The following is a 564681-nucleotide window of genomic DNA, read 5'->3' as shown; positions in this document are numbered from 1 at the left end:
TCAAATGGTTTGTCCTCTGGGACTATTTTTTCCTGGCTCCCATCGTTTCTGTTGCCAAGGCAACTACAGCTGGCTCAGATGTGCTGCTGCCATGGCAACTGTCTGGTCCTCCTTTCAAAGGATGCAGCCAGACAGGAATGATATTTGCATCCCCAATGCTGCACGGAACAAATCTCTTTCACCACTCCTGGGGAAGACATAAGACAACTGTATAAAATCAGCACAAAATCCAATCTAAATCCTCTCGGAGAGGGTTTTAGACAGCTGGTGATGTGAGAGAGCTGCAAAGAAATTGGGCTTGGGGGTGGACTGGCACTTGCCTGGCATTTTCAGAGGCTGTTCTGGGCAAAGCAGTACGCTTGGAAATACCCCTTAGAAATCACCCATGTGGCAAGAACACGAGATCTGCCAGGAACAGCTAATTCATGTAAAAACTAACACATTTTCTGTAAGATCTTCGGGGAAATTGTGATCTGTTAGGAAATGCACAGTAAGATACACCTACATGTAGGTATTTCAGCCCGGAGAACAGCTCAGAGCTTGCATGCCGCGTGGCTGTGTGCTGGGCTATGGGCAGCACAAGTTGCGAGCATCCCTCTTAGACAAACCCTGCTGCAGACTCACAGGAGGATCGATATTCCCTGTCATTGTTTGATTTTCCACGCTGTCTGTCTCCCAGCACCCTGTCCACACACGTACGCACCCAGCTGAGGAGGAGGAGGAGGGGGAGGAAGAGGTGGGTGAAGAGGAAGAGGAGGAGGAGGAGGTGCAGTGCCAGGCCCTGGCACAACAAAACAGCTCAGCCACAAGCCTCAAGAAGCCCTGACTCAGCCCGCGTGTCACGCAGCGTGGTACCAGAGGGGTATTCCTTCCCAGTGGCACCGCACAGTCGTGCGATTTGTTTTGTGGGCTGTCTACTGCCTTTATTCTTGAATCTAGCTCCCTCGTGTCATCTACGTGTGCCAGGCTGCGCTTTGTTCTTTGTCTTCTTGTTTGTTTCTCTCTCTTTGGTCTTGTTGCTACTGCTGGGCCGGGTGGGAAAGGCTGACACAGAGAGGCTGCTGTGCGAGGCTTGGCTAGCCCCATCCTCGGCAGTTGTCTCCAGCAGCTTCCCCAAGGACTACGGCGTTCACAACAGATACCAAAAGACAACAACTGTGCAGTGGAGTACTGTGGAGAAAATGAGAGCATTTCCTTGGGGAAACAAGGAGTTGTCCCCTGTATTTCATATCACCAGCCGCCAGCCCTGCCCTGTCCTGGTTTTCATCACTGTGCTGGGCTGGATGTGATCTGCTAGAGGGGTGCAGCAGAGCCCGGCTGTTTTGCCCTGCAGACGTGCGCCATCCCTGCTGCCTTCCTGTAAAACAGTCGCTACCTGAACCACTGCATGGCTCCGAGGTGAGGCACCTTTGGTATCTCTCCCATCAGCAAAGACCAATTAAAAGCAGTGCTGTTAGTGGAGAGGAGTAGGAAGGAGCAGGAATAATTAAGAGCAAAGATCACCGCAGGCTCCAGGCAGCTACTGCTAATTATTTATCTGCTGCGTGTAGGCCGAGCCTCTCTTATGTCACAGGGCACGGACAGCACACCTTATTTTTGAACCATTTTGCCCTATAGCACTCCATCCACTTCCACTGCTGTCTCCAGGACTTATTTGGTCCCATTAGCAGAGGGAACATTGTAGACCGGCACAAATAAATCTATTCTACCACCTCGTGCCAGAGGAAGATCATTATCCTTACTGAGCAGAGGCAGGGGAAGGATGGGGAACCTGCCTACATGCAAGTTGGCCACACAAACGCAGGCGCTGGATTTAGGAAACCTTCTGCTCAGCCATCGCATCCCTCCGCAGAAACCCTGGTGTCTCGTCACTGCATCTTGTGCCCAGAGCTTTCAGGCAGTGAAACACCTCCGCCATCCAGCTGCAGCCTCAGTGTGTAACCAACAGATCCTGAGAAATTTCTGGATAAGGTACCAGGATCTGTGTGGCTTTCCCTCAGATATTTCGGGGATATTCAACAAAACTAACCTTTCACTTCAGAATGATGGAATCAATATGCTTTGCCATCCGTTATGTTGGAAGGAGGACCATAATACAGCTCTGCTTCAATTACAGAAGATGGAATCAATATATTTCACCTCCATTTATGTGGTTAAGGTCTAAGTCAGCATGGCCCACCTTTTATTTATGGGGGCGGCCTCAATACAGTTCGCTTTCATTTAAAGGGGAGGAACTAATATGTCTTGCTTTCACTTATGGGGGGTGAGAAGGAGGGAATCGATACAGCCACCATCATTTATTGGGAGGAATCTACAGATCTCACCTTGATTTACTGGGGAGATCAATACCTCAACCTTCATTAAAACGGGTGCTGTGTTGGACTGAATAAGGCTCACCTTCAGGGAGAGCAGACTGACTGGACCTGGCTCGCCCCGTACGTGGTGATTCAGCGACAGCCTTCGTGTGTACGAGGCTTGGGCACCGTGTGGCTCACCAGCTGCTTGGTGTCAGGCCTGGAAAGTCAGGGGCAGCTTGGATACAATTCGGCTCTATTAAAGCACGTGGGAGCCTGGACTCGGTGTAATATATCTTCCTTTCCAGGAGACGGTCTCAAGATAGTTCTTCATTTATGCAGAGGTAGATTGGGTGATGTTCTTCATTTGCAAAAGCCGGATTCCCTGTTCCTCATCTTCTTTTATAGGTAGCTAATGTGAACTGTAAATTAATTTTCAGAGTAGAGAAATGGCCGTGATGTATTCCAGGCCCACCTTAGGGCAGCCTAACTCAATGTCAGGGAGGGAAGTGCTTCTCTACAGCTCCTCGGAGCGCAGTGAAGCAGAGGAATTGAGTAGATAGATATGAAGCAGGGGGAAGATGGCAAGAGGCTCCTAAGTGATTTTTACACAAAGGCTACTGCTGGTGTGATTTGTCTGTGCAGCACCGCACGGTCTCTGTGCAAGCAGCTGATCTCACTGCATTTTACAGCTGCTAATTCAGGCCTAAATCTTGCTGTCTTTCTCTCCAGCAGACACTAAGCACCATTTTTTCCTACCAGCCTCCCTCCAAAGAGCTCAAAGCCCAGCTAAAAAGAGTGTGACCTGATCTCCCGTCACCTGCTAACCACCCACCTCCCCAGGCCTGCCGAGAGAGCTACGCAGACCGCGGCAGGGAGCCTTTATTTTGGCTCCTGATTTGTTTGCAGCTCAGATTATCAGTGACCAGAAGTAAATGCTACTCGATGCAGCCAGGGGGGATGCATGATACGCATTAGGGGGCATGGGTATGTTTCCTGGGGGAGAAATGTCAGAACAACTTAGGGAAAAACCTCAGCCCGACTGCCCACCTGGCTGGGTTTCTCAGCGGGGAGCCCGTGGACTGAAAGGACCCCAGCGACGGAGCTGCCCTGTCACTTCCCATCAGATGCGGCAGCTGCACGGCACACAGCACCTGCGGCTCCTGTTTCAAGGTGAAAAGACAAAAAGCAAACGGAGGAGGCTTTAATAACACCGCTGGAACACACCGCGTTGAAAATACGGCCGTCCCTGCTGCCCCCTCCTTCTCCCTGCACACCCAGGGGAAATGGGTGAGGGTGAGGTGAGGAACCCAAAGCAGCCAGGTTCCGGCTCAGCCCCGCTGCTTCTTTTGGCTGACGAAAGCCTGCAGCAGATTTCTGGGAGGCAGAAGGTGGAGTGTGCATTTTCCATCCCCGAAGCTGCAGGCACATTTATTTTCATCGCTGCAGTGTGTCTGCATCGCTACTGCTCCACGCTGGCTGCTTGCAGCGCGGTGCTTAGCGCTGTGCGTGTCTCTGTGTCAAGTGGGGCTTTTCACAGGCTTCCTTCTACATCCTACTGGGTCAGCCAGATAGGCTGAATACGAGAATGCCCATTTGCACGCCGAGTATTTCTATGACAAATAAGTTAATTCCACAAAGAGTTTCGTTCTGTTCCAAGCCCTCTCATGTCTCTTAATTCTTGTCCTCAAATACCCTGCCTCTTCCCTCCTTTTTTTTTTTTTTTTAATTCTAATTTTAACATTAGGCTTTCTGAATCTCCCTTTCTTTATTCCCCAGTGCCCAGTGTCCTTTCTCTCTCTCCCCAGATGCCTTCTTTACAATGCCCTTCCTTAGACCTCCAGGTAAGCTTCTGTCTTTTGTCCAAGAATCTGACCATCCTCCAAGCTCAGTCACCTCCACAACCCACGTAATGCTGTATTATACCTCTTGCTAGTCTAATAGAGCAATAAATTAGAGGCAGAGTCATTCAGTAGGTCAGCCTTTTTCCTTAAAGCTTTCTGGGAAACCTCCAGCAGCTATGGGGGACTGTGTGAGTTGTGCTGCTACCAATTTCTTGAGGCCCACAGCACTGGCAGCATCTCCCATCACCGCGTAGATGAACTCACGGGCTGGGATTTGGACAAGCACCAAGCAGAGGGAGGAGATCCGGCAGGCTACCTCGGAAATTATTGCAAATTCCACCCAGAAGTGGTCTGCAGCATGGGAAGGAATAAGAATGCCCTCCTTAGGGCAGAAGTGTGCCTTAATTACAGAATGCAAGGGACCACACGGTACGATGATGGGCTTCTTAGAATAATCAGCACTCATACCCAGCTCTTACATGCCGCTTTTTGTTAGGTTTCAAAACGCTTCACCAGTGGCACAGAAATGACGATGCTTGGCCAAAACCAGCCAGTGGCAGGACCACAAATGGAAAGCAGCTGTCCCCAGTGTCCCGGGAGAGCGCGCTAGTTTCTGGCCACGCTTCCTCCCATAAAAGGCAGAAAAAAACCCAGTCCTGCTCCTCGCACCGACTGCACCGCGTAAAGGAGCAGGAGGGCAGCTACGAACCATTGCAGGGGTCCCCCTCATTAAATATAGAGAGAGATTTATCTGTTTGCCCTACTTTTGGCAACCCTTCTCCCAGGCAGAGCTGCTCGGGGTACGATCTCCCCGTGCGGTCCGGGATCCTGCGTCAGCCCCCGCCAGCAGCCCGGGCAGGGGGAGAGGAGCCCAACCTGCACAGGGAACAAAGCCAACTGCCCATCGCTGCCGGCTTCAAGGCACGCCAGCTCCTCTCCTTTGTCTCCCCTTTGTGAGCAGAGGAGCGAATTCGGTGCGGTGATTGAAAGGTGCTATTTCGTGATCTGCGATGGATTTTCACACCTTTTCAACGTGGGGTGACCACGCGGGCTTTTTGCACTCCTGCCGTATCTATTTGATTGTGCTTTCAGAAGCTGTAAACAGGGACACAATAACAGTCTTCCGTCTGCACGGAGCCTTGCTCTGCATTATTCATACATTTCCTTCCCGTTTCACACACTTATGTCAGTCCTCATTCAGGCAAAATTCATGTTAAATGATTCACGCGCTCTTTCTCTCTCTGTGTCTTTCTCTTTTTCTCTGCCTTTGAAATAGGAACGAGAGAAAAATGCAAAAAAGGAACCTGTGATTAGGCTCCTCTCTCTCCTTTGCCTTTCCCCTCCTCAGTCAGCCCCCAGTTCTCAACAAGATCTCTATCTGCTCTCTCGACTTCAGTGTCTGATGCAGAGGAAAATGAAGCAGAGGAGATGTCAGTGTTAAAAAGTCCCATCGGTACCATCCAGCTATGCGCTGATTAATCCTAATTTCTGAAATTAAAGAAAGGAACGCCCATCTACGTATCCTCTTTGCCCCTGACAGAGATCTGTACCTATCTCCTTTTTGCCTTGCCTTGCCTTCTCTTCCCTTCCCTCAGGACTTTTGCCCCGAGAAGCCTCCCCACGTATCCTAGGAGCATCCTAGAGATCTCAGTGGCAATTGCTCCGGGGCTTTTCACTTGCTGGGTGCTGTGAAGTTCTGCCTTGCCACTTTCATTACTTGGTATTCATATGGGATTAATAGAAGGACGAGCAAGAAGGCATGGCTTGCGGCATTTGTTATACAGGGATGAATCCTGGCTTTGTGGTTCATCTTTTTTTTTGCCTTGCATGATGCAGCTGAACGCCTTAACCCACAGTTGCCTGCCTGTGACTCTCCAGCACTGCATCGAGAAAAGACCGAGGTGCTGGTGACGGGTTGAAGGGAGCGACCTGGGAGATGGCAGGCCTGACAGAAGGCTCCCCGATGGCTGGGACCTGTTCTCACTGCCACATCAGCTCGCACCACAGGGAAGCTGTCAAAGCCCAGGATGGCTTTAGATTACCACGGTGTGATGGTGTCCAGGAATGCCTTTTTCTCTCTTAATGTGGCGGAAAGGTTGCAGCCACCCCTCTCAGAGCAGCAAGCCCTGCTGTCATCCGTGCCTTGTGCCGTGCCCTGCTCGCCCCAAAGCTCTGCACCAGGGGCCGTGCTATGAGCGCAGCAGGAAGCCGAAAGCAGCGCAGAATGCAGATGACTGCCAGTGAAAGAGACTTCCTCACTGGGAGCTGCCAGTGCCAGCCAAACTGCTGGGTGGCCGCTGCTTTTCTTGGGGAATGCAAAATGCTCCTTTGGTTCCACAGAGCCCTGGGTGAGGCTTGTGTGACCGAGAGACACCCACCGCACACCGAGACCCCGCAGCGGCACCGCCACCGTGCCTCCTGCCCGAGGGAGGGGACAGGGAGCCCCTGGCAGGGCATCCCCAGAAAACGAGCCCTAGTGCAGGGATTAGCTTTTCTCCTCTGGTTCTGAATTAACGTTTGTATTTTACTTTTCATCTGTTACCTTTCTCTGGAATTGGCTCCTGTCGGATGCTTACGGGGAAGGTGGGCAGACGGGTTGAGTATGAGAACGCTTTTTGTAATGCAGCTTTCAATCACAGAATTTTCCTTTGTAATGTTGTAATGTTGCTAAAGAATTACCCTTTGCCAGGATTTTCACTGTTATCCAGAAATGGAACAAGCGTGGCCTTTTGCATTGAGAAAACCAGGGAATAAAATAAGCAAAAAAGCCTGACATCAGTATTTCTTCTGATTTTGAGAGCAAATGTTCTTTCATCTTTCTCACATTTGTCCTGGTTGGACCCTCTGAAGCAATCTGAGCACTTCCCCGTGGTGCTCGTGGCTCAGACACCTGTAGGCACATTGCGGTGCCTTTCCCCATTAGCCAATTTTTCTAGCAGCACCAGCCAAAGGAAGCTGTCTGCTGCGGAGGAAGCTGTGTAATTGTGAAACTGTGCAGCAAGACGGGCCAGGAGGAATGGGAATCATTTTATCCTGTCCCGACTCTACCCCTCTCTGTGCAACTTCATTTTCAGAGCGGTGATTACCCTGACAGCTGGGTAACCTCACTGGGCTTGCCCTTGCTGAACTGTGGCAATTAGAGCAACGTCACTGCCCGTGACGCACGTTTCCAAGTGGCTTCTTGGCTCGGTTCAGGTGTGGGATCCACTTCCCCAGGATCGCACCAGCTTCATGCCTCTGAGCTCCAGCACAGGGCAGGGCAGCTTCCCGGCCCTCCTTCTGTTCCTTTTTGCAGAGGGGGGTTGCTGACATCCTCCCTGCTTCGCCTTCTTTCCCCCTCTCCCTTTTTTTTTTGCACCCGAAAGCCCTCGAGGGACCCAAATCCATCTTCCACACTCAGCAGCAGCGCTGGGGAAGGGAAGGGAGGGGGAGGGCGGGCTGCAGCCTGATTTCCAGGGGGACTGCACTGCTCATCAAAGGGTCTGTATCCAGGCAACCCGCTTCCCCTGCCTGAGACGGGCACCCGCAGCTGGGGCTTCGGAAAGCTGAGAAGGAGCTACTGTAAAGAGCAGCTCCGGGGAGGAGGTGGGGATGGCGCGGAGAGGGAGCCGTGTTATTTCGGGCAGGTTATTTCTGCCCTGGCACCAGCACGGCATCCAGGCTGCCACAGAAACCAACAGAGCCACCCAAATGCTCCTCTCCGGGTCTCCCCGAGAGAGGGGAGGCGCCAGCAGGTTCCTCACCCCACGGAAAGGCGATGGGGAAGGGCTCCCCGTGCCTCGCACAGCAGCAGGTCGGTTCCCCAGCTGGGGAAGGAGGAGGAGGGCGAGGCACAACCCCTGCTCCTGGGGCACGGTGAGGATATGCTCTGTATGGCTCCGAAAGCTCAAACCCAGCAAGTGAAAGTGCCAAACCCACAAACGCACAGGGTGCCACACGCTGCCACGTGCAGGCAGAGATGGCACGGGCCATCTTAGATCCTAAGCTCCTGTTTTGGCCATATCCCTAGGATTTGGTCCCAGTTTAAGACCTCAGCTGGTGCTCTCCCAGGCAGGAGCCAGCCCAGGTTGTGCGCAGCTCCCCGGGAAAGCCTCCCCACGCTGGCTGCCTTGATGCTCTTTCTGCAGCTGAGAGCTGCTCCTACCCCGTCCCAGGCATTTCCTGACGTCTCAAGCGCCTCTCTCCTCGGAGTACCTCCGCCGCCTGCCCTCTGACATTTTTTCAGCGCTTTCTAACCTGTGGCTGAGCCGCTCACCGAGTGCCATTTGCTAGGCGGAGAGAAATAAGCTCCGGGGGGCTTGGAAAGAGCATTAAGGAGCTAAAAATAACCGTGGGTCAACTCTGAACCAGCCGGAGGCACTTCTCCTGCCCCAGCCCCAGCTGGTGCGCAGCCGGAGAGGACGCTCAGCCAGATGAATCCTCTCTGGCCTCTGCAGCCGCTCCTCTCCCTGCCCTCGGGGCATCGCTGCTGCCAGGACCGGGATTGCCACACTGCTATAGAAAGAGGAAAACAAAACAAATGAAAAGGAATCTGCCCCAGAATAACCCCTCCGCCTCCTGGCACCGCATCCGCCCGCCGCAGAAAGTTTTGTGAATCAGAGAGGTTAGGCAGGAAAAGGCCTATTAGTTCCCATGGCTGGCCAAGCAGGGGGATGGGAGGAGGAGAGGTTAGTGCCCGATTATCCCCTCCAGCACATTTCGGTCAAGTATCTTCAGCCGGGGAACCCTCCTGGGGCCCCATGGACAGACCCAACTACCCAGCTCGGGGCTCGGGCAGCCCCTCGGGGCTCCATCTGCGTCCGAGTCCACGCAGGGCTGAAGCGAGGAGGATCACAGCACCATGACATCACTCCCAATGTTTGATAAGATCTAACTTCAGAAAGGAAGAGAAAGGCTCGATGTGCTTTGACCGCCCTAACCGCTCACTTGGGCGAGCGTTTCAGAGTGAGAGTTTCAGCAGCTCGCGTGGGGCAGCACAAAGCAGGGGCAGCTGCTCCTAACGTGCCTGGGAAACGACGTAACATCACTCACTCCAGCACCTCTTACAAACAGCATTTTAAAAACCTGCTTTTAAGTATAAATATTGCAGGGGCCAGCACTCCAAAATGAAGATGTGGGGAATGCGTGTGCAGCAACACAACCCTTCACTCGCATTCCTTAGCCTAAGCTCATGGACAAGGGCTTTAGCACCATTAGGAGGCTGGATGTTTTTTCAGATGCTCGTCCTGCTGGAGACAAGCAGTGACGCACACCTCGCCAATGGATCTCACAGCTGTAAGCTGACAGCTGAGAAATGTCGGTATGCAGAAATAATTATTCTCATCCAGATTCCGTAGGAGAGTGCTTCTGTGACTGCGTGTGCTTTTCCCAGCTTCATCAGCGTCCCTATAATCCTTCTGCTGTCACTCAGCCGCTTCCCCATCCCTGCTGCCCCCTCTTCTTGCCTGTCCCTGCCATCCAGCTCCGGCTCCTCCCGTGCTCTGCAAGGCTGCAGCCAGGAACCCAGGTGGGGAGGATCGAAGCGAAAGCGATGAGAGGCACGATCGGCGATGCTGCTACACGCTGTGATTCATTTCAAGCTTTGGGGAGCTTTAGCTCTGTAGCTATTTATATGATGAAGAGAAAATAGATTAGTAGATAGCAGCTCTGCAGTGGGCAGTGAGAAGGGGGTGAGATCCTCACAATTTTTGTGTATTCCCATCCCCTCGGCAGTAAAATGAGAAGGAATAAAAGTGCCTAGAGAATCGATTCCTTTCTGTGCGCTGGCTGCCTGCTGAGCTCTGCGCCATCATGCAGGAAAACATCTGCACGGGGAGTTGGTACAAACCGAGGAGACTACCCAGCCCTCAAAGGCGGCCTTGCTGATGCCTGTGCATGCCCACTAATATGATCTGCATGATGCTCTTACGAGATGTTTGCTGAATTTGCCTTCTCTTGTGTACACGGGGCGTCTTCTAGCCCTCACAAAGTACTGTTTGACATGGCTGGGAAGCGCAGAGCTGGAGCCAAGTCTGTGAGCAAAACCCTACTCAGCAGCAACGGGACTTTAAACTCCCAGCACCTGAGCCTGGAAGGCTGCCATTCTCCCCTAATCCCAGAGCACAAACCACGCCAGCCTTTTCCCACTGCAAACCACATCAAGAGCCCACCCTTTCCTTTTTTCTCCAAGGCGACCCGAGCCGTATCAATGAGCAGCCTGGTGTCCAGCAGGGAAGTGTGACTCATGCTTCCTTTGTCACGGCCACAAAAGCCACGACAGGACACGTTTCCCCTGATGGCAGGGGACAGGAGAGGATGACCCTGAAGGTCATCCTATATGAGCCTTCCTTCCAGCCCTGTGTTCCTTGTCCAGAGGGAAGCACTGTTTCCAGTGCTGAGGGACAGGATCAAGAGACTTGAATTTGTCCCTGAGTTGCCACTGAGTGCGTACAGCTGAATTTATTTGGTACGTTACCTGGAAGATGCAGACAGTAAATGCATTAAACACAGAGAAACTGTAGGATTCGACGACGGCTAATTGTGTATCTGAGGAACAAAGCATACATTTCTAATTAACTGAAAGGATCGTTCTTTATCACCACCAGCCTTTGTGAAGTACTTTGCTCTGGAAGAAGCATATGATGCGCAGTTAGCAGTACACGTTACTCAATTATTAATTCACCCTATTATTCTATATGCCAGCATATTTGTAACGTGCCAGTTGCTTTGGTTTCTACGTGAGGAATGCACAGTATTGAACCCTAATTAATGAAATCAAATACTTTCCACTACGCACTTCTAATTAGAAATGCTACAGATGATTTCCAAAACGATATTGTTAACAAAACAACATATGGCTCGCCTTGTTCGCGAGCTTTTCAATGCTGCAGTTGGTGATATAGTTTGGGATCCCCAAGACAAAAGATGTTACATAAATACCAATTCCGAAGTATTTCAACAGTTTCCCTTGCCAACAAAAGCCCCAAGGCTTGCTGCATACTGAGCATAGTTGTTTATTTATTACTTTTACTATTTTTATTGTCACAGCTTCTAAAAAGTCAAATAATACGACATATTGATTATGATTAAAGATTATTTGATGCATTTCCATTAAAATAGGAAATGAATCCCAATGACCGCCTTCCCGTTTGGACAGCAAATTTCGACTTTCTTCTATTTCCCGTCCAGTTTCAGCTGGATATAACCCGATTCCTCCCTTCCTTGGAGGATGGTGCAAGTGCTGCCCTGTGCTGTTCAACATTTGTCCTACTCAGCTCTAAGAACGACCGGATTTCAGCAACGGGAGAAGCGATTTCTGCGTTTTCTTCATAAACACTTGGCATATTCCAAATTAAAATGCTCACCCAAATATTTACTTTTCAAATAGTTGCACGGAGTGATCCTTATCCCTTCTCTTTCCATTTCTTCCTAGCCCAGATCCCGCAGTCAAACTGGGGCTGGGGGGAGGCTGTACAAGCCAGAAGTGGCTTTAAGCTTCTTTACCATTCAGTGGCTCTGAGGCTCGGGTCACTTTGGTGGCTGGGCATCATGCCAGGGTCACAGCCCAGCCAGCACAGGGCACAGCGAGGAGATGGGACCTGCAGATGTGAGCCTGCACAGGCCAGGGGAAGAGAAATCATCCAGCAAACTAAGCCTGGGATGCATGCTTGTGGGATGAAAGGGCAGCAGTTGTAAGAAAGGAAGATTTCTGGAGGCAGTTTTTAACTGCTGGTTAGAGAATCAGTCGTGATTTCAACAGCCACATCTACCAGACTGGACTGAACCACCTCCAGCACAGAAAAAGCCTCAGGGAGGAGATGAAAAGTGTAATTAATTAATACTTGTTAAAATGCTTTGAGACCCTCAGATGGAACACACTAGAGAAGTAGAAAGACTTAATTATTTTTACCAGCGATATTAGGGGGGTTAACTGCTTCTCGCTGAGATGCTACAGTCCTCGTGTTCTTTTTGAGTTGGATCTGCTCTGCGAATGGCATCCCAGAGCAGAAAACAGCTGGACAAAAATGGTGAAATGGAAATCTCAAGGATTTGGTTTGTGGAAACATATTTCTCAGGGACACATCTGTTTGACGCAGTCAGACAACCTCGTGTCAGACCTGACATTAAAGAGGAGCTGGGCTATGGCCTGAGCTCACCTTAACGCAGGCAGAGCTGTGCCTGCAGAGCTGTGCAGGAGCTGTGCTCCTGGCAAGGCAGCTCTTTTTCCCCTTATTTCTCTTTACATGATTTTGCAACAGGAAATGTAGCTATTAGCTAAATGGCAGCAAAATATTCGGACTGACATTATCTGAGCTATCCCCCCGACGAAGCACAAGGGGATATTGGCTAGCTTGGCAGGACAGGAAAACAGACTCCAGATCCTTTCACCTCCGTGTCACCAGGTCCAGCCCAGTCTGGATTGATCGTTAGAAAAATGCCATTTGACAGCTTTTTGGCACTCTGGACAAAATGAACCGGGCAAGGGAAGGATGGAAAATTCTCAGCCTGAGTCCCACTGGGACAAGTATCAACACTAGGAATGGCACCGCTTGCCAGCTCCGAAAAGAGGCCATTGCATTCCTCAGACACAGTACTTCCAGGAGGGCAGGAGGAATAACGTCAAGGCTATGTTAAAGCAGCTTGCCCTGTCCTGCATGTACCTTTTAGACTCCAAAATTAACTTAGCGCCTTCCACCAGAAAACTATTCACTCTGAAGAGCAGAGGAGAGAGAGTGGGCACCAGCCAGACAGGGCGAGTGTTATTTGTAGGCCATTTCCTGAAAGCAGGAGCATGCCTCGGGACAGAAACGTGAATTACTGCTAGTAAAAATCTGCCATAACTCAGCATTACTAAAATTGTTCTGTACCCTGGCACTGTACCCATCCCTAGCCTGTTCCCTGCATGAAGCATAGCTCATTTGGAATAAAACACAGCCAGACAGAGGCAGCACAACTCCCAAAGTTATAGGATCTTAGATACCCTTGTCCTCCTTATGACACCTGAGCACTGCCTGGTCTTTGATGTATTTTTCCTTATGATGTCCTGATGAGGCAGCCCTTCGGCTGTTCTTTCAAACGCTGCAGTAACTCTGGATCTTGCTGCAGTTACACATGCACCTCCCGTGAAGATGTCTGGATGTTTTAAACAACAAATTTTGGCAGCGCTGAGAAGATCCGCGTGGTTCTGGTACTCCGGAGCTGGGGAGAAAAAGCAGAGCGGTCGAAACTGTGTTCCCCCAGAGCTCGGTGGCTGGGTTGGCTGGGGGCTCTGGCAGCACAGCCACAAGGCCCATGGGAAGCAGAGCATCTGGGAGAATCACGGTTACCATCGGCTATCCATCGGGTATGTCATTTCTTCTTCTGTTTCTGGTGGGAACGCGGGCACTGCTTAGAGCAAGGAGAAGCAGCACTGTGGGACCGCTCACCCCGAGACCTGGATGCTTCTCCCCCAGAAATGGCACTGGCTCTGGCAGCTAGATCCAAAGCCCGATGCTGAGAAGAGGTAAGCAGGTTTCCCACGAAGCAGCGCCCCAGAATGCAAATAGTGGCATGTCCTAGAAACACCCAGCCCCTCTCCTCCTGTGCCGTCCTGCCACCAGACAAGGCCATCCCTGAGATCTGTTGTTGAAAGAGCAGAGGTAAGAGTTGCACAATGGTATAACGAAAGCTGAGGGCCTGAATTGGCAGTGGATCTGCCTTGAGCTGTCATGAAGTGATAAGCCACTTCTTGACATTCACCGGGAAGGTTAAACGAGACAGAACTCAGCCCATCTTTGCCCGTGGTTCCTCGTGCCATCCCTATCTGACAAATCACATGCGTAAGCAGGGTTAGACAGCCCTGATTTATTTTTTTACAAGCTGCAAGGCCACAGCAACAAGGCCTCTGTGGCGTTTCTTGGTCCTGCAGAACTCCGAGCCCACGCAATTCACTATCCTTCCCGTGTGCCTGCAGTGCTTCGAGCCCTGCACGAAGTGGATTTGCTTCCTGTGGGCTGGCGGGGTGGCGAAAGGCACAGGCGATGGTTTTGAAGCTCAGACTCGGCACACGGGCGTGTAAAGGGACACGGCTCTGCCCGGCTCTGCATACAAAGGCCTACAAACGGCGCATTACAGCTTCTGGAAAGAAACCCAACAAACTCAGAAAATAAAACACGCCGAGAGACTTTCACCTCCAGTGCCCCATCCCTAAAAGCTGAAGCGGGTCCCTCCAGGTGCTGCTGGGCTCTCAGCAGCAGGGCTTGCAGCCCCGGGATTCCAGCTTTTGAGAGAGCCTCAGTGCAGACAACAGGCCTCCCGGCACCCAGAAAGATGCTCACCAACCCCTCCTAGCTCAAAGCTGGGCCTTTGGGAGCTGGGAGCACAGCTGGACTTTGCCTAAGCCGCAGTGACCAGCCCGCTGGGAATGGGGATGGTGGTACGGCAGAGCTGGGCCTTCCAGGGAGAGGGATAAGCAGCGGATGAAGGGGAGGTTAAAAAAGCAGATGGACTTGACCTCTCCTCCGGGGCCTTCTGCGTACTTTTAACTCACACCCTGTCTGAGAGCGCCGGTGACCTGGCATGGGAGATAGGAGAGGCAAGAGGAGATTCACAGGATTTTAACAACAAAGTGTGTTTGTAGTTCCAGGGGAGCTGGATCCAGGAAATGTCATTGTTCACAGCGTGGGCCGTGACCCCTGCAGCCTGCTTTGGAGGCAGTGACCTCTGCCAAGCGGTGACAGAATTCAGCTCTTAGGTTCGGCTTAATCCTGACCTGCAGCTCCACCTTTTAGCCCCTGGCTTCCCGAATCCCTTTGACAAGGCACTGAACTCCTGACCTGCGGAATCCCTTTTTATTCCAGCCCTGATCCCCCTCTGTCTCCATCTATCGTTTCATCACTGAGCTCCGCCAAATCCGCTCGCTCTGGACCCGTGATACCCTTCTTATCGAACACCGAACGTGGGCATTAGCCACCCCGTTCTCCCCAGCAAGCTCCTCGAGCCGAGCGTTGCCGACATTCCTTGGTTTTGCCGGCCAAGCAGGTCAGTTCAACTACACCCTCCCCAATCGAGAGCGCCGCTGCCATGCAGGGCCCACCCTTCCTCCAGCTGTGAGGATGCACCTCCCTCCTCGCAGGCGTGATTCAGAACGGCTCCAGCCTGCAAAGATGCTGAAACAGGAAGCCAAATGACTGCTGCGCGACCTTGGGAATGCAAATTCCATGTGTTTGCGAAGTCAAAGCAAGCCATTTCCTTCCCCAGGCCCTCCTCCCTCGGCGGGCGTGCAAGCCACAGCTAATGGGAAAACACAGAGGCGCACACAAAGCTTTGTCGATGCTAATTGCCAGGAGCTGAGGCCCAGTCATCCTGTTGACTAATTTGTCAGCCGCTGCTGACTCAGCAATCTGGGGGGACAGCTTCTCCCAAACACTGGAGTGCATTGCAAGTAAATGCCTCTCATTGTTCTTTCCTTCCCCTCACTCTGCTGTCTGTATTTGTGGATAATTCCTGCCCCGGGCTTGACCTTGGCTTCGGCGGGGACTGGAGGGCTCTGCTGGCCGTGGTGGGCCTCTCATTAAACCCGAAACCCGCGTGGAAGGAACGGGCTTGGCGGTGCTGGGAGGGAGAGGGGGGAGCGCATGAGCTGGGCTGGAAGCAGCCTCTGCACAAGCAGGCCAGGGCCGAGAGGAGAGGGCTGACCCGAGCTGTGTGCGTTATGTGGAAGAAAGGCAAGTGAGCTCAAAAAGCAGGCTCTGCCTGGAGCAACCGGCCCTAAACCGGCCCTAAAGCTTAGCGAGCGCGTGGTGTGCGTGATGCTCGCTGGCACATCGGCACAGCCAGGGATCCTGTCGGAGCCGGTTAAATAATTCATTATCCATAATATTGTGAAGTTTGGCAATATTTTCCCTGAATAAATATTCGCAAATGCATTCCCATTATTTAGCCAGCCTTGGCGCTGTTCCATCCCGTTTGACGTGCAGCTCCACCAGACGTTGCTCCCAGGTAGGGAAATCAGCTGCCTCCTGTGAGACACGTGGAGCCCGGGAAGTTTCAGCCAAGTTCCCAATCAGCAGGTGGCACTTATGAAATTGTCTCTCTGTAAAAAGAGCTTTGCTATGCAATGCCTTTCTAACCACTCTGGAAATCCTAAAGGCGTTTATGGAGAGACCCAGGCATGTACCGAGGCAGTTACAGGATGTGCAGTTTCTGTTTGTGCGTTTTCTTTAAATTCATTGTTTTGTAGCTTTGCAGAAAGAGTGATTTTGCGCTTTTTTCAGTTCGATCTGTATGTCCTGCTGGCTGTAAACAGGCTATTTGGAACAAACAGCTCCTTTTGGAGAGTGTCCTGCGAGTCACTAACATGCGTGGGTCCACTGAAGGTAGCAGGCGTATTTCTTTCAGGGTCACTGGCTGGAGAAAGCCCTAGAAAACAAACCGTCCAGGCTTCTCCTGCTGACATAAAGCCTTTCAAATCAGATATGAAATAAAACTCTGCAGGATAATCTTGTGCTTTCTTCTAAACACTCTCGGTACAGCCCGCTCTGCTCCTCGCTTGCCGGAGTCTCGGTAGTTGTCTGGCTGTTACAGAACCTGCTTTGGTTCCAGGCCTTAGACGTTTACCTTCTCCATCTCTTTCTGTCCATCTCACTTTTGTTCCAAATCTCTCTTCTCCTGGGAATTGCTCGTCTCTGCTAGAGAGTCTGCATCCTTTCATATGGCTCATAAAGAGCTCGTGGAGTCCTGAGAGGTTCAGCGGTCCATAATGAATAACTCAAAACCTAATCATTCAGCCTCATAAAAATACGGAGAGGCTCTAATTTCTATTGAGGACAAATCATACAACTGCGGCCCTTCGAAGCCAAACCCATTCTGAAATAGGATGTTCCAACAAATCACGGGAAGACTTTTTCAGAGATAAAAACCCTTCTCATTTTCCAGACATCTCCTTTATTAAATGTCTCATCCAGCTCGTTGCAATCTCTCTGTATTAGGCATGATACCAAACACTAAAAAATATCAGATAGAGAGGAAGATGAGAGTGACGATGCTGGAATATGAATTGTCACAGAAAATTACTTTATAGTGTTAAATTGGACTCGTGGCCGCAGTCCCATAAAAGTGGATATTTATCACGGAGAGAGGCAGACCCTTAATCTTGGCTGTGTTCTGTGTACGTGTTAAGCCCAAGGACAGAGGTGGCCTCAAAGCACCTTTGGTGTCACCAGTGGCACTGGGTTCTGTGATGTAAATTAGAGCTCCCCAGTGATCCTCGCTAATGGGGCTAGATTATTTCTGGAGATGTTGTGCATCAGTCCCACACGGGGATATGGAATCAAGGCCCTGTACCTGTTTTCCTCTTCCTGGCAGATTAATGGGCATACACAGCCCGGCAGCAGACATACACAGCATTTCTCTCTGTCCTGTGAGATCCTCCAGCAGTCAGTCTAGGGCTTAGACTCGGGCCCCGTATATTCATTGCCACAGGATTGCGACCTGCACCTGCTCGACCAGCTTCGGAGAATGAAAGCAGTAAGCTCCTTAGAGTAAATGGAGGGTTTGAGCAGGCCAGGCCCAGACCATGGGACAGAACAGAGCAGAAGAGCACAGCTCGGTTGGAAGAGACCTCCAAAATCATCTCCTCCAGCTGCCTGACCGCTTCAGGGCTGGCCAGAAGTTCAAGCAGATTCCTGAGGGCATTCTCCAAATGCCCTTGAACACTGACAGGCGTGGGGCATCCACCACCTCTAGGCAGCCTGTCGCAGTGTTTGGCCACTCTCCTGGTAAGGAAACATTTCCTGATGCCCAGTCTGCACCCCCTGGCACAGCTGGGTGCTGTGCCCACGCATCCTGCTGTTGGCGACCAGGGAGAAGAAATCAGAGCCTCCCTCTCTGCTTCCCCTCCTCAGGATGTGGTTTTATTCCCACTGCAAAGCACCTTCCAGTTCCGTACAGAAGCGTTAGCTTTTGTGTCCCAAGACCTGAGGATGTTTCTCTTAATGCAGGGAGAAGTCACAGAAAAGGAAAGCCCTGCTTCTGTTATTTTAATGTGGATACTTTCATTTTACCTGTGAAACAAAACAGCCTCTTCAGCTGTCAGCTTCTCATGTGGAAATTATGACTGCTATCAAGAAGCCGGAGCCCAACAGAAAGAGATGAGGACATGACCCCGAAATTCTGCAATCTCTCTCTCCTTTTCCCTTTCTTTTTTTTTCTCTTTTGCTCTCCTTAGTCCAATATTCTTGTACTTTCTCTTTTGTGGGAATGAAGAATTTTAGTGATACACATTTTAGCACCAAAGACATCTCCTGTAAAAGCTAGCTCCTCCGGATCCAGGGCTCTGTACCTCCCACTTAGCTTCTATTTCGGTTACTGCTGACATATCCTTCAGTCTCTGCACGGGATTAAGCCCACGGGTTACCAGACAGACCTGTCCGCTCGGCATCAACCTGCACCACTGGCTTCCCACCCCTTCTCGTGCACTTGTGTGAGCTGCAGGATTCCCCTGATCCTTATTCTACGTGTTTATCCCCAAAGAGTTGAGTGCCTTGTGCCCTTCCCCTGGCTGAGGAATGAGATCCCAGCTGTGCATAAGGAAACTTTCTGTCCTTCAGAAAAGGAACGTGGATTTAGGAGGTAAGAAAGCAGCTTCCCATCAAAGAAAACAAGTGATTTCACTGCAAACTGCAAGGGCACAGGCTTTCGTGGTCCCCTTCGCCTCATCTTACCCACTCTCGTTACCTTGGCTTGACCAGACAGTCCCTCAGCCTCTCTTGCCACTTCCCAAAGGGGCCCTGGTGAATCACCGGAGAGCAGCACAAGCCACTTCTCCTCTGGGTGACCGTTCCTGTGGCTGTGCAGCCCTGGGGAAGGCCGAGGGTCAGCGTGGAGCTCCCATGGGGCCCCCTCTGTTCTGTGCCACAGCCCAGCGGCGTTTGGGAGGAACTCCTCCAGGAACAGTACCTGGGCAGGAAAACATTCAAACATGGGCTGTGTTGGTGCCTACAGCTCTTTCCTCCAGATTTTGCATGACTTCTTCCTGCAGATTTTGCCTTCCCCTCTTCTGGCCTTCCCATCCGGCTGGCTCCCTGTAAATTCGGATGACTTCTGGCTGCTTCAGGCCTGCCGGCGGGGTCGGGAGCAGCACCTCCATCCCACGGAGATCCTCTTGGGGACCTTCTTGCTGGAGGACAGGAGCTGCCCGTTTCCAGCGCTGCTCTTTTTCCCCCAGGCCGCCGCTCCGTCTCAGGTCAGTGCCCTTTCAGCAGGGACAGGGGCAGAGCTTCCTCGCACGGGTTATTTTTGCAGCACGGTTGCTGCATGCTGGGCTCCCTAAACCGGCTGTGATCCAGGACGAGGTGATTCCTCCTCTGCCCACCCGGCACCTCCTCCACGAGCTGGGCCAGGCACCGTGCCGCAGCTTTGCTTGTGCTCGGGGAATTACACGCTAAGATGGTTCCTCCTCCCCCTCCCCCCTATCTCCAGCCACAAAACCCGAGCAAACGCTTGTGAGCTAATCCTGTGCAGAGACTTTATTCAAGAAACACCACTGGTGCTGCTGGCTTGTTTGTTTGGGGTTGCTTTTTTTTTTTTTTTTTTTTTTTTTTTTTTTTTGCATTTGCTATCTTTGGAAAGCTAATCCGCTGGAGTTCACCCAGCGATTTCGGTCACCTCCAAATAACACTTACCAATAATCTTAATAAATCCGTCTGCTAAGCAGCAGCACTCCTGCCCGGCGCTGAAGCACACCGGACACCTCAGCAGCCCTGCTCCTGCTGCCACCCTTGTTTTATATTCGCCATAAATGACAGCTCACACTCGCTTGAGATGGTCACGATGCTCCCCAAAGAGCTCCTGCGGGCGGCGTGACCCCCTGCACCGCAAGGGGAAGGCGGTCAGGAGGATGTGACTTGCAGCTTCCCCTCTGCCTCTGCCCCTCTCCCAGCCCGGCTGCTGGGCACTTTTCACGAGGCCGCTTGTATATGGGGTAAGGGAGCCACGTTAGGTCCATGTGTGGCCATAAGCACCGGGAACCCACTTGGTTTCTTTTGAAAAAGGAAAGCTCCTCACCCAAATAATGCTCCTAGCCAGAGCAGCGGAACCTGGGACACATTCTCCACCTTTCTGGTGCCTTGTCAGGTGTTCACTGCAAGAGACGGGGCAGAGTCTGCTCTCATCTATTTCATTGCCTTTTTGCATGAAGTCAGGACAAGAACGGATTCATTAAGCACCAAGAACAGATCATTAGCGTGATGCATGCCCCAGACCACACACCTAGGTTCACACTTCCTAGGTCCAGCAGCCTGGCTTAGTGTCCACGGAAGCTTTGCAGGGCTCTTGTCCTTACCACTGTGTTTCCCCAGGTGCATACAGACCCTCAGGCTTTATGGCTCTGAGGAGCCGGGTGCTGATCTCCCCACACACACTTCCTCCCCTCTGCTCCTGAAGATCCTCAGGCAGGCAGGCGAGTTCCTACCAAATGAGCCTTCGCACAGAGCCTCCTTCAGTAAAGTCCCCATTTCCTCCAAAACAACCCGGTGAGAGGCACTTCAGTGTTATTAACCCCTGGTGCTGCTGCTGGGGAAATTAAAGAACAGCGTGGAGCAACTGGTTTAAGGCAGAGATACCAGGGGCAAATCAGGTACCAAGGTGGAAAAGGGCCACAGGTTTCCTGCGTGTAGATCCTCCATCTGCACAGACAGACCCCTTTGAAGCTCTTCTGGTTAATGACTTAATTACAGCCTGTGATACGCTCTGAGATACCCGGGTGGCAGACATTATGCACGTTACCACTTCAGCTTGCCTGCTTGCCTCCCGCGAAGTGGCTGCCACGGGAGGCAGCTTCCTTTTTGTGCCAGGGTGACACACACGGGGGCCTCGCCGCGGGCTGGCTCCGCTTCTCCCCGCTGCTTTTCGGTGTCCCCTGCCTCACAGGGGCTGAGCGGCTGCGTCACGGAGCAGGCAGAGTCATCTTAGCACACAGATGAGAATAAAATGGAAAAAGAAAAGAAAATCTGGGGAAGGATGCCAGGGTCTCGGCCTTGATTATATTAATTGGGAAGTGAGGGGGCTCCAAAGCAGCAGCTTGGCAGCGGAGGTCCGCACCGCCGATGCTGGAACTGGCACAGCAAGGGCTGGGCAGAGCGAATCCTGTTTCTAATACAAGCTCATCCTTACTTACTGCCATCTCTTCAGAGTCAAGGCAAGGTTAAGCCAAACACTAAGAGAATTAAGAGGTTTGCAGTTTTTATCCTACATTAACCATTTGGCCTCACCTCTCCAAGCGCCCGATTAGGATTTTCCTGGCTGAACCCTCCTCCGAGACCCTCGGGAGCCGCTGGGGAACTACAGATTTTGGGGGGCTTCTTTTTCTTCTGCTTCCCTGTGTTGTGCTCTCCAAGATTTTGAGCACTACAGGCAGGGGCCTAATGAAGGGGGGAGACACGAAACCAAACAGCCCACAGCTCAACATCTGCAGTGTCGAGGTCCGCTGTGAGCTCAGAGAAATAAGAAAGGGATGGGAAGAGGGCAGGGGAAGCTGTCTGTGAAAAGGAGCCTGAATCCATGTACAGGCAGAAGAGATCACGTTTGAAATATTTTTATTTGAGCAAGAATTTACAGTCTGATGGGGGAAGAGGTAGGGAAAATACTGGGAGAGAAGACAGGGGAAGACTGCAGACAAAAGGGAGGAAGAAGGAGAAATATTCTCATTTTCTTCTTCATTTATATTTCTAAATTGTGGAGCCCCTTTTCGAGCAAGACATAAATGAAATGTCTGCTACCCTCACGTTGCCTTTCCCCACGGTGTATAGTAAAGGAAAATCCATCTGGGCACAGAAAGAAATGCAACCCGTGCACTTAAAAGGGAAAAAGACCGAGCAATGCGGGCCCGGGCTGACAGATAAATATGGAGACACAGATCCGTGTGGGTGGACAGTCACAGGCAGCACACACCGGGGTGAAAAAAACCCTCCAGGACACACACATGTGCGTGCTGCGGGCCCCCTGCCAGCACCGTGAATAAGGGCAGCAGCCAAATCCTCCTCCGAGGGTGCTCCTGCTACCAGCCCATCCTCCCGGCACCGTCCCCAGCCCCGCTGTGGGAACTTCTCCCACGGCGCTGAAACCTCAGCAAGTTTTGTGCAGCTAAAAGGCTGAAATCACCCCCTCGGCCTCATGTGCACGCTCTGTTCCAGCTCCCCTTCCCCCAGCCTCGCTGCTCGGGCCCTGATGACGGCCGGCCGGCGGTGCACAAAGGCTTTTGGCTCTGCCCACACGTCCCTCGGTGACTGCGCTGACACAGGGCCCGCGTGCCGGGTGGCACAAGCTGCAGCCAGGTTCCCGTCGGTCTATTTGTGGTGCCGGGCGTCTATTTGATTTAACTCCACGTGTTTTAAGCTGAAAAGGTCAGGAAATGGGAGCAGGACTGGCCTTGCTGTGGCCGATGGGAGCGCTGGGGATGGAGGCAGCGTGAGGCTGAGAGCACGGCTCCGTTTCGCCGGGTCTGGCCCCGGAGCTGGGGCAGAAAGCTGCGAGCAGTAACCCCTCCCTGCCTCGGCTGCAGGCGAGCCTGTCCCCACAATGTCCCCTTTGTCACCCCTCCCGCAGCCCCGGCCAACGCAGCCTTCAAAGAAAATCGCTTGGGGCCTGCCCAGGCTCTGATATTTCCTTTCCAAAAGGAATAAATCCTAGCGGCTCTGGCGGGAGAAGGTTAACCACGGGGGGAGCGCGTCACCTCCGCCATGGAAAAACACAAGCCCCCGAAGAAAGCCTTGGCATTTCTCATGCAAATCCACAGCTGGGAGTGCGCAAGGACACGGACCTCCTGCTACAGACGCTCAAACCGGAGTAAATGTAAGGCACTGCCTGAAGCCTGACATTTAAACACCCTTGTCTCAAGGCAGCTGGGGAGCCTTGAGGAAAGGAGGGCTCCAAGCCCTGCCTGCCCGGCGCGCCCGCCTCCGGCTGCTGCCAGGGGAGCAGGGGGCAGAGCACCAGGCAGCCTTCACCTGCCATCCCCTACAAACCTGGAAAGGTCAGGGCAGGTGGAAATGTCGCTGTGCTTCCACGCATCGCTCCGTGGCTTTCGGGCTCGGTGACGGTTTGTCTGCACGAGCCAGAGCGGGGGAACAGCGACCGGGAGGACCGGAGCGGGCAGCACCCATTCAGCAGCACTTGGGAATCTTTAAAAGCCTCTTTGGCGTGTACATCAGCCCTCTCCTTCGCCATTCTTCTCCGTGGTGGCATGGAAACAAGCCACACACACACAAAAAAAAAAAAAAAGGATTCTGCAGGAAAACAATTTGAAGCTGTATTTGCACTTCTCCCCAGTCAGAAATCCCCTAATGGTCTGGGGTCATTTTCTCTCGCCTATTCCTTTTTACTCTGGCATCTTATAAAAGGCCCTAAAAAAATACTTGTTCACTGTTCAAATAACAGAGAGGGACTAACTCGCCTTGCCCCAGTAATGCCAGAGAATCCCACAAAGAGCACTGACCTCTCCTTCACTCCCCCCTGTTTCACTCGGGGATTACAGCGGCCTCAATGCAGGCTTGTCCATGCATGGGCTGCGATTCCCAACCACTGCAAGACCTTTTATGAATGTAATTTCAGCCTTATCCACATTTCCTGACTTTCCTGCATTCCCATCTGACCTTTGCTGTAACAGTAACTAGCTTGCTGGTTAACCCTTTGGGGCAGGAACTCGGCATTTCCTCTCTCTGTAGGGGACCCCAAGGCAATGCTGTGTTATAAAGGAATTGATAATTTGGTGGTGTGTATGTGCGTGTGCATTGAACTGCAGAGGGGAGTGTGAAGAGGAAGACAACGGTGGTTTGAAATACAGCATCTTTAGGATTTTTATAAGAAATCCTAAAGAAGAAGGAAGAAATATGAGATTTATAAGAAAGATTTCCCTTTATAAGAAATCCTGAAAACAGGAGAGCAGCACCAAACGCTGCTCAGGTGCGGTACAGCCCCTGGGCTCCTTCAGTTCTGCCGGGGTCCGCCTCAGCCCTCAGGTGAGAATCGGAGGAACACAAAAGCAAACTGGGAGCCAATTCCTGCTGTTTTCCTAAGCTGCAGCAAATGCAAATTGAGCTCATCCTGAACTCTGGTCCCGTCCGTTTAATTTGTCGGAGAGTGGCATTTATACGGCTGTATCTAATGAATGAATCCGGGGCGCTGTGTACCACCCGTAATGCTGATGGTGGGTAGCCTCAGGTGCTGGAGCAGAGGACAGGCCATTAGGAGGTGTTAGGAGTGCCTTGGCTGCAAAACAGGGGCACAGGAAGCAGCAGCGTCAGGCTTACATTCAGTGTATGGCTTGATGGGTCTCCATTATGTGGCAAATCCCTGTAAACCTTAAGCATCCCCTGTCAGCTACGAAATTAAAAAAGGCTCTGTGGTGGCTGGGAAATCAAAAGCCTTCCTCTGTAAGCTCCTGTCTTATTAACAACAAGTAATTTGACAAATACTGCTCCACAAACCTTAGTTTTGGAGTCCCGAGCAGGCCAGCCGGACTCTGTTCCTTCCTTTATCCGCTTCCAGCGGAGGATTTTAACCCCTTCCCTGGAGCTCAGGGCAGAGGGCAGGGAGCCCACAGCCCCACTGAGCCAGCAGCCGCTACACCAGCACCCTGCCGTGTGTGCCACATCCCAGCTCTGGGGGTACGAGGGGAAACCCACCGCTCCCACGGGGTGCGTGTGCACGTGCCTGGGGCTTATGCGAACCTTTGGGTAGTCTGCCTTCATTTATATGGCTGGGGGTTTGTTTGTGTGCAAATCTACGAGCCTGAGAGCGAGGAACAGCGCGGTTTGGAATCAGCAGACGGGTTTTTTTGCTAGGAAAGGGTTAAGCGGAGTGCCCTTGCTGAGCTCCATGTCTCCCTGCATTCCAGGGTAAATGGTGTTTTGCAGAGCCCGGTTACCTATGGCAACAGCAGAGAGGAATATTGCAGGCGAATCTTCTGAATCACAGGATTTACAGCCCATATGTTTATTCTGCAGTGAAACACTTCCAGCTCCCGCTTCTGATGTGAGCTGGGAACCGCGAGAGGGCTTTGCAGAGCCATTTAAAAGGCAAGGCGAGCTGGAAGCAAGGCGTTTTTAATCAAAGGCCCGGCTCAAAACAGAAAAACACTGCAGGATCAGAGGAGCCTTCGGATTGAGCCATCCTAGGGCAAAGCATACCTGTGTCCCCACGCTGTCCCCATTCCACACCAGGTCCCCAGCCCGTGGCCACGTTGCCCAGGGCCTGCAGCCACCCAGGGCCTGCAGCCTCTCTCCTCGTGGCCTGTCCATATGGTTGCTGCGAGGATTTTTGTCCTGAAACACTCAAACCATATTTTTTTAGTGGTCACGGCTAGAGCAGCGTGCTTTAAGCACGCGGTGCGCTCACGGCGTCGGGTGAAAGCCCAGGCAGTGTATCCGTGTGGCCGTGCACAATGCTGAACTGCCGAGGGCTGAGAAAATAAGCAGTTCCAGGCCCGGCTAAACGGTGTGGGGAGATCATCTGGGAATTCAGGAAGCTAACGGCACAAGCCAAGGAGCTGTGGTTGAATGCTTGAGCGAGGATTCATTTCACCTAACTCTAACCCTCTGAAAGTCAGGAATCTGGCCTCGGCTCCCTCTGTAGTCAGCAGAGATAAATCCAGTTGCTCAAAGACAATTTATCACACCTAAAAGAGCGACCTGCCCGGCTGAGTGCCTGCATGCAGGTGCATCTCGCTGTCCTGAGGCCAGAAATGTGATCCTGCTACGGGCTGAGGACAGTTCGCTGTAAACAGAGCAAGGCAAACACGTAGGGCCGAATTCACATGGAAATGTCCAACTACATCCGTCTTTCTGCATCCTGAATGCTCCCATATGCTGCTACTTCACTGAGAAATCCGCAGTGTTGCTCCGTATTAATCTAGCTATCTCACAGCTCGGGAGGAGAACAGCAGCTGAACGCGATGCTGAACATTTTGCAGGAGTCTGCTGCTTGGTTTTGAAAGTACAAAGGCAGGTCACTGCAAACTGTACTTGCTGTAACCCAGGAGGAATTTGCCTTGCTGATAAATATTTAACAGTCACAAAGGAGGAATCTGTGACGCCTTGTATGGGCACCCTTTCAATGGCTTCGGAGCAGCGCACGCCATTTTTCAGGGCTCCAAATGTGCACTTTTTTGGAAAGGGAAAGCAAAAATAAGATAGAAAGCAGTTGAATCACAGGGCTTCTGTGTGAACCACCAGAACTCAGAAATGGCACAGCTGTTTAACTCGGATTTTTGTTCCATCTGGCTAAAAAGAAAACATTTACTTTTTCTTATTATTTCCCCTTCCCTCAATTTAGAAAAGAAAACAGAATCTGCGTTTATTGATCCGGTGAAATTTATCTGGGAAATCGCTTTGAAGCCCCGGACTAAGATAAACAGTAATTCATAATATATGTAGCAAATGATCAGGCAAATCGCAGAAAAGGAGCGAGAGGAGGAGAGTGGGAGGCAGAATTCATCCTTTAGACGCAAAATGAATGGGTCTTTAAAATAGGAGCACTGGCGGGGTATCAGTCTGCCTATCTATAGATTGCTTTTTTAATGCAGCCATCGCTATTGTATACAAGCATCAAATAAAAAATTAAAACTTCAATTCAGCTCGTCCATCCAGCAGTCCCAGGTCCGGCTTTTTTGTCTGTTTGCTCCGAGGTTGTGTTCGAGCCTTTGTTGCAGGAGGGAGACTTCCGAGCGGCAGCGGGCTCTGCATTGTGCAGGGAAAACAGTCAGGCTTCAGATGATTTTGGTCAGATGGAAGGGGGGGGGGGGAGGGAATGCCTTTCTTTTTCCCTGCAAATAAATCATGGATTTTGCCTTGCTTCTGGCTGAGGTTGTACGGTTTTAGGAAGAGAAGCAGCTATTGTGCTAGCGGGAGGAATTTTGTGTGGTTGAAGGAGGGAGAATAAAAGCCATCTTTCCTCCAAACGCGTGCGCGCGCGTGTGTTAGTTTCTCATTCTCCACCATTTCCTGAAAACAGGGCTTGGGGAAAAAGCACACAGACACATAACATTTTTCCATTAGCAGAGCAAGCGGGGGAAGGTAATGGGCTGGGGGGAGGGGGCGGTAATCAGAGATCTGCTTAGTCTTCATAGAAAGAAAAATGCTTGGGCGCCTGCTTTGCCATAAATTGCATCTGGTGGTTGGAGCTCCAGCAAGTTATTAAAGCGACTGCATTAAAGTCATAATTCAGCAGGTCAGCAGCACGCTCCGCAGCCCCTCCTCCACCATCCCTCCCAGCCCCATTTTGTGCAGGGGCTGGGCCCCGGCGGCCCCAAGCAGCCCCCGCTGCGGCTCTCGCTGCCTTTTTCCCTTCGCGGGGGAGTCGGGGAAGAAAAGACAGAGGATGCACGGTACCAGGGCGCTTGGCTTCGCACAGGCACAGCGAGACGGTGCTGCCCACCTTGGCCTGGCAATAGGGCCAGGAGAAACCCCACTTCCCCAACGCAGCATTCCTCAGGCAGCGCGCGAAGGCGCCGCCGCAGCCCCCTGGCTCCAGGCCCCCTGGTGCTGTTGAAATCCCCCTCCTGGCTTTTCCGGGAGAAGCGGGTGTAAAAGACGAGATGTCAGCATCCCTGGGGGGCTGCAGGCAGGGGGCTGGCTGCTGCAGGACAGAGGGGCAGGGGTGAGGCTGCATCCCCCAGGCAGCGAGATGGAGGCCGGGGCAGCCAGCTCGGCTCAGGAGCTCAGCGGCGAGGTCGGGAGCTGGCGTGGAGGAGGCAGCGTGTGGCTGGTGTTTTGTGCTGGGGGGCTTGAGCAGTGCCCTGCCTCGCTGCTGCGAGGAAAGTGCCCTTCGGATGAAAGCTTCGATTTCGGTTTCCTTTATAAATGCACAAAAAAAATAGGCATATGCAGCATCAGTGCTAAAAGGTGCAGGGGACCCCCGCAGCTTTTCCAGTGATGACCTTGTGCATGTGCGGTTAAAAGGAGATTTGTAGAATTAAAAAAGCAAAGCAGAACAAAACCAAAAATGAGACAGAAAGCATCCCACGGTCCTCTAAAAGCCCTGGCTTGTGAGAAATCAAGATGATTACTGTAAGTGAATCACCTCGCCAAGATCCTTCTAAACATCCTCAGATGCGGAAGACCACCACGGGTGGGTTTTGTCACCTTGTGAGCCTTTCCTCGTGTTTCCAAGAGGCAGGAGTGCCCTGAGCTCACCCTCGCACCCTCGGTGTCCTCACCACATCGGGAGGCGCTGGGCTCTGTTGGCGTTGGCCTGGCTGTGGGGAGCAGCAGGAGAGGCCTCGCGGGCCACGGGGCGCCTTCCTTTCTTCCCACGTTACATATTTTCGTCATGAATGTAAGGAGGAACACCGAAGCTGGAGCTGCTGAGGTGACAAGAAGGTGTATGAGGTCACCCAGCGATGCCAGCTCAGGAAGAATTGCGGGTTTTCTGTGCTCGCCTGTGGACGTGGGCCCAGGGAGCAGCAGGAAGAGGGAGAAAGCACGCACACCGCTGTTGTAGCAGCAAGGACTTCTTGCTTAAAGCAGACGTGCAAATGTGTATTTCTTCCTGCAGATTACACGAGGCGCTCAGCCTTTTCCTTCTGGTTTCCAGCAGCAGTACAGGTGTGTGCTGTGTCCCCCTAGGGCTGAGCAGGACACGGGTGGGTGTCCTCCGCCAGCGGGGCGCTGCCCGGCTCCCTCAGTGCGCAGCCGCGCTCGCAGTCACAACTAGGGAGGGCGAGGAGAACATGCCACTGCCTTCTGGGTCAGGACTTTGTATTCCCATTGAGATGTTATTATAGGCTTGGGATCCTCAGAGAATTAAATCTGCTTCTGGTCTCCAGAATAGATAATGGCAGGGCACGCTTCCCACATCGCTGCCTCCTGCCAATGCGGCTCAGTCCTGACCTGGCTACCATTCATGGCTGGACAGAGGAGAGTTCATTCTCCGTATCCCATTCATAGCTGCCGGCCTTTGCAAACGAGGAGGAATTTAAAATCTGATTTGATTTTTTTTTTTTTTCAGAAGAGAAACCAACCAACAGACCAAGCAGGAACTGAGCTGTGATCCACTCGCGTAACTTCAAATGGGTTTCCTCCCCGCGACATGGATGGCAGCGGCTTTCTGAGCGCTGCTGACCCAAGGAAAGCTGAGAATGAGTAACACAAAATTAAAATGTGGCATATCCTGTACCCACACGGGGCTGCTCCGCGCTGTGTGAGTTATGCAGGGCCACTTTGGAAAGGAAATACTTCTGCTGTTGCAGCCTTCTTCTCGAGCATTGCTAAGAGCAGAGTGTTTTTGGAGCTGCGGTGACCTAAGCATGCAAGGAAAGTGAGCTTGTGCAGGGCAAGCGTGTACGTACATCTGAAAGCTCATCTGTATTGTGCAAGAATTAAAAGTCGAAAGCAGATCCTGCCTCTGCCTGCAAACCTCCCTCCCCAGAACTTGCCCCCACTTCACATGCGCGCTTCCCAGGACGCAGCAGCTCAGGCAAATGCTCGGCATTGCAGCTGTAATTGCTGTATTTATTATTCCGGATACCACAGCAATGAGGCAGACATTCCTGTGCGAGGTCTACGACTTTCCCCCAAATGCGAGGACATCAGTCAAGCTCACAGCCCAGGGAGGAAGCAGGAGCCCGCGGTACTTCCACTGTCACTTGCAGCAACAAGGGGGCAGCAGGGAGCCTCGATGAGCCCTCGGACTCGGGCAGGAGCTGGCGGGGTTCAGCCACTTCTTTACAGCCTCCCCTAGGCAGTGATGGAGGAAAGCCCATTCCTTGAGGAGTCTCGTACAGCCAGAGGCCGGGAGGACACACGGAGACTCCTGTGCCTCTCCAGCAGCCAGACAGTGTCCTACCGGGTCCCTGCGGTCTGCCTCGCGCTCGTCCCCAAATAATCTGAGGATACGGATCTCCTCTCCTCAGCCAGCACTGCTGTTGTTGCACTTGACTCGGAAGGGGCAAGCTACCTTCTGTAGGATTTAAATCGTCAGGAAAGCATCCACGACTTCTACACAGAGGAACTGACTTTGCAGTTATACTGGTTCGCACAACTCAAGCGGGGTTTTGGGTAGACACCAGCCTGCGGGTGCACCTGCACCGTGGGCAGAAGAACCCCAAATTCCACTTCATTTCCTGCGGGATTCGCTGCAGGCAGTGCCCCGAGGCAGCTCCCATCCCTCTCGCTTCGGGTGCTGGCTGCCCACCTCCTCCTGGCCACACTCAGTAGGCACCTGTCCCTCACCTGCCCCGAAGGGCCACTCGGAGAACCACCCCGTGCCACGGCCCTGCAGGTTTGGGAGTGCTGGGTGTGCATCGCTGCAGGAATGCTCCTTGGAGGGGCACTGCCGGCGTGCTTGGGAAGCACACTAAGGAAGCGCAGCATGTGTTTAGCCCTGCTGTTTGGACAGAAATGTAGAGCAATATTTGAGAAGAAATCCGAGGGCAGCTTCACTGGTCAGGCCTCTGTTTGACCAGAGCTCCAGCTGCTGTCCTTCCCCACAGCGGGGCTCCTCAGTCAATCACAGCCGCGTCCCTCCAGCGCCGGGAGCACAAGGAACCATTTTTTCTCCCTTTCTAGCGTGGAAGCACCACAGGAAAGTCACGGCGCGGCACTGAGTCAGGGCTCTGCGGCACAGTGCATTGCTGAGGCTGCCTGGTATTCTAGGCACATCCTTACGGCAATAAACTCCTCAGCATCATCTCCCAGCCATGAGAGAATCTGGAGCAGCTAAAAATACCGTGCCTGCTTCTCAAAAGCCTGCGCACGGCAGCCTGCTGCTTGTGACCTCTGCACCCTCCTCTCCGGCACGGGCACGGAGGGCGCTGGGGCTCAGCCTCAGCCCTCGAGGCAAAGGGGAGAGGCAGCACGATGGGTGCGTGGCGATGGGCACCGCACACAAACGTAGGAACAAACACGGCTGCCTGGGGGGATGGAGAATTTCTCCTCGCCTGGCACGTGAGAAATGCCAGGTGGGGGCCGTGCTGCTCGGGGGGCGATTATTCCTCATTTTGCCGCACGTAGTGAAACACCCCAAAGATTCTGGCATTAGCGGGCACTATAAATCTGGAGGACACCACAGCTGTGACCGGATTATTTATAGCTCTGCTTTTACATTACCAAGTCCAAAGCATCGCACAAAGAGGAAGGTAATGAAATCTCCACCTCTCCAGCCGTCACTCTCTAATCTGAAGCGGCATTTCCAGGAGCCATTTTCACTCGACCAGGGAGTCTAGGAACAAACACGTTCTCACCCTCCCACTCCCTGTCAGACAGCCCCACAGCTGGCACGCACGTACACACTCACACATGCATTCTGGCTCTCCGTTTCTCCCTGCGAGATACAAAAAGTCTCCTGCATTTGCAGTTTATCGCACGCAAACATACACATCTCTTCCCTTTCAGTGCCGCAAACACACGGCTGCAAACACATTCTGGGTTAAATTCTATTTTCACTTATGGTATGCAAATGGCAAAGCTGAATACTTCCATTAAGATAACAGATTTACAACTGTGTAACTGAGATCAGAATATGGTGCTGACTCCCTCATACATAAATTTCCATAGCTGCTCCTGAATTTGTCTTTTTCCTCAGCCGCCTCGCCGTGCATTAATCATTCAACATTTAAATCAGCCATCCACTTGCTTCTTTTTGCTTTGTCAATGAAAATTGTTCAGCATTAATTATAAAACTCATTCTCTGCTGAGGTTTTCTTGGCTTTTTTTCATTAGTGGGTGGAAGTGTCGATTTACAGTCATCTTGTTCTGTCTTCAAAAATACCCCGCGTACCATCTATACTGCAGAGCACGTTCCCCGGCTGCGAGAGCCTGCGAATGTGTGCGCGAGCTTGCGAACGTGTGAGCTCGCCGATGTATATGCAGGATTGGCATGCATGTGCATACATGTGCGTATGGAGAAAAGATATGGAGACTGCAATTAGAAAGGCTGAATGTTTCGCAGGGTTGGCTGGGCGGCTCGGCTTTCAGCCCCTTGCTGAACCTACCGATTTTCAGCCCGGCATTACGGATGATTTCAGGTTACAAAGCAAAGAGTTTATGGCAACTGTAAATGTGTTCTAAATTGTGCGTCTGTGGTGACAGCAATACAATACTGATCTAGTTTTACACAGTGGTAAAACCTCTCCAGATTAGCTTTCATTTTTTATAATCGAAAGGATTGGACATCCCCGGTCCGGCACGCTGTGCAATCCTGCAGCACGACACCACTGCGAGTACCGCAGTGCACATGGTAAGATAATAAACCAGGGTGCTGCGGCCAACAGCAAATCACAAGGCAATAAAACACAAAGGCTGAAGGATTTGGTTTATATGGGAAGTATTGCAGTGCACGGACCGAATACAGTAAGGGAGAGGCTGACTGAAAATACAGACTCATTAGCCAGAGAGTGACTAAGCGTGTCTTTGCAGGTATGATTTTCACAATGGTGAATTTTTACTCAATTATTACAAGGCATAAACTACACCAGCGCGTAAATGCTTTCTGATCTTTTCATTACACGGGGATGCTGCAACCTATATTTAACCCAAGGGGAGGGATGTGCTCCAGAAAGAATTCGCTCTTTGGCAATCCTTTCTCTTATCGGTCGCGCAGAAATGTCAGACCCCTCCAGTCGTCAACCAGGGATTACAAAAAGAGGAAAAAAAGGCAACCAGGAGCAAACCGTGCCCTCTGCACAAATGCAGGGTGGAACAATGTAAGGTCTGAGGCAAAGAACTGCGGTGACCTCCGCAGCGACAACGCCAAGAGGCTGGGATTCTGGCGCCAGCTTGGCCATGGTGTGGTTACGGCGTCCTCCCCTTCATGGGGTTTTTGCTTTGGGATGAGCGATGATGCTGCTCACCACGTATGAGTTAGGCAGACTCTCTCCCCGGCCCCAGATCTGAATTCTCTGGGCCGACAGCCGCTGAAGCATGCTGCCTGTTCTGCATGCTCTGCGCTGCGAGATGGGCTTGTAGTTTCAGTTCATTTTCCCAGAAGTGCCGCCCACCACACCAGCCTCCATTGCAGCAGGCAGTAATTGCCCAAATTGCAGAAAACACCCTGGGTAAAAGGCTGGGCGAAGAGACCAGGAGTGGAATCAATCCCAAGCGCTGAACTGGGGAGGAACGGGAAGCTGCAGAGAGTAGGAAGTTAATACTACCCAAGCTATACACATTCTGAGAAAAACAAGAAACCTTCAATCTCCACAACCATCAGGCAGTGTTTTTCACTCCTACTGAAAAATTGGAAAATGGGAAGTGTCTTTTTACTCGATGATGAAATAAAAATAAGAAGAAATAACAGTATTGAGTCAAATAACAGAGCATCCCTCCAATATAGCAGAAGTTGTGCTTTAGCTAAACACCCAGATAGCGAGTTGGGAATAGAGCCCAGGGTTTTGGTTTATTTATTTTGTACAGAGCTCTGTGTGTGCTGCTCTGATGAGGGTAGCACACAAACAAAGAGGCAAGACGCGGTGTTAGTCAAGTCGTATTATCTCTCTCGGTGATAGAACAGTAGGAAAAAGAAGGTGAGCTTGAGTCTCATTTACATCAAAACTGTTTTGTTCTCCTGGGAGAGAAAAAAAAAAAAAAAAAAAAAAAAAAGCAGCTCAAAGTCAAATCTGCATCAGGGAGCAGTGCTCTAGGGCAGGTAACCTGGTAAAGCGCTGCAGATGCAGGCAGGGCTCACACAGCAAAGCGTCTGCAGTAGCAGGGCGGGCTCCAGGGTGTGGAGAGAAGGAGCTGAGGCTGTGCCACGCTCCCCACGTGGAGCAGGGGCTCCATCCACGCGCGGCAGCGGTGCCACGCAGCCCCCCCCTCCTGTCCCCTCCCCTCCTCCAGCTGCAGCTCTGTCCTCCTATGGAAAGTACCATTCACTGCAGCTCGCCTCCCTGGCTGAAGGGAAAGAACCTGTTCCAAGACAAGCACAGGTTTGCCACTCCAAACACATCCGTGCTAGGGCTCCTTACTAGCGAGTCTACGCTGCTCAGGGGTGATCTGACACCGTACCCGTGTCCGCAGAGCTGTGACAGACCCGGCCTTGGGTGGACACAAAGGGATTTTGTGCCAAATCCTGCCTTCCACCCAGTTCACTCACTGCACAGGTCTTTGCCAGCACAGAGGGAGGGCAGCAGGGGCGTCCATCACACCTATGTAACCCCCTTGTGCTTCATGCCTACAGGAGAATTTGGTACTGTGTGTCCAGATCTGCCTCCAAATCGCTGCTAATTTTGCTCCCTGCTTATTTTAGTGGGATTTGTCACCCGTGCGTATGCAAATAAAGCTTGCAGAGGAGTTCTGAGTAACAGGGAGAAAACAGCCTCGCGTTGTTTATTAGGCTGCAGCTGACACCGCAGAGAAAAATGCTGTTGGGAGATTTCAGCTCACTTCCCCCCGGACGCTTCCTGCCCTTCCACACGGTTACAAAACCGCCGGTGACAGCGCATCGCCGCTCAGCCCCGCGCCAGGAACTCCCAGGGACCCAGAAGCAAGCCGGCCCTTCAGCCCGAGCTGTTCCTTCTCCAGTCATCCCCCAGGTCTTCCTCCCCTGGAGGTGAAGCACATGACACGGCAGAACAAACGGGGCTTTCACATCCCTTGCCCACCGTCTCCTTCTGCTGAGGTTAGATAACTTCATTCACAAGACCCGTCAGCCCCCTTCCTCCCCTAGCCAGGAAATCATCTGAAGGAATTTTTAATGCGCTCGGATTTTAGTGAGGTATTTTTACGCTCCTCATCTTAGGTTTCATTGTCTGCTGAACCACCTTCGACTTCGAAACCTACATTTCTCTCCGAGTGATTCTGTCTTTTTCCACTTGGCGAGTGTCACATTTTCCTGCGATTTTCTGCTGGCTTTTAAAGCACCAGGATCCCTCTCACGGACGGATCTCCCTGGGCATTCACACCACTGCTAATTTCTCGGGACAAGTGCACAGCCCCAGGGTTCCTGCCCCTGCGAAACCACCCACAGAAGCTCATCTGCATTTCATCTGACCTCCAAAACCAGCGATAAATTTTGCTTTTTCCTTGAGTGAAAATGAGGAGTGATTCAAACCATACACAGAGTCGAGTTTTCAGCCGCTCTACACATTAGGCATATACTAAATTTGAATAAAATCATTTGCACATGTGCAACCTACATTTATGCATGCAAATCAGGCAATTAGGTACAAAATTACCCGATTTGCATACATAATGCGAGAACCGAGCAAGTAATATGCAACAAAAACATATTCTATTAATATTATTTTCTTCTGTTCTGAAATTATCAGCAACTGGAATAGGATTTACCAAGTTTTCCATGGCCCCAAATGACGAGCTCAGTTGATGAACATCCCTAGGTCTGCTGATGACGAGCTAATTATATCAAACGATAGCGGGTTTGTGCCACGTTTGGTAACCAATCCTGAATTTTACAATGAAATGTACGATTCCACCTTTTTTATGGTTAGAGTTCATCTTAAAATCCATTTGCACAACTAGATGTTGAGTGTACGCGTGTTGAAGCAGCACAGCACGGATGCCCCCCGAATTTGCTTTTGCATTCAAACACTCGCTGAGGTTTTTGTTGCGGCTGGCTGTGCACCCCAGCTGCTTTGCCGTGCATCCAAACACGCACTTTGCTCGTAAAGCCAGCTGCACACGTCGGAAAAGAAGCCGGTGGAAACCCAGCCTGTGGAGTCTGGAGGATATCTCCCGCAGGAGCCTAGCCGTAAGTAGACACGTCACACCTCAGAGAGAATGAAACCAGAAGCTCTCCCTCGGCACGCCAGCACCGGAGGGGGCCTGGCTTCCTGGAAGGTGAGTGCACACCCTGGGAGGGCTCCGGTGCCACCCCTGACCCTGCCCTCCCCATCACTGCCTCCGCTGCTCTGCACGGGCACTGGCGCACTGCCTTCGCTCGGCCTCCCTTGGCTGTGCCCTGTCTTGCTCGGCAGGCAGGCTCCTCAGGCACAGACCTGTCCGATTTGTCTGCAAAGCCTTGTGCACGCTGAGGCGCTTTAGCTGTGTTATAAATAAACAGTCACTGCACTTCTGCTGGGGCGCAGAGACGTTTTGCATGCCTCCAACTGTTCTCACGGGCTCATCTCCAAACCCCTGGAAACGCTTCGTTAGCATTTTTAAGATGGGGTCACCCAGAAATGGTTCATCACCATTTTTAAGATGGGGTCAGCCATGCTCTTCCAGAGGAGGGCAGACCTTTGGCTGCTGTCACGGCGTTACACAGCTCCGTACCACGGCTCAACAAGGAGCTTCCATTCATTACACATCCTGAGGTTGTTGAGCTTCCAGCAAGTTACCCAGTGACAGCCAGGTCTTCTCCCAGATATTTTGGTATATTTAATTTCAACTAGGCAAAATGTGAGCAAGTGCTTGTGCCCTAAATTTCACCTGCTAGAACCTGGCTCCTTCACCTATCACCACCCAGTGTGCCAAGTCCTACTATTTTGATTTTTTTTCCTGCTCAAACAGTGCTTTCCAACTTTTCAATATCCCTTTTTGTTCTTTCTCCCTTAATATTTAAATTGCAAGTATCTGGGAGAAGACCACATCTTTGTCTTCTAAAAGCTCTGTCACACATCTTCGGCTGATGAGGAAATAACAATTATGACCACTGAGGTATTTGCAAGCTCAACATTTAAGGGCCATCACCTAGTGACAGCGTTGCCTTTGATTATCTGCTGCCTCTCACTTCAGGAGCTCTCATTATTTCTTACTCACGGATGGACTGGTTACGAGGGACTCTTCAGCACACGACCTGCTGCCAGCTATCTCACGGACGGTACTCGCGGTGCTTTGCTGCTCTGTAAAGTTCTGCTGCAACCATCTGACTCTTATTTATCTGTCCGGGTTTATAAATGCCCCCCGTCACAACAGTTTCTGAGCGTCTCCCTGGCATTTAAAAGCAGAAACCTGCCTCTCTCCCTCTCGTTTCATCCTCGCCTGCTGAAGGACAGAGCTCGCTGAGTTTTCCTTTCTTGCCTTTGCCTCTGGCACTTGTTCTTCCCCCGGTTTCAGGCTGACTCCGGAACACCTCGACGCATGTCCCCGCTGAGGCACCTTCCCATTTCTTGCTCTTTCCTGCCAGAAGCCACCCCCCCTCCCACACTCAGCAATTTCACTTTTATTAAGGAAATAAATACCACGGATAGTCACACCGCCTTGGTACGCTCAAGAATTCCTTAGAGGCACTGGAGCACCACGCAGGCCAAGGATATAAGGACATCTGTAGGTGATGTATGTTTCAAACTATGAAGGTGAAAAATGACAGTGGCTCCTCTGTAACACGTACACAGGTAACGTGTACTCCACTCTGATCCCAACATCTATCGTGCTTCCAAATAAACAGTGAGATTTAGGGAGGACTCGGGGCCTTGCGGAGGTCTCTTCGCACATACCTCGTTTACCCTCACAAATTCCCAAACAGGAAAAAGGTGCTTTGGTAGGAGATCCTGTGCTTACGCCATATACCAGTCTGCCTTGAGGTATTTGTAAACAAAGTGGTAAGAGTGACCTGCCTCTTTAAGGACCTCTTTAAGGGGATGTGGAGCAAGGCAGCTAGGTGAGATTATCGGTCCCAGCAGGGAAGGAGGCAGGGGAATTACAGGAAGGACTTAGCAGTGGCAGCAACTGAAATAGGTGAGCTTGTACGGTTTGTCTTGCTGGAGCAAACAGGCCCCTCTGGCTTCTCCCCCTCTAGCCTGGTGCTCAAAGGAGGACAAACTGCTGTCTGAACGGATTTGGGATGCTGAGACAGAATAATCCTTGGGGAAAGTAAACCAGAAGCCTGTGAAGCATGAAGCACGTTGACAGGCAAACGGACTGAGAGAAAACTGGAGCAGCTACGTAAAAGATAGTGGCAAAGCCAATGGTTAGATACATCTCCATGGATGTGAGGAGGAAAGACAGACATGCTGTCTGTCTGATGCTGAAAAAAACACAGCAGCAGGCCGGCCCTCCTCCTGCAGAGTCAACAAAAGCAACAGGAACTGCAGCTCGCACCTCAGCAGGAGAGATTCCTGCAGCGCTTGCTGACCCGTGGGCTGGGGAGTGCTGCTGGGCTGTACAAGGTACTTGGGGCAGGCTCAGCCCCACGCTGACAGAGCTGAAAATCACCCTCCAACATCCATCTGCATCTCTGGGTGCCGAGTGCTGCTGGGTTAACATTGAGGAGCTGCAGAGCAGCTCCCCAGCGAGAGGGGCGACGCAGCACGGAGCGCCGAGCTCCTTGGCTCTTCTCCTGCCCACGCTGAGCCTGGCTCCAGAGGCGCAGTCACTGCGTCTGGGCCGAGCTGCACGGCGGGGAGCGTGCTCGTTTACAGCAAGCACACAGCCCGGGAACATCACCAGCCATGTGTTCAGAGGCGAGAAGCGTAGCCTCGGAGTGACGTCTGCAGGGTCTGCTACGGCGCTGGAACTGATTGCCATTCCGGGCACTCTTCTGCAAGCAAAGTGATGGAGGAAACAGAGGTGGAGGGAATGAATTCATGTGACAGACTGGAGCATTCTGCTACAAAAAAGCAAGGAAGACTTGCAGCTTGCCAACAAGCTTTAGAAGAATATTTCAGTCCTGCAGCAGCTTACAGAAGGTCCTCCTGAGAGCAGGGAAATTCTAGTAATACGCGGCTGGCACACAACCGTGTGCACATGAAGGGATTGCTCGCCGGAGCGAATCTCTGCCACGTGCCACTTGAGCCACAGGTGGAGGTCTCTGTGCAACACGAACAGGCTTTCTGGACCAGGCAGCCAGAGAAAGTCTCGAGTGGAGACCGAGGGGTAAAAGCTTGAATTGAGACCAAATGGTCTCAAATTGTACGGGAACTCCACCGTTCCTCAAACGAAAAATCAGGAGAAGTCTGGTGGCTACATCGCCGGGCTTCCTTAGGGAACAACAGCCAGAAAGGCTTAAGAAGCTTAGCAGAAATAGCTACCCAGGCCCAGCCATCCTTTAGCGTGAAGGAAAGCTGGTGGCTCAGCCTGCAGACCTGACAATCTCGAAAAGAACATCACGGAGAAGCCCGTGTGGTGATGAGATGGGTCCCACCCAACTGCAGAACTCATCTGGACGAGACCCTGAGGGTAACTGCGTGTGTGCTGCTGGCGACTGATCCTCAAACGCTTGCAGAAAATAATATGGTGCTGGAAAGCACCAAAATTGGGTGATCCTGCAAAGAGCTCACCTGAGGAGGAAACCGTGGAGCAGATGACACCGTAGTTCCCACAGCGCCGGACCGAGCTGCGCACAAAGGGCTTGCTTTGCTGGAGGAACAGCCTGGCTCTGCTCCTGTTGTTTGGGTCTAGGCTGAAGAACTCTTACTGCCTTGAAGCATTTGTCATCTGTTCGGGGCTGGAGGAAAGACCTGACAGCTATACAAGTGTATTTACAGGCTGTGTGCCGAAAGATTTTTTCCCCCTTAAAATATTAGAAAATAAATACTTAATTTCATGTAACTCCTTATTTGCAACGGCAGGAAGGAAACGTGCTTTTTTTTTTTTTTAAAAGCAACTTTAATCTGGTGTTGTTGCTTTCAACAAAGGTGCTACATGCTATCTACTGTGATTGTTACCCAGTGCCATAAAGTTGTGCTGTAATTAATTGCCCTGGTGCTGTGATTGTGGCACAAATTCTAGATTATAAAGCAGAGGGATGGGAGAAGCACGGAATAAAGACGACAGAGTAGAAACTGCCCTGCTTATTACTTGAGTCCTGAATGTTATTAGCCCAATTTGTTTAAGTAGTGTTTATTTGTAGGCAGTGTGGAGGATCCAGCCAGGCTGCACCTGCCTCCCCAGGCATGCTCAGACACGGGCTGGGATTGCACATCTTCAAGGGAGAGCAGGGTGGGGTTCCTTCAAATGACAGAGCCTGCTGCGAGGAGGAAGTTTCAAGCTGGAACTTGCAAAATATGCACAGCGCACTGCTGTACAAATCAAACCATCGGCACAAGGAAGACCGAGGCGGAGAGCTGCAGCTAATCATGCAAAAAGCCAGAAGGAGCTGCTCTTTGTCCTCTGCACGGGCACTGCAGTTCTCAGGGAACGCTGGCGTCTCTTCTAGCGTGAGGAACAGGCAGGTACACAAGAGCACGAGCATTTCCGTGCCATTTCCTGGCACTTAACTGTCACACGAGGCACCAGGCACCCTGTGGAGGATGCTGAGTAATGGATCTACCTTAGGCTGCAGGTCCTGGTTCGGGCACTGTGAGGAGATGGCCGTGGATCAGGGATTGCTGCTGTCCCTGGCGGTTCTCTCTTGCTGCCTCCCCTCCAGCACAAGTGATGCAATGAGCACAGCTGAGCGAGCACAGCCACGAGCGGGAGAAGAGCTGACTGCAAAGGGGGGAGGAGGGGAGAGCAACCACTCGCAGCCACAATAAATGCTTGCCAAAATTGAGTATGGACACTTACCAAGGTACAGCTCTTGAAAGGCTGCTTCCTTTTGATAAGATACAGGGAATAATCTTGCACCGAAGGAGGTGGGAGAAAAGAGATGCACCAACTGGCCTCTCTTATCACTGCAGTCTGAGTTCTTCATGGAGGGATTATCTTTACATGTAGCACAGAGTCAGGCATATCAACAACGCTGAGCGAGTAATAAGAAATGCTCAGAAATTTACTCCTGCAGGAAGGTGAGAGCATTCACTTGTTTTAATCCTGTATGTTTTGTACCTTCTTTTTTTTGCCTTTTACAGGAATAAGCAGCAGACACTGGGAAAGAGAGTTCTAGGCACAAGCATATCAAGCTAGATCAAACGAGCCTGCCCCATCTTACTCAGTGGCCTGTACTTTCCAGCAGCAGACCAGATATTCAGGCTTCCCACTCCCTCCCTAGTTCTGCCCCCAGCTCTGACACGAATCAGCCCTACAGAAGCACCTTGTCCTTACCCCAGCTGCGTGCCAGCCTGGACATGTTCACATGAAAACCTGGGCTGCGCTCTGATCTTTTCCCTCGCTGCGTGCAGCGAAGAGGAAGATTGCCTCAGATAGCTCTGGAACACAGCGATTCAAAGCAGCCCCCGTCCTGCCTTTGATTTGAGCGCGCCGTGCTTTCCATCATCGCCAAAGGGGAGCTCCTACCTCTGACACACAGCTCTGCACTCTCCTTCACCCCGGCCCTCGCGGGGTTGCATCAGCAGGACCGGCTGCAGCCTCGGAGCTGTCTGGGGGAAGGACGCAGGCTGCGGGCACGTGGCGTGGCGCTGGGAGCTGCTCCCGGACACCCGTGTCGCACAGGCGCCTTGGGATTCAGCTGTGCACAGTTGTTAGTGCCAGGCCCTGTTATCCCAGGGGAAAGGAGAGCAGCAGCTGGGGCAGGAACCAAAGGCCAACATCACCCTCGCTCTGACAGGTGATTTGGCTGAAACGCTGCAGCTTGCCCGGCTGGGAGAGGGACAAACAGAGCGATGGGGAGAGTGGTGTTGCCTCTCCTTGCTGCAGCCCTGTTACGGCTAGCAGAGCCCTGTCCGGCTCTCAGCACCGAGCACTTACTCACAGAAGGGCAAAACATCATTGTGGCTTCGACGTGGGCTCGGGGCTGGCCCCGGGGCGAAGCCCCCACCTTGTGCCACTCATCAGTGGCCGGGAGGCAGAAGCAGGCGGCTGCGGCCGGCCCTCGGAGCGAGCGGAGGCTTGCAGCAGCAGCATGGCTGCTTTCTCTGCACATTCCTCTGGTGACGCCGCTCGTTACCCAGCATGCAGATAACCCTGAGTCAAGGCTCTGGTATGAGCGGCGCTGCCAGGAGCTGCGTGCTCGGCATACAGGGCTGCGGTTGAAGCCGAGGTGAAGCAGCCGGCTGCGCCCTGCCTGCCTCCCCTGCTCGGCCGCCCCGTCACCCATGGGCAGCGCAGGAGCTTTCCAGGCCCTCCCTCCGCCCCACCGCTCACCCAGGGATCGTGCCCATTGAGAAGCTCTCAGCCTAGGAGTAATCCCGACGAATTCAGCCGCTGCTAATAAATCCCACCCCTCCGCCCCTCCCAACCTGCCTCCATGCAAATCCATTTGTAGGTTACTTGAACAATGGCAGCGCTGTGAGCAGCCCTCCCCTCTGGCAGCCCGCAGCGAGGGAGGGGAGGAGGATGATGACAGTGGGGAATTCTGCTCGGCTCCTTGAAGCTGCACAGACATGTTTCGTGTCCCCGTTCCCAGCCCCAGCGCCCAGGCAGCCGGGCGGGGAGCGCACAGCACGGCACAGCTCGGTCCCAGCACTGCCAGCCTCAGCCCTCACTCCCAGGACACCCAACAAAGCAACAGGCCTTTAGGTTGGCAAAAATAATTAAAAAAAAATGGGTTCCCTCCAGTAAAGCCAGCTTAGAGGCAGCGTTTGCCCTGCAATGCCCAATGTGTGCCCCGAGAGCAGCGGCAGCTCCCTAGGATCGGTTTTGTGGTTTGGGGAAGGGGGAAACCACAGCCTTCTTGCCATAGGGCCGCCCGGTGTGGGAAGGGGTTGTTTTCCTGAAAGTAAGCTGTTCTCCGTGGCCAGCAGCAGCTCACAGCTCTGGGATTTCTTTGCAAAGGGTCATAAAAGCAGCAGCACAGCGCATATGGCCGGGCGGGCTCCAGGGGGAAGGGCTGCGAGCGGATGCCAAATCAGCTGAAACCTAAGAAGCTTGACCTTCCTCACCTCCAGCCCTGCTCCCACCTCCTCCAAACAGCCCTACAAGGGCGCATCGGGCAGGCCGGCCGCCTGTCAGCAGGGGAATGCGGCCATCAGCAGGCAGGGCCATGTGCGCGGGGCGTGCGCACGCAGCGGCACCGCCACCAGCGCAGGGCCCGCAGCGCCCGGGCGGGCACAGCAGGAGCAGCGGGGCTGTGCCACGCCGAACCCACCCAGCCCCAGCAGCCCGGCCAGTTTAACCAGTTGGGGGGGCCGTACTGGCCGGCCAGACCGGTGCAAGCATCCTCCCCAGCCCCATTTGCTCGTCTGGCTGCTGCTCCTTCTCCCTCGCCGGTTTCCCGCGTGGCTGGAAGGAGCTGGGGATGGTGGCAAAGCCGAAACGGGCCCCGCTCTGCCGGCACACAGCGCCTTCCCTATCAGCCCATCAGCAGAGGCAGTGCCGTTCCCAGGCTGTGTTACGGGTTTTAAGGCAGGGAGCGAAAGAACAAAAGCTCAGGACACGCTTTCGAGACGCTAGGAAAATAAACGCAGCAGTTTCACGCGGTGCCTGTTTCTGCACGGGGAGGGTGTAGCCGTGTCCTCGGCGTCTTCCCGGGGAGGATTGAAAGGGCAGCGATGTAGGTACAGAGCTGTGTTTTTGGTAGAAAATGCATGCTGTAATGGATTCTGGTGGCTGAACGCCAAGGGGGAAGCTGTTCTGCTTCAAGAATAGCCTTACAAGAGTCAGCATTACAGTGACAGTTCAGTACTCTGCTGCAAATCTACAGGATGTGTCACTTTGGCAGAGAAAGAGGCTGCTAACGCACAACACAAACCACCCGACTATGAATGGAGAATGGCCGCATACCACAAAACAAAAAAAAAAAAAAAAAAAAAAAAAGAAAGAGAGAAAGAAAAGAAAATGGCAAGAACGGGAGGAGAGGGAAGCTGCAAAGCAACTACTGCATAGTAAGCTGGGAACCTGAGAGCTCGGAGGAGACAAAGCCCTTTCCCTTGAGGGGAAGAAAAACTCAGCTCGCAAGACACGTAAGGCAGCAAAGCCAGCCCTTTTTCCAGTGACTACTGCAGCTTCGCAAAGCTCTGCTGGCAGGCAGCCGATGCGAAGAGATTGCAGTTTCAAAACAATGTTAGCCCTGACTAGTTTGGAGCTCAAATGTTGAAGGAGGAGGGGGGGAGGGAAGAGGAAGAGCGTGCTTATGTGCACAACATTGCTAAGCAAATAGGAAAGATAACAGGATTTGTAGGGAAGGAGGCTCCTGATGGAGCTGTGTAGTATTTCCCCCAAATGGACATAACATCTCCTTGCTGCACAAACACTTCCATCTCCAACTGGCGCAGAGCTGCCAACGCTTAAAAAACAAACATCCAGTGACACACATGTTCTAGCCCGTTTCTTAGAAAATAAGGCTGCGAGGCTATTAAAAGAAACGTCAAGAATAATCTCACTGGAAAAAAAAAAAAAAAGGAAAAAAAAAAAACTTTGGGAAAATAAACCATTTAAAGACTTCCCCTTTACAAGAAGCAGTGAGAGCACAACAAATGGCCACCTGGACAAATAAATTCACGTTTATTCAGGCAAACGCTGGGCTTTACCTTAAATAACTGGCAAAGCTGGGGGAGGGGAGCGCTGCCGTGAAATGCAGGTACCGGCCGAATGGCTGCACGTGAGCCTGGCGGCTCTCCCCTTTCCCCCGCCTCGAAACACGGTTCCAGCCTGTTTGTCAGCTGGGGACGTCTGCGGAAAGTGAAAAACCTACGGAGTGGGTTCAAAGAGACGCTGGCTAATATGCCCAGACTGGCTGCCTAATGAGCCAGAGTAAAAGAAAAGGTCACATGGCTCCAAAAACCTCCCTACAACAAATGCCCCGTAGCTATGGTTAACTTTAATTAACTGCAGAATTACAATTCTCTTCAAGCTTATTTGCCACCTTTGTCCACTGCCCCTTACCTTTCCTTTGCCTGCTAAAAATCAAACCGAGGGGGCTCCTAAGTGGCCTGACGCTTCAGAAATCCCGCCTGAGAAAAGCTTCTCCAGACTGCTCTTCAATTAAAGAAAGCCACCAAGCTGGGCTCTGCCTACCTCTCACTCCTGATGACCGATTTCCACACTACCAGAGTGGCTCTGTTTGTACAGATCGGGGTATTCACGCTCCTGTGACAGGATTTCATGTTGAACAGCCAGTAGTTTTTCCCTCTTGATAGCAGTTGCAATTCACACATGAATATTGCTTCTCTCCTTGTTAGGTTTAAAGTCAAATCTCTTGCATGTCTACGATTTTTTTTTTTCTCTGCCAGTCCTTAACCCACAACGTAAATCCCCCTATCTCTTGGTTTGGTCATAAACTGCTGGCTGGTAACTGCGTGCCTAAAAATAATTTAAAGCAGAATCAGTACAAATCCATACTCTAACTAAGGTATAGGTTGGATGCAATAATTAGCTCAAAACAGTCTTGCTCTGCATTATTCACCTACATTCACTACATAAGAACAGGATGTTCTGAGATTTTTAAGCACCAGCATATCACTAGGGGGGAAAAATGGCATGTATATACAAAGGTATGGGCTGAAATAACAAATTTTGTGATGCAGAAGAATTAATCTGAGAACATAACCCCCCAAACACAGGAGTATGCAGCTACATGAGAAAGCCAAGACCCAGATGCACACTAAGCATACAGTTCTCAAGGCTTCTGCCATTGCAGTTAGCCTTTCCAGCAGGAATACAAATGAAGAAAGAGCAACTGGATACCAAACGCCATCCAGACTTTTGAAAAGTACCCCTTTGTGCATATATATATATATAGTTTTTGGAGGGTGGAAGAATCCTTACTGTTCAGTAAAACTCAGAGCTGATCCCTCTGACACTCTTACAGCTGGAAATCCCTGCGTTCTGCTGGTCAAACTGCAAAGCAGTGCTGCTGGGATTGCTCCGAGGTTGTTGTTGTTTTTTGTTTTTAAAAAATCTCTCCTCCATTTGAGTCATTGGAAAGGACAAAGTTCACATTAGGTTTGTTTGCCTTTTCTAGCTAGTGTGAGGCCCGCGTATTTACTTTGCCTGTTGATCACCTCACAGGTATTGCGCTGCTCCCCAGTCCCCACAAAACGCCAGTGTCACATCAAACAGTTAATTACACCAGGAATCACAAACGAGCCTCGCCAGAGGGAAAGCATTTCAATTCGGCGCTTTACAGGAAGCTTTCTCACCTGAAAACACAGCACACAACAGCTCAGATCACCAACCCAGTCCCCCAGAGCAAAAGCCAGTGCCCAGGCGGGGCAGCTCCCCACTGCCCCTTTTTGCGCCCTGCTCGGCTACAGCCCTGCCTCGCCAAGCCTCCGGCCAGCGTCGAGCTTCGACAGCCACTTGTAAAAATCAGCTAAAAGTATTAACCACGTGATGCTGGGCTTTTTTGTTTTGCCTTTTTTTTTTTTTTGGAGGGGGGGAAAGAGGGCTTCGTTTCAAATCTCGAGCCTTACCGAAGGGCACAGGCAATGGACGCAGGCTGCATTGCAAAGGCTGCTTGCAGCTGGAGAGCTGGGGGTGGGGGGAGAGAAGGGAGGAGGAAATGAGATGCAGAAACAGTAAATAGAAAATGCTTAGTCAGCAACTGTTACTGCAACATTAAAGGTGAAATGCAAATAGGCACCGTGCCAAGATTTAGATAAGTTTGATAACACCATCAACATCATCGGCTCACTACACGTATGCGAAAGTGTGCGTACCAGTGCCACAATTATCACAAGGAACCAAAGGCTCTCGAGATAATGGAGACTTTTAAAAAGGCAGCACGGCACGCTGACGCTGCCGGAGCTCCGGGAAAAAGAAAGCTTGCTACTCGAGAAGTATTAATATCAATTGAATTTATTACAATTTACTAAGCTCCAAGGCACATTACAGTGTTCTGTTAACTACAGAAATGTATAAAGGACAAACAGAGCATGTTTCTCATGTACAGCATTTTGCTCTACTGTTCAAAAGCATCCGTGCATCAATAAAAGCAAAAACAAAAAACACATGAAGATTAAAAACGTTCAGATCAATAGAAACAAACTGAAACATTTTCCTTACAAACTTGCAACAAAAAACACCCTCCCCCCAGAGCCACCCCACCGTTTTGCAAACAAAAAACGAAAACAAAAAAAATAAAGTGAGAGACTAACACTCAGGGCTTGTAAAACATAAGCTGTCACCATTTTTTGTAGCAATTTTTTTAGGCATCAACACTGGCCTTGGCAAAAAAAAAATTTTTTTTTTTGTATTTTTTTTTGTGTTTTTCTTCTTCTTTCAGAGAAGTGCATACATTTACAAAAATACACACCAGCAGCAGGTAATCGCTAAGGGCTATTAACTTTGTACCTAGCCAACACACTGCCAAAGAAATGAGAACAGGTATTATGTAGTAACCAAACAATATTATATTCTGTTTAACAAAAACCAGCTCTATCCTTCAAATGAAGAAGAGTACATACCTTTGTTTCAAAATATAGAAACATACGACGAAAATAATGTCTATACATAAGACTAACTTTTGCAGTTTGTTATATTCACAATTCTACATCTTCAGGAGTCTGAAGGGATTGGATTTCCTATTCAAGGGTCTCTCTCCTTTTTCACTTTAACGTCCCCAGCTAAAATGGTAGCGATCTCGCCCTGCATGAAGGCCCAAGGCACATTGGAACCTACCAGGGGGCATTTCTCTCCGCTGGGGCAGTAGACCTCGCCCGTCGCCCCTTGGGCCTTGATGCTCTCTCTGGAACAAGGGAAGCAGAACTTGTGGCTGGGCACAGAGGGGCACTGAACAAAGTGGGTGTCCTCCAAGCGTTCGTGGCAAATGGTGCAGCACAGGGGCCCGCTGTTGGCCATGGGGGAGTCCGGAATGTTTTGGGGGTGCACTTGGTCCATGGCGGGGTGGGCGCTGGGGGGAGGAGGGGCCACTTGCAGGTTCATGTCCCCGTTGCGGGAGGCCAGGCGGCGCTGGCCCGGCACGGAGGCCGGCGACACGGGGCTGCTGCTGTTCCTGCGGGTGGACGTGGTGGAGTGCACCGAGCTGCCGTCCTTGGGCGAGTGGGCATTGCCCAGTGTGTCGGCCACCGACATGAGCGCGGCCATGGGGGACTGTCCGTTCTGGGGGGCGGACTCGGGCGGCGTGGTCCGGTTGGAGTGGGGCCCGAGGGGCGGCGGCGGGGGCGGCGGGGGGCCCCCGCCGTGCACCGCCCCGAAGCCCCCGGCCGACATGGTGAGCTTGAGCGCTTCGCTCTGGCTGGCCATCCACTGCTGCCGCTGCTGCTCGTCGCTCAGCTTCAGGGCCCCCTCGGCCGAGTCCGAGGGCTCAGGAGACGCCTTCCTCTTGCGCATGGCCCCGCCGCCACCGCCGCCGCCGCCGCCAGGGCCCCTGGAGGCGGCGGCTGTGCCCTGAGCCCCGCCGGCCCCAGTCCCCGGTCGCGGGAGGCTCACCAGGGCCGTGGGCAGCATGGGGCAGCTGGCGTCCAGGTAGGGCTGTGGCAGCATGTCTGCGCCCACCAGCTCCTTGAAGAAGCGCACCGACTCGGGCAGCAGGTCCCCCAGCAGCCGCCAGTCTCCAGAGCCATGCTTCTTCTCGTACTCCAGGTACTTGAAGCCCGAGGAGAGGCCGCGGCCGAAGTCCTTCATGCAGTCCTGGTACATCTGCTTGGCCACGCCAGAAGCACTGGAGAAGACGGTGCCGGAGCCGCTGGGGTACTCGATGAAGAGCTTCAGCTCATAGTCCATGCCCGGCTTGGAGACAGCGTCGAAGGCGAAGACGCGGCCGAGCAGGGCGTGATCCTTCTTGAAGCGCACCTCGTAGGGGGTGCAGCCGGCCAGCGTCAGCAGCGTGTCCCGCACGATCTTGGGCTTGCTGGCCCACTCCTCAGCCCGGTTCCTCAGGCTCTCGCTCAGCTCAGCCAGCGCCTCGGCGTTGCGCTGCTTCTCCTTCAGCTCCCGCTCCTGGTCGCTGCTGGACACCGAGCCTGGCCGCTTGCCGCAGGCCTCTGACGAGGAGCCACCGCCTCCCCCGGCACCGCCGCCGCCCCCGCCGCAGGTGCCCCCTTGGGAGGAAGCGGAGGGGGCCGGGGGCCCGCCGCCGCCACGGCCACCCAGACCCCCGTGCGGCGGGGGCAGCGCCACGCCGGAGGCGGCGGGCCCGTTGAGCAGGGTCTGCGGCAGCAGGTTGGGGGGCACGTTCAGCTGGGCGCCCGCAGCCCCCGGGGGCAGGCCGGACACCAGCCCGCCGTGCGTGCCGCGGCGGGAGGAAGAGGAGGACGACGAGGAGTTGGGGCTCTGCCGGTTGAGCTCCGGGGGCCCGTCCTCGGGCGGTTTGGGGAAGCCATTGGGGCCCCCCAGCCCGTTGGGCAGCCGGGCTCCGTGGCTGCCGCCCAGGCTGCCGGGCGGCGGCGGGTACTCGAAGCGGCTGCGCTGCTCGGCCGCCGCGGCGCTGAGCCCGTAGCGATCCAGGCTGGACTGGGCGAGCCCCGCCGAGGCCGCCTTGGAGGAGGCGTCCACATGGTTGAGCTGCTGCTGGGCCGCCGCCGCCGCCGCTTCCTTGGCGGAGAGGGGCACTGCCTTGACGCCCACCGGCGGCGGGGGCCCCGGGGAGCGCCCGTCCTGGAAGCAGCCGTGCGCCCGCTTGAGCTGCCGGGCCGTCTCGATGACGAACTCGATGCGATCGGCGCCCTCGTAGTTGACGCAGCCCCGGCAGACGGGCTCGGTGAAGTCCCAGATCATGGCCCAGGGCATGCGGGGCAGGTCGCACAGGTAGCACGACTGCCGCCGGGACGACGACACCTGCGCGGCGGACATGGTGCCGCTGGCCGGGGCGCTGCTGCCGCTGCCGCCGGCGAAGGGGCTGGCTGGCTCGTCCCCCCCGGGCTGCTGCGGCGGGAGGGGGGGGCTCCGTACCTGCTCCCGGTGCCCCCGGCGGCGCTGCGAGGGGCGGCGGGGGGCTCGCCCGCTCCTGAAGCGGCTCCCGCCGCCGCCGCGCTCGGCTTCTCCCGCCGGGTCCCGCCGCCGGGCTGGGGAAGGGCTCGGCCGGCTCCTCCGGGGGGCCGGGCTGGGCTGGGGGGCGCCTTCTTCCTCCGAGCAGCCGCTTCCCTGCGCTCTCTAGCTCTCCGCCGCCGCTGCTCCTCCTCCGGGAGGAGGCGGAGGGAGGTGGGGGGGGGTCACCTTCCACCCGCCGCGGCTGCCCGGCTCGCTCGCGGTCCGCCGGCTGCCGAGCGCCGCCGCCGCTCCTGCTGCTGCTGCTTGTGCTGCGGCTCGGCGGGGCTGGGGCGGCTCCTCCTGGTCCTGAGCGGCGACCCGGAGCGGGGGCGGCCGGGGGGCAGCGGCGGCAGCAGCGTGCCGGGCGGCGCCGCCTGCTCCGCACTCACATCCTCGCCGCTGCTCGCGGTCCGAGCGCGGGGTGCTGCTGCTGCGCGCCGCCGCGTGTGCCTGCCCTGCGCGCCCCCTCCTCCGCTCCGCGCCGCGCTCCCCCCGCGCCGCCCTCCTCCTCCTCCTCCTCCTCCTCCTCCTCCCCCCTTCCTCCTCCTCCTCCTCCTCCTCCTCCCCGCCGCTCTCCCGGCTCGGCTCGGCTCGGCTCGGCTGAACCCGGGCGGGGCCCCCCGCGTCAGCGCCGAGCGCCCGCCCCCCGCTCCCTTCCCCCCCGCTCCCTTCCCCCCCGGCCCCACTTGTTGCGCGGGGCGCGTGCCCGCCGGGCGCGCCCCCGCCTCTCCGCGCCCGGGCAGCACGTGCACGGCCCCGGCGGCGTGCTCTGTGTGTGTGTGTATGGGGGGGGTGTTGGTGTCCCCCCCCCGGCCGGGCGGGGTGTGTCTGAGCGGCGGGGGGACACTGGGTTTCCCCGGCGCTGTGCGCGCACACGCCTTCCTCCCTTCCCCCCCCACTCCTCCTCCTTTAAATGGCTCCTTTAACCCCCCCCCCGGCAGCCCCGCTCCAAAAACAAAAGGCGCAGCCTTCCTCCCCCTCCCCCTCCTCCTCTTCCTCCTCCTCCTCCCCCCCCCCCAACAGCCGCAGCCGCCGCCCTGCGGGGCGGCCCGGCCTGGCACGGGGCTGCCTTTGCGTCACGGGCGCGCCCCCGAGCTGCCGCGGGGCCGCGCGCTCTGTGCACGCCGTGTGCGCGCCGCCGCCGCCTCCTCCTCCTCCTCCTCCTCCTCCTCCTCCTCTTCCTCCTCCCCAGCGCAGCGCAGCGCCCCCGCTGCCGGCTGCGGCGCCCCCCGGGGGGCTCCGGCGGTGGCGGCCCCGCTGCACCCCCGGGGGAGGGCAAAACCCCCGAGGGTTGCAGGGGAAGCGGCGAGCAGGGGGAGAGCGGGCCGGGAGCGAGCCCTGGGGGAGGAAGAGGAGCGCAGGGGGGGATTTCGCAGCGCCGCCGCGGCTGCGGGCATCGCGGAGGCGCCTCTGGGCAAGGAAACGCCTTGGCTGCCAGCCGCTGCGCCCCAGCCGCGGCCGTGGGATTGCTGAGCCGGGGTGGCTTGGGCTGAGCGAGCGGGCACATGCTCGCTGCGGTCAGCTCCTCGCACTGCCCCGCCTCGAGCTGCATGGGAGAAGCAGAAGTGGGCTGTGGAAAAGGCCGGCCCTGCGCTAAAAACTCAGGTTGCGAGAGCCGGGGCTGCGCCCTGAACGCCAGGATTGCGGGCTCGCAGCACATCCCGCCTGCCTTCTGCTCCGTGGGCTGCTCAAACACAGCACAAACGACAAGGAGCTCGGTGTGCTCCGGCCGCCCCTCGCCCTGGCTCCTCGCTCCACTGAATCCTCCTGCAAGAAAGGCCTTTTTTGGTAACACTCACCTCCCAGGAACAGACTTCTTGGCTCACAAGAGCAGTCTTTATAGTGGGTGTAAATAATAATCACCTTAGATATAATCTAGCCTCAGCAAACCATTTACAGGTGCTGTCAACTCCCTTTATAGTTTGTGAATAGAGAAAGAGCAGAGATTAGCATCTGTGACCCGACCAAGCTGCCTTTACTTTTACTTGCAGGATACACAGTCGTGGAAATATGTTTGTTTTTCCATAATGATTAAACCTCGATTTAAACTTTGGTCCTGGGCACGTACCGTGCCATTACGCAAGCAGCACTTAAGGCTGAAGTGTCAGCATGGCAACAATACGGCTAGCAGCGGCGGCGATCTCTGCGAGCTGATTGATGAAGAGAACTGCAATGTAAATGCAAATAAATGCCACGCCGTGGCACCTTCACAGGGAACGAGTTGTCAGGATCAATCTCATCTGTTAGGGGAAAATAGATTGAACGGTGGCAACGTGACGGAGCTAAAACCCACGGCAGCGCGGCTCCTGCGGGTTAGCGGCGCGCTCCGCTGCTCACCTTCCCTCTTCCCCGTCCTTCACCACGCCGGCGGCGGGGCAGGGGCAATCCAGATCAGTCTCGCTGGATTTATACCGAACGTGGCTGGTGTTGATTTAGCTCTGAAATAATCCAGGAATTAAAACTGCGTTTGGAGGAGGGAAAGAGGAAGCCCAAACAATGAAGCCATTCAGGTGCCTGATCTGGCTAAATGAAAGAAAGAAGCAGGCAAACAAAAAATAGCATGGGAGGGGGGAGAAAGAGGAAAAAGGAAAAAAAAAAAAAAAAAAAAAAGACAGTAGCTTGTTTAATAAGAGGGAGGGAAGCGCAAGGAGAGCTGGAGCTGGAGCAGCGAACAATTGATGCGTATGTATTGCTTTTTGCACAGAAAGGCGAGTCAGCACTTTGCATGGCGATCCTGCGTGGAGTGCCCGAAGTTTACGACCTGCCAGGAGTCCCACTGGACCCGGAATCTAATTTTCCCTATCAGAAGTAACATCTACTAACTCCTTCCTTTCAGTGCTAGGATAAAGACTGCCACCCAATAACCCCTTTCCCTTGATTCCTCTCACCCACTGTATTACAAACGGGCACGCGCTTCTGCGTAACATTAGGGCAGCAGGTGAAACTTGGATTTGAGCGAAGGAGTCGGAATGATCCTAGAAACATGGAGCGTGTAAGCTGGCCAGCACCTTTTGTGGTCCAACTAGCAGAGGGTGCAATGTACCGTGAAGGAAAAAGGGCCAAAATCCACGGGCCTGGCCAAACCCCAGGTCTGCCAGGCTCTGCTCCGTGCCACCGCGCACGAGCGTCCCAAAACGCTGGGATTGCCATTGACCTCGATGCGAGAGTATTGCTGGCTATCGATCTGCAGCCCAGTGTTAATTACGCGGAATATAGGACAGCCCTGAAGTGCTCAAGCAGAAATAATTAGGAGCCCATGATCTGGGCAGTTTGGGCCTTGCCCTGAATGCTCCCGGCTTAACTCCTTCCTGCGCGCCTGCGGCACTGATGGGGGCAGCGGGCACAGCAGCTGGTCCGTCTGGAGGCGCTCACCTAAGAAATGGCTCCTTCCCCAGCAGCTTTGGTCAAAGCAGCAGCTACGGCTGGAAAAAAAATGCAAGAACCAGAAGGGAAGAGCACTCCCAAGAGTGTGATTTACATGGATTTACCTCAGTACAGCAAATAAAATAAAATCCGTCACAATCAAATTACTGGCTTCAAAACAACGCAGAGATTAGCAATGAGCAGAGCACTTGGTGGTAAAGGGAGTGTGTTCAGCAAATGAAAACACAAACACTTCAGGAAGGAGTTGCAGAATTTTGTCAAATTAAAAGTTAAACAACATTGTCTTCTACCAGGAGCTGCCAGCAAGTGTCAAAACACCTAGTTACAAAGAATAGGAGTGTAATTACGTGTTTCTGTTTATCGTTTCAGTTCTCGTCTCATTATAATTCTGTTTTTTCCTACCATTCTTCAGGTAGTAAGCCTTGTTGACATACACAGAGCCGATCGCTTGCCTACCTAGGAATTCCTCCTTCCTTCCTTCCTCCCTCCTTTCCTCCCTCCTACCCTCAATCCCTTCCTTCCTTCCTTTCTCCATTCCTCCTTCTTTTTCTCCCTTCTTTTCTTTCCATCCTTCCTTACTCTCTCTTCGCTCTGCAGCACCAACGCATTTCTCAAAGGACGCTGCCTGCCGTACCATCCAGTTTTGCTGTGGCTGTTGCCACAATTTTGCTTTCCACTCTTCCCGGCGTGCCTGCCCTGCGGCTGCACACCGAGGTAACTTCGCAACCCCACAGCCACCCAAATGCCCCATTTTTGCCCCAGAAAGCAGTTATGGCTTCTCCTTGAGACCCAGCCCACGTGGATGTTCATACAGCTGTCTCTATGGTTTTAAAACCTGTCTGCGAGCCCAGATTTCTGCATGTTAACCTTTGCCAAATCTTACAGTGCAAAGTAAGACACCTATAATGAATTCTGCTCGCTCCACGAGGGACTAAGGACTGGGCAGCGCGTTTTGTGCCTGGATACGTAGAGGCTGGGTCCTCCGCTGTTGTTATTTTTACTTTATCCCTGGACTGTTTTCATCTTACATCCTGTGGACGTAGTAAACAATCAACAATAATGAATCAAGAGAATCAGTACATTTTTTTAAAGCTATTCCCACTGAGAGCCACTTGCACTTTCGTGACAGTTAAGAATCTGCCAAACATTAGCTTAGTTACCAGCAAGACAGGCTCCCCCCTCCCTTCACCCCATACACAGATTGTTTATCAAAACGTGCTGCCAAGAAAAATATCCCTGCTTTTGGCCTCCACCAGTGATTAATAACACTTGAGAACTGAACAAAACTTTACTGTGTTTTCCAAAAATGGGGGAGGTGGGAAGGAGGGGAAGCAAATTAAAAGAGAGAAGAAGGTGGGGGGGAGAGAGAGAGAGAGAAAGATAAAGAAAGAGGAAGAAAAGCAAGAAAGAAAGGAAAGAAAGAAGGGAAGAAAGAATGGAAGAAAGAACAGAAGAAAGAAAAAAGAAAAAGAGAATGAAAGAGAGAAGGAGAGAGAGAAAGAGAGAGAGAAAGAGAGAGAGAGAAAAGGAAAAGAAAGAAAAAGGAAAGGAAGGAAAGAAGGAAGGAAGAGAGGGAGGAAGGGATGAGGAGAAGCCAAAGTCTGCAAAGTTCTTTCACAGGGCACAACCTGCTTTTCCTCTGTAACTAGGCCATCTGAAAAGACCTGAGCCACTTTTTCTCCAGGAGCACGTTATAAATGCTGCTTGCCATTGCTACTGACCGCAGTACGTTACGGCCGCAGGACGAGGGTGAGAACAGAAGGGAGGGGAAGGCAGTTCCTTTTATTAGGACATATCAAGATGAGCTATGGGGGGAAACGGGGAGGAAAAAAAAAGATCATTTACTTTCTTTTCAAAGACTGTTGGTAAAATTCCTAAGGGAGACTAAGTGCCAAAATTAACTGTCTTGGCGTATTACTTTTAGACACTACTGCCTGGGTGAATTAAGTCAAGTCTTTAAGCAGCAGACAAAGATAGCTGCGAGCTGAAAAAGAGGCACTACATTTCCTTGTTTTGTGGTGAATCTCACAAATTTGTGGAGATTGTCTTTGCTCCAGGGTTTTTCATCTCTCTCTCTCTCTCTCCCCTCCTGGGCTATTTTTACTATTTTCTGTTTGGCATTATAGATGTGTTTTGCAACGGGAAGGCAAGGTAAGAAACAAGCAATTGTTAAGAAAAACAGGAAAAGTGAAAAAATAGAGGTGCATCCATGTGTACTGTATCTATTTATACGGATACGTACATCCGAGAGTACCCGTACGCACACGTCGTGTAAGGTATTTTTCATGACTCCGTCCTCCAAAAGGCATTATTTAGTAAAAGATAATAAACAGCTCTTGAACAGTGGGATATAGACTAGTGAAAACAGTTTACTGAAATTAATGATGCTGGATTGAACCAAACCTTCCCTTTGGAATTAGTGCCAGACATAGTTTTCCTGAACCCTGTCCAACTGCCTGAGCGACAGACAATTTTCATTCTATTTGTGCTAAAGGCTTATGACTAGTGCTGGAAAATGAAGCCCTTGCCCTTGATCTCAGTGCAGATTAAAAAAAAAAAAAAAAAAAAGGCAGAACTGTGCCAATTTGTTTCCTCTGCCAATAGAAGTCCTTGTGCTTTGGGTAATGCAGAACAATAAAAAGTTCACATGAAAACTCTCCATTGAAAGGAAACCCACCAAGAGCCATGTATCTCTGCTACATTCATCAGCCAGCTTCCGAGATTCTCACAATGTCAGCAAAACGCAGAGGGTAAGGGCAGAAAATATTTACCAGCCAGCAATACCGTCTTCTTTTTCTATTCCACGCCTCGCTGCTATGCATTTGATGATGCCTGCTAAAAAATATTCCACTGTAAATTACCACGCTCTCCCTTCTGCTGCCACCGATCGCCCTGCTCTCGGGCTCTGCATGCAAATCCGGGGCTGCGCAGCCCCTGTTGTCAGACCTAATTTTATTTCTGAAGGATGAAATCCGCATTTGACACACGCACCCGGAGTTATAAACAGTGGCTACACTGTACTGCTGTCAGCCAACTCCGCTCCGATTGCTTTTTCCTAGATTATTAATAAAATTAGGATCCCGAGCAGAAGGCGTTTGCTTTCATTGTACAGTCTGCACTTGTGACATGGTACATGTGGAAAATTTTGAGTGCGCCGCAGTGAATGGTCGGGGGGTGAGTTTGGAGCTTCCGCTAAGTACCTGGCGGGCTGCCACGGCCCAGGGATTCTGGGAACTGAACGGCTCCCAAGTACAAACTGCCAGCATTAAGCAGTCCTGACAGCTCTGCTCCTTCCACACTTGGCAGCAGTTCAAAGTGCTCTTTCATTTGAAAGGCTGGAAGGCTGCCATGTGCAATGCAGATTTGCTGTGCCTGCTCTCATAAGGAACTGATAAATGCCGTTGCTGTTGCCATGGGGACAGGAGGCTATCAGAATGGCCTTGTGATCTGCAGCCTCTCAGCTCTGCAGGGTTTTTTTTTTTTTTCCTTTTTTTTTTTTTTTTTCCTTTCCCTGAGATGGTGAAATAAATGTTCTAGAAAAGGTTAACTCTTGAAGGCCGGGCAGGAAGCGCTGGTTTGAAAGGACAGGGCGAGCCTCTGAGCGTGGCTCCCCCAGAGAGCTGGGAAGGAGATGAGCACGTACCTGTGCACCTGGGGAGCAAGGCCAGGAGGGAGGATGAAGAGGAAGAGGAGGAGGAGAAGGAGGAGGAGGAGGAGAGACCTTCTCCCTGCCAGGTCTCTGCAGAATTCCCTCCCAGTTCAGGATCTCCCAGCATAATCACAGGGCCCTCCCCCTTTCCTCCCCGCAGTAGCCCCACGCACAGTTTTCAGATGGTGGCAAGGAATTAATTTGCCACGGGCTCTTGCGCCATGCCCGCTGCCTTTAGCTCTCATTAAGGGCGCTGGACAGCTAGCGGGATTAGACGCATTATGTGGGCTCCGTGTGTGGTTAATGGGAGTAAAGGGAACGAGCTGTGTGACATAAAACTGCATGTCTAAAAGAGATCTCGGTGACAATGCAAGTCCTGAGAGTGAATCTCGGCTCGTTCCCATCTCCTAGATTAAAATAAACGCAGCCGTGAGCTGTGCACAGCCTGACTGAGCACAGAAATGAGTGCGCGCATCTACTTCTGAACAAGCACAGATAAAAACACAGGTGGCAAATATTTTAGCCGGGGTTCATACTTGCTTTCCTCTTTCTCTTTTCCACGTCCTTTCTCCCTGTTGGCACTACAGCAATAGCTCTGGGTTCCCTGAAGACCCCTTGCTGCAGCAGAGCACCGCTGTGATGAGGTGAAGCCTGGGCACGCCAGCAGGGCAGACACAATGGGCGCATCCCTGCCCTGCGAGCGCTGCGAGAGGTGGAGGCGGGCACACAGCCGTGTCCTCGGAGCAGATATGAAAGCAATAAGCATTTATAAACCCAAGAAAGATAAAGCCTCGAGGGAATTTTGTTTATATGCTGGAACCTTATCGGTTTCGAGGGCTTTGTTTAAAACTGGGAAAAATCAACAGCCCCCCCCCAATGAACAAATTCCCCTTTTCTTCTCTAAACACGGATGTCTGCCCTTCAAACCGTATACTTTTGCCTCTCCAATATATGTGAACGGTATGACGTGGAACGGCACATGAAAGCTGAACAAACAGAAGGAAGTCAACCTCCACCCCACCAGCTTTCAAGTGAAACCCGACAGATAATCAGCTTCGCCAGTTGATGGTTAACCTGCAGCTTTTTCAATGAGCGCCGCCACTCTCACTTATTTTAGTTTCACTTCGCTTTAGTTTCACTTGTTCTTTGGTGGATTCCTTGCTCACGAGGCTCTTGGTTGTGAACGTGTTAAGCTGAGTTTGGTTTGAAGAAAGTGGCCACTCGAAAAACGCACGGGGGAGATGTCAGATGAGGGAGTTGCAGCAATAACACAACCGCCCAGGTTTGCGCGCACACACACAAACTCTTCACCTTTTTTGCATCCTCCTTCAGTTTCTGTTTCCAAACAAATTAAGGCATCTGTCATTCGGAGTTCTGTATCTGCCATCAAGCCCTGCTGGTTAAAACAATCTGCATATGCAAATCCAGCTAAAAGCTACTTGTACACATTTGCAAAGCAATTCCAAAATCGCAAACAAGGCTGCGTTTCACGAGCCCCTGCACCAGCCTAAGCTAGGCCAAAGGAAATATTTCTTCTCGACTGCCTGGGCTTTTTTTTTTTTTTTTTAAATAAATAAATATGAAGTTAACTGTAATTCTACTGTAATTTCTTTACCTGATTCTCCCTGGGTTCTTGCCTACGGTTGTCATGGTAATTTGATAATTCTGGCTTGCTCTCCACACATTTTGTTTGTCTCACTGGATTTCCTGATTATTCAGGAAACTCTTAAAAAACCTTCCCGTCTCTCCCCTCCTGCCCCCGTTCTGGGCTCAATCCTGCTTTTGTCATTCCTCTAGCACAGAGGAATGTGTATTATTTTGCTACAAACCTACTGAGGTGAAACTGTTCGCTCCACTTACCCGAAAATGGAGATAATGAGATAAGCATACATGCTAGAGCACTCCTTGTATTTTCTTTCATGGTCTGTGACAGGGGATAGGGAGGAAATGTGGAAAGATAACTACATATAGATTTCTAGTAAGGTTCCTGCATCTTAATCCTATAGATATTATTTAGGGTTTAACTGCTGCATTTCTGACAGCAGAAGCATGCATTTAACTGTTACCTTTTCAAACGTGACAGACACATTTGTACCTAGAGTGAGCGAGTTGGAATATGTTCTCTCAACATGACAGAGAAGAAGCAATATTTTTATTCAGGGCTTCAGCTGACAATTTATGCCAGAAGAAACAAGCTGATCATGCTTTGAATGTACTCGTGAAGCCCAGAGAAAAATGCACACTGCGAAGTCATATTTAGCTGGGGTGTAGAGTTACAAAAGGTTCATGTCATTGACGTGTGCATTTTTAAAAGTGCTCAGTGTTAGATTACATATACAAAGCGCACACGTAATTACTGGGTATGTGTACATTATAGAGAGAGATCTCAAAGTACGTAAACTCTTTTTTTGGCGACTGTTCCCCCAGACATGATATTTTTTGGTAGGAGTACAGAGCTGCCTTATGTATGGTTACTTTGAACATTTTGCACGACCATTCTGTTTCACATCACTGCCTTTGCCTGGGTCTTGTACCTTTAGCCTCTACACGCTTCAAGAAAGGGTCTGTGCTTAACTGTGCTGGTCAATGCCTCACACAGCTACACCCTGACATCATCAGGATCTCAAAGAATTCTTTCATTGCAAGCTTGTGTCATAACTGAAACTGTATGCTACTTTATTACAATTTGGACCCAATAATTTCCACTATATACTTACTGTCTTTGCAGAAATAGCTGTACTAATGGAATCTGCAAATTCTCCTGTCTCTTCTTTGGCCTCTCTTGCTTTATTCTTCTCTTTCTTTTACTGAAAAGCACATTTGGGATTTCTTTCTAAGTCATTCTGCTGCAGTCAGTCATGCTGTGGTGCCTGCAAAGCTCGGTGAGCACTCCAGCTGCCACAGCCTGTCCTGCCCCAGCCTACTGCCCTGCCCCAGGCCAGCTGTGACATCGTCTGGCAGGGTGTGACATCACCTGGCAGGGTGTGACATCAGCCCAGGACAGCCATGACATCATGTGGCAGGGTGTGACATCAGCCCATGAACTGCCAGGCCCCAAAAGGCAGCTGCGTCTCATTTGGGAGGTGACTGCAATGTTCAGACTTGATTTTAGCTGTGAAGCTTCTGCTAAAATAAGCCTTTGTACAAGGCATAACGGGCCCATAAACCTGGTTGGAAACTTTTCAGCCACACAGACCCCACTTTCTTTCAACTTCAATTTTCAAATGTTCATTTTCAATAAAATAAAAATAACAACTTTTAGTCAGTTCCTAGATGGTGTAATAAATCAGCAAGGAACACAGTGCCTCGTATGTGCTAAAAAACACAGCTCCCACCACCACGCAGCAGAAGAAAGGGTTTCAGTAAATCACATGTATGATATCTAATGTTAAAATGGTCTTAAATCGACTCTAAACTATTTTTATGTTTTTCTACAATGCAGACAACTGCAGAACCTCGGTAGATCCTACGCTTCATTGCTAGCAGAAAAATGATGGCCTCTCTCCTCTCAAAAGAGGCTGAGCAGTGGAATACTCTGAGTTACATTCAGCTAACACCCAATTATTTTTACAAGATATATCCAGTAGCATTTCTTACTTGAGTGACCATAAATGTTTACAAAGAAATTACAGCCTCGAAAGCAGCCTACACAACCGATGCTTTTCTCTTTTCTTAGATTTTTGTTTACATACCTGCTAATTGGAAAAATTCCGTAATCTGAGGCGATCTTACTGTTATCAGGATAAATTAGCAAAGCCTTGCCACACAAATTACCGAGGCATTGCCACGCGGATATAATAGGCTCAGCAATTTCTTCTACAAGTCAGCGTGCTCTAGTCCATTTTTTTTTATTACTGTTATCTTTAGTTCTGCGAAGCTTTGGAAGCTTTCCCAGGCTGGATCTATAGAATGTTTCCTGGGAAAATGTATAAAGAGCCTGTGTTCTGATTTACTCCGTGCCGGCGGTGCCTGCGTGCCTTCGGTGAGCTAGGTCTTTGAAGACCTAGCCCATGTATGGAGTCCAGTCAGGCTGAAAAATTTAGCAGTTGAGACATTTTACAGTCCAAAATCTCTTTTAAACAAAGGTGTGGTTTAGCAGGACTGGCTGCCTCTGACCTCTTTCAGCCTCTTATTATTGCAGCTGCTATGATGTAAGGCTGAGTATGGCAGAGCTGAAGTAGCTGAGGCTCGGGGAGAAATGCTGAGAACAGCTGTTTTACTGTAAACATTAACAAGGCTTTGACTTCATTTGCAAGCTGGGAGCATTCACAGCTTTTGCACAAATAATACTTTGGGAATTTGATCTAGATGTTCGCAGCACAAGGAAAAAAAAATCTATCCCTTCTATACGTTACTGCAGCTTTGAATGAAGCACGTTCTCTGCACAGAGACGCATCCCATTAAAATCAGCCGGGAATTTTTCACATTAATCCACAGCTTCACACGGCTGATACAGACACACACACACACAGGAAAAGAAGCAGCAATATTTATCTGCCTTAGCTATTTCTAAAGCTCATATCACGTTGGGATCTAAGTGCCAATTAGATACCAAAAATACTCAGTTGTAGCAGACACTGATGTCTGCTGATTACTGCAGAGCTACAAACAGAATCCTATCCAAGAGGGCAGAGAGGGATTTGAATGCTTTCCCTTTAGCTTGGTGCTGCAATTCGTGGACGTTAGGAAACAATTTTCAGCCCTCATTTCCCTCATTACATTCTCCAGGTTCCTTTATTCTGAAGCAAGTGAAAAATCTCAGACAAAGTGACCTTTGCAGCAACTGGGGACGTTCGCTGCGATCACAAACATCTGCATATGCACACAGGCATCTGGGCCAGCTCCTCCAGACACTGAGAGCTGTTTCTTTCGCTTTTTTTTTTTTTTTTTCCCTCTCCTTTTGCCACATTATCAATGCAATGGAGTCTGCAAGGCCGTTCAGCCAGCTGCTTGCGGATCAACCAGCGTAGAAGGAAAAAAGCCTCAGCTATTTTACAGCCACCGTAAGGACTGCAGTGGCTCTTCATTGCCCGAGACCTAGCGAAAGACACAACAGGGTTTAGAAGTGGCTGAAGCGACCCTCTCGCTCACAGATCCCCAGTTACCAGACTGGTTTCTTGGGTCCACTGGTAGCCGGTGCAAAATACAGTAGCGCTGGTGGTGTTACAGTTCACACGAGGGACCACGCTGGCAGGGAGACAACCCCAGGATGATGCAAGGATGGCTTAAAGCTGCGCTTTCACCACCCTCTTTGAGGCCTGCCAAGAACAGCTTGGCCAAAGCGAGGGGTCTGGGCAGCAGTCCCTACTTCCAGACTCCTTCCAGAAACTCCCCATATTAAATATAAGGCTATATAAATCCTGACTATCTTCCCCATTTATTATTACTATGGTTCACAGGCTAAGTAGCGTAAACCCTGGTCAGTCCTTTGATAAAAGACCAAGGGAACTTGGGGTCCAGATAGGCTTGTTAAAATTCATCACTTCCAATGGAAATCTCCGAGCTGTGCTCCTGCTGCTGGATGCGGACCCCTCTGAAGGAGAAATGAACTGAACCGAAGGGACACCTGACCTTTTTAGAGTTCCCACAGCATTCCCCGCAAATATAGAAGTATCGAATTTAGCATCCCTCTAAAATTCAGAGCTAGTTAACTAGATTTTATTCTCAAACTGTTTGTGCTCATGCAGGATGTGGGGAGGTTTTTTGTCTCTGTGCCGTTTTATGGTGTTAATCTGTAGTGCAAGTGCCCAGATACTGCCTCCTCCTACAGACTGGCTGCGTTTCTTCAGATTAGGATTTCTTCTGACGTTTTGGGATGGAGCAACATAAATGTTTGTCTACCTGGTAAAGCTGTAAATATTGGTTCCCCTGCATTCCTATATACAATGAAAAAAAAAAAAACAAAAACAAAAAAAATATATATATATACCGAATGCCAGTTATTCCTGACCCCAGGCATGTTCAAATCTCCAATTAAAGTTTCACCATCCATGTGTGATAATTGAGGCTTTGAAATGCACCTGGAAACATCTCTCTCCTTTCCTTCCCTCTGACAGGATTTCAGAGCTCTGAAATCACATCCATTGCGAGCTGCCTTTCCCCTAGTCATACTTTTTTATTGAACAAATGTGCAGAAAACTGCTCGGTTGTTTGCCTAGATTAAAACAAGGCCCCATCCTGTCCCCTTCCACTGCCCGTGCCTATAATTTCTTCTCAAGCTGAATGCTGAATGGGGTTAAAGCCAGCACACTGTTACGTTTGGAACCAGCTTTCATCCAGGAAAATGATACAAATGAACCTGGGAAATAAGCTGCAGCTTGAGAAAGTAATAAAGCGTGTTACAGTGCTCGTGTGTAACTGGAGATGGAGGAGCTGCTTCCAGAACAGGGACTGGAAAGGACATACTGGCACCTGCGCAATTTCTGAACCGCTGCAGTCAAATTCTTTCCTCTCTGTCCTGGCAAGGCTGGAGACCAGATGAGATGCTGTGGCCCAGCCAAAAGAGATACTTCTTTGTGCCCTACAGCGATCTCCTCTGCAGCTGGTTCTTCCTGCGACAGCAGCTCTTCTCCTCACCACCCCCGTAAGTGCTCCCTGGGAGAGCAGCCCCGGCTGCGGTCACCACCAGCAGAGCCAGGGCAGCACCCGCTGGGCTCCAGCACCTCACAGCATCGTGTGAGCAGAGAGCAGCCTGAGAAAATTTTTTCGCTGAGAAAATCAGGAACATTGAACAAAGTGTGGATTTTGTATGGAAATTCCCAGCTGAACACCCCTGTAAGATGGCACGTTTGGTCTCACCGCCTGTTCCCATGTGCTAATCTCACCCAGAAGCCTTCTCGTCTACAAACCCGCCAGACGCAGACAGTTCTTGACCTGAAAGCTGGTGAAATGGACAAACTCATCATCACCTTGATAACAGCACAAGCTCACACCATCTCTCCTTGGTTTTAAAAGCAGGACTGTCAAGGTATTTTGAGATCTTAGAGAGCCTGGCCTCTGGTAACAGACAATCCAACCCATAAATACTATTTTTTATTACACCCATTCCTCAATTTCTCAGAAATAAAGTCTCACTTCTTAAATAAGACACTACATTTGAAAATCAGTTGCTCCTTTCTGGCTCTCACTGCTGCCTTGCGACTGATGTATTGCTGTGATAGCCCACTTCAAACATCCCTCACACCCGTAAGCTACCTGCGGTCACCAAAGCCCTCCTAGCACCCCCTGATGAACTGGTCGAGCTTAAGGGAATGACTGCAAAGCTCCAGAACAACAGCAGAAACTAAACTCCCCAAGAAGCCAAACGTATTGAAAATGTTCTGGTTTAAAAAAAAAAATAAAAATAAAAAAAAAAGGAAAAAAGTCCTGTGACTTTCCCCAAATGTTTTCCAAAGTCAGTTTTTCTCCAAATATAAACGAAAACTTCAGCTGGAAGGTGCATGTTTATTTCAGTCCAGGCTGTCTTCTGGAGAAATACGTAAACACGGCACTGTATCACAAGCATTTCTGATTCGAAAAACAACTTCAATCTAGCTTGTTAAAGTTATCTGGAAATAAGCTTAGTCAAGCTTCTGTAGTGGGAAAATGGCTGCATTCTCTAGCAAGTGAAATATAAAGTAAAAAAAAATTACCCTAGTCGAAGATAAAATCTGACCTGATTTTTGCAGCTTTTAATTTTAGTTATCTGGAAGAGCCAAAGCAATAATGGGGCACTTGTAAGAAGGAATATGAAAAAGCCAGTGCTAAATACAGTGGGAATGGAAATGTGATGGAGAAAGTACATCTCTAAAATAGATTTTTGAGGTGTCAGCATGAGGATCGGGTCCGATAAGGCACTCAGTTATCCAGGACTTACACCTAGCAGAGCCAAAGCAAAAGGTACGGGGCTCCTAGAGGGGAATTCAGAACCTCGTGTTCTGTCTAGATTTCCTATATAGAGCATGGGAAAAATTAGGCACCTTTGAATATGGTATCCAAAACATCTGTTTCTGTATTTTATCCAGTGACTATTTATATGAAATATTTAAGAAACAGTTGTGAAAGCTGGGAAGGGAATCTAAGAATCTCTCTGCCAGATGGGTGCCTTAACTAGTACAGTCATGCTTTCTCTTACGTTGTCTTCGCTCTCCGTGTCTCCCATTCTCTCTCTCTGGCCCAATGAACTTAAATTATTTTCTGCACCATGGCACGGTTTCAATAGGAAGGGTGGAGAGTGCCTGCCTTCAAAACAGCCTGCAGTCTGGTGGTCAGGCCGCTCTCCTGGGACGTGTGAGTCGGAGGCTCCTCACGCACAGAACATTCCTGTGCTCGCAGACAGGAAACGGCGAGGGTGCGCTGGAGAACTCACCTTGTTTTTTCTAAGCTCTACCTCCTATTATACAGATAATAAAAGGAAATATTTAACAATAACCAAGAGAATTACTGACACTTATAGACACCTTTAATCCCTGAGATTCCAAAGCAAACAATGGGCTCTGCTGAAGCAGGTCTGCCCTTTGGACCGAGCAGAGGCACCCAAGAATGCAGAGATGGGCCTTGCTGTACTCCTTAAAATGCTGTAACACGTGCTCGTTTGTGTGCTAGATCCGCCCCATAGGCTGAGTCGGAAGAAAAATCTGCTTGCACAGTATCCTTTTTTGTCCACTCTACACCATTTCAGCTTTAACCTTGTTCAGCTCCTTCTGCTCTAAGCACAGCAGTTGTAAGTACGCCCTGTGCAGGGGCTCAGGGGTGTGAGTCTCACCCCAGGTGTGTACATTGGAATCAGATTGCTTACCATCAGTTTGTTATCTCCTCGGGCATCACACAAGCAACACCGCACCAGCTGAGGCTAGGGGATGAATAAAATTTCTACATGTTGCTGTAAGTGCAGAGAAAAGCTTCAAGGAGGTAGAAAATAATAAAGTACGTTGGATTTTGGCCAGGACAGTAAGAATTAATAACCACACTTCCAGCAGCATACCCTGGGACCGACACTAACTACAGCTATGGCCAGTTGTCTGCCAGGTTGCAGGTTTCATTTGGATTTGACAGTTTTGCAGGCTGGTCCCCATTGAATCTACTTTAATTCTTCCTGTATTGAAACAAAAGAAAAAGGGGAGGAATTTCTGAGTCTGCACAGCTCCTGCTGGCAAAGCTACACAGAGCTCACAGAACAGTAGGAAGGGAACTTTCCAGAATATGGAAGTCTGGTTTTTTCAGCTAAAGCAACACTTGCTGCCCAGATAATGATGGCCAGTCAGCCTCAGGCCGCCTCCATGCAGCCAGCCAGGAGCCCCAGCATGGCAGGTCCTACTTCCAGGTGACTCCACCATCCCTGCACCTCCTGCACTTGCAGGAGAAGCACTTACAGCGGCCCCATACTGTGCCTCCAGTGGAGTCAGTCCTCCTGTGCCAATTGCTCTGCGTTAACAGACCTCGTATACTGGAGGAACGTGAGCCAAACCTGTCTCAGTTTCTATTTTTTGGAATTTGGAAGTTTATGCAATGCAGGAAGTTATGGTTTCCCAAGTCCTTTCCATAAACAGTGAGCATTTTGCTCCTTTATGACCCAATCAAATCAAGGCAGTTAGCATACGAATAATTTCAAGTCCGTATTCAAATGCTTTGCTGAACCTGGGCCAGAGTAAAGATGTGTTTGGAGATAACAAGAGTTTCCTAAAATGATGGATTCCGAATTTTTGTGCGTACCTTATAAAATCTAGAACTAAAGATGTTTTCTAATAGCTTCATTAATATGAATGCCTTCCTTTTCCTATTTAAATGTATTTAAGACGTGTAAGACGTGCTTTTATCATTGGGATTTTGCTTCGCTATAATTTTGCTTGTGTATTTTTTGCCATGTGGTTTTCAACTTTATGCGTTAGGAGAGACCAGCTGGGATAAAGGAGGACCTCCTTTACAAGACCTCCCTTAAGCAGCACAAAGCCTCTAGCACAGGCCAGGGGAGAGAAAGGAATAGTACTAAGGCTGTAGGATGTAATCCTAACTGACATGGAGATTGTGTTCCTCTTTTTGCTCAATTCACAGGAATTGCTATCACTGTATCTTATTATGACATTAACGAATCTGAGTAATTAGATGTTGAATACAAATCGGTTTGTCTCACCAGCAAACGCACAGAGACGCACATATGCAGCGATGCATTCTCCCCACTTGTAATTATTTCTCTTCATCCTGGTTTTCCACCTTGAAAAACGCAGTAAAAATATACAGCACGCGGAGGCTATTTTAAGCTAGGATTTCATTTTCTCTGCTTCCATTGCCAGTGACCACACCGTGACGTGGGCTACACACGCTACTCAAGTCTGAGGACCTTTGGAGGAGTCGGGCTGTGCCCATCCTCCCTGAGCACATAGTGAACGAGCAGGTAAGAACAGCAGAGCAAGAGCTGCCCTGCGAGCATCAGGGGACGAACGAGCTTTTGATCAACTGAACAAGGCTGCCACGTCCTCCAAAGCTTTTACTGGGGTCCCTGAGAGCCCTTCCACCCAGAAAAGATGCTGCAAGCAGAGCCCTTCAAAACAACTTCTCAAAAGCTAGAACCAGCGTAGGCAGTAGGTCTGGCTCCTTGCTGCCTGAGAAGAAATGCAAACATGGGTAAATGGCCACTGTCAGTGCTCCATTCTCCATTTCCCTTCACCACTCTTTCTTCCCTCATGACCCAATCCTCCAGTTCCTCATGCCAGATGTCTTATTCCCCAGGAATCTCCATGGGCTTCAGAAGCCCATGCAAGTTAGCACAACCTTCCAGTCACTGGGTCACATGCACTTGGTAGGGGCCCTCCCCTGTTCTTCCAGGAAAGCTCCTCTCTGAAGTGCAGTGCCTCTTGGGGGGCATTCATCCCCCCAAGTCCCAGCCCCACTATCTTATTGTCCTATTCGCTTCACAACTAGCTCCTTATTTTTCGAAAAAGCCCAGAACAGAGCAACAAAACTGTTCTCAGCAAACAAAGTAATTGGGGCACTAATAAGAATATAGCAGAAGGTTTGGGAGTTGTGTAGAAAGACCTTAACGTGATGAAAAGGGACATTAATAACCTCACACTTTGCCATCTCTTCTCCCGTCAAGTGCTGCTTCTCACTGTCCACCAGCAGGATGCCAGGGTCACTGGGAAACGTCTGGCCTAGCAAGGCCAGAAAGCCCTGTCAGAACATCTCTGGGGACACGCAGGGTGATTGGAAAGGTCAAGCACAGGCTGGATTTGTACTGTTTGCCTATAAATTGAAGCAAGATTTTACACCCCAAGGCCTGTTTTGTTTGCCCTTTAGTAAAACCTAGGACGTGGGCACCAGTGTGAGATGGGTGCACGGTACAGATACACGCCAAGCACAGCACAGCAGCTCCAGTTTTAGAATGGGTCGGACAAACTATGCTGTTACCTTCATCAGGTAAACCAGGAAGGATAAACCTACAAGGAAAGGTCTAAGTTTAAGGCCAGTACATCCCCAAAACATTGAGAAATGGCCAAATTTGCCTCTTCCAACTGCTATCACATGAACTGGCAGATCATTGATTTCCGACTGAAACAGTCCAGTGTCGATGAAGCCAGAAAATCGATCAGCATACTCCTAACAATATTAGTGGGAATGGGGCCAACCACAGTCAGTTCAAATTTTGTTCTCAGGTGGAGCAGGACGAACCAAGGCAGCTCTTCTGCTCACAAGCTGGGACTTTTGAAAATCCCACCTAATATGGGTAGTAACACTACACACTGCAGCAGCGATTCCAACTAGCTGGTTGACAAAAAAGAGCTGAGGACATATCTATTTTTAAAATTCAGTTATTAAAACGTCCTGGAATACATCGATGATAAATCACTTCATGATCAGCAGCACTGCACAAATGCTAGTAAATTACAGAAGACACAAACTGATGGAAACTGCAAGATAAAATGATTCGATTTTAGATTTGGCCTGCGTGGTTTTGTTTCCAGCCAACAACCAAAATAAGCAAATTTTTTTTGTTAGGGGCCTGTATTTCACACCACGGTCTTCATAACTCAGTTTATACTGACTAAAAATGCTGAATAGAGATAATCAATATAATTTTTTGAACCTCCCCTGCTAACAAAAATCTGTGAGATTGAATCCAAAAGCCCTTCAAAATGTTATTTTTCAACTATTAGGCTGGTTTGTTTGTTTATTGATTTCCCTAAACACTGGCAGTGAAACAAATCTGGTCTCTTTTGGGGTTGTTCACTTGGCGAGTCCCGTGTCCCTACATGTACCTCCTCCATTAAGGTTCTGGATCTTCCTATGGAAATTTGGCAGTCATTAAGAGCAGGTACAGGACAGGAACAGTTACCGAGCACTTGCCATTATGTGGCCTTGTTTTAGTTACTTGTAACTGCCAAACTTTCATCATTTCAATTGAAATTTTCGCTGCCTGCCTCCGGCTGATACTTTGTATAATGTCAGTATAAATGTCTCTGTCTTTGCTGATGAATAACTTACAGAAAGTTATGTTGTTTTGTCAATGATAAACACTTCTTACACTTGTTTTAGGAAGGCTCCATACCTTGATGCTTCAGAACCACAGACAAAATGCTAGGGCAGCCCTGGGTGCAGAGGGAAACATTTTGTTGTTGTTCCCTAGGTAATTCATGCTGGTTCTAAGTCTGCAATGGCTGCCTGGTACACTCAGGCCATACAAGAGGCGAGTAGGTCCATTTGTTTATTATTTCATCCGTATTGAGCACATCCTACTACAGCTGAGCTGAGCTGACAGGGAGTTTCTTTCTACAATACAGAAGGAGACAGGCTGCAGAGCAAGATCAGAGGATCTTTCGTCATTACTGCACGTACGGTACCAGGACGGGGCTTCCTGAGGCTGTCACTCCTCTATTGACAGCAAACAGCCATGAAATCCCTTCACAAAGTGGTTGTTTCATTTTGCCTTTAGAGGCTGGTTCACATGGAGGACAGCAGCCTGTTGGTAAGGTCAGTTAGCTCAAGCCGTACAGGTCTGTACAAGCACCTCCGGGTTCCAGCTCTCCTAATGATCCACGGGAGAGCTAACGTGGTTCCGCATGATGGAATTAACACAGGAAATTACACATAAAGAGATTACGCTAGAAGAATATTATGGCTGAGGAATATTATAATACTAAGTCAAACACTCCGAAATTTGAAATACCAAAATTTACATTGCCCTGAAATCTTCATTCATTCTTTTCTTGTTGCACACAGAGCACAGCGGCTGAGCACTGTGGTTAACGAGCAGGCCCCAGGAAATCAGTTGTACCCCCCTGTGCATGGCAGAGAGCACCTACATACCTAGTTGGTGTGCCGACGAAAACCCTAAACAGCCTAAAATGAGGACAATGACGTTAACGTTTTATGAGTGATGTTTTATCAGCCATTCACGTACCATTCGTGATGGGTGAATTCAGGCCTCTTTCTATCTCAAATAGAAAGAAAATGAGTTCATGTTTCTACGTGTGTTTTGCAGCATCAAAGTTAGTAATAACTCATAATTTCTGTGTTATGCAAGTATTCGGTCCCCTCCCCAGACAGAAGGTGGGCTATGGAACAATTGAATATCCCAGTAAGTTTTCCAAGATCAAAATCCTGGGTTCTGCTTCTGTTAAAATGGGGACTATTTGAAATAACCTATAGACTGCTGATAAAAAATTTAGGTGCTTTAACAGCTCACTTTATTTGCCTGACCCCAAGAATATTAGACACCTTGACTTTCTATACCATGTCAAAAGAAAATGAGATGCCCCAATCACACAAGTGAAAAGGATGAGTAATGAGCTGTGCAAAGATGCATAAAGGAAGGGAAATGTGAAATGGTGTTGAACCCAGGAACCCCATCCTCAGGGTGAGCGCTCTTGAGTATCAAGCTAGCACGTCATGCCCCTTCTTGTCTGCCATTCTTCTGGAACCATGAAGCCTTTGCTCCTTTCAGTACAGAGCCAACAGGAAGATAAATGCTGCCCCTACCTCAACCAGTCTGCAAACTGTTAGGGCAGCCTGCTAGGGAGGAAGAAGATGGCAAATTGAACCTCCTCCATCAAACCGAGCTCAGGACCACAAGGACTTCCTTGGTAAGCACTCTCAGCACTGGCTTGGAGGGCGAGGCAAGAGCTGTAGCGTAAGGTAAGGTAACCACCATATTAGAAGTGATCCTCATAACCTCATTTTAGGAAAAAAATAGTTACAATTCCTTATGTAACTTTTTCTCCTCAAAGTACTGTGTAGTGTAACAATCCATTGTTAAACAGCCACTAGATTCCGACACAGAAGTGGCAGTATTTTAGCCATGAATGAGCAGCCACCTGGGATACGTGTAATTGGAAAAAGAAAAAGGGAGAGGATCTGATTATCTATGAAACACATTTTTCTATCCTTCAGGATGAATGACAACAGAAGAAGATAGTATTTTTTCCCTCATAGTTTTACACCTTGCTAAAACAAAACAGATAAATCATGATATCTTCCATTCCCCTATCTTCCTTGTTCTTTCCCCTGCAAGCAAGCGCACACATTTACAACGGGCTTAGCTTTACAATCTTGATAGGGAGCCATCTGCCCAAGCAGAAAACAAGAAAATTAGTAGCAGAGCAGATTTTTACTTGATGCTGTGATGCTTTTTGTATTAAAGCCATAAACTCTTCCTTAAAAGAGTTCAGAAATAATAAATTCAACAGGTAATTAGTATTTGAGGCTTGGCTACTTTCCTTGTGACCATCGTTTAGAGATATCTGCTTTTACATTTACTACAGGAACGACTGGCTGGTAATACAGATGCAGATACATTATGCTGGCTAATATTTCCAGATACTTTATACCGATACATTTTTATCTTTAATCCAAAGAGGCTGCAAAATCTTTTTTTTTTTCTTTCACTCGTTTCAGTTTCCCCTGCACTCTGTCTTGCCTGAGCCATAATAATCAGAGTGGATTGAGAGCTGTCGCATAGAGACAGCCTCCCTCAGTACCTGCCCTGCATACTAATTAAGTGCTTCCAGTCTGCAGGCTGGGACATGGATTCAGTCTTTCAAGTCAGCCCAAGGCTGAAAATGAAAAGCTATAAACCTCACTCAGCAGAATGGAAAGCATAAGGTTGCTGGGATATTGTATTGTGCAAGTTACATTCATGAATACAGGGAAAAGGACAAACAGAATCTGCTGCGATAACAAACGCAGCAGAGCAGGGGGATTTCTAAGGAGAGCTGGGCATGGATCTGAATTCCAGCCACTTATTTGCTTTCATGTCACCTGTAATATTTGCCGTCTCATTGTTCAACCCATTTTTTAAATAACTGCTCCATGTATTACACACAAAATTAGCAGTTAGTACTGGACCTTGTGGCACCCCACTATTAACCTTTTGTCATGTGGAAAATCTAACAGTTCTGCCTTTTAATCAGTGTCGAATTCATACAAGTATTACCTCATACTTACGGCTTTGGTAACTTTAATAGTTCTGTCTGAAGCTTTGCTTGTGCGATTAATGATTAGTGAAGTGTGACTCCCTTCCTCTGTAGCACCCCTTCATGCTCTGAACAGAAAGCTGATGGGAAGGTGACAACATCAAGCAGCTGGGGGGTTCCTGGCAGAGTTCTGTGCAAGAAGCTCAGGCATAGCTAGGGGAAGACGAGGACAAAGGTTTGGATGAGCAGAGTAAGCATGCAGCCGTGCAGAAGTCAGGCTCTACCTGTACTATGTGGTTACCTGTAACTGAGTTGGTTTCATTGTTTAGAACATAAGGAGGGGTGAGACATCTTGGTTATTTGCATTTCGCTTCAGTTGTGTCTCTCTTGCTCCTGAAAATAAGCTCTACCTGCTCTGATTTGCAAGCAAAAACAGCTTGCGATTCAAGGATTCTCTTCAAAAATTGACATTTTCTTTCCTTCTGGCAAGGAATGTGGAAGAACTCTGTTAATGTGAATGTTTACCTCAGATCTAGCAGAAGAAATTTGCATCTTTCAGTGACCTACTGACACACCAGAGCTGGGGTAGAATCCCCCTCCTCCTTTTGTTGGAAAGATGCTTCAGACCTCACCATTTCTAGGGGCTCTTCTAGGAACCTGGCAAGTAGACTGCTTTGGAACCACGGATGCCTTCTGGATAAACTTATTCTGTTGATTTTTGATTCCTAAAGCATAGGATCAGATGTTCCCCACATTTTCTTCTTTAAAGTTAAAAACTCTTTGCGAGAATGAGCATGTTTCACTTTGAAACTGATGCTGTAAGAAGCTTTGAGTGGTGCACAAAGGAGCATTACAGTATGGCTGCCTGGTAAATGGCAGGCTATAGTGTACTTGCTGTTAAGTTTCCTCTGTGTTAGCATTATCTCCAAGGAAATATTTCAGAATTCCTCTGTTATTGGACTGGAGACTCCTTAACAATCACAATTTTTGGAGTGGGATAAGAGAAGGGCATCTCTGTCAAAGAGTTGCATCACGTCTTTCATTTGGTGATGCACCAAGTCCAAACTTCAAGTGCTTATTTTGTACATTAAAAGCTTTCTTGCTCTGATATAGATCATATCCAGACTGCACACTGTTATTTAGTATAAAGTTAACAAAATAATATAACCTGCTATTCTCTCATGGATGCAACTAGTCACCTGACTGCATATAATTCTTGGAGCTGTCCAAGAACACATGAGCTAGAGCCCGCCTGAGACACCGGGTGGCCTCTGTTAAGGGAAGAACCTGAAACTGGGCAAATGAAAGTCTTATTTTGACAGGAATTCTTAAAGTAGTCAATTTCCCAGAAGGCATGGACTACCCCGCTGTAAAAAATCTCTAATGATTAAGTTCTCTAGATAACTAATGCACCTGCAGACATTAACAACAAAGAACAAGATACAACCATTGCCAAGCATTTAATGATAGCCTAAGGACTAATGAAGATCTGAAGGAGAGCAACTTGAAAGGCAATGGTCACAGCCCACCAAGAACACGATGTACTTTCTTGTCTTACTGAGATCTAGACTGAAATAATTCAAAGGCCTAGAGACCTAAATCCATCCCAAACGTTGAAAGGATGGATTATTCTTCCCAAGCAAAGCACATAGAATTTCCTTTTACTGAAGTATTTGTCCAAATTGCAGAGACCCAAAACCAGTATGTAGTTTGTGTGTGTGTGGTTAGAGAAAAAAAATACAAAAGTTCTTCCTCCTGGTAATGTCTTCTACAATTCAGTGTTTCACCATGACCAAATAATACTCTGCAGCTGTATTTTCATGAGAAGATACCTGGAAGGGAAGGAGACAAGACCTAGAGGTCTTGGTTGTGTTCCTAGTCAGAATCATCACCCTTTTGAGCCTTTCAAACCTAAAGATCCAAAGAAAATGCAAGACAAAGAATCATCACAAGGAGAGAAAGAAAAACATCTCCTCTCTGGCTTTTTATCGCTCAGCCATATCCGTAACTGATATTTAGATTCAACTTTGGTTTTATCTTTGGATTTATTTTTGAAGGGAGCAGAAGAGGGAGAAGGGAAAAAGGGATGTTTTGTTTTGCATTCACCTTTAATTTGGACTGTCAGATTCTTGTGGTCACTTCAGGTAGCCAGTGTGTAAAAGAGGCTTGCTACTGCTGTTGCTTACAGAACTGCAAAGATGTCTTGCAAAAGCAGAGTTTGATTCAAGGCCTGAGAACCGGCCATGAACTCTGTGGCTTTCAGCTCTTCCAAAACCTTGTCGGCCTCCAGCTAAAGAGATCTCAGCGAGTCCAGTTTCTCAGATGAACAGAAAAGGAATTCTCTCCTCTCTATTTAAGTTCCTATACTAGTCCCATCTCTGAGATATGAGGCAATAATGTCTCCTGAGGAAACCCCTCATGCCTAAAGACCGTCAGCAGCACAAAATATCAAAGGAACCTTGAGGAGATGTTTGGACACCTCCTTAGCCTTTCTTGAACAATTCCAGATATTTCTGAACCCAGAAGCCAGCCATGAACAACAGAGCGTCTGCGTCTGGCCATAACTACTCAATAATTGGCAGCTAGAAGTATTGAGAGAGCCAAAGAATAAACCTTTCCTTCAAACATGTTCAATTGTTTGGACACAGTCTCCAGGGGCCGATGACACTTCTCTCGGTTTTAGACTTGTAGTCTTGCAGCCAAAACCACAACAAGACAGGGTAGGATGTAGGAAATAAATCAGATGCCACCCTTTTCTGGAAATTATTTTTCTGCAGCTCTTTGGCAACATTCTTAGGTTTGTGGACCGGAAGATTGTCAGACTGAACAACTCAAGAGACAGGGAAAGGCACAAGTTTCATCATGAGAGTTGCTATGGCTTCCTGCCTCTCTTCTCCCACACAGTTTAATATCTGTTATCACTCCTTTAAGGCCATTTTTAATTGCCTCTGAAAGGCTACACAAGTGGTTGGGTGAGGAGACGGTACTGGGTGATATCTGTATCAACCACATTTAGTTGAATCTGTAACATCTGGACTATGAACTTACGATTCCTCCCCAGAGTAGTGGTGTTGCAAGCTTTCCAACAAACTCTTTTTTGGTCTTTCCTATCTTCTTTAGGTTTTCTTTCTGTCGTTTGGTTTGACACAGGCAGCCACAAAGACACCCTGTTTGCATAGGGCTCCATGAGCCAGTGACCAGAGAGAGGTGCCTTAAACAAATCAAAACTAGGAAATGTCTTTGAGTGTGTAAGAAGAATGCTAGACCTGCCACTCCTGAATCAGCATGCTATGGTACATGGAAAAGCTACTCTCACCCTGCATGCTATTTTTTCTTCCTGTGCATCTCCTTTTTTTCTTTTATAAAACAAACAAGAAAACAAACCAACCCAGTACTGGCATCCAGCACCACCAGCTCAATGCCACATAACTAATTCTCTCCACTCCTCCACTTTTCTTGCTGTTGTTTTGCTTTGTTTACAGCAAGGACACTTAAAACCACTTTATAAGGCTTTTGGTAGAATGATCAAACCCAAGTAAAATAAAGATCTTGCTTAGCTTCCTCCCCCTCCCCCTTCTTTCCTTAAGAATAAATAAAATGGTTTTAAGTGATCATTTGCAAAGGAAGCCTACTCGCATATAATAGTACTTGCAAGGCATGCAACAAGCCACTCTGAAACTATCTGAAGAATTCCTGTGAAAGAGAGTGATGCCTGAATATTACCCTGACAGGTATAGGAATAACGCCTCTTGCCAGAGAGCCTGCTGACAGATGAGTAGACCCGCAGTACCAACAGCCTGTGCTTGGAAGAAAATCCAAGTTAGAGGGTAAACTCTAGGGCTACCTAAATTATCATCTGATCAATGGATTCAAAGGTGCTGTCTTGCTTAAACACGACTTTCATAAAGTTGAGTTTCAAAATAATAATATGAAAGCAGCCCCTTGACCGAGAGATCCATGACAGCAAGACGGGATCTATCGATTTTCTATATCTGATGACATAAAGTTGTCCTCAAACTTCGACTCCCCTTTCACAAAGAGCTCGTTTAATCTATTTTCATGGACTGTCATTTAATCCTGGAAAAAAAAAAAAAAAGTGCCCTGAAGATGGTGTTGGCATTAGTAACTGTTTGAATACCTGACATTCCCTTCATAAGCACCTGCAGTGATGCTGAGTGATGGTTCACGGCTAAGCCAACTTGAGCAGCACATTTCTATAGATGAGTGATCCCATCAGTCTAGATGCAAGAAGCTTTTATCCCTGAGATAGAATCCAAGAACAGTGACTAAACAGATCCTTTTGCTCTTGGAGCACCTTCTCTCCCTCTCCTTGCTCATATTACAGGAGCTGCTTTTCTTCATTTATCCGACAAGCTCTAAACCTTTACCCAGTGAAACCCACTTTGCAGTTCTGTGTCAGGGATAACACACACAAACTCTTTCCTGGTTCACTCTGCATTTAAATTCTCCCACTGTGTGAAAACAGGAAAGTAGCTCCTACATGCTGCTTGAACCAACAGCTGTGACTTGTTAGCCTGCTAGAAAGAAGAGATGAAATCCCTCTTCTTAGTAGGGGAGGCTATAAAATAAGAAAGCAGAGGTAGATGGGAGAAGGAGGTGCATTCCTTCCATGGGGAGAAAGAAACTAAAGAAAACCTATAAACCAAGGAGGCTACCACAGTTTCCCAACAGCTTCTTCTAGTCTGGTTTTAAGAGAGAATTTCTCCGTTAAAAAAATCAAATGTAAAGAAGCTGTACGTGCCATGTTTAGGACAACCTTTTAGGAGATGGTCTTTTTTTTTTAGGTTTTAGCGGAAGGGTTTGAAAGTCTAAGTTCTCAAGCTGAGAACTGTGTCCCTTCTGGACCCCTTAGGGAAGGGCTTTCAACACCATGCCCCGTAACAGCATGGTTCTCAGAGGCATAAAGGCAATTTTTGTGCCCTGGAATGACAAACACTCAGAATGAATCTGCTATTTTGGGCAAAGTCCAAAGAGCCTAAAAATGCCCAAAATTTTATTACCTGCTAAAAAATAATCTCTTTAAAATATATTGCACCCACCTACCTTTAAGATTTTTTACAAATAACTTACATTTCAGAACTTACTTTCTTCTATAAGAGAAAGATGTGATTCTGCACACCAATTTCTAGTGCAGCTTGTAGAAACTGCCCTAAAAAACTCACTGCTTTCACTGAATTTAAGTTGTATATCCAGTATCCTCCCCAGCAGCGTTCATAAATAGGTACTACCTCCATGCGAATACGTAAAACACCACAGTAACTTATTTCAGATTTCTAAAAGTACACTGAATATTTTAGTAGCAGCTCAACTTCTTCAAGAACTCTGTAAAAGCTTAAAAATTGATAGAAGATACTACTTTTTTTTTTCCTATTAGAATTTCTCATATGTCTTAAATTCTTCCTTATACCTTACTAGCTGCATTTGGGCAGTATTTTCCTTTTCTGGAGGTTAAAATACTCATTTGACTTGAATTACCATGTGAACTACTTTACTTAATGCTTTCCTTTATTATTTGCCTGGCTTGTGGTTTTATTATTACAATCCCTTTTAAAGTAGGGAATGCTTTTAAACTTTATCACATATTTAATAGTAAAGAAGTATAAATATGTCATAATAATTTAATAACAACATAAGATGATAAATATTAATGTTGCAGCACAATGTGTCTTAGAAATGGCTCTCTGCAAGATGGCATGATGATGATTATAAATTTCAACTGTCCCATCATTTAAATGCATCGAAACTCTCAAATGCACAGAAGTATGCAGCATGACTACACACCAGTTCGGGAAGTGATGAAGGATATCAGACCTCGTTCAAACTTCAGAGGGAATATAATCAGTCAGCTGGAAACTAATCACAGAGCTGTAGTTAGCACCTCAATTCTTGAGAAAGATGCTACCGATCTTTAATAAAATCAAACAGCAAAGAACTCAGGTTTATACCTCATCAATAAAACAGTACCTTCTGAATCATACCTCTAGCATCAGGATCATGCATCAGTTCAATCCTGAAACACACAACTTAGAAAGACACTACGAGCAACAAATAGGGCCCACAAGAACATTTGTACTTTCCTGCTTTCAAAAGTCCCTCCCCAATACCTTTCAACAGTCCAAAGGCATTTTCATTACTCAAAAACTACAGTTTCACAGAAAGATATCAAGGAAGTCTGCAAAGCCTTGGGCCCCCATAATGACAGGTGATTTGTTAGCTGAAATGAACTTAAATGATCCTAAAATGAACCACTCTACGAACTATAGGGAAACGCTTCCTTTCCCCCATCCTCCTCAAGAGATAAATCATGAAAACTTGACCAGTAAAAATATTTTCTTTTTGACCTGAAGTCATGAACCAAATCTGAAATCCCATCAGAGCTGTGGCCAATTTCACCAGAGAAAGATGGGAAGAGTGCAAAACAGCTCAGAAGAGAAATTATGCTAACAAAAGGATAGAAGAAACCAAGAAAGCGTTCTTTCTCCATTTTTCCAATCAACGGCGTCTCTGAAGTATGCGATACGTAATTAAATGCAACAAGTAATACTCAAAGCTCATGATCCAGCAAAGGATGAAGTACCTGATCTAATGAGCTGTGGTGTGCTGGCCCATCTTCCGTCCTCGCACTTACCAGCCACAGAATCCTTTGTATCCCGCACCAAAACATGTTCCTGAAAAGCCTGCTTCCATGGGCATGCCTAATGCCAGAAGGACAGAAACCACACCAATACTTAGTCTTCCCCTGTATCCGTGCCATTGTATCTCATTACCAACTTCTTCAGCTTCACTCTTTCCACCTACTAGTTTTACAGCACACAAAACACTCGACACCGAACGCTTTCTGACACTGCCACGCATGGAGAGCAAATCTTCCTTCAGTGATCTTTTAGGAATGACTGTGAACCAATTTCACAAGCCTCACTTCACAACCTTTACCTTCCAACTTCTTGGTTACCCTTAGCCTGTATCAAGCTTCACCCTGTAAGGCATTCAGATTCCTTGCAGCCATTACTGTCTGGAAGACGGTTCCAGAAGTTCATTTTTTGACTGTTATTTCTTATAAATTCCTGTCTAAATGTATTTTTCATTAATTCATATCCTTCCTATCTACTCCCAAAGGTATTTCTAGAAAGTACTCATATTCTCTCTGAATTTTCATCTTGGTAAGCCAAAGGAGTCCATCTTCTTTTAAGAAGAGTTTTTTGAAAGAATGGTAAAAATCAATCCAATGATCCTTAGAGACCTCCTCTGCACTGGTTCCAGTTTAATCTCACCTCTTTTCCAGTGCAGATGGTCAGACAGATATCAGTAATCCAGACCAGATCTTAAAGGCGTTTCTTCCTAACCATACCAGGATTTTCCAGTATCTACAGAAAATGCCTTTTTAACATTCGCAGTGTTCTCTCACTCATAGCCAAAAATACTATTCGTGCATTTATCTTAACAAACTCAGAGGTCTGACCTCTGCATCCCTGTCAGCTGCTGTGAGCCTCCAGCTCCCAGCAGAAGCTCTTACAGTTAGTTCCCACCTGAAGGCTGTTGTGATACCTCTCGTTGCCTCATTGTGATGCCTCCTGTTGGCAGCCACCTTGTTCTAGCGAGCCGACAGGCAGATTCACCTTCATATCAGTTACACCTCTCTGCTCTGGGTTATCTGCAGCTTTCATACGCACACACCTTGCAGCAAGGTCACTGATGGGAAATATTAAACAGAATCAGTCCCAAGACAAATCTTTGAAAAACACCATAAACAAACTCTCTACATTTTCACAACCTCTCTTTTGAAATACACAATGCCTTCAGCCATTTTTTTAAAATTTCAATTCCTGTTCTCTTCCTCTTAAATAGTGGTTTCCATGAAAATTGTTTCAAATGTTTGGCTTAAATGTAGATATATTAGGCCCACTGCATTGCCCTTTTTTTTTAAAGAAGTGCATTATATCATCAAAAAAGATATGAGGTTTGTCTGACTTTCGATAAAACCACCTCACATTCTGTCCCATTTTCCATTTACCTACGTTTACATGATCTTGATTACTCCAACCCTTCAAATCGTATCTAAGACCTTGCAGAGCACCAAGGCCAAATAACAATCCCGTAGCTTTTCCCTCCTTTCTATAGAAACAGAAATGATTTTTGACACCTGCCAATCACACAGCACCATTCCAGAACTGAAAGATTAATTGCAAACCCTTGCTAGCAGAGCGGCAATTTCACATGGCAGCTCCTTCTGGCACACAATACAGCCTTTCTGTTTCTTCAGAGTAAGAAGTCAATATTTGATGTGTGCTCCCACGTTGGTGATGGCCATTTCTAGTAACCTACCACTCTTCCCATTGGGTATACTACCACTGACCTTCGTATGTCATCACCCTTAACTTCAGCTCGTTCACAAACCATGAAGATCACACTTCTTCCTTATAAAATCTCTTTTTATACGTAAGTGCAGTAGTTCATCAAACTAACAGCAGTGCATGCCTGGTACTGCTATGGTTGATGTGAAGTAAGAACTAGGCCACATAGAATAAGCCAGTACAAAGGAAACTCCGTGAACAGTGTCTCACTTCTCAGCATTTGGAGAACATCACTGAAATGAAGAACACATTCACAATGAGGTATAATTCCCATTGCTACTCCTTACTGGAGGCACCAAGGCTGTTGTAATTTTTCCCCTTAGTGAGAAGACAAACCTATTACAGGGATTTAATTCCTTATTTCATGAGAGGAGGATGAGAAGAAAGATATTGCGAAGGGAAATGAAGATCAGAGGAATCAGCAATTTTTTGCAATGAGAGTTTATAAAACAAAAAAGTGTTTATTTTGCAAAACACAAGTCTGGTGTATAAACAGAATAACATAGAAATTCACTGGGTTGCTACATTTGCTTCTTATTACTCTGTATAGCTTGTTTTTTTTACCATTACTAGTCCACGAGGAGCACATTTTAGTTCTTCCTCAGGTGGAAGAAAAAGTTCTTCCTTCATGTGGCAGAAAAAGCCATCGCTATGCCATTACATGCAGCTGAGAACGAGGAGCAACCACTAAATATACATTCTTGCTCTCTTTTTATTCAGAGTTATGACTTTTTTCTCTATCTGCCTTTTCAGCGCACAGACGTGAAATAAAAGATCAACTTCTCACAGTTCTTTCATCGTAGTTTTCAATCACCCCTCAGAATGGAGGACCATATACAAGCTGTACAGAAATGACAGCTCTTCCCTTTCATTCCAGCATCTGCAGGCTTCCATCGAGGTCTGCTCAGCCAACCTACCACGCCTGGACAGCCATGGTCACCGAGCAGTCTGGTGACTTGTTAACCATCGCAGCCTTTCAGATTTGTCCCAACTTATCTACAGCAGGACAAAGCAAGGGAAGAATTGGCTCTAAATAATTCTTTTGGAGACAGAAACTATCCCTATTTTTCTTTCACGATATTTTTAAAGCACTCTATAGCTTGCTCAGAGAGATTTGACTTCAGGATTCCCTTTTTCTATTTGACTGCCTTAGCCTCTTTCTCATTCCTCGTCAATCTCACTGCTCTCATTAAAGGATCACAGATGTTGCAGAGACAAGCATTCACAAGCTGGTAAATGCCAGCAGTAGCTTTTTTTCATGCATATTCATTAGAATAAATTTATAATTACACGATCACGTAATACTTCCATAGTACTATTCCACTGCTCTACCCAGACGATGCCTTTTACCCTCCTTTGTACCATTTCTATCCATTTTCTACATAACTTCCAACATCTAAGAACATGTAATTGGACTATTTCATAATGCACAGATAAAGTGCTTCAGTCAAGTTTGCCCAGGAATCTTACATTCTGTTATTCCCTTTCTTGAATGCATAACTTAGAACTTTAACATTTTTTTAAGATATTATTATATACTTCTCCATAAATATGTGGGTCAGAATAGACTTTTAAATCCTCTAGATGGGTCTCAGACATATCAAAATCTATTAAATCCCACTCTATGCAAAGGTACTAACTTATTTTCACAGAAGTACCTCCAAAAAACCCATCCTGTTTTGATTTGAATGTTAGTCACAATTCTTCAGAGAAACTTTCAACCTTTCTGTTAGGTGATAAACAATCTCCATCTTGTTCTGCAGGTTGTTCCCTCCTTCAACCAATCTGAGTTTTGTTTCTAATGTGACTTTACCTGGGCTCAGGCTCCAGCACAAAAGGAAGTTGTGCCTATCTCCCTAAAATGAGCTGCCCTTTCGGATGTGGTATTTTTCCCATAGGGAAGTATTTATACCTTGTAATCACATAACCATTTCTCTTATTTTTGATTAGCTAAGCAGACTGGGCCTTTTGGTTTTCAAACTACAAACCGCTTCTCCAGAATTATTTCTGTGGCTCTGTATCCACTCACTGTTCTTTTTAAAATGCAGGCCCCAGAACCATTTTCAAGTTTTCAGTGCCAATTCCAAATCCAAAATTTAAGTAACCTCTCAAGTGGTCTATTTCCCATTCAAATGACCCGACTTTGCCAAATAATTACACTGGGAACTCATGTTCAATCATTTGTCCGCCGTGACTTTGAAACCTTGTTAGAATCATCGTTTTCCAGGAAACGATTCCCTTCCCAACTGACCCTCAGACAGTATGTTCTCCGTCCCTAAATATACAATCTTGCTTTTGGCAGCGTTAAAATAAAACTTTGAACACACACAACTTAATCAAACAGCCCACACGATCCTGTAGGAATACCCTGGCTTCGTTAAGTATTAACCGTTTCTCCCACCTTTATGTTACCCACAATTTTTACCAAGTATGTTTATTACTATTAATTTATTAAAATAATGAGGAAGATATTGAATAGCATTAGAGCTCCACTAGCCTACTGATAGCGTTAGTACCAGTCCCTTCACAAAGTAAACTCCAATCACGATCACTCCCTGTTGACAACTATGTTCCTGAGTTCAAGCTGTTAAACCAGAGCACCGTGTGCCTTTTTTACTCTGTATAGGGTTCTTTCTTGAATCAGGATTTTTTTTTAGTACCAATTCAAATACCTACTTACAATCTGTATATATTGCTTGTATAAATTAGTAAACATATAAATGTCAATCATATTTCTTCAGTTATACTGATTTTCTGTAAAACCACTTTGACCAGCACTCATTATGTTCCCATTCTTTCTTTTTTTAATCAGTCCTCAGTAATTTCCCATTATTTTGGCATGGACTGATGCCAGGCTAACAGATCTGTAATTACTTGTGTCAGTCTGCTTACCTTCTAGAATTACCTTATTACTTTTCCAGTTTCATGGAATAAATAATTAATTAAGGGCGAATGCAAACGACATCATATGGACTTGTGTTGTTCTCCAGAATCCCAGAATGGTCTAGCTTGGAAGGGACCACTGATCCCAAGTTAAAGGGGGTTGGACCCTATAATAATAGGGTTCCAACCTTAAAATTCATACTACATGCCACTGTCAGTCAAGCTGCACTAACAAAAGCACTGGTCGTGATGGTAAGCTGCAACGTAGGCTAAAGGGTAGAGGTGAGGAAGAAGCACTTTGCTACTAGATTTCAAATCTATTTTGGTAGCAGAAGAACAATGGGTCTCAGGTTTAGTTATATGTTCTGTTAATTAGAGCATTTCTTATTCTCCATTTTTGTTTGCTCCTTTTGGTTTCTGCTGCTATTCTCATGTGTTAATAAATATTGTGCCCCTACCTGACTCCTGATGGTCCTTTCCTACTCATTCCTTTGCATTCCAGGTACTTTGCTCTCCCTCTCCTCCATTCCCCCTCTTAGCAAGAGGTAGTTTTAAGGCACAAGGAGAAAAGTCTACCAGTTCCCTCTCTGCTGCCATAGCACTCCAGAAGAACAATGTCTGGGAAAATCATGGGCCGTGTTGGAGTGTGGTCAGAGAGGGTTTGGAAATGGACCATTCTCACTCCATTTAGGGAGGAGACCCACACGGGAGAAGGAAGATCAGTAGAGACAGAGAATGCTCCGCGGGCTTGGCTGCCAGATCCTGACAAACGGTTCCAGAATATTTTAAAACAGTAATTTTCAGAGATTAACAGTTCAACCAAGCTCATCTAAATTACCACAGAGGGATACTAAGCTTGCTGAACAGAACTGCATATACTTTGCAAAACTGACATCTTCCCAGATTTAAGTATCTATCCACCGTGATTCCACTCCCAACCTTCGCAAAGTGTGACATAACTTATTTCCAGATGTCACATACAAAGTCTGTAAGTATTAAAGGAAGGAAAAAACATAGGCTTAGAGCCTACTTAACGAATTCCTGCTACTTTTCTCTAATTTAGACCAAAATCTGACATTTGTATTAGCAATCAGTGATGCGAGCTAAATAACATTTCTAATTATAAAAGACAATAACAATCAAAAGCCACTTCTTTCTCCATGTGATTCTAGCTTATATTTAGACAAGCCATTTTTTCACTGTGCCTGTAACAGTACACTTGTATGTTTATAAACCTTTTATCCCTCAAAAATGCTATGTAATAGCTTTTGTGAATACCGTCTTTGTAAAGCAAAACCAGTAATGTCTGTTGTGTTCTGATCACAGTTCCCTTTGGGCTCGATACAAATTTGAATGCCTGTGTTATTTGTGATGAAAGTGTAGAAACCTTTTAGATCTTCTTTCCTTTGACAAAAAGGTGACATAATTCTGCCTGGATGGTGTAAAATGGATTTCCAGGTGTGCTTAGGTCACTTGATGCAATGCAAGCCATCATCTTACTGTAAATGAAAATCAGGCCAACCATTTTCCATGGAGTTCATCTGAATGCTGTTGGGAAGATGAAGCATCAATCCTCTACTTTTAATCAAGTAAATATGAGACCGATGGCTGCAGGTGAGTATTTGAACTTCTGAAATGTGCCATATGACAGGGTTGGATGCTACATAATTTCATAATTCTATTTTTGAAGAGTATTGAACATGTACCACGCAAAAATTTAAAGTGATTTTAAATGTAAATAGCTTTAATCTCTTTATTGCCATCATTATAACAAAGGCAAAGAACCCTTTCATGTTTTTCTTTTGAACTGGTGGGCAATATCTATTCCAACCTGGACACGACATTCTTTGCTTTTCTTTTCAGACACAAAATCGATAGCATTCAGTAGGAACTCATTTTTCTCTATGGATACTTGTATCCATTATTGGATCATTTCTCATGTGCAATGAACCATCTGCTGTAACGTCAAAGTTGATTCTTTTAGTTGTTCCTTTAATTTTTTTTCTTCTGTCTCTTCACTTGCACTATCTAATATGAAACCACAAATTTAAATCTGTCTGAATGAGTGTATTCAGGGCAAAGTGCTTCAATCACTTTTAAATTGCTCATTTTGTGCTACACTGAAGGTGATGTTTTTAGAAGAAAAGAAGGTTGCAACTTTCTATCAAGTTCAAGCCTTTGCCTTCATTTCTTTCTTTTCTTCCTTTTTTTTTAAGGTGCAGTCGCCAATTGATCTGTCATATTGTGGTTTTCAAAGATGAACTGAGAATGCTCTGAAAGGAGGTTGCTGCTGAAGAGCTGCTGGAAGACCTGGAGTAGAGAATTACATTTTCATTGTGGCTAACTTTCAATGACACTGAAGATGTCTCACTTGGAAGATCATCAAACCCATGTTTTCTCTTCCACTTCAACAGACAAAGCTTCATTCATTTGATGTGGAGAATCTGAAGAAACTAATTTTCTTTTTGAAATAAGTGTGAATTCTTTTTATCTTGTGATTTAACAACTCTTGACAATGCTTACATTTCACTTCAGAAAAATTAGCTGTTTTCCTAACTTCAGACCTTGCAATCACTTTTTCCCACTAAGTCTTTTAGTATTCTCTTTCTCAACCCAGCTTAATATACATGGAAGTTTAGTAATAACTACTTCTAAATTACCTATTTGTGGTATTAATAAAAAAGCTTTCACATTTACTGTAATTAGCATAAAAATAACCATTTCTTGGATTTAGCACTGTAAAGAATGAAAATAAGATGTGCTAATCATGGTCTCCAATGCTTTACCTTTCATTAGTTTCTAGCAGATCAAATCCGTCCCTCATTACCTGATGTTCATATCCATTCTCTCCTTCACGACATCTTTCATTTAGCTCCTTGCCTGTTCTCCCATGACTAAGACTATCACATATTCCCTGTAATGCTTCCAGTTCAGTTCCTGTGATAATGCTTAGTACAAATAAAAAGCATTTTGTGCTTTTGAAATATGTATTTGACAAAGATTTCATGCACAAAATGGAGGCAGGAATACAAGTGAAATGAGACAACTTCTGGACGAGTATATTATTTGGGAGTTTCTTTGCTAGAAATGAAACCTCTTTTGCCACGTCACTGGAGGTCTGGAACTTGTTTTCCCTTTAAAAGTTCAACATTCACAGTGCTGTGACTTATCACCATGCTACTGGGCTATAAAAATAATGCTCAGAGTTCTCTTTTTGTAAGTAGAGTGCATTGTGATCTCCTTTGGTGAGAAGATGCTTTCCACTGAAATCGCAATTTCTCCCTGGACTAGTGATGATTTTCAGAAGTTTGTCAGGTGGAGCCAAGATTTTCTTACTAAATTAGAAGCCAGTTTAAAGCTCTGTACCTTAAACAGCTAATGAAGGAAAGACATGGGGGAAAGCAAAAATGAAGATGGATTACAGATGATGGTGACTTTTAGAGTGAAGAGGAGGAAGCTGGCTTTGGTTTAAATATCTACTACATGTAAGTCTAACAGGTCCTGCCCCCAGCTCTGCACGGTATTTTACAGACACAGAGGAAGTCCTCCCAACAGCTGTATTATACAAATCAGAATCCCTGTTTCCTTCTTATAATTTTTTTTAAGTGAATAGTGGTGAAAAATGTTCAGCTGCTATCACTGTTGCCTGAAGCGCTTGATATATTCACAACATTGGGGCAGACAACTTTGGAGAAGGGCAAGCGTCTGACACAGACTGACCTAAGATGACACTGGAAAGGACCTTGAAAGCTCACCTCATCTATTTACCATCCTAATGCAGCATAGAAATATCAACAACATTTCTGAGCACAGGTAGTCTGAACATAAAGAACTCCTGTAACAGAGACTGGATATCACCTCTTGGCAATACCTTCCCATGCTTCATTATTCCTACTTTTAGAAAATTCCTCAAAATATCTAATCTGAATTTCTCTTGTCGCATTTTAAACCTCTTGTTTCTTGCCCTATCCATGCTGAATGTGGAGAAGAATCATTCCCTTTATTTCTGGGGTAGCCCAGAAGCCACATCTGAAGACATGCTTCTCCTCAGACTTTTTTCTTATAGACTAAACACCAGTTCTTCAAACTTTCCTCGTAAATCATATGTTAGGTCCTGATCATTCTTGTTGTTCTCCTTTGGATTCTCTCATTAACCCACTTCCTTTGCAAAGTGTAATGCTAGATGCTAACTACAATAATCTAGGTCAGACCTTACTGGTACTGAGTACTGTAATTTCATATGCCTTTCAGGCTATATTTTTGGTTTTGCATCCAAGGGAGATCTACTCTATCCTCCAGATCCTGTTCCAAAGGGCCAGTCCTTTATTTCCTATTCCAAGCTGCTAAAGCTGCTTATTCCCACCTAAATATGAAACTTCTCATTTCTCCCTATTGAACTGCATCCAATTTTCCAGATTGCTCCTCCAACTGGCCAAGACCATTCTGAATGTGAATTCTGTCCTCTAGCTCGCTGTGACCAGCCCACTGCCATCTGCAAACAGAATAAACAGGCTCTGTATTCCATCTCCAAGCCCCTACTGAAAATACCACGGAGTACAAGACACAGGAGAGGCACTTGTACGACCCAGCTGATCGATCCTTCCAGTCTGACAGCACTAATTGCTTCTGCTATTTTTCTACTACTATTGCTGACTATTGTTTGAGGATGCTTTCTGAATAATTCTGCACTCCTCTTACCACCACGCTGTTCATACCAAGTCTTTCCATTTTGCTTGTAAGAACGTGCTATGTGTCTATGGCAGGTAAACATTGTCAGAGACCTCGCTGGCATCATGACACTGAACATCCATTCATCTCTTATTTCTCTCCTGTTCACAGCCCTATTAGCTCAAACCAGGAGGAAAACAGATTGATTTGACATGGGCTGCTCTCACCATATCCATTTTGCCTGTTAGCCATTTCTTTTCTGTCTTCCAGATGTTTCCATATAACTCATTTGATTATTTGCTCTAGTATTTTTTCAGGAATTGAAGTTAAAATGACTACCATAAAATTCCCCGGCTCTTCCTTTTTACCTTTTATGTGCTACATTTGTCCTTTTTCAATCTCTTACAGCCTTAGCAGCCATCTCCAGGTTATCAGAGATGCCTGCTGACAGCTTTAAATACCTTTGGCCAGCTTTCTAAATAAACTGGAGTCCATTTTATAGAGGGTGCAAGATCATACCCCTTTGGTTTTGATAATAATTGTATTAGCTACGTGATTGCAGTAGACTTTTAGTGAATGCTGAAACAAAAAAGGCATTAAATGTTTTGGTCTACGACATCTTACATTACTACTTTTCTCTCTCAACTGAGTATTGAATAGTTGTTCAATCTTATTCATTGCAGAATTCAAGTTGAAACCCAACAGCCATAAAATTCAATGTTTTTTTGTTTTTTTGTTTTTTTGTTTTTAAAAAAAATAAAAAAAAAGAAGGATATTTTTAAGCTGGTCAATTGGAAAAGGCTTCTTGTTCCTTATAATGTCTTCTGTGTCTTGTTCTTTATTTCTGTCCCCACATACTTCTACATTCCTTTATACTAATCCTAGTAATCTCACATAATTTTCATTTCCTGTATGACTTTTTCACGTGTTTGAGGTCAATGTATACGATTTAGCCAGATGATTTTTACTATACTTGCTATTCTTTCCTTTCATTGGGATTGTTAAACTCTGAATGGCTTGTTTTTTATCAGGAAATGCTTCATTCCTTTATTCCTTCAAACTTTGCTTCCATGAGGTGTATCTTCCAGTATCCTGAGCTTGTTGATGTTTCTCAAAATACTTTTTCAGTTTTCCCTCCTTTCTTTCAAAAGGATCAACGCTTTTGTTTCACATCACACAGGTTCTCTTCCACCTTCACATTCTCATCCACATCCCATTTAGCACAAGGCTGCTGTAGGGTGTATTCTAACCTCCCTTGTTGCTTCCTCTACTTTCTGTCCCCAGATTCCTACCCAAACCAAATCACAGAACCAGAGTGGCTGAGGTTGGCAGGGACCTCATGAGGATACCTGGTCCAACCCCCTGCACAAGCAGGGCCACCCAGGACCATGTTCTCTCCAAGGAGGAGATCTTCAAAAGATCTTCCCCAACCTCTCTGGGCAACCTGTGCCTGTTTTAGCCATTACTAAACCAGATGAGATGGAGTTTTGCATTCAGAATTTCCGTTTCTTTTCATATACTTGATTTCTATTTTAATTTCTAGATATGGAAGGACATTTGGACTTTTGACCGCCTCCTTAGTCTGTCATCAGGGAGCAATTACCACCCGTTCATATTTTTCAATGAAAAACAAACAGACAAATCTTTTCCTGACGTGCATTCAGCACTAGGGTTTCTTTCAGTGACCCTCAGTCTGAGATGTGTTTTTTGCTGCTAGATACCATCAGAGGAAGGAATGGCACCTATAGTTCAGGGTTAGTAGCATTTGCTATATATAAAAGAAAAAGGGGAGGAATATTTGGGCTTAAAATTGGAAATGAGTGAGAAATTTCAAGTTTTTTTTCTCTGCTCTACTACCTAGTTGGGTATTGTCTAATTTTTCTCTTCTGCCTAGGTGGATATTGAAGAATGGGTACTTTTCTTGTGCATTATGTAAGTGTGGCTATAACCCAAGTGAAGACAGAGTTACAGTACAAGTTCACACAAACAGGTTGAAAGATAGTCACAGATTAAAACCGTTTTTTTTCCCCCTGGTGAAGACATCACCCCAGGAACGTGAACTTTGGCACATCATTTCTCCACCCTTTAATTTTTGGTTCCCCAGCTGTAAAATGACTATAATAATAGTTATCTACATCATAAGTGGGGTGTTTGTCTTAAAGAATATTTATAAACCCATTAAGATGCTCATAAGATAAGTGCTACAGAAAGCAAAGGATGATTATTAATAATGCCCACTCAGAACGGTGCTTGTATCTCGGTGATAACTTTATCCCGAAAATCACTAGAAGAAGATTTAACAGCTTACAGAAAATGCTGAAATGAGGCAAATTTTCTCTCATCTCTGCAAAGCATCTTGCTGCACTGAGAGCTCCAGCACACATCTGTCATCTGGAGGCCAAGCAGGCCTTCCACGATTCCAGGAAATCAATTCCAAAGACTGTAGATTGTCAGTTGCTTGTACACTGGAGGCCGTCCAGGCAGCAGATTAAATTGTATGAGAAAATTGTAGCAGGCTCTAGACTGCACGTAATGGAGACCCCCAGTGACCTTTCTGAGGACTTGGGAAACATGCATTGAAATTACCAACAGGCCCTTTTGTAACACCAAAACAGCATGCTGAACTTCTCTTACGCATCACACAGGGTCATTCACAACCGAGCTATTTCTGAAGAAGAAAAACAAACCAGAAAATCTAATCACCATCCTTTCTTCTTGTAGAGAATGTACAGGGATCCCAGAGCTGCATTATTTGTAGGACAAAAAAAAAAAAAAAAAAGAGAGAGAGCGAGGAGTTGGTACTTGTGAAAGCCTCAGTCTTTAGCAGTCTTTAATGGGGCTACTGTTCCTGAATCTTTCACCCCTGAGAGATTTCAGCAGAATACCCAAAATACTGGCCAAAATGATCGCTGATGCAAAAGGCTGATTTAGAAGTGTAGCCGTTTCAGTTTGGTTGTTTTATTCAGAGCCTGTTGACTACCCTCTAGTTTCTGGTTTCATTGTTTCTAGAGTACCCTTGACATGGCCAGAGTTCAAACTGCTAATGTGACCCTTTCAGTGCTGCTCACTTGGGGGTTCAGGCTGTAGTGTGCAACCCACCTTGTCTGGAACAGGAGCGCTGCATTACACAAAGAGCCTAATCCCTTTTGAAAATGATGTTTTGCTGTGCCAGGGAAGGGCGATTTACATAAAATGCTGATTATTACTTCTGATCGACCTTGGGTTTCAAAAACTGGGAGTTAACGACCCTGAATTCTACTTTCCTATTCATCGGGGCCTCGGTAGGCAGGTCGCTCCAGCTCACCCCTGAGCAGGGGTCCTGCTCCTTAGGAACGCGGCACAGCCTGACGGAGATGTGTGAGTTGTTGTGGGGTTTTAAAGTCTGCGAGAGAAGAAATCGATTAGGAAAGAACATTTTAAGCAGATGGAGGCAGCACGCTGCTGGTGGTGGTAGGGGGGCTGCATTTTTTTAACAGCCCCTTCGACATTACATACATAGAGAAAAACGTGGTTTTCCTTTGATAAAAGATCATATGGAATCAGTTCCCAAACTGCCCATGACTTAAGCTTTGTATCTCTCTCCAAAGCAGCTTTTAGGGCAGCAGACCAAGCAAGTTCTCAGCCTTACAGTGAGGCTCTACAATCCCTCTAAGGCACATGATCAGAGAGGGAAATGGTGAACAGGAACTGCCCTTATCTTCCTCCCGTTTTTTTGACTCTGCCACAGACTTCCTATATGACCTTGACCAAGTTTTTAAATTTATCTTCTAGTTCCCCATGTGCTATTTGGGGTTAATAATTCCCCGTGTCAGAAGGGCCTGGGTATAAATTCATTGCAAAATGAATTTAATGCTAACACTTGCAAGTAATATAATCTTCCAAAGAAAATGATCTTTCTGCTAAAGTGGCAATTGCTCTAATGATTATAAAGTAACCTTGTTTGTATTTTTAACTTTCTGCTTCATCACAGATGCTGGTCTGATCTGTCTGTACATTGTACTTTCTGCATTCATTTATACACTGGTAATTTTCTGCCACATATATTCGATATTTTTACACATTTTGATCAGCTATTGATGACTACTTTTGGTGCTAAGCACTGCAGAATTAGACCTCTGATGTTCTGCGGAGGAAAGATGGGAGGAAAGGTACAGAGCAGCAATCCCTGCACACGCACAGAAAGACAATCTCTGGGCTGCATGAATGAAGAATGGAATGAAAGGCACATGAATACGAAGAGGAGACTTTCAAAGACTGTTTTAGCCACAGGCCTTTTCATGTCAAATATCTGGTGCACCCAGGCTGTAAAAAGCAAAGCAGGAATTTCTAGGATCAATTTCACCCCTTTGACTCATCCCCTTCCTTTGCCCATTTGCTCTCACAAGACAGGACCAGAGCGTGCAACAGGAAACCAAGCAAAAACAATACAAGAAAAACACATTTTAATTTTAGCCACACAGCTGCCTCTGGGTTCTTTAAATACACTCCCCTCTAAGTGCTTCCATACACCAAGCCATGCGAGCGCTCTAGACAGGCTGAGTCTCAACTGCAAGCTCATTCCACAGCTAATCTCTGTCTGGCACTGCTTCAGCACTCAACCCAGGCTGGTCAAATGCCCAGTTGGGCAAACCGGGTCCTTATCCAAGTGCCCTTTGGCGGCCTCTGTTATGTGGCTTTCAGTGACGAGCTACAGTCTCCGCATTCTTTGGGCAGGAACAAGTTTTTGGACGGGGACTAAAAACAACCTCTTTCCCCCTTATCATCTCCCTCTGCACGTTAATACGCGGCACAAGAAACCAAAAATATCTTTTGAAGTCGTGCCTGCGAGTGACACCGTGCCCCAGTATAATGTGACGGGTGACCTATTCTCCTTGTGCCAGGCTGCGCGTAGCCTCGCTGTCTGGAAAACTATCTGGGGAATTTCAGGACTACCGAGAGAAAAATGGGAAATCTAAAAGCCCAGGCACATACTCAGTTATTCTTCATCTCGGGTTGTTTTTTCGCTTTGGCTTTTGAAGGTGAAACATAAACCACCTCTGAATTCCAGAGGTTTTTTACTGCCATCATGTGGAGAATTTCCTACTGAAATGAAAAACTGTCTTCCCTGGCTGGATATCATTTTTCCTGCCCTTGGCAAACGGAGACATCTAATTCAGGCTTACATCTGCAAAGGGCTAGCCCTGGAGCCACAAATGCCATAAACATCTGCTAAATATTCTACCACCCTTAGTATACTTTGCTTTTGCCCTGCAGAAGCAGTGTTTGTTGGCAGAGCAGCGCCGGTCGCAGCCTGGGTATGCCTGCCATTTCTGATATCCCTTTACAGGTTGCTTTCCACCGGCTGCAGGAGCACACAAACATCTTGTAGCAGTGCTATTTCACTCCATGAAGCAACAATACGAATGAAAACAGTATTACAGCAGAGTATTACCAATCCGGTTATATATATCATTGTAGGATCAGAAATTTACATTCTTCGGGCATTGCTGTTCCCTCTCTGCAATCCTCCATTTTATCTGACCACCACAACAATAGCACTTGAAGAATTTGAAAAAAAAAAATTAAAACAGTTCCAGCAGGCTGTACATTTTAGGGGTCATATTCATTTTAATAAAAGAAGTATTTAATGAAAGAGCATTTCCACTTTCCAGGACGTTCCAAGATTTCAAAAGTTTTGACCCAAACCAGTGACCTCATTTCAATTTGAAACAGCAACATGGAACATCACCCAATTTACTTTCTATTTTATTTCTTTTTAGCTTTGCACTGTAGTGATTAACATTGCATTTAGTACTGTAAAAGTCAAAAGAAAACATTTAGGTAATTTTTCAGTGAGTGTTTCAGCAATACTGCCACATTTGTCCTAAAGGTTTTACTCCTGTTAAATCAATACAATCTGTAAGACAAATATTGCCAGAAAAATTTCAAGCAGCTGTTAATTTTCCCCAAAACATGCAAATTAGTGGCCCCATTTTTAAGACTGGCTAGCCCTCAGTAGCTCCTCCTGAATTCAGCAGAAGAGAAATCAGCTCTGTGTGTTGTTTAGGAATCTAATTGGTATCTCCTGTCCATTCTGCTACCTCCCTTGAAACCAGAACTGTTTCCTAGTTTCTCCCTGAAGAGAGGCTGGCAAACATACTCATTAGGCTCAGCGAGACCCAGAAACAACTCCAGACCAAAAGTATGTTCCAGTTGATATCAACATTCTCCTGTACAACCAGACCTCTTCAGAAGAGCTGCTACACTCAGTAGCTGGTCTGGAGATCTGTGAGGACTGCAATCAAGGCGCTGCCTTCTACCAGTCTCATAAAAATCCATTCGCTTTTGGCTTCAGTATAGATAGGTTATTGGAAAAATCAGCCCTCAGTTTCATCTGCTCCTACAAGAAAGCCCTCACAACTCTCGTAGCCTTGGACACAAACTGCTCAGTGGCTGTCTGTGCAGCATAGATTTCCAAGCCAAAGGTAAAATGGATCCCTGTATATCCCAGGGGATCCTCTACATCACAGGGGATCATACTTTACCCTGGGAATCAGAAGCCAGATCTACATATGGCTCTAGTAATTCTGCATGTTTCACTGTCGTATTAACAAGCAAAGCCCCAAGCACTGTAAGAGGACCCAGAGATGAATTCAGCCACCTACAGTAACAAACCTACAGGGAAAGTGAGTCACAAATGGCACCCAAGCTTTTGGGGAAGCCTACGTCCTGTCCATACCCTGGGCTTTGTGCTATCTGTGTTATGAGGCACAGCACGCAGCTGCATCAACATCACTGCATCATATGATCTCTTTACAGACTAGTTTGTAGAAAACTTAATCCTTCTATGTGCAACTAACATGGCTATTCCTTTAATCCTTAGTAGCAGACGTCTGTACTGAAGGGTCAAAGTCCAAATTCTCTTCTGCATGAGGTACATTTGTTAGCCTTGCACATAAAGTAATGAATTCTTGCCTTTTCATTTTGCTTTTAAAAATTATAGGAAGTAACAGGCCAAAATCCTTATCACAATAATATTCTCAAATACAGTTCTGTGCTCTTCTCATCAATTAGGAAATTACAGATTTGAGATTGCCAGTGCAGCCTTAATTCTGCTACATTATGCATTTGTGCTATCAGACTATCTTTAATTACCTACTGACATCTTAGTTTTTTTCCACCAATCTATGTGTCATTCCGGGAAAATGGCATTGGGAATAAATCAAAACCCTGTAGAGAATTAGGCTGTTGTACTTGCTGTCCTTGCTATATAAATAATGTTGTTTTAAAGGAAGATTTAGGAGTATTTATTGTTATTTTATGTAAATTAAATAAAGCCCTTTTCATTCCGAAAAAAAAATGCCCACAGTCCTTGATTGGACCGAGTTTGACCTTCTCCAGCTAAGCAATCCAAAGAGCCACGCGACACCCAGTGGTTATTAGAAATAATGCAGGAATGCTGAAAGCCATAGGGAGTTCAAAGGTACTTATCCCCATTCTCAGGTTCACAAAATTAAGATGAAAGTAGAAAAACGAAGACATTTGGACAAATTACACTGCGTATTAAACAGCCAGTAAAGATGACCTTAACAGAGTCAACATTTGTTACACACACACACAAACAACCCAAAGCTACCACCAACACTTAAACCCAAACCCAAATAACTTTCAAGTTAACTCAAAACTGAGCTAACAAAGAGTTTAGGAGTGCCAAAGGTGGTATTAAAGCTACCTTCGTTGTCCTCCAACATAATGCAACAAAGAAGAGAGTCAAAAGCATTGAAGATGCTTGTTTTACATGTGGTGTGCCATCTTTGCTATTCATCCATTGTTGTTAAATAGCTTCTACTCTGCTTTTCCTTAATTTGGAGACATTTATGGTAAAGATGTAGTTGCAGATGGATACCTTAATCTGAAAGATGTGTACTTTGAAAAGGAAGCATTGCTAGGTAAGCTTGAAATGTAGAAGAAAAACAAGTCAGTGCTAAAATACTTCTCTAGAGAAAAATCTTGTTAAATAAAAGCTGGGTGAAACTCTATTACCTGTGAAAACTTTAGGTCAGCATAGGTGATCACAAAATATCTCTTTCATGTTTTAATACTTGTTAAATAAGATATTAATTATTTTTTAAAAAAAATCAACAACACACATTTGTATGTAGAGTGTCTTTTTAAACAGATTTGTAAGTTAAATATTGCTTTAATGTACAGCAACCCAGCTAACACTATGTGAAAGGAAACATGTTTGAGATCTAGCGCCCCTCTGCTGAAATGTGAAGCAAATCCTTGTATCTGTATCTATTCATTCTTTGGTTAAGACTGACAAAATCTTAAAGGCATCATTTGAACAATATTCTCCTATTAATGTATTAAAATGGAAGAAATGAATAATAAAAGGAACCAAGATATCTGTATCAAATACAGAAGTTGGACTTTGGTTCAATGAAGTGAGATGTATAAAGCTATTTATTTGCAGGTTAATTCAATGCAATATCTACTGCAACGTATTTTGTTAGTGACAGCAAAAGAAATCAGCGAAGGTATAAAGAAAACAGACTGAGTACTTGCTGTTTTCAAACACCTAACCTCTCCATCTCAGACAATGTATTTTGAAACCATGTTCTTCTGACCTGATTATGCTTTACTTCCACAGTGTGCCAAACATTTATTTCTGCTGCTGAGTTAGGACAAAAGATTCTTTGTTCTATAAGCATGTATATGAAGTCCATGCATCATCTTTAATTATTCAGTTAACACTTAAGACCTATTATTTAACTGCTTCATTGGATAAATACTCGCTTTTGTCCCTCTTAAGTCATCAAAGATTATTTCTACATCTTTTCCTGGAAGAAGAGATTTAACACCTCTTTTAAAAAACTAAAATGTTGAAACACCTAAACTGAGTAAACATGCGCTCATACTTTACCCACGTTCTTTTCACTCTTTTCTTGTTGCATTACCAAAATAAACAAGGAAGTGAATGAAAAGTTAACATTCATTTGCCAAAATGCTCACCTTTAGGATAAACAAACAAACCACAGTGCAGCATATGAAAAAAGGAAAACATCCTGTTGTCACTGAGAGTGAGCTCTGAAAGCACACAGTAAATGGGACTTTGTACCAATGAAGAATGAAATGAAAGAAAGGAAAAATGACATATATTATTAAAACCACAAAAAGGTCATGTTTTAGAGCAGGAAGAATTCAGGCGATAGCACTCAATATAAACCTAAGGTTTGACTCAACTGAATTCAGGGAGAATTCAGATGATAAGATTTATTTAAAACAGTAGTTTACCTTGACTATCTTGAGAAAAATTATCTATGAAGAAGACTGTAGTTCAGTTCTCCTACCTGTTGTCTCTTGGATGAAGGCCTGATTTCACACAGTCCAGGTCTGTTCTCAGTCACCTGAAGTGACGGGCGAATTCACCTGAAGTGAATTGTCTTTCCCATATACAGGTTGCTCTCCGATGAGCTGTTTTCAGTGAGCACCCACGGGCACTCCATATTCTGAGAAATCTGGTCTCTGTGGACATCAGTGAGGGTTGTTTCTGGGGATACGGCAATCAGGACCATGCCTGAGCAAACACCATGATGCAACAGCATTCTTAACATGCTTTTCCGCAGAACCCAAACATCCAAAACTGTAAGGGATCCAAATCCGCAGCCTAGATATCATACATCTCACAGTCCTGTTCAGATGTACTCAGAGCCAGCTCTGGTATTTAAATACTTAAAAATGCATTCTAGAAGTATGTGTAACTACCATTCTCTCACAGCACTTTGAATTAGTAGGACTAGAACCCATTCTGTCACTTTTTCAAAATGGCAATGTCATTTCACATTGTCCCAGCCATTTTTGTTTGATTTGACACGTTATTTGCGAGACTGTGCTGAGATTAAAGGTCCTTTTCTTTTCCAATCAGTAATTATTAGATCATGTTGATCTTTGAAAGAAGCACGTTTTTTTTTTTTTTTTTTTTTTAACAAGACCATTGTAACAATCAAAGTATTTCTTTCATATATTGCTATTCGGGAAAATCATTGTTGTTGTTCAGCCCTTCTACACATCCCTTTTCTGTTTTCTCTCATGAAATTGCATTTCATCTCCAAATGCAAAACATTCTGACAGACTTCTGGGTGCTGGCAGTGTTTATGGAGTTCTTAGAACAATAATGCTGTATTCATTGATCCAGAAGATCCACTTCTACCTGCTTATTCCACCAGTGTGCCCTGGCAGCCAGGAGGGCCAACCGTACCATGGGGTGCATCAAGCACAGAACTACTAGTCAGTTGAGGGAGGTGATTGTCTTGCTCTGCTCCGGTGCGGCCTCACCTCGAGTACTGCATGAAGTTCTAGGCACCACAGTACAAAAAGGACGTGAAACTGCTGGAGAGTGTCCAGAGAAGGGCTACTAAGACGGTAAAGGGCCTAGAGGGGAAGATGTACAAGGAGTGGCTGAGGGCACTGGGCCTGTTCAGCCTGGAGAAGAGGAGGCTGAGGGGAGACCTCATCGTGGTCTACAGCTTCTTCATGAGGGGGAGCGGAGGGGCAGGCACTGATCTATTCTCTTTAGTGACCAGCAATGGGGTCTACAGGAATGGTGTAAAGCTGTGACAGGGGAGGTTCAGGCTGAATGTCAAGAGAAGGTTCTTCACCGAGAGGGTTGTCACGCACGGGAACAGGCTCCCCAGGGACGTAGTCACGGCACCAAGCCTGTCAGAGTTTAAGTAGCATTTGGGCTGTGCACTCAGTCATATGGTCTGGATTTTTGAGTATACCTGTATGGTGCCAGGAGTTGGACTCAATGATCCTTGTGGGCCCCTTCCAACTTGGGGTATTCTGATTCTCTGATTCTATTCAGGGACATCATTGTTGCTGCTCAGCCCTTCTACACACCCCTTTTACGTTTTCTCTCATGAAGTTGCTTTTCATCTCCAAACGCAAAACATTCTGACAGACTTCTGGGTGCTGGCAGTGTTTATGGAGTTCTTAGAACAAGAATAGCTATTCTTGCTGTATTCATTGATCCAAAAGATCCACTTCCACCTATTTATTTGCCCTTGCTTTTCTGCAGTTCATGGAAAGCAGATCCAAACACTCCTTTCACTATCTTGTATTTATCTATTGTGTAGAAGAATAAGGGTGTCCTTTACTCCCCATTTGCTCGTGACAGCTCCTCCATTTGCTGTTTTTCCTCTTGGAGATGACAAGCTTACAGCCTTTGGACCTTTGATGCTGCCTCCCTCACTTTGTACGTGGCTGTTAGCGCGTGGCTTTTGTTATCCTCCCCCTCCTGAGGTATGACAGGTCCCAGAGCAGCCTGGACTCCTGTGAGGGCGTTGACCTGAACTTTTTACACAGCACTTGGGAACTCCAGCAGCACCCCAAATTCCTGACCCCGCTCACCTGCCTGCCCCCCTAGGCACAGAGCCAGCTGGAGTTCCCCGCCACCTCCCTGACGGTGAGGCGGCTCCCCACAAGACCTTCAAATCGGGCTAGCCCTTCCCATGACAGACCCGAGGGCCGTCTGTGCCCCTACAGCCGCACCCCTTCGCGCCTTCCCGCCTTCTCCCCTCAGGCGGCACCGCCATGACACCGCCCGCCCTTAGCGGGGGGCAGGCAGCGGCGCTGCGCAGGCGCACGGCGGGGCGGCGGGAGCGCCATGGTGGAGGCGCCGCGCATGCGCGGAGCGGGCGGCGCTGAGGCGGCCCGCGGGCAGGTGAGGGGCGGCGCGGTCCGGGGGCGGCTGCGGGGCTCGGGGGGGGCCCTGAGGGGCTCTGAGGGGCTCTGAGGGGCTGGCGGCGATGGAGGGCCCAGGGGAGGCTCTCAGGAAGGGAGGAGAAATAAATGCGCCGGCTCTTGCGTGACGGGTGCTGAGGGAGCGGTGTGGAGCTGGGACGGGGCAGGGCCGGGTGTTAGGGGAAGGGTCGGGCGCTGGGACAGGCCCCAGGGCGGGCCGGGCAAGAGGTCCCTGAGCGCCAGGAGCAGGGCCCGATGTGTGGGTGCTCCTGTGTGGCACAGGGGTTGGGGCAGTGAGCCCTGCGGTCCCTGCCCGCTCAGGGTGCTCAGTGACCCTGTGATGTGAGGCCAGCAGCTGGGGTGTGCGCATTAAGCTCACGCCTAGCCCTCGTTCCGTGTCCAGTGCTGATTTTTGGAGATTAACACCCATGCGTATCGCTTCCTTAAGAGAAATGTTTTTGTTTTGGAGAGGGGTAAGCAATAGAAGCGTGGGCCAGGACTTAACTCTCATCTTCCCTTTAAACTTGTTTGTGCCACGAGCACTCAGCTGAGCTGTTCTGTTAGTGGAAGAGACAGTGGAGCAGGATTTATGCTTAATATCTTTTAATCCAGTTAAAATTCGTACAGATTAAGACAAATACTGATATTTACCTTGCAGTGCCAGCATTTTTTCTCTATGGTAAAAATACATGCTTTTCTTACTGGGTTACCTGATCAGAATCCCTTGACAAGGCTTCATTAGAAGATTCTGTTAAGGGTCCCAGAGGAGGGATGGTATCTGGGTTGCTTTTATGTAGTTATGTCTGTCCTCTGTCTGTTAGCAGGTCAGCAGGTGTGACTGAAGACAGAAAGATGAGGCAGAAGGCTACTGAAGAAGTTCTGTTCTGTTGAGCATTTTTCTGTCTTGCTTGTAGTTTTGTAGGTGGTCACCCTAGCATCTCAGCATAGTTATCTAATGTACAGAGTTCATCACTGGAGGTGCCCAGGTTCAAGAACTTAAAGCACAATTCTGACAACCAGGTGTCAGGATTTAAGGTGAAATCTGCGTTTCAGCATAGTTTGTTCCAGAATGTATCTGTTGCAGCGTCATTTGACATAGGTATTGCTGAATACTGCAGTTAATGGGCTGCTGATCTGACCACTATGTGGTCTCCTGAGTTCCTGTATTTGTGATTTTTAAACACACAGCTCTAACGTGAGACACAACTTGAAAGGGTTGCTTCATAGGAACATAATTTCTACAGATATTATTAGACAATTTCTGCATTTCATCCTGTTGCTTTTCTGTTAGCCAGTCTCAGCTTCCTTTTATGAGAAGCAGGAACTTTTTGACTTAATAAAGCCTGCCTACCTTTAGAAAGCAGCTGAGCACTGCAATGATTATGGGGTATAGAAGGTCATAACGTAACTACGTTTTTCTGGGTTTTGTTGATTTTAGTTTCAGCCTTCCAGAGTTCTTGTTTTGAAAGGGTGTGAGGAGGCATTTCTAAGGCCGAGACTCCACCAGGAGTGATTGCAGGTATAGTATGTGTTGCACCTTCAGCAGTATGGATTTCTTCATCCCCAGCATGTTCTCTGATCACAAGACTTACCTCACTCTGAGACTGAAGCAGGCTGTAATAACAAAACCACAGCTTTGGAGGTTCAGCACTGTTTGTTCTCTGGGCTTCACCCAGCACAGCTGACTTGGTTGGGGATTTGGTGCCTGGGGTAGCTGCTTGTAAGATAGGTGCGGACTGAACAACTTTAATTCTTGAAAAAATGTTTCTGAACAGCTTTTAGCTTGTTTTGCCTTTATGGGTGAAGAATTGGCTTTAATGTGTTAGTTTTCTATCTGCATCTGGTTCTTTGACTCATGCGAGGTACTTCTGTTCTGGAAGTCCCCACTTAATTTACTGGCAGTGTGAAAAGGGATGCACAGCTATGCCACTTCACTCAGAGAGTCTTGATTTAATTACAGATAACAACCATACACAAGATATCTTCTATTTTATCTTGGTTACCCATGGTGCTGAACTTCGGAGCAGTCTAGAATTGCGCATTGCACTTTTGGCAGTTCAAGAAATTGCATTCCTATTTCATAACTTGATGTGCACAGTAATGGATTATTGCCTTATCTGACAGAAATCGTAACAGAGTTAGAAATAACTTCAGCAGTGTGCTTTCCAGATGAACCTACCGTGTACTTACTCAGTAATTTTAAGTATGAAACAACTCTACTTCAGGTAGTTCAGTAAAACTGGCTGACTTGTACTCTATGCTTGATTTGCTCAGCTGCTGAAGGAAGGAGATGAATGGCACAGGCTCATTCTGCCCTTTCCACTGCATCCATGTCTGTAGTTCTTCTAAAATTCTTTCAATTGACTGATGGTGCTCACAGCAATCATGTGTTTAAAAAAATAAATTTAAAAAGTCCGTACTGCATTTCTGCCACAGTGAATTTTTTTCTTCCTATGCCTTAGACTTTTTGGCATCATTTAATCTATGCTAAAGGACCCAAAAGCCACGTCTACTATGGTATTGTTCCCTTGCAGTTGGTGCAGGGGACTGAAAGATTGGATTGTGGGATGTTTCTTGAAACTTTAAATATCAGCCTGAGGCAGAGGGAAGACTTGAGTCCCAAAAGTTCTACTTCTACTAAGTAACGTGTTTGTTGAAGCAAAAAATTGTTGCCTATCTTTTCTATTCTGTAATGTGTTGTTAAACATGCATAGTTGAGAGTATTTTGCAGGGCATAAACTGGTTTTACTGGGAGGTCTTTGCTAACCTAACTGTGTGATAAACAGAGCAAATGTGAGGCTGGGAATTCTGTTGAATTCTACAGATTAGTTACCTAAAGTTTGAGGCATTTGTTAAGCAAATTTCTCTAAGGATATAGGTAGCCGCCTTTGTTGATTTATAGTGTTGGAATTTGCATTAGATTTAGAGGAAGTCTCTATTTTGTTTTACCTGTTTTTGTAGTTCCTCAATGGACAAGGTGTTGAAAAGTGCCTCCAGCACTGTGGAAGCATGGAGACAAAATAGCCGTGTACTGAGACCCTCAAGAAACTATCGGGCAAACTGATGGCAATGAAGAGCTTGAACCATCACTTCAGCATGGCGGCAACCGAATCTGACAAGGACTCTGGATACTCAGGTTTAGAAAAAGACTACGTCACTTTTTTTTCCCTCTTTTCTTTCTTTTTTGTGTGTGTTTGTTGGTGTTGTTAAACAAATCTGATTCTAGCCTCTTACGGTGTGTGTCTGGTTACCTGTTAGGGTCTTTGTATCTGGGACAGGTTGAAAAACCATCCTACCATCAATCATATTTTGGAGTGGAGCTTTATATTCATTCTGTGAATTTCAGTGGCATGGGAATTTAAAACGTGCCTAATAAAGAAATGAATGGAAGAATCTTAGACTTCAGAGTCTAGAAGTAGGAATGGAAAGATTAATTTTTGTTCTTTGCCAGTGATCAGTGAACTAGTGCATCATTCCATCTAGTATCTCTTACAATTTGACTAGATTTTCAGTGTAGCTTAATATAAGAGTGCCTTTTATAACATCAGTAAAATGTAGATGGTATTATGTTTTAATAATCCACAAAATTGTGCAAAGATTGGCTTTAAATGTTAAAAATGCTTAATGTAATGCTTTAACTTTAATGAGAGAGACCTGCATTACTGGATTTGTAGATAGATGTCAAGACACAAAATGACTGCAGGACAGACTGCAGCTGTGGCAGTGCTGGAGCTTGTAGTTCTTTCCTGCACCAAGCTTTGGAGCTGTCTTCATAATAGCGTGTAGTTCCTTGGAGACTAAATACAAAAGAGCAAAAAGTAATAGTTTTTGAGGGGAGACAATACTTGCATGAGAACTGTCCTGAAATATGAAGCCTTTTAACAAAGGCCATTCAACAGCTGTCACAACAGTTCTAATTTTATTGGTATTCCAGAATTAAACTTTATTATTCATTGTGGCTCAGCTGAAAGGAAGCAGAACAGTAGAACAGAAAGGAGGTAGCAAGCGCTCTAGATGTGAAACAACTAACAGCTGAATTCCACCTCTGGCAGATGGAAGTTCGGAGTGCCTGAGTGCGATGGAGCAGACTGACTCGGAGGACGTGCTGAACGCGTTGTGTTGGAACGCAGAGGATGGGCCTTGGCCATGCCCGGTGACCACAAGCAACTCCTTTCCTGCGCTTTCTCCCATGGTCGTAATGAAAAATGTTCTTGTTAAGCAGGTAAGGAAGAAGTAATATATTGGAAAATATTGCACATCTTAATTTTTAACTGTTTTCTTTTCAAAAAAAAAAATTTGAAGGAGGTCATTACAGCCTGGAAAGCAAAGAGTAGCCTGAAAAGTTTTGTTAGTGACAGCCTGTTCTTTTGAGGTGCAGCTGAAATCACTAAGAGGAGAAAAATGTGGAATATAAAGGCTCTGCTACGTTTGCTCTCTGTCTCAAATGAATCTGCAAAAAACAGATCTTCATGAATGTTATGTAAATAGCACCAAAGACTGAACAAAAAAAATTCCTTTTTGAATTTTTCTTTTTCATTCAATTTAGACAGTACAGTAGGATGATTGCTTTTGCTTGATAATTCTTAGGTCCTAAAGGTGCTTTATATGTGATGTGAAACCCTAATCCAGAACGTCATAGATGAACAAATTAAACCTGTACCTAAAGTTAGCCATGGTACGTTTACTTCAACAGTTGTTTCTCTTAATTATGTGTGATGGCTCTCACTGCAACAATTATATTCTCTGTTGATACCTTCCAATATCACATTATGTGTTTTTCCTCCAACAGTTCTGTGAGACATTGAAAAGTTCTGCATTGTAACAGAAGGTGCAAGAGCTTAAAGTTCAAAGTATTGCCATACTACTAGATTTCTTGCTTCTACTCATGTTTTCTTAGCAGAAGAAAAGTTCTAATCATAAAAAACAAGGCTGAAGAATACTTCTGAGAATACAGTGAGAAGGGGAAAGTTTAGATCCTGATTCTTTTTCTATGGAATCTGTTCTGAAAACAAGCAAAACCTGTTCAACTTGGATGCTGTGTCAGTGCTAGCAGAGAGATGGGTTTCTGTTGGTATTTGGCAGATTATCCATTTGTGGAGGAGTTAATTCTGATCTGAGCATTGTGCTTTATCTTGACAAGAAACAATTTTGGTTCATAGTCATGTCCCTAGGTGCACGGACAAAGTACTGTCTAAACGCTGAAGTTTTCACGTAGTACGAAAGAGGCAAGCTTCACCAAAGGCTGTTGGCCTGGGGCTCAAAAATTAAACTGTAATTGTAGTGGTAGTTTCATGTTAAAATCTTGGTCATGTCACAAACAGATAGATAGGAAAAGTAACTAAATAATACATATAACATAAAAGTTGGTAGTGTAGCAAATGGGAAAAGTGGGGAGGAGGAGGTAGATAAAATTAACAGACCCGTTTCTTTTGAGCAGTGCATAGTAACGTTCAAATCTAATTGTGTATGGCTAAGGACAATCACGTTAAATTGGAAAATGCTTATTTCAGTAAACAAAAGCAACAAGTCGAGGTGAGAATGATGAAGCATCTTTCTGGTTCTTTCCACTAGGCCTAGTTACCTCAGGTAGCGATGCTGGTTATCTTATTAAGATGGTCTTTTCAACAAAGTGCTCAGTTGGGCTCACTGGACCAAAAAAATAACTCAGCATCCCCAGTTACTGCAGTTTATTTGTTCCAGTTTCAGTCAGAATCATTCTCCTGTCTAGATCCACTCTGATCCTGCGTGGTGATGTTTACCTGCTGTACTGGTTTCAGAGTGTAAACAGCTAACAGCGTTACAAAAAAACAGGCAGGGCTTAATTCCCTGAAACACAGTGCTGCTGTGGCAAGGCTTCTGTAAGGCTGGTCAAAGTCCTTAATAAGCGGGAAAGCTTTCTAGATGAGTGGTGCTGATATTTGCAAGACATTAGCCTTTATTTAAAAGAAACAACCTAAAAAAAAAAAACAACCACAACTGCAGAATTAGTAAAAAATAAATGTCTCCTCTAATGCAAGTTAGATTTTATGTAGGAGAACAAGAGCAGAACTTTATAGAAGTGGAAAGGACAAGAAAGGGAATAGCAGAGTTAAGAAAAAAACGAGCAAGATGAACAGTTACCACAGTTCTCTTGGCCTCAGTGAATTTGGGTCTCTGCTAGGTGTTGTACAAATGTACAGTAAATTACAACTTCCGACCTGAAAGCCTTGCTTCCTAAGGCTGCGTCTTCTGCCTGGTGTTAGAATCGTGGAATAATAGAGTCATTGAGGTCAGAAGAGACCTCCAAGATCATCTGGTCCAACCATCCCCCTACTACAACGACACCCACTAAACTATGTCCCTAAGCACCAGGTCCAACCTTTCCTTAAAAAAACCCAGGGACGGTGACTCCACCACCTCCCTGGCAACCTATTCCAATGCCTGACTGCTCTTTCTGAGAAGTTTCTCCTGATTTCTCCAGACTAAACAACCCCAGTTCCCTCAGCCACCACTCCTTGTGGTCTTTTATATACACTTCACCACTCATATTTCCATATAGCTTGCTTTTGAATGTGTTCTTTCTTCTGTGAAATAAGGACATAATGTTAACTTTTAGAGGTAGTTGTTCTGTACCCCTGTTACATAAACATCTCACCTACTGAATGAAAAGGATTCTGTGTCACAGTTGGTAATCAAATCTCATCTCTGAGTTTTAGTGTCCAAATCAGTGGATGGTACCTGCTTTTGATGAGTTAAAAGTCCTCTGCTGGGGGGGAATGGACTTCAGCAAAACACATCATTTTCCAGTTTAAACATTATGAGACTGATGTAAAGGAGATGGATTTCAGATGAGTCAGTTCCAAAAATAATAGAATGTCTTAGTGCTAGCTAAAAACTGTGCCCTTGGCAGGCCTGCCAGCAACATTCCGAGTTGTAAGCTTTAGGAATTGGAAGAGCAGCTTGACAGTATATTGTATTCGTGTACATGTAATGGTGATGACTTAAATATATGGGAAATGAGGTGGGTGGTGGTGGTGGTTTTTGTTTGTTTGTTTTTTCCCAGAAATAACATCTCTTACTAGACCATTTGATATGTTTACAGAAAAGCAGGCATGCTTTCTGGCCAGGAGATCTCATAAGGATCCCTGGTAGTGGATTTGAGAAGGAAGATGTAGTAATATCTTGTGAAATTGATGTATTCTCCCTCCCTGCACTGAAGAATATGACTTGTGGGAGGGAATAAAAACTTGAACATCTTTCCTGAAATATAATGGTTTTAAGGCTTCAGTGCGCACCATTTCATCAGAGGTGCGGAATTCAACTGCTTGGGGCTTACAACAGACGGTTTTCCTTGAATTGATTGATATTCAGCATTTTTTCCCTAACTTCATGGTTTTAAATTTATTGAAACCATGTATTGTACTTAAGATTGGAAGACTTACTGAACAGCTGTCGTCTACGTTAAATAACCATTTCAAGAGCTTGCTATAAGAATAGAAATGACAGGATTGTAGTTGCTGCATTTCGACAAAGAGGGTGTCTAAATTATTCCTCAGATATCTGAGCAGTCTTTGACTATTTTAGAATATTTCATAACTGCGATGCTTAATTATATTTCAAGTTTTCTGTACACTTCTTATTTAGCCTCAAGTCAGTAATAATTTTACACTAGCATTTTACAATAAAGGCATGCACTGTAATGCTTTCCTAAATAACTTTCCTAAATAGGAATGTATAAATTCAGATGGAATTGTTTTTAAATATTTGCTATTCCATAATAAATGGATTATGGATTACAGCTTCTATTCTAGTGTTATGTTCTTTTGGCAGAGAAGGATGATTTTGATGGAAGGCTGCTCACAATGTGTTAGAGTGAATAGTATATATCAAGTATTATGAAGAAATGGCACAGTCCATCTGTTTCGCTGAAGGGTTTTTGGTCCTTTTCTACAGCATTGTTGTAAGAATTCTGTTTTTCCCCATTTATGCTTCTCAGGGCAGTTCTTCCCAGCTCCAGTCTTGGACGGTCCAGCCATCCTTTGAAGTGATTCCAGCTCAGCCGCAGCTGGTGTTTCTTCACCCATCAATCCCACCTCCCATTAACCCTCACCCTGCTGGGAAAAAGAGAAATGACTCCACTAACTACCTGCCCATCCTGAACTCTTATCCCAAAATAGCACCGCAGCCTTGCAAAAGAGATCACTCCTTTGATCTAGAGGATCGTCAGGAAACCAGTTGCCATAAACGACTCTGCACAGAAGCACCCAAGATGGAGACTTCTCCTGTATCAAGGAGCACAGGTTTGCCTACTAGTCCTTTTGCCCACCTACCAGTTAGCTTTAAGACCCCTCAGGATTCTTCTAATCAGCAAAATCCTTCAACTTTAGTGACAAGTGGGAAAGTGTCAGCTCTTTCTGGTTTCCACCGTGTTTCTGCTGACGCTCAGAAACTCCCAGGTCTGGCTCCCCTTTTGCCTTTTGGAACTCTGCAGGCAGCAAAGTGCACCCCTCACGAGAATGAGAGTGCAGCACAGACTCCAATGCAGTCTGCAGTGTGGAGCCCCCCGTTGATACCTGAAGAGACTTGCACTACCCCTGAGCTGCTGTTGCAACAGCAAAGCAAGTGCAGACGTTTTCAGAACACGCTCGTCGTGCTACGCAGGTCAGGATTGCTGGAGATCACTTTAAAAACCAAGGAGCTCATTCATCAGAACCAGGTGACTCAGGCTGAGCTGGACAGGCTGAAGCACCAAACACAACTGTTCATAGAGGCAATAAAGAACAATGCTCCGCAGTCATGGGCAGAGCTAGAGGCATCTCTAACAGGAGCAGAGAAAACTAATAGCAACCTTGAAGACTCGGCTTATCCTAACATGTAGTAGAAAGGTACATAGCTGTTAAGTTATTTTCGTGCCTCCTATTTCCTATCTCAGGCTTTTGCTTGAGCATTCTCCGAGTCCAAGACTTGCAAAGTGGCATGCCATTAACAACTTGTCTTCAGTGCCGGTTGTGGGACTGGAACAGCACCGTGGGATCTTGACAGGATGGGTACTTACTGTTTCATCGTGCCCTTGAACTCCATGCTAACTCTGTAGTTACTTGGACTTCAGAAGCTTGGATGTGCTCTGCTGGCATGTTCTCATTCTTGCTGTGAGGAGGCAGTCAGCTGCAGTATTCTGCTAGCATTCCTGTTCCTATTTCCATCTTCAGGTAGTTCTGAGAATGGAACGGCAGAACAGGCCCCAGTATTGGGCCATCAGCAGTTACAAGTAGATGAAGGGAGCTGGCGTGAGGAGAGGAAGCTTAGGTTTGTGGGGTCATAAGTTTAGACCGTCACTGTCTTTTTTTTCCTCGTAGCAGAGTCTTGCTTTTGGGGTTGTAACACATTTGAACTAGTGGAGATTTGCTTGTGCTGCAGCAGCATTCTGTGTTCATTGCAGTCTTTGACCAAAGTGAAGAGTGTCTTAGCACGTTAGTGGAATGACTTGTTTGGATGAGTGTATTTTCAATTTTGGTCTGTGAAGATGAGTAAAAATTGCAAGGCTTGTACTGGAAGTGTTTGTTCTAAAGCTGTGTTTATTTGCACTACCCATTAATAGCTAAGAAGTGCACAAGGCAAGTGGCTTTGGGTTTTCTTGGCAGGCTGCAGAGGCTGTTCTGAATATGGTATAAGGAAGATACTCATTCACCAGGCTTAACACAGGGAGACTGGTTGCTTACCATTTTATCTGTGTATCTAACTTACAAGACTCAACTCTTCTTTTGCTGTGAAATTAGATTGCCAAATATGAAAAAAGAGGTGAAAGGAAAAAGAGCATGATGGCCTGTGGTGTAATAAGTCCTCCCATCTCCCCTCCCTTTTGTTAGTGAGAGAAGTCAGATGAATATATCTATTACAAAAGAAGTGTCAGCTTGGATAATCTTCCTAAAAACTTGACCTACTTGAGTTTGAACTTAAAGAAATAAAACAAACACCAAAACTACTTGCTTCCACATCAATTTATCATTCCTAGCCTGCTTGCCTTGAAATATAGTTACACTCTGCATAAGATGTTAGGCCTTATTAGTAGACATTCACAGTAGTCACGTTGCAAAAGCTGTTCTATGGATGCTTATTTCATTTCAGCTTTTCTAGGCACTTAACTGTGTCAGTCCCTCCAGTGTGGAGGGTTTTTTTTTTTTTCCCAGAGACAGGCTGCGTAAGAGAGCTAAGAATGTCTTTTCCTAAGAAGGGTAAGAAATCTGGATTGTTTATGGTGTGTTCATTTCCACTTGAAAATGCTTTCAAAAAATTATGTTGTCTAGGTCACTGGGTATTTTGATGCTCTGATCACTTGTATCAGCTGCTTCAGATTTTTAGAAGAGGAACTTGAAAGTAGAGCAGATCTCATGCTAATTTTGATTAGACCTCTTCATTTTCTGAAGATGCCTCTGAGAATCAAGATTGCAGAAGACTGTGAAGAATGTTTTTGTAGTCTTCCTAAAATACATGCATGAGAGAAAGTGTAAGGGGCTTCCCCCTCTAAGGGGTTTCCCCCTTTTTAGAGTGATGAAAAGAAATGCTGTACACGCCTCAAGAAGAGGAGAAATGTGAGTCAAGCTTGTACTACATATAGGTTTAAAGAGAAATTTTGTGGCAGGATTCACCCTAGAGCCCTTCTTGAACTGTAACAAACTCATAGCAATGCCTTTTCTGGTATCCTGCCCGCCTGCTGAAGGCGCTAGTGCAGTACATGGGAATTCATTAAGAGAAAAATCTCATAGGCTGTGTTCTATCATGGTTTTTTTTTTTTTGTCTAAATATAACTGCAATGATTGTGTGTAATAGTACGTCTCATAACTCTCAGCACAGCAATATCCAAACTCCAGCAAAACCGAAGGCAGCGTAATTCTGAGTAATAATGTAGAACACATCCAGCTCTTCTGGAACTAAGTGTGATATCCCCACATCTGGGGGCATAGATGTGACGGTGCCTTGGGCCATTTGCACAAAAGAATCTCAGAAGATAGGACTGTTTCTTCTGAGCTTCTTAGAAGAAGGGGAGGAGGGAGTAGTTCCATTCATCTGATACCTGTAATAAACATAAAGTTGAGGTGTGGGAAAGTGCATAGGATATCTTTTCTATTTTTCATAAGATTCTACCTATCAATTACAGAGGGGAACAGGAAGTTCAGAATGTACATATTTTTAGGAAGTGATTGTTCTACAAAACAGAGTGATGGAGTCAGCCTTCCCTAGGAAGCCTGTTCCAGTGTTTGACCATCCTCACAGTACAGAAATTTTTCTTAGTATTGAGTCTCTTCTCCATCCTATTTCCACTGCTCTGATGGAGTAAAAGGAAGGGAAAAACTGGCCTTGCAGGGTGATGCCCTTTGACTTAGGGAGACCATAGCTGAGAAAACTCTCAGTCCACACTGCACCAAGGGTGGGCTGGTGTGTGTTTATAGATGATGGGCATCTCAGCTGGCGTAATTTATATTAGCATCTATCTCAGTAAATCTGTGAATAAATTCCAGCAGCTGGTTAGAAATCTACTAGCCACCAGGCCAGACTTATGGTATTTGCTGAACTAGAAAAATCTGTTCTAGAACTATTATATTTAACTCTGGGGCCCCATAGCAAGTAACTATATCCCTAGATAAATGTTTCATCAAGATTTTCAGTTATAAAAAAGGTTGTTGAAGGCCCCTAATAATAAATCCATCCTGAAATACCTTTCTATTCAGTTTCTTATAGCTGCCTTTATTCTTGGAAGCCCTGGTAAAGCTTTAAACAGTAAGAGCTTTCCTTTCTTGGCTGCAATTTAATAAAATAGGTTAGCTTGGAGCTGTTTTGAGAAAATTAGTTGACTGTATTAGGACCAGAATAGATCTTGATTCTGGACAGGGTCTGGAATTGGTCCAGTAGAGATGAGCAGAAACATTAGCCTCTGATTGGAAACCTGTAAGCACTGAACTTACAGATTTGTGGTGTTTGAAGGAGTAAGGCTTTGCATTAACAACTTTGCCTGAAGACAGCTGTCCCAGTCTAAAAAAGTCAGCGAGACGGTCTGCTGGGGCTTTGAGTGCTGCTGACATGCATGCATGGTAGCTTGATGGCTCAGACAGACTGCTGTTTTTTCTATTAAGTTTTAATAAATGTTGGTATTTTTGGTTACTTTTGCTATGTATTTTTGAAGTTCTACTGCTCTAGTTGGAATGTAAACATTTTCTGTACTTTTAAGTCTCCATTGCCAGCTTTGAATAAAGTAGCCTAAGAACTCTGTTACAGAACATGACCTTTTTGTTAAATCTTTATAGAAACAGACTGTGAAATATGAATCAAATAAAGTATATACTTGACAAGTCTATGGGTTAGCCTAATGCTGTTGAACTGCAAAGTCCTTAATTCCAAAGCATGCTTTACATAGTTCCACAGGAGCATGTTTCCCATGTGAGAAAGTGCAGATCACAGAAGTGATACTATGGTTCCTCTCCGAAGGGCATCACGTGAGCTTTACCAGTATGTATGAATTAAAGGGTTTCTGGGAGGAGCATGGGTAAAAGTGGGCTGTACAGAACACTAAAAATACATTGCAGTGGGTGACCATTGCCATAGATCTGTCATGAAAAACCTGGAAGAATTTTTGAATCTCTTAACTGTTATCTCCATGTGATGACTGTACATAATGCTCACCGTCTGTGCGGGGTGAACTCCTACACTATCGCCATCCTGTCAGCCAGATATGCAGAAATTCTGAATTGTGAAGTGTGGGTGTGGGTATCTTGGCTGCTGAAAGAATTACTTGAGTGAAATTTTACTCTCTTGAAGGAGAAGAAATGTTCTTCATCTGAATCTGTATGCCAACTTTTCAATAAAACACATTTTCCAAGATATGGCCATCCTTACATTTTTTCCTTTGTTCAGAGATCAAACTTCCAGCGAGAACTGAGCAGTTGTTCCTGCAATGCCCAGCAGCCTTGTGGCTTGAGGTCCTGTTGTGAGGTAAAGAGATTCTGGTTCAAGTTCTTACTTGAACCAGACAGGGCCATACCTTGAACCTTGTTGCTTTGCATCCAAGGAGTAGTGACATCAATCGAAGTGCTTTTATTCCCCGAGAATGCAAACTCAGCGTTTGCAACCCTGGTACTCCTGACAGATATGGGTGCAATTCAAGCAGAAAATGTTTCACCAGAATTGTGTTTATGTCTCCTTTAGATAGGTTTTTCTTTAAACTGCAAAGTCTTATCTGCAGGGTGCCAGACCTTTATTTCACAGAGACCAAAAAAGTCAGTTGCTTCTTTTTGGTGCACTGTATCTATCTTTTTCTTGTAACACAAACAGCCTAAAAGGAGCAGAGGTCTCCATGGGCTTGGGCTGAGGAATCTCCTGGCATGCAAAATTTCTGGCACCCACTAGGCTGATTGTAGCTTGCTGTTACTGCTTGCTTACTCATGATTCCTGGGACAGAAATAGGGGCCCCTGCCTGCACAGTTTTATGCTCTAGCTGTACCTTGCTGCTTTTTGGGTATAATGTAGTCATACAGCCCCCCGCTGTATTATATGGTCCAGAGTGTTGAAAGTGCGTGAGACTTCTCTCTAAATCTGTGTGTTTTGGGGTAAGTCCATGAGATGATGTTAATGTTAAGCGTAAATTCCTGTAATCTGAATCAGAAGGCAGTAGGAAACACCAGGAGTTCTGGCCTCCTTTCTGTTGGAGCACAGTTTCCAAGACTTCTTCAAATTCTCATTTGAGTTAACGTGTGTTTTTAGAAGAAGCATCCAGCCTTGATTTGAAAGTGCCTAGCAGTGAAGATCCACCCAAATTGTTCAGAAGGTAATTACTTACTGTTAAAAATGTGCCTTTTATATTGAATTTGAATGTGTTGTCTTTCGGTATCCAGCTGTCAGATCTTCTACCTTTTGTCTGCTAAGCTGAAGTACATGCTGTGACATTGCTGTGTTCTCTGTAGGCATTTATGAACTGAACAAGTCATTCCTTAGCTTTTTCTCAGCTTTCTTTGTTAAAGTAAATGATTACGCTCTCAAATCTTTTCAGTCTGTTGTTCACCTGTGTCCATCTTCTTCGGATCCCTTAAATTTATTTAAATACATTTTTAAATGAAGCACTGAAAGCAAAACAGGATTGTAAGATGCGTTCTACCATGTCAACCTTCCATACTGCTACTGTCTCATCTTTATAGCAGCCATGGCATCAGGCTCGAAGTCTAAATCATCTCTGGACCTGTTGCTCCTAAGGTTAGTGAATTCCTGTCCCTCGCTTATGTTTCCGTGCTCCTTCCATACTCCAAGCAGCCAGAAAGCAGAGCAAACAGTCTCACAGATTATTTACCTCTACTTCCAAACTCTTCCACCTTCATTGTTACCTCTAATTTGTAGTCGAATTACTGAAGACAATATTAACTACCGTCAGTCAAGAACAAATTTCATATTGTTTTCATTTTAACAGATGTTTGACAGATCTCTCTATACAAATAGGAAATTACACTTGTAATACATTTCACAACATCCAGCTAGTTTCATGTAATTCTGGTTTCAGTGTGTCATATGAGAAACTGTTAAATATCCACCAGAAGTATGAGTATGTTCTTGTTTTGGCCTCAGTCAATTTTTAATTGCAGTTCATCAAAACAAGACAGCGATTTTTTGACCAACTCTGTTTCTTTTGATTCATGAATTTCAATTACTTTTACTTTCTGTTTATATACTCGATTAATACAAAACTAGAGGTTATTCCATTGTTTTCTCCCCATTACCCAGCTTATGTTCATTCAGATCAGTCTACTTACCCTCTGAAAAGCTGATGCTCTGTTAGTTTTTTCCCTCTCCTTAGACCACTGAAATCTTGCCTAGTGGTCTGAAATTCACTGAAGTAGTACTGATGGTCCGGAGATCTTCTTGCATATCTCCTGTTTAAATTTTCAATCACAACTTATTCAGACTTGCTGACTTAAACAACAGCTATTAAACATTTTTTAAAATGTCCTGAATTACTTTTTGAAAATGGAAATCAAGCTGTTATGATATGGGAGGAATACATCTGGCTTTTTTCTAAGCGCTCAACAGAAATTCTTCTGAAAAGCTTCTGCCATTCTGCACTGCAGCAATATAATTTCCATCTTGCAATGGAGCAGCGCCAGCATAAAGACTTCTTCTGCATCTCATACATTTTAAGAAATAGAGGAAGTGTGGGGCTTTTCAGGGCCAAAAGGGGAGTTTCATCAACTTCTTCATCGTTTTCTTCTTGTTCTTCTGGTGATTAAATTAATTGAGTTAGTTTAATGGAACTGGAATGCCTCTTACCATGCCCACTTAGGCAATTTCACTTTTTTCCCATAGCAGTAGTAGGGGATATTTAGACCACTTAAATTTACGAGGGCTAAGAAATCCAGTAACAGACAGAAAACCAATGCTTATTGTTTTTTAATAGATAGGACCGCTTGAAAAATTAATGTGCTTTCAATGGAAAACTCCCATGTTTTTATTGGAAATGAAAATCTATTTTGTCTGGAAGCTTGGTGTTTTGCAGCATTAGTCACAGCACTCACTTTTTGGTGAATTTCAAGCAGTGTGGAAATGCTCTGGGCAGTGTGGGTGGGGGCAGATGTTATTTCTCTTAACCTTCATCCTCTTCTCCTGGGTTGCCTGTACAGGAAACGGGATCCAAGCTCTAAAGGGTGTCTCCGTCACCTCATGCCGAAGAAGCAAAATCTTGTAGAGACAGCCAAACTTGTCCAATCATCTGAGGTACAGGAGGACGGTAATAGGCATCTCCTGATTAAGTGAAAATAAAACAGCTCTTCTTGAGAAAATTCGTAGCTCGGTGAATACAAATACCATTTTTTCTGCAATGTTGTCACGACAGCAGCATCTCACTTGAAAGAGAGGGTGTCGTGGTCATGACGCACCAGAACAGCCTACAAGGATTAGAAGGTTTCTTGCCATGGAGAAGATGGTCATGACTGGAGCCATGATGTTCCAGGTGAGAAGGCAGCAGTCTGATACCAGTATGCTGTCAGCACTATTTGCTGGACATATATATATCACCACATTAAATACTGCAAAGTTTTAAAGTCTCAGTCTTATCCAAGGTGCCCGGTAGCATCCCAGTCCTTAGAAGTGCTTGATCTTTTGAAACTTGTATTTTTGCTGAGAGTTGTCTCCCATGCAAATGACAGTCCTATGCAGCATGCCCAAACACAGTTGGAATTCAGGAAAGCAGTCTTCACCACACAGAACTTGGCTCCCCATCTCACTATGTAACAGCCTACGGCTGACCATGCAGCATATCTGCGCAGTAATGCTGTCTGAGAACGCTCTGAAGGTGGGTGGCTGACCTAAGTTACATGAGAGAGGGCCAAAAAGAACTCCCAAATGTCTTTCAGCACTAATTGCACAAGTAAGGCAAGCCTGAGCTTGATGACAGTCATCTGAATACTGAAAAGCCTCCAAATGTGTAATAGGAGCTGCAGCCAGTCCAAACTGGAACAGGAGCAGAGCAGTGACCTGCAGGTGAGGGTCTGTGGCTGTTGTGTTCGAGGTCTGTAGTGGCAGTGCAACTGTAGAGACTGTCGTAGTTAAAGAGGTGATGCTGTTCGGAGTGGTGCGTTGGTGCACAGGTGCACCAGTGGCCCTGGTGAGTTTCTAGCAGTTCAGAATGAAGCTGAGCATTCAGGAGATACTCCTCACAGCCAAAGCCAAGTGGTTGATTTCTTTGAAAGGCTGAGATTCAAAGATAACCATTGCTTGCACGTTAAAAATGTTACCCTGCTCATGTTTTTCTACTGCCAAACTTAAGGCAGTGATGTTAGGCAAAGCAGAATGATGCACTGCCTCTGCCTGATCCTGGAGCCAGCAAACTTATGGGAAACATCACTGCAGCTTCTAGGGTTTTCTTTATTTCAAATCCCACTGCTTCTCCAGCACCTTAACACATATCAACCAGAGAGACTGCAGCCAGCCCCTGTAAAAGCAGTCGGTCTATCGATGTGCTCGGGTGGGTGAGTGAAGCAGATGAATGTCAATAAAGACCCTGCATTCCTGGGGGTGAGGTTGCTCCCCGGTATAACTTTTCCTTTTCTGTGTCATTATAACATCTGTTTATGCATGGATGAACACCTCAGAGGAGCACCTGCAAGATTATTTAGCTGTAGTGGCAGTTGGTTCAAGCACTCAGTAATCCTGCAAAGTATCTCTATTACCTCTTCAAAAATAATGACAGTAACAGGCCACTGTCTGCATGTCATTATTAGTACAGGGAAGGGAGGAAAACACCCTGGTGTTCCCCAAAGCTTAATTTAACTTTGGGTGTGCTTCCATAATTCCCTTATTGTACCCTGTTCTGATGCAAGACCAGTCCTTAGCACATCCGTTTTCAGTAAATAGATGACTGCTTTTAAAATATAAATATGACTGAAAATAGGTCTGTATTTGCCTGGAATTGTTTCTGTTTGGAATGAAACCAAATATAGCTGCACTCAATTCATTTTGAACTCTTCTTGTGCATTTCCATGGCACCCAGGCTGCAAGTCAGAGCTGCTTTAACCTGAGCACTCATAACAACGTGAAATTGATATTGGCAATTATCTTTGCACTTAATGGCCAACAGGCAGTACCATTAGCACCAACATATCTAACATATGCTTTGGGACTTTTCCCTTTTCCTTTTTCTTTTTCTTTTTTTTTAATTTGCCCTGGTCTCTATCACAAAGAAGATCTTGCTGTAGATGTTTATGATGTGTGGTATCAGCGCTCAATCTCATTTTGGTGATCGGTATTGATGTGCCGTATTTTCTTAGCGTGACAAAATGTTTGTTTTGAATCAAACGCTGCTCTCAATGCACTGTAATTTTCCATTCCTTTTCCATAGTCAAAGAAATCACATCAGGTAGAAGATAAAATAAGAGGACTTTGAGTGAGGAACTGGTCGCCATATGGCTGACGCCTAAAATCTCAGCAGTTTGAGGGGAGGAAAGTGGAAAAAGATGAAGTAAATTCCACAAAATTTATACCATAAGTAGGTGGCAGCTGTTAGTGAAGATGAAGAACAAAACCAGAAAGGAAAAGAATACTAAACAGCAACGTTATGAGGGTGCCTGAAAAGAGATTTTAAGGTAAATGTCCACACACACTGTCCTAAAACTGGTTTTCACATTTCTTATTAACAATCTGAGCTCTGTATTTTTAACCACAAAGATTACTTTTCCCATTTGATCTAGATGTATAAGCTGAAATGTATTTTGATGGTGGAGATGAACTCACTGCTATCACTGAGTGCTTGCTGTTCTCCCCTCCTCTTCTCTCTAGCTCGAAGTATGCTGTAGGCTTAGGTTCATGGCTTAATCCTGCAAATCACACCCAGCTCAAAAGCACCTGGCATTACCACTGCTACTGCTGCACAAAATAATTCCAACCACTTTTATTTTTTAAACTGAGGTAGTCTGAGGTTGTTCCTTGTTTTACCTCAGACGAGGCACTTGAATATTCTCAGCCATAAAACAAGGAAAATCAATGGTTGTCCCTTATTATAAATCACTTTAAACTTCTCATATAAGAACTTCAGTATTTGTATTTATTGCAAGTCACGGCTGTGGACTGCCATGGTTTTGATGCTGGATTTTCCAAAGGATCAATATCTATATGGTTATACTAACTTACATTTTGTTTCATTTTAATTTTATTTAAATTATATGGTTTCTGGGTTCATTCCCCCTAGTGCAACTCCAACAAGTGAATGCAGAGACTTGTTCTTTTTGGTTTGGGAAACTGAATGGAAGGAATACAGGGCACTGAAATCTCTGATTCTGTGTCTACCCAGGAAAATTGTTGTTAATATCTCCAGGTTGACAAAGCTAGGGGAATGGTGAGAGAGCTAGCTTGCTATGTTGCAGAAACAGGAAAAAAAAACTTCTGTGGTTTAAGCAGACATCTCTTGCCCACACGTGTATTAATTTGTGCCCACACGTCATTTTCCTCCACAGCATGTAAACCTGTTCAATAAACTGTAGGAATGCAACATGTGAAACTGGGGTCAAAAGCCTGGAGGCTTATCAGATGTTACATTTTCTTATCTAAAAAGTTACAATATTTGAAATCAGAAAAATATGTTGAAACTCAGTCCTGGAAGACATTGAGTACTGCAGCCTAACCAACAGAACTTAGAAGCAAGGGACTGAAATGAAGGATGTGAGCAGTTCAGCTGTAGTTACAGGACTGTGTCTATGTTAGAAGCTAAACATATGCTTAAATCTTTTTTCCTGAACTGAGCTGCTCTGCAACTGGCAGGACTGAGTATTTTCATTGTTTTTTTTCATCCATTGATGTTCTTTCCTGCTTCTTTATGCCTATTTGTATAGTTTGTACAATTTTCTTGCAGAGGCGTCATGATTTATCAAAGTCCAAGGTTATAAAGATCAGGGCATAGGATTTATTTTTATAAGGGTTTGACTTTTGAGACAGCTTAAATATTTATAATTCTCTCAGATGGTGTTGTAATTTGTAGTAATGAGGGGAAGTTTTGTATGCCTTGAGGGAACTTTTGGGACACAGACTTGCTATTTCTGCAACTACATTACCCAAGCAGTGGAGTTTCTTCCAAAATTCACATCTGTTACAAGACCTAACATTTGGAAAGTTAACTGCAAAAGGATAGCCTCTTCTGATGCAGCACTGGAGATTTCTGACCACCAGAGTAGTGCTTCTGGTGCCTCAGGGATTTCCTATGGGGATTGAAAATGTGTGGACCCTCTTAATGCTTTGACTTCAGCATAAACCTTAATTTAGTTGTTGTTGTTGTTGTAAATTTAAATTATGTATTGGCTACATTTCCACTGAGCTTTCAGTGAGTAAATTTTATCAAATGAGTATAAAAGGTCATTCCAGCAGCTTCACAAATAATAATAGCTCAGATAATGAATTATCTACTTTCACCTCTTTGATATTTCCCAGACACTGTGATGGTCTCCCAGTTCTTCCACATAAATCTTTTTCAGGTGACCTGCTTTATGAAAAATATTTCCCTATATTAGGGGAGAAGGAGATGGAGCAAGGATAAAAAGGAGGAAAGAATATCCTAAAATGATGAGTATGAGAGGCTAAAAACAAGCAGTTCTTTTAGTCCTGAGAAAGATCATCACTGTACAGATAACAACGTTAGGGTTATAAAATGGTGAAGTTCGCTGCTGCCTGTCAGTCGTAGCATTTACAAACAGAAGCCATATGGGAATCACGTGCTTTAATCCCATGTTTATGAAAAGACCAAAATCCTGTTTTGTGCTTCTTTCAACACATCCCACTTATATACAATTATTTGCACAACTATTTGTATTTCATGTTACTTCAATTGAGTAAAGCACTCTGGTACTAATAAATATTTGGAACCCAGCTGAAATGGCAAGAAGGACTACCCAGAACAGAAAAGGATCATAATAATATAAATGAATCCCAGGTGACTATGATCAGTACCAAGCCCCTCTTGACTTAAGCTTGAGCTACTGTCTGGATAAAAAGTGGGAGTTTCTTTCTCTTTTTTCATCACTATTTTGCAGCAGCAGGTTTTTCTCTTTTCATTGTGCCTTTTTTAATCCTGTTCAATTCTGTAGCTCCCTAGACACAGAGTCCATCTTCTCCAACATAAGCTTTTTCTAAAGGTTAACAGTGGAAGAACTGCTGTTTGGAAATATTTCCTGAAATGTTAAAGTCATTTCCTTTTACTGAGTTGAACTCTGTTTCTAGGTAGTGTCTGTTTATCCCACAAGAACCATTTCTCCAACCCTCCAGTATGGATGGATGGTTGCCACATTTTCCTCACATCCACTTTGGCCATAGTTACCCAAAGCTAGGCAAATATAACCCCTGTTTTCTTCTTGCAAATCTATTTCTCAGCTTCTCAATCATTTATGGCTTTTCTGTGAACGCCATCTGGTTTGACTAGTGAGGGCAGAGCTGAATATAGTATTCCATGTCTTCATTGCATCAGAGCACCATGGAAAAGGTTTATTGTATTTTTTTGTTTGTTTTAAGATCATCTTCATATGTTTTCTGAAATGCTGGACCAGTTTTCACCAAATTAGTTCAAAACGAGTAGTCAGTACACAGAGCCAAAGCGAGATTGTCAAGGGGAGAGCTGTTTGCCTCCGAACTGACCACAGAAGTTCTTCTATGCCAAACCTGGATCTGTCAGAAAGCTTCTGCGATGCATGGAAGATCCTTGCTTGAGCTAAGAGGCTTTCAGTGTACAGCTGACAGCCCAGACAGTGAAACTCCTAAGCTGATGGCATCTCTTGCAGGGCAGTGGCTTGCCCAGGCTGACTGTGCCTGCCAGCTGCATTGTTTGCACTGACAAATTTCTGAAATCTCTACAGATTGCACGACTTACCTGAAGTAATGGGGTGCTCCGAGGTGGTGTTAGGCTGAAACCATGCAACTGGAATATGCTCCAGTTCTGGGAACCAGAAACTGGATCTTATAGTTTGATTTGAAATTTCACCTCTCCTTATGGCATTAGAAATGTAAGAGCTTTTTTGTTGTTTTTATCCAGAAGTTAATGGAGCTTTGTTTCCAGAGGTTTTACAAGAGATGCTAGATCTCCATGAACTATATAGCTGGTAGCCACAGTTTTCCAAGTCTTGAAGGAACTTCCATTGCTCAAAACATCAATCTTAGCAACAAGTGCTCAGTAGTCTTTGCCTAGTAAAACACTTTCTCCTTTAGGTAGTGCTCCTTTAAAGTTTTTTCTCAAAGCACCTTTCTTAGCATCTGGACCTTCTGGACCTGCTTGACTTTGGCAGATCATGTTTAGACCTACAAAGATTGATCGTGTTGTACTGGCCAAAAGTTTCCTCCCAGCAATCATAAACCATCAGGAGTCCTGTCTGATGATGCTGGGTTTGTACCTTGTTTTTCTGTCACAGATCCTAAGGCTCCTCTGTGGTCTCCAGCAGTTTTGGATGACAAATAACATCATTCCTTGATAACAGCCTCCATCACAGGGCTGCATTCAGCATTTGATTAACTCGCAGGACACTCACTTGGGGTCCACTGTGTTAACCCCCGTGCAGATATCAGATTTTTAATGGCACTGTGATGGCAAATCAATCGATGCATTTTCAGCAGTCTGATAATAGGTAGGTTCAAGTCTTCACCACTTATCTAACATAAGCAGCTGAAAGACTGACCTGACATCTAATGGAAACCTTCCAGGCAGGCATGATAATAACCTGGATCTGGGAATGACTGGTGGCAGAGAGAGGCTGAGCAAAACAACTGAATCATATGTCAGAAGCTATGCTTTCCCAATAGCCTTTGAATACACACCAGTCATGGGAAATTCAGGTTGATAACTATTCAAGATTAAGGTAGATCAACAGCAGTGTCAAGAAAATCAGTAGCAGACGAATGAAACTTTCCCATCCTCGTTGATCAGAATGTGAGTCTTTTCTTGTACACGCTGAGCTGACTGCTGCCATCCACCCCTTTGCCCCTTTTAAAGTAAGCGGATGCAGTCTGCTCCTTGTGGTTTTAATTTATATCGGCTCTGGAACTACTGTTAAGGTGCCTGCCAACATGTTAAATGAGGTCCTGTGCAAAGTGCTTGACACTGGTACTTGAGAACTTGTATTTTTTATTTATAAATGTGTGGGGAGACTACGAGATGCTGACTCCAAAGGTCTTAAAGGACATGGGACCAGACTGCACAAGTGCCAGTGTTGCTTGCCAGTTAGATTCCAAAGGGCACCTGTCCTGGTTTTGGCTCAGCTAGAGTTAATTTTATTCCTAGTAGCTGGCATGGTGCTGTGTTTTGGATTTAGGATGAGAATAATGCTGATAACACGCCGATGTTTTAGTTCTTGCAGAGCAGTGCTCACACAGAGCCAAGGGCTTCTTGGCTTCTCACACCACCCTGCCAGTGGGGAGGCTGGAGGGGACACAAACAGGACAGGAGGCTCAGACTGACCACGAGGATGTCCTACACCATAAGGCGTCATGCTGAACAATAAAGGTGTGGGAGGCAGGTTGGTGGTGGGGTTGTTGTGTGTGTTGCTGATTGGGGTTTGGCTGGGCATTGGTCAGCATGTGGTGACTAATTGCATTGTGAATCACTTGCTTTGGATATTCTTGTATCATTGTTTTCCTTTATTCCATGTATGTGTTATGTTTTCTTCTCCCTTTATTTATATTGAACAAGTAGGTCATTGCTCTACTCCAACCAGTCTCTAAATAACTTGAAGAGAACTGCTAGTGTATAGATTCTCCCCTTGCTACTTATGACTTCTACCCATTGGGCACATGCTTGTAGCATCATTTGTCATTCAACTGAGAAAAGCTCTTTCAGCTCTGCTAGGGCTTTGAGTTTTGTTTTGTTGTTTGTTTGTTTGTTCATTTCAGAAAAGTGATTAAAAATTAGATTTCTCAGGCTGGGCTTTCTCTGCGTCCTTTCAGTCAACAGTCAATGAAGATAACTTGAATTGTGTCGCCATACCTCCTACCACCTCCTGGACGTCAGTGCATCTTCCCTACCAACACAAAATCACTTCTGCTCTCACTGGGGCCACTTTCTCTGATTGCTCTCCACCGACTGTTACAAAGATAGCTGCCCTAATCTCTGACCTTGGCTTTTCTTTCCCTCACACCAGGACTGTCCGTCCTCCTCCAGCTATCTTCTTACAGCTAATGAGTCTCTTCATTCATTTATTCTGTCTCCTTGCAAGTATTTTTAGACTGTGATCATCTCCCTTGAGTTAGCTATTTCTTAAAGATGATAAATGCTGTTTCACACCACCTTTTCTCATATCTTTCCTGTGCCTTATTACTTGGGACTCTTCATATTTTAACTCTGTACTCTCTGAATATATCCAATGAAGCCTTTTTGCATGCAGGCCTTGAGGACTGCCCAGTACTGTGGTATGGAAAGGAGTGCTGCCTACTTCTCATTTTGTATGAGATTCTCACTGTATGTAAGAACAGCCTTTTACTGGTTAACTTCACATTTTCATTCCTCGGTTTGCTTTACATTGTCATTGCAAAGGATCCTGAGGCCTTAGAGGTGGCACTTCTTTTCTCAGATAGCCACACTTAAAATAGACAAGCCTTTCAGCATAAGTTTCTGGGGCAAGGACTTAGGCAACAGGGAGCTTTTCCTTCAACAATTAGCATTACCAGAGAACTGATGTTCATCTGATTTTCCAAAGCCCAGAAAATCATGAAATGTTTTATTTTAAAAAATGTTAGAAGTATTTAGGCATTGTCACAAGAAATCACGTTCTGAAATATTTTTGCTATTGCAGCTGCTATTTAATAAAATCCAAATGATAAGTAACGTGTCTCTAAGCACAGAAAATGGGAAACTTATTTTTTTTCCCTTGCAAAACTTTAGAGCCATCAAGCATATTTAGCCAAGAATTTGTGACATTGCCATCAAGCTAAACCTTAATTTACTAATTCATAGCTAAGAGCAAAGGTTCTGTTTGGAGCTGTTGAGCTGTTACATTTTCTTCCCAAGGATTTCTACAAGAGAATGCACATGTATGAGTGGGAAGGGATGTCAGGGCAGCTGGATAGATAAAGAGCTGCTTTCTTTCAGCTGTTCCTGCAGAACTACTGCTCTGCCCCAAACAGGGCAGTGCACACAGCTAGGAATGAACAGACAAATAAGCCAATATGCAGGGTCACCGTAAGGTTATATTTTTATAGCTATTTCATCCCAGAGGATCATAACTGTAAAGGTTGCATACATTGGCAAGTCCCACCGCTGCTGCTGAAACCCAGCTGCCTGCTGCAGAGGAAGTGTTCAGCTGCATGAAATGGCGACACTGATTTGCAGTCAGGAGCACAGGTGTCTGAATATTCCTGGGGAAGCATAATTGGGTGAAGAATAATTTCGGAGCACCGTGCTGTGGCTGCTGAATTGGGATCCCTCTGGGCTTCAGCAAGGAGCGAGACTTTGCGGTGAGGGCAGACAGCTCTAACCCAGTACTGGTGTGAAGAGGCAGCAGGCTTTACAGACAGCTAACACTGTTGCCTGCATGGGGGCTGTCCTTGCAGGTGGCCACCAAAACTGTGAGCTGGTCTTAGCGTGCAGCCCCCAAATAGCTCACCATCACCCCCCCCCCACCCCGAGGCAGCAGCTCTGAGTGCCACAAGCTGCCCAAACTGCAGCATCAATCAAGTGCCAACAGCAGAGGGCAAGGATGTCAAAACATAATTTGTGCTGATGGGAGGAAGCTGCTGGCTGAAATCTTGGGAGCCTGTTGCCTTGAGAAATATCTGAAAAAGAAGTTGCATCAACCGGTCTGGGGAACGAGAATAATCCTGGAGGCTGTCCAAGGCGAGGTGCGTGGCACCAAGTGCTGGCTCAGCTTCTAGCGACAAGGTGACTGTCTGCTCACCTTGATGCCACCTTACCAATAAGGAATAATTTACTTAGAGATGCTGTTTGTGGGCAACAATAATACCTTAATTTTCCTGTAGCTTTCCATTGAGGTTTGTAGTGTAATTTATAAATAGCAATTAGAATGGGTCTCCAAGTTGCTTGTTAGATGCATTTTTAGATTGGGTCATTACATTAAAGTAGAAAGGATGAAAGGACTTGTCTAAAATCATATGATGAATTATTGGCAAACCAATAAGAAAATCCTGACTTTTTTCCTTCAAAGCGTTTGTGTATGTGGTGACAAACGTAGCTACTGCCATGTACAAAGACATCTAATGAACTGTTAAAAAGCACGATACAGCTACCATAAAAAGTCAAAATGCTTTTTATTGTTCACTGTTAGTGAAAATACAGCATATTACACATGGAAACAACGGTGCATTCATGCGAACACACAGTGTGGAAGGGCTTATATACTACAAGTTTTAATTACCCAGCTAGGGTTTGTTTTTTTTTTTCAGTATATTTTCATGGTTATTCTGCTCATCACAACAGACTTTGTTTGTTATTGATCCGGACGTGTATGCAAGTGCGAAGCAGTGAAGGAAGGTTACAAAGCCTATAGGACTGCGTGCCTCTGCTGTGGCTCGTGAGAAACGCAGGAACACGAGCAGGTGCGCTCCTCTATCTGGGATGCATTGAGAGCATTTTGGAGGAAGGAAAACACATTTTTCACGGCTTATCAGCATACTCCCCAGCTTATTAAAGAGAAGCAACATATTCCTACCCAGCCCACATAACTTGATGGGTTTTACCAAAACAGTGGCTTCTTGTTGCAGCTGCTGGGCAGTCAGTCCAGCACTACGATCCTGGTGGAGAAGTCATGGCATCCTTTCTTAAGGCACCTATTAGCATAGGATCTCAGCACTGATCTCGGGGGCTGTTGCTGCAGCTGGAAAACAACTGACACATTAGGCTGATTAATCCCTGTAGTAATTCCATTAACCTCCTTAATGGAGTTATAACATGGATGAATTTACCCCTCTGCAGCAATGCGAGAGAATTGCCCTGGAGAGCCGGTAAATACGGTGTGGCAGGGATGTCTGAGGTAAATTTTTTCTTTTTTTCTTTTTTTTGTTTGTTTTAGTGCAAGGTGAAGCATGCTGATCAACTGGAAAACCTCCCTGTCCTCTGGGATGTTGAGCTCCTCACAGCACTAATGGTTCAGGGGGCTCAGGCACACCTGAAGGGCTCCTGGCACCCCAGCACCTCACCAGGCGTGCGGTTCCCTCTCTCCCTCACACACACAGCCTGATGATACATACAGCTTCTCAGACACCGCCTTTCTTTTCACCTTGGCGATTTCCTCTCCCTGCACCTCTCTGCCTGAGGCTGATTTATCTGCTCGCTGCTCCCTGCCAGGAGGGCAGCCTGGCCTGGGCCGTGTCCCCAGGCACAGGAGTGCTGACAGCAGGCAGCAGAGCTGCAGTCCTGGCACGGGCTGTGCAGGGAGCAGGTCAAGGCAGAAGTGGAGAAATGCTGGATTTCTCTCTATTTTCCTCCTGCTTTCCTAGCCTGTAGAGAGAAGGTTTTCGTGCTGCCATAGCCTGGTGCCTCACCTGCTCCTGTGGTGGCTCGACCGCACCGCAGCTCTGTCAGGAAAGGCTTCTCAGTGCTGGAAAGCTACCTCAAGTTTGGCAGAGCCGAAGGCACCCTGCAAGCCCGTCCCGAGGAGCAGAGGCTGTTTGTGCAGCTCCCACAGCAGCCCAGGCCCTCTGAAAGCTCCCTTACGGCCTGTCCAGGGGCACACATGGCGGCTGAGGGGGCTGGGGAGCCGCGGGGGGGCCTGGCCGGCTTCTCTGCGAGTTCAAAGCCTGTTGCCACGTTCGCAGGTGCAGTGATGGGGCTACTAAGCTGCGGTATCTCTTCATCTACGTGTTTTGTGATCTCCGTGTTAATACGCTGAGCTGATTCTGCCCGATTGCCAGCCCCTTCCTCCCACGGAGGCCGCGGTGCCGAGGGATGGGGTGGCCCAGCTCCTCGGCGATCCCGCAGGCAGGGGGAGAGCAGGGGAGGTGTTGCCCGCATGGGGTGCGTGCATGCAGGGTTATTTCCCTTTCTGCCTACGGTAGTCGCTTCCCACATTCAGCACGGGGATGAGAAGTCCTAGCAGCCACCTCTTGCCGAAGACCTCCCGCAGGTTCTCCCTCCAGGGCCGGGCTCTCACCACCACCCCTTTCCGCACCTGGTACCGCGTCTGCCCCCGTAAGATCAGCAGCATCTGGTGGCAGCAGAAGCCGGCGCAGGCCAGTCCGATCCCGAGCCAGAGGTAGAGCATGAGGATGACAAACATCTCAGAGCTGAGGAGAGCTCCTGCGGACCAAGAGGCAGAGAGAGAGTCAAAGAAAGGCTTTAGGCACCCCTCATGTGTCAGCGTCACACGCAGCCCCGAGAAGCTGGCTGGCCCTATTTAGCAGCCGTACCGGTGGCGAGTTAGGAGAAAGGCAGGGTGGTTACTCTAACTACACAAAATTGTTTTCTTTGTAGTGCCTTTATTCAATGAACCCCACCGGGGAAGTACTAAAATAGTGACGGTCTCTGTAGACTTCTCCCTTTGCTGTTAATGTGAGGATCTGGATTGCAGGGGCAAACTCAGCCAGAAGTGAAAAGCATTTTATAAGAATTCAGCTCTATTTTGAAGAATGATTAAATTATTTAGGGGTCTGCCTGCTGATCAGAGGGAATCTGGAAAGCCTAGATTCCTTTTGAAGGGAGACGTGGGTCCTACAGCAAGTAGATGCTTCCAGAAGCCTTACTGTGTGCGTCAATACTAGACAGAATGAATTGGAGTTCATCACCATACCTACGTACAATCTATCTATCTACCTACCTATTCTATATATAATATATATATACATAATACATAAGATGATTAAAAAAAAATCAGTAATGACTTTCCTACCATCGTGCAAATGCAGTTTGCATATGAACACAAGAAACTGAAACAGAAAACTTCAAAATGCTATCCAAATTCCTGTTTTTTAAAGCTGCTGCCAGAATGCTCCAAATATTTTGTAGACCTAAAACTCTTAATTCAACAGTTTTTGTTGTGTGTGTTTATGCTGAATGTATTTATATAAAAATATTCTGTGGGCCCTTTCCTCGGCAATGATTTTAGAGCTCCTTCTGGAAAATAAGTATAATAGCAGTTATCACCGAGTGACCTTTTGGTGTGTAGGCAGATCTAAACCCATTGAAATAATATCCTCTCTGTGTGCGTATGACTGAGTACACACATATTTTGTGTATATTGATATATTATTAAACACCCGTATTTGCACACAGGCACACAAAGAAAACGAAATATGTGTCACTACGTGAACAAATAGCTGGTATTATCTCTCTGGTTCCCTTGAGGTTAAAAATGAAAAAGCTGCTGCCTGCTGCCTTCCCTCTGGAGGAGCGTGGGGCTGGTGTGAGCTCTGGTCACCCCACGCCGGCGTGAGTCCCCCCGTGTTCCCAGGAGAGACGTGCTGCTGGAAAAGGGACTGCGTGCCAGGGGAGGTGTGCATGGCTGCTTTGGGTTTTAAATCAGTAACAGGGGCCTGGATAGGTACCTCTTGCTCCTCTTACACAGAAGGCCATGGTAGGCAGTGTCACCTGGCTCTGTGGTCTGTGAATCCCAGCCTCTCCAGCTGGCAGTGTGGGCAGTGAGTGGCTGGGGCTGACCCGTCATGGGCCCTCACACTTTGGGCTCGGCCAGCAGGCCCCTCTGAGGATGATTCGTAAGGACACTGACTACGGCCTCGAGCTGTCAGAGACTGTTCTCACTTGAAAAAGGCACCGGAGTCATTCAATTTTCATTCTAAATGCAGAGTCATCTTTCCCTTCTCATTAGATCCCATTCAGCTCAGTGGGCTTCGTGTGCAATATGGCACGGGGAGAACAACCCCCCTAGGATGATGACAAATCCTCAGACCAATTCTGTCGGAATAACTTAGGGCATCAGATGGGAAGTCCAGAGCCAAATTTGGGTTTCTCTGCCCTTCTTTTGCTGGACCTGAGCGTGACAGGCATGTGTTCCCTTCTGCAGCTGACATTCAGATGGGATGTAGAGAGAGACAGCTATTTTCTTTAGAGCCTTTGGAAGACAGCCTTAAGCTTTATTTCTATGAGCTGCTGAAATTCAACATCAAGTAAGTAATTACCCTTGTTTTTCTCCTTGCAAATATTAAGCATATCTCAGACATATTTTCAGATATGTGAATTTTTTAACCTGGTTTTCAGGTTGCCCACAGAAAGCATTTCTTTGTGGCTCCAATCTGACCTGTATTTACAAAAGTACTCCCCGTTTGTCCCTCCTCACCATGGTCCATTTTAGTCTTGGATTCACTTTTGCTCTAACTGACCTGATGTGATCTCGAGCTTATTGCCATACATTATCTTTGGCAGAAAAGCTGAATCACAAGCTGAAATTATAGACTCTGGGTCAGACTCCGAATTTCATGCCTGGGCACAGTCTGGGCAGAACAAGCCAAGTGAAAATTTTCCCAGCATGGAAGCAGGGATCACTCAGTTGACACAAGACCAGCAGACTCACCTTTTGTCCTCTTTCACTCTTCCCCAGTGTCAAGGGCACGCTGGAGAAGAGGAAAGGTAAATTTTTTTCTTTGTTATAGCAATGCTCTGTTTGGATCCTACCACAACCCATAAGTTATGTTAGCTGCATAAGAGAAAGACTACGTGGACAATCCTCCCTGGCTGTGTTTCTTTTTCCTGAACTGGATGTTGAATGTGCTGGGGGGAGCCCAGAGGGCCCTTCCTCCCCAGGAGCCAAGACACCACTTGCCTGTGTATTGCTGCATGCTCTCACCCTGGCCGAGGCAGAAATTGGGTGGGATCTGGGTGCTGGTGCCTCTTGAGGGCATCCAAGCTCCCTGCCCTGTCGTGTCCCACTCAAACACTGCCAACGTGCTGTTGTTGGCACTGCAATTGCTGACACCAGGGCTGGGGCACTTCAGTGGCTCTTCAGGCACACACCAGGACCCAGCTCGGTGCAGATGAGCCCAGAGAATCAGGGAGAGAGAACTAATTCCTTGATAATCTCCTCCCACATCCCTGCTCCCCTTTCCAGGCTGATGTGCCGAGCAGAGCTTAGGCACTGGGGAAAATCATGCCCAGTGTTTTTAATGTTACCGAAGCTAACATTATTCACAAAAATTCTTCTACTTGGAAAAATGACTCCATAAAAATGTCATGGCAGGATTTCGTGTTTATTGTCTCTCGGTGATTACCATGACAAATCTTCTCATTTGCCAAGTAGAGAGATATTTGTTTGTTTTCAGACGGCAACCCTGCAAACCCAGCCTGGAATCCAAAAAGCAAGCTGGGGCTTCTCTGGCTCTTGTACCACCAGCAATGGAGATCCCACACTCAGATCATAATCAACACTTCTGGTGGTGGTGCATGAGCCAAAACAGACTCGGGGCCCTTCTTACTGAGCTCGGCTGAATCTGCAAGGCTAAAATATATGGAGTACCTATTTTAGGCTAACGAAAGCTGATCTGAGTGTGCTAGGCATGAGCTGCGTGTGGGGGAAAATGACATTTTTCTGCTGTCACTTTCGGGACAGAATAACAGTCTACGCTGTCTGCGGAGTCGCTTCTCCCAGCTCGGGTTTTATCTAGCTCTTAGGTTTGGACAGAGAAAGGGAGGAGGTTGGAGAGTTTGGGGGCACGTTGACAGGTGGAGAGATGAGGCTGGGAGAGCACGGGAAGAGTTATGGGAGCAGAATCAGGAGGAGGAAGGGGGAGGCTTGGGGAAATTCACAGGAGGGCAGGAAGAGAGGGGAAATCAGGGGGAGAAGGAGGGTAAGGGATGGTGAAAGGAAGAGAGTTTTGCTTTGGCTGCAGAGCTCTTCCAGAGAACAGGCAGGGAGGATTTCTCCTGGTTCTCTGTGGAGCTGTGTCCCAGTCTGAGCTCAAGAAAGAGATAGCTGATCACATCACATTTATAAACTCCCCACTTGGTCTCTGTTGCCTGAACCCAAATTCTCCACACTGGGAAGACGGCAAGGTCTCAGTAAGTTTGTGCTGAAGGGAGACAGGAGATGGGTGACGGTGAATGGAGTGAGGGTGTGAACCTGAATGGAGAGAATGGGAATATCTCTGCTGGGATATGGGGGATCTGCAGACTTGCAGGCTGTGAAAACCCACAGACCTGCCACCCCTGCCCGTAGGACAGGCAGAAGGTTCCCCTCATCTACAGTACCTGCAATGAGTGAAATCTCCCTCCTCTGTCTCAATGCAACGCTCCCTGGACAACAGACAGCCCTATTCCATCACCGGCCAGCTGGTTATGGGGTGTTTTCCAGCGTCTAACCCATTACAAACAGCGCTGCAGCTGTACCCTAGAGTGGGTCCCAGCCTCTATTTCAAAGCACAGTCCTGTGCAAAGTGTCCCTAGCCGCTAAGAGGGGTTTGCTGAACACAGGCAGTTCTCCCACGCGCCCATTCCCCCCTTTTGCAGCCCCACACACAGCCACCAGGGAAAGAGCACGTCCCCCTGCCCCGGGGTCCTGCTCCCACCTCCTTACCTGAGAAGAACTGGCTGATGGAGTGAGGCAGGAGGGTGAGGAAGGCCAGCGGGCTTGCGAAGGACATGGAGAGTGCCGCAGAAATGTAAGCCATGCCTGCCACCAGGGAGTCGAGGCAAGCCAGGGAGGTGTAGAGGCAGAACATGATGAAGTTCCGCATGTTCCTGCTCCCGATGCAGTTCCCTGTGAAGAAACAGTGGTGGTCATGCCTCTGGGTGACTCTGGCACACAGTCTACAGAAGTGAGTGCTGGGCAGGGCTGAGCCAGGGGACCTGCTTCCAGCCAGCCAGTCCGCCACCACTTCGGCTCCTTCGCCCAAGTTTAAGCCCTTGCCCGAGTCCTCGGGGGAGCTCTGGATCACGAGGACGTAGTTGCCCAGGGCATTAGCTGAGAGGAAGAGGAAGAGGGCCCCATGCAGCAGAGCAGGAGAGAAAAGTGGGGTGGTGGAAGGGTCTCTGAACATGCTGGGGATGAAGAGAAAGATCTGGAGGACGAAGGTCACTAGGGAGATGCACAAGAAGTAGGCTGGAGCAACAACATTGAGCAACCTGAGAACTAGCATTGCGGATTACGTTCCTGCAGGGGAGAGCGAGGAGAGGACGAACATCACCGCTCCGGCCGCACACTTCATCCTTCCATTTCCAGCCGGCTCCCCGGCCCCTCTCGGCTCCCGGAAATGCCCCGGGGGCGGGCAGCTCTCCCTCGCCGCCTCCCCGCGGCCCCGGGACCAGCGGGCAGCCCCCGGGCACCCCCGGGCAGCCCCCGGGCGGCGGCCGCTCCCCGGCCCCGGTGGGCTGCGGGGGCCGGAGGGGCAGAGCCGGCGGCTCCGTGTGCCTGCTCGCCGAGCAGAGTCCCTCTGCCAGGCAGGGTCAGTTTTGGTATTGCATGAGAGGAAAAAAGGTGGTGCTGGAGGAGGGGGGAGTGAGCCGGGAGGGGAGGGTTGGGGATGGGGGGGAGGAGGAGGAGGAGTAGGGGAGGGGGGAGAGGTTGCTCTAATCCACTGCAATACGGATCAAATCCGATGCTCTAATTTATCCTTTAAAGCCACGGATCTACAGATTACCTCTCTGACCGCTGCCCTGCTCTGCACGAAATTAGAAAACGCTCCGAACAGCTGGGCAAGTGCCGCCCGGCTGCAACCTGCGGCGCCGGGCTACCGAGCCGGGGCGGCCCCGCAGCCGCAGCCTCGGCTCCGGCCGGGCACGGAGCATCTCCGGCGGCATCCCGGGCTCCCCGGGGCTCCCCGGGACTCCCCCGTCGCTCCCCCGGTCCCCCGGGGCTCAGCCGGCACCCCGCGGAGGCAGGAAAGGCCGGGGACCGGGGGCAGCGCGGAGCCAGCCCGGCACCCCCGGCACCCCCCGCCGGCTGCCCCAGGGGTCTGCAGAGCCCCGGCGGCCCGGGGGGGGGCTGGCACCCGCCGCACGCCGCCACCTTGCGGTCCCCTTGTCCCCGGCGAGGCTGTCTGGCACCCCCGGAGCCGCCGCCACCGCCTCCGGCCACGCCGAGCCCCCCGCGGCAGCCGCCCCTGCCCCATGTCCCCCCTCCGTGTCCCCCCCGTGTCCCCGCCGCCCCCCGGCCAGCCCCACCGGCTCCGGGCTCCCTCCCCCGGTGCCCCCCAGCTGGAGCCAGCACCTGAAACAAGGGGAAATTCGGGGGGCAGGGTGGTGTCCCCGCGGGTCCGAGGCCTGCCTGGGTTTGCGGGACCCCCCCGCACCGAGCAGGGTGGCTGCCAGGCAAGGCTTGGGGTGGCACGGTGCTGGTGGCAGCAGTGCAGGCACGTATTTCCCTCCGGCAGCTGCATGCCCTCGTGGGTGGGCCCCCTGTGCCCACCCACGCAGCCCCGGTGCCGTCTCCACGGGCACTGTGCACAGCCCCTCGCTCTCCCGCACACCCACACGCTGCAGCCAGCAGCTCCGGGGGGGAGCATCCCCGGCTCCCTGCTCAGAAGAGCCGCCCGAGGCAGGGGAAGGGGAGCGAAGAGGGCAGCGGAGCTGCAGATAATATTTCTGGAGACAGTCAGGCTCTGCACTGGTCAAAAGTCAAAAAAAAAGGTGGCTTTAGACAAATCGTAGGTCCTAGGCTTACTGGCCGACCCCTCAGCACACCCAGTAACAGGCTCTGCTTCCCCAGGAGAGACTCCCCCTTTGCCTGAATATAGAGAGCAAAATTAAAATGTGCTTCGTGTTGCATTGTCTAAGACCTGGAGGAGAGAGGGGCTGTGTTTGTCTCCAGCACGTGCAACAGCATCAGATCGGTGGCAGCAACCAAGTTCAAGGGGCCTTTATCAGAAATATTTTTTTCCACCAGATAACTTTCACAATTCAACATTTCTGAGAAAAACAGTGGCAATAAGAAAAGCAAGCACAAACCAAGCCTGTAGGCACCGGCTCTGCAGTGACAAGCAGCTAAGAGACACCTTCGGCAGAACTGGAGGTAAAGCTGCTCCGAAACGATCTAGCTCTCACTCCCACCTCCCTCATTCTCCTGTCACGACTACTGAGAATAAAAATCCTCCAATATTCCCTCAGCTCATCAATTTAAAGTAGAGTGAGCCTTGCAATAAAGATACGTGACCCAGCCAGGATTTTATCTTTCAATAATTAGGCAGTGTTTTCTCCATATTTTAACAGCTTACATCAAAATAATAATAATAATAAAATAATAAAACCGCCACAGAAATCTTTTCATGTAATGAAAAGCTCTTAGACTGAAGGGACTGTATCTCATGAAAGCAATTAATCTTCCCTGTATAGGGAGCATAACAAGCTGCAGACAAAGGAAGGAAGGAAGGAAGGAAGGAAGGAAGGAAGGAAGGAAGGAAGGAAGGAAGGAAGGAAGGAAGGAAGGAAGGAAGGAAGGAAGGAAGGAAGGAAGGAAGGAAGGAAGGAAGGAAGGAAGGAAGGAAGGAAGGAAGGAAGGAAGGAAAGGGTGGTGAAGAGAAGAGAAGAGAAGAGAAGAGAAGAGGAGAGGAGAGGAGAGGAGAGGAGAGGAGAGGAGAGGAGAGGAGAGGAGAGGAGAGGAGAGGAGAGGAGAGGAGAGGAGAGGAGAGGAGAGGAGAGGAGAGAAAAGAAAAGAAAAGAAAAGAAAAGAAAAGAAAAGAAAAGAAAAGAAAAGAAAAGAAAAGAAAAGAAAAGAAAAGAAAAGAAAAGAAAAGAAAGAAAAGAAAAGAAAAGAAAAGAAAAGAAAAGAAAAGAAAAGAAAAGAAAAGAAAAGAAAAGAAAAAGAAACCTGCTTTCCACTGGAATAGAAAAATGGTGAAGCAGTTTATCCCCCACATTCTCATTAAAATGCTCCTGCAAATTGCTGCTTATGATTTGTCACTGTCAAAATACTGGCTTCATATTTTAGAATATAGTAAAAAAAAAAAAAAAATCCTCATTCAGTGCTGTTGTGTTGATATGATGAGATGTTGGCAGGATGGGGGAGCGGTTGTCTGGGAGTGAATTTGCCTATTCACGTGGATGTGTATGCATAAGAGAGAGATCAGTAAATAAGGAGATTAGCACAAGGAGTAAGTGAATAATGAGAACAGTAGTTAATCTGGAGCAAGCATTAAAAAGTAGCAACATTTGCTGCAGGAATTTGATTTTTTTTTTTTCTGCTGTGAAATCAGCGTTATGAGAGAGCTGGGATGTGTGACACTCAGAAATGTTAGCTCCTTATTCCTTCTCTGGGGAGACAGACCCAGGAGATGGAGTACTTCCCCATCCTGCTTTCAGCTGCAGATAAATCATGCCAGCCCTGTGTTAGGATTTTCCTGTATTTCCAGTAGCGTAGGGATCAAGCTACATGCCTGTCTCCGGAAAACCTTGACAAGCGAGCATGAGGAACACCTGTAAGAACAAAGTGTTGTTATTACCAGCTGTGCGGATGTTCTCCAGAAACCGGCACAGCACACTGCAGCCCCAGCCCTAATGCTGCTGAGTCTCAGCTCTCCGCTCTCCCCTGCTGCCCATGTGTCTGGAGGGGGTTTCTCTGGGATGGACCTTTTCCCAACATTCCCCTTGAGCAAGTGGGGTGGGAGGCCACCGGCAGAATCTGTGCAGTTGTCAGCTGGCTGGTGTTTTCGTCTTCCAGCTCAATAACTTGGGCTACACTTGGTCACGATGACTGGCAGATGAATGTCTTGGTGGCTTGGTCCCTGGGTCCCCTGGTTCCTTGTGCTCAGCCTTTTTAAGCAAAATAAAATGCAGTTCCAGTCAGTTCCGTGCTCTGATACACCTTACTTAACTTCTTTCAAGGTCTCGCTTTAAATTGCATCCCAAATTATGTATCATTTCTTCCATCTCAAAAAGTGCATCGCTTCAGACAGCCCCATTAGTTTAGCATTCAAGTTGCAGCCTGATGGTGATTTTTCTCTAAAATGAGCAAGTTAATATCTGCTATTTGCTGTGATAGTTTGGAAGAAATGAATGCTCTCTGTGGTGAACCCAACGGTGCTTGCTTTAAATTATCATTTAAATATAAACCTTTTCAAGTTCTTGTGGGCTTTTTTTTTCTTTTTTTTCCTTTTTTTTTTTTTTTCTTCTCCTTTTCCAGTTAGTTAACTTTCAAGATGTGAATGCCTGCAATGTCTGGAGAGGTTTCCTCTTCGGTTAGGTAAAGTTGAATGGTCATGAAATGTAGCAGGAGAAGCCTGATGTCTTCAATCTAGCAATAAAACAAATACAGCATGGTTGGCAGCAGAGCTGAATGCTTTTACGCTGACCAGCTTCGGATCTGTCTAGGTGGCAACTTGAACACTGAGAGAAAGAGGGGGCTCCGTCCTTTCCTCGCTCAGTTCTTGGCTATACTGCTGAGGGTGTCAGGATGGACCTGAACTCCCTGAATTAAGAAGCTAATACCAAGCTCCTTCTCACAGTGAGAAACGTCCTTCAGAAGCCAGCTCAACCATCTGTCCCAGTGCCTCTGTCTCCTCGCCCCAGGCATACACGTCCCTTGTGGAAGAGGGTCTCACCAGGCCCTGAAGATGTCTGTGATGGGGATCCTCCACCACCCCCAGGCGATCCATCCAGTTCATTGTTATCTTTTCAGATTTTCTGCCTACCTAACTCGAAACTCCCTTGTGTGAATTTAAGGCTGTAGTCCTTATTGTATTCCCAGTGGATACAGAAGATAGACAATTAATTTGCTCTCTGTGATGCCTACATGAAAATGGCTACCCTGAAGCTACCTTATTCCCTCAGTCTTTCCTGTTGGGTTGTGTTTTGGAAAACTCTGAAGGAGCCTGAAGGACCTGGGGTGTTGTGTCTGAGAGCTGGGGGCAGCCAGCCCTGAAGTTGGGCAGCTTGACAGTGTAGGTTTCCGTAGCCAGGTTTTAATCATTTTGATCTAGATTGCCAGTTGTGCTGCATCAGTTGTGCTGGGGATTTCAGCGAGGAGGACACTTATTAACAAGGGAAGAGACGGTAACTAAGCAGCTGACAGATGGTCATGACTTTAACACCCTGTCAAGCGCATGCTGTATCTGAAATTATGACTTGAGCACTTCTGCTGAACCTCTTTTTTTTCAGCTCCCATCTGGGTAATCTTCACCTGCCCTCCCCTTCTCCTTTCTTCAAGGACGACGTTGAGAAAGAGAGGGGTTTTCACACAGCCATGCTTCCTGCCTCAGCGTGCCAAGCTTTCCCCAGGTTAATTCAGCTGTTGTTTTCTCACTACAAACCTCCCAGCTTATGATTCAGTGTAAAAGTAAGCTGGGAGGTAATGCCTGATTGTGCAAGGCATTTAGGCAGAGACATCTTATGATTCAGATAGTGCCATACACTGAAAACTAAGCCAGACATTTCTAAAGTAAATGAGCAAATAAGCTGCCACCTAAAGACATATCCATGGCTTGCTGTATCTTTGTATTTGAAAGAGATATTTTCAGGCCAATAATCCATGTGAATGAAGAGGAGAAAGGGAAAGGAAGAAAAAAATGCATCTAGATCCCCAGTCTTTCAAAAGTGCTTGATCACCACCTCCTCCTGAGACAACACCCTACAGCAAATGGATTCCCAGCACTTAAGAAGACAGAGTAAAAGGGTTATTGACAAAGGGTCAATTGCCTCCAAACGAAGAATGTGCTGTTGAATAGACTGTAATAGAAGTTTTATGTCTGTTGAGCAAACCCCACCTTCCAAATGGCAACACACAGCACATTTGTCACTTATGCCACAAAGTCCACAGCTCAGGCAGCCTGAGCAGTGCGAGCACCAAGGATATATTTAGGCAAGGAAAAAAAATGACTGCTTTCTGAGATGTGTCAGCTGCCATCTTCTAACCCATGGGGTTTAAACAGGTCTTGGTGCTGAAGGTACAAGGACAAGCCATTCTTCAAAACATTAGCTCCTTTGCTTCTTCGTACTCTGCATGACGTGACAATGGTCACATTCCTCTGGTGCTAGCAGTGACAACCTCACACTCATTGAAGAATACAAAGCTCTTGCCACAAAAAATCAGAGCATTCACTGACACTGTCTCATCCCGTGTGAAAGTTCTTACACATCTCCCTGCTATTCCTGAACTATCTCCCTCATTCCCAGAGTCATATAAATATCTAAATATCTTTCCCAGGGGAGCAGACGAGAAAGGCTGCACAGCCAGTGAGGTTCTGGTGGGTTGTAATACTTTGTTGTTGATGATAATCTGGGCACTTGGCTGCTCTAACTGGCCCAGGCAATGGTACCTGGCCCCTTTGAAACAAGGGTACTGTCACGATGTATGATACATCCCGATGTGTAAGGAAAGCTGTTGCAAAATCATCATTTGGTTTATTTGTTGCTCCCTGGTGGTGTTGGGAAACAAATTTTTGCACTCCAGTAAAGTTCAGTATGCCAGCAGGAGAAGATATTGATGATATTTGGGCAGCAAGCACTACACGAGGGAGGACGCTTTTAGACATGAGCTCAGGGCTGATGTCCCAGGGGAAGGAATAGGCACTGACTTGCCTGGTGGTAGTGCACCCACTCCCCCATCCCACTGGCCCTGCAGGTGCCCCCAAGCCCTATCCCCATAATGGACCAGGGAGTGCCCCATAAGGGACTCCAGATCCTTCCCTGCAGGTGCCTGCAACTGACCCCTTCATAAAACCCCTTCATAAACCCTGCACACAATGCTGCTCAGCACCAGGTAAATGCCTGAATGCTTTAATAAAGGAAAAAAAAAAGTAGAAAAAAAAATGTTTCACTGCTTAGGCAGTGAAAAAAAAAATAAGGGCAGGCAAAAGGAAGGACAAGAGAAGGGGGCAGTGCTGTGGGTATTTCTTCCTGCAAAGCTCTAAGCATCCTCTGCAAGTGTCGGGTGCTCTTGAATCCCCATCATCCCAGCACTGCTCAGTACCAGACATTATACCCTGACAACAAGGTGTCCCCCTGGGCCTCCACAGGAATCTTTTTGTTGCTTTTGAGATACTTTGTCTAGCAGGATAGCAGGAAAAGCGCACAATAAAATGTCTCCTTTTGTTTAAGCTGACTGATTTGAAGCTCCTGAGTAATAAAGCTCAAGCCTAGTTGGTGTTCCCATCCCCAAGTGAATACTGCAGCACGAAGAGGTGGCTGGCCAAGCTGCCTTTGTGCTGGGTCACTCCCAGACCTGGAAGAACAGCTCCTAAAAATAGTGAATTAAAAGCAAAAGGAAAGCAAACAAACAAAAATACACCCATAAATGCAGCTAATTGCAGGAGAGAATTCAAACCCAAATTAACTGGCGTGAATTTGGTGGCCATCTTGAGCAATCTGCTGTCAGCAGGAGCAGTTGCTGCTCCAGAAGTTGAGCTCTGCCCTTTGCAGGGGCGGCATCTTTCTCCCCCCCTGCAGCCAGCTGCCTGGCCCTCCTGTGCCACAGTCTGCTGCTGCTGAGCACTGAATCACATCTGCATCATGCACATCCAGGTGCAGGAGCCCTCGTCTTCATTCCTGCTTGTGAAGTGTCAGGCACACCTAGGGAATCCTATAAATAATAAATAACAATCACACATGCACATATTCATAACCAAGTCACTGTTTACATAGTGAATATTCAGCACCCACCAGATGGTTCTTCTTTCGCTGCCTCCAAAATGGAAATGACCAGTTACTAAAGATAAAATATTCCTTCCCTGTTGCTGCTTCCCCAGGGCTCCTACTTGTTGTTCTCTTGCAGAACTGCTGCTCCCTGGAGAAGCAAGCCTTTCAGCCCTGGAAACAGTGAAATCAGATCTGAAATATGAAATGTTTCAGCAAGAGCTGCAGATAAATGAACACAGTGTTAAATCAATTCCAGAAAATAGACTTGGATTAATCCTCCTGCCTGCCGCAGCGGTGTTCTGGGAGAAGTGATCTCCCTCCCTGCTGCCGCACGGCTGCTGCCTGGCCATGAAGATGCTCCTCCAGCAGGTCTGTGAGAGCAGTCCCTAAATGACTTTGGCTCTGCAAAAATGCTAGCTATCACCTAGTGCACTGCATGCCCTGGCTATAATTGCAGTCTTCTTCCTAACCACTACCCCAGCTACCGTGCAGGTGGCGATGATTTTCAGTGAACACTCGCTGTATGGAGGGCCAGGTTCTCCCTGCTTAATTTCTGCCCGCTCCAGGGTGTGCCTTTTCCATTTGGGATTCACTGCCTAAAATGCACTCACAGCACCGGGGGCTGAGCCAGACCTGCAGCCACCTGCTGACCAAGTCAAACACCATCCCGCCCACTGCCCTGCCCTGTCCCCGTGTGTCCTGTGAAGGGGCTGCTCCTGCCCCAGGCCACTGATGGCTTTGTATCAAAGGCTCTGGGCTCAAACTCTGGCAGGTGCAGGAGGAGCACTTGGCTTTCTGAGCACACATTTAAGCACTGAATGTGGTGCAGAGGAAGGGCTGTTATCCCCCCCAGCCCAGTGCCCACTGGAAGGGGTTCCTGCAGCACCCCTGAGTGGGTTGAAGTGTCAGACTTCTGTCCATCCCCACCTCTGGGCACCTCTCTGTCCCTAACTGTGATCAACAGCATCTTGTCCTGGACATCTGCCTTGATGGCAGGAACCACCTGATGTGTCTGGTATCAAAGGAAGCCCTTAGCGCTGCTTCGACGAAGCTCAAGGTCAGGCTGGCGGCCACGTTTCAAGGGCAACTGCGCCTCAGGCTGCCTGAAGGGAGGGCACGCTCCTGCCAGGTGACATCCTGCCTGATCCCAGGCTTCCGAGGATCTCCCAAGGCCAGCAGCAGCCCAGGGCCTGCAGAGGGGGCATGGTGTCTGCTCTGTGCACGGCACCTTCGGCCTCCTCCTCCTCCTCACTGGGGAGCAGCAAGGACGGGAAGGATTCACGTCCAAATAGGCGGTGAGGAGCTGCGGGATGGCGCTAAGAAAAACGAATGAAATACGACCAAGCGGTCCCCACGGCAGTGACACTCGGAGGTGTCCCCTTTGCTTCTCCCAGGCTCCTGCCCGGCGGATTTGGGGCGAGCACAGCCGGCACCGAGGCGTCCGAAACGGAGCCCCCCGCTCCGCGCAGGGGCCCGGGGAGGCCGGTAGGTGGTGCTGGGGGCCCGCCGAGCCCCCGCTGCCAGCTCGCAGCGAAACGCCACCTCCTCGGGGGCTGGCACGGGCTGGGCACGGTGCTGGGAGGGGGACAAGGCAGCTGGGCAGCAGATTCGGTCAGTGGCTATAAGCAAGCCCCCCCCACACGCCTCCCCAGGTCGCCAGTGGTGAGGACCTCGCCATCCTGCCCGCAGGAGGACAGAAGGTGCTCCAGATGCGAGTTTTACCCACAGCACTGGCTGCAGCACTTGCCCTTTGTCACAACATGGCTATATCTGCTCCATCCAGGAGCTTCCCAAGCTTTTGCTTCGCTTCACAGCTTTTCTTGGCCCCTTACACAGCCTGTGCGCCAAGCTGGAGAGCTTGGGGGAGGTTCCCTGGGCAAGGCAGAGGTGGAGACCTCGAGCCTGTTCAGTCAGCTCCTGGCATTTTTAAGCCTCTCCAAGGAAGTGCTTTGGGAGCAGAACATCTCCCGGCCTGTTTGGCCTGCAAGAGTCCCAAAGCAGGGCTGTGGGTTTATCACCAGGCTGCGTCCACCAGCAGTGGCAGTGTTTCTATCGCGGGGTGGCATTGCTAGCCATTAATAGCACGGCACCCACCCACGCTTCCCTTCCAGTTTCAGCTATGTAGAGACATCCCCGTGCTTTCCTGGTGTAACTCCAGCCTGACAGACACCACATTTCCTCTTCCTGGTGGTGGCTTCATTTCAGTGCCCATGGGAAGGAGCGGGGGGAGAAAGGAGGTGTAAGGCTCATTAGGAATGAAGTTGATGATAAATTATACACACAGTAAAACCAGTATGAGCAGGGAAATTATCCAATAATTCCTAGTTGATGAACAGGGCTCAAGCACTTGCTGCATGCTCCAGGCTGAGAAGAGGGTGGACGTGGCTGGTGGCTGGGTCGGCACGGCTGGGGGGAGACGTGGTGCCCTCCACACAGCATGCAGGGGAGCTATGGGTGCCCAAATTTTACAGGACTTCTCGATATCTTTCCAAAACTGGGTGTTTGCTGGTGCAGGAAGCCTTGAGCAGGACAGGACACTTCAGGGGGGCCATCCTGCTGCTCTCTTAGGCTCTTCTCAAGCTATTTGCAGCCAGCTACATCCAGAACCACAATACCAGTCTGCACAATCCCCTTCCTGACCTTGGCTAGCCCTCTCTTTGTATTTTCTTGTGCTCTTTTTTCACTCTGATTCTATTCTGTCCATGGAGGAAAAGGCCCACAAGACAGTTAGTAAAGATGGTTTTGTGGAGTGTTTCGTGTATAAGACAGCCTGTTTAGGGTTAATGACCCTCGGAAAGGACCATGCTGCTGTGCAGTAGCTAGCTGTGCGGCTGGCAGCTTGGTGTAGCCGGGGAGCACATCAGTGTGCTGTGTCTGCCACGTGCTCCTGGGCAAGCCAGGCATGTGCGCAGGGACACATCCTGCATGCAGAGCTCTGCCTTCAGCCCGAGTGCTAATATGGTTCATTACGTGATGTGCATCTTCCTCGCTGGCTTTCCCAGCTCGGGCTGTCAGCTGACATCTTTCCCCCCTAATCCATTGACATTCTCATTAAAACTACCACCGCTTTTCCCTGGTATCTTCGCAATCAATCTCTCATTGCTTGAAGCATCATCGCAAATGCCATTTCCTGATTAAGAAGGTCAAGTACTCAGAGTGGATCTTCTTCTAGTCCACCAGAAATTACCAGCAGCACCTCCTGACGCAGGGGGGTTGTTTCCCTTACATTTGCAGGAAAGATTTGACTCTGATCTATGACTTTCATTTCAGGAAATTCTGCTTACCTCTCTGCAAGCTCCATATAGCTAAGTATGCATTTTATTTCTCCCTTCCATGCACATGCATAAGAGAGAGAGATTTTTTTTTTTTCCATAGAATGAATGGACCCAGCTTCCCATCTGCACACATCGACAGAGCCACAAGCAGGCAGTACACACACCCTGCGCTTTCAGAGCCGACTCTGGCAGGATCTGGGGAGAAAGAAGAGGAACATTTGGTGAGGGGCAGGATGCTGGGGTGGAGAGGGGAAGGCCCTGGGCAAGAGGCTGCACCAGCTGCCTGTGGGGACACGGGAGCAGGTGGGGACTCCTGAGAGGAACCACTGGAGGCAGCACTGGCTGGGAGCAGGGGGCTGAGTGACACTTGTCAAGACAAGCAGTTGTGTTTAAACCACAGCAGTGGCTTGGACAATTTGAGCTGCCCATGCTGAGCCACGCTGCCTCTTGGCGTGGGGCTTGGGGTGGTGGGCAGCACCTCAGGAACACCTCACGTCCCCCAGCCAGCCAAAAAAAGAAGGTCTGGAGCAGTGGAGAAATGCCATGTCTGTGAGCATCGAGCCGCTCTGTCCCGCCAGGCCAGCAATTGTGAAGAGCCAATTAGCATATTTTAATGTAACTGATTAGTGCCTGGTCACGCAGCCTGGGTGGCGGGTGATGTTTGAGGCAGATTTGAAATTACAAGCATGCACACAGCAAACCGCGAGGGAGCCAGTGGTGGGAGAGATGATTTCCCATCTTAGCAGCTGTGGCCCCCGTTTCTCTGCTCTTACCCACAGAAAGCTGCCTTCAAACAGCCCTGCCAAGGCCCAGGGTGAGCACTTGAAAATTAAGAAATTAACTTTCTTAATTAACGCAGCGGAGGTGGCTGCTGTGATCGCCAGGGGGTACAGGTGGGGGATGCTGAGCTGTGTTTAGGCTCTGGGTGCAGCGTGGGGCAGCCCGGAGCCCCCCACCCAGGCTGTAAAATGGGGGTGGCACTGCCACAGCCCTGGGGTGGCCGTCACAGCTCCCTGGGAGTGCTCCAGGGCTGCAGTGCTGGTACCCAATAAAAGGAGCTGCTGCCTGCAGGAGCCTTGTTTCCTTAGCTACCGCAGCCAGGAGGTGTTTCGGGAGGTGGCAAGCAGCTAGGAAGGGAAAAGGCTGGGGAGAGGCTGGGGAGCAGCCTCCCTCCTGCCTCCATCCCAGGGGCTGCCCTAGGTGGGGGGTTGCCCGCTCCTTCCTTGTGTGGTTACTGAACTGCTCGGACATCATTTTCTGGGTGTCTGGGGCCCAGTTTGAAGAAATGCTGAGCGCTCGTGGCTGTGATGGAGGTGAGTGCAGAAGGGCTGCTGTGCTGTGCCAGCAGCAGGAGAACCACCCAACATCCCTGCATCATCGCAGGTTTAGTCTCCTCAGGTGTGAGCTTCCCCCACTGGTCACAGGGATGAGAATGAACTCGTTCCTGCTTCCAAAGCATGAACATAATGTAATGAGAAAAAAATATATATCTCCCAGGAAACAGGTAATTCTGTCCTCAAAACAGTCTGCAGGCAAGGAAGCCTTGTGGATGTGGATCTAGGGCTGTGCAGAGGGCGCGCTAACCCAGCACTGTGTGCAGGGCTCCTCTGCCCGACCCACGGTGTGGTGAGAAACCCCACTGTAATGCACACATATGGGGTGCCCCGTGGGTGACGGTCACCTCTGCCCATGGTCCCCCTGATGGACCAAGGGAGGGGAGCTGGTGTTCATTCACTTGGGAGCAGGGCACCCTACCATCTCTGCTCAGGTTCGCCAGCTCTGCTCAGGGGTCAGGGTTTCACCCAGAGCCCCGCTGATGCTGTAGGACTGGCGCTGGTGTGTCAGGGTGAGCGGGCGAGCCGAGTGACTTCACCCCCTGCGTGTTGCTGGAGCTGAAGGAGACAGAGAGATGGCAGCCCTTGTTTTTTTGGGCTAGTCCCTGACACGTTACTCATGCTGTTTGGGCTGTGGTAGCTCCTTGGAGTCACGGCTCGGGGACACAGGTCTCATTTTCAGCCAAGTTTTACCCGAAGGCATTGCGTTGAAGCCTGCCTGCGCTCCGCACGGCTCCAGCAGCGCCCAGCTCAGCAGAGTGCCAGCTCAGAGGCTCAGCCCTGAGGAGCTTTAAGGGAAGGGGAGCCTTTAGGGCCACCCCACGGCCCCGGCAGAGGCTCCGCAGCACCGGGGAGGCGGCGGGGAAGGAGGCGGAGGGGAGCGGGCGCCGCAGCGGGGCGGGCGGCGGGGCGGAGCGGAGCGGCGGCCCCGGCCCCTTCCCCTTCCCTTTCCCCTTCCCCTGCCCGTGCCGGGCCGGGCACCCCACGGCCGGGCAGGGAAGGAGGGAAGGAGGGAGGGAGGGAAGGAAGGGAGGAAGGCGGCGCTGCGCAGAGCCAGCGGGAGCGGGGCCGGGCCCCGGGCAGGTCAGTGCCGGGCGGGGGGCGGCCGCCGGGGGGCTGGGGAGGATGCTCGGGGCCGGGGGGGATGCGACTTGTTGGGGGGCAGCCCCTGGGAGCCCTCCGGGGCGCTCCAGGCACCCTGCGGGGGTGCTCCTGCGGGAGGTGTGCGGGCAGCTGGGGTGCTGAGCTGCGGGCTGCAAGACGGGCAGCGCACCCGGGTGGCTCTAAGCAGCGCCTGGGCGATGGGTGGCTGCGGCCCAGCCGCCTGCGGGGGCTTCCCCGAGCCTCCCGAGCAAGGTGGGGGCAGCCGCAGGGAGCCAGCCGCAGCCCCTCCAAGCGCCCGTGCTGCTGGCCCCCGCTGTGGTGAGATGCCACCCGCCGCTGTGTCATGCCACGGCTGCTGCTCCGTCCCCACGTCATCCTGGGCACCCAGGCCAGCCGCCACACCTGATGGTGACGGAGATGCTCCGTGCTAGCAGGGGAGCCTTGGCTTCCCCTCCTCTCCCCATTGCACCCCCCAGCATCTGGCCCCAGCTGGAAGGGCTGTGGGGTCGCTCTCTGGCCGAGCTGCTGTCCCCCAGTTCACGACCACAGACAGATTTGCCCACAGATCGAGGCCTTGCCATCCTCTGTCTCTCACGGCCATGGTGCTGCACCCCCCCCAGGGTGTAATTCAGAAACCTCCCAGACACAATGGGTGTTATCCAGGAGAAAGAGAGACCTTTGTCTGGCCGAAGGATTTTTTTTTCTGCATGATCATCTTTTTGCTTTTAACCGTTTATCTGCCATCCCCAGGGCTGATCTGCGTGCCTGCCTCTCCCCTTGCAGAGAGTTCACTGGGGAGAGGACGCGGAGGCAGCAGGTGAGGGGAACTCAGGGTGGGCAGGCGAGGTAGGAGCGAGCACCTCGCGCTGTGGCAGCCTGCCCTGCCTCGCACTGGGGTTTTACGATGCTGTGACGAGCCCGGCAGCCTGTCTGAGCACTGGAGGGGAAGCACCCTGTGCCGTTTTGGCTGCCAAACTGGCAAATGGTGTTTGTCCAGAGGAGAGATGGAGGAAGGTGTGGGAGAAGCAGGAGGCAGAGGAGAGGCCCTGAGGCCGGACCGGCAGCCGGAGGGGCAGGTGTTTCCCCCTGGCCACCTGGGAAGCGGTGCCCGGGGCTGGGTGGCAGATGGAGAGGGAGGCAGGGGCAGCTCTTGCAGGAAGGATTTGTCTCCAGCAGCCTGGCAAACAGCCCTTTGCAAACAAATGAGTAATAAATAAAAGCGTGGAGGCCGCCCGACCCCTGCAGCCTCTGACTCCATAGCACATATGGGCTTTTCCGGCTTCCCTGTAAGCTTCAACCTCTGCCTGCTCGCCACGGCAGCATCTCGGCTCCTGTCTTCCTGCAAGTGCATCTGAACACCCTTCAGCCCCCTTTTTTGCATGATAACACTCGGATCCCTCTGTATTTGCTCTCCAAGGCACCCTGCCAGGTTAACCAGTATGTCCCCGGTTCGGGTGCTGCGGGGGGCACACAGCACTGCTGCCTACAGTCCCTGGGCCCTCACAAACAGACGCAGTCCTTCTGCCACGCGGACTGGTGGCCTGAGGTAAAGGGAGCGGGATTCAGAGCCGAAATCTGAAGAGTTGTAGAGGGAGGAGTGTTGTTGCCTTGAAATGTTCCTCGTAGGAAATACCCCCGTCTTAACAGACTGTGATAGCTTTACCAAAGCGGCAATGAGAGGGAGAGATGTTTCTAACACCCACCAGTGAATTCAATTGATATTAAACTAATCAGTCAATCACCTAAACTCTTACGAAAACATCACTGTGCTTGCCGTGGAAATGCTGACTCCTCGATGAGTCCTATAAACACCGAAGCCTTCTGCAGTCATCACTTCTGTGTCTGGTGAAACAGCTCTCCTTACCTAGTTTAATTGCTGTAAATATATTTAGCGTACTTAGGCCTAAGTTTGAAGAAAACATTGCATCGCTTATCTGCTGTGCTCAGATCGGGAGCAGTTTCGCTGTGAGATGGTTTCAGGAGAAGCAGTGGAGCATATCTGTTCTCTCTGGGTTGGTTTCAGCGCAGCAGCTCCAGCCTCAATTAGCTCCAGCTCTTCGTTATTGCATTCAGTCCCTAAACAGCTGTAAGACCCCCAGCAAGAAGGTGTCTCAGCACTTCTGAAGATCCCACGTGGCATCTACCTACACTTTAAGGTGCCTTTTAAAAACTGCCTTGAAGTTACTGCTGCTCGGGCTGGTAATTTGATTGCGATCACCCGTTATTAGGTGGCAACAATGGCCTGAGTTTACTCACACCATTATAACAATGTGAATGACCAGGGCCAGGTAGCTGTGCACTGCCATTCCCACAGCCGAGGGCACGATTGTTGGTGGCTAATGGGTGCGACGGGGCAGGGCGGATCCTGCACGGCCTCTACAGAGGCAGGAGGAGGTGGGATGGAGAAGCTGGGGATCCCTGAGCTCCCCTTGCCCATCCTGCTGCCCCAACCCCTGCTTCTTCTTCCCTCTGTGGTGGTTCCTGCACCTCCTCGCTGGGTTTGGTTCCCCTGGTGGTCCACCTAAGCCTGAGCCCCCACCTGGTCCTGCTTTTCCTGTCCCGGTGCGGCCCTCTCAGCAGATGGCTGTATGGGTGGAGGAGCTTCATCCATGCTAAGGGCTGCAGAGCAAACCTCTTTGGCTGAGAAATCGCATTCCTAATTGAAAATACTGTAATGTTGCTCAGCCTCTGGGGAGCTTAAATGCCACTGTAAGGAAGTGTTTCAGCACCAGGGTCATTTGTGGAGCTCCCAGCACCGCCTCCATGAGAGGCTGCGGGTACCACTTAGGCCAAGGAGGAGTTTCTAAAGCTGTTGTAGTTTGATCTCAGGTAAAGATGTGTTTAAAATGGAGTACCAGAGCAGAGTGGGAGCACATGAAAGCTTTGGGTGACCTGAGTCCCCTACATGCTTCCTCATGATTGCTCAGCATCGATGTCTCGTTATTTGTAGATAGTTTGTGGGTGAGCTGAGAGGAGGGCAGGGTCTGAGTGAGCCAAGCTCCACTGCTCCCCCAAGTGCTAAAAGGCAGGGTGTGAGAGGTGGGAAAATACGTCTTCATGTACTTCTGAGTTCCTCCTAAGAGAGAGTGGAAAGGGCTCCACCAGGTTCATTTTGTTGTTAGCTGGGAGGTGGTGGGAGGCAGCTGGGGACAGCTTGGGACAACAAGCCCCTGGGTGTGGCACGTTGGATGGCGTGGGGGAGAGCAAAATTCAGAGAAGGTAGAGGTGATGCAGTTGAGGGAACCGCAGTTTTGGAAGGGTATCTGGGTGCTGGTACCTGAGCTGAGGCCTGGGGACCCTGTGTTAGCCAGTCCTAGGTGATCCTCCATAGGAGGTGGCAAAGGCTGAGGTGTGGAGACGTGGTGCTAGGGCTGGCAAGCTGAGGGGGTCGGACTGGAAGGTCTCCAGAGGTGCCCCCCAGCCTCAACATGTCTGTGATTCAGTCACCGCAGTGTGATCCCCAAGGATTCCTAATGGCTGTGGTTCTTGTGTTAGAAAATGGTGACACATCGCTATTAGATTTCACCTCATTCTTTATTATAAAATTGGTCCCACTATATTGCAGTGGAAAATGAAATTGTATTCAAAATGCAGAAAATAAGCATTGGAAAATGGTTCCTAGTTGGTTAAATAAAACAGCCTAAAATGTATGTGTCCATTTTAAAAAAGTTTATGAAAGCATTATTTGTATAAGTAATGATTTAACAATAATGACTCCATTATAGGAACAGAATTTAATTAGAATTTAGGAGATATAAAATAGAACTGCTGATATGATCAGATCATTTCTGGCTTTTAAGAATTCAGAACTAGCAGAGGTTCTCCTCTCATGCTTCGTTTTTATTGGGATTGGAAAGGCAACAAGGCTCTTCTGCTTTAATTTGCAGTAATTTTCTGAACTTTTAATAAACTAATCACTGTATTAATTAATTTAAGCTTTCTTTTTTTTTTTTTTTTCTTTAAAAAAGGTTGCTGCAGTCAGAACTGATTTTGGAGTTCATCAGGTTTTAATTCCAGGTGCTTAGGCAGTGAGCATCTCTCTGGCAACAAGGACATAATGCACAAATTTCTACTTATTTTTCACAGATTAGAGTGATCTGAAGTCTTAGCATGCAGCTTGTTATAATTTCAAGTCTTGAATTGTCTGTCTTTTAATTTAAAAAGTTTTTAGCTCAGACAAAATGTGATTACTTTTATGTCAGGTATGTTTCAGAGAGCCATGGTTCTTTTATTTGTTCTGGTTCCAAGTCCTCTTTATTGCTTTTTCCTTTCATATTACACTGTTACTAATCTTCTGATCAGGCAGTTTCATTGGGTTTTTCTTTGGGGAGCTTTCCATTGAGTTTAATTTTCTTTCATCCAAGTTTTTAATTTCTTGTGTTTCCTTCCATGAAATTTCATCAAACTCTTCCTCGTTCAGAAACAGAACAAAAACAGCAACAAAGTGAATAATACTAATAACAGCTGCGGCGCTTGTGCCGCCTCCTGAGAGTGTCACATCTTAAAGACTTTTAGAGTAGTTCAGTCATTGCAGGGAAGTCAGGGTGTTATAAATTGCTCAGTCCCAAAATAGGATTATAATCAAAGTTTACAATTTATGAAAAGAATAGAGGTAAGCAAACAGCACTGGATGCGTCGGGAGTCTCCGCTCCACCTAGACGCACACCAGTTACATCAAGTAGCTGATTTTTATGCTCCTAGGCTGATACGTATTCATTACTACTTCTAAAATAAACAGGTTATTATAATTAGCTTCCGGGATCCAAACCCTCCTACTGGAGCATGTGCATCAGTCTCCGGTGGTCCCCCTGGGGGTCTCTGGGGGTCTTTCATGCTGAAGGCTCGTAGTCTTCCTCTCAGGTTTTTTTCTTGTCCTTCCCCTTTGTACTCCTTGGCAGCATGTCAAAAGCTCACACAGTGTCCCCTGCAAGTTTTGTCTTCTAGCCGTCCTTCAGCTTCTTTCTTTCTTCTCCTTAATCTCCTGGCCACCTGGCCAGATATCAGGGGTTTGCATAGTGTCCCATAACAGTCACTAGTTGTTAGCAGTTGTTCTGAAACCCCCAGACATCAGAGGCTTCAAAGAAAGAACATACAAATACAAATAGCTCTCTATTGACACTTCACGTGTTGTTAAAACATTCCTCACAGGCCATTCACGGGGACACTGCAGTCACACCTATAGCAGTGCTAAATCAACCACAAAGAAGGCAAAAAGGCTGTAACTGTTAGGAATAAGAGTTCGGAATAACAAAAGCAAATAGGCTCATGGATTTGAGGGATATTTCTGAAGATTTGATAAATTGACTATAATGAGGGGGAGACTGGGACACTGGGAGGAAAGGGAAGAAACCACATCTGTGGGAGAATTAAATTGCCAGTGCAGGACCCAGAGACAGACAGAACTGCTCTCTATTGACACGAATTGTTAAAATATTCCTTTGCAAGGTACAAGAACTATACACATTAACCATTCTGTTTTTCTTAGACTTGTGGTTATACAAGGGTATGTAAGACAGAAGGTCACATTCATCATACCATGCGGCCCTAGCACTGTTCCATACTGACACGAATCAGATGAACATATATCTCACAAGGGGATGAATGCTTCCACGGATATGGTTAAGCCAAGTTATACAAAACTCTGGTAATGGGACTTATAATAAAAATAATGCTGAATATTGCCATGCCATAATTGCTATGCCACGACTATAACTGTACTTGTGCTCCAGGGTAATCATTGGGTTCAGGATCAATTCATCCCAGCAGCTACACGTGAGAGGAATTCCTCCGAATACCTTCCAGTTTATTCAGACAGGCCCTGCAGCCAAATTTGTGAGGTTTCTTTCCATCCAAAATGAGGTGAATTTCTGGTCCTGGTGAAAGAAGTGTTGCTGCTGGTTTCAGCAGAGAGAGGATTTCATTGTACACGTGATGGGGCTTGGTATTTTGGGGGACAGCCTGATGGTAGGGGGCAGAAGAAGGTTCCATATGCCCATTGCCTGCAGCATTTAAAGGGTGGTGGGCGCTGTGAGCTGGGCTTGGGGTCTGATCCTGCTCTCACTGCTCAGTGCCCGCTCCCTGAACAGGAGCCCAGGCACCAAGGAAAGCTCTCTGATCCCCATGGCTCAGATAGATCTTGAGGAGAGATCAGTTGTGTCAGCAGGCTGCTATCATGCTGCCTCACCCAGCTACCCTGCACGCTCAGCTCAGGTTTGCTAAGCCAGCTGCAGGCTCTTTGTGTTTGTAGGTGGGGGGATGCTTCCCAGAGCTGGATGGAAGCAGTGTGCACAAACTGCCCAGTACCTCCACCCCAAAGTTGGAGCTTGGGCTGGGCCAGAGCACTCCAGCTGCTGCGAGCATCCCTTGGTATCAGCGCTGCATCCCTGAGCCTCTCCCAAAACAAATGCAGAGCCTGTCTGGCCCCTGCTTGGCCTCCAGTTGCATCTGAGCTGTGCAGAAGCTTGCAGTGACTGTGTCTGGGTCGCTGCTCCCTGCCTGGACCCCCAAATCTCTTTGACCAACTGCATTCCTGGTGCAGGTGCTGCTGAGCAGGGCGAGGGGCTGCCAGCCTTCCCCAGCGCCCACCTGGTGAGGCAGTTCTGCCTGTGGGGAAAGGCAACCTTGTGTGGAGAAACTGCGGGCAGTTGTTGTGCCTCCCTCCCCTAAAACTGGCCATCTTGGCCTTCTCCCTGGTCCCAGACAGCCCAAGGGTGACTTGTCCACAGAGCCTCCCCACTGCTGGGCGATGCTGCACCTCCTGGCCCACGGCTTCTCTTCCTCCCAATACCTCGTCCCGTTCCCAGCCCAGCCGCTGTACATGCCCAGATGAGACACTTCCTTCTCAACCCAACGGGAAATCAGCCATTTCTTCTGTTTTCCTCTGTCACATCTGTTACTCCCGAGGCCCCTGTGCTGGCTGTGTGCCGCAGCTGGGCAGCGGGCATGGCCGGAGCAGACATCTCATCCCCTTCCTGCTGCCTGGGGATGCGCTGACGTTCCCATCCCAACAGCCCCTGGATCCCCCTCTGATCTCTGGTGCTCCAGGGCTGCCCGGCTCCCCATGTCCCCTCTGGTTGCAGGGTGGGCACGCGGCTGGGGCAATGCTGGGTGGCTGGGGGATTCCCCTGGGGAAGGGGGCACAGCGGTGATGGGGTCGAGCTGTCTCGCCGGCGCACCCGGTGCAGCAGGAGGAGGCCAGAACAGTGCGTGCCTTATGGAGCCACGGCTGCAGCTTGCTGGAGAGCCACCTCCCTCCGCAGCAGCCGCTTCCCGCTCATCTCATCTCCCCCCGGGGGCTGCAGGAGGCTGGGGGACTGGCTCAGCCTCCTCCCTTCTCCCTGCTCAAGGACCAAATTCATCCGTGCACTGGGGGAAGGTGGCCGTTTGGTGGGTCCTGCTCCCTTCCCTACGGATGGGTCCCCAGGGGACAGAGGTGGCTTTGGGGGGCATTTTCTCTCCTTGCCCTCACCTCCCAGGCTGCCGTGTTCACCATCAAAGGCTTCCCCTTCCCTTTGCAGCCCTATTGACCCAAACCCCTAGGCTGAGAGCTAATCCCTGCAGCGCGGGCGAGGCTGGATGCGGCAACCGCGGGGCCGTCCCCGTTGTGTAACCCTCCGGGGCGCAGCCTCAGCTGAGCTGCCAGCTCCCACGCGCTCGGGGCGGTGTGATTCAGCCCGGTGGCTGGTGTTACCCAAATCTGCCTGGGAGCTGGGCAGAGGTGGGAGGAAAGCCTCGCCGGGGCCAGGTTTGGCAAGCGGTGTGCCTGTGGGCTCCCGCTGCAGCCCAAATCTCACTCTTTGTTCCTGGCAGCGAGCACAGGCGATAGAAAGTGTTCTAGCTCTGCAAATGCTCTAAAATTGCATCTTATGTGAGTGTGTGTGTAGTGCTGTAATCCACAGCTCTCGGGAAGAAGCTTTTGTGCTTGCAAAGAGGTGAGCTGAGCAGGGCAGGAGGGTTTCTTTGCTCTGGGAGCAGAATCGGCTGCAGGGAACATTGCAGATGCTTGAACCTCAGGAGAAAAGCCCAAGGGGGCAGCTGGCAGCAGCCGGGGGTGGAGGCCTCCCCGGAGGGCAGCACACAGGGAGGTGGCCAGGGAGAAGGGATGAACGGGACCAGTACGATGCTGCCCACCTGAGACCGGCCCCATGTGGATGTGGGGTGAGGATGCTCAGGGCTGGCTGTGGCTGATAGGGGCAGGGTGAGCCCAGGCAGTGCTGGGGGAGCTGTGATGGCTGCGCTTGGTGGTCCTGGGGGTGAAGCCCCATAACAGTGGCTGGAGTGTGCCGTGGTGGGATTTGGGCATTCAGACAGGGGTTCCTTTGGCTCCCCAGCCTCCTGGTGTTGAGGGCTACACAGCCACAGGCGCAGTCCTCGCCTGGCCTCTGCCCTGGGCAGGCTTCCTGCCCTGCCTGGTGCTGCCTGGGGCTGTGCCGGTGGCTCCAGACGGAGAGAAGTCTCTGGGCAGCCGGTGGCTTTATAGAAGGCAGCACATGAAACTCCCACTCTCCTCACCACCTCCCACCGCTCTCCAAGCAGCAAAAGGGACCTGGGGAGGGAGGAGCTGCTCTCCTGCCTTTTCCTTTTCCGCATCTCCAGAGACCGCAGTGCTCCTGGTACCCTTTGGTCTAAGAACTGCAGCTGTGACCTGCAATGGGCCTGGACACAACCACTGTCATTTTCCGTACAGATTTCCATGAGGGAGTGTTTTTCCAGAGGAGGTAGCACTTTCCTCCACGCCTGCCTTGACACCCTCATCTCTTTGAGCATGGTTACCTCAGCAGGGGAAGCGGTAATCTGCCTCCCGGTGCCCGACCTCCCACAGCAGCCTTCCTGAGAAGTCTTCCTTGGCTTTTGATGCCAAACAAGAGCAGTACATGCTGGTTTGGCTCTGCCCAAACACAAGTGGTTGTGTAAACCCACTGGTTACTGGGTTTACAGGTGATAAAGACCCAAGGAGGACCCTTTCCTGTGGCAGCTCTGTCAACATGGCCTTAGGTTCACTTGGTGCTTCGCACATCCCAGGCATGGCGCGTGGGGCTGAGCATCGTTACTGGGGAAACCCAATGTGCACAGCAGGGCATTGGGGTGTAAAGCACACACAGATTATGTCTCCTTCCTGATCACACACACGTGGAGGAGGAATGGGAGAAGAGCTGCTCTGCCCCTGGGGTGACGTGTCCCTGCACAGGGTTCCTGAATGTGGTGGCAACCCGCCGCTCCTGAGAGCAGGGCCTCAACCGGCTCCCCAGAACAGAGCAGCGATCCTCCCCCTCTGGCAGGTCACGGCGCTGAGATGGGGAGTGTTGGTGGGACAGTTTGGGAGCAGTGGGTGAGGAGGTGGCCACCACCCAGGGGAGATACAGGGACAAGGGACATCCTTGGGATGGGGCCTGTGCCTGTTCTCTGTGAGACAGCGGCCATCCTGCTGCTGAAGGGACAGTCTTCTGCTGAAAGATCGTCTGTGCCGTGGCCTCAGCAGAGGGCAGTGCTTTGAGGCTTGGCATAAAGAAATCTCCCTCAATTTTACATCTGAGAAGTAAAATTGCAGTGCCCTGGGGGCAATGTCCTTAACACTGGCCCCAAGCCCCTGTGGTGGTGTCACACACCAGCTTCTCCTGCTTGCCCAGCTACGATCTCAATCTACCATTTCTCCGTGCTCTCTCCAAGGGGTTTGAGGACTCTCCTTGTTGCTCTTCCCATCGCGTTTTCACATGGTTGATGTTCTCCAAGCCAGAGGGCTCTCTGTCCCCAGGCGGTGAGACGTGTCACCTGGCTGAGCTTCGCCTGCCCCACACAGGACATAGGGGTGGCCTTCCTGAACCTCCCCAGGGGCTGGAGGGGCTAGAGGCTGCTACAAACGTTGGGAGGGAAGTGAAAAGATCTTTTCTTGGGGCTTCCCAAAGTGGTTTCAGGAAGGACAGCAGGCAGTGTGAGACTGGCTGATAGAGAGACACATGGAGGGGCCAGGGAAAGGAACAGCTCGCAGGGTGCTGGCTAGTGCAGTGCAGACGGATGCTGCTGGTGGCAGAGGCAGCAGCACCCGTGTAGGATCCTGCCTCGACAGGAGCATTGCCAGAGGGCTGGTGCCAGCCAACACCATCCCAGCAGCCATGCTCAGTGGGTTTCCAAAGGCAAGGGACAAGATGTGACGGGGTGAGCTGTGCCAAGCCAGCAGCATCCTTGGCTTGGAGGAGCCTCAGTGTGTGTGGCAGTGGTGGCAGGAGAGCGAGGCCCCACTGAGGCCTAGAGAAAGGGCCATGGAGGTGGCCCACAGCGTGTACACTGAGCTACAGGGACGGGGAGGTCACCGTGCCCTTCGGTGCCAAAGCTGCCTCTACCAGGCTGTGCTGAGCTCAGCACAGGGTCTGGATGAGACTTCCCAGCCCGAGGTCCCGAGTCGTGCTGAGCTGGGTTTCCTGCCACCAGCAGATGTGAGTGGTCCCCGTCCTCCCCAGGCAGGACACAGAGGCTGAATGAGCACAGGCATACGGAGAAACTTGGCTTAATCAGCTGGGCAATCCCAAGGCTTTGTTTTGGTGTTTTGCGACTCCAGCTTTCCATGAATACCCTAGGAAATGAATTTGCTGGCAGGGTGCTTAAAGGGAAAGACACATTTTAAAAAAAATTGCATCCACATGAAAGAAAGCCTTTATATTTAATTGGAAATCTGATTCTCTGGATCAGTGCCCACCCAACCGGAGAGGAGAAGCAGATGCTGGTGTGTAAACAAAGCAATCAGGGCAGCGAATATTCAAGGCAAACCTTGTGCGCTGCAAATGGTTCCCAGAAATCATCCAGCAAATCACTCTGAATGGCCAATCTGATAAATCCGCTGCCCATTCACAGCCATCGCAAAGAGGAAAAGCAATGATTGCCTTTCCTGTTATTCTGCATGTTTCCTGACCCTATTTCTCCTCTAACTCAGACCTTGATGGGTTAGGCCACATATTCTGCTTTCTGCCTCTCTGTTACTGCTTCATTTTTCCAGCTGCAGCCCTGCCTGCTCCTATGTTTCCTCATGTGGCTGTCACTGTCACTGCCTGGGCACAGTGCCTGCCCAGGGGGATGCCTGCCTACAGCTGGCACACGGAGGCACTGACCCATGCACAGCCAACGGGGACCCCTCACAGCACCAGATGTGAATACACTCACCCTGTTCTGTCATTCACAACCATATCTCCTTCACTGCCCTGTAAAGGTCAGGAAAATCCCAATGGCAGGAAGGTGCCCTGCCAGCGGTGTAGCTGGGACTAGGGGCTGCTCTGCTGATTCAGGGCTTGGCTGGACCTCTCCGTGCTGTTACCGAGTGCTGCAAAATGCTGAATTGTCTCATAAATTTAGCTTGGGTGTGTTAACAGCAGCTTTAATCTGACCTACAGCACCCAGGTGACCTCTCACTGTGTGGACCTCTGCTTTGTAAGGTGTCACCTTCAGTTGGAGGGGGGTTGACCACATCCTACAGGTCTGAGCTCAGGCTGTCACTGGTGCACAGGAGCAGCGATACCCTCTTGCCATTTTTGCTGCATGCGCTGTTCCTAAGATATTTAAGTGATTTATTTATCTGGTTGTTCCCAATGGTTATTTTAATGGTAGTGCTGCAGCTATGAAACTTGCCTAAGCTTGTCGACAAACAGCACCATAAAAGGTGAGATTAGCTGGAACAAATGGTCCAGAAAGGTACCGGTTTGGGTACCTGGGGGAGAAGGGAACAGGGAAAAGGCAGGGAAATGAGCTTGAGAGCAGCTTCAGAGGAGCTGTGAGTTGCCACAAGGGCAGTTTTACAGGACTGAGCACAATGTGATGGCTCCTTTGGGCAGTGCGGATGGATGTGCCCAAGAGAGGAGCCTGGGGGCTTCAGGCCTCTCCTGCTCCTGAAATTTCTCTGCAGTTAGACTCTGGCATTGAAAAAACAATGGTGGGGAGACAGGGACCAGCTGGGCTGGGTGGATGAAGGTTTGCATTTAACAGGCTTGTGGACAAGAGAGCTTGGAGTGGATTGACCAGCAGCATCTCCAGGAGAAACCCATTGCTTTTGGCCACCAGGAGCAAAATATAATCAGCTACTGGGGAAAGAGGGCAGCAACAAGATCTTCAGAGGGAAAGCCAACGTGGGCCAATTTCCACGTCAATTCCCCTCACCTGCCATCCTGTGGCAGGATGTTCCTCCTGGGAGAGGGAACACGGTGCCAAGAAACAAACTGCAGGATCCTACCGCTGCATCGTGGAGTGGTGATGATAGAGGAGGGACCCAGGGGTTGCTAGGAGTCTCCTTGATTATTTGCTGAAGGTCCAGCAGCTCCCTCGGTCAGAGACACGCTGTTGGTGTTAACAAAAAGGCAATGAATTATTTAGCAGCTGAAAATGCCAGATGGTGATGGCTCTGCTGTTTACACGAGGAGGGGAGGGAGGGAGATGTGCACATGGGCAGAACAGATTGAGAGCACCCTGTAGGAAAGGGACGACCCTGGCCACAGGCCCCAGTGGCCCCCGTGGTTTCAGAGCCAGCTGACGTCTCTGTTTAATTCAGAAACTGCCAGCACCGAGACCGGTTCTTAAGCTCATGAAGAGAACCCTGAGCTCTCAAGAGCTTGGGTTGAGAATCCCTTGGGAATTCTTGGTGTCCACCTGCTTGCATTTGTCAGGCTGTCAGAGCCTTTTTTTGTCAACTGTGTTTGAAAACCTCTCTTCCTCAGTCTTTCGTTTCCCTGGATGAGAAGGTCAGAGACACTGTGTTGGGCCTGTACCTCCATCAGCTCCTGCCCAGCACCCCTTCCTACCTGCTGTGCTCAGCAGTGGGATGGGGTCTTTGGTCCCCTCAAGAGCTTTAGGAAAGTACTGTAATCTCCTCGGCTAGGAAGCTGCGTGGTCTAAGAGAGAGAGGCTGAGGCTACAGCAGCGCACATAAAGCCATGTGCTATTGTAGTCTCCCATCTGTCACACTGACACATCGGAAGCAAATGTTTCCCAACAAAAGCAAAGCCATGTAGAGCTCAGGAATATCCCCTTTCTGGGCTGAGGCACTCTGTGCGTGCTCTTTCTGTGCTCCCCAAGGACCGCTCAATCAGGTTTCCTTTGGTGTTGAAGCAGAGTTGATCCTGTTCGGTTTTGATGGGAAAAAACACCATAAACACTTCGCATATCCAGGTCCCTTGAGGTGCTGGCTGGCTGTGTTTGCATCCTCCGTCACTGCTTAAACAGACCGTGCCTCTTGCACTTCATCTGTCCTGTCCATGTGGACGATGAGCATCCTGCAGCAGAGTCTCTGTTGTCTGGAATTTAGATAAAAATGCAAAGCTCACAGGAGTCCATGCTAATGGGCACAAGTGGGGTTTCGTGTGGCCTTTGCACAAGCTGGGGTCACAACATTGCAGCTCAACACATCTACAGGGCAGGGCACCCCTATAACTCCTCACACACTCCAGACAGGCCAGGAGGTGTTGTCAGCAGCACAGGTCCTCAGGAACAGAGACACAAAATAGCTGAGGTTGGAAGGGACCCCTTTGGAGGTCACCTCTGAAAGCCCCTGCTCAGGACAGGGTCAACTTCAAAATTACATTCGGTTCTTCCCCTAATCAGGGCCTTCAGCCCTCTGGCTTTATCTACCTATAAAGCACTAGGCATCCTTTTTGGAAGAGGCATTAGGGACCTAACTGGCTGCTGTAGGGTGTCTGTTCCCAGGGGCCCAGGTACTGTCGGTTTGGAGAGGATCCTTTCCCCCACCACATGGTGGTTGGAGATGTTTTGGAAGCAAGCCACTTCAAGCATTTCCTACCAGTGCCGATGGCTGTAGCCTGTGCTATCAGCTCCCAGAGGAAAGGGGGGAAGTCTAAAGACTTCAGGATATCTTGGAGGGAGCAATCCTGCTCTGGTGGAAAGGGAGAAGGGAGGCCCCACAACTCTCGAATCACACAGACCGTGATGCTGAGGCCTGGAGGACATCCCACAAAGAGGAGCTCTGGCTGAGGGCAGCGAGGCAAGCGCAGCCCCAGCTGCCTGTTGCTTAACGTCGTCGTTTCTCTCATTCTCAGAAACTCAAGCAAATGCTCTGGCTCCTCGTTCCTGCCTGCTGACCACACCAGGGTAGCCATGGCTCAACCCAGCCTCCAGGAGTGAGGGGGAGAGGTGGAGAGAGACCTGTCTCAGGTATGATGGAGGCATCCAAACAGCGCGGGGTTTCATGAGCGTGGGGAAATGACACGAGGTGGCTGTGAGATTTGTGCAGCGACACCCTCTGCCTTCTGTCCCACAGCCCTCCCCTGGGAGGGACTGGGATTAGGGAAGCACCAAGGTCACCTGCCAGCCCTTTTCAAGCAAAAGCTGCCCCATCCTCACCCATGCCCCCGTGTTGCAGGCCGAGGCCCCGTGACGGCACCAATGGAGAGCGTGTACTCGGTGGACCCAGCGCCGGACGGTGCCGGCCCCACCTCGCTGGACGTGCTCAGCTTCTTGGACACCCTGGTGAACAGCACGGAGGAGCAATGCTTCAGCGCCCGCTCCCGCAGCACCGTCCTGCAAGGGCTGCCCTTCGGTGGCGTGCCCACTGTGCTCGCCATCAACTTCATCCTCTGGCTGGTGAGCAGGCCGTGAACAGGGTGCTGTGTTTGTGGGCAACACTGCCCATGGACCTCCTGGAGAACGTGGGGTCAGGGCTGGAACGGCCTCCCTGGCCAGTAAACCCAGTTCCCCATGTCCCAGCCTCTCAGAGGAGGCACCCCTGGGAGACCAGGAATAGCAGGTGGTGGAGGTACACCTGCAGTGTGTGGGGCCACGGGGGTTCACCTGTGCCATGTGGTGTGTGCTGTCAGCCCCCAGCAGCAGTGGTGAGATCGTGGAGCAGGAGCAGTTTGTCCTGAGGCGAGAGTTGTGTACGAGCATGAAAACGGGAAGGAGGGAGGTGGCCAGACCCCATGACAAAACCCCAAAACCCTTCACCTTCTTCCCTTCTCCTGCAGCTTCTCCTCCTGATCTTCTCTTGCCTTCGGAAAGCAGCTTGGGACTACGGGCGCCTGGCGCTGCTGATGGACAACGATAGGTGAGGAGGACACGAGGCCACTGTGGGTGAGACCAAGTGATGGGGTGGCCCCTGGAGGAGCCCCAAGGGTGCTGCTGTCCCCATGGGCTAGGGGCAATGGCCTGGCTGCCCGTGCCCAGAGGGACCAGCCTTCCCAGCCAGGGGGCAAGGGCACCATCTGCTGCAGGAAAGGGAATGCCCAGGCCGGCTTTGACCCCCTCCTGCAGGTTCAGAGCTGAGGCTTTGCTTAGGGACAGAATTTTAAGGGAAGAGAAAAGGAAATAGGAACTGTTACCCAAACAGGTTAAGCAGTACAGCCAGACAAGGACTGAATTAAAGCCGTGGCTGCACAGCCCCACTGTCTACTTCTCCAGGAGCAGCTGCTCAATATGAGCATCATTCTTTGATCAAAAGTCCTGACCTGGGTCCTGGACATCATCCTAACCCTATCAGTGGTTTGTCCTAATCCAGGCAGCAGTGGTGGCCAGCAGCACCTCTAATCCTCTCCTTTTCCCCCCATGTCCACAGCAGCCAAATCACTCCCAGCACACAGAGCTCCTGTGAGTAATGACACAGGGAGTCTGGTGACGGGGCTCTTGGTGCCAGCAAGTGCCCTGTTCTGGGAGAGAAAGTGGCCTGAGAGCTGCTTTTGGATAGCACCGAGATGCATCCCCCCCTCCTTGCCCCCTCAGGATTGTGCAGAGCTGGCCAGAGGAGGGGACAGGGGAGATCAGCAGCAGTAACACGTGTTCGTGTCACTGAGGTGGCCCTCCCCTGGCCCATCCATCAGGCTACGTGCAGAATCCCACAAAAAAAAATAATCCTGTTGCCATGGTGAAAGCAGCACCTGGACGAGGTTTCTGAGTAGGATGTGCTGCTCGAGCAGGGCTCACCCCAGGCAACAGCACAGCTTCCTTTTGGCAGGCGGGTGCACGCAGGGGCTCTGCGAGGCTGGGAGCAAGCCTGGCAAAAGCCCCACTCCTGTCTCCCCCTGCCAGCTTCTCCTGGGCTCGGGCTCTGGAGCCAAGCATGGAGGTGGACAGGGGTGCTTCTGTTCACTGGGGTATCACATCTGCAGCCCCAGTGCTGGATGCGTGGTGAGGGGCAGTTCCTGGAGTGCGGGTGCCGTTGTAGCATCCTGCCTCCCCTCCTCTGTCACTTGATCTAAACTCACCTTGCGTTTGGGTCTGCACGGCCCCACAGCGGCCAGGCTGCTCCCCGAGGAAAAGCTCAGTGCAGGGCTTCCCGTGGGTGCCCTCCCTCTCCTTTCTGCTGCCTCTCCCCTGCCTCACTCCCTCCTCTCCTCTCCTCCCTCCAAAGCTTGACGTCGCTTTTCTATGGGGAGCAGAGCGAGAAGGAGAAGTCCCCGTCGGAGAGCAGCCCCCTGGATGCCGACAACAAGGACGTGGTGAGCTCACAGCCGTGGCAGGAACAGCCCGGAGCTGCTCTTGGCTTTCCTGGGTCACTTCATCACAGTCTGGGGTGTTCCCAGGGCACTCGCTCCCGGTGACACCACACAGGCAGCCCCAAGCTGCCCCCCAGCACCTCCCTGCCAATGCCACGAGCACCAAGAGCCCCCTGCATCCTGCATCTCCCCTCTCTCCACACAAGTGCATCACTGTGCTGGTGTCTCTTTTTCCTCTCTGCAGCATCAGGCATAAAACAGGTGTTGCTAGAAACAAGCATGGACCGACACATTCTGCTGTTTGTTTCTTTCTTTTTTTCTTTGTCAACAAAAGTTCAGGAATCAGTCACTGTTGTGGCTGTGGAAAGAAAAAAAAAAAAAAAGAATTTATTAAAAAAATAAAAAGCAGGAAATTCAAAGAAGCAAAATCCTTACGGGTGGCTAGAGGACTAATTAAAGGCGTGGTACTGGGTGCTCTGGGCAAATGTATATTGCTCATCAAAAATAACTGAGAAAGACCAAAAAAGCCAGCATGGTTAAAGAGCAGATTAAGGGAGATTAATAGATGTAAGAAGGCACCCTTTTAAAAGTTAAGCTGTTCCCAAATGAGAAAAATCTGAACTCTGCCAAGTTAGGTGTAAAATGCACTCAGAGGAGCGGCAGAGGAGTTTGAGGAGACATTTGTAGAAAGCTTAAAAACAAGTACTTAAATTCTTCAGACACATCAGGAACAGGAAACGTGCCAGAGGGCTTGTGGGGCTAACAGATGTTGAAGACAGAAAAGGATTGCTTGAGAAGCAGAGTGTGGCAGGAGCTCTGCATAAAGCCTCTGTGTCTGCATGCAGTGAGGAGCAGCTTCACCCCCGGGTAAAGCTGGGGAAAGAGGAGGAGGAACGAGGTGTCAGCTCTCCCAGGAGGGTGAGGGCACTCCACAGGGTACTCCCTGGGCACCTGCCTCCGGCCAGTGCTGCAGCCAGGCCGCGGGGCAGCTCTGGGTGCTGCCTCTGCTCAGCCCAGAGTGGAGCCCCCTCAGACCCACACCTGAGGTCCGTCTCCATGTTCTGCTCATCCCGACTCTCTTCCCTTCCAGGGCTTCTGCTCCTGGCTCATTTCCATCTACCAGATGAAGTAAGTGTGAGCCGTCGGTGTTGGGGCTGTGCCCGGGGAGCTGGTGCCTGCGGGTGGTGGCCCAACAGCCCTGCTAAAACATCCCCTGAGGAAGAGGGCAGGGGCTCCCCTCTGCCTGCCCCCCGTGGCTCTGCTGACCCCAGGCTCCTGCCCCAAAGGAAAGGGCTTCAGCCTCTCCTGGTAGGAGAGATGGCAGCCTGAGGGCTGTTTGCTTCCCCCATTCCCTCTGTGCCTGAATCCCACATACCACAGGCAGGATGCCACGAGTTTGTGTGGGTGATGTGGGGCTGGAGCAGCCCTACGGTGAGCCCCGGGGTCCCGGGGGCGAGAGGAGGAGGTGATGCTGACAGCGGTGGGGAGGCACCACCAACACTCACCCCCTCCCCTCTCCCCTAGGGATGAGGAGATTCAGAGCAAGTGTGGGATCGACGCCACCACCTACCTCTCCTTCCAGCGGCACCTCCTGGTCCTGCTGATGCTGGTCTGCGTGCTGTCCGTGGCCGTCATCCTGCCCGTCAACTTCTCGGGGGACCTCCTGGGTAGGTGCACCCGAGTCTTGGGGTGGCTCGGGAGTGTAGCACAAGGACAGGGAGCAGAAGGACCCCTCCATCAGTTGTGGAGCAGAGGAGAAGGCAGCAAGCTTGCTGGGGTCCTGGGAGGTGGGAGGAGAGGAGCGAAGAGGGGCCACAGGCACTGTTTGCCCTGCAAGCACTGAGATGCGTTGTGCTGGCTTCCCATAACCTGCATGTCCTCTTCCCCTGCAGGACACAACCCCACACACTTCGGCCGGACAACCATCGCCAACATCCCGACACAGTACGTGGCTCCCGCCTCAGGGAGCACCGACCCGTGACGGGCAATGGGCTGTGTGAGCAGCAGGGCATGCCTGGGAGACCGTGTGTCTGTGGGCACTGCCCGCAGCCTGGGTGTGCTGCCTGGTCTGCAGCCCTGGCAGCTGGCTCAGGGAGGCCTGGCTGGGTGGCTGGGGTGGCCACGGGTGAGGTGCTGAGTACCAGGCTGGTCCCTGTGCAGCAGCGTGAGCTGATCTCAGCCTCTCCTCCTCCAGGGACCGTCTCCTGTGGCTGCACAGCATCTTTGCCCTCATCTATTTCATCCTCACCATCCTCTGCATGGCTCACCACTCCATCCATCTGGAATACAGAGAGAACGAGAAGGTGAGCGATATTCTCCCCACAGCCACCACCCCGCCTTTCTCAGCTCAAACGGACACCTTGGAGCGTGCTTTGAGGAAAGGATGGTCCAAGCACGTATGGAGAGCTTTAGAAACAGCCGGGGCCTGGGCAGACAGGGAAAGACAAGGTTGTTTTTCTCCTGCTTCTGGAAAAAGCCTGGCAGCCTGCAGGCAAATTTCCACTGTTGCCTTGTCACTGAGACGCAAGCTCGGCTGCATCTGGCTGTCTGTGGGGTGGCTGTGTCCGGCTGTGTCCCCGCAGCTGAGGAGCTCTGCAGTGACCCAGGCTGCAGGGCTGGCAGTCAGCGCCCTCAGGCTCTCCTCTGCCTCCTGGCGGGTGGGACATCCACCAGGGGACCAAGGCTGTGGGTCCTGCACCTCCCTCTGCCCCCACCTGAGTGCAGGATGGTTCCTGAGCCCGTTCCCTCTGCGCACATCCCTTCCCCATCTGTACCGCAGCAGATGTGGCCATGAAGCATGATCTGGTGTGAGCAGGACAGCTGCAAGATTCCTGTGGGCCCCAGCCCCATCCTCTGCCCCTTCTCCTCTCCCAGGTCGCCCGGACATTGATGGTTACCCACATCCCCAAGGAGATCACAGACCCGTCCCTTATCATCAAGCATTTCCAGTGAGTAGCTGTGTCTCGGCAGGACGTCCCTGTCCTACTTGGGCTGCCTGGAGCTGGCCACGAGCTGCCCCAGGCCCGGGAGGAGAGGCTGTCCCCAGCCTTGTCCCCCAGTGCCACTGTGTCCGTGTGCCCGCAGCGAGGCGTATCCCAGCTGCACCGTCACCAACGTCCAGTTCTGCTTCGACGTACGCAAGCTGATGAAGCTGGATGTGGAGAGGTGAGCGCGTGGGGACCCCGCAGCTGTCCGTCAGTCTGTCTGCGTGATGCAGGCAGCTCCCTGAACAACCCTCCTCTCATTCTGCTTCCCGGCAGGCGCAAGGCAATGAAGGGGAGGCTGTACTTCACCACCAAGGCACAGAAAGAGGGGAAGATCATGATCAAAACCCACCCTTGCGCCCGCATCTTCTGCTGCCGCTTCTGTGGCTTTGAGCAGGTCGGGTGGCGCGGGCAGGGCTGCGGGCAGCGTGTCCCCAGCGCGGGCAGGGCTGCGGGCAGCGCGGTGGCTGGCCCGTGCCCCAGCCCTGGCTGCTCCTGCAGGTGGACGCCGAGCAGTACTACGGGGAGCTGGAGGAGAAGCTCACGGACGAGTTCAACGCTGAGCGCAACCGCATCACGCTGAAGCGGCTCGACATGGCCTTCATCACCTTCCAGGACGAGCGGATGACGGCCGTGTGAGTGCCCTCGGGCCTGCTGCTGCCAGCACGGTCCCCGGCCTGGCAGTGCTGTGGGATGGGGTCATCACCACTGGGGAATGAAGGGGACATGGGGCACCTTGCTGTCTCCCCTGGCCAAATCCAGCTGACGGGTCTGTCTCCGCTGTGCCTCTGCTGCCTGCAAGGGGCTGCAGGGCTCGTGAGAAGCAGGGGGGTCCTGAGCTGTCAGTTCAGACCTGACCCCAGGCTCCCTCCTGCAGGATTTTGAAGGACTACAGCCACATCCACTGCCGCAAGCACCCCCAGCAGTCCTCCGTCACCACCGTGGTCAAGTCGCACCACTGGGGCGTGCGCTACGCCCCCGCACCCAACGATATCATCTGGTGAACCCCCGTGGTGGGAGGGACAGAGGGAGGAAAGGAGGGCGAGCAGCTGGAAAGGGGAACCCACGCCGGTAGCTATAGGACTGCACCCATGCCCAGAGCTGGCAGAAGTCACCAGTTGTGACCGGGGTGATCACCCCACGGGTGGCAGGGCTCAGCCAGACAAGGTTCGGGGTGAGTGCCAGGCTTTGATTTTCCTGGCTTGACTCCAAAGCCTCCTCAGAGGATGGCACAGACCCTATTGTGGTCACACCCAGCCCTGGGGGCTCTGCAGTGGTGATGCAGCAGTGCAGGGAGAAGGGAGAGAGTGGGCTCAGCGCAAGGGCTGCGGGGTGGTCAGCATGGGGAGCAGGACACAGAGCTGGAGGGCTGGGCTGGGAGACCCTGGACACATGTTTTTTTCCTCCACACCACGTCCAAGTCATCCTTTCTTCTCCCAGGGAGAACCTGTCGGTCCGTGGCACATCCTGGTGGCTGCGATTCATCCTCCTTAATATCTGCCTCTTCATCCTCCTCTTCTTCCTCACCACACCGGCCATCATCGTCAATACCATGGACATGTTCAATGTCACACGGCCTGTGGAGAGCCTCAAGGTACTTCCCGGGGCCCTGCACCAGCCTTCCTGAAGGGTCTGCATTTCAGCACTTGTCCATGGCAGGGACAGAGCCCCAGCTCGGTGCTGGCCCCTGTAGATGAGCCATCAGTGGGATGTGTGTTGATGAGGGGCAGGGAGAGCTCATGCCCCTGGCTGTCCTGTTTGTGTGTGGTTCTAGTGGCAGAGTCCTGCCCCCTGGGCATACCTGAGCGTTGGTGTCCATGAGGAAGGGCAGCTTGGTTCATGCAGGAGAGGGGTGGGAAGAGCTCAGGAGCTGTCAGATGCTGCCAGCAGCACATTGCCTTCCTGCTCACGGACCCGTGAGCTGCTGGGAGGGCTCTGGGGCTTGGTGCGTGCCCATGGTGCACTTGGCTGTCCTTGAGCTCTTGTCTCCTGGAACCAGCGTCCCTGCTCAGGGAGGGGATGCTCCACGTGCATCTGCCCAGGGAGCTGCCTCCAGCACGGTGGGGCGGTGGCAGCGTGGGCAGGCTCAGCTTGTTGCTCCCTGGAGCTGTCAGGGTCCTAAGAGGGTGTCCCCCATCTTTCCTACTGCAGAACCCCATCATCACCCAGTTCTTCCCCACGCTGCTGCTCTGGGCCTTCTCTGTCTTCCTGCCATTCCTCGTCTACTACTCGGCCTTCTTCGAGTCGCACTGGACAAGGTAACGGGGCCCTGCAGTGCCCAGGGCTGCTCAGGGTCGTGTTGAACGGGAGGAATTTCAGTAGGACCCATCAGACCCAACCTGCGGGGAGGCAGGCTGTGGTGTGGGAGACTCCACAGAGCCCCATGGACGTTCCCCTGGACAAAGATCCAGTTCGTACTCAAAGGAGCCATTTCTTTGCTGAACACTTTCAAACAAGTACAGGTGGAGCTGGCTTTAAGCTGGGTCTGAAGAAGTTTGCAGAAAGGATGACGTGATGGTAGGCTGGCAGCAGCAGGGCCCTAGTCCTGACTTGGGAGGCACATCCCAGCTCTCGATGGTGGGCATGCAGGTTTGGGATGCTCAGGGGCTCATAGCAGAGGAAGCATTGCCCAGTTCCTACAGTTTGCTCTCTGTCTTGACCCTCTGCCAGCCCAAACCCCTGTGCCTGCTCTGCTGACCTCTTGCAGGAGCATTGCCACCACCTGCCATCCTTCTCCGAGGGGCAGGAGGTCCACCCCTGACTCCTGCACAGGCTGGGAGAAGTTTTGCAGCAGCCCAGTAGCTGCACAGCTCAAGGGCACGTGGCATCCTTGAGCTGGTTTCAGCTCCCTGCTGAAGACCTCGATCCAGCCCAGCCTCCTCTCACCCTGCTTGCTGCCTTGCCGCTGAGGAGTGCAAAGTTCTCTTTTTCCCACTTTCCCCAGGTCAAGTGAGAACCAGCTCACCATGCACAAGTGTTTCTTCTTCCTGGTGTTCATGGTCATCATCCTGCCCTCGCTGGGGCTGACCAGGTAGGGGCCAGCGGGCAGCCTGGGGTCATGCTGGGCTCCCCTCCTCTGGTTGAGGGACAGGAGCTGTTTCAGCCACCAATGACACATGGAGGCTGGATGCTCCCCACATTGCTCTGCGCCCCCTCTTCTTTCTGAGCTTCTCCTCTGCTCCCCCCAGCTTGGACCTCTTCTTCCGCTGGCTCTTCGACACCCACTTTTTGGACGAGGCCGACATCAAGTTCCAGTGAGTACCGGGCTGCTCCCTGAGACACGGGGACCTGCGGGGCAGAGCCTGGCGCCACCCCCACTGTCCTCTCACCCTCCTCGTCCCCGGGGCAGGTGCGTTTTCCTCCCAGACAACGGCGCTTTCTTCGTCAACTACGTCGTCACCTCCAGCCTGATCGGGACGGCCATGGAGCTGCTGCGTATCCCCGGCCTCCTCGTCTACAGCGCCCGCCTCTGCCTCGCCAAGTCCGAGCCCGAGCGGCTCCACATCAAGCGGGTGCGTGGCCACGGGCACCTCCATACACACACAGCTCCCGGGCACAGCAGGGACGCTCTGGGGAAGCTCAGGTTGTCCCGGTCCCGTGGGAGGTTTGTGTGGTGAGCCACCACACGAGGTGTGCTGCTGGCCCTGGCCCTGCGGGGCTAAGTGGGGTGAGGCAACCCTGTGCTCCCGATGAGGCAAAGCAGTAACGGCGCTGCTGGTTGTGCCTCAGAGCCAAGCCTACCAGTTCCAGTTCGGGTTGGAGTACGCCTGGACCTGCTGCATCTTCTCCGTCGTCATGACCTACAGCATCACCTGCCCCATCATTGTCCCCTTTGGTGAGTATGGCCCTGCTGTCCCCATCCGTGCTGAGAATGGCTTGTCCTGGCCTGCAGGAGCGATGTGGGGGCTTCCCATGGGAGGCACAGCCGCCAAACACCCCCTGTCCTCCTGCCAGGTTTGCTCTACATGCTGCTCAAGCACATGGTTGACCGGTACAACATCTACTACGTGTACATCCCCACCAAGCTCAACCAGCGCCTCCACGTCGCCGCCATCAGCCAGGTCGTGGTGGCCCCCATCCTCTGCATGTTCTGGCTGCTCTTCTTCTCCGTCCTGCGCCTTGGTAGGGAGAGCTCGGGGCTGTTCCCTTCCACTTCTCAGGGTCACCAGACTGAAGCTCTGGGGGATGAGCTTCACCCCTGAGTTAAGCACAGGGGTATCAGCTATTGTTTGGGGCTGTCAGAGCTCACAACACCCCCAGCATGCTCCAGCCTGGGGCTCAGCATGTCTTTGGAGGCTCACGTCCTCACCCTGTGTCTCTCTGCCCTAGGTCCCACCCGCCCTGTCACCCTCTTCACCTTTGTGGTCCTCCTCTCCTGCATCATCTTCTCCTTCTTTGGGCTCTGCCTGAAGAAGCTGCAGCCACGGAAACCATCCAGCTACCAGGTGAGCGTGGGCAGCCCTTCCCTCCTCCCGCCCCATGCCCCCTCAGTCCCCTGGGGTGTGTTTGCAGTGAGGGATCTGGGGGTTTGGCTGCACCCGTATCAGACCAAGGGCTCAGGCACCCACACGGTAGCTCCCCATCCCTGGATGCACCAGCGCTGGGTGGTGCCGTGGTTAGGGACGTAGGCAGCATTCCTGGCCTGCTTGGTTAAATCCTGGTTTGGCTGAGATTGAGCCTGGTCCTGCTGCGGAGAGGCCCCTGCACGGTGTCCCCAAGCTGGAGCTGCCCCTGGCTTTCCCCTGGCCCTGTGCTGTGGCTTCCTCCCTGCCTCCCCTCCCCAGATGTCCGATCAGTCCGAGGGCGCCTTCAACGATGCCGAGCGCAGCAGCGTCTCCTCCACCCCCAACTCCAACGTGAGTACCCTCCCCAGCCCGACGCAGCCCCTGGCTCTCAACCAGCCAGGGGGATGCGCCCCCTTGGGCCCAGCCCCTGGTCCCTGACCCCCCGCTGTCCCCCGGGGCAGCTCTTCGTGGCCACGGTCCTGCAGGAGCCTGAGCTGAGCCTGACGCCGGCGGCCTCCCCGGCACACCAGTCCTACGGCACCATGGGCAACCACCTGGAGCCGGCCGAGGACGGAGAGGACGGGGGCCTGCAGAGCTTCGAGACGGAGCTGGAGACGGTGGAGGGCGAGTACAGGACGGGCCCCGTGCTGGAGAGCCAGCCCCGCTACCAGTGAGCAGCCCCGCTGCCGGGCTGAGAGCCGAGAGCAGAGGACGTGCAGGGGGCAGGAGGGAGCCCGCCCGCGGCCCCCAGCTCCTCGCACTGCCCCTGCCGCCAGCACCGACGGGTGCCCACTTGGCTGACGGCCCCACACACGGGTGATGCCGGACAGGGGGGCAGCAGGACTGATGGCAGGGGGGTCCCCAGCCCGTTCGTTGCGAGGCGGCGTGGCCCTGCAGTCCCAGAGCAGCTCGGCCGCCCTGTACCCCCCTGGCCCTGTCTGCCTCTGCCAGCCCTGGGTGGGGGAGAGGAGGTGCAGCCCCGTGGGGTGAGGTCTCCCGACAGACCTTACTGCAAGGAAAGGAGGGCGGCCCTGCCTGCAGCCGCATGTCCTCTCGGCCACGCCAAACCTTTGCTTGCCCACCCGCTGCTGCTGCTACCCATGACGGCTGTTTTGCTCCTTCCCGTGGCCCTGGGTGCTGGCTCCAGCCCCCAAAACCACCCCCAGGGCTTCACCGATCCAAGCGGGGGCTGTTGAGATGCTCGTGCTTTGGCCTGCGTGAGTGCACGGGGCTGGAGCAGCTCCTCCTGCTCCCACGCCTGCCTGAGCACCGGCTGCCCTTCCTGGGGGCAGCCTCCAAACGCACACCCCGCTCTCCCGCGGCGCCGAGCCCCCCATCCTGGCGGGGTTCGCCCTGCCCTACGCCCTCCCTCTGCTGCTGCAACGTGCTTGTGCCCTCGGGTCTTCAGGGATGAGTGTGTTTCGTGGCCATGACAGCAGCTGCCTTTTGACGGTGGCTCCCATCCTCCTGCTCCTGCTGCCCGTGCTCCCCCTGGGACAGGCCGTGGGGATCTGCACGGCTCCATCCCATTGCAACACAGACAGGGGTGCTGGCAGCACCCAGGGGCAGTTTCTCCCCACTCTGCCGCTGTGCTATGGGGCAGAGGTGGGGGAGAAAAGCTGGTGTGTGCCTGTGGGTGATGCCCAGGACCTCGCCTGGGATGTGGGAGAGCTGATTTGGATCTTCGTCCTGCAAGGGGGACTCATGTTTGCATCGCAACACGGTGGGTGCCCTGTCCCCCACCCCTGCCCATCCCCAGGGGTGGCACAGGGGACACGTGTGCAGGGGACAGCACTGTGGGGACACCCTGTGCCACTTCCCCTGCCCAGCATTACAGAGGCTATCGGGTGTGGGGGCAAGGTGTGCAAATCCTTGGGGGGGTCACAGGCAGCCCAGCAGTGAGCCGTGGGTCTGAGCTCCCTGGACTGGCAGCCCCACCGACCCCTTGCCCCTGCATGCCCAGGCAGTGGCCGTGGCACCCAAAAAACCACCTGGCAGGCTCCTGGATCCCAGACATCCTCGCCACTGCTCGTCCCGGGGCTGCCCCGGATGGCAAGATGCTGGTGGCCCCGTCTGGCGGCTCGGTGGCCTCTCTCTGAGGGGCAGCAGGTACCGTGAGCAGCACCGTGTCCCGGGGAGCTCGGGCTCCGGCTGCCCTTGGCTGCCACGCTGTAGGAATGTGCCAGAGGTCTGTACCTTCTCGTTATTTATTGCTATGACCGTGCCTTGAATAAAATGACTTCACCCAGCCGCTGCCTGGTGTCGTCGCCCCGTGCGTCCCGCGTGGTGAATGGGCTGGGAGGGATTTTTGGAGGTAAAGGGGAAGGCACAGAAGCAGTAAAGGCACAGGAGCAGAGAAGCACCCCGCAGTGTCACCTCAGAAGGGCACAGCCCTTGGCACTGGTCCCCTGCCCATCTTTCATCATTCCCCCACAGTGAGGGGCAGCCCAGGGCACCACCAGAGAGCCCCAAAGCTGACCTGGCACTGGCTGCCCAGAGGAGCTGTGGCTGCCCCATCCCTGGAGGTGCTCAAGGCCAGGCTGGATGGGGCTTTGGGCAACCTGGCCTGGTGGGAGGTGTCCCTGCCCATGGCAGGGGGGTGGAACTGGGTGGGCTTTAAGGTCCCTTCCAACCCAAAGCACTCTGTGCTTCTATGATCCTATGACCTGTCTGCCAGTGAGCGCTGGGGAGGTGACAAAAGCCATTTTGGGCACCTTTCTCTAGGTTTCAGCAGACAGCGCTAATCTGCTGCCCTCCTCCCTCCCAAAACATTCCGTACCCAAATTCCCCTGGAACCATACCCCTCATGGGGAGGGAGACATTCATTTGGGTGAAAACTGGAAAACAACAAGTTGCCCCCACCACACGCCCACCCAGAGGGCAGTCAGCCTGGAATCAGCGGCAGACTGGGCTGCACCTGGCAGGAGGAGCCCTTGCTGTGAGCAAGGCCCTCATGCTGGGGGAGCTCATCCCAGCCAAACGAGGCCCTCCAAGCCCCATTATCCTCTGCCTTCACTGCTCAGGCCCCAGAGACTTGATGTGAGCCATGGGAGGAGGGGGCAGGACAGGACTTTGTGCCCAGGCCTGCACAGCCCTGCAGGCTGCCCATCACCCTCGGGGCTGAGGCAGAGCGCAGCTGCCGCCCCCCAGAACAAAAGCAGCACAGCACAGAAGGGGTCTGAGGCTGGTTGGTGGCCTAAAGGTGTAATTCCATCTGGGACTGTCAGACCTGGCTGGCAGGCAGACAGCGGGCAGCAGCAGGCCGCCTCTGCTGCCCGTCCTGCGGGTCACGGTGCAGCTCAGCCCTCCACCCACCGTGCACAAAATCACCAAAAGACTTCCAACGCTGGGTGGCTGCTCCTGGCACTTCCAGCATCGCCAAGGCTATTGCTGACAAGAAAGCAGCAAGCTCCCCCCATCATCCTTTATTATTTTTTTTTTTTGCTTGCTCAGGCCTCTTATATTAAAATAAACACCAGGCAGCCAAAAGGGCAGAGGCTCACTGTTGTTCTTTATTAAACAGTACAGCTGGGTGTAAGAGGCACACGGACTAGTTTATTTCCCCTAGGCCTTACACAAAACGTGGTACAGAGGAGGAGAAGTCAAGGAGCTGGGAAAGCTAGAGGAGGAGGGGATGGCTGGGTGCAGCGGCACGCACCCCATCCCTCACCCGCCTGCCTAATGGGGGCCAGAAGGATCCTCCCTGCGATACCGAGGGCTGCACAGGGGACATCCCCATCCCCATCCCCTGTCCCTGCTGCCCCATACCAGGGCTTCCCCCGCAGCTCCTCCATCCCTGGCTCCTGGACCAGAGCGGGTAGGAAGCCAGGGGCCCCAGCAGGTCCTTGCCCTGGGGGTAGTGACAGCTGGAAACAGCGCTCGGCCAGTCCCACAGCAGCTTGCCCATAGAGGTGGCCTCTTCTCCAAGCACTCACGTTCAGCTCCCAGCAGAGCCGTCAGGCGCTGCCTCTCAGCCGCTTCCTCGGCTTTCTTCCAGCAGGTGCTTTATTCCTGCTCCTGCCCTAACACAGCTCCGCCGCACACAGCTAACGGGGCACCTGCTCCACCCCGAAGTGGCCGTGTCTCAAGTACGGCGGAGTTATTTCCGAAGGGCGAGGAAGCTCTGCGGATGGGCATTGTGTGCAGCTGGGAAGCACTCCAGGTCCCGACAGCATCAGCAGAGAAATTCCAGCTATGCTTCCTCTGGCCGAGAGCCAGAATCATTTCTGGAAGCCGTTGCCATGACATGATTGCAACCTTCATTTTTATTCTAAGGCATCGTTTCTTGTATTTACTTTATTCTCCTCAATACAAAGCATTAAATAGCCACCACTGCTGCTGCAATTCAGCGGGCTCTCAGGTTAAAACCAACCAGCCAAGCAGACAGAAATCCTTCCAGGCAGCAGCCCATAGCCACTAAGAGCAGCCCTACCTTGGCATTAATGTGACCCCACTGCTCGAAACAGCCCCAGGACACACAGTAAGCCATGACCAACCTTACACAGGGAAAGACCCTGGGTGCCACGCAGGGGGGAGAGCACCAGGATGGACCCAGGAGCAACACCTGGGTGAGGAGAGCGGGTAAAAGCTCGCCGCAGGGACTGGGGAGGATGGCAGCACTGCATGGCCAGCTCCTGCCTCTGCTGCCCAACACGGCCACAGCCACCCCTGCCCCTGGAGCGAGCCGAGCCAGCCGCTACCTGCAGAGCTGAACCGGGCACAGCCGTGCACGAGAAGCGAGCGGTGACAGCCTCAGCAGGTCTCGAGCACAGCAAAGAGGATTTCAGGCAAGTGAGCCTCCGAGGACATCTCCCGCTGTCATCTAACTAGGGTGGGCAGCGAGGGGAGAGGAGGAGAGGGGAGCCAGCTGAAGACCAGAGCACAGACACCAGCACTGGTGCTCCAGCTGGCCCCGAGGAGCCTGGGGCAGGGCAGAGGAGCTGTGCCGCGCTGCTCCCCCACTTCACTGCGGAGAAACAGCCCACGGGCCGCCAGCAAAGGCAGAGATGTGGTCGTGTCAAAGCAAGGCAGGATTACCGAGAGAGACCTGAAGCACGCGTGGCTGGAGGAGATGGAGACGGGCTGGTGCACAGAGACAGACGGAGAGAGGCAGAGAGAGGGTGAGCGCCTGCCCCGCGCAGGGCTGCTGCGAGGCCAGCGGCGGGGAGGGCTGGCTGGGCTAGTCCCCCTCCGCGAGGGGCTCCCAGCCGCGCCGCATGGCTTTCACCACAGCACCGTAGAGTTTGGTCCAAGCCTCCCGCACGTCCGGGCTGAAGGCAGCGCCGAGGCATTTCTCCAGCATGTACAGCAAGGACTCGCCGACGGTCTGCAAACCAAACGGGGAGGCATCAAGCTCAGCAGCGGGGGAATAACAGGCAGCGCCTTCTCTTGCTCCAGCACACTTAGGGCTTCTCCCATTGCGGGGTACCTGCGGAGGCAGCCAGCCCCATCCCTGGCTGTTCAGAGGAGCCCCAGAGGCAGCCCGGATCCTGCTCAGGAGCTGACCCACACCATCCCATGCCCTGCCCCTTGCTGGCTCTCACCTCCCCACCAGCTCAGTGGGGAGCAAGGGCTGATGCAGGGTGGGTGACACCAGTGAGAGCTGCACACCATCCTCCGTGCCTTCCCAACACCAGCAGCCAGCCCGGTCCCCTGGCACAGCAGTGGACCAGCAGAGCTGAGCCATGCCAGGAGACAGGGTGGGAGCCCCAGCGGGAGGCTCGGGGCCTCCCTGCTCCTCATCCTGGGCTGCGTGGTGTCCTGCCTTGCCTGGGCTGGCCGGCGTCACCACCCGGAGCAAGGTGGGTTTATGTCTGGAAACATGGAGGGGCTGAGGTTCAGCATTCCCTAAGCATTTCCCTGGGGAAATGCCTTGCTCCCCTCTGTCCTCACTCCCTGGGCAGTAAACGAGGGGAGCTTGAGGGCTTTCCTGACCAAGCCAACATCACCGCACAGCTCGGGGCTGCACTGAGCCTCCAGCTTTCTCTCCGGCCAGCTGAACCCAGCAGGTGGGCACGGGAGGGTGGGGACAGCCGAGGGCTGCAGGCAGCGCTGCACAAACACAGCCACAGCAGGATGAAAGAGGATGCCTCACCGAGAAAGACTCAACCTTCACGCCGATTGCTTGGTGCTTCTTGCCGAGGTTGCAGAGATATTCCTCCAGGCAGGGCAAGTTCTCCAGGTGGCTCACGGCCGCATCAATCACCAGCATCACCTACAGGAGCACAGAGCCAGAAGGGCACTAACAAGGCTCTGCTGCCCTTCTGGAGGAAGGGGCTGACCCCTCGGCTTCATCCTTCTGAGCCTGACGGCCACCACCACCTCCCAGCACAGCAGGTGCCCTCTGAGCTTTCCTTTACTCTGCTGCGAGCTGTGTGCCACCACTGATGGCAGCACGCCCCACATCCTTCTGCAGGACACTGCCAGAGGTGCTACAGCAAGCAGCACTGCTGGCCTCCCTGCCCCAGAGGAGGGAGGAGAGCCCCACAGCAGAGCAGTTATGGGCCAAGATCTAACACTGATGTGGTCTTAGGAGCCCAGGACAGCTGCAGGGGAGCCCTGGAATTGCCAGGACTAGAGTTGCCGGCTAGAAGTTACCAAGATCTAAGGTTAGCCAAGGTATTTTGAGGTGAGGGGATGGCTAGCACAGCCAAGAGACGTGGTCTGGCAGAGCACGTACCATGGTGGTCTGTGAGGTGCAAGAAGAGCCAAATGGAGACAGAACAGAGAAGGGTTAACGAGGGATGAAGGAGCAGACAGACCAAATTGGAAGAAGAGATTAAAGCCAGGGCATGGTTGGCTTGGCAAAGCCAAGGAGTGATAGAATTGTGCTCCACAATTTCAACAGGGAAATTATCTCCAACAAGAGCAAAGAGCTATTTCAGCTTAAGGCAGTAATAGCAGAAGTAAAAATGGACACAACTTGTCCAATAAGCAGGGGCTGGAAAATAGCAAAAAGCTTGCAGCTATCAGAGGAGAGCAGTCCTGAAGCAGCCTCTCACAAGGAGCAAGGCAGGCACGCGAGGCACTGCGCTGGTTTAAAGATGGAGGCTATGAAAACCAGCCTGAAGATGGAGGTTACGGGGTTACGAAGGCATCTGCAAGCCACAGCTGCGCTCTTTCTCTGCCTGGCTGCTCCTCAGGGCTCGGAGGGCTCCTGCTGTGCTGGGTCTGGCTCCCTCTGTGCACGAGCTCCCGCAAGGCGACATTGGCATCGCTCCTCTCCCAGTTCTGGGGGGAGAGGAGACTGCTGTGTGCTCCCAGCCCATCCCAAACCCCAAAACCCTGCCCGGAGGCTTCCTCCTGCCCTGCTCTCACCTTCCTAACGTGATCCAGGAACTCGGGGGCAGACAGGCACTCCTGGGGGCTGGCAAACTGCTTGCAGTTGTACTGGAAAAGGGGCAACAGGTCAGGGTCCAGATCAAACAACCTGCAACAGCGAGAGAGAAGCCCCCATCTCCTCACGTCCTTAACGTGGTGCAGAGCCCCGCTCGCCCCACCAGCAGCACCCCAACACCCCCTTTCCTCCTGCTGCTCCCTCCCCACCTGTGAAGGACGTGGAAGTCCCAAAGATTTAGCCTGGGGAAATGCAGGTTAGCTGCTGGCAAAAGAGGTTCTCCTTTCCCTTTCCCTTGGTCCCAGCTCTCAGACCTGTGGCTCTGGCACCTGTGGATCCGTCCCAGCCCAGCACCGCTCCCCCAAATCCTGCTCAGTGCCTTCCCCTTCCCACTCCACGATCCGGTTGAGCCCCAAAGCTGCCCAAACCGGGGGAAGCCCCGGTGCTGAGGGGAGTCCAGGTACTCCAGCAGCCTCCCCTCTGCCTGGGGACCCTCTCCACGAGGGGACCCCGCACACCGCACAGCGGGGCTCCCCATCCACCAGGTTTTGCCCTGGCCCCCGCTCCCCTTTCCTTCCACCAACTCTCCGCCGGGCTTTCGGGGCGACTTCTTACAGGTTTTTCCCTTTTTCTTTCCCCACAGCCAAGGCACTGATCTCCTCGGGTGCGGGGCTCACCCACACAGCGTGTCCTCTGACTGAGGGGGGGCCACCGGGGCGACCACCACCACGACCACCGCCACCGCCACCTGCCCAGGGGTGACGGGGGGACCCTGTCCCGTCTCTTGGCCGCCCCCCACTCTTAGTGGCTCACCTGGAGAAGAGGACGAGGCCGTGCTGCACCGGGCTGCCGCTCAGCCGCCGCCAGCTCTCCCGGATCAGCGCCCGCTGCGCTCCTGACAGCATCCCGCTCGCCATGGCGGGGGCGGGGAAGGGCCCGCCGGGGGGGGCTGCCCCTTTCCGCCCGCCCCTCGCTCCGCCGCCACCTCCCCACCGCCCCCTTCACCTCGGGTCCCCCCGCCCCGGCACCGTCGCCACGGAGTCCCCCGGCTCGCACCTTACGGGCAGGGCAAGGGGAGGACAAAAGGAGCGACCCCGGCCCCCCCTGAGGAGAATTGGGGCTGGGGGCGCTGCTCCCGCCCTCGGGGACCCCCTCGCCCCCTGCCTCCTCTGGGAGAGGGGGGACTGAGGCAGCGGGACAGGCAATGCTGCTAAGGAGAGGAGGCAGCTCAGCTCTGTCACACAGCTCCCGGACACCCAACTTCTTCCCTCTGATGCTCAGAGGGAAATGTGGCGTTTAATTTGGACCAGGGCTGGAGGCAGCGCAAAGGAAGCTTAAGAGCAAGCAGCCAGGGGCTGAAGTGGCACAGTAGAAAGCAGACAGCCAGGGCAGTCACACAAGTTGGGGGTAGCAGAAGGATGAAAGCAAGATGAAAGTGCAAATGGCACCAAAACCAGCAGTCAGCTCTGGAGTAACGATGGTGCTGATCGCATTACAAGTTCTGCTCCTACCCGTCAGGCTTAGTTCTTGTCATTAGGAGAGAAGACGGCAGCCTGGGACCAGAACAGGAGCACATTGGCTCAGTGGGTGTAGAAAGGAGGCTCTTCCACTCAAGAGTACTGAAATCCAGCCCCAGAAGGAGGCAGGTTCAATGGCACAATACAACATCCTCAGCCCAAGCCACATCTCCCCTTCCAGGGGTCTTTCTCCAAAAGACCCAGCCTGACAGCACCGACTGCAGCAGCAGCAAGAAGCCTCAGGAGGCATCTCTAGAAGTGCCAGCACAAATTACCTGTTTTCTCAGGCCCCACGTTCTCACTGTAGACCAGAAGATGCTATATGTGAAAAGGTCCATGTATGTTAGAGGAAGCTAGAACTCTCTACCTAAATTCAGGCTCTTGAAGAGTCCCACAGACTCAAAGACATTGAGCCATGAGATGGAACTATGGAGTCCCACAAATACTTCCAGATCTCTGGATACTGAGCCAGAGGAAAATGTGGTTCCAGGTTTTCTGTGCTTTGAGTGTCATTGCTAGAAAAGACTTCATTGATGCCAAAAGTCTCAGGTCCCAGTAAGACACACATGCAAGCATCGTTTTCTTTGTTAAAACTGCAGCATTTTATCTTTCACAATCATTAAGAAATGCCTGAAAAACATGATCTCTACACCTCTAAATTTCTGTAAAATGAAGACTAAATAAGGACCATGCAACACTGAGGAAAAGCCACAACTTATCACAGCTGGGCTTCTGGAGCACACAAAGCGACAACCCTCAGTGCTTCCCACTGCTGGCACCATCTTCTGGTCTCCAAGTTAATGTTTAGAGCCGTGTCTTGGCCATCTGGTTGCAAAGGGAACACGGCCCAGTAATAAATCACTGCAACTGCTGGAGCAGCAAGGATCCTGAAAGAGCAGCTAGGACAGAAGCAGGAATACCAGGTTAATCTGAGCAGAGCAGCGAACACGAGCCCAGCAGTGGCAATGCAAACGTGAACCTTTAGCTATCTTGCTGCTGATGGAGCACACCAGCAAGAAGCACGAAGCGTCATCCCATCTGGAAGGATGTGTGTGCAGTCAGAGCACAGCCTAGGCTGAGTATCTGCCTAGCACCATTTTGGGTATAGTCAGAGCTGGGTGACAAGAGAGGAAGAGAAGCACCCAAAAACCAGGCTGTTGTAGTTAAGAGTGACCAGCTCCTGAATGCAAGCAGCATGGATACAGAGGGTGCAAGGGCAGGAGGGGAAGATGGCTGAACAAGGAGACAGTGCAGTGAGGCTCCCTGCAGTCTGGCTGGGATACAGGACACCTTTCCTCGGCTCTGTGCAGGCACCACACCAGCTGCCATGCCAAAAGTAACAAGGAAATGCAGGCCGAGCTGCTCGTCCTAGTGGAAAGGACATTTCGGGCAGCAGCACTGAAGCCACGATGGCAATAGAAAATGGTGGCTCACCTCCAGCTTCCCCTCTGTGCCACAGATGGTGGCTGCAGGCCGAGCCCTCGCTGTGGGCGCAGACGGGACCACAGCAGCAGCAACACCCGCTGAGTCCTCTCCTGTGGAAGATGTGGGGCACAGGCAGGGAGGTGGTGATACCCTGCCCGCCTGTGGGCACCCAAAGCACACTCCAGTACTAAACCCAGCAGAGGCTGAGAACCAAAAGGAATTCTTTCCTTCCCACCACCACACCAGCTCCTTTTGGGCGGGATGCGGGCACGTCCGGGGCAGGGAAATGCCACAGAGAAGCCATTCCCCTGCTGCCTATCCCACTGCTAAGGGGGCTCTCAAGAGCATTTTTTCCCCCTAAAACAGCCTATGTCTTCCAGCACAGGAGGAGGGAGCTGTAAGGAGGGATCTGAGGTGGGAGACAGGAAGAATTCAAGGGTGAGAAACACCCAGAAGCCATTTGCATGGCTTAAAAGCGAGGACCCAGGACTGGGGAGGCACGGTGCTTCTCCTTGTGTGCAGAGGAGCCATGTGGCTGTGGGGGGAGCTCCTTCTGCTGCCACAGCACTGAGCTGCTGACAGGACGAGTGGAGTCCAGGGAGACCCTGAGGTACAAGGAAGAGCAAACAACAAACTTCCCTCAAGTTCAAGTATTTAGTGAGCCTTCAGGCATACAGAAGCCCAGGGATGCATCAGGAGGTTGAGCACTGCAAACATTTCCACAGCCTGTGGGTTTCCTGCCATGGCTGGTCCCCAGCTCCCTTGGCTCCATACACCTCGACAGGCGGCTCAGCTCTTTTCTGAAATGTCCTTGGATTTCTGCAAGACTTTCCTCGAAGCTGTCATGAGTGAAGAGCCACCAGGTCAGCAGCACAGGCTGCTCCAAAATCATCACTAGGCCAACTGAAGAAAGGGGAGGCAAATTTCCAGTGAAACACTCAGGCCTCTAATAAAGCCCTGGTGTGCTTCAGAAACCACACACTTCTATTTTAAATTTGTGGTGGATCTCATTAATCTAATCTACAGCCCCTCCAAATTACAGTACCAACACTCACAACTTCCCTTGCCAAGTGCTTTACTTGTTCAGTGCCTCAGTTTACCCATAGGGAAAGAAATTTCCAAGTCTCATAAAATGGTTCAACAGGACATGGAATAAGCTCCAAGCACCAGCCCCCAGCCCTGCCCTCAGGGCCCAGGGCACCTGGAGAACAAATCTCCCTGCCCAGGGAGGCCACCTGGGCCTGGCCTAGGGTTATGGCTGTGCGTGTGCTGCCGTGACACGGTCAGATTTTGTTCAGCTGCTGTTTGAACACAACCAAATCCCCCCTTTGGACTCCTGCTCATTTCCAATTCTACATCCGTGAGTCCTCATGAATAATGCCCCTCTGATCTAGTTGCTTCGGGCTTCCTGCTTGCCTTGGAGCCAGATTCCTAGGCTTGACTAATGCCCCCTTTCCACCCTTCTCCTCCACCACAAAAGCACAGGCCACGATGTCTCTTCCTTGCCCCAGCCCCCCGTCCCCACCCTCAGGTGGGTTCAGGAGCCATGCCACGTTTCCAGCAGGCTTCTGAAGCTACCCCCTCAGGCCACGATGCGGCACAGCTCAGTGGCAAAGCAAATCACAAAATGCTGTTGCATAACAAGAAGCAAAAGAGATGCAGGAGGGAATAATCTTACCCATAAAACGATTAAGGCAACAGCTGCAGAGCTCGCTGACTGCCACGGTGCCTGCACGGAGAGCAGGGCAGCACCACCGACCTTGAAGATTTGGGCTAAGAGGGGAGGAGGCACAGTGTATGGGAGAGAATTCAAAAGCAGAACAAAATGAAAACGTGTTTTTTTTTTTTTTGACGTCCCTTTGGTGGTAAGCATCCACAGGTTCATCCTAGGCCTCCCAGGGCCCAGATGGGGAAAATTTTGTGCAGACAGGTGAAAACAAACCACGGGCTGACAAGGCAAGAAGCTGGGAGAGAATCCAAAGGAGACCACACATTGCTGCCAGCCTGAGTATTCCTGCCTGTAGAGGAGAGAGGATGCCAGACCAGGTCTGGCAGCTACAGATGCATGGACCTTACCTTGGTTGTTATTCACCTTGTGCTCTCTTTAGCACAGTTGCTACCCCCACCACCAGGCCAGAAGCAGCCTCTGCCAGCATGCCTGGCCCCTTAGCAAGCAGTGTCAGCATGGTTACCTGGCTCCCGCAGGCTTGGAGCTTCCCCAAGCTGTCCTTACACTGGCTTGGATCATCTTCAGCTGCTGACATGTCATGGCAAAAGCCTGGTGGGAGGATGTTTTATCCTCCCAAGAGGCTTCCTCTGAAGTTCCCCCACTGGTCTTGCCTCGTATCAGAAGCGCTGTTGGTACCAGTCTCTGAAATGCTCATTGATTGCCTTTCCTCTGATCTCAACTCCATTCTTTCCTTCCTTCTTGCAATCCAAATGGATACTATTGACCAGGGTCTCTCCTTCAATCATTTGCCCTACAGCAGTTTTCTCTGAGAGCAGTGCCTTTGCTGTGATTTATTAAAACAGACATTTTGCCTTTAATTGCATCCCTTCTTTCACAGCAAGGCTGTGCTAGCATCACCACCTTTCAGCTCTGCACTCTGCCATCTGCTTTCAAAGCAAACTCCGTGTGTTATTCCTGCTACATGTACAATCCTTTTCTTGAGGAGGCTTCAGGCCTTCCCTTCACCTATCTGAGCCATCCCAGTTTCGTGTCCCTCTCAAAAATATTCCCCCAGTTCAGCAAGAAATTCTGCTGAACAGTTTTGTTGATCCCCAGTCAGAATGTGTTGTGTTGAATAAACATTTTGGCTCTGTCTTGAAGAGATTGACATACTTATGCCACATGATAAAGCACTTTCCAATCCACTAGTAACTAAGTAGGATATTAAACAGCAACCATTAGCAATAAGGACTTGAAATCAGCAGGCACAGATAGCTTGCACCCATGAGTCCCACAAGAGCTGCCTGAGGATATCTCCAACCTACTTACATTGTTGTTGTGGTTTTTCTTTTTTTTTTTTTTTTAATAATCCTTGGAATAAACAGAAACTTCAGGAGACCGAGTATAAAAATGCACTCATGCTTAAAAAGGCCAAACAGGATGATTAAGTAAGGAAGAAACCAACAAGCCTGACAAAAAAACATCGCAGACAAAATAATAAGAAAGCCGGGAGGACGTTTGTAATAAAAGCATTTGAAGATGGGTGTGCAACTTCTCAGTGATCTGTTAATCCGTACCTTTCCCTCTTTGCCAAGTAGTGGTCTAATTCTTTATCCATCTCATACCACTGATGTCCTCCTGACAGTTCTTTGCTGTCTTTGATATTCCTCACTGTGTCCTCCTTTTGTGAAGCAGCCTATTTTATTTCCCCCTCCACAGAGCTCTTTCACAGTAGCCCTTAGTAACCCAACAGTTTTCACTTCATCTGCTTCTCTCTTGCATTTGAAGTCAATTAAGAACTTGCTACTTAACTTTTGATCTTTGGCCTCTTTGGCTCTTCCTGACCTTGTTTTGCAAGTGGACAGTCTGTGCTTGTGCTCTTGTTATCCTTATTCTAAATCTCTCATCAGACTTGCTTCCCATGGGATTTTGCCTGGAAGTTATCAAATTGTTTAAATTCACTTTCTTCAGCTGCACTGGCTTTTTTGGATTGTTACCACATAGTTCAAGTTTTACTAAGGGACCATTTCATGTACCTTCATGTTCTATCTCAACCATCTCCTACCCATTTGTCAGCTAGTGTCCTTCTCTACCTTGTAACCAAACAATTATTGTCCCTAAAGTATTTTAAGAGATGAGCACACAGCCAGGGTAGGACTCAGCTGGCCCAACACAGACATGTTCACCTATGCAAGGAACAATCTCCCTTTCTGGTCAGTGGAGAAATAAGGGTACTCCAGAACTACCTCGTCCAAAACTCAATGGTGAATAAGAGTTGGATGAATGAAACTCAAGTTTTATCAGCTGCAAGGACGTCAGCTGCAAGACAACAGGATGACAAGCTTTGGATGAAATCTGGAGATAAAAGAATGACTGCAGGAATGGTAAATACGGAAAAAGCATTTTCCAGTAATCGTAATGCTTGGTAGGCTATGCACATTCAGGTAAGAGCACAAACTTTCTGTTTCCAGATCATGCATTACATGGGACAGAACTACAGTTTGGAGATGGTAGATTAGAAGACAACTCTGAAGTCTAAGACAACCACATGTAAACCGGGAAATAGTGGTAGGAGCGATGAAAATTCATTTCAGCATATGGAACTGGGGAGACTGATGTTTGAAGACAGCATGCTGTTTGGGAAACCATGGGGGTAAACTGAAGAAAATGAGAAAATAGGCACAGAAATCAGAGGGACAGAGAATGCAAGTTCAAAATCTGCAGTAAAAGTTTCTATATTTGGTTAGCAAAAAGATTAAGCAGCAGCTTGAAGACAGAGCACAAAAATCTGTATGAAGAGAAAATACCAAGTTATATAAGAAAACCCTCATTCCTGTTGAGTAACATGAAATGGAAAATGGCTGTAATTTAGAGACACAGAAACCTGGCAGATTCAGAACAAGATGTAATGAGAACCATGTATGGGGCACTATGCAAATAGCATCAATCATCACCTCCATGAGCTCAGTCACCTGAAGAAAGAAACCATTGTTTTAGAGGGCAGTGGTAAGTTTTATTTCAGCTGTAATCAGCATACTCTGAACAGCATTTCATTCCTCTTCCTTCCAGTCATCTCCCTACACTGTAGAACAGCTTCTGCACCAGCAGTCCTTCCTTCCAGGATAACAGCCCGAATCAGGCAATACCCAGAGACCAACTTACACTTTCTGAAACAGTACAAAACAACCAAGGGCTTTCCAGTAGCCATCTGTCAGCCTATTTTATCACCTTGTGCAGGTCATACTCCAGTTTCCAGCTGTCCTGACTTTACTTCAACAGCCCTTGGACCACGTCTAAACAGACTGGCTGGCGCTCCTCCAGCAATGATTTAGGCATCAGTGTGTAGCCACAAATAAGGCGGCTGTATTTTTTCCACCTTCTGCTTTTACGTTAGTAATGGCAACCCCTTGCTATCCTGTACTTAAAAGTAAACACTTCCCTGTCACTACAGCCTGGCGTACAGCCTGGCTCAGACTTACAACGTTCCAGTTTTATTATGTTCTTACATTGTTTTATTAGATTTCTGCATTTAGTTCACAGCAAGGGCCTCATTTGTACAAAACTGTCATCAGTCTGATGTTACGGACACTACACACTCTAAGAATGACTCATAGAAAAATGTTGGTTCCTTGAAAAAATTACTCGATCTGTCAAGTTGAATGTCTAAAGGCAACCTACCAGAAGTCTGATGAATACACCCATTAAACAGAACGCATTACACATACTTACAATTTAACAGTTTTACCATAGAGAAATAAATCCACGTCAACAGACAGCACTTCATCCTCAGCCAAATGTACCAGTTTCGCTTCCTGCTGTGCTCATCAGCGCATCGCTTGGACTGCAGCAAGGCCCGACCTCCGGGAACTGCAGTCCAGCAACATTTGCATGCTAAGAGCTGATGCTGGCAATGACTTCTGGTTTGTAGATCACTGCTGCCCTTAGTCAGATTCACCATTGGAGAACTTCAGTTGTGCATGCGAGGAAAAGACTGGGATGGGGGAGCTGGAACAAGATATAGCCCCAAAGAGAATGCTAGAAAGAATAGGTATTTAGAGGTATTTATTACAAATTTGAATTCAAAATTCTATCACATTCTCCATGATTCCCTGTACAAAATACATTTATAGCTCAAGGGACCATTTTCCTTTCCACATGGTACAGTGCAGTAATCCCACTTCTAGAACATGGTTCGTGGACAGATGGACACATGCACACACACACACACACCAGCAGCATTAATAAGAAAGGCTCAGATTATAGGACTACTACAAATGAGCCCCTCTCCCCGCTGCTCCAAGCTCTTGGTCCGTCAGGGGCAAGTTCTCCAGGATGGCTCTAAACAGTTCCTCTTGTAAAACAATAAACTCATTCACTGAGGTTTTAGGACCAAACACAAATTCAGCGGGAGTGGTTTCTGAGCTAGTACCTCCCCTACCACAGCTGTCACCCGTGACAATCATAGCCCTTGACATTCAAAGAAAAGAGCACAAGTGAATTAAAGAAGTTAAGCAACTCACAACCAACCATGCAACTCAGGTCTTAGTGCCTTAAAACAGACAATTTTCAGTCCTGGCTGCTTGCAGCCCACAGCACCATGAAGACAGCAAACATGCGATGGAGGTGGTCTTATCCTCATCTTCCCTTTTCCAGATGGAAAGAGCCTTATGATATTCTAACAGTCCACACATTTCTGCCTTCATAGCAGTCACACAGCAGTTAGGTGAGGGGGAAGGTCAAGGTGACAGCAAGTGACCCAAGGAGCGGTCACTTGCTGTAAAGGGGAAAAAAAATGTTACCTACATTCCTCAGCTGGTGGAGATGCGAGGCCAGAGCCAAGGAGATTTTCACATTGCTGCAGTATCTTGAGAGGAGGAAAGGGTGTTACAGCGGCACTTGTGCAGAGTGCCAACTCAGACTAAATCACACAGGCACAGCCTCTGGAAGGGAAATGTCTAAGTGCAACAATGGGGAATTTCAGGCAAATGCCTGTGTTTCCATGCTGACAGCTGGTTCACTCTCAAGTCCCTTGATAAAGATTCTCAGATGTATACAGAGGGACAGTTGGCAGAAAAATCCTACCTATTAAACATTTATTTACCTTTCCATAATTTGGTTCTGGTTTTTACTCTCACTGCAAGCGATACTGTGTGGTGTCCTGTCCTACCCTGTGTTCTGACTCCCCTACGAAACAGACGCACAGCCTAAAAAGTTGGAGGAAAACCAATGACATGTCCTGTACGGTGGGAAGCACTTGAAAAAGCAGAAGGGAGGAGAGAGATATAAAGAGGTAGAACCTATCGATGCTCTCTGTGCACCACCAAGGCCACCCAATCGATGCAAAAAGAAGACTCTGCAGAGGAGTGCTGCTGGCTGTCCTATTGGCAGGACTGCGAAGGAGGCTGGTAAGCCATGCATGGCACACAATCCTCCACCTGGACCAAGGGTAATACCGATAAAGGAATCTCCACTCAAATCCTCCTTGCGGTCACAACTCTTGAGTGTGTGTAGTCCTCCTCCTGGAGGCAGACTGGTCCCTGCTGCTGGAATACATGTGCACAGAGGTGTTCTGATGCAGCTGTTAACACAACCTTTTTAAGATGAATGGCTTGTCTAGGAGAAGCCAGATGAGCCTAGAAACCATCTATCCATCCTCCGAAGACTGAAGAGTAGAAAATATTTGCACACACAGACCAAAAAAAAAACAAACAAAAAACAAACAGCAAACCTGGAGGCCTGCAGCTTTTTGTGTTCTGAATCTATACACACAGTTTGATGAAACACTTCACTAGTGATAAAAGGAGCCCTGTCAAACAAACTTCAAAGCAAGCAAATGCTCGAGGGAGCAGCACCTTCTGGCACCTTTTGAAAAGCACCACTAGCTATTTTCCACGTGGCTTGGGAAGAGGACTAATAAGCAAGCCTCAGGATGAATCTGAACTCATCCCACAAACACGCATGGAAAAGGTGAACTAAAGCAGCCCAACTTCCATTCAGAATGCAAAGAGTGCCCTGTACCCATTACCTCACACCTCCACCAGTGAGACCTTCTATATTAGTCAGTTAAGGGAATCTCATTCTATTTTAATGACCTAGCAAGATACTGGTTACTATTCTGTTCCAGATACGACCTGACAAGTTGGTTTTGTTTGTATGTTTGCTTTTGAGAAGCAAATATTGAGAATCAAATACCATTTTTTTCCATTGCTCTTCTACTGTAAGCAAGCAGCAATATTCACTTACACTGAATTGAAAACCCAATCCTTGGAGTCCAGTGGTTGCAGATGAAATGCGTGCATTTTTTTAATGTCTAGTCTTCAAATGTAGACCTTTTAATACTATTAAGTACAGATTAAAAAAAAAAGATTCAGCTGGAGGTTGCTCCCTCTTGTGGAATATTTGGATTATTTTTTTCCACTGTATGACACCATCCAATTACCAGCACACAAGACCTGAGAAATAGGGTAGTCTCAATGCCAATCAAATGCTCTCAGAGGATTTCTGAATTGGTAATCCTAGAGGAAAAAATAAACACCTTTGTCTATACGGAAACAGAAGCAGGGGGGATGGGAGTAAGATAACTACTGCCTTCAGCCAGCTAACCCCCAGACTCGGAAGCATTGTGTTACTGCATAACACAAGTTTCTTGTTTTTTATTTTTATTTTTTTGCCATTAGTGTTAAAGACAAGTTAAAGGCTGGAAAAAAAATACACTTCAAATCACAGCTTTTGTCAGTTTTTGTGGAAATTCCTCTCCATGGCAATGGGACTATTGTAAGAAAACTCTGGATCAGGATAGCAAGGCATTGGGCTGATCATCTCACCAAAGCAGATGCTGAATCACATTGCCACAGAGGCAGCACTGCAGTCTGTCTGCCATGCTGCCAACAGTTAACGATTCGCAGCTCCTGTCACAGAGCTGGATCTGAAGAACTTTGCAGCCTTCTCCCCCATCCTTCTTTCGTAGATATCACCTTTGTGAACCCCTGGCTCATGCAGATGGGGCACTTCCTGCAACAGCCAAGTGGAAGAGAATCATCAAACCCAGTAGCTAATTAGTGCAATGACTTCCCACTAAGAATTATCAGCAGGTAATTAACTCAAAACCTTTAGAATCAAAAGCACAGACCTCTACTATGGGAGTTAGTTTCTATAAGAGTCAGCTTCTGGGGAGAGAAGTGACACTCCACACCAGAACCTTACAATAGCGAGCATCTGCCTTACTGAACAATCCTACAACTCCTCTATTAAAAAGGAATGAAAGCCAGTCTGATGGAGACAGTCCCCCATGGAGAACAACTATCTTGGGGATGTTAATGCAGCCCTTCTGTGCTGTAGGAGTTAGATCAGAACTCAAGGTTTGGTAAGAGAAATGAATGTACATTTAAACACAGACACACACACGCTGCTCTTCCAGTATCCACAATTTTGATGCATGGCTGAAAAGCAGAGCAAGAAATCTGAAATGTTAGGCTTGAGTTCCTTGAAACAAACACAGAAGAGTTTTGCAAATATTAGTTCTTGAGACACCAACACAGCTGGGGTCTAAGTAGCGACCATGAAATGTGACAAGAAATTGAAACTGAGCAAAGCACAGATGGACTAACAGGAATAATTCACAAAAGCAGACCTAATAGAGGAGAAAGGCACCTCATACTCCACTTTCTTGGAAGGGGTGGATTCAACATTCAAGAGCTGTTGACATTTAAAGAATTTTTGCCTGGCCTCACATTTCCTTCAATGCAGTAATTAATTAGCTGGACAGCCATCTATGAGAGGGAACTTGCTCAGTGTTGGAATATGGAGTGCAGATACCAATGGCCAGTTCTGTAGCTGCCACATTCATTAAGATGAATCCTTTTTCCTAAATGCCATAGGTACTGGCACTGGAATAGCTTGGATCAGAAGACAAATGATAGCTGTCTAAAATTTTCAAGCTATCATTTCAGTCACAATCACACACCCAAAAGGCCCATCTTCACAGTGTACTGGGGCAGAAAATAAATCACCTGCTGTTTCCACTATAATTTCCTTAGCAGTTTCAGAAAGAACTGCAAAGCAGCTACAAAGTGCTGAGCTGGAACAGTCTGGCTCTGAGTGCAGGCCTGCTAGGTGATTGCTCTAAATGATTAAAGGTGACCAGAAAGCAAGGCAGTATAAAAGAATAAACAATCTCCATCTCCCCTGTCAGCAGAGGGCCTGGGAGACAGACAAGGCACAGTGGCTCAGGAGATTTCAAGCAGACCCCTTCCAGTCCCATTATAAAAATTCAGGGTCAGAACAAAAAAATTCCGACAGACAGGGCTGAGCAGTACGGGGATCCCCACAGGCTTATTTGAAGCTTTAGGGAGAAAAACCTTGCCGTCAGAAAGGTCATTAAATACGGTTTAAATCCCAATGCCTTGGACACTATCTGGCTCTCAAACTGCAATGGTACTTACATTGCATGTAGGAAGACAGACACACACGTAAACATGCAACTGCACACAGTCCAACTTGTCCTGCTCTGACTGCTGCAATGCCACTGCTGTTTGCCTGTCAAGAGTTCTGATACACTGCTCAGAACTGAGAGTTAAGCAGCCCGCTGTCCAGGAATATAACTTAAGGATTCACAACATGAGTCTTTCTAAGAGAATCTTCTCATGGTCAGCTTTTGCATCCTCCAATGCAGGCAGTGCAAACAAATGCCAAAATAACAGGGCTGCTAGACCCAGAGTACGCCAGAGAGAGGGCATTTTACAGTCACATCTCCAAAGTGCCAGAATCGGTTCAACATGCAGCAGTCCTTGTGCTTTTTACTCTCTGTTCCCAGGCTCCCTTTGCTGGCTCTAGAACTCCCAGGAGTCCATCCATCGGAGCCCTGCCATGGGGCTGCTGGGGTCGGAGGCCATGGGTCCTATCATCCCGTAGGACAGAGGATGGAAGAGGTAGAAGCTGTGGAAAGAACCCAAAATCAGAGACCACACAGTTTTTTGTCTCAACAACAATGCAGCGTGTTAGTCCATACAGATATCCTATGGGACCTTTGTTTTTTGGATGCTCTTGAACTTCGCTGGTGACATTCTAATCTCTGCTGAGTACAATATACACATAATACAGTTTCTTCACAGGTATCATTTTCTTTTAGGAAACAATAGCTTTGAAGAACAGCAACTGAGAAAGCTTGCAGCAATGAAGAATTTGCCTGTGTTTGAGGGATCTGGCACCAGCTGGCATGGGGACTAGAATCAGAAATCACTGAACTCCGAGTTCAGCAGAGAATGGAGCATTCATACTGAGTGGTAGAATGAAAGAAAGATTCCCTGCAATGGAAAGATGTTTTAAAACATGTTGCTGGGACACAGATGCTGAATCTAATCAAATTTGAGAGTTTAGATTTGGGCTTGATGTTCAGCAGAGATGAGAGGCAGAGACAAATGCTAAGGGTAGTTACCAGGCACAAAGGTTCCACTGAGACTGTGGTTGTTACACATTCAGAAGTTGAGCTTTCAGCACTCACCTGTACACGATGAGTAGAACCAGCGCCAGGATCCCTCCTCCATATACTCTTCTAGCTGCAGTGCTGGGGGACAAGAACCCAGCAAAGAACTTCAGTAGTGTGTCCCAGGTGATTCCTAGAAGGATGAGGCAGAAATCAGGAGCAATGCAGGAGCCAAACAAGAGTTGCTACATTCAGTCAGACTGGGCTGACCAAGCTCTATTAACACCAAAAAACCTTGTCAGTTTTTAAATCTATTTACCTTGCTAGAATTATACAGATTGTTTTCTATCAGCAGAGTTATTTTTTCTTTCTTTCCCACTTGAGATCTGGACCTCAGCCTGTTAACTAAGGTGGCACAAAAATCACAATAAAAACTACCAAGATTGAATTACAAATGGACATGACAGAAACGTAAGGACAGCAAAAAAAAAAAAAAAAAAAGGAAGTAACACATATAAAAGCACAAAGTAACAATGATACAGCAGAGGATAGGAATCACATCTCAATTCAAATACCCTAACCACTAGACATGACTGCCTCTTCAGTGTGGCAATGAAAAAGAGACAGGTAGGCACTGCAAGCTGCTTTGTGAAAAACATTTTCATTTATTCAGTGCTTTCAAGCACTTTACACAGGCAGAAAAAAATATGAGAATATACTGTTTAGTCTGAAAAATCTCCATTTAACAGAATTTCACCTGTTTCCCTGCCTCATCTTCTCTCAGTCTTCTGTATTTACCTGTCAACATGCTGGAAAAAAGCATGGCAGGAAAGTAGTGGTGGAAGTAGAGAACTCGGCCCATCATAAAGAAGGGGAGGTAATGAAGGAACCAGCCCAGAGCAATCTGTCCTCCACCATGAAGCACAACCCGGGACAGTTCTGGAACACAAACAAACAGGCTTCAGCAGAAAAAAAAAAAAAAAAAAAAAAAAAAAACACACAAAAAAACAAAACACCAGATCCTGTTTACAAGCCTTGTCACAGTAAGTAGCATGTGAATCACAGCAAAATAAACAGGAATGATCTTTGGAGTAAGTCATGCATTGGTCTGAAATTGGTCCAAGCCTCTGCACTATCCTAGCTACATTCTTTTTATATATACACAAACACTTTCCAGGAGAAAAATGAGCATTAGGTATTATATAACTGCATCTATGTTTATTATTGCATTTTATTATTATATAGCATTTTGTGTGTTATTACATTTTACATAAGAATTATGTCTTAATATATCTTTTTTGATAAGTCTCAGTGGATTGGCAGGAGGTTGCCCTAGAGGCTCTATGTTAAGACCAAATTTGCAGTTTCTCAGGATGCACATTAGACTAATTAGGTCATTCCAGTTTCCGATGTTTTATGTTCTCTGCAATGAGACTACAAGCCATCTAGATGATCACTTTGCCAGCCTTTCCTGGAAAGAAATGTTGCTTAGCTTTCACAGCATGGGGAAAGGACTGAGAGCTCTGATGTCTGCATGCAGATTAGCTAATCACTTATTGTTTGACTTAATAGTGTCACATCATGTTTGTTATTTCCCTTTCAATGTAGAGATCTACAAAAGTAAGTAGCCATCGATGTAAACTGCAAGGTATGACTTCCTAGGATTTGCAAAAAGCTGTATTACCCAGGCTGGGGTCAGTAGCTCTGTTAGAAAAAACATCAGATTTTATCACCTTCTCATAGTGGTATGTCCAGATCAAAAACCGCTCCAACAAATATGCAGCTGGTCATTTCTGAGCAGCAGTAATGCCATGGTTTTGGCTGGGATAGAGTTAATTTTCTTTATAGAGGCTTTTACAATGCTGTGTTTTGTATTTTTGATGAAAATAGTGGTGATAACACACCAATTGTGCTTAGCAGTGCTTAGACTCAAGGACTTTTCTGCTTCTCGTGCTGCCCTGCCAGTGGGGAGGCTGGGGGTGCACAAGGATCTAGGAAGGGACAAAGGCAGAATGACTGACCCAGATTGACCAAAGGGACATCCCATGCCACTGATGTCATGCTCAGTAACGAAGGCTGGGGGAAAAGAAGGAGAAGGGGACATTTAGAGCGATGGCATTTGTCTTCCCAATAAACCATTATGTGTGATGAGCCCTGCTGTCCTGAAATTGCCTGCCAATGAGAAGCAGCAAATGAATTCCTTGATTTGCTTCGCTTGCACATGCAGCTTTTGCTTCACCTAATAAGCTGTCTTTATCTCAGCCCATGAATTTTCACACTTCTACCTTTCTGATGCTCACCCCCAGCACCGTGTTCAACTTCCAGAGGCTTTAATATGATTTATGAGTAAGTTTTTAACACAGAAATCCTAACATCAGCTTTTCCGTGCCAGGAAACAAGGGTGTTATGACAGATTCTATAATGTAGGACACAGGAGAACTGACCTCACCTTTGAGTTCAGATGATAGTTGGACACCTCTCTTCAGTGCCACAGCAGTGGAAATTGCTGTCAGAAGATACAACCCAATAGTGAACAGATTTAGCCACCAAACCACCTACGTAGGAAAAGAGAAAGACTTTTAGGACTTACGGCTGTAAACAGGAATGAACATGTGAAAGGAAATGAAAAGCTACATGCAAACATTTAAGAATAAAATGAGAGACAGTCCAAAAGAAAGAAGAGTAAGAGAAACATTGTCACTGGAAAAAGCATGAGTAAGCTAAAATTTGCTAAAGACATTATCTTGGAACCTCCTGTTCCAACTTACCGGGTTTCCCAGCAAATAAACCCGATAATCTGTCTCGTTGACACCAGAAAAACGCAGACCCTGAAGAAACAAACCAGAAGTAAGCAAAAAGGGTTTGAATCCTTGCAGCTTATTCTTAGTTTCTACAGTGTCAAAAGTGAGAACACTTCCCTTCAAGGCAGCTTCAATGTGATTAAGAGGTCCTGTGCTTCCAGAAGCATTGTGAAGTACCTGAGAGCAGAAAGGAAGGGGGACCGATCAACACACCTGGTAGTTGATAGGCCAGTGCCAGGGTTTGGATGTAACTTCATTGTCCTTTGGTTTCAGGCCGCTGTTGCCCTACAGATAAGAAAAAAATGAAATGAGCGGGCAGTTGTGCTGCAAAGTCTGCTCATAAACATCTGAGTTTACAAACATACATGAACACTCTTCCTGAATAAAGACAGTTTTCTGACTACATGCACACATCATCTTATGGAGAGAGTTACAATGAGGACAAAGAATGTTTTAATACTACTGAGCAAGTGAAAACATTCTTTGGGTATGATTAAAGGCAGTATTCTCTCATTTCTCTTCTCCAGGTTTTCTGTCACTAAGGATACACGTTGCATAAGTAAGATGTCTGTTCAGTAAGAGACTACTTCAACAGGCTTCCTTTCACTCTGAAATAAAAACCTCAGAAAAGATTATTTCCATGGAAACTCCTGCAGGTGCTTTCTTACCTGAGACAACGTTATCACTGGTTGCCATGGAAATACTTAACATTACTAACAAGTTGTTTGACTACCTTCTTTAGCAACTTTGAGAACACCTTTGCAAACAAACAAATTAAACCTTAGACTCCCATATCAAAGTGGTACATTCCCATTCTTCAGGGCAACAGAGCTGGTAAAAGGGTTAGGAAGGCACGTCCTATGAGAGGCTGAGGGTACTTGTGTTGTCTAGACAGGATAAAAGGCTCATTGCTCTCTACAATTTCCTGAGGAGGGGAAGTGGAGAGGGAGATGCTGGTCTCTATCCCCTGGTAACTGATGTCAGGACACATGGAAACAGCACAAAGCTGTGCTAGGGAAGATTCAGACTGGACATCAGGAAAAATTTCTTTACTGTGAGTGTGGTTAAACACTGTAACAGACTTCCTAGAGAAGTGGTTTATGTCCCATGCCTGTCAGTCTTAAAGAGGCATTTGGATAATGCCCTCATTAATGTGCTTAACTTTTGGTTAGCCCTGAAGCAGTCAGGCAGTTGGATTAGATGATTTTGAAGGTCCCTTCCAACTGAACTCCTTCTATTATTTTCAGGTGGAGTGAGAAGCTAGAAGCAGAAGGGCTGTGGCTAAGATCAAAGAACAAACACAGGAAAAGACCACAAGACCAATCCACCCTGAAAATATTAAATCCATCTCTTTTGCATGTATCTTCAGGCATAAAGATGAAACTGAAAATGCAGCATCTCAATAAGCTTTAAAAAAAAGTAACAGGAGTTTTCCATTTTCAGTTCACACATTTATTGTGTTTTTAAGTGTCTGTTTACCTAATTTTCCTGAGTGTGACCATAGTAGTATCCTCCTGCCCCACAAATACTAATTTAACTTCAAAACCTTCTGCTAAGTTAGGAAAAAATCCTAAGCTCTCCTTTACAGAACAGGATTTCAGCAGCAAAGAGATTACAGAACTAGACTGTAGCTAAATCACCTTAACAGTAGAGCTAGGCATCAAGCCCAAGGCTTCTAAACTTTTGGAAAAATTAGCCTCAAGAGCACCTCTTTTTCTAAGCAAAAAGGCAAGTAGGTTGCTGGGGCACATAAATTCTGCCCTAGCTTACAGCCATCACCCAGATATCTCAGAAAATGCTTTTTTTTTTTTTTTTTCTTTTTTAAATGAAAGATAAAGGAAGAGAAAATGATCATCTGGAATTAATGGTATCTTACCCGGATCATAACCATGTGGGATTCTAGCAGAATTTCTGCAAAAGAAGGCTTCAAAACATCCAGGCTGATATTGGGCACTACAGAAAGAGAGGAAAGTAGATTAGAAATCTGTATGTTTTACTTTTATTTGCCTGTTGCATAATAAAACTAAACTCTCTCCTCCTGTGACAAATCTGCTTCTAGCACCTCTTAATTCCCTATGCAATTCATTCATATTCTAAATGCAGAGGCTTGAAGTCAAAGTAACCCCCAGTGAATTTCACATCTGATGTACTCCTAGATTTCCTCCTTTATTTCCAGGAGCAAGAGAAATATGTGTGTCTCTGAAATAAACAGATCTGTATTTCTAGATGAAATTAGAGACATATTGCTCATATGCTTCTGTTTATCTGTAAATGAGCCACGCGTGTGGGAATACAAAATGCAGTACAACAGAAGAGGAAACTCTACCAAGTCAACAAGCCCAGGATTGCTTTCCTCCAATCTGCACAGTTGCTCTGAAAAGGTGAGGAACAGCATGTTTTTGGTAACTCAGAACTCAGCCCAAGTCAGCTGCAATTCATGGGAGGAAAACCACACCAAACAATTCAGGCCAAATGAGGCTGTGACACATATCTAACTCCTGGATGAGGCTGCAAGGCCCATCTGTCATTACTGGCACACTGTTCTCTTCCCAGTCTTTGTCATACTTCTACTATCTATTACTTGATGGCACTGCAAAGTCATTACTTAGCATAACCCGTAAGAGAAGGAAGCAAATATAGCAGAGCAGGGTAGATCTTAACTTAAAAAAAATCATTCAAATATACACAACATACTCATATTAAGAACAATGATTCCCAATTGAACCAATGATGTTAAAAATAACAGCTTGCACTGCAGTACCTATAAAACTTCATACTTTTGTTATCCAGGAGAATCTCAAAATCCTTAAAATGTCTTTATATTTTCCACTACACTTGAAGCATTATCACCAGTTCAATGTCCAAACAGTGAAGTCATGGAATCGTAAAATAAACTGAGCTGGAAGGGACTGTCGCATCCAAGTCCTAGCTCCACACAGCACTACATGAAAATTAAACCACTTGTCTGAGAGCATTTGCCCAAATGCTTCTGGAACTCCAGCAGGCTTGGTGCTGTGACCACTTCCCTAGGAAGCCTGTTCCAGTGCCTGACCACCCTCTCAGTGAAGAGCCTTTTCCTGCTATCCGATGTGAAACTCCCCTTGGCTACACATCTCTGAACAACTGGCCCAAGCTTAGCAAGTTTGCACCTGAGCTGTGGAACAACAGACAAATCCAAATCACTGACTGCCAGTTCTTGCTATCTGATAGCTCATCCTTTCCCTTCACAGGAAGCCAAAACGGACCCTCAATGTAAAGGAAAATAAATGACTCACACTTGGGGTTGATATGATCTTCAAAGTTCCAGAGGGAGTTGGGAGTGTCCTTCAGGTATGGTGTGCAGGTGACTTCCACTTGTTCCCAACCCCTGAGGAGCAACAGAACAGTCAGACACTATCCCACCACGCAGAAACCAAAACAGATTTAAAAGAAAGCCTACATAAAAATTCCACTGAATATATGGGCCACATTTCTAAATTTGGGTGCCTAACGTCAAAACACTTAGCGCAAAGAAGCTGCACGTTGACAACTTCAAGTCAACCCTTACAGTCTCTCCAGAAAAAAATGAAATCACCATCATTAAGTCAATCCATGCTTATAGAAACAAAGGATCAACTTCAGAGGATCCCACCACTTGCTCTGTCGCCCTATCTCTAGCAAGTCACATTAAATACTTGTGTAGAAAGTGCATCAGACCCTGCAGTAGTCTGACAGATTAATAAGGAATTTTCTATCAACTGCCACTTACCAAGCTTACTTCCACTAATTCATTAATTACATTAATCAACCATCACTTAACTTTCTGAAGGACAGTGATTATTGCCCTTCAAAGTCTTAAAAAAATCTTTATTTGCAGTTACCTGGGTTTTCTTCCCCCTCAGCTCTTAATGTCATAAATATTTTGCAGCAGTGACTTTCACTCACGGGGTAAGTTTGTGTTAGTACAAAAAAATATATACCTCCCTTCCTGAATGCTGTTGTCAGAGACAGTGATTTATTATTTTAAACCAAACACATTATTTACTCATGAACCCAACCTCACTGAAAAAGATATAAATGCCATTTGCATTCCTGACCAGGCAGAATTATCTGCCTGCACTCACCATGATTCAGCATTCACCAGATTTCTTAGTAGTTTTTTTTTTTTTTTTTTTTTTAAACCATAAAACAGTGAAGGGAAACCTAAGCGAGCAGTGACAGAAGCAGCTCTGGAAGCAGAAGCCTGCTGCTTCAGGATCCATGTTAGCATCCCACACAGTGGAGCTGTGCAGATACAGCAGCTTGTTTGGCATTAGTCTGGATGTCTCTGCATGCACCTCGTTTTGTGATGAAGATATATAAATCCGTAAACGTATTAAATCCCATCCCCTGTTAACTGTTTGCCCTGTTAACTGTTTTGCCAGATTGTTACTGTTGCCCTCACGCTACAAACGCCTCATGTGAAAATAGCAGGACGGAATTCCAACAACAAAAGAAGTTAATACCAGTAACAATAGGTTTGGAGGATTATGGTACGGAACGGCATGAACTGCCCCAGTTTCTAGCAATTTTGGTGAACCTTAAGGCTAAAACAGGCCTTGAAGAACACAGCTATCATCCCCTCCTGGACTTACTGCATGACAAAATCAATACCTGTGCTAATCTTGGATCTCTTGGTTAGGGATATGATTTTTCAGAGCCACTGCCCAGCAGGCACTTTCACTGTAATAAACTGCATAACCCTAACTCTGATTTTCTGGTTGTACTTGTAGTACCTTCTAGATACTTCTTTCTTTATTTTTTTTTTTAAGGATAAAGAAATGGAGGAAACGTGGTTACTGCTGAGTTTAAGTTTAAAAGAGCCAATAAGCAAACAAACATGGTAACTCCAGGCCATGCGGGGTGGGGCAGGGAAGGAATACAAGCTACTTACCATTTTGGCAGAGTCTTTCCAGAAGAGCCCAGTAAACACCCTGTGGCCACATGGGTTAGCCGGACCTGACTCCGCAGGACTTTGATAAGCTTCCCGGGCTTTCTGCCCACCACTTCAATCCGCCAGAAGTCATTGGAGTCTCCTGTTCCATTCTATCATGCAAAAACACCATAGGAGAGAAAGAAGCAAACCTAACCAAAAGACATATGCAACTGAAACACTGCAAATACGAACTTCTGAAACTCCAGTGATGACAAAGCTAAACAAAAGAGCCCACACTATCATTGCTCAGACTTCACAGAAGAGATTCCCCATTAGAAACAGAGGATTCTACACATGAGCAACTACCACAGACATTTTTATCTTGCCAGCCTTTTTTTTTTTCCCTTCAAATTCATTCTTGACTGTGGCTCAGAGTTACATTTCAAAACAGGGGTAACTTGGCTGCTTCACAGAAGGGGTTTAGGCAACAGCCTTTGGAAATTCAGCCCTCAAAGCAGATTTCATTTTCGTGATTCAAAATTCTGTCATCATTCTGTCAACAAAAGCCAGTTGTCTATGTGACAAGGCCAAATATACGGAATAATACTTGTCAGAGCAACTTCAGGGTTGCTCAGTTTGGCATTTATGGAGTTGAAGGCTGCCAAAGCTAGACTGACATTAAAGCTTACGTTATTTTCTTGTCTGTGTTCATATTAAATAGACCTTAAATAAGATAAGCTATTTTATACTAGACCAACTTCTCCTCTAATCCTGTAGATTTACAGCTACATCTACCACCCTGGCAAACAAACTAAGAGCAGAAATAAATCCCCCTGGCACAGTATGAACTCCCCCCGACCCAAACAGCTTTTGCTTCATCTTGCTATTCACTTACTATTCCATAGCCAGTGACCTGAAAATGCTTCCTCGTCAGGGGAGCCTCGTGCTGGTGACTGTGAAGATTTCTTGAAGTTCTGGAATGAAATTAAAAGTCAAACCTTGTTTGTTTTTTAAAATGTCTCAATCAATTTGTGATAAGATCTTTGGGTTAAGGCATTCAGAGACAGCCACCAGCACTTTGACCACCGAATGGCAGAGCAAGATACAGCTCCGATAGCAGTGGGGCCACAGAGCAAAAGAGCTGCTTCCCACCATGCAATTCTGAGTTTACGCCACACTGGGCACTTTTAGCGAAGAAGGACACCATGAATAAATCCAGCCCTCAGGCCATAAACCACCACCTCCACGTGGTAATTTACCACACCATGTAAATCAAAAACATTTAGGTGAAACTGCCCTGAGGTCCACACACACACACATGCTTTCCTTCTTATGAAAGGAGAAAGGTGGGACTGACAGTCCTGCTCTTGCAAGAAGCAAAACAAGATCCTGACCTCTCTACATTATCACTTTTATTTCTGAGGTAAAAGACTGTACCTTTTGGTCAGATTTACTGAGGTGGGGGATCGTGGCGCCCATTAGACCAGCCACACATGGAGCCTCTCACTCCAGCAGAGACTGGTAGATGAGGCAACCAGAAAAGCAGGGCCATATCCTGGTCCGTTCTTACTCATATTATGAATCTCCCTCGCCAACAACACAGCTGCATCTTCCCCTCCCTGTCTTATCTGCACACAAAGCCTCTGCCCACACTTGATGAAATCTGTCTGCAAAGAGAGGAGAGCCACCTGCTGGATCTTTTTCCTAATGCTGCAGTTTTACCTCCCATTCTGCAGAATTCCCTTCCAACGTGTAAGTTAAGCAAGCCCAGTATTGCCAAACCAAGATTTTACCACTTTCATTTTTGTATACTTAGCAGTAAACCCCAAAGTTCAACGTATCATTTTTTAAGGTCTTAAAATCTTTTTGGAAGACTTATACAATGACTTGTGAATATGCAATACTGAACGCAGTAAGACATGATTTTCAGGCTCACAAATATAGAACTTCTGTTAAGAAATAAAAGCCGTGATAGCACAGAGCATTATGGCACTGTGACATTAGATGAGATGAAGATTAAATATCAAGTCACTAGGGCTTCCCTACGTCACCCTCATTTATTCATCACAAAGGCAAAAGCCAACATTTTCATTGAAAATGTCTCAGAGCTGTGATTTATGTCATTTTTGTGCACAAAATGACAGAACACGGGTTTTGAATGGCTTCTTTGCAGGAGTTGCCTTTGCTATTGCACCTCACATAGTTGAACAAATCCCTGTGCCACTTAGGTAGGTGCTGATAATGAAGCTGTATGGTTCTGTTAAAGGTTTCCCATTTTACAGACACACTTCAAAACAAACCAAAGAAGAAGACCTTCACAAAGCCCACATTGGCAATGCAGATGTACAGACACCTCTGCCACAGAACCGGCTTGCGCTGGCCTAACATTGTAGTCTTTGGCAGGCCAAATCGCCCTCCAGTTCTACTCAATCACTCAGTCTCTTCACATCCCAGAAATCATCCTTACTCTTTATGTTCCAGGCGAATAATATCTCCATGCCTCACAAACTCCACAGGGCTGGAGGGGTCTGACAGATCTGCTGGAGGAAGAAAACTAATCACACCAAAGCACTGACAAACAAATCAGGGTCTCAAGGTTTTTTGTGAACATTCATGCCTCAAGCAGACAATACAAGGCAAAATAGTTTGTGTAAGCTTGGTGTAAATCACTACTCTAGTTTAAAGAACAGCCCTGAGGGTTACTCTATAGAGTAACATGACCCAAAGCAGTACATAGAACCCTTAAATAAAGAGGATGCCTGGCTAGGCTAACTGAACTTCTTAACTAGATACCTACGTTTTAATTTCATGGACTATAAAATGACACTTGTAAGACTGTTTATAGTTTTGTAATATACAGGTTACTTGCATTTTTTTGTTGTTTAGAGTATTCCTTGTCAATTTATATATATATGTGCTGCAGGTGCAGAAAGGAAACTACCCTAGACCAAACATGCCTCAGCTACACTAATTGATATTCTAAATCAAGAGAATATCACCTTCAATAATCTACATTGTCCAAGGAAGCAACCATGCAAATCACTTGAACACCATGTATCAGAACATACCGGGAACCAGCTTCTCCAGGAGTCACAGCCATAATAACAGACTCCACAAAATATTAACTGAGCTCAGATTAATTTCCTCTCCGTTATTGGCAACCCGACCTGACTGAAAAGTTGTCAGTGCAACCTTCAGCCAAAAAAAGCTTAATTTATTTTTACTGTACATCCTGGAGAAAAAAAAAAAATTAAAAATGGTAGATACAAATAGGGTTGATGAAGATGGAGTCAGATTCCCCTTGTTCTACCTCCTCCCCTCCTCTTATCTATGAAGGACACTTTGCCCTGGAGGGAACTCAACATATTTATGTTAACAACTGAAGCAGCAATTATAAAAGGCTCTTTACTGGTATTTGTTACCTGTATCTGAGTCATGTTTCTTTATAATCCACAGGTTATTCAAATCTTTATGTAAGTAGGCAGTGACCTAAAAGCACAGGATAAATTATTTTACCAAACAAGAATAAAGCTGGTGATAGCAAAGATGCATTTGCCAGCAAATCAAAGTCCCAAATGAATGCACTACTAACAGAGAAAACCTGGGAAGATTTCTACAGCATTTCACTCTAGAAAGCTAGTTACTGACCGCTGCTTAACCAAGATCCCACCCTTTACTCAGGGTCCAGCACATCCACCCTGGAGCACTAGAGCACTACACTTAATGGCACCTCACATGCATCATGATTAACTGCTTCCAACCACACAGCTTGACTTTAGAGGTTCCTTCTACAACAACAGGGTATTGAAATCTGGACTTTTTGAATAGCCACTGACCAGTATGAGAAGGAAACAGCACTGGTATTGCTGGTAGAGATTTATGACAACGGACTGCTTATGACAACCATAATACTTTTGCCAAAAGATCGGAAGTCGGAAGGATTCAGTGATCAGCTGTTGAAGCAGTATTATTACCCGGCTAATCTTCACCAGCCTGCTCAGCCTCACACACAGTAACTGCTCTTATTGCTACCAAGAGCCGGGGAGATCATCGGGCCCGAGGGTGCTGCTACGTGAGGTTACCTTCCCAGTAGGACAACTCTGCCCTCTTTGCTCACTCTCCCCTTCCAGCTGCAGAAGCAGCAAGCCCTACTCTCCAGGACCCAATCCCAACCCCACACCTGTGCCTCCCACTCAGATGCGAGCAGACAGCCCAGCAGACGGGTGACTGAGGCAGAGCATACAGGAGTATTTTTGTGTGGGAAAAATGGGGAGATGGAGATAAAATCTCTTACTTTGAGGTCATATCATCATCAGAGGAGGTGATGGAGGAAGCAAAGAGATCATAATCTTCATCTTTTCCTCCCCCAAATCTGCTCCAAGCTCTGCACTCCCTTCCCCTCTCCATACTCCAAAAACTCACCCAGTCCCCTAACTTGTCCCACCTTCTGGGTAGGGATCACAGGGTGGCAGGGAAGTCTCTACCTTGTCCCATTTACTCTCAAGGAAACTCTCATCAGCATCCTCCAAACCCCCCTTGCTTGCTTTCACTCTCAGGAAGCATGCTCTGCACTTTAATTTGGCCTATCCTTGAACAAGTTTTGGTATTATATCTCCACATTCAGTAATAAACATCAATGTTGCATGACAGTATTAGAATTTTTAGTTGACAAGAACAGCAGGAGAAGATGATTAATTAAAAAAATGTTTTTGAAAACCTCCTCCTCATAGCAGAGGATTCATGGAGTTAAGAACAAACACTTGTTTTTCTTTGGAAACTTTCAAGGAGTTCAGAACAATTTTTAGACACTAACAAGCAAACTGCAGAGATTATCTTGGGAAGGCTGCAGAAGCTGCAAAGATTTGTGAAGCTTAATGATGATAAACAAAAGTAAGAAATGCACTTAATTTCTCTAAAACTTAATTAGCAATAGTAATATGGTTTCTGATTTATACTTCAATTTACTGGTTTATCACTTAAATATAAGCCCTTAGAGAGCTCAGCTAAGCACTTTTCATTATGGCTAATGAATGGCTTACAAATATACAGATAACCAATTTAATGAACAAAGCCTTACAAATTCCCTGCTGACAGATGAGGAAAGCAAGGCACAAGAGGAAGTAATTCACATTAAGGTCACAGAGCCCATGGCAGGAATGAAAACAACACCCAGCACTCCTATCTCCTGTTGATTTTAACATACAGCAACAAAACCTATACGGGAAAGTAATAGATTTGTTTTAAAACTAAGTTCTACTGCCTTCCCTGAGGTAACAACAGCACTTTCATTACAGAACATTATTTTAAAATCCTCATGGTCACTGTCTACAGAGTCTTGCTACTGCAATAAAGTTTTGTTACTGCAAGTCACCTCTTTGGTGCAAGCTGGTGGGCTCTCAAGCATCCTTTTTACTCAAGATTCCAAGTACCCAGCTGTGGCACCGAGAGGACAACAGGTGCTGAGTAAATACATAGCTCCTGTCACAGTGACAAATAATGTTAAGTGCAACGGGAATGAGTAGATGGTTGTAGACAGAGGCAGGGCACTAACCTGCTGCTGGCGAGCCCCTACGCCCTCTGGGTAGAGGTGCCAGTGGGAGTGAAGGTATCCCCCTGCCATCCGAAGGTTCTTCATCGTGACCACAGATCCATATGCCAAATCTAAACAGGAAGGAACAAGAGAAAAAAGCGTAAGGCAGCTCTCCTATAAATGTCCCCCACAGCCAGCCTGTGATGCTCTGATTAGGCATGTATGGTCCTACTTTGTTTTGATGAAAGCTCGCTTCCTGAGCTGTCCAAACAGCTCATTGCAAGCTTATCTTCCATCACTATCCACTATTCAGTAAAACTGTTACACAATATTTGAACCTTTTAAAATTCTCCCAGCCAGTTATAGCATAAACAGAAGTGCTAGGTTAACTGTATGCAATTTCCATAGAGAAAGGATTGAGAAACCTTTCCGTAAGCATAGATGGTCAAATTAAAACAATCAATTTTGAAAAGCACGTGACTAGTTTGAAGCACTCCATCCTCCAACCCCTACAGCAACACAAGAAGAAAGGGAGGCAAGCTCAGGCAGCTATCAGCTGGTACTCTGCCTTAATACAACTTTCTTCCTTCACAACCTCCAACACAAGTGGATCACCTGGGAGAATGGACCTGCTGATCTCCCAGTAGCAGCTCTGGAGCAAGGACAAATCTTTTTTGTTGTCTAAAGCAACGCTGAAGGCCAACAAAAGAACAGGGAGCAGCTGCATGCATACAACACTGTCAAATCCCTCAAAATGGTGCCTTTCCCTCAAGAAGTAATATGAGGACACAGCTAGTGACCGTGCACCAAGCACAATCTAATTTTCAGCCTTTTTCTTTTCTGCTGATAAATAAAACCATACTGAGGAACAGCATGGACCTGACCATGACCACAAAGGAATGATCTGCACTGATTCACAAGTGATGTTATTTTTACTTAAACCCCCAAGTATATTGACAATACTCAGAGCAGTTTACTCCCTGGGGCACTCACGCTCTGGAACGGAGACGTTGTGAAGATTGTTCCCGATCAGCTGGGACTGAAAGGCAGAACTGAAGAAACCGTCCCCGGGACCACTACAAAATAGAGCAAAGAACACGTCAATTTGAAATCTGGCAAAACAAGCATACAAAACTATCATGCACTACCAATTTGTTTTTACAGAAGGAAAATGAAAAAAAAAAAAAAAAAAAGGAAAAAAGACAAAACCAGATGGCCTCAGGAGAAGACTGACGGGATTTGCCTAAGATGCACCTCTAATGCTGTGAATCACAACAGATAGGTGATACACACACTCTTGCAAGAAATTGCCCAGGGTCAGAAGGACTCGAGAACACAAAGATGTATGCCTTCTGGCACCATTAACCATCTTCGGAGGTGTTCTTCTAACAAATAAATTGACTCACTGTTGGCTCAGATATAACAAAGTCTGTCCCTGTGGCTCCTGAAGTCTTATATCCACTAATAGGTTAGAGGTAAAATCAGCTGACTTAACTGAAAATATAATAAATTTAATTTTATATTCTCTTTAATGGTGAAATGCTTTATTAATCTCATCTCTTAACATTAGCATGTGGGAAAGCATTACATATTTTATTGCTGTTGTGCTCCTTCCACATAAAAAGCATTCCTTAGTTGTAGGCATTCAGAGTAGTCTTTGGGCACACTTACTAGACATTTTTAATCACAGTCAAAGCTTTTTTCAGGAATGCGATGCCTTTTTTTTTTTTTTTTTTTTTATAGTTACAAAAAGGAATGGAGTTGAGACATTTTCAGGTCCAGGAAAGAAAGGGAAGAAAAAAAAGATAGAGAGTTTGGTCAGGATCCTTCCTTGGCACATCAAAGCCTCAAGCTCACACTCTGTTTCCCTGCCAGCTCAGCCAGAGCCTTTCTCTAAGAACAATGCAGGAGTCTGGGAAGGGAATTAAACAAAGACACAGCTTGTGGCTGTGCTTGTGACGCTGAAAATGGAGAAATCCATAATCAATGGTCTTTAAATCAAAGCACAGACAAATGATTTTTTTACTGGAAAAAAAAAATAAAATACCTTTTATTTAACACTGTAAAATGAACAGCAAACATGGCCGTGTAGAGGGCAAGCGGGAGCAGGATGAGGCAGAGTACACGAGCCAGTAAATGCTTCCCAAACATGACCTGTAATAAACACAACCTGGATCAAACAGCGTAGCTACAGACAACTCCACTACATACTCTGCAGGACCCTGAGTAGCAGTCTGCCATGCACACATGCGCAGCAGGCTGCAGAATTACCTCAAAGAGGCCTAGAGAAAGGTAAAAGCTTGGGCAGAGTTTGCTGTGCATCTCAAAAATGAGGAACTGGGGTAACCTTGACATTTCAGGCTCTTGGAGGGAAGATAAAAAAGACAATGGGACATTTTAATTTCCCCAATTACTGAATATCCCTAACTTTAGGGAAGGAGGCTGGGCAGCTCCCATTGACAAGACTTTGAAAACAAGAACCTTAACCTGTTTACCAGTGGTACACAACTTGACATAAAATCACAGCAAGGAAATGGCTTTTAGAATAGCAATCCTTAAAGGTAAGCAAAAGGGAAAATGAAAACATGATTGCACAAGCTTCTAGATACACCACTCCCAACAAGTGCAGATGTGGATGCAGTGAGGGCTAGATATGCTTCATTCACAGAAACCAGCTCACTTAGCAAAGATAGTATAATACTGCAACTTCTTTTGATGCTCCTCAGACAGCAGTTACAGAAAAGTCAGCAGCAAATCCTCTGAGCGTTTCAGCTGCCTCAACACAAAAGCAGAGCACTTGATTTAAAACACTGGGAGAGGTCGCTCGTACACAGGTGGCCAATATGTGGTTGCACATTCACATCTTCCTGACACTGCAGGTAACAGAGCACATAATATAAAGCACACAATGGGTAATAAATAGCTGTGGGAGGAGAAAATAGCTTAAACAGCAAAAATTGTTGCTAAATGTCCACATCTAACTACAAAGCTGATAAGGGCAAACACACTATCTTCCTTTTTCTTCCTATCACACAATCATTAAGCTAATCATTTTCCATCCGTTAATACCAGAGCCAAAGATTTCAGAAGTAACAGGGAAAGAGAAATGGTCTAAAATTTTGGGTGGACCCGTGCGGTGCCAGGAGTTGGACTTGATGATCCTTATGGGTCCCTTCCAACTCAGGATATTCTATGATTCCATGAGCTGAGCATTTTACAAAACAAAGAACCTACTGAAGTCAACAAGAGGCAGTTGCTCAGCCCAGGTTCTTGAGCAGAACATTTGATAACCACTGGACACTTGGAAAAACGCCGACTGATGGCACATAACCACATTTCTGTAGCACAGCACCATATGAGCTAACCTCCAGTTCCCCAGTCAAAATGACTGAAATATGCTTTGATCTGTGTGAAAAAGATTTGTACAACTACAGACGTCGATGCAAAGGCCAAAAAGAAAATGCACATGAAGGACAACACCAAGCAAAACAGAAGAGCGGTCCAAGTTAAGCTGAGAATTCTAGCAATCAAATTAGCCTCCAAAACCCTTCATGTAAATAATCATGAAGAGTTTCCTAACAAATGCAGAGAGAAATTATTCAGGCTTTGTGGGTTTGATCCTCGCTTTTTTCCCCCCCTCTCTCTTCACAAGCACTACAACTGCCAAATATTTTGTTATTCAGAAAGCATCTACCTTCTGGAGTAAATTTCTTTACATATTCTAACACTCAGGGGCTTGCTGCCTTTGCTGCCAGCAGCAGAAATGAAATCACTGTGCAGCCGTCTGCTGGCAGAAAGCTTAGACATGATGGATTTGTTCCATTTCAAATGCAATTAACTGACTCTGCTCAAGAAGCGCTTCTCCGGAGCCGGAACATTGCATCTTTGCAGCCCATGTTGATCCACATTAATCAGAGAAAACAGATCACACAGCAGGAATAGAAAAAGTCCCCCAAGTCCCCCACTGTTTATGATAAGGGCAAAAGCAGTAAGTGAAAGAAACAGGATTTTTAAGTTTCAGAAGAGGCTGAGACAAGAGGAGAACTGCACATCTCTTAAAAAGCGTGCTTGAAGAATTACTATTTTTTTCCTGCTGGTTGCCAGATAGCAAATGGGATATCAAGATAGTTCTCAGATTTCACAGCCCACAGACACAAAATGCAATAGATTAGAACAGGGCACCTAAATACACTAGGGATTTCTTAGAACTCACAGGAACTAAGTGGTGTGAAATCAAGCAGCCTACAGCTCCCTCCATCCTCAGGACGGGCTACAGAGACTGCATGTTACAGAGCTTGCCTATGGCTCCTGATGGACTACAGCATGCTACTGCCATGCAGCCGAGGCTGCTGCACTCCCATGAAGCCTGAGCTTGCTCTGCTTATGTAAACCAGGCACTGCACGACATGCCTGTCTGCCAGGTAGCACGTACTCCTCAGAAGGTCACATAACAGCACTGGAAATCTTGCTTTGGGCCGTTGTACAGCCATTGCCAATGAGCATTTTCAGCCTAAACTGAAATAAAATCCATCCAACTGGAAAGGCAATAGTTTCTCTCAGGAAAAAGCCACAACCTTTTTTTGTGCTCCTATGAGATACATATCCTGTTGTAGTATGTTTCCTAAAAGTGTACGGCAATAATTTTTCCATTGTAACTTTCACCTTTAATCTTCATCATCTACCTCAGGTGCCTGTTTGCTGCAGACAGAGCATCGCTGTTTGCTTCCATGGTTGTCAAAAACTAGGAGACTTACAAAGGCAAAAGAAAGTAAAACAAAAGAAACCCTTAGCATAAAGAGAAGTTTTTGACACTCACCAGTGACAGGCTGAGGTTCCCCAGCAAGTCCCACAGATCACAGATTGTGTTCAGACCAACCAAGAGGACTACAAAGAGGCCAACAAACTTTACCCCCATTGCTCCAGCAAGGTTCACCCCAGTCAGGCTCAGCCAGAACCACCAGGAGGCAGAAAACGGCCTGCGGGACAGACAGAGCAGGTCAGAGAGTAAATGATGGCTACAGGAATGGGAAGCTGCGATCAGGAAAACACACACCAGATCACCACCCTGCAAAGTTACATTCCATCTTCTTCCCAGGAGCCCATGAGGAATAGGAAGAAATGTTTTTCTTTAATTTTAGAACAATGGAAGGATACACTTGATACACCTTTCACACAAGCCCATCACTTAAGCCTAGGCAGCCCTGTATCTCTCCTTTCAGAGAGGGAACACAGACACAGGTATAAACTGAAATACTAGTTTAAAGAAAATCCCACGTGTCTGAAGATTAGGACTTTTGCTGCATAAAGATGCAAGCTTACATCAGAATGCTAAGGACACAGTGGAAGACAGAACAAATATAGCTACCACTTTCGGTAAAGCAGAAAGGCCACAGTGGAGAACATCTATCCAAAAAAACAAACAAAAGCTGCAGTAAAAAGCAATAAAATTGCAAACTAAACTAAAACTGAACCATAGAGAAAAGATGAGAGAAGATGACAGGAAATTTAAAAGCTTTTCACTGCTCACTCCTGATGCCTTGATAGTTGCATTTTGACTAAAAATCCCTGTGCCCTGCTAAACAACACAATAGAGCTGGCTTTTAATTGACATAAGATGAACTAGTTGGAGCTAATCCTGTTTTCCAAGACATGAGAGACAAGTTCGGGTCAAGGCACACAGAGCTACATCGTGAGCTGATCAAACCCTGCCCTACACCTCAGTGCCTGCACTCCCTGGGGGATGTGTTGTAGATGGGGACAGCCCTAGATGGCCTTACTTGGTGCTGCAGGCTGTGTTTCAGCCATGTGTGCTGCAATCATGCTAAGATTTATATGAGCAGTACTTAAATATTGCATGAAACAAAAAATGCTCATATCTAACACTATATTCTAAGCTTTTATGCCTTCGAATTCTGGATGTATTATGCAGTAAGTTCTCTCTACAACACAGGCACAAAGAAGCTTTCTGACATATCCAGACTCCTATAAATCATCACTCCCCTCTCAGCAAGTCTACAGCAAACATCTCGAGCAATTTAACTGCTTTATTCAGAAACATCCTGGCTCTATTTCCCTTAAATTTTTGGTACCAATTTCCTTAAACACAACAAATGTCAGTCTTTGCCTTGACTAGCAGGATTTTCTAAATGCTCACAGGATTACAGTCACTGTTAAGCTGTGTTTCTCTGTTCTGGAGACAAAAGCGACTGTGTCAAAATGGCATATTAATATTTTTGCCATTAAGGAGCAAAGCTTTAAACAGGCTATAAACATCTTTCATTCCTATGTTTCTAACCTACAACGCCCTATACCACATTCTTTCCTGCCAAGGATTTTTAAAAGCTTTAGCATTCATTTTCAAGATTTGCAGTTCCATGAACTATTTCTGCTGAAGTTTCCTTTCCCTGCAAAAACGATCTATTTAAGTTTCCATCCTGGCCTACCCTAGCCATGATTCTTTCTCCCTTGTTTCACAAACCTTTGTTTCACAGTTTTATCTCCCCTACCACAAGCCATTTTCACCTCCAAGTTTCCTGAAACAATCTGATCTCAGCCATTCACCCAGACTATCAAGTGTCAGACACATTCTAGGACTTTATTCATGTAAAAGTTGAGTACCAATAGCTTAAAAACAAAACAAACAAAAAAAATCACTTTATCTTACCTATCTGCACAGGCGTTACATTTCACCATACTCAGAACAGCTCCCATCAGGAAGAACATCAGAATGGGGTCCAGCAGAATATACTGGGACAAAGTAATACAGCCCGTATCTGCAGAGAGACACGGGTATCAGAAATGGGACTGCCAATTAAAAATCGTCATATAAAACAGAGTAACTTGGCTTCTGGAAGCCTCTCTCATTAAGCACAGTATCCTGCAAGGTAAGTCATGACGATCCTCTGAACAATTAACCTGTTCAATTTTGCTGTGGCAGCAACACCTACCAAAAATAAGGATGCAAGCTGTGAGTAAGGCTGCTGGCAGCGACTTGGACAGTTCCAGCACTGTGAGGTAGGCGAAGGGAACCAGGCAGGAGCCAAGGAACGCACAGAACTGCAGGAAAAGATTATGAGAGAAGTTATAACCTTCACCAAGGTGAACACAAACACACACAACCCCTTTCCCTTCCTTCATGCTATATACCCACCAATTACAGGGGGTGCTGCAGTTACTGAATTGACTCAGATCATCAGAAAAAGCTGAATGCTCAAAGATATCATGCAGAGAACAGCTGCTTACTCTGCTCTGTCTCTAGAGGTGTCAGCAACAACAGTTAGTCATTCTCTTTCTAGACTGCACCAGGTATCCATAAAAACATATGTCAAGTAGACACATTACACATCCATCAGGCTCAACTCATTTTAACAAGATATTAGCATATGAAATCTAAGAACAGAATATATTGTATCTTACATCTTTAGCAGACCAATATCACCTCCTCTTCTCAAATGAGAGCGAGAGTAGTTGGAGGACGAAGAACAGATCAACACAAAAGAAAGCAGCATCACAATGAAATTCTCCCTCTTTAGCACTTCTCCCACTTCAGACTCAGGGCAACAGAGCTACAAATTGCTGGAGACTTGGAAAGTAAACCAAGAAAACAGACCTTCCTGTTTTCATCCTTCTTTTTAGGCACCAGCAACTGGCAACTTTCGTCTTTTGACCTGTGTTATCTGCTGCCAGGTTTATGGCTCTAGGTCTTCCTGGGTAACAGCAGAGCCATAGTTTCAGGTAGAATACCACTGAACAGTAATTCCTGCCATCAGCTCATTCAGCTCAGCGTCACTGGAGGTGGCAGCAAATGATCCTGGCTTTCCTGAAATCCCTGGTATCTTAGCCAGCAGGGACTCCAGCAGAATAGCCAGGCACGACAGGGTGAGGAGAAGCCCAAGCTCAGCAACAATCCCCTTGTAGGACAGGCAATATATCCCTCCTACTCAGGAGTCTAGTCCCTCTAATTAGTAGCAAGAGATTCCCTCGAGAATCACCTCTCTTTTTCACCCGGCCTGTCACAGCTAGACGCCAGGACTTATTCACAATACAGCCACCAACACTTTTCTAAGGAGCTTAGAGACAAGGCACAAGGCTAAAGAGACCTCTGACCTAATCCACTAAAGCTGCTCTGAAGACGTAATACTCTTACTGAAAAGCACAGGAGAGCTAAAAAGCTTGATACTAGCCTGTAACGCCTTACCCCTCTCATTCCCATGTAGTTGTGCTGTTCGTATCTGTCTCCTGGCTTTTGGAATGGAAATGTGCCATCATATCCACTAAGGTAGCCAGCAAGTCCAATCAGCATCTGCAGAAACAAATAAAAAAGTGAAAAAAACGTTCAGGGAATCACACTGGAGGGAGAATCCAAACCAGCAGTTGTTAAGATTTGCATACAAGCCAAGTCTGATTCATGTGATAACAACTGAATTCAGACACATCTCCAAACAACAGTTTCTGTACAGAATCCATAGCATCCATGTTGCCCTTGTCTAAAAGCAACATCAGAAGGGCTCATAAGGACTTTGGCTGACTCTAAGTACAACTGCAGGCTCAGGAGAAGTAACCACATGTGGGATTTATCAGAGAGAATTCTGTCTCCACAGATTATCCCCTAGCTCCCTATTCCCACAGTTTAAGGGGGTTCAGACTGAAAGAAAGACAACCTGAGGTAGAAGGAACCATCATCAACACTGCACAAAACTTCCTTTGCTGCTAGAACAAGTTCTTCTGTTCCTGAACAGCAGCTCAGGGCTCTCAAGGCCCTTTGTGGTAGGCACCTGATTTGCACACAGGCTGTCAGAAACTGGCTCCTCTGATCTGCACGCCCTGATTAGACACCCCTCCAGACCACACAGGTCTCACATTCATCTTTTAACTTCCATCTGCCTGAGCCTTTCCAATACCCAACAGGCAACACAGTTTTGCTTTCCCATCCTCGAAGCATTTTCCCAGAGAAGAAAAGCTGCAAGCTGAAACTCTGCATACAAAACACTAATACCGTGACACCAGCAGCTTGGGGGCCGCTGCCATTTGGCCAGGGGGGAGGGGAGGGGAGGGGAGGGGAGGCTGCTGTGGGCTCCCCCCGCCTCCTGAACGCAGCGGGGCCGTTTACCTTCCCCAGCGGAGGGTGGACATCGAAGAAGAAGGTCCGGTTGATGTAGTAGCTCCCCATCTTCCCGAAGTGGGTTTCATCCCAACTGGAAAAGACAGACACAACACACAACCCTGAAGACAAAAACACCGAGGGAGGTCCTTTATTCCCCGTACTTTTTAATCTTACAGGGGGTCAGTGCCACGCAGCCCACGCGGCACAACCCGTCAACCTGACGGGGCGCCCGCAGCCCGCGCCGTGCCCGTACCAGACGTGCGGCGGCTCCGGCAGGCGGTGGAAGCGGGAGGCGAAGCTGAGCAGGGTGACGAGAGCCAGCACCGACCGCGACCCCGCCGGGCCGGCCGGCGGCCGAGCCGCGAGCGAGGCGGGACGGGGGGAGGCGGCCCGCGGGGGCGGGGGGGGCCCCGGCTGCCGGCGGGAGCCCCGGGAGCGCAGCGGGCCCGGCCCGGCGCGGCCGCCCCCCGGCGGCGGCATGGCGGGGGCTCGGCGGGGGCCCGGCGGGACGCGGCGGCCGCACGGCAAATGGAGGCGGGGGAGGGGCGCGGGGCACGCCGGGAGTTGTAGTCCTCGGGGCCGCCGCCATGAGCTCGGCCGCAGCCAAGGTAGCGGGGGCTGAGGCCGCGGGGAGCGGACCCGGCGCGGTGGGAGGAGGGGGTCGGCTGGGGCTTCTCGTCTTTTTCTCGTCTTTTCTGCAGAAATTCTGCACGTGGCTTCAGTTTCCTCAGTTTGATTCCCAGGGGTGTGTTATTATTGCACTGGCAGCTGCTGAGAGCCTGGCAGTCGCTCCGGCTGTCCTATTTATTCAGAGCAAACGCCTCGAGGCAGCAGCCAGGTCCCCAGATGTCTTCCCGACCTCACAGCACGTCGGTGAGCTCTGACACCCACAGCCCGTGCAGCTGGCTACAATTCAAAGTTTTCAACCTGCCTGGCTGTGTTTGCGTGTCCTGGGCACAGATGTGGGGGCATGGTCCTCTTCTCATTGGCTTTAGCATAAAGCCTTCCCCCCCCAGCTGAGGTAACAGGGAGAGGCGAGGGGCGATTTGTGTTTCCTGGAGCACACTGCACGCAGTGACCATGGCATCGGAAAAGGTGAGCGCTTGGGTGGGTGAAAGCACCTGGGAGAGCTGCCTCGGTGCTGCAGTCCTGGTGCAGGTGAGCTGCCTGCAGTCTTAGCATTCACCCTGAGCAGCAGGAGCTCCTCTCACTTAGAAGGAGGTCTGGCCCTGCCCTCCGTGGCTGGAAAAGCGATTTGATGCCACTCAAGTGCCCAGTGCAGGTGCTTGGCAAAATCAGTGGGGAATTTGCTTCGAGAATCCGTGACAGCACAGCAGTCAGCAGCATCTGGTAGGAGCAAAGAGGGAAACATTGTAGGGGATAATTTTAAGATTGTTTGTGTGTGTTTAGAAACAGATGAAACTAATTACAGAGCCAGCTTGAAAAGCAGTGGCACAACCTGTACACCCAGAACAGGAACAGTCGCTTCCAGAAAAGCACCCTCCTCTGGCAAAACTTGCTCTGCTTTATCCTAAACTTCCTGAAATGCACTGGCCCCCTTAAAATATTCTTTTATTCCCACCATATAACTACTTTATCTTTCTCTCCTCAGCCGATACTTTATGGCTATTTCCGAAGCTCCTGTTCATGGAGAGTGAGAATTGGTAAGTTCCAGTTTTACTGCAGCATCCTCCCCTTCACAAACTGAATTAATCAGTCACTTATTAAGAGAGAGATCAGCAAACATGAACCTGGGACAGTGACATTGCATTTTCTCCACCTTCTCTAGAGTGGGAGGGAACACCACAGCGTACCTCGAGCTGGGGGAAGGGGTAGGAGCAGACAGGAGGATTTCCACTTAGCACAGAATCTGAGAATATCTCCTGTAGCCATCTGACATTCAAGAGGCAGTGGGAAGCGGGAGGGGAGTACATGGCTTCTGCAAACTTCTACCTAGACTCCAAACTAGAGGGCAGAAGCAGCAGCAGTTCCTTGCCTGTGGACAAGCCCTGCTTGATGGGCTTTGGAAGATTTTTCCCTTCCCTTGGTATTTTTTGGAGATTTGTCTGTGCAGCTAGTTAGAGAGAATGACTCCTTTTGTAAAGCTAACATGATGCAGATGGCTGTTTCTGCCGCATTATTTAGTGGTACCCTACATTCTGTTGTACACCCGTACTGCATCAGACTGTGATCTGCCTTGATCCTGAGAGCTAAGCAGGGCTGAGAATGGACCCTGCTTAGACTGAGATAGCTTGGAAAATGATTTGGCAGGCAAAAACTGGATCCCCTGCCCTGCCTAAGCCCCCCATCAGGAAGGGCTATGTTGCAAAGAATGACAAAGCTTGTCAGTGTTTTTGCCAGGACTGATCTTTTGTGCTTTGGTCCTTCGTTTGCACTTGATTTTTCAAAGATCACTATCTTCTCATTGGATTCAAGCTGCCTTTTCTCAAGGGATAGGGTCTTTTCTACTTTTAAAGCCTTCTTTTTTCCCAAATGGAGATGGTAACATTTCCCTGAGGAAATGAAACTTGCCTCAGCGTGCCTGTCTGAAGCTGTGTTCTCTGTTCTCCCTAGCACTGGCTCTGAAAGGGATTGCCTATGACCAGGTGCCAGTGAACCTCCTGAAGGATGGGGGGCAGCAGGTAAGGATACAGCTACTGTTGGTCCCTCCAGGGGTGCTGAACTTGGGGATCATCAGGAGAATTGGGATCAGCACTAGAACGTTCACAGGGAAAGTCACTGCATTCCACACTGCTTCTCTGTAATAGGTGCTTTCAAACAGTATTCCCTGGCATGCAAGGCAGAAGAAGATGACTGCAGGAGACCACAGGTTTTCTCCTCTGCCTTAAACATCGGTGACTGAATTTCATAAGGCTGAGGATCTTGATGAGGAAGCTTGATGTGCCAGTATAGGCTGAGATGGAGTTGGAGAGCTAGAATGGTAATAGTAACACTGCTGTGGTACCACCCATCCTGAGCTTGTATTGATGGTTTATAAAGATGTAAGGCAGTCTGGCCATGGATGCAGTGATCCCTGAGCCCCAGCAAGAACTTGCTGTAGGCTAACAGTATAGTGTAATGTACCATGAATATTAGTACTGAGGTAGAGGGAAAAGTCAGGTTAAAACAAGAAAAAAAAATTGCTAACTGGGTTCAAGGGGAAGAAAAGAAGAATAATTTCTGGTTGCAGTAATCTCAGGTTCATTTCCACAGCTTTCTGCTGAATTTAAAGCAGTGAATCCAATGCAGCAAGTCCCAGCCTTGAAAATTGATGGCATCACCCTTTCTCAGTCGGTGAGTTAACAGCCACTTTCTTGCTAGTCATTCACCCCTAGCCTGCTGCCCAGGCTGGAGGGGAAGGCTTTTCTTTGTGTCTTCCCCCAGAGCTTTCCTTTGTGCATTACAAAACTTAAGGCATTTGTGATAACTAAAAGAATCCCACTTGGGGGTAGAAAAAGCATGTAGTTCCTACTAGGAAACTCCTATTTAAACTCAACTTGGCTTTGGTTCAAAATCCCACCTTATACTGAACAGTGTGTAGTCTGGTTTAGAAGGCTGTGCCAGGGTTTGCGTGAAATTACAGCAGGGACAAATCAGAAGATCCCAACCAAACATCCAAGGGGATATGCAGTTGCTTAGATTAGTAACAAACTCCATTCAAAAGCTGTTTTATTCTGCTGGACCAGCCAGAAATTCTCCTTTCCTAGGTGTTCAGGATGCATACGTTTCCTCTGCTCCCCAGTAACCTCCCCTTATCTCTTTGTTCATTACAGCTAGCTATAATTCATTATTTAGAAGACACGCGTCCTAACCCCAGACTCCTGCCCCAAGATCCAAAGAAGAGAGCCCAAGTCAGAGTGATCTCGGATCACATTGCCTCTGGCATTCAGCCACTCCAGGTATTGCTTTTTCATATCCATACAAATGAGAAAAACAGAATGGATTTCCAGGAGTCTGTGTGTGTTCAAAGCTCAGTCTCTGCTGCTGGCCAGTAGAGTGGCAGACCTGAAGTCTGTGTGTTAGCAAATGAAATCTGTACTTAGCCTCTGCCTAATCTGTGAATGGCAACAGGATTTCATACAAAGAAAATCCTACAGCACCCCAGGGTTCTTTCCAGGAACAACTGAACCCGTATCTGTGATTCATACGGTTTCACTGCAGGGTCTACAATGTTGTAGGAAGAAGGAGTGACCCTAAGGGCACAGGCAAAAAGGATACCCTGACAGCTGCTATTACAAAACAGACCCAGGAGAGAGAGTGAGCAGGGTGCATCGTTCACTGAGGGTGAGGTCAGGCAGAGCACTCAGGTTTGGCACCTCCTCATCCCTCCTCCCTGCCAGCTGCAGTCAATCTAACCTGGAGATCGCTTACCTTTACAGAACTTGAGCGTCCTGAAACAAATGGGGGAGAGAAAAACAGAATGGGCTCAGAAGTGCATTGCGTCTGGCTTCCAAGGTACATCCTGTCTGCAAAATGATCCACACTTTGAGTACCCTTCAAAACTCTGTGGTATAGCACACAGGGGCCCTACTTTGTCCTCAACCAGAACAACAGATTGCCTTAGGCTCGTGTGCTGGGTTCTACCCTGCTGGGAGACAAAATGCTCTTCTTACCCAGAATCCCATGTCGAGGACTGCTAGCTCTCCAGGGTCTTGGAGGGAAAACACTGTCCATAGTGTACTTCCAGTGCTACACAGAGAAGAGGGAAAGCCTCGGGCTGTTCTCTACACTGCAGCAGTTGATTCACCCTGAAGCACAAGGGCTGACAGCACTTCTGCTTCTCACCCAGCTGCTCCCAAACTAGTGGCTTTCGCTTTGAAGTTCTATCAACCAATATTGGCATGATTTTTTTTCTGTATACAAAAGACATCTGATGGCAAACTCCCACAGAATTCAGCAAGTAGAATTCAGCAAGTATTTCTGTACTTCCCAATGAGAAACACAGAGCTTTTTGTTTCCTCAGAACCCTTTTGCCCATACGCTAGAATGACAGCCCTATCTTCACTTCTAGATAGATACAAACTGACCGAATCTTTGTAATTTTTCTCCTTCCCACTCTCGCATATCTCCACATTGTGCTCTTAGTATTTCAGCTGCATTGCCCAAAACAGCTGAAATCACCCTGGGTACTAAAATGCTGAAGGACACTAAAGACTCCCATAACTGTGCTGTTGTAGGATTTCTGTTCTTTCTACTTTCTAGATTCTGCCCCAGATTGCTCCTTTTTCATCCTCAGCTCAGAGCTGAAATGCTCTTGTTCACAATTCCCAGTCTAAAAGGTCTCTGGGGTTCCTTCCAAATGAGTTTTCAATGCCTTACTCCAATGCACCCTCTCTTGACAGCACTGGAACAGGTTCTGCAGCGGACTGCTGGACGCTACTGTGTGGGCGATGAGGTAAGTACCTGAGAAAGTGTTGTGTATCACTGGAGAACTGGAAGCCCCAGCATATTACATAAGCTAGAAAAGGGAATTAGTTGTGGAGAGACAGCACAACCACATCCTGTATCTGAAGTTACATACTGTGCCTACACCACAGGAAAAACAGCTGCATGGAGCCTACTTTGGCCATTACTGACTTGCAAATAGTTACAAAGATGTTTATTTGTTCCTGCCTATAACATATTCATAGCCAGATTTGCAGCTCTATCTAGGATCTGGGAACTGGCTGCCACTAAATGATGTGGGAACAGTTTAAATATCTTTCATCCTGAGTAGATTTGGAGTTCAAAGTGTCCTGTTGTAGGGACAAAGCTTGGCTCAAGAAACAGATTCATTTTGTAACTTGGTCCTGTGTGAGCTTTAACCAAGTTGTATAATTTTCCTGCTCTGTTTCTTCAGTTTTATCATGGGCAGATTTCAGAAAGAAATTGCATGCAAGCTGTTCTGACCCTTTCCAAGCAAGGGTCACTTAGGTCTTTTCCATTTAGCTGCCCTGTTTAGTGGGCAATCAGATCTTTCCTATAAAAGGCTGGCAGAAAAGGAAGGCTCCTGCAATATCCTGTGATGCAGAGGATTGTACAGCAGGAGCATTGTGGAGCTCTTGATGGGCAAAGACTAGTTAATGAGATCTTATGCTGAAAAATGTGTTCCCAAAACGGTGCCCGGAGTTCCATGACCTGGAGAATGGTGTGGGCATCTTTTGTGCAGATAGGCAGCTAAATGTATCCCTGAGTCTCTTCAGAATGCATCCCTGAGCTTGTGTGCAAAAGCCCTATCATTCAGCTGGTCTTGATTCTTGTTGGGAGTTTTTTGATGCTCCTGCAATGCAAACAAGTGAAATTTACACATCTTTTCCCAGCTATGCAACACACACAGCCTAGTCTGCTCCCTCTGCAGCTTGCCAGCAGACTTGTTTGCTCAGTGGTGGTTGCTATAGAAGCAGTGTGTGCTTGAGGTCATCATGATCAGCTGGTAAATACCAAGATCCCTAAAGGCTGATCACTTCTTTTATTAGTGATTTCTGTAAGTTTCCTGTCCTTGTACCTTGTGGTATTTAAGCTCATTTAAATAATGAGCTCTACACAACAAAACAACTTATGAAATCTTATCAGATGCTACTGGCTGATAGCGTAATTACTGACCCCTTTTCTCTGTGCTCCATTTGCAGGTTTCCATGGCTGATCTGTGCTTGGTGCCTCAAGTTGCCAATGCTGAAAGGTAATTAATGCTAAACTGTTAGCCTTAGGTACTCTTTAAGGGCACCTAATCTTGGAAATAAGAAGCTGGGCTGTCTTCTCAGGGGTCCCTGTAGGAAACCTGATTTATGTCCTTAGGAAAGCTAAGGCTGCTTGCACCCCACATCCTCTCTCCCTCTTTGTCTTATGCTTACTCTGCATGTGGGGTAGGGGGTGGGGGAGAGAAATCTGGCTATATTTGTTGAAAAGCCTAAACCTATGCAAGTAGTGACTGCGAGATTTCCTGGCAAGCCACAGTGCCCTCTTACCATAAGCTGAACACTATGTAAAAACCTACTGAACTTGGAGGAAATAAGTAGCCTAACTTTCCTCTACCATTTATTTTTAAACCTACAGGAATTAGTCTTTTTTCTTAAGGCAAATGCACCCCAGCCTATGAGATTCACCCACACTGGGCAGGCACAGCACACTGCTCTATCCTGCTCAGCGCTGCACTGGCTGGCTGATTGTACCTCACAAATCCTCTTCCTTTTGCAGATTCAATGTGGATCTGGGTCCATATCCCACAATAACTAGAATAAACAAAGCCCTCCTGGAGCTAGAGGCATTCAAAGTAAGCCACCCATCCCGGCAACCAGACACTCCTGCAGAGTTGCGAGCTTGAAGCCCTTCTACCCATTAAATCAAGTAAGCTGGAATGGCAAAGGGGACAACAGCCACAGCTTGAGTAGGACTTGGTGCCAGCCAGAAGCCCTGTACTCATGTCTCACTGTCACTTTGATGGGAAGGACAGAGGAAAGCCTTATTGCTGCAGAAGTAGCCTCAAGGAATTACAGAAGCTGTGCCTGTGCTAGGAAGCTTGCAGCTACTTCTGAATATATTTTTCTAACTTCTGTATGTCCATGAAACAGATTAAAGCAGAAACATCAGAATGGAATTATCAGAAGCCCTCTTTGTATAGCTTTGGACTGTGGTATGTAGCCATAGACATCTAAGGGGCGTTAAACCAATTCCAGATTCCACACAGGGGCTTCTCCTTTCCACTGTCTCTAGAAAGGACATAAAGGAACAGCATACACAGTGCACTGCTAATGCAGCACACCTCTTGTCCTTGAAGCTGCCTTAGAGCTATGGCATAATCCTCAATGCCATGGATATGAGCAGTAAGGGCTAATACCTGACAGCTGAGAGTTTATTCCTAACCCATGATGGGTCCCTCTAGGCAGGAGAGCCAACAGTCAGCAGCTCTGCCACTCCCTGCAAGAGAATTACTGCCTGGCACAACTGATTTGTACCTCTTCCATATATCTGCAAGAAGTAAAGGTCTGCCTAGAGCAAAGCAGGTGTGCTGTAGTCAGCAAGACTACAGCTCACTGCCAGATGGTGAAAATGATGGCATTCTTTTCCTTTTCCCATCCTCAGACACTGCTCTAGGAATTTTCCTAGTCCTCATCTGCAAACTGTTTCCCAAGGGAATCCAAACTTTTTTCTTTCCCACCAAGCCAGAAACTTGCTGGTACTCTGACTGTGAGGAATTTCCAGCCTGCAGCAGTAAGTCCCATTCCACCCATCCCAAATGAAACCACACACCTGAGTGACCTTCAGAGCTCAGAGCACCCCAGAAATTCAAGCCCAGAAACCTGTAAGTCAAGAAGGAAAAGCAGAAGCCTGTGATTGTGTTTCTGTGCAGGCTTAGCTCAGCTCCCACCGAAATTTCAGCAAACAAGCCCAGGTGCCAAGCCAGTGATACAGGAGGGCATTTCTGCCAATCTAATGCTGTGTATCAGCTGCCCTAAGAGGGCAATACCCACAGCATTCAGAAAGACTTTACAAAACAGTGATAATCCTGTGCCAAGGCAGCATTCACCTGCATATAGAAACTTGGACTGCCACATTGCTTGGACTCATTTATTGCCACCTTTGTCTTTATGCTGGTGAGGAGTCCTTGCAGTTCCAGACTCATTCTGATTATCCTAGGTCCAGCTGGATCTTGATTGTGCTGTTGTAAAAGGTCCCGGCACAGTTGGAGCCCCCAAAGACCAACACTGTGTGCAGGTTATGCTCATCTTTGTTCTCCTTGCCTACATCCATCAGGTGTGGGGAAGTCAGATGAAGCAGCGTGTGGCCAGCTCGGGGCACAGAGCAGAGGTCATGGTGGCTCACTGTACTCCATGAAAGAGTATCTGAAGTAGAAAGGGTCTATCAATACAGGAAAAACAAGCAAACAAACATATATTCCTAATGCATTGGGTGGAACAAACAGATGGGACTAGGTGTTCAGAAATGGCACTGCAGCCCCGCAGTCACTGTCAACTGTGGAAATAGGGAGGGAGATTCACTTACCTAGGCAAAAAACAAAGGCGTCCTGCAGGGCTCCCCTGGCATTGCAGCCTCCACTGATCAGAACCTTGCAGTCCGACACAGCCAGAGCTGCATGAAAACTGGGATGAGAGCAAAACTTAAAGGTGACTATCACAAAACCTGCTGGGGTTGCCTCAATCAGGAATGGGCAGAGGTGGGTAGACTCGAACTGCAGGCTGGGGGCTTAAACCAAAGAATGGAAGTTTTCTTCTTGTCCTCTTTTGCCCTGACTTGCTGAGTAGCCCTGAAAAAGCTGTTTGTTTCCCTCCACCAGTGAAGGAACCTATCAGGCCTGAAAAGCACCTCATTACCACAGAAGGATCCATCAGAACTTCTGTGTTTTGCTCTACAAAATGAGATGACAGGCTAGACGGTCTGATTTAAGTCAGTATTTTAGCGGGTGATAGAGTCTCTTTAGGACCAGCAAGCACATTTCTGCTACAAGAGTTTCTTCCTCTCTCGGGATCTCTTATACTCCAGGTACCATGGAGACCAAACAGCAGGCAATACAGTCCCATTAGAACACTGAAGAAAACTTCCCCTAGCCTGAAAGGCAGACTCCTGCCAGTGATCTGCACCCCAACACCTTACAAGCACCAAGCACAAGCTTACAAGCTAGTAGGAATTTCTGGTCCTACCGCAGAGGAACCACCCACTGTATTTTGACTAGTGGGGCACAGATACGTAACTGGGTCTGATCACAGATGCCTTTTAAGCCTGGCATCACAGAGAAAGGACAGAGCTCCTGGGTCTGCAACAGGATCTTACCAACGTGCAGAAGGCTGTCCTGCAATGAAAGGGACTGGTGTGTACTCCATGAAACCTGAAAGCCAGGGAAAAGGCAGACAAAATGTCCCATAAGTACTCCTAGTAGCATTTCTCAGCCTCACAACTAGACAATAGCTTCAAAAGTCTGTCACATCAGCAACTTACCTTTTCTGTTACCTGTCTTCCAGAAAAGGAGTTTCTTAGTTTTCCCCATTCCCTCCCCTCTAATCCCACAAAGGGTTTCTTTAGTCTGTAATTCTCCATCTCCACTGATTAAGTATTTTTACAGTGTTAATGCTGCCTTCCCATCCTGCTTGCCTCATTTCCCAGTCCTTGCCTTAGAACAGACCCTCCAGATGTGGCTACCTGGAACAGACTTTCTTACCCAGATCCAGGATGTGCATGTCACTGAAGTAGAGAGAAGTCCTCTGACCGCCAAAAATCAGCAGCTTGTTCTTCAGCAGAGTAGCTGAATGCCTGATCAAAGAAGAAACAAGCGAGCAAAGTGTCTTCTGCAAGTTCCAAGAAGTGTTAGTCTTAGTTCACACTGCCTTGGCTTCTCCTAATGAGCTGCAATAGCTCCCTCCATCTGCACCTGCCCCTACCCTCAGCCACTGCAACCCACAGAACCCCATCAGGATTCCTGACAGCACATTACTCAAAACATAGGGCCATTTTGAGGGAGCAAACAGTGAAGAACAATCATGTATGTTTTAAGGAAACTACACTGGGATGGGAGGTTAGGTGGGAAGAGGCTTCCTGCTCTGTTCTGGAGGGCTGGAAGAAGAGCACTCTCACCCAAACCTAGGCAGAGGCTTCTCCCCTTCTGAGATGGGCTGGTACCAAATTTCATGCTCTGGATTGAAGACGTAGAGCACGTTGCTGCAGGGTCCAACTGCCTGTGATGCCGTTTTATGGGAGGTCCCTCCAAAAACAAAGAGCTCCTTGCGGTAGATGGTTGCACTGTGGTAAGTCAGCATTGGCATCCTCCCTTTAGCCTGGGAAAAGTCCAACACAGGTTTGTTAGGAGAAGTGCATTACTTGCTGCGTGGCCTATAGGAAAGGGGCCCACGATGTGCCATGAGTTCAGCAAGTCTCAATTTTCACTTGATTGTTTCCCCAGTAAGATCTCTGCCACACAGGCATACTCTGCATCACCAGAATGCTCTGATGAGAGCAGGAAATCGGCCTCCTACCCCAGCTGCCTCAGAACAAGACAGGGAACAGAAAGACCTCATCCCAGGATTATTCTGTAAAAAGCCATCTTGTGCCAGGAAAGAGACAGTCCTTAGCTGACATGGCCCTCTGCAAGGACATGACAGAATCTAAATTGCTCAGAAATCTGCTGTGCTCAGGGCAGCTCTCTGATTTGGAAAGACCAGTTCCTCAGTATCCAACACAGCTGTGAATAGCACCATAGAGAACGAGAGGCCATTTCCCTCTGCTGCTCACACAGTCCCTCCCACACACCACCTTCATCAGACACAGCACTCTGCAGCAACCATTTTTTTAACCTTGCTTCATTCACTGTAGGCAGAGCCCCTGGTTTCTGCCAAGCCTGCAGCCTTTCAGCACAGCTAGGATTGACAGATCCAAGAAGACTAAGCAGCTCAGGCAGCCTGCAGCAACAGCGGAATGACTCTGCTGGAGTACAGATACGGGCACACCAAATGCCACATTCAGGCAGGACCTGACACCCTTCCTGTGCTTTTATCTTAGAAGAGCTGCAGTACTTACAGCCACAGGAAGCCATTTCCAGGTGACTGTGTCCAAAATGTAGATGCTGCTGTAGTCTTTGTCTTCCTTTATGCCCCCAAAGACATAGATACGCTTGGTGTCTGGGTCATACGTAGCAGTGTGACCATGCAGGCAGGATGGCATAGCATTTTCTTGCTGGAGACTCACTGGTAACCAGAAATCACTGTCTGTGGAAGCAATGCCAGGCAGATGGTATGAGAGTTTGAACATGCACTCAGTTTCTCCAGATTTAAAGAGGATGTCATAAAATCTTTACTCAAGGTCGTGTTCCTTTTTATCTCCTCCTCTCCTTTGACTCGGGGCTAGAGAAGACTTACACAGCAATGTTTCTGTGTAAGGAGTGGAGGGGAATACTAACTAGGTGGAAAGCAGAAAGGTGGCTGAGAGGATCGATGAGGTGCAGAAAGCTATAAGGTACTGCAGTTGTCTCTCACACCTCTCCACCAGTCATCACACACACTGCAAACTGCGCTATTGCTTTTGCCCTTCAAAAATCACCCAGCTGTGTTCAGAATTCAAATGTAAGCTCCTGGAGGGCTTTCACATAGAGCCCCACAGCCTCTGAGGGCGCTGAGCTCTCAGCTCAGCCTCCTGCAGCACCACTGGATGCCCAAGGACAAGGGACATCAGTGAAGAATGGGATAAAAGCAGAGATGTAGAAAAGTCATAGAGGGTGGGTGTGGCAAAGAGAAACAGCACCTGAAATGTGATAAGGGATGCATGCTCCTGCTGAGTGACTCACAAGCAAGACAAATCCACCCAGCACCTGCCTTAGCACAGACCCCAGAGGACACCCTCCCACCCAAGTCTTCCTGGATTCCCATCCACCCATTAACATCCCATTGCCTCTGACAGCCCTGAACTCCTTACCAACTTCCAGTTTCCAGAGTGCATCCTTGCAGGACCGCTGATCCACGCCTTCTCCGCCGACCAGAACAGCCATTGCCGGGTCGCTGAGGCACATGGCGTGGCGCCACCGCGGGCTGGGGCTGCCTGGGGAGGGGAGAGCACCGTGCTGGGAGCAGGCTGAAGAGGCGCCTCCAGCTCCCTTCGCTGGGGAGAACAAGGCAGCTGAGGGCTCAGAGGGGGGGGAAATGAAAAAGCAAAGGCCTCAAGTCTCTTCTTATTGGGGTGGCAGGAGGCACAGCTTTCTGTGGAAGATTTTCTGTTGGCTTCGGGGAAAGTCTGCTCTACTAGGAGAGTCATCTGTAGCAGAGGGAGCTAGTAGAGAGGAGTCTAGCTCAATATAGGACAAACGGGCTGCCACTTCAGAGATGGGCAGGCACAGGCAGACTTAGATCCCACTGAGAACCTGTCCCCAGAAGGATATCTCATCTGTGCTGTGCCCTTGCGTTACTGTTCATGAGAGCACGTAGGAGGGCTACTGAGGAACAGCCTGTCAGTGCCTGAGACATAGCAACCAGAAGCCTAGATCTGCTTCCAGAGATATTCCTCCTATTGCCCTGTTTCTCTTCCTTTCCCATGCCAACCCCTGCCATTTGCTGAACAAGCTAAAAAAATCCTTTTCATCAAAGCCTGTTCCACATCTTATCCGCTCTCTCAAAGGACTATGCACTCAGAGGTGTGCCTGAGGTTCAAAGGGACTACGGAAGCATATTGGAGAGCCTGAAGCACCTACACAAACGTAGTGAGGACACAACATATACGCACAACCTGTTTGCTATTCCTGATCACTGGAGAGATAAAAAATCAAGCATGAGAGGCCTGTGACACTAAAGGGAATGCCATCACCAAAATTGGAAAGAGAAATCAGGGTCCATGAGACAGATGCTCACCTTGCAACTCCTCCACTGCCAAATCTGCAAAGGAAACACAAAGATGTCCCATAAGGAAAGCAGCCAGCAGCCATAGCCCACAAGTCCTCAGCTCTCTGGTTTAAGAGCCCTTTGGCCTTCCTTCCTTCCTCCATCACCCAGCAAAGCTACCTCATAGCAACAAAGAAGGTGAAAGACCAAAGTCCTGAAGAAAGTCTCATCAGAAGAAATGCAGAACGCAGGTAAGCAAGGCACGTTTCCTTTGACTGCCATCATGCTGTCAGTGTTGCATTTTACCCCTCTGATGAAGGGTCATTTCCCCCCTCTTCCCACACCGCCTATAGCAGAAGCAACTTTATGATGAAGTTACGTTTGTCTTTGTAAGAAGTCAAGTCCCAGTTAAGGGATTTCACATGGGAAGCACTAAACTATTGTCAAGTAGTTACACACAAACTTGGTCACACCTTGTAGCTGACTTGAAATTCACACTCAGAACCTAAAGATTTCATTTCCAAACCCCTTGGCAGCTACCTTCCCACAACTGAAAAGTCAGTACGATTATACTACTTATATATATGAATATATATATTTCTTCTTGTAGTCATTGTAACTTGAATAATAACCAATGTTTTCTACAGACCAAGTGGTGGTATGCTGTTAGCAGGGGAACAAAAAGACTAATGGATAGGTCCCAGGACACTGTGGTAGATTACTTTCTTGTGCCTCAGTTTCCTCTTTTGTAAAACAAGGCTAACAATACTTGCCATCATTTATAAAGCTTTTACTCATACGAAGAGGTAACAGATATTATGTTATAGTACAGAGTACTGGCACTAAGAGTACCCCACGTTCTATTTGTCATTTTCCCAACAGGTAAAAAATTATCAGGCAATTTAACCAGGACTAAGGAGCAGTTCTCAGTAATTCACAAGGCACAGACAAGCCCACCTTGCCTTGGAGGTGCACTGAGAAACGCACTGGAAGTTATTGCCAGCAGTACTAGGAGATAGTGCAGACAAGACCTGTAAAATACACCTGGAAGGTGCCAGTTACCTTCTGCATCAAGATCCTTCTCAGATGCTCTGGGTTCAAATAAAACTTTCCTGGGCTTCTTAGGGCAGACAGGGCTCTTCCTCCAGGCCTCACTGGGTCCTGTCTTGCCAGATGGTGGCTCCAGGGCACGGGGTACCGCCAGGGTCCTCAGTGGTGGGCAGAAATCCTTCTTCCCAGGCCTGGGAGCTCTAGCAGCTATCACTGAGCTCTGACTCTTGACCTGGGAAAAAAAGTCCTAGCTAGTCAAAGCAGCTCCAAAGAGAAAGATCTGAGGCTACTGCAGATTTGTCTGGTACTGGGCCAGAGATTAGTTTCACATTTTCAGGCTTGCTTTCCTGGTAAGTCTTACGGGCCAGCATGCCAACAACACGAGCTGCCAAACATATGCCAAACCACACAGCCTCCTGCTGCCAGGTGCCCAGCCAGGCCTGCTTTCGGACTGCTGGCTGCCCTGGGCACAGCTTGCACAGAGGAAAGGCAGGAGGGCCATCTGTGCTAGGAGTAGCCAAGTGGACTGATCCCATCAAAGGCTGTAAAATTCAACCCATCCAAAGTCATTTCACCTGAGAGTGCAATTAACCAATTTCTGTAGCCTAAGTGAATCTTGGACTCCAAAACCTGCTTAACCAGGCCTTCACTAAGAGAATGACAGCAAGTGCTGCTGCTTGAGCAGCTTCAAGTTAGAGAACATATACTAAGGAGGGGTGAAATAACGAGAGGAAGAATACAGAGTACACATACAGCACTAGGATCCTCTGGGTCCTGACTGAGGGGCACATCGTCAGCTGGGAGCACTGGGGATGGGGTCATCTCTGGAACCAGAAACGGGCGGGCAGGTGTGCTGCTGGAGATTCCTCGGAGCAGCTGCAACAGGACCAGTGATGGGCAGTGTAGAAATAAAAGAACAAGTGAGTTAGTTTACTAGCTGTCAGCCACAAAGGGTGAGCAAAAATAAATATTGCAAGGGACAGATTCCTTGCAATGGAATAGCCCATATTTTTGGGGGAAAAAAGAATATCAAAGCCAGACAATGAAAGATACTATATCCAAAGACTTCAGCACATGGTAAAGCAATGGTTTATGTACCACAAATCCAAGAGAGAGGAGAATTGGAACTGACCCCATACCCTGTGGCACGCCTGCTGCAATACATGGAGCATTTTAGCAAAGCTGAGTTTAGGGAAAAGTGCTAGAATATCAAGAGAGTTGAGGTTCACTACAGACATGTATTAACAGATCTGTGTGACATGCCTCTGCCTTGAAGAAGTAAAGAGAAGAAAAATAAGTAGATAGGAAATGAAGTTTTTAGTTCCAAGCTGGCAAAGCTGAAGTGGTTTGTGACCCAGTACAGGGAGAGAAGAGGTTCTTGTTTCTTTTACCTGTCCGTCAACAGTCAGGACAAGTTTCACACAGTTGCCTTTGTCCATCTCTTTCAAGGAGGCCATAAAAATATCCGTCCTCCAGTCACCTTCCCACACCAGAGACCTGCACAGGGGACCATGGGTTTTCAGCCCACAACCAACACCAACCAGTGAAGAATTCTTGCTCCTGTACTCACAAATAACACCCCAAGGCAAAAAAAAAGATCCAGCCCTCAAAGCAGCTGAAAGGAAGTTGAAAATATCACAAGAAGCTATAGAGACTAGCTTATGTTTAGATGTACAAACATAATCTCATGAAACAGAACAAACTAGGAGCTGTCTCTGATTTTATTTCACTCCATTACCAAGACACAAGCTGGTCTGTGAACTCATACCGCCTATAAGAGGTAAAGAGGAAATGTTCTGTACTCGCTCTGCTATCCAACTAGTCTTCACGGTAGACAGTTAAAAAAAGACTTCCTATTTTAAACAGATTGTTTCACAGCCATCTGTGATATCTTTAATATAAACAATGCACCTGTGGCATTTGGTTGTGTCCCACAGTCCTGCTGCATTTACCCTCTCCTGAATCACCCCAGGAGTCCGTGGTCTCCTCTATACAAAACCAAGGGAAAGAAAAACAAGGAAGGCAGAAATCATGTTTCTCAGGTCCACCTTGTCTAGGACCAGCTCTGCTTGCAAAAATCCTACCATTATCCCAGTGGTTCCCAAAGACAGAGGCTGTACGTTGCTGCACCTGCTTTCATTAGCACAGGAGTGTTTGCTGCAAGGAGCTCCCTGTAGCCCCATCACCTGTCTCTGAGGACAAGGGGAATGCTAAGAAACATGATATGGCACCTCTCCTCCTGTCCTTGTCTCTTACCCCTAGGCCCTGGTACTGCTCAGAAGACACCCATCACACTTTCACTGCCCAAGGACTATTCTGTCCCCATACAAAAAAAGCATCTTGATGGCACTGAAGTCAAGGTCTCACCACCCCTGGTGGGACAGGACAGCTGCTTCCTGACCCATACCCACCCTCAGTCCTTACCAAAGCCCCTCCAGCCACTTTCCCTTTGAGCCGCAAAGAGAAGACTCACAGCAGGCTGGGAGGACCGGCAGGCTGAGCGACCTGGGGAAGGTGCCAGCAGCACCCCGTGTTTTTAGGGCACCCCAGTGACACCCAACAGCACCCAGCCCTGCCACTACCTGCGGGTGGGCCCCAGCGTGCCGACCCGCTGCGCTCCGACACCGGGCGCCACCAGCACGTCCACGGCGACGCTCGTGTCCGGGGAGTACGAGCTCCAGTCCCCCAGCCCAAACACCACCAGCTGCTTGGGCAGCGGCAGGGGCAGCCAAGCCTGGTAGCCCATCTTGCTGGACTGGCTGGGAGAGAAAACAACAAAGAGAGAAAAATCACAGAGAAGTACACAGCAGGCTCAAAAAGACATGCAAAGGTGTGGAAACATATTTATAGAGGGGGAAGGAGAAAAGGAGAGGGTTTGCTTTGGTTTAAGAGGAGGTTGCACGGGGTCAGGACAAAGCAAAGTGGCCCGAGAAGGGAGTGGGGCTGCTCAGAGCCTCCGAGCCCGAGGGTAGCCCGGCCCGCCCGCACCTGCCCAGCCGCCGCGGCCGCTCCCGCAGCCCCCACAGCGCGTAGAAGGCGAGGCCGCCCTGACGGGCACTGCCGCCCGCTGAGGGACCCGGCCCCGGGCCCGGCCCCGGCCCTAACCCGCCCCAGGCGGCAGGGCGGCGGCAGGCGGGCAGCATGGCGGCGAGGACGGGGAGAGCAGTGAGGGGCTGCGGGCCGCCGCCATTAAGGCGCCGAGGGGCGGCGCAGCTGAGGGCGTGGGGCGGCCATCAGCAGCCCCCGCCGCCTCCTCCCTGCCTGGGGGAGGAAGCCCCGAGGCAGAACTGGGGGGACCGGGCACTGCTGTGTCCGTCTGTCCCTGCTCGTGCTTCTGTGGCTGTGCCCTGGTGGCAATGAGGAGGGACAGCAAAGTGCTCTCACACCCTAAACCAGGCGCCGTCCTTCTCTGTAGCGAATTATACAGCCACACATCCCCGTCTGGGGGAGTAGTTGTCTGTGATACCTGAGTAATGTTATCAGTGAATGTTTCTTGTAGCTTGCAAAAAGAGGAGCTTGTATTCAGCAGTTAGGTCTACCACCAAAAGAAGACAGGATGGGAGTAAATAATAATAATAAAAAAACAGCACATCCTTTACTACAGAGTGTGTATTCCATTGCGTATCCAAACCCACCACAATAGTGAATAGCACTGCTAAGTGTAAAACTGCTGTAAATAATGAGACAACACTGAAATCAGTGACAGGACTTAGTGAACAAAGGAACAACGCTGCCCACACACACCTGGAAAGGAGAGCGGCCTCCAGGCAGGGCAACCCAGCCCACTCAAGTGAGACCTTTGCTGAGCTGCATGGGATCATACCATTCCTGCTGCAGTCCAACCACAAAACAAACAAACAAACAAAAAACATGGAAAGGGTAGGAAATGACTAACCTTGTGAAATTTCACATCATTGCTCTGCATCCCTACCAAGTTGCTTCATTGTCCTCTTGGTCTAATGCCTGAGCCATGACAGAGGACAGAGATTCATAGTGAGCTAATGGTTATCAAATAGCTTCAGTACTGCTTCTTTTATGTGCTCTTTAAAATAAATAAATAAATAGAACAGACGAAATGTGTAACTTGGCAGTCATCTATCCCTTTGATCATCTTTCTGTATGATTGCGCCTGCCCATCAATTATTTTGTAGAAAAGTTCCAGGCAAACACAGGATGAGAACAAAGACATCTGAACTTCTGCAGTACTTCTCCCAAGGGGTTTTAAAACAAGACAAGTGAGAAAAGATGGCTAAAGCTCATTTCTCATTTTGACCAGGAGGTGTTCTCTGAAGATGTTTTCTTCAGGCTATATAAATACAGTCTTCGTAGCAAGATGAAGCCCAAGGTCAAGCAGCTATGAGGAAATTGTGAAGGGCACTTTTCTTTAGATAATTTCATCAGTATGTGATAACTGAAAGGATGCTTTTAAACCTTCAAATTGAAAGCTTTAGTACCAGATTAATTAGTTAGCCATAGGGGATCTCTGCAAATTGAGGTGAAAAGTACCGGTATTAAGCACTGGGAGGAAGACCATTCAAATTCTACCTGGTTAAAATTACATGAGCTTGGCTACTAGCTTGTTCCTCTCGAGTCCTTCAAATATTCAGTATAATCACAAGTGCTGCAGAGAATATGAAGAATAAAAAATCCCTGACAGTCATTTTAACAGACAGAAAAATTCCTGGATAAAGCCATAACCACGAGCTGACAACAGAGCATTTTCCTATCCATTTGCAACTAGAACGTTTGGTACACTCCAAAGTATATCTTTAATACCTACTGCTTCTTTGCTCATAGAAGTTTTATTGCATTCATGTTTTGTTGGAAATTCTGTAGTTTGGTTTCTCATATGAAGACGTTCACTTGCTTTCAACAGGAGACAAGAGGAATGATTGCATAGTGAAAAGTTTATTTAAAGGGAATAAGTTCCAATATACTATTACAAATCAGCCACAACACATTAAATATAAACAATACAAACCAAGCCTAGAAGGAATGCAAGCACGCTATAAATATATCTTCACATGTGCCCTTCAGCAAGAGAGAGTCAGTGCCACCTCTCATTAAAATATCCTGTTCTCCACTTAAAACTCATCTCTGGGGAAGAGATGAAAAGCAACAGGATGGTGCAGAGAACTCAGTTTTGAGATTACAGGACATCATAAATATATCACATAAATAAGGACTTACAGACAACCATTACAATTCACAAGAATATACATCTGGGGGGGGGGGGGGGGGGGGGGGGAAAAAAGCACAACCAGCTACAGGATACTCTCCATTGAAAGACTGTGCTAGCAGCCTGGAGCAGCAAGTTGAGAGCAGATTGTTTCACCCTGAGGTGAGCAGTTAGTCACTTGGGCATCATGGAGGTTGCACAGAGATCATCACCAACTGTTTAGTTTCTGAGAATAGTTCCTAAACTTCAAGGTTTTTACTTGGCAAAGCCTCTTTAGCTCTGAACTTAGTGCTTTGGCATCCAGCTTCTTATGTAAGAGACTTGACTCACCAGTCCAAATGGCTTAAACTAGATAACCCTAACCAACAAATCACAGAAGTCTTCCTGTCCCTAACTGAGAAAGGGTACGTATTTATTGTGATGATGCTTCTGAGAAAGCAACATGTAAAATTCAGAACAGAATACAGAAATGTTGCGTGGAGTCAGGTTCACTCAGGCTGATGATCTGTCTTCAGCTGCAACAGCACAAGTGTTTCAGAATAAGATGCCAGAGACTCTTTGGAGGCAAATGTGTAATACTCCCACAGAAAATTCTCCTCCTAGCAACATCTGTTTGAACTCTGCAGTTTGATGTACACTCTAAAGCCCTAAAGTTAGTTTGTATATACTACAAATGCACTTATTTAGATGACTTAGCACGTTGACTCCTGCTTAACTCCTGACTTCTTTCACAGTCCAATTAGCTAACATATTTAACAACATCAGTTCACAGTTTTCCCTTCTACTAATTCAGATGTTCTGCTACATCTACATGACATTAATCATCACATACGATATTTTTCCCAGATACGAGAATTGGAGAAATTTCTCTCCCACTTGGAGATCAAAAAACCTGTGTTGCTTTGGTCTCTCATCTGGTCTCAATACACATAAGCACACACCCCTCAGCACTGAATTCAGATGCTTCTTCGGGAAAACGGTGAATGGCCACAAGGAATGCTATCTATGTCTATCTATCTAGTGTTTTTCTGGTCCTCAGGCTTAGCATCAGCATATCAAAATGAGTAGTCCTCTGGTGTTCTCCAATATCTGACAGCAGCATATGATTTCCAAAGGCAAAGATCCTATGGTGCCAAAAAACTCAAACACAGTTTTACTATCATCTTACAGCAACAAGGCAGTCTAACAGACAGCTTAAATCTCCAGGAACGGCCTCCTGGGGCTCTCTTGCTTGACCTCTACTTGTGTGGAGTGCTTCCCCTCTACTGGAACGGGCAGAGAAACAGGGAGAAGAAACCCCTTGGCTTAATGACATCTATGGCTCTTATTTCAGACATGCTCCCTGCTCCTAAGGCACCTTGTGATAAATCCTCTATAGAGTGGCTTTAGTTGGGGTAGAGACGAGGAGAAAGGGTATAAGCAGTGGAGTTAAAAGAAAAAAAACACTCATTTAGGGATTCATTCTCTACCCCAATTCTCAGCTCACAAGAATGAGTACTTCTTTCAGCAACTGGATGTGTGACAAGGGTCATGGCTAGCCCACCCTGCCAGGTCCAGCAGCACAACAACCGGCCCCACTGCAGGCTGTACGCAGTTACGTGCACACAGTTACAAGGAGACAAGTGCACAGGACGGAGCCAGAAAGAAAGGAGGATGGCTACCTTTTAGACCGAGTTGCATAGTAACTCAACTTTCATCTCAGCACCGTAAGTCAGTCAACTAAGCTCTTTCTCTCCTTAGATTTAAGCACACATTTTCATCTTATCTGTTTGTGTAAACGGCTCTTTAGCAATATTAATTTACATAACTATTAAATGGGTCTCAAACCTTAGTTTGCAACTAGCCTATGCCTGACACCAGTAATCTTTCACATGAATCTATATTGCAGGCCTCCAAAGAGTTTGTGAGTAAATTCAGTCAGTAATGTGGTCCCTGATTAAGCAATTTTAACCCTCAGTCCTCAGTGAAATGCATGCATTTTAAACTCCTGCTGCTACACTACTGCTAAGGGGGAAAACAAGAGGAAACTTAACTTATGACCTTCTTTGACATTAAAAAATGTCCAACAGATTGTAACAATTATTATAAACAAACAATTATACAACCTAGTTTTTATGCAAGTCCTATGCTACAGGACTGTCTAATGTCTCTGGCTGAACACCCATATCTTATTTTTTAGATCTAAATTATATTCGAAACAAAATGGAAAACAATTTTATGCTTTCACAAAAGCAAACCCAATTTAAAATAAAAAAAAAAGACTGGTTGCAAAATGCAAAAGAAGCTTATCCCTTAATTGAGCTTTTTGAATTTCTAGACACAATCTACTGGAAGAAACACATTTTTTAAAACTGATCTGAAATCTTCCTTCAGGAGAAAAATAAGAAACTTTCCTTTCTTGAAGATTAATTTCCCTCTCTGAAGCGCAACTGCCTTTTAAATTCATTTTTTTTTCTAGACCCAAGGTCTAGTTCCATAGGTCTCCAATTAAAATAAGAAGGGCTTCCATCACTGCCTCAGCAGATAGCAGGATTGGATACAAGTCCAGGAGACACAGAAGGCAGAAAAAAAGACACATGAGAAATAAAATTATTTCTTTGACCCAACTGTGGGTTCAATTTTGAATAAGAATGGCTGCTGTTAATCACTAGCCATACAGCCAAGCTAGTTAATTTATCAGAAAATGAATAAAGACTACATATCCTTCCAAAGAGAAGTCGTCACTTGGATAATGAATGATATTTGAATACCTGAGAAACAACATATTCATGTAACGTGGAAATTAAAGAATAAATGAAGAACAATTATCCTGTACAACTGTGAAGCTTCTGTTTCCTGCAGATGAAATATTCCATGTCTAAAACTATTTTGTGTTCCTAAGAGATACCAGATACATCTGGGAAACAGAAGTAGCAAAATCACACGCAGCAAGCACTTTCAGTTCCTCCGCAGCAGGCCTCTTTATGGGCACAGTGTTTGCAGGACAGGCACATACGGATTGGGATGACGTACCGTACTCAATGCTACTGTTAAACTTAGGTCAGTGGGACTAGGAGATGGGGACAGTTCCAAACAAGTGACCTGAGCCTCGTTAAAAGGTTGTCCCATGCTTCAGAAAGCTAGAACTGAGCAATAGGATCACCACCTACAAGGCAATTTATCTTCACTAAAACCACTAACTAATACCTTGATAACTTGCACACAGTATTTGTTTCGGTAAGCAGCCAGAACGGGTAGCGAGGCAGGTCTTACTAACCTCTTACAACATGACACAATGTATTTTGAATTGTGATATAAGCAAAATATAGATGGTGTGGGGGGGAAGTGGCTGTGAATTAGCAATATGGAGGCCACATTATAGGGGCAACAGTTCTTTAGTGGTAAAAACCCACTAGTACAGAGTAAGTTGTGTAACTGAGGGTCAATAATTCTAGAAAATCTAATGTATGTACAGGTCAAAATTCCCTTTGTGATAAAAAAAAATCCTAATTGGAAAGTGGATCAGGTTCCAGACAGTGCCTCATACATTAACCAGCAAGCGCACACAGCACCCTGCAGATTGTATCAGAAAGGACCAAAGGCAGTCATCAAGTGGGATGACACTGTCATTTTTGCAGGCAGACTGCAAGGTCTTTTCTGCCATCTTCTGCTTAGTGTCTACGAACTTGATAGGCAACAGAAGAAAAAAGGGTAGAACCTTATGCAAGTTGCTCAGGCCTGACTCAAGTGTTTACAAAGGCTGTGGCATGGTCCTTTGTCTCCCCAGGAGGGGCTAAAGGAAGGAATAGTCCTCCCTGGGCTGCTAAACGAAAGATCACCTTGCTCTGGCAGATACCAAATCCTACTGTTCTACCTCCCTGTAAGATTGTCCTATGCTTCCCTCTACTTGAATAATGCAGCTTTGCAGCTCCCCTCTTGCCAGGTTCTCTCTCTCCTTTGAGAAAGGTGACTGCTTTTCCCCCCATCACAGGGCCCAGAGTGGCAACAGCTCAGCTGCTTACCCTGATCAGCTCTGCTCCCTGCCTGCTCACCCTGAAAGTAATTGTGGTCCAACCAGTCTTCTGGTTTCCACTCTCCTCTGCTCCCAGCTCGGGCTGCTCCACTGTAAACGTCTCTCTCACACTTTCTTGACCTCCTAAGTGCTCTGGGGTAATGAAAAAGTAAGCAGAGATAGTAAAAAGAAGAGCTTGAATATAGAGCAAATTGCACAGCATTACCGTATAGCCTTAATAGGAAATACGCAGCCCTCCTAGGAGAGTTAAATCTTTGGCTTTAACTACCCAAAAATCATTTTGTCCATTGTTCCCTCTCAATAGAAGGAATGGACCAAGTAGAGGTGCTTTACCTGGAGGATTTAAAAATAAAATTCAGAACTCTAGTAGAATCACCATGCAAACAGCCATTTTGTGTCTCTGCAAAGAGGTATCAAAATGTAAATACAGCAGTATTCTTAAAAAGAGCATGATTTTAAGTTAAAAGTAGTAAAATAAACACCACTTACAGATAAATGTGATTTAAAATTAATCTCCAAAGGATTAACTTAATCCTTGTTCAGCTCTGCCAATGCTCGAGCAGAAAGTGATTACTAATGCCATCACAAGCCACCAAAACAGGCAAGGAACTCCATCCTTTACCACATGGTCAGGGTTTGCAATGGCCTAGCTGATTCTGGTTTACAGAAAGGTTTGGTTAAATTCCATCCCTTTTGATTTTCTGAGCAGAGATACTCGTTTGCAACAATACCTTTGTAACAGAAATAGCAGCTGACAAACTACACTTCCCTGGGGAGCATTTTCCTTGCTACATATGCTATTATCCAGCTGGCAGCAATACCAGTGAACAAACATGCTGCTACTGAGAAACATTTCCTGTATATTTATTGGTTTTATCCTAGCCGTTTTGTACTTACTCAACACAGCAGTAAATCATTTCTTCTGTTTTACATCTGGATTACAGGAGGGGAAAAAAAATAAAAATCTTTTGGTGGTCACTGGAACTTTAATCATAACTTTTACATCCCTCTAATCAACAGCTGCAACATCCAATTTTTAATCCATAGGAAAATTTTCCTATGAACTTCTGGTTGTGCACCTTCCTCCCCAGCTCCCACACCTAACTCCTAACCCTACCAGAGGTTGGGGCTGGCTGTTGTTAGCTCGGCCTGGCCACCAGCACTGGCTGCCACTGGCCATGCTGCATCCCCTCCCATGAGGATGAAGGAAGCACTGGCTGCTGGTGACATTAGTGGTGGCAGGAGATAACATTATCGGTGGTTAGGAGCCAAGCCAGCCATGCTTTTGTCTCACTGCAGCTGACAGCTGCCCTCTAGTGATCCAGATGCAGCAGAAGAGTCTAAAGAATTATTTACAAAACAGTAACATATCAAGAATATTTTGACTTCATTTCGTACCAGTGCAACAGAACGAAACCGTGACCACCTGAACCTGGCCTCCAGGCATTTACTGGCTCCAACAAAGCCCGGCCGGATGCCCGCACAGAGCAGGACTTGTGAAGTTTTACAGACAGAACAGCTGCCCACGGACAACCAGAGTCACAGCCACCTTTCTCCACTGGGACAGCCGGGAAGGAGGATGCGAGGAGAAACCAGGTTGTGTCTGAAGAGGAGGTGGCAGAGTTGTGCCTTGGTTCTGTCACACAGCAGTGCCCATCGGGGAGTACCAGGGCTGGGTGGCAGCCTGCCATGCTCAGTACTGCCTGCCTGCCATCCCTGCCCCTTCCCATCCCTTCAGCTAGTGTAATAGACATGAAAGAAGAGAGTCTTATTGCGGAGGAGAGAGTAGGAGTTATCAAATTTCAGCAGGTAGATGCCCTCGCCTGGGTAGTCGTGGCTGCCTGCCTGCACCTCCCGGTGGCTGTCCCTTCGGTACACAGGCATGATCTCTCCGTAGCGGTTCCGCAGGTAGCTCTTGGAGCCCCTCTCCACATCTCCAACAGGGGCGAGTCCTGAATGGGAGAGAGTGGAGAAGTAGGACAGAGCCTGTTAATCTACTAGATGGTCCAGAAAAAGATAAGACCAGATTACAGAGACACACAAATACACAGAGGGCTAACTGCAATAGCGTTACACAGTGTCTGCCCTGAGCTCTCTGCCAATACTGCTAACAAAGACCCACTTTCCTTACCACACCAAAGGACGTGCTGAAAAACAGTTCTCTTGGGAAGACAGCATGCACTTGCCTGCCAGCCTGGCCTCCTCTCCCTGGACTTATCTTCTAAACAGCTCGCTCCTTTTACACGTACCACAACAGGGACTCCATAAAGTGGTCCACTGATATGGACATGGAGCAAAGGAAAGGAATGGAAGGTCTTAGCTATAACCTCGCAGTGTTTGTACATCCTTGATTCACTTCTCCAAGAATAAACTCCTCACATAAGAACCTATGTACTTTGGAGAACTTGCAAGATTAATTTCAGACAACAAACCCCCAGCTGCACTGGTCACAAATACACTCAAGACAAAGAATAGGTAACGTGCTTTTCACAGCTACAAGGACACAGGCAGCAGTCCTCCGAAATGCAGTCAACAGGAGCTCCTGCTATACTGGGAAAAAACAACAACAACAAAACAGAACACTCACGCACAGAATAAAAAAAAAGAACCTTTTTGCTCCCACTTGCCACCAGAAATTTCTCAGCCTCAGAGGCCGAGCAACACACTCAAGTTAAAGTTTCAGACCCTAATCTCATTATCGGCTGGAAGCTGAACAAGTGATTTCTGATTTATTTTTCGGCTTGCTGGATTTCAGGAATGTTCTTGGAGAACAGCAGCCACTCACATATGCTGAAGCAGGAAGGGTTAAATGCTTTCTCACTACAGCCTAACCAAAACCCAAAAGGCTGCAGAGATAAGCGGTCTGGGTAAGCAAAGTAGATGGAAGTTACAGCATCTGAAAGACACTCAGCAGCATGGCAACGAGCGCCAAAAATCAACCCTCATGAGCTTTGCACCAACCTTCGATTTCTTCTTCCTCCTCTTCATCCTCCTCATCACTGGATTCGCTGACCTGAACAGTAATGGCAGTGCTAGTAACAGTGGTCCAGTCAAAATAGACTCCAAATCCAATGTCGTAGTCATCTGTAGCAAACTCCCAGCACAGACGTTTCCCATCAGGATGGGTTGGCACACGGACCGTCACCACCTCGCCTCGCTTCACCACCATCCTAGCATTCTTCTCCTTTCCCATCTTGGTTTTGAATTCCTTCATCTTCCCCATGGTCCACGTAGTGGGTGGAGCCAGAGGGGGAGGCTGAGCTGAGACAAGGGAGAAAGATCAGCAGCTCATCTTACTTTTTACTATTGACAAACTGTTATATGAAAACAGTGAAGCTATTTCTGATAAGACTCTTTTATTCTGGAGCCTGCTCCCAGAAGCAGATGTGAAGTTTTCACACAACACTAGCCAACAACCCACGCTTCCAGCAGGAGTCAGCAGTGTCTCTGACACAGCCTCTGCTCTTCTCTGGCCAAGGCAGGCACTGGCACTTTAAAAGTGCCCACAGAGTCATTGACAAGTCCTTTCAGGCCTCACCTTTCCTCTGCTCCCCAAGGAGGTCTGCAGTCTCCAGCTCAGCTGAAAGGATATCCACAGCACCAGTGTGATCCGACTGAATCATGACGATATCCCCTCCTCCTTGGTGTATGTGGTAGTTGGTCATTCGAACAACAGCTTCCTGCACAAAGCACAGAGTCACAAAGATTATCACAGTAAGAAAGTCCTCAGCTGGACTTAAAACAAATCAGTAATAATCTAAAAATCTTTCTGAAGTCAAGTCAGATCCTGCAGAAGCTTCTGTTACAGCTGAAAAGAAATGGCTGGCTCTGAGGCATCTCTGCATTACTACCCTCCACAGCACCAAATTCATAAACTCTGGAGAAAAATGCTGCATTAATGTCACAAATTACTGACCCCTCAGCCTCCCCAGGAGTCTGGGCAGGCACATGTTTGCATCTGCCTCAGAGCTGTCATCTTTCAGCAAAGCAACAGCCTTGCAGATTTAGAGGACTACTCTTGGAAAGCACTCCCAAGGCTCTGCCTCTCCAGGGAGAGCTTTTCAGCTCTGTCTGCATTTAGACTGCACCATGATCACACTGACATTCACTGCATCCTGGGTAAAGGTTCATCTGGTTTATTAGCGCCAGCCCTCTCTCCTAATGCATAAAAATGCACAGCTCCTGAGCTGCAAAGTATTTCCCAAATGTATTTGTATTGCAAACAAATTGGCTGCTCACCAAAAGAAGCAAAAGATGGCAGATTCCCTTCAGCTCCCTCTCCCACAAATCTGCAGGAAGGGGATCCCAAAAACACCCACACAAGATGCAGAAGGTGAAAATAACCTTGAAGCCTTAGCAAGCCAAAAACTGCAGGGAAGTAAGGACTAGCCAAAGACACAAGGGATTTCACAAAGCTGATTGATAACTGTTACTTCCCACTAACGTATAGAAGAAATATAACCAAATCTACATTAATATTATTTTTATCTTAACACAACCCTTAAAGCCTCTGTCCCACAGTCATTAAGCACAGCAGCAGGGTGGAAGAAATACTGCTGCACCTCTTTCCTTTCTGTTCAAGTTAAGAAACCCCCACTTACCTCTTTGGTGGGCTCGGTTTGGTCAGGCAGCTTCTCTTCTAGTTCAGCTGCTTCCTGGTCCTTCGAAGTGCTACCTTCTTCCTTCGAATCCTCTGTCACTCCCACACTCACAGGCGACCTAATCTGCGACCTCTCGGAGGAAGAGAGCACTACAGTTTAGCATTTACACCCAGGGCACAAGCAGCAGAGTTAAGCCATGACAGGGGTCACTCTACTCTGCAATTGGAATTCAAGGGGACAGAAGGCAACCAGCTTCCTGCGGTCAGCACCCACCACCTGTGCAAAGAGCCCCCCAACACCCCACTTCTGCCCTCATCTCCACAGGAGGAACTCACTAACACCGTACGAAGCACAGAAATCAGCAGTAACTGTTTCTGCTCAAGAAAGGACAACTTCTGCTGCGCCAGCTACTACTTGACATCTGCATATTCCAACAAAGGCCAGCTGGATTAACGAAAGGATTTGAAACAGTTTGGACAGCCATCCCGAAAATGCCCTCAGTTTAAGTGGTCCATCACACCTTTCCCATCAGCAATCCCAAGAAGTACAGAGAACACACAGGTCCCTTTCTGCTGCATGCAAATATGCTACATAGACAAGCAAGCTGTAAGTCACACAATGACAGCACAAGAGGTCCAAGATCTGCACTGTGACAAGAGGAGATGGACATGTCAGAACAAAAAAGAAAGGTACAAAGAAGTAAACGAATGAGCAAGAAAGGAAACAACATCCTTGACATTCTTTCTCTTGTGAAGATTTTTCTAAATGACTGTTTAAAAAACAACTTCCTGCATGTTGTATATAACTGGAAAGAGTTGTCATCCCAAATTAACTCAAACGGATGCCAGAACAAGTCTTCTCTGTCATATTGTTAGACACTATGCGAAACCTCCCCGAGAAGCAACCTAGTCTTTAGTAACAGTTTCCTTTTTGAAAAGTTCAGCCTTCTCTCAGCACCACAAGACTAATGTAAACTGCGTCTGTCTGAAGGATCATAAGTGTGAGAACACAGAAGTAATGAAAACTACATACACATTTCCTCAAATTTCTCCTTTCACAAAGCACAAATATTCTCATTAACAAGAGATCAGACTATCAGTCTAGTCTGGAACAGTTAATTTTATTTTTTTTTTAATCGCAGCTCAACTCAGAGACATTCCGTGCTGCATCTGTACAGGTGGCCAGCACAGGGCAAATGTGACTTTTGTTTCCAGATCTGTACTCTGACTGGAAGAACGTACAAGCTCTGTGAGCAGATCTACAAACAAAATGTTCAGCCAATTCCTCTTGAATTAACCCTTTTGGACCGTCACCCTTCCTTTTAAAGGAGATTCAACTTACACAAATTATCAGGTAACTTTCATGAGTATCCAGCATCTACTTTGGCCATTCTGCTCACAGCCTACATTCATTCTTTAAAGAAAATTAGAGGACATAGTAAAGAGTGATACAGGAACACATCTGGAGTCAAGAAAGTTGATATCAATATCATTTGCATCAAGTCAAGATGACATCAAACTGCTATTTTACTAACTAGGGTCATTTGCTGATTTTTTCTGAATTTTCTTAATGAGGTAGTTATTTAATGAATTGTGTGATCTTCCACCTGACAAATTTAACTTGCAAATTTCTAAAACCGTGCCGCACGCAACACATGCATGCTGGTAAGTGACAACTCCGCAGCACGCAGTGTTTGTGCTTGCAGCCAGCAATACTGACCACAAGCACCACCTGCCCAACAGGTAATAACAAGCCCACGGCCGATACGGTGGCTGATCGGCAGCATTAAGGGAAGTGTGACATGAAAGACAAAGGGCGAAGAAGAAAAAGCAAACAACACTGTCAAAACAAAACGAAAAACAGTAAGATGCATTTTCTAGCTCAGCTTTCACCAGAACTATACAGGGTGGGAATGCTTAATTATTAAGTTGTCCTTCAGTGAGGACAGGGCAGATTTCCTGCGGAATTAGTTCATGGAGTTCATTAGCTCCTTAGTTCTCGCTGAATACAAACCCACCAGTGTTCCCTGCAACCTGACTGAGTCTGGGATCTGAAGAGGTGAGGCACGAACTGCACTTGGCTATTCTGCAGGCTTTGTAACAACCTTACGCCTACAGGCACAACCCCTCCAGCACTGATTCCCGCATGTACTGCCTGAAAGCCGACAGCTGCGTCCCGTGCCCTCTCCCCACGCTGACAGACCCCGCTGTGTGCCGAGGCGGGGTGTAGGGCCCGCAGCCCGGGGGGCTCCCTACCCGCACTGCGAGGCGCTGGGCTCCGAGGGCTCCCCCGGCTGCTCCGCAGGCTCCGTCTGTGGGGCTGCATCCTCGTTTCCTGCCCGCAGAGAGAACACACGGCGAGATGGAACAACCCGCAGCGCTGCAGGGCACTCGGACAAGAGGGAAAACACACCCAGCCCCCGCCCGCCGCCCCCGCCCCGTACCTGAGGCGCCGCTGAGGCCGCCCGGGGGCTCGAACCGGGGTCCCTGGGGGGCTGCGGGCGGCGCGGCCGCCATGGGCACGGCCGAGCGGAGCCGAAGCGCCCCGCCGGAAACAGCCGAGCGGCGCCGGGGCCGCGATGGCGCGGGGCGGCCGCAGGAAGCGCCGGTTGCCGGGGGAACGGGGCCCGGCGGCACGCGGCGGCCGCCATGGAGCCCGCGGCCCCGCCCGCCCTGCGCTGGGGCGCCACGGAGGTGGCCGAGTGGGTGTCGAGCCTCGGCTTCCCCCAGTACGAGGTGCGCGGCCCCGCGGCGAGGGGGTGAGCGGTGAGGGGAGGGCTGAGCCCGCGGCTGACCCGCTTCCCGCTCCGCTTCCCCCTCAGGAGTGCTTCAGAGCCAACGGCATCAGCGGCCGCCGCCTCGTGCTGGTGACCTGCAGCAGCCTGCCCGCCATGGGCGTCACCGACTTCGGCCACATGAAGGTGCCCCGGCTGCAACACCCTTCCCGGCCGCCTCAGACGGGTGCTCTGCCAGGCCCCTCAGCCTCACGGGGGGCTCACGAGTCCTCGGGTGTAAATCCATGGACACCGCGTGCCAGCAGCCCCTCAGGAGCGCTTGGCCGAGCTGTTAGCCTACACTCCTCCTCCGACCCCACAAAAACCCCTAGCGGGGTGCACGCGGCTTTCCTAGAAACTCCCTCAGAGTTTCTTCTCAGTAGTTTTCCGCTTGCTGATCTGACTTGATTCGTAGAGCGTCTGTAAATCTGGGCGGCTTTAGCGTGCTGCAATTGAGGCACAGTTCTCAAGCAGCAGAAGGTCAATTCGTTATTGCTTCCTTGCTTTATGCCCTGCTGAACACAACATCTTGGCCTCTTCCCTGTTTTATAAACATGTAATTTGCCTTTCAAGCAGTCCTTTCTTTAACAAACAACAATAGTTAAGCTCTTAGCTGTAGTCTGGCCTTCCAAAGGTTCCTAAAAGTTTCAAAAAGAAGCATTTCATATCTAAAATATATAACATTTTTCTATCCTTTTATATTAATTGAGTTTTCACTAGAACCATGACAGAGGAGCGTGTTGATCTTTTGATCTTGATCTTTTATTGCCTCATTTAGGGGTGATAATAGGAAGCAAGAAACCGTACCTGAACAGCTCATTGCCTAGGTATTACAGCTCAGTATTTGAAACACCCTGGAGTTTACTCTTCATTAAATCACACTGCTTTTCTACAGAATAGTGTAATTATATTAAAATCAGCAGAGGTGTAGTGGTATAAGATATTAGAGATTCTGGTTATGAAGTCTAGGTTAACACCAAAACAGTAAAGGACCGACTAAAACTTCTAGCTTTGGTGATTATTGTTTTGGTTTACTTCCCATTACAGCTCCAAACCTAACCCAAAGCAGGCTTTAGCCAAAGGAGATGCGGATTGTTGAAAGAGGTCTTGCACATGCCTACACTGTGGAAGCAGCACAGGTGTTGCCTGTGCTTTACAGAGTGTAAAATGGAGAAGTTAATAGCAATTTGTCTTTCTCTTTCCTGGGATCTGTGGTTTGACTGCTGTGGCTTACAGTTACCACACCCTTCAAGTCAGTAAACACAACAGCTGAAGATAAATACTAGCACAGAGGTATCTAACAATTAGCATGTGCCCTACAAAGCAGTAATCATCAACAGAGAAGTGTGAGCTTAGGTTTGTTTGAACAGATTTGAGAGAGAGAGAGATTTCAGAGCCTTTAGTTGTGCAGGGATGGACCCACTGTCTGAATCACACGCATCTACTGTTGGCTGTGGGTTTGGTTGTGCTGATCTCATGCTCCCCCTTAAATGCATTCTTCCCTTTGACATCAAGCTGTAGTCTGGTCTCTTGCAAAGTCAAAGGGCTGTACCTTGAATCCAAACAGAGGGTAACATAGGCCAAAGCAATCTATTTATGTACCAAAAAATCTATTTATGTACCAAAAAGCACTTTAAAATAACAAACATAGAAGTAAACCTAGTAAAACTGCTTTAGGCTGATTTATGTTGTTGATGTTAGCAGAGATGCAGCTAATACAGAAGGATCAGGAGGAAATCTGATTTGGGATCAGAAGGTACTAGCTTTGAGCAGGAGTCTCAGTTCAAAGCAGGTATGCATACACCTGGTGGTCAGAGCCTTCCGAGCCTACAGAGCATGAACACAGAGACCTGGCCTGAGATGTGAGCTCAGACTGCAACAGAGTGACTGCAGTGAGCATCAGCATCCCTGGGAGGTCCTCAGAGCTCTACAAAAATAGGAGCAAAGAGAAAAATACCAATTCAAATATCATGTGATGGAAGTAAGACAAGCCCAGGAATAAAACTGAGGTTTTGCTTCAGCTGCAAACTAACTTTGCTTGAGTTGCAGGCCTGTCTTTTGTTCCTGTTTTCAATATCGGCTGAGAAATTGAAACTGACCACACAAGTAATTCTAAAAGGGAAAATGTAATAGAAAGTTCAACTGATAAAACAGATCCAAAAACTTTACAGATGTTTCCTGGAAGAGCAAAGCTCTTCACAGAATAAGGACAAGACTCTGGGTCACAGATGGGAGAAGTTACCTGGTTTTAAAAGAAAGGTGGTATCCAATTGCATTTTTTTCAGGAGTTAGAAGGGATAATTTACCAAGTCGCAGTACTTTGAGAAAGCAGTCTGATTCTGCTAGAACTGATTCATTAATGCCATTCTTTATCAGAGCAAGTTGACTTAAATTTCATTTTCTTCCTTCTCCTTCTCCGTAATGGAAACCACAGAGGGACTGGAGGCTGCAGTTACTGAGCAAAGTCGTTTGTTTCACATTGTGATTTACAGTTGCTTTCCCCAAAGGACACAAGGTAGAAGTTCAAATAACCTGGGAGAGAAAAAATCTTTATGCTCCAATGAATAGAGTCTGAGCACTGCTTTTTTATTCTAGAGCATCAAAAAGCAGTTTCACCACTAAGCTGAACAATCTTCAGTCTTTGTTTGGAATGGAATATGCCACCAAAATATTAATTAGCACCACCAGTTTGCCTGTTGGTCAGAATCGAAGGCATCAAATCGCAGTGGTGATTTTTTCCAGACAGCCACCTTTCAAGAGTATTTCTAGTGCAAGCAATCGCAATCTTTGTAGTCAGTCATTGGCACTTGCCAAAGGTGGCGAGTATTTTACATGCTTTTTAATCCTCCCCCTCACATTGGGATACAGGGATTTTGTATGGCGGTTGTTTAACAGCTGAGAAACACTAAGCCACAGGCTAGAGAAATCAACTGCAAAGCCTGTTATTTCTCCTGCGGAAACTGAAGAAATTAATCAGAGCTAGAATAAGTGATAGCTGGCATAATTCAGCAAGCTTGGAGATGAGTCTCTTTCAGTAATGTTTTCTGAAGCTTGTAAGTGTCTTAGGAACATCCGACAGACTTCAATGGAACCTAGATGTTCTTGAAGACCATGCTCTCCCCTGCTGTTTGTGTTTTCTAACTCTGCCCTGCTCGGCTGGAACCCAGGTTCACAGAGCTCTGAGCAAACTGGGGCCCACCTGGGTCTGTCAGTAAGGGTGGACTGGGGCAGGTGCAAAGGTGAGGCCATAAACCTGTGTGCAGGGGCACACCGGCTTCCCAGTAAGAAATATCAATGAAAGGCTGTAAATAGTCAAAACCCAGATAGTTACCATAGAAATTAGCATGATAGCATCGGTTCAGTGACACAGAAACATTTTGAAATTAGGGGAAATGGCAGTTTGATACAGAACTCCACATTACATTTCGTGAAAGCTACTCAGCGTGGGCAGGTGAAGTTACTGCTGGTTTTAATTCCACTGTATTGGTATTGAAAATGATATCAAAACCACTGAAAATATCACTCCAGCGTTCGTTTGATTTCAGACAAGGTTCTTCAGTGTCAAGCCAAGGCTGTGGGAAGGTTTTGAGGAAATGCTGTGAAAGATGAGTAAAACCTTGAGAACTGCATGTCAAAGCCTCAGTCAGATCAGAAGGGTACGTTCTCAGAGGTGACTCAAAAATAACGGCAAGTCTCTTCACTGAGGGTGCCAGGTCCAGCCGGCTCTTACAGCCACTCACCCATGATTTGAGCAATAGGGTTTATTGGGTTAATTGGTTTTTCCACCTCTTCTTCTGCGTATAGACTGTTTTTGACAATGTAACTCAGCAAACAGCAATGTTTTTGCATTAGGCAGTATAGGCTCCAGCTCAGTCACCCATAACTTGTTTGTTCTGCAAGTGCAAACAGGAAAGCCAAGCTATTTGTGCCACTAAAGAGAGCAGCTCTGATGCTATCACCCACAGCAAATCTGGAGAATGAGCGGTCTGCTCTCCTTTTACAATGTCACGCCAAGATCGTGGCCCTTCTGAGTTGCAAATTCAAGAGTGAAAATGTTCCAAAATTCAGGAACTCGGTTCATTTTTCTGCTCAATGAATGATATATTGCCCTATGAAGTGAGAATTCCTGACATTTTTGTCTTGTATTTCAGGTGATTTCACGACATGTGAGGGAGCTGCTGGGGATTGAAGAGCCAGTCTTCAGCAGATCCATTGCCCTCCCGTACAGAGACAACATGGGCCTCTTCCTGGAACAGAAGTCCAGATCGGGAGAGAAAGCAGATGCCCTCACTTTCTCACAGTTTGTCCAAGAAGCAGGCCTGGAGCCCTATAGCACAGTTCCTCCTTCGCAACAAGCCCAGGCTGGGTTAGAGGCAGACGCTGTCCCTTTATCGCAGGACACCCAGAGGCAGGATGAGAGTCACACAGCAGTTCCACCTTTGTAAGAAGCCCAGGTGGGACAGCAGTATATACCTTTATTACCTTGCAGTAAGGAGGTACAGTTCCACATTCACCCCATAACACAACAGCCCATTGCAGCTCTTAGCTGTTTGATTACAACAAACACATCCCTACACCGGCTCTTTTCCACAAGGATTTTCTGCAGTCCTTCATTTGCTTCCAGGATCTAAGAGAGGCAGAACCCATAAATCAGGCATGAATTTACCACCGTCTTTCCTTTCTGTTTTACTGTTGATTAAAGAAAAAAAACAACAATCATAGATGTGTTTTAATTACCTGTTTCTGCCATCAATGATCTGAAGGGGCTTAGTTACAACACAGACAACCAATCCCTGTCCTCACCACGGAAGTGATTTCCTGTGAGACAGAACCCGGCAGTGGTTTATCGTAGTGAACAGTACTGCCACACAAGGCAGGAAGTGTGAGAGAACACTGTAAGGTAAACCAGAGAAGTTAGGGAATGAAAAATGATCTGTCCTGGGTGGATCTAGACAGAACACCTAGTTAAATGTTTTTTCCCTGAAGTACCACAGAGTCTGTAATGGTGGGGGGACTTTAGTTTTACAACCTATCTGGAACATGTACTGTCACCAGCAAGGAAGTACGAGTAAATGTTGATTAAAGCCTGGCTCAACAGAAAGAGTGCTTCTGACTAAATCATCACAATTTTGTTTGGCCACAAAGCCTTCCTTGAGAAGGGGAAGAAAAAAGGAAAGGACATGGCCCAATCCTGATTAATTATTTAGACCAAAGCTGTAGCCAGTACAAAGCAACTGTAATTCAGATTTCCGTTGGAACTGCAACAGAAACCAGTGAAGCTGTATCAGGTCATAGTCTGAGATGACTGTGTGATAAGTAAGTTAAGATTAAAATAAGGCAAGATTCAGGCAGTCAGGAAAAAAAAAAAAAAAAAAAAAAAAAAAGTTTACCAAGCAGTCTGTTGTATAAAACTTGTAAAAGCAAATGCATCAATAAGGTTATTGGCTGGAACATCTTCTAAGGAGTTCAAGAACAAATAGTGCTGCTTCTCTCAATCCCCAGTCCAGTCTGAGGCAGCACTCATTGTCATATTCCACAGCTGTCCAACATGACCTTTGTTCACAGCAAAGCCATCCTTAGCAATTTATTCACAAACAGGATTAGGCTTCAAGTACATGGAGAGGTGGTTCTTGTCTCCAAAGGTGAGAATCAAGAGACCTCAGTGCTGATATGTTAGTAAAAATGCTGGTTTTATGCTTGGCAAAACTGCAGATTGATGCAAAATGGTGTTTCAGAAAAGAGGAAAAAGAATGAAAAGAATGTAATTCTAGTTTGTAATCTGTTATAAGAGAAGATCTCCATCAATAGCTTGTATTACAACTGAGCAGTGGATAAATAAAGGTTTATTAGCTTTTTGGCATTATTTTTTTCCCAGCAATACAACGTCCTTACAGTCTGTTCCAAATAAAACTGCATGAGTCCAGGAAGGAGAAATGATGGAAGAGGGTTATCAATATCTGGGATTTATCCCTTTGGGATCTCAGCAAAGCATTCTGCCATGGGCTTCATTATAGCTTATGAGGATTTAGAATCATAGTCAGCAGTTTCCTCTGGGATTCCTGAGAAAATGTTGGAAGCGGTTGTGGGCAGTGAGGTTTTGTGAGCCAACACCACGCCAGGCTCCACTACAGCTGACGTAAGAGATGTCTTGGTGCTGATCAGCCCACGCTGCTTTGTAGGCCAGTCTCCAAAAGATGCCTGGTAGAGCAGAGCAAGATGCTTCTGAAGAAATTCACTCTTGTCTAGCAGCTGGCTAAAGGGAGACTCTCTCAGCTGTGCAGCTGTCAGGTCAAACCAGGGGAAGGTTCTGGGAAGAGAGAACAAGCAGAATCTTTTATTGTAGCTTGCTAATAACTTAACACATAATGTCTTTCTTCAGTGTCTGACTACTATTTTTTTTTTCTGGTCTTTGAGAAACAATCAGACTTCGAGACGTGAAGCTGAGGTGTTCCAGGCATTACTGTGCCAGACATAGCAGAACCAAATGTAACGCCTGTAGAGAGATCCTGTAGCAGTAGAAGCCTTTTCCCTCAGTGTTCCCCTGACTTTACATCCTCAGTAACCTGGTCTTGAACTAATGTACATTCATTACTCATAAAAAACGTCCTCTCCAGGTATTCCTTTTTTTTTTTTTTTTTTTTTTTTTTATCCAGTGTCCCAGTCCTGACCAGAGGCTTCAGACAATCCCAACTACCAGACAAACAGGAACAAGGGAGCAGGACAAAATAACTCAGGGATGATAGTCTGGTCTTTTATTGCTAACATATCTAAAGCAATCTTTCCTGGCAGGTGTGTGGTCCTGAGAGCAGCACACATTTCAGCACCTTCCAACCCAACAAGACAGCCCCGTGCTTTGGCTGTGGGATGTGGCACGTTTCAGAGCAAAGAGAAAACCCGGACAAGCAGCACCTCGGCATTCAACCTTTTACTTACTCCTCTTGAGTCATTGAAGAGGCAAAATTTTTGCTGACAAAACTCTCACGCTCAAACCGCGGGCAGGAAGCTTTCTGCTCGGCACAGATGGGGCAGCGTGCAGGAAAGCAGAGGTCATTGAGCAATTTCAGTGCCTTCTGGTGAGGCAGGCTCTGCCACATGCTGCTGTTCAGGGCTGCATAGAAAATGCCCACCAGCCATTTGCCATTGACTCTGATTTTCCCTGCACAACAAACAAAATCAAATGTCAACGACCAATATGCACACAGGTGTGAAGAGATTCTCGACTCACGGGCCTGCAAAGAATTGCCTTAACAATCAGAGCTGGTTTGTTTGAAACCTCTAATTTAAGATCATTTCAGGTGAGGGTATTAAAATTAATCTTTGCTATTGAGTTTAAACAAAGCAAGAGGTTTTACCCTGTGAGCTGAGGGGGCATGTTGCCTGCACGACAGCAAGGTCTTGCAGCGCTGCTGTGACCGTCCCCTTCATCCCCCACTCCTTCGTGGGCTCCTGGCCAGGGCATTGGTACTGTGGCCTCACAATGGCATTGTAGCAAAGGAGTTGCTTCAACCTGAAAACAAATGCACACAAAGAACTGGGTGTGCCAGAACAGGAGCATACCTCAGAGCCCACCTCCTCCAGAGCCCCTGGCCCCTTCCCTCGGCCCTGCATGGCCCTGCTTTGGCTGCTGGGGAGAAGCGAGGAAGCAGCTGTCCTGTGTGGGATGTGCAAACTGGAAGGAAACGCCTTGGGTTTGCTTTTTTTTGCCTGAGGAAAATGCAGGCTGCTGCCTTGCATGTTTTTCACTGCGTTACCTCATGGTTATCCTACAGCAGTAACAGGAGGCCCTGGCAGGAGCGTGGTTTCAGTACCAGGGCAGTGTTTGAGCTGGAGCGGCTTTGACACCTCCTGACCATGTCTGAGTTCAGAGCCACAAAGCCTAAAGCTTCCTTTAGAAAACCAGCTGAGATTCTGAAGTGCTCCCATGCACCCAGCAGCTGGGGGCCTAGGGGACTGACTGACCACGACCAGGCTCGCAGCAATGCTCTGCAGCAAAATCGTGAGGCACGGGAAGAGCTGTGCTCCCCCGCAGCTCTGGCTGGGCCAGAGCACACACGCTGCGCTCACCCCTTGAGCTTTGGGCTGCAAAAATGGCCTGGGCCGTTTTACCTGGGCAGAGGGACCGCGGTGACGAGGCTGTACACCACGCAGGGTTTCCTGATGGCCGTCCGCACGGCGGAGCAGACAGATGCCAGGTGTGACGGCAGGCAGCAGAGGAACAGGACGTCTGCCCAGGCCGCCAGCTGCGCATTGTCATAGAGGCAGGCAAGGCCCTGCTCCTGCAGGTCTGCTGCAGCAAGAGAGGTGAACGGGGCTCAGAGCCCACGGAGCCAGCACGGGGAAGAAGCACCCACACGTGGGTGATGCACAATCACCCCTCACAGGCTGGCTGCCCGCCCCAAATGGCACAGGGGGTGGCTGGCTGCCATCACTGCTCCTGCAGGCAGCCTGCTGGCCAGGAATAGACAGAGAGCTTGGCCCATGCACGCTGATCTAAAGCCAGAGAGCCAAGCCCTGGGATCTGGCTATTTTTCAGCATCTATAAAAAGCCGCTTAATAACCCCTGCTTCCTCTCTGCCCCGATACGATTAGGAGGAGGAGTTTTACACTGAGTCCCACTGCCAGGCCCCGGCTGGGGAGCACTTACCCAGGCTCTCAGGGCGCCGGGTGGAGATGCGGACAGAGGGGCGCGGAGCCTGGCCCAGCGCCAGCAGCACTCGGGCCAGCTGCTTCCCGAGGTGGCCCCCGCCGATAATGCCGACCTTCAGGCCGCGGCTGCCCACCAGGGACATCGGCAAGGCCTCCCCGGTCCCATTTGGTCTGGGGAAGCAGAGGAGCTGCCGTCAGCCCAGCGGGAGCCACGTTTGCCCAGACCACCTGCAGCCCTGCCCTCCGGGAAAGGTCCCATGCCATGGTCCTCAGCAGGGCTACCAGAGAGGCAGAGGCTCCCAGGGACACGTTGGTGCTATCTGGACCTGCACCAGCCCAACCGGTGATGTGCCTGCGTCACGCTTTAGCTCTGTAACGATGCAGCACTTTGGGAAGAGCTTGGTGCTGTGAGGTCCCCCCGACATGACACCAGAGCAGCACGCTTTGCCAGCAGTGGGAGCTCACCTCGCCTTACCTGAGGGCCTGGAGAAGCCTGCAGAAGAAGAGGGCGTGGGCACACGCGTTCACTGCCAGCCCCTTGCGGCGCCTTGTCAGGTACAGCCACCCCTCCTCGCCTTCCACGGCTTCATCAGCCTGGAAGGACGCGAAGGGCTCTGCAATGTCGCACATCTTAGCCCAGGATGAGCATCAGCAGCAAGGATTCAGAAGAGGGGCACAGCCTCCAGCCACACAGCGCTGCAGCCCGTCCCGGTACCTGCTAGAGAGGAGGTAGAGGCAACACACAGACCCCGGCTCTTCTCGGGGCTTCTCCTTGCAGACATCTCTTATGTCCCCAATGGCTGCAGCTCAGCAGCAGCATGCAGGTGCGGGAGCCCTGCCTGGTAGCTGCAGCAGTGCTTGAAGAGAGCCACAGGGATGCTTTTGGGGGCATGAGGCAGTTGTCACACCAGAGTGGCTATGAGCAGCTCTGAAAACCAGTTTGTACCCATTGCCTCGTGCCAGGGAGCCTGCAGCACCACTCAGAGTACCACAAACCCGCACTAGAGATGCAGAGACACCGAAGGCTTTCAGCCATACGGCTCCCATGGGGTAAGAGGCCTCACTAGGATGGAAACTCCCTCAGCCAAGCCTGAGCCAGGGACAAAGCCGCCCCATGCCTGCCACACCACATGTGGTTGGGGTCCTGACCTGCACCATCCCTCACCTGCAGCTTGCCAAGGATCTACCTGCTCAGGGTCTGTCCTGGTTTGTGTCCCCGCTGCCATGGCGAGTGCCCGGTTACCGGCTGCCTCGGGGCACTCACCCCTTCCTACAAGGAGCCAGGAGCATCGCCTCTTCCAGAGCCCAGCAGCTCCACTCAGAAATCCCACAACCAAGCACCGTCCTGGCCTGGGGCACATGGTGAGCCCAGCAGCAAACCTCACCCCAGCCAGCAGCACCTGGGCTGCATTAGGAAGCGGGCCATGGGAGGCGATCCCTCCTCTACACCCAGGGTGCTGCCTCATTCTGGGCTCTTCAGCACGGATGTGGACATACTGGAGAGCCCAGCAAAGGGCTGCTCAGGTGGCTGAGGGACTGGAGCATTTTTTGTATGACAGGCCGAGAACTGGGACTGCTCGCTCTGGAGAGAAGGCTCAGGGGAAGTTTGATCAATGCGTATAGATACCTGATGGGAGGGAAGGAAAACAGGCAGACTATTCGTGGTAGCAGTGCCCAGGGACAGGATGAGAGGCAGCGGGCACAAATCGGGAGATTTGAGATCCCGTCTGAACACATGAAAACACTCTGAACACAAGAAAACAGTTTTTTTTTTTTGTTGTTGTTGTTGTTAAACAGGGGGGTGGTCAAATACAGAAAAAGTTGCCCAGACAGGCTGGGGAGGCTTCAGCTGTGGAGATACTGAAAACCCAACTGGAGACAGTCCTGGTCCCCTGCTGTAGGTGACCCCGGTTGAGCAGGGGGACTGGATGAGATGATCAAGTCCCTTCCAACCTAATCAGTCCTATGATTCTGTGGGAAAAATAAAGTAAACCAGCAGTGACCACAGAAACTGAGATCACAGTGCACAGTGCAATCAGGATCCTGGATCCCAAACTTGCCCTCAAACTGGTGCACTGCTGCACATAACCTTCAACTCTCTGCAATGACCCACAGGGCAGCAGAGCTCCTGCAACATTCAAATGAATTCATGTGTGCTGATGGCTTGGAAGGTGTGAAATAAGGTAGTGCTGCAAGCAAAGCCTCTTCCCAGTGACACTCAATGTGCTTTTCAGGACCCTGCATACTCACTTTGCAGAAGGTGTGAGAAATTACTCAGGACCTGCACAGAGTGGCAAAGTGCTCAATGCAGGAAGGAAATAAACAGCCCAAGGAGAAAGAGACAGCTTTATTTCAGGAATGGAAGTGAAGTCTGGAAGGATGGAGCCAGCAGTTGCCTGAGGAGTTGTTTTTCTGAGAAAGTGCAATTCAATCCTTTCTGGCGTAACACTCTGAGAAAAAAAAATTGCTGGGGCCAGCAGGGTTGTGCTGACTGAGAAGGGTCGCTCCTGGCTCTCCATCCAACCCAGCAGGGTTCTGACCAGCTCCGCACAACGTGCTCGCTCTTCCCCTTACTAAGGTATCTGCTGAGAGCTGCAGAGTGCCAGCATGGGGATACAGGCAGAGGCTGCTGCCCTGCCTCTCTGCAGGAGTTCATAAAACGCTTCTTTTCGTAGGGTGAGCCACAACAAAACGAAGAAATGGACTTTAAGGTGCAGCTGGCCCTTTCCCCCATCCCACTCTGACGCAGGGAGAACACAGCCCAGTTGGCTTTACTCTCTCCACAGCCATGACTGGTGATGCCGAAGCCAGCTTGAATGTTACAGGGACTGGTCAGCACTGCCTGCTGGAGACCCATGAGCGTGGCTGACCTCTTCCTCTTGCTAGTTATAAACTCAGACACCACACAGAGGAAACGTACCCTTGCCTTGCCCAGCAACTTCCCTCTGTAAACAAAAGCCATGCCCGGCTTACAGCCAGGTCAAAGAGAATCAGATTCCGAAAGGAATCAGCCCTGGTGGATCAGTTCCGTGGTTTCACTGGCTGCATCAGAGCCGCTGCCTTCAACCAGCCTCAACGCTTCTGTCCCACGAGCCGCAGGCACCCACTGTCACTGACGAACACTGATCATGCAATGAGGAGTAACAGAGTTGCTCTGTTGGCGCTGGACCAGGTTTTGCAGTTCCCTCTCTCGCTGGCAAGGCAACGTCCAAGCAGGCTGCTTGCAGGTGCTCAGTTCTTCCATCGGATTTGCTAAAAGAGAGAAAGCACGACTAACATCAGTGCTGACCGCAGATGTGCTACTTCTATCAGCTTCACCCTTCATTCCTACATTCCTACACTGAATGTAACCCCAAACATGACAGTAGCTTCCCAGGAGGGAGAAAAGAATGTAGGAGAGCCATGCCCTTTCTGCACACCTAACCAAGAGCCATCTCTGATAAGAGTTTCTGCACCAAGAAGCAGGTGTTTCTTACCGTGTTGTTGAGTATGCTGTTTATCTTCTCTTCCTCTGCAGAGCCTCTCTCCACCTTGCATTTATATGCCATCAGCTGGATGCGATCCTTTAGATCCCTGTACGTCTAGATAAACAGCAAAACCAGCACACATCTGAGCGAAGGGGACACTTCCACAGTTGGAAGTTTTCCCAAGACTCAGGAATAAGCAAACCCCACCAGGCACACAGCAACAAATTGCATGGGAAAGCTGGGGAGAAAGAGCAGGCTCCTGTCCCCTCTCTGCGCACACACAGCAAGGACTCACATCTATGACAACATCGTGGCACTTGTATTTTGTGGCAAGGTTCAACCGTGTCTCCACATCCTCTACCAAGCGCACGTATTCCTGCAGCACCTGCAAGGGAAGGAAGAGTGTGTCAGCTCCCTTCTGCAGGTACTTCCTGCACCATTCTTTCACTCCAGCCACAAATTCTTTCAAGGTCACTGGTCACACAGACTTGGCTCCATCCATCCTAAGGCAACAAGTGGCCGGGACGAGTTTGCTAAGGACTCCAAGGGCAGTAAAACTTTGCTCACAAAGCTCCAAGTGCTGTGCTACCTCATTTCTAGGGATGAGGTCAGCCTTTGCCAGATAGATGAAGCATATAGAAAGTAACCGTAGCAAACAAAGCTGGCAGTGCACTGTGGAGAGCTTGCTCTGCACGCAGCTCATCTGGGGAATCAATCATGCCTCAAATCCCAGTGAAGACCAAGAGGACACAGGCAGATCCTTGCTCACCTGGACAGGCGCGTTGTTCCTCTGCAAGATCTCCACCACCCGGTGGAAGCCGATAGGTGCCTTCTTCTTGGTGTAGCCCAGCCAGTTCTGAAACGACAGCCAAACCTTTTGTTAAACCTAACGGGCAGTCCCTCCAGCCACTGCAAGAGGAAGAAACTGGTTCTCCCCTGGAGAAGGAAGAAATAACATCTGTCCAGCTGCCAGCAACGCACCCCACCAGCCACCACACGCACCGCTGGCAGAGCCCTTCATCCAGGGGCTGGGCTCAGGTTGGCTGTGAACCATTTGGTAAAGGGGCACAAGGGCAGCCTGCGACTCTGGCGCAGCTGCTGCAGGCAGTCCAGGCCCAGCAGAGCTCAGGGAGAGGAGGAATATATTGTAACACCCTGCTGGGCCCTGCTGAAATGAAACCAGTCTGTCTGGTAACTCCGGAACAAGCCAGCTATCAGGAGGAGATATCAGCACTTGGAACTGAATTCCCAGCAAGGCTTTCCCCAACTCACCTTGGTGGTAAAGAGGGCATCCACATCCTCCCAGGCTCGCAGCTTGGCACGGGCAGCCAGGGCAGTCAGCACATATTGCTTATCAGGAATCTGCAAGGCAGAGAGCTGCAGTCAGAGCACTAGCACTGCTCAGAAGGCCTGCATGGGATGGAGAGGAAGGGCACCTGCCCCCAGCCTTGTCAGAAACCACAAAAACAGCCGGGCAAGGAAGTGAGATACTGCCTGACACCATGGTCAGCACTGCAGAGAGCAGGAGATGGGGATTTGCAAGTGCTGTTGCAGCCAGGATGCATTGGCCCCTGCTCAGTGGGACAGTGGAAGCCTCCACATGACTCCCACTTGCATTTCTGAGCTTCCACAATGGGCCTGCCCAAGGAGAATGCAGTGCTTCTCCCAAACCCCTGTGTCCATGCTGAGCCTCTCAAACTCCTGTCCAGCCCCCTTGCTAAACACAATTCAGTTGCCCACGTTTTCAGCTGGTGCTGCCACACTGCAGGAAGCTCACATACCTTAAATGTTTTCTTCAGATTGGTCGGGCTGCTGAATGTTCCCTAGAGAGAGCAGACAGTCAGTGCAAACTCAGAGAAGGCCAAGATAGAGGTTCAAACACCTTTCATTGTAAGGCATTTGCCTTGTACATGATGAATCTCCCTGCTATCAAAGTCTCTATGAGCTTTTTGCTCATTACAGTGACAAAGGAAAAACTGACAGAAGAGAGCAACCAACCTACTCCATTAGGTCTCTGGTTTGGTTTTCCCTACATTCTCTCAAGCTGTTGCACCTGCAGCACTTCAGAGACCAGAACCATACACCTCAGCCTCGTGGGATTAAGGACTAATTCTGTCTGCTTGGGGGCAGCACAAGACAGTGATTTCTTTTAGGAAGCAACACTGTGATAGGTCACCCCAGGTTGAATGTCCTTTCTTAGAGCAAAAAAGAAATCTCCAACCTGGTCCCAGATGGCTGAGGTAGCTTCATTTCTCTGGTCTCTCTTACAAATGAAATATGACCTCCCCCCCTTCTTTCCTTAACATGCCCAGCTTAAACACCTCACATACTGAGGGCTACGGGGATGAGATGTAACCTTGGTCCTCTACCACACCATCCTCACCTCGGCCTCCGTGTAGTGGTAGAAACAGGAATAGAAGAGAGTGGTCACTAGTGGCATGTTGAGAATTGAGGCCTTGCGAGGGTATTTCTGAAATATCTCCGACTGCCCAGCGGTCTCCAAGCGCCGATCGTTGGCCTGAGGAAACAGACAGAGAGGGTGAACACGAGTCAGGGCAGCTGCCTGACCCAGTTATGGGGTTTAGGTCTGGGCAGAGGGTTGTGATAGCAAAGCCCAAGCACAGCCTCAGCACACCACGCAGTCTGACGTCTGCTATTTCACACGTGGGTCTGGGTCTGGCACGGCAGCTTGCAGAGCAGTTAAACTGCACCAGCCAGGCAGGCTGTTTAGATGCAGTGTGGTGTGAGTCAGGGACAGATAGGGATCTCAGATAGTTGCGGTCACCTCCTGACCAGCAAAAGAAAAAGTTCATACCTCGATTATGATCTGTCTCTCCAGCAGCGTGTAATGGTCTTGGATGTGGGAGATATCCTCAGGTGAAAATGGCAGCCTGGCCAGACACGCAGGAAGAAAACAGTCAGCAGCTCTTAACATAGCACACTTGGAAGGATGTTTTTCTCTGCTGAATGTGCTCTCCACATACAGGGATGTGGGGAACACCCCCTACTCTTCCCAGCCTGACAGTAGGTACTCCAGCTCTTGCCCCATCAACCCTGCACTCACTGCCCTCTCCAGCTGCCTTTCTCCCAGACAGGCTCCACAGAAGAAAAAAACTATGTGGCATCCCTTACAGAAAAACCTAAAGCTGATGTTACCAATTTCTTTAAGTGCTCAGGCACCCAAGCCTTCACCCTTCACAACCCGATCAGAAGGCCCACAAAGCATTTCTGCCCCCAGGTAAGTAGCAAAAGATGCTGGACTAGTGATCAAGACAAATTCTTCTATGTTATGTCCACAATACCCCACTGCCACTGAGGCAAAGCCAGCATCGGCTTTGGAACTATTTAAGCTGCAGTACTTGGACAGGGGTCTCATTTTCTTTATTACCAGCTTCTGTGGAGCACACATTCCCCTCCCACACTCTTCCGTTTTTCCTTACCCAATGCATCCTTTCAGAAATTCCCTCTTCTTTTCTACATCCTGGATGTTCAAATGCTCCCGATACTGAGAGAGCTGGAGGGAGAGGGAAAAGAAGCACAGTCTGTCTCATGAATTTAGGATGTACAGGACTCCAGGGGGCACAACAGGGATGCAAAGCTCTCGCCTGACAACCAGACACCCTGCAGCCACCTCTCCCTGCCCTTTTCATGCTCAGTGCACCCTCTTCACCAAGCAAAGGGAGCTTCTGCTCCTGGAAATACTCACAGCAACTTCCTCAGTCCTGTCTAGGAACCTGCAAAAGGGATTAAGCAAGGATTAAATGGAGGCAGATACCTAGCAGTGTGCTCAGATCTGCCACGTGGCTGGGCAAAGCCTCACCTGAGCAGATCCAGAAGCATCTTCTGCTCACCGGTCTCCTTGAGGAAATGGATCAGGTGGCACAAGGCCACCTGCCGCACCTCCAGCTCCCGAAACAAGATTTCTACAGGAGAGAGGGATGTGCACGTGTGAGCAAAGCAAGTTAGCACAACCAAGCCAGAGGGGGCTCAGCACGGTGCACGGAGCTGCAAGCAATTAGCAGGATTCAGCAACCTTACCCCACCTCAAAGCCTAGTCTCCAGGGGCTACAACACAGAAGAAGAGACACGTTCACTAGGCTGCTGGGTGAATTCCCAGCAGAATGCCACTCCTGCGGATTCATTCTGATTTACCCCTTCACCACCACCACCTACCAGCATTTAAAGCTCCTCTCTGGGACCCTGATGGGCACCACCACCCCCCTCCCACATTACACCCACTGCAAGAATATTTCACGCTCAGTAAAGCAGCAATACTTTTGGCTGCTGTCTCCCTGTGACTTGCAGCTGGTAAAGAACTAGCCTCTCTGTCCTTAACTGAAACACGCTACAGAAACCCTCGCCCCAGTCACACTCACCTCTCCTTAGCGTCCGTTTCAGGAATATCAGGACCTGTGAGCACAGAGAGGCAGCTCTCAGCTGAACGTACCAGTCTTCACCAGAATTAAGACAGAGAGACAGCAAACTGTCAAGGTTGGCCAAGGCCTGGGGAAACTTTTGTAAGGGTGTCTGAAGGCACAGCTCTTACAGTGCTCAGCTGAATTCTGCAACCCACCGGACACAGGGCAAGCAGTGAGCCAGGGCCGCAGCTGCCTGGCTTCTCTGAAGCTTAGCTTAGAGAGACAAAGAAAAACCTTTCCCTGAAGCATCCAAGGACTTAAAAGACCTGGATGGGGGAAGCTTTGACACAGCTCCACCTGCTGCCTGATGCCGTGGAAACCAGAAAAAATAGAGAAGTCTCAAATCTTCTGTGCTGCAGGGAGCATATTAAACCTTGGCCTTTAAGGAGTTGCTGCAAGGAGACCTTTGAGGGCTGAAGGATCAGGTTCCTTGTTATTACCTGATAAATTCTGCAGGCTGGCAGGAACGCCAGCAGGAATATGGAACTTTCCAGCCTTAAGCTTTGACAATTTTCCGTAACTTCTTCACTTGAGCTAAAGAAACCCCATCCTGCAAGATGAGGAGGCCAACTGACTGTTCACACAAGCACCCTTTGTGGGGTCACCCAGGGGATCCCAGCCCTGTACGGCCCCAGCAGGACTCACGGCTGTAATGACATTCCCATCGTGCCCTGCCACAGCTTCATCCAGGAGCACCAGCTTGTCCTGCAGGGAGCGAAATCTCTCTAGAGAGCACACCTGGAGAAAGAAGAGGTACAAGCAGGCATACGAGACATCAGGCAAGTCCCCATACTGAACCAAGCCCTAAGGCGTTACCCAGTCTTTCCACATGAGCCCTTCAGTACCACAACTCACTGCCCCACCAACCGCTGGAGGACTTCCCATTCAGCTGAAGCCATGTGCTGTGCGATCCCTGGGAAGCTGTCAGCTGAGGCTGTGGAGTTAGCCCTCGTTACTGCCTGGGTTAGCACAGCAGACACCATACATTTAGCACAAAGACAAGGCCAAACTTCCCTGCATGCCACAAACCACCAGTCCTGACAGGAGGAGGGAACTCCATAGTGTTCTTCCCACGGAGGAGAATGGAAAAGTAGAACTGCACGACTCTTCCCCCCTTCTTTACCCTGTAATTGTGGCCTCTCTCAGCCTTTGGTCCACCTGCCCTCTGTCCAGCATGCCTCAGCACGGCAGCTATTAAGGACAGGCAGCTTCAAAGGCAGCTCTTAAGGGCTGCACACAGCTCCTGGGCACTCACTGCGAACTGAGGCAGCTGACACTAAGATTCCATCTTCATCCCTCTGTTTGCCACCAACTAAGCAATGAAATAAAGCCCCCCAGCCTTGGATATCTTCCATAAACAGAGCCCCATGGAGATGAAAGGGTAGAGAGGGGTGCAGCAGTGCAGGTACCTCCTGTCAAAGCTGAGCAGACTCAGTTAATAACCCAACAAAACCCTCCAGGTCTTCTGCTGCTCCTGAGCTACAGTGATCTCTGCGCTGCCACCTGGCAAAGCAACAGACAGGCACAGCACCATCCCTGCCAGATGCTGCAAGCAACACGGATCCCTTTCCTGCTCATGGAACAGCCAGAAGCATGGAGAAACACAAAGCAGTTTGGGAGCACCCCCCATCCTTCTCTTGAAAGCAGATGAAAGAGGAATATTCTTACCTTGCCCCTCTGCATTCGCCTGACTGTATCTTTGGGGCTCCAATCACTGCTGTAGTCCTGCCACAAGAGAAAGAAAGAGGAACTCAAGAGAACAACAAATTACTGAAAACCCAAATATAAAAGGGGAAAATAAAAAAAGCTGATCCAGTTCCTCCCTACTAGGGAACCACTGCACACGAGTGTCTCAAGTCAATATATAACTGCAGGTCAGATGTTACAAGCATAAGGGCACAGAGAGCTACTGGAAAGGCTCACAGAGTGCTTTTATACTCCACTGGTAGAATTCAATATTGGTCAGATAGAAAGGAGGCTCAGCGTCTGGCTTGAACGCTGTGTGTCTATGTCTGCTGGTAAAGGCACCGGTTTCTGTCTGTGTTCATCTGTGTGGCCAGCTGTGCTAGCACTGTGCACGTCTGCAGCTGTTGGGGATGTGTGCTCAGCCTTGTCACAGTCCGGACCTGTGGACAGGGAAGCACAGCCTCACACCTGCTGGGCTGGGACAAGAGGAATTCACCCAGTCCCCAGAACTCCTGGATTCTGCAGCACCTAGCACTGCCTCTATGGGAGAAGAATGCTCCTGCCAGCTGGTGCCCCATGTCTGTGCCCTCCCTGTCCCAGGGATTCACGAACAAGAAGTTTAGAAACTTTTAGGTTTCTTTTAATGAGCACACAGTTCATCTGACCAAACATGAAAGCAGTTTACTGGCAAAGCGCTATTTAGAAATCCTTTTCACAGAGACTGCTGGGCCTTCAGCAGGGGAAGGAATAACCAATACCCTCAGCAAAGCTCCCTATTTCTGGGTAAGGGCAGAGAACACCTAAATCAGCACTGGGTCTGCATTTTGCAGCTCCCTGTCCTAATCACTGCATTGCCCTCTGCTGTCTGAAAGAGCCATTAATCAATTCCCATAAAACCTTCGGAGCACAAAAAGCTCTCATCTCAGCACTACAAACACGGGCTGCTCACCTTGTACTCAGCTTTTGGTCTGCGCAGCTCTGGGGCATAGTTTTTAACTCCTGTGTCTGAGAGGGCTGAAAGGGAAGGACAAAACTGAGGAGCACAACAAAATCCTGACTCATACCTACTTCCAAAACTGCCCTGTCCTTGGTTTCTGTGTCAGAAGACCCAAATGCAAGCATCAAATGGCTATACAAAGTTGCTTTAAACCCAACAGTCATCAGTTGTACATAAACGGATTCCCTCAAATCATCACGCCAACCCTTTTGCTGCTTTGCTGAACAACTTTCAGACAACCCATTTCTGTGATACCACAGAGATGACACCACCTTTTTTTGGAAATGCTGTGGTTTATGCAAACCTACACCCATCCCAAAATGACGCAGGGGTTCTGAACTTACCATCCGAAAGGGACTGTAAACTGGGAAGTTTGTTTCGTCCTGCAATCAAAACAAAACTCATGAAAGAGTGTCTCTGCTCTGGTAACATCTCTTGCAGAGGGAACACGGGTCGAGACTGCAGTCCGGTGAGCTGCAGCCATGCGAGTGCAGAACAGGCCACTCTGCAGAGATACGTGCCACACTGGCATAGCTGGGGCTCACCTGCTTGCAGCCTGAGGCTTTGAAATAGCCTGTGCCATCACAAACCGTGCTGCACACTATCCCATGTTGCACACTGCTACCAGCAGCAGTGAGCCAATGAGGGTCAGGTGAGGCCTGCATGGATCAAACCAGTCCTTTTGCAGCCTGCTCTTTTCCACTGTGCAAACAGATTGTGAAGTGCTGTGCTCTACCTTGCTATTCTGTGGAGCCTAGCTTATCAGAAGCCAAAATCCCCAAAGCCACCTCCCACTATGGGAGAGCTGCCTGTCTTCTGCACGAGGCAGGCGCAATCACCAGTTTCTGACCGGTGACAGATGCACCCTCACAGTGAAGAGGGACTGGAGCTTCCCTGTTTTGTAATACTCTTACTAGTGATTTACATAAGGTAACTTGATTTCCCCTTGATATTCTTGTGGGAAAAAACATTTGCCTGTACTGTGTATGAGGAACCTCACCTTTGAATAGGCTGCTTAGGGAGTAGGAGGAAACTTGCTTGGGTAAAGCGGCATTGGAGGAAGAGCCCTTTTGTAGGCTGGAGTCTCGGCCCTCCAGGGAGGTAGAGCTGCTGGAGGCGGTCTCTTTGATTGACCAGGAGATGCCTGTGCACAGACAGAGGGTATTCAGAACAGGGAAAGAGAAACCACCCTGTAAACAAAGTTCTTACGGCAGGGTAGGAATATTATCAAGGGTGAATCGGTCAGTTCTGCACTAACTGTCCTGGTTAAGTCTGACACCTGGTGCTAACTGGATGCACTGTGCAGAATCCCAGTTTCATGTAACAGTACTTGTCAAACAGCTGCTTACTGCCCTCTGGAAATGGTTGCATTTCAGCAATGCTATACAGCTTGTTATAGCTTGTATTAAAAAGAAAAGCATATGCTACTCAACATTTGGGTGTCTGTTATGACGTAAAGCATCATCCATGCTCTACAGGTACGCAGCCAAGACAGAGAATCCCTGTCTTGCCTCAGATAACAGACAAATAAGAGCAGACCTCCCTGGACAATGGGGAACTAAGACAGGTTTCCTCCCTGCACTGACAAAACAGCTGTCAATGTTCACATGCATTCCTCTCTCTTCTGTTTGTTCAAGACACGGGTTTCCCTTTTTCATGCATTTTTTCACATGCTTTAGGACAGGGCAGTACAACAAAATAGCTGATGGGCAGAGACACTGGATGGGAAAAGGCAAAGGACGGACTGCTGGGAGGAGCTGCAGCACAGGCCAGGAAGGGGCTCAGTGGGTGATCCCCATGTAAAATGTTCGCTGGCTCGCAGGTGCCACGCTTCCTGCGGGCGATGAGCTCCGAGGCAGGGCAGCCAGCAGCGGGGGCACAGACCCGCAGGGGTGGGAGGGGGCCTCGGGAGACCCCGGGGCCTGCACTCACTTCCCACGGGCTCCCCGCTCCAGCTGACCTTCTCCAGCTCGTCCTCCTCATCGTCGACGATGTCCCGCAGGCTGTTCACCGCCCGCTTGGACTCCTTCAGCTGCGGACAGACACGGGGGGCTCGCCTCAGGCCGCCTCACCGGGGAGCCCCGGGGGAGGGCCCCGCGGGGCAGCCGGCCCCTACCTGGCACAGCTCGTCGTCCTCGTCGTCGAAGGTGAAGGCCCGGCACTTGGAGCTGTGCCAGTACTCCTCCTCGTCCGCCCGCGGCCGGCTCATCTGCAACGGCAACGGCAGCGCCACAGCAACGGGGGGCTCAGCGCCACGGCCCCCGCCCGCCGCCCGCTCCCCGCTCACCTCCCCTCACGCCTCAGGCACCGGCCGCTGAGGAAGGGCGGCCGCGGCGCGCGCGCGGGGCACGCCGGGACTTGTAGTCCGCCCGCCGCCCCCCCGCCCTTCGCCTGCTCCTCGCGTGAACTACGAGTCCCGGCGTGCCCCGCGCGGGCGCCTCCTGAGGGGAGCCGGGCGGAACGAAAAGTCGCGGCGGAACCCCGCAGCCGGGGCGGCGGAAGGGAGCGGGGCCGGCGGCGGAAGGAAGGCGGGAGGCTGGCGGTTCTAGCAGCTTCCACGGGAGGCAGCAGCAGCAGCAGCAGGAGGAGGAGGAGGAGGTCCCGATGGCCAAGTGGGGCGAGGGCGACCCGCGGTGGATCGTGGAGCAGCGGGCGGACGCCACCAACGTCAACAACTGGCACTGGTGAGCTGCGGGGCCCGGCCGGGCCAAGGGAGGCGCCCCCGGGGATGGGGGGGGCCGGGGAGGGCCCGGTTCTGCCCCCCCCCAGTCCCCGAGGGCCCGTGACGGACCGCCCGGCGCGGCGCTTCCCCGCAGGACGGAGCGGGATGCCTCCAACTGGTCCAGCGAGCGGCTGAAGGCCCTGCTGCTGCCCGTGCGGGTGGAGGGCGAGGAGGGGGCCTGCGAGGTGACCGAGGTGAGCAAGCTGGACGGGGAGGCCTCCATCAACAACCGCAAGGGGAAGCTCATCTTCTTCTACGAGTGGGCCATCAAGCTGGCGTGGACCGGTGAGTGGCGGCGGCCCCGGCTTCGAGGCTGGGTGTAAGGGGGAGGTTAGGGGGGCCCAGCGCGTTGGGAACTGCACTAATGGGGAGCGACGTCACGTTGCTCGCAGCACAGCCACAGTAAGGGACGGTGGTCCAAGCAAAATCGCTGTCGTTGCAGGCACCTCAAAGACAGGAGTGAAGTACAAAGGCTATGTGGAGATTCCCAACCTCTCGGATGAGAACGACGTTGATGAAGTTGAGGTGAGCGCGGCTACAGGCTGGCACTGCTGGGTGTGCGGCTGTTCTAGGGAGAGCCCTCAGGGCATGTTTCCTTTGCGTAGAAATTTCCTGCGTTTGAGACCTCTAACTTCCTGTTGCATCTTTTATCAAATTAATTTTTGCCTTTCATGTACGTGGGATCTGTCTGTAGCACGCAGAGGGTTTTAGGTAGGTGTGTATGTTGCTGTAGGCCAACAGTAGATGAAATAGAAGACTTTGTAAAACTGCAGTGCAGCTTGTGAAAACTTAGCTGAAGTCCGGCTGTGATGTTGGATCGAGTAACAGAAGGATGGTGCAAGCACAGATTTGTTAACTAGCGTTTGTCCTTCTTGTTTAGATCCTTGTCAGCCTTGCTAAAGATGAGCCTGACACTAACTTGAAGACCCTGATGAAGCAAGAGGGTGCAGAGAAGATCAGAGATGCAATAAAAACTTACATCAGCACTCTCAAAACAGGTACATGAGAAGGAGAGGGGTTATGGGACCCTTAGGGGTAGTACTCAATAAGGGTTGGGGGCAGAGGAGAGGGATTATTCCCCTCCTCAGGAAGGCTTTCAGGAAACAACCATTACCTTCTTATCTCTTTAGAAAATGGTTAGTGTTTGGCACAAAGCACTTCTATCTGTAGACACTGTAGTGCAGTCCAGGTTGACTTTGATGGGAATCCATTAATAAAGAGCATTTTCTGATGGGTGTTTTTTAAAACTGGGACTGTCCTTCTCCTGCTGAAGGTCAGCTATAGGGAAAACGAACCTGGTAATGTGTGTTTGCTGCCATGGTGATGCTGAGTGTCAGCCACTGCGTGTGGCACGAGCTGGCCGTTAGTGAGCTCACTCCATTCAAAGGTGTGTTTTTCTCTACTAGTGTGGCAAAAGAGAAAAGCAGCGCACTGAAAAGGAGCCTGGGGCTATTTGGATTTGAGAATAGCTGGTAACTTAAAGGTACTCTGCAGGTTTTGCTGGTGTCACTCAGTGAGCAGTCTCAGCATCTGGAACAAAACACTTTTAGAGAAAAACAAATCTCTGATTCCAGCAATGCTCTTTGGTAGAGTTCAGCTCTGCTCTCTAATCCAGGCTGAAAATCCTAATGTCACTTTTTGTATCTGTTTTATTACATTACGCCACACACACTCAACATTCAAGTTTCTTTCAGTATAAGCCACCACAGGTTGCTGGATCAAGTTTCTGTACCCTTGAGTTTTTAAATTTCACTGTTCAAACTGGGAGGTGCCGTCACCCAGAGGAAGATGAGAATGATGTTCGGAAAGAACCGTATGATCTGGTGGGCTGAAATAAAGAGTAGCTGGTGGGAAATAAGTATTTCAGCATTTGGGATTATAGAATTTTTAATAAAGTTCTGTTACATGATGGAGTTTTGCCGGTTGGAACAGACAAAAGGGAAGGCAAGATCAAACCATCCTATGAGAGGTAAAGGCAGAAGTGACAGAGCCGTAGGAAAAGCAAACGTGATGACGAAATGAGCTGAAACTTCTGGTGGAGTTACAAAAGTATTTGGGCAGGGCACCAGAGAGACCTCCTCCGGGTTTCTGTGTGTTGCCCAAAAAGGATAAATTGAAGATGGAGTTAGAAGTAACTAGAAATAACTTCATTCTGTACTACAGTCATCTGAGAAATGGGGAACCAGTCTGAAAAGCAACTTAAAGTTTGATTTGTTCAGATCATCAAGGTAAAAGTATCTGAAACCCAATTGCTATTTGTACTGGGGAGTGAGAGGGGAAAGAATCAACATGAGAGCAAGGCAGATGTTGGTAGAAAAGTGATGTGTACGATGGCATATGCTGAGGCTAGGAATAGGAAGAAAGTTCCTAACTCTTGCTGTAGACAGGTTTTCTTATGTCCTTCAGCGGTGAGTAGTGAGTGCAAAATGAGACCTGTTTACCTTTTTTTGTTTGTTTAACTGGTTTCAAGATGGGGCTGCCAGCAAGAGCAGGGGAGAAACCAGGAAGACCCTTTTTGTTGTATGTTTCAAATGAGAGATGAAAGGTCTGTTTGATCTATTATTGGTTTCACGGGCACATTGCTGTCTTTCCAGAATTCACCCAGGGCATGATACTGCCCACAGTGAATGGTGAACACATGGAAACAACACCTCAGGTGGCACCTAAAGCAGAAGACCGCAAGGTAAATAAAACTGCAAACGTGCTTTTGGGTCTCTGAAGAAGTGTATTAGATTTTGGGGCTTACAGGAACAATGTTGTAGGATATGTGTGCAGTAACTGTCAACCTGTGGTTCAGGCCTGTTTCCATTTGTAGCAGAAATTAATTCAAGCAGACCAATAAACCCACTTTTTATACTCAAACATGATGTTGCATGTTTCCCTAAGGCCTTTGTTTTTTCCTTGGATACGTGACTATTTACTGAGATGATTGAGAAAAAGTACGTGTGTTTTTTCAGTTGTTTGTTGTTTTGTTAGAAGGCTGCCAGCAGCAGTTCTGCCACGTCGCAGTCCAAATCCATAGGAGTCAAGATCCCTACATGTAAAATCAGCTTGAAGGACACGTTCTTAACATCTCCTGAGGAGCTCTACCGGGTATTCGTTACTCAAGAGGTAATTCCAGGCTCGTTCTGTTGTTGCACACAGGAGGTTAGTTATAAGAAGCTTTTTAAGGCATTCTGTAGGACACTCACAATCCGTGAGAATGGAACAAGAAAGCTGGTCTGCACAACAGTTGCTTGAAGCTCGTGCATGCATTTTTCATGCAGCTGACAAGAGACTGTTAATGCCAGCCAGCTCCAGGCTGCTGTCAGCACCTGGCTGTAGGTGTGTCCCTTACTGCATGTGATCACATCTCTTGGGATTTACAGTTGCATGCTTTTGGATTTTGTTGTTTCCTTTTAAGTTTAGGTGCCGTTAGCCTTATTAGGGGATAGATCCTCTCCCTGCATACTTTTACATAGTGTAAGTACAGACAGCAGCATTGTATCATTAGTTAAACATGGTCTTAGCTTTTGGTTCCTCCTTCAATAAAATAAATATCATATTTTCATTGGACCAGGTTTCATTAGGGAATTCATCAGGGTAAATCAAAGCATGGTTTAGAGAACAAGTGCACAGAGCACATACTGAAAGCTGGGGGTTCTTTTCCCTTGGTAAGCAAGATGCTGCTGTAGTGGCTATAGCTGTGCTTTTCTGGCCAGGCCAGGGGTTTTGTCTTTTCTTGTTGAAGACCTCGTTCTGTTGACTCACCTCCTCTTCCAGAAGTTTTGTAGCTAGGTGGGAGCTATTGGGAAATAATTTTGCCGGTGGATAATGGCAAGTAATCCTGGTCTCCTGAATTCTTTTCAGATGGTTCAAGCTTTCACCCACGCACAAGCAGCTCTGGAGGCTGATAAAGGAGGCAAGTTCCAGTTGCTGGATGGCAGCGTCACAGGAGAGTTTGTTGACCTAGTAAGTACCAACTTGTGCAGGTGCATCTTGCTTTGGGGCAGCCTTTTTGTTTTTGAAGCAGCAGTTTTGTAATACTGTAATTGAGTTATAATGCACTAATCAGGAATCCCTAGCTGGTGCCTGGTGGTTATCTATAATTGCTGTTGAAGGGTTCCCTAGAGTAGAAGTAAATGCATGGGACTGTAGCCTGGGGAGAAAATCTAGCATCTAGTCCTGCATCTGCCCTGTCTTTGTGTGATTTTAATTAGTTATTGAGGGTGGGAGAGGTATTAAAGATAGCAACTGGCCCTTTTCCTCTTTAGCCCTTGTGCCAAAGAAGTCTTGTGGACAGGGAATCTGTCTCAGTGTCTGAATCAGAAATTGCAGTCTCAGTGACTTTCTTCCAGTGATAGGTAGCACCTGAACGTGGTGAACAGCGTTCAGAACTTGCACTCATATTCTGTGGGCTACTATTGGAGTCTGAATCTGTAAGGCTTCCAAAATTACTTTTTCCTGTGTTCTTGCCCATGCCTGCTTCAGGTTTAGCCTGGTCTGCCTTCCTAGAGGAGGGGTGGAAATAAAATACCACTTAAAATCAGCTTGTGGTGTTCTTGAGGGACTTCTTAAGATCAAACACAGTTATAGTTGTTTTCAGTTGGACTGCAGGATTTGCAAAAACTACTATTCCTCAATGTCGCTCTCTGTCTCTCTTTCCCAGGTCCCTGAGAAGCAACTTGTTATGAAATGGAGATTTAAATCTTGGCCAGCTGGTAAGTAGTCCAAAAGGGACTCTGGCATTACAACTTGAGCCTGTGTTTGAAGGATTCCAGCCCCACTTCTCACACAGCACTCCGGCTAGCAACCAGGGTGCCTTAGCCCCGGTTCATATCCTGCACAGTGGGGTCAGTCGTGATCCACTGGTTAGCAGCAGTCGGGGATCAGGAACAAGGAAGCAGCAGCTTCAGCCACAGCCAAGCAAGCTGTAACTGCTTTGAGCCCTGTGAAAAGAGCTTTCTCCTCCCTCTCTTAGGAAGGCCTGCAGCTGTCATAAATAGATCCTACTGGGGAGGAGCCTGGGGAGTCTTTTTAAGCGGTGCTGTGTGAGAGGAGGAGGAGGAGAACGTACTGCGCGTACTGCCTGCTGATGACAGATTTATTTTGCTTCCTTCTAGGGCACTTCGCAACAATTACCTTGAACTTCACTGACAAAGGTGGTGAGACGGAGGTGTGCTTGGAAGGCAAGGGCATTCCTGCCAGCGAGGAGGAAAGAACAAAGCAAGGCTGGCAGCGCTACTACTTCGAGGGCATTAAACAGACATTTGGCTATGGCGCCCGCTTGTTTTAATAATGGTTGTTGGAAAGGCTCTCCCTGAAGACTCTGCCACGTGGACTGATACATTTCTCACCTCTCCCTTTCTAATCTTGGCCCTGCTGCTGGGTAGAGTGGGATGACAGGTGATGAGGAAGGCCATTGAGCAGCACCACTTTCAGTCCCTCACTGCTTTGTGCATGTCTCGTGCTGCAGGGGATTCTCTTACATGTACATACTTCTATTGCTAAATAAACCTAACTTAAAAAAACACCACGGTACTTGCGTGTTCAGATCGGCTTAAGTTCAAAGGTTTGGTGGCCAGGCTGAGGGAGGGATCTGTCTGGAAAAACACTGATCAGTGAGGAGTGTTGATCCCAATGTGATTTACTCCTCACTTCTGGGTGAGTGGAGAGCATGAGCCTGATGCAGTTTTTAGTTTGAGCAGCTGCTTGCTTTCTCTCTGCTTTTGATCTGCTAGTAAATGTTTTGAACCCTTCCCATTTTTGAAGAGATTTAAGATCATGTTAAAGCTATCCCTCTCCTCCCTTGCATATTGCTCTCTAACACAATCCTTTCACACACTCGTACTAGCCTGCTCCCCAAGAACGACGATTATTTTGTCACTCAGTGTCCAAGGAAATCAGCAAACCACTGTTGGGCAAACTCTCACCTACAAGATGGTTCTAGCAAGGGTCAGCTACCTCTAAGAGCTCCAGGCCAAAACAAACTAGACTCAATGGGGGTGGGATTTATTCCTCTAAGATAAACAAGGTGCAGTACTTCTGGCTGACCCCACTTCAGCTGCTGCCTCTGTGGGTGAGGAAGAGCCATTAGCTTGTTCTCTTCTGCTAGTACAGCCTGTTCCCTGAGGTATCTTCTAAAGCACATAAACTGGTTATTTGGGGGAAGAGAGGGAGGGAAGAGGTGAGTTCCACTTGGAAGTGTCAATCTGCCTAACCTGTAGGGTGACCGAAGTGCTAGATCTTACATTTTAGGCATCAGCTTCTCTTGCTTATTATGGTTTTTGCTAGTGGTGATCTGCAGAGCAGCACCAGCAAACTTGAAGTAATGTTGCTGCATGAGAATTACTGTGCTTTTTTGATTTTTTTTTCTTTTAAATCATTAACACGTATCCATCCTCATCTGTAGAAGACAGGAAAAAAAATAGCAGGAGGAATGTGGAAAACAGAAGGCAGGAAAAATATATCTGTTTTTGTAAACAGACACTTACAGTTTGAGTTGCCTTTTAGCACATGGAGAGCATTTCTAGCCTTTTCCCTCCCACTATTCTGGCGTGATTATTTGTGGTACAGTGCTAATGAACATCAAGAAAGTGGTACGAAACAGTATATGACAGAAAATATCTGACTATATGTCAGAAAAGGAAGTTGTACAAAGCATGAGCACCTGTACTTACAGGAGGGCTTCCCTAAGCCATGTTTTCCTGGATGTGTCCTGCAGGGCTATCTTCCTTGAAGTGCTGGCTGGCTGGGAAAGGGGTGGAGATATTTTCCTGGGGTTCCTGTGCACAGGATACTGTATGCATGTTTTTGGGCTTCAGGATCAGACATGGGGTGTGCACACCCCAATGTCACTGCACAGCATGCCTATGTGCTGTGTTTGGTAATTCCTGAGCAGAATTGTGGGAAAATAAACAGCCAGGCCCACTAGCCTGCTCACAGACAAGACGAGAGCTTTGTTAAGAGCAAAATTATTTAAAACTGAGAAGACAAGCACACTCAAATAACTTGAGACAAGCCTACCTGAATCCCGCTGTCCTTGCGGTGCTTGGTCGGCCGGCCACGCTGTGGCAGCAGCGTTCCCGTGCTGCAGGGCCCCTTGGCGCAGCTGAGGCAGGGCAGCAGAAGGCAGGCTGCACTAATCACCTGCTGCTGGAAGGTTAGGAAGTGGGACAGGAAGGCAGCTGAAGTGGAATTTTAATTGCCTTCCTTTCATCACAAGCAGGGTTTGCTTTGGATGTCCTGCTGCTACTCTAATAGGACACACTTTGGCCTCAGCCAGCAGCTCGCAGGCATGGGGCTCACGGGCTCGGGGTTTGCTCAGAGGCTGGCTGAGGGCTCCTCCAGCAAAACCAACAACCCAGGGTTATGCTGGTGCTGCACCAGCTGGCTCCCTGCCCCTCCGGCTGGCAACTGCCATCCCCGCAGGATGCGTAGCCATGCCTTGGCTGCTGTTCTCAACACAATGTATGGGATTAAACCACGGGTGAAGGAAAGCATGTGCGCAAACAGCAGGCTACGAGCTAGTGCTTAGCCTGAGGCACAGTGAATCAGGATACACTAACTTTGTAAGGGAGCACAGCAGCTGTAATGCCTTACAGTACTCCTGCTGTTCACTTGGTGAAGGTGATCTGAGTCTTGCTTTACTGCACGTGGCTGAAACTCTGCGTGGTCTCAGCAAAGCATCCTGCTTGTTCACCTAAAACTAACATCTGGTGTGGCTATGCAGATGCTAATGAGACGCCCTAGACCTTTGCTTTACTTGGAATTGTCAGGAGATCTGGACACAGTTTGCAGTCCCTCAACTATCTGGGGGAGGGATGACTCTGTAAGATGAGGAAGAAAAGCGAGTTCATATTCCCGTGCCCAGAGGCTCCTCAAGAATCTAAAATGATGTGAGCTAAGAGGGAAAGTCATGAGAATTCAATAAAACAAAATTGTTTTGTTAAAAAACACACACACAAAAACAGATATCAGAAGTAAACAGTGAATTTTTCAGTGATAAGAGGTCAGAGGTGAATGCTAAATGGCTACACAGTTATGAGGCACATGGAGATGAGTAAGGCATAGCCTTACAAATCAAAGAAAAAGATGTGGGGTCCCAACCAAAGGGAGATGGGAGTTGGTCTCTGAATTTCTAACAGCTGGTGATAGGGTGCCATTAAAAGTTTATGGGGATTCAGAACAAGGGTGGACAAATTCATGAAATTAAAAAACAACCAAGGTCTATTAAGCAAAAATGACCACTGCATTTGACTCAAGACATCTTTTGGCCACCAGCTGCTTGCAACAAGGAAAGCATTTCAGGGAAGTAGCAATATGCTTGCCCTTCTCTTCTCTTTACTCATTCTTTCTAGTTACCAACTGTTGACTACTGTAAGCATCCGCTGGTTTAGGTGGACCTATGTTATGACCCATTTGTCCCTCGCTGGTGTGTTTTAATCGTTTGTCTTTGTGAAACTTCTAAGGGAAAGTCAAGCCACAAATCAAAGCGTGTGAAATCCCCTAGTTTAGGTTGCTACTGAAACTGCTTTGAAACATCATCCCAAAGCTACTTCACTACCAGTGCTATAAGAATAGAAGTTAAAAACCAAACAAAAACAAAACAGTGGCAGCAAGTTAAAAGTAGTTGGATGTTTCCAGCATGACAAGGCCTGATGCAGTTTACCCTAGAAGAATTAGGGTAAGAAGTAACAACCAGCACACCTGTATCTTCTAAATCAAGCACGGTTTGTATCCTAATTCCTGTCTTTGGTAGAGTATCTGGTCTTAATATTAAGACCTAGGGCACTGCTTTATAGGATATTTTTGTTAGTAAATAAGGGAAGGCCTAACAGAGCTTTAATGAAGCCAGTACTTTTCAGTACAGACGATAGTATGATTGATAAAAGTTTAAAACAACATACAACACCACCAGGGCTTTAAAACCCTTACAAGACAAACGTAGAGTTGAAAATGTTCTTGAACAAATGATGCAACAGAAAGAAAAAAGAGACCTTTCAAATGAGGATAAATTTAAATTGTGATGGAAGAGAATAAAAGCTGCCTGAACAGGCTGGTGTCTGTAGGTATTGGGAAGAAATCTTTTCACATAGCATTAAGAAAGCTCCAAACGAGACCCTGTGGCTTTGGTTTGGAGCTCAGCACTTCAAGAAAGCTGTAACTTACCTGGAGGAAGTCCGCTGCTGGGCAATGAGAACGATCTGAGGTCCAGAGGCACAGCTTCTAGGGAAAGCCTGACAGACTTGCATTTGTTTAGTCTAGAGATGAGAAGATGGGGTAGGGGGGATAGGGAGTGGGGAAATAAGGAGAGCAGTGATAAAATTCTGCAAATACGTGAGAAGTGGGAGCAAATAAGGAAATAATATGCTCTCCATGACCATTGCAGATAAGATACAGTAGGCTTAAAATAAAGCAGGAAAGACTTCGGTTGGCTGCTAGGAAAATATGTCTCCCTGTAAGACCAGTAAAGCTGAGGGATACGGTGGCACCTCCGTCACCGCAGCGCTTTAAGATCAGCAGAGAGCGAGACCCGTTGGTGAGGCATGATTTGCTCAGGTCCCCATGTAGATGATTTCTGGTGGGCCCATCTAAATCCTTTTTCTGTGGTCCTCCACCCAAGGTGCAAAGGTCGTGATGGCAGGGGGAGGACTTTCTCCTGGCAATTCAGAAACCTGTGGTGGCCCTGCCAGGGCAAGCCCCTGCAGGACAAGCCTGTGAGGCCACTGTGGCAGGGGGATGCAGACTGTGGGTCTGTGTGGGGCCTGGCGAGGCAGGGCTGTGGTCCCTATGACCAAGCCCCCATGCGAGGTGAGAAGAATAGCTGACATGCTTTCGGGGACCTGTAACAAAGCAAGGGATGGGCCTCGGATGCTTGTCTCCGGCATTTCCAAGGGGCAGCTGGCCGCAGCGGGCAGGGAAAGGAGGGTGAGAAATTCCTTTCCCAACTGCGAATGTGTGGGACCATTCTCTGTGGGAAGAGAAGGAGCACAGCCCAGCCCATGGACACATTTGGCAGGGTTACTGTGGCGTGGTTTCGCATCCCCAGGGCCGCAGCTCAGTGTCTCCCGCTGTGGTGTTGGTGCAGGTGGAGCAGAGGCAGCACTGGGTTGGGCACCGAGCAGGGCCCACCTCTGGGCTCAGGGACAGAGCAAAGCCCACGGCACCAGGTCGTGCTGCAAGATGGTTAGGCCAGTGTTTGTGCCATGGCCAGCAAGGCAGCAGCTGAAAAAAAATGCAGCCAATGGGGTTTCTTTTCTTTTTAATGCTTCAGTTTTAAGTTTAGGCCCCAGGACTGTCACAAACATGCATTGCTGTTTTCTAGCCCAAGGCCGGGACTCATGTGCCAGGTCTGCTCCGCTCAGCTGCACATCAGGTACCAGGGAGGTGGCACAGCTGAGCCACCTGAAGCTCCACACCAGGCTGGCAACCCAGAACAAGTCAGTTCAACCCATCAAGAAGCGCTGTGTGTAAAGCGGCGAGCAAAGATACAGCTTGAGACTTTGCCACAGACTTGCTCTGCTCTTGGGTGGCACCTGCAGCTCTGGTGCCTCTTGCCCTCACCTGCAGAACTGTGGTGGCAGTTCTTATTTCCATATCCTTGCCCCATGGGATCTCTGTACCACAGGGCTCAGCACCCAGCACTGCAGGGACCTTGTCCTGCAGAGCTGAGCTCAGCCCACTGCCCCCAGGTTGGGCTCCAAGCAAGTTTTGGTGCTTCAGAAAATCAGAGGGGAACTCACCATGACGGAGCAGCCTTCTTCTAGAGGAGACATCTGCTGCTCCCTAGCAGGGGCCAGTGAAGGCGCCAGGCAGCTGTGGAGCAGAGCCATGTGCCAGAGTCCCAGATAAACCTTGTCAGATGTGCAGCCAGCACACAGCAAAAGGAGCAAGAGCAAAGGAGAGGAAACAGCTGGTAATAGCAAGAGCTTGGAAGTGGTCACAATTTATGCAGCAAATTAACGGCCACAAAAAGCTGTGATCCCTGGGAAGCTTTGCTAATCCCTCTGCTATCATTAGCTTCTGACTGTGGAGGTTGTTTGCCAAATCAGTTTTCCAGCTGGGGTGATGCTTTTTTTTTTTTTTTTTTTTTTTTTTTTTGCTTTTTTTTTTTTTGTTTTTTCATCTGCTCTCATGCTCAACACCTGTTTTCAGCAGCATGTTTGTGTAAGGTCTGAGCACAGAATAAAACCTGGCATCAGGGCTGAGGCACAGGCAGTGCATTTACTTCTCAGCAGGCTCTGATAACCTCACGGGGGGTTTCCATCCCTCTGAGCTAGAGCTTCACACACCCTGTCGCTGCAGTGGCAGGCTCAGGATGGTGTCTGTTCCCTGCAATTCTTGCAGCCTTCTTCTGCACCTCTCTGCCTCCCATTCCAGGGATGGCAGTTCCTGTCATTGCTATTAGTTGAACTTCACCAGCACCTTACAGCTCTTCTGTTTGTGGCATGGTAGACAAAGGCCATTTCCCACCACCCTTTGACACCAACCAAACCAGGAGATGGGGAAAGAGAGGTAAGTTAATAGACATGTGGAAGAGTGATGTGACTTGCTGAAAGTCACACCATAAGGTACTGGCAAGGCAAAGAAAATATTCCTCCTGCTTCTTATGCTATGCCTTCATCTACAGGATGGGCTATACTGACCCCAGGCCCCTGGCTAGCATATGAGCTACATCTGCATCTCTCCACTGCCACTTCCAGAGTATGGAGACTTGGGATGGCCCAGAAACACAGGGAAACCAGAGGCTGCAGAAGCACAGTCCTAAAGTGAAATGCTTAAATCCCTTTGAATGAAACATGGATGTTTTGCACCAGACCTGCATGCTTATGTATGTGGGGCTGCCTGTGGCTGCCAAGTTGAAAGCCCTGTTGTTTCCAAGCATCATAGACCAAACTGGCAACAGTAATCTTTATTTGCAAAGGATGTCTATAATACATTGGGTTGGTGTTTGTTTGTTTTTTTTGGGGTAGGGGAACAGCTGGATGGACAAAGCCTCTACATTCAGTTACGCACATATGCATGCACATACACAAGGTCCCTGTCCACAGCATCACTCACCCCTGTTCTCCAGCTGCCACAATTGTCACAGACAATAAATAGCGCATACAAAGGAACCACAAAATATAACACCCTGGGGATGGACAAAGCTTGTAAAAAACACGAGCTCTGAACGTTTCGTAACACCTCACAGTTCAAGAGTTGGGATTTGAATCACGGTTATGAAAGCGTTTGAAAGTGTCCTGCTTTGCATCCCTCTGCTGCCATGCCTTCTTCTTCTTGGAAACAGGAGCATCAGAATGCCATCAGGTCAGGAAAATCAGATTCCTTTGAGCATTTGTGATCAGCTGGAAATCGCTGTCTGCAACATTCAGAAGAGGCTGCATGCATCTCTACTCTTCCAAGTGTGCCTGACACCACCAAATTCAAGTTAAGGAAGCAAAGTCACCAGGTTCCTTGCAATAGAGCTGTGGCCAGGGACCCACAGCACGCAGCGCTCAGTGAAGTGTCGTCATGCTCAAACAAAACAAAATGTTCTGGCAACATAAACTTCAGTCCTAACTGAATGACATCAGCAACACATTCATGTATAAAGTGCTTTATTGCAGTCAGAATAAAGAACTCTCTATCAAATTTTGTAGAAATTAAAAAATTATATATATATTATATTAAAAACACAATAAATTTAGGGAAGGGAAGTTAAGAGATTCATCATTTAAATAGCAATGAGCTGGACAGAATCTTTGATGGCATATAAAAATAAATGCTTACTTAATGTCTACTTTTCTTATGGTGCTCCGCAAAGCCTCCTGCTGTGTAAGGTGCTTGTGTGAGGAACAACGCTGCTTCTCGTTTCTCATGCTCCAGGTCATGTGTGTATCTTCCAGACCATAAGGGCAGCCAGGCAGAACAGCCATTTGGCTTTCAGATTTTAGTGGGGACTTAATGCAAGAAATGTTTCTACTTGCCCTTGGACAAGAACTACATTTATTACAGAAATTATAGGTTCATTTTTGGGGGGTTAGACAGGTTGATGTTCCCAGTATTAAAAGGGGGAGGATGCAATTCCTGGGTAACAGTCCTTATTATAAGAGCACTTCCTCAGCGACCAGCCAGTCTAACAAATTGGCTGAGCTACTGAATTCCTCTTTCAAGAAAGACTGTTTGCACAGGCACTGCTTCCATGTGTGGGTCTAGTACTAGGAACATACAGGTGGTTGTTTTACAAAGGGGTCTGGTGGTAAATAAACTTCTCTGAGAGTCCTCTGATGTTTGTGGTGATCTGCAGTATGGGAGGAGATCTGGAGATGCTCTGCTGGATGACAGAAGGCAACAAGCTCGTCCTTCCACAGCCTCAGCCACTTGATTTGTTTGCTTCCAGTACAAACACCTCCGTGTCTGCTGGTGAGCCTCCTTGCACAAGTCCCAGGCTCCCAGAACCCACCTGCCATTATCACTGCCAACCCCTCTTGCCCACCTCCTCGTGAACTCTTTATAAGAAGCCAGGGAGCAAATGACCACTTTTTCTAGGGAGAATGTAATGGTAATGAAAATTTACCAGGGTCTGGGTCACCATTCATGCCCATTTGGTTTTAATCTTCCTTCTTGTTTTTTACATAATACTTGCCATTTTTGACTGCATGCATTTTGGAAAAGGGGCTGTACCTGATTATGTTTTGATAGTACCCATAACCAGGTTTGGTGGCTATGAGTATGGAATAATAGCTAAACAAGAGTAATGCAGCAGTAACTTCATTAATACTTTTGTTCTGCCAATAATGAAGTCCTACGTACTGATGGCCATGGATGCAATATTCTACTAGTGACCAAAACAAAAGGATCAACAGATACTCAATTTATATAAGATAGTCCTAGAAAGACTGCCCAAGGAGCTCTCTGACTATGGCTGCTCACTCACGCTGGAGAAGGCTCCTGAAAGAAGAACAGAATTAGCACAGGACAGTCAACCCAAGGCCATCTGAACCGACACAGACACTTTTTGGTCTAACAGTGTTCTGCACAAAAGGCATGATGGAATAAACAACTGACTTTGTTGAAATCTCTAGTTTAGAAATGACTCCATTCAGTTGCTTGACTTACTCTTTTATTTCCTCTGATTCATAAAGCTTGCTAAATGAAAGCAGCGAACAGCTTCAGCCATGTTCAACTACTGAATGTCCAGAGATAAAAGTGCTCAGCTCTGTTTCTCTGTGGGAAGTTTGGGAGCTTGAAAGCACCCCAAAATAGGATAGGAGAAACTGCCAAGGATCTATGAAAAGCTGGAAAAAAAACAGGCAACACCAAAGTGGCAATGGAGAGTGTCAAAATCTGTAGACACCGTGTATTGATATTATGAACCATTGTGTTCCTTGCTCATTTGGAGCCACATTTGCTTGCCTGGCAAGCCTGGAGAGCAGCAGGATGTGACCAGGACTTGCTTTCTCTGGGCTGCCTCTTGTGGAGGATTTGGGCAAACAGCACGGAGAAGGATGAGAGGTGAGCAGCAGACTAGAAAGGGGACAATGCTGGGTGCTCCTAGTGGTGACTTTTCCCCATTTGCCATGAGGAACTTGGCTCAGTGATTTTTGCTCCTCTCCAGCAATGGCACAAGTGATGGCTTGGCTGCTGTGGGAGGGAAATGTAGGACTTTCTGCTGGGCCATGTTACAGTCACTCCCAAGCATGGAAACCCACTGGGGAGCTGAGATGCAGAGCAGGGCTGGTGATGGGCCTTGCACCAGTGCTGCCACCCTGCTCCCCTGAGCTCTGAGGGGGTTCAGTGCAGCCCTGTGGCATTTCCCCATGATGATCTCCTTCTGAGGTCCACCTTCATTCAAGCTCTGGCACTGAGTGCTCTCTTTGACAGCTAAAACCATAGAGGCAAGGTGATCTTGCCACGGGAGCCCACACAGCCATCCTTTTGCCTTGCATACTCCCAAGCTCTGCTCGCAAGCAGGCCCTTTTCCCCTGACACTGGCCACCACCTCCTGCCCCCTGCACCCCAGCTCTGCACTGCCCACAGGTGAGTAGCAGAGGGGGACCTGCCCCAGGTGGCACAGCAGGGGTGACACAGTGACACTCCTGTGCCCTCACAAATCGAGACGAGACCCTTGTGCTCCTCGCAGCCCCACAAGGAGCCTGCCAGCAGGGCTGGGGCTCAGAAAGGATGCACGAGCGATGGTTCCAGCCCTCACAGCATGGGCTGGGGCAGGACCTGTCAGCAGCCGGGTGCACGGTGGCCCCGTGGCCTCGTGTCTCCTCCCATCATGGCTGCAGCTAGTACTCCTTGGCCTCCTGCAGCTGGGAGAGGTACTCCTCCTCGGCCGGGTTGTCGGCACACCGCTGCCCGTTGTTGGGCGGCCGCACGGCATGGTACCGGCTCCAGTCGCCCTTGCAGAGGATCCAGGGCAGCATGTCCACCTTGTAGTGCAGCTCTGGGGAGAACTCGGTGCTGATGAGGTTGGGGACGCCGGCACCCTTGCCCCGGGTGATGAGGCGGGTGTGCTCGTCATAGCAGCAGTGCTGGGCCGCCAGCGTCGTGCTGTCCAGCGAGAGCATGGAGCGCAGGCAGAAGCGCGCCGTCGGCTTGTAGATGTCCAGGCGCTCCTTGGGGCCGCTGGCATCCCGCCAGCGGAAGCTCTTCCCCTGCCTCTCGTCCCGCAGGTTGACGGCGCTGTAAACGGCCTCCAGCGGGTAGGAGCAGGGGCAGCTGGGCAGGTCCGTCAGCACCTTGCTGAGGTACTTGGTGAGGAAGTCGCTCTTGCAGTTCAGCCACTTCTCGCAGCTGTCCACGTCTGGGGGAGAGGAATTGAGAGGGTGAGGGCATGAGCATGCCTCTTTGCCCCACCACCGCTCACCAGTCCCACCAGGAGAACCCTCAAACCCTTGGCAAAGCCACCAAGCTCCCTAGGAGGGGAAGGACAGCAGCGTCCCACCATGGGGCAGCTGCAGGAGTGTGAGCCTCAGGCTGGCTTCAGCCAGTGTGCCATGGAGTAAGACCGTGTCCACCATGTCCTAGCAGGCTGTGGGAGCCACTGGGCGTCCCAGCATTGCTGGTTTCTAGCACCAGCCTTCACACAGCAGTGACAGGACTGAGGTTTGGACCTGGACCCAGGAGCCCCTGGCACTGCCCTCCCCACCAGCTGCATCTCCCCACAGGGTTTTGCATGAAAGCACCCAGGCCCCAGTGTGGGGACGAGGCAGGGGCTTACCCGAGTTGAACAGCTCCGTGGTGTTGTCACTTCTGAAAGGAGTCTCCTCTGTGGGGAAGACCATTTCTCCCTCTGCTCCTTCAGAGGGAAATAAAAAGAAAAAAAAAAAAGAAAAAAAAAAAAAAGGAAAAAAAAAAAAAAAAGAAAGAAAGAAAGAAATGAAAAGAGATGGGCTGAATCTCAGGTTTCCTTCCAAAGTGCACCTCTCCCTCCACTGCTTTGGTGACAAGGCCCTGTGTCTGCGAGGAGGGTCCATGAGGAAGACATGCAGGACAGACTGGGCCAAGAGGGCCCAGGCCCAGGGCTTATACAAATCCCAGTGGATGGAGCTGGCTTTCTGTAAGATTTGGGACTGGATTTCAGACTCCCTGTGAGAGAGGTGTGAGGAGCTGCATATGGAGCTGGGCTCCAGCTCCACCATCCCTGGGCTTCACACAACTGCCTGTGGAGCCATGAGTCCTCACCAGAGCTTCTTCATAGAAACAAGCACCCACATTCGTTAGCCCAGAGCACATCCAACCCAACTAGCTCTTGAACCATGAGCAACACCCTGGAGAAGATGGACCTGGCACTTGAAATCTGGGCCTGTTCCCATTTTTGGGAACAAGGATCCTCTCACTGACCTGTTTGCCATGAATGTCCCTGCCCTGGGCACAGCCTGCTCCCTGTGCCTCTCTCCCTCCCCATGGTGCCCCAAACCCAGTTGCAGCAGGGGAACAAACCCACACTGGGATGGGACAGTGCCCCAAGGGTGCTCAAGCACCGGGATGGCTGGGGGCTTACCAGGGCAGCGCAGCAGGTCGCAGGTTCTTGACTCTGTTGCTGTGCAGGCATAGCCACAGGACCGGGTCCTCTTCTGGTTGCCACTGCCACAGGTGACGCTGCAAGGGGACCATGGGCTCCATTCCTCCTCATCTTCATAGTCTGCACATGGCATGGGACAGGCAGAGAGGGATGAACCTTGCAGAAAGTCTCAGCAGGAGGGGAGCCAGCAGCCACCCCAGACATCCCTCAGCTCTGTCCTGCCCCTGAGATGCAATTTATGGGGACACAGGGCTACCCAGAGGTGTCTGGCTACATGGTGCCAAGGGCCAACCCTGCCCTTGCTGGCAGCCCCCAGGCAAAGGCTCTCATTCTCACAGCCTTGCTCATGGTTGTAGTGACCTATCTGGGCATCACTGCCCATCCCCGTCCTCACCGGACCTGCCTGACCCCACAACCACAACGCTGCCAGCAAAAGCTGTCTGCTTACACACTCATGGATGGGAAGCTCCAGGAGCTGTGCTGTGCTCCCCTGACCTGCCCACCCACTGGCCCCCGCATCTAACCTCTGCAGTACTTCTGGGAGATGCTCAGGCCTGCAGCAGAGGTTTCTGGCTCTGGTGTCACCTCAGAGAACTGTTACAAGGGCAGCAGCACTCACAGCTAAACATTTGCACCATATTTCTAGTCTGAACATGTCTGCTGGAGCCCACGCTTTGTCTGATGACACACAAGGGAAACTCCCGCTGTGCAGCTGGCGTGCCAGGCTGCTGGCAACCCCAGCCAGGTGCTGCCCGTGCCCCCTGGTGTCCCTGCTTATTTTCTAACAGGAGCTGAGCACAAGCATGCTCTGGTCCTCGGGTGCCCATCCTACAGTGAGATAGGGCTGCAGTCAAGCCAGGCAGGGGAGGACAGCGATGGTTTGCAGGGCAGGTGCTGCTGCTCATGCTTGAGAGGACTCACCATAATTATATTTTTCCTTAAAGATCCAGTTCTTCTGCCTAGCCCACCGCTGGTCCCAGTCACCTCCTACTCCACTGAGCATGGATTCCTCCTCCTCATAGTCTGCTGTTGGGTAATCTTCCTCCTCCTCCTCCTCTTCTTCTTCCTCCTCTTCCTCTTCCTCCTCCTCCTCCCTGTCCCCTACATCCAGATTGTCATCCTCTTCCTCCTCTTCCTCCTCCTCCTCTTCTTCCTCAGTGGGGTCAGTGTATTCCCAGAAAAGAGGCCAGAAGAGGTCCTTGTGGGACAGCCACTCAGACGATGTCAAGGACCAGTCATTGCTTGTCTCCTTCAACAAGTCCATCTCCATCTCAGCCTGAGGATCGTCCACCACTTCAATGGTCACCTGGAAGCCAGACACAAGGCAGAGCAGTGAGACAACGACCCTGGCCACAGGATGTCCCCTGGCACAGGGACCACCTGTGTGCTGACTCCACGAACACCAGCACGAGAGGTCATCTCATCTAGAGGGGCTGAGCAGGGGCAAAGCGGGAGGTGCTGCTTGTGGCAGGCTCAGCAGGCTGGCCAGGGGGGTCTGGCGGTCACCCAAACAGCAGAGCCACAGAAACAGACCCTGCTTTCAGAAGTTTTCCTGTCAGGGACTCAAATCAGGCTGTGGAGCCCAACCCATCCCACCCAGCCCCGCTCCCCACCTGGATGTTGGGGTTCTGGGCGCTCAGGTCGACGTTGGCCAGCCCGGGCAAGCTCTGCAGGTCCAGCACGAAGGGCAGGCTCTCCTCCCGGCCAGCACCACCGGGCTGGGGCACCGCTGGGCTCCTCGCCACCTGCTGAGCAGCTCCACGACGCCGGTGCCGCCGTGGGCCCGCCTGCCCGCTCCGCCGCAGGCCCCGCGCCTTGCCCGATGGCGGCAGCTCCTCGTCCCCGGCAGCACGGGGGTCGGACGAGGCAGAGACCTGCAGAGGGAAGAGGCTGTGAGGATGGGTCCCTCGCCTGCACAGGCACCTCCTGAAGGTGGTGGCTGCCGAGCAAAGGGGGGAGCTGGCAGGAGCTGGCAGGGACCCTTGGCTGCAAATGGCTGGGCTGGCCTCGTGTCCCCACGTCCCTCATCTCCATGCTGGCACAGAAGGGCTTGAGGCAGAGGGATGGAAACTGGAGATGGGAACAACTGGCAAAGCCCCCCCGTGGCACGGGTGTCTCTAGGAAGGCCCCTGGGGCCCTGTGGCTCCACACGGGGCACAGAGGTGCCCGAAGCCCCAACATCTCTGCCAGCAGCGTCTATTTCTGGCTGCCCGGCTGAAACCCCCTTTTGTTCCCAAGCTCTCGCCCTCTGCACCAGCCCAGATGAGAGCGGCGAGATTAACGAAGAGCGCGGCGTGCCCCTCCCCACGGGGGATGCGGAGAGGCATTTCTACCTGCAATTAGAGCCAGATGGTTTGGGGAAGGACTCCCCTCCCTTTCATCCTGATCACTGGAGCACTTCAAAGGCAGCTGGAGCCCGGCCAGGCTCTCATGAGCACACACAGCCTGTCCCCAGCCCTGTGCCCGCACATCAAAGCCTGCGCCCCCCTGTCCCTGGGGGAGGGAAAAGAGCAGCAGGGACACTGCTGGGCCCTTGGCTGCTGACCAGAGCAAGCTGGACGCAGGGCAGAGCCTGTGACAGACTTCACCAGATGGGCCCTGAGGAGAGAGGGCTGTGGGAAGCAGGGAGGTTGTGCCCGGGAGGAGCCTTTGGGGCTCCCTTCTCTAATCCAGCACTGCAGGGTGCAAGGCAAATGGGGCAGAGACAGAGCCCTCTGCCCTCCCTGTCCAAGTGTTTTTGGGGAACAACTCGCGGGAAGGATGCTTGGCTCTGCCCCAGCTCCTTGCCAGCTCTCCTCTTGTGTCAGGCCCTTCGTCACCCTACGGTGGGGCATGCTGCAGTAGGACACCCCAAACCTTCCCCGTGCTGCTCCTGGCCACAGCACAGAGCTGGTGCCTCCTGGGGGAGAGGAACACCCCAGTGCAGGCCCTTCCAGGGACACAGGGGGACAGCCGGCTGTGTCCTGGGCACTGGTGAGCACTGGCCACACGGCACCGCTCACTAGCACTGGGCTTGCTCCCAGCTGCATGTGCCTAACGCAGCCCCTGTGCAAGCACAGCCAACAGCACACTCAGCCAACAGACACTTGTGCGTAATTTGCAACAAGCTTAACGGGGCTTGGTAAACTCATTTCACAGATGACCCAAATTTAATACACATGGAAAGTGAGGTCTCCTCTAGCAATGAGATCTGAGCTCACCCAAGGACGTCACAGTGACTGAGCCAGGAACAGACTCCAAGTCTCCAAACTTACCCTCAGTGCCTAATTCAGATTTTACGCCCAAACAAGCTCAAGAAATTCAGAGTGCTGTTCCCACAGGGAAAATGTAAAACTGCCACAGGGGAACTGGCTGTGAGAGTGTTACCAGGCGGGCAGAGCTCCCTTTGATCCCAGATCCTCTGGGGGCACAAAGTCCCCTATGTCTGCTCTGGGTGGCCCCCATGGGTGACCCCCACCGAGCTGCACCCCTGGCAAGGAGCAATTAATTCTCCATTTCACTTCCAGCAGCCCCCATGCATGCCTCCAGCTCTTCCACAAAAAGCTTCCTGGCCCCATAGCTGCTGAAGGGCTGCCACTACTCACGTGGGCTCTGCAGGGCAGGGTGTCCCAGGAGTAACTCCTTTGGTGACAAGTCACTGCAGCGGGTACCCAGCCTTTCCCTCATCCCAACACGTGCATTGCTCTGAGGCTTTGCTAGGTTAAAACTTGGCCCTACATCAGAAGATGTCCCTCCTGACCGCAAAAAGATGTCCCTCCATGACACCCACCCTCTCCTCAGCCCTGCCTAAGCAACAGCTGGATAAGGCTGTCAGGCCTGGAGCTGAGCTATTATGGTGCATTAGCTCACAAAAAAGAAGAGCTTGGCTGTCTGGAGTGAAAATGATCTGAAGGCTATGTTGAGGCTTTGCATGGGGTTTGAGTGCATGAGGTCACACACAGCTTCTCCTCTCTGGGCCAAACCTGGCCATCAGTAAACCACCGCACGGTCAGCAGCTCCCCTCTCCTTCCACCACCAGGAAAGCACGATTGCCACCACACACCAGAAGCAGAGAGTACGCTGCCTGGAGCCCTTCCCAAGCAGTCCAGGCTCTCCCGCATGTAGGGCCACCTAAACACTTCAGGGCATAAACTCAGCAAAGATGTTAGGAAGTGGAAGGAACTCGTCAGCAATTCACACGGTGCCAGGCCTGTTTTGTACAGGAAAGGGGTAACGAGGTGTATGGGAAAGGTGTAGGCAAGGCCACGCATCTTTTCTATGGAGACTGAAGGCTGATATTTTCCCATTTCTAGTCTGAACACCTCTACTAAAGTTGCTTCAAAATCTGAAGATGACGAAGAGAACAGCTGCAAAACCATTCCAAGGGATGTAGAGATTTTTCCAGTGAGAGTTGTCCAATTCAATTTGTTTGTCAGGTTAAAAAGATAAAGCGATGACTTGATTTCCTGGTTCTTTAAGGAAATAATCCATCAGGCACCAGGGACTCCTTAATCTAGAACAGAAACACATAATGGGAACCAACATTTGTGAGTCAAAGCCAGACAAATTCAACTGAAAAATAAGGACCATGCTTTTAACACTGTAGGTGACTAACCACAGGAACAAGCTAACAAGGAAAGTGGCAATATCTCTTGTGGAGACAGTCCAACACAAGGTACCATCAACACATATGTACAGCATCTGTGCTGTGGAAAAAACTTGGAGATCTGATTATTTCCTCTGGTCTTAAAATATGCAGCTTGGCTATAAACTTCTCTGAGACTCTGAACTAAGCCTGTGTTAAGAAACCACAAGAATGACATTCACACACCGCAGCTCTGACATAAAAATGATTAGAGATGTGAGATCTCAGACCCTACAGCATTTTAAAAACCTGAAAGCATCAACAGATCAGTCCCTGTGCTGGGCTGTCCTATGACAACCAGGGACACAACTTTGCTGCCACCAATAATCACCGATACTTGTCCTCCCCACATGTTCTTCGGCATCTCTGCAGGCACTGAAAGCTGCCAGGGCTCACCACTTAAACCCACTGGCAGCGCTCTCTGCAGCTCCACGCATTGCCGAGCGGAGCTGCTCTTCGTTACAGGGCTAAGCCCAAGCCAAGCACGCTTGAGTCAGCTCCCCGGGGAGCGAAGCATCGCCACAGCCTGTGCATCATTTCCACCCACATCTGCCCTGAGCCAATTAGCAGGAACATAAACTTGTTCAGCTTGAAACCTGGGCACATAGGAGTCAGGTCAGAGGCAATGTCCAGGTTGTGCTTTGGGCTCGTTAACACTGCAGTGAAGAAAATGATGTGCTTGCTAAAGGCTGGTGTTGCACTGTGGGCTATAATTATAAGGAATGTGTTTTTTTCTTGCTTAATCATTACTGCTTGTATTGTTTCTTTTGAATGGCTTTACTGAAACAAGAACCCAACCAGAAGTATTTATCATTTCCTGAACAGAGTCTACACAAGTGTCTTCCTACTCTTTCCTCCAAGCTCCCTCCAACACTGTAAAATCCACCCTGCACTCTGCTGCAAACCTGCCTGCTTATGGAGCAGTAAACTACAAAGCAGAAATTGGGACTTTTTTTTTTTTTTTGTAAATAAAACTTTTCCCTCCGTATTTATACAAATGAGCTGCAAAGATCTGGAGAAAACTTTCCAGATTTTTTTTTTTTTAAGTTTTAGACTGAAACCAGGCGGGAACAACTCCAGGACAAGCTTTTGATATAGAGCTGCCAAGCACAGGGGTGCAGGCTGATGGATTCAAAAGGAAGCCCATCCTGGCTGGAGCAGCTCCCAGGCCTCAGTCAGGGCATCTGTAGAAAGGCTCAGAACAGCTTTTGCTGGCCGGAGTGGGTGAAGGGGGAGGTTATTACATTACTAACAAGTAACACTCTTAGGTCTCCTTAAAATAAACATTTAACAGTAGGGAACATCAACATATTCCATCTTATTCCATCAAATTCAACATGCCACTCTGCCTCTGCAATGTAAGGCAGGGGACACCTCCAGCTCCTCCTCTTCTTCTGCCCAGGTGACAGACACCACCAGCAAAGGGCTGTGGTGCAGGTAAAGCCCAGGACCGAGATCTCCCTGCTGCTCCCCTCACTTGTCCACCAACTTACACAAGTTCTTCCTTTGTTTTTGTTTTGTTTGTTTTTTAAATAAAGACACAAGCAGCTCCCTTTACCTTTTGGGAGAGCTCTGCAAGTGCTTGTGGAGTAGATAAGCCACTGGCTGTCGTTCTGCTGTGGGCAGATCCTGTTTATGACAGGTCAGTAGGAGCTGGCAGCAAACCACGAGCTGTGTGGGTCATTGTTACACCCCCACGATTATAGTTTTCACGCAGTTATCAAAATACTTCAGATCATGAGGAAACACTCTTCTAAATGGCCGCAACCCAATCGTCCCGAGCAGGGAGCTGCAGGAGGCAGCATCAAAGGCTTCCTCGTGTCTCTCAGTTATTTCACGATTGCGACAGCTGCAATCTCAAAACTCTTTCCAAGCTCTGGGACTGTGCTGTCTCGGAGGGCCCCGGCGTGGAAGACAGCACAGCACGGAGAACCACCAGCACGCAGCGCTGCAAGGGGCAGGGACACGGCCTGGTTGTGTGCGAGGCCCAGAGCAGGGCGGCCGGGGTGCCCTCGGCGCTCCTCACCACATGTCCACAGCCGCACAGCCCAGACCCTGCAGCAGGCTCTTCTGCGGGCACCTGGACCTGAAACGTGCCCATGGTGGCCTCAGCCAACTTCCCAGGCTTCTCGTGACACGAAGCCAAGACCTGAGGAAGGTCCCCCTAAAGGCTACCATGGCTCAGCTTCTCCTCCCCGCCTGCCTCCCTGGAGGGATGCAGACAAACCCCGCCACACGTGACGCAGCGCGGCGGTGGGTGCGGCACCAGGGCCCCACAGGGACCATGCAGAGAGGGGGACAGACACACAGCCGTACCCTCTGGTGCTCTCAGGCAAAGCCCCTTGCTCGGGCACATGTTTTCTGTTAACATAGTTGAGCTGTAATACGCGTAAGCTCTTAATGCATCTGCCTGAGTTGCTGTTAACTTGTTCCAGCTCTAAAACCCACGTGCTCCAGTAACCATTAACTTGTCCCAGCTAATGATGTACATTTGTCAGCCTGCACACCGCAGCCCTCCAACTGCTCCAGCTGCTGCCTCTGCCACCACTGCAGCCCGGGAAAAGCCGTGAAACCAAAACCCCCCAAACACAGCAAAGCCAGTGCCCCCCGTCCCTCCCACCCCCCACCCAATGTCCCATGGCTCCTGCCAAGCTGCCTGGGTTTCTTTTTCCCAAAGAGAAAAATCGGAGGAACCAGCTCAAAGCCAGCCACCCACTGCAAGGGAAGACCCCAGCCATCACCCTGCATCATCCCCAGACCCACCAGCACTTGTCCCAAAGCGCACACCACCACGGGGTGGGATGGAGGAGCACCTGCAGGGCAGGTTCCCTTGCCAGGCTCCTGCTGTGCTCTTTGTCACACGATGAAGGCTGCCCCAGCTCAGGACGTGTTCGCAGCCCAGACCGGGCCAGCCAGCAGCTTCTAGTCCCCGGTGAGAACCCCACCACAGCGACCAGGCTGCGTGCAGCTGGATCCTGGCCTTGCATCTGTCCAGCGGTGCCAGAGACCAGCAGACGGCGGCAATAGCCGGGAGGAATTTACTGCATTTTGTTCCCTTTGAAGCCGTGTCCTTCCCCTGGAGACTAAAGCAATCCACAGCCGGTGCCCTTCACACCGAAGCCACCCGGGACTCACAGGCATGTGGGTCACTGTCCTCTTGGCATTATCTCTTAAGTACGGACCAGCTTCTCAGATAAGCCCCAAACAGCTTCCCAGAGGAGCCCCAGGAGTCCCAACGCGCAAGGAAGGCACAAAAACTGAGCAGCTCTGAAACAGACCGTGCAGCCTGATGGTTACAGCTGGTCATGTCAAAGCACCTCATAGCCTAATGAAGGTGCCCTGCGAAAAGAAATGTTCTATTAATAAAGATGTCCTTGTGTTTTTACAAGCTTCTGTCTGAAACAGAAACATTCTTACACAGAAACACTGCTGCCGTCTCTTCCCTGCTCCTTGGCTACAAGCTCCAGCATTTTCAACGAGAATTGAGGCTGTGCTCAGGAGGCTGGAGCAGTGCACCTTGCTGTCATGGCCACAGATTTCCCTATGGGAAGCGTCCGGGTGTCTGACCTGGGAATTATCCTCAGTGGAAGAATATTTATCGATGCCATGGGAAGCAGAAGGCTCCATTTCCCACTCCCTGCCCCAAGACACTGACACAAGCACAGCAGCTGTAACTCCCTGGTGCACGCACCACACTGCCTCGCTTCTGTTTGCAGCTGGGCTTGAAGGGACCGTGGCTGAGGCACAATATTCCCACCTGATCTGTCTTTAAGAAGGTCTGCAAGAGCCCGACACCCTTCCCCTATCCTGGCTGGTGCTCAGCCCCGGTTTCAGCTGCTGGGGAGCTTTTGGCCACTGCTGACTGGGAGCAAATAAAGGGGAGCGCTTCCCAAGGGGTGCCTGGCTGACTGGGAACGGCTGCTCCAGCTGGGAAGCCAGAGGGCCGGGCAATGCCCTGTGGAGTGATTTCTGCCTAATCCCTTCCCTTACATGTGCCTTTTACAGGAACCCCTTTGATTCCCACAATGGGACCGCAGCAGACCCATGTGTGTGGTGAGAGAGGAAGGAGCCCCCTTGTCGAGCAGCTTCCCTACACCCGCTCCCCATTGTTTGCGCTCCTGACTCAGCCCCAGGGCGGGAGGGTTTTCAACTGTGTTGACTAAGATAATTTGGCACTTCTCAAAAGGAAATTTGCTACAAAGGGTAAAGTACCTCCCCGCGCACAAAGAGGCCCTTTCAGAGCGGAAGGATGCTTCAGTGCACGTTTTGTACCCGCAAATCCGACCTCCGCCAAGGACAAAGCCAGGGACAAGAACGCTTAATTGCTGAAGAAATGAAAAGGTAAAAAGCACATCCGCAGGCAGAGCGACTCTGCTACTGACCCAGCCTCTGCTACTGACCCAGCCGCACCGCACGGCCCGGGGCTCCCGGGCCCAGCAACCCCCTGCAGCCTCCCCCAGCATCCCCGGCACTTGGTTTTAAACTTTCTTTCCCTTTGCCACTCTCGCTGCCCATGCAACCAGTAAATAATAAGCTCTGTTCTCCCTCCCTTAATTCTCACGGGCCAGGCGCCAGCCCCGCCAGGTGCTGCGGCCAAACGCAGCCCTCATGCAAAGCCTGGTGTTTCTTTTGTTGCTGTCCCTTACCTCTTATCCGAGCAGCCGGCTTGCAGCCTCAGACCAGAGGAACCCCAACGGCAAGCCCTGGCCTGAATTTCCACCTTGCAGCCCCCCAGCAGCATGGGGGGCAGCTGGTAGCCCCCGGCAAGCTCATCGGAGCCAGGTTTGGGACCACGGCATGGTGCCACTGCTGGGATGCTTGCTACCAGCGCCAGCACTGCTGTCACTGTTACTGGTATTTCTGTGCACAGCTATTTAAGTGGGTGTATCTGAATGCAGTTTTAATCCCTTCCAGTGCTTGCCTTTCTAGTGTGCTAGAGCATCATTTATTTTGTATTTACTGGAAGAGCACGAGAACTGGTTTGTATCACCAGAAAGAAGCCAAACATCTATTAGCAATGCTGAAAGCCAATATTTTGAAACCCAGGGAGTTTATCAAAACATATTTTGCATTTAAATGCCCTGACTTCATAAATAAACAAAGCATTAAGCAATGTGAAGAGCTGTCCCTTGTCAAACAGGGGACCGCAAGCTTTTCCAAGCACTGTTATCCAGCTGTGAAGAGCTGCTGGCCTGTGTCACCGCCTGGACCTGCTGCACATCTGCCCAAGTCAGAGAGGGACGCATCTGGCCTGCAAAAGCACTTCCGAAAGCCCTGCTGTACACTTGTCTGCTTCTTTGGAGCCCCTGTAGCCTTCTGAAACAGTCAAGAAGCCTCACAATTAATGGATGTCTTCTCTCGTTAGATTTTCAGTCATAGTTTGGGGAGAAAGTATTCAACTTTCAGCTGCCTTTTCAACTGCCAAAGAGACTGAAGAAATAAAAAATACTTTTGCTAAATCTGTTGCTTGTGCTGGACTCAGGTAATTAGGGCAAAGCTTTTCTGCACAGTATCACAGCAGAGGAAATGCAAGTGCTTGGTTGTTTTGTAAAGGCTGGAAGTGGCAGATCCTTACTGAAGTACAGGACTTTGGGACATAGCCACAAGGCCATCACCCACAGACAAAGCATGCTTCCTCAGTCCTTCCTGCAATTAGAAAACTTTCTAACTCAAAAAGTTGATGATAGCCTTAATGTTTTTAATTTTTCTCAATTGTTTTAGTACAGGAGGGCAACTGCGAGGCTCAGTACAGCTTATAAAAAAATCCCATTAAAGTTTAAACAGGAGAAAAATGTTTGCTTTAAAGAAAGATGCTAAATTAGAGTAAGTGAATGTTAGGTAATTGTTTAATCGTTTTGATCGTCTATCTGCTCTGCGCCGTCACTTCTTTGCTTCCCCAGGCCCCCTTCCCTCTGCCCACATCTGCAGGGCATTACCCATAACGTAACCAATACTCCAGATGTGGTTGCCCTGCTGCCATAGAGACAGGACCTATCAGCTTTGCAACATGAACCATCTGTGCATATGACCCAAAATCACTCCGGCTTTTTTTTCTAACCACCATACTGCTGCGCTCGTGCTGTCCGCTTGGCTACTCCAAATTCGTCCCCACATGCACCAGAAACAGAGGATTTCCTCCCAAAACGTGGCCAATGCATGCAACGATGCCTGCTGCCTTCTGCCCACTGCATCAGCTGGATGCCTGAGCCTGGAGGGGTGCACAGAAAGGAGGAACGGGAGCAGTGACAGACCCTGGGAGGAGTCCTCCGTCTCCTCGTCCTTCTTGTTCCTGGGCTGAACCGCCGCCCTGCAGCCCGTGCCTACAAACTCGTTTGATGTTTGTATTTCTGCAGGAAGCGCAGGTCCAGAGGACAGAGGCTCTGCTGTGTACGTACCGATGTGATCTTTGGCCCGCCGCACAACGCTCCCCATTCAGAACCATTTACACGCTGGTGCTGAGAGCAGCTCTCCCCACTTTCCACGCGGCTGCAGATGTCGGATAAACACCGGCCTGAGGCAGCCCTCAGGGTCCTGCTGCGGGGACCCGCACCACCCCGTAACGCGCTGGCTGTCCCTGCCCATCGCTCGTGGCCCCTTCTGCAACGTGGCCGCGATCATTTTGCAGATTTCACGGATACACCCCTACTCTGCAGCCCAACAGCCCGAGCACGTCCAGCCTGGCATCTCCCTGGTGGCGTCTACACTTCTGCTTGAAGTTTCCCAAGCAGCACCGACGTGGCGTTAGCAGTGCTGTGCCATGCAGCATCCCCGCGGCTCCTGCCTGCATCTCTCGCTCCCCGCAGCAGTCGGGACCACAGCAGGCTGCACTCAGCCCGTGCCCCTCTGTTCGCTGTCTCAGTTTGGCTCCCCGTGCAGCAGATGCGTTTCCACACTTGTTGCTTTCCTGCCGTGCTGCGAGGAGCTGCCGGAGTGGCTCCCGGGGGCTCAGCACCGCGGGGCGCTGCAGCAGGGCACGGCCCCAGCCTCCTGCGCCGCGGACCGACCCCGCGGCTCCCCGCACATCGCTCAGCCGGTGTCACCGTGCCCGGGCAGCCCTTCCAGCGGCAGCATTCCTGAGGGGGCATTGGGAGCACAGCCCTGCCTGCCGAGCTCTCCAGAGAAGGGCTCCAGGACGGGCTCCAGCCCCGCCGGCCCCGGGCTCCCCTCCCCAGATGGGAGCCCGGGGACCCCCCCCCCCACCCCCGCCGCCCCCTCACCTCGGCCAGCTTGGGGCTCCTCTCCCTCGGGCTGCTGCCGCGCTGCCTCCTGACGGGCAGCCCCCTCACGGCGGCCAGCAGGGTTGTCAGGAAGACAAAGCCGAGGAGCAGCACCACTTTCCCCCTGACCAGCGGCATCCCGCCCGGCTCGGCACGGCTCGGGCTCGGCGCGCACCCCGCCGGGCACGGCCGGCCGCCGCCGGGGCCGTCCCTTCTCGGGAAAGGGGAAAAAAAAAAAAAAAAAAAAAGGCAGAGAAATAACCCCCCCCAAAAAAGCGCAGGGCTCCCTCCCGCCGCCGGCCGAGCACGCTCGGGGCTCGCCTGCCGGTGCCGCCGATGCTGCGGGATGGCTGCAGCGCCCCGTGTGCGGGCGGGGGGGGGCCGGGGGAGGAGAGGGCTTCGCCTCCCCACCCCCCGTGCTAATCCCGGCGGCAGCCTCATCGCCTTCCCTCCTCCCCCACCGGACTCGCTGCTCCCCCGTTCCGCCGCCGGGCCGGGCCCGGGGCTCTTTGTTCCGCTCCCCCCCGGCACCGAGGGGGGGACCCCTCGGGGCCGGGAGCGGCCGGGGCAGGCCCGGGCCTCCCGCAGCCTCCCCCGGGCACGGCCCGGCCCCGGGGCTCGCCAAAGGGGGCTCCAGGCGCAGGGCCCGGCCCCCAGGAAGGGTGCGGGGCTGCTTTCTAGGGGGCAGGGGGTCAGCAGCCCTCCGGGGAGCAACCCCTTGGGGAAAGGAAACGAACAAACCCCCTCACAGCCCCCGGGGCCCTGCCCGCACCCCCAAGCCCAAAGCAGGACCCCAAACTCCTTCCCGTCCCTCCCCAGCGCTGACATCTGCTGCGTGCAAACTTGGGGCCGGGACAAATGGAAGGAAGTGTTTCAAACCAGCCCCAGCCTGCAAGACAGATGTGAGGTCAAGCGTCCCATGCGAGATGGATCAAGGAGCCCTTTCAAACATTTTGTTAGCAGCATGACAGCCGATAAGTCTGACAGCCACCGTACGCACTGCCGGAGGGAATCCCCTCCAACAGCACCCAAGGGCAGCAGGCGGCTTACGGAGCTCCCCTGGGTGCTGCACACCCAGAGCGGTCCCCTCTGCACACCCACCTCTCTGCAGCAGCCACCCAGCCCGTGCTGCACTGGAGACGGATGAGAAACAGCCAAACACGCATCTCACAAGCAGAAGTTCCTCACCTGAGAGTCCTAGGACAGAGGGGGACACTGATCTGAGCTCTCACACAGGCTATAGCTCTGCTCAGCCCCAGTGGTGCAGCTTCAAGAAAAATCACAACAGAACTTTTATTTTTAAATTCTTTATTATGCAGAACATAGAATATATTTGAATGGATTTTTTTTTTCCCAAGCAGTTTGTTTTTTTTTTTTTTTTTTTTTCTCCAGTGTTTTTTTTTTTGTTCTTTACATGCATTGTTACCTTTTTAAAGCCAATGTACCATCTGTTTATCTTTTCCCTGCCCATAGAGCATCCGACTTCATGTTAATCCCCAGTGTAAAAAAAATTAGACATCTGGCATAAAATATTTTGGGGGGAGCCCATTTAAAAATTTTATCTAAAATGTCTTATCTACAAAAAAATCCAATATATTATGTACATTATAGCAACACAGAGGCATAGGAATACAGTGCAATTCAAGACTAAGTGCTGTGACTTGGTAATTCTGCCCAGGGCTTGTGGAAATGTGGGCCACCATTGGCTTTGGGACTGCTAACCTAAAGCCTCAGGCTCCAACGTTACTCTCATCTCTCTCAAACTGTCCTGAAGTCACTATCGGAAGGCTGGAGATGCATTTAGCTTAATATACCGTTAGGGGGTAGCAGAAATACTGTCTGGACAGCATGAGCTTTGGCAAAAAAAAGTTAATGCTTTACAATGTCCAGATGCTTTGGTGCACATTTCACTTAGCCAAGGGTATTTTTGGAACTGCACCAACCCGTGGCGTATTCAAGTGAGACCTGTTCACCTAATGTTGAGAAAATTAACTTGCTAGCTGCCACTGCTTTTGAAGTCCCTGACCCTCTCAGTAATTCTGCTTTCAGCAGCCCAGGGACCAGTTACCAATGTTTGCTACATAGGAACATCAGTGCAGAGCTGCACTATTTCTGGCCTTCACATACAGGCACCTCTCCTGCTCCTCAAACAGCTGCTCGCCAGGCTCAAATGCAAATAGAGCCGGACAGCAGTACGTATTGCTTAACTACCAGCACAGGGTATTCTTCCGTGGGCTAAAATCCACTGCATGCTTCAAGGTCAGTTTTAGTTTCAATTCTTCATACCAAGAGTCACAGTTTAAGGCCTTCGACACACACCACACTCATCTCCTTCACCCAGCCCCTTGCAGGGACGTAAACACAACAGCTCCAATGCCTGCACTAAACACTTCTCTTCAAAGCTAATGCACAGTACCTCGTCACACAAACACCGTGTCTGTGCTTTAGATTCACATCCAAATCTTTCACAGGTAAACAACTTGCAAGACTGGGAATGTTTACAGGAATAGGAGCCATCACAATGACATCTGAGTTGGTTTTTGTTTTGTTTTCTTTTTGAAACCATGTTCAAGTTACACAGTTCACACGACCGGTGTTTTTCCCAAATGGTCTGATACCACTTGGGTGCCAGCTCCAGAGCTGAAGCCAACAAATCCCCTGGTGAGGGGTCAATACCAGGCATTCACAGATGTTTCTGTGCTTCACTGGTGTTAGAACAGACTGCAGGCACCTTGGCTCCCTGTACAGAAGGTGCAACCCACACAGATCCCAGCACGCTTGGCTCTTTCACAGAGCGAGCACAACGTGCAGGGTTTCAGACTGAGCATTTAACACTGGGGTAAATCTCCACAAGTTTCATTCCGTGATGAACTGAGGGAGCTTATGCATAGCACTCCAGCTACAGTGGTGCTAGATTTCTCTTAGATGACTCTTAGATGAAATATCTTAGATGAAATGGACATCTCATGCTCACGGCTTTCCTCCAACCTTTCCTATCGTCTGTCTGAATAGATAATAGATAGAACTGCCATAAGCTGAATATTTTTCAGAGGTAAAGAAATGAAGATTTGCACAGAAGGAAACACTTGTTTACTTGGTGTGAAGAAGTTTTAGAGAAGTGTCCCTTTGGCCACTGAAAGTTGCATTCCTATCTTAAGGATCCTTGTTCCAGTACACATGGAAGATCCCTGTACAGCTGAGAGTAACTGGTGACTGACTGCCCCATTCCTCCCTCCATCTCTGCTGTATCAGGAAGTCAGATTTCCTTCATCCACACAGCACAGGGCCGGATCACCGATTTCGCTGGAACACTCCCCTTTCCTGCTCTGTGCAAAGGTGCAGCTCTGATGCTGGGCACCACTTCTGCACTCTCAGAGGAAATATCAAGAGAGGATGGATGAAGCGATTCCTTCCCTGAATGACTTCAACACGGTAAGATGTTTGGTTGGTTCACTCCTGAGCCTAAAGCAGAAGCATGCTACACCAATAATCCAAGAACCAGAACAGCTCTCTAAGGACGCTACTTAGAAGGAAAAAAAAAAAAGAAACTGAACAGAATTAAATACACCATATACACAGATACTATACAAGAGTTTGTGTTTTCTGTAGAAACAAAACCAAACACTTCATTACAAAACAAACAAACAAATGAAACAAACAAACAACAAACAATAAAAAAAAAAAGTTTTTCCTCTCTTCCAAAGAACTAAAAAGAAATTATGAATCAGGCTCCTTAAGACAAAGGTCTCCTACTTGGGAAGGCCAGATTCTAACAAGAAGCAGATCCCTTACCATTCGCTGGGTAATAGGAGATTCTTTACTTTCTTAAAAGAATATGGCCATCAGCCTTGAAAACTATAATGGTTCTGAACTCTTCACTCAGCTCAGCAGAGGCAAAATCTTGCTTGCTAAGGTCTTCAGAGTGGTACCGGGAAGATAACTATTGTATATTTACAGGCAAGTTTAGCCAATGTACAGTACAGGGCAAAAATCCTTTGTTCAAAAGCAGCCTTCATTTTCTTTTGAATTTTGCATCTCTTAAGAAATACCAGGAGTCATTTTCAATTACAATGTCTCAGAGAAGTTGGCAGGGACTGAAGTCTATTTCTTAAGCAGCTTTTCTTCCTTTGTGATGTCTCAAGTTTGGTTCTTTCATTCACTTCTACTGCCAGGACAAAAGGGAGACAGATTTTGGGTCAGTACATAATATCAAATCAGCAATCCACCCGACACATAACCGTGACAGCATATGTGCTGTAGGCTTGCCTAGCACCAAACCAGTAGTGGTTTGCTTCTTAGGTTGTGGGAGCGGAGTTTTTCAGTAGGTGTGAAAAGATTTTCCTGACTTTTAAGTTAACAATTCACTGAACATGAAAGTGCTAAATGTTAGACTGCTTAATTTTCAGAATTAGTTTCAACAGGTACCAGACTACGGCAGAACAGGTTCCCCCAAATAAGAGACCTCCTCAGGTGTGTGTGGGGAAATGTTGCTTCTCAGAAAGAATACAGGAGTGCTGAAATGTAACCAAGCAGTTTGCAAATGCTACTAACTGCCTGAACGATTTCTGAAATGTCTTTGCAACCCAGAATTCAAAGTCATGCAGACAGCATAACACAGCAATAAGATACTGAAGGGCCGAGATTGTAGCATGAGCACAATCTCCTTTAAACAAATACAAATGGAATCCCAGTACGGAGATGGATAATTATAGAATACAGTTCCAGAAGTGTTACACAGGAGTTATCTGAGTTATTGATATTTATCCAGCCTTTTTTCCTCCCTTCTAAAAATGAGCTGCCCTAAAACTGAATCCCAGAGACAAGACTAAGACTAGAGACTTGTAGAATCTGTGATAACCCATCTCTGACTTAATATATTATAAGTTTCAAACTGACTGACTATGCAGTGGGTACCAGCACGCTGTACACCTGGGAAGGCTCAAAATAGCTCTCTGCTGACCCATGCCTTTGAGTTGGTTGGTTTTGTCAGCTCTTAAACTGTTTCATGATCGAGTCAACCAACTTCCTCTTGTTCCCTGCTACAATCAAGAAAGAAAAAAAGAACAGTTCTTTGAGGTAAAACTTCTTGAAGTCAGAAAGCAGGTCACCTGCTGGAATGTTAGAGCTGGTCCTGGGCAGAATGTAGGTGAGAAAGGTCGAACTGATAAAGCGAGCTTATGTAAGTGCAGTTTACTCACTCTGTGGCTGAACAAATGAGATTACTCCATAGCCATCAAGGCTGCACATGCAGGTTACAAACTTCTTGGACTGTGTACACACTGTGCTCCAGAAGGCGAGCAAATCAATGTTAGGGGACTAAGACAAACACTTACCCAGACCTAGTTTGAAAACAGTCAGTTTTAGTTCTTCTTAAGTAATTAAACTTCTGAAATGCAATGGTAAAAAACTGAAGCAGTGTTTTGTAGTGCCGTTACATTAAAATGTAGTAAGATCTATAAAGATGTGAAGATAGATATTATATAAAACAGAAACCAATGCTGCTTTAACTCACTAGATGTATTCGCAGAACTGCTTGGTTGCAGTGACCGAACAGCTCCTTCCCCATTAGCCAAAGAGTGAACATAAAAAAAATTATATATTTATTTATAATTTATAAACATATATTATAAGTAAATATATATGTATGTATATATATATAGCAGCACCAAATTGCTTTAAGCTGCATTCTGCTTTAGCTTTAAGATGAAGAATCTGTTTGAGAAACTCCACTGCCACCTGCAAAGGGCATCATGCTAACCCAAACTCAAGAGCTGGCCCAAACCCAACTGACACAACATTAAAGCATTACTATTTTTGCAAATAACCTACGAGTCCAGGGAAACAAAAACACACCAAGAACTATACTGCAACTGACTCCTGTTGTAATATTTTTGGTATCTCTTCAATGATGTGTTCTGTTCACTGAGAGAATTCAAGATGCTATGACTGTGAAGCAGACCACCTCTAAGGTGCACTAAAGGAAAGGTGTCTATTTTAAACTTTGATCGGAGTAAGACAGCGTGGAACTTGAAAAATAAAGATACCAAACTGCAACTGGCTCAGTGAACGTTAATTTGATCTCACAGTAATAGAAATGGAAAAACATGAAGACCTCAACCCAACTGCAGTTGTGAGGACAGTTTCTCTTTGGGGAAGCCTATATAGACTTCACAGCTGCCAGTTATGAGACTTTGTTGGCTAATTGAAACATAACATACGACACAAGACACAATCTGTCTATACTCTTTGCATAAGAGCCTTGGACAACAAGGCCAAAGAAGAACATCTCATACGTGACAAGAAAAGATCAGCGTGGCAAAGGGCAGTGATCATTCTTTCACAGATCTGCGTGAAATAAGTGGTTCCCTAATAGCCATCCATTGTACAGGCCTGCTTATTCAGAGGTTCTGGTCTTAGAAGGAAGCACAAGGCTTGCTATGGTTTGCTGAAGTCCAAAAGCACCCTTCTAGAACCTATCAGCTACCAGATATACTTGTTCGTGGTTTTATAATAGTTCTAAAGCAAAAGCAAAAATAATCTGAAGATGAGAAAGCAATACACACACACACAAAAAAAAAATTTAAAAAACAGAAGTATGTCAGAAGGAAGACAGATCATCCCAATTTAAAAATAACTAGCACAAAAATCTCTCCATCACTTACCCTATATCAAGAGGACAATTACTGTCAAAATCTGATATCCATACTGGGAAGGAAAAGAGGCTAGAGTCCCCGAAGTCTCTCTGCCTGTGGCTTACAGAACTAAATAATGTTTGGAACAATGGTCCTGTCAGTGACATGTCAGCAACACATTTATTTTAAAAAAGCTAAATTCAAGTTTTAAACACAAGTAACTGCAAAAGGAAGAAGCTTTGGTTGATTACCCATCTTGTCAAATACGCCAAAGTTAGCAATCAACAGTTTCTCTAGGCAGTTTCCAATGAACGGACAGGTTGGCTCACTCCTTACTGGGAAGGTCAGACATCTAGCAGTGACACTGGAAATGCTGCCATGCCAGCATCACACATGCTCACAACATCTCAGCCAGCATTTGGGAGGCTAATGGTGCATACAAAGTCTGAGCTGATCAGCCACAGCCAACTCGGGTTGCTGTGAACTTATTGAGACAAATAAATAAAAAAAAAGCAACATGAAAAAATAAAGCCAAGCACCTCTAGGGCCAGACCCTGAAGACACAGGAATCAAAGCTTTTTTTTTTTTCTCCTCTCCCTATTTACAAAATGCCATTTAGAGCTGATGTGGCCACTTCAGTATTGTGAGGAAATGTCTTTTATGCTAAGCAGTCTTAAGTGTGTTGTTCACAGACTCTGCGGGCTGCGTGCCACCGTGTCCCACAGGGTGTGTCCCTCCCACCAAGGCACATGGAGGGAGTTCAGTCTTCTGTTTCTTCATATGTAGTCTCATCAAATGGCCGGTCCAAGAGAGGTACCAAACGGTGACGGGAATATTTCAGTTGCAAAAGGTCCCCAACTTCATTGATTTCTTTTAACGCCTGAGAAAGAGATCACAGGATATCAGCAGAAGAAACAGATGCAAGAAAGCTATCAGCACATCTTCCTTTTTGCATGCCAACAGACCGCTCTGACAGCAAAGTAGGATTTCACCAGGCTGTAAGTTTGCAGGTTTGGAAGTGTGCAAGATTTGTTTTTGATTTTTGTATTTGGAAGCCTCTAGACCAAGTGAGCAGCACTGGTCGTTCAACTGAGAGTGACCCTGTGCTACCTGACTACTCCAACTCCAAGGCAAGAACATAAAAACCATCAATATTACCCCAAATTTCACTGTCAGCCAAAATAAAGCCATGTCTATTCATAGGCAGATCAACTGGGAACAGTGCTCCTCCTGTAGTCCCAAGTCCCAATAATTAATATTTAATTAAAAAGACCTTTGTGTGGATTCCAATTGTGTGCTTATTGGCAGGGCACACCGGGCACAAACCTACGGATAACACTCTCTTCCTAAGGAATTAATAAAGCTGAATTGGAAAAAACATACCTGGAGGTTTGACTCTCATTCTTGTATCATACAATATGAAATCATTGTGCATGCTAATATACTGTGCCTGAAATACTATGGTTTTTAAACTACAAGGCAGTGAAATGCAGCCTGTGATATTATGCTAAGAGCTTCTGTTGATGTATTTGTTGTATCTGCATTTGACTAATTTAAGTTGCTCATACGCAACTAGAGATGCAAGCTCTATATAATAAATAATATTGTATGGGAGATTTTTTTTTGCCACAGAGAAGTCATTCAGGGTAGGACTCCAAGCACTTTTTATTATTTTTAATTCCCTGGAGAGCAACCCTCCCTGACTGTTGCCACAAAGACACCACCTCAGCAACTGATGGCCCAGAACACTGCAAGTGAGCTAACAAAACCTTTCACTATGATACGCATGGAAATCACGGGAAGTTTACCAGAGATCAAGCATCTGCAAGCATAATAAGGAAAGTCAATACTCATTTAATTGTGCAATCTCTTTGGGAAGACAGTCTCACAACAGGATTTGTTACAAGTCAAACTCTAAGCTTCGATTTATTTCTCTACAGATCATTCCTGGAACAATGTCCAAAAATAAGTCAGTTGCTGCAGAAGAATTTCTAACAGTATGTGATGCTAATTATCTTATACCTGGCAAGTGACAAAGATGTGTGCAGAGGATGACTTTCAGTGTGATTTCTGAACTCAAATGTTGGCATTCTGCATTCCCTTGAAGTTTAAATGTGTTCAGATCAGTACACTCAACATTCCTTTAGAATGCCACCAATTCAACAGCAATACTCTGATTTTACCATGTTCTGGGTCAGATGCCTGTCTCCTGAGAATAGTTGGCAGACTGGGGTTAATATCCCTACATGCTTTTCCTTCCTGGATGAACTGTCCAAGTTTTTGTTTCTTTAAACAATGGCCCCTCATGCTTGTTATATCTGGCAGCAAGAACTTCTCCACTCTAAAATCTGAAGGAATGGAAAGCCCAGAAGTTGGACCTCAGTTTAGAAAAAAAAAAAAAAAAGCACAACAAAACACCAAGAGCATGGGCACAGTTTGCCAGAGCTTAAAGTAAAGACCCCATATGGAAACAATTTAAGGTTGAATTTCTGTTGAAAGAGTCTGTTAACTGTTATTCTTGAACACAGATTTAGGATTTTATTAATTTAAAACAAAAAGGTCCATGTGACTAGCAAAGAGTACAAAGGAAATGGCATTGGTGAACTCTGACTTCAGGAGAGTGTAATATATTTTTCATCACTGAAAAGAAAGCACCAGCCCACAGGGATGCAGGTTATGAGGGACTTCACTCTGATCCTGAGCCAAATATTTTCAGGCAAGGAAGTTTTATTTACATAAAACGGTTAAAATTGTAACTGAGAACTGTTCACCATCATGTGGGTTTATTTAATAAGAACAAGGAAGCATTACAAATATCAGCATTTACAAGACAAGCTTCTCTTCCCCATAGTCCAAACCCGGATTAATTTTGTTTAGAAGAAATGCCGTGATAACAGCACTAGTTAGCATCCATACACACGTGGATGGGCTACCCAATTCTCCTGTCTCGGACTCGTACAAGCTCTTTGCAAGCTCTTGTACTCATTTCATTTTTTTTCCTCTTGGATATTGTTGCCACAGTTCAGCAGAGGGATCAGATCTGCTGCCTGATGCTGTCTTAATTACTAGCTGCCTAAAATCAACTCCCTTTCACTACAACACAAGACAAACACAACACAAAGTCACTGACACAAAGACTTGCTCCTTATTAACTCCCCTTGCCAGTGTTCTGGGTTCAGAGCATTCAGTTGTTTTGAACTTTTAAATGGTTTATGCCAACTTGGAACAAAGCCCTCACATGCTGAATTAAACCAAGATTTCTTCATTCACTTCAAAATTCACACCTCATTTTGTCCTTGATTAATTTTCTTAGGCAGACAAGCCCTAATATATTAAACAAGTATTTCTTTTGGTTTACTGCATTTAGCACCTACATGGGTACTCCAGAAATGAGTCTTTAGAGTTAAATGCACAAAACTTGAAATATTTTCTGGAAAGTTGAAAGACTTGTAAGTAGGTTGATTAAAACCAAAAAACTCTTTTCCTCAGCAGGCTAATAAAAGTTGCAGATTGTTTTTGGAAAAGAACAAGTATAGTACTTGTAAATATTCTGTGAAAACAGCTTGGTAAGGTTAAGACTCCAGCTAGTAGCTAACAGAGAAGACAAAGGCTAACTGGCAGCAAGAAGTTCTGTGGCACCGAAGGATGAGAAGTTTGAAACCTTTTTTTGACTTGGTGGCAGATGTCTGTTTATATTACAACTCCTACTCACTGTTCATGCTATGAAATGTTACTGCCTGATCATACTTGGACACTGGGCACAATTTCTCCTTTATAATTCTATGATGACTATTCCCAGCCACCTTCTTGTCCATAACATATTTGAAAATACTTGCAAAGATTTCTCACTGACCTCATGGGCCTTTAGATTCTTCAATGCAAGTCTTACGCCTAAGGACTAACAACAAAGGTAGCATGTAACTTGACTTATTCCATGTACTTTGTCACTAGGTTCCTATGCCATTCAGCAGCAGCCCCATGTTTCCCTTAGTCTTCCTTTTGCTACAAATATCCCTAAAAAAGCCCTTCTTGCTGTATTTCACGTACTTCAACACATTCAGCTCCAAGTGGGCTTTTGCTTTCCTGACCTCATCTTTGCATGCTCAGGACAACGTCTCTGTATTCCTTTCAGGTCCTGCTTGTACCTCTTAAATGCTTTCATTTCATATTTCAGTTTTGTCATTTTGTTCATCCATGCAGAGCTCCCATTGCTTTTGCTTTCCTGCATGTCAGGATAGAGCATTCTACAGCCTGGAGATAAGCACTTGGAGGAGTGTGGGGGAGGAAAGTCAACCCCCTCCTCTTTTCAGGACCGTATCCTATGTGATTATTTCATGCAGGCTCTGTAAAGGGCAAAGTCTACCCTCCTTAAATTCAAGGTTGTGACTCACACTAACTTAGGCTCTGAGTCAGAGAACAACAGAACTGGAAAAATCACAATGGAGAACTGAGCCTAGGACAGACTATGTATATGTCTGTCTTATTCAGAAGACTCAAAAATGAATGTAGTTACCATATTCAAAATGTATAAAGGATAGTCAGGTTTATTCATAAATCCCCTGCCAATTATATTAGTCAGAGAGTAACTGCCATCCTTCATTTTTAAAGTAGCATCTCCTAACTGAGATACAGACCTCCTTTAAGAGGGTTGCTGCTCCTGCTGGAACATGCCTAGTGTGGGCAGGAGCCAGCAAGGCATTGCACATGGCACAGCCTCATTCAGGAGGGGATCATTTATGATACAGTGCTCTGAAGCCATAAACAAGAGCTGGAATAGTAATGTTTGGAATAAATGTGCTCACTGGTAAGCCACATGAAGGGGTTTGCAGTTGCTCTTGAAAAGAATACGGATGTTTCGTGGAATCTTAGGCCTTTTTTTTTTTTTTTTTTAAATCAACTTGTGTCTAGTATCAGAAGCACCAGTTTTTTTCCCTTTTAAAAGATTCCATTTCACAAGCTCAAGAACTGAAGGCAGAGCCTCTAGAGAAGGGAAAAAGCAGTGTCTCAAGGGAACAAGACTGTCCCTCTTGCATATTTGAAACGGGAAGAACTTTCTGACATTTACTGAAGGCAGCCATTCTGCTTTGTTGGGGAAAGGAATGAGATGGTGTCATTGCCAGCTCTACTACACAAGGCTTTGAACATTAGGTTCAACTCTTTTGCATACCAAACATCAAACCAGTCTACAAAAAAAAAACAACCACAAAAAAACAGAATTGTTATCTCTGTTTATAGAAGGCATAAGCAAGAGGGAGACAAGATGAGACACTTACCGTATCAAGCATCTCTTTGGTATGAGCTGCAGACAAACAGAATCTGGCTCTGGACTCGATGATTGGTGTGGCAGGGAAGCCCACAACCACAACACCAATGTTCCTCTTTAGCATCTCACGCCCAAACGCACTACCAGAAAGAACAAGGAAAATTGTCAGAATGATACCAGGTGAGGCAGAACATCAGCATAAAGGTCTCAGCATGTTAACTCATATTGGCCTTTATTAAACAAGCCAGTAACACTGAAACTGAGCTTCCAGTGCTTTCTTGTGGAGGTAGAATGTCTCATCACAAGGCCCTCTACTTCAATCCCAAGATGGTAAACCAAGGATGACCGCATGTGGCGGGGGCTGGTCTTATGCCAGGCTGTTTCCAAATGGATTTGTAGCCTAAACTTGAAAATATTTCTGATAGGAAACTAAGATGTGGGCTCAGAAGTTGGACTACACAAGGAATTGACCCCTGGCGCAGATGATACTGCAATTTCTAAATGGTTTGTTTCTACCAATTAAATGAAATTCAGGTACGTTATGGAGTCACAGAATGTACGACTTTTTAAGTGCTTTTCATGGGAACATTAAATCACCACAATAAATTAAGATCATCTAATGTAATACCAAACTTTTTTAAGGAAGGTGCAAAAATCTCACTCAACAGTCACAGAATATCTTCACGTATGCAATGAGAGGAATGACTAGATTCTTTCCATAACGGCAGTGCAATTGTGGGTGTTTCTAGAGGCCACAGTAAATGGTTCAGCCCTTTCAAACTGACATTCTTCTCTTTAGAAGTAGCAATGAATTAAGATTGATGGGCACCTACAACAATAACACCCTTTCACTTGTTGTGTTTTTTTAATGTTTTCTGCCTTCTGCTGCAACATTTTATAAATAAGTATATCCTAATATACTTTATTTTGTATCCAGTTAGTACTCTCAAACTTGAAACATACTTCAAGAGAGAAAGAAAGGATGAGGTAGACCCAATGTAGACACCAATGGCCAACTCTCAGAGCTCTGTGCTCTTGCCTATTTTTAACTAAGCTACTGGCCCAAATGCTCAGCTAGCAAACATTTCCACGAACGTTTCCAGGGAAAAGATTGCACTGATTAGTAGAACAGCTGGAAGGTAGACACAGTACGCACTGTGTGCTGGACAGCACATATCGCAGGCTCCACAGCACCCATAAAGATTTTATGGGCCTTTTAAATTTGGTTGCACTGAGGAGGGTGGAAGACTACCATATCTAGCTTCATGAAGACAGCTAGATGTTTGTTCCCTCACGGAATACAGCTGAGCCAGACCAAAGACTAGCTGAGCTGGAAGAGCACTAAAGGTGTTCTGTACTGCTTAAAATGAAGCTATGCTTTCCAAATCTGAAAGTGTTGGTTGAGCACTGCATTATGCATGGACACTAAAAAGCAGCTGTCAAAGCCAAGTTGTCAATGAAATCAGGATGTTTACATTGCAAAATATTTTAATATACAAATTATATCCTGTTAGCAGAATTTCAGACTTAAGTATCCACACAGCAGTCCACAAGCATTTCTAAAAAAAAAACCACCATGTATTAGCATTCTATTAGTACTTACAATAATCATGCCTGAGCTATTAAATCACTACAGTAGTAGTGTGTTCCCCCTTCTCTTTTTTATTTTATTATCATTGTTGTTATTTTTTAATTTTCCAAAGTTCAGCTATGGGAATGTTCACTGCTCCTGACCCATGAACTGTTGAAAAGTTCTTCCAGTAACATTCTTATATGAGTTTCCAATCAATTTCAGCTTCTCTTTAGTGAATATATGTACTCTATATATAAATAAAATGAAAGCTTTACTACTGCATGTCACGTCTTCTTTACTACTGCATGTCACGTTTTACAAATTGCTTCGCTGAAGTGCTCTTCTGCAGCCCCAAGCTACAAGCCCCAGTTTTCTCCAGATCACCTATAGGAAGTTTCTATGTTTTACAGAACTTAGTAATGGTCACAGAAGTAAAAAGCAGAACAGTCTTATCTTACATTTACAGAAGTCTTAATATCTTTTAGCATCCTAGCTTTAAAGTAGATGGATGAGAAGTTACCCCTTTAAACCTACCCAATTTTTGCTGGCATGTACAGCATCAGAGGCACAACAGGGGAGTCTTCATTTCCATAGATGATAAAGCCCATCTCTTTCAGTCGTCTCCTGAAATACCTTGTGTTCTCTGCTAGCTGCTGCACACACTCTTTCCCTAGAAAAGAAATTAAGATAAGACCATGAACACAACAGTCCTAAATCATGTGTAATTGCAGCACAAGACCTCTAGCTAAAGTACAGACCATGAATGTATCATTTGTGCTTATGGAAGTTTTAAAATTAGAACAAACAAAATTCTAATCTGTATTTCTCTCATGAAATCAAGATTAATTACTCATTTTCAGATAAGGCTGTAGCTGAATGGACTGACACATGCATAATGGACAAGCATAATTGTCAAATCCAAAACTTCCCTAGTTTTTCTGCATCAGAATTGTATCAAGAGATACAAATCTGACAAAATGATATAGAAGCCTATTTTTACACAAGCTGCAAAACTGGCTCAAAATTCACTGATAACTGCATGTTGAAGAAGAGTTTGCTTACACTTTGAATAGTTACTGAACATATATCAGCTGAGGCTCTTCACTACGCGTTGTCCTGCCTGCCTGTATTGATGCAATTTACCATTTTTCTCCTAGATCTGCTTGCTGAACTGATCACGTGGCTGCTCCCTAGCCTTTCTCAGTGAAAGTGAGCTGGGTTTAATTTAAACAGATTACCTCTGATAATCCAGATCACTTTGCACAAGCAGCAGCAGTGGTCAATTTATCATGTGTTCAGCCAATTATTTTTTTTTTTTTTTTGACATTTGGCAAAATTAGTACACAGAACATTGGATTGCTGGTATAACTTAAATACTCCAGCTATCCATATATGCATTGGACAGCCTATTTATCAGTCAAATTCTAAAAGATCCACAAATTCTCAGCTAAGCAGATGAATGCAATAATGCATTTCTGATTACCTAATATTCTAATGCATTTAAGAGAGAAAACACTGCTGTAAGACTATGACAGGTAGGTAACATTTATACTTGCTGGTCTCTGGTCCACAGCGTATATTTTTGGATAACTGATCATCCAGCCACAGCCTTCACTAAATGAGTAATTCATATAGCGAAGCACTAAATCTTCCGGTGCTGATATATGCCACATAGTGAAGCTGGCTGCTAGGTATTAATAGTCTCCCTTTAAAGTCGCAGCTAACATAAGGTGATTACCCAAAAGGAACGCCAGGCCTCAAAGAGACATCCACACCCACATAGCTATGCTCCAGGCCAGAACAAATGTAGTTTTAAGAGCCTATATGGTTTTTGTAGCCAAGAGTATCAGACATTCCACCCACAACCATGCAATCAAAGGCAAAATCCCATCAAAGGCGAAGCATAAGAAAAAAAAAAGAATGAAACCTGTTAAGTTTGCAAAACTTGGCCCATCATTAGTGGGCAGGAACTGGTATTTTTAATTGTACTCGCTGCCATTTGAAACATCTCTTCTCCTCCATTAACAACTTTATTTCTTAATCTTTTATCCCCCGGAGTTTCTGCAGAATCTTAATTCCTCTTCCCCCCAAAACAGCAAGATTTCAGTAAAACACAAATGCATTTTGTGCTTATGAAACTTATTTTGTATCTGGCTCACATTAGATCTGATCCTCTAGCTGAGGCTCAGCTTTTTCTCTCTGTTTTCAAACCAATTACTTGGTTATTTAAATATGCCAGCCTGCAAAATGAGGTGAAAAAAAAAAAAAAAATCTTCAACCTACTCCAGGAGACCAGAGATAGTGGACCAAATGTCACTTCTTGCATTTCTAACATTCAGGCAATCAATAAAAACACAGATGTCCAAGAACAGCTGGAAAGAGCTATCTACAATCAGGGGGAAAAAAAGGTACCATGGTACCCCCTGAGAAAGCTGCATCCACTTGTTCCTACACAAAAAATGCACAACTTTTGACAACATTTCAGGATTTATAATCCCATCAAAATAAACACGAAATTTCACCGCTGCAGGAGTGGTAAGGTAATGAACACGGCAGGATATCACTGCTGTGATCTGCCCCTCTCCCACAACCAGGGATGCAGATCCTCCCATACCACACAGCAGGAAGTTTACAGCGTATCAAGCAGGAGAAGAAACTTCTGCACCTTTATAGTTTTCCCCTCTATACACTCACACCACTTTCCAAATTGCTTGGAGCCTTCCAGGCTAAAGATTAAAGAGCAACCTTAATTTGTAGTTGGCAACTGCTTCATAGTCTTCCGTAAACATTTTTCCCATAAAAAGAGTTTGATTCTAGATTTGTCCTTACAGATTGAAGAGTGCTTTGAGATGTTTCATGTGCAAATCTCTCAGTTCCCTCCACACACAAGCACCTATTACAGCAACCAATAGATGTGGAAGATGCTTATAGTCTTCAGGTTTGTGGTCTCAAAAGCCTGTCAGTGTTTACTCTGCTCCAGAATCACCTGTCAGTTTAATGAAATAATTACTTCTATAAAAACTTGCTACCATGGCTACAGCAGTATTACTGAGAACCTGAAAGTATATTTAGTGGTGTTTTCTCACTGCCTACCACACATCTTTTTTTTCTGAAAAAGAGCTGTAGCTGTAGGTAAGCAAAGCACCCAAGTATTGAACGAGAGCCTGGCAAAGGTTCTTTATCCTGCATTTTTCTTTCTCCATGCATTGCATTCAGCTCCTCTCCTCTGCATGTCAGTGTATTTCGTCTCCTAATCCAACGTAAAATCCTGCACTTGAAGAGTGATGCCACATGCTATTTAAGTAGGATTTACAATATTAGGCAAAAAGCATGCACCCAATGTTAAGATCTGTTAAGATGTGCTGGTTCAGCCTCACTGATGCACAAAGGTGTAGCAGGCTGTTCATTGCTACTACAGTTTTAGCCATGGGTCTGTGGCCACAAAGTTGATGCAAGCAGTGCTCGGAGACAGCAGTGACCAGGTAACCAGTATCACTAATCCCACTCCTACCCAAACCATGTTCAAGCATCCAAACAGGACTTCAAAATCCCTTCCCAGCCCAAGTATTTTCTGAAGCTCTGAGCTCTGTCCACATCTGCTCAACTGAAGGCCTAGAAAGACTGCCAGGACTGCAACACTCTTCCAGCAGCTGGCTTTCTTGGCAGTACGCAGCTTCATTTTAAGACCACTCAAAGAAGGCTTGCTCAGACACCACCCTGCCAATTGTTCTCAAATAGGAGTTGTGCAACAATTCTGGTAACATCCTTTAATCTAGGAAACTGGAATGTGATGACCTTCAGGGAGGGAAGAAAGGGAGGATTACTGGAACTGAATTCTTCAAAAGGCTAGAAAACTAGAACCCCTTATCACAGCAACTGATCTGAAGTCCCTTATGGGCCCCATAAATAGCTTAAACCAGCTACTGGCAGACCTATGCTGGAATTAGAGTATTAACTAATAACTTATCCTCTGCTTTTGTACCCTTTTACAAGTTTACTGCAGTCATAACAAGATTGCTCTTGTAATTTAGTAAAACACTTCCTTGCTTGTAGCAGTCAGGACATCATTTAATCTAAAGCCCACATTTATCCCCTGAAGCACATGCTGCCATGGTATCAGAAGTAAGGGTCACACGCCAGCTAAGGGGGGAAACTCTCCCTTTACAGCCCTCAGCTCAGAGCTGTAGTTGTGTGGATTCAGCAGAGAACAAAGCAAGAACAGAAAAGAAATGCAGTAATTGCCTCTGCTTGGGTAGCTAAGATGAGCTCAGTATTTATAGCTGACAGAAGAGGAATGTGCTTTTACTTGACACAGCCTTATACCAGTCCACAATGACAACAGTCACTTTAAACTGCCTTGGCTCACTTCCATACCAAGATTTTGCCTTACACGTAAGTGCAGAAGCACAGCAGACTCGGTGCAGAGCTGCAGCTCTCCTACGCCAAGTGCTAGTAACCAAGCATCAACTCCTGTATCAGCAGCAGCTCTGCTGAGAAAGCTACCAAGAACTCCTCTCAGACCTTTGCACTGCCCATAACACCATGGTTATCATCAACTCTGCGTGGCCAAGAATGCCAGATAGATGCTTTTGCATTTATAAACTCTAAGCAGATTACTTGCCCATTCTGTCAAGTGCAGTTACCTCAGGCTTCTAGAGTTTCTGCAGCAGAAGCATTCAATGCCACAAGCTGGACCAATACAGTGAGTGGGTAATGGCTTGATGACTGCAGCATTTTTATCATTCTTCAAATATTTAGCACATACCTCCACAATATGAATAGCAATTTTTGCCCACTTCTAAGCAAGCTTCAAATTATGGTGTTTCTGGATTTGCACTGAGGGACAATGTATCTACTCTTTTGATATTTTACAGTAAATGAAGAGTGGCATATCACATCTTATCAATACATAAGGAGACAAGTAATAATAAAACAATATAGCTAGTGTCTTCCTGGGGGGAAAAAATCCACTCTAGAGAAAAGCACTCAATTATGAATCTGAAGGCGCATGGGAATTAAATCAGGACCTTTGCCAGGAGAGATTCCCACAGGTGAGAAGAATGATACATCACTTGTGACTGCCTCTGCTTTAAAAGTCATATCGCTCAAACAAACATAAGTTACGGTGGAAAAAGAATCTAGGAGATATTTAAGAAACGATTTATTCAAGAATTTTGAAGCAGAAATTAAATTGATACTTACCTTAGTCATCTGCAGAATAAAAAAATGTTTGCACATTCCACCACACCAAACCTAAACTGCTCTTGCAATGGGTGCTTTACCAGTGAGACAGATGAACAGAGATGGCTAAACATTTAGCCACGCTGCTCTTCACGTCGTAGAAATTTACACTTACACTAGGCAGCCAAATACAAGGATTTGTACTACCTCTCTATTTCACACTAAAAATCATCTCAACAAAGAACAAAGCTGCCCTAGCATTTGTGGAAAAGACTCTGCTAACAAAGATCTAATACTTGTATTGTTCCTGTCATCTATTAAGGCTGACGAATAAGCTATCATAGATGATATTAGACTCAACTGAAAATTTAGTCCAACTAGGATGTGTTTGCTTTTTCCCTCCTTCATGTGATCTCAAAGCAGTAATGGGAAGGCAGTCACAAATCTGTCCTAGACAATGCAACACCTCATCAGCAAGGCTTCTTGAGAAATAAAAGGCATGTTGCATTGTACACAAACTGCCTACCAACTGACACAGAACTCTTAGAGGGGCAAAACAACTTCAGCTGGGGAAAAAAATAAACAAAACCCCCCACAAGTGGGATTTTATTCTCTCATCACACTAGGGCTCACTGTCACCTGGATCTAAAACAAAGATACTTGGAGGAATACAAGAGAAGCTAAATGCTTAAATTTTGAGTTAACTCTTATAGAGGCTTCAAAGCACATAGGTCATCTTTAAAAAGGGTTCCTGAGCAGTGAAATGCACTTGTATGCTCAAGCTGCAGTACAGTGCTAATTAGTGAACAGATACCTGTTCAATTCAAAGTGTCACATTAGATGGCTATCACAACATTACTATACACTTGTTCATTAACTAATTTTATAGCTCTTCAACACAGTTTTCACCTTGCAGTTTTAATTCAACCCTTTTTTTTTTTTTGTTGCTGACGCTGTCATGGTTAAGATGAGCAGTTTCGTGCCTTTATCTTACATGCTGGTGACAGCTAACAACTTCAGTTTTAATGATTTAATGGAAAACTTGGAATAAAAGAAAACTCTTGATACGAACAGACTGCTATTCATTACATGCATAACCATCCCACTTGTGATATTTATTGCCCCAAGTACTCAGTTTCGCTGTAACTGCTCAAGCTGTAATGTAACGGAATGTTCTCAGTTCCAGTTTCTATTATGTGAGCAACAAAATTCAAACATTTACTAGCAGATATTTCTAAGATTTCTGTGAAAACCCATGATGATGCAACTCTGATAATAGCACACTGCCTCTAATAAGAATCAGTAAGTGTCTAACAAGAAATATGTTTTATTAAGAAGACTGGCAGCAGCATATTAAGGACATCAGTACAGTTACCAGCTAGAAGTAAAGATTAGAACACATTAATCTTGATATCAAATCCATAAGGTCTCTGAGATGGAAATACTCCATTAATTCTTAGCACAGGAGTTACTTTCAATTTCTATTGTAATTTGTTTCATATTTTTCAAGCTTGTCCCACCTTATAAACGCTTGCTAGTGCAGAGGTGTTGGAGGTGAGAAGCACTAAGCCACTTACTGACAGATGGACCATCCCTGATTTGCAGCCCAATCATTTCTCTTCATATAGCTTGTTTAAGTCAAGAAAGGGGTTTACCCTGACAAAAATACCACAGCTTTACACAGTACCACAGTAAGGATGACCTCAGCATGAGTACTCTGCTAGGTCTATTGATTCTGCAGGACTCTACCTGGGCTGGCTTTTATCCTCCTCTTCCCCTGGTGGCCACAAGCTAGGGAATTTAATAAAACTTTCCTCCCATGTATAAATGTTATCCCAAGATTAAACAATTTAATTTTCTGATCTCTTAACAAAAATAAAATAAGCTAACTAAAAGGAAGCACTCAGTCAAATAAAAGTTATTGTGCAGATTATGGTAGCTGGGGAGGGGAAACGTGCATGTGCACACGTGTCAAAAAACATCAAAGAAGCAGACCTCAACCTCCTTTAGGAAACACCACTGAAAAGCATTTTATAACCCAAACAGTAACGTTTACTGACTGTTGTTAGTAACAACAGAGCCTCCATATCCTTGCATGGAATAAAAAGAACTAGCAGAAAGGGTACGTTCTGCAGCACCCACCATCATTTCAAAATGACGTGGCTAATCTACGACCCGGTTTTACGGAAATCTTTGACTACGCAGCTTACTAACATTTTTACCAGACGTGTACATAATTTAAAGATCACAAAAAATAGTAGGATGTCCAGCCATTGCTGAAAACAGAAAAAAGCCACAATTCATTATGAAGACAGAAAAAAGTGATGCCATCACATCCTGCTCCCCAAACAAGAGATAAGGTGGCCAAACACATGCAACATGGAAAGGATATGGATCAGGTTGCAACATGCCTTGTTTGTTTTCCTGAGAGCATCAGCATCAATGACCGAAGATAAAGCATTATTTCATTAGCATAGAGGCTCTTCTCCCTGTATGCTTCTATCAACGGGACAGACAAGAAAAAAAGTGATAACTTCTACTTCAGAAAGCCTGTGGCTTCGGACATTTGGAACTATTTAAATCAAAGTAAGCTAGTGATGAAAACTTGGTTACATATATCATTCTCCAGAAGTTTGTTTCTTCAAATCAGAATGATGCTATAATATATTCAAGCTTGTAAATTTTTCCACATTAAAATCCCCTTGTTTTTACAAAGGCTTATACTTCCATTCTGTTTATTATTCCTGCATTTCTGTCTTTTGGTTGGCTGTTGCAGTGGAAGACATAATTCAGCACACTCTGTTTAGGAAACAAGCATTTTTCAAATCTCAACCAGGAATTCAATATTCTTCTGCTGATTTAACAGATTCTCCACTAAGCTTTCAGAAGCTAAGTTGCTTCCCAAGGGCTTATGAAGATCTTTTGCAACGTCAACATAATAATTCAAGTTGTTTTCTGGACACTGTAGTTGTAAATACCTCATCATTATAACACACAACAGACAACTTTTTAAGTAGGCATAAAGGCATATTTTTTTTCCCTGCAATGAAGATATTTTTCACAGAAGGTATAGAAAACTGCCTCTTCAATGCTTCTTCTGAAAAACACAAGTCAAGCATGACTTGAGATAACATTTGCACAATCAAAGAGCAACATGTTTTTAGATTTGCCAAGTGGTAGAAAGGACAAGCATGAGTTAAGAACATCTGACTGGGAACATGAGTCAGATTCAAAACAAGGTAGTACCTATTTATTGGAGTACTACAGCCAGGAAGGTGAGAACTAGAAGAAGGAGAGAGAGATTTTAAAGTAAACAGCGCTAACACTGAGCAAAACTCCAGTTCGATACTGATTAAATGCCACTTTTATCTTCCAAGGAAAAGTTGCACAAAGAGTGTGATGCTGTTAAAACGCTGTAATTGATGTTTAAGGACCTGTGATAACAATATCTGCTAGAGTTAATTTTAAGAGGCTTGTAACGTAACCTGTCACAAAGAAGACTTGTAACATGAACTCACATCTCAGGGCAGAAAGTGGGAAACCAAGATCGATTCACATGGACAATCCCGCCAGAGGCCCTCACCTACACAAGGCCAGGAAGGTCGCCCCCCTACAGCAATCTACTCTGTTTTTCAGCCCCCTGAAACCAACATTTTCACTGGTTTCTACTAAGAGATTATACTATAAAAACTAATGAAAAGAAATCAGAGTGAAAACTTTATTATACACACACATGGGTTTCATATCTTTCAGCATACTTTTCTTATCTCACTGTTTAAGTTCTAGGGACAAGGTGACTCCACACGTATCAACCTGCTTCCTCTGAGATCGCGCTCACAAACACTGCACTGCTGCCAATATTTGCAATAGAAGTTCACATCCTTCGCTTCAGACGATGTCTGAAGATTTTCATTACAGATCTACAGAAAGTATTATACACAATTATACTATGCAATCTGAGATCGCACAGAAACATTAAAATGTGGAAGTCAAAACGCTACATTCCCACAGATTTGCTTTATAAAGCATCGATTCGCACAGGCAAATGCCAAGAGAACCTGGGAAAACAATGAGGAACTTTTAAAAGGAAGTAATTAACATCATCCTTTAATCCAGTGCTACAACGTGCATTACTGTTTAATAGCTCAAACGCTAGTTTTTAGCGAACAAAACCAGAAGAGAGAAGCAACTCACTGGATTTTTCCACAGCTCTGCTGGGTGATTCAGGTTTAAAAGCAACTTGGAAACGGGAACTGGGCTTTACGGGAAGAGCCCGAGCAGCCTCCACTAGGGGCCACTGCTACATAAAGGGAGCCTGGAGCCATGCTCAGGTCCTGCAGCTGTGTCCTGAGCAGCCTGCCAGGAAGCTCTCCCCCCAAACCTCCACCACATCTCCAGCACATCACGGTAGAGCCACGCTTAATGTGGCTGGGAGACGATGCGAGCACTGGGGAACCGCTAACTGGGGTGGACAGCTGAGTCAAGTTATTTATTCTTCTGACACACTTGCATGCTTCCCAAGTTCACCACTCAGGAGATAAACTACAAATAATGTGGGAGGAGAAGCCTTGTTTAAGAGCCAGCACACTTGAAAGCATGCAATAGGAAATCAAAAGACTGCTGTGAGCTCATGTTTGTTGGCCACATGGCAGCAGCATTAGCGGCAATTTATTTTAGGAGAAGCAGTGAAGGGCTTGGCTCATGACCATTCCAAGTTAACCCCATGCCTATGGTTTTGTAACAAGATTGTATGCAGGGGATTTGCCTGGATTACACGAGTGCGCCGAGTATGGAGCCAATGCAGAGGTGAGGGCGAAAAGCTCTGTCCTTTAAAGGAGAGGAGAACAGTTAAATCTGATTTAAAAGAAAAAAACAGGTTGGTGAAGCCAAAGAGATTAAGAAATGGAAAAAGGAGAAAAGAAAAATGATGGCTGATGTTCTTGGCATTGAAAGGTCTCTGAAAAACAAAATTTATGCTAATGCTAAGTATCTGTCACTGCATTTGCTATTAAGCTAAACAGTTCCAGTGGAGTTTAAAAGCATGACAAAAAACAGCTGGGTGCCTGTATTGTGTACTCATTGAGTTTATATATGCTGGTGAGATTGAAGCCTTTGGCATATTCCAAAGCCCAGAGGAATATTTTTATATTTGCACTTTCCGATTTTGCCTGTAACTCCCGGCTGTGTTCAGAGAACTCCAAGGCAGCCTGTTCACACCACAAACTTCATCATAAAGAGATGCAGTTCTCACCAAGAACAGATCATGTCTGTTAATGAGAATGGAAAAATTTGATCCGCTAAAGAACTTCAATTTAAAATCCACAGGTTTAAGCAGGTTTTAAAAGAACTCTGGTGATGTGTTACGGCGGCACTTCGCCAGTTTCCCAGAAACTCTACATTGGTGATCACAGAGGAGCCTGACTGACCAGGTTGCACATGCACTCAAAACATCATAAGGAAGTATTGTCTGTTTGGTTATTTTTTTTAGCCAATTAGATGGTATTTCTATTAATTTTATTAAGTCTGATTTCTTATTCTTAGTTGTATCATTTAAACTGTTAGTTCTTTAGAACAGTCTATCTGTGTACAGCAGCAACCACGTAACCTTAGTTCATGTCCAAGGTGTTCAGAGATATGACAAAAAGATGCTACAAAACAACATGCCAATAAAATCAGCTAAAGTGGCCACTTGCCCATGTACAACCATGACAATATTGTCTATTTTGATTATTATTATTCATCTTTTGCCTCAAACAGCAGGCTTTATTATCTGAGCAGAGACACTTTGAAGCAAGATACATGCTTAAAAGAGTCCAGCATGAATAAATATTTTAAGGAGTTAAGTAACAGCAGTATTAAAAAGCAATCGATTTAATTTAGGCAACATTTGCCAAACTAGAGGGGAGCACTTTTCTACAAGAAAATCCCTTTTATAAGAGCCTGAAAATTCAGGCTTTAAGCAACGGAGCGTAAATCAGTACAACATGACTGATGTCGGACCCACAAAAACAAGATGGGTTAACAGACCATCCTGCCTCAAACCTGGCCAGAGCTGGCTCCTCAAACCACCAACTTAAGAACAGCATAAAAAAAAAAAACATTCAGTAATAGACACAAAAGGAGTAAGTTCCATTAGAAACACAAAATTTGAAAATTATTAACCTTTAGTCATGAAAGCGAGATTAGTATTAAAGTGAGGTTAAAAATCTTTTTGCCTAGACTCAACTCAGTACCATTTTTATACAAATGAACAGCCAACAAAAAGCAGCAACGACTAACAACAGGGCTTTGGGACTAGAAAAGTAACATAGGCATAAACTCCAGCTGTGAATTTCTACCACTACCACGTGTCAGATCACTTATTAACCACTTAGGGGCTGTCTACCACCCCCAAGAGTACATATCATTTCTGCACATAGATGAACTAGATACGCCAGTGTTTAGAAGTATATCCCATCTACTTCATAGCTCCTTTCCATGGCAGTGGAAGGCATCTCATATACCAAGGCTCTACCTGAAGCAAGAGGCTGAAAAGGTTTTGCATGTTGAAATTTGTTAAGTTACAAGAAGGAAAATGTTTTACTAATAACCAAATTCTTTATTTTGTCTGCATGTGTATTTAATCTTCTGGGTACACCAACATTATTGTTAATCAACTGTTATACTTTGTCTTTGCAGTAAGCACAGCTATATAGCAACCTGCATCTTCCCAGTGTGACTGAAATGAAGTTAATGTTCAGCCTAATACATGTTCTCTATCATCTTTTAATATCTTACCAAATTCTACAGTTAAGGACTCAAAGGGAAGTTACGCATGAGAACAACACATCCTCAAGTATTTAAATTCCTCAAAAACAGTCTGTCTACAAATCTACAATGTAGAAGACTGAGCACTCCCTACCATTACAATGAGCCAACAGTGGGTCTGAGTCATTAAGGTGTGAACATAGGGCCGCTTTATCAAGTGTAGCATCATTACCAGATGCTGCATTGGTGGCAGTGATTTTGATGAAGTTGCAACAAACATGAGGTGACTGACCTACAGGCATCAGAAAGACGGTTTTGCTTAGCTCAGGAGATGTCAGAATATTTTACCCAATTATGCCTCTGCTACTAGAAAAGAATCTTCTGTAGCTAATCCCAACAGTCTGTGGATAGACCAGAGCCACTGAAAAACTGTCGTGGACAAAACTTTAATAAAGCAGGCTTGTAAGGTAGATGAAGAGAGACTTTTTACAAGGGCATGTATTGATAGGACAAGGGGTAAAGGCTTTAAAGTTAAAGAGGGTAGATTGACATTAGACATTAGGAGGAAATTCTTCACTATGAGATGGAACAGGTTACCCAGAGCAGCTGTGGATGCCCCATTTCTGGGGGTGTTCAAGGCCAGGCTGGATGGGGCTTTGGGCCTAGTGGGAGGTGTTCCTGTCCATGGCAGGGAGGTTGGAACTAGATGGTCTCAAAGGTCCCTCCCAACTCAACCCAACCCATTCTACTTTTCTATGATCATCAGGAAGAAACTATTAGCAAATGCCATGAGTTGTTCAGCTATAGGAAGATGACCAGAACAGGAATCACAAAATGCTTTGCATTGAAATCCTCATAGAAGGGCATAAAAACAAACTTACACTGAAGAGACACCTAATAAAAATTACAACTTGCCTTAGATAATTTTTTTTTCCACCAAAGGAAATATTTTCAGTGTATTGCTTTTGGTACTTCAGAGTTACAGGGTGACAGAACACAAAGGAGGGCATCTTGAAAACATAAGTGGCTAAGACAGATGCAAGAAACCTGTCTAGCCAATGGGTAGATGTGGAAGACAGTAACCAAACAGCTTTGCCAGATGTGCTGATCTAGGGACATGTAATAACCTGGCTGAGTCCAGGCACAAAACAGACTTGGCAGAATGAGGTTGTCCCACTGAATCCTGCCTGCTAATTAGCACATCCTTCGTGAGAATAGCAGAAGTGTTCTAAACAGGAATATCACTCAACTCCAAGCAGACATTCCTTGTGTTTTGATGAGCAAAAACTTAGTTATTTGCAATCAGATCTGAGAGTATCTACTATATCTATATAGATAAATGTAGATATATTTAATATATCTACAGCCTATGCAAGAAACAAAATGCAGAATTATCCTTTTATCCTTGCCAGCCCACGTCTAGTAAGATGGCTACTGCCACATAGTATTGACTTGTCAGAAACCATCAGAAGAAATCTGGTCAAAGGACAAGTCAGCTTCCCTCACCACAGTTTGGAAACACGCGCAAGCAAATACAGACATAAAACAGCCATGAAGCAGCAGGAATTGATATCATTAAGAAGTGTCATTGCAAATTGCAAGGACAATTACTCTGGAGCCAACCGCACTGCACTTTTCCTTCATGGGCCAACAGCACTGGAAAAGGTATTTGTAGAATATAAAAGGAGCACTACAGGTTTATTATATCCTATATAAAAAAAATAAGTGCCCCAAGGTGCTGAAAAAAGGGTGTTATTGTTCTGTGAGGTATCACTTTCACTTTTCACAGAATTCTTTTATTTGGAAGAGATGTCTTGAACTTATCTAGTCCAATCCCCACCCCTGCTCAAGGAGGGTCAGCTAGAGCAGGTTACCCAGGACAATACCCAGTTGCGTTTTGACTACGTTCCTGGATGGAGACTCTATAACCTCTACAACCAGTCTAGTTCCAGTGCTTCACCACCCTCAAACTTCAGTTTTCAGAAACTGACTGCCTCATTCTCTTTAATAAACCCTAAAATTATCTGAAAGTTATCATTTATTAGATACAGAAAACAGCTAAAATCACCCATGTTAATTCATTTCCATGTACTCGTGGCTTGTACTTTCAGTCACCTGCCACAATAGGTGTTAAAATTTCAAGCCTATAATTTTGACAGACTGGTAATAATGAGCACTCTGCAGGACTTTTGCTCATCAACATGCTGCACATCAGCATGAGGCATCAAGCCCAAACGGCTGGAAGCTGCTGAGGTATTTTGCCTGCAAAAGGTGAAGGCCCAAGCTGCCAAACCCCAAAATAATACACATCCGCTTCTTATATATCTTGGCAGCCAAAGAGTGAGTCAAATTTGCCAGGGCACTTTCCTCATTATGCATAAAATGCTTGACTGAATTTTAGTTACTGCTCAACATGGCTTCAGTTATTTTAACCTGTGGCCAATCCCCACATGAATGTCCAAACTGCTTAGCCACAGAAATAACAAGCATAGCAAAGTCAGGTTCAAAGTGTTTTCTCTTCACATCTAAATCTAAGATAAATGTTATTCATGCCACACTGTGCAAATATATCTGCAAGGACTTCAGCTCTAAAAATAGAAGTGGTAGGAAAGTAAGAACTAGTAATGAGCGTTATTACTGTTACCTTTGCCCAAGCAAAAAAAAATACTAAAATGCTTTGCAAAGCTAGTTGATGATACTTTCCTCTGCAGCAATTAGCCTCATAAAGGGTATCAACAGAACTCAGTACGAAAAAAAAACTTCAGCATGGTGTTGCTGTGATTATTACTTAAAGCACATACAGCAAATGGAGAGAATTTGTGGCAAAAGAATTGAGAATCACATTCTGAAATAAAAGAAATCTGGAAGTGGAGAGCAGCCAACATTCTCAACACATCAGACACTACAGTAAGTCTCACATTCAGTATGTTCCACTCGTAAGTGTTTAACCCCATCTTAGAGTGGGGCTATAATTTAGATATTATGAGAACCAAAGCTGCCTCTTCTCTCCAAGACCCTTGCAGACATTTCTGTTTAACAATGATCATTGGCTCAGACATATTTTTTGGCCAGAGCACAGAAGTGAGCCTGAATGTATCACATAATTAGGCAGGTTAGAAGAAATAACACTTTGGCTGGGACAGCAAGAAAGAGAAATAGCTGCCAGGAGGACCAATTAGCTAGCAAGCTGCCTAATATCACTCTGAACTTTTACTTATAGATGCAAACTGACTACTTGGCAAGTTTTCAGGAAAGGAACCTACCTCCCTGAAGCTACAGCAACCAACAAGCTTAAGCACTACCACTCCTTGAGGAAAAACCCTTTAATGATTTGCACTTTTCTTACTGCTGGGTGAGAACTACAGAAATAGTCCTTGGGTGGTAAAGTACAGTAAATGGTGCCAATTACACTTGAAGTACACAAGACTTTCATCACCAGTTATTCCAGCTCTCCCTCAACAGATTAAAGAATTGAACCTGCAGCAAGAATTAGCTGCTGAAAAATCCCATGCACTACCTTGCCTTCTGAAGCTTTCCCTTGGAGGTACATTTAAGAGACTTAAAAAGAAGCAAAAGCTTTTTGACCAATGATAATGGAATACGTCATTTTCATAAACGATATATATCTCTTATTTTCTAAGAAGCTGGACATGAAACATTTAAGTCACCGTTGCTACCAAAAGGCTGCTGCCTGCCAGGGCCATGTGATTTATCACAACCAGATGGTGTGTTGTCAATAAAGGAGGGGCTGCTATCATTCCAGGGCTGAATAATTACCTTCCCTTTGAACCAAGGACAATGTTTTCAATAAAAACCCAAAGCTGTTTAATGCAACTTCCAGTCTGTCAGACTCCTACTGTGCAGCTCCAGGATTCATTAGACTCACAGAAGTGAAGGAGAACACTTGCTAAAAACATAGCACAATTCTCTCATGGAAGAAGACATTGATGGCATACAATTAAAAATAAACATAAAACCTAAAGAGGCATTTTGAATCATCCTTAAAAGCTGTTCACATAGACTTTATCCATCACAAGTTTTACAAGGAAGTTAGCTGTTCTGCATTAAGCGGTCTGTGACTTAGATGGCAATTTAAGTAAACCGTAGAAGATCATCACTGCTCTGGTGTGCAGTCCTTTCTGGCTCTGCAGTATTACATCTCTAAAGCAGAAATAGCAACGCTTACTCTTTGAGGAAGACTAGTAAAGGTCCTGAAACACAAAACTAAAGGCCAGCTAGTAAAACAAGCTAAAAGGACCAACAGCTTTCCCTCTCTTCTAGACCAAACCACCACCAGACACATCTGGAAACACACCCCAACTCTACTTGAGTAACTCAGAGATCTGGACCTTGCAGTGTAATTAAGCAAGTTATAGTACAACCAAACAGTACCTTGACTTTGAGCAATGCAAGAGACTGGATGAATTTCATTACATACTAAATTGCCCCTAGAGCTTCAAACTCTGCCAAATAAAAAGCAGTAATTATCTGAACACTCAAAGCAGTCTGCTTCCAAGCCAAATTTTGACTTTTGGCTTCCCCTTCTTTCAATGGTACATATTTAATGAAGTGGTTAAGAAACATATCCTCTTTTCACAGGAGCAGAACATTTTGTTCATCTTGGAAAGCTTGAGTAAGTAACAGGCCTGGGAAATGAAAGGTGAACTGCAAGCCCAAGTTTGACCATTTCTAGGAACTGCATGTAACAGAACAGAATGGAAATGTTCACGTAGTTTTAATTCTAGGATGGCAAACAAAATATCTTGAAAGTGTTAGTGAAAGATGGCTTAGCCCAAGTCACTCCTGAGCAGTCCTCTAACCAAGATCAAATCAACATATTTTTTATCATCTTACAGCAGTTGTCTAAACGATGCTACTCAGATTCTGTTTTACTTTACATGTGAAATACAGCCTTTGAAGACAGACCCACACACAAAAAAAAGGGAAAATAGAGAAGAAAAAATACCAAAACTGAAAAACACTGACGACTTTCCACACATCTCAACTGACTCACATTTCTATACATCATCTCCAGTAACTAGTCTGTGGCTGATGGCTTACCACCCAGAAGTCTATAACTAATCAAAAAGGGGGGAAAAAGACAAAAACACAAGATCTCTCACTCCTCTAAGAAGCAGTTATGTGCATGAACAAAAACCTTTGCAGGAAAAAAAGTTGTATCCTTCTATATATGAAGAGCCAAGGGGTGATTTTACCTTAGGATAGTAGGGTCTTGATTGGTCTTTATCAATGAATACATTCAACGGGGGCATAATACAGAGGCAAACACTAATAAGCTTCATAGAAACAGAAATATAGAATTACTTCTATGAAGACTTTAACTCTTCTCAGAGTTTGAGCATTACTTGTACCTGTGCATTAGTTTTTAACGAAAATTTTGCAGGCTACCCCAAAGACCACTCAAAGTTGTATGCCAACCCATACTGGGAATGCACAGATGCTCACAAGGTAAGGGCCACTGTTCATTTTCCAACACATGCTAGCTAAATAGTCTTACCTTGATAATGAATCATGTATAGTGTTCTTGTTTTGTACTATAGTGTTGTCTCAAGCTCTGCTGTATTACACACAGTCTACTAAAAAAATCTTCCGAGATCCCCACCAGCTATAAAGCATTGGTGGTGCCACTGCTATTAAAGCTATTTTAATGGGAAAGTAATGAAAAGTTAAGTACATACCACATTGTCAGAAACAAAGCAAGCCAGTCAATCAAGCTAAAGGTAACTGAAGCAGTTTATTGTTATACAAAGAAAACGTTTTCAGAACTATCAATATTAATTAGTGCATGTTAGTTACAAAAGGACGCAAAGAAGCACAGGCTATGCATATGCTATGATAAGCTACTAATTATGTCATCACTTACACCAGGGCAGAACTGCATAAATATATGACTATATATAAAGACTATAAATGACTAAAGAAGTGATGCCAGTTTCTAATTAACACTATATTAAATAACTAACAACAAATATGTCTGAACAGTCTTGCTGTAGGTTTTGCTATGGCTTTCTTTCAGTTTGCACTGTATATTTCCTAATTAATCTGAATTTTCTAAAGCCAGTAACCGAATTAATCCATGTTATTAATTGAAACTCCCTGATCCTTCTTGCCACACAGTTGGCATGATATTTGTATTGAAATGTCACTAAATTAAACAAGAAAAACATATAACACAATGCAATTTTGCTAAGCTAAGTCCAGTGAACTTCAGTAGAGCTCTGGGGAGTTCAGACTTCTAAAAGCTCCACTGGTTTATGAAATCATAGGCACAAAAATAGAATTTTCAAAAAAAAAATTGAAATATTTTCAGCACTGTAATAAAGAACAGCCGATAACTCATTCTCAAAATTTGTCAATGTATTCTTCAAATCTCTCTCATTCAAAATATTATTCCAAAATAGGAACAACACAATTCTTTGGTACAGTACAGCCAAAAGACAGGATTATTTGTAATTTAATATGGAAACATTTCAGCTGTCATAATACCAGGATAATTCCTATGTAAGCCCGGCATTCAAGACGCGCCATATATTTGTCACTGAAGCAAGTGCATTTTTTTGCCCTTATATATGGTCCATAGGATGATATGCTGCTCAGAACAGTACCCCCCTCCCACGCATTTGCTCTCATGTTACCAAAGAGATTATTGGCCCTCTGAATCTAGAGCTTGTAAATCAGACCATTTCTTTCCACAAGGCACCATACAGTCCTCTGGAGTTCACAGCTGAAGGGACTCCAACATCCTATTCTGGCTGTGAACAATTCAGAAAAAAAAAATATGCTCAAATTTGTAACCCCTTTAAAGAAAGATAGTAAGAACCATGGGGTTTGGAGCAGTAACCTTCACAAGGTTTAATGCTTGGGCTACAGTGCTGCTTTTTTTCTTGAATTGAAAAGCTGCCCTTTACTTCTATATAGATAAGAAAGAGACACACACCAGGGATAGGGAGCCATTAGCATCTCAGACTCCCTGTGTGATAATTAGAGGAAATGATTTGCTGACCTCAAGCAGTCTTTGAAGTCTGCAAAAGGAGTAGCCAAAGAAAAGGGAGGGATTATTCAGCACAATATACCATCCCTTAGGTCTGCCTCTGCAAAAAGTTTTGCTGCACTGATTCTTCTGTCAAAACCTAGAAATACCTGGGCTGCCAAAAAATGTGAAGTTACAGGCAGTGTTCGAGGACTGCAGAGAAGAGTTTACATACCAGTGTTTTATCTTATCCTAATTGCTTTGCAGAAGCCTGAATAAACACTAAAAAACCCCTATAGATCTGTTTAAAGAATTCGGCATCATCCCGTTCACATTTACACTAACTTTTATTTTATGTAAACTAGGATGCAAACTAAAACGAATTGCTCACATTGCTTATTATCAGCAGCACACAGATTTTAAAGGTACATAAATTACCAAATACTAGATACATATTGCTGTAAGTAATCTGAGTTAGCTATGTAAGAGAACCACATCCTCAAACATGCCAACAACTTGTATTTATTCCAAGAACTCAGTCTCAAGAAATGGGAAAGAATAATATAATCTTTACATTTCTATGCATATTAAAGAAATGCTTTTTAAAGACTTGTGAAAGTACTTTCTGCTGACAAACTTGCTGTTGCCACCAGGTTCCTTAAAGATTGCAAGAATACAAAAATCAAGTTTAGCCTGTATGTGCTTAATTATTTTTTCTTTTTCAGTAGTAACTACCATGTTATATCAAGTCAGAAATCACCCTAGAAATAGCAGATGTCTACTTTTGCAGAGTGTTTTTCAACTTTTTCAAGTTCACACAATGGAGAAAAATACCCTACGTTTTTCCCTTATGTTCAGTGCGAACTCTTCACGGGAAATCCACCTAGATAGAAGCAGAAGAATGTCTTTGGTGAAGTATTGTCCATTGATTGTACATTGATCTTGTCCAAGGCAAAGAAAAACAAAAAATAAAACTCCTATTGCCTGCTGTGAATGTCTGTCAGAAACACACAAGCCCCATTCCACAGAAAGGAAAATTCAAGATAATAATCACACTATTAGTTCAGCAGATCCTTCAGCTAGTGTCAGAATGAAGCTAAGGAACGGCAGTACTGCCTGAAGCAAGTCAATTCTTTCTTCCACAGGTGAATCTAAAAAGTAATTTGTGAGTCACAGTGAAACATTTCACAAAAGTAGCATTTTTCCATGATTTTGTTATGTTTAGCAGTTCATTCATGTTTAACTACACTTTGTTAACTGACTCTTGTTACACAGCTGAAATTCACTGCATCCTAATAGTTATGATTTACAGACATCTTTATTTTGAATACAAAAAGCATAGGTTCAGATAGATCAATAGTTTTAAAGAATGTATTAAGGGCTATCACTCCAGAGCAAAGAAATTAAGTTTGTGTTGCCTGGGTACATGTAATTATCTATTTCTGTATATTAACTGCTGCAAGGCTCTGTGGGACTAGTATTAACACTACTTACAAACAAGAAATGCATAGTCATGAAAATAACATTCGGACACTGCAAAGACAGCTGTAAATATCCCGCTTGACAGCTATTCTTGTGCCTTGCTGAGACAAAAGGGAAGAGAAATGTTTGCTGATCAGACTGTTCTTCTAATCATGATGCCTCTACAGTAAAGAGGAGAAAAACAGAAGAAACCTACAGTTTCAGGAAAAATTAACTTGCCAGGCTAATGGGATTCTAGAGAAAAGATATATAATTTTAAAACTTTTTCTTTTGGTACCTTGGACACCAGAACTTAAAACACACATCTCTGCTCTTAAAACCTCATGAATAAGGCAAAGCATCAGTGAAGAAGAAGCAGAAGGAAACAGAATCAAACCTTTGTAGAACACAAATTGGTTGGCAGGCCTTTATGGCTAAAGTTGCCAAGAGAAAGAACATCAGGAACATACAAACACCACATTTCTTTACAAGCTAAGGAATGTGCAAGCTTTGACAAAGCATGTTATATAAAGGATGTTTATAATCGACATCCATGGAGACAGTTCAGTAGCTTTACAACATAGCAACGAGTGCTAACTATATTTGCCATCTGTTTTGTGCAGACTGTTTTCTACAATGGAAGCCAGTATCAAAGCTAATTATTCTTTGGGATTTTAAACAGCAACACAAGCAGGATGAGAAATGCTCTTGGCCTTCACAGTACAAGAGAAGATGATCAAGGGTATGGCCTCTTCATGCTTTTCAACCAGGAGGATGTGTTGCAAATAAATTGGTAGTCACCGAGGTTAAACTAACATTACTAACTGCCTTTACTCATTGTAAAACATCACGAAGACATGAAATACCATACAGAACCAGATGGACTATCACCTCTGGCTGAATATCTGCCATAAGAACAACCAGTCAGCCCACTTCCACGTCGCAAGACATCTATAATCGAAATGAAAGATACATTCAGTAAGGAACATGTATTCAATTTTAGCTTAAGTGTTAGAAGAACAAAAGCGAGAGCATTCTAAGAAATCCTTTTATCTCCAAAGCTCACTTACAGTGGGACAATATAAAGTTTCTTCTGAACTCTCCACCTCAGAGAGGACAAAAGCTACTGTACTGCTGTATATTGCTAGTGGCATTGCTGCCATGCTACTGTTATGCTGGAGCTCATTCTACATCTATAGCACAGATGTTCTCTACTTATATTACAGCATTAGAAATAGTGTAAGCTACATTATTTTTCACCTGAAAGTACACAAAAAGCTGTACTGCACACCACCTTTTCCAAGGCACAGTGCTCAAGTTTAGTAGGTCCGATCTACACAGACAATGATGTAAAGAAAAAGGCACTAGAAACACTCCACATCAGATATCATTATTATAAGAAAAACACAAATGTGCATGGATTGTACAGGCCTCATTGCCACATGTTAACCTACATTCGAGCCTGAAGGGAAGTCACTGAGCATTTACAACTAATTTAGAAAAAAATCTTTGTGATAGGATCTTCCAAAATTCCCCTATACCAGCCTTTGAACAACCCTTTAATCTTGCTGAGTATATCAAGAACTTGGATAATCTACGTGTTCTCCCTGTTGCCTCCTGCCTTTTTGTACAGACGCTGTTCTACCTGCTTCCCCTCTCAGACCCATTCCCCTCAGTGCCTCTGCTGCTGCTTCAGCAGAAATCAGTTCATCAGCTTCTGACCTTTTTCAGACCTGCAGGACACAACTTTAAAACACTGCTTCACCTAAAAGAGCTAGCCACCATTCAATACATTAATTTTGCTATTCAAGGTACACCTGTGTGATCCTTCTAGGAGATGATAAAACTTTACACTAAGAAGAATTTAGACAGATAACTGAAGCGGCTCATCTATCCTGTTACAAATTTAACCTGAACTGCTCCTTTTGCAAATAATTTCAGTACCTCTCATCTTTCAAATGTACTTTTTCCTTCTGTAAGCAATAAGACCACTGCTGATACTGAGGGCATCTCAAATAGGTCTCTTGAGCTAAGACTTTGTGGTATTTGAGAAAAATCAAAAAACAAGAAGAGAGACAATGACAATGTAAAATGAACAAATGAATCCAAGACTTTGTTTTGTATAACAGTTCTAGCAGTGAAGTTGCACAGTAAGCATACTCTGTACCACGTGGCTGCCAAGGACTATTTTCTTTGCTGAGATTTAACAGAGTAGACAATCTCAAATGTGGTTTTGACTTTCACAAAATTGAACTTGTAAAATAATCAAGCTTCACTGTGTCCAGATAAACAGCAAAGCTATTCTTTCCATGTGAATTAAAAAGTACAAGAACAGTCTTCAGGGAAAAGACTCCCAGTGGAATAGTTTGTAGAGTTTTAGGGAGAGGGCATTACTTCTCAACAGTATGAACATTTAGTCTGAGAATATACTTATTTAGCCATTAAGGCAGATCTAAGGCAGCCATAAACATTGGAATACTGTCTTCTGGCCAAGCTGAACAGAAATCAGCTCCACAAAGAAATGATATCAGGAGCATTACGAAACAGGTTCCACATGCTTGAGATAATAACAACATGAAGTTGTTTCATCCTATATAAAGTAAGCTCTTACCAGTAACTGATAATGTAAAATACTATGAAAAGAACATTCTTGTGTTAGCGCTTACTCTGAAAATCCAGGAAAAACTGGTGGACAGATCACTTCTACTGACAGTCTGTTGGTAGAAGGATCAATCAAGGTATAAGGAGAGTGAACAGAAGAGTCCCAAATACCTATTTTTTCCTCAGGGGTACTAGATGGGACACCACGCAATGGAGCACAGTAGATGTGTATAGCCGATAAGTTCATCTAATAATCAAAGCTATGGCCTGCAAATCTGCCACCGCGTCAGAGCCATGTCTACTTGTGTGTCTGTTACAGCAGGCATAACTGTCCTACTCCGGGACACTCAGATTTACTCTAAAAGTCTGCAACACTTTCAACAGAAACAGTGGTGAGCATTCCCATGTTAGTAAGTTGTATTTGGCAAGCAGCTCCTGGTAGCCTGCCACCTGGAACTGCACCGCGGTGGAAGAGTAGGCTTTGTGCCTGAAAAGGCCCAAACCCTGGAGGCCTCGTCTCTGCTGTGACTTTTATAGACTTGCTTTTCCTGTGCTGCTATATTTTCCAAGGATCCTAGAGAGATCAAAGCTCTGCATATAAAATCCACAACTGTCTCTGCAATGTCCTGAACAAAAAAAGCAACTTTTCAATAATACAGCAATGACCCTAGAAAAGAATTTATTCACGAAGGATCGAAGGTACTCAGTGTTCTGCTTCCAGCTCTTGGTATAGTTACTCTGCGAACGTATCACATCTGTTTGCACAGATGACTTAGTTCTGAAGATGTTAGTAGCAGGGTAAATGAGTTCTCCACTAGCCATTCAGGGCCTGATTTGTGTAACACATTTATACAATACAAAGTTGACTAGTAGGAAGGCCAGCTTGGAAGTCTGAAAAAGCTTCACAACAATTTTACTATTGTTGTTGATGTTTTTAAACCCCAAACAGTAGCCATAAATGAACAGCTAAGAACCCTTAGGAACTGCTAGCCAACATGAGCATGAGAAGCGCTACTGTTCTGTAATGTATTTCCCCCGTGCAAACAGCCTTGCACCTGCAACTTTTTCACTAAGCAACAGTTGGGTAACAACCTGCTTGTTAATACAAGCTTATCCATGGTAGCAAGAAACTCTACAGGTTTATTTATCTTGTTCTTCACAAGTCAATTCATCCTCAGATGAACCCTACTTTTGAACTTACACAGCAGAACCTGAATGATCTCCACATTGTCTCAAATCACTACATTGGCTCTTAAAACACATTAATTGGCATGAATGTTTTCCAGCCAGCTCCTCCCTTCAAAGATTAAATCTGTACTATCTAATAACATTTCTTAATTCTGGGACATTAGCAAACATCTGTACACCAGTAGGAGTTTAAGTACACATCTTAGATTGTCCAGATTGTTCATGTTGCAGCAGATCAACTACCATGAAGTGAAATGGCATGAGTTGACATGGTGCCAGTCACATTTTACATCAAAACTTCAGAAAATAGGTGAAGATGGCATTTCAACTGGTCTGTCAGACCCGACATAATTTAATATACCCACTGACAGAAAGGCTGTCAGTTACAGGTATGTTTCCAAAGAAGCTAGAACCATTTACATTATGTGCACTTCACAGATTGAAGTTTTCCATATCTATACATTACATACACTGTAACAGCAGTAAATTTTATTTATTCATATATATACATACACACACACTTTTCTATGTAGAAAATTGCTGCAGTTTCAAGGACTGTTGATAGACAGTGGTGCTTATGCAAGGACTATTGATAGACAGCGGTGCTTATGCAGGTCATTCGGGTATTTAAAAACAAAAAACCTCTGCTCTAGTAAATTATGTGTCATACTGTGAACCATGAGCTCAATTTTGCACTAGCCTAAAGAGCACGCATCACCTTATTCAGGGTTACTTCTGTTCAAATGCTTTATTTTGACATTCATTCTAAGAAACATTTTTGTCACGCTGCTGCTGACAATATATGCTAGTGAGCTGCTGGCCAGTATTTTCTCCTTTCGCAGTATGAGCTGTATACTAGAAATGTACTGTAGAAGTGTGGCACCTCAAGTGTTAGAGAGGAAAAAGATAGCCATGCATTTCATGTCAAATGTAGTTGACAAAATAAAGTGAAACTACTTCAGCAAAGCCACATTCCTAGTTATATTTCTGCTGTTAGAGATCAGTGTTTAGGCTACGCAGATAGAGAATGACAGCTTGCACCTGAACAGAAATAGCATGAACTGGAACATTATTAGAACAAAGCGTGTGTACAGTTATAAAGCTTTACAAGCCCTTGTACAAACACCACCCACAATGTTGATTAAAGTCCAGAAGAAGAGGCACTGAAGAATTCTCACTTTCCATGCAAAACACAAAGGGTACAGCTCTCTTAGTGTCTGTAAACAGTCTTCAAAGCACCAAGGCTGAAGGATTTCTCCTTCCTAGCCCAGGTTAAAGCAATTTTTCTGGAGGCTTGCCATGCACTGTGGGAGGGAGCAAGGGATGCAGCAACAAGCTGGATTTAAAAGATCCCCAGCTGGAAGCACAAATACAGAGAGTGATGTTTAAAACTGTCAGTCCCCTGGAGAGAGGCAGGAAACTCTCTTTATGACCCCCAGAGTATTTGTTTTTCCAACAGTTTCCCAGCTCAGCTTGAGATTCTCAAGGGCAGCAACAAAAAAAGTTCTCACTTTGCTCAAATTAGTTTTGACTGGTCCCCGGGTTCCCAAGGTGATAATTTAACACCTCATTAACAAGTGCATTATTGGAGGAAATTCAAATGAACCGATTTTAATGCTAATTGAATGTTTTCAACCTCAGCCTGCACAAGGAGTATTTATTCCCCTTTTGAGTAGAACAGCAGCCACTGCTTCTATTTGCACATCTACTGCTAGCAATGACAAGGGACAAACTTCATTTACAAATATACTGTAAACAATGTAAAATTCTATACCAAGTTATATAGGGTCAACTGTTCTTTCATGACTACTTACTTTTTATATTTGCATATACTTATGGCTGATCTTCAGAAGGAAAAGAGGATTATTTATTTTCACAGAATACCTGACTTGAAGAAACCTACTGGTGAGGCAGCTGAGTTAACTATAGAGGTCATATGTTCACCTGAGAGCCTGATTAACCACACAGAGGTTAGAACACTAATTGCAGTCTCTTCTCCCCTAGAATTTACGCAGACCAGGCTTAGTTCTGTTTCCAAGATGCTTCTCCCAGTGCATATTAACAGTATAACAATGACCCAACCTTCTGAACTGGTGTTAGGCTCGGTTCTCTGCCAACACAGCTGTGCATCCTTATTCCTGTTGGCTATAATAGGTTTAACTACCTCTTCTGATTTAACTCACTCAAGTTTATTCCATGCAGCAATGGCAAGATTAGAAATCAACTTTTTTTTTTTAGACTTAAAATTGACCAGATATACTACAAGCTTTTCATTTCTGAGGTGCTAAGATGTCAAATCCCTATTCAGCTATGTGCAGTTAACTGCCTAGCCTTCAAAAATCAGTTGTTTCTGACAGTTTAGCAGCTAAGACGAATATGCAACTTTCACCTCCCTTGCCTGCACCATTAGAGCTATGCAGGATAACAAACCTTAATTTCTGTACAGTGCTGCAGCCAATGTTCAAACAAATTTGAAGTGTCATCTTGTGCCCCGTCTCTCCACTACTAATTCTATACATGCTATTTTACTATTGCACTGATTGAGTGTGGGATATTTCTCTCCTGAAAATGAGACAGTCAACAGTAAGCTTGTTATAAGCATCAATGTACATATTTACTATTATTAAGTTAATGCCCATGGACACGGAAGGAAGTAGATCACCTATTTTACAAGCTATTATCAAATGCAGCTTTAGATCAAACTTAAAGCACTCCTAGATTTAATGCTCACCTTCAGCTTTTAATACACCGGAAAGCAAACTAAGTTTCATCTCTGAAGGAGGTTAACCAGTCCCTAGACCGGTTTCATCTTGCATGTTTTGATTTGCCCATGTCTCAGTCTGGTTACTTTATGATTTTTTCCCATTTGCCCCCAGCAATGTTATCAGGGCAACGAACAGGCTGGGTCCTGAACACCAACAATACAAGCAGAACCCCATTTGCACAGAAGATACTGCTAGCTCTTATGCAAGTGGCAGAATGGAGCCGACCAACCTGCCTGTCCCACTGAGTTTGTAACAGTGAAAAATCCAGCTTTCAACCCAAATCAAACAACAGAGGCTGAAAAATTCATCAAGGCAAATTAAGTACTTAATATCATAAAACCTAACAATGTCTAATTTACCAGGACAAGCATCGAGCTGGGTCATTTTCCCCACAGTCAATTTAAATAACCCGAACAGCACATGAATGGTAACAATCAAGCAGCCCTCTGCTACACATTTCCAGAGCCCCATTCAAGGAATCAATTTTGTCATCCTTGCGTATACTGACTGTGACCCTCAAAAAGCTGCTTATTTTGTCTTTTTTTAATTACTATTATTGTTAAGAAAGCCTGTTCATCTATAAAACCATCTACAGTTCATTCATCTTTGTGACTGAAAACAGAGAAAGAAAGCATCCACTGAACTGCTGACAAGCTTCTGCAACACTTGCCTGTTCAGCTATATTGACTTTGAAGTGGAGAACCAGCTCAAAAAATTCACTCTTGTTGAAAGAATGAACAGTAGAAGGGCTGAGGTTGGTAGGGACCTCTGAAGATCATGTAGTCCAGCCCCCCTTTTTGGGCAACCTGTTCCAGTGCACTGTCACCCTCACAGTAAAGAAGTGCCCTCAAAGAAGTCTTCCCCATCTCTTCTCTTCAAACTAGTCTACTACATATCAAAGTCAAATGCGATGATATGTGAGTTATCCATGTATACTGTCACTGGAGAGTTCCCTGAAGACATGCTGTGTGCCCAAGACGTTCACCACACTTGAGAATGGTTCTGCTGAAGAAGTTCACAAATTGATCACAAATCATGTATACTTTGTTCAAGACCATACAATGGTCTTCAAGCCAAGTAAGTGCAAGAGAAGTAATGCCACGCAAAACAGGAGAAACATACAAAACTGAACTAATAGTGTAGAGGACTTTCAGAAGCAGTACTGGAAGTATCAATACCAAGAACCCATGAGATGGCTCTGCCATCGTTTCAGCTGTTGAACTGTTTTTTGTAGTCTGGGGCAAGCAACATACTTGTATTCGTGTATAAATATGTTCCCATATCTGTCTTCAGAGAGACTGAGGTTTGCTAGTCACTTACATGCATCAACAGCACCTAGAATTACCAGAGCAGTTTGAACAGAAATCACGACACAAGAGGCCACTGTCCCAGTCCAGGTGGCACTCTGGCATGCTATCAGTCCTGCATTCTCTGAGAACAGCCACTTAGCTTTTCATAGCATCTGTATTTTGTCTGTGCTGCCTCTTACAAATACCTTACTTAGTCACTGGCAGCTTGCTAGAAAGATCTGAAAGTAGATATTTTTCTTTTATAGTTATGTAAAGTTTTAGTAACTACAGTGCTTTACACTTTAAGGTCAGAGCCTCCACATATTTCACTAGATTCAGAAATAGTGTAAAATGAAGAAATTTAAAAGAAATACTTTATTATTTCAAATTAATACATAAAAAATCTTTTGTCCTCAAACGAATTACTTCCTACTACTTACTCTTCACCTACAGACCATCTCAATCTGATACCACAATTTCCAGAGGCTTGATGTCATGGAGAAAGGTTACTTTTATGAGTAGTATGTGGTGACAAGAAACAAGTAGACAAAGTAGCCACAAAGACTGTTTTCAAGCAAGCATTCCTGAGGTCATTAAAAGAGTTAGCTGTGAATCAACACAGTGTTGGGAGCTAGCTGATGTCTACTGTTCTGACTCCAGCTCCAACTCCTGTGCCATTGGAAAATCATTGTCCTTGCTTAGTTTACTTTCATCCATTAGTTCAGCTTGACTAATTTGAAAGCAGTAAAGTTTTTGTAATACTTGGTTGATTCAGAGCTGCTTACCAGTGACCCAGCTTAACACTATTTCTCTGCTTGTTTGCCTTCCACATTTAACACCTCTCACCAGCACTACTCTACTTTAGACTTACTTGTGGTCAAACAGATTGCAGACAGCAGTCCTTCAAAGCCCCACCCCGTAATTCCACAGAATCAAGAGACGTTTTTCAGCGAAAGCCCTTAAACAAGGAAAAGATTTGGTCATGCTGTCACTAAGCAGCTGCTCAATTCACACAATTACACTTCAGTCGACTTCATCTGAAGAAAATGCCTATGAAGTACTACTGCCTTAAAGTCTCTAAGAAATTAAAAAAAAAAAAAAAAAACATGACCGGGAAACAGAACAGCACAAAAAAAAGGAACAGAAAAATGCTTTCAGGCAGGGATCATCCTAGGAAGTGCCTAGATTAGCTGAAGGATGGTTAGATAATTAAGACAGACTGTAAGACTTCCACGATAGCTGTAGCTGAGAAACCCTGACTATGAGTAGATTGGACTTCGGCTTTGCATTTCGGCTTTCTTGTAGAGAAAAAACAAACAATAAAATTCACACAAATGTGAAATGCAGAGGCTTCTTTGAAATGACACAGCTTTCAAACACTAAAAATACTTTTTTTTTTTAATAGAAAGAATGGCTAGGACTTCGGGTACTCCTTAGCACCAAACTTGTATATAGCTTGACATGCATATTGAGAACATAACAAAAAGACCTTTTGAGTTTAAGGCATTTTTTGCCAGATTGGTTCCTGATCTGGTTCTCTTTTCAGCTGAGATGGATTTTGATGTCGGAATAGCAGGAGAAAAGCCTGGAGTGGAAGTTGCTTCCATTCTCACAGCTTGAATGAGCATTACATTGCAGCTTCAGAAAGGGGCAAAAATGCCTTAGTTTTCAAGCCTTAGTTTGTAACTGGTTTCTGTTTGGAATATTCACATTCCTTCTTCCCACTTCATTAAGCAAAACAGATATTGGAAGAAACCCAAAACAAGCAACGCTTGAGTAGACCACAAACTCTTGGCAAATCTTTAGCTAGAAAGAGCTCTGTCATTTTTAAGAGGATGGCAAGACCCAGCTCTCTGGCACAACTTTTCACATAGTTTGAAGCTTGGTTAATATCTGTTCTGAGGGCACTACTGGGGACAACTCTTGGCAGGTACAGGTAACTCACATCAACTAAATGGTAGCACAGACACAAGCTGCTGCCTGGCTGTACTTGCCTCACGAATGACTTCTCTATTGAGCAACCACCAACACCTATTGCTGCCACTAAGCCTCTTCTCAGATAATGTAAGCAAATCAAATGAAATCTGCTATAACAGTAGAGTTCTTAATTATTTGTGCAAACTTTTTCACTGTTGGAGTTATCTGTCAGGTTAGTTGGTCAGGTGACCCATGTTCAAAAGTGAATACAGTTCTTCAGTATACACCACCACCTCGTGGCCAGATGCCTGAAACTCCTATAATACATTAAGGCACTTGAATTGTAAAAGCATCTGAAACAAAAAACGTGGAGAAATCCTCAGCAAACTACTGACTTTGAAACTCAAGACTTAGACAGATTTCCCCTTTCTTATTTCCATCTTGAGAAAGTAAACCTGAATCAAGAAATCTGAATGTGCCTTCCCCAGTGTATTACTTCCTATAGCTCAAGTGAAAAGCAATTTCAAACGCATCCTCATATTTACTTTAACCAAGGTGCAAGCATCAAGTTATACTAGAAATGAAAATAAAAAACATAGCTTTCAGCGTATTTTGTTGTGTATTTTACAGTCTTAGTTACTGTAGCGGACAATCTAAAAAGACGGGCAAATAACAAAGGACAGAAGAATAGGAAGAGCAAAGAGGAGACCTAGAAAAGCTAGGCAGAACAAATGTAAATTAAAGACAATACTGTCTCGTGAAACACTAAGATGACTTACCTGTATATATTAATTCTTTATATCTTTATTAGGTTGATTTGCCAAGCAAGATATTAAATTGTTTTGTCGCTCCAAAGACTCAAAGTCTACATGAAGTAACAGATAATTATGAATGTGTACACTGAATGAGTTATCTGTCAAAGCGGTGTAGAGGTTCTGTTTGGTGTCCCCCTTCTACATGTTTAGTGTTCGAAAGACTCACCAAAAGTTGTACCATCTTCACCCATAATGCACTTCATGGAGGTGATGATTTGCTCCACAACAGGAGGTGACAACGATGTTGCATACACAGCACTGTGAGAGTACGTCCTGAGGTAATCAATCAGCTCCTAGTAAAACACAAGAGGCCATCAGACACTGCTTTCCCAGCACTCAAGAGAAATGCTTTAACCACACAGTAAAATGAGCCACTACTACAACGAACCTCTTCCAGAATGTCCTAGAAGAGAACAGGTCACTCAAGGATTTATTTTATAAGTAATAAGCAGTTGAAGTGCAAACAGTAGACACATGACAACCCATAATTATGTCACAGAGCAAGAATATCCATTGATCAAAAACAAATGTCTATGACAGACTTGTTTAGCTAACAATACCAGCATTAGATTGCGAGAAGGTGTTTGCATTACTCAAGCTGTGTGCAAGGCCATGTTTCAAGAGTGTTTATTGTAACAGTGGGAATATAAAACAAGTGAAATAGTAGGGAGCAGGATCTATGAGTACTTGCGTATCATGCTCAATATAATTGTTTCCCCACAAGTCACCAAACAGGGCACAGGTCACAAAATACTTTCTCCTATTTACCAGCACAATATAAATTACATCTGCTTTATTTAAGAGTGCAGGAACCTCAGACTACCACTCCTGCACTTCCCAGATAAATGTACCTTCTAGATTTGTTAGAGGATAAACACAGGTCATATGGGAACAAAGTACAAACATACCATAGATCTAGGCTGCTTGTTGTTTAACTGTAACAAAACCTCTGTAATAGCTAGACCACTCCCGTGAAGTATCATAAAAAACAGTACAAATGCCAGGACAAATTCTGCCATCATAAAATTAATAAGGTTGATAGCATAATAACTGTTATAGCATAATAACTGAACGTATTATAAAAATGTGGAAATACTCCATTTCGTATTGCTGTCTGCATGGAATTGGAGTTAAATAAAAGGAAGTTGTAAAGGGATTTTGAAAAAAAAACAGGTGGGAAGATTTAAGGCCTCTTATTTCTGAAGCAATCTCTTAAACACAGTTCCTAAAATACAGCCATGAAGGACTCCTGGCTGCTTCACTTTACACCAAGGGAGTTAATCCCACTGGCTCACTGCCTTGGAAAAAGAATAATATGGTGCTTTGTTCTGGGGAAGATGTCAGAGTCATTTTAGTCCAACTGCAGTAAACTATTAAAGAGGAGCATCTGCAAGTCCCATATCCATTTGGATGGACTAAAGTAATTGTCACTATTAGCATCTAAAAAATTATTGTCCTGAAAGGGAAATGGTAGAGGACATAAGAAATGGCAAGGATAAGAAAGGGGACACATCTAGCAGTGTACACAACCCCTCGCAAAAGGAGGAGTTTGACAACTGGCAACAGTTTCTAGCAGAACGTGATTATAGAGGAGGATCCAAAAGCAGTGTCTTTTTCAAAAGGAAACTGTTCAAATCCAGAGGGAACCAAATCCACCAGGCTGAGCTAAGAAGGGGATTTTCCACCAGATGAGCTGAAGAACTTTAGCTTCTGGCATTCTTCCTGCTAGCCTCATTAGAAGTAACGTTGAGAAATCCCTGCTTCCTGGTTCCTAACACTTCCTAAAAAGAATTTACACCCCGACTGTACATTCTGCAAACTGAGCTCATCACTGACCACGTGGGATCTATAAAATAGAGGCATTTTATTAGCCTCTTCCGCATTGCAGTCTTTCACTATAGTAGACAGCATGTAAAATTATGAAACAATTGGATGGTCATGGAAACTTGAGAAAGAAATCAATGTTGAAATGCTTAGTGAAGCAATCCACCATCAGCCTGAAACAGCCAGGACATTTCCAGCGTTTTACCTTCTTGCCCCCAATGTATCCTCCAGCAGCTCCAAAGCTTTTGGTGAATGTCCCCATCATAACATCCACATCTTCAGGATTGAGTCCAAAATAATCCACTACACCCCGGCCATTGGGACCCAGGGCACCTATACTGTGAGCCTCATCAAGGTACAGATAGGACTTGTACTTCTTCTTAAGGGCAATCACTTCAGGTAAACGGACTATGGATCCCTCCATACTGTTGAGAAACAGAAATTTATTTTAAGTTGATTTAATGGTTGGGACCTCTTTCTACAGCCCCAAATCACTAAACTTGCATTTTTTTTCCCCACTCTCATTAACTGTGATCACATAAGAATGGCTATACATGTTTTTATTCTGCAGAGAAATTAAAAATACATGCTCTTTGCACCTAGTGCCCAGGTAACTATATTCTACTAGTTTATTCAGTATGTCAGTATCCTAGAGAGGTTCAACAGTAGCAGCAACAGTAAGTTAGAGGCAAAGGAATGTGTTCAGTGATTATTTTATGAAGATAACCTTTTTACTTCCACCCTCATGTCAGTATTCTGATCTGCTGTCTTATTAACCTATTATTTTTAAGTCTAAGAGCTGCCTAGGATTTCAAAGACAACACTCCAAAACACCCCATTTTGTGCTGAAAGCCACCATGATTTAAACGCTTAACACAGCTAAACCTACTCATACTCCTACTCATTCAGAAAAAAACATTCAATTTGCGTAATTCCATCCACTAGCATCATCTAGTGAGCACAGAAAGAATGGAATGGACAAGCGAATTAAGATCTCAGCTCTGATATAAATAATCAGTTTAGATCAGCTTCTACAATCTGATCAAGATGTGGGCAACACTGTGACAACATCATGTGTAGCTACAGTATTAGCAACACAAAGTCCAGGATGTGAAATATATATACCTCAACTTAAATCTCACATGAGATTCATGAAATAACTATAAAGTGATTAACATTGTTTGATTTGACAAAGGAACTCAAATACTAAGCAACTAGATCTCATGGGGAGGGTTTTAGGAATATAAAGAATAGTTTGTACCTGTATATTCCTTCCACCAAGATAAGGATTTTTTTCCAGGGCCTCCGTGTACGAGGTTGCCCATGCACAATAGCATCTTTGAGCAGCTTCTCCAGGCTTTGCATATCTGCACCAGAAATTACTGTTAAATGGTACCAAACAGCTATTGGCTTGAACTTTGACTATGACTAAAGACAGCAATACCACAGAAACACAAATTGGTCCAGTGGGGAGGATGGACCATACATAAGTCAATAAGCATGAACTTCATCTAGCTGCAGGTCTATATATGAGATTAAAGGGAATGGGTGACTATGAACTGCAAAGAAGAATTTGACCATCCCGAGTTGAAAGTACAAAGCAGCAAGACAGGGGGAGGGTGAGAGGAAAAGAGGAAAAAAAGGCATTTAGTTGTTAGGAAGAGAGAAAGCAGTTTATGGAGCAAGAGCGTCCTTGTGGATAGAAATAAGTCAAAGAACAACAAGTTCAAGGACAATCAAAGAAAGATAAGTAGAAGATAGACCAAAGTGCAGAACAAGGAGAACTAGTGTACTTTTACATCACTTCTGTTTAGAAGCTGAAAAGACTACACATGTGGAACAGGAAAATATTAAAAAAACAGAAAGGGAGAAAAAAGGAAGAGCCAGCGTAGGGATGATGACAATGCTCAGCATATCAGAAACTACATGGCAACTAACAGCACCTTCTGTCTAATCTGAAACCTTATTAACTTCAGCTAAAAACACTTCATATAATCCAAGGAGACCTGACAGAGTGATGTGAGCAAATACATACACCTGAAATCAATCCTGGAAAGGAGGGGGCAGGGGAAGCACTGAGGAAGGAATGGAGATGGGTGTAATCCAACCACAGTAGTTAAAATGTTGAGTAATAGATAGAAACACTAGGACATGAAAAAGAGCACGAGCAATCATGAAAAGATGATTGGTAAACTAGAGCAGGTGTAGCAGCAAGAGCAGCTTATGATCTAGAACTAGAGTAGGAATTAGAAAAATAGTTCAAGTTACTGTTGGAAGATAGATAGTGTTCCGGAAAAGATGAAGTCAACGGTCTCCAACATATCTCTCAAAGAAGAAAGGATGAAAGAAATGATGAGTTTAGTGCAGTTATAGAGAACATTAGAATAAAATACTTCTGCTCTAATCTCTCAAAGAAGGGAGGTCTGAGAACTAGGTCTGACCTTAATAAACAGGACAAACTGCAGAATGAGGTAAGAAAAAAATGAAAACAATTTCTAAGAACTGCATGAATGAAGCCAGTAACATCTCAGCGAAATGCAATGAATTAAAGCAGGATAGAATATAAAAAGGGGTAGTACTGAGAACACATGCAGCTTATTGCTTGCATTTGCCTTCTGATTCTGATGTGTAACTCCATTCTCTTTCAAAGATCCACGCCATCTATAAAGTTTCTAAAACATCCCATAGTCTCATCATTACTAGTTTGTATCCCATGCCCACAAACTATCTATTCCTCCATACAATACCAGAGCCTCTAAATCCCTCACAGAATGCATTTGTCACAGGTGTTCTCTAAATTGCTAGAACTGGACACAACATTCAGAAGTATGCTTAAACAAATGCAGAAGCTGAACACAAAGTTTTTATGATCTTGCCCAGCAATTAAGCAATGCTGCGATCAAGGCTAATGATAAACCAAAAAAATAAAGCATTACCAGTACACTCTACGCTTTAAGGAAAACTCTTCAAACAACAGAGAAAAAGAAGAACACAAAAGAAACAAGAAAAATAGTAGAAGATTCACTATCAAGTAGGACAAAGAAAAAAAAAAGAATTACAGAAACCCAAGCTTTCCTATCTCCACCAGAGGTTTCAAAGCAAGTCATCATGATCTCAGAGAACGATAATATTAAAAGAGAAGCTAAAGAATGAAGGTAGTGGCTTTATGGATTAAGGAGAAGCCAGTACTTCTTTCACTAAGAACAGAAAGAACCTTATTTTTAAATCTGAGAATAGAATTATTCTAAATCTCTCCTTTGGAGAAGGCTGAAACTAGCAAAATGATGATTTTTAAGTATTCATTTCCAAAATACACAAAACAAGTAATCCAGTTAAATAAATCTATGCTTCACGTCCTGGAACACCCTTTGTAACTACATTGTATGAACACATAGCTGTCAAGCTTAACATTTGTATTCTTAACGTTTTATCCTTTGGTGAAAAACTTCCCTGATTCCGCAAATTGTAATTTAGACCACTACAAGACCGCATTACTATACACGTATGACATAGACTGTTAGATGAGTCTGTGCTGAGCTATCAAAGTATCAAGAAGCCATGCTAGAGCAATACTGCCCCTAAACTGCCAAAGAGCAAAATGTTCCTTTTCACATGCAGAGATGTAAGCCAGTACAGCTTCATGATAAAAGTGATACTAGTTGATACATGGGGAATTTTCAATCCACTATGATTAAACAGTATGTAGCAGCAGTCTTCTTAGCTTTCAGGTAACCAGCAATTGATTTCCTGCATGAAATTTGATTTCCAACTACTAGAAGATAAGACAGATCTGATCCATAGCCCCTGCAGAAAGGCAGAGTCCACCGTTTTATACTTACTGTTGTGCTTAAAGATTCGAATAGTTGCTCCTGACAGTCTTGCTCCGAGCACTAGTGATGCATGATTCAGTTCATCACTCAAAATTAGACAGCCCTAAATTAGAAGGAGAAAAAGGAAGATATTAGAAAGGTTATGTTTTGTAGTCAAGCATACACCACTCAGATCTGAACTGCACATAAGTCATTTAAGAACAAAAAAACACAAAAGAAATCCAACATAAACGTAGCTGGTTCAGGCAAGACTGCCAACGAAACAATTTGCAGCCTTAGTACGGCAAATGAAAATACACTACTGTTATTACTTAAACAATTTCTTAAATTTCATCACCCAGAAAACCTGCAGCTGAGCATTCCTGAATGCTTTATGATGACTATTAGTACTCATCTTCCTACACAGCCAGGTAAAACAGGGAGCATAGCAGCTTGCCACAGTTCACTTGGCAAGACTACAGCGGTGCTAAGAAACAAAATCCAGGGCAATGAGTTCCTAGGTTAATGACTTTATCACTAAGTTGCACTGTTTCTTACATTCAAAGGTAACCACTGCCTAAACCTGTGTTCAGAGTGGTTACAAAAAAACCCACTAATTTTCTTTAATGCCCAGAATTATCAAGTACTTTGTAGACTGAGGTAATGTACAAGAGACAGTAACAGGAAAGCAAAAGTAAAGAGAAATTCCAAAGTTTTCTGAAGCCCTTAAAGATTACATTTATTATTTTTCCAAAAAAGGGAATATATATTCTTGAAAGGATATCTTAATTGGATATGTTTTCAGAGCAGCAACAATTACAAACCAATAGTTGATAAAATGCCTACAGCTACATCTGATCAATGCCTACAAAACAGCTGATCAATGCCTAGAATTACAAAATGTGGCAGCACAGACAACAGAAGTCTTTCCCAGGAATTGCATTAAATCTTAAGTGTTCCAATTGCTGTTACAAGAAAGGTTCACCCTGCATATTTTGGAGACTTTAACATATGCAGCGTGGAAATCTCCAACTACTGTTTGCTCTTTGGCACAGGACAATGGTATGCATACTACAACACAGGGTATTGCTGTTAAACACAACTATAACAGCTGAATAAAACAGTACTAGCATCCTTCTTAAATGGTAAGTATTAGGAAAAAAATGATAGATTAAGAAAAGGAGATGAGATTAATATTCTAGAAGAGGCTTCTCCACAAGTACCGATATGAGTGGTTGATAGAGAAAGAAAATACAAGTTGTTGTGTAGCCCTTTTTTGGCCCTCTATAGCAGAAGGACATTCAATTAGACCAAAAATAAATAAAACTGAAGCAGAAGTGAAGAATCTAATAGTTCATGCTTCTCAAGAAAAGGCAAAGTATCAAAGAAATCACTGGTTCCGTACAGCAATAGCTGATGATCATACCTAAAACAGAGGAGTGATGCTACCACAATAAGGCTTTGGCTGCATTTATCAGCCAACTTATGTTTGAGAGAGTAGCTAGGTGACTATGACTAACACTGATTGGGGATTACACTACAGGTATCAAGACAAATATATGCTAGCGAAGATCCTATCACTTGTGTTCTACAAAGCAGAAATGAAAAAATGTGGCTTTTGCTTCAGTTACCACAAAGTGCTATAAAAATGAATTGTGGAATTCAGACCTGAGGACTTAATTTCAAACTGACTATACACGGAAGGTAATTTGGTTGCTTTCTTAACAACCAAAGCAAGATCCTTCAAGCACCGTTGCTTTACCTCTGCTATCTAGCCTCTGTCAGTCCCAAGCTATGATGCAAAGCTCTGTGCTAAAGGCAGTACAGTATGCTATTACTAGCTAGTTACTCTAACAAGATTAATGACATTTACTTCAAATTAGGCAAGTTTTGTAGCCTAGCATTCCCTCACAATTTAATGACTTCTGACTATATAATCCTTAAGTCCCACATTATCTGTTGTCTACACTCAGTGTACTTGGCAGTGACTGTACGAGGCAGCTGACAACTTGGCTGTTTACAGTGAGTGGGTCTCCTGCTGAAGACCACCAGGTGCAGAAAGACCTGGTTTTAGTGATGCTTTACCAGTGCTGAAATACAACTTCCAATGTATACCAATTATACCTCTTTTCAACATCTGCTTAGTAGAAGCTACTGTTGACAGGGCATAGTGAACAAAGCCTGGGTGATGCTGATGAAACTTTTGAGTTCTTTTTGTTGACCAGATTACGGGGGTTGAGTCGAATCCTAGAATTGTCAAGTCATATTTGTTGCTATTAAGAGTGGATTACATAGCAACATAAACCACATATATAAGGATTCTAAAGAGCAAAAACAGAACCCGTGGTCCAGTAACACATACACAAATAACTTTATTGCAATGGCTTGTGTTTTACGCTAATTAGTAAGTTGTAATATAATTGCCCAGATAGGATTCAAATAATAATTAGTTTCAAGTTGTATTAGTGACTGTCAAAGAAACATCTCTTGGCTAAATGATGTTGTCATTACTGATTATATTTGTAATAAGTAATATGTAATAAACCTCCAAGAATTCATGTTCAAAGTAATTTTGTACCTCAAAAATCTATCTAGGGCATACAGAAAGACACAAACAGTCGTGAGATGACAGCCCAAGAGTTTAATCAAGCACAGGAGTCCCTCAGCTTTGTTTTGCTGACTAACAAAGCATTGAAAAAACAGGCTATGCACACCCAGCCAATCATGTGCTGGGTGGTGCCAGAACTCATTATTTGATTTATGTGAGTTTTTATTTGCAGACAATGAAGAAATCAAAATTGCAGCAAGGAGCAATGTTGGGCAGCCAAATGAAAAAGCATTTAGTGAATGTTCTAAACCATTAAATGGTTCATTTGATGGGAACTCTTTTCTTCAGAAGAGAACATTTTCTGTTTGGAGTATTCACTTGAGTATAAGGGCATTTCTAAGGTTATGAGGCAAAAACCTACTACTTTAAATAAAGTGCATAAAAACTAAGTAGGCTTATTACTAACAGTGCAGATTGTTGTAACCATCTGAGTATGAAAAGAGCTGGATTATTAAACATGCAAGTTATGTGCATGAAAACAGCTACAATACATACCTTGGTATTTACTGCGCAGATTCTTTTAGCGATTGTAAAAACCAGTTAAAGTTCAAATGTGACAGCTAAAGAGCTGAGCGAGGTGTCTCAAGGATATTCTGATACACTATTTAAGATGTAGCGGGATCCACATATGCAAAAAGAAGGGTTGACTAACTGTGATAATCGGCAATTTCTCACTTAGAACACAACACACAGGCAGTCAGAGGTATGTTTATGTAGACTTCTAAATCCAAAAGTTCTCACAGAGATTATGTATCATTTTTCTGTCCAAGAGAAATCAGGGAGATGTAGGAAGACAAGAAGCAGCAAAAACCAAGTAAAAGACATAAGGATACATTATTAAAAAACAGCCTTGGGGAGACATTTCACTCCAGAAAAGACTAAATTTGAAACACTCTCAGGCATCACTTTGAAAATAAATAATTTTTATAAAATCAGTGGAAATCTGGTATTTAAAACATAACAGACCAAGAGAAAAAGGGCATTAAGTAGACACTGCTGCTTCAGTTACAGATAACATGAAAAGTAGGAAGACACTAAAGCTAGTCAAAAAGAGAATCACCAGGAGGAAACACTGCTGTGAAGAACAAATGCAGCAAATTCATAATCCCAGAAAGTGATTTCAGAAAAGAAGAATAAGTGGAATAAAGGAAAAAGTAATTCACCACAGAGGAACAAATAGGTTTGTAATGCAAGGCTAGCAGTAAACCATCTTCAAAAAGATATAGTTCCAGTACTTGCATTATTTTGCTCAATATAGCAGCTAAGAGAACATATATTTTGCACCAGAAGATACAAAGAACTCTGTTCCATTTCATTTTCCAATAACTTTAAAACTAGTTTGAGATGCAAGACACTCAGGCTGTATTGTGTACTGTTTTATGGGGCACACAGTAGATATAATCAGTGTTCCAATTTCGCATTATTTCTCTTGAATAGCTTTTCTAGGAGAATTTAGCTCCTTCAACGTAAGGATTTTTCAGATGTCACTTGAACAATAAATCCTGTATGTACCAACATGCAGTTTGGCTCTTCTGTGTGCCTCAAGACAGTCACTTCTGAAGTGTCTGAAGAGCATCAAAATACCTTCAGTCAATCAGCCACCATTTCATATACTAACGAGTAGCCTGAGGAACCAAGCCATAACATGCTATGCTTTCTCCTAGAAAGAGGAGATCTAAAGTGCTATCATTTCCTAGGATGCTGTTGCCCAAAAGATTTTTGCAAAGGTCAGTGACGTGTACTGTGACCTATAGTTTCCACAGAAAATTTCTGCAAGGGCTTGCACTGAAGAATAAAATAAACAAATAGCTTTTAGAGAACTGGACCATTATGGTCTTCATTAGCCATGCTTTTACTAGTAACTTGAGCCATACCTTGCCAACTAAAGCAGGAATGTTCATAGAGTTGGTTGCAAACCCCATTCCGTATGCCATTGCAGATTCCACACCTAGAAATCTGGCAACTAGCTTTTCCAGCTCCTCATGTTTGTCCAAGTTTCCTGCACATAAAACAAATTCAGAGTGAGAAGCTTTCACTACTGCTGTATTCTACAAGAAGTATTTTCATCAACCAGTATGTGGTTTTGAATAAAGACTGTACAGGAACACTAAAAAAACTACAAGCGCACACACATCAGAAAAAAAAAAAAAAAAAAGCAAATAAACAGCAGTCCTGTATAAACTAAACCCAGCAAGTCATCTCCATTGAAGTTATGACTTTTTTATTGCTTAGTCTGAAGTTCAAGACCTGGAACAAGTAAGGCTTAAAAGACTTGAGATCAAATTTAAAGACTTAGAAACATACATTCAGGAAGCATCCTATCTTACTCCAACTTACCCATCTCCTGCCTACTGCTGCACACCCCAGCTCCATACTGGGACAGAACTTTAGCTGCTGCTTGTTGGCAAGTCCCATTGTTCTGTGCAAATCCAAGGTAGTTGTAGGAACCCATATTAATAATGCCCTTTATCACTTTCCCTGTATACCTGTGTTTTAAAAACATCACAAGTTAGGACATTCACAATTGTAAAACTAACTACACCAGAAGATTCTTATTCCTGTTTCCTAGAACTAAACATATAAAAAGTCAATAGAACCAACAGCTTTTTTTTTTCCAGTGTTGACCCTCATTATGAAACTGAAATTATCAGTGAGAAAGATGTTCTCCCTTTCTTGTGGTCTCAAACTAAAAGTGGAAGTTCCCACAACAGTTTACACATTAAGAGGCATTTATGCTATTGTATCTAGCATTGCTTGAGGCTTCTCAAACTTGTTGTTTCTCTGACATGTCCCCTTCATCGTCCCAGAAACATACAACTTTCTTCCCGATTACAAAACATGATCTCTAGATCAATTAACTTGGCAGCCCCTCAAGCAGGATATCCTCTAACTGCAGAAAGGAAACACATCTGGCACTGCTGTGCTAATGCTACGTGACAAGGAGATTAAGGAAGAAGTTTACTGGAAAAGAGTTTTAATTATTTTCCTCCTGAAAGCTAAGGAGAGACACAACTAGTTTCACCGAATACGATGCTGCAAACCTCTTCACACAAACCTTGTATGTCACTTCCAATTCGTAAAAACAAAACAAAACAAACAAACAGAAAAAACACCCTGTCCTTAAGCTTTTGGTTTTGTTTCCTCAGTCTATTTCAGTTCTGACTCAAATCAATCATGCTAAATTCAGTTTCAGCAGCAACATTTAAATCAAGTATCTGGATGGATTCTAAACCAGCACAAGAAATCACAAGTAGTAATGCAATCCAAAGTATCTATCCACTCCAGGTTCTGGTCATCACACACAAAGACATTAATTTTACTATAGGAGCAGGCCAATGAAATCTGAGCACAGTCAGTTTTATCAATAGGTGTTAATATCAAAAGATTATATAAAAATAATCTTGGTGGCCAGATGTGGTTCAAAACAACCAAATTATTTAATTCAAGCCAGTGGATAACTCAAACATAATTCCCTGCTCCTTTAACCTCACAGCCTTTAACATGCTTGTATAGACTCTCTAGTTAAAAATAACTGTTGGAAGCCTTTTCTTCCATTTTAACTCACGTGAACGTCCAGTTATAGTCATGAGAAACTCTTTCCATCATGTCCACTTTGGCCCCCGGCACACTGCAGATTGGACGGTTCCAGCTGTCTCGAATGCGCATGTAGAGGTTTCTGGTGTAGAAATTTTCAAAGTCTTGGTACAACGGGACAAAGTCCTGAAACACATCAAAAGCACTCAAAGTAAAAGGAAAGAATATATCACAGCAAATCAGAAATAAGAGGAATAAATTATTTTCTGAAACAACAAGCGCAATTTGTAAAATGAAAGGTCAAGAAAACACAGGAGAAAGGTAAGAGCTTTTCACTGAGCTCCTGAAACCAATTCCACCCAAAGCATTTTAAATACAGTATTATGACTTCTGCAAGTACATACCAGCACAAAATTACTTGAAGGTGATACAGCAGCAAAACAAAGACAGCAACTGAAGAGATTCAAGTAGTGGCGCAAAGTCTATCTGCTAAATGCGATTTTCAATTTTTTTCAATCTGCAAATCCCCAAAGATTCCCCAAGGATTCTGCCCCCAAGGTTTCTTCAACAGTAGGTGTTTATTTATATATAACAAATAAAATACTTAGTGAAGAACAGGCATGCTTTTCCTAAGTACTTTTCATCAAACCTTAGCAGCTCATATCATCTAAAAGCCATCAACCACAACTAGGAAAAAAAAAAAACAAAACAACTTTCATAGCAATAGGTCATGCCTCAAGGTGTAAAGCCTCAAAAATTCTGATGTATTGGTGAGAGAGTGCTGAAAGCAATACAGAAACTGAGCTGGAAGGTCCTAATGATGCAACGAGGTCTTGTTCTCTGAACTTGACTGCGACTTGAAATCCCTTGGCTCTCGTTCCAGCTGTTATCAACCTGATGGCCAACTTTGTTGGCTAGTCAAGGAGAGAATCTACCTGGAAATCTGCAAAAACCCACTTTGTGGGATGCACAGCTGTATAATCTTTAAAAGAGACTTGTATTCAGCCTTCAGAATTAAGTAGAGCAAGGGAATATGCAATTGTGTTTTTTGCACCAGACAGTACGCATTGCATTCCTGAATACACGATGACTTAAAACTGAGGTACTCTGCTATATTTTATTTCATACATAAGAAATGCATTTAAAACAGCAGCATTACTGTTATTAGAGTTCATTCGCAGAGCTTACCACATTTTTTTAACACAGAATCCAAACTCTTAAGCTACCTTACGGCACCTCTGTTCATCACAGCTTATCATCAAGCAAGTCCAACAGGATTTCTTTGTATGAGCATTTCCTGAGTTCTAGCTTCCCTTCCAACATTTTTCAGGAAAACTAAGTGACTGTCTTGAATGGATAACACACAGAAACGTCAAACTATGTGTGACAAGTGCAAGGACATCTGAGCATTCAAGAACATGTTTTTCTGGCCTACTTAAAACGCTCCAAAGTCCTAAGATTCCATTATTACTTTTCAATTAAAGGGAAGTTTGACATTCAGTGGTGGTAAGAATGCATAATTAATTTCCTACTGTCACAAAAACATGCCTTTGTAAAAATCTATAAAAGGAAAAAATAGATTTCATGACAGGGGTAAAAGCCAGCATCACATTTCTTCCTGTTTTTCACAATAGAAATGAAAACATGGAGAGAGGCATTTTATTTTAGGTGACAGGATAGGCAAGATAGAATATCTGTCTGACCAAATGCTAGTACTAGCCTGACATTTATACCACTGAAGCAGAACTGGGAGTATTTATGCCAGTTTTTTAAAATAATATCTCGAACAAATGAGCACTGACAAGCTTTTATGTGCAATGCTCAACTGAAGGAAGAGGACTTTCTTTCCTTTACCTTCCACATTTAATGATTTCACAGCTTTCAGCTTAGAGTAAAAGAACCATCTAGGTCCACCTCTTAGCATCCTCCTACCAGAAGCTGCACAGGAAAGACAGAGAGAGCCCCAAAGAACTAACTCCCAAGTAGACACAGCTGCACTCAACTCCCCCTCTGCTTTGCCTGTGCATAATGACATGCCCAAAAGGCACAAAGATGCTCATTTCCATCATTTCAATTATGGAAAAACAAACCAAATTTAGCCAGTGGTCTCTCCTCCAGGGAATCACAAGCATATCATTTCTCAAATGAAGGCGTCATTTCTATGAGCTAAGATACACCAAAGGGCTATTACTTCTTCCATGTTCCTTTACTTTACAATTTGACGTTATTTCACGCCACATCTTCTCTGAAGATCCTCTGTCAAATGAGCTTAACAGAAACAAAGTTGTGTTTTCGCAGTAGAGAACTAATTTTCTGTATTCCAAGGCAGTTGTGTAGTCATAATAAGGAGAAATGCTAAGTAGATAAGTGGACAGGAGAAGGCCTCACTGTTCCAAAATAAGATAGAAGCTTAAGAAAAACAGGATGAGCAGTGAGTGTGAGAACAGTAAAACAAAGATCACAAGTTCTCAAAACGTAAGAAAGGAGAAATTAAAGGGTAGAAAAAAAAAAGTAATTGTACATCTATGGTATAGAGAAGCATCGAGTAGCTTGTGAACCTGTAGTACTCAGCCAATGAGGAAACAGGGGAGGTGATCAGGCATCGGGTAATAGGGAATAAAGGTTATGATTTGTTTCCTAAAATGCACTGCTGATTGACAGGACGCCCGCCATTGCAATTGCAAATAAAATAGCTTCACAGAAGATCCTGTCTGAAGAAAATTATTTGAGATGTTTTTCACAGGGATAGCTAGTTAGCTGAAGGAGTTGTAATCCTACAGAAAGTCATTCATTTTCTGAAGTAGCTACACAGCTCTATCCTTCCTCACCTGCAGCATCTCACTGGCCCAGGCAGAAGGTTAGTTTCAAGCCTGAACCACTAAAAAAACTTGGCCACATTTACAATGGAGAAAAACACCTTGGTATTGACAAACACATATACGAGAAGCGACATAGCTACTGTACTCTACTACAGAGTACTGCTGTGCATGACAGTATTTGAGGCAGTAGAGTGAGATCCTGACTCATGACACAGAATCCAAATAGTTACCCACAAGCGTCAAGCTCTGTTACAGCATTTTATAGGGGTGGGGGAAGCAAGGAGCTCAAAAAGAAACTGGCACATAAACTGATCTATACTTGAGGGATTTCAACTTATTACATCTACTTATAATCCACTTTAACCATTTTCAGCTTTTCTCAGAGACCACCCTTGCTTGACAATTCGGCTTTGCAGTAGTTATTCAAGCACACTAACTGTGTGACCCAGGAAATCAACTGAAACTTCAGCCCAGGTTCCTGGCTAGGAGTGGAGGCTGGAGGTGAGTCACTGTACTAACTGCAGCAGGTATGCCTGGGCTGATACAGTCCAATCTCACCTCAGATTTCTGATCAGATAAAGTGTGCTTTATTTTGAAAGCCAGGCTGACAAAGCAGGAAGAGTAACAAGCTCAGCTGGTGAGATAAAGATGATCACCCACAACAGGTTGACACCACTGAAAGAGATATAATGCAAGTAGGATCTTACAAGCCAACAGCGTAACTTGAAATTGATTTAACTGTGAAGTAAGAGTTTGCTAAATCCCAGATTATCCTACGGAAAAAAGTCTCTTAAAACTCAACAGAAATTTGAGGAGTAAGTTATGGGTAAGGGAACTCATGTCTAATACAGGATACTAGCCTTACTTTTTGGGGGTACCAGGGAAGCACTAATTATAGCAATGTGCTTTACTTGAGGCATCAGCTTAATGTCTGCCCCTTTGTATATCCTCCCCTTCACCCCCAGCAATAAACCACTCCCAGTTAGCTCTTTTAAGAGGGTTCCTTGGAATAGGATAAACGGGAAGTGCCATTTTGGCATAAAGCAAAACTGAATTACCTGTTCCCTCAATAATCCTAGCCCCACGCAGCTGAGAACACAAAAAAGGGAGGCAACAGGGACACTGCATCTTTGCAAATCACTGTAGGCTTTCAACTACAGCTAACAAACAGTAATGAACTGTCTGTATGCTTCTTCTACAGCTACTTTTCAGAAACAAGTTTGGACTCTGAGAATCCTCTTTCGGAGCTGGCACACAGGGTCAGACGGTTTGCCTGCTGTTTGTTTTGGTGGGGCATTCCAGAGAGAGAGCAGCAAGGAGAATAGCACAAAGGCCAGCTGAGTTCTGCATGGAAATCAAATATTTTCAAATTTTTCAACTAAGAAAAAAACAATTTGGGAAGGCTCTATGGGATCTATCAATCCATACTGTTTCAAATGTTTGGCATTTGTAACTACAGTGCTTTATTGCAACAGTGTCCTAGCTGCTCTGCTGGAAGCAATCACTGCTCCATTTACATGATCTTTGGAGCTTATTGTTATTTGTTCCATTGAGTTCTCATCCTACTTCCAATTCATCAGTCTTTGTAGCCAAAAAAGATATCAACCTTAGGTGGAACTGCTTAAGTTGGAGGAAAAACATTCTAGGAGTGAGCCGATTCTTTGAGTAATCTTCCAAGTAGCCATCCACTCAAACAACTGCAAAGGATATACTGTTTCCAGATCAGGGAGCAAAAGGAACATTTTCTTCCATCTGAAGTGATAGGAACGTGGAGCTAAGAAATCCTCAACAGTTCTGTTCCTGTCAGTTGAAGCCTAGAACACATGCCACTTAAAGCAATGCCAGATGCAGAAACCTAAGTCCTAGTGATCTCCCAGAAGCCTGAAAGATACAGCAATTTCAAGAAAAAAAAAAAGAAAAAAGAGAGAAACGAGGGAAGAACAAAGTTCTCTCTTGCGGATGCAGCACCTTAGCACAGGTGATTTGTACACCCAAGATTTCATCATATTGTAAATTAATACTACAAATGAAGGTCATAACGAGGGCTTTGTACCATTAGCTTGGGGCATGGCAACATGCAAATGCAGTGATTATGTTGCTTTTATAGCCAGGTTCTCTCAGCATTGCACCTAAGCTAACAAATGGCGCTATGAGCACCAGCGAGGCTTATCTGCAGTTCACATAATGCATTCCCTGATAATACAAAACGAGCTCTGAGTGGAAGTCAAGTCGACACTTCCAACAAACTTCAGACTTCTAAAAGGAAGCAGAAATACTAGTTCTATCTCCTGCTACGTGAGTCAGGAAAACGTGGAGCAACAACTGTGGGTAGCCTTTGTATCCTCAGTGAGCCTACAGTGAGCTGTACAGGTGCTAAGACACCACCGAGCAAAGGACTCCAGCTTACTGCCCCTAAGATACTTGTTTACAGGAATCCCACTGAAGACCCCTAAGTCATCCTCATTTAGATATTTGCTCCCATATACAACATATACAATGTAATCGGTAAGGAAACCAGACTGGGATAAATGTAAAAGTGGCTTTCATCCTACCTGTAAAACACTACGAGCACAGCAGGTGAGAAGGTTATGACTAAGCATTAGGTTAAACTGGATATGCATAAACAGACTCCGGGGTAATTGAGAACTGTTAATCTTTCCACTCACCCATGCCTAAAAGAGACTGATAATGTTTCTGACAGGATGTGCCACGTAACAGGGGGTTCCAGGAAAAGCCCAGCTGGGTATGTTTTAAATGAAGCCAAAACCCATCAAAGACTAATTCCTGGAAATCCGTACTAGCAAAGCCTGTTCCTTTCTACATTTTTGTGTAGCATTGGTGAGAGATTATTTTTTCTAGAATCACTCATTGCAATGCGCTGCTCTCTAATAAGTAACAAGGAATTTACCCACTGTCAGAGACAGTCCCAAAACAAACCTGTTAGAAAGCCTATTCTTAAAATTAGTCCCATCCACTTTCATTTTTCAGTTCTGGTAAACATGCTGTCAAGTGACCGTTTAAGGAAGGATTTGCTCTACTGAAACAAAGTACCTTCCAAAATATATAAAAACTGAAGGCTTTTTAAAAAATATTATTTTCAATACCACATTTTTCACCTAGGCTTACTCTATGCTGTCAACTGCAATCACTTCCAGCAATACACCACAGAAGGCTGACAAGCTTCAATTCCATGACTTTCGGGACCAGTTCTTTCAGCCCTGTATGAAATCCACCCTCACACTACGTAATTTAGTTCTACTCACACAAAACATCTTCACACACTGTTCATTCACAGTTACTCTCAATGGCTTTGCTTTGAATTCTTCACCTGCAAAGTAATTTAAGAATTATTTCAGAAAGCTAGAGCTAACTCTTTTGCCTGATACTTCAGAAAAACAATTAGCTAGCTCTTTAAAATTTATGTACAAAAAATGTTGCTTTTCACACAGAGGTTACAAATCTTCCCAAGAGTACTTCAGAGCAACTGCAGGGCTCCTTTAAATTACATGTATTTAAAAAAAAGTGGGTTTTTTAATCATTTTATGCATATTAGTATCTATTTCCTTACTAAAAGATAATTGGGCTGGCAAGCCAGCAGCTTGAGAGATTCAAATATTTGAAAATCACAAGAAACTGTTTCAAAACAAGTCATTGAGCACCCTCCTATACCAAAATAAAACTTGGCTCCCACACTAGATACACTGCAACAACTTGTTTGCAGGCAAACAAAGCTCAAAGCACCAAAGCCTGAGGTTAAGTGCTGCAGGTTCTGGATCTCACATGATCAATTTGCTGTTTGTCCAATATTGGAAACAGCTGTTCCTACCTAAGCACTAGAAGCATGAGTTAGGGAAGTACACTACATGGGATTTCTTCCACACCTAAACTCTTCTATGCAGCATTTCCTATTTTTCACTCTGCTGCAGTATTCACTGTGCTACTCATGACACGCCACACAGCAAAGAGATCCTTCAGATAAAAAGCGCCTCTCACTAGATCCATCCATGGAGATCCTACAGACAAAACAAAAACAGACACACGCAACTCGTTCCTGCAAGCCATGATCCACAGACAAAGGGTTTCAATTCATCTGTCCAGGAGGTACGCTTGTTAAACAAAAGCCTTTCAGGAGAGGACGCAATACTAAAATTTCTTTATAAAGGAAAATAGACTTTTTATTTTTTTTTTTTAGAACTAGGATAATCAGTTGCTAACAAACTGTGCCTTTATCACCTGTGACAGTCTTTATGGAGAGCCTCACATCAGTAATATATCCCCAAATTGCAACTGCTGCCCAAGATCTCCTCCTCATGACTGCTCCCACAGAAAAGGGTTACTGTAAGCAGTCTTGCACCTTACACATTTGTAAGACAACAAGCATTTAACCAAAATACAATAACTATCATATAGACTAACTGATCTAATTTACACCAACACTCCCAGCTGCCCCTTTCAAGCCCTCAGGTACCATGAGTATGAGCCAACATTTCAACTTTTATTCTGATATCCAGCCTTGGTATATTTCTGCAGCTGTTTACTCCTTTCTGTTTCTATTTCTAGTTTACACACAGAAAAACACAGTGTCTCAGCTGATATAAAACAAAGTAGCTGAAACAAATTTAAAGAACACATCAAGTTACAGAGCTTTAGCTAGCAATCCTTACTCAGATACTGTAACTGCTATAACAGATCAAGATTTTACTTCCTGATTCCATAAGTTAATTTTGGAAATAGTGTAAGTTTAACTTCCTGTACTTTTAATGAGTATGTAGTATCTATTCTTCATTACATTCCTATAAGGATGTTTCTGTTTTGGAATTAAGAGCCTTGCTATGAGTCAGCTGAATTCCACCTCATGGTAGTTACACAAAGAAGCTGCTGTGGAACAATTTTAGGCATCGGTTGCTTCACTGTATCTTAGCTGATCTACCATAATATAATGTCAACTTGACCCCTGTGCTGCCTCCAAAAGGAGGCTTGTCTTTTCTCCTCCACCCTCCTATCCATAGTTATCTGTTTGCATTCCTGACCTCTCTCCCCCCACACTTATTTTCTGACAGCCAACTGCTCATGTGGCCACCCAGAGAACCAGAAACCAGCAAGCGAAAGTCAGACTGCCTTAAAGTTTGTAAGCCAGATCAGTTCCCCAAAGTGGCTGAGAAAACCAGAACCACAATGAGCAAGAGTAAGCCTATCCACTCCACTTCAGGAGCAAAGCTCACTGGTATTCACACTATGCTAAGAGGGCTCACACAGCATTAGCAGGAATTGCCTTGTGAAATGCAAGTTTAAATGGCAGCTTTTAGACTGCAACCTCAGTGGGGACTAGAGGCCTCTAAAAATGATTTTAGACAACATAAAATTATGTATCTCAGACTAACTGCTGGAGCTGGCAAGACTTTTTACCTGGTAACAGAAGCTCCCATTAATAGCTTTTTTTTTTTTAATGCTATCATAGAACCAGGAGTCAGTACCTCTAATTACTTATTAGCTAACCTGCTTGCAGTGTCTTGGACCTCATGTGAATTTAAAAGCATCCAGCTTGTGCTCAGGTTCTTACACACAAGATTTTCTTTGCAACTACTCAAGCTAAAGAGAATTAATAGCATGCTTCCAAATCAAAACAGACGGCCACCAGAGCAGCATTAGAAAGCCTCCCACTGCTGTGAAGCTCAAGCCAGATCCTTCCAGTAGCACTTCTGTAGCTGCTGGTGCTGGCAGATCAGGTCTCTCTCTCCCTCAAACCCTTGTTTATGCTGCTCTCAGTTTGTTGATATAACTGTTGATACAGCTTTGCAGTGAAGCAGACAACGTAACTGGTCCACCAAAAAATAACCCAGCTAAAAGAAAAATTGTTTTGTATAATCACACACCGGTAGTAGCATAACATATGGGGTATTTAGAAGACAAGGAAAACAGCAGAAAACCGAGCAATACTGCTCTACAAAGAAATTCTCAAACTATAGCCTCAGCCACACAATTTCCCACTAAACATTGGTGTCTCCCGGTGGTTACCTTTTGTTCTTCTCTTTCTATCGCGTTCTGACACTTCTCGATCTTCCATTGCCGCATGAAGTCTCGCAGATATCCAAAGAGAGTGAGAACACCATAGCCTACGTAGGTCAGCACAGCAACCAACATCGGTGTTTCTTCAAAAGCTTCATTGAAAGGCCGTTTGTATAATCCTCCGTTGTGCACAACATGATTTATCTGAAGTGAAAATGTAAAGAGAGGTACCTGTGAGATACTCATTAACGACACATCAGAGGGGCATTTCTGAGCAGTCACTGATCGCTTCCAAGTTGTGCATTCCCCCTGCCCGTCTCAAAGCTCTTCTTGCTAGGTCCAGTTGTTATTAACAAACACTATCAGCCCCCGTACACAAGGTTGCTGTGACACAGCCTCCTCATCCACCAAGTTTTGATATAACTGAAGTCACAGAGCAGTGAGGCTTCCCAGACCTACTGCAGAGAAAATACTAACAAAAACAAAACAAAACAAAACAAACAAACAAAAACAGAAATAGTAATGAATAGTTTTATTAAGCTAAACACTATATTCTCGGGGCTATGAAAACTGAAAAACTAACTGGACAATATCAAAGGAGACTCAACTTTAGAACCCTGAATTGCTGCAAGAAAACAAGTATCAACTGTGTCTCCATAGCCTTAGCCTAAAGATGCTGACGTAAATGCTGCACTTATCCATGTGGTGGACATGTCTCAGACAAAATGTCATTGTGTACAGGCTCCACATTGCATATATGTCAGCACCCAGAACAAAGAAGGGCTTTCTGTGCAAAGTACACACTACAAGTGTGTATGACTACAAGTCATCTTGTTACTTCAATACTACCTCCTGAAACTAAGAACTTGACCCGTTGTATAATACATGTACATGGGCATCTCAAGTATTATTGCTGTAACTTTATTTGTGACTATTACAGAAAATCTTTGCAACTACAAGGCTCTCTCAACATAACAATGGGGTGGGAAAAAATATCATAGTGTGAACTAGACTACTCATTCCAAGAAACAAGTTAAAAATCCAGATCTAAAAAGTTACTGGATCAAAACCAAGAAACCTTGCCCTAGATGCATGTTGCTGTGTGTATTTCAAAGTTATAGACTAGCTATCCCATCATAGAACAGCTGTGTGTGAAACAACACAGTCCAAGACATAAATCCCCTACTTCCAGCAAAGCTGGGAAGTCTTACTCCTTGCAGAACGCATTGATTTATTTTTGCCAGTGCTACCTGGCAAAAAGTCACAGCTGTTTCCCTAAGCCTAGGAATCTAGGCAGATTAAGACTACTTATTGGCATATAATTTTGTAACTTTATGGTGTCCAAATACATTATGAAGGGTGTTGCCAGATGTGGATGGGAATAGCTGGAAGCCAAGATCAGCTTCAATAAATGCCTATATTAACAGCACGCTGGGAAGAGGGCTGGGACAAGGATTTGCCTAGGACGCCGTTTGAATTTTTCTGGACTGTACTCAAATTGCAGTTCATAGCCAAATGTAATAATATATTTTTTAAATATTATAGTCAAAGAAACATCAACACCTAAGGAAGAAGATAAATATATTGAGAAAAGAACAGCAAAGAGTGAGGGGGTGGGGGCTAGCAGGCAACGTAAGCTATTCTCCTACCACATGGGAAAGGAAGCCAGGGTTGTACAGAGTCTGTAACAGCTAGGAATCAATGAAAGAACACAAATAAAAGCCTAACCAGACACTGCATTATTTGAAAACCATCATCTGTTCATCCCAGATGCTGAAGCAAGTCTGCATTTCAAGCCTGGTGCATAGTTTTCCAGAAGCAAGGGCCTTCTTGTAAGATACAATTACGCTATAGCTATGCAGTCAAGAATTGAGCAATGAACTTGAACACCACCTTTCCCCCAAAACTCACTTCTGCCTCTTCCCTTTGCCAGCACACACCGAGATAGCAGCAGGGCAACATCAAGTTTCATTCCCAGTTCAGTCACTGGGGTTGTGCAGGCTTTGGAATTGGGCATGCATGGAAACAATACAGCAGACACCACAGGAGCATCTTTTAGCAGCAGCATTTGTGCCAGATGTAAATAACTAAATAACTAAAAATAAATGAAGTGCTTTGAGGCAGGGTTTAATCCTCAAGTGTCTTTAAAACCATACTGCCTACAGTGGTGGCTGAAGTTCAAAATTTTCAAACAGGTGTGGGAACCACCAGGCTTACCACATGTCAGCTAAGACGAAGGCAGCTTAAAGGTGTTTAATCAAGGCCACAGCTTCATAATATGCCTTCCTCGGGAACAATGCCAACCAAAGGATCTCCCCTGTCCCACTCGCTTCCACCTTGAGCCATCTGCAATTCTCTCTGCCTTGCACAACTAAGGCTAATCTGATTTTCAGCATAGCATCCCTCCAGCACTGACCTGATCCAGGCTGGAAATACAATGACTTGCAGAGGGCTATTTTTTATACCCAAGCAATCTTCAGGCCACGAGCTCATTCAACAGCTCTCAGCAAACAAGAATCAACAGCTGTTAGAGGAACAGGAAGGGCAGAAGCAACACAACAACCAACAGCCTTGGTGACACAACACTGCAGAGGAAAACTGATGAAAACTTTCTCTTCACTGTTACTCTCAAGATCCCTCAACTGTATCGCTACGGCCCCAATTCACGAAGCCGGAGAATTTTTACTGCATCCAGACCTGAGAAAGATCACGCAGCAAAGCTCCGAGTTACTACAGTCTCACAGCTTGATGAATTGCAGACAAATTTGGATTCCTCACACTGCCAGACTAGGCTGCGAACAGCAGCTGCTCGGAGGAGACATATGACATGTCTACTACCTGTGGCTGTCTACGAGGAGCTGAGTTCTGGATACACAGACAACCAAATGGTAGTGACTACTTCTCTAATTACTTAGCATCTAATAGAGATCACATCAAGGCTTCTAATGTGTTTTCCAGGTGAACTTCCACTTACATGTAAGAGATGAAAGGTTATAACCTAAGGGTATGCATCTGAGGTTAACTAATACCAAAAACTAGCTACTAGAGAAAATAACAAAATACAGTTTTAATCAGAGAAAAGTATAACTTTTTCCAGTTCTTTAGAGGCACCTCTGCTTGTGGAAAATGCTAAAACTACACAAGTTGTTCTATGCTGTCAAAAGCAACATTTAACCGAGAAAGACTCTTTTGGGAATATCTCTGTTGATTCAACGCATACTCAAATCTATTTCACCTCTTGGTGCTTTTTTTTTTTTTTCCCACCAGTGCGCTTGTACATCCTTGTACTCTTGTGTCAGCTACAAGATAAACTGGGAAACATCTGTGCTATCATATCTAAATTAAATGTTAAAGAAACATTCTGAATGCAATTATGTGGACTCTTCATGAAGCATACAGGTACCATACGTACACTGGAACTGCCTGTAGAGGAGATGTTCATAGCCACGTTTCAGGTACAAGCCTATCTGTTCAAGAGCGCTTTAGAAGTCTGTGTTAGCCTTCAAAAGCTTACATGCTATGAGCTTCAAGTCTGCTGCAAAGGTGAAGATGTTCAGTTTCAGAGACCAAGAGAAAAGATGGTATAACTTAGTTTCAGAAAAAAAAAAAAGTTGCCAGATTAAGACTTTTATGGCTTCAGCAAACAAACCTTATCATAGCAAAGCAAACCATGACCTTTGAGCAAGAACATACTGCGCATTTAAGTGGAGATGACTAAGTCAGAGATCGTCTAAGCGTGTGGTTCAGAAAAGCAGGTGTATGCTCACATAAATTGGTATTTCCTAGGGTAACACTGCCCAGAACATATGTACACCAAAGAGCACCATCCCATTCAGAAACTCAACTGCAAGAGAAAAATCAGAGCGCTGGCCAGATGGTCAAGGAAGGTAGCAGAGCAAAGGCATCCTAAATCAGCTGCAGGTAATGCCTGTGCTGCTCCAAGCTTTGTGGGGAAACAAATGCCAGGAAACAATATTATTGCCAACAATTGCTGAGGAGCAGCATCATGTAGCTACTGCCAGAAAGGATTGCATTTGTGGTCTAAGCAGAACACTTCAGTGCACTTAATAATCATCATCTCCCCAGTCTGGTGACAAACAGTTCCAACTCACAAGGCAATGCAAAACTCACTTCAGATCTGGTTCACCCTACAGAGAGAATCCCTACAAGCAGTGGGACAGTATCTCTGGTACAAAGGGTGGGAGCATGGCTGTGCACGCGTGGCACATGTACACCTAAACACATCGTCTTGCCCAACTACTGCACAAAGCTGTGCATTAAACAGCCTCCAGACAGCATCAGATCTTGCAGTGCCTTCAGCCTGGGGATCAAGCTGGGAATCAGATTCCAGCTCCACACAGACAAAAAAGGATTTTCTGCCTATCTCAAGTTATTCAAATTCTTTTATGACAAGTATGAAAATATCACGTGCAATAATCCTACAGCACTATCTCTTGCAGTTACCTTAGCATGATTACAGGCCATCTGACATCAGGGACAGAACGGTGTCACCTATACAAGAGTTCTCATTTAGCCACCCCACCCAGCATAAATTCACAGCTAGATGTGTAGCTAATCACAAGCTTCACCAATTACAACCTCCGCTATCTTACTAGATGTGTAGACAACTCTAACAGTTACCAGGGTTATGAGAAAAATGCAAACAATGAAAAAGCAATTAACAGAAAATTTGTTTTTACTTGTGCCTTGCACTCGTTTCCTTCGTCCAGATTTGGTTAGGAGCACCAGAAGGAGCACCATACCTCACCCTGTCATGGATTTACAAAGTGGGTATAAGGAATCCAGCAGATACAGACTTCAGCATTATACTCCCACTGCCAGCAGCCACAAAGCTGGCGTTATTCTGAGCCTGACTTTGTGCTCATTAAAAGCGCCTTTCTGAAAGCCAACAGGAAAAAGGGGTTTCAGTGTATTTGTTATACCTGCGTCAGCAGCCAGCTCGGCTGGGAGCTAACTCTGAACAGAGCCCGCACAGGACCAGGGGGCAGATGCACGGGAGCGCCCAGAAGCCAAGCACTCAGACCGAGGGCAGCTCACTGTGCTGAACCTCCAGGAGCATTGCAGCAGCTCCGCGAGGAGACAAAAGCCTTGTGTAAACACGGGACTGTACGTGGACACTACGGCAGACCACAGGAACAGGATTTACTCAAGGAATCTTTTACACGAAGTTGCCTATTAAAAGCATCTGCCAAGCTAAATATCTCGTAGAGCAGGCGCATACTTCAGGGAGAGCAGATGTCACCAGTGCAGCATGCAGGAAGAGTGACGGTTATGCTGCTAACCTGGGAAAACCACAACATGCCGTGTTAAGAAGACTTCTATTTCCTGCTGCAAGGAAAAACAGTCTGATGAACCTGGCAGACTGGATGTAAATACCTTAGAAGGTGTATTTATACTGGAATGCAACTTCGCAAAATCCTTACTAAAATTTAGTAGCTTCTCATTAACACACACCACACACTGCAGGATTTTTACTAGCAGGCTTACAGCTTCTGTTTTTAGATGCATGATCTGGAATACTGCTTCCAAGTGTTGATTGCTTTTTTGTCAAAGATTCCTGCCAACTACACGGAACACGTGGAAAAACAACGAATGCACCTCTCCTCCAGGATGCATCTCTGCTGTCAAAAGCAGTCATGTTTATTATAAAGAATTAAGAGAATCAAATGCTAAGGAAAGTACAGCATTAAGTAATCACTCCCCACAGGCAGCTACATCTAAGCTATCACTGTATTCCATGATAACTTTTTCCTGTCACCTCCAGTCCCTTTTCTTGTGCTGCTTTGTTCTTCGACTTCAGATCTCAAACTGCTGCACAGGTAAAAACACTAAAATGTATTCGCTACCAAAATTAGAAGGCACTGCTCTGCAACACATTTTAACCCTTCAAATAAAGTCCCAGGAGGGAAACTTGTTTTACAGAACACACTTCACCATTCTGGTGTACTCCTAATTAAATATTTGTTCTTGTTGGTAGGTATTCACAAGTATTTTGGCTTGCAAGTATTGATTCCCAACAAATTCCTCACTCTTTTGATAACTAAGATGTACTTGCCACATCCACACAGATGGGAACAATAAATGTTCAGTTTAAATGTATTTTTTTCTTTTAACAAGTTAATGATACAATTACCTTAGTACTGATATGTTACCTCAGCTGGTGTGTTCAATTGATTTGAGGTGTACAGCATGTTGATAATGACTGAATGGTTTTTTGTTTGAAGTGTGCAATTTACAATGAAGTTTTTCAAAGACAGAAGTCCAGTGGTTCACTAACAAACCAAGCCATAGGCTCTCAGGTACCTCTGAAAGTGTTCTTAAAGTTCTTTAAGACTTACTCTTACTTTTTTGTCGATGGTGTGTTTTGTTGGTTTTTTTTTTCCTCCAAAAATGAGAAGTTCTGCAAGTGCCATGTTTTAAGCTCCTGTTTCTTCAACTATAAGCAGTCTTCAAGGCTGCACTTTTCAGCTAACCATATTTTTTTTTCTAGGAGTGATGCCTTAATGAAGGTCAGTAGTTACGTGCCCAGCTTCAACACGGCTATCAGTGTTTTACACTCCTACTAGAGAAATGTCAGTAGATAATTAAGACAAAGCTTTGGTCTTTTGGTCAACAATTTTAAAGCATGACATTTAAGAAAATAAATAGCTTTTGCTGTACAATTAGGACAGGAAAATACAATGTATTACATGATGACATCACTCAAGTAGGTATACTAACAAAAAGCGAATTTACATATTTATTATACCATTTAAGGCTTATCACTAGCTTAATTTGAAATGGCAGTCCCAACATAATGGAAAGATTTTAACATTTTATCCAAACTGGCTTCCCAGTAACACACACAAATGTAACAGAAACCAACCACATCAGCAGTTACCACAAGCGTTGGTTCTTATATCAGGACAAATAGACAAATTTTCAAACACATTTGACAATGACACTACATCTACTAATTTAATATGATGGCTTGTAATTTTCATTTAGCCAGATAAATATTGTGCAGCTAGTCCTTTCACAAAGGCTCGGCCTTTTGTAATTAAATTTGGTATTAGAGAAGTATCCTCATGCACAGGCAAGCTTTTTCAGGAACACGGTTTTATCAATTAAAACCATCTGAAGGAGGTCACAGTTTTTTCTAGGTCAGCCAATTTTCTACTCAATTCAGTTTTCTGTTACTGACGCAATACTCGCAGTCAATCAAATAGCCAAGCAGGAGGCAGAAAGTAGTAATTTCTTTCTTCAGGCCTGACGCAAGCCTCAGCCTTTGGCCTTAGGCTAAAATCCCTAAGGCACACATTTTTACAGGGGTTCAAGGATTAAATACGATGTCTAAACTTTGGCACACTCTCCTGCAATCCACTCATTTATCCGTGCTATCATGGAACAACCCAGGTTGGGAAGGACCTCCAGGGGCCCCCTTGTCCAGCCCCCAGCTCCAAGCAGGTTGTTGAGGGCCACGTCCAACCTAGACTTGAACACCTCCAAGGATGGACAGTCTACCACCTCTCTGCAGAACTTCCAGTATTTTCCTGCTTTCATTGCAAAATTATTTGTTCTCCTATCTAGTAGAAGTTTCCCATTCTTCCAGAAGACACCTGTTGGTTCTCACTCATTGCCACACAATTCCAAGGAAGTCTAGCACCATCTTCTCCGTACCCTTGACCAACCAGTTGAATCTTCTCCTCCTGAGGCCAAGCAAACCTGGCTCTCTCAGCCTCTCCTCATGTGCTCCAGCCTCCCCAGCTTCTTGCCCGTCCCCCAGTGGATTCAGAGATTCACGCAGATAATGTCATTGCCTTTCTAGGGAGCTTAAAACCAGACGCAGTACTCAATGCGGTTTCACTTCCTTGTGAATAAGGTTGAGATTTAGTTAAGATACAAGGCTTTTTTTTTTTTTCCTGTCATAAGAACTTGCAATTTATACTTGCACAGAGACTTGGAAAAAAAAACACAATTCTGTACTCCAATCCTTTCTTTACATTAGTGGACAAGGCAGTTAATCAAAATCGTTATCTTATCATAACTATCTTAAGTAAGGTTTATTCACATCGCTGCTGTCATTAACTCCCTGTAATGAGAAAAACTTCCCGTATTTGTTGCAGGCAGCTTCAGAAGCACATTCTCCCAGAGAGGTCACGCTCAGCCTGACACCAGCCAAAAGCCTCCACAAAACCAGGACGAAGCCAGCATTCCACTGCCCCCGAATCATCTCAGGAGATGAGCCTGTAAGTAATCAGCCTGTGCTCTTAAGAAGCACACACACAGATCACAGGACAGAGAAAGCTGTTTTCAGTATGTACACACCAAAATTTTTTAGGAAAAAAAATCCATGCTGATGTCTTGAACGGCTGTGAAAATTCAGGACTTGTAACAGCTTTAAAGGAAAGCAACTCCGTCCTCCTCCCCTCTTTAAACCAAACTATTCCTTCCCTTCCTGAGGAAGTAGTATGGAGCTGTTTACTAAAGGACGTGTACAATCAGCTATCTGGAGACTGCTCCAGCAGAGCACTCCAAGGCCTTCCAGAATCATCAAGGAATTTACAAGTTGTTTGTATCACCCCGGCTCCTATGTGACTGACCTGGAGACAGCATGCACAACAGAAAATAAGAACTTCAAACTAAATCCTATGTTCCAACTACTTGTTTGGTTTAAGATTATTTCTTCTCCAAGTTCTACAAGTATAATAACACCATTCTACTGGAGAAGTTCAATTAGGAAGTCTGAAAAGACACATTATTGAAATCTTGTTCACAGTAACGGGCAGATTGCTGTAAGTTATCTTGGAGAATAAGGGCAACTTGTCCTGTTCAATATGCCCCAGTCTCCCTGTTCTAAGGATGAATTTAATGTTTTTTAAGACTTTGTTGAATAAGTATCTGTTGCTTCAGAGCAAAACACTGCATTGGAGAAACACATTCCAGTCTAATATTGTACTGCAGGAAGAAACAGCAATTTTGCCTTCACTCAATTATTCCCACAAGTGCCTCGATAGATCCCAAACAGCATTTCTCCAGCAGACCAGGACAGAAAGAGCAGAATCAGGCACAATGCGGAGAGCTAACTTCATTGCTCTTCTACTTGACTTTCCCTCTCCTGGCTGAGCTCACTTCCTCCTGCCGGGACAATGCCCTTTGGGGTGCCAGGCCCTCACCTCACGCTGGGTGCTGTGCAGCACCACAACAGTCCTGAACCCACTCACAGCTTGCTCCTTTTCCCACCCATGCACTTCCTTAACTGTGCACAGACCCAGAAACAAGTCACTCACTTTTCTCCAATATCACACAGTTTTTAACTGCTCGGTGGCCTTGTGACCTGCTCTAACAGCGGTGCCCACAGCGGGTGCTGTGCTCGCTGCATGTCAATCCCTACAGAGACAAGCAGCTCGCAGAACCCAAGCAATGGGAGCGCAGGGCTTCCCAGGCAAGGAGAAGAAAGAGCTGTTGTTGGGCTCTATTGAGAGAATGGTGCCTACATGGTGAAACCTCAACTCCACCTCGTTCCTCCCCCAGCCCCTGCTGCATCTCACTGCTCTCCAGGCAAACCCAGCTCTTGTACGCTTCTGCCGGGCAGCAGGCTCCCCTCTCCTCTTACCAAGGGAATCAAACAGCGGCTCAGACCCCGGCAGGGCACACGGCGAGGCCACCCGCACCCCGGGCAGCGCTCACCCTCCCTGCCCACCCTGCAGCGACAGCACAGAGCCAGCGCTGCGCCCAGCACACCCCCTCCCCCCCCCCCCGTGCTGCCCCCGGTGCCGCACCCACCTGCGTGCCGGGCAGGCCCCGCACGAAGCCGTTGCGGAGCGCCCCGTGCGCCGCGCCGCAGCCGTTAGCGCGGGGCTGAGCGCCCAGCGCCGCCCGCCCGGGCCGCTCCATGCCGCCGGCTCCGGCTGCTCCTGCTGCTCCTCCTCCTCCTCCTGATGCCGCCGCCGCGCGCGGAGCTCCCGCAGCCGCCGCCGCCCCGCCCGCCCCGGCCGGCCCCGCCGCGCCGCGCCGTACCGGAAGCGCGAGCGGCCGCCGGCTCGGCCAATCAGCGGCGGGGGCGTCACGTGAGGGGCGGGGCCTGGAGGGGGAGGCGGGGGAAAGCGCGCGGGGCTCGCCGCGAGGGGGCGGGGCCGGCGCGGAGCGGGCCAATGAGGAGCCGCGCGGGGATCAGATGGGAGGGGGAGGAGGGGGAAAGGGAGCGTCCCGCCTCGGGGAGGGGGCGGGGCCGGAGGGTGAGTGCTGCCCAATCAGCTGGCGGAGACGGAACCGGGAACGGAGGGAAGGGGACGAGCTAGCCAATCGCGGCACGGTAGTGGAGGGAGGGGGCGGGAACGGGAAGAGGGCTCTGTCCAATGGGAGGAGGGAGGAGCGGGGCGGCAGCCAATGGGCGGGAGGCAGGGCGGGGCGGGGCTGGGCGTTGGGCGGCGGCGGCGCGTGAGGTGCCACAACGGCCGCGAGGTCGGGCGGGGCTGGAAGGGCGTCCGTCCGTCCGTCCGTCAGTCAGTCAGTCAGTCTGTCAGGCCGGGTGTCTGTCAGTCAGTCCCGGTGTCCGTCAGGCCGAACACCCGCCCGCCGCTTGCTGTCCAGGGCCCGAGCCTGGCCCGGGGTCGTTCCGGGCCTGCCGGGCTCCGGTTGAGGCCCAGGGCCCGGGTCCGTGCCCGTTGAGGCCCGGTCTGAGGCAGTGGGGTTGGCGCTGTGCTGAGGGCCCGCCCTGCCCCGCCGGCACCCCCGGGAGCTGGGAGGCGGCCCCCGTGCGGCCGGGGAGGCCAGCGCTGGTTGTACTGAAAGCCACGTCGAGTTTGGGGCGATTCCTGCCCTTTTTAGTGAGGTCCGGGTTAGCACGCGACGCGCCAGAGGGAGGAAAGCCCAAAGCGTGCGTGTGCCCTGCCCCTTGCACGGGCTGAGCAGGCTCTGGGCAGCGCAGGGAGTGGCGGGGGGAGATGGCGCTTACCCTCCTCTCCCCCCAGCGCTGAGGACGAGGAAGCGAGCCCCGGGCGGTTACCCCGGGCGGTTACCCGCGTGCTGAAGAGGTGGCGGCCCGACCTTTGGTTCCTCGGGTGTAATTGGCAGGGAAGGGCTGTGGTGGTTCCTAGAACGCCGCCTGGAACAAATCTCAGTGAACACAATGGCAGGCAGGTGAACTCGAGAGAGTACTCTCGTCCTTTCCTCTCTGATTTGCTTTTATTGATATAAAAGCCAATTTATTTCAGTAAGATATTATGTTTCAGCATGACGTAGCCACACCTTGGGGCCTCTCTCATGAATCTCATTGCAAATTCAATATGAACGCAAGGCTCCTAGGAAAAATGAATTAACTTCCATGAAGGAGGCATTCGTTTTTCTTTCCCCAGGAAGACTTGAGTGAGCTTTGTGGCTGGCTTCAGCCTATTTGTGGGCAGCAGCACATGTCCTATACGCTTCATATCTCCAAATTGCCTATGGAGAAGAGATCTTTCTTTAATGAGGGTCCAAATGCAGGCTCGGGGTAACAAGTCCAGGCGGGGTGTGGGACCAGGTAGGGTTAGAGCTGTGTGAGGCCCCACTCCTTTTCTTGCTGTCTGCGGCCACTCCCGTATCTTGACTGCCACGAAAGCAGGTTTGGGCTTGCCTGAGAAACATTCTTTCTTCACCTGGTTTCGGTGTGCAGCCAGACAGAGCTGTCGGCTGAGATGGGATGGGCCATGTCCCCTCTCGTGTTACAAGACAGGAGCATGGGGAAGACTGGAGCTGCTAGGGAGGACAGATCAAAGGAGCAATTGCCTGTGCTCAGAGTTCGGGTGCTTGTGCAAGTGGACTTGCTTCAGTGCAGGCGCGGTGACTAGTGCTGGTGGAGAAGCTCATGGACTGCTCTTGCTGCTGAGTTTTTTCTGGACAAGGAGGGGAGAGTTTCTGTGGAGTAGAAATTACTTCAGAGGAAATGAAAAGAAGATAATGAATGAAAAAAGAAAATAAGTGAGCACATGAGAGACAAGTGTACAGGGGAACTACGTACTACAGAACGTTTCTTGAAGGATTTTTCCCCTGATGCCGTGGTCAGCTGCAGGTATTTTCTTCACAGCACCTCTCCTTTTGGAGCAGATTGAATTGTACTGAGCAGCCTGCACCACGGGGCAGGTGGTCCACAAGCCAAGGCTCGCAGAGTGCCCCTGCCCAGCCGTTTATGCAGGAGCTTCATCTGCTGATGCCCTGTTTTTAGAAGATAAACTGCTTTAGCTGCCCAGCACTGGATCTCAGTGCCACATTGTCTGTTCAGTTAGAGCCCAGATCCCTTCAACGTGTAGGTGCTTGAGGGACACCTGCCCCCCTGGCACAGAGTGGTGCAGGGAAAGCCGCTCTCACCCTGGGGTTGTAGTGACAGGAGAGTCTGGGATACCCATGGAGACAGGTCCCGGCCTGGGGCTGCCACAAGCACATCCCAGAGACCTGGTGTCACCTGGGCAGCTCTGATGTGGCTCAGCGGAACACATGAGATACCTGCGTAAGCAGTTTGTCTCTCTCGTCTATGTGTCTGCACAACAGAGGGTCCAAAGAAACTCAGAACGACAAATTCAAGTTCTGATTTTCCTTTTAGGTCTCAACAATACTATTCCTGTGAGCTGGCAGAGCAAACAGCTTTACTCAGCCAACTGAATGAGGCAAGGAACTGTATCAAAAAATGAAATGAGTCGAAGGGAATAGCAGACCGTAAGTAACAGGTCGGACAGGCAGCGATTGCTGCACATCAGGCTCATATCGACAGAGAGCTTACATCACTGACATGAGTCAATGCATGCTGTTGCTAACCGACTGTGGGTTTGGGGATCACAGAGCAGAGTCGTGAACTTTGGAGACAGCAGAAGGCGAGCTCAGGAAGGAGCAGTTGGGTGACCAGTGGGACAGAGAGAGGTAGCAGGGAAATTTTCTGGCTGAAACAGACAGAACATGGGCCTTCTACAGCGAGTAGAGATAATCAGAGCTTGTGACCAAGGGGAATAATTTCTTCTGAGAATGGAGAGAGTTGACAACTGAGACAAAGGTGGGCACGTGAATGATGCTAGCGCTGTAGGGAATCTATGGAATGTCTCAAGGTGGCTATAGTAAGAAATAAGCCTAAATCTTTGACTTTTACGGTTGCCATGCAGACAGCTGTGACTCAGCCCTTGCATTTGAGGCAGTTAATAGCAGGTGGGCTGCTCTGAGAGGGACCAGTCTGCAGCCTCCAGGTATAGGCTCAAGTGAGCATGAACTGATTGTTGAAGGTGTAATTGAAAAAGCTACAGTTTGGGCAGACCTATGCCGTGCAGTGAGGTGAGTATTGTTTCCATATTTTTTTCCCCACAGTTACAGTCGCTTAGCACTGAGACTTCAGGGACTGGGCAGGGAAATAACTCTAGGAGAGCACTGCATTTTAGCTTGGGTCTGAATGGCAGAATGCCTGCCTGAACCACAGAAGAATTAGTAGAAATGCAGAAAGCTCTTTCAGGAGCTCATAGCTAATTAAATAGCCCTTGAAGAAAACACAAAGCTCTAACAGTGTCCCTGGAGAATTTGACCAGCCCTTAGCCAAACTTGATGGGAAGCTGGAGAGGCCTTGGAGCAGCTCATAGGAGGAAATGATGCTTGTTTGGAAGGTTGGCTGGTGTTCCAGTAACTGCCTTCTGTCCTCAGCTTAAGTAAACGTTGAATGGCTGTGGCAGATTGCTTCCTTCTGGTGGAGGCAAGGGGAGACAGGTACAGCTTTTTTTTTTTTTCTTTTTTTTTTTTTTTTAACAATGCAGGTAGTTGGTTTAGATTTAGCTAAGCTAGGAGTTACGATTCTGTTCTAGGAGAGACCTTCCCTGTCCTTATTGCCTTCTGCAGTGAATGCCACAGTTCCAGGCCCACCACAGCTTGTGTTTTACCTCACTGGCTCCGAGACAATAATATTATTAAAATAAATAATATTATCTGGAAATAAATTAAGCTCTAAATCTATGTAATGCTAAAAAAAAGACTCTGTCCAGGCTATTCTTTTTTCTCGCTCTCTCTGCCTCTCTCTTTTTTTTTTTTTTTTTCCTATTGAAGCCTTGATTGAACCCGTTCAAGGATTCTCCGATTTGGGTGATGTGGGCACACTGATCTGGACCAAAATTTGTAATCGTGGTGAAGTGTTTGCAGTTCAGTGTGTCTGCCTGGAGAAACCAGCCGGGCTTGTACAATGTTACTGTGGTGAAATGGGGAAGGTGTCAGAGTGGGAGATTGGTGATCGGAGACGCAAGAGGCCTGAGAGGATGTAGGTACTGAGAGATGTGTATAAAGGCTGGTCTGATGAGCCAGAGGAAAACAGAGATGTAGGAGGGGGTGGGATGGAGGATCAGGGTGTTGGCCAGCAAAACAGGGCATGGGAGGGAATCCAGTGAGTTAGCAGGGATTAGCGACAGACTAACTTAACCACCTGCAGTTATTATTCCTTCTGATATGTACAGCTTTAATCCCTTGGTTAAGAAAGAAGTAGATAACTGTACCAAACTTGTTTATCCTCTAGGCTTCAATCGAGGCTGACTGCCAAGATTGTCCTAACCATGTTTAGAGCCTTCTTCTCTATGCTTTATCTGTTTTTCCTCTTGTTTCTTATCCTCAAGACTCTGTAAAAAATAGTATTGAGAAAATGGTATTCAGAATAGTTCAGAAAGTTCCTTTTGGCAGTGACTTGGGAAGTGTTTTGGAATGGAGACTGACGTCCCTCCATAATGGAGCCGGGCAGTTTGTCACAGCTACCTTTAGGCCGGCAGTAGCATCCACCCACTTTCACTACGTTTCACCCAACCCTCGGCAACGCCTGCTTCTTCTGGAGACTTAGGTCTGAATCTTTTCTTACGCCAACCCAGTGGGAACGTGTAGTGGTGTGTCTTCTCTCAGGTCACTTACTGGCATTGTAGGGCCAACAAAGGCTGCAGCTCCAGGAGCCCTGGGATTCACCACCGAGAGAAGTTGCTCTGGTTTAAAACTATCCTAGCAAAAATGGTGAGCTCTGGGGTTTAACCGAGCAGGAGAGGCAGCTTTGGGAATGAATGGCTGAGATGGAATCTACAACTTTATCATCATCCTTGGCTTTTGTTGGTTTTGTTAAAGGAAATATAGCCTGAGAGAGTTTGTGGCCAAGATACAGGAGCAGTGGCAGAACGGAGGTGATTTAAGTGCACAGATACTTGGGAAATAGTGGTTGGAAGCAAGGTAATTTCAGCAGCTTCTGGTCTCATATGTGGTTCCTGTGATACGTTGTTAACCACTTGTACTGCTTCAGCTTTTGTGTTCCTCCTCTGTGGACTTTCATTGTCACTCCTGCCTGTTGCTGCTCAGTTTGGTGAGTGGTGAGGAGCTGTTTTAGAAACTTTGCTTAGGTCTCAGCTTCATTTCTTTGCCAACAGTGCTTCCTGCATCTAAACAGGCCTCAGTCTCCCATCAGGTTCAGGGCTCTCTGGAAAGTTCATTAGTGCCTCCCCCAGCTCCAACACATCAGGGATTTGACCCTGCGTACTCGGTGTGTTGGGGGCTCTTATTTCATGACATGCTCACTTCTCTCCCCAGCTCTAGCAGTGAAGAAGGTCCTGTTTGTGTAGGCAACGACCAGGTTCTGTGTCTTTTCTGCCATCCATGTAGGGTGATACTGAGCCCGAGCTCTTTTTTTTTCTTTCTTCTTTTTTCTTTTTTCTTTTTTTTTTTTGACACATTGCTTTCTTAGTTCCTAAAATGAGGATAGCTAGACTATTACCCTCCCCATCCAGGATGCAGTGAAAGGCTGCATCTGTGCAGTATAAACAAAGCCCTAATTTACATGTAAATGTGTGTGATATCGCTGTAGCAGCAGAGTTGTACCAGTGAAGCCCTCCTTATGTGCAGGCAGCTTATGTCAGCAGAATAGGGCTCTTTTTTCTCTTTTTTTTTGAACAGAACTTTTCCGAGCACTGTCAGCTATATCAGCAAAAAACATTCAATACCAATATAACTGCACTCTCATTAGAGCACAGATCCCCATGACAGTTTAATTCCTAACTTCTTTTTAGGCACTTCTGAGGGTCTGTACCTACAACTTTCTGCTATGTGGAAGAGACCCCAAACACTCCCCCCATTAGTACCCTGGCAAACGAACTCAGAGCAGATGTGGCCTCGTTTTATCAATAGCTGCAGAGCGCTTTGAGAGGTGGTTCAAGGCACTGAGCCTGGCAGAAGCTAGACCAGACTGTTACGGCTGACTTCAAGGAGGACCACAGCGGTTTCTGCTTCTTCTGACAATGTTGTCGGTACTGCAGGAGTCTGGCCAGGTTCCCCCTTATTCACCTTTTCCCATGTGAAGACCAGAACGAAAAGCCCCTGTAGGCCACTGGCACTATGGATGGGGGAGCAGAAGAGACTGTTCCATACGGTGTCACTTCGGTGGCTGTGCCTGGTCCCCGTGTGAAGAGCCCCTGAGTGCTGCAGCCCCTTGGTTGCAGCACATATGGGAACCACAGGATGCTTGTCCTGTGCTGTGGCCTTCTCTGGTGTAGCTGCAACCCTGGGCTGGGAACACCCTGAGCACTTGGTACAAGTCAGTAGGAAGAGGCATGCAGAGTTCCTGACCTTTGGACATGCGTTGGCTGAAGGGAAATAAGCCGCAGCTCTTCACACAGGCCGTTTGCACTGAGGAGCTGCCACAGGGGCTGTAGAGCAGCAGGGTGGGTAGCCGAGGCTGACAAGAACAGTGGGGTGGCCAGATAAGTCAGCTGGTCTGGCAGGGAGCTTCATCAGCCAAGGAATTAGTGGCAGCAAGCATCATGTGTTTATTGTTCAGGAGCTGGGACAAGGTATTTTGTCCGCTGAGCAGAGAAAGAGGGTTTGTAAGGCCATAGTGTTCCCTAGAAAAGATGTCTTTGTTGTTAGTTTTAATTTTGTCCCTTCCTGATGCTGTTACAAAGGTGGCATGTGAGAGGAGAGCATCCTACAGAGGAGAGAGAGATGGCAAGGACAGCACACTGGCACGTGAGCAGTGACCAAACCTCACTGTGGAGAAGGAATGAAGGAAGGAGCAGTTTGTCCCCCTTCAGGTACTGAGCACAGTTTTTCAGGTTTCCTTTCTCCTCCCTTTCCTATTTAGAAAAACCTGGATGAAGGGAGATTGACAAGCTGACAGAAGACATGGCTAAACCCCAGAGAAGTTGCTGCAGGCCTGAGCGGTTGCTGTATCAGGCGTGGCCATAAGAGGGAAGTGTGTGCTCAGGCATTAGGCGCCTTCACTGCGTGCGGGAGCAATCCCAGCTCGGCCGCTGCGGGCTCTGCAGGCAGCGGGGACCCTGCCCGGCTCCCACCTCCTGTGCAGGGCTCACAGCAAGGCCTGAGCTCCTGGAGGTGCCAGAGGCCAGCTGCAGGCAGGCGTGCAGGTAGCAATGGTGGAGATGGTGTGAAGGCAGCTGGGGTGGGGATGTGAATTGCTGTGTGCAGGTCCCTGTCACCTCTCAGAGACAGGGGAGGATGGGCTGACCACTGCTGGGAGTACTGGGGCCACCTTGTCCAGAGGAGCTGGGCAGCCAGGTGGGGAAATCTCACTCCAGCTGTGTCCTCGCACACATACATCCAAGCAGTGGTTGTAGTAGCTGGATCACTCAGGATTAGAGCATTCAGGCTTGAGGCTGTTGATGCTGGGATGTGCCTGGTGGTGTAAATGAGATCTGAGTTTGAGCCACTTGATACGGAGTGACACCTGGCTGTTGCACAACAAAGGGGTTAGGGACGCAGCTCATGGCTCCTTTCTACTGTGCTCCTGCTGTGCTGTGAGCTCAGTTGTGGCTGTTCTGTGCTTTTGCTTCCCTGCTATCAGCAAGGAGCTGAGCCACAGGGACCCACAGGGTGCTTCGAGGAGAAACAGAATTGAGATTGATTTTCTATAGTTATCTGCCAAGAAGTGTGCGGAGCACCACCTGACCTGACCACCAGCTTCCCATGAGCTTGTACTGCAGAGGGGCACACGGTCTTGTTATAGATTTGTTTCTCAGGGACGTTTTCTCCTTAGAAGCAGAAACAGAGGAAAGTGAATGAGACAAATTCAATTTGTTCCTTGTTCAAGCCACAGAATCAAAGCAAAACACATCCAAGAATAAACTGCATGAGAGCTGTACCCAGGTGCTGTGGCAAGGCTGTGCAAAAGTGTGCATCTTTTGGCAGCTGGCTGGGCACGTGTTGATTTTTGTGCTTTTAAAACCTCGTGTTCCTGCACAGCAGCAGGACCTACAGCTCCTGCTGCAGGAGCAGGGACCGCGAGTCTGGCTGGGATCTAAAGGCACAGGAGAAAAGAGTGAGAGAGCTGAGGGAATGTGCAGGGCTCAGCACGTGCCTGTTGTGTGCATTGTATGGGGGGAGTGCTGCCCAGCAGGGGACGTCCGTGCCCCGTGTGGGGTGGCTGTGGGCTGTGGGCTGCCCTGCGTGTGGCTGCCTGTGCTGTGCAGCTGTGTGGGAATGGCTGCGTGTAAGGACACGAGGTTACTTGGCAGTGAAATGAGGCACAGCATTGCCATGGTGACCACACTCTGCTCTCCTCTCCCTGCCAGATGCCAGGCTCCCAAGCAGTAATGTCTGTGGGTTGTTCTGGGAGGCCCAGGCCACTCTCCCTCTTTTGAGAATGGATGGGGACCGTGCTGCCCCCTCTCCAGACTGGGAGAGTGGTAAACACAGGGGGGTCTCTTTTTTTTTTTTTTTTCCCCTCTACATTTCATCAGGGGACGCTGTCTGGGTATGTCCTACATTAGTGGCTGGTGCAGTGCAAAGACAGGAGGGCTGGGGTTTGAATTGCTGTGGTACTTTATTGTCCATGCAGTGTCCTTGCGAGCAGTGAGGCGAGCCAGTTGGCACTTGATAGGCATGTGGTGAGCATGTACAGAGCTGGCTGTTGGAGGACCCTGCACCCACACGGCAAGAGGAGGTGCCCCAGGGAGCTCCACAGTGAACCACTTCAACTCCAGCACCACCAGGAGCATGGAGCTCACCAGCACCAGGTACTGCAAGGCTCTAAGGACACAGCAACTGTGCACCAGAGCATAATGCCTCTGTGCACCTAGTGAATTCACGTTTGCTGTTAGTGCCCACACAGATGGTGTTTGCTGTTCCTACTGAGTTGGATCAGATCATGTTCTGTGCTGCAGCCCCTGGCACAGAAAGTACAGCTGCATCTTCCAGGGACCAGAGAAGCTAAAACGCGTTCCTCAGAGACCTTATTCCTTTCATCTTCAGAGACCTTACTCCTTTCATCTTCAGAAGGCTTAATTTTTTCATCATCTCTCTAGGTTTAGTACTTGGTGGTCTGTGAGGCCACGTTAATCATCTCCCTCCTGTTCTCTCAGTTAAAGGTTTAGAGAGCTGGCTGCTTTGTGGTCTGTGGAGAAAAAAATGAGAAAGAAGGGCTTTGTAGCCTAAAATGTTTGGACATGCATGGGCTGAGGAAGAACCCTGGTGCTTCTTGTACAGACCCATATGCAGAAGCTGGAAAGAACAAACCAAGTAGATGGTCACCCAGTCGAGGCAGAAGTGCCACAGGAGACCAGAGAGGGGCTGTAGGCCAGAAGGTGAGGTCATCACGGCCCTTCTGTGCAGAACACAGCTAGAAGCTCCTCACTAATGTGGCTATTGTAGCATATTCCATTGAGTACCTGCCTTTTCCCTTTAAGGGTTTTTGTTTAAAGCACAGAAAAAAAGCCTGCTAGACACAGACAAACAGGTATTGTCATCTTGTCTCTTCTGGCAAGGGAAGCGAGAGCTGCGTCTCAGTGAAAGTAAAGCAATCTCTCTACTCAGCTGAGATTTGCTAATTTGCGCTGTCATGAGGTCTCATTGGAAACATATTTTTAAATGAAAAAGCAAGGAAATGATGCAAAATAGATTTGAGCATATTCCAGGAGATAGCTAAATTTTTCATAGTGAAAACCAATAATAGATCAGTCTGTGTGCTATGAACATCTCATCACAAAAATACACCATGGGAGGCTTCTGCTATCTATTCTTGGCTGAGCACTGACCTTGGCTATTAGATCTCAATTAAGCAGCTCTATGACTAATGTTTCTCCCTCTCTCCTGCTTTTCTGCTGCAGAAAATAATTTTCAATAATATTGAACGCTGAGTACCTGTGCACTTACTCTCCAGAGACCCATGGTTTCGTGGTGGGCTCCAAGTCACCTGAAAAAAACAGCATTTCCAGTGAGATTTCCAGGGAAAGGAGATGTTAAAGATCTGTGGAGACAGGGATTGCAGTCTTCAGCATCGAGCAGCCTCTGCTGTTGCCTCAAAAATATGCTATGATCATTGCAGCTAAAAGGAAGGGGTGAGTAGGCCACGTGGATCAGAAAGAGCATGCCATATCTTCACTTCTGTATGCTTGCTCACCTGGGATCTTATTTTCCTTTGACTTCTCTCCTACCATTTAGTCCTAGGAGGAGGGAAGAACAGACAGTGGAGCAGACAATGGAAGCGATAAGACTGTGCAAGACTTGCCTTGCTGCATAAATCTGTGATGAGGAGGGAGATGTCTGCGGACTGACTTTCAGCCCAGGTAAGTGCTGAAGCATCAAAGCACCGTGCCAAACCCTGATGTCTCCTGGAGCACACAGACAGCACTGGGCCAGGAAGGGCTGAGAGTTGCTATCTCTACACTTCTGTTTGACATCCAGCCATCGAAAGCAGGAGCAGTCCCTGAAACTGTTGCAGGAGAGGTGGGCTTCGGCTGCTCTCAAGTGCAGACAGGGTGTCAGGAGTGAAGAGTTCTCACTGCCAGCTACTTGTGTGTTACTGATGGTTGGGATTCAGGCAGGGAACAGGTGATGTGGTAGCACCTTGGCTATAAAGATGGAGGAAGTAGTAGGAAAACGGCAGATCTTGTTGTCCTTGTGGCACTGCTTGGAGGGAAGAGTGAGGGGGAAAAAACGGGTTGTGAGCAAGGACGTAGTAGCTCCTACAAACTGCCATCCCAGTGTGAGGAGCAAAAGAGATGCCAGTTTTTCACCAGCATTGGGATGAGGACTTGACAGAGCAATGAGTATCAGTGCAAAGAATAGAAGATGGGTCTCCTACATGGTGGAACAAAACCCTTGCTTTGAAAGGACCTGCAACATGTTTTCAGCTCTCTGGACTGAAAAAATGGGTAATTTGCATGCAGCATTCAGCTGGATTTAGAACGGCTACAGCCTGTGTGCAGTAGTGGGGCAAAAATCTTCCTGACTACGTGTCACAGACATCTGATAATCAGCGCTTTTGCAAAGTCAGGTTTCATCACAGCAATGAGAACAATCAGACAAACCAGTTATTACAAGATTAGCGCTATTTGCTCGGAGTCTTTCCAGGTGCTGGCTGTATTTGACAAAGGTCAGATTAACATCTGATGTTAGTCTTAGAGGAATGCTGCCTGAAAAGCCACAGGGAAAAATTGTGTATGAAAGTGTGCTGACTGCAGTGGCAAAAAGCTGTACCTAGGCTTGATCTCAGTTACTGCAACAGGCAAGACAATGCCAGATCAGCTCTCTCTCTTCTAGAAAAGATGGGACATGCTATGCAGCAACTGGGAGTGAGAGGGGTGTTAGATCTTGGTGCTTGTGCCATGCTCAGCAATGACTGCTGCCTTTTCTCTGCCTACTTGGCTGTGAGCAATGGCATTTTTTTTTCTTCTTTGGAAGAAATCATTTACAAATAATTTGTTGTTACCACCACTGCTAAGTGTTTCTGGACACTCAGGTTTACTTATGTTCAGCTCCATCCCGTGATTCCTAGTTCCTAGATGTGTCTAAGGAGCCATCCCCTTACTAACCAGCAAGTCTTTCCAAAATTTAAATTCTGTTTGAAAACAAAGCTAACTTCAAAGTTTCAGCAACAACCAACACCTTTGCCCAGACTGATTGTTTTTAAGCAAGAACGGTGCTTTGAAAGATGAGTCTTCTTTCCAGTCTGTGTGTTCTGCTCTGGCCTCCTCCATCATTTCAAAATCAATAGCTGTCTCTGCTTGCCCCCCTCCCCTCCAGACCATGCTCTTTGCTACCTCATTTTGGTTTTAATTTGCCACAGCAAAATTGCAGTAATTTTTCCCCCATCCTAATTAAGAAACCTATCCATTAAGGAGAAAGAAAACAAAAACAAAACCTTCTTATCTAAGCCCTTTGTGCAGAACAGAGACAGAAATGATTGGTGAGAAGATCAGCTCTAGAAAGCCAAGCCCTCTATTGATTCTTCTGGCCTTCCTCAGTAAATACAGAATGAGTTTTAAATTCACCTAGAAAGAAGCTAAAAGCTTGTGAAAAGCGCTGACTTCCCAACATCCAAGAGTGAAGCAGTATCTCTTTGGTCTGTCTCACTTTTTACTCTCTCTATAGTTTCACAAAAATATTTGGAGAATGTTTCATTGTATCTTGCCTAACTTCTGTTTCTCTTCTGTCGCATTTTGCTGTAAATTGGCCTTGCTCTTAACTTTCCAGAGTGTAATGGTTCTGACCAATCTTTTGGAAGAACTTTGAGATGTGTACATGAAAGAGACTGGAAAAATCTCTATTGTGAGCAAACGTCCTTAGCTCACCCACCAGCACTGAGTACTTGAGTTAAGGAAAGGAACACTGGGTGATGGTGAAGGAGGGCTCAGCCTTTAGGCCATTCAGTTCATTGCACACTGCTGCTAAGCTCTGTTCTTACAGGCACAAAAAGGGGGAGAGAGAAATTCCCAGGTATTAGACTGGAGACAGTCCACTACGCAGTGGGATTTTGTGGGAGAGGATGCTCAGCAGCAACATAGGAAAAGGACAGAGATGGAATAGAAATAAGATGGGAAATGCCTATCCAAGGTTAGAACTTTGACTATCCAGAGAAGTAATCATAGCCTTTATGGTGAAGAGACGGAAAGATACCGCACTTCTACAGACTTCATCCCCTCTCCCCTTCTCCCTGGAGCAGTGGAAGTGGGTGATACTTTCCATGATGCCTATCTGAGCACAAGCACTGGCTGAGAATTAAAATCAGATCTGACTCCCTGCCACACTCCAGACACTGTCCTGGGGAGATGGACTTGTAACTGATGAACCTGTTCAGTTTCTGTGCACAGTCAGGTCTTCCTAAGATGGGTCATACACTTAAAATAGCAGGAACAGGATGGGGGTGATGCTAGCTGGACTAAAATTATACTGATATTCTAGAATGTTCCTCTCCCTGTTGTGACCCCAAAAGCAAAACACCCTAGGATCCAGTGGGTTTAAGTGGATCTGGTGTGTTTGAGTTACGATTCAGTGGTCCACTTGGTGGCATCCTGTTTGTAGCAGAATCCGGCACTAGCAGAGAGACTGGATACCACCTGAAGCTGGAAGGGGTGCAGAGAAGGGTTATTGAGGCACGTCAGGGGCTGAGGGCATGCAATCTATGAGCAAATATTGTGGATCTTGGGGTCCCTTTGTGCGGTGTAGAGATTGAGGAGAAGAGAGGGATCAAATTGTAGACTGTAATTAGTCGAAGGGGAGTTACAAAGGCAGTGGGACCAAACTCTTGCTAGTAATAGATGGTAATAAAAAGGCAGAGGGAATGTTTATAAGTTGTGATTGGAAACTCGGGCAGGACATAAAAATTCTTCATCGTGTGAGCAGGGCAGCAGTGGCGCAGGCTACTGAAAGAATGGCAGGCTGTGCCACGAGGGTTCTAATAGCACGGGTAGCCTGTGGGCAATAGCACTGTTGCTAGCGGGAGGTTGGGCTGGGCACCTGCAGCAGTGCCTCCAGCCGCTGCTCCTGGGGTCCCTTGGCGACAGGCATTGGAAGGTGACACTAAGGTACAGCCTGCAGGAGCTGAGCTCTGATTTACATGTGGCAACTCGGAGCTCACCTGGACTCCGTTAGAGTAAACACGACCGTAGTAGTAGTCAGGGTTCAATTCTGTGTATTTGTTAAGCTATTTGTGATTATCATCTGCTAAATATAAATAGCTGAATTTTGTACCATGCTAAACTTGGGTCAACAGCACCTTGTGCCTCTTGTACCAGTTCTGTAGCATTCAACAGATTGTTTTCAACTAAGTTTGGTTATTAGGATATCCAGAGGCATTGTCAGACACTTTCTGCTAAAACCTGTCTCTTTGCACAGAGATAATACAAGGAAGACTTTCTATATAGGGGTCTTCTGAGGCCTCCAGCAACTTATTTTTCTGGACCATTAATTTCTGCAGTCCACATACACCTGTTAACCTTTTGAGGTAACGTGTTCAGATGTGGGCAATTTTTACACTTTCATCAGAACTGAAGTATGCTTAAAGCACCTTGAGTTATAGCTCCATTTTGCATCTTAATTAAGTGGGAACATGTCTTGTCACCAATGAGTCTGCTCTTCACGTTTTATCTGTCCTGCTTGAGCCGTGATGCAGAGAATGGGAATGGGTTATGTGAGTAGATGGAGACAAATCCAAGCTCGTCTGAATTTTGGAAGATGCAAACCAGTTCCAACCCGGACCTGCAGGCACAGCAGTGACAACAGTAAGGAAAAAAATGACAAGCTCTCAAAAAAAACTGGGATCAGAATCTTCCAGGCAGCAGGCACAGCTCTAGGGACTGCTTTGCCAGTAAGTTACTGCCTGCTGGGCAAGCAGAGGGCATGCAGTAAATCTGTCTTGAGCACTACTGCGCAGCCCAGTTTGTAACACTGAATTTCCCTAGCAATGTACTCTCAGGAGGCCTGAAATGCTAAGTTTGTACAGGCAGTTTCCTCTTCTGCTTCCAGCATTCATCCCCCTGTGCATTGATTCTGATGTAACTGTGGATTTTATTTTTCCTTTATTCTAGAGTACTAAAAAAATAAATTAGCAACTGCTTAAATTCTGTCGGACAGTTAGTTTATGTATAGATCACATAACAGAGTACAGGGGGTAAACAACATGCTTCATTTCCAGGTGGCCTTTGATTAAACACATCATTATCTTCTGGTAATCAGCTCATTACATAAATTCTCTTGCAGAGCTGGCCCAGATGACCTCTTCTTTCTCTCCCCTCTGCTGCACACAGCAGGGCATCCTAGAAGCCTGCTGCCAATGGCACCGATGCAGTTTTGTGCGTGTGGCCCTTGGGCAGCACATCTCCTTGACAAGAACTAAGAGCTACAGTATCTCAGCGTGTACCTCTATCAACAGACGTAAAACTTTATAGTATCTATAGATATAAAAAGCTGAGCTATGATCAGTGCTATGGAAATTATACTTATGGAATTATACTCTGCCATATAATCACAAATATGAATAGGTGAGGTGCAAATGCCACAAACTGGTGACTGTGTAGACTAGGCCAGGGGTTTCCTCAGTTGTACTCCACTCTTCACTGCTAATATAGTTGTGGAATCAACGGTGCTGTTAGACTGGCAGTTCAGGAAATTCTCCCTTCTTACACTTGTTATTCTTCATACATGGGTGACTTTTTTACTTTTTTTTTTTTTTTTTTTTTTTTTTAGGGGGGAGTAATTTCTGGTCAGCACCCTTCTAGGTCATGGATTCTTCATTTTCTGGGTGCCTGGTACACAATTAGGTCAGGTGTATGTCTCCCAGTGGCATTAGATAACAGGGTTCAGTGCAGATCAGTAATTCAGTAGATGCTCAGCCCTATCTAAACACAAGGCTTCAATGAAAGGGATCCTTCCCCTGAACAATTGCTATTGCTGTTTTGCAGCATTTCCTTCTATTTCAAATTGTAGAGGATAAACAGTATGGGTTCTTGTCCTTGAACCACAGAAACAACTGCATACTGAAATAAATAAATGCTTGGCATTTGTCATGTTTGTAGGGAACTGAAGACATAAAGAACTGGAAATATGAATATACTTAAACCTCAGCCTGCAACATGAAGCAACCAGTGCCATTTGGTTAATAACTGCCTGGTTCCATGAATCCTGTCTTCTCTCGTCTTCAGTGCTGAGGGAATAGGTAGATTTTAGCTTCCCTCTGAGTTAACAAGAGAAAACCTGTCTGCTCATTGTTATGAAGACAAGTGTTCCTCTCCCCGTCCTCTTCTTCAGATGCCACTAAAGGAGTTCTGCTCTTTCCTGAAACTTACCCAGATGGTCAACACTCCCTTCTGGTCATACTGTAACCTCTCTGTACCAGTATTCACTTTCCCAGGGCTCAGCTGTCCATATAAAGCCTAAGATATAGAAAGGAGACACTTCTGGCATAGAACATGGAAGTGAGATACTAAACCCCACATCTAATTATATTTCAGTCAATAAATTACTGGAGCTCATTGCAGTATTGTATGTAGAGGAATTAATTGCGCAGATACACAAATACTCACCTGCAGTGACATAAACAGATCAGACACACACCAGGAGGAAAAGATACCACATACATATTAAATTGGACTTGATACCACAGGCAACACCCCTCTGAAACTACCCAGCAAACCCCGAACAGCCCATAAGCAAAGTGGCCCTGCAGACAGAGATGCAGGGCTTCTCCACCAGCGCTAGCAGATGGCTGAGGCAATAAATAGATCCAAAAGAAGCCTGAAGGGGAACAGCACAAGGGATGCAGCAGCATTAACAATACATTGAAATAAGTAACAGGAAGGAAAGTAAAAGGAAAAAAAAAAAAAGACTAAAACTGATAGAGATCTTTAATTTAAAAACTGAGTAAGTTTATTCATTGGGAAAGTGCAACAAAATGCCCCAGGGATAGAACATTCCCCACCAACAATTAAAATTGCATTAAAAAGCAGATAGGAAGGTCTGAGTCTTAAAGAGAATGGGCACAAAAGCCAGTTCTTGCCTTTGTTTCACTGTATTTATCTTTGGGTGACAGAGATAGTCAGTGATTAATTTCTTTTTTAGGTACTCCATTTACAACTTCATTGCTTCAACTTGCAAGTCATTGTTCCTTAAAGATACCAGCTTGGGACTGCAGGACCAGAATCTGCAGGCACTTAGAGGGGGCACTTCTGTAAGAATGGGGATGTAGGGCTCAGCCACATCCTAACTGTTGGGAGGAGACCCACTTGGAATTACCAGGTATTCTGAGTAAATATAGCCCCCAGTCACTTCCCTTTAAAATTTGAAATATGCAAGAAGTCCAGATCCACTCAAAACCAGTTTCTGCTGCAGCTGAGGGGTGCAAGCAGGCAAAAGGACAGCACAGAGCTACAACAAGCTTACAGTATGTGTTGCTCAGGGGAGCTGCTAGTTTCTGATCACTGAACCAGTTTTTACAGTAGAGATAATTCTCTTTGAAGTGCTGCAGGTAGGTTTCACAGCAACCTACTCTCCCTCACCCTCATTAACGCACTTCAGTTGAGCTTTACTAGGCCAATGGGCTTCTTTAATGCATACCAATTGTACCTTTTGCAGGCACTTTCTGCCCAATGATTTTAAAATATTTTATGAGCATCACTGAACCAAGCTTGATAGTGCAACATACAGGTCAGAAAGTTATAGAGAATACTTAAAGGCACCCAAGTACAATGAACGTCTGCAACAGAACTTCAACGGAGTTCATCTCCTGACCCAGTCCTAAACGTATCCCTCTTTTCTGATTAAGTTCTCTCTCTCCCTCCCTCCCCCAGCTTATTTCTTACAGCACCAAGGACAGCACTGATTCTGCAGATGTTCCTTACTGCCCACACAGACAGGTAACTAGGATCGTATTAGCTCCCAGCTCCAGACAGAGGTTGCCCATTCAGTCCATGCCAACGCGATCTCCTGGTCTCAGCTGTCAGTATTTGCTTTGTGTCTCTTGGCTCTGCCGTTCTCCTGATGGTAACCGTCTTCAGAGGGTGCTTGACCCTTTAAGTCTGTTCCAGACTCTTCTGGAAAATTCTGACCCTCAGCCAGCACCTGCCGAATAGTCATGTTAATGCGGGAAGACTGCAAGTACTTGGCACAGACCTGCCAGTCCTCCTCAGAGCTCTGCTCAATGACCGAGCCAGCAGGAAGGTCTGAAGGAAGGGCTTGGTCCAGGCACGAAGGCAAAGCTGTCCCTTCGGGGTTGGGAAGGACGCGGGGCACAGCATGGTGCAGCAGGCGGCTGAAGCCAGACATCACCATAATATCTCCACTGTGCATGAACATGGCTGTTGGGGCCTCCTCCCGCTTCAGGCCCCCAAGCAGAAAGATGGAGGACTGCCCAAAACTGAAGACGGCATGACGATGGAGAGAGAAGAGAAAACAAATTGAGCTACAGAAAATTGTGTGTACAATAGGAAAATGTTAGCACCACTTACATTTCTTTAGAAAACACACAAGAACAAAACCCCAGATGGATTCCTCATCTTGACTTTGTATCGAGAACACAGAAAGCAGACCAACAGGCCTGGTTAACGTTAGGCAAAGTGTGAATCTTAGTTCACAAACTGTGTGGCCTTGCCCATTTTGAAGCTCTGCTGAGATATTTCATGCTTGTTGATCAGTACCAGAATTGCCAGTCTGCCACTTTAAAACAGAACTGTCCCCTGTGAAAAGAGCTCTTCCACAGAGATGCCACATGCATGGTATTCAAGCAGTCTTCAAGAAACCTATGCTATTGTGCTACAGCTTCCTAATATTCAGGTCTTTGGAGAGTGAAGATTATATACCCACTTAGCAAGCTGCATCACACCAACTTCCTGTAACAGTATGCAACCACAGGAAAAAAAATAAACCCACCAATCCTCCCACAACGCTCACAACGTACTCACCTGAATGATAAAAGGGGCCGAGAATGGTCTAGTTCAGACTCGTCCACATGAATTCCTAGTGAAGAATCAAAGTGATAGTAGTTCAAGATCCCCGCTTGGGCTTGGAAACCCTGGAACCCGCAGGCTGCAGCCACTTGTTCTGACAGGAACGCGAGGTCTGAGGGGAAAGGAGTGTGGTGATTTGGTGTGTACTTCTGGAAGAAGGAGAATGGGAAAAACAAACAAACCTAAAACATCAGGACAGCACATACAATTGAAAACAGACGGTTAATGAGATCTCAGAAGTCTGGCTGACAATCATAGAGAAGATCATACTTGCCTACAGAGTGACTACAATGTAAGTATAATTCAAGTTTCTCTCTTATTGTTTAATTCTGGGCCTATGCTGAAATTGGCAGAGTTAATAGTCTTGGATTTAAATTGTGGAGTTAATCATTACTATTAAACAGGAAGTCAGTAAGATTAGTACGAACATCCTGAGGATCTATGTGTATCACAGGTCACTTAGTCACCACCTAAAGCTTCTGATGGAGATTTCTTTATCTCGTCAACAGAGCTCTGAAACAAACATCTTTGTTCCTTCTTTGAAGGATAAGACAAACAGGCATCAATTGCAAGCCTACTTTTTCCTCTCTCCCTTGAGTGATTTTGACTGAGAAGAATGGAAGAGAGTAATCAAGTTTTACTAAGGCCACACATTAACTGGCTGCTCTAGGAAAAAAAGAAAAAGCTGCAATCTGCTTTGGTTAAGTATCTGCAATATACTGATAAACTGCATATATTCACTCTGCCATCTTTTCTCAGCCTTCATCTGACTCAATCTGCTGAGAAAGTTTATTTAGGTCTCCAAAATGTTAAGGAGCTCCAAAATAGCTGTTAGTTGGTGAGACTGTGCTATACTGCTTCAGATAATAAGTTGAAAGTCACATCTTAAGCAGTCTCTTCTGACTCTCTCTTGCTCTTCCATCAAGAAGCAGCATTTCAAAGAAGCACTCAAGGACACTCATACTCTAAGTAGTTAACAATGCATTTGAGCCTATTCCTTTTAGCAAGGTAAAAATGCTCACTTACCCTGAAATGGAGTCAGAGGTCTAAAGCAAAGTACACGCTACCATATTACCTTTGAAAGCAAAGATGGCAGCAATGGGCTTTCGCTGTTAAATCCTCCTTAGTGAACTCATACATATTAAAAATGTTCTTAAAAGCATGGTTTGTTACAGCCTTTCCTCAAGACTGTCTTGTAGGATCATGTGCATCTTACTAAATACTAAATTTTATTCCATAATACCCTATTCTGTCTGCCTTTCTGAGTACTTACATTGAAGAAGAGAACTGGAGAATTTAATTTTGATACCTTGGTATCCCAATTATAATGGTAACCGAGGGTCACCCAGCGCAACTTCTCCAGTAAGCTTCTGGGCTCACATTTACTGGAACCCTTCCTTCTGCAAAGACAAAATAGAAAGAAATGGGACACATGTTAATTTCTGAAGGGTTTTATGGCAGTTAAACACACAGTAATGAGATTCATTCATCTGCGTGACAGTCTATTAGAACCATCATTGCTAGACTTATTTTCAGCGACGCTGTTGTTTCTTTCTAAGACCCTGAAAATTCAGTTCATGCAATCAGTGCAAGCTGTAGGGTCTACCACCAATTGCTGGCAGTTTGAAAAGCTGTATTTGCTCTGTGGTACCTAACAGGGGTTATCAGACGGAGACAGCATAGTGAACTGGAGCAGATTAAGACGTCAGAATTAAATGTGTACTGTTTATGCACCTGCAAGTGAAAGAACAGAATCTGTGAAGATCTAAAGGTGTAAACACAAGGAAAAAAAATATTCCAGTCACTAAATGGAAAATTACAAGAAAGGAAACTGCTTCACCTGACAGTGAAGTATATCAAGCTGTATAACGCTCTCCTAAGTAGAGGACCATTAGTTCTTCTGCTTGGTTCTTTCACAAGAAGCGCTTAAGATGAACTAACTCAGTAAGACTGCTTTAGCTACGACAATACACATCTTTGAATGTCAAGAAATCTAGATGACAGGTGTCTCCTATCCAGGCTGCCATGCAGGACAAAAAGCACAGTGGATGTTTTAGGAAGGAGCAGCACAATGCATGTCGAAAGTGTTCTCAAGTGACAACCCTAATTCAGTGGTCCAGTGGTCTGAAACCTCACACAGGGGTGGGCCTATGGAAAAGTCCTCACAAAGTTGGACCAAAAAGCGTTAACTCGAGTATATCAGGCAGACATAAAAGCATGTTAGTGATAAATATGAAAAGGAAGGTACACGTATCTTCTAGTCCGATTCTGCCAGCAATTGCAGCTTCTTTTCTCATGCTAAGTCATATGTTATGGTAAAGAAAGGAAAGGGAAATGTACTCAGAACATCATGATAAACAGTAGCACCAGATGGCTGGCTCTCATTTATAGCCTCATTAGTTCAGTGTGACATGCACTCCTTCATAAAACAGAATGCATAATATTTGTGCTGCCACGGTCAAGTCTTCACCAAGTATCTGCATTTAATGTGCAGTTCTACCTGGATACACAGCTTGTTGCTGCCCTGCACCTATACTGATCTTTAGTATCAATAGCTTATAAGCTAAACCAGGAAGAGGAATTAAGTTAAACCAGGAAGAAGCCAGTTTCTTTACTTGCAGAGATTTTTCATAACTTACTGAATATTGAGAGAAAGTAATCTTTCCCGTTTCCTTCTTTGTCATAAGGTAATAACAACTGCGATTACCGTAATGCAGCAACTGTCAGATACATGCTGCTTGGAGCAATTGAGGGAGCTCCCAACAGGTAACACGGCATTTCCAAAAGGGAGAGCCCACAACTCGTTCCTCTACATCTTTCAACCAATGAAGTTAATATTCATAATGAAACATTTTTAGCACCTGCCGTTTGAAAGTGCCCTTTGTCTTCTTTCGCTGCTGTGTTAGTGTTTGCACAACAGCAGGAACTCGAGCTCGGTACATCCTTAGTCCCAGAATTTAGTGTTTTGCATGTGATTTCAAATGTGATTGCTAAGAAGGGAAAAGCCTGAGTGTTATGTATTTGGAAACAGGAAGTTCCTAGAGCTGTACCACCAGCTGCTCCTACAAGAAGGCACTGAAAGATTCTGGTGTAACTACTTCAGAAAGAGAGCAAGTCTGAATAGCAGTGGGGTTCTTCTGAAGCACCATTTTTTCTTTATTCACTGGTAAATGCCTGCATCTATAAAATCTCCCCCAGCCTTTTTCTTATACAGAGGAAGATATATATATATATATATATATATATATATAAAATCTCCTTTGTAGGGATGCTCTACCCTCTTTGATACTTCTAATTGTCTTCAACACTTTAAGAAAATACCCGAACTCCACTTTGTGGAGAGACCATGGCATACATTTCCAGGAAATTTCCTTGTGATTCCTGCATCCTGCAAACAGCAGATACGCTATGACCCAAGCAAGACACGCAAGGTATCTTCCCGATGGAAGATGAAAAAGTATTAAGAAGATGGAAAGATAAAAAGCATTAAAGCTGTCTCCAGGCTTGGAATTAGACCTCCTTTTAGTTATGCACTGTTTCTCCCCTCCCTGAAAAGCTCTCACTCTTAATAATAGACAAGTTGGCTAGTTTGATCCACTTTCCCCTCGGGTAAAGCAGAAATACAGCAGTTTGCACACTTGAAGACTAAGGCAAGTGCTTAATAAAACTGCCAGCGTTGCTGCCAGCCATCACTCTTCCAAACACTGTTTTCAACTGAATTAGATTCAGCTGCAAATTAACCTCTGTTCTGATCATTCTCTGTGTGTGCAGGAGGTACTGTTGGGAAAGGCCTGTCAAACTGCAACAGTCCTCAACTTTTTTCAGCTGTAGGGCACAATTCACAATGTTTTCAAAGAACAATTTTTCATCCTTGATGGAACAGAAATGTAGAAGTCAATATTTTAAAAACAAAAAAAGGCATCTGGATTTTTGCAACTAATTCTGACTAAGCCTGGAAGTAACAAGTACAGTCATAACTTCTCTCCTAGGTGAAAACATTCACAAGTCCAAACCTCACTTGTGCAAATCTGTATCTTGTGGATGTTAAGAATGTATTTAAAAAAAAAATCTCACCAGGTCAATTTCCCTAACAGACTGCAGTGGAAGATGAGAGCTGCAGGGAAATCTCTTCAATCCATTACGTGACACAACCTTCTTGAAAAACAAGCAATGAAATCAACAAGGTAATGATAAATAACCAATAACTAACAGATCGTAGACTGTAAGCAGCTTCTAACTTGTTTTTATAGATGATTAATTAAAAAAAAAAAAAAGCTTTAAAACTTGGATTTTAGTTTTCTACTTGACTTTAAAACTTGGACAAATTCTCTATTAGCCTCCAAATTGGGTAGAGGAAAGGCCTCTGCATTGCCACAGAACTCTGATAGCATAGAAACCTTTGAGAATAAACTGGATTGTCATTAAAGTGTTATGTTTAATCTCCATCTCAGATGGCATGAAAGAAAAATACCTGGAAGAACACCTTGGAAAATAAAACATAGAAATTAGCAGATTTGAGGAGTTCAAAAAATACAAATATGGCCTTTCAGTTGCAGCACACTAGATCCAGCATCTGACTGGAAGGAGCTAGCACATGCAGCATGTTTGGAAAGGATCTGCTTTGCCTCAGGAAAACTGAGGCCTAGAGGGACCTCATGGTTCCACTTGTTACTGAGCTTAGCAAGCTTCTGAGCACCATGCCATCAGCCAGGGTTGCTGTTTTACCCTAGACGTTTAACTGATAGATTTGGAATAACTTACTACTGGAAAATCCCACTATGAACGTGAAAGAAGAGACTTAACAAGGATGCACATCAAGCCATGCCATAATTCATCTTCGGCTTGGCATGTCTGACACAACCTGTATACTGCCAGCACGCACACAATTTTTTTAAGCTTCCCTTCCCTGGTTATTTTTCTTCAACCTTCTCAGAGCTGAGCACTTCTGGCTCTGTTAGTTTTGAGCCAGGGTTACTCTGGACTCACCTCAGCTGCTCCTTGCTCTGCCCCCACAGATCAATGGTCTTCTCAGGAGCCATGTGCAGGTCCAGGTTGCAGACATTGGGTTTCTGGGTGTATAGCTTGAGACACTGCTTCACCCAGTGGCGCTGGCAGCCCGGAAGGAAAGGGTTTCGTATGAAAATAAACCCTGACCATAAAGAAAGAGGGAGAGGGTAGGGAAAAAGTACAATTAGGCATATCCCTATGTTTTCTAAAACCATGGCAAAGAAGAGTGGGAGGTACTGGAAGAACACCTTAGATGTACAGCTCCTGAATTTGTAAGCTGATGAAATCTATTAACAGGTCTGACTAATTGAGACCTACTGTTTCTTCATTCCAAACAACTGGTGGCTATAAGGTAGAAGGCAGGGGGGAAGCCACAGCTGGTCTGAGTCAAAAATATCTGCATAAGGCATATTAATTACAGGTAGATAAAGGGTTGAGAACTTGGGAAGCCAGTTGCTTTGGAGTAAATTTGATACCGAAGTGCTCCAGCAAAATTCTTTTCAACTCTGCAAAGTTAAAGTAATTCTAGTCGAGTTTTTACAGGCTTCAAACTAACCTTGGTGCTGCCTCAGAACTCACTGTGTCTTCTTATTGCTCCTTCAGTGTCAGAACTGCAGAGAGCAGTCTACAGACTGAACAAGTACTTAGTAATGTAAACTGTTTCTCTCCTTGGTTCATGCTTGCTTCCAAGCAAGTCTGGTCATATCAGTCTTTACATTTTTGTATGGTAGTGCTCAAATGGGATGAAAATCAAATTATAATCCGAACTGCCTGTTGCTGTAGCCTTTGTTGATACATTTTGCAGTCATTGTTAATTAACGAAATGAGATGAACAGGTAGCTACAGTGCACATTCGTTTAGCCAAGCATTTCAGACAGAGTTCAAGCAGCAGCCCAAATAAGAGTGTTAGCAGAAACGTAATGGATCGATTTGGTCCATATCTTAACAGACAATAGTCCTTGACATTAGATATACCATTGTGAGAAGAGGTAACAGGATTCTTCACTGGAATTTTCTCCCCAGCACCCCAAGGGGGTTTCCTTCCAGGCCAGGACTGACAGTATCGATGAGTGAGCGTGCTGAGGGGAAGATGCTGTTAATCTGTATCGCACCTGCTCTGAGAATCAAGGCACTCTTTCAAGACTCTCAATTCAGTAAGGCTCACCAACACAAAATTCACATATAAAGGGAGATAAGGGTTTAGGGGGAACAAAGGAAAAGGAGGTCTCAAGGTTTTGCCCTATTGTATCTTTTTGAACTTCTCAGTCATAGCAAGTTAAACAGACAAAAATAGATGAAAAAGGAAGAAGCAAGTCGAGGAGTCTCAGTGGGCTACAAACTTGCCTTGTGGCCTTTATGAAAGTAGTAATAAAAGCATGGAAAAAGCTTCCTGCCAGCGTATCTCACAGACCTCACAAGATTAAATTAACTGCTTAGAAAAGAACCTGCAGTGTATTAATAACATACTGTCATTCATTTCACTCCGTTCCCTGCACCTTCAGTCTACAGGTAGCTTTCTTATAGGTCCGACTACAAGAATTTTCTTTGCCAGAAGCATTAAATTTACTTTCTGTTGGCCTCTGTACAGAACAGAGTAATAACATTGCCCTTCCTGTCTACAGCTTTTGATGTGTGTTTCTCAAAGCACTTCAGTACATACATGAATTACGCTGCGCTAGGCATGTATTGTCTCCAGGTATTAATGAAGGAATTGAAGCCTGGAGGGCAACTACTTACACACAGAGCTGAGAACAAGAATCCAGGTTTTATGACTCTTGTATCAGAAAGTCCAAACATGTTTGTGTCTCTCCAAACCTTTAATTGCTTACTGGTAAGAAATCAGAGTAATCCAGATTTACAAAAGGGAGAGCAACCAAAAAGCAGGAAACTACTATGCTGCTGATGTCAAAAAAAGGCAGAGAAGCCTGAATTTCTAACAGTTGCTGGCTTTTACTATAGACTTTTACACTTGTATTCAAGATTGAATAGTTCCTGAGAGGGCTAATGGCGCTAGAAAGCGGAGTAAACCACACATGGCAGGGAGGTGAGTAAGAACTATAGTTCTTTAGCAATCTCTCTGAGCTGACTAAAGAACAACTCAAGCTTTAAACGCAACATAAATGAACTTTTTGGCCTTGAAAGAGTTGGGCTGAGTAGAATAAGCAAAGGAGGAATTATTTGGGGATCTGTATACTAAAGGAATCTGCCATGAGAAATCAGATACAATTCTTGCACTGCACCAAAATCTTGCAGCACACTAGGTATTACCTTACACCTGGTGAACGTGATCTCCAGCCTCCACCTGGGTAAGACATGCAGGTGTCTAGCAACAGGAACAACCCCTCATAAAACCAATTTGTCTTGGAGGACAAATTGAGCATGAGTCAGTAGTGCACCCTTGCGGCAATTAAGGCTGATTGCACATGGGCCTGTATGACTTAAAGCTACCTGGAGATTCCAGATTCTTCTCCAAAGCACATGGCAAAATTATAAGAAGCAATAGTCACAAACCACAGCAAGGCAAATTCTGATTATATATAAGGTGAAAAAAACATCACAATGAGAATTACTGAGCATTGGAATGTGTGCCTAGAAAGGCTGAGTACTCTCTGTCTGTGGAGATTTCCAAAACCCAACCAGAGCTCTCAGCAACCTGATCTAACTTTCAAACTGGCTCTTCTTTTAAGCAGAGGTTGAACGAGAGACCTCTGGAGGTTCAATCCAACCTAACATCTTTGTGCGACTCTACCAGGTGTCCTGAAAACCTAATACCATTTCAGTTTTTGAAGTTACACGCCTAATGAAATTATTCTGTACCTTGAATAGGACAAGAGGTTTACATTCACTTATTGTACACCAGTTATGTAGAGACCACACTTCAGACCTGAAGTGACTGTATTTCAGCCACTTACCTCACGTTCATGATATACATGGAAGAAAAATGGATGCTGCAGAAATACAAAATCTCTATCGAAGGCTACATCAAGTGGAATCCATTCTCACAAGGGGTGATCTGGTTGGTAAGAGACCATGAAACAACTGCTCCTTCTGTTCTAAGCTCTGTATGTCACCACATCCCACCCTTTAACGGAGTCGTTTGTTCTACTGCACTTAAACCCACCACCGCCGTTAAATTATGCTGAGGCAAACCAAAATAGATTTTTTAGGCAGGACAAGGAAGATAAGATGGAAGATGCCTGAATGAGAAGCAATGAAGTTGTGTGAGATTTTTCTTGAAATCAAGAGGTACCTACCTGGATAGCCATTGAGGCCATAGGCTTTCCACCGGCTAACTGGCTGTAATCCTGCTCGGGAAGCATCTTGGTCACTGACTGAAGAAATACTGAGATGTGATCTGAACACCTGGCAAAAGAAAAATGCATCTGTTAAAGGGAGGGAAAAAAACAACAGGAAGAGAGACAAAACTCGTCTAAAAACAACACCTGTACAAAAGAAAGAGTGCTACCCTATTCCGGAACATCATACTCAGGGAATCTTGTGGAAATGCCAGCTGTACCACAGAACTATTGTCTGAATAATCATGACCACAACAAGGCAAACAGCTACTAACAGGGCTGGTAGGTACTCAATGTAAGAATCAAAAGGTACCTACAATTTCTATGAGACTCAGGGATCAGGAGAGATGTCTTACATTCATAAGGAACAATTTATAGGGAAAAAAAAATCTGCACTGTTTGTCCATTTCCCCAGTACAGCCTCAAGGCTGTAAAAAACATTCTGCCAATTATCAATCTTCACGAGAGAGTGCAATATTTATTACTTGTAACACTTTATACCTTCAGAGCATTTTCCAATTACTGTTTTTTGTTCCTAATTCCATAGGGTGGATAACTACCCTCATCTGTAATTTACAGGAGAAAAGATAAAATGATAAAACATGCAAAGTTGTCTGATGTGAAGGACTGCAGAAACCCTATAAATGCTGAATACCACATTGTTGCTCCTGTTTCCTACACAAGGGTCAGCAAGATGTATTTTCTCACCGTACTGGGCCACAATAACGTGTTTTAAGCTGCAATAAGCCTACACTGTTGCTGAAGGAAAGAAACTTATCCAAGCTCTCACTGCCTTCTTCCCTCAGGACTGCAAAGTTTCTTAAGGAGGACAGGGTCGAGGCAGGCTGATTTTCTTCCAGCTCAGTTCCCCACTCCAGCTGTCAACACAGCTGTGCAAAAGTAGAGGCTGGTGTAAGGAAAGAGCTGTGCAGGCATTGTAGGAATAAGCAGGCAGAGGCAGGCAAGATTTGGTTGACGCCAATTTGAAGTGTATACAAAATTAAGGCCCAAGCGCAAGCACTCAGATTCTGCAGAGGTGAGCAAGGCATAAATTAGTCTCTGCAGGCTGACCGGTCTGTTTGCAATCTTCTGAGCAATGAGTCAAAACTGCATGCATCACATTTGTGAGAAGATGCTAAACTGCTGCTGGGGAGCAGTTTCTGGAAACACGCTCAGTTTTTCCAATTTCTCCACTACCTGCCAAAAGCAGCTCTGTGACTGCCAGCCTCGCAGAGCTTAATTCTGAGTCCTGTCTGTGGAACAACCCCAGGAGGGCAATTCCTTTGACTGAGCCTTTGCCACCTCTGTCTCCTCAAACTGCTGCTGCCAGGGCTTCCTGAGAACAGGACCTGTTTCTGTGATGAAGAATTACGCGTGCTGAATCAGTTAAACATGCTTTGTAGCAGGGCAGCTGGGGCATGTCACACTTCACTGAAGAGCTCAATCACTTGAAGCACTTTTCTGAGAAAAAAGGAACAATAGTATCTGGGTCAATCTGGCTGGCCTGTAGCTCTTCTTTAAGGGAAAAGCCACGTGTTTTTAACCTGGGGCAAAAGAGGAATAAAAGATGCTTTCACCAGTGAGCTATCAACTGATCTCAGAAGGTAGCCTGCACAAAAGAAAGACATGGAGAAGGGACAGATGCTTGTGATGCTTTCAAGGCCTATGAATTTCCCAGAAGGGTTGTAAGGCTGGAATCCTTTATTTGACAAAGGATTGCTGCAAGCTCAAGAAAGGCTGAAATGTTAACAACTCCCTTGTTTAACGCTAACACCTTGAACAATTTCAAATAGGTCAGGTTTTGTGTCCAGTTCACAGTATCAAAATCGTTGCCTGAAAAGATAGAAAAATATTTATTTTAAAAGAACAGTAGAAAGAAAAGACTAAACATTTGAAACATGAAAAATTAGGTCAAGTTTCGTTTCAACTATATTCTCTGTGCCCTGTATTTGTGTAGGTTCATGGAGAATCCATGCTTAACAGTACTTGAGGAAACATCCATTATCCTTTTGCGATGTGACAAAATGGGAGATGAGTTTAAAGGATCACTTCTCAGTAACTCAGGACATCTCAGAACTACTAACTATGATTAACCAAACGCTACTTTCAGATGGACTCCTGACTGCCTGAACTGACAGCTGGGCCAGATGCTTGTGGCATGACAGGAAAAAAGGAAAAGAAACTTTTCTAGGAGACAGCCAGAACTGCAGCCAACAGCTCCTCAGGTGGGAGAGCCAAAGCCTGGCTCCGTGTCCTGCTCACGCAACTATTTCAGGACCAAAATGGCAACTGACAGGCCCAGGAAATAGCGTTAATAATAATAAATAGCATTAGCTAACATAAAACTTTACTTTTTTTTCCAGTCTGCATGACACTTTGATTCCCTTAAACAACGCGTGGTTCTATTAGAGACTTCAGAGATCAGTTATTGGGGCATAACAAGTTAACAACAGCAGTAAATAAATATAAGCAAAACCATCAAGCAGGATTCTTGTTACAGCGGCAGCTTCAGACAGCTGCCTGCACATAGCACCCGTCACGACCGCCCCCCCCAAACGAGGCGCTCTGCTCAGGCACCACCGGGTGACCGGGACTGGCTCCGGCACCGGCCCCACTCGGGGCACCACGGGGGAGCCCCCGGCACACCGGGGATGGCGGCAGCAGCCCCACAGCCGCGATGCCTCAGGGGCTGGGGCCGCTTCACCCCCATACACCTCACCCGTTCCCCCAGCGGGGCCACACCACACCGCACCAACTAACAGCCTGCCGTGAGGGCGGCCGGGAGGATCCCGTTGTTCCCTGTCCCCCCCCGCCGTTACCTGCCCCCCCGGCGCGGAGAAATCGAGCACTCCGCGCAGCTCGGAGGCGTCTCGCCGCCGGTAGAAGCGAAAAAGCCTCCTGAAGGCGTCCTCCCCGCCCTCCCGGCCCAGCGCCGCCGCCGCCGCCATTTTGGGCCCGGCGCCGCGTGCGGGCGGGGCGCGCAGCCGGGGCGGGCCGGGGGCGGCCGCAGCAGCGGCACAAGATGGCGGCGGCCGGCGCGGCGCGGGCAGCGAGGCGGGCACGGCGCGGCTTCGACATCTTCGTGGCCGATGTGCCCTGGACGGTGTCGAGCAGTGAGTGCGCCCCGCAGCACCTTCCCGCCCTGCCCGTGGGCCGGGGTGGGGGCTTGGGATCTCCGGGGGTCGCGGGGGGATCGGGACCCGTGTAATAACCGCGCTGTTTCCCCCCGCAGAGGAGCTGAAGGAGTACTTCGCGCAGTTCGGGGCCGTGCAGCGGTGCCAGCTGCCCTTCGTGAGTAGGCGGGACGGGACGGGACGGGACGGGAGCGCTTTCGGCAGACCCCCGGGGGCCTGGCTGGGAGCTCTGGGTGCGCTCCCAGCAACCCTAAATTCGTTTCCTCCTTTCCAGTTCCTCCTCTCCCATTCCTTTTCTCGTTCAAGGCTGACGTTTTTCATCCAAGTCTTAAAAAACGCATCCCTCAGAGCCTGCTGTTCCTGCCCTTTCTCAATAATCAACATAAAAATACCTCTTATTAATTAACCCAAGTAGGTTCTCTACTGCGGTTTCACTTAATTTCTGCCAATAAACCATGCATGTGTTTCCTCTCCTGGGCCTAACAGAGAGGATTTTGCCTGTCCAAGGTGCTCACACGCTGTCCAGAGCAAGGAACTCTCCTGAAATCCTTTCCCCCTCATGTGCTCCCGAGCTGTCAGCTGTCCCTGCCTCTCTGCTCTTCAGGTATCCAATTTAGAGCACGTAGATCAGTGTCTGGTGCAGTTTCTTGGAGAGAATGATAATAATAAAAAAAAGGCATCCATAACAGAGCAGAAGAGGAATGCCTACAAATAATTGCTGAAGGGAGCAGAGGTTCTTTTACTTGTCTGTGAAGCAGTTTGTTAAATGAAGGTAAGTGTGTAGTGAGCTTCTATTAAATTAGATTTGTTATCAGCTGAAGAACAGTTTAGAAGTGCAGAAAGCAGTCTAGTTACTGCTGAAAGCTGAAGTTCAGGGCACGTTCAGGAGGTGTCTGCCACACACAGCTTCTCGGGTTTGGAACAGAACGTGTTGCTCCATTGCTGAGGTAGGTAAGGTAGCTTACCTTAAACCTGCCTTCGTTGTTGATTAAAGCCAGAAGTGCTGCACATGTTTTGACGTGGTGATAACTTTAGGAGCATTCATTAATGTGTAAAACTGCCAGAGTTACAAAAGTCTGCCTGTAGACACCCTGGTAAAGACTTCGCTGGGATATTGAAACAGGGCAACGTGACCCCGATACCTTGTGGACAGAAGCTTTGCTGCTATTTGGGAGTGCTGGCAATCATGCCTGATGTTCAGTGAATTGAGGAGCTTGCGATAATAGGCACTTCAGTAGACCTGACCCTCCTGCACCAATCCCTGCTTTATTGACAACTGTCTCTTCAGACTGGCAAATTATTCTTAAAAAAATAACTTTTTTCTTTTTGGTGCAGTTAAATGCTTGTCATCTAGAATTGCAGCCTGCTTTTCCAGTGCTGTAAGCAGCTGCTTTATCTTGCTGAATAGCTTTCAAGTCGTCGAGAAGGCTTATTTTCAAATCAGGCAGCCATTTAAATGTCAGTTCTGTTGTGACTGGCTTAATAGCAGGTAACTGCAGTTTGAAACATCCAGCTATGCATTATTCCAGTCTTCAACTATAACTTAAAATCTTAAAATTTTTTGATTGCTGGACTCAAATTGAGAAAAAGGGATGCAGAACAGCCTCTGCTAGGCCCCCCACATGCTGTCAGTGAAAGTAAATGCCTTAAAGTATGAAACAAGCTTCTGAAACAGGTACACTAAGTTTTCTGATAAGTTCTGAATCCTTAAGTTGAACATCGATAGAAAGTTGTTAACAGCCTATGTGAACACTTCCTATATTAACTGCTTTTTCTCTTTAATTGGTAACTAGGACAAAGATACAGGCTTTCACAAACGTTATTGCTGGATTAAATTCTCATCTCCAGAAGATGTTCAGAATACACTTCAAAAGGACTCTCACATACTTGAAGGTTCCAAGGTAATAGATGACAAATCCTTTAATGAAATAACATAATGAGCTGGGTCTTTAACTCCATCTTCTTTTGAATACAGTAACATCAAAATATTGCCATACAAATTCATGTGAGATTATGTGTTTTGCCACTTAAGTATGCATTTGGTGTGTTTTAAATAAGTAATAGTTGTTTATTCCACCATCTCCGCTTGACTAATTAGGGTCATATATCCATAGACACCATAGAGATCCCATATCCAGAGATCAAAGCTTTTTCCTATGCTAAGGTAAAGGAACACGAATGTGGTAAAACTATTCAGAAACCATTGTGCAACTTATTTGTAATAAAGCTTTCTGGAGGCAGAATCCAACATTTAATTTCTGTGTTGGGGAATAGAAGGAAGATGACAGAGTAAAGCTAAGCTTTAAATTTCAGTGAAAACAAGTGATGGTGGAGTGACAACTAGAAATTTGCTTTTGGCATAGTCCCTAAATAGGGAGGAATTATTGAGGGGATTTCCTTGTAGATTTGAATGTGCTTCATCTGACCTAGCTACACAATATAGCACAACAAGAAATCTGATCAGTTAATGTCTTTGAACACTCAGTAAGAATCCAGCCATATTGTTCTGACAACGAGGCTCCTGAAACTTTCAATGCAGAGTAGAATAAATTTGCAAGATGCTGCAAAGCTGCCCGCAGTATGTTGACTGTGGTTATCTCAGGACATACTGCTAAGAGCTGACCTCTGCGTTAAACTGTAGTGCAGAAGGGGAGCAGAAATCAAGCAGTAGCTTAGTGAATTCAGTCTTGAAATGTGACAAGCCAGGCCCTAAGCTAATGTCATAAACTGAGCTGAAAGTACCAGAGCTGCATACAACTACCATCCTATTTAAAGTAAGTACTATGACTAGCAGAGAGGAATGTTTAGTGTCGGTTTCTTCATTTCTGGAAACGTTGCTACATTTTATTCTTGAAGTTGTAAAATAACCGCCTTCCTTTACCTGCTAGGGGTGTGTGTGTGGTGTGGAGTATACTCTAAACAGGAGCTCTGATGCTTCTTTGCAGTGAAATGAAAAGCAGAAGGCGATTTGGCTTTTTCATTTCTTAAGAAATGCAAGGTTCTCTAGAAGGAAGATGTATGATGTCTCCCATTTTCTGTGCTAGGTTTAAATAGTTACCTTCTGTTCCACTTCAAATTCCAAGCTTAGAAGAGGTTTTGCTGATAAACATCACTGTTGCCGTGTGAATCTTTTTAACTTTCCTGCCAGGAACTGAATATTTGTGATTCTACCTCATGCAAGAGGAGAGGTCTACCTTCCATACAAATGTTATAAAATATCAGAAGTTTTAAAAACAACAACAACAAACAACTTCTTGCCTAATGCGAATACTATCCATTGTTTCCAGCTCTCTGTCAAACTGCAGCAAAGCAGAAGATTCAATCAGCAGAAAGAAGACAATGAGTAAATGAGTGGTGGAAGGTGGCTTTATTTCACTGAACGTAAAGAAACTAAAATAAAGATTATGGAGAAACTATGAATGAGTATTTGATTTAAAACAGAATCCAGCTGTTTCCCCTCCTTGTTCAAATAAAGTATAGAACCACACTAAAGAAACACCGAATCATTATAGCATGAGACAGTAATTATATACAGCAGGAGAGCTTTTTAAGAGATGAAATAAAAGCTTCAGCTACTTACAAAAACTAAAGCTGGAGGAAGGGGCTACATTCTTACCCTGAGATGCTGGGCAACAGGGAATTAGCAAAGTCAGATCACTTGCTACAGAACAGTTCCCCTGTGAAATGTTTCAAAGTGGTCTCCATTCTTCCGCTCTCCCTGGGTAGCTGTCCTATGTCAAAGAACTAATGTGTATATGCATCTCCACCTGGCACAAGAGTTCTGAACTGCTTTACGTACTGCCATCCCCCTACACACCTCCGTGATATTAAAAATGCCTTTTGAAGGAAGTCCAAGCAAGTAGTCCATTTCTTTGCTACTCAGGGAACAGAGGCATTTACTCCTTCCTCCGCTTTTTGCTCTCATGCTCGTGTTCCTTAGGGCGGCTGCTATCAGAAGGCCGTTTCGAACCACCATGTTGCTTGGCTTCTTCCAGAAATTTGTCCAAACCAAAGGGATCTTCCTCAAATTGAACTGGTCCATCTCTGCCTCTCCCTCTGGTGTTACGATCCGAGTTAGAGAACTCTTTGTCGGGAACAAACCTGGGAGGACAGAAGAGATGATACTCAGTTGCTTTTAACTTCAGAACCCTAATTAAGAATTTTTTGTATTTTTTCGCCCCTTACCTGTTTGTCTTTATTCGAGCCTCTAGATCATCACCATACATGTCCTTATCCACATTTTTACTTGGTCTGTAGATGTTTTGGGCCATATCTTTTCCACTTCTCCAAGGCTGGTCATAAACATTATAAATTTCATCCTCCCCTCCAGCAAAGCCACTGTCCATACCCTGTGAAGAAGAAAGATGTACAGCTGTATAATACAAACGAGTCCAAAACCTGCTAAATTAATTTTAACATCAAGATACAGGCATGCTGTCAGACAGATACAAAAAGATGCTGTTGTGTGATTTACTGCTGATTTCCAGCGGGTTCAAGCACTTCATTAGGGTATGAGTAGTTTTGGCTCTGGGATTAAGACCAGACAACATGACACAATGATTACCAGCCTCAGTTAGCGCCACTTCTACTCTGTCACAAAGCAACGGGAAGGATTGCTGGCCATTCATATTTCAGAATAATGGATCATGTCAGTCTGCCCTGCAAGTACAGCTGTCTATAATGGCCAAGTACAACCACGCAGAAACGCACGTTTTTCAGGATTTCTGGAAAACACGATTTAAGCTGACTGATCCAAATTGCACAAGTTTATGTAAACCATGGAAGTAGAACTGCCTGCTTGTTCAGTTTTGATTCATCAGCTTCCCTTTCTGCCTGCAAGTCTTTCACTGGAGACGTGAAAAAGAATGATTGACACACTGCAGGACTATTGAGGGACTTTTTAAAGCCTAATCTACTTTTTCATCTCTCAATAGTACAAAGTTCAGGGACAACAAATGTTGCCGTTCACTATTTATATCTTCAGAAGGGTTTTTCACAGAAGCAGTAATGGGAATGGCAAGTATTTACTTGCTTCTCTTTCAGAGCACATTTCCCCTATTCAATCAGTGCATTTATACAAAGAAAATGAAGTCGCTGCAACTTGAAGGCAAAAACAACCCCCACATACACTTTCTCCCCACAAACCCAATCCACTTTAATCCAGCTATACATTTTGAATATCTCATTTTTGTGGCATCAGCTATGGATAAGGAAGATCAGTAGTTTGCTACTAGTTATGTAGAGATGTCTTTCAGAGCTCATCCACACCATCTGTAAAAACAAGGTCCCTTTAGGACTCTAGCCATGCTCTCTAGGGCAGGATGAACTGTTGGTGTGTTCTCATAGAAAAATACACAGCTGTGAAAAGGTATTTTTACCTTGGTCTGGTTGAACAGCCTCTGGTCATATTGGACTTCATTGGATGGCCTAGGGTTGGGTACCCCTAGGGCAATAACTTCACTGATATCTCTGTTTTCATTTCTCTGCAGCTTTGACCTGAATTTAAAATTTTAATAAAGATTAAGTCAGATAAACCATACTTGTTGATACACTCAGCTAGAAGCCAATTTTGTATTAGCTGCTAACAATTTGCCCCAGATATCACATGTTAGCCATTACTGTTCTTTACTAGGTAACATTTAAAATTTGTCTACTAGAAAAGGAAACATTTGCAAAGTTATGTTCAGCTGGGATTAACATTTAAATTTACTTTCCACTGTCTGCAATTTATATCAAGCTGATTTGGTCTATATGTCTTATTTATTTTTTTCATGAAACAGTGTTCATTATATTCTAGAAAGGCTGTGCAATCTGATTTTAATATATTAGAGATTTTAAGCATACAGAAGCCATTTAGACTCAGAGATCTTACTGGCTGAGAGAAACAAGATGCTTGAACTTACATTCATAAATCTAAGCTCACTTCCAATGATCAGCTTCAAGGAATAAAGCCACTGATGCTGGTCAGATCTCACTGAAAATACAGGATGTATCACTGTGACTCACCTTTTGTCAGGGGCTGCCCTGGAGAGATTCCTGTCATGCTGCCTCTCTTTGCGGCGGTCATGTCTTATTTCATCCCTTTCTCTAGCTTCTCCATCCTCTGAACAAATGCAAAATTGCTCGTTATACACAACTACTGAAGTCTGAATTAGCTACGGCACAAGTATTGGCACAGCGATGAATTCAGTATTCATTTCCAAAAGAGAAGTGGCCCTTAGCACTGTTTAAAATGTTACATTTTAAATAAACATCACATGGAAAACTTTCTCATGCCACAAGCAGTTAACTGTCCTTGACAAGAGACCCCAAGCAGGCATATCCAACAACTACATTTTCCCAACTTAAAATGCCTTAGAATACTTGTCCATCTACACATGAATATCCTGAAAACCCACAGGCGATTGTATCATACACTTATTTCTATTACATAAAAATATTGTTCAACTACAGGCATCTAAGCACTTGGAAGAACTTTCTGTGACCCAGTATCACTAAATCACTTGGATTGGAAGGAGCGTCTATTTCAGCCTCCTGCTCAAAGCAGGATCAATGCTGAAATCAAACCAGATTGCTCTGAGCTCTGTCTACTTTGGTCTGTAAACCCTCCAAGGACAGAGACTACCTCTCTGGACAATGCTTTCCACTGGTTGTTGTCCTTATGGTGAAAACTCTTGTCCTGATACACAGCTGGAATGTCCCACTTCAAATTTTGCCTACTATCTCGTTCTTCCACTGGGTAGCTGTTGATCTCCTTGTAAGAAGGCTTCCATCAGGTACCCCCAAGCCATCTCTTCCCCAGGCAGAACAAGCTTCATTCCTCTCAGCATCTTACTATGGAGATGCTCCAGCCACCTGACCATTTTGGCAACCCTCCACTAAACTCACTCCAGTTTATCAATGTCCATCTTGTACCACATTCCAGATGCAGTCTAACAGATGATAAGCAAAGGGAAACTACTCCTTTCCTTAACCTCATGCCTACATTCCTGCTGATGCAGCTTAGTATGCCCCTTACAATATTGCTACTGCCAGGGCACACTGCTGGCTTATGTTCAGCACTCCCAGGTGTTTTTCAGCAGAGCTGCTCTCCAGCCTGCCAGTCCCCCTGCCTGCACTGTTGGAGAGAGGTTAGTCCACCCCAGCTGCAGTATTTGCTACTGTATGACCATATCCTCCACCTTTTAGCAAAGTAAGAGAACTGCTCTGTAAATTCAACACCTTGATCTTTGAAATGTAATTTAAATCAAGACATAAGACTTATCACAGTGGTTATGATTTAGGTTATTAGATTTTGGGCCTAGTGGTCAACATTACTATAGCTCTATACGACCAGGTATAATAATATGAGAAACAAATTATTATTTACTATCTTTGAAAACTTAAAGATGGTTTAGTTCTCAGATGAAGTCAGAACAATTGTTTTCTGAAAAAATATCAATTATAGCAGTCCACGAAAGCCATTACATGTACCAATCCAGTTGCAATTATGAATTTCTCGAAGTCCTAAACCTGTATACACTCAACCTCACAGCAGTGTATTAAACTCAGATCCCACCAAAACAGACCCCCACTAAGTAACCAAACACACTGACTGTCGAAGTGAAGACGTAAGAAGAGATGTCATGGTTAAAGTTGACATTTAAGTATTATAAATTCTGAGGTTATTTCTGCAAACATGCACTTCAAAAAGTGTTAAAACAAACAAACAAACAAACAACACCATAGTTTTTTAGTAACAAAGAAATGTACCTTTTTCAACATGGGTTTTGATCCCAGCTCTTCTCTCCCTTGCTTTTTGGGCCATTTCTCGGAGCTTTTCCTCATGTTTCTCCTTTTCTTTCTGAGCCATTTTCCTCTCCACCTGGGCACGCATCTCTACAGCCTCACGAGCCTGTACACATAAGACCCCTAGTTAAAATGACAGAAAGCTAACACCTGGGATGCAAGCAGATCATCTGTCCTAGAACTACACAGTAAACAGGGAAGGAACTGAGCTATAAAGTTAAAGTTCAAAGCCAGATAACCACAGGCCTTCAAGCTGAGAAGAAATAGACACAACATCTAATAATTTAACCCCACACTGAGCCACTGACTCAAAGATACCGGGGATGAAACCTTATGGAAGCCCAGAAGCAGGACAGACCAAAATGCTATAGCCTATTCCCAGTTGATTTTCTCAAGGAAATAAACATATAATGAAGGTTAAAACCACATGAAAGAGAACAGTTTCAACAACCACCTGACCTTTCTGTCAGCTATATAGAGAGCCTCAGCGAGCTTGGCAAAGTTTTCATTAATATGAACGGTCTGCAATCCTCTGCCATCTGCAGCCAGACGCTTGTCTAATGGAATTGTGTAACCCTAAAGTGGAAACAGATAGGCGGTTAATCACAGACATTGACATTTTTAATAGCAAACTATTAGATTCATTGTGTAAGGAAAAAACACAACACAAAACACAGAACTTGGCCATTCATAAATAGGCTGCAATAAACCTCTTTTATATGTACTCCAGATTCATACCAGGCAGTATTAAGCTTCCCTCCAATTCCACCCCATCTCAAATCTAGATCGTATTTTCCCTTCAAGTTGCATCTTCATAAAAATGAGAATGAGTTTTTGATTAATAAGCTCCACTTTTTCTTTGTGTTAAGAACTACAGGTATTAGATTTCTTAGTCTACACGGTTTTACTGTTTGTGCTTAAAACTTTCCCCAAACTGTTTTCATACCTACAAAGAAGTCAGATGATTCAAAAATGGGAAAGTAAGGGGCAAAGCTGTTAGCAAAAGCAAAAGACACTAAATGCCAGCTTTGCCTTTAGAAGCTGAAAACTGGAAGTATTTATAGAAGATATTTTAAGATTCTTTAGAGAGCTCTACACATTTTTTGCTTTGGTATTAGCATCTGTAACCTAAAATTCGATCTACTAATTAGTGTCAGTCCCAGTTATACAGCTGTGTTTGGGTAGAAAAATAACATCAAAACAGGCAGCTTTTCCTTCCTCCATTCAGAGAGGCCTCCTCACAACAACAGCTTGTTATGTTTGAGAACAATTAGACTGGTCATTGCAGGATATTATAAATTCTCCTTCTCTCTGAACAGAAACTTAGCTACTGAAGAAAAATGAAGGTATAGGACATACCTACTCAAATAAGAAATAAAAATAGCTAAGCTAACCACTAATGAGGATAAATTAATGCAATAACACCAAAAGGGTAACTTTCCAGAGACCGACTGCAACACTAAAAAGAAACATGCTTGGTTCTCTAAAAACTACCTTTCCCTTTTTCAGTGTAGACGGGCTTACTTTGTGAGCTCCAAAGACTTTAGTTTCAGCCTCCACATAGTGCACTATTATAGGGATTTTAACTAATGTAATTTTTTTCCTCTCAAAATGTATAATCTCAGCCATGAAGTAATATATTCTCTCTGCTCTATACTGTTGTCAATTTGACAACTCTAATATGCCAGAAAGAAAAAAACTGAGCTGTACAATTGCATGTTCTGCACGCTGGAAGAAGCCAGTTTGTGTCACTCTCGGGATTTAAAACCAGTATTATTCAGGCTGTACATCATTCAGAGATGTCCCCCACTAAGGTGCAGCATTAGAAAGGTGATTTTATGACAACTTAATTACCTTTGCATTTTTCCAGTTTGAAATGCACGGAGGAATTTTCCACTCTTGTTGCTCTTTCACAGTCATCTGATAGAGGAGAGAAAGCAAAGTCATCTTTAGATTTATAGCAAAAGGACAGACTGTTTTCTTTCTTAAAGGCAGCTATAAAACTATTGACATCATTTGGAGTACAAGTTTCAGGACACTGCTACAAGAAAACAACTCTTCTTAGCAGCAAGGAAATGTTCATTTCTGCACTGTACCTTTGATAACACTGAAGAAAGTTACAACATAGCTATTCAGCCACCCTCTTGAACTGTCACCACAGACCAGAACTTACAGTCAGCTTGTTAACACTTGAAAACTTAATGGCAGTTCAACTTGTAAAAAACTGAAGAACCACTACACTCATCTCTCAGAGAGAAGATAATCCTTCACAATACAAGAAAAGCCTTATGTCTTGTTTATGAGTAGCATGAGTATACCAAGGCTAGAGTTTGTCTACTCATTCACACCACAGAGAACCCCAGCAATGAAGACCTGCATAAAATACATAGGAAACCTACTCAAGCTTTGACAAGTTACATAAGAAAAGAGGTAGTTTTGGAACCATCCAAATGAAAAAATAGTCTTTGTTGGGCACCAATCTATCACTTAACATCATATTAAAAGGACAAGGAAGAGAAGGTGCACAGAAATGAACTGGATCAAAGCAGAATTTGGGAATCCACCTACAAGTTAAAAATTAGAATAGCTATGGTATTTCATACCTTTCTACTGGGAGAATGCATTACAGGCGCTGGAGGAGAAGGTGGTCCACGTGGAATCTTCTTGTTAATTCTGAACAAGTAACAAAAAACTGCTATGAGCATGTTGTATGGGAATATACTTGAGAATCTTTTTTTTTTTTTTTATGAAGTTTTGACTACTTACTTGAATCTTGGAGGCTCCATAGGATCCTTCTGCATTTCCACCATCCGAATAACTCTCTGTTTTGCTCCAGAGTTGAAGGCAACGCCTTGCTGCGATGGTGTGTACCTGGATAAAACAAAGCGCTTCAACTCTCTGCAGGCAGCCAGCTGGGTATTCCCTTCCCACCTCAGATTTTATTCAATTTACTGCTCTAGCGGCATTTTAATTTTATCCACACCAGTTAAAGACTCTTCCACTGTAAATGCCAGGAGCTGGTAACTGCACTGGACTATATGCAGATAATCAACTACACTAGACAGAATGCATCTTCCCAGGGCCATGCTCTCCTGCCTCAACCCAGATTCAGGAAGTCATTATAAGCAAGGACCAGCTTCCTAATATTTCCATATTATCATTTCCTTTTTTTTTTTTTTTTTTTCAGGGCAGCATCATTCATAGTCCTCCCTGACAAATCTGTATTTTGTTGCTAAAGCAATAAGCCTCCTTAAGTGCCACAACTCATGACACGTTGACATACTTCAGCACACTTCAAACTCTGTTGTCATCAGCAGGTTAATTCAAAATACACAAACTAGTTTCATCCTACTTACAGAAAAAAAGAATTTAAGAGGAATTTCTGTTCTCATAAATTAAAGGAACATTCTGATTTTATATGTAATGTCATACACATGCACCAGCAATACATACCGGATGTACTGTGCAGGAGCTAATTTGTCAGCTGCTCGAACTGGCATGGCTGCTGCAATTTTCTGTGAGACTGATTTCTCCAAGGCTGCTCTTGTCTTCTCTGTTATCTGAAGGCAAAAATGCCACAGTATGCACCTCATCAAATATGCAAGACATACAATGTACTTCCAATAACCAGGCACATCAGTGCCTATGATACCTCTCTAATTGTCTCCTCATCTGGTCTTTGCAGTTCAGGATCATCCACATTCATGACCTCTTTTGGGACAAGATCCGTGTATTTGCTGTAAATAATCTGAAAGACAACATATTTTATTAGTGCTGGAGAACACAAATAAATTGAAGTATTTCAAAGGAATATTTCAGGCCTTGATTAAGTTCTGGGTATTAATTAAATTGTATACAACAGTATAGAACAATTAACTGTAATGCATTTATTGTATACAATTACATATTACTCAATGACTTCCACAGAATAAGAACGTACTCTTCAGTCCGATTTACAGATGGGATATTCGCAAAAACAAACAAAAAAACCCAACAACCATCTGATGAAATAGAATTACATAAATCACTTTCAGAATGGAAATTAGACACAGTTTCCTGCTTCCTTTTCCTATGCTTCTTCTTCAGGCTCCAAAACAAACAGAAAATTCAAGTTTACATTTCTGTTTTCAAAGATTCCTTAAGATTTTCATACATGTCTTTTTCAGTATCTAGAATTTTTCACTTCATCACATTTCTATGTTCTTGGAAAAAAATGCTCAAGAAACCTTTTTTCGACATTTGTTCATAGAACACGCACCTAGCTGTCACCAGCTTTTAAGTCCCAATTTACAATGTATGGAAAGAATGTTATTAGATAATTACAGGGGGAAAAGTGCTAATACACTGCACTAATGTCTCACATTAATCCAACAAATAACATCAGAGAGTCTTAATTCAAAAAGTTAAAAGTTCTTATAGCTATTATTTCAACTTTATAATAAAGTGCATGTCCAACTATGAAACAGACCTTTAGCCTCAGTATTAATTTGACACGAGCCATTTACTGCTTCTCATCTTTCACTCCTAAAATTTTAATCCTTTCTAATACTATAAACAATACAGTGGCATCTTAAAGGCTGAATGAAGGACAACTGCAGAGCAGTGGTCCTCTAATTCTAAATCCAGATGTCTCGCTGCCCAAAGAACCAGGTATGCTGAAAGAACTCAGATTATCCCAGAAGACATAATAGGAAAAAAAAATCTAAGAGGTTCCCTCAAAACTACAGCATACTGAGGTACAAATGAGTTACATGAACTAGTTAAACCCCGAAATAATGCATGCCAATGGAAAGCTGCAGTAATGTGGAAGAAATCAATAACATGTATGAAATTTGCCTGAAACCACCAAATATTTTGTCTTCATCAAAACCCGACACACTTGCATGTCCTAACTGGAGTCCTTTTTCTGAGGTGATACAGACAGGCAAATGAAAGATGTTGTTGCACTGTGATGTTTTTCTAGACATTTACACCATTTTAACATGAAAATTCGGATGTTTTATTGATCCGGGATCAAGAGGAAACTGGGTCTGTTTGATACTGTAATATGCTCATTCCCTACCATTTTTCATGTAGGGAATTTAAAAGGAAGCATTGGCCTGAAAAGCAGAATCTCCTAGCCACAAATGAAACGCTCAATTTTTGGTACAGACAGACAATTCTTTTTCTGGATGAGGCAGCCTTAACAGGCAGCAATTAGAAATCTACATGCCATCGTAACAGCAGAAAAAGAACAATCTTACCTAACTATCTCATGGTAGGATTTAGTCATCAATCGCATTCAGAGTTCCCACAAGGTATCTGATAGAGGCAAGTGTCTTGACAGAACGTTCTTCATTTAACACTTAAATCCCTGCTCTCAATACATTTTATTCTATATATCCAGAAGAGCTCTGTACAGCACTCATCAATCTTATATATAAGTCAAGAAGCTACTATTAAGCCTTGCAGAATGAGTGCCTTCCTCTGATTCCTCCATATGAGGCATGTAACACCTCAGAAGTCGTTACAACGCTGTTTGGAAGCCTGATAAGCATACCACAGAAGAAAAAAACAGGCAACAAGCTCTCAAATCAAACTCTGTGAGGAAGGTGAATAAGTTATGAGTAACAAGTACTTCTGAAATTATTTTAGTTCTACTCATGTTCTCTTAACCTGTCCCCTTGCTGTGATAGGAGTTCCTTCAGCATTGAAACTATTCTCTTATGAATGTTTCGACTGAATTCACAATCTTGAGAGAAAACCGTAGACAAGATTTGTGGTCCTTTTTTCTCCATTCGTGTCTAAGCCACAGCCTTGGACCAGAAAGAAGAAATCTATCTCCTGCATAGAAAAACCACTTTTGCCAGGAAACAAGTAATGGACCTAATAATTCCGTTCCTTAATTTCACTCTCTTTTCTGTCCTAATAAAAATGCAGCAAGCAATTACATATCCTTTTTTTTTTTTTCCTCCTATTAAGGAGACAGGGCATTAGTTTCACCCTTGTATGTCAATTATTGATTCCACAAGCCTTATTTTAGCCTGTCTTCCAGTCATGCGAGTACAGGAAGTATTGGCAGAATTCACAGCAGCACAAGAGCTAGCCGTAGTGCTGGAAGTCTTTCCTCTGGATAACCACATGGAACTGCATCCCCAGATCCATAAGGTCATGCATCCAGATCTATCAACATTATCCCGTCTTTCACATCTAGCAGACTTTCTGCCAGCCCCAAACAGAAGGCTTGTCAGACTATCTCAATTATGTCAGCATTTTTAAAGGAAAATTCTCTGAAACAACTATTTTTTAAATATCTAAGGGAACAGATGCGAGAGAGATGAACCAGTACAACAGCAGAAATTGCTGACAAGCCACCTAGATACAGGGCCTGATGATGGAACTGCTGCCGCTACAAGAAGGCAGAACACTAAATTCAACTTCAAAAAAATCCATAAACTGTAGCAAAAGCAAAGTCTGCTTCTTAACTCAGACCAAACAAGAAGCTCACAGAACAGTGTCAGAAAGTCCATCTTATTTCTTACAGGCTACTAAGTATCTGTTTCTCTTAACTCTGAGTATTAAGATTGAAGAAATATTTGAATTATGACTGCTACTCTCAGGATAATAAAACTTTTCTATGTAATCCTACTGACACTGTGCTATCAAAACCTCTATCTTACAGAAAATATTTCACAGTATTCAGCTCAATACTCACTGAAGAACTGCTCCCTACGGCATATTTACTAATATCAGGTCTTCCAGTGAAATTGTTTCAAATACCTGATTTTCCCACAGTTTTACTCTCCCTGAAATCACAATATTTTGTCTTTAATCTTAGCATCTACATTCATCTGGATGCAATCAGAATTCAACTGATCCAGAAGAGCTAAGCGAAGGAACTTAGGAAACCATAATTCCAGCCCAGCCACTAACAGAGCTCAGTTATGGAAACGCTTCTCAGCTCTGACATACTGCTCAGTATGGCCACAAAATGAGAATATGCCTATATGCATACAAAGAGTATGTTCTTTACAGTAGTATCCGAAATCTGAACTAATAAGGCACAGCAGAAGATCAGTCATTCTGTGCTGAAGTTTATCATCACTTCTAGTTCTTTTTCAAATATACTTAGATCCTGGTATTCAAATCCAAACAGGTTTACTACGTGAAAATTGAATCTGATCGTATAGGTGAAGATATATTTTGACAAAGTTGTAAAAACTGGGGGGTTTAACTATGCTTTTTTATTTTCTCCCTTATTTGCCCTAAAGCATCCACCAAAAAACAAAAACAAAAACAGCATGATTGTTACTTCTCATCTCTGCTGCTCCAAACAATTTTTTTTTTCCATTTTGGGATAAGTCAAACGTCTAATTATTATCAAGTATTTAACATTTATAGAGTTCTGTGATGCATTTAGTATTTTAGCATCATCCTCTTGACAAATAATTCCAGACACTAAAGTCTGGTAAAAATACAATGAAAGTCCCCACAATAACAATGTTACCACTGTATTGTTTACATTTTGTCAGGCTACTTTCTATCTGTATGACAGCATGGAGTGTAATTGATTTGAATTCACTTCTTTTTGAAAGGTGTTGCAGTCTTCTAGGATAAACAGGATGAGAATAGACAAGATGTAACACTTTTGTTACTCAACTGAGATACAGTTAAAATATGAAATCCTACAGCCATCAACTTTCTGCAATTTTGGCAACTGTACATACAGCTCCTCCAGGTATACATCCCAATCTACACATTTGAAAAAAAAATATTACCTTGTCCTTTGACTGTCCTTGTCGAGCAATTGCATCGTATTTTATTTTTCCTTCTGCATCCACCTGAACAGCCAACGCATTGGACATTTTCTTCTTTCGGCCCATATCCAGTGGATATTGGGCCACATGAATTTCTGGGAAAGCACCGCCATCTCCAAAATCCTACACAAAAGAAAAAGTTGTGAATGACTGAAAGACAAACACATAGCATAACATTTGCACTGGTGGGAAAGGAACAAAACAGTGGATTGATTTTAACAAAATGAAACGTAAATGCTCTAGCAGATTTACAATATTAGCTTGTAAGAGAGCAATTGACTACAGAACTTCACTTGTTAAAAGAAAAGACATTAAAATGCATAGACATCTTGCAGAGAAGTATCTTGAATTATTTCTTGCACAGAGAAATAGCCTATATCACTGACTCGAACATGCAGGCACTACAATATGACAGACAGTACGTGAACAATTCACATGCAAGTTATTAATTAGAACTCCAAGAACTTATCTGCTGTAATAAAGCAACGCTGGAAGTAAAAAAAAAAAAAAAAATAACCAGTAGAGATTTTCATCATAAAATTACTACTATTGTAATTTTAGTTATCGCACCATAATGAAGTGAAGAAATTTAAAAAGCTTTCAATTCCTTTCAAGCCTGCAGCTCATGGCTGTACAATGGCACGGATGCCAGCTATCTATTTCCTTATTTTGACATGCGAATACATTGAAACTGGGCAGGCACCCAATAGCCCAGTATTCTTAACAGTTTATTTCTCCTCTTGTTCAACCTGTTGCTCTAAAAGCCTCTGAGGAACACAAGTAAAATAAAGACCTCCTCAAACAGACCACCCTGACTCAGTAACACTGAAGACGCACACGGAATTGGTACTACTGCTAGACTGACTTCAGGCTATGGGTTCAAAAGCAGTTCTTCAAAGGAAGCACTTGCTTAAAGCAGCACCAGCAACTCCCCACTCCCTGTTGCGATGGCATTGCTTTTGCCTGATAGCAAACCAGACCAAGGGAAAGGAATGGTTGTCTTAGTTAGATAGATGCCCCTCCATATTCACCAGGGGACCAAACAATTAACACCACTGCAACCAACAGTGTGGACTGAGGCTGGAGCACATGGGCAGGCAGCTTCCTTTCAAAGCAGCACATGCTCGTGCTAGCTTCAAGTGCTCCCTGACATACAGCTTCAAGTATTTAACTTCTACCACTGGATGTCCCACATTCAACAAGCAGTTACAGAATCAATGCTCCAGTACCAGCCAGAACAAAAGTCAGTCCTTCCTCAGAGTTTTTTACGTAACTGGATCTACTACGAACAGATACTGTTTTTCAATGATGGCATTCTAGGACCATTGGATAAAGGTTGTGTTTCATAAACAACTACTACTGAAGAATTTGCATTTGTTTATGAGGCAGAAAGGGAAGTCCCTAACAGCCCTTTGAGACGTCCATCATTTTGTGGCCCAGTGATGCTGGAAACTGACCTGACTTCTTAAGTGTTTTTGCTAACACCTGAAAGAGTAAGCATGAAAATATTAACATGAGTAATTAAAAGTGTAGGTGAGAACTGAAGTGAAAGTATAAATTTTAATACCACATGCTTTATTAAATGTGGAAACCCCATAAAAATATTTTATTTCAGACAACCAGAGGAATTACTGTTAGTAGTCACCTTATCTACCACTAATGGATCACCAAGGTGCTGCATCAGTCTTTAAGACAGTGGGATTAACTCATAAATATGAGAGTAAGGCTGTTAAAAACTCAGGCAATGGAAGCACTTTGAAACAACCCAGGATCATACAAGAAATATTGTATCAAAACCTGAAGAGCATGCCTTGTCCCAGGAGTACTGGCCTTTGACTCACCACAGTAGGTCTCGGATGTTATGCCTAATACCATTTCAAATTCTGCAATTTGTGGCTCACAATGGAAAAACTGTACCAAAATCCTTTGGAATTGGAACCATACAGCTGTATTTGCCATTCTAGCTTTTAACAATTCTGGTTGAGATTACATTGAAGTGACACGGATTATAGCTAAACACACCAAACACCATTCAGAAGCATTCTGCCAGTAACATACTTACACAATGAACATCTGAAAAATTTGTAAGTTTTCTCCCACCTCTAACATGAATTTCTCCCTCCCAACCCCCCACTAGCAGCTACCTTTTGCTACCCTAAGAACACAATACACACACAACCGCACAGCATTCTGTTCTTGGCTATCCACCTGTTCACTTATTCCAGCTATGATCTGGGTGTGTATTAAACAACTAATGATGGAGGGATGATACGGATAACCTTCACAGAGCATCACTGCATTCTCAGACCATAAACCAAAAGTACCATAGACCTATTTCCATAAAACAACCTCTGAAGAGAAGAAACCTTGAAACAGGCTGTTTATCACCAAACTTTTAAAGTAACTCGGTTAATTACAACAACTTCCCCCAGCCCAATAATACATCCATTAGGCGGGAAGGGAATTCAGCACGTAGTAAGGCTGTGCACAATTCTCTGCATTATGTTTGTGATGCTCAGAGTTTACTTTTCCTCTAGAAAAGATATTTCTTTTCTCATTAACACGTACATACTGCTACAGTATCAGTTTAAATATCTACCTCTAGCACGCGTGGTATCCATCCTTTCCGGTAACCATACGGGGGCGGTTCCCTTCGTGATGAGACTAGAGCAGTCTGCCTAGATCTCTGAGCTCTTGCTCTTTCTTCTAGTTCTAGCTGGTCCTGAGACAGCTGGGTTGGAGCTGGTAAAAAACTGTACATCCATAGGCAGCCACCAAAAAAAAAAAAAAAAAAAAAAGAGACACAAAGTTAATTCTCAGAATTTTCCACAGTGAAACTCAACCTACATTGAGTCTGCTACTAATTTAAATCTATTTAAATCTATTTAAATTATTAAATCTTCTCTACCATAGGTCTACACAGACTTACTTACAAACAACTTATGAAACTTATGCATTGCTCTCACAAAACAGAGAGGTTTTTTGAAGTGCTGCAAAAGCCGCTCGCACTTTCTCAGCACTCTGGAAGACTCCTGTAGGATCTGATGTTAAATCCACCCATATTCCGTCTTGTTTCAACTGGTGTGTGACAACGGCCATTCTCTAACAGGGATGGCACACACCTCTGTGTACTCTTCCCACCAGCAGCGAACAAGAAAATAAAACTGTCCAGCCGACTCTCCCTCCCCTGCTCTCACGGCAAACGCCCACAAACAGACCTGTCAACAGCCTCCCCCCCCAACCTTAGACACCTCCCGGCCGAAGTCGAGCAGCCAAAATTCACTTCCCCAACTTCCTATTTCCCAGCTCACGCCGACCCCGCAGCCCTTGCTCGCGTATTGTCAGGCCGCGCTCAGCCCCCGGGAGGTCGGCCCTTCAGCCCAGCCCAGCGGAGCCGCGCTGCTGCGGCGTGCAGGCGAGGCAGCAGCTTACAACAAAGCCCCCAGCCCTCGGTAAGGACAAAAAACAACAGGGAAAAGCCCCGCGGCTCCCGTCACCCCCGGCCCCGCAGCTCCCCGTTCCCGCGGAGGAGACGAGCGGCGGCGAGACCCCCGCACCCCCTCCCCAACCCCCCCCTCAGGCGCCCCTCAGCGCCCCGCGGCCCGGCCCCCTCAGCAGGCCCGGGGCCTATGGGGGGGCCGCGGCCCGGCAGAGCTGCCCCCGAGCGCGGCCCCAACGCCGGCCGGAGCCCGCCGCGGTGCCCGGGGAGCCGCAGGGAGGCCGGGGGGCGGTAGCGGGGGCCGTGAGGGGCCTGTGAGGGGCCCACAGGACGCACCTGGTGAGCGCCATCTTGCCGCCGCCGCCGCCGTCTTCTCCACAGCCAGGCCGCGGGAGCTGGGGGGGCGGTGGCGCTGCCGCGCATGCGCCGCAGTGCGCAGCTGGGAGGTGTAGTCCGGGAAGCTATAAAAGGGGAGGAGCCGCGGCCGCGCGGGGGGTCATGGGAGTTGTAGTGCGGCTGCCCTGCCCAGCCCCGCTGCTCCCTCCTGCTCCTGCTTCTGCTTCCCCACTTCCACCGCTTTCCTCAGCCTCGCTGCTCGTCCTCAGAGCTGTGCGGTGGCTTTCTGCGCCCAGCCGGCAGCCTGCTGGGGTTTGCGGGTGTTTATGGCTGCCTTGGCCGCCAGCAGCACCAGTTCTTTATAATACTTCATTTTCTTCCCCTTCAACCTGTTTCTTTCTGTGGTTTAATTTTCCTTGGCAAATTGGCTAGCTTGGGGTTTGTGAATATGTGAGGCTTTTATCACTCTGGGTAGAGTGGACCGTGTGGTCTGAAGGGGCTGTACAAGTTTATTCAAAACCATGTGTCTGGGTAAATACATCTCCGTGTACGTTTTAGGCACGTGCTGCTAATCCAGCTGTGAATAACTTCTTTTCTCCGCCCTGTGTTACTTGCCATGTATCAAAACCAGAAAACGCTTATATAAATGGTTTAACTAGTCAAAAATGTTTACTGAGGGTTTTTTTGAAAAGTTCTGAACTCAAAAAATGTGCAAAGTTTGGAAACTGTGAATTCTTTTTTCTATTTTCAAAATGGAACATTTAAACTTTGCTTTAAAGCAATGTTTGTTGGCCGAGATTAGTCTTGTGCTTAATTTTTTGAAAGTGGGTAAATTCTTAAAACCATAATGTTTAATGTTTAATTTCAGATCTAATACCTTTTATTCCATTTAAAACTGTGTGTTTATTTCTTTTTTTCTTCTTGAAACGAGAAAACATTTTTTTAATGTTAGGTTAGCCACTAAACCAAGAAAATGAATTATTGGTCCCTGAACCTGACCTGGCACACCTTCCATTACTTCTTTCTTCTGCTTCTCGTGATGTTTTGATTAAGGAACTAGCACTGTGCAGCACATAGATGTGTGCTAAATGGGTGCTAAATTGGCTGGCATAGCAAAAAGTGAGGGAATCATCAATGGGGGTCAACCTTGAGTAAGGGTATTTCTGAGGAAGTTACAGAGGAAGGGACACTGGGACTTCTGCTAGTCACCATTTTCATCAGCTGGCAATCAATATGAAGTCATTATCCTGAAAATGTACAGCTCTCAGAAAGAATGGCAGAATGTTCAGCAATACTGAAAAAAGAGTCGCACAGATTACTAGATTGCTTGGTAAGTGGGATCCATTTAAACTAAATGTGGTTTAATATCACATCATGCAAACTTCTATATATGGAAGTAAGAAATGGGGGTTAAGTACAGACTGTGCTGTCCTGGAAAAAGTGATTCTGAGAAAGATCTGGGAGGGTGAAAACAGAGCAGCAACTTAAAGTAAATTAGTCGTGCTATGAAGTAACAAAAAGCCTAATGCAGCCCAAGGAAGTAAGTAGGGACATGGTGAACTCCAGTGGGGCTATGTTATCCTGGTGTTCTTATTTTCAAAACAATATTGGAAGATTGAAGAGGGTTAGGAGACTACAAAGATAGGTAAGGCTAGTGTTAACTGAAATTGTATGAAGACATAGACTTGTTCTGTGATGAACTTCTAAGAAGTAAGTGTTAATTGTTAAATTCAAATGGGGTGAGCTCCATTTATCTATCCTTATTTTCAATTACATTACAAGGAGAAATAACCTGAGTGAGCAAATTGAAAGATTTAGTGTGTTTTACTCATTACAAAAAGATTGAGAGGAGATTGGGTCATCGTGTGCGTATACCTCTACAAGTTAGGGAAGCAAGATCTGAATGCATTCTCTAATCTCCTAGTGGAAAACATAGTAAGGACTGGTGACTGGAAGTTGAAATTAGAGAAATTCAAAAGGGAAATTAGGCAGAAATATTTAATGATGAGAATGATTAACCTTTGGAAAACTGTGGAAAGTGCTTACTTCTCCATTCCTTGTTACTGCAGAATCAAAGCTGAAAGTCTCTCGGGAAGAGATGCTGTCATTATTACAAGATTTCCTTTAGGCAAGCCTGATCTCTCAAGGTCCATACATGAGTAGCCAGGTGGAACATAATACCCCACAATATATACAGAGTCAGCTGGGAGAAGTTCATACTCTCTTCCAGCTCTGTGAACTGATTATTTCTGTGCATCTTCATGTGTCTCTGAGTTGTGGACCTTTTCTGAACCAGACTTGGTTCAAAGATGCCAGTTCTGGGAGGTTCTTTGATGAAGAGAAACTTTAGGCAGGGAGTGGTTCTGAGATCCTTAAATTCATTTTTCTCAAGTGAATATCTGCTCTTAAGAAAGAAAGAAAGATATCCTTTCTGTTTTTAAAATGATCTTTTTTGCTTAACATGTCTGGACAGTCATGGTGTCAGGTGTCTGTATGCATCACTTTTCACACATACCCCAAAATGATCTGTATGGTGAGTAAGGAGTTCAGGCCCTACAGAGTGCTTTATCCTTAGCGTGGCTGCCAGTGGGGATGTTTTTAATTTGATTTGAATACCACAGCTGGTTTTGAGAACACTTCTTATAAAGCATACTTCTCAGGAGTCTTTTGGGGTAGATTTAGGCTGTTAAATCCTCTACACCTTTTTCATCTACTTCAGCACTTTTCACATTTGCAGATGCAGAATTAAATGGCTCATGAAATATCTTGTAACAAATGAAGTTGACAATACAAAGTAATGGAATAAGCTATTGCTAATATCAGATATCTGTATGCCTAACAGTCACTGCACATTGTGGGATAAAAACGATCAGAACAGATGACACTTCTTAACTCAAGGGATAAATTATGCCACAGGTAAGATGCTAAAACAGTGAAACAGAAGAGATTTACCTAGATGGAAAGGTTCAGCCACATCAGCAACCCCTGCACTTCACATTCCCTTAGGGGTTACAGGCAGCATTCAGAAGGAATAATTATAGCTAGGGGAAAAAGATCAGAAGGTCTATTAGATTAGTGCTTTTGTAAGAATGTTTAAATTCTTCAAGCCACATCTGCATTATCTGGAATGACTTTAAGGGAGAATGGCTTCATTTCTGTTATTCTTTATAGCTAGTAGAGAAGTAAAATTTTGCAGGTATGCAAAAATCATCTCATACACTTCTGTAACACCTTGCTGTTTCCAGGGTGTTTTGTGAACTTCGTTTTGGAAGCTTTCTGCTCCCATCTGATGAACATGCTCTTTCAACAGAGGTTGTGGTGGCCCACTGCAACTTCCCCACAGGTTGTAAGAGGAAGTGGCATATCGTTTAGCCACCAGCAACTTCAGAAAACAAAGTGAAGAGAATTGTTATTTATTTTATTGCTAACAGAGATTATAAGAGATGGAGGTGGAGTGCAATTGTCTGAAGTGATACTGAACAACAATGCTGAGCAAAGGCAGGAAGAAACAAAACCAGTGGAAGTGCATTTTGAAGCTCACATAAAGTGCATCTCTGAGCAGCACATCACTTTTGTTGTCACATTCAGGCAATTTTCATTAGTGATTGCGTGGACTGACTGACCTGGCGCAATGGGCATTTTTTTCTTAAGAGATGTCTTATCCAAATACTGGCCTTCTACAATATGATCTGTAAGAAGCCCCTAATCTGAAATTGGATGGCTCCCAGAGTCAGCTCTGAGTTTTCCAGTGCTGATACAAAGGCAGAATCTGTCAATCTCTGTATAAAAATCAACCAAGAATGTGGGAGGGTTTGGCCCAGCAGGAGACCTGTAGGTGTACGTTGTGTTATTTTCTGCAGTCAGCTCTAGGGAGGTTTTCCATGTTGATTTGTACAACTATTGAGTCTTATACAGAGGTGTTTGTAGTATTTCTTCTGGTGGCCCAAACCAATCGGAAAAGAATCAAAATATTTCAGAATTAGACATCTCTAGCAGCAGAGATCCTTCTGGCCAGATCTTCAGCACATAGGAATTGGCATTGCTGCACTGACTCTTAGAGCTGAACTAGTGTGTAGGTGCAGAGGAGGCACCTGCCTCAATATTTGTACTGGTACCCATCCACAGAAGGGCAGGGCAGAGAAGTGAAGAAGGGTCTGCCAGGTCATGCTCTTCTCATTCTGCTGGTAACAATTTCTCCTGATACCTTTTCACATCTTCCTGTTAAACTTGTTCCCTGGGTACACAAAACCATAGGGTCTCCTGCTCTCTGGGACTGCTTTGATTTCTCCCTAAGCCTCATCTTCTACCATATGTTAGGAATGTCTGGTGTCAGTGAGACCTCCCAGACATCTTTCCGTATTTTGCATCTAAGGGAATATAGAAAAGAAGTGGTTTCTCAGTAGTAAAGGCTGGTCCTTTGTTGAAGTAATCTGTCTGCTCTTCCCAATCCAGTGCTTGGGACAGGGAGGCCTGAGTTTTGTTTTAGGGAGGCCTTTGGATTTGTTTTAGTGCTTCATGAGATGCACACCTGGGATGCAAATGCCTTAAAAATAAAAAGGAAATACTTTTCACGTTTCGTCTTTCACAGCAAATTGGGGTAATCTGAGATTTAATTTATTCACTAGTTGAAAGGGAAGTGGAAATCAAGCCAGCATCTTTCTTTTGAGCCAAGCTCTTTCTTGTGCATCCCTGTGGAGGCTCACACAAAAGAGCTCTGATCACTCTAACTAGGTGATTGTCCTAATTATAGAAAGATTTAGCTTTGCTTTCATAATTGCCCACTGCACTTGGGCACATGGCATTGTTATACTACAAAAGCTTTTTTTTTTTTTTTTTTTTTTTTGTCCCCAGCAGGCCCAGCGTCAGCCTGTTTAAGGGAGCTGCAAGGAGCAGTATTACTCTGAAACAACCTCACAGAGCTCTTCCAGGAGAGGCCAACAAAGTCAGCTGCAGACCCACTCCCTTGGCTGAGAACATTGCCAGTGCCTGTGATCTAGCAGTTAAAGCAGGGGGTTCAAAGGCTGGGCCACAGCCTTGGGCAGCCTGTGTTGAACCAGTGAGCTGTGATCAGGAATTAGGGATTTTGTGTGCAGTAGTTTGGGAGCTTTAGATGGGTACTTCACTGTTACGCCCAGTTTCAGCCTCACCCATGGAGGTAATGAATTTACAGACACTAAAATCTACAGCAGAACTTCCACAGGTTCAAGGGGATGGAGTAGATCCTTTTCCCATATGTCTAAGCTTGTTTTATCCTCCGTGTGTCGGCGGGGTAATCACCCTGAGCTCTGCCCTTGGTGAGTTGTATCTTGAGAGAATGTTTACCAGTAAACCTGCCTCAATAAACAGACCGTTTGCTTCATAATGTGAGTATTTCTAAATACCCTTTTTTCCCTGTCTCTGCCTTTTTGTGTGCAACTGTATCCATGCAAATATGAGTGGAATCACAGTATGGAGATTGTTTCCTGACGCTGTTTCAGTGTTTCCAGAATGCTGTTAGAAACAGTAGCTCTCCAAGAACTATTGATTACCTATTTGGTCTCTGTGTGGTTTTGGTTACTGGCATCCTTTTATAGTATTTTTGCTTTTGGATTAATTGTGGCAGCAGTTTCCTTCCAAAACCCCATCCTAAATACTTTCAATTTGCCACCAGGGATTCCCAGGCATTACTGAATTGCAGGTTTTCTTAGCAGAAAGATGCTGAGTGGGAAACAACAGTTCCTTCTTCTTGCAATGGGAGAAAAATTGTACCAGGGTGACAGAGCGCTGGCACAGGTTGCTCGGGGTGGTTGTGGAGTCTCCTTCTCTGGAAATACTCAAACCCCATATGGATGCCACCCTGCACAATGTGCTCCAGGTGATCCTGCTTGGCAGGGGGGTTGGACTAGGTGGCCTTCAGAGGTCTTCAGATCTTCCAACCACAGCCATTCTGGGGTTCAGAAATGCTGAGTTTGAAATGGGTGGCTACCAAGCTAGGTGTTAGTTTCAGGGAATATGAATGCTTTATCACAAATAATGTGTATTTATGACAATTCAGCAACATGTTGCATTCTCTGCTCTGTGCCTTCTCTCCCAGGCATGGCAAAGTGGCTGTGGTTTTGTTCACCTGTCTCTCAGGCCTTTTATCCCCACCTTTATTGCAGGAAGGCTGTGGTGAGGAGATTTAAAAGACGTTTAGATGTAGAGCTCAGCGATTTGGCTTGGTGGAGGACTGGTTAGGGTTAGGTCAGAGGTTGGACTCAGTGATCTTGGGGGTCTCTTCCAACCTAGATGATTGTGATTCTGTTTTGCGTAGCACCTCCAAAATACCATTTATTATCAGTTCCATTTCTTCCAGCAAGGATATAAACGGGAAACCTTTTTATTATCATTATTTCTCGGCTCCGCGACCGCTCCCCTTGTGGCCCCCAGCCCCACGCAGGGGGCCGTGTGATGGCGGCCCCGCCCGCAGACTACATTTCCCGGCGTGCCTCGCGGGGCAGGGCCGTACCACGCGCGGGGGCTGCGGCGGCGGCGCTGCGGCGGGGCGGTGAGTGCGGGCACCCCGCGGGGGGGGGGGCACAGCAGGGCAGGGGGGTGGTTAATTAGTGCGGGTGTTAATGGAGGGGGGGGAATGCCCCCGGGTGTCACGGCGTGCAGGGAGCTCCCTCGCAGCGCAGCTGGTTTGGGCAACTGCGCTTCTGTGTCTCAGGTGTAAGGGTTCCGTTTGTTTTATGGGATTTTTTTGTCACTGCAGTGCATGGGCATGGACCTGGGGGACTGGGGGCGAGCTCGGGTGCTGTGCCCCTGCCTCTGTCACCCCAAGTGCTCCTCGTGCTCGTGACGAGCACATACTTAATATATTAATAGATATACACACTATATATATTAAAAAAATGGCTGTTTGGGACTTTGACCATCCAATGAACGAGATCTTCCCAAAGCCTGCAAGGAGCATCAATGCTTTAATGAAAACCCCTTGGGGAAAATGCCTTTTGAGGGTGCTGAGGAATGCAAGAGATCCCCAGCAAGGAGCCCCCAGCTCCCCAGCAGGGGAGGGGGACAGCTGTCCTTGGGAGGTGCACCTGGAATTGGCTGCAGCTGGAGGACCAGGTGCATTTTCTCTGAGTTTGACCATAGTTCAGAGGAGCCCTGCTCGGCCAGCTGCCCCTTCCCGTGTGAGAAAGAGCTGGGGTGCTGCAGGCAGCTTTGCCCGGTGCTGACAGGTTGTGTTGTGGCTTTTCTGTCCTAGAGCTTGTAAGGAAATAAACAGAAGTAATGAAGTTTAGGTAAGGTTCATGTACAGGGTCTCTTACGTTATATTACCCTGTTTGGCTGATTGTGTTCTTGTGAACTGCTCCTGAAAGGCTTGACCTATGTCGCTGTAGGTGTTTTTTGGTTACAAGGCTTCCAAAAGGGAAGGCACAAGGCAGACCAACCCCACTACAGGGTCACAGCAAGAAGTAGGAAACTTTCTTGATCAAGTTTAACTGTAGGAGAATGAGTGGGCTCCGTCCTGATGGGGTGAAAATCCCACACTGTTATGGATGTTCTGGAGAGCTTGCAGAGCAGGTGACCTGTGCTGCTTGATCCATGATGTAAACAAAGACTGGTCGGTCGTGTTTGCTAATACCTGCCTAAGGGAAAATAAAGAAAAATACAGCTAGTTGGTAATCTTTTTTTTCAGATTTGAATCCTCTAAAGTGACATAAAGAGTCCTGAAATCTGTATCCTATATTTAATGAATTAGATGTTTACTCCAAGTAATGAGTACAGGTGCTCCAAAGTTGTTAGTGTGGTCAGCACATATTTTTCACACCCTCATCTTCCAGAGGAGGGGTGAGGGAGGAAAGGAGTGACACACCTCGGGCTTATGCCAGGCCTGCGAAACAGCCAGGACTGGGTTGTTGATAACCACAGGTGTCTGTCCTGGCAGAGCAGTTCCTGCCTGGCGCCTGGATGGGATGGAGGTGATGGGAAAGTGAGTTTTGTTCAGCCACCCCCATCAGGTCCTTTCCCCTGCCCTGTGTGCAGCTGTCTGCCACTGACCCGTGGAGCCCTTGCAGGGCTTCCAGGGATACATTGTGTCTCCTCCCCAGTGCTCCTCAGTGCTGAGGAGCTTTTGCAACCAGTCTGACAGAATTTCCAATAAATTTTAGGCTCTTAGTGTTTAAAGAGCATTCTTTAAAGCCTGCTTTTAAAAGAAGTCTTCTAGTATCCCCTTACAACCTGCCTGTGCTACGACAGCTTCAAAACACGTGCAGCGAAGGGGCAGCCTGTTCCTGTGATCTGAACTGGCTTCTGGTGAGCACGTGCTCCCTGCTGTCCGACCACCTGTTGTTTCTCCTTGCAAAGCCTTTGGGAGCATGAGCAAATGTTGAGTGGTGGTTACACAAGGTCTAGCAGAGTGAGTTACTTCTAGATTTGCGGCCTGTGGACACTTGATTTAGAAATAACAGTGGGGTCAGAGCAGAATTGCTTGTGTTTGGTTGCTGTGTGATTGCATGAGCTCTTGGCTGGGAGCAGTGCTAGCAATGCGTAATTAGAAAAGGAGTGATTAAAACTTAAACTCTAAGGTCCCTGTAGGCTTCACTACATCATTCTCAGGTGTTGCTTTTTTGTGTCTTGGCAGGGTTCATCAGTCATGGCACGAAGGGCCTTGAAGCTTGCCTCACTGGCAGCAGCCACTTCTGGCATCTATCTGTATGGCAACAAGTTCCTGGACCCCAATGATTTTGGAGTGGTTCGTGTGGGCCGAGCCATTGCCACAGTAAGTGTCGTACAGGTGAAGTACAGGAAGATTCCTAGGTGGGTAAGGGAATTGGAGTTCACAAAAACTTGGGATTCCTTGCAGTCCCTCTCTCCTTTTCCATTTAGCAGTCTCTCCCTGAGTCAGACGGTCAGGAAGGGGGCTCCTCAAGTTGTTGACACACTGAGGAGAAAATGGGTGAAAGCATAGACGGAATAGAGGTGTCATTTGCACGTTTTGGAAAGAACCAAACAGAGGTACTGGGCTGCAGAGAACTGTCCCTGTCTTCCTGGATTGTGTGGGGTGTTTGGAAGAAGGGCTTACTTTGGGCCCACATCGCCATCAGCCACCCTTCAAGGTCAGTTATGTGGTAGGGTCTCCTGCTGCCTTTAACAGTGATGTAGTTCAAACTGCTGTGTCTTGATTTGTAATTTGCATATGCAACTTTTTACGCTGGGACATTTTGTTTAAAGCATTGAGGTTGTTGTATTGGTGTCCTATGGCTGCCATTGCCCTGAGAGCCTAGTTATAAGAAATTTGGGTAGAGAAGGGCAGGTGCTTCGTAGATCATTCTCAAAGCAAATGTGAAGTGAGAGTGGGAGGTGATCTGCTCCTGAGATTGCATTGGCTTCCAGATACAGAAAATAAATCCTCGCTTCCTTAATAAAGGTGTCCTAATAAACCCTCCTAGCATCATTGCTATTTCACCCTTGTGTTGATCACAGCTTCAGAAAACCTGAGGATGGAGACTGCCAGCCAGGTTGTTGCCTTCTCCTGGGGGCCATTCAGTGATGAACCCATGAGCAGCCAGGAACAAGGAGAGCAGAGACTCAGGAGGGGATGTTGGTCTATCTGTACCTCACTTGCATTACGCACCTGTCACTTCAGGCCACAGTCTCCATCATTTACAGACCCCCAGTGCTAAGCCTCTGTCTGTGTGCATGTTCTATGACTTCTAAGCACTTAATTAATGAGTTTTACAGGCAGTCAGCTCCTGATAGCAGATGCAATATGAAACGAGCTCTGCTGGTTGGCTCACATGCCATGCCATTTATATGTGCAGGCTGCGCAATGAATTGTTGTGAAAACATGTTTATTTTGAAAAGCGTGAGGGCAGAAATATGAATTTTAGTCTTCCCTTCTTAAAACAAGTGTTAAATTTTGTGCTCTGTCCCTGACTATAAAGCAGCACTGCCTGGTGGCAAGGAGCAGCTCTCCCTTTTTCTGCATGTGAACATGGGCACAGAGAGGGAGCACAGATTATTGCAGCTCGAGAAGAGTCTGTTATTCAGGGTGTTTGGGCTGCCCAGTCTGCCCATGAGTTCTGCCTGCTTGATCAATGTTTCTTCATCTACTTGAAACCGGTGTTTGTTTGTTTTTGTGGCTGTATTCTGTTTAAGACAAAAAAGAGTGAGAAATACTCAGTGATGAGGCTGTGCAGACGGTCTGTGTTTCGAGTGGTGGTGAGAGCGTATTTCCCCAGCGAAAAAGTAGGGGAAAGAAGATTCTCATCAGACAATCACAGAATGGCAGAGATTGGCAGGGACCTCTAGAGGTCACCTGGTCCAACCTCCTGCTCAAGCAGGGCCACCCAGAGCAGGTTGCCCAGCCCCATCCCCAGGCGGTTTTTGAAGATCTCCAACGAGGGGAGACCCCACAGCCTCTCTGGGGAGTCTGTGCCAGTGCTCAGTCACTCACACAGTATAGAAGTCCTTCCTCATGTTTAGACAGTGTTCCTGGTGTTCCTTTGCTTTAGATGCTGCCAAATTGAAAGATGTGCTTGACTTTCGTGTCCCCTGCCTTCAGGGAAGTCATAAGTCATGGGCTGAAAAGCACTTTGCTGGCCCTGCTCTTTAATGCCTTTGAGGGTTCTGCACCCATGGCTACGAGCCAGAAGTGCTGCCGATGCTCTGATGGCAGCATGTGCTTGTGTCTGTGTATTTTTCAAACAAGAATTTTCTGTCTCTTTTTGAAATTTCTGTTGCTTTAATACATGGGACTGCATATGGTCAGGTTGGTCCTGAGAGATCCTTTAGTCCTGCTGCACCAGTGATCTGTCTTCCTACCTTGGGGTCAGCTCCTAGCTGGAAAAGCAGGGGTCAGCTCTCATCTGAGCACTGGCAGCACAAACTGGTCTCGTTCCTGGGCCATACACAGGCTGAAGCCAGTAGAGCAATTCAGTGTGTTCATTTCCAAGAAGCTTTCAGCTTCTTGGGATTGCTCTTTCTGCAAATGAAAGCTGAGGTTCTGTAGCAAACTTTGGATATTGGTGGCATCTACATGGACCTAACATGTCTGTCCTTCAATCTAGCCCTGTCCAGGCTTCTTAACTGGTTGCTTGACCCTATCATTGGATTGTATTCAGATAAAAGGAGGCTGTAACTGGAAGGCTGTAGTTCTTAAGAACTGAGTTCAGCAGCGTCAGATGAAAAAATGTAAGATAAGTTACAGTGTTGGGGCAAAAAAAACCAACACAGCAAAACTTGAAAGAAAGAACACATTGAGGTTAAGAAACCTGAGTTAGACCACTAAGACTCCAGACAGTTTTCATCTGAGTTTGATTAGAAAGATTTGAGTGTGCCTGTATTTTAAGCATGTTGGTTCAGTTGTCCTTTGCGGACTTCCTGAGAAACATGAAGTTCCCTAGTAGAAAATTTCTTTCCCGAGCCTTAGTTCAGGGAACTGGCTTTTGCTTACATGTAGATAGATAAGTGTTCAGAAAAAAACATTTTGCCATGATCTGATGAGATCCAAGGATAGCTGTAGGAGTCGTGGAGAGTTAATGGAATCGAAGTGGAAGCACAAGCCTTTGGGACGCTTAATGCTAGGTTGGATACAGGATCTGTTGAAGTAATCCAGCATTTGTAAGCGGAGGTTGATCTTGTAGGTCTTCTTATGTCTTGGAGACTCAGCCTCACACTAACATAAATTATGGTGCTAGTCTTGTATGAGAATGAAGTCAGTAGACTGGGCGGCATCACATCTCAGCCAGTTTCTGTGCTCTGGTAAAGGAACCTGGCAGAGCAGTTGTGCGTTTGCCATATTTCTTTGAGGGGCTCCAGGTTGTTTTGGGTCCATGGAGTGAATATTCCGTGCTCTAGCTGGGATATATCTCAGACACGAGCAGGGATTTGGCAATGTCAGGGTTGCCTATCAGGATCATCATAACACTAATTTAGTGTTTAAGATTATGATGTAATTAGCAAACGCTAAATTAATTCCCTCTTCCTCTGTAATACAGGCCAATCTGTTAGCTGCTTCTCTTCAAGTTGGAGGTGATAATTACCCTCGTGGGCCAGAGATAAAATGAGAACCAACTCAAGCATTCATGCCAGGCTGATTTGAACGTCCCTCCACTTCAAAGTTATTCTTTGAGGTTGGAAAGATGCTTTGAATTTTTTTTCTTCCAAATGTGTGTCTGCGTAGCGGTGTAGCTCCTGAGTTCATCATTAAGGGCAAGAGAGCCTGAAAAGCCAGAAGAAAAAAAAAAAAAAATGTTGTACTCAGTTTCCAATCTGGGAAACAGGAAACGTGAGAAACCTAAGCTCCACATGGAAAAAAGTGTGTCTATTTTTAGCTGATTCCCTGTTGATTTCCTTGTGGAAGCTTCTCTGGTCTTTTGACTGTTTCCCTTGTGTCTGCTCCAGTAATGCTGTTTCAAACCAGACTGGATCCTATCTTCTCCCTGGCTCTGCAGATCCCTTGTCTATGCTTGATGTGCTTGATCTGTGTCCTTCCTAGGCATTTTGCAGTGAAAGGGGGGCTGTTATCCCATCCCGTTGTTCATTTGCTGGCATTCTAACTGTGAAAAGAGAGAGACTTTCGACAGAGGATGGAGTTGTGAAATACCCAAGATCCATTTTCAGAAATCATTAGGACACTTAAGAATCTAATGTCTATTGTCTGTGGCTATATTTAGCTAATAAGCTTTAGATGAATCCCCATGCTGTACCTCTGTGATTGGGTATCTGGCCCTTTTGCCCTCTAGTCCTTCAGGAAGTTGAATATCCCGAGTACTTGTGCTAATCAGGGAGCTTCTCTTCAGTCACCCTGTTCCCTGCTGAGCCATCTGACCAGACTGAGCTGACCAGTGTGGTTAGGCAGGCAGGAGGTGTAAAGATGAAGTGTGGGGTAACTGGTAGGGCACAAACAGGACTTCATGATCTCTCTTACTGGCAGCAGACCTTATAGTGGAAACCCCAGGTGGCTGGCTGAGCATAGGAGCCACAGTGCAAGGTGCTGTACAGAAATTACAAAAGCTCTTTGAGTTTCTCACATGGAAGACAATATAGGCATGCCAAGTGCTGATTTTTTTTTGGGGGGGGGGGAAGGTGCATATCAATGAGATCAATGCACTGTTTTCTGTAAATGTTCATTCAAATGTACTTTTTGTTCAAATTCTTCTGAGTCTGTTACTGTAAACTCCACTATAGAGTCTAGTCTTTGGAGCCTAAGCTGCATACATTTATCCTTAACAGACAGTTTATTATTTTTTCTGGTTTAATTTTCAGACGGCAGTAATCAGCTATGACTACCTCACCTCCCTTCGGAGCGTCCCGTATGGATCAGAGGAGTATGACTCCCTTAAATCACAGGTAGGTGATACACTGAACTGTGTTCCTCAGAAACTGCACAAGGCAAAGGTGTGTTGCTAAAGCCATTGCTGTAATGCAAACTATCAGGCTGTCAGCCTAATAATTCAATATGCCTTCTACTAAACTGTTGATAAAAGCAGAGCCAAACTGCAGCATATTGAATAAAATCTGGCAAGACCTACACTGCCTGATGGATAAGTCACTTTGTCAAGAACAGGCATGTGCAAACAGTGCTCACGTATGCCCTTTAGACATTGATGTTCTTAGTGTATGGGGCAAGATGCATCTGGGCTCTGTTACTGGATCCCTGCTGCCCAGACTGGTAGTGTGGAGGTCAGCTGCTGGGAGGGGTCTGGCAGTGGTTTCTTATCTTGCTTATCCAAGTAGGATAATAGCTGTAATATGAAGGCTGAGAGATTTAAGTAAAAGAAGTGTTGGATGGAAAATAATAGGGGTGTGAATCAGGCTTGCAAATCGTTAAAGAAATTAGTAACTGGGCAAATGAAGGTAGATTGCACTACAAGACTGTCTTCCGTTGTGTTTTGATGTGACTAATTGATGTGAATAGAGAAAGCATTTCTAGTGAGAGGTAAGATAAGCACCTCTGTTGCTCCTCTCAGTCCTGTGCTGCACCTTTCACTCTGTCCTGCAGCCCTACGGTACCTTGAGCTGTGAGTGACACTGAGTCGTACTTGAGTGTATGTAGTGTAGCCAGTGTCTCTGCTATTGCAGCTCAGGGCCTCTTCGGATTGGGAAATACAGGTTGTGCTGAATTACACACATCTGTGTAACATTTTTAAAGTATGGTCTTTCACCTTCTTTGTCTTAGTACTTGTTGGATTTGGGCCACTGGTGTGGCTGTAATGTATTGGGTAATGCTCTCCAGGGATGCTCAGACCGGAGGGGCTCTGAAGCTGGAAGCAGCGATGGGCCTGGCTTATGGTTGAACATTGGGCTCTATTTCATGCACTGTACCAAGCCTGTGTCAGCCATGCTGGTTCAGACCTTGTCCGGAGTTAGAAATCAATAACATTTGACTTCAGTATTCATCTGTCAGAAAACCAACACCATCAGTGTGGTCTTCGAGTGTTTGGAACAGTTTGCAGAGCAGCTTTTCTGTTTTTTTTTTTTTTTTTTTTCTTATCCTCTGCTTCTGTGTGAAGATGCTGACCTGTTCTGCTGTAGCTCCTCATCCCAGGTGAGTGGTGCTAATGCACTGGCATAAATAGGGATAAACACGTTGGGAGTCTGGAGCTCTGCTTTCCATCTTCCCATGTCTCTGCCACTTGCTTTGAATCCTGGTTTGCAGAAGCTTTGTAGCTTTCTTGAGCGACACCCAAGTTATGGAGTTATCAATGCTGTGGACAGCTTGTTACTTGGCAGCAGCTCGTAGCAGCCCTTGCAAATTCCTGACCTTTTGCCATGTGCCTTCATGGCTTCATTAACCTCTGTCATGCAGGCATTGATGGTTTGTCAATTCGTGCCCCAGGCAGCCAGGACAGGCCCTGTTTGCTGGCACTGCATAGTGTGGTGCTCTCTCTGCTTGGCAGACAGGACCAGCTGAGGCAGCCTCTGCGTGTGGCACGGCCCCTGGCTCTGTGTGGCCAGCACTAGCCTCTGGCTGCATCAAGGAGAATGAGCTGGAAGACAAAGAAGAAAGTAAGTGCAGGCATAGTGTGATATGACAAAGCTCTTTGGCCTTTGGAGGCCTGTCCTGCTGTGGGTAGGTATTTTTGGAAGGCCACCACTGAGCCTGGAACTAGCAGTAAGTAGTCGTGGGTCCCTCAGCAACGTCACTGCAGTGCTTGTGCTCGGAAAGCATCAGCTTGGCAGCAGAGGATTTTCTGGGTTTAGAGCACTGCACAACAATCCCTTTATTTCAATGCAGCTCCAAGTGGATGGCAACCAAGTTTTTACCATCTTGCAGCTCTTTGAACAGCTTGTGGGAGCTGAGTTTGTTGGTGTTGGACCAGCTCAGAAGGGGGTGACTTTGAAGATCTGTTGAGTTGGTACTAAAGGTTAATCAGTGGATGGGACCAAGAGGATGTGAATGACCCTCCCAAGTATGTGTTGTAAGTAAAGGATATTTATTTAGATGTTACTCATACTTGCCTCTCTCCTGGATAGATCTTTGGTGCTTTCAGACGTTCATTGTATTCTTTTGGCTTGCTGTTCCTCCCCTGAAGCCAGCTGCACCTCCTCTTCATATGCTGAGTTTGGACTTTCCTTTTAAACATGTGTGTGAATTGTTTACTGATTTCCAGTTTCATTTCTGGTGCTGTGCTTGGAACAGCGATGCTGTGAGGCAGGGGCTTGGTGTCCCCGGGACTGCGGATAGTGCCAGCAGGTCTGGGTGCAGCTGCTGTGCCTCTTCCTCTGGTGAGGGGGTCAGTGCAGCTGCACTTGTGTCTGGGCTTGCATCTGGGAATGGGGAAGGGCTCCCTGCTGTGTAGCTCCTCCTGGTACTCAGCATACTGATGGGTGCTACTTGAGTGCAAATGATAATGCTTAACTCTTGGTGGATTCCCAGCCAGCCTCCAAACCAGGGCTTCTAAAGGAACCCACAGGCTCAGCTGGGAGATGGGAAGCCTCAGTGGCAGCACCAGTCCCTGAGCCCGTTGGGGTGAACCAGGGACATAGTCATTAGGAAGCAATTAAATGCTGAGCAGATTAAAAAGGAAATGGGTTCCCTGGGGGCTTTTAGCCAGGTTCCAATGTAGCTCCAAGGAAAACTCTTCAATCTTACTCTATTTTTCTGTTTCTCAGGCACCACTTTGATGCTAATGTCCTCAGCTAGCCAGATCTCAGCACCTTTTATGGTCAGTAGATCAGGGAAGTATTTTCTGCTTTCCACAGGGCAGGAAGCAGTAGCTGGAATGCCACTATGTGACCCTGGGGCTGGTTTAAATCACTTACACATCTCTGTTTTTTCCATCAGCCAGGAGACATGAGGAACCACCTTCCTGAAGGCACTCATAGCTCTTATTAAACAGCGATGAAGAGGGAAGAAGTCTTACCTTTTCCACTGCTGCCACTGCCTTAGCAGGGGTAAAGCAGTGCTCGCTTCAGCTCACCACTGGTGAGACCATACGTGGAACTGGATCGTTCTCCTGAGCCCTTTCCTGGGCTAGCTGCCTTTGTCCTGCTTGTGATGATATTGCCAATGTACTGATGGCAAGGCCAAGTGGTGTAGCCATGGTTAGCCCCAAGACTCTGTATGTCTGTAAGTCCAGTGTCAGTAACATCTGTGGAGCTTTGAGGTTTCTTCAGTGCTTGTCTCTTCCACGAAGTGGTTCTGACCATCTTTGTACTAGTACACTTGGGCATTTCTTCCTATTCCTGTCTCTGCTCGTACCGAGGATCAGAGGAGGGCACAGAGCCATTTCCCAAGTGGGACATTTCTTACCTGTTACTTCCTCAACAAACAATTTTATTCTGTAGAGGGCTGCATTTCTCTGATAATCTTCTGCCTCCTTGAGTATTTGTCTCCCCAGTCCCGAGTCAGCCTACTCTGTGACATTTCCAGCGTGGCTCTCATCACAGCACCTGCATGTCTTGGTTGACACTTCTTATATTGCCGGCATCAATTTCTGTTGATCCTGCTGTCAGTCAGGAGGTATCTCGCAACGAGCTGTTTGTTTAAGGGCTGGCATCAGTGGGCTCCTATGTTGTTGTCATTGTAGTGAGAGGATCGCAGCGGGTCAGTCATCTTGCAGGTTTCTGCACTAGTGGCCACAGCTGAAAATCTTGTCATCTTCCGATGTACGACAGAAGGTACTGCTGCAAATGTTGATGCAGGTATTTTTTAAACTGAGAGGAGATGGCAAGGAGAGAAAAGATCTCTGGTCCAGGTGTCTCTGGAGACGGTAAGAATCCATTCTTGAATTAACTTTGCTGGCAACAGAATTGCTTTGTCAGGGAAAAGACATTTGGGGAGGTTAATTAACTTTCTTCCTTTTGAGAGCAGAATGTGGTGGTTCTCATTCAAACTCTTGGTTATTGGGCTGTCAGTAGCTGGGCAAATATTTGGAACGTGTAATCTTGTGCCATCATTATACAGAATGGGATTTCTTGCTCCATAAGAGTTATTCCTGGCATATGTTGACTTTATTTCTCAAAGTGAGGTGGGTATTATCAAAAAAGAGATGTTTCACAGTGAAGTTGCCTGACTGAAGGACCCTACTGCCCTGGAAAGAAAGAGTGAGCACACGTGCATATTTTTTCCAAAAATAGCCTCCAATTCCTGGATAGCTCAGACCAGTAAAACAGCCTGTGTCTGTGGCCCTTCCCCATGGTTAAGTAATGCTGCGTGCCTTAGTAGGAAGGGCATCTTAAAATAGTTCCTTCGTGATGGAGCTGGGCTGTGTCTGCAGAGAGCAATGCCTGGGAGGTCTCCATGGCATTCCTTCAGCCAGCCCTGAGCAGGGACTGGGGGCTGTTCTGCACCACAGCCTGTGCATGCAGTGGTGGTTCTCTTCGACTTGAATTTGTGGTGAACTGGGCTGAGGAGCAAAAGAGCTCCCTTACGAGACATGGAATAGCCATTAGGTGGCAGTGACTTCCTGTCACCAAGCTAAATGGGAACCAGTAAGAGGTGAAGAGCCTCACAGCCCATCTACAGTCCCTGAGCTGATCATGCGAGGTTGCCCCATTATGTCCTCCCCAGGATATCTCTTCATCTAGAAGGCAGGGTTGGTGCTAATGCAGTCTAAAGAAGCTACTAGCAGGGCCAGCTGTAGGCTTGATGACTCTCCATTTGAGCGCTGCTGTCTAGCAAGCTTCCTGCCAACACATAAAGCATGAAAGCTTTGCACTGAAAACACATAACAAGCTGTAAAATAAATCTTACAATTATAAGAAACTTCCTTTTCCTCCTTCTGCTTTCTAGAGTGCTGTCAGCTGAACGTTATGGCCACAACATCACTAGGTTTTAATTTAGTAGCATTGCAGGAAGGTCCATTTTTTGGGATGTGTGCCTACAAAGCAGGATGTTCTTCAGTCCTCTGCAGGGATTTATTCAGAGAAATGGGCCATTGTGACACTTCTGGAGGAGGAGGAAGGAGAGAGGTGAGGGGAAAAGAGGCAGTGCCTCATCCACTGCACTCGTCTTGATGGCTCTGCACCCTCATTCCTGAAACGCTTCTCTCCAGGAGCATGGGTGAGGTGTCAGGCATGCCTCTGGTCTGTGCAGAGGATTTCCTAAGTGGTCCTGCACGTTCCTGGCAGCTCCCCAGCAGAATGAAGCTATGGGCCTTGCGAGCGTTTTGCCTTCTCTCCTCCAGGTGGGGCTATCCCTTTGCATTTGAATCCCTGCATCCTTACAGCTTCTGAAGAGGTACCTAATAGCCAGAGGAACATCTGAAGAACATTTCAGCTGGTGTAGTGAGGAACCCATCAGGGAGCTCTTGAAGGATGTAGGCTGCGAGGAGCTTGCACCATGAGGAGCACTATAAAAGGAGCAACTGGGAAGTGAAGAAATAATTTTATTTGATCTAGTGTTTGGACTACACCTTGAGTCCTAATGTGGAATGAACACTTAATGCAAAGTCAGACTTGTAAAGAGAGGCTCTGAAGAGTGTGTGGTTGAGACTTGTTTGCCTAGATTTTCATCCCAGGTGTGAGTGTTGCAAATAGACATGATTTCTCAAAAAGTTGAAGAGGGAAGGATGCAAAAAGAAAGCAGGATTGCATAAGATGCTACTTGAAGGAACTTAAGACTGTTCCCATTGACTTTGTATCAGACCCTTTGTAAGGATGTTTCCTTAACGAGGGATTGTGTAGCCTTGAACACAAGGTTGGTTTAGATAACCTCAAAGAATCAGAAAGCCCATGTTGGAAGGGACCTCAGAAGAACATGACCCAGCCCTTCATGGGAACTGACAGAAGCTGAAACAACTTGGTTGTTGGAGGCTGCCTGTTAAATCAATAGAGATGGCAGGTAACCAGTGCTTTACCTATTTAAAAAAAAGAAGACATCTGTCTTGAGAATTGAAATAATACTATCTGAGATTGGGGAAAAATAGATATGTAAACATTCATATGGGGATAGAGTACAGCAAAGTTGAAACAGGTAGACAGACTGATGTTGCATGCAGAGGATATTTCATATAGCAGGCCAGGTTGGAATTGTAGAGAAGAGCTGAAAACTGTGGATTTGCTCTGCTAAACCAGTGACCTTATCATGTTCTCCCCAAAGTGTATCTGATAAAAGAATGTGCTGGAGGGTAGCACACAATTACCTTACCTGTCAAGCCAGTGTCTTCATTTGGTCTGGGAAGTGAGTGCGGAGGGGATGGCTGTGCTGGGTGGTGTCTTGCAAACGCTTCCATGAAGTTCTTGCAATGTGGAAGGCATCTTGGTGGCTTTCAAACAAACCCTTTCACCTGTGTGAGGGCTACCCAAGTTGCATTCTTGAGGTAAAGGTATCCCTGAAGGCAACTCTGCTGTCTTTTCTCCATCTAGTGCCTCAGGGCCAGGCCAGACTTTGTCAGGCTGAGGAAGCCCTGTCCACCGGGAGAAAAAGGCAGCTGTTTCTCTGAGTTTGTCTAGAGACAAAGCAAAACATAGAATCCAATGCCAGGCTTGGAAGCTACTGCTTAATTTATTGACTATGGTGTCTATGCCCTGCCTAGAAACCTGCTGATGTGAACATGTCTGCATTTCAGTAGATCTGGACAGAGGTGTGTCTACGTGTAGATGCGTGCCTGTGTGTTCAGCATGTGAGCATTTCTGCTCAAATAGCCACTTCCAAGACAGAGTCAAAGATGGCTTTGAGTGAATCCAAAATGGTAATCACATTCCCTGCTACCATAGTTAAGTGTACTTCTGATCCCAATAGAATTGGTTTGGGGTTTCTCCCACTCCTCTTTTTTTTTCTTTTTTTTTTTTTTTTTTTTTTTTTTTTTGAGAGAGAGAGAGAAAGAGCCCTGTCTGAGTGACTGCAAATTGTGCTGATGGTGCACCATCAGAGCAGCTTGCTGTTCCCTCCTCTGCAGCAGCAGCATCTTGGCAGGTCTGACACCAGTAACAACTTGTTTTTGTCAGTGTACTGAGCTGATGTGACTTGGAAGGGGCCCACAGGGAGCAGATAAACATAGTGGCAAGGGTCATCTTCATACAGCCTCTGCTCTGTTCCTAGCTCCACTTCAACAATGAAGCTGCGTGTGAGCCTGCACATACACACGCATGCACAGTGCTTTATGAAATGCCTCCTGCCAAGCTTGCACCCATTTACTGCCTTGCCAGCTTTGCTGAATTTAGAGGTAAATTCACTGAAAAGGTCACTAGCAGAATTGCTTTTCAAAAAAACAGCTCCTAAAATGCCTTTACTGCCCCTGCAGTTTCTGTTGGAAAATATATTGGTTTTGAGTTGCCTGTGAACTCTGTATCCGTGCAGCCTGTTTGTTATCGTAGGGTTGCTCTGAACACAAGTTGTTTTTTTCAGCATTGCTGAAGGGCAGCAGGCTTTGCACTCCTATTTGTTTATTGTAGGATTGTTGTGTGAAAAGAAGTAGGGAAGATAGGCTTTCTTCCCCGGAGCCCTTTCCTTTGTGTTCACAGTCAGGCATCGCAGCTGGACATTTCCAGAGCCCAGCAGGAGCTTTCTCATCTCTGCAGTGCCCTGGTAGTGCCTGTTCTCTATCTCTTCTTTTACAGGACAGCTTCCCTGCTTGTATTTCTTTCAGTAAGCTGAGGTTTTGCTGTGGTAATCTGAATTGGAAGACATCCATTGCCAAGACACAGAGTGGTGATCCTTGACTGAGCAACGTCGTAATGAAATGATCACTCCTGAGCGATGGGGAGTGAGCAGCAGCAAGGCTGTTAGCTGGGGCCATATTTTCCTCACCCTGGGCTGGTGCTTGTGCTGGGCTGTTCACTTGAAGATGAGATATCTGCAACCTGCTGTGTGTGGAGGGCTCCCAAGAGCTGTACCAGCTCCTGCTTCCCCGACTGCCATGGCTTACATCCACTGCAGCTTCCCTCCACCTTCACTGGCCCCAGAGGCCACAGGTTAGGGACTGTGTGTACCAGGAACGAGGGTGATGTCTGATTCTTCTAAACCTGTATTTTGATTTTGGGGTAGCAAGAGCTTGGTGTGGCTCAGGACTGCGCAAAATGCAAGCAGCAGTAGCTTTATACAGGCACCTCTCGTGGTGTATTCCCATCTGAACACAGGCAGCTTCCCATGCTGTCTCTGTACAGACTTACTCCACCCTTCCGCATGGCTCTTTCCAGATAGGGCACAGACTTTCTCCACCCAGCACTGCACTTACTGGTGCCTCACGTGGCAAAGGTTTGCCACAAGATTGATTTTTTTCAGAGAAAATCAAGACCCAGGTCCTGTGTGGATTCATTGTCAACCCCAGGCAGGTCTTCCACGCTGCAGCTTTGCACGCTTGTGTCAACAGCAGCTGAGCCAGGAGAATTTCCCTTCCCAGTCCTTCTCTAGAGTAAGGTTCCCTGCAATGGCTGAGCTTGATCTTCACCTGGAGAGATGAGCACCTACGCATGCTTTAACTTCTTTCCTAGAAATCTCACTCCCAAAATAGTCAGACATCAGGTTCCATAACGTGCTCAAATTTAATGAGCTTCCAGTTCAAGAAACTCTTTCATTTACGAGCAGCCTACAGAGGCTGTTACATTTCATATTAGTATTGAAAGACTAATGCAGGTTTGTGGCTTTTGTTTGAAGGATACTAAATTTAAATAAAGCAACAACAAAAAAAGACATTCTGTCCTTTTGCAAAATCTTTGAAATGGTCGGGCATATATGCAGCTAATGAAGGAAGGTTGCTTAAAATATCTCCAAAAACATTTACTGCTTATAATTACTGGACATATGTGTAGTTAATTAAAGAAATAATGTACAGATAAGACACAACCACCATCCCAGTAGCAGATGCCCCTCCTTCCACCTGCATTGCTCAACAGATTTCATCTCAAGAAGGGAAATGAATTCTCAATTGCAACATGCCTAGTAATTAACCGCACTGTAATTCCGATGTGCAGTGCTGTCACCCACCATCGGGTGGGAGTGGAAAAGGCACTGCATTTTGTTGATGGTTGAACATTTGTTTTCCTCATCATTTTGACACCAGAGGTAATTGCCATTCCTGAAATATTCTCTCGCTATCATTACAAAGCAACTGTTAGGGACAAATTAATTATGAAGAGTCTCGTTATGACAGATTAATAGGCCAACAGAGGAGATTTCTTTTCCTCCTTTCAGGCAATTGAATAGTAAAATCTAACAGCTCCCATATAACTGTTAGGAACATGTGCTTTACTGTAAACCAACACTTATTTTGCTGCAGATGAGGGATTTGCAAGCCTAGGAATAGTGTGTAGAATGTGTTTCCAAACTTGCTTTTATTGAGCTTTTGGCTTCCCGGTATCGCATGCCAAAATCAGCATGAGACAGGGTATTGCCATATGGAGGGCAAGTCTTCGTGGTTGGGATTGGACTGATGGGGTCATGGGTGAGCAGTGTTGTGAAGGCTTGGAAGTGAGGAATGCTGGATGTGTGGGTTCGATGGATTTTAGAACAAGACAAAGTCATTACTTAGGCTGTTTTATGGCCACTGAGGGTTCCTGGTGTGAGGAATGTCAGATCCGATGTGCTGGTTGAGTTCCAGATAGCCAATGATGTTCTGCCTGCCCGTGTCCCTCTGGAAGTTGCAGACTACCTGTCCTAAATTATGCTGAGGACTGGTGTGGGGTGGCCCTAAGACAGCTGCAAGCCTGTGGTGGGAGTGACTGAGGCACTCTGCCTCCCTGTGACTGAAGCGTTGTCCAAGCCCAAGAGCACAGGAGTTAGAAATACCCAAATTGCTCATGGCTGCGTTTAGGAGTTCACCCAACTATGTGTAGTCAGGACAACAATTTATATAGACTTGCTTACAGGGCATTCAAAGAGGCAGTGAGATGTGCATCTCATCACTGACTGCCTACTGTGGGATGCCAGTGAATCCGAGGTGCTGATGAGCACACGATTAAGAAGGAGCTTATTTTAGGATCTAGAACAGACTTAACATAGACTTAAAGCTGCCTCCTGGAGGAGGCCTGTTAATGTTTCACTGTGACTTCGGCCTCCTTCATAGGATCTCTGCGTCTCTGTCAAGTATGTAAATATTTTAATCTTAAATATACTGGAAGTCACAGACAGCATTGCTTCTGGATTACTAGCATTTGATTTCTTCTCATTGCTTTGCTTCATGTCAATCTTGCATGATGGCAATTCTCTGTGGTCTTTTTTGGCATGCAAGTTTTGTTAGAAACTGCCTATTTTTGACTTGTTTGTTGATGAAGATTCTCTTGCCTATTGTCTCCACTGCAGTGTCACCTTTGTATGTTTTTTTTTTTTTGTCTGGTTTTAGTCTCTTATATCAGGTCCTTGTCCTGTTCTCAAAGGAACCTCAACATTTGCCACATGAGATTCAGACTGAAACCTCCTAGATGATGTTTTGTATCTCAAATTGTGGCAGGCGCTGCCAGATTTGTAGTTTTGTCCACAGAAGAGTTGTAATTGAGTGATGATGGAATAGGCTTCTCTTACCCTGCTCCTTGGGGTACTTGCAGAGGTGATCTGTAGTAATCAGCATCTCATATTAAGAAAAAAACTATCCTAGATTTCCACTGGATAAAGCCCATTTCTTGCTGTTTGTAGCTGCTTCTCTGGGAGGGTGGGGGATAAAGTTAGAGAGATTCTTTCGCAGGCAATTGGGCAGAGATCATCTCAGAATGCCCTAGGCTGAACCACTTGTCCAGACTATGGACCAGTCACTGTGGTCTTGGATGGGTTAGGTAACCTGAAGGTGGAGGCTTTCTGCTCTTTTTCTTGTTGGCTTTGTGCCCAGCTCCCCATGCACTGACAATATTTCTTGTTGTACCCAGTTTCTCAGAAGTAAAATAGTGGCTTACAGTGAGTCTGCAGGTGGAGGGATGCTCTGTTTTCTTAAATTTAGAATGAGAGAAGACATTCAACAGCTTTACTGACTCTTTTCCTCTTGTTTCTTATAATATATTTGACATTTACAAATGCAGCATCCCTACCTTGTGGATGCTCATTCATCTCTTAGATGAGAGAGAGAACTCAACACCTGGCAATGGAAAGGGCAAAATGTTGAATATGTAAGCGTATATAAAGATGATCTCAATTTTATTCCCTTCACATCCTCAGTGAGCCCCAGCCAAGTGATGTTCGTTGTGATACCAACTGCAATAAAGGCAATTGTCTCTGGTACTGCTGGGGGTAATTCCTTCTGCCTACGGTGGGAGCAAAAGTAATCTGCTCTGGATAATGACTTACCAACATACAGGTTCACCTGGGCTGTTGGTTTGTTTATCTCAACGTGATGCCATGTCAAATATTTTTACTTTTTTGAACTGCTATCTCATGCCTTTTTTTTTTTTTTTTTTTTTTTTTTAAAGTGGCACCCTCAAAGCCAATATAGGTTCTCTCTTGCTTGTGCAGCCAGGAAGATTCAGTAGACCAAGTGCTATCTCCAGTAGGACCCACATAAGTCCATTTTTTCCCAATCCTGCTCCCATTGGCACCTATACAAACCTAATGTTTCCAGTATGAAAGCAGAGGAGTGGCTGTGAGGAAGGATCTGACCTTCTAATTGCAGTTTAGCAAGTCTATTGATTGTACGTGGATCAGGAGAGACTTCAGCTCAGTCTCCCATGGTGGGATCATTGCTGGGGTGCCAATAGACACCAGCAGCCTTTCTGGGTGTGTAGCTCTGTGCTCTTTGCTGGAGGAAAAAGCTGGAGTAATTTATGTGTTTTTCACTGAAGTCAGCAACTCTGGCTGATACCCAGAGGGGAACAGATCTGCTGAGTAACAAAGGGACATTTTTTCTTTTTTTTTTTTTCTCCCCTCTTCATCATAGGCCTTTTTAAATTAGGCCTGTGCTATACCACTGATGATGACTTAGTGCCGCCACAGCCACTCTCCTTCTGTTGGACGTAGTGCTATGACAGTCACTGCAGTTTTTTGGAATTGACAGCATAATCCCATGGTTGTTATCTTTCCTGACTTCCTAGTCAATCTAATTTAATCACTTCTAGGTATTTCATGTGTTGCTGTCTCTCTCCTCTTCAGGCACCCTGTTCCTCTGGGAAGAGGGCTGTACTTTAAAGGTCAGAGCTTCTCAGACTAAAGAAGGGGAAAAGAATCTGCCTCTGTCAATTTGGTAAGGCAATGTCTTACTGAGGTCTCTAGAGAGGCTGTGATGGAATTTCTTCTTTCTGTGCTCTGTGACCAAACTGTGAGTGCTGGTGCTCATCTGTGTGGCCGTGACTGAGGGAGCCTGGTTGCTGTGCTGTCCCGGCCGTTGGAGTGACCTGCCAGGAGAGAAGCTGCATATGCACAAGGGGGAGAAGCTGCTGTCGCAGGGCTTCATCGCCTGACGTTGACTGAGATAGGTCCTGACTGGAGGTCAGCTGTGACGTGCAGCTGGTAGGGTGGGATTCGACTGCTGGGAAGAGAAAAATGTCAGCCCGGATTCTGTGGTGCTGACAAAGTGGATGTGACGATTTCTCCCCTCCAGCTGCAACGGCTGCCTCTGTGCTTCCTTCTTCCCCGCACCCCCACACTGGGGAGAGCAGACTCTGTGTTGCTACCCCGTCTTGGCCCACTGCTGCTGAGCTCGGTGAGACTTTGCTGAGCTTTCTCCATCTTTCCTTCTGTTTGGAACATCCATCCTGATGTACCTTGCCAGTCAATGTGGTTCATCCAGACTCCATGGCTTTTCCAGTGCCATTTTATTGCAGGATGGAGTATGGGTACTAAGGGAAGAAGCTGTCAGGTGTTCATCTTCATCTCTGCTGCTAGGCTCCTTCACTTTCCTTTGGAGGCCAGGAATATTCAGCATTGAACAGATGGCCTTGATACTGATTTTATCACATCTTCCACCTCTTTGCTATACCTGGTAACACTCTGTGTGCTTCCTTTCCCATTTACAGTGTCTGACCTCTTGAGCAGTTGGAAAATGTTACCAAGTTAATCTGCCTGGTATCACCTAGTTCTATTATTAAAGCAAATCATGAAACTCCTGATGCCATTCTGGTTCAGCTGTCTTGTAGGGGCTCCTGACATACTCCACCTTGTTTGTTTTGCTCGCTCTACTTTATCTGGGACTTTGGACTTTTTTTTTTTTTTTTTTTTTTTAAGTGAAGAGACCATCTCCATACCCTTCTCCCCAGTGTGCAGCTTCCCTGTGCATAGCCAAAACTGATTCAGTGGCAGCTAATCCCTACTGTGGCCTCGATTGAGCTCATTTCCCCACCCTCCCCATGGCCCAGGACCAGCACTCTCATCCCATGCTACTGCCTACCCAGTGTTTCCTTGCATGCCTATGGCTGTCTGGGGAGCGTTCTCCCTTTAGGTAATTTTTGCTGCTCGAAATTATTTCTTGCTGTTAGGTTATTAGTCTCCAGAATCTGTAGGGTGTGTTGTCAGCAGTTTCTGTTTAGGGAACACTTGTGAATATAACATATCTCAGTTGATCTTGCTCCTTACAGCAACTGAAAATAGCAAAAACAAACAACAAAAAAAAAAGCAGGGTTTAATAGGACTGATGGCTGGGTGCCCCCCCCATAGCTAAACACACAGACGTTTAAGATGGTGTCTTTACAACCCTCAGCTTGTTTCTACTGCCAGCCCACATGATTTGATCCAAGCTGAGCTGAATTAATTTTGTTAGCAAGGTTCTGAAAGATGCTGTGTCACATTTATTATCGTTTCACCTGCCTCTGTACCAGGAGCTGCAGGCACTGTGATCAATGGATTAAGACACGTGCAGCTTCTGCATATGTCTCTGTGCAGCCGCGGTGCTGAGTGAGTTCCTCTCCTCCATGGGTGCTCTGATCTTAAGACCTGATCTTAACTTATCTTGATGAGTAGGTGCCATTCATGCAAGTGTACCTACCCCAAAAGAGAGGCTGTGTGAAGGGTCTGTTGTGTCATGGGTTGTTTTTGGAGTATTGTTTTCTGGAGAGCACTTCTCTCAGGGTTGAAAACAGCTTCAAGAGAGAATGGACTTCATGCCGTGTGTTGGACACAGCTCAGCACTTTTCCTTCCCAATAGGAAAGGTGGATACAACAAGGCATTTCCATACCTGTGTGAGATCATCTGGGGGATGGATGTAGGGGTAAGCCTGCAGACGGCCTGCCAGCAGAGTCCTGGCGTGTGGCACAGTGCCTGCACTGCCCCGTGAGTCCTCTGCCAGTCCAGCAGCCCAGCCGTGTGCCAGACATCCTTGGTGGGTGCATTGCAGATCTGTCAGAACCCAAAAAGGGTTCAGCAAAAAGGGTCTGAAAACAGCATTGGGGTTGTTTTAGCATTGTAAGTAAAAGATAAAGGCATGACAGTGATAGGAGGGAGCTATGTGAGATACAAAATGTCTGATTTAACATATGGAATGGAAATGAGCCTTCCTTTTGCATTGGTGCCCTCCAAGTTTCCTCAGAACTAGATCAGGCTTTGGCATGTAAGTTTCCCATACTGCCCAGAGGCTTCAGAACATCTTATCGTTGTAAATTTCTCTTCCCTTTTTACCTTCCAAAGTTTAACTTTCATATCTGTAGTGAGGTGATACCTGCCCTGGTGTTACTTTGGTGTGTATTTACAGTAAATCATCAGCTTCTCTAACTGTGAAGGAGAGACCATCTTAAACAGACAGGCATAGATGCTAGAAGCAAAAAATGTCTCTGAGATAAACCTGACTGGTAAGAGATGGTCTTTTTGCAAAGTTCTGCCTGTCCTTTTGTGTCGGGTGTGTCATGTAGGTAATATAGCACAAAGTACAGATTTGGGAGCTTTGATTTTTATTCCCAGTCCTGCCAGTGGTGTTCCTTGTGGGACCCAGTTGAATTGTTTCATTCGTATGAGTTCATTTTCTTGGATCAAAGGAGAAGAAAGAGGGTTTGCCTTCGTGAAATGCTTTCAGAGGTGTATGTGAAACTGGCAGTAAGAGTGTTAAATAGTCTTATGGTTAAGGCTCCTAGACTATGAGCCTGTGATGTCTGGAGGCAGAAAGGGGTCAACTTGACTCTCAGATTGCAGTGTTCAGCAGTTTGATCTGGAACCATTAGTTGGTGAGCTTGGGCAGGTAATGCCATAGCTGTAGAAGTGCAACATCCCAGTTATTTCAGCTGTTATTTTTCCCTTGTATCTGTCCATCCCTTCTGTGCACTCCTTGTTGTCCCTGCTAAGGAGACTTAGAATAGTTGCATTATATCACAGAGGTGTTTAGATGGGAACAGCTGCTCCCTTCTGATTTTTTTCCTGAACTGCCCCACAGATAACTAATTGCAGCTCAGTTGCTTCTATTAGCTATTTACCTAAAATTGAGCTGGCTAATGAAAATGTTTCTAATTAATACGAGGCAGATTAAAACTCATTACAGCAAGGTCGTCAGTAATGAGAGATAATCAGAGCACAAATGACCGAGCTTGGAGCAAAATGAAGATGGAACTCAAGCAGCCGAGCGGCGCTGGCTGTGCATGCACCAGCCGGCAGAGATCAGCAAGGTGGCTGCTGGTGCTCGGCGCTGGGGTCGAGCAGTGCTGCTTCCTCCTCCCAGTGCAGCCTGCATGAGACTGGTCAAAAAGATGGACCTCAGCCGAGTGTAAATGAGTCCCTAATCACGGGGTGTCTCTGACTAGGGCTTTGTTGCTAGGCCTGTTAGACACCAGTCCTCCAAATGGTTGAGAATCACCTTGTGGTATTAGTGCACTGTAGGTGGGAGGTCAGTGCCTGTGGGTGCTTCTACATGGAAATTTGCAGTTTTGATGGTTCAAAGGGTGAGAGGTTGCATATCTGTTTAGTGGGGAGTGGGCTGGCTTGGAAAAGGCTTTTCCAAACTTTCTGATTTCCAGAGAGGATTTCATTTAATGGTGAAATGTGTTCGTTTGCTTTAATTTCAGTTGCTTTAGCACTGGTGATGCAAGGCCAACACCAGATTTCAGCTGACACAGGTTCACTGTGTATATCCTTCTCTTTGTGCAGTTCAGTGGCCATCCTGCTGGTTGCGTGACACTGGGTTCATGGAACTGAGGGGCTATGACCTTGTCACTTCAGGACAGAGATGATCCCTTGAGACTGTATCCTTTGCAAGCTATAACTCTTTCCTACTTCCTGGCTGTCCCACTGGCTACCTGCTGTTGTGCTACAACTTCTGAAGGATTTTGATCTCTGCTAGGACTCTTTCGAGCTCTGGCAGTCAAAACTGAGAATTGGTGGATGCCTTTTTACCCAGGGTTTGCCCTAAGTGGAACTAACCAAAAAGTACAGGACTAAAAGGGTGACAACACACCTGCTGAAGTGAGGATTCCTGAAATGCCCTGGTCTCCTATGGTTAGACATCCACAGACAAACCCATATGAATGTTACACGTACCTTACACAAATAATGAAGTATTTGATTGTGGGGTACGCTGCACCAGGAGTTATTCCAATTCCAAAGATGTGTGCTCAGCCTGCCATCAGCAGTGTGATCAGTAAGTCGTACTGTAAGGAAGCATTTGAATGGGAAATATCTGGTGTGCAGAAGATCAAGCTTCTGTAAAAAGCAGGCAGAAAAGATAGTATATAAAAGAGGTAATAAGAATTCCATTTAGAGTTGTGTCTCAGTGCAGCATCCCTGCTGTCAGTCAGTTTGATTACCAGGCTGATAGTGTTAGTGCAGGCTATAGCAGTTTATATGAACTGTGTGCTCACAGTGGTTGGAAGAGGGGATAAGAGCCCCTTGGACCCAACCACGCTGTTGCTGCAATGGGTTCTAGGTTTTCTGTTGTGGTTTTTAAAGGACCCAAGTACCCTGTTCACCTCACCAACAGCTGCATGCTCCCTAAACATCTTCACAGATCCACAGATACTTGGCGTGGCACTTGCTTGAAGTCCCTATCTGTGTGAAGTGGGAGTGGACTTTTTTGTTCTTCTCCAGTTTGTGCTGCCCTGGGTCATTTAAAGCCGTTCTGTAGTTCTACCAGTCACGTGCACGTGGCCCTGTCATCAGGTGTGGAAGAGAAAGGGATGTGTCTAGATTGCTTTCCTGTCTCCTGTGACATGTGTTGTCTCCACCCATCGCTGAAGGCGTTCGAGGGATCCTCACTGCAGGAGGGTGATGCTGTCTTCCCTTCCACTGTATGGGACAGCGGAGTCCAAGGGGCAGCCTGGCTTTTCCAGTGCAGTGTCCTGCTGCTGCAGACATCCCTGGGAGAGCCCACAGGATACGTACCTGGGATGTTTCCACACACCCTGCACCACGAGATACCTCCCAGCATCCCAAAGGCTTAATATAAATGACCCTAAATGGTACTTCTGCTGTGCCATGGGAAGAAAGCAAGGAGTCACAGACATCACCAGCGTCCAAAGTCCTTGCAGTGATAGAGAATTTAGCTGATACAGAAGATTTTTGGAAACCAGTTGAACCCCCAGCAGAAGAGGTGACTGATATAATTGGAGTGTGGGAGATGAATCCACCAAATAGGTTCTTAAGAGATTTTAATGATGCTAGGAGCATCAGTGCACCCTGTTTGCATTCTGTCTCTCACTGTGGCCGATCAATAGGGTAATTTTTGTCTTGATGCCTTGAGCAAGAGTGTTTAAAGCCCTTTAGACATTTTATTACACGTAATGTTCTTATGAGTCTGTAAAATGGGGGATAGCGATCCTGAGTTTTGTAAAGAGCTTTGTAAAAGCACTTTTAGAGATGAAAAGCTCCATATTAAATCAGGTATGGTTGTTTTATCACAAATGTCTAAAGCCTTTCTGAATTCCATTAAGCTCTTGGCTTCTCTATCCTCTGACAGTGAGTGCCATTGGTTAATGCTGTACTGTGCAAAATGGGATGTAAAAAAATAACTAAAAGGGTTGTTGCTTTGTGGAATGCCCTATTATTTGCTGTTTTGTGAGAGCTGGAAATAGGAATGGGAGATTTGATTTTTATTTTTTCATGTAACTCTTTTCTTTCTTATGCATCAACTCTCTAATCAAAACTGCCCCCTAACATTTTAAATCTCTTTTTATGGGCTCTTTTCAGGACCATGATAATTTTTTTCTCTCCTTCTCTATCCTCTTGTTTTTTTCTTCCATACCTCTTTCTGCGATGGTATGTCCAGCATCCAAGGTGAGGTTTGCGCTTTCAATTTATACAATGGCATTTTGATATTTTTAACATTTTTTTCTTTCCCTTTCCAAACACAGTTAAGCAGCTTGTTTGTTTTTTCCTGACCCCCACTGTGCATTGAGCAGGTGCCTCCACTGAGCCGTCCACAGCAACATGATGCAAGTGTTCAGTGGTTACAGTTAATTTAGAGCCCATCAGTGTGTGCAGGCAGGATAAATTGCTCTTTCCAATATGTGTAACCTTGCAGCCATCCATGCTGGGGGTGATCTGCCCGTCTGTTGATTGCTCGCCTATCTTTGGTAGGGATGTAGCAGGGTTTATGTTCCCATAGTGGAGAATAATTTCTGTTGCTTCTCCTGGAAGTTTTGTCACTGCACTGTTCTCTCCTTCCTACCGCTAGCAGGGAAATTAAACTTTGGTGCAGGAGGGGGTGGAACAGGATGCTCTGATGTTAGCTGTTGACAGCGATGCAGGCAACTCATTTGTAGTAGAGAGCCCCTTCTGCCTTGTGGGTACTATCTCTACCTGCTTTTTCATCACATTTCTTGGTGTTTCTCCTGCTAGTTCAGCCTCCCTGGAAGTAACAACATTGCAGGTGCTAATGTGGACAGGGCTTCTGCAATATCACCTTGTCTAAAACTGCTCAGCTCAGGCTGGAATGGAGCTGTGGTAAAAACACCACTAAATGTGGCACTTTTGTCCTAACCACTAAGTCCCCCACTGCTGCTTTCTGTAGTGCTGGGCTTGGTGTGCCAAGGAGGGAATTCTGAGCAGGGAATGGGATGAAATGAACAAGTAAAAGAGTGTTCTTGCATCTTGTCTAATAATTACTTGATTTTTTTTTTTTTTTGTGTGTGTGGAGGAATTTATTGAAAGCCACTTGAAAGTCCTGATAAATATCTTCCCTTTTACTTTCATTGACTGTTGCATTAACATGCTCCGAGTATTTTAGTGGACTGGTGAAGAATGATTTTTTTTTCCTCCTAACCTCCCTGTTTTCCTTTTGCTTTTTCTGTTCATATCACATTTAGCTAGATTATTTTTGGTACTCTTCGTAATTATTGTCTCAACTAATTTAGTTCAGACAGAATAAAAGCTAATGGGGCTATAATTTCCCAGATTACTCTGGACTTTTCTTAAAAACAGGGCAACATTTGTTCTCCTTCCTAACACTTTTAATGTGTGATCCCCTTTTTGTTATGATTATTAATGTTTCAGCTACCTTTTAAAATCATTTGTAATTTTTATGTGATTGAGGTGTTCAAGGTGTTTTCTGGAGATGTATTGTTGAAATACTGTCTTGGAATGGTCGGTGGCATGAGAGGGCATCTCCTCCCCTCCCTTGTTCAGGTAGGGAGCAGGTGGGATGTGAGTGGGCAGCCAGGTGGTGTGGAGCTGGTCCTGCTCACCTGTCCCAGGATGCTGTCCGGTGTGGAGGTAGGTGAGTGGAAGGAGCAGCTTTTCCAGACCTGTCTTCCACAAAATCCAGCCTGATGTCCTTTGTGAGGCATCTGTGTTTGTAGGGTTCCTGGAGGCAACAGTCATCATCGGGAATTTCTGGTGACTTGTTTGTTATGTCTTTGACTAATTGCATTTCAAATTTTCTCTCTGCATTCCTAATCCTCATTTCACGTTTTGCCAGCTGTGAGGATGCCCCTCAGGGTTGGAATGACTTTTCTGAAGGATTTTTCATGCAGAGAACGGCTTTCGCCACTTACCTTACTGTCCTCAATGGCCTTTCTGAGCCCTTTTAACACCAGATCTGTCAACAAATCCGATACTCAGGTTTGCACCAGTGTGTTTTAACTTTGGTATTTATTTTTTTCTAAATTAGTTCCTTTATTTTTAAGGCTGGGTTAGTGCCTGCCTGTTTGTGACACCTGTGCATCTGGTGCTCTGAAGAACAGCTCTTGGTCCAGGTAGAAACTTCTTCAAAAGCATCAAAATGACTTGCACAGAACAGATCTGCTTGTACATCAAGGGTAAGCTTAAAAAAAATAAATAAAAAAAATTGTCCCTTTGCACCTCTGCTTGCAGAGTGTGTGCTTCATCCCAGAGGTGTGTTCTCTCCACACCTGAGACTTACTGCCTTCACTATGGCCCACATGGAACCACTTTAATCATCAGTGTTAATCCCACTCTACCCAGGATTTAGGCAAACCACATAGGTCTGATAGTCATGCGGTGGGCCAGTGGATAATTGGTAATCCTCCGTATGTGCAATGCTTCCTTTCTCTACAGGGTGCTCCTAGGCATGATGCGTAGAAGCAGGTCCATGTCTAACTAGCTGTTATTCCTAGCTCTTTTCCCTGATAAGAAGAATCTTCAAAGCATTGCATGTGTAACAAAGAGCAATATCTTGTGAGATTTCTTGGAGAAAAGCACTGAGCCATTCTGGGGGATTTCCGTTTACCCAGTTTCTTAAAGGTAGGACAGTAATGTGAGTCAAGAGCATCAGACACTGTGGAAGGAATGTGACACTTCACTTATGATTAAGAAAAGGTCATATATCAGAGAAACAAATGCTATGTCTGGACCATGACCTGCCTTGCAGAGATCCAGGCAATTAATAGATAACATTAGGAACATTTTTCTGCTAAACATCCTGACCTGGTTGGTAAGAAAAGACTTTGGAAGCTGGAATCACAGCCCCACTTCATTCTCAATTCTGCCTTCAATGCAGACTGGAGTTCTGTTAAATTCAGGGCTACAGGTAGATTTCCTTCTTCCCAAACATGCTGTCTGGCCATCTCTTTATCTAAGAGAGGCATGAGCTGGCATTCCCTGGTCCTGACCACCATCCAGGGTGGCTCTCTCTCAGGAGTGTTAACCAGACCAATCATGAAAGCACTGTGGAGGATGCTGTGCATAGAGTTTTTGAGCTGTTTTGTTCCTAGAGCCCTCTGTAAGGATGCCCTCATCTCTGTTGTTGAGGACTGCTGAGTTCATGAGGCAAAACAAGTTCTCTGTAAGATGGATAAGTCTGGGAGGGCTGAAATTTCCTCTTCCACTGCAGGCGTAAAGTGACAGGCATGACCTTGCATCCATGTGTATGTTCAGTTGTACATTCAGCTATGTGACTTCTCCATCCTTTTGGCTGCTTTTGGTCATTTGCCAGCCCTTGGCGATCCGGATGGGGCAGGTGGGCACACTGGAGCCGGTGCCTCTAGCCCGAGCTGGCTGCCCTGGGGTTGCTGCTGCTCTGCCCTGAGCCACACAGCACTGTGGGGTCTCTCGATGAGCTCCTGATGCATCTGGGGGGATCACAAGCCCTGGCTGGCCCTCGCTCAGTGCTGGAGATTTTGGAGTGTATCTGCGAGGAGCTGGGCCTGGCTCCTGCCTGTGCCCTGGGCTGCAGCTGGCCCCACACCCTGGGGGGAGCCAGGCACGGCTCTGCTGTCGGCAGGGGGGTTTCTCCCCTGCTGGAGGCAGCGTGCAGAGGGCAATTATTGGAGCTGCATTAAAGCTGTTTCCCTGTAATGGGCTGAACTCCCTGTGCTGTGACAAACTACCCAGCTGCTCTGGCTCCCTCCCTCCCACTGCCTTTCTCTTTCATCCCATTACTCCCTCCCTGCTCTTCTTGCTTTCTCGGCCGCTTTCACAGCTCCTTTTCCCTATTCCCTTTTGGCCTGCTTTTGCCTCTTGGCACACAGAGGAGAGCAGAAAAACAGCCAGGGCAGAGCCCTGCTTGTTACAGCAGGAGGTTTAAAGCAGGTACATAAAATGCAGCACAATAATATGGGAGGCTTCAGGGATGCCTGCGGATGTTGTTTTCTACCTGTGCATCTGTGAGTATTTTGGGCAGGCAATGTGCTGGGACAAGCATGCTCCGAGTGCCAGTTCTGCTTGCCTGTGCGTGCCCACCTAGGAAAGTGTGGGGGGGTGTGCGTGCGTGCAGCAAGCTGTCAAGTCTCCCAAACAGAGTGTGAGACTCTCACATCAGGCTTTCTCCTCACACTCCCTCAGGCCTGTATTTTATGTGCTTGCAGCTCAGCACCCAGCCTGTCCCCTGACACGTTCCCACAAGCGAGACATTTACCCTGTCCCGTGATGTGACACCGTGCTGCTTGGTGTGGAGGGCAGATGGGGAATAGGGGTGTGTGTGTGTGTGTGTCTGTGTGTGTAAGGTTTTCATTGGAGTTCTTCACAGGATCTTGGTGTCTCCTGGGCGGATGGGGTCTACAGACACAGGATTTGACCTTCAATGACATACGACATGGAAGCCAGAGGAATGAGGAGCTTCCATTCAGATAGGTGCCAGGCATTGCCAGGAGATGGGTGCAGAACATTTTTTTTTTTTTTTGTCATTGATTTGCTTAGATTTTATTAATGTATCAGGGTAAGCTTATCTGAAATTTATTAAAGAATATTGAGTGTAGCTGTGTCCTTGGTAGGAGGCATTCCTAGTGAGAGCAATAAAGGCAGAATAAATCAATGTCACTAGAAGATGTGGTGGCTGGTCTGGTTTTGAGCGGCAGAATGAGCTTCAGGAGCTGAAATCCAGACTGGGCAAGTGGTGGGCGATAAGTTTTGTCATTTGGGTGCTTCTTGGCCAATGTGAGCAAAGCTGGCAAGTCTCCTAATCCCAAGTTTCTAAAACTACTGTGTCAGTGGACTTCGGCGATGTGAGCAGTAAGTCTAAGACGTGGCTTGACTGGAGAGATGCAATGTCCCCTTGTGGTGTTTTGAAGCGAGCAGAGGAGGATGAAGGACGGCCCACATAGTGCCCTTCCTCACTGCCAAAGAGACATTTGTAGTACTGGTGATTTTAATGATGTTTTTAACTTTTCTTCCAATTTTCTGGAAGTTCTTGGGATGGTATCCATGGTTTTCTCCTCACTTGATTTCACTGTGCTCTCCTTGAGTCTCCTAACCATGGTTGTGGTCCTGACAATTGCCTTTTGACAGGGGCTCATAGCAGTGGATCACAGTGATGGATCACAGTGATGAACCAATGCTGCCTGTGGGTGGACATCGTGTGCTCAAGGATGTAGCCCAAGGCAGAGCCAAAAACTAATTTTCTGTCACTGATCATGATGCCTATGCACCATCTGCACGGTGCAGATACACATGGAAGTCCCTTTTGCTGTGTAACAGGCAGCAAAGTGGCCTGGCTGATGTTCTGTTCTCTCTGCAGGTGCACCTGCGTTCTGCTGAGCGCCTCCGGGAGCTGTGCTGCGCCAACCGAGGCACCTTCATCAAGGTGGGACAGCACCTGGGAGCGCTGGACTACCTGCTGCCCGAGGAGTACACCCGCACCCTCAAGGTGCTGCACAGCCAGGCCCCGCAGAGCACCAGGCAGGAGGTTGAGCAAGTCATCCGTGAGGATCTGGGCAAAGAGGTAGGGGCTGTTCGGGACAAAGATGCATTAGCAGGGCTCTGGGAGGAAAGACTGCTTTCCCCTGGTTGCAATAGACCAATTCCAGCTGGCACTGACAGCCCTTTACTTTCTCGAGCCCCTAATTAACCCCCAAAGAAAATAATAACATAAATCACTTCTGGTGCTTGCAGTCAGGTAGTGCAGTATCCAAGGAGTCTGTGTCACCGTTAACCCTCAGCAGGCTACAGCACCGAGATCAGAGGTGGGTGCCTGCGTTTGCTAGCTATAAAAAAAGTACCCATGACATTTGGAGAGGGCACTCTGATGCCTGGAGTCTTGCTCCATAGGAAAGGAGGTCTCCTCACAACTCCCAGGTGGAGGGGTGGAATTTCAAGGAGCACAACTGCCATGGTGAGAGGGAGGGAGGAGGCAACAGTGTGCAAAGGCAATAGTAGAGAAGATGGGAGCGTGGTGGGGGGAGAGAGATGGCTGAAGAATGGAAGCAGCACGTACATGTGTATCTGCTTATATAGAGAGGTTTATGGGGCTGTTTTGGGGTGTTGTGGGCAGTCTGTGTGTTGAGGAAGTATGGGGAGAACACGAAGGGGTAAGTGCAGTATTTGCACCTAGCGGGTATGTTGTGGGTGGGTTTGGGTGGGGTGTGTCTGCCTAGGTGTAGTTTTAAGGCCTAGGTATTGTGTACAGTTCATATGTCCCTGCAGTTTAATGGCAGGGTTAATGTGTGTCCCTGACCTGCCTTCCCTTTGCCTGCATGTGAGCCAGCTCCTTCCTCTCTCAGCACTGCATCCTTGTAGCATGGCCGGTACCAGCTGTGTTTCATAGCTCACTGGGTAGATGGAGCAGGGCAGGCTGTCTGCTCCCTGCAAACCCCTGCTGCTCCGTGGGGCTCCACCCAGCAATCTCACTTCTGCAGGAGATGTGGAAAGCCACCCTGAGGTTAGCCCCTGTTCAATTACCAAAGCAGCCACCTCTGCCTGTCTGCGTGGTGCATCTCAGAGGCTGAGCCAGGCGCTCAGAGGTGGGCCCCCTTCTTTCCTCTCAAGTGCATATTCAGCTGCCACTGATACGCCCTGGTTTCTTTCAGCATTTCGGGAGCTAGACGAGCCCTCCATGCCTCATTGATTCCCAGCGAGGCAGCTCGAATCCAGTCTCCACAGCAGCCTTCCCTCTTAGCATTCACATCACCCACATGGGCAGTGCTGGGCAATATTTAATTTTAAAGAGACAGAGGAAAAAAAAGATAGAAATGGGAAGAAGGAAAGAGGAAATGCTAATGAGGATGAGAGCAATGATTACATAAAGACAGAAATTAAGAGAATGAAATGTATAAAAGTGAAGTAGCAGGTGAAACTGGGCAGTGCTAAAATCACAGGTAAATGCCCATGCCTATTAGTTTCCAGGTAACAAATCCAAATATTTAAAAACAGAAATGATGTCAGGAACCTAACGCACCACAGTTTTCTTTGCTGAAGCTCAGAGGATTAATAGGGTTATGTCAGGCACAAATTTAACTCCAGTGTAGCTACATCCTCAGTACGTGTTAAATACAATATCCTTAGCTGAAATATAGATGGCAGAAGGGCAAGGTGGAGTGTCAGAGCAGTGGAGAGTGCAAGGAGGGATACTGAAACCTTCCCCCTTGGGGCCAACGTCAAACCTAGGAACTTGCAGATGAATCCAAGAAGAAGAGAAAATAACAATGAAGGAATCTTCCCATGGGGCCTAGGCCTAACTAACCCTGCTGCTCTCAAATTCAGTGGTAAGACTTGCAGTCCTCCCTAACAAGTACAAGAGTAGGTTCCTCAGATAAATCTCGTGTATGCAAGAAGTAATCACATACAGTTGGGATCAGTGCAGAATAAATGGGGGGAATAACAATTGGAAATGCAGATACACCTAGGGAGGAACGTGACAAGCTGACAAATCAGGCCAGAGCTTGGAAAAGGACATGAAAAAATCAAGAAAAGGCAACAGACCAAACATTATCATGTATAGAAGCATTGTATCTCCAGTCAATTAGAAGCAGCCTGTCTTCTGTTGTGACCTACTCCTGAGAATCTTATCAGGGGCTTGGATGATTGTAAAAAATGGAGTGGCTTTGTGGGAAAATTGGTCTAAATGGAGAGCATGGTGATGAGACTGATCTTTGAGCAAAGGCAGAGGGCTTGTGAGGTAGGCTGCAGCCATTCCACACGCATTGTCACCGTGCAGACTTGCACAGCACCTGCCGGTAGCAGAGCTCCCTCCGTGGGCCCAGCAGCATGGCTGGAGACTGGGAGCTGCAGCTTGTAGCTCCAGGTGAGCTAATGGACTGATTAAAGCTGCGTGGCACGTGTGCAGGTAGGAAACGGAAGGGAGAACATAATACATGATGGTTTGTGTATTGCCCGGTCAATCCCCATTTTAAGTCTAGGGGGGTTATGTGCACCTATCAGGGATTATAGGGATAAAAATAATTAGTAGAGAGCAGATGCTGTCTCTCTCATCTCAGCCACAGTGGTTTGGCTAAGTGATGGTGCAAGGTGATCATTCTCTAGAGTATTACTTAAAAAAAAAGTGTCAGTGAGAGAGCAGGCTGCTCAGGACAACACAAGGAGTAACAACAGAAGAAACTGCACAAGTAAATCTTTACCATGACTTGTGGAAATGCTCACTGGAAAGATCACAGAGTAAGTCTTTTGGGGAGACAGTGGCCATACCACAGGTTGGGCTTGCTCTGGATGGATTTCCTGGATGAGTTGGGAAAAGCTGTGTGCATAAAAATAGGTGATAGGATGTGAATGAAAGAATCTCTTCTACCTCTGCTTTTATCTTCCCTGTTTGAGCAGGATCCTGAAAGTAAATCATGTCATGTGTTGAAAATGAGTGAGAAATGAGTATGTTCCCTGCCCCACAATTATAATTTTCTCTGCAGGGCTACTGATGACACATAGGAAGATAGCTGGTTCAGCTAAATTCTGATTCAACAAGGTGCATGCAAGAGCAGAGCTAGGCAACTTCTGGTGAAATGTGGACACCAGACATATCAGGAGAAAGTGATAAGGGACTCTGGAAGGTGCATCTTTCAGAGTGGAAACACCTAAAAAGTGCAAAACCCTTGAGCTTAGGAACTAAGAAATGATGGAAGAACTGTTTGGCCAACACTGGGATTAGGAGCACTTCCTCCCTCTGGCAGGTGTGTTGGGAGAGATGGACTTGTGGCTGTGGGATACAGGGGTACTGGGGAGGTGATGACAGTTTGGTCCTAGAGCAAAAGCAGAGGACCCAGGGCATCCCTGAGTTTGGCTAAGCCAGACAGGATAAAATTAGCACCCCCATGAGGCTAGTGTAATGTCAGGCAGGGGCTTTCCCATGCTGGCAGGGTGCTGGTGCTGTGTGGCTGCCCGGGTGCTTTGTCCCAGGCTGTGTCCTGGCCTGTGGGGTAAGGGTCTGGCTGTGGGAATGAGGGTCACTCCTTCCTCCTCTCACCTTGACTTACCCTCACATCCTTGGCCCCTCACTAACAGCTGCTGAAGCTTTTTCAGAGCTGAGTGGAAACTGCTGAAGCTGGAGCAGTCTCATCCCCTATTAAGTAAGGGGTCTTGAGAAATTTTGACCAGCTTTTTTTTTTTTTTTTTTTTTTTTTTGTGACCCCAGGTATCCACACACATGCTTACACAACTTCTGGAGGTTTTGCTGTGCACCGGGAAGACCAAGAGGCAAAACAGGCTCCCTGCAGGGAACATGCCAGTGATTGAATTCATTGCTTCCAGTGCTCACTTAGTTCAAAGCTGGGAGAAAGCACTGGGGAGAGCCCAGGGGTCAAGGCTTCACTGTGATGAAGCCAAATCATATAAAGGGTTTGAATAGATGGAAAGCCAGACATTTAGATAGAAGGATGTCAGTCCAGCCCTGCTTTGTGGGAGCACAGGTAATGGGAAGTAGTTTCTAATTGCTTGATTAGCTGGCACCTCCAAGGACACCATCCTTTTCATCCACAGTTAGTTAATTGTGGCTTTTACCTGTTCAAGGACTATTTTGCCATTTGTAAGAAGCCTCCTGCAGCTGTGCAGTAATGGAGCTTGCTGGCCAAGTAGGGCAGGGTACACCAATGTTTGGACTGTGATTTGTAACCAAAGCACGTGCGGTAGAGAAGCCTCCTGTGCTGTAGTTTGTGAATCAGAATGTATTTTTACAGACAGTGGTGTATGGGGGACCCAGCCTTCAGTTAAAAGGCTTTGCTCTCCTTGAATTCCTACCTGGCAAGGCACCGCTGCTGTGCATTAAGAAACAGATATATGCTCCTTGTCTGCGAAGTCATCATACCTGCAGCAAAACCATGGCTGAGAGGGAGGCTAGCCTTTGTTCCTCTACCTTAAATTGCTCACCAGGTTCCCAAAGTGTTTTGTAGGTTGGGTACAGGGAGGTTGTGGAGTCTCCTTCTCTGGAGATATTTAATGCCAGTCTGGACGTCTACCTGGGCAGCTTGCTCTGAGGAACCTGCTTTGGCAGGGGGGTTGGACCCAATGATCTTTTGAGGTCACTTCCAACCCCTTCAATTCTGTTATTTTCAATCAGATTACATGAGGTTTATTCATCCCCTGTTGAAATATACCCATATACACCTGGGAGCATGGTCACTGCAATGATGCCCAGCAATGCTACACAGCCATTTGGCAAGGAGAGGCAAAATCCTACGCCCATGTGAACCTACCAGGGAAAGGAGCTGGAATAAGACTGTAGCAAGGTACCAATGTCCTGGCTTTTGCCATGCAGCCTTAACCATAGCAAGAAACTTCCCTGCACTTGAGCTGTTGCAGTCTGAGAAAGGACAGAGGGAATAAGAGAGACTTCTTTTTTCACTCCTGTTTCTGTAGGCACTCTTGGTACAGCATGGCAGCCTTTGCTGTGCCAGCAGTGGGAGGAGGACAGTGATTCCTTTCTTTCTGGAACTGTTTCTCAGCACTTTAAGCTCTGGCAAGACATACGCTTACTTCTGATTTGCAGAACTGTTGAAGCAGTGTGCAGCCCTGTGGAAGAGTAGCTCAGGCTTCAGTAGGCTGTTGGGTATTACACTGCATGTCCTACAGCATCCAAGTTGTTCCCAGGGGAATGTGAAACACTTTCTGTAGCCAGCTCCATATGCTGTCCTAGGGAAGATTTGCTTATCCTTCTAGTTCACAAGGTCTTCAGGTCGTGATGCTGCAGATCCTATTGTGACCCCAGGAAGCCTCGTCCCAGATGGGCAGTGCTGTTGAACTGATCTTGGATGCCAGGAGACATGCCCACTTCCTCCAGGTTCTGCAACCTTCTGAGTTGCTTCTTCAACCTTCTGTGTTGCAGAACTGGGGTGTTCTGCCTGAAAGCACTGCTGTGTGGCCCGGTCAGTGCACACACAGTCGCTCATGGTCTCTCAGAGCTGAGGGTCTGATGCCAAATGGCTCCATTCAACCGGCTGCGTGTCCTGTGGCAAAACCTCCAAGTCTGGGCCTCCTGTAGCTTGTGACCATGGTTCTGTCCTCATGTACCCCACCCACTCCAGCAACGCTGTGCTTTGAAGTTGGGCCTCCTGTACATCACCAAGAGGCACAGGGAAACTAGAACTAGCTCAGCAAGAGCCTGCTGTGGGCTCTATGTCCATCACAGGAAATCTCCTTTTCTGTGCTGTTACCACCCTCATTGTCCACCAGAGTGGTGGCCTGGCTGTGATGGCCATGACTGATGGTGCAAGCTGCTGTTGTAAGCACGGGGCTGGGGATTTGGCCCTTCTCTCGCTCCTCTGCTGCTCTCTCTCGGTAGGCCCATCAGGGCTTCCAAGCAGCTGTCAATAAAAAATACATTTGTATTAAAATTATAATGAGGAATAAAAAACTTTACTTTTTTTTCAATAACTCAAGATATAAAAAAGATTTTTATCAATTATGAAAAGGATTTTGGCCATAAAAAGGTAATTTAAAGAGTCTGAGATGGATGGCGAATAGCATTAATGTCATCCAGAACAAATGGGCCCACATTACTCAACTGGAAGGCAGGAGCAGCTGCTGCACCGGTCCTGCTGCTGCCACTGCCTCCACCGGGGCCCATCTCTGGGTAAGGGGAGCCCCTTGTTCCTGGTGGGGCTTGGTGCAGCTGCCCCCACACCGGGCCTGTGCAGGCAGTAGCTGCCCAGAAGCAGTGCTCCAGTGCTACGAGTGGGCAGGGAAAGCAAACAAGGGACTTTGTGTGGCTCAGGTGGTCCACCTTGCTTTGTCCCTCGTGCTTCTGCTTGCTCTGTTTGCAGGCTCCAGAGTACTTGATCCTTATTGTCACTCCAAGGGCAAGCTGGTGTCCTTATTCCCAGGGGAGCTTCGGGACAGAGTACTCCCTCCTACAATGCGTGAGAAGGCAGTTTTCTCCTTCCAGGTGCTCTAAGCCCCATTGCCCATGAGAAGGAAAGTTGTGGTGGATACGTTAGAAGATAATCTTCTTTTCCTTCCTTTAAGTTCATGGTTTACAATACGAGAGGTTGGACAGTGGATTTTCTGAAGGATTTTTTTTTTTAGTCTTCTGTGAGAAGGTGAAACATCTGAGATAAGAAGATGGAGTGGGGAATGGCCTGGTAAGGAGTAATTCTGATCGGCACGCTTAGTGACTTTTTTCTTCAATTCACAGATTTAGGTGCATGGGGATTGGTATATGATATACCTGCATGGAATTTGTTGGCTCACAGTGTCTTGTGTGCAGATGGTAGGATCCCTTCAGTATAGTTTTCTGAGAGATTTGATGGCACCTGAAGTGTTTCTCTGATACAAGTCTTGGCTGCCAGCATGCAGCACAGCTGTGTCGGGCTGTGTTCAGTGTCCATGCCTGTGGAGGTGGTGGATATGGTGCTCAGCAGTGCTCTGTCCATAGGCACAAACCACATCTCAACACATGGGTCACCCTTCCAGTAACAGTCACTGGAAACCTGTATCTCTAACTGGGATTAGTAGTCCTTGGGTGGCCTTCTTGCATGTGGAGACTGCTTTTTGACCTCAGAGTGTATCTCACTTGCTCAATAATGTTGGTGTGCTTTTAAGACCCAGCAAGATCTGAGCAGGGGCAGTAACCCTGAGCTGCCATGTGGGGGGACTGGCTTCTGTTTCAAAACCTGCGGCTGGTACACTCAAAAATATTCCTACTTGGTGCTCAGATCTAGGCAGAGGCTGGGTTTAGCTCTTAGAGAGCAGGGAATCTTGTTATCTGCCCGCCCACTGATTTTCTCATTTCCTACTTGATTCTGCCTCATTTGCATCTCCTGTTTTCTCTGAGTTTTATGTCTGCACAGTTATTTGTCTCTTGACCTATCAGGAACATGAAAACCTGGCACAGTGAGTGGTGTCTTTTGGCAAAAGTTCATTTGAGGATGAAACAAAAGTGATTAGATAAATTAAGGAGTTATGGGGCCTCAACTTGGCATATCTGCATTTTCCATTTATTCATTCACATACATCACATTTATTCAACACACAAAACAGACATAGCATTTTTACAATTTTTTGAGGTGTACAGGCAATCTAATAAGTTCTGTTTTCTGGTACTTCTGGGATCAGTCTGAGTTCCTTATTTTTGGAAGGACACTGAGTTACAGAAAGGACTTCAAGCCTGTCTGCAGGTTTTCCTCCTTCTGAAAAAGCTGCTGTGAGTGAGAACGTGGGAAATCCTCTTCATAGGAAGCCTCACACTCAACATGCTTTTGATCTCAGGGGTCTCAAGGGCCTTTCCACCATTAGCGAGCTAAGTGTTTCAGTTCCTAGTAAGCAGGCCAGCCTGAGGGTGAGGAAGTTTTCGAATGTTCTCTGTGGAAATCAAGTTATGTTTGTGACCATTATGCACATTTTTGCACTTATTTTCTCTAAGCTTTAGTTTTGCAGGCCGCATGGTTCAGAGCCAAACCTACGAAGCTGTCTGTGACAACTGAAGCAATAATCTCATGTGACCTACTGCTGGTGCCAAGAGAGCTCAGCTGAAGCAAACCGATGAGTTTTTCCCTTACAAAGCTCACATAACCAATCCGTTTCAAATAGGCAAATTCTTGGAAGAGGCTTTTCAGCACCAACCCTTCCAAATTTCAAATGATTAGTAGAAAATATACATTAGCTGGCTCATTTCAGAAAATGGATGAAACTGAGGTAGCATCGGTTGTGAATGGAGAACAAAGCTAAATTTTGCCAAACATCTTATTGGATGTAACTGATTGGTTCAGGTCTATTAAGCATTATTCCCATTTATCAAGAAAGGGTAGAAGGTGACTAGAGCAATTAAAATCACCAGGGCTTGTTAGAGGGATTATACTAAAGAAGTCACTCCACATAATTTATACTGCCCCATCTTTTGTGAACTGCTAGTGTCTTTGTTCCTGATGGCAAGGAAACATCTAGGCCCCTGAGGGGTTCCTGTGTACCATGCCACTTATCCCAGGCTGTGTTTTGTACTTTGGACCATAGCCTAACCTTTCTCTTCTTTATTTTTCTTATTTTTTTCTATTTTTTTTGTTTGTTTGAAAGAGTGATGAGTGGTTCTTAGTAGCTTATCCTGTCAGTTATGCCCTTGCAGTCATCAGGACCAGCTGAGGAATTACAGGTTGGCAGCTCCAAGCTAACCATTTGAGATACGGGGCAGTTCTCAGTGGGTGAGCAGGGCAGAAGGAAAGGGTTGTGACTGTAGTGGCTCTGTGATTCTCCTCTCTTTGTTCGCTACACAGCCATAGCACACTGCTGGGCTCAGCATCTCAAGTGACTCAGTGTCCTTTACCTGATGAAGAAAGAGGTGCAGCCTGCTCAGTGGCTGGTTCTGGGCTGCTCTCACCTGGCACTGCTGACAGGGGGTACATCTGGAGTGGATCTCAGTCCTCAGCCCTTCTCTGGTGAGGTGCATCCTCGGCTTATGATGAGGATTTTTTTGAGATGGGTAATATAATTAGACAATCCACCAAACTGCTTCACTTCAGCCACTGGAGCCCAATGATTTTGAGCTAGAAAACAGAGGTAGATACCAGGAAGTGTTTAGAGGCTCCCTGTCCTGTTCCTGTTTCAGGCGCTGACTCTTGCTCCATCTGTTTTTGAGCTGCAGCAGCTCTAGGGATGAAGGGCAATTGGATTCCGGCCTTAGAATAGTGGGTTGCTGAATTTCTCGGAAATGTGTGTGAATTAATCAAAATTAACCCCCTACCTTTGTTTTCTTAGCCTACTTTTATCCTTGTAACAACCTCTAGCAGTACACCCTGGGGGTGCCAGGCAAGAACTTACTTTCAAGGTGGAAGACAAATGAGCTGTTTACCACTGCACCCCGGACTGGCAGCCTTTCCCTTTGCAACGCCTGTCACCCTGCAGTGGCAGCAGCAATGCTGGGCCTGTAAGTGCAGTTGATTTATGTTAACTGTTGAAACGATAATGTTTAATCTGTAAAGTGCTAATCTATTTTTTATGTTGATTATGAATAGGCCAGCTGTGCCTACTTTCCTATTCATAGAGTTTAGCGAACAAGCCCATTTCACAGGCTGGGTTTGGAGGGTGATTTACGTGAGAGCAGACACTGCTTTAAGAAGGGTAAATCAGCTGAGTTATGTCGCTGAACCAGAGACCTGGCAGCCCAACAGGAAGATTCGGAGGCAAGGGAAGAAGCATGGAGGGAAGAAAAGGAAGGCACAGAGAATAAACAGTCTGTAGAAGGAGCAGGTAGATCAGAGTAGAGGCACAAGAAGTAGAAATATAGGCAGGAGAGAAAAGTAGAGGTTAATACTCAGAAGGAAGTTTGTCAAGGAGGGAGCAGGAAATGGCTAGCTTAGCATAGGACTTTCCTCTCTTGATAAGTGCAGAGAGCTCTGGGCTGCTGGGTTCATATGACTGGTCATTAGGGGACATATGGATGCCTTTCCCCAGCACAGTGCTGGTGATGCTGTTGGCAGAGAGTCTGTTGCTGTGCAGTTGTTTCTCTTGATTGACTTTTCTGTGTCTCCATACATTTCTTCTGAGGGAAGCAAAAAATACAAACTCCAGGGTACCATCCAGATCTCCTTGTAAGTTATTCTACCTCTACTTCTTTTCAGTCCTGGCACCCTGTTCTCTGTGGGGCGGACTATACACATGTGCCTCTTTTTTCTGTTGAGTGGTCTGCTGGGTGTGCAGATGTTTCAGTACCCCATCAAGGCACAGTCAGTATCAGTAACTAGCTCACTAAAAGAGGGGAGATTTAGATTAGGCGTTAGGAAGAAATTCTTCGCTATGAGGATGGTGAAGACCCTGAAACAGACTGCCCAGAGAAGCTGTGGATGCCCCATCCCTGGAGGCATTCAAGGCCAAGATGGATGGGGCTTTGGGCAGCCTGGTCTGGTGGGAGATGTCCCTGCCCATGGCAGAGGATTGGAACTAGATGGCCTTCAAGGTCCCTCCCAACCCAAACCATTCCGTGCTTCTATGATTCTGTGATTCATGAGTTTTACATCTTCAGCAGGGATTTACTACCTTTTTAGCATCTTCCTTGTAATGTAGTGACCTCATTATATCCACTTCTTCATATACGTTCCATTCAGGCAGAGATAACCCATATCTGCTAGGCTATGTGTACTTCCATATCTACCTGAAATCTGCACTCCTGCATCTCTGTTACCTGTATTACTTTGGGGTAATGCTGTGCCCAATAAAACTATATCACACTTCGATCAATTTTTGATCAGTTTTGGCATTGACATAATTATGGCCAAAGCCAGAGGAAAGGACACATCTGGGCAGAATCTGGCTGAGATTGGACTTTGCTCTCCCCGTTTTCATTGTGCCATGCCTCTGTCCACCCTGGCGACAGGCTGCTGGGCAGTGCAATGCAGCTTCTGCCATTCCTGCCCTTTGTTCCAGGCCTAGAAACATTTTTACCTCATCCCTTTCTGAAGAAACACATATAAGCACTCCTTGTACTACTCACAGGAGCACCCATCTCTCCTCCCTCTGCCTCTCTGACATTCAGGAGGTACATAGGTCCGCCAGTGCAGCATGTACTCATGTGTAAGTAGTGCTGTCCTGACAGTGATGCACCCTGCCGAACAGCGCTCTGCTACCCATGCACACCCTACCTCTGCACACACTGGAACACCCACCCTGGCCCTCTACTTCACTTACCTCTCTATGGATGGAGGATTTTGCCTCCCATTCCCCACGCAAGCTGTGCATGCAAATGCACTGCCTCGTGCCACCTCCTTGCTGCTTTATGCACAGCTCTGCTTGCCAGGACGGTGCTCATAGCTCACCTCTCCTAACTGTATATCCCAGAAATTCACTTACCGCTCTGCATAGTCACATAAACCTGCTCATAGACATTCCTCCTCCCCTTCCCTTCTCTCTTGCACTTCTCAAAGCCCCGAGGCTTCAAAAACTGAATCAGAGGCATTTAAGATGAGGCACAGGTGATGTCTGTTCCCGAAGGTCCCTACATATCCTCAGGCTCTGGCAGCTGGTTATTTCTCACAGGACTGCTGCCGTTGCTCAGGCTTACAGCTGACAGGGCCCTTGGGGCATCTCTGCAGTCCGTGGCAGAGCCTCCCTCTGCCTGGCTGTGACTAAGCTGAGCCTGTTGTTGGGGTCCATTGACCCTTTCCTATTCTGGTTTCAGCCAGTGCGTGGCAGGGATGTATTTATGCCAGGAGTCAAAATTATCTTGGAAATTCTTTTGTTTCTGGGTGCTTTCTTAAATCTTACTTTCTTGCTTAACGTGCCAGCTAGCCCCATCTCTGTGGCATTTCCTTCCAAATGTGCTGCTGACGTCAGTAGGGGTGATATGTCATTTGGGTATGTCTGCGGGAGTTTGATCAAGGTGCTCTGGGTGCATTGGAGACCTGCATGTGTCTCGCTGTGTGCGTGGCTCAGGAGGAAGGGGAACTTGGGGGCAGAAAGGGGGAGAGCAGTGGAATTGTTGTCACCTGTCACTTGTGGGCACTTGTACTTGGTGAGGAGTTCGCTATGCCAGGCACTACACAGGTGTGAGTAAAAATCAGTTTCTGTCCTAGAAAGCTTACAGCTTTGTTAGAAAATAGAAGACAACAGATCAACACAGTGTCAAAGCCAGAGACAGTACTGGACTACTAGATAGGTGGAAAATAAGCCCTGAAGTCTTGAAGGTAAAGGAAAACAGGCAAGTCTGGTTAACAGAGAGGAGGAGATAGGGGAAAGCTCTAAACAGACTGTGGTGAGGCCAAAGGGGTGACACAGGGCAGCAGCCTTTACCCTGCCTTGGAACAGGTGTGATCCTTAAAATAGGTACGGTCCAGGCCAGACCTGTGTGCATGTGTCAAACCCAGGGGAAGAAAGCTGTTTCTGTATCAAGGTGTGACAGGATGGGAACTGGGCTGGTAGAAGAAAACATTTTGGAGGTGTGTTGTGCTTAAGGAACATGCAAGATTTATACCTGGCTTGAACGTGAGATGGAGAGGAAGGTCACTGCTGGTGAAAAGGCCAAGGTTGCAGGAATGCTTGACAGGTTGGTGATGCTGTCTGTTGTAGTGAGAAAGGAAACAGGAGGATGGTTTGAGGCAGAACTTGGTGGAATGTTGCCAGAAAGCTGGGAGAGAGATAAGGAAGCTGCTCAGACACGCTAACAGAGCTGTTAGGAAAGCAGAAGGCTGTTGCTGTTGTCTTCCTTAGGAGCTAGAGGGATGTTCCTGCTGTGTTAGCACTTTCAGCTCTATTGCTGGGGAGCTGAAGAGGAACTTAAAGGGAATGCAGTAAGTTTTAAAGCCTAGGGTTTTGGTAGAAAGGAGCCACCACTGCCTGAACCATGGAGTAAGAGAATCCATTTGGGCAGATGGGATGTAAAAGGAAGTTTTTTGGCAATTTTCACTGGTAACTAATGTAGCAAGGATGGGGAGCTCCTTTATTATCAGAAAGAGTGATTTATTTCAATTAAAACAAACAAACAAAAAAAAAAAGGCAAGGTGGTGTGGAGAAGAATTGTCCTCTTGAAGAATTGTGATTCCAGTCTGTCTCAAAAATTGACAGGTATGGCTTCATCCTCACAGACAGGAGAGGTGCAGGAAAAGTAATATTTCTCTGAAAAGACAGATAAAACGGTGGTCTTAATGAACACTGCTCAACTCAAGTGGAAGACAGCTCAAGATGAAAGAGCAAATTAAGAGAAAGGGAAGCACTTGCATGTGCAAGGGGAGGGTGTGGAACACGGGGCAGATTGGAGCCCCATGGCTTGCACCATTGGAGGGAGTAAGTGGCTCACAAGTCACTGCTTGATTTTTCAGCATGATGAAATGGAAGTGAACAGGATTTTATATTTGTATACATGCCTCAGCTTTACTCTGTGTGGCTCTGTGTGTTTTGTGGAGACTAAGTTGCTTATATCATGCAAAAGAGTGTGCAGTGACACCACTTAGTGTGCATTTTGAGAGGTTGTCTCCTACCTTCTGTTCCACAGAAGCACAGTTGCTGGTGGACTGTGGCTTGACTCTGGGTCAGAAAGCACTGGCTGCTGTTAAGTCATAGAGTGGGTTTGGGAAATTAAGATAGCGGGAAGGCGAAGGCAACCAGCTGCACAAGAAGCTTATTCTGAGTTGGAAACAAGGGGGCTGCTGAAGAAGCCAGGTCATTGCGCTGATTAACTGCATCTGGCAAGAGGAAATGGGCATAGTCCCAACAGCAGAATCAGGGTATTAGAGGGACCAGTAGTTTGTTTTCAGTCAGGGGGATCCTGAGGAAATGATTCATTTCAGTGATGCAAAGTTCTTCCACCTTGCTGTCTCTGGTTTGCTCTATGTGCTTGTGATGCCGAAGATGTTGAACCAGACCTGTGGTAATGTCTGGATTCTTTGTTTTCCCACTATCCAGCATGATATCCATCTTATGTCAGAAGTGTAACGTGCAGTCCCTCTGCTTTAAGAGTGTTTTGTAAAACCAGCACCTGGACAATGAACAGCACCGACAGCTGAGTGAAACCCAGCATGGAAGAGGCTGTAGTGATGCTAATAGAAAACCTGTACAACTCCAGCTGGTGAAAGCATTTACCAGGATGCTGAGCTGAGTTAATCTTGGTATTCTGTCTCTCTGGAAGGTAGCAGGACACCCAATAGCTTCACTGATGAAAAACATTTATCTCCTTGTGACAGTCAGAAGGATGTTCTTGAGACAGTGAGATTCCAGTCTTGCCATGACAATCCTTACATTTACAGGAATAGATTTTTCAATTTCCTTTGTTTAGAACTAAAGCCTTTTAAAAAAAAAAATTAATCTTACCCCCCTCAGTAGCATAGGTTGTAAGGAATCCAACCAAGAACCAGGTGGCTTGATTTGTCACAGTCTGATCTCACTTCTCATTGAATGCGGTTGTTTGAGGTTTCTGTCCTGCTTGTCCAACCTGGTATGAGACAGGTCTTTGTTTTCTGAATCCTCCAAGGCCAGCTGCATCTTACCCCTGCTGAAAGATTCTTGGCTGATGTGGAAGGTGCAAGGCTGGGAAGGGCAGGACCCACTGGAACCTGGGCCTGAACTGTGGGATGCTACCTGATGCTGACATGGGCTACTGGCAAAAACACTGTTCTGGTAACGTTATTGCAAGAGTGCGTTTTCTCACCATCACATTCATGCTTTGGAATTCAATCCAGGGGAAAAGTAAAACTTGGAGAAGAATGAGGTTGCCACTTGATCTGGATTATCATGATGAGCAGTATTTAAAGGTATGCTGGCTAGTCTTCCAGGGCTTTGGCTTGTTTTTAGGAGCCATGGGTAAGCAGCTCCCCTTTCAGAGAGACAGGAGACGATGCTAACCTCACAGGCTCTCAGGTGGGATCTCAGGAGATGTGCATCAGCTCTGTTTTCTCATTGCTGTTACTGCCTGTGGAGCTGTCACCACTGGGATTGGTTTCGATCCAGCATGAGTGATATTCTCAGACAGATCTATCTTGTCTTAAGGATCTGACTTAACTTGGGAAAATGAATGAAGGTTCTACGTGTGAGCCTGAGCACAGACTATTAAGCAGGAGTAATCAGGGGTGGAATAAAAGGTGCTTTTCCTCGAAGTATGGCTCTCTATCAAAGTTACTATAGCAAGTAGACTGGTACTGTTGCTGTACAGCTCTGTGGATGTATGAGAAGAAAGAAAGGGTGTCTTAACGTAGGCTTTTCTACTGCTTTTCTAGCCACAAGAAACTACAGAACGAGGATTGTAGTTAAGCAGAACAGGCTACAGGGAAGATCCTAGGTACAGGGCAGTGGAAGAGTGGGCATACTTTGGTCTCCAGGTGATGGGATGAAGGACTCTTCCTTTTGTGGAGTTCTTTTTCTGTAACATTGATGGTTTTGTGACAGGGAAGCACTGTTGATAGGATCCCAGAGAAGATTCTTGGTGGTATAGCTGCCAGTGGGCACCGAAGTGGTACAAGGTAGAGAGAACGGGAAAAGGTGAACTTCATACTCCAGCTTCATCTCAGCCCTTTCCCAGAAGACTGATGGTCGATGGACAGCCCTCAGTGGTTTTGTGATATTGCTGTGTGGTGTTAGCAGTGAATGGTATGTCAGGAGCAAATGTATACCATTTCAGGTGAAGTTACGTGTCAGTGGCTCTTCGTGTGACAACTTATGTATGCGTATTAGGCAGACAGGTTTTAAAAAGATATTAAAGCTACAATTTGGGGCCTGAGAAGTTAGGTAGGAGCAGATTTCTAGCTGAATGGACAGCCCTAATTCTGGTCATCTAGGCGTGAGCTCTGCAACGGTGTGTGGCCTGGAATCACGTAGCGGGGTACCAGGGGGAGACAATGGGGGAACTCAGCTCTTCTGAGCTTAATGTGCATCATATCTCCCCTGGAGAAGGACCACGTTGCTTTCCCTCCTGTGCACTGAAAGTTGTAGGGATTTTGGGTAATAAGCCATGTGTTGTTTCAGTGTGTCAGAATACATGTTCCTCTTACCTGGATTCATTTGAATGCAGTGTATACCCCTATATACTTCGACACTTCCATGTATATGTAATATGAACACCATGGAACCCACTCAGAAGAAACCATTATTCTGCATATATCCACAATATCATTAAAAATATTGAGTTAATAAATACATATTCTTGACAGATGCATTTAGGAACCATCAATTAGGCTTGGCATTCATTAGGTGGGGAGAAGTCCAATCAGATTTCACTGACTCAACAAAGCCTCCTATAAATTCTGGGCTGTTTGTTCTGACATTTGATAAATTATTCTTCATAATCCACTGTCTGCTGCGATAAATCTAATCTTTCAGTTTTTGCTGTCTTAATAATTCTTGGAGCAACACTGTGACATTTTGTTTTCATAGAGGGGATAAAGAGGCTGGAGCAATAGAAATAAAATGTTTGCTGTCTGAGAAGTAGCTTGCTCTACTCCAAGGTAACATTTTCTCATGCCTAGAACTATGGTCTTGCAGAGATCAGTGATTCCATGGTGCTGTGGACAGTTACATGTATGTTCTTGAACAGGTGATCAGTCCACAGTGAGGTTCACATCCTTTGGATCTACATCCAGGAAAGGTATTTTGAGAGCAATAGAGTCCTTGTGTCAATAAAGAGAGTTCCGAAAGTCTGAGAGCTGTGCATCTTTGAAATGTTATATCAGGCTTAAAGCTGAGTATCTCTTCAGCTAGTCTGCCACCTGAATTAGAAGGGACACTATCCTAGGTAGTGTTAAGACGGCAGCTACAGCAACCAGAGCTTCTCTGGGAAACCTGCTCTGTTCCCAGAGTGGTATGTGTGGTTCTGTTTTCCAGCAAACCCGCAAATCCCATTATCACAGTGCTCCATGATGTTTCATCTGGGAGGCTATGAGGCAGCATGATCCTTGTGCAAATCTGGGAAGGTTCTCACAGACTGGGTTCACTTATTTTAGCAAGTTGCCATCTGTGGAGCCATGATCAAGAGGGGAATGTTCAGTGTCAGCTCTTTCGGGAATGGAAAAAAAAAAAAAAAATCAATTCACCTTGTCAAAGGAATTCCAGCTTGGAAAATCACAGCACAAGGCAATGTGCAAAACTTGCCTACTGTAAGCCCTCTGTTGCTGTCATCTTCTTCCATGGACCACTCTCCCAACTGTAGGATCCCCTTTGTCTTGATATGATTTATAGCTGCTCCCCCATGTGCACCTTCCTGTACTGCTGCGTGGCATCCAAATGCTAGGAGGCAGAAAGCTGCTCCTGGCCATCAAAACCCAATCCTGGTTGTTAAAGGAGCCCTGTTGTATCATTGCTTCGGAGGTAAGAAGTTCAAGTTAATTGTGTATCGCCTAGTCACCCCTTCAGGAATAGCAGGACTTCTCATAGATTGCTATCTCCAAATATAAAATGCAGGGCTCAGGAGCAATTACAACATGCTGTGATCATAAGAGGACATCTGCTGTGAAATTGTGGAGGTTTTGAATGTTTCAGTTAGCATTGATTTTTGGGGATAAGAGAATAGCATCATCACCCTCGGTTCCCTGTTAGTCGATGGATTTGAGTAGATTTGATTGGGGAAGTTGTGGAGCACGGGGAAGTACCTACAGCTGGCCTCTGGCTGAGATGGTTTCAGCTTCTGCAGTTTCTCCAGATGTGCTAGGCTCTGGCACAGTCCCCTGATATGGGCATATTTGTGCTTAATACTGGCATATTTACAGTACTTCTGGTTACAACAGCAACTCTATTATCTGAATGTTGCATGACAGGCATTTCGTGAAGCTGCACTGTTATCAGAGCTAGAGCTTACCCTGGAGAGCGAGCCACCTCCAGCTGTTGTTCCCTGCACCCTCTGAACTCCTAGACACTCCACAATCTGTCAGTAACTTTCTGGGCTGTCACATAGCAGCTGAGCCCCAGGCTAGCAGCAGGTGAAACACCACCTTCATTTTCCATCCTCCTGTCATCGATCATTGAGACCAGTCAGTCTGGCAGGAAGAGCTTCTGGAGAACATAAAGATGGAGATACTTGTACCAAGAGTACCAAGCCACTGCTCAGTCTCCAAGTGTAGCTAGTGTTGGCTAAGAGACAACGGCTGTAAAAGCAGGGCAGGCATACAATTACGGTATGATCTCCCAGCTTCCTAATCTGATGGTTAGAGATTTCCTGTGCAAGAGTTTGTATCTTGTTGTTTAATAATTTGGGCTGGATTTTCTACATGGACTTGTCTACCCACCTGGACCTTTGGAATTCGTAACACTTGGCAGTGAGTTCCATGGCTTAATTAAACAGTATGGGGAAAAAATACTTGTTTTTGCTTGTTTTAATCCTGCTGTCATCTTGTGTCTTAATAGACAATTTGCTGTTCCTGAGTTATTCTACAAAGCGAATGAACATTCCCAATCCTGTTCTCTATGACTGAAGTGATTTTATAGAGCTCTGTGACAGTCCCTCCCCATTGTCTCTCTTTCCACATTAAACAGTCCCTTAAAATCCTTGAAAAAGAAATTGTTGAAGGCAGTTTTGAAAGGTTTTGGTGTGGGACTCTTCCCAGGGAAGTGCTGAGCATTTCTAAGTCTCCTGTACAGTGTTGTCACCCACCTGAACTGTACTGGTTCAGTACAAAAACACCCTGGACTCTGCTGGAAACCTTCTGGGTAGAACCCATAAGTGCAAAATATGTTTATTTAGACTTATTCTGGCTGTACCATGTACAGGAGTCTGGAGCACCCTGCAGGAAGGGTTCAGCCTGCCAGCTGAACAGGGCTGGGCATTGAGGCAGCTCCTATTCGTGATCCTGCATCTCACTGCATCCTGAAATTGTCCAGAGCAGATGGTTGACACGTGGCCACTGTCCATCTGCTGATGTGTAGCGCTGGGCCAGGAAAGGGCTCTATGACTTCTGCTCCAGGGTGCATTGTTAGCAGCCTTTCTGGGGAGTGAAGGAAACGCACCTCTCTGTGGAGCGGGCAGGTTGAAACCAAGCTGTAATATTGGATCGCTTGCTACAGCACATGGATATAGGAAGGTTGGGATTAAGAGGCAATATATTTCAAAAGAAATTAGCTAGCAAGACATGCACATTTAACGTTTATGGTTGGAAGATTAAGACACCGAGTCGTAACTCAGGATATCTGGGTTAAATCCCAGCTCTGCCAAAGACTGCTCAGAACATGCTGGGCAGGTCGTGTAAGGCAATGCTTTCAGAAAGGACTTAGGAGCTTAAATCCAATTGACTTCCAGTAACTTCCTAAGTGTTTAAGGATGGGATTCACAAAAAAATCTGAGGCATCCTGGTGCTCAGCATTGCAGCAGCAGCTAGCGTGTGCCACAAAACTTGGGCAGAGCAGTGTGTGCGTTGGGAAGGCACTTCAGTACAGGAGGAGGCCTGTAGGTGACAACCTGGGACACCTGTAGTCTGTGAGCTCATACAGGGCCTGCAGTGGCTCTGCACCTCCTACAATGGCACTCTGGGCCTAATGACAGTCTCTAGGTGCAACCTCAGCACAAATACATACTAATAAGTGTCTAAGTAGATAGATCCTGTAAGAGCATTTATATCGGCTCCCTAAGGTATGAATACTAATACCAACAATCATGAAAAGATTTTGCATATTTTAAATTAAACAAGCTTCGTTCTTTAGAATTAGACAGTCAGGGCTGTGTTTCCAACCAGTAAAGCACAATGACACATTCATTTGCTGGTTGAGCACGTGCCCGCTGGGCAGCTGGATGTACAGCAAGCTAATGAGGGAAACCGCTGTGTGCAGGGACGCTGCTCACCTCTGCAGCTGCAAACCTGCAGCTGGCTGTCCCACTTGTTTCAAAGAGCAACCCTAAAGTTCCTTTTCTCTCTTTTAAACCTTTATTAAACCTGTCTGGAAACTGTGCTTGTTTAATCTCCTGCCAGGATTACAGATGGTAACAGCCAATTTGATAAGGCCCTTTGAGGCCAGCTGTGGCCTGGAAGAAGCTTGAGAGTTCCTCAAGTACCGTGTCAGGTGGGCTCTGAGACTGTCCCAGACCTTTGCTTGCTAATTATCCACCCTGGAAATGATGGATAGAGTTTTTGTTAAGGGTCCTTATTAACTGGGTACTTGTCAGCATCAAGAGCCTGCTCCAGTGAGTCCCTCACCTGCATGAAATGGGTGCAGCGCCTTCCCTGGGGAAGGAGCCCCGTGCTCCAGCAAGCAGTGTGGGAGCCTGGCTCATCCCCTCTCTGCTTCCATGTCATGCAGTCTCTTACTCGTTTTAGCCTCTTTAGGACACGCAGCCTGCTTCAGAGGCACTAGCTGCCTCCAGTGTGCTGCAAAAGGACAATTTCATAATGAATGAGGGCAATTTGCTAAGTGGGGTCCTGGAGCCCAGCTGTAATTGTGCTGCTGCTTTATCTCAGCCTCACACCTGCTTGTGTAATGGCCTGGCTGTGATCTGCTCCCTCCCTCAAATGCGTGCTCTACCCTTCTGCTCATGGAGGAGCCATCAATTCTCTGACCCTGGTGCAGTCCTTCCCCTTGCTGCCCTGGCCTGGAGCCCGCGGGGGCGCACAGATTTCCCCTCGAGCTGCAGCAGGGCCACTGGGCTGGCTTTAATGGATGTGACTGCTAACCTGGCTTTCCTCTTCTTAATAACAGGATTTTAAATGAAATCCTTCTGCCCAAAAAAATTCCTCAAGACAGCTTTCTTCAAATGGTATTTCTTTAGATAACTTAGTCACATAATGATATTGTATATATTATTCCTGCCAGAGGGAGTAAGTGCAGCTTCGTTTTTCCTGCATGTATTCAGTAGTGGTGAAAATGGTTGGATTGACAGTGTAGGCAATTAAAAGCTTTTGAAATCCAGAGCAGGTGGAATTCTCTCCAATTTATATGCACTCTTACTATAAATGTAGCTTACATGGGATTCAGGCCGATGAACTCCCAATTCTGTGCTTTAACCTCTAGAGGATGTTACCATCTTAATGACAGGTGGACTAGTGATCTTGGCTGGTGTTCTGTAAAGGGTACATCCCGTTAATAGAGGATGTAGGGTAGTGGAAGAGGTACAGAAAGCCCCAGCTTGACCTCATGTAGCAAATTCTCTGGATTTTTTTCTTCCCTTAGGGATCTCATAGCCCAACATGCTTCTCCTGGCCACCTTAAGTCTCTTCCCTTTAACAGTCTCTCTCTTTGACAGACAAACTTCACAGAAGGGTAGAAATCCCTCTGTCTTGAACACGAGTCCCCTGAGCCATCTGTTGTCCTGTAGGTGCTTCTTTCTTTATACTAGTCTGAAACAAGAATCCCTAAATTCATTGAAGTGAGAGAGAAAAGAAGAAAGGGATGGGGAGGAGAGAAAAACCCTCTCTCTCTTGAGACGGGAATGTCAATAGGTTTGAATTATGGACCTGCTGTAATTAAAAAACACATAACTAGTTGTTTTTAAATGCAGTTGTTTTGCTTAATTGATTTCGCTGCCAGGACCAAATGGAATTAATTAAATAAATAAAGGCACCTTCCCAGTGAATTATTGGAGGCAGCTGAGTCTCTGTTGGAATCTAATTGCTGCAAACGCTCCCGTTTGTTGCTACCAATGGGGTTCTGTGGCAGGGGCTGGGAGAGAAGGGGTATGGTGGTGTGGGAGGGGGCTCATTCCCTGGCAGCTGCAGGAGGGAACAGGCTGCTCCTCGTGTAGTGTTTTTCCCCCTTATCAGCAAAAAGAGTATTCGTTTAACACTTTGCATCAAGACTTTGCTTAGAAAGTCTTTATTCATATTTAATTACTAGCTCGCTGCAGCTCCCATCTTTAATTACCTTTTAAAAAGCAGGTTGTAAAAATGCACTGACATTCTTTCTTTTTTGTTGCTGCATAAATTACAGGCTTCTCAGCTGCTCACCCGAGATCGGTCCATCCCAAGGAGATGGTGGGGAAGGTTCCCTTTGCTGAGTCTTCTGGAAACCTTAGTGCTTGTCTGCACCTCGCTATACAGAGCAGGACAGGAACCCTTGACCAGCATTACATGAACTAGCTCTGTGCCAGAAGCAGCAACATAACCGTGTTGGCAACTCCTCTGGGCTTAAATGTGCTGAGGGGCCTGGCTAGTCAGCCAGGGTGATATCACACTACGGTGGTGATAGTGTTTTCAGGGTGGCATTATGCAAGGCAGACAGACATTTGCCTGTCTTCCTTTGCCTCACCCGCATCTGCCTAGGTTTTTGGTTCCTGAACATCCCCCTGGTGAATCTACTTCCTAATCTGCAGTTTTCCATATAGTCTAGTCCTGAGTTACGCACCCAGAGCCACTGATACTTTCCTCTCTGGCCCACAAAGTGCTTTGCTGGCCCCATCTGGTAGTTTTTCTGAGCAGAGATTGCTGATTGATTTCTTTTGAGGCATGAGAAAGTCCATCACGTAAAACATGTTTTCAGGCCAAGTGACAGGTGTAAACTGCAATAGGTGTAAACTCATTTTTTGAATCCAACAAGTCCAGCTTCTGGTCGTGTGCTGGCTTTCACCATGTAAGCTGGCTGACGTTGCTGTAATGGATGGGAGCATGCACTGCGATGTCTCAGGAGGGTGATGGTGGGCGGTATTAAATAGCTGCAAAAGGATGACACAGAAGGGACAGCTGGAGGCCACTGTACCCAGTCATAGCCAAGGATGCTGACCATAATCGCTCCAACATGTTTTAAGGACAGCATGGAGGGGTACCTGAGATGCTGCCTAGCCACTCCATGTCCTAGATGAAATGTGCTGCTGGGGTTCTGATGCAGGTTTCCATAAGCAGAACATCTTCAAGGCATTTCCTTAGTGAGCTTCCCTGGGAAGCCAAGCAATGACAGGGCTCAGGCAGGGGGCACAGGCAGGATGAAAGGGCTGAGCCTGTCCAGCTTTGGTGCATGCTGTTACTGGCCTGTGGTCAGGGCTTTCCTTAAGGATAGTTTCTGGCGCCCCAAGCTAATGCCTTTTTCTCTTTTCCTGACAGATAAAAGAGCTCTTCCTGAGTTTTGAGGACACACCCTTGGGAGCAGCGTCACTAGCCCAGGTGCACAAGGCGGTGCTGCAGGATGGGAGAACAGTGGCAGTGAAAATCCAGCACCCAAAGGTCCAAGCTCAGAGCTCCAAGGACATTTTGCTCATGGAGGTAAAGCTACCCATTGACTTTGACTTACAGAGCAGTTGCCATGCAAATGTGTGGGTATGTGTTCACCCAAAGTGTGATGAGCTATAAAAACAGCATCCTGTAGCTCTGAAACCTGCACAGAGGTAAGTGTTGTCTTACAGGAGTAATACAGAAAGTTGGTGAAGACCACAGTAAGGGCAATTGTGTGAATGGAGAGACTGAACAAGAGTGTAAGAGTGAAGGGGGGCAGAAGAGATGACTGGAGAGCATGAAAGACATCTGAATGAGTTCTGAGATTTAAAAATCAGTCAGCCCCAAATGTCTCTTTACTGCCAGTGTGCCCATTAGCTGGTAGATTAAACTGGTCTCAGTTCTCCTTGCAGTGAGGTCTGTGCAACCAAGGAAAAGTGGTCAGAATGTTTTTCAGTTAAATTTCAGAATGGGTTCAACAGTGACTGAGGTTGCTGTGATCGGTTCTGTTTCTTGATCAACCCCTAAAGCTGATCTGACTCGTGCTGGAAACAAAAACACTGAAATATGGAGAGGGTCACATAACAGGGGCAGACAAATGAGGGATACAGCTGGGAAGTAGTTCCTCTCCGGAAAGGTGGGTATCACTCATGTTCCTAGTGCAATTCTTTAGCTTCTCCCAAACTTCTGAAGCCCAGCCTGTTGAAGGGAGGAACTGGGGAAAAGCTGTGGCACTGCACTGCATCCAAATAGTCAGAGATGCCAGTGGTATGGTAGGGAACAGAAATGGAGATGGAGCTGAGGTGGAGGACAGGGGAATGATTAGGTCTGTAAGTGATAATACTGATGCTTTTAGCTCTCCTCGTAAGCACACATATGCAGTATGTATAGCACCAATATACAGTAATATGCACATCTATTGACAGTCATTATGTCCGTGGGACTAAAGAGAGGAAGATGGAGTTCAGGAAGTCTGATAAGTGTTCCGAGGGTACTGCTGATGCAACGACACAGAGTTCTGCATCACAAGAGATCAGGAATCAAAGATCCTGACAGCATCCTCTCAGAGCAGTGCATAACTAAAGCTTCTTAGGCAGATGAAACACCCTGCTCTGAGCAATACTGGCTAGTCTGCAAAGCAGCACAGCTGGTTCCAGCTAGAGCACATCAAATTCTAGCAGAACATTTACGTTGAACTGCTAGTAACATAAATTTTGAGGTTCAATTACGTTATTCCATTGATATGGGGTACATCTGTTTCAGTGCTAGTTTGAGAAAAGAGTACTGTTTGAACTGGCTTTGGGTCCAGCTGCAGGTTGGATTGGATCAGATCCTCTCCAGAACTGACTGCAGTGAGCTGCCTGATGAGTTTGCTTTTGAGAGTTGTCACATGCATAGCAATTCTCAGGGGGCTTATGGCATCCTTCAGTCCCGCTTGGGATGGGATAGCAGACACTGAGCAGTTGAGGATGAGCCAGGTATTGAAAGACTGTAATATCAGGGTAATAAGAGGATTGTGGATGAATGAAACAGGACCCAGGTTGACCTTGAGATGTTTGTGCTTTTAACAGGGGATATCAGAGGAAAATTCTCCCTTTGTTCTATGATGCTCTGATTGGTGGCTATACTGTTAAGAGACATTCAGACAAATAATTTTACCATGATTCCTGCCTTTTCTGGTTTTAGACTAATCATCCTGGGAAACTTTAAACTAAAGGTGTATTTCCTTTTGGCAATTCAATATTGTCCTTGCTTTACAGACATTCTGTTTTGCCATACTGGAGATTTGTTGTATGCACACAGTTACGTGACAGTAGCTCACAACACGACACATACAGCCTTGTTTTTAAAGGTTCTTCTGCGGACTCTTGGTTTACATGCATCATCATATCCTTGTATGGAACTATGCTTGTGTAGGCTTCACTTAAGGACAGGTTATGTCCACTGAGGTTCTGGTCCTTCAAGAATCAGACAGCCATTGCAGCTAGGTAGGAGGTTAATTTAAATATTTGTGGAGGTAGTCGTCTTTAGAGATTGATGGGAAGGAATCTGACTGGGAAAACCTAGGTGGAAAATTCCTAAATTCACTTGAGGTTTCATGACGTCAGTGGTGACTCTTTAAAAATCAGGACAGCATCTGATAAATCCAGAGAGAGATCCCTCGCTGCTCTTATATCAATACTTGTTTCAGGACAATACGTTAGATGTCAGAAAAGTGACAGGCCTAATACTTTTTAAGTATGTCACTGCTGATGATCAAGTTGGCAAATTGATTCAAAAAAGCATTTAAAGAAAGCAAAAAACAATGTATGAATTTTCTCACATCAAGCACCGATAAAATAATCCTGCAGCCCTTATAAAGTTTATGTACATCTTCATGAAGATCGCTGGTTACATTTCATTTGGGTGACATAAATTTGAAAGGATTTATGCCTCTAGATATAATAGTAGAAAAATCATTCAATAGTGTCTGGAACCTGGTGATTACATTTTAAAGGAACATTGAGTTTGGTACTGACATTTAGATAAGAGAAGTAGAGACAGAGGTGGAGAATAAATGTTTTTGCACAGCTGAACAGGAGCAGTGATGGTTCATGAATTTATTTTTTGTCATATATTTCAGTGACAAGAGCTTTCTGTAGATGTGTTTTAATGTTCCTCCTGCAGTCCAGGAGTCCTCACCTCAGTGGTGGAGATCTAGAAAGGGAAACTGTCCAGGAACACACACTGATAAGTTGGTTTTCATTTTCAGATGGACATATAAGTAAGATAAAGACAGCAAAGTAGATTGTGCTTTAATGATTCCAGTAGTTAAAAAAAAAACAACAACAAAAAAACAAAAAACCAAACAGATTATTTTCCTTAGTACATGGTCCAAATTGTCAACTTTTGTAGATTTGTGACACTGGCAGAGAAACTGGCCCTTTATTTGAATAGAAAGCATGCTTGGCTGCTGTGCAGCTTTGTTTATGCCATCCAGCCACATAATCTTGAATTGCTTCAGGAAGAACTGTCTGTCACTTGCCCCTTTATTAAATGTTGCTGTAAACAAACATTTCCAGAAACTTTTTGTCTGGTCTTTTCAAAGCCACGTGCAACAGAATACTTAATCCCCTTAAGAAGAAGAGAAAGCCAGTTGGTGGAGATATGATACTTAGAAAACACCACCTCAGTGTTGCTGAGGACATCTGTTGCTGACACTGAGGGGGAAATGCCTCTCTGACCTCTGACCAGAACTGTCCCTTTAGAGATCTGTAGCCTACCACCTGTATCTGAACTCCACTGTCTTCTCTGAACTGCCTGGTGTGTCACCAAAATTCTTGCTCAGAAGTGGAAGTAGCATACAAGTGAGAAGCCTTAATTTGAGATATTCATCGTTTGCATTATGTGAGGGCTGTTCAGATGACACCAAACAATGTCTTGTAGAATTAGAGAAGTTAGAGACTCAGAAAAGAGTTACTTCTGGGCTATTCCCTTGGCAAGATCTGACCTCGTCCTCTCTTCTTCAGAGGTTTGCTCACTTATTTCTAGGTAGGGGGCAGATGGGCTCCTAGCACTGCCCTTTTGTGTCTGTTTCATCAGGCAACTTACAGATGTGCCTGTGTGGAAGGGCAAGCCAAAATTTGTGTTGCAGAATCAAGGCATGACACCATATGTTGTACTATGATACTGCAGGAACCCTACAAGCACTTACGGTGCAGGAGGAAGGTTTTTTTCTTTGGTGGGGGGTCTGTAAGTTACATGGAATGAATCTGTCAAAACAGAATCTGCTCTGTGTAGCTAACAGCGCAGCACTGTGTATAGCTGTGTGGCTTTGGAGCTGGCAAGTGGCTGATTGTCTGCTTCATTGTTCCCAGGTTCTCCTCTTGGTTGTGAAGCAGATCTTTCCAGATTTTGAGTTCATGTGGCTGGTGGAAGAAGCAAAGAAGAATCTACCTTTGGAGCTGGATTTTCTCAATGAAGGCAGAAATGCTGAGAAGGTTGCTCATATGCTGAGGAACTTTGACTTCCTGAAGGTGAGGGAGTACATATTCTCATGCACGTATGTACGTTAATAATCTCAGTTTATGCCTCACATTCACCTCATTCATCACCTGGAAAAACTATATAGATGGAGAGAGGAGTTCAGTCCCTTTGTGTTGTTCGTTCTAGACTGCTCTGCTAATATGGACAGCAAAAGCTAGAATGCGGCCGATAATGTCAAGTAGTGTTGGGTGGACTGTGTGCATATCCCATGAGGAAGTAGGTTGCGTGTATCTTTCCTCCTGCAGAAAAGCACGTTTTCACTCTGAAAGTAAGCATACATCCTGCATACACATCGACAGCTAATGCATTCATGTTACCTTCATACACAAACTCAGCTGCTCCCATACTGCGCTCTTCCTTGCTGATACATGTACCTCACCTGTCCAGCCGTGCACAGACAGAGGTTGCTGACAGATGTCTCAAGTACAGCCAGACATGCACTCATCACCATCTCTGTAGATATATGCTCCCGTCTTCAAACTTGCACACAAACATCTGCTGCTGACATACACGGGGCACAAGCTTCTGCTGTGTGTATTCTGTAAGTACACAAGTACGATCAAGCCCATGTAATGCTGTGGCTGCAGTCGCTGACATAACTGCATTTGCACAAAGGCAGCAAAAGATGCACACTTTTTTGGACACTCCCCTATATGCATGTTAAAATGAGGTTTTAACCTCCTGTGTGTGCAGAAATCCCAAGATGGAAGTGATGGATGCCTGAAATTAGGTGAGTTTTTGCTAGACTTTACAGGCCAATGCACCCATTTTCTCCTTGTTTCCTCCATGCAAGGACTATAATTCCTTGTCACCTTAGGTTTGGGGCAGTCCTGTTGGAGCCCAGGGGCAGGAAGCGGCCTTTCCCTTGACACAGATAGCTGAAAGCCACTGAGGCTGCAGAAGACCAAAGGCCAGTGATTTTGCTGAGTGGGCGCTTATCAGAAGTGATGCACCTTGGTGAGCTGCAGCTCTGTTGCAGCTGTAACTAGGATACTGGGAAGTAAATCCCCATGGAGACGGCCAATCGCCTTCTTGCTGGGTTAAGGAGCTATCATGATATCAATATGTGTAACAGTAACAAATGGCTTGAGATGGCTGAATAATGGATCCTCCCGTCTGACCTGCCAATTCAGAGATGTGTTCATCACCCAAAGGCAAGGGAAGAATTGGGCTCCGGTATCATTAATTTTCCTAAACATGAAGGAAAGCTGAGAAGTGGATTTTGTGCTGTGAACCTGGTTGAGCTTTTAAAGCCAGAGATAAATTGTTTCCATGCACTGGCATTACAGGCAAACATCTGTGAGTAATTAAAAAAATCACTGAAGAATTCATCTGTGAGTGAGAGAGGCGTTTCCAAGAGCATGGATGGTGCTTTGTAAGCCCTGTGACTTGCCCCTGTAAATCCTGAGACAAGAATGAGTGTCAACTGAAATGATCTAAGGCAGCAAGGATGCGTGAGTCTGGGAGGCACACCACAGCAGCTGGAAGGGCTGGGGGACTGTTAGTGACTGTTAGTTTTGGAGTTGGCTTGCTTTCTCACTAAACTTTGCAAAGAGTGGACATGCAGATAAGCTGGGAAGGCTGCTGCAGTTGGGCTTATGTGGCAAGGTTTTGGTAGCAGGAGAGCTGCTGGGGTGGCCTGGCCTCTGTGAGGAGAGCTCAGAAGCTGTCCCATGTTAGATAAGGGACAGTTCCAGCCAGCTCCAGAGGGACCTGCCTCTGGTCAAAGCTGTGCTGATGAGTGACAGTGGTTGCACCTCTGTGTGAGCAGATTTAACAAAGGAAAGAAACTGCTGCAGCTGGGAGAGAGGAGTGGGAAAATGTAGCAAGAAACAATCCTGCAGTCACCAAGCTCAGTGCGGCAGGAGGTGCTCCAGGCACACAGCAGCAGTTCCCCTGCAGCCTGTGGAGAGGCCCCTGGTGGAGCAGGCTGTCCCCCTGCAGCCCATGGGTCCCACATGGAGCAGATCTCCACGCTGCAGCCCCCCCATGGGTGGAGGAGCCCCCGGTGGAGCAGGTGGATGTGGCCTGGAGGAGGCTGCGGCCCATGGAGAGCCCCCGCAGGAGCAGGCCCCAGGCTGGAGCTGCAGCCCGTGGAGAGGAGCCCACACAGGGGCAGGGTGTCTGGGGGGAGCTGCTGCCTGTGGGGGACCCGTGCTGGAGCAGTTTGCTCCTGGGGGATGGACCCCGTGGGACGGAGTCATGTGGGAGCTGTTCTTGAAGAGCTGCTGCCTATGGGCAGCCCCCACAGGATCAGTTTGGGAAGGATGGCATCCCGTGGGAGGGACCCCACGTGGAGCAGGGGCAGAGAGTGACCCTGAAGGAGTGGTGGATGTGAAGGGCTGTGGAGTGACCACAACCCCCATTCCCTGTTCTTTTGAGGAGGGGGAGTGAGAGAGCAACATGGTGGAGCTGTCCATCAGTATGCAATCACCATGGCTGCAAGTAACTGAATCCTCGTTGAGTGTGCTGGATCCTCGGCACTGATGAGCCACAGCGGCCTGGCTGGTTCCTCTGGCTTTGGTTGCACTAGGTGGACAACATCCCTTACGTTTTTCTGCCCTACCTCAGTGTGCTGCATCCTTGCAGTGTGTGAGTCCTGAGTCTATGGCAAAGTCACGTAGGTGAGGGGAGAGAGCTGTATGGCTGTGTCTCTCTTTGCAGGATCCAAAATGTGTTACTGCTCTACTGGGGCACAGTAATGGGGGTGGATGAAGCTGCCTTAAGTCCTTGGTAAAATATACCTCTCTGATTTCTTTTGCATGCGAAGTTGAACCTGGACAGCTTGAGAGCACAATGATGTCAGGAATATCCAAAGGGAACTTCATCAATGACTCTGTTGGCAGTAGGAACTTCCACTCAGAATTGGGCTAGAGAGAGAGGCTGGAAAAGGGGGAGCCAGCCCAAGTGAAGGCTTCTCTTATGCTGCGTCACTGCCTCCCTGTGTGACACAGGGCCTCTTACTTAGACCTCACTCAGCTTGGTTTACTGCAGATTGAATGAAAAGTGCTTTGACGTTTTATGCTCGTTACTGTGTCACATTGGCAATAAGATAGTTAAGGGTCTCCCAGGGTTTCTATGACAAGCTCCTTATTTGTGACACTTGATTTTTCTCCCAGTTTGATTGCAGATGGCCTAAGTACACAGGGTTTGTCAGCTCAAATGCGTCTGTGTTCCAAGGGGCACTGCTGAGATACAATTTATGACGATGGCTTATCATTTTTAGAGCTGCATAAGTGAGCTCTGTACATAGCAAACGAGATGCAGTTCCTGTCTAAAGGAGCCAAGTGGATGATTCAGAAAGTTGCAATAGGTGCTAAACAGGCCACTTGTAGGAGCTCCAGAGCAAATAAGAAAGCTATCAAACAGTAATGGGAGAGGGAAGTGGTGAAGATTTTGTAAAGTGGGGCCTGAAATGTTGCACAAGCACTTTTTCTGCTGCCATTGTATTGGTGCATTGTCCTTGCACACATTGCTGCTGTCCTGGGGAAGAGGCCTGCAGTGACAATAGTTGCATTTACCTCCCTAGTGCACGGGAAAGAAACAAGGCCTCGCTTCAACCTCTTCCTTTTTTATTCCTTTCCTGGGTTGTGTGTGGTATGTTCTCCTTCCTTCCCCTGCCTGTTATTTGACCTGACCCATCTTTTCTTGTTTCAGGTCCCCAGGATCTACTGGGAGCTCTCAACAAGGCGCGTCCTTCTCATGGAGTTCATGGAAGGGGGGCAGGTGAACGACAGAGCGTACATGGAGAGGAATGGCATTGATGTCAATGAGGTAGGTTCTCAGCCATTTCTGAACTGGGCATGATGGGCAATGCAAACCTGATGTTGGACAGGAACACTGACAGAACGGGAAGGGGCAGAAAAGGGAGCAGCACATACAGATATGAACAGAGCAATTAATCTGAAAAATCTCGTTTCTTGTGCTCCTGGGAAAGTATATAATCCCTTTTGGGGAACACTGTCCTGTAGGATTGCACAGCTAGAGATATCTTCAAGGAGACAGATTGCGAGTGATAACCATGCTCTTATATTAAATACACCGATGGCTTGTTCCAAGATGGCAGTTCCTGTTATCCTAGAGGAACAGCTTCAGGTTCTGATCTTTTTTTGTCCCTTGTCCTCCCCTCTCTTTCTCCTGCATTAACTTTCTCTAGAGCACAGGATGTAGCCTTTGTAACCCAATAGCTGTCTCTCCTTATAAAGGAGATGTAAATTACAGGCCTTAGGTGATTCTTGTTGCAGGAGTGCTGGAATCTCAGCCATGGTGGTTTGCATAATATTCTGCCATGTGTTGTTCTGGTCTGCTTTCCAAAATCTCCCTCTTTCTTCTGGATGCAACTGGGTACAGTTTTCTTTGCTTCTTGGTCCTATATTGCTGTGAAGTTTTGCTGCCCTTCATTAAATAGCTGCCAGATTCCATTCCTGGAGAACCTACATTTCCCCAATGAGTGAAATAATTTGTATGTGTGGCATGATGTCAAAAGAGTGCTGGGGATTCTTTGTTGCTAAGAGATTCTTGAGGAAAAGAAGGCATTGCTTCCAAGAAGGTCTGAGAAGATGCCTTGGGAAAGGGTTTTGTCATTCAACAGTGTAAAGCCACACGTCTCAGTGCGTGAGTGCTGATTGAGGCAGTGCTGCTTGCTTTTCCCCTTGTGCCCTATTGATGAGCCTCAAAGTTTCACTTGGTTGATTGGCTGTCAAAGAGGTACAGCATAAAATCAATTGTACTTTGTCCATACACTTAATTCTGAAATCCGAACGCTTCCTCTCTCTCTGCTCTTCTTCCTCTCCACTCCCTTTCTATCCATGGCAAAATTCACGTGGCATTGGTTAGGACATACCAAAGACTTTTCAGGGAACAGGAAATGTGAGTTTGGTATGCGCCACAAGGGGAGAATGTTATGTGTATCTTCTCAGCTGCCTCCCTAAGTCAGTCTGAGGTCTGCCAAATTACAGGACCGAGTAACCTGCCTTTTCTCTGCGTAGATCACCTCTTCCTCTGGTCTTACACCCAGCAGAAGCCAATTAGGCTTTTTCTAGTAACTTCTACAGGCAAAAAGACAGGCACCTTGTCACGTGTTTCTCCACTGAAATACAGGAAAGTGCAAAGGTTAAAGTAGGTTTTAAGACTGTCTTTCCATTCTAATTGTGATGAACAAGCCAAGGTCAGTGGGCAGTAGTGAATGACCTTCTCTTCCCAGCAAGAAGTCTAGTCCATTTTCATTAAAGGGACTTCTTAAATGACTCACCTGTAGATAGTGCAGTCTCTATTCTTTCACATTTCCATCAGGAAGAATTTAGAACATTTGGGTCGCTAGTATTTCTCCTCCCTCCCAGCAGGGCATCAGAGAGATGTTTGTCAGCTGTTCAGAGGTAGACACAATTCTTTCTCTGTGTCTATTTTGTGCTGATGATCTTTCTTTGTATTTACCAAGGTAAGTACCTCAATGATGCATCTGGTCTGCAAAGAGCACCATTGTGTGACTCGTGAGAATATGATAGCTCATGTACTTTGTTATCAAGAGATTTAAAAAGTCTCGTCCATGGCAGAACACCCAGTCAGCTCCATTCACCCAGACAGAACAACTGGTCAAAAGTGAGTTGTTTCTTTGAGTGAACATGTCTTACATAAGTTCTTTTCTTCTGCTGTATGGGCAGAGGTCAAATCTAGCCCACAGCACTCAGACACAAAACTGAATATTTCTCAATATTCAGTCTTGAAACTGGCAGAAAGGCTTGTTCTGATGCATTAGCAAGAGGACTCTTGAACAATGTTCAGATTTTGAACAGGGCTTCCTCAAAGTTCTTGGGCAGCAGATCTGTTCCGATAGGAGAGATTTAGGATGAAAATTTAGCTCTTATTTTTGTTCATCCACCCCTTTTGTAAGGTTGTTTTGTGACATCTTGGCACAATAGGTTCCATGCAGCAAGGAAACAACATATTTTGCTGGTCTCTAAATGATGTCTAAAATGTATTTAAAAAAAAAAAAAAGTTGTCAAGAAGCTCTTTCTTACAGCAAGGTATAAGCCTCAGAAGTTTTGGCAATCTGTCAGTTATATGATGTTACTCAGCTCAGTTGTAGGATTCGACATTTCTGCAGTTTCAGTACCTGTGCTGAGCTGTTCTTTGTCTCTTTTCTCTCTCTGTCCCCCAAAGTTAATGATTATCTTTTACTGATTGCCAACGAAGTAATCAAAGGAGTGGATACTAAGCCCCTCAGAAGCATGTGATGGGGAATAAGGTCTGTTATTATGGCCACAGGGAGATGGTAGGAGCCATGCACACCCCAGACCACTTCTCTGATGAGGTGCAGCAGATGAGACAAATACAACCAAGGTCCATTATCAGCTGCTGCTGTTGATGCCATGGGTAAGGAGCTTCATGGCATGGTGGCAAAGTGAACAAAAGGCAGTAGGCACTGAAAGGAGCATGAGGAGGGGGTGGCAACAAAGGCTTCAAAAGTATGATGTGACTTAGACAGCAATTCTGGCTTTTAAGAGATGCATTAGCTCCCTGTAAATCACCTCAATCTATCTATCTATCAACTCCTCTATCATCTTACTCCATTTTGTTTTACTGGGCAGAGGAATACGAGTCTTCACTAAGCAGGATTTCTCTTGTGTGACAACGCAGCCTTGAAAAGCAAGCTGAGCCTCTCTCCTCTAAATGGAAAGGATCCCTGAGGTGAAAGCTCCCTTCAAACCAGGTTACTGACATTTACTTAATACCGTCTGTAGCAGGATTATCATTAAAGCTGCCCAAAAGCACATTAATCTCTCTGGATCCGTCCAAGCGCTGGACTGTAATGGCATTTAATCAGAGAAGGCTTTGATTTCTAAAGACAAGTGCAAACACTGAAATATCTGCCTGTGGAACAGTTACTTATTCATGTGTAAGTGTAGCCGAGGATGAGAATGCAGCTAGGATATTGACAATGGGAGGGAAGCCTGGAGAAGGGAGTTACGAGGGAATGAGCTGGCATGAATTTTGAGGGAAGACCAGGGTTAAGAAAGGGGCTGCTTGGAAACTGGGCTGTTCCTGTTTCAAGACACAAGTTACATGCTTGCTTGGGAACATACGTTTGGAGGAGGTGGGCAGAGCAGAGAAGGGAGGAAAAATGTAGACTGAGGGGCTGTCAAGTTGTTTGTAGCATACATAGGAGGAAAGGAAGGCTACTTAGAGCAAAGACTTCTAAAGAAGACCTCAGATGGCACACATGCCCACTTTGCACCTATTCTGATTTTAACTGATCCATTTAGAAAGACCTCATCCATATACAAATCTTGACATCATCTCTGATCTGCTGCATAGGTCTTCCTTGTTCCTCCTTGTAGGTGCTCTGACTATCTCCGCAGAGGCTGCTGGATCAGCGGGCTATGGGAGCTGTGGAGCTTAGAGGTCTTGTGGCACATGCTGTATTGCCTGCAGGTAGCCAGCCAGTACTGGCAGGCAGGTGGAGAGCTCACCATGATTGCCTTGGTTTGTGTTGGAGTCAGGAAAGGAAATGGTGCTGTGTGCTTCAGCTCACTGAGTGCCTGGTCATGGGCTGTGGATGATTCAGAAGTCAGTGAAACATTTTGTCCAGCTGAGAAGTGAAAGCAAACAGCTAAGATACTTAAGATGAGCTACTGTGTGCAATTATTGCCATCTGTCACTTCATCCTATTGTGGCTTTTTGCTTCCTTCTGTTACTAAATGGAATCCTCACTGCAATGATATCTCTTAGCTCAATAAAGAGCTCAGCTACCTTCTGATGGTTGACAGCTTTGCAACTTGAAATATGCTTTCAGTGTGGGATTTACCCTTCTGCCAAGAGCCAGGAGCTGCTGGCTTGGGGCTGCTAAAATTTAAATGGGATTTCCCAGGGTGGAATCCTTTTGTCAGTGCAAGTATGGAAACCTCTCATGTCTCAAGTATTTGTGCTTATAAAACTCAAGTGTTAGATGAAATGGAGCGTGGAGTTCTTGGGGAAAATGGTTATTCTTGCTCTTTGCACCTGCTGATTTAGTCTGGGGAGAGGTTTCCTTACAGATTCTCCTACGTTTCTTCTTGCCTGAAGCTTAATGACAGTTCACAAGGCACTGGTAAACAAGGATGATGACCTCCAGCATTTCCAGCTTCTGAACTATGCAAAGATACCACATAAAGAGTTAAATTACACACAAACCCTTCTCTTACTGGAAGTCAGTCTCAAGTGTAAGTGTGAATCAATTGCTCAAGAGTCTCAGCAAGATGCTTTATGTTAAATCCAAGGAAATACAACTCAATTTAAAGCCAAGGGAAAATGATCCCCCTGTCCATTTCAGGCCTGACAGAGATGCAAATAACAAATGAACAACAACTGGTCTTCTCTGTAGAAACTTACTAAGCTAGCCCCTCAGTTCCCTGGCTAGTTAAGTCAGAATATTTCTTCCCATTTAAATGCAGTAGAAGATGGGGCATCGAGCAGGAAAATAATTTCTTTAGTTCCCAAAAGAGGGTATGGGGCATGCTAGGAGTACACTCTGGAAGCCCTAAAAGCTGCTCCAGAATCTTAATGACATCTTATGTGTCCAGATATCACCTTGCTGTGTTGCTAGATCAGTAGATAGCAACAGTGCTACGTTACAGAGCGCTGTGTTTTGATCCTCACAACTGCATCATAGAGGACAAAGTGTGAAATTGGATCTCTTGTGTGTGACCATCCTAATCTTCTATGGACAAGAGCCATTTCAGAGCAGAGACATACAGCAGGCTTCAGATTGTGGCTCTTCTCTATCCACACCCTTTGCTAATTTGACACCAGTTTAATTGGGCAGGATTGTACTAGCAGGATTAAGCAAACCCTTAGACGATGGCCATAATAACAGCTGCAGAAGAAAGCAAAAACCCAATACGCTCTTCAATCCAATTAACCTTCGATTAAGGTTCCAAAATCAATGCTATTCTTTTGGCCTGAGGAGCTAATATTGAGCCCTGAGAAATGAGCTGCACAACGACCTTTACTTTTAATGAGATCAATAGAAGTTAGTGTCGCCATGTCTTAAAATAATTGGCAAATATTACAGCCAAATTAAGGCCGGAGACTAGTATCTGCTCCTGATCTAAAGAGACAGTCACAAATGGAGGTGGGACAAGAAAAGATAGTGCCCTATCAGGCAGTTTCATCTGGGTCTTATCAGAGGCAGGCAGTGAGATCAGCTCTACAATGACCATGCACAGGATGATGTTTTTCTTTGCCCTTCTTCTTTGTGTCAGTTGGAGGCACGTAGCCAGGACTGCTGCAGATTACTCAGGAGGCCAGGAAAGTATCAGTGACTTTTCCTGGATAACTCTGGCCAGTTTTTTACATTGCAGCTGCCAGTGAACATGGTATATCTGCCGTCTTGTTGCTAAAGGAGTTTTGCACTCACTCTCTTGCTAACTAGGCATATCAGCCTGGTGTTTGTAAGGGTTTTTATTTGTGATGGACTTTCCAGTGCTTTGTTATTATCAGGTTGTTCTGTCAGCTGGGCATGCTGTTTTGTTAAGAGGTGGCTTGTATATACAAGAAGAAATTCATCACTGCTGCTACCTGCGCTATGGTTTGGGGTCCTCTGAATTAGATGACAAAAAGGCAGTAGGTGTACTTGGTACGCTGCGTATGAGTCAGCTTAACAGAAAGGGTGGGGATTAGTAGGGAAGTTGCAAAGTAGGTGAGAAACTGATAGAGGCAATGGTAATGAGAGGAATTATCACAGTGGAGTTTTGCAAGGTTTGCTCTTCAAACTGATCTTCATAATTTCAGTAATGACCTTGACACAAACAGAGCTTTGTGAAAGAGGTTGTGAATGGCACCAGTTTGGGATGTTTTGTCATTGTAGAGGATTGAAGTAGCAATTGCACTTGGTGGCCTTGAGGACTTGAATGATAGAAAGGGATAAAAATGAGAAATACCAAGTGAAAAGCCATGCACTTAAAAGCTAATGAGAAGAGTTTCCTAAATATGCTGGGAGTTATCAGAGGGAAGTGAATGGAGTTAAATCCTGCTGGAGGCTGGTCACTAGTGGTGTCCCTTGGGGCTCTGTACTGGGGCCAGTTCTCTTCAATATCTTTCTCAGTGATCTGCATCAGGGGATCAAGTGCACCCTCAGTAAGTTTGCAGACATCACCAAGTCAGGTGTGAGTGACCTCAGGTCAGGTGTGAGGAACCTCCTACCTGCTCAAAGGTAGGAAGGCTCTGCAGAGGGATCTGGATATGGGACGACTGGACCGATGGGCTGAGGCCACCTGTAGGAGGTTAAACAAGGCTGAGTGTGGTGTCCTGCACTCGGGGCATAACAAGCCCAAGCAGTACTACAGGTTGGGGGAAATGTGGCTGGAAAGCTGCTGGGTGGAATGGAACAGGGGGGTATTGCTTGATAGTTGGCTGAATATGAGCCAGCAGTGTGCTCAGGTGGCCTGGCTTGTATCAGAAACTGTGGCCAGCAGGACTGGGGAAGCGATCATCCCCCTGTACTCAGCTCTGGTGAGGCCACACCTCAAATCAAATACTGTATTTAGTTTTGGGCCCCTCATTACAGGAAGGACATCGAGGTGCTGGAGCGTGTCCAGAGAAGGGCAGTGAAGCTGGTGAGGGGTCTGGAGAACAAGTCTTATGAGGAGTGGCTGAGGGAACTGGGGTTGTTTAGCCTAGAGAAAAGGAGGCTCAGAGGAGACTTTATCATGCCGTACAGTTATCTTAAAGGAGGCTATAGCAAGCATTTTTATATCCTGTAAGCATTTTTTTCCAATATTAAAATATTGGGTGGAAAAGGTGTGGTTTGCCTGACACAGTGTCACGGTCATGTCATATCACGTGGCAATGGCAGGTTGCTATTTGCGTTGGCTGGTGAGGACACAGGCTTTCTTGGTGGCTGTAGTCGTCGTGTTCTGCTGCAGCACAGAGGGACAGATTGAACTTTCTTGGCAATAACACACCTTCTGGCAATAGGCAAGGATGTGCCTCGGGCCAAAGTTCGAATTTGGTGTCAATCTGACATATCAAGCTCAGCTCTGCTTGCTGACTGGCACGTTTTTTTATTGTTTCTTATAAGGTTATGCCTAAATTATCCTATTCTTGATTACACCTGCTTCTACCTAGTTGTATTTCTCATAGCACATTCAATGCTACAAGTGCCTCTGTTTCCTTGGTATTCAAGCCTTTTAAAATTGGTAGACCGTCTTTTGTCTGGTATTCTTTAGCCAACTCCAGAGCCGTCAGTTCTTTTAATTTTTTTCCTAAGTACATTCTTCCTGCATCCTGCTCATTTATTTGCTTTCTCTAAACTCGCTCCATGTTGTCTGCATCTCTCTTAATGAGGTGTCTTGAAGTGAATGCAGGATTCCAAGGGTGATTATCATTATTCTTTTTTACCATGCGCAGCAAACAATGCTGGGAGACCCTGGTATTTATAAGGACCTTGTGTTGGATGATAAACAGGGAAAGGAATGATGCCCTCACTGTGTCATAACAAAATGCCTGTGTGTTTACTTTGGTCTTTGCTTCCGTAAATCATTACAACCTTTTGTCTAATTTGCTATGCACCTTCACCCTGAGGTCTTACACAGCCTGAATGCATGCTGAATTCCACTCTTCTCCTGAGCAGAGGTTTTCATGTGTTCATTTTCTCATTTCACCTGACTGCATTCTTCCAAAGTGAATTGTTTGTAAGTTATTTGTCCAGTGGCGTTTTCAGTAAGGATGCACCGAAGGCCAGTAGTGATGGGGCACTGGAGAAAGGAAAAGAGGGGTCAGCATCTGTGGGAAGTTTGGTGACATAGATGGCAGGTTCTTCCAATTGCTTTTCCACAAGTGTTTGAAGAACCTTATTCTATGAATATTCAAAAGGTAAACTGTGTTGGCTGGTGATTAATTTGGAAAACCATGTACTGCTGTTAGTCTTCCCTGACCAGGGGAGCCTGTATACACTCCAAGCACCAAGACAAACTGATCCCCTAGGGCACCCTGTCTGGGAATCTCTCTTGACACTGCTTAGAGGGTGTCAATAGAAGATGAGTGCTTTGGAGTTTAGGGGAGTTCACTCCAGGCAAATTACTGGGAATCATGGTCAGTAGTCACTGAGGTCTCAGAGAGAGAAACTCAAAAAGCAAGCACACGTGAAACAACAGCCCTACAGTTATCCACGCATGAACAAACACTCATTGACATATACTTTTTCTGATACCAAGAAATCATATTTTTGCTAATATACAGGCACAGAACTGTACCAAACATACATTACCTGCTCCACAGGTTGTAGATGCATAGGTCTTTTGCAAAGCCTTGTATCTCATCCAGAGAGCAAGCTGTGTCAGTGGCGGTACTTGTTGCTGCTTGCTGCTGTGTGTAATGATGATGTGAGTTCTAGGAAAAAGATGAAAACTTGAAGAAGGAATATATTTACCTTTATTTTTAGTTTTCCCTTTCCTGTCCCAGTCTCCTTTCTCTGGCCTCTTTGGGATGTAGAGCTAGAAAGCTGGGAAACTTTGAGAAAAACAGAATTCAATTTTTACATTCCTTTTCCTTTCCTTTCCTTTTTTTTTTTTTTTTTTTTTCTTCTCTCTGAATCACTAGTGAAAGTCTTTTTGTACTAAGTTTAAGAATCCTGTAATAATAGCCACATTTCAGTACTTCAGTAAGTGCACATTAGATAACTATGTACAGAAAATGAAGTTATGTAAGTAAAAAACTTACAGCATTGGACACATGACACATCTGTACCAAAAGTCCTATATATAGTATATGTGTCTTTGATGACTCGTGGAGCTATATTGCAATTAATGTATGTAAGGGCATCGTGGTTATTTCTTAGCTTTTTGCTCTAGAAACATGAATTCCTTTTGTCTGAATTATAATGATGGGTCACTATTTTTATTTTATACTCTGATTTCTAGAAATATGGCCTTCCTTTTTGTTTAGAACTCAACAGCATTGATGCTTTCTATCTTAAATTAATTTCTCTTCAATTTTAGAGGTATGTCAGCAGCAAAAATAAGCTAAAATACTTTAGTGTGCAGCTCCATCTCTTACTCTAAGTAAATTTATTTTTTTCAAAGGTAAAGATTGTTTTATTTTATCATAAATCCCTGTAACATATTTTTTGTATGCTAACTAAATTATACGGAATGCTTTCCTCTCTCTTAAAGAAGCTGTAAAGTTTAGTTTCAGTGCATTAACTACTGGAAATATTCAACGCTGTACTCTAGGGAAGTAAATACAAGTATGGCAGAGAAGGGAGAGGGGATGGGGAAGTAAAGGTTGTCTTGTACCCCTGAGCAAGGCTGTGACCCCTCTAAGGTGACCCATGGTAAGGTGGGAAGATGAATCCCAAGCTTCTGTTGTGTTGTGTTTTGGGCTGTAAAAGGCTATGACCAGGATAGTAACCTGTCTGCTGATGGTGGCTCAAGAGGGGACACCTGCCCTGCACCTGAAGCAGTCACGATGTCCAGGTCCACTTCTCCTGGCGTGCAGGTCCCTGGGAGTCTGCATGAATGAATGATTAGCTCAGGACAAACTATGTGACATGTCCTTGACTGCCAGGTTCTACTTCCCTTTTCTAGGCTGTCAGAACATCTGGCACTTTGGACTTTCCAAATTTTACAGCTAAAGCACCTGCGTGGGTGATTTGGCATGGAGCAGCATCCCCATGATTCAGTAGTCGCTCCAGGTGCCACCTGAGGGAAGGGGGGCTGTCCCACCTGCTTCTACAGCTGTCCCTGCTGCTGTGCTGCAGGAAGGGTTCCCATGTGTCCTTCTCACTTGTAGTTACTTGGGCATTCCTCATCAGGATGCTGTTCTGCACCTGGCTGGTCTGCTTCCAGCTGCTCTCCTGGGCTCTTGGTGGCTCAGCCAGACCTGGAGCTCCGCATGCCCTGTCCTGATGCAGTACCGTGGCATTGTTCTGTGGCTCCCTGAACAGCCACTGTGCTCCTCTCAGAGGTGGCTGCATTTCACAGGTGGGTAAAGCAAGCCCTTTCCTAGCTGTCAGGTTTTCTGCAGGACAAGCTGTCGTTGGTATAACCATTACCTCTTCCGTCCCCTCCGCTTGTGGGGACAGCTGCCTGTTTGCTGCTTACGTCGTGTGTCTCCTTGAAATCATTTATAACGATTGACTTTTAATTGTCTTTTAATTGCTTGTTCAGCACTCTGCTGTGGAGCACTGTGCCACTTTCTGACGGCAGGGAGGACCAGCAGTGGGATGTCAGGGTGAGAGGTTGCTGTGCTGGTGTGGTGAGGGATTGATCTGAGGTCCTGGGGATGTTCAGTAGCTCCTAGGAGATGTTCACTTTAATAACATCTCTGGGTGATGAGAAGCAGTGGCATGGAGGGACACGGCAATGACAGGATGATTTAAACAGCTTTTCTGTGCTGCTTCATCTTCACAGACATCGTAAATCAGATTAGTGTGGGACTGAGGAAAGGAAGGGGGAGAGTAGGGGACAGTGTGGTGGAGGGAGGGCAGAGGGAGCCTGCGTTCATTCCGGTAAGCAGACAGGCAGGCTGATCTTCTCCCACCCCTTCTCTACCGGGCCCTGCTGTCATCCGTGGAGGAAACACCTGAGTCTTCATGCAGGTGGCATTTCACCCACCCCAGCAGCTTCTTCAGTACCTTCCCTGTCAGTGTCTATCTGCCACCATCTGCTGTCTCATTTTCCTCCTCCTTACCAGAAACCCCATTCCTTCCCACAGGACCAAAACCCTCATTCCTAACCCACATTCCTACCGTTTTTCCTGCCAGAAAATGTTCGCAAATAACCCCTAACCCTGCAAACATCTTCGTGATACCCCGTGTGGATCCCTGTGCAGCAGACACCAGCAGCTGTACCGTGCATTTGTCAGCACGAGGGGTCCCAGGAGCCCTGTGTGGGGACGCTGGCATGTGCCAGCCCCTTGCTCCCCCTGTGCTGGCACACAGGGGCTGCCTCCCCTCTCCTCCCTGGCACGCACCCTGCTGGGGGTGGCAGTGTGTGACCCGCTCCTCTCTCCTTACAGATCTCTCGCAACCTGGGGAAACTCTACAGTGAAATGATCTTCGTGAATGGCTTTGTCCACTGCGACCCGCACCCAGGCAATGTGCTGGTGAAGAAGTGCCCAGCCTCTGGCAAGGCCCACATTATCCTTCTGGACCACGGGCTCTACCAGGTGTGTAACTGGGGGCGCTTCCAAGGCCCTGCAGGGCTGCTGGTGGGTGTTGGGCTGGAAGAGCGTACCCAGCTGCAGCCTTGCTCCTCAAAGCCTGCATAAATACATTTTTCCTATTACTCCCATAACCCTCCAAGGGCATCTCCTGGCTCTGAAGTGGGGGATAGGGCATGGCTAGGGGGCACAAGGCTTTCCTCCTTGTTCCCTGCCCTCTGCGAACTTCTGAGGGCCGTGTCTCCCTCCCCAGGTGCTGAGCGAGTCGTTCCGCATGGACTACTGCCGCCTGTGGCAGGCCCTTATCAAGGCTGACATGAAGAGGGTGCAGAAGTACAGCCGGCGGCTCGGGGCAGGGGATTTGTACCCGCTTTTTGCCTGCATGCTCACCGCCAGGTCCTGGGAGTCCGTCAACAGGGGCATTGACCGGTCACCAGTCTCAGCCAGCGAGGTAGGACCTGTGTGCCCTCCCCTGCTGCGTGTCCTCCTTCTTGGGTACCTTCCCTGTTCTAACCACGTGTATCACTGATACCAGAGTGATACTGGGCAACCCCTGGCAGCTCCATAGCAAATTCTGCCTTGGCAGCTGAGCTAGAGTAAGCCAGGAATTCTTCTATGCTGTGTGTTATAGCGGCTAAACTTAATCTCCCCATTTTACTTGTCATGGGCTGCTTAAATTTTGTATGATATTTTAATGGCTAAGTGTTCACCGGTTCTGGCAGGAGAAACATTTGTAGATCAACCTTTTCTTAAAATGAAAAGGAGTGTTTAATGCAGCTGTGCAGGGAACCAGCAAGGAGGATAGGGTGAGGTAGAGGAGACATAAAGGCCTAGTGGGAAGATACGAGAAGGATAATGCATTATCACTATTCATGTAAATGACTATCAGCACTGATACAAACTCCTAAAAACCCTCGGAAATTACCTCCCAATCAGAAACCCTATTAACTTGGAGTCAAGGTTGCTTAACTGCAGATTCTGTCAACTCAATCACTACAAATCTAGGAAATTGCCACTTATATTCTCCCCGCTTTCCTATCCACACATGCTGGGATCCTTCTCACGCCTGCTAGCACTCCTGACACACACACATTGCCTTAAGAATAGTAGCAGCCCCTGCCAGCTGTGCTTTTTTTAGAGGTGAGCCTATAGTGATGTGATTTCAGGAAATGGACCAGAGTCTGTAGGGAGAAACATGTTGTATCCTATGGTTTGTTCTTATCTGCACACATTTGTAGCAGATAGAATGAAATTAATTTAAGTAGCATTAAAATATCGTTCTGTGAAATCCTCTCCTGGAAATTCCTTTGGGTTGGTGTTTCGTTTTGATGGATGGGGCTGAATTTGCTGTGCTGGCTCACCATTACGCGCAACGATGAGAAGGTTGGATACCTGGGGTAACAGACCCCCCCCTGTAATTTGATTGCTTCCTACCTGAGTTAATTTTCTGCATATCAGAAATAATATAATGACTGTTAAGCAGATCTATGCTTGATCTGTGGAGTTCTGGAGCTGGTAGCTCCAGAAGAAAATTCAGAGACACCACAGTGAATCTACACAGAGCTGGCTCCAGTCCAAAAGGCCAGCCTTGAACCTGAGCTCACAAGTGGTGTTTGTCCTAAGCTGGCTCATGTAAGTTATGCAGAGCTGTGGCTGTGGCTGCACGGTGCACTGTGTGGGCTAATGAACTTTGTCAGAGCTGAATTGCTTGTATGGAGCCAACTCTGTTGTCTTGGCCTGTATGACACAATTAATGCTGAAACTAGATAATCCTGCAGCAGATAATGGGGAGCTGAGCAGATTTACTGTGACATTAGGAAATGAGCTGCTGCTTGCCCTTAGTTTAGAGGTGAATTGGAAAGATCGTATCAGCAGCAAGAGCCAAGTGCCCCTGTAGGCAGGTGCCATCAGCACAGAGCTCGGGTGAATGTGCTTGAGGATGGATTGGCAGCAGAGTGGTCTGAGAGACAAGTAAACCCTCCTGATACAATATCTTAGCTGTAGTGTGCTGTGTCCAGCCTGGGGCACTGCCTCTTGAGAAAGGTTTGATGAAAGTGGGAGAGGCCAGTGGGAAGCAGCAAGGACTGATGGTCAAGCAGATGCAACTCATGAACTAAGGCTGAGCAAGCTAGGGCAGAAAAAGTCCAGAAGAGTGCAGGCTGAGGGGAGATGTAAGTGGGATTTTCAAATCTGGTAAAGACAGATTGCAAACACGACAAGAAATAATGGGTTTAAAGTTCAGCTAAGGAGATTTTGGTAATAACACGAGTAAAGCAGGATCTAATGGCAAGGCCAGAGAGATGCTGGTGTGGATGGTCTGGGGAGGATGCGGGTCACATCACTGGAGGGTTTTAAGAGCAGGCTAGGCAAACGTGTGAGGGTTGCCATAGGTGTAGTTGTTCCTGCCTTGAGCCAAGGCCGGGCAGCTGACCGCCCAGGGTGGCTGCTAGCCTTATCTCATCAGATTTTGTTTGTGTTTTGTTGCATCCTGCAGCAGCCTCTGCGACTGCAGCCAAGGGGCTTTTCTCAGGTCCTGTGGCATAGCTCATTTCTTCCTCCGTGCACAGGCTTCACCCTTCACAGAAAATGACAGGTCTGATGACAGATCTTGTGGTTGCTTTGTGATGTGTACAAACAGCTGGAGCTAAAAATAAAAAGGAAAGAAATAGAAAAGAAAATCTATGCATGGAAAATAAAGTAGCCTCTGCAGTGATGCTGGCAAGGATGAGAGATAAGAATATCAGGAAGAAATTTTCTGCCAAGAAATACTGGAACAAAACATTTAATGTTTAGGAGAGCTAAGCATCTTCTTGCTGAAGATTTGTGTGTTAGATTGGTGATGGAGGCAGGACAGAAAGATTTATGTGTCGACACCAAAACGAACATGATGGTGTGTAAACTGGATACACCTCTGACCATCATGGCCTGCACACGAGATTTGTGTGGGTGTTTTCCTCTGTAATAAGTCTGAAGTTCACAAAGGGTGGGTGTCACATCCCGTACCATGAAATACAGACCTGCCATCGCTCACTCCACAGAAGAGAAGGTTTTAGAGCTGTCTTCTCTCCCCCCCAAAGGAGCCTCACTCTCTGTAAGAAGTCATTTACTACCCTTTGCATGTGTCCTGGTGGTTTCAGGAGATTTCAGGTGTTCCAGGGACTCTTTCTGGATTTCCTCATATGGGTCTAGATGGACCTGTAGTCTGACACAGATGACAGTTCTGTGGTCTTTTGGGTTAGCATAAAAGTCTGCATAATGCTTTCACGCCTCCACTGAGCTGCACTGAAGACAGGGGACTAAGCTAAGCTTAGAAAAGAGCTCCACTGGTGTATCATGAAGCCATCAGTTGCATGGGACGGCAAAATGCACATGGCAGGGAGCAGCCTGCTTGTCCTTGCAGCATGCCTGACCTCCCAGGCAGTCCTGTGGTACTTGCAGCACTGCCAGCATTGGGTCTGTTGAGGTGAGACTCAGTCAGAAAGCTGCAAGGGCAGTAATGAAACGGTGGTGTGGTCTGCCTGGGCCAAGAGCTGAGATAGCAACAAACACCCTGTTCTCCTGAGAGGCTGTTAATGCTGCCTGTAAGGTGAAGGGGCCTTATCTCACTGAAGGGCAGGTGGAATATAGCAAGAGTGATGTGTGCCTATGCAGTGAGTGCTGGGGACAGCCAGCTGCCTGCTGCAAAACAGCAGGCAGAGCTCTTTAGCACCTGGCTGAGTCATGGTCTGGCAAAACGCTGTATCCTCCTGCCAAATCTCGGCTGCGTCTGGACGGGGGTTTCCCGTGCACTCTCAGCTTCTCTCTCCTTTCTTTCTGGCATGGCCTGGCTGACTGCAGGATGTGGAGATCCGGTCCAATGCTGCTGCTTACCTACCCCAGATCACCCAGCTCCTCAACAATGTCCCCCGCCAGATGCTGCTGCTGCTGAAGACCAACGACCTGCTAAGGGGGATCGAGTCAGCCCTGCACACGCGGGCCAGTGCCAGCTCCTTCCTCAACATGTCTCGCTGCTGCATCAGAGCTGTTTCCACGTGAGTGTCTTCTCCAGGCGCCGGGGCCCAGACATGGAGCAGCCTCCAGATCAGGAGGGCTGGCTGCTCCCTGGGAGCCAGGAGCCAGCAGGCCAAGGGCCAGTCCTGAGCAAGGCAAGCAGGGCAGGGCCTGTGATGCTGACCAGGTTCAACCAAAAGTCCATATCATAATGCAACATCACGGGGATAAGGCAGGTCCAGGGGCAAAGGAGGAAGCTGACCTATAGGGCAGGCAGAGTGGTTGCCAGGCAGGTCTGTAGGGACAGAACAGGGCTGAGGTTAAGCCAGGGGGTCAATGTGCTCATACCTAAGTACTCCTCCAGTACTGGGCAGGCACTGAAGGCCCAGGCCTCAGCTCAGAGAATGCTGAGCCTATAAGCAGAGTGTGTGGAGGAGGCCTCAGGCTAGCCAGAGCCATGAAGGCATATTAGGGCCCTCCACTCAGGGCCCTGACAAGGCCTGACTTGGATCTTGACCTCTTACCCTTAGCAACGGACCCTTCCCACTCATTAGAGCATCTGCTGAGGTCTGACCCCTACTCAGTTACACACCTCTTTCTGTGCTGTTCTTGCTGCCATCAGCCTCTCCACAGGGCAGGTGTGTGACCTTGCATCTGGGGACAGGGATGGAGGTGCAGCCCGTGGGATAAGCTTTTAGGGTTTGGCCCTGTAACCCAGAAGAAGGCAGGGTGCCTATTACAGGCATCAGCACTGGGAAGTATTTGTGGGTAGGAAAGATCTGCCAGTTCACTGCTGCCTGCTTCTGCAAGGTGTCGGGGCTGACTGTGACGATGAGGCTGGTGTTCAATACCCAGGAATAGGAATCATGCAGCTGATTTCCACCTGTGAGTCAATTCATTTCCCCTACCTCAGGTTCCTCCTCCTTGCAGAAGAAATAACTGCAGTTTGTCTGAATGGTGAGAGAAATGCAAGGCCCAGTTAACCTTTGCTTCTAAAGAAAGGTGGAGAGTTACTTTTCTTGGAACCAGTGTGTCAGGATTGTTGGACTCCTACGAATGTACTACCGGGAAGGGCTACAGGGGTGTAGCCATGGCCCAGGCTCACTACACGCAGTGGGAAGGGAGCTGGGCTCACACAGGAGCAGGCTGACTCTTCTGCCAGATTTGTGCCAGAAAGGGAATCCCCAGCTCCTCAGGAGCATCTCCTTGGAGAAAAGCCCTACTCCTGGGGGTCCCCACTGGTGGTGATTCTCCAGGAGTGGGACGGTCGCCTCCCCTGAGGGGGGTTGGTTGTACTGGGGTTTCAGGACAGGCTGCCTTCCTGTCGGGCTGCATCCTGCTGGAGCTAACTTGGCTGTTTCTCTGTTTTGTTCTAGGTATCAGAGGAGCAAGAGTCACTCACTTTACAGGAGGGTGCAGATCTCACTCACAGAAGGACTGAGCCTGTGGCAGATCAACCTGTATGAACTCTTCCTGTGGCTGAAGGGGTCCCGGCTGGGGAACTGGGTCATTGCTCTCCTGAGCTGGATGCACCATTCCACATACTGACACGAGCTGGTGGGAGAGGCCTGGCTGTTCCCTCTCTCACTGCTGCTCTCCACGGCACATTTGCCTTTCTGACTGTTTCTGTCTATCCTGTGGGCTATTTTTGGGTCTCGTTCCTTGTTACATGCTGCACTGTCCTTGCATGTTACAGCATTAGCTCTCTCTGTGGCAGCAAGAGGTGGAGTAGGTACCAGGGCTCTGCTGATTTATGGGTTAGGAAAGGGAGGTGTGGAGTACCGTGTGTCAGGAAGGGCATGGTGCTTTCTCTCCCCCTTTGAACAGGGGAAATTCCACACAAATTCCAGTGGAACTGCACTGGAAGCAAAAGCCTTTCCTCAGCTCTTTCTTAAACGATCCTAAAAAAATTAAGAGAATCACAGCCCTGCCTAGAATGCCCCAAAACATTTGTCTGACCCTCAGAGAAAGCTGGTATATCCTTTAAAAATCCGATAGGGTTTATATTAGTTATTGCAGAGTCTCCCTGCAAGTGCCTGTGTGTTTCTGGACTTTCCCAGGTCCATTTCTTTGCAGTTGAAGTGGGGGAAGGGGACAGTGGTCCTTCTTCTTTTCCAGGATTCAGGGAAGGCAGGAAGGATGACGACTCAGGGCTCTGAAACTGCTGGTAATGTACGTGTACTGTACAGCGCTGCCACACAGCAAAATAAATGTGTTGCATCAAAGACATTTGTGGGAGGGATGCTGGCTGTACACTCCGGTTGACATTGTGGCCTCTGACCTCTGTCCTGTTCCCGTTTCTCCATGGAGTGAGTGATGCCAGGCAGTGCTTGTTAACTCCTTGCAAGTCAAATGAAAAGCCATCTTGCTCTGTCCTCTGCTCAAGAGGTTTGTCCCACGTCTGGGTCCTCTGGTGCTGTGTCAGATGTGTTGGGATGGGCTGGGGTGTTGTTCTCCTGGAGGACACACCGCTCCTTGCCACCCAGATCCGTGCTGAGCCTGCCTCCTCCCTGGCTGCAGCACATCTGTGAGACGTCATCATCCCCGTGTTGCACATCGAGCATTTCGCCTCGTCCCTGCCCGTGACATCTCACTGCTCCTGCCTCAGATGAAAACCTGCCACTTGCTCGGTGGTGCAAGTGATGGGTCTGATGGGTCTGATTCTGCAGCTATGGGATGGCCACTAAGAAGCCCTGCCCAGAGGCCTCTCTTATGCCAGCCGTACTTGGGATCCTGGGAGACAGCCCTGCTGCTTTTGAGGATTCCTGTAGTCCACAAGATGGAGGTGGCTGCTGAGATCATTTCAGCTTTTTCATAAATGGTCTTGGTGAAAAGCGGCTTACGTGCAGGGCACAAAGGATGGGCTGGGAACACCCCTTTGCTGCCAGCAAGCTTGCTCAGCAGAGGTGTGTTACTCGGGCACCAGGCTGTGCCTGAGTGTAAGTCCCAAGAAGAGCGTGTGCTGTCTCCATTTGCACGCAGTTTCCCGGTCTGCACAGGTGACTCCTCACCTTGCAGCATGTCCGCTTGGGTGTGAGGGGAATCGGGGGGCAGAAGTGGGGGTTTGTGTGTCTGTCAGTCCTCAATGGCTCTTTTTGGCCCTGTGGGAGAGGGGAGGGATGTAATGCACAAAAGGTACCTGGCTGCATGAGTGCTTGGGCATGAGGAAGGAGGGAGTGGGGAAGCCTGGCTTACAGCAGCGACTGCCTGCGTGCCCACGCACAGACAGCTGCCTCGGGGCTGTCAAAAAGTGGTGTGTGATTGGCAGAGCTGTCGATGGGGAATTACTGAACGTGGGGTTTTGGTCTCCTATGCAGTCAATTGCCTGACCCTGGTGTTAACTCTCTGATCCCTTCCCATGAGGGGGACAGAGGCAGGAGTGACGTGCTGCCTCATCTTTGCTAAGAGCAAAAAAAGAAGCCTAGGTAAGACCAAATGTCCTTGCAAAGCTTGTCCCCAGCCAGTGCAGTGACAGATCAGTGATTCCCCATGCTTGTGGGTTGTGCAACGGTGTCAGGGACTGGACTGGAGGTAATTGCAATGGTGAGACTCCTGAGTCAACAAGGAGTCACAGGGTTAGTGGTCCCGCAGCCTGGATGTGAGTAATCTTTGCTTATGTGAGCAGTCCTGCTGAATCAGTGCCTCTCTTGGGTAATTACAGCTGGGAGGCTGGCTGCTGTGGGTGGGCCTGTCTTGTTCTCTTCAGAGGTAGAGCTCTGCTTGAAAAATTGCTCAGGTGCACTCAGGGAAGTCTGGGAGACCCTCTAGTGATGGTGACCCACTGCGCAGCCCCTTGTAGCTGCCCCTGCAAATCTCCTTACTTACCCACGTCTGTGTATAATGCCCAGAGCACTGCTTGGGCCTCTCAAACATCTGTAGGAAAGCTCATCCCTCAGCAGGACCCTGCTCATGCAGCACCAGCCACACAACTGCTAGCGATGCCGCTTTCAGGGTGCAGGCTCTAAAAGTGGATGGGAACCAGCAGCTCCTCAAACTCGTTTTTGGCAGCAGAAAGCAGGGTGGATTTGAAAGAGCTTTGTCTATTGACATTATTCTCTGCCGGGAGGCTGCGGGCTGTGGAATTAGCAGTGGGGCTCCTCAGTCAGTTTTGCTCAGCTCTCACCATTCCCACAGTCAATCAATGAGGGTTTGCCTGAGGAAAGAACAAGCAAACACCCCGCGTTTGACCCTTTAACATTCCTGCCTTGTCTTTTCGCTGAAAGCTCGCAAAGGTGAATGTGTTAAAAGGGTTTTGAAAAGACACCTCCTCATCCCAGTTGTGGTTGTCAAACACGGGTAACCTGGATCAGCTCTGTGCACTTGGCCTTTCCTTGCAGCCTGAATTTATTGGAGTTCTCACCACCAGCAAATGCCAGCTCTGCTGCTCCACTCGCAGGCGGCATGGGGGCTGCGCTCTGGCTGGGTTCAACTGTGAATGAACTGAAATTTCACAGTGCTCCCGCATGGTCCAAGCACTAAATGCGTGTTGTGAAGCACGCACGTTTGTGGGTTCAGGAGTCTTCCTGAACCCACAAACTCCTTCTGAGGCCTGATGAGGGGTGTGGTTGAGCTGAGGCCAGAGACACCAAAATGATGGGCAACTTTCAGCTCCCGTGGTGTGAAATCCTACGTTGTAGCCTGGTAAAGTCTCACTTCTGAATGTGCTCTGAAATGCTGAGGCAGCAGCAGCCATTTCAGCTGGTACTTAAACATGCATCACTGGGTTGGCTGGAGGTGGAAAGGGGATAGTCAGGGTAAATGGTGTTACCAAGTAAAACTGTGCAGGAATTTAGGGTAGGAAGTGAACAGGCTTTTTTGTATCCACCTGAAAAAAAATAAAGCATTAGTCCAGGCTAACCAGCACAGCCTTTACCTAACACATCCAACGAACTTTAATGATGACAGGTAGGTGGCATACAGATTTGCAGATCAGGGCTGCAGGGTGCCCTCTGCCATCTCACAGGGACGCGTGAACCCAGTGCAGTCGCAGCGTAGAGGCTTTCCAGATGAATCACTGCTTGCATCCTATAGCAAATACACCGAGCCCGGCATGCAGCCTGGCCAGCACCAAAGTCATTCCCTTTCCAAATGACTCCCCTGGGGTCACTGGGGCTGCTTCCTAATGCATCTCTAGGCAGAGCTCTTGCCCCCTGCCACTCTTCTCTCCATGTCCTCCCCCCATGTGTGTCCCTGGATGCGCCACAGCTGCTCCGTGCTCACTGCCTCAAGCTGTGCTAGGTGCAGTCAGCCTGCGAGGCCCAAAGGCTTTCTGCTCCTGATCACCAGTCCTTGGGCGCTGCCAGACGGATGGGGCAATGCCCATCCTGCCCCTGCCTCCTGCAGGAGGAACCAGCCTCGGCTGTTTTGCCATGGCAGGGTGGTGGCCAGGCTGTTAATAGCAGTGGTGGCAGCCCTGCCAGGCAGCAGGCAACTCTTAGAAGGGCAGTGTGAGGATCTCTGTGATGCTGCATGCTCCCAGCAGTTTTATTTTCCTAGTGTGGGTTGGGGGTTTGGGGCTGGGACGGGAGGAGGGTTGAGGAAAGGAAAGAACAAAAGTACAGAAGTGCTCCCCCCCTCCCTATTTTGTTAGTAAATACCAAAAAACAGCGTGACTGTAAACTCATTTGTGATCTTTAAAAGCTCCTGGATTGCTCTGCCTTTTGTTTTGCAGGTCACCCAGACACTGGCAGGCGCGCTGAAGGGTTCCCCCTCACTCCCACAGCCCCACGTGCCACTGCGGCGCGGCGTGATGCTGAGTGAGGCGCAGCCCTTTGCAGGCAGCTCTGAGCCTTTTTTTGGCTCCGTCTCCGTGGAGCTTTCATGTGGCTGCTTCTCTCCCTCCCCCAGCTGGGACTCGTGGGCTTTTCTAAGCTTTTTGTTCCAGCCGGTCAGCCAGCAGCCATCTCTTGCTGGGGATGACGGGCTGGCACATGCGAAGCCCCCAGTTGGGAGGGGGTGCTGGGCCTGCCTCGGCTCCCTGTGGTGCGGGGCTGAGCCGGCCTGGCCCTGCAGGGCAGCTTTCTTGTCCGCCTGGTGTGGGGCTGGCCCTCCATTAGCCCTATCAAGGTGCCCAGGGGCTAGGGTCATCCTCGTCACTCCAGGAGTTGCTCAAAATCTGCCCCAGACTATAAAAGAGCTGGACAGCAGGAGAGTGGCATTAGTAAATCATAAATCACCCTCCTGAGAAAAATCATCCTTCCCAAGTGTCGTAGAGGTGACCACAAGGCCTCCTGCCTTTTTACTCTGGTAAGTGTCACTAGGACCTTCCTGCTGAAAAGAAAACCTACCAGCAAAGTCACGGCCCTGCTGAAAAGGAGCAAGGAAGGGTTGTGGAGGTTGTGGTAGACCCCACACAAACATGAGCTCACAGTGCACTGTCACTGGGACCTGTGGAAACCACATCCAGGGCTATATCAGGAGCGTGGCTGGTGAGGCTGCTTGTTGTCCTCTGCTTGGTGCTGATGAGTCCTCACCTGAACCAGCACCCTCTTTTGGGTCTCTCAGGTTGAGAGAGATGGGCTGCATCTGATGGAGGGCTAGTGGCATGGCCAGGACCTACTGCCCATAGCCTGCAAGAGAGATGGGCTTGTTTAGGCTGGCAAAGAAGCAGCGAAGGGATAATCTGATAACAGCCAGCAACTCTCTGAAAGGGAGTCAGAGAGACAACAGAGCCAAACAAGGGCTGGCGGCCACAAGTTATGGCTTGGACAGTTAGATTCGACACAGGGAAGAACTTCCCCACCCAGGGTTTATCTTTGCTCTGAAGTGATACCCAGGCCAATGCTTGCCAGTTATTTCACTTGCAGACTGGGGCTGTGAGCTTGGGTGTCCCGGCCAAAAGCCAGGCTGGGTAGCCCACCTTGCAGCTTGAATCAGTCAGGAACTTCTCAGATCCTTCCTGGGTAAAACCCACGTGTTGTGGTGCTTTCATGTACAGGGGCTGCATGCTGCTCTCCAGGATCCTTCTGTGGGCCCGTTCGTTCGCACCAGGGCTGCCTCAGGCTTTAAACCAGGAGTAAATTCTGCGTGCATACAGATGAAGGCTGCTTGAGCGAGCTGGAGGGATGTGAAGTGACCTTTGTGTAATGGGAATTGGGGCCCACGGAGAAAGCATTAGGTATTTCTCCGGCTGAGGGCATTTGGTCTTGTTCTGCCAAGAGCTGCGCCCAGCTGAGAGACCTCTCCTGCCTGGCCTTGGATCCTTGGGAGGCTGCAGCCAGTTCTCCGAGGGGTAGCGATCCAAGTCTGTCATCTTCAGGGATCACTGCAGTGTGTTTGCCCTCGGCTAAGCTTGAAGGAGCCCTGCAAGCTGCAGCTCAGGCAGGAGATGATTGTGCACTTATTTGTGCTGCTTCCACTGAACCTGTGACACACTCGGCAGCACCAGCCTCCTCCTGCAGGAGCCTGAGTGCAGCTCAAGGTGACGTTTTCAAAGGGGAATAGCCTTCCTGGGTTGGCTTGTGTGACCTGGAGAGCTTCCCTCTGTTTTCAGTCCTTCATGGCACTTCAGATCAGTGACAGTGTCAGACCACTGGCTGTGGTCTTTGCACAGCTTTCACCTCGACCCAACTTGGCTGTAACCCAGATATTTTGATTTTTGGTGTTCTGGTGAAAACTGCTCATTCAGTCTGCACAAGCAATATGGAGTAAGGAGGAGCTTTTTTTTTTTTTTTAAAAATAAAAATATTTATTTATTTTATTCTATTAATTCTGATTTGATTCAGGTTCTTCTTTGCAGAGGCTACTTTTCTCCACTCTGATAAATACAAGCATAAATAATGCGCACAAAGCTTCTTCCTATAACCAGAGCAGTGCAAAGAAGGGACAAGAATTAGGTCTAACCTCACAGGACCTGTCTGCATGCACCAGGTCAGCTGCTGGCGGTTTGCAGCCCTGCAGTCGCAGGCTCAGAGTGGATATAAGCAAGCAAGCAAGCAAGCAAGCAAATGCCTTTCCAGGGTGGCTGTCCCTGTGGGCTGTCGGCTGTGGTGCTTGGCCACAGGAACCTGCTGTCCTCTCAGCCGACTGCCTAATAGCGCCTCTGACTTTAATAAACCAAAGACAGAAGAGATTACCAAATGGTAGCTAATAAACAAAGTGACACGCATGAAGTCTGGTGATATAATATTGCTCTTAAAGAAAGTATGATAAATAGTAATCATGGTCATTGTTATTACTGTCTTGTCCTTCAGCAGGCTTAAACTATCCATCATGCTGATAAGGCTGAAAGGAACACCCGGCAATATAAGATGCATATATCACGGGGCTGGCTGCCTGTGCTGCGCCCAGTCTGCACTGGGACTGCGTTTGCTCCTCTCCATCATGGGGCCAGCAGATAAATTGGAGTAGAAGCGAAGCAGGGAGAGCCAGCCCACAGAGCCACCATTTGCAGAAGATCAGTGCTGAAACAGCTGCTCTGCAACAGAAAGCATGGAGGCCTGAGCAGTGGGGTGGCATGGGCTGGGGATTGATTTTGGTGTAGCAACACCCAGAGAACACATGGGTGTGAGCTGGACAAGCAAAGGGAGGAAAGTGGATTGATTTATGTGGGGTGGGCAGCCAGCTAAGTGTTGTAGCTCTGCTAACTGCAGGCAGGCCGAACTGCCAGTTTAATGGGAGAAGGGTAGCCCTGGGTAAATTGTACATGAGTTTTCAATGGCATGCCCAGCGAATAAGAGTCACTAAAGATGAGGACAGGACCAAGAGCTGAATGGGCTGTGCCAGGTGCCGGCAGGGGCCTGTGCCCTGCTGTTTGCCCATCAGGCCCGGTGTCTCAGGCAGGGTGGGCTGGTGGGCCCGCTGAGCCTCACTGTCCACCTCTGCATGCCCTCACAGCAGCAGGCTCCGCAGGCCAGCCACCCTCTGGGACACCCAGCGTGTTCCCCCGGCAGCCACCGAGGCAGTTTTATGGCCTTGGTGCTGGACTGGGGCCGACGGCCTTCCCCGGCCGCCCGCCCGCTGCAGCGCTCGCCTGGGATGAGTGGCCCCGTCCGTCGGCGCCGCGCAGAGGTGAGCGTGGCTGCGATTATGAATGCACTTCTTGTTTGTCTTTTCTGTGCCGAAATCCTGTCAGCGAGGAGAAGCGATAATAACATGCTATTAAGTTCTTTCTGGATAATGTAATTCAGGAGTCAGGAGGCAGTTTGGTCATTTATGCCTTTGAAAAGCTCAGAATAATTTTCAGTGTCATTATCTTCCCTTTTAAAGAGCCCGTCTCAAACATCAATACATGGAGCCCCTCTCCTCACCGCCCCACGCTTGCTTTTGTGGTTTTCTCCCACCTTTTGTTCTTGTTTTCTCTTAAGTTTTCAGGGATTTTGTTTTTTGTTTCCAGTCAGCCACACGCCATGAAACACATACTGCACCCAATTTTCCTGTTATATATTTATTTTTTATTTTTTTTTATTTTTATTTTTTTTTTTTTTTGCTAGGGGGTCTGAGAGCTCACTCCATTTTTATTTCACAGCTCTGGACAGGGGCTGATGAGTGGCTGCTGCGTGGCCCCGAGACGCCGCTGAGCCCTGGGCAGCCATGTGTGTGCCCAGCACGCTGGGCACGGCCTCGGCAGATGCGAGACGTGGAGTGTGGTGCGTCCTTAGGTGCTTTCCTCATTTTTTTGTCAAGCGTATGCTTCAGTGTAAGCGGTTAATGGGCATTTTTGCCCTGAAATAGCCCCCAGGATAGGGAGCACAACGGCTCCTTCCAGATGCAACTTCAACACCAGCTTACGCTGCGGGCATGAAAACAGACAGCTGTCTCCCAGTGAATGCAGGAAAAATTACTACCCAGAACTGGGGCAGGAAAACAATCCAGCTCCTCTCCTGCATGCACAGGGTGCCAACGAAAAGGAGATTTTTATTCATTAAATTAATTGGCAACGATCTGTGAAATGCCAGTCTCGATCTTAAGTTTGTTTCTAGTTTTGGAAAGCATCCTAGCCATTCTGTTTTTAGAAGAAGAAGGTACATGACTCTTTCCATTTTTGGTGCTCTGGCAGTGCTGTTTCTGTGCAAATAGGAGGGCTAATGCCTTTCCATAGGCTGCCTTCTGCCTTCAGAAGGGAAATGGGGTCTCCCAGGCAGATACAGAAGATCTGCGGGGAGCAGGAGGGAGTCACATCCATTATTAATTCTGGTCCATATTGTTCAGCAGCTTCTGAAGGAGCTGACTGGCACTCACATGCAAACAAAATCAGTGCTGTAGTATGGATGTGACCTGGCATGAGCTTATTTGCAGAGGTTGTGGGAAGTCTTGCACAGGGAGCAGGAGCATTAGCAGCACAGCATGGCCTCATCAGGGAGCTGGCCTGGCATTGTTAGCACAGGGCATGCAGTCTCCTTCGGACAGGTGCTAGCCGGTAGTTCCGAGAAGGGAAACCACATGAGAACAAACGTTGCAACGAATGCAGCTGGTCCCAGACAGCCGTGTGCTCTGACTGCCCAAAGGCTATGGGAGCAGGGACCCGGTGCTTGCCCAGCTGTGATGGCCGTGCCCGCTTCCATCACCAGCCAGCTCCCTGCTTCCCATGCCAGTGCAAGTGCCCTCATGAGCGTGGGGGCTATGAAGTGGTTCCTGCGGCCTGCTCCCAGCAAGGAGCCAGGGTCAGACAGAGGGCTCGGCACTGCTGCAGGACCTGCCAGGCTGGGAGGGCTCATCAGCTCCCTCCAGGCTGCAGGGAAACCAAGCAGCTTCTGTCACCTTCTGACATGGCCACATAGTGCCATAGAAAGCACGGAGAGTGTGAAGTATGCGGATTGTGCAATGCTCCAGCTTCTGCTGCTGAGAGGGGCCTGTCCAGGACGTTACTGCAGCACTACAAGAACAGGGGCCAAGGCAGCTGTGTGCTCAAGGTAGATGAGCTCAGCGAGGGCATGATGTTCAGCTCCCCTTCACTTTTGCATTTGCTTTAGATAATAACACCCTGTGCGGGGTCCATAAGTCATCTGAGACCCCTATCTGGCTCCTGGTAAGGGGAGTTCCCCCTTCTGATTTCAAGGGAGGCTCCTAGGGTGTGAGAGCAGGCAAGATGTCTCCAGGCAGCTAATTCATTCCTAAGCTCCTCTTCCAGACATTTGCTGGGAGGTAGTTGGAGCTGCTCTTAAGAGCACACGTACACGTGCTCACATTTACGTGGCAGCAGGAGCACAGAGCTGCAGCCCTGCTGGTGTCGCTCACAGTGCACTGCCTTCTGCACGTTCTGCCAACCCTGCAGCCAGAGACACCTTCCAGCAGGAGTGCCAAAGGACTGTGTCAGATCCTTGGGTGGCAGCCGGCTGTTTGGTTGATGGATTATCCACTCTGAACAGGAGACAGTAATCTGCAGAGGAGCGGACCCAGAGAAAGTGGCAGAGTTAATCTTTTTGAGTGTGAACAGCAGTCAGAGTGGGATAAGGTGGACAAATCTAAGAGAGAACAACGTGGTTTGGAGGGCAAATGGAAGCAAAAGGGAAAGTAAAAGCACAGACAAAGAAGTCAAGAGCTGTTGCTTGGCTAGGAGGGTCAGAACAGGACTGGTGTATTTCAGCAGGATGGCACTCAGCCTCCACCAGCACCCTCCTTTTGTCACTGATTTCTCACGTGTTCAATAGAAATGAACTGCCCAGGATGTCTCCATGGCGGGACAGCAGAGCGTCTGCACAGAAAGCCAAGCCACACGGTTACACCACAGAGAACACAGACCTCTCTCCCCATCGCCTGTACTGGGAAGGCAATGAGAAGTGCTCAGGCAGGTATTTTATGCCTCACAGTTTCAAACAGATCTGCTTGAGACTATACTTAGCAGCAGGAGAATTTAACTTATGAAGGCAGCTCTGTGTTACTACTGTATTCACATAAAGATGGTTTTGAACTCCACACTACATTACTCCAGGGAAGACATTCTGGGCTTCACACCAAGCGAACTGCGTGTTGGACAGAGGGTGCTGTCACTTTCCTGTACATCTTCAGCTAGGTCAATGAGTATATTAGCCACTATGACCCAATCTGAACGGGTTATCTCTAGGCTCCTGCCAGCCTATGCAGTATCTCTTTCCACAGAAGTGCTTTGAAATCCATGGATTAAAAGCATTACAAGTGCTGAGTATTAATGCCTCAGTTGAAAATGTATAGCTGGTGTTGAGAGCCAGGATGTGCTTATATTGTTAAAGTATGTGCCAGTTGATGATCCCACTACACATAGTCTTTCAAGTTATTTTCCTTATGTTTGGCCATGGAAGGATGTGATGTGGCTCTGGGTTTTTTAAACAGAAGCCCTAAAAGAGAAAGAACCTTGTAAAGCACCTCTGTTCTGCTTTGGTCTTTTATTAATATATTTCAAGGGGAAATCCACACCTTCCCTGGACTGAGGTCCCTAGCAGAGCCCTTGCAAGCTCTTCAGCACCTCTGCTCCAGGGTTGTGTAAACAGAGAAAATGTTTAGAATATTCCCAGGTACCAATCTTCTAGTTCTCCTTTGCCAGAAGGACAAGCTACACGCCCTGAGTATCTGTCATTGCACAGCCATGGTGATGTCTGAATGGTAAAAAGTCATTAAAATATTAACATGATTTATAATTAAAAGCCACCATTTCCAACATGAATATGGACTCCTAATGGCCAGATAAGACCAAATGCTATACTTTCTACTTTCTAGCTACTGAAAGTAGTTCATCTTGGCTGGTCCAGGGAAAGATGGAAAAGCCTCATAAATGGAAAAAACTTAAAACTTGCCAACCGGAGAAGTTTCCTCCTACTCCATACTTCCCTTTATAGTAGGTCTAAACTTTTAACAGGAAAGCTTACGTTTCCTATGTTAATACACAAAAACATATACATGTGTATTTATATAGAAAGCAGCTGTGTTGGTTTTCAGTGACTACTGAGGACTTTGAAATTTTTATAACCAGTGCAAGGCCATGACTAACAATTGGCTACGTCTGTCTGGGCCCAGCCACTTCTTATGACACAGCAGTGGCAAAGACTGAGTCAGAGTGGTCACCAGCGTGTCTTGTCCAAGTCCTTCTGGTCATATGAGTCACTGGGCTCAGTCACATCACCACATCGTCTTGGGCACTTGGTTCTGTGGGCTGGAGTTGAGTCACCAAGACCAGATGAGGCATCTTGGTTCCTGAGATCAGTCACTCCAGTAAAGTGCAGGTAAACTCAAAAGATGACCTTTACAAGTACAGTAACTTATGTTCCCTCTTAAATATTTAATCAGAGCAATTAGCGTTTGTTTTCTTCTACCCAGACTGATGCTGCCTTTGACTGTTGACTCTGTGCACTGCAGTATGAGGTTGTGTCATAAAGTAAGCTGGGCTTGGAGAACCTCTCTTGCCACCTTACAGCCCTTGCCCTGCCTTACTTCTGGCTGTAGGAAGGACTGTTGTGGAGCTGGAGACAAGGCATTGCTTGGCACTGTGAAAGGAGGAGTAGCTTGAAGAGAGGAGCTGGTGGCTGCCAGAGCTTTTGGAGAAGGTGTCAAGAATGAGGAGGGCAGCACGGAAATTGTTGGCTGAAGAATTTGGAAGAGGTAAAGTGGAGGGCCTTGAGGTGGAGACAAATGGACAGGAGCTGAATGTGGAGGACTCCATGTTTCAGTCGCCATCGCTGGAGGTCTTTGAGAAATGTGTAGGTGCAGAACTTAGCAGCATGGTTTGGTGGTGGACCTGTCAGTACTAGGTTAAATGCTGGACTAGATGATCTTTAGACGTCTTTTCCAACCTGAATGATCCTATGGCTCTTCCATGGTGTGTAGTCTCAGAGTTTCGTTGTGGGGCGGAGAGGGGCTGGCTTGCCCTATTGGCCACGGCTGCCTGCATGGACCTGCAGTGCTGAAGGAATGTGGAGGCTGCCAAGAGACAAGGTCTTATGGGGATGTCTGCATGCCAGGCTGAGAGAAGACAAGAAACCTCTTGATGTGATTCAGAGAGTGCCCTTGGAGATATGCCACAAACCTACCCTGCAGGGAACTGCCTTAGGATGATGGGACCATGGAGGTTCCCTATCATGGTCTCCTCCTGAGGGAGGAGAGGACAGGGAGGACCTCTGGGAGAAGCGTGGCAGTGCCAGATCTGCATTTCTGCCTTGGGAGGGACGCAGCCCATGCTTACCTCGCATGCACTGACTGCATGCTTTTGTTGTAAATATATTTTGTGCATCTGTCCTCTGCTAGAGAGATCACCTAATGGTATCCATTGCTTCAGGGGGTGTTTTTTTAGTGGCTAAAATATAACAGAAAAACAGCATCCTGTTTTTGAGCACCTGTTGAGAGATCTTAAAACCCCAAGCCCCTGCACTCTCTGGGGTGCAGCATGACTTGGTGGTGTCTTTGGAGACATTGCTGGTGACTAAAGGTTCTTTCCTAAGCAGGAGAGAGCTTAACCCCTGATTTACAGCAAGGGCTGGTACATTAATACCAGCAGTATTTCTCTCTTGCTGCTGTCTGGGTGTGGTACAGGTTTGTGAGGAGTGCCTGTGCCTCTTGCTGCAAGGCAGAGAGAAGGAGGTTCAGAAGGCGTGCCAGAAGCTGCCCCACCACTACAGGTGGGACAAAACACAAGGCCAGCTCCTAATAGCCAGGAGCTCATTAAGGATTCTAATCAGGCAGAAATATTTTCCCGTTAGCTCGTTACAGGAAGGGAGCTTCGTCCTGCCTTGGGCATGGGTTGTGGCTTGGTGTGGTGTGTGGTGGCAGCTGAGGGCAGCTGGGAGGAAGCATGAGCAGTGTTTTGGCTTTTGGGGGGTGCTGTGTTCTGTAGTGATCTCCACCTCCCTGCTCTCGGCCTCAGCCCACATCACTGAGGGGAGTTCTGGCTCTGTGCACCAGTCACTGCTCAGCCTCAAAGCCCTGCTGCCTGCAGGCCCGCCAGCACCTCTCCTTCCCTCTCCCAGGACTCTGAAGGGGCTTGGCCACGTGAGGAGCAGCTTGCAGCAGAAGTCTCTGGGAATCTCAAAACATAAACCATGTTGTAATAAACAGGAATTGGCACTTGTGCTGAGTCTAACACTAGGTCTTACTGACTGACCCAAAGCCTCTGAGCCCACTGACCCTGAGAGGCTTCCCTTAATACGGAGACTTGTGGCAGGCTGTATTTATTGCTGAGATAACCCATGCTCTTGTTAAGCCTCCCATGTCAGCTGCTGAGTAACCTCACGGATGCCTTTGGATCTGCAAAGCCATCTATTTGCTGAGACAAATGTCCTCCTTGCCTCCCGTCAGTGGCAAAGGCCGTCATCGAGGTGGAAGCAGACAGCCTTCGTGATGTGACAGAAATTTGTGGCAAGGCTGCTTTGGGAAGAAGATGTCGTTCTGTAAATTCACCACCTGCCTTGCTGTTAAGAAGCTAAATAATAGCTTTTGCTCATGCAGACCCTTCAAAGCGGTCTTGGCTTTTACGGGTTCTTGTTGTGTGCTTTGTCCCCTGGGCTCCTCTGTGTGGTCACTGGGCTGGAGATGCTGCAACCCATGGGGGAGATGTTTCTCTTGGCTGCAAGAGCCCACTAGAAGCTTGAGGAATAAACCGTGTCAGAGGGACCATATCCAAGACGGATACGCAAAGGTTAGGAGGCTGCTATCCAAGAAGTTTGCAAACAGAAAGGAACAATTGAGGGTAAGCTAGAAAAGCACCCTTGGGCTCTATTGCTGCCTCTCCCGTACTGCAGAGTCAGGAAATGAGTCTGAGAAGCATCTGCTGGATGCAGTTAGCATACAGTGGTGTGTCTTCTGGGCTGTATAACCCTCCAAGTACCCTTTGTTGAAAGATGGGTAGTTATAGCTATGGACAGAGAGGATTGAAGACACAGTCTCTACTATTTTTCTTTCTTCCCAGTCCACAATACATAAGACAAAAACCACTTGGAGTTAAAATAATGCTGTTGTGATGTGGTGTCTAGGTACCAGCTAGCAGCAAATGCTTTCAAGGAAAAAGGCACTTGCAGTCTGTTTGTGTCAGGGCATTAAATTAAATTAACTTGGACAGAAGAACGTTAAGTACAAAAACTAAAATGAACAAGTAATTAGCATCTGAGGTTGCGGGAAGCAATTCATTTAGTAGTCCCACAGTGAGCTTGCTGGGTTTAAGGTTCTTGGGCATGTTCTAAGTATTTTTTTTTTTTTTTTTTTTTTTTTTTTTTGCTTCTGACAGTCTTCCAACTGCTACATTGCTTCACACCTGGATTGACCTGCCTTTATAACGTGTCCTTGACATCCAGTCAAGGTGGTTTGAAACAGAAATGCTTCTCTTAAAATGTTAGTGGGAGGCCCGAGGCTCTCTTTCCAGTGCTAATAACAGTAATTTTGTATCCTCCACTAAAGTGGCCATGCTCTTGTGCTCCCAAGTGACCCTTTCCAGAGTCCCTGGATGTGACTGACTTTGCTAGGAACACTCATCTGCAATACTGGGTGAGCGTCTTGGAGCTGAGAAGGGGCACCAACAGGGCTGGCGTCCAGTCCAGGTCTGGTGAAGTGCCTGAAAACTAAGAACCAAAACAGTCTTCCTTGTGACACTTCTGCCACTTACCCTTTTTGTCTGTTTTCCTGTGAACGATGCCATTTCTCCACCTGAGGATGAGGAGGTAGAGAACTTGGTGCAGAGACTAGGAAGTCTTGTTTGCATCTACCAGGAACCATTCAGGTGCCCACGAATTCCCTTCTCCGTGGGCTGGAGGGCACCCAAGAAGTCGTGTGGCCGCGTCGTGCTGAGGTGGCTGCGCAGTGCAGCTCTTCCAGCAGGCAGCCTGTGCAGGCTGTGGAAGGGAGCGTGATGAGTAATTACGTGCTGTGTTACAACACAGCTACACGGGGAGGTTTAAATGGCTCTTAGCAGCTATTGCCTGATTGCCGCTGTGTTAACGGGAGCAAGGATCCTCTGTCTCTTGGCATTCAAACTCCCTTCCCCCACGTACACGCTACAGCATCTGTGGCAGAGACTTCAGCTTTGAGCTAATTTTACCGCTATTTTTGCCTTCGCTGTGGTCTCTATCCTTCCTTTCCAAATCTGTGTCATGCCTGCTGTCCATCCATCTATTGCAGCCCCTTGCCTCCTGCTCGAGATGTTGGCACTAAGGCATTAGAGAGGCAGGAGGAGCATTGCTTGGCAAACAGTTTTTATAGCAGCAGATTGACAAGAGAAAGCCATAGGAAAGGCGCGTTGGCTCAGTTTCATTAATGCACTTGGCTTTAGGAAAGATGAGACTTTTCTTGGAGCAAATGGCCCAAATCAGGCTACAGAGACACTTCTGAAGCGCAGAGGCTTTTAACTTCGGAACAGCTCTACTGCAGTCTTTTTTCTTTCTTTTTTCTTTCTGGTGTACTTGAGGATGGTCCCCAAAAGGGACCTGAAGACTGGGGTTGTGCTTTAGACTATACCCATCTCCCACCAATATACTCAATGTTTCCTTCTACTTCTGTATCAGCTGGGGAAAGGGAGGCAGAAAATGCAGTAGTAAGTTGGTAAGATAGCCTGGCTTGTTTGCTTGTACATCAAAATCCTCTGTTTCCTGAAGCATTAATGTGACCATTTCCAGCACAAATCACCTGCAGGTAGTGCATGCCCAATTGATACCCTTTGTGTGGCTGCTCATCTTGGTGTCCTCAGCCATCAGCTGAGCCATGCAGCCAGCCTCTGCCTCAGATGTATGTCCTGTGGGGTGAGTAACTGGAATTTATCTGCTTATCTGGACTCCAGAGCAGGAAGGAAAGTTAGGATTAATGCACGATTAACCTAGAGCCTGGAGTTGGGTACTGGGTCAGGAACATGGAGCAGGAAAGAATTGGTGTATTATTGAAACTGGTAAACCCACCTTGCCACAAGTCTATGGAAGCACATTTGGGGTGGGATTTCAGTTTTTCTGGAGGGCTAACTGAGAATGCACAGCCTTGGGGAGGGCCAAGATGCATGCGGTGTGGAAGTAAACACCTATTTTTGTTACAAAAAGGTTGAGCAGTTCATCCCGGCCTTCTAGTCTCCTGGCAACTGTGAAGAACAGACCATACTGGGACCACTATTTTAATCAACCAAATTGCAGGTCCTTTCTCTCCTCCCCCAGCAATCAGCCTCCTGCGAGATGGAAAACCCTTTTGAGCATGTCATCTCCAGGACTTGGAAACTCTGCTTTGCTAAGCTGCAGTTACAGATTGCTCAGGTCCGTGCAGGGCTCTTGCTTCATATTTCTTGCCTGAAAACAAGGCATTACTTTTGTTGTTATATTCAAATAAATGTGTTATATTCGCTTCACACACACAAAAAAATGTCCACTTTGATATTACTTCAAAATAGGAATACTTTACACTTCCAACTTGTTTCCTTGCCTACCTCTCTGCCTGTGATGTCCAGAAGTTCTGTCTACCTTCTGCTCCTGTCCGTTCTCTAGAAGTGCTTTCTTGCCTACGCAGATGTGCAGAACAATAACAGTTTTGTGTACAAAGCATATGATGATTAAAAAAGTCTACTCTGATCATGAGATCATCTATTTTCAGCCTTGTAGTAAAAGTATCTCCTAGCACTTTAACTTGCTCAGCAATCAGGGCAATTAGCTGAATTCTCACCTGCTCAGACTTCCTGACTTCTGCAGCTATCCGGGCTGCCTTTCCAGCACGGACAACAAGAGAAATTGGCCCTGGAGCCGAGTGGCAGAACACTGCACTACGGGCAGTTCTGGCATCCAGGATGATAACGTGAACAAGCTCAGGACTGCGTGGCTACACCGACAGGCTGGCGTAAGGGCTGGGGTTAATGTGCTTCAGGTCACTCTAATTAAACAGCTGTGCTCAGTGCAAAGGAACCAGGGAGTCTCTTTACCCCTTGCTCTCTTTCACTGTCTCTGTCTGTTGGCCCTACAAGATGAAAATAACTCTATTTTGTACTTTTCTCCTTGAAACTGGTATGCCTTGTCTACACAGTACTGGGTATGCAAAACCTACTGCTCTACCTCGCTGCCCTGTGGCAGCAGTACGGCACAGCACACAGGGAGGCACAAACCTGAAAACAGGAGGCTGTTTCTGTCCCCCTCCTTTTTTTTTTTTTCCTCTCCCTTTTCCTGGTTATGCTTTTTCCTGCTTTGTTCAAAGGCTTGACCTCAGGTCTGTCCTTATCAGTTGATGACCTGAACCGCACGCTCCCTTTCAGCTCTCCTCGTTCAGGGTCGCTACTGGAAAGCCTCTGCTCTCAGGCGTGAAAGCAGGCTTCTGCTTCCACAGCTGATGCTGCAGCACCCCTTGACCCCAGAAAACCTGCTTCAGAAATGTGTAGGGCCAGGCACTGAGAACATCAGTTGCTGGGGGATCAGGGTTGCCTGAGAAAGCTCTCCTGCCCTCTGCAAGTGTACGCTGGAGCTCGAGGCAGGGTCTTCAGCTCTGCTCTGAAACCTGATGGAGGCAATTTGGTAGGAGGGGGGGAGGCTGATGCAATTCTTTCTTTTTTCCCTATTCTGGTCTAGTGCCTGGAGCCCAGCAAAGGCCTTTTTGTCAGAGCAGCATGTGGTCCTCCCAGGAGCACTAAATAAAACACCAGGTGCTGTTCAATGGCTCCTCAATTCCCGTTGTTGCTACAGGAATTGTAGTTTCTTTTTTCATTTGTATCTTTGCCCTCCCTAGCCTTTTTCTTTTTAGAAAATCCACTGAGTGATTAGATTTGCAAATGAACGGGCAGGGAAGTGACAACAAAAGGGAGCTGGAGCTGAGGAGTGCAGGTATAATTACTGTAATTAACTCAAGCAGCAGGGGCACAGCCAGCGCTGGGAGCATCACTCAGAGATGCCGTGGGCGAGAGATGGGAGAGGAAGGATGGCCAGCCACAGGGAAAGGCCTCGGCCTCACGGGTCCCTGTGATGGTAAGAAAAGCTCAGTCCTGCCCAGCCCTGAAGCACCACCACGCGAACATGCTGCGGTGAGCCCATCTCCCCAGACGAGATGCAGGGGGACCTCGTTCTGCCCCATAAGGAAATGACTGTGCTCTTCTTGGGCAGCCCATAAAGGGTTGCCCAGAGCCTCAGTTTCCGCTTGATCCCCAGGAGCAATGGATGCTCTGTGTGCTGCAGGATTAGCCCCTTGCTTGGGAGACAAAGCCTTTTCCCATGCAGGTAAACCCTGCAGCAGCCAAGGCCTCGTGGGAGGAGCGGGGATAACTGGCCCAGGTGCCAGCATCTCTCAGAAGCTCTTTAGCATCAAAATACATTACTCCTGGACTTTGCTACGTGCTGGTCTGGGACTTTATGGTTCATCTAAGAAATAGCATTAATTGTCTTCGTCACTGACAGGCTGAACAGGGAGCACAACCACGGCAGGACACATCTATAGAGTGGAAGCGTGTGTTTGATGCTCTCCTGATCATTGCAACACCAGATGTTTATGATCACTTAAGAAGGAAGGGGTATGTGCTTGTCTGTCCTACTTCTGCTAGCTGCAGTCAGTCCTGTGGTCACTTTTTCTCCTCGTGGTAGTGTGCATGTGCACAGCCCAGGCGCTGCTCAGCTGGGAGCACGGCAGGGCATGGCGGTCCCAGCAGGATCTCCCCATTTCCACTTTTGTGCTCTGTGCTGCAGCATGACAGTGTGCACAGAGGTCTGTGCTACAGCTCTAGACCTTCAGAGAAGGGCTTCTCCTCTTCCCTGCCTCATAAAGTGACTGGCAAAGGGGACGTGATTTCAAATACAGGTATTGTATGATGACATTGACCCTATGCTTGGAGTCTGTGGCTGATACCCGTTTTAGGGTTTTATAATTGTTTTAGCCATGAACTTTGCTTACTGGGGAGATATTTAAGATTTAACACGTGAGAAGTTTGCAGACCAGGGACCCTGGCATGCAAACACTTTTCATAGCTGGAGCTATTGAGCAAGGAAGGCACATACAGGGAGCTGTAGGGCTCTGCTGCTCTGTAGCCACCCCTTGGAAGAGTTACACAGGCTTGTTAGGAGAGGCCTGTGTCCCTGCTCCTGAAAGATTAATGTCCCAAGTGCTGTTCCACATAGAGTTGAGAGCACCTAAATGTGTGTCTGGTATATTTAGAAACTGCTATGATTACAGCCCATAGATTTGCTGAAGCTGCGTAGCTGGTGTGTGTTTTGCTGCTCTGTCAGGACTTCACATCTCGCCCTTCTCATTGTGAAAAAGATCTGATACAAGGGAGGGGGAACGGAGAGGCCTGTGAGCAGTTTCTGCTTAAACTTGCTACTACTGATCAAAAAAAGCTATAGGAAACAGGATTGGAAGGGGCTTTGCGAGATCATCTAGTCCATCTCCTTCCCTCAGGCATGTTCAGCTGCACCTCCTTTGCCCTTGAAAATATTCGACCAAGTTCTGAGCATCTATTCCAGTGCCTCCCTATTCTAAACAGATTAACCCAAATCTTCCACGCTGAAGTTTAACTTATTGCCTCTCTTACTCACCATGGGCATGGAAAACAGATTATTCTTTTCCTTGCAGAAGCTTTTCAGATATTTGAAAACTGTCAGCATGTCCTCTCCCAGACATCTCTTCTTTATCTAAACATCCCTCTCTGTTCTGTAGCTCTTGTTGGCCAGGGATCCCAAACTTTTGACCATCCCCCTTCTCCTCTCCTGGCCTCTCTCCAGCTGGCCTCTGTCTCGGAGTCAGACACCCAGCACTGGACGTAATCCTCCCTGGAAAAGCCTACATCACAGGTCTGTCAGGCTAACCTTCTTAGCATCCCAATCCGATACTTGATGTCCTATGTGTGCAAGATGCTTTTTTGTCTCCTTTTCAGCTTGTGACGTACAGTAACTTCCAAACCCCTTTTTGCAAAATTGCCATCTAGCTGCCTGATCCTTCTTCTGTGTTTTTGAAGTTGATTATTCCTGCTTAAGTCTAATTACACGAGGATGTCCTGGTTGAATTTCATCTTGTGTTCTCAGATCATTTGTCCAATTTGCTGTGATTGTTTCGTATTCTATTTCTGTCCTCCAGCATGTTTAATCCCTCCCAGCTTGATGTCATCTGCAGATTTAATAAGTATACTCTTTATTTTGTTATCCAAGTCATTAATGGAAGCACTGCCTGGTGCTGGACCCACCAGCTAAGGACTGTAGAATCCACTCGATACATCTTTCATCTGGCACTGAAATAATGATAACTATTTTCAAGAAATGGTTTTCTAGCCAAATGTTATTATCCCCCACTAGGTTCATCTAGACAATCTTTTCTTGAGTATTGTGAGTCAGATGTCAAAATGTCAAAAGCTTCACTTAAGTCGAGACACAGCACCTGCTACCTCCCAAGCCTTGTTCCTGCATTGGAAAAGGGACCTAGATCAGAGTAGCACTTGCAAATCCATATTAGCTGTTTCGCTTCTTCATGAGAATAATTTCTGCCTAGGTTCATGTTCCTGTCCCATTGGAAGGGTACGGCTCATCACTTTAAACCCATAACCTCTCAGCAGCAGCACGTACTCTAATAAAATCAGTATAAGCTCCATGCTTGGAGGTAGTTACTTCCTAATAACATTATTTACACTGAAGGGAAGGCTGAGTCCCAGGAAGCCCTGGTGACCTGCTCAGTCACACACAAAGGAAGCTGAACCTATGCACTGACCCCAGCAATCTCGTCCCTAGGTCCAGGCCCCAAAATGAGCAAGGATGCATGCCCTGATGCATGTGGGCAGCACCGTCCTGCAGCCGCAGCTTTCTTCGGAGATGCAGCCACCAGGTGGGGCTGGTTGTGGGCACCAAACATCCTCAGGCTGAGGAGGCTCCAGCCAGCTGCTGCAGGACTGGGCTGCCTAACATGCCATGTAGGGGTGGTGCTTGAAAAAAAGGTCCCACGGATGGAAAAAAGCTGAAAGACTGATTCCCCTCCACCCCCCAACAAGTGCAGTTGGGTATTTTTAGAAAGCAAACATGCCAAAAAGCAGAAATTGTTAAATATAGAAGTATAAACTTTTTTTTTCTTCTTCAGATCTTATCAATGAGGACTCTGCCTCACGTACTTAGGAAAGAAATGAAGTAATTCAACAGCAATGTATTTTTTTTTTTTTCTGGTTTGGGGAAAACTTTTAGTTCTGTCCCATTAATTCCCAGCTGTATTCTAACATCACTGGGTAGCATTAGAATGACTGAAGGGACTCTCTCATTTTAAAGTTAAGATTTTTAGTTTCTCAGCTCTGCCAAGGAACAACTCACCTGTCACTGTACTACGTTGAGAGTGGGTGAGATCTGAATGGAAAATTCAGAAGAAAGGGAAGAAAAATCGTAACAACCAACATGTAGAATACTTTCTTACTTGTCTTGGGTTTTGTCCCATTCTTGCCTGTCCCTTGTCCATTTTCTTACCTGCTGCCATGATGCTGAAGCCAAACTCCAGGTACATGCGTAGGATCAAGGGGCTCAGCCTGGAGCTTTTCAGGGCAAAGGCTCACTAATTAGATGCTTGAAAAACTCATAGCACACTTTTAGAAATAATTGGAAAAATAAAGGCTGATGCAAATTTGAAATAAAATGGTGTGACTCATCAAAATGTCATCAAATTACAACCAAAAATGTTATCCTGTTGCTTCTTAAATTAACTTTAAGCCCAGTAAATATGCTGTAAGGCACGAGTCCTGCTGGAGCATATAACTGTGCCAGCAGAATTGGGATGAATACTTGCTGTTACAATAGATCAGCTAGCCACAACACATCTAGTTTTCTGGTGGCTTATACTCTTAGAAACTGGGAGTAGTTGCAATGTAGAGAGCAGGTGCTTTGGTCTAAGGAGATGTCTGGCCATGGGCACCAAAGTCCTGCTTCCTTACAGCTTACATTTTTTCCCCCAATGTTGACATGGTACTTGCTTTTGCCAGAGCCCTTAAGGCAAGGCTGGGGAATGGTATTTGAAAGGCACAATGTGTTGCCCTTTTTGGAGCTACCTGAATGTGGAAGGAACATCTAGAGGTGTTTTTGCCAGAGCAGGATTTCCCGTCTCCCTAGGCAGGTAGGAGCTGGATGTGGGTGATCGAGCTTTATTTCCCTTCTGTACTGAAAATGTCTCCCCTGGTTGGGCACGGCTGCAGAAGGAGAGAACAGATTAACTGGGAAATGCGGGAAGCAGCAGAGCCCCTCTCTTCCTGCTGTGGGGTGCAGCACCCCAGCCACACACAACTTCTTGGGTCATAAATCTGCAGAGCTGCAGCAAATTATTGGCGAATTTGAGGTGAGACAGTGCAGGAGAGCGCCTGCTGCCTGGGGAGCTGTGCGCTGAGCTCACGTCCTCCCTAGGAGGCAGCCCCACATCATGGTGGGGGTCAGTGGTTACAGGGCATGGGGAGACAGAGGTTTCTTCAGAGAAAATGATTGCTTGGCACCTGGGTTTGCACTTTGCTCAGCAGGGCTCGGCTTGCTGCCTTCACTGACTGCTGACACCTCAGAGGGGACATCTCCAGGGAGCAGGCTCAAAGAGAATCAGAGGGAGAGCAGGTATCAGCATGGAATAGCATCTGCGGGTCCACCACACTCAGACTGTAATGGTTTTGCTCAATGACTGGCTGAAAAACCGTTTCTCAGAGAGTTGGAATTGGAACTTCGTTGTGACACTTACTGCTAACAGCACTCCCCTGTTGGGGTTCTCTGCTGGATTAAGGGTAGAAGTCACATTTCGATGTGTTTCTTCATAGAAATGTGGCTTCCCTCTCTGCTTTCCATTTGCCTGTTTTCACAAAACTTGTGAAAATGCAATATTAGATGGAGATGTAGCCATGTTAGAGATGTAGCTATGCCACAGTGGGGTGGGAGAGGCAGGAGGGAAGGCAGGCAGCTGTATATAGCAATATACCTACGTCAGCCAGGCTTTCCTAGGAAGTCTCGGTGCATTTAGCAGAAAGTCCCAAGCAAGCTCTTCCTCGCTCTTGCTGTCAGTCCCCAGAGGGTGCCTACAGCTTGCCTGCTTGGGATGCCCTGGGGATGGTGTCCTCTCCCCCTCCTGCTGGCAGCCCTTGCAGGGACTCCTCTCTCCACACCCTGCCATGGTCTGCACGTCCCCCGTCCCCCATCCATCCTGTCCTCCTCCCTGCCCTGCCTCGCTTTCTTCTCTCCTTCCAACAGCCCCTTGTTCTTCTTCCCCTCTCTGCCTCCTCCCGTCTCTCCTCCCTCCCCTCTTACAAAAGCCTCCTCGGGGAGCAGCGGAGAGGGTTCAGCCTGCAGGGCCTCCTGGCTGCAGGATCACTGGTGGCCTCATGCACGGCGAAGTGCCTTTTTGGCATGCAGATCCGTGAGCAGCCTCCTGCTCCCCCTTCTCCTCCTCGGGCTCCGTGCCAGTGGGCAAGCGTTTGCGAAGCAAAATTACAGAGCTGTCCGGGTGACGATCTGCCCATTCCCTACAGCAGGTGGCTGCAGGCTGAATCCACACCACTCCCTCGCAGCCCCACTCCCAGGCATGTCAGGAGGAGGTGGCTCTTCCTTCCAGCTGCTGCCGGCCAGAGACACCCGCAGTCACCCTCCCAGTGGGAGGACACCGTGTGCATGATCCTCTGCAGTCCCTAAATCAAATCCCAGCTCCGAGAGGCCAGACCAGCTATTCCAGGAAAACTCAGTTTGTGAGGTCTGGCATTGGGATGCTGGGAAGACCTCCAGGCACAACGTCAGTTTGGCCCCAAGAGAAGCACAGCTTTCAGAGACAATACCTGGTGTGTATGGGAGGAAGGGGCGGTGGAGGCCTGGTGGCAGAGCACACGATGCAGCTGTGTTACTTCAACCAGGAGATTCCTTTCTCTCCCACCCACGTGCATTTTGCACCCATGTATTACGGCCTGGCTCTCTTCTGCCTTGTGATATTTGAAGTTGCCAGGAGTAAGGGGTTATTCTGGGTGAGGGAAACAGAAGTCATTTCATGCCATGGGCGGGGATGGAGTGTCAGGCCCCAGGCAAAGAAAGGCACAACACCCATGGGCATGTAAGATCCACTTCCTTTTGGCTGCTGGGGACAAACTCTGGGAATTAGGAAGATGAAACTGTTTACCTTTTACAGTGTTGTAAAGGATGGATGGTGTATGCTGTTTGGGGTAAGAACTCAGCCTGGATCTCTGTACCCTCTTTATACTGAGACATTTTATATGGAGACTCTGAGACTCTCTCCTCCCAGAAGGAATCCCGACAGGAACTCCTTATCCACATTTATCTTGCAAAATAAATATTTAATAAACAAAGCCAAATACCGTTAAAGGGCATTCTGAGACATTAACTTATTCCCTTAAGCAATAGAACAAACAAAGCAACTTCATTAGCAGTAGTATATAATGTAGTGCCTGAGTGTCTCCCATTGGGCGGGAGGGCTGGGCTTGCACAGGTAAACCTGAGCGTTCGGGGACTGGAGAGGACCATGTTTTGTTTGCAAGGATGGAAGCTCTCCCATGGCACAGAGGTGAAGCTCTCCTCAAGGGTGACATCAGCCTGGCCCCTTCAGAAAACCCATGTGGCCACAGCAGAGCTGGGAGCCCCGGACCGATAGCCCTACAGCATGTCCGAAGGGCCGTCAGTGCACCTGGAGGAAATACCTGACTGCTGCCGTCGTGGTGTCACTGCCTCGGGGTCTCCATGTTAATTCGTTCTCTTTTTGGCTTCTGCATGAAAATAAAACCCAAAGAGTAACTACTTCACAACAGTGGAGGGAAGAAGATAAGGTGAAATGGGGGATGAAGAAACCGTGGATTGGAGTGAAAGTGGAAGCAAGGGGAAAAAATGACCACGTGGAACAGATGAGTCTAGGGGATAGAAATCTGAGTTATGCTCCCTTCCTAGTTTTCTTTTCAAAGTTTTACTCTTTTTGATGCAGTATGGGCCCTATAAGTAATAATGTATGATAGAACTCATATTTATATAATAGGTGCATGAAATATTTTAAAATTTGCTGTAATCTGATAAAATGTTATATGCATAGTAATATTTTGCCTGCTTCTTGTGTCTCCTGCCTGGTGATCTTAAAGCACGTTGAAAACTTTCCGTTCACTACATTTCTTAACGTCTTTGTAGGGCAGGCTTACCCCTGGTTTACAGGTACCGAAATTTAACCTACAAGTTCATGTAGGCTGAGCTAGGAAAGTGGCCCAGCAGTGCTGGCTAACGTGAGCCTGTCCATCCAGGCAGTCAGTCACTGGTGTGGTTGTACTGGAGGAGCCCACGGCAGGATCCAGGGAAGGGCTGAGGAGGAGGAGGCTTGCGGTGCTCCCTGCTAGCAGACGCTCTACTGGTCTGAGGCTGGCCCCAGCACAGCCCCAGCCGTGTGAGCAGGCCCCAGAGGGAGCTGTTAGGCGCTGAGGACACGGCCCCTTTGGGCTCTGAAGTCTGCAGCCATGCTCAGAGCAGGTCCCTCATCGCTGGGGTCCCCGAACTGGCGCAGGTCCTGCAGCCCTTCTCAGTCCATTTGCTGCTGTCATCTCTGTGTGGCTCAGCCCAGAAGCGCAGGGTGGCTGTGTGCGCTGCCTTGCTGGCGACACTATGGCAAGGGGGCTTGGCTGGTGCTCGTTTTGCTCTTACCACTGTCATCTGCAGAGGAAATAACACAGCACCAGCAGGGAGAGATCTGCTCCTTTTGGTACGTGATGTACTTCTGGCAAATGACAATCTGGTATTTGACACAAGAAGAGATGAAGCCAGGGATGGGTAATTTGGCCCCGTTGGACCCCTCCTCTCTCTCGTTCTTTCTTTTTTCAGAGCGGTGGCTTCTCCGCCTCTCCTTGCTGCTGGACAGCCCTGTCACAGCCTGTTAAGTCAGCCACACCTTGCAGCGCTGCCCTGGCCCTCACCGCGCTCCCTCGTGCCAGTGGGGTTTGTGCGCGTGCTGTAAAGGGACGGAGGGTTCAGGAGCTGCGTGCCTACCCTAGGGTGCTCCTGCCTAGCTGGGCCAACAGTGGTGGCCTGGCGGAGCCCAAAGGGTGGGCTGTCTGCAGCCCTGTTCCCAGGTCACCTCATCTCGGGGGCTGTCCCTTAAGCCCCCCTTGCCTCCTGGCTGCCCTGCTGCCCTCATTGCTGGTCTGCCTGCAGAGAGCAGCACTGTGGGGCTTGCTGTGAGGTCACTCCTGTGGTCCCAGATCTGGTGGCCTTCCAGCTCCCCAGGGAGCTTCTGCTGCTGTCTGGGTGCTTGGGTTGTTTCTGTGAATAAAGAGAAAGGCAGGGTTGGGTTTTGATCTCAGATACTGCTGCACTGAGCCAGAACCATTGATCTTCGGTAAATCAGGGCTGGCTCAGGTCCTTTGGGCCACCAAAACAATGCAATTTCATCAATTCCAAGTTCTCCTCAACTGAAGATATCCCCACCCCTGGGAGGACGCACTGCAGAGCCAGGTCAGTCCAGCCTGGAGATGGGTGCCCAGTCCAGATCCCAGATCCTGGCCCTTTCCTCCCAGTGCTCTGCCCCACGCTCTCCTGAAAGAGATTCTTCCCAGTGCCCTGCACGTGTGCCAGAGCATACGGAGCAGAAGATGCTGCCAGAGTTCACAGCGAGTGCCACAGGGATCTAGAATAAATACTGCCATGTAATAGATTTTTATCCACTGCCTTGCCGTAATCCCCATCTGAATCCCTTCCAAATTGCAGTCAGGCAGCTGTTTGTACAAGTCAAACATTGATTCAGCTGCTCTCGAAAGGGATTCAGGGAGCGCAGGCTGGAGGGAGCGCTAGCCAGGGAGCTGGAATAATGGGATTTATTTGTTACATGCTGAAGGGTTAAACTGTTTTCACAGCGCCCCGCGCCAGAGTATCTCTGCTTTCCACACAGAAGCAGGAGGTATTCACAGAAGGGATAATTGCTTAAGCAGCGAGCCTGGCACCTCGAGGAGCTCTCGTGTCCCTGCTCACCGGGACATGGAGGGCAGGATCACAGCCACACACAGTGGGGCTGTGTCTTACTGGGACCTGCAGGCTGTGTGTGTGTGCTCCTCGTGGGTCAGAGCAAGAGGCGTTTCCTCAGCATCCCTGGTAGGGTGCCTGGGGTTTTGTGTTCTGGGTTGTACCTGGAGCTTCAAACAGTCCCTGGGGAGGCCCTTGGCTGGGATTGCTCTTACTGCTGGTGGTGCTGGGTTCTGGGGCATGATCTGGTGCCTGGGACATGAGGCTCGTCCTGGGTGTCTTTAGCACATCTCAGAGCACCTGTGTGAAGGGGAGGAGTACAGAAAAAGTCCTGGAGTCCTGGGCAGTGGGTACTAGTAACTCTCACCTTCTCTGACTTTCTGGTAGATTTAGATTCGATATTACGAAGTTCTTCCCTCTGAGGGTGGTGAGGCCCTGGCATAGGCTGCCCAAAGAAGCTGTGGATGTCCCATCCCTGGAAGTGTTCAAGGCCAGGCTGGATGGGGCTTTGGGCAGCCTGGTCTGGTGGGAGGTGTTTAGCTTCTGCTTCATTTTCTGCCTCCTCAGTGGGATTTGGCATCATGCTTTTTGCTTTGCTCAGCAGTTCCCTGTCATTGGCAGGGTCGACACACTGGCTGAAGACTTGAGGAGCCTCGGCCTTTGGGATTGAGGTGGTTTTGGACAGCTCACAGAGGGGTTCCGTGCTTTGGTACAGACTAGGTCCTCACACCAGCCTCTCAGCTGCCACAATGGTGGAGGATCACAGTGAACGCATAGCAGGCAAGACCAGGATGGTTTTGCTTCACCAGATGCTGCTGTATCCCTTGAGATCCCTCCAGCAGCGGTGACTTCAGCAGGGCTCAGCTCACAGGGTGCTTCTGTACCCGTGCCATGAGCACAAGGGGGGAAAACAGCATAGCCAGTTGCAGGTTGAGTAAGCATATTTCCCTTCCCTACACCAGGGTAGGCTGGAAAGAAATACCATAGTGGATTATAGGTCAGTGGGGCAGAGATCAGTTCTTGCCCTGTGCTTTGTACAGCACTGAGCCCAGAATTTACCCATTAGTAAGGAATTTGCAAATCCTCTTTCTTTTCTGCTTGCTCCAGATGGCCACGCCTGCCACTTACAAGGGTCCTGCTGGTGCTGGATTAGCTATGCAGCATCTCCAGGAGGTGAGAGCTCAGTGGAGGTGTTCTCCACACATTGGTCCATACAGGATTCATGAGTACAAAGAGCTCGGGGACCACACTGCATGGTCCCAGGCACTCAGCCCAGGCACTGCCACCTCGGGTCAACAGCCACTGCTATTGCCCAGGGCAGAGCAGAACAAACAAGGCAGAGAGAAGCAGAAGCAAAGGATGCAAATTCCCTGAATGAAAGGTTGCTGATCACTGCTTTAGATCGGGGTGGGGGTAGATAACTGGCAATGATGGTCAGCTGGGTAGGGGAACGAAATGTCCCTGGCTGCTGATCACCGACAGACAAATCAGGTTTAATCTAACCAAAGTGAGATCTGAGCAGAAACCTAATCCACCTGAGTCTACCAGGAGTGTTGAGCTATAAGAGAATTTGCTGAAGAGTTTCAGTGTGGGTTTTTTAGGTTCATTTCCACACCTGCAGCAAACAAACAGGATTATGGTGCCAGTAAGAGTGGTTAGGGGCTTGGGCAGCCTTGGTGAGGGAGCTAGGAGCCTTTGGCCCCTACTTGGCTTCAGCTTCACAGATCAAGTCAAAATTCATTGAAGGAGAGGAAACAAAATAAATCACTTGATCTGGGGAGAAGCTGCTGCAACCAGCCTGGCCACAGATTCAGGGTCATCTCAGGATGGGAGGGAGAGGAGCGGGGCTGTCCACTCTCCAGGAGAGCGAGAGCAAGAGGCTTAAGGCTCCTCAGCGCTAGAGAAAGGAACTGAGTGCCCCGGAGCTCGCAGCCCTGCTTGAAAATGATGGAGGCTGACAGATCTGGGATTAATCTAAAGGTTTCAGCTCTCTGAGCACCGAGTGGAAATTCGCCTGGAAACCACAGCACAGGAACTCGGCGTGACGAAAGCACTAACTGGAGCGGGGGGAGGCGGAGGCGTGCGTGGGTCAGATAGCTTGCCCCGCCTGATTATGCACAAAGCTGGAGCCCTCGTCTCCTGCTTTCCCAGCGATGTGTCTGGGCGAGGAGGGAAGGCATTCAGTGCTAATAAGAGCATCAGAAAATAGCCCACTTTTTTTTGGACACTAGGCCTAAATGCAGACTCTGTTCCGGGTGCAGCTTTGCGTTGCTAATTGGATGTAGAGGCAAAGCTGTCCCCACAACGAGCAGCTCTCCTGCTTGCACCTGGGCATGTTCCTGGAGCAGCAGGGTGTTTGGGTGGCTCAGGAGGCCTGCACAAATCCTACAAGCTGTGGTTTTGCCCATGCAGGTGTCTGTAGGTACTGGACTGCTCGTGTGGGATGGGAAGGGAGAGTGGGAGCTGGCTGAGAGCCGGAGCCAGGGTGTGCAGACCTGGCCTTCTGTTCAGCTGCTCCAGCTGCATAAGGTAAAGCCTGCTTCCCCTGGTGTCTACAGCTTTCCTGGGAGGCTAAGTTGCTGATTTAGCTCAGTCTTGAATGTGGAAGACCAGGGCACTCTTTTTGGTCGATTCAGGATCCACTAGAACTGCTGCTAAAGGGTTGTGGGCAGACACCAACCTTCATACTTCATCTGGGCACAGCCTGCGAGGACAGATGTTATATGTGGGCACACTTATGCTCCCCTGCCCTCAGACACCAATAGCCTACAGCTGGGGTGTCTGAAAGTCTTTTCTCAGCACAAGAAAACCACGAATTCCCATACATCCTGCACTGCACAAGTCCCTGAGCATTAGCACAGCTGTCATAATCCTCAGCCACGTCTGCACGTTCATGCCTTCATATCTGATTTTGATACAATGGTGCCATCACTCCTGCTGCTCACCTCGAAGGACTGAACGCATCACAGCGCACACTTAACTCCTCTAGTTTGCTCTATAAATGCACGACCCACGGTGAGCAGGTGTGTAATATATACCTGTGTACGCTTCTGCTAAGTGCTGCGCATGGATTTGCTGATCTGGTTGTTTTGTAGTCATTGGGCTACATCTTCAGCAGTAGGAATAAACTGCTGCAGCAAAATGGGGCTGCCAGTTTATTCTCTGTTGGGATCTAGCCCATAGTGTTAATCTATCGTAGAGGCTTGCTTTTTTCTGGAAAGCGTAGGCATTTTGAGTGTGCAGTCAAATTGGCATTTTATCTGGGTTTCTGCATGGTATAATTGCAATTTCCAGACGATAATTGTTATAAAATTATTAAAAAATGTAGCAGTGGAAGGTTAGCTTAAGGTCGTGGTGTGATTTTTACTTCTTTGATGTGATAGTCAAACTGAAATCAGCGTGGCAACATGTCCCAGTGCACAAACTGGGCACGTAGCAGAGATGATCACAGGCATGGTTGCAGACAAACCAGCCGAATCTGAACACGTGTCCTCTTCTAAGAAAGGAGTTTAGGAGAAATAATTTTCGGCTTCCTGATCCACACACCCAGTCATTATCACAGACATTATGATGGTCTCTCCCTGCTCGTGTTTTAGAAAAGCTCAAAGGCTGAATTGCAAGACAGTCGTTGCTAATTCAGAATAAGTGGGCGACGCTGCAGCTGCTGTCTGTTTGCCCATCTAATATATGAATAGCAATCGATTTGGACCTTTTCTCTAAATGTGATGTGATACTGAGTATGAGATCATTGCCAAATCTCCACGAGGAATTAAGCTTGGTTTAGCAAGGAGGACAAGGCAGCTTTTTCACTGTCTTTATGGGTGAAGCCCAGAGTCCCCTCCATCCTGGAGAACTGTCTCCCCATGGATATCCTCCTCTGTATTTAGCTTCATAAACTAAAGCACCTTGTAGCAAACAAGGGAAATTAGTGCTCCAGTTCTAATTCCTGTACTACATGGATTTCCAATAAATACACGCTAATATTCATCCTAGGTTTATTTTATGGCCTTCTTTTTGTTCTTTTCCATTTTGTTCTTTTCCATAGTTTCACCCTCATAATTATCTCTTCTCCAGATATATTGTCTGCCAATATTTGAAGCTGGTTGCCTCTTTATTCTGCTATTGTATTGTTATTTTCTATGACTTATGGTTAGTTACTGGTAATCTTATTAGTTGCTATCACAAATATCTAGTAGCATAGGTACACTGACTGTGTTTTACAGCTATTTTAAGATTGCTTTATTTTAATTTATAAATCAGCTCCTTCAGTCCCGTTGTCATTGATTGCTCTTTCCGGAAGTCTCTCCTAATCTGTTAATCTCGTTCTGGACTGAGGTGTGGGGAGAAGCCCTTTGCATGATCAAATCGACAGCAAGTCTGCTCCTTTGAGATCTGAGGGGGGAAAGCACTGCGTAAGTGGCACATGCAGTTGGGAACATCAGAGGAGTACCTCTGCGACGCAGCACTGCGCTTTGTGTTTATTCTCCCTCGGTGATGTCCGCATTAAAGCACTTCGATTGCAAGTGATGACAAAGTTGTTCTCTGCTGCAAGCTGAGCCTGAAGGCAGGAGGCCAGCGTGTGATGGAGAGCTCTGAGCTTCTCAGAACGATACGTTGCCTTCGCTCCCTCAGCACGCAGTTTTGAGGAGGGAATTCTTTGGCTTGATGTTTGAGTATCAGAGACAGAGTCAGTGATGCTGGGAAGAATTCAGGTGTAGGAGGGGGGTAAATGGGCTTGGATGAATCAATAACAAAGTTAAATCTTTGATCAAAACATGAAGTGACATGCCTGCCTCCTCCCTCCCTGCTGCTGTCTGTGCCAGGCTTGGATGAAGCTTGGGGAACTGGGGAGTTAATAACAAATCTTTGTTCTGTAGCAACTGACTTTGCATCTCTACACCATCTCAACATAAGGACATATATTGTGCCAGTCCCTAGGATGATGTAACATGACAAGTGAAGAGATGAGATGTCCAAACCTCATGTAAGAGCCCCTGTACAATTTACGTTTTTCTTTTCCAGTGTGTGTGGAGTGAGCTGTTCTGCGCACAGACATCCCAGCTGGAGAACAGCAGAGCTAGGGTTGGGCTGGGTCGCGTTTTCTTCTGTGCTTGCTGCGTCTTAGGGTGGAAAAAGGGTGGGCTGCCAAGATCTGAGTGTTGGTGCTTTCCTTCAGCCTGGTGCTTCTGTCTCAATCCCGACCTTTCTTGCTGAGCCTCTTCTGTGTGTCCTGCTGTCAGTGCTTAGAGCCCAGCGCTGCTTCCCATTGTGTCCCTGTCAGGGTGGCAAAGGCAGCAAACATTGGCTCTTGCAATATGGGAAGCTCTGAAAAATGGGCTTTTCCGAGCAATTCACCCTTCCTGCAGGATGCAGACTCAGCAAGGCCTGCAAGAGGAGAACTCTTGGGGCTGGGAAGCCACTGGCCATGGTTCTTGGCACCATGAGAAAAGCAGTAATGTGCTTTGGAAGCAAATCGGGCCATCACCTCAGGCCCTCGGCTGGCTGGCTGCTTGCTGGCATGAGGTCACTGCTGAATTTTGGTTTTCCACATGGATTTCAGAGCTGCTACGATGCCCTAGCCTCCGAGTTTTGCTATTAATACCACGATTTTCTTTCATCAAGGTGGCAGGAATCCACTTGTGACATTGCAATGGAATGAAAACATAAGAAAATGGGTGTAGTTTAGCCAGCGTACCTGACTTTTGAAAGTAGCCTTTGATTCCTGCAAGGTCCTGGTTCCGGTGGGTGCTTGCCTGGACTTACATGCATCCCTGAGGCAGTCTGATTACCTGAGGCACTGAGAATAGCAGCACTTTACACAGATCTGGGCAAGGGACTTCCAGCTGTGGGAACACCTTGGTGTTTGTGGTCAAAAGCTGATGCCTATTAGTGCCAGTAAAAACAGGCCTGGTTTGGATCCTAAATCTGACACTCTACTCTGCAGAAGTTTGAATCTAGCTTTATTTTTGGCCCCAGGAGACCTAACTTGCAGGATGCCTTTAAGCCCACACTATAGCCCCAATCACTCCTTGCCGCAGGAGTACCCTGAGCGAAGAAGTTGTTTTCATGGTCCTGCTGGTAACTCAGTGCCCTGTTCTGCCAACACCATTGCTCCTGTCTGGGCATCGCTGGTGCGAGCCTGTGCTGGAGGGTTTTGTTGACTGAATGGAGGTGAGATAAAATACTCTGACCCTGGCTGTGTCGGTGCACGAGAGCACCCAGCTGTCAGTGGGTGTTTAGACAATAAATCACCTGCATTTACTCCCTGGGTGAGTCTGTAAAGCTAGAAGTGCAAACAGCAAGCTGTGTCAGTGATGGAGAGTCACCAACAAATGCGGACACAGTGGGAGTACCATGCCAAAGTTTTTACGTGAGTTCTAGTAATACCCAAGCCAATGTGTGGAAAGGTGCTAAGCTGGGAGGAGAATCTGTCAGAGTTGTGTTTGGTACAGCTGGTGTCTGATGTAGGGAATGTGCTCGCGTTTGGCTGTGCTATGTTTCTCCAGAGCTTGACATGTTTGGCAGGTCTGAGTTTGCATCTGTGTTTGGAAAGCTCAGTAGAGGTTGCAGTGGTGCAAAGTGCAGGAACCACTGCTTGCCAGCCTGTCTTCTCAGGAGCCTTTGAAATTAAAGCCAACAAACCCAGCATCATATGAAAAAGGATAATACTTAGGACTTTTAATCTTCACAGTACGTCACAAATAATACACAAATAAATCTCCCCATGTTGGTAGACTCCATGCTTGTCTCTGCTGTCAAATGGGTATTTTCCCTCTGCACATGCCTTGGTTTCCCTGTTTGTCTGCTGGGGGCAATAAGACACTGTCTGTTACCTGGACAAGCTAGAAAAGTGGGCCCATGTGAACCTAATGAGGCCCAGCAAGGCCAAGTGCAAGGTGCTGCTTCTGAGTTGGGGCAATCCCAGACATGAGCACAGACTGGGTGAAGAACCTGTTGAGAGCAGCCCTGTGGAGAGAGACTGGGGGGTTCTGGTGGATGAGAAGCTTGGCACCAGCCAGCAGTGCACACCTGCCGCCCAGAAAGCCAACTGTGTCCTGGGCTGCATCAAAAGTGGCCAGCAGGTTGAGGGAAGTGATTGAGGCACCCAGCACAACCCACTGAGCCGTTGTCATTGCTCTGATTGGCACTGTGGACCCTCCATCAACCAAGTCACCTGAAAATTACTCCTAACTTTATACTCCAGGCCAGTTTTGAGTTAGCTATTAAAGATTTGAGCAAGAATTTAGCAGAACACTGAAACACATTAGGCTCTTGTCTGGGTAAAGGAAATATTCGCAGTCACAATATACTAAAAAATGTGTCAGCTAGCTCTTGTTTGGTGGGATGAAAGAATTTCTTGATAGGCAACTTGTTATACAGTTATTATTTACTGGTGGTGAAAACTTCTTCTGAAGCATCTGGTACTTACAAACATGGAAGATAGGAGCAAGAAGAGCTAATGGACTCATTAGATATGGAGATTTGTGTGTTTAATGCAGAAGGTGCTGCCTATGCAATGAACCTCTCCAACATATAATATGTTGCCATGATTTTGGTCACTCTGTATGTTACAGTCTTTGAAGCCTACACTCCTGTGTTAAAGATGAGAATGATTTCTGGTCCGTTTTGTAGCTTTGTGTGCCTTCCTTAGCCAGGGTTGCAGCCTCGCAATGGTGTAAGTATATCAGGCCTTGCCTTGGGGCAGCAGGATGGGTTATATAACCCTGAAAGCCTCCCTTCCAGACCGATTTTCCACGATTGCAATGCACAAGCACCTTGGAGGAATATCTGGCCTGCAGCTCCACTGCACTCTCTCCACCAACCCTTCCCTCAGTGCCTCCTTCCTAGATGCAAATCCTTTGCCCATTCTCTCCTCTTTTTTTGCAGCTCTCTGCATCTCCTTAAACAGCTGCAACACCATTGCTGTGGGAATAATCGTCACCAGTTCCTCAGGAGGCAGCGTGGCCGTGTCCCCGGCCCCACGGTGGGACACCAGAAGGAAGATGCTCCAGAAGCAGCGTCAGCTTTTTTCTGCCACTGAGCTGTGCTGTGGCTCCCCTTCCCCAGCTGCTGCTGGCAAGGCAGCAATTTGCTCTCATCGATCCCTCCTCTCCTGGAATCGCCCCACGTGCACCGGCACAGTGTCACAATCAATAGCCCAGCCCTCGTGCAGAGACAGTGAGGGGGCCAAAGAGGCAATTTGCTCACTGGACAGGTTACGATGAAATAATATTGTGTCAGGAGGTGAAGCGGCAGAGCTCCTGGCACTAAAGATTTCCCTCTGTGGCCACAGGGAAAGGCAGGGCTGCATGAGATTTAGAGTCAGGCTCGAGAGCTGCTGCTTAGATCCTGCCGGTGATAAAGTGTAACTGAAATACTGTGAGGAAAAGATTGTTCAGGAAACAAAAAGTGATGAGGACCTTTAAAGCTATCACTTCAAAATTATTATGGCTCTGTAAGCAGAGGGCGAGAGAAAATGCCTTTATTTTTTGACCTCTAGCCAATAGGCATTAGATACGTACAGGGTTCATAGCAGACAAAACTCGTGGCTTCCAACAGCCACGCTCAGTCAATTAGTTTATTAGTAAAAGCAAATATTGCATCCAAACAAAGGAGGCACTTGCCTTGACAGTCACTGCTGTCATCCTGTGTTAGATGCATATTGCAAAGTAGGTAATCAAAGGTACCACTTAGATTTTCTGCCAATTTCTGACAGACAAGCCAAAGGGAGTTTCAAGACTTCTCTGAAATGCTTTTATTTTGTTTTGAGTAGCCCCTTGACTTTGTATCCCAAATGAAATGAGTAAATAGCTTTATGCCTGTTACTCTCTGATGCAAAGCTCATGCTTTGTACGTGATAGCCATCTCTCCCATGTAAAGTATGTTGCAGTCTTCTGCCTTGCTTAGTGTAAGCAGAGAGGGCACTGTACATACAGCTTAGCTCAAGGGCAGCGGTGCTCTCAGTACTTATTTGCACCCACTGCTCTCTTCCCAACATATTTGAAATACTTAGAAATACATACAACTACTTAGAAACCTAATACTGATCTCTAACATGGAATCTATGTTAATATGTTTATATAGAATCAACACAGGTTTCTGTAGGCATAATAAGATCTCCAGTCAAAGGCGAGCTCACAGGAAGAGAAGACTTGGTGGTTAGAGCAAAGAAACTGCCTGAAGACTGTTGCTGCTCCCAGCTATGCCTTGCCCACACTTTGAGACTCAGGCGTATCATTTAGACCCAATTTTTCAAAACTGTCCAGTTATTTGAAGTGCCTTATTAGTAATAACCCAGGTGTAGATCACCTGCAGATCAACCTCTGAACAGCAGGATCTGTCAAGGCTCCACACATCTGCCCATCAGCTCCAAGAGGCCTGCAGTCAGGCATCTCGCAGTTCTGATGGAGGCTTTCTGCTTTCAGCACCTCTCGGTTCCCACCTCTGTGAAATGGAGGCAGTGCTGCAGGTGGAAAGCCTTTGATTCTGGCCTTGAGGTCGGAACAAGCTGTTCACCCTGCATGGCAGCAGGGAAACCTTGGGTGACTTGGTACTCCTAAGGAAACATGGACCTTAGGAGTCATCACAGGCTGCACGCCCCAGGAAAGCCTGGCCTCCCCTGACACCACAGAGGGAGAGGGTGAAGTGTCAGCCGTCCTCTCTGCTCTGCACAGCTCCCGCCTCCACCAGTCTGATGGTGCTTATTTGTCACTGCAGAGAGGGAAACCCAGCCATGTGCAAGCATGACATCTGCTCGGTGGGCTGCCTCCACTTGGCACTGATCGCCGTGCAGCGTGGCACTGCTTGCGGACCCAACACAGCTCATCCTGGGGGCTTTGCGGCAGTGCTGGCCACAGTGGGTCCTAGCACAAGGAGGGACAGGGGAGCTTCCTGCCTGTGGGCTCAGAGCTGCTGTGTCAGAGACTAAAGCAGAGCCTCCAGGTGGCTGACTAGGGATATGAGCAGGGACCCAGGGCTATTATGCCTTATACGTTACCTCCTGGCCCCTAAGGGTTAGGAGGTGTCAGGCAGAGCAAGCTGGTAGCTGATGGATGTCTAGCCGTGAGAATTTGGATAAGGTCTCTCTCCTTCTGTGTGTTAGCTCCTGCCTCACAGAAGGATTTAATGCATTTAATAAGACATTTGAAGATTTCTTGATTATTGTCCTTCTTCACAGTGCAAAAGGATCTGACTCAAATCCCTAAATGCCAACACTTCTGGGCTACTGATTTAGCTCTAGATATGACAATAAAGTCTTCCCCCCCCTCCAAAATAGTATGGCTATGTTAAACCATGGCATAGTCCTGCTTTGGGGCAAGGGGCAAAAGGAGAGGGCTCCTGTGCATGGTGGGAGAGCTCTGCCCCAGGCGTGGGGCAGCAGCAGCCCTGGGATGCACAGGGCATCCATGGGGAGCAGGTCTCCCACAAGTGAACTGAAGATCCCACGCCTGTGATCTGTATCTGTGTAGTGATGAGGGCTTTCCACTAGAGAGAGACATGAGTACACACAGAAAACCTGTTTGCTATTTGTATCATACAGTCCACCTGGCCAACATGGTGCAAAAGGGAATGGCTGGAGCCAATCACAAAATGAGCTTTTTGCACTCCAAAATTTGTGTTTATCGTTTCTGACTGAAACTTGTTTTCATGTCTTCTGGGTTTTGACAAAGAAAATCCTAATTTTTCTTCATTCTTACTTCAATTTTTTAACTGTTTTTGGTTCTTTCATTAGAGGCCCAAACATTTTCAAATACTGGATGTTCTTAAATAAAAATCAAGAAACTCATCAAAATTATTTTATCAGAAATATAATTGCAGAGAAATTTTTCAGGGGGTTGCTGTTTATCTGACAGGGAAACTGATATTACCCAGCCAAAACTGGCAATGCTCATTGACCTTTTTGTTCCTGTAGACAAAAACCCAATTCAGTGACCTCTAAAATATGAACTTCTGTGGGAGGACCATGGCAACTATTGAAGAGTGAAAGAGCACCTTTATGGAGTGGAAGTAAGGAATAACTTTCTTAGATGAAAATCCGGGGGAAATAGAAATATGGCTAAGGACAGTGATGTTAATAATACTATAATTATGCCATACCTTAATCCTTGCAGGCAGCCAGGCCTGTGCTTTGCACACAGGAGGGAGCTGGTCCTCTCAGCTGTTTTTTACCAGAGACATGGTGCAGCCAGCAGAACCAAACCTTCATAACACCGTGCTGGAACAGTGCCCATTTGGAGGTAAGAGCACTGTTGTGCCTTTAGCACATTATATACATATATATATAGGGTAGGTTTTCCTTTAGGGTCATTTACAGCTGTCAGTGTGGAGGGTGTGTAGCACCTAACACTGCTTTGCCAGGGATTTCTGGTGAGTATGTAACTCAGGGTGACAAGGCTGTGAGTCACACAATTTGTTCTATTTTGGGTCCTGTTTTGAATGCTTTCCCCTGTGGTATATGGGTGGTTGAAGGAAACACACACATGCAAACTCCACATACTGCAAATAGAAAGTCTGCATTTAAAGGCCTCCTATTGCTTACTCACAGACCCTGCCAAGTTTCAATCTGCTTGTCTTAGTAAACACACCCTCCTGTGGTGTTGCTCACCAGGAACAGATGGTCCCCTGGGGGACAGATGGCCCTGGAGCTGGGAATTTCCAGGGGCTTTTGATGGGAGATGGGATCCCATCCTTTACCTCACAGGCCCATTCTAAAGGCTCAGTGGGAGCATTCTCCTTTGGTACTTTTCTAATCCCATAAAAAATCCCTTTTCATTGCCATCAGGTGTAAGGCGAGTAGGTCCTCATCGTAACCCATGCTGAAGCAGTGGGTTCCAACATACAGGCACTCTTTCTTTCTGCAGGACATAGGAGAAATCAGAGGAATTAACAGAGAAATTTGTAAAAACACAAAGACTTGAAGACCTTGAAATAGGGACCTTTTTCTGTGGTACCTCCAAAATGGCTTCTTGCCCCCAAAGATGCTTCCTGCACTGCTCGGGGTAAGACCACAGCAGATCTCCGTATCATGACTGGAGGCAGGAGTGTAAATCTATGACTTTAAGAGTTTGTTGTGAGTTCATGTGGATCTGAAAGACTCTCTTTTAAAAAAAAAAAAAAAAAAAAAAATTGCTCTTAAGTCACATTCCCAACTTTGCTCCATCTTAACATTTTGGGGGAACGGAGATGCAGGACTGAACTGATCCCATCAGCAGCCATTCCTGGAAATGAATTCCTTTCTCTGAGATTGTTTCCTGGATACTTCCTGCAGACAGTCTGATATCTCACAGAGATGTCTTCTCTTTTTCTGTTTATCTGCACTGAAACTATTGGGATCACAGGAGCTGCTGGATTCACAAAAGCAGAGGTAGAAAGCCTGGTTGTATCCTGCCCAGTGCATCCCCCCTCTCCTCCTGCACCATAGTTTCCTATAGCCTTTTTTCAAGGCTTATGGACTAGACCCAACAAGGTTGTTAAGCTCCCAGTTCCTATTTGTTCTTAATTTTCCTGTTGAAAGCTAGTCCTAAAGGTCTCAGAAATGGTAATCCTTTGTTATACCAAGTTTTTGTTTGCTCCAGCTTGAAGCACAGCTTTCCCATGGGGAGATAATACCACACGTAAGGGACTCACAGTGGAGAGGTAATATAGTTGGGAATTTTTACCTCTCAGTCATATTTTATTGTAGATCACTTTCTCCCTTTGTAATCCCCCTTCGGGCCTCCTAATAAACCTCTCCTTCCACTTGTTTATGGACTCTCATTCTGTTTCAAAAATCTGGTAAATGCAGAAGCATTTAGACAGAAAATGTAGACTAAAAGCTGCTCTAAACCAATGTTTCTTCCCTTTTCTTTGTAAGCCCAGTGCACATTAAATGAAACTTATATGCTTCTTGAAGCTGCCTGTGTTATTATTGGAACTGATGCACATTCACTCCAACCAATCTATTTTTATTTGAACCACTTACGCTGCACGAAACCAAGCATAATAACTACAGTCAATATAGATATATTTGTTTTTATTTAAACTCCTAAGTGTGCTAAAAGCAATAAATGCTTTTCCCCCTGAAAACCAATATATACGTATAATAGATGGAAAATGTATATATCAGTCAACACAGGAGTGACCAGAGGCCCACAGGGCTGCTCCTAAAATCCATCCTGCACCACCATTACAGGTGGCTGCAGGGGATGTGGGCAGCAGGAGCTGTGCGCTCGCTTGTGGCTGACCTCTGGTCACAGCCAGTCACAGCCAGTTCCAGCCAGTTTAGGCCAGTTTCAGTTAGTCATGGCTGGCTCCACCCAGTCAAGGCCAGCTCCAGCCAGTGATGGCCAGTTGGTTCCAGTCAGCCAAATCTGATTCCAGCCAGTCACGGCCAGTTCCAGCCAGTTTAGGCCAGTTCCAGTCAGTCATGGCTGGCTCCACCCAGTCAGGGGCCCTTCCAGCTAGTCATGGCCAGTTCCAACCAGTCACGGCCGGTTGGTTCCAATCAGCCAAGTCTGATTCCAGGCAACCAAGGCCAGTTCCAGCCAGTCATGGCCGGTTCCAGCCGGTTAAGGCCAGTTCCAGCCAGTCACGGCCGGTTTGGGCCAACTCTGCATGGCCCCAGCATGGGACATGGTGAGCCCTTGGGAACATGTGGAGCCTCTAAGCTAGGCAGGGCAGGTTATGGCTCCTCAGCAAAAGTGTGTTTAAGACAGTAGATGACAAGTTAAGGGAACAATGATGCCAGAGCAGGGAGAGGAGGCAGAAGAAAAGCCCAAACCCGCTCTGGTGCCGCAGGAAGAGGAGAGCAGCTGAGGGGGCAGCAGCCTGAGCGAGGCCAGGAGGTGCGACTCTGAGGGGTCAGGGGGAAGGGGACCAGAGAACAGAAAGGGGGAGCAGAGGTTTGGCACAGGCAAGTTACATGTTAGTAACTTGCATGTTAGTTTGCTTCTTTCAATACCAGAATCAGTAATTAGAACATTGTTAACTGTCAGTAAATTAAATTGATTGCAAATCCCCCCAGATCAGTAAACTGGTCTCGCTCACAACACTGCTATGCCTTTATCGGTGTTATAAATTAAGTAATCTGGGGATGGACTTTCACCCAGGGACATTGGAAACAGGCCTCATGCAGGTAGCAGTCATCCTTCTTCTGCTCTGATGGGATCTGCTCTTTTGCTTTTGTTTCTCAGGCAGCTTGTCAGTTTTCATCATGGAGATGTTAATATGTAGAAGGAAAGCTTCGGGAGTGATCAAAATGGCTGATCAAGGTTGGAAGAGCAGCTCAAGGTAAAGCCCAAAGGGCTTTATATCTGTCCTGGTTGCTTTTGAAATGCAAGGTCACATCTTCTAGCCTGACCACACACACCACCAATTAATACTTGCACAAAGTACAGTAAACTGCTTCTGCTTTTTGTATCATTTATCCACAAACACATAGAATCGTAGAATCATAGAATATCCTGAGTTGGAAGGGACCCTTAAGGATCATCAAGTCCAACTCTTGACACCGCACAGGTCTACCCAAAAGTTCAGACCATGTGACTAAGTGCACAGTCCAATCTCTTCTTAAATTCAGACAGGCTCGGTGCAGTGACCACTTCCCTGGGGAGCCTGTTCCAGTGTGCAACCACCCTCTCTGTGAAGAACCCCCTCCTGACGTCAAGCCTAAATTTCCCCTGCCTCAGCTCAACCCCGTTCCCGCGGGTCCTGTCACTGGTGTTAATGGAGAAAAGGTCTCCTGCCTCTCGACACCCCCTTACATAGTACGTCAAAGGTAAGAAATGCTGTGATCTGATATCACAGCCATATATATGTGTGTTCTGCAGCTCCTCCTAGAGCTCACAGACCATCACCTATGTTTCCTTATACTTGCCTGTCTTTATCGTTAGAGTAGTCCCCTCTTCTTGTAACAGCTTTGTTATGCCTACTCTTCCATAAAGAGGATTCAAACCCTCTAGTTTGGTTATCCTGTTCCTATGCCCCTAGGCAGCATCAGTGCTCATTACCAGGCTCTCATTAAACACACTGAGTGTGAATGGCATGTTTCCAACTGTGGCCTTTGTTAGGCTATTAAATCGTTGTAGAAAGAAAGCTTTTGGGGCATTTCAGTTGGCCAACAGCTGCAGCATGTCTATATCCTGAATGCCACATGTTGTTCATTTGTTAATGTGACTTCTATATTACCTGGAACTGCTTTCCTTATGTCCAGTAGCCTAGTCCAGGCAGGTGTGTACAGACAGTTCACGCTAGTTGGTCATGGCATCAAGTGATGCACCAATAGTTTTCATTAAGTGCAGTTTCTAGCTCTTTAGCATGTACCAGTCTTTCAGAGATAGATGTGCATATTCAGCTACTGGATGAAAAAGCAAGTCCAGTGTTGCTGAGTGAACCTACAGGTAGCATTTATGAGCTATATTACTGTAAGCACTAAATTTACATTTTGACTCATTCACGTGTGCTTTAGAAAACAGTATGCAGTGGACTATCGCTATTTGCAGTTTGGGTTGCTGGAGTGGGTGGCTTGTGCCACATTCAGGCTTACAGAAAGTTCCTTGTTATCTTTAAAAAGTGAAAGACACTCATATGCATGCTAGATGGGTTTGTGCGTAGTTAGTGTTCAGTAGTGATCAAAGACCTAGAGAGCATTAACAGTAATATAGCTTTGGTTTGGCTGAAGTCTTTTGTTTAGAGAGTTGGTTTGTTTGGATAGCAGTACCTATGCTGGCCATGCACTTCATCATCGACCCTTTTTTGTCAATGCACTTCATCATTGACCCTAGCTGTTAAGCAGTATGAGTGCAAGTATACCTCCTTGTGGTGAGCTGTTTTATCGCCTGCCTTTAACCGTCTCCTTTTGTTTAGTTTGAGGCCAAATTGTTTTCTATTGGGGCTGATACTATCGTATGTGGGCACTTGAAGTGTGGAATTTGCCACCAGCAGAGGTAGGCATCTGGGTATCTGACTTGACCATCATGGTGCTGAGCTCTTCCTTTCCCCCGAAGAACCTAATTTCTGGTCTGTTACCCACCTTAGTACAGAGTGAGCCTTTATGTCTAACCTAGTGGCTCTGATGAGGGTCTACATCCTTACTTTGTCTCCACAAGAAATATGGGCAGCGTGTGCCAAGGTAAGCCCAGCTGTTCTTGTGAACTCCATCAGAATGAGTGGCTGGTTTGGGAGTCAGCTGAGGTACTGATGTCTTGTCCTGCTTCCAATGTGCCACAACCCTCACAGACGCTAGTGCACTGTGGTAATCTCCTTGTCCGTATTAGAAAAGGCCAAGGGCTGAATGGACCTTGCTGCTCATTTTGGAGAGGGTTTCCCTGGGCATGAAGGAAATTAGATAGTCTCTCCCATACTGCTCTAGTCAATAGAGAAGGTTTTCAGTAGCACAGTTGAGCACACCGCCCAGCTTTGGTCCTGGAATCAAAATGCCTCTCATGCCTCTGCTGTTTGCTGCCAGTGCACGTGGGAGTCTCTGAGAGTCTCTGAGGGCAGTTTTCTGGTGTCCAGGGTGTAGGGCACAGAGCCACCAAAAGCAGTGACTGCCTGTGCTGCTTGGTCTGGGGCAGTCCAGTAGCAGGGCACCACAGCCTGGCTCAGAAGCCCTCCCAGCTGGACATACGGACCCGTGCTCTGCACCAGTGTGGACACAGAGCTCTCTGGCTGTGCACAGTGTGGTAATGACACACCTTCGTCTCTCTCCGCCTCAGATGTCTCAGCTTTACAATGAATTAGATACTAAAATAAGTGGTATAAGACAGATGGACAATATGGCAATAACAGCAACCTCCAGGGGATGTTTGGAGGCTAAATTCATGTCTGGAAAATGTGCTGTAAGGACCTAAAGATGGAAGAGCATTATTGCTATTATTGATATTGCAATAACGTCTTTGAGGCCTCATTTTGGGACCTGACTGCCAGTGTGCTAAGCTGTCTGTATACCCATAAGAGAAAGATAGTCCTTGCCCCAAACACCCTTCAAAAGAACAAAATGACAATTTCTGTAGCATGTGGCGATTAACCATAAAATGGGAGAGAGGACAAGGTAAAAGTGAGAAATCTGGCATAATAATCTGCAGTCGTGACACACCCACTCCTTTGCCATTTCCATGTGTTAAAATCCTGCAGTGGTTCATCATATTACCAAGTAATTAGCTCCCTCTTACAGACCAGATATTCTTCCTCCCTTCTGCCTCTCTTGGAAGGAAAAAGTTATACCCAGCATGCCACGGCACCAGTGCTGAACCCCAGAAGGATTGGGAGGAGCTCAGACTGTTAGCATTGGTACACAGGGATTATCCAGGAACATCTCTTCAGGCACGCTCCAGACCCCAGTACCTGCCAGTTAATCCATTTAGCAGTGTGTTCCCATGTTTGCTGAGGTATTCAAAGGGGCTTTAAGAAAAAGAGGACTTCTCCGTAATGAATGGAAACAAGCAAGATAAAAAGGTAGAGATAAGCAAAGAGACAGGATTCCAATCCTAACCTCCATTTAAACTGAGTGGCTGTCAATACTAATAACGTAAAGGCAGCAGTGAAGTGTGGCTGACACACGCCGGGTAGAGAATGCTCAGAGATATCTGAAAATCCCATCAGAAACTGCAGTGGCAAACGTAATCAGTACATCTGGAATTGTCTAATTCGTTGGTTTTATATTTTCTTTAGAAGCTGGCAGGGATCCTCTGCACGTAGCTTGTGCGGACACAACTGTGTCCTTTTACCTCTTATGGGTACTCTGTGAATGCAGGTGGGGGGTGATGCTAATGCAAGGTGTTCCTACCCATAGGACCACTGGGTGTTGCTGCTGTGTGACACACCTCCTCAGTGAGTTCAGGGGTCAGCAGCAGCTGAAATTGCAGACCCAGCATGTCAGTCCTGCATGCTACAAGAATTCGACTTTGGTCTGACTAAATGTGACGTGATACAGGTCAGGGCGAGATGTGCTGTCAGAGCAGTGTGGAGGCCAGTGGCTGGAGTAGCTGGCAGTGGCATCAGCTGGGACAGCAGAGGTGTGTGGGGAGGCACGAGAGAGGCACGTGAGGCTGTTAGTCCACTGAGGGTGGCTGAAGTGACAGGGGGTTAGCTATGCCTTTGTGGGACCGTGCCCAAATATTGGTACAACACAGTAAGGAACAGAAAACTGGTGGATGAGGGGGCAGATCTGAGAAGTCAGAGGTTACAAAGGAAATGCAGGAGCCCAAACTGCAGCTCAATATATCCCCAAGAGCACATTTAGCAGGCAGTGGTTGATGATAACACGGGGATTTGGGGGCTTCACAGTAAATATCCAAAGCCATTTGCACAGTAGATTAGTGCGTGACCCGGGAAATCAATAGGCAAAAAGTGCATTTTTTGCTGAAGCTTGCAAACAGGTACAACATCACAGTAAATGGATGCAGAATGAGTAGTGACCACCTGTGGCTGATGCTGAAAACTGATTCTGTTTCACACAAGAGATGCAGTTTGAGCTACGCTGACATGTCTGTATAAATACATCCAGTGGAGTTGCGGGAGAGCTACAGTGTGCTCAGCTACATTTTTCTGACGCAGCTTTGGCAATGAGGAGGGAGCCTCCATTGGAATATTTGGCAGGAGGATTTGAAGTAGTAGTGGTGGGACTACCTGTGAGCTCAGGGTGGAGGGCAGGCTGCTTCCAGTGTCAAACAGGGTGCTGGCCTCGTACAGGGGGAGCAAAAGATCAGCTGTAAGGAGATGTAATTTGATTTAATGAGCTCATCCACAGAAGTACAGGGCCAATATGACTGCTAAAATACAAACACTACAGGGAAATCCATTACCAGTGACTAAACTAAAAGCTGAGCTGGGAGCGACTCACAGACCCACCTCTGGCAGAGCAGTGGTTCCTGGCCACCAAGCCATGAGCACAGCACAGAGCACTCCAGTGAGGGGTCATTGCTAATCCAGAAACTCCTGATTCGTTCTGGAGAACATATCCTGCTTCCAGTCATACCTACCAGCTGAGGGCCAGTGTTGTCACCGCTGTTGTCACCTCCAGAGCTGGTGAGGAAAAGAGGAGGCAACTCTGCAACACCAAACCAGATAGAGAAGCAGTGTAGATGGGTGGCACAGACTGCAGGTGAATGGAGGAGAGAAGACAGCTGTGACAACAGCTGAAATAGAAGAAAAGGGCTGAGGAGGTCAGCTAAACAGATGCAGAGCATTGCTTCATTTCTCAGATGAAGCTCAGCTGCAGAAAGGTTGTTCTTGAGTAAATAGGGGCTGCTACAGTAGCCTGGATTTGCAAGCAAGGAGGATTGATGAACAAGAATAAATTTGCTATAAAGTAGTTTGGGTGAAACTGAAGAGCCTTGAATGGGCAAGGCTGGAAAGAAAGAGACTATAGAATAAGGCAGAAAAAAAAGGCAAGGGTTTGCTGGCAAGGAAGCACAGCCTAGCTTTCCAGGTAACTTCTAAACGTGGTGATCTGTTGCCACTCTGGTATTGCAAGATCAAGTGAATGGCTGATTTTGCTTCCCTGGGGATAGGGCAGAGCTGGAATAACTCAGCAGTCCTGTGCTGGTGCGTTTGTTTTCATTTAGAACAATGATGGTAATATGTCCTTCTTCTCGCTGCCCTTTTTTCTCAAATGTTTGGAGTTGGTGTTTCTGTTATAACTAGGTCAGGGAACCTAAGTAGGTCACGGTTACTCTCTAAACGTGGCAAATCTTGAAGCAAAGCTGGTGAGGGAAGACCAGACGCTGTGTAAACAAAAGGCAGGAAAACTTGGCTGAGGGAGAGGGATGATCCCAGGGTGAAGCAGGGAGGGCCTGAGAAACACCCAAAGGATGTAGGCGGGGACTGGGGATGAGGGGGTGAGAGGGTTGGGGAATGGGCTGGAGCTGAGGGAAAAAAGGGCAGAGAAAGGGATCACAGCTGCGGGCACGAGGAAAGCAGGGAAGGGTGTTAGGGCTAAAGACTTACATGGAGGGTGTTCAAGGCAGAGGAGTGGGAGAGCAGAGATGTGTAGGTAGGAGCAGCTGGGAATGGGGTGGTGTGGGGGAAAAAGACTGAGATGGTGAAATGCATCTGAGAGAGTGTGCTGGGGACTGGGAAGAGAGTATGGCCTGAAAGAGAGGGATGGAGGAAGGGAGTGTAAGGGGATTAGTTGAGGGATGGGAAGCAAGACGAAGCTGAGAGAGCGGGGACCAAGTTTAATGAGAGGGTGAAAAATGGCAGACCAGGGAGTGAGAGAGGGAGGTGGAATTCATGTAGTGGGGAGCTGTTGATTCCAGCAAGGCTATGGTGAAACGCTTGTGTGCCTTCCCTCCTCTCCTGGGGAACAGAGGCATGTTGAAGGCAAAAATCATGAAAGGAAAAGGTATCCTAAATCTGCCCCTGCTTTATAGTTGCCCTTCATTTTGTGTGGGATTTGTTCGCTTTGGTGTTCAAGTTCTGACTTCCATCTGAAGTTTGCTGTTTGTCTGCTGGAGTCATGAAAATATCTCTTCCCTCAAAACTGAAGAATAATAACACTGCAGCAATAAGAAGAGCTCTTAACACTAAAGGAAGAAACCCTCAGGATTTGAAAATTAATCATTTTTCATGTGACTGATTTTGGGCCTCTGTCATGCAGTGTCTTGCTTGTTTGGGGTTGGCAGGTTGAAAACGATGTGTGCTCCCTATGCTGCCCTGCAGGACACCTCAAGCTAATGTTCCATGGAAATGAGACTTGGTTCCCAAGCACAAATGTGGCATGGGTGCAAAATCACTGCAGGCTGAACGTACTGTGTAGGGTGTTCTGGGTGTGTTCCGTGTGCTGGGAAATGCTTCTTTGAGGACCCAGCAGGACGCTGCATTGCATCATATTCAGTGGGCTCTTGGGCAGCGTATGCCAGCACTCAGCCTGGCTCCCCCAGCTCCTCTCGATAACATGTGTGCTGTCCCGTTACGGTATGCATGAAGTTGCTCGGAGGGGAGTTAGGGTAGCAGCCTGCAGGGAGGGATGTCCGGCTTCATTGCTATTGTCTGTCACTGCCGTAAGGTCCTGTGGGGTAGTGTCTGCAGTGGGACAGCCCGAGCTGTCATTTATGGCTTGAGCGCAGAGATCTGCTGCACCTGAGCCCTTACCCCACAGCCCTGACTGCTGTGCTTCCCCTAGCCATACTGAGAGCATTTTAATTGTCTTCTGTGGGAAGTATTATTCCTGACTTAGCTGCTGATCAAATCATAGCCGCTTCAGCCTTTTCTGTTTGTTTTGCATAGCTGCTACATGCAGTTCTACAGAATTTTATCTCTTAAGGCTAAGAACAGTGGATTTGGATGAGAGGGAAGGACAAAAAGGAAATAGTTGTTGAGGAGAATGTCTGTTCATTAATGATACCAACCTGGTAAGCCTTTCTTTCTCTTCTGAATAGTAGAGATGTTGCTGTGAAGGGGCTTTGCAGCTTTTGATTCTAGCAGCAAAATCCACTGATCACCTCTGGGCCATTGGCAGCTCTTGTCTGTGAGATCTATAAAGTTACCTCAGTATAGACTGGAAACAGATGCAGTCAGCTGGAGTCAGTATGCGGATAGGTACACGGAACTGATGGGGCACAGTGCTGTAATGTTAATAAAGATTCCCATGTACCAGCATATACATCCTCCAAGAACAGGGGAAGAAAAGCTTTAGGATTATGTACTTTTAAAATGTTCTTTTTAAGTGGAATCTGCATGAACTCAGGAGCAAGATGGGGCATGTACTTCTCACTCAAGTAAAACAGTTTTGTCTGCAATATTCAGATGAATAGAGAACAAATCAGGTGCTTATTACAGAACAGTGCAGATGTCTCGGATGGAGATGGTCTTCAGGGCAAATTAAGCCTTTAGGACAATTCTAGCTTGACTGTGTTTCCAAAACTATAATTTGATGACATACTCTGGTGACCAGGTTAAGAGCATTAGGTGAGAGTTTTTAAAAAGTGTGAAACAAAATATTTTCCCCACTTATTTTGGAGCAATAAGTGCATTGTTAAAAAGGGGAAAAATTTCCTCAATAATTTAATATAATAGGAAAATGGAACTAATTGTTTAAGTACCTTTTGGGGTATATTATTCTAGCTATTTGACCTTTTTCTTCACCCTAGATATTTCTACTGAACATGAATGTACATATTGATTTAAAAAAAAAAAAAGTTTTTTTTGGGTGGTGGTAGTCTATGTGGAGTAAAAATATTGTGGTTAGAGAATTTTCCGAGAACTTTGTTTTCTGAAATGCCATGAAATTGTGTAGAAACTGGGATGTTGAAGTGAAGCTGGGAAGTAATGCCCCAACATTGAACTTTTTTTTCGATGCAAATTTTGTGAAGTTGGTGGAAATTTCAAGAACTGTGATGACAGCATTTGATTTATTATTGCCCCTACTATTATTATTATTGTCAGTGTTAAGCTTTGCCTGTCTGCTTTCTTCTGTGCATGCATTAAGAACAAGGGCCACTCTGGGACTTCCCAGCTGAGTTCAGACAGCAGCAAAGCGGTGTAGTTACATGCATTAGACATGAGGAAGATTCACCACTGCAATGAGGCAGACGCCTGGGATTTGTGACGGGCAGGACCAGTGAAATCTTTCAGGGTATTGATCCCTGTCAAACAGGACCAACAATTGGTGAAGTACAGAATATTGCTGTGCTTCCTGGGTGGAGATCGGTAGCAGTTCTCAGAGTTGGTCTTGTTTCCTTTTCTTTTCTTTGTTTTGGTCTGCTCGCTCCCATTCATCTTGTTTGTTCCAAAATAAAACACAGAGTTCTGACCCAGCTGGGCTGAGTCTCCACCTGGATGAATCTGTTCCTTCTTTTCCCAGCTCCCCAACCTCCTTTACCTGCTCATCTCGGTGCCTTCACAGCCTCCCACCCAATCCCATTTCCACAGCAGCTCAGCATGCACTGCTGCCCAGACATCTTCCTGACAGCCTGTTGCTTCCCAAAGGAGGCTTTATGGGTTAGAGTGCCCCCTACATTTCCCCTCCAGTTCTGGAGAGACAGTGGGAATGCATTCTGTGTCACTCCTATCTTCAGGAAGAGCCAAAGGAGGAGGACTCAAAGAACTACAGCAAGTCATCCTCACCTAGATCCCCGTGATGTCATATTATTTAATTTAAAGCTGGATGGTGGAGCAGAATTTATCCTTTAGCAAGTTTGTAGGTGACACAAAACTGGGCGGAGTGGCTGATGTGGCAGAGGGTCATGCTGCCACCCAGTGGGACCTCTACAAGCTGGAGAAAGGGGCTGATAGGAACCTCATGAAGCTCAGAAAAAGGAATTACGAAGTCCTGCCCTGGGGAGGAACCACCCCAGGCATCAGTATGTGCTGAGGTCCCAGTGGACACCAAATTGAACGTGAGCCCACAATGTGCCTTTTCCACAAAGAAGGTTAATGGTATCCTGGGCTGCAGTAGCAGGAGAGTTGCCAACTGACTGAGGGTGGTGAACCTTCTTCCACTCTGCTCAGCAGTGGTGAGGCCACACCTGCAGTGCTGCGTCCAGTTCTGGGCTCCTAAGTACAAGGAAGGCATGGGACTACTGGGGAGAGTCCAGCAAAGGTCCATGAAAATGACAAAGGGACTGAAACACCTCCTGCGAGGAAAGGCTGAGAAGTCTGGGACTGTTTTAGCCTGGAGAAGAGAAAGCTCAGGGCGATCTAGTCAATGTGCACAAATACATGAAGGGGGATGCAAAGTGACTGGAGCCAGGCTCTTTGCAGTTGTGTCCAGTGACAAGACGAGAGCCAGTGGGCACAAAGTGAAAGGCAAGAGGTACTGTCTGCATGTATGGAAATGCTGTTTTATTGTGTGGGTGGCTGAGCACTGACACAGGTTGTCCAGAGAAGTTGAGGAGTCTCTCTTCTTGGAGACCCTCAAAATCTGTCTGAACATAGTTGACTGCAATAGGTGGCCCTGCTTGAGCAGGTGAGTTGAACAAGATGACCTCTAGAGGTCCCTTCCAGCCTCAGCTATTCTGTGATTCTCTGGAAAAAGGCACAATGAGCTAGGGCAGGTGAGGCCAAATCAGGCTTCAAAGGGCAGGTCACAGGGAGACAGTGCACATCACAACCTAGCAATGGTAATACTGTTTGCTTTGAGGAACCCAGGATAGCTGTACCACTGAGGTATCACTAGCTGAGATGACAGTTTCCTTTTGAAAGACTTAGAGTAGTAAGTTTTTTTAGGAGAGAGATGAAGAAAACATGTTACACACAAGGAAGGGGATAAGTCTGATCATATGGAGCAGCAGGAAGCATCTGTGAAGGAAGGTTAAATGAGGGTGCTTAGCAGGAGTTTGTATAGAGAGCAAGAAGAAAGGAAGGTGCAGGTATGTAATTATTAAACTGCAACCCTGACAATCCGTAGCACTGCCAGAATTTTATACCTACTAATATGCCTTATGTTAAATTGTAAGGACAACTCTGTGGTTGCAATTTGTTAGTGCTGAGCATTAGACGCTGTGTTGATGTCAGGTCTTCTCCTGGACTAGTACTATGCACAATAGAAGCCTACACAAATGTCTTTGTCTTACATGAGATACTGAAAAGGCAATTTGTAATTCTGCAGGTAGATTGTGTTGCTTTCCTCTTCCCTTGATCTCTATTTACCTGATTCTTTGAAATTCATCCAACTCTTCCTACAGATAAACCGAACACAAGAAGTTCAGTTCTTCTCCCTTAACACGCATTCCTGCAGAGTGCCTTATAATACGCTGAGTTTGATCTCCACTATGCCAGCAGGGCAGTAAGATTTTGTGTTCCAGGCCTTGACCTGCAGCTCTGGAGATCTGCATTTAATTTTCAGCTCTGCCACTTACTTCCCAAGTGACCTTGTGCAAGTCATTTATTCTCTCAGCATTTAATTATCACCCTTTTGCAGATGAGAAGTTGACACTTCCCTGCCTTCCGGAGAGTAATGTGAGGATAAATTTATCAACCTTCATGTTCTGCTGTGAACAATGGGAGTGCGCTGAGGCAAAGCAAAGTCCAGCAGGGGAGATGAGACAACAGAGGGAAACAAAGCAAGGATGAAGCCCTTTTTAGCTAGTTAGAGATCTATCCTCTATGAATGGCCTATGATGTCTTGCAGGATTTTACATCAGTCCCGAGTGTACGATGCCGTGACTGTATCATCCAATCCTGCCATAGAGTGCAGTGACAAAACTGGAGGTGGGGATCACGAGATTACTTGTGCTCTGTTAGTAAGTAGTCATCAGATGGCTCATTCGCTTATGTCACGTCTTTATGTAGCCTGAGCCTTTTCATTTCTGTACCTAGTCTGAGTCAAGCATGGAAAATGGTCATTTACTGAAATTGTGTTGTGAATAGGAGAAAATGGTGCAAAACAGTGACATGCTCTCTTGGAGAGAGGATGCTCCATGTCAGTCTGTGTTGTCATTGTACTTCATTGCCCTAGGGCAGCTGAGCACTTGTACTGTCACTGCCAAAGGACTTGAGCTGCGTGGAACACCTCCTGCGTTTCCTGGAGAGTTAGCTTTCATTCATACAGGTGACAGTGGTGGGCCTGGAACACATGAACAAGCACCTTGACCTACGGGTGGGGATATTAGAAAGTAGGCACAATTTAGAGGAGCAGGACTTACTGCTGAGGTGTTGGAGTCAGCTGCTTATGCATCTGCTGGACCACTGTGCTCAGTCACTAGCAGCATCCATCTTTCAGTCACTAAGTACACACCACAGACACTTAACAGTTCAAGTAGTGCCTCCCTTGAACGGCTTCCAAGATCCACAGAGGACTAGCTACCCTTTCTTCCTTCATATCTGTCCCTCCAAGTAAGAGGTTTAAGTATGTTAATGGCAAAGCTTTTGCTGTTCTTGCGTTCAGAAGGGAAGATTTCAAGTTCCTTTTTCATCTTGCTCCTACACAAGCAGGTGAGCAACCTTCTGTGTAGCTAGTGCAGGAGATCAAGTTCGAAGAAATTTGGGATGCCAGGTTGCATATGGCTGATCAGGGCTGTCTGACGGTCATTTTGTTGCTCACAGCTTTTATTAAAGCTAAATGGGCCTACAGGTTTTCAGTATGTTAGAAGGGCATGTTACTGACTGTGTAGATGGAAAACATTTATAAAGAAGCAGACTGCATTATTTTTATTATTTTTCAGGTAGTGAAAAGCTACCTTTCCCACTGCTGCTTAGTATTAGATTAAAAAAAAAAATAAAATCCTTGGTAATTGATTCAACTTCAGAATGATGTTCTCCTGCTTTTTGGCTTCCAGGAAATGTGGGTAGTCTGTCTGGAAATGGCATTCATAGATCTTCTGGAAACCTTCTGATTGTGTGAGCCACACACATTTATAAGCTAGCAGGGTCCAGGATGTAGAAAGTGAAGTGAAAAAAGTAATAGAGATACTGGGGCCCAGATGTTTGAGTATTTAAGTGACTAACTGTAATCTGTGTCAGTTTGAATTAGGTACCTGTATATTCTTAAAATTTGGGATCTGCTTTGGGGAAGTTTTTTCTTTATTATTCTTATTTTTTCTATCCCAATGACACTTTAAAATCTCAGGGATTAAGGACTCCATTCCTGCATCTTTGACCTGACCAGGCCCTGATCACCAAGTGCCTTCCCAGTATTTCTTATGCTGGGGATGCATTCCAAGAAAATCAAGCAGCCTGTGAGAAGTAGATGCTGTCTTTACTTCATCTTCATTCTGGCTTCTCTGGAGTAATCCTGGAGGGGTATAAAACATGTTTCCCGTTAGGAGAAAACATGCTGTAAAGAAAGAAGCCTAAGTAAATATACAATAAAGGGATGAATAAAAGTGTCTGAGAGACACAATTCATGGCTCTGTTAGGATCACAAGGAGATTTGGTTCTGGGTTTCTATAGGCCATTTCTGCAGTTCAGGGAATGATTGTTGTGCTAAACTTTACCTTTAAACCCCATGCCGAAAACAAACAGCCAGCATGTTCTCAGCCTATTCAGCACCTCTGTTAAATAAGGGAGCATAAAGAGGTGTGCTGTGGCTATTAGAGGTTTGGCACACGCATGGTATTGCTGTCACCGGGAAAGGGTTTTATAAAATGTGCTATGGAGCAGCTGTGGTGCTGCTGCTAACAGTGAAAGAGCCCCAGCAAAATGCCTTTGGAACCCACGTGAGCTGTGTAAGGTAGGAAAATGCAATGAGACCTTCTGTCAAAATATTTCAGAGTGGGGGATGAAGAAAATGTTCCTCCTCTCGCAGTGCAAGCCAGGTTGCATGGGTGGGTGCAGCTGATGTTCGGGCACACGCAGCAGAACTTGGCAACAGGAAGTGAAGTCACATGCTTAGCAGAAAATTCAAGGGCACGCTCGGGAGACAGAATGTAATTACTCAGTTTGGATTTTAGCCATGACACTGAGTTAACCCTCAGAGCAAGTATGATTTTATTTCTCTCCCATCGCGAGAGTTCCTAAGATTAGAGGGAGACACGGAGGATCCTGTATTTAATTTTCTTGATAAGCTTTCTCTGTGACCTGTATTCTTGCCATATCTGAGCCTTAAAACATGAACAAATTTAGTTCCTAACCTCTGCAAGGCTGGGAAATACTTTCCCAGCTGCCTTTTCATGCCTGCAAGTGGTCCCTGAGAGGGACCCCTGTCCTTTTCCACAAGGAAAGGACATAAATATCCAGGTTAGGAAACAAGAGGTAATTTAATGAGCCTCAGAAGACTTGAGGGGAGAAAGGGCAGTTCCCCTCACTGACATCCTTGTTCTTTGTGATCTCTTTTGAGATCAGGCAGAATGAGGGGCCTATCACTGTATATTTCATGAACAAAATATCAGGTTTGTTCTTGTATAGGGTATTGGATGCTATGCAGCTGGCCTGTCCCCTTTTCCTCCTGGCTGACAGTAGGATTCTCTGCTCAGGTACAGCTTCCTGTTACGTGAGCCCTACCCATGGGGCACACATAGAAAGAAAACAGGCTTTCTAGGTGTTGCTTTTTGAAAGAGATAAGATGGTCTTCCCCCATTTTACAGGCTATTTCCTGCAGGACAGCTGCACAGCTTTTCTCGGGCCTGCTGTTGGCCCAAGTGCCTGTGATCATAGAAATAACCAGTTAGGTGGTGACCCAGAACAAAAAGACAAGGCAGGTAAGCTTCCCTGCTCCTCCCCTCCAAATAAAATAATATATATATATATATATACGTATATATATTCAGGCCAGAGTACACAGCTATTGCTCCTTCCTTTAGTTTTCAGGTGAATGGTTAAGAATGTAAGCAAGGACACACTTCAGGGTGCATAAAGCTATTTGAAATGTTCCACAGCAGACTTCCGTACCCAGAAAGAGTTAGACCCATGGCAGTACATAACTTTGCCTTCTGGCATGGGAGTGGAAGGAGGGATGTGTGTGCTCAGAGGTCAGGTGAGATCACAGGGCTGTCATGACCCGAGCTGCCCCTAGCGCTAGGGAATGGCTGGGCCAGCAAGTGCCATTAAGCAGGGACACGGCATCTGAAACAGAACCAAGACTTGTAGCTCGGGTTTGCCTGTTGAAACAGCCCAGTGATGCATCACTGTTATTTGTGGGAGCTCTGTGGTGCAGCCCAGGCAGTGTGTGGTGCAGAGGGAGTGCTGCTGGGTGGCCTGCAAGCACCCTGGGAAGAGGTGTTATCCCTCAGCTCTGCATGCCCCTGCAAGGGTGCAGGCGGGTGCCTTGGAGCCCCTGGGTGCTTTTAGGAGCTCTGGGTGTGCCACGTGCTTGCCAGACATTCAGCTGTTTGCAGAGAGCTGGAAAAAAAATAGTAAATTCGAAGCTCTTCATGAGAGCACTCAGCAAAATGGCAAGTTGAAATCTGCACTTGGGCAGCAATTTTCTTGCAAGGGTCTTTAAGCACTATATGAATATTAATTAAGCCAGCTGCAAAACCAAATCATCCCCGTATAGTCGAGGTAGGTTTTGTTATCCTTTTCTAGTTGGGGAAACTGAGGCAGATGAAATGCATTTTGCCTCAGCCTGCTCAGCCAGCCAATATCAGATCTAGGAAATAAAGATTATGACCCTTATGCTTTTGCTAATAGAAACCCATACAGCTCCTACAGCTCTGCTCCTTTTGGTTTTAAGAGATGTATTTCCTTCTCTAAACTAGCATTCACTTAACTGATCTAGATTGGCAAGCTTATGGCAAAGGATTTTCCAGCTAGCCTAATTACAGCAACTCTCACCTCCTGCCCTTCTGTATCCTGAGGTCCGATAGTGTTTTCAAAGGGATAAGAGGCAGTCACTGGCCTTATTTCAGTTGCACATCAGTGCGTGTGTGGTGCTCGGTTTGTTATTCTTAGTCTTGAAAATACTAATTTGCAACAACAACTTGCACCCTTAATGCTCAGAAATACATAAATGCTTGCGCGGCTTTGCACTCAATTGTCAGGCATGTCCCATGCTGTTTTGTTGTTTCCCCGGACAGGTGGAGATGGAGCAGTTAGGCACTGACGGCTTCTGTCTGGTGAGCTGGGTCTTGATTGACTGATTAGCTTCTTTGTATGGCAGGCGCTTCTCTCAGCTCCTTCATTAAAGATGCATCATACCCCCTTGCAAGAGGTTTTTTTTCTATTTTATTTTTTTCCCCTCAGAGACGGAGAGAAAGAGGGACAGAGGAGTAATTGTGAATGTTTTACAGTAGGGAAACTTAGTATTGGAGGTCTTTAGAGATGGAGTGCAGCCAGGTTTCTGGCTCCAAAACTACCAGAGAACCCACAACATGCAAAACTGATATATGTGTCTGTAAGCAACTTCAGAAAGAAAATGCAAAAAAAAAAAAAAAAAAATAATTGAGGGAGTCCATTTCCAGTAATAACTCTCATGTCTCTTAGGATTTTTCCTGTATATCATCCTATTAATTTTTGCCTGAGGAAGCTTTCTTTAGTATTAAATAGTTAACCTTTGGAAAATGCACGGGAAGGAGCTGGAGAGGTACTCTTTGTTTTACAATCAGATAAAATGAGGCACGGAGAAGGAAACTGGCCTACAGACATGATTGCAGGTGTCTGGACTGTCAAGTTCCAGCTCTCAGTTGTTTAAGCGTGACACGAAACTGTGCTTTTCTTCCCAAGGTGGGAGACGAGACCCAGGAGATGATCCCATTTCTCTGTCATTGCTGTTATCTGATGTAGCTTCTTTCCATGTTGCTGTTGATAATACTCTGAAAGTCCCATATCTAATAGGTTGTCTGTCTGGAGAAGTGATACCGGTGTGTGTAAGTCTAAACTTAAATTGATATGCTAGTATAACTTCATTGTTTTGTTATAAGAGAACTTCTCTCAGATCATCTTGCATCACGCTGAAAGGAGTTTAAGGAAAACAAAACAGCAACTCCTATTCTGCAGCAAGCATTTGCACAGGGAGTTATAACACTTGTTTGTTAAACAAGATTTCTGAAATTATACTGATAAGCCCAGAGAAACTGTTTCAGACAAAATCCAGAATGATTTGCTTATAATGAAATGCTTTATGCATTATCGTTGCAGATGATGTGATCTGCTGTGGTGGTCGCTAGTGTCACAAGTAGGTTTAGCTGTAGTCCTAGGATTGTTCCTGGCAAAATGGGACAGGATGATCAATGTCTTCTGTCCGCAGGTCAGTGTGCTAAGTCAGCTGTGGTTTGGAGAAGAGTAGCAGGAAACAGAAGTGTAGCTGGATCGGGGAAACCTGAAGTCCTCTTGTGAATTTGTCTGTGCATAGAGTGATCATAGGCTGTGCTTCATATGACCGCCGTGACTCCTTGCACAGAGCTGAGCACAGTATGTTCAAGGCGCTGCAGTTTGGCTGCAGCTGACACGTGCCATGTTCAGGCTCTAATAGCCCCTTTGGCTTAACCCCTGGGGCCTCTTGCTGAGACAGTGACAGGCTAGGCAGAACTTTGTTAATTAAAACCTGTTGGAAACCTTTTCTTTTTTTTCAAATGGTAATAGGAGATACAGCAGCTGCAGACCCGGTGGGTCTTTGGGCTGTTTCTCCCCTTCAGCTAAAGGATTGGTTCCCATAGAAGGATTCCGACTCTCACTTGCAACAGGCCAATGCTGAGAGGCACTGCCTTATCACTTAACCAGGTACCTCCATTGCTTTTTATTGCATTTCACATCCCTGATCCGAAGAGCAGAAAGGTTCAGTGTCTCCAGCATGAAGTCTAGAGATCCAAACAGCACTTTGCCTAGCAGGAATATGCTTATTATAGAAATGTAGTGGTAATTCTGTATTAAGCCTGCAGAAGGATTCACAGAGCTTTCTGCATGGTGGGGATCAGGTCTACGCAGGCATTTAGACAACAACATATGGAGCTGTGTTGGGTTCTATATGTGGTATAAATCAGATCTGCAAGTCTGAAGTTGTGTATTAAAATCGTAGAAGAAATCCTGCCACTTCAGAGCTCTCCATAGTGAGGACCTGCTCTCCACTCAGAGTTAGATGTTCGGCATAGGTACATCCTGGCATGTGTCATGATGTCTCGTTTAGTGTATGTGTGGAGAGCTGAGAGAAAGCAGTAATTCAGCAGAGCTTTATGTTGGCTTCTTTTTAATTATAAGATATGTTTATTGGCTTCTAAGAACGTTTTATTCAGTCATCTTCAGCCAGGGGAGTATTGATAGCGATGGAGTATTATGGAGCTGTATTTGTGGTGGTGTGAGAGGTGCGCTGTAGGAGGGCTGTGAAGGCTACTCTATTTTTGGGATACAAAATTGCAGTGCAAGTAGGAATGGATGGCACCTTGCTGTGAAATAATCTAATTTATACCCATTTCTTTATGGTATTGCCCTTTGAATGGCCAGTGACATGGCAGCCTGGTCTAAAGGCAGCTGCCCAGCCCCTGCTCATCCATGTTCAATGCAGAGTTTCAGCTCTGTTAGGAATTGTTTGCATGCAGCAGATCTTGTTCTCTGTGAGTTGCATTGGTGCAGTGCCAGTCAGCTTGGGGAGGAAAGGCAAACCTGCTAACAGGAGCTTTTGCTTGTTTATTGTGTATTTTTATCTCCCCTTCAATCTCTCTCTTTTTTTAAAATTTAAATATTTGATGTCAGTTCATTTATTTTTATGACAAATGATTTTTTTCATTCCAGAAACAGAAAGTGCTAGAGATGCCAGCATCACGGGGGCATCTGTTCTCTACTTTTAATTAGTCCTTTCTCCCCACTCACTTCCAGCCCATATAAAGAGCTGCGTGACTTTTTTTTTTAAAGTACCTGTGTCATCCATTACAATGTACCTATCTGGGTGCTGTGCCAAAGACAGACCATCTGCAGGGTCTTTAGCACTGTTAAGGAATCAGTAGAAGCCTTTTGCATGCAGTTTGTTCCAGAGGGTCAAAGTCCGTGTTGTAAGGTGTGTTCTCAAGGAAGATTCTTTTTTTTTTTTTTTTTTTTTTTTTTTCCCTTAAGTGCCAAATATCTATGATGTAGATTGATTATGACCCTGTTACTTCTGTTGCTATATTTAACCTCCAGCCCTGTGCTGTCTGTCATTGACCCCTGTGAAATATCATAAATACTATGTACCCTCCCCTTGCCTTTTTTTCCTAGTAAGAAGACCCAATGTTGTGCCACCTTTACCCTCAGTGCCTTCACACAGGGTCATGTCTCATCCTTCAAGGGGATCTAGGAGTACCTTCAGGATTGACCAAGTTGTCTATTTGAGACGTGATGGACTGTGTGTATCTTGGGTGCCTTTATGCTTACTACTCCAAGTTGGGGGCTGACTTGGTTGGTGGAATGAAGGAAGAAATCCCTTGGGAACTGTGGTCAGTAGCCACAGCCAGCTTTTGATAGGAGCCTTATGTTGTTTTCAAGGAAAAGAAGAATGAAAAACCTGCATCAGGAAAAGGAAGCTTGAAAGTTGGACCATTAAACCATACCGGGTATCATGAGTTTAATTTGAGCAGGGAAATATATAGATGTAATGTCCCTCAGTTCATGCCAATAGGGAAATTTATGAGGCTCTGAAAGGGCATCAGAAGAGGCGGTAGTGAGTGTTGTGAATTGCATGGGAGAGTTTAAGTGAGGCAGCGATAGCACCAACAAATAGATCATGGGGAATAATCCTGCTCTGATTGTGAGGGGGATGGATAAACCATCACCTTAGCTGATCTTTCTCACCTGTAACTCTCATATGGATATGACACTCTGAAGTGCTGAGAAGCCTCAATATCCGCTGGAGTCTGTGATAACTAAAGGCATGGATCATTCTGCAGCCAGCAGTATTGCTTCTGCAGGTTTGAAGCATTCTTCTCTGCCTCACATGTAGCCCACTTTTCTGTGTGTTCCAGCACTCCATGTGTCTTGCTTGCCTCCCTCTCTGCTTTGCAGATGCTACATTAAATCTACCCGTGGACACGTAGAAGATGCTATGGAAATGTATTACTTGCCTTCAGCAATAGCAACGGTCGGCCGGTCGCATTGCTCCCCCAGCCCATCAGCCCGAGCACCGTGGTGCTTGTGTTTGCTGGACTGTTCCTTCTCAGTGTGCGGAGGTGAACACATGTTCTGTATTAATCTTCATTTCAATGAAGTTGTTTTAGTTCATGCTTTATTGCAGCGCTTTGTAATAATGCATCTGTAATGGCAGCCCTTGGGGCAGCAGTCGCATGTGGCAGGCTGAGTGCCTGAACTGCTCCTGAGAATGACTCCAATCATACAGAATGAGGCACTCCCTGGTGCACCATCTGAATTTATAATACCAATTTATATAGTGCCCTAAAGCAAGCTTTGTATTTGGTCTGGGACGCAGGGGCCAGGCTAGAGGAGGGGAACTGCTCTCCATTTTGTGCTGTCCCTTTTTCAAATATATACATTTGTCTAGCTCTCCAACCTGCCTATCTGAAAGCCCAGGCTGAACCCTGAAAAGGCAAGAATATATGCTGCCTCACGGTGATGGGAGCAG

At 46.7% G+C, this 564681-nt stretch overlaps 19 protein-coding genes and 6 long non-coding RNA genes across 50 annotated transcripts; 10 read left to right on the top strand and 15 right to left on the bottom strand.

Moving 5' to 3' along the window:
- Positions 1 to 46541: 46541 nt before the first annotated feature.
- IRF2BPL (interferon regulatory factor 2 binding protein like) lies at positions 46542 to 50183 on the bottom strand. The gene has a single exon (XM_084522232.1). The coding sequence runs from the start codon at positions 49510 to 49512 to the stop codon at positions 47287 to 47289; it is 2226 nt and encodes a 741-aa protein (XP_084378358.1). The 5' UTR covers positions 49513 to 50183; the 3' UTR covers positions 46542 to 47286.
- A 1458-nt stretch (positions 50184 to 51641) lies between these two features.
- Positions 51642 to 57255, bottom strand: LOC311437509. 2 transcript variants are annotated; one of them, XR_014693525.1, is made up of 4 exons: positions 56717 to 57255; positions 55845 to 55908; positions 53062 to 53111; positions 51642 to 52127 (listed from the first exon to the last, which is right to left on the bottom strand). It is a non-coding gene; the product is annotated as an uncharacterized lncRNA (long non-coding RNA). The 2 variants fall into 2 exon arrangements; XR_014693526.1 differs by lacking the exon at positions 56717 to 57255 and having other exon boundaries at positions 51642 to 53111; positions 55845 to 56536.
- A 42413-nt stretch (positions 57256 to 99668) lies between these two features.
- Positions 99669 to 112080, top strand: CIPC (CLOCK interacting pacemaker). Of its 5 annotated transcripts, none has more exons than XM_084520419.1 (4): positions 99669 to 99732; positions 102714 to 102888; positions 103805 to 103974; positions 107728 to 112080. In XM_084520419.1, exons 2-4 carry the CDS (start codon positions 102816 to 102818, stop codon positions 108607 to 108609), a joined length of 1125 nt encoding a protein of 374 aa, XP_084376545.1. In that variant the 5' UTR covers positions 99669 to 99732; positions 102714 to 102815; the 3' UTR covers positions 108610 to 112080. The 5 variants fall into 5 exon arrangements, with proteins under 5 accessions (XP_084376545.1, XP_084376548.1, XP_084376549.1 ...); XM_084520422.1 differs by lacking the exon at positions 99669 to 99732 and adding an exon at positions 99954 to 100225; XM_084520423.1 differs by lacking the exon at positions 99669 to 99732 and adding an exon at positions 100249 to 100787.
- A 13389-nt stretch (positions 112081 to 125469) lies between these two features.
- On the bottom strand, positions 125470 to 132447 carry ZDHHC22 (zDHHC palmitoyltransferase 22). The gene is made up of 2 exons (XM_084520856.1): positions 131696 to 132447; positions 125470 to 127473 (listed from the first exon to the last, which is right to left on the bottom strand). The coding sequence occupies exons 1-2, from the start codon at positions 132255 to 132257 to the stop codon at positions 127208 to 127210; spliced, it is 828 nt and encodes a 275-aa protein (XP_084376982.1). The 5' UTR covers positions 132258 to 132447; the 3' UTR covers positions 125470 to 127207.
- A 12777-nt stretch (positions 132448 to 145224) lies between these two features.
- TMEM63C (transmembrane protein 63C) lies at positions 145225 to 171548 on the top strand. Its single transcript, XM_084520078.1, has 24 exons — positions 145225 to 145375; positions 159424 to 159538; positions 159747 to 159967; positions 160348 to 160427; positions 161727 to 161814; positions 162902 to 162939; positions 163336 to 163478; positions 163704 to 163755; positions 164006 to 164114; positions 164686 to 164759; positions 164896 to 164976; positions 165072 to 165192; positions 165297 to 165430; positions 165673 to 165795; positions 166236 to 166389; positions 166947 to 167053; positions 167740 to 167826; positions 167984 to 168049; positions 168145 to 168307; positions 168525 to 168630; positions 168750 to 168917; positions 169125 to 169240; positions 169580 to 169651; positions 169762 to 171548. The coding sequence occupies exons 3-24, from the start codon at positions 159770 to 159772 to the stop codon at positions 169972 to 169974; spliced, it is 2493 nt and encodes an 830-aa protein (XP_084376204.1). The 5' UTR covers positions 145225 to 145375; positions 159424 to 159538; positions 159747 to 159769; the 3' UTR covers positions 169975 to 171548.
- Positions 171549 to 172792: 1244 nt separating this feature from the next.
- Positions 172793 to 177570, bottom strand: NGB (neuroglobin). Its single transcript, XM_084520418.1, has 4 exons — positions 177450 to 177570; positions 176618 to 176729; positions 175395 to 175514; positions 172793 to 174626 (listed from the first exon to the last, which is right to left on the bottom strand). The coding sequence occupies exons 1-4, from the start codon at positions 177551 to 177553 to the stop codon at positions 174480 to 174482; spliced, it is 483 nt and encodes a 160-aa protein (XP_084376544.1). The 5' UTR covers positions 177554 to 177570; the 3' UTR covers positions 172793 to 174479.
- Positions 177571 to 185292: 7722 nt separating this feature from the next.
- Positions 185293 to 213514, bottom strand: POMT2 (protein O-mannosyltransferase 2). 2 transcript variants are annotated; one of them, XM_084520845.1, is made up of 21 exons: positions 213250 to 213514; positions 213003 to 213087; positions 212091 to 212195; positions 210841 to 210949; positions 210558 to 210666; positions 208710 to 208869; positions 205941 to 206047; positions 204887 to 204969; positions 203915 to 204024; positions 201786 to 201852; positions 200831 to 200903; positions 199259 to 199337; positions 198382 to 198533; positions 196745 to 196836; positions 195346 to 195422; positions 193683 to 193754; positions 193437 to 193496; positions 193118 to 193223; positions 191467 to 191607; positions 190747 to 190861; positions 185293 to 190181 (listed from the first exon to the last, which is right to left on the bottom strand). In XM_084520845.1, exons 1-21 carry the CDS (start codon positions 213474 to 213476, stop codon positions 190076 to 190078), a joined length of 2235 nt encoding a protein of 744 aa, XP_084376971.1. In that variant the 5' UTR covers positions 213477 to 213514; the 3' UTR covers positions 185293 to 190075. The 2 variants fall into 2 exon arrangements, with proteins under 2 accessions (XP_084376971.1, XP_084376972.1); XM_084520846.1 differs by having other exon boundaries at positions 200831 to 200900; positions 213250 to 213513.
- GSTZ1 (glutathione S-transferase zeta 1) lies at positions 212970 to 220569 on the top strand. Of its 6 annotated transcripts, none has more exons than XM_084520854.1 (10): positions 212970 to 213036; positions 213173 to 213303; positions 214609 to 214660; positions 215571 to 215638; positions 216210 to 216290; positions 216770 to 216895; positions 217376 to 217451; positions 218339 to 218391; positions 219605 to 219654; positions 220170 to 220569. In XM_084520854.1, exons 5-10 carry the CDS (start codon positions 216240 to 216242, stop codon positions 220294 to 220296), a joined length of 483 nt encoding a protein of 160 aa, XP_084376980.1. In that variant the 5' UTR covers positions 212970 to 213036; positions 213173 to 213303; positions 214609 to 214660; positions 215571 to 215638; positions 216210 to 216239; the 3' UTR covers positions 220297 to 220569. The 6 variants fall into 6 exon arrangements, with proteins under 6 accessions (XP_084376980.1, XP_084376979.1, XP_084376981.1 ...); XM_084520853.1 differs by having other exon boundaries at positions 212981 to 213071; XM_084520855.1 differs by lacking the exon at positions 213173 to 213303 and having other exon boundaries at positions 212988 to 213139.
- Positions 220570 to 221526: 957 nt separating this feature from the next.
- Positions 221527 to 230512, bottom strand: LOC311437502 (uncharacterized protein). 3 transcript variants are annotated; one of them, XM_084520849.1, is made up of 13 exons: positions 230324 to 230512; positions 229918 to 230094; positions 228727 to 228832; positions 228089 to 228211; positions 227348 to 227567; positions 226316 to 226339; positions 225390 to 225512; positions 224499 to 224686; positions 223560 to 223759; positions 223147 to 223238; positions 222762 to 222816; positions 221976 to 222073; positions 221527 to 221831 (listed from the first exon to the last, which is right to left on the bottom strand). In XM_084520849.1, the coding sequence occupies exons 1-13, from the start codon at positions 230476 to 230478 to the stop codon at positions 221782 to 221784; spliced, it is 1611 nt and encodes a 536-aa protein (XP_084376975.1). In that variant the 5' UTR covers positions 230479 to 230512; the 3' UTR covers positions 221527 to 221781. The 3 variants fall into 3 exon arrangements, with proteins under 3 accessions (XP_084376975.1, XP_084376973.1, XP_084376974.1); XM_084520847.1 differs by having other exon boundaries at positions 221527 to 221815; XM_084520848.1 differs by lacking the exon at positions 226316 to 226339 and having other exon boundaries at positions 221527 to 221815; positions 227330 to 227567.
- Positions 230513 to 237373: 6861 nt separating this feature from the next.
- On the bottom strand, positions 237374 to 243713 carry TMED8 (transmembrane p24 trafficking protein family member 8). The gene is made up of 6 exons (XM_084520563.1): positions 243571 to 243713; positions 243383 to 243461; positions 241128 to 241257; positions 240065 to 240206; positions 239488 to 239787; positions 237374 to 238478 (listed from the first exon to the last, which is right to left on the bottom strand). The coding sequence occupies exons 1-6, from the start codon at positions 243641 to 243643 to the stop codon at positions 238261 to 238263; spliced, it is 942 nt and encodes a 313-aa protein (XP_084376689.1). The 5' UTR covers positions 243644 to 243713; the 3' UTR covers positions 237374 to 238260.
- Positions 243714 to 243775: 62 nt separating this feature from the next.
- Positions 243776 to 248619, top strand: SAMD15 (sterile alpha motif domain containing 15; the record flags this gene model as incomplete). Its single annotated transcript, XM_084522144.1, has 3 exons — positions 243776 to 243862; positions 243949 to 244047; positions 248052 to 248619. The coding sequence occupies 3 exons, from the start codon at positions 243776 to 243778 to the stop codon at positions 248343 to 248345; spliced, it is 480 nt and encodes a 159-aa protein (XP_084378270.1). The 3' UTR covers positions 248346 to 248619.
- On the bottom strand, positions 248076 to 254778 carry NOXRED1 (NADP dependent oxidoreductase domain containing 1). Its single transcript, XM_084520844.1, has 7 exons — positions 253022 to 254778; positions 252545 to 252717; positions 252007 to 252187; positions 251253 to 251407; positions 250834 to 251056; positions 249291 to 250207; positions 248076 to 248589 (listed from the first exon to the last, which is right to left on the bottom strand). The coding sequence occupies exons 1-6, from the start codon at positions 253174 to 253176 to the stop codon at positions 249916 to 249918; spliced, it is 1179 nt and encodes a 392-aa protein (XP_084376970.1). The 5' UTR covers positions 253177 to 254778; the 3' UTR covers positions 248076 to 248589; positions 249291 to 249915.
- A 100-nt stretch (positions 254779 to 254878) lies between these two features.
- On the bottom strand, positions 254879 to 265515 carry VIPAS39 (VPS33B interacting protein, apical-basolateral polarity regulator, spe-39 homolog). The gene is made up of 20 exons (XM_084520839.1): positions 265402 to 265515; positions 265231 to 265323; positions 265047 to 265146; positions 264115 to 264258; positions 263459 to 263497; positions 263067 to 263131; positions 262100 to 262156; positions 261077 to 261169; positions 260390 to 260423; positions 259834 to 259936; positions 259720 to 259747; positions 259454 to 259527; positions 258829 to 258904; positions 258397 to 258531; positions 257795 to 257836; positions 257286 to 257375; positions 256783 to 256869; positions 256309 to 256398; positions 256023 to 256127; positions 254879 to 255798 (listed from the first exon to the last, which is right to left on the bottom strand). The coding sequence occupies exons 2-20, from the start codon at positions 265321 to 265323 to the stop codon at positions 255778 to 255780; spliced, it is 1476 nt and encodes a 491-aa protein (XP_084376965.1). The 5' UTR covers positions 265402 to 265515; the 3' UTR covers positions 254879 to 255777.
- On the bottom strand, positions 261435 to 261981 carry LOC311437499. The gene is made up of 3 exons (XR_014693524.1): positions 261841 to 261981; positions 261687 to 261743; positions 261435 to 261555 (listed from the first exon to the last, which is right to left on the bottom strand). It is a non-coding gene; the product is annotated as an uncharacterized lncRNA (long non-coding RNA).
- Positions 265516 to 265591: 76 nt separating the features above from the next.
- AHSA1 (activator of HSP90 ATPase activity 1) lies at positions 265592 to 271348 on the top strand. Of its 4 annotated transcripts, none has more exons than XM_084520840.1 (9): positions 265592 to 265798; positions 265931 to 266121; positions 266279 to 266361; positions 266717 to 266834; positions 268431 to 268519; positions 268816 to 268947; positions 269686 to 269787; positions 270485 to 270536; positions 270939 to 271348. In XM_084520840.1, exons 1-9 carry the CDS (start codon positions 265719 to 265721, stop codon positions 271109 to 271111), a joined length of 1020 nt encoding a protein of 339 aa, XP_084376966.1. In that variant the 5' UTR covers positions 265592 to 265718; the 3' UTR covers positions 271112 to 271348. The 4 variants fall into 4 exon arrangements, with proteins under 4 accessions (XP_084376966.1, XP_084376969.1, XP_084376968.1 ...); XM_084520843.1 differs by having other exon boundaries at positions 268813 to 268947; XM_084520842.1 differs by lacking the exon at positions 270485 to 270536 and having other exon boundaries at positions 269686 to 269807; positions 270918 to 271348.
- A 5682-nt stretch (positions 271349 to 277030) lies between these two features.
- LOC311437334 lies at positions 277031 to 277816 on the top strand. Its single transcript, XR_014693411.1, has 2 exons — positions 277031 to 277332; positions 277448 to 277816. It is a non-coding gene; the product is annotated as an uncharacterized lncRNA (long non-coding RNA).
- ISM2 (isthmin 2) lies at positions 277715 to 294841 on the bottom strand. Its single transcript, XM_084520417.1, has 6 exons — positions 294674 to 294841; positions 284446 to 284706; positions 283754 to 284138; positions 282812 to 282952; positions 282029 to 282106; positions 277715 to 281611 (listed from the first exon to the last, which is right to left on the bottom strand). The coding sequence occupies exons 1-6, from the start codon at positions 294809 to 294811 to the stop codon at positions 281094 to 281096; spliced, it is 1521 nt and encodes a 506-aa protein (XP_084376543.1). The 5' UTR covers positions 294812 to 294841; the 3' UTR covers positions 277715 to 281093.
- A 1123-nt stretch (positions 294842 to 295964) lies between these two features.
- Positions 295965 to 369655, bottom strand: SPTLC2 (serine palmitoyltransferase long chain base subunit 2). Of its 2 annotated transcripts, XM_084519936.1 has the most exons (12): positions 369483 to 369655; positions 359706 to 359900; positions 350903 to 351057; positions 349675 to 349823; positions 349212 to 349336; positions 344760 to 344853; positions 342182 to 342287; positions 341126 to 341345; positions 339263 to 339389; positions 308676 to 308811; positions 306579 to 306708; positions 295965 to 302185 (listed from the first exon to the last, which is right to left on the bottom strand). In XM_084519936.1, the coding sequence occupies exons 1-12, from the start codon at positions 369591 to 369593 to the stop codon at positions 302066 to 302068; spliced, it is 1668 nt and encodes a 555-aa protein (XP_084376062.1). In that variant the 5' UTR covers positions 369594 to 369655; the 3' UTR covers positions 295965 to 302065. The 2 variants fall into 2 exon arrangements, with proteins under 2 accessions (XP_084376062.1, XP_084376063.1); XM_084519937.1 differs by lacking the exons at positions 359706 to 359900; positions 369483 to 369655 and adding an exon at positions 356954 to 357013.
- Positions 369656 to 370165: 510 nt separating this feature from the next.
- LOC311437495 lies at positions 370166 to 387366 on the top strand. 3 transcript variants are annotated; one of them, XR_014693520.1, is made up of 7 exons: positions 370166 to 372717; positions 372824 to 372989; positions 376616 to 376744; positions 378508 to 378685; positions 379775 to 380005; positions 380109 to 380233; positions 387233 to 387366. It is a non-coding gene; the product is annotated as an uncharacterized lncRNA (long non-coding RNA). The 3 variants fall into 3 exon arrangements; XR_014693522.1 differs by having other exon boundaries at positions 370166 to 372989; XR_014693521.1 differs by lacking the exon at positions 376616 to 376744 and having other exon boundaries at positions 370166 to 372989.
- ALKBH1 (alkB homolog 1, histone H2A dioxygenase) lies at positions 386290 to 399638 on the bottom strand (the record flags this gene model as incomplete). The annotated part of the gene is made up of 6 exons (XM_084520837.1): positions 386290 to 387798; positions 388343 to 388536; positions 389697 to 389787; positions 393374 to 393536; positions 396649 to 396757; positions 399510 to 399638. 6 exons carry the CDS (start codon positions 399636 to 399638, stop codon positions 387375 to 387377), a joined length of 1110 nt encoding a protein of 369 aa, XP_084376963.1. The 3' UTR covers positions 386290 to 387374.
- LOC311437496 lies at positions 388543 to 396640 on the top strand. The gene is made up of 3 exons (XR_014693523.1): positions 388543 to 388679; positions 392482 to 392571; positions 394418 to 396640. It is a non-coding gene; the product is annotated as an uncharacterized lncRNA (long non-coding RNA).
- Positions 399639 to 399702: 64 nt separating the features above from the next.
- Positions 399703 to 403240, top strand: SLIRP (SRA stem-loop interacting RNA binding protein). The gene is made up of 4 exons (XM_084520838.1): positions 399703 to 399803; positions 399923 to 399981; positions 401618 to 401725; positions 403112 to 403240. Exons 1-4 carry the CDS (start codon positions 399713 to 399715, stop codon positions 403169 to 403171), a joined length of 318 nt encoding a protein of 105 aa, XP_084376964.1. The 5' UTR covers positions 399703 to 399712; the 3' UTR covers positions 403172 to 403240.
- Positions 403173 to 419320, bottom strand: SNW1 (SNW domain containing 1). Its single transcript, XM_084520836.1, has 14 exons — positions 419184 to 419320; positions 418008 to 418161; positions 415370 to 415531; positions 411265 to 411360; positions 411066 to 411172; positions 410379 to 410483; positions 410216 to 410285; positions 409467 to 409532; positions 408072 to 408188; positions 407577 to 407718; positions 405831 to 405927; positions 405203 to 405320; positions 404010 to 404173; positions 403173 to 403925 (listed from the first exon to the last, which is right to left on the bottom strand). Exons 1-14 carry the CDS (start codon positions 419195 to 419197, stop codon positions 403721 to 403723), a joined length of 1617 nt encoding a protein of 538 aa, XP_084376962.1. The 5' UTR covers positions 419198 to 419320; the 3' UTR covers positions 403173 to 403720.
- Positions 418726 to 504324, top strand: ADCK1 (aarF domain containing kinase 1). Of its 7 annotated transcripts, XM_084520835.1 has the most exons (12): positions 425616 to 425709; positions 427792 to 427929; positions 432420 to 432503; positions 455778 to 455981; positions 478834 to 478992; positions 482799 to 482957; positions 486625 to 486741; positions 497962 to 498111; positions 498359 to 498556; positions 501943 to 502136; positions 503472 to 503555; positions 504214 to 504324. In XM_084520835.1, exons 2-12 carry the CDS (start codon positions 427804 to 427806, stop codon positions 504236 to 504238), a joined length of 1500 nt encoding a protein of 499 aa, XP_084376961.1. In that variant the 5' UTR covers positions 425616 to 425709; positions 427792 to 427803; the 3' UTR covers positions 504239 to 504324. The 7 variants fall into 7 exon arrangements, with proteins under 7 accessions (XP_084376958.1, XP_084376955.1, XP_084376961.1 ...); XM_084520832.1 differs by lacking the exon at positions 425616 to 425709 and adding an exon at positions 418726 to 418860 and having other exon boundaries at positions 503472 to 504324; XM_084520829.1 differs by lacking the exon at positions 425616 to 425709 and adding an exon at positions 420157 to 420513 and having other exon boundaries at positions 503472 to 504324.
- Positions 504325 to 516538: 12214 nt separating this feature from the next.
- LOC311438172 lies at positions 516539 to 520780 on the bottom strand. Its single transcript, XR_014693961.1, has 3 exons — positions 520621 to 520780; positions 520388 to 520459; positions 516539 to 520250 (listed from the first exon to the last, which is right to left on the bottom strand). It is a non-coding gene; the product is annotated as an uncharacterized lncRNA (long non-coding RNA).
- Between the last annotated feature and the right edge of the window lie 43901 nt (positions 520781 to 564681).

Source organism: Aythya ferina (assembly GCF_964211825.1).
Source record: "Aythya ferina genome assembly, chromosome: 5".
Taxonomy (NCBI): domain Eukaryota; kingdom Metazoa; phylum Chordata; class Aves; order Anseriformes; family Anatidae; genus Aythya; species Aythya ferina.
This window is presented reverse-complemented; position numbering and strand designations above follow the sequence as displayed.

What these genes read in the sequence shown, in the direction of transcription:
- GSTZ1 (XM_084520850.1), top strand. Translation starts at nt 213,584, where the DNA reads ATGAGCTCGGCCGCAGCCAAG. An exon ending in TTCATGGAGAGTGAGAATTG is followed by an intron (nt 214,661 to 215,570) that starts GTAAGTTCCAGT and finishes TGTTCTCCCTAG; the next exon opens with CACTGGCTCTGAAAGGGATT. An exon ending in GCATCACCCTTTCTCAGTCG is followed by an intron (nt 216,291 to 216,769) that starts GTGAGTTAACAG and finishes TGTTCATTACAG; the next exon opens with CTAGCTATAATTCATTATTT.
- LOC311437502 (XM_084520847.1), bottom strand. Translation starts at nt 230,478, where the DNA reads ATGCTGCCCGCCTGCCGCCGCCCTGCCGCCTGGGGCGGGTTAGGGCCG. An exon ending in ACCCAGAGGATCCTAGTGCT is followed by an intron (nt 227,568 to 228,088) that starts GTATGTGTACTC and finishes TTTTTTTCCCAG; the next exon opens with GTCAAGAGTCAGAGCTCAGT. An exon ending in GGCAGTGGAGGAGTTGCAAG is followed by an intron (nt 225,513 to 226,315) that starts GTGAGCATCTGT and finishes TCCCCTCCCCAG; the next exon opens with GCAGCCCCAGCCCGCGGTGG.
- TMED8 (XM_084520563.1), bottom strand. Translation starts at nt 243,643, where the DNA reads ATGGCGGCCGCGCCGCCCGCAGCCCCCCAGGGACCCCGGTTCGAGCCC. An exon ending in CGGCCTCAGCGGCGCCTCAG is followed by an intron (nt 243,462 to 243,570) that starts GTACGGGGCGGG and finishes CTCTGCGGGCAG; the next exon opens with GAAACGAGGATGCAGCCCCA. An exon ending in CCCAGCGCCTCGCAGTGCGG is followed by an intron (nt 241,258 to 243,382) that starts GTAGGGAGCCCC and finishes TTCCTCCGAGAG; the next exon opens with GTCGCAGATTAGGTCGCCTG.
- SLIRP (XM_084520838.1), top strand. Translation starts at nt 399,713, where the DNA reads ATGGCGGCGGCCGGCGCGGCGCGGGCAGCGAGGCGGGCACGGCGCGGC. An exon ending in AGCGGTGCCAGCTGCCCTTC is followed by an intron (nt 399,982 to 401,617) that starts GTGAGTAGGCGG and finishes ATTGGTAACTAG; the next exon opens with GACAAAGATACAGGCTTTCA. An exon ending in ACATACTTGAAGGTTCCAAG is followed by an intron (nt 401,726 to 403,111) that starts GTAATAGATGAC and finishes CATTGTTTCCAG; the next exon opens with CTCTCTGTCAAACTGCAGCA.
- ISM2 (XM_084520417.1), bottom strand. Translation starts at nt 294,811, where the DNA reads ATGCCGCTGGTCAGGGGGAAAGTGGTGCTGCTCCTCGGCTTTGTCTTC. An exon ending in TAAGGAAAAATATAATTATG is followed by an intron (nt 282,953 to 283,753) that starts GTGAGTCCTCTC and finishes TGCCATGTGCAG; the next exon opens with ACTATGAAGATGAGGAGGAA. An exon ending in CACGGAGCTGTTCAACTCGG is followed by an intron (nt 281,612 to 282,028) that starts GTAAGCCCCTGC and finishes CCTCTCCCCCAG; the next exon opens with ACGTGGACAGCTGCGAGAAG.
- SNW1 (XM_084520836.1), bottom strand. An exon ending in ATGAGGAGACAATTAGAGAG is followed by an intron (nt 411,173 to 411,264) that starts GTATCATAGGCA and finishes TTTTGCCTTCAG; the next exon opens with ATAACAGAGAAGACAAGAGC. An exon ending in ATGGAGCCTCCAAGATTCAA is followed by an intron (nt 410,286 to 410,378) that starts GTAAGTAGTCAA and finishes TTACTTGTTCAG; the next exon opens with AATTAACAAGAAGATTCCAC.
- CIPC (XM_084520419.1), top strand. Translation starts at nt 102,816, where the DNA reads ATGGCAATGAAGAGCTTGAACCATCACTTCAGCATGGCGGCAACCGAA. An exon ending in CAAGGACTCTGGATACTCAG is followed by an intron (nt 102,889 to 103,804) that starts GTTTAGAAAAAG and finishes CACCTCTGGCAG; the next exon opens with ATGGAAGTTCGGAGTGCCTG. An exon ending in AAAATGTTCTTGTTAAGCAG is followed by an intron (nt 103,975 to 107,727) that starts GTAAGGAAGAAG and finishes TATGCTTCTCAG; the next exon opens with GGCAGTTCTTCCCAGCTCCA.
- IRF2BPL (XM_084522232.1), bottom strand. Translation starts at nt 49,512, where the DNA reads ATGTCCGCCGCGCAGGTGTCGTCGTCCCGGCGGCAGTCGTGCTACCTG.
- ADCK1 (XM_084520829.1), top strand. Translation starts at nt 420,457, where the DNA reads ATGGCAGAATGTTCAGCAATACTGAAAAAAGAGTCGCACAGATTACTA. An exon ending in ACAGATTACTAGATTGCTTG is followed by an intron (nt 420,514 to 427,791) that starts GTAAGTGGGATC and finishes GTGTCTTGGCAG; the next exon opens with GGTTCATCAGTCATGGCACG. An exon ending in ATGGCATTGATGTCAATGAG is followed by an intron (nt 486,742 to 497,961) that starts GTAGGTTCTCAG and finishes CTCTCCTTACAG; the next exon opens with ATCTCTCGCAACCTGGGGAA.
- NGB (XM_084520418.1), bottom strand. Translation starts at nt 177,553, where the DNA reads ATGGCGAGCGGGATGCTGTCAGGAGCGCAGCGGGCGCTGATCCGGGAG. An exon ending in GGCCTCGTCCTCTTCTCCAG is followed by an intron (nt 176,730 to 177,449) that starts GTGAGCCACTAA and finishes TCGCTGTTGCAG; the next exon opens with GTTGTTTGATCTGGACCCTG. An exon ending in TGAAGGTTGAGTCTTTCTCG is followed by an intron (nt 174,627 to 175,394) that starts GTGAGGCATCCT and finishes TTTGGTTTGCAG; the next exon opens with ACCGTCGGCGAGTCCTTGCT.
- VIPAS39 (XM_084520839.1), bottom strand. Translation starts at nt 265,323, where the DNA reads ATGAGCCGGCCGCGGGCGGACGAGGAGGAGTACTGGCACAGCTCCAAG. An exon ending in ATGCTTCTGGATCTGCTCAG is followed by an intron (nt 259,748 to 259,833) that starts GTGAGGCTTTGC and finishes TCCCTTTTGCAG; the next exon opens with GTTCCTAGACAGGACTGAGG. An exon ending in ACAGCATACTCAACAACACG is followed by an intron (nt 255,799 to 256,022) that starts GTAAGAAACACC and finishes TCTCTCTTTTAG; the next exon opens with CAAATCCGATGGAAGAACTG.
- TMEM63C (XM_084520078.1), top strand. Translation starts at nt 159,770, where the DNA reads ATGGAGAGCGTGTACTCGGTGGACCCAGCGCCGGACGGTGCCGGCCCC. An exon ending in GCTTCTGTGGCTTTGAGCAG is followed by an intron (nt 165,193 to 165,296) that starts GTCGGGTGGCGC and finishes CTGCTCCTGCAG; the next exon opens with GTGGACGCCGAGCAGTACTA. An exon ending in GGAAACCATCCAGCTACCAG is followed by an intron (nt 169,241 to 169,579) that starts GTGAGCGTGGGC and finishes TCCCCTCCCCAG; the next exon opens with ATGTCCGATCAGTCCGAGGG.
- ZDHHC22 (XM_084520856.1), bottom strand. Translation starts at nt 132,257, where the DNA reads ATGCTAGTTCTCAGGTTGCTCAATGTTGTTGCTCCAGCCTACTTCTTG. An exon ending in CATCAGCCAGTTCTTCTCAG is followed by an intron (nt 127,474 to 131,695) that starts GTAAGGAGGTGG and finishes CTTGGTCCGCAG; the next exon opens with GAGCTCTCCTCAGCTCTGAG.
- AHSA1 (XM_084520843.1), top strand. Translation starts at nt 265,719, where the DNA reads ATGGCCAAGTGGGGCGAGGGCGACCCGCGGTGGATCGTGGAGCAGCGG. An exon ending in CATCAAGCTGGCGTGGACCG is followed by an intron (nt 266,122 to 266,278) that starts GTGAGTGGCGGC and finishes CTGTCGTTGCAG; the next exon opens with GCACCTCAAAGACAGGAGTG. An exon ending in CTAAAGCAGAAGACCGCAAG is followed by an intron (nt 268,520 to 268,812) that starts GTAAATAAAACT and finishes TTGTTTTGTTAG; the next exon opens with AAGGCTGCCAGCAGCAGTTC.
- POMT2 (XM_084520845.1), bottom strand. Translation starts at nt 213,476, where the DNA reads ATGCCGCCGCCGGGGGGCGGCCGCGCCGGGCCGGGCCCGCTGCGCTCC. An exon ending in ATTCGCCTGGAACATAAAGA is followed by an intron (nt 199,338 to 200,830) that starts GTAAGGATGATT and finishes ATTTCATTCCAG; the next exon opens with AACTTCAAGAAATCTTCACA. An exon ending in CCCACATGGTTATGATCCGG is followed by an intron (nt 193,755 to 195,345) that starts GTAAGATACCAT and finishes TCTTATCTGTAG; the next exon opens with GGCAACAGCGGCCTGAAACC.
- SPTLC2 (XM_084519936.1), bottom strand. Translation starts at nt 369,593, where the DNA reads ATGGAGCGGCCCGGGCGGGCGGCGCTGGGCGCTCAGCCCCGCGCTAAC. An exon ending in GACTATAACTGGACGTTCAC is followed by an intron (nt 349,824 to 350,902) that starts GTGAGTTAAAAT and finishes TTTAAAACACAG; the next exon opens with GTATACAGGGAAAGTGATAA. An exon ending in TACATGCCAGCAAAAATTGG is followed by an intron (nt 306,709 to 308,675) that starts GTAGGTTTAAAG and finishes TCTTTCTGGTAG; the next exon opens with TGCGTTTGGGCGTGAGATGC.
- NOXRED1 (XM_084520844.1), bottom strand. Translation starts at nt 253,176, where the DNA reads ATGTGCGACATTGCAGAGCCCTTCGCGTCCTTCCAGGCTGATGAAGCC. An exon ending in ACCGCGGTCCCTCTGCCCAG is followed by an intron (nt 251,408 to 252,006) that starts GTAAAACGGCCC and finishes ATTTGTTTTCAG; the next exon opens with GTTGAAGCAACTCCTTTGCT. An exon ending in ATGCCCCCTCAGCTCACAGG is followed by an intron (nt 251,057 to 251,252) that starts GTAAAACCTCTT and finishes TTTGTTGTGCAG; the next exon opens with GGAAAATCAGAGTCAATGGC.